We start from the raw sequence: 576,716 nt of genomic DNA, 5'->3' as shown, positions 1-576,716 counted from the left end.
CAGCAGAGACTCGGCGGTCTTCTTGGTCCCGCGGCGGATGTCCTCCCACCTCTTGCGGCAGTGGGTGCCCCGTCGATGGTGGACCCCCAGGGTCCGGACTTCCTTGGCGATAGCACGCCAAATCCCGATCTTCTCATGGGCGCGGACCTATGTGACACGTACAGGGAGGGAGAAATACCACGTTCAAGTTTGTCTGCATTATCGTTGCCAGTGGCCCGACGCCCCCCATCCCCGCCAGGCCCCCCGCCAGGCCCAACATGCCCCCCATCCCCGCCAGGCCCCCCGCCAGGCCCAACATGCCCCCCATCCCCGCCAGGCCCCCCGCCAGGCCCAACATGCCCCCCATCCCCGCCAGGCCCCCCGCCAGGCCCCCCACCAGGCCCAACATGCCCCCCATCCCCGCCAGGCCACCAAGCCAGCCTGTGGCCCCAAATCCATATTGAATTAAACTCACTTGTTGGTCTGGAGGACCATAGAGTAGCACATACTGGGGGAGGACCCCATCCACAAGTTTCTCCAACTCCTCTCCAGTGAAGGCAGGGGCCCTTTCCCCAGTCGCAGCAGCCATTGTCCCTTCCAGACCGAGGTCACAGCAACACTTGCAGTATAGGTCCTCTCCTGTGAAAGTTCAAGTCGCAAGTGGATAAGTAGATAGGAAATGGCGGTCACGTCCGCGGCGGTGCGTACCGCCACCGCTGGCGCCCTTCGCCATTGGCTCCTGAAACCCATAGGCTTCAATGTTAACCAATGCGGCTTCGCGCCGCGGTCTTCGCCCGCCGACCGCCGCGGTGTGCCACGCCAGCGCATTGACCTCACATCCCATTGTCACACTTCACAGGTCAGGCAGCCGCCATTTCGAGGGTCCACATGGCTCAATTTCAACTGCGTCACACAGGCCTAGGCCTTGCATAGCCACTCAGACACGCCATTCACTGCATAGAGAATCGTTTACTGTGCAAGCTGTGAGTACGTACCTGTGGGTTGCTTGACTCTGTGCTCCATGTTGTCCTTCCTAGGCACCGTCCGCTGGGTTTGGCGAGGAGACGGATGAATCCTCGCGTGTACCGACCGCTGGTGGACCTGTCGACAATGGAAGAACGCCACATTATCCTGACCTACCGGCTTGACCGTGCCACTATACATGAACTGTGTGCCCAGCTGGAGCCCGACCTGATGTCCCCCATCCGCCAACCCACAGGGATTCCCCCTCTGGTGCAGGTCCTGTCAGTACTCCATTTCCTGGCAAGTGGGTCATTTCAGACAACAGTGGGAATTGCTTCTGGGATGTCTCAGCCCATGTTTTCGAAGGTGTTATCCAGAGTGTTGTCTGCCCTGATGAAATACGTGAGGAGCTACATCATTTTCCCTGAGGTGGGCGAATTGGCTACAGTGAAGGGTGATTTCTGCGCCCTTGGACATATTCCCAACGTCATTGGTGCCATTGATGGGACCCATGTGGCTTTGGTTCCCCCAAGAGACAGGGAGCAGGTGTACAGGAACAGAAAGAGTTACTATTCCATGAACATCCAGGTGGTGTGTTTGGCTGACCAGTACATCTCGCATGTAAATGCCAAGTTCCCTGGGTCAGTGCATGACGCCTTCATCCTGAGGAATAGCAGCATCCCTTACGTGATGGAACAGCTAGAGAGACACCGTGTATGGCTATTGGGGGACTCTGGGTACCCCAACCTGTCGTGGCTACTGACCCCAGTAAGGAATCCCCGGACCAGGGCAGAGGAACGGTACAATGAGGCCCATGGGCGTACTAGGAGGGTGATCGAACGCACCTTTGGCCTCCTAAAGGCCAGGTTTAGGTGCCTGCATATGACAGGTGGATCCCTAATGTACTCACCTAAGAAGGTGTGTCACATCATCGTGGCCTGCTGCATGCTTCACAACCTGGCTTTGCGCCGCCAGGTGCCTTTCCTGCAGGAGGATGGTCGAGACGGTGGTGTAGTGGCAGCTGTGGAACCTGTGGAGAGTGACGAGGAGGAAGACGACGGGGCTGAAACAGACAACAGGGACAGAATCATTGAACAGTACTTCCAATAGGACACAGGTAACAATTCAAACATAATTTAGTGAATGTGAACTACTCTCCTGCATCTCTGCTGCCTGTCTATTTGCCCCAGTGTATGATGACTGAGTTGTGGCTTTTCCCTCCCTATTTCAGATCTGGGGTCCCCACTACGAGTCCTGTGCTTCATTTCCCCATGGACTACAGCTTTGTGGCAGCTGTTTGTTGACTTCACTATGTACAAGGACATATTTGCAATGTCATGTCAATTACAATATTTTGAAATCACAGCCAGACTCCAGATAGTTTTGTGCTAAATGGGTGTTTATTTAAGTGCTCAAAATGGGATGGGTGGTTTCAAGTGGGTGGGGGCTATGGTGAAGGAATGTCCATGGCAGAGTCCAGAGTAACAGTCACACAAGTGCATTGTCCAGAGGCCTGTGGAGAGATGGAGCATGGGCAGTTCAAGGATGGACAGGGTGACAATGTGGGACAGTGGGATGACATCAGGTGGTATCCTTTGCTGGCGGGGGTCTTGACATCCTACTCTGTCTTCTTGCGAGATCTCAGGGCCCTCTTGCGGGGTGGTTCTTCTCCTGCAGGAGGTGGGGGTCTGGTGGGCTGCTGTTGTGCGGGGGCCTCCTGACCACTAGCGCCGGCGGAGGTGGTTGGCTGTTCTTGGTCCAGGCTAGTGGCAGGGGCCCTTTGTTGGTGTTGAGTGTCCGTCCTGGTGTTGATGAGGTCCTGCAGCAGCCCGACCATGGTAACCAGGGTGGAGGTGAGGGCTCTGATATCCTCCCTGTACCCCCGATAGTGTTCCTCCTGCAGTACCTGGATCTCCTGGAACCGGGCCAGTACCGTCGCCATCGTCTCCTGGGAGCGGTTGTATGCTCCCATGATGGTGGTGAGGGCCTCGTGGAGAGTGGGTTCCCTGGGCCCGTCCCCCCCCTGTCGCACAGCTGCCCTCCGAGTTGCCCTGTTTCCCTGGGCCTCTGCCCCCTGGCCGGTGTGCCCACTACCACTGCCCCCAGGTCCCTGTTGTTGTTGGGGTGGTGGGTTATCCTGGGTGCCCTGTAGTGGTAGACACACCGCAGATTGACGCGCCCTGGAGACAGAGGCATGGGCCCGCTGGGTGGGAGCTGTGCTGGTGTTCCCAGAGGGGTTTGGGTCTGTGGTGGCCTGTGGCTGTCTGAGGGGAACCGACTCTCCAGAGGTCCCCGATGGTCCGGGCTGGTCATTGGTGTCCAGGTCGACAGAGCTGCTGTCATCGCTGACGGCCTCTTGGGTGGGGGGTGTGGAGAATTCTGGGCCCTCCGTGGCGGTGTGTTGGCGGTCGGGTCCTGCAGGGGTATAGAGGTATGGTTATAGTTTCAATGTGTGGCATATGGGTGTATCTGTGGGTTCCCGTGTCCCCAAGTGCTGGCATTCGTGTGTGGGGGCTTTGGTGAGGGTGGCTTGTGGGGGGGATGTGTATATGCATTGGGCATGCTTTGGTGATTGGTGTCCATGCTTAGTGGACGCATGCAGGCCTAGGTTTTGGGATGTGTGGGTTGTGATGGTGAGACATTGGCAGGGAATAGGTGTGCTGGGGTGGGGGTGAGGATGGTGGTGGGGGTGAGGATGGTGGTGGGGGTGAGGGTGGGGGTGAGGATGGGGGTGGGGGTGAGGGTGGGGTTCGAGGATGGGGGTGAGGGTTGGGGTATGATTTGGCATGCAGGTGGGGGGGGAAGCAGTAGTGAAGCTTCAACTTACCAGTGTCCATTCCTCCGCCGACTCCTGCGAGGCCGTCAGGATGCAGGATGTTCAAGACTTCCTCCTCCCATGTTGTAAATTGTGGGGGTTGAGGTGGGGGTCCTCCGCCAGTCTTCTGCACGGCGATGTTGTGCCGGGATACCATGGAACGCACCTTCCCCCGTAGGTCGTTCCATCGCTTCCTGATGTCTTCCCGATTTCTGGGGTGCTGTCCCACAGCGTTGACCCTGTCGACAATCCTCTGCCATAGCTCCGTCCTCCGGGCAATGCTGGTGTATTGAACCTGTGTGCCGAAGAGCTGGGGCTCTACCCGAACGATTTCCTCCACCATGACCCTGAGTTCTTCGTCTGAGAAGCGGGGCTGTCTTTGGGGTGCCATGGAGTGGTGTGTATGATGTGTGGGGTGGAGTATGTGTAGTTAAGTGTGTTGAGTGTGGTGGTGTGTGTTGTTTTGTGTGTGGATATTGTGTGGGTGATGGTGTAGTGTGCCTCTGTGTGATGGTATTCTGTGTTCGATGATGTGTCTCTCGGTGCTTCTTTCGGAATTTTTTGTTGTAGGGGTTTGTGGGTGATGTGGGTGTGTGTTTTATATTGTATTGTGTGTGTGGGAGTGGTGTGTGTATGTGTATCAGGTGTGTGGAATTCAAATCGGCCAATGTGGCTGAGTTTTGTTCGTTTGTGTGTATTCTGAACGCGGCGGTGTGTACCGCCAATGGAAAACCGCGTTTGAATGACCGCCGCGTGGATTCGTGGGTCGTAATGGCATGGGCGTATTTCTGTTGGCGTGACGGTGGAGGTTTGGTCACCTCCACTTTTCCGCCGACCGCTGGTCTGGCGGTCTGTTGTGGCTGTCGGATTTTCGGAGGTTTGGCTGCTGCGGGTCAGAATGACCGTGGCGGGTTACCGCGACCGCAGCGGAATTATGGAGGATTTCTGACCGGCGGTAGGCGCCTTTTACCGCCGAGATCAGAATGACCACCATAGTGTGATTCAGGGGGTGGTCTGCACCTGGATTCTTAGTTGATGGATCAACGGAAATAGAGACTCTAGATATATAGGCGGCCAGCCCCCTATAACCACCCAACCCCTAGCACCAGGCGCAGCCTTTGGAGATGCGTGTCGGGAATGCAAACACCTCCATCAAATTATACAGATAACTTTTCAATGTCAAAATACAGAGAAAAAAACACTTGCTTTGCCTTCACTATGGCCATGAAATTTAGATGATTAGTACTTTACAGAAGTGGAGCTTCAATTTGAGTATCTACTTTGTGTATATCTGTGAATGCTCCCCACTGAGGTTTTTTTTCTATGAAATGAGCATTGTGCCAGAATAAATACTGCTCTGCATATTCATCTAAGAAGAGGCCACCATTTTCTGCAGAATGTCTCACCAACTGGAGTGCTTTATACCGGGTAATTAGTAAGTGCTACCTCGTTGGTATATGCATAGTGAATTTCCTATGTAACTAATGCTTAGAGGACACCAGGGTAATGACTCCAGTGATGTTGTGTGTCTGTAACTTTGCCTTGTAATTGTTCCTAGAGTATTTTTATCAGATACATTTACAGGGGGAACCACATTAAAAACACATTTGGATGAGTTGTACTTTACAGTAGAAATTACTTTGTTTTAAAAAAAAAATGTATGGAAGGGACCGCCTCAAGGTCAAAGCGTTCCCACCAGCTCCTGGGTCCTGCAGGAGATGCCATTGCTCCCGCACACAGGGAGGTGCTGTAAATGCAGCTCTCTGCATGTAGGAGCAATAATTTCATCTCCCTCAGCAAGCGGAGCATTTTTAAAATTCCTGCTTGCTGAAAGCAGAGTGTTTGCTTTTTGCTCGGCGGGAGCTGTCACAGCTCCTGCCAAGCAAAACCAAACAGCTACCATCCGATGGGGGGGGCACCTCAGGGGGTAGCAAGGGCCGGTCCTGGGTGTGGCTGTCCCCAAAGCCATGTATGGCTTCAGGTGTGAGGCTGTGCTGTCTCCCTCATTCTATCTATTTGACCCCAGGGAAGTGGTGGCCCTCGGGATAGTATGCCTCCTCCAGTAGATTTAAGATTTGAAGCCCCGGGGAGGTGGTGGTATCTAGATACACATGGACACATAGAGATATAATATTTTAATACCTTATTTTTAATGCTCTCTCTCTCTCTCTATATATATATATATATATATATATATATATATATATATATATATAGATAGATAGATAGATAGATAGATAGATAGATAGATAGATAGATAGATAGATAAAAGTCGAAGTAGTCCTAACTTTTTTTTTTTTCACAATATTCTGTTCCATAATATTTTTTACACAATATTGTGGTAGTTTGCATGCAAAGTATACAAACTGCATATTTTCATAAATAATATTTTTTACATGATTTTCTAGTACCACAATATTGATGTTTGCAATTATCTGTCATACACCCATCCTAGACATCACTTCAAGAGCTGCACACAACATTATTGCCCAATAAATGGAAGAAAAATATATGTTAGATTAATTTATGAGACAATACCCTGCAATAACTTTCTTGTAAAAGAAATTGGAAAACAAGCGTCAGACCTGGGGATAATTTTATTGCACTATGACGATTCACAATGTCAAACGCATACTGAGAACTGTGGCTTTTATCCTTCTGTCGTTTCCAAGTCCCTTTGCACTCTTGACTTTATTTTCACTTCCCTTCATTTGACCCCTGCAAACAGGTTGACCCTCTTATAATGAGATTGTGCATTTCTTTTGCCCTACAATAAACCGCTGAGTTTTCCTAATGTACCTTAAGCACTGCTTAATCTTTAAATGTGATGTTTATACAACACTAGATGTTTGCTTTTCGAGTGTGCGTCTTGCAAGCTCAACACCAGATCACCACAGAGCAAACTATAACTTACATAATGCACTAGAATGGCTCTGAACACAATATTCCACAGATTTTTAGAGGTAAAGCAATGATCTTAACTCTCTTTTACAGGACAGTGCAGCTGTCTATCAGTCCTATTTCTGCCAATTCTTTATCTAAGCTCTGATCACTAAGACAGAATGTAGAAAATGTCCCCATTCTAAGTTATTAATTTCTGAATGAGGCTTTACATGAGGAATCGGTACTTAACACATCGAGGGTGGTTGGCCTTACTGTTGTGTTCTCTATGTTGTTTTGCACGCGACGGCACAACACCGCGTGCCGAACCAATATCGCATGCTGCCGGCTGTCGTGCTCTCGGCTCTCGAGCGTTCACCAGTAACGGTTGAGTGGCTGTGCGAGGTGCCAGAGTACGCGACAGCACCGGTCTTTCTCACGGAGAAAATAAACTTGTAAGGACAACCAAGATGTCTCTTACCTTCTTTGCAACATTGATTTTTAGCAACGAGGGAGCCTGCAGATCGCCGCTAGTCACCCATGCAAATCAGTGAGGGGAGATCCTCGACTACAGCCAGCAAGTAACGTATGGAAACATCGAGCTCTGCTGGGGGGAGGATCGAGTATCTGATGTGTCTGCAGACAACTGGAATGGGACTCTGCTGGTGCTGTGCCTGGCGTTTTTAGGCGCCATCTTGGATGTAGTTGTGGTTAGCAGGGTCAATGGTGAAAAATACTGTTACATAGGTTAAAAGTTGAACTAATAGCTTTTTATAGAAATGATAACCATCTGAACAGGTCCTGGACAGGTCTGGGTTTTAGTTGCTACCTTTGGCTTGTGCTATGCAGTCTGTTAATCCACCACCGCCTTTCTTGGAAACTCCAGGGGCCCCTCCCATCCCATGGAGGCAATGGTTTGACGGTTTTGAGACGTACCTAGGAGCTATTGGAGCCTCGCGTTTTCGCCCTGAAAGGAAAAAGTGTCTGCTTCTACACTCTTTGGGATATGAAGGGAGAGAGATTTTCAAACACTTACCTGACCTGCCGCAAATTGATGAAGAACTTGATGACAGTCTAGAGTTCAATGGTTGCAAGATCTTTGGTAACATTTATGTGGCATATAAAGGTCTGAACATTTTGGGATGGTACCACCAAGGGCTGTTTGGTATGGTGTTGAAACCTGGTGCTAAAGAACAAGTCCTTGTTGTGGGGAACTCAGATTCAAAGGCACCATTTGAGGAGGAGTTTCCTAGCATTTTTGAACTGGGTTTGGGAAAGATTGCGGGTTTCACACACAAGATTAAGGTGAAGGATAGGGCTATCCCGGTGAGACATAAGGTCAGGTTGGTGCCGTTTAGTCTTAGAGATGATCTTAAAGCTGAATTGAACAACTTCAACATAATGGTGTAATTGAGCCTATTGAGTCCAGTTTGTGGCTTTCTCCATTCGTGGTTGCCCGAAAACAAAATGGGGACCTACGTTTATGTGTGTACCTGAGGAGTCTCAATTAGGAGATATGGGTAGACTCATATCCCTTACCTAAGATTAGCGACCTGCTCGATGAGCTCAGAGGCTCTGTGTGGTTTTCCAAAATAGATCTGGCATCGGCATATCACCAGGTGGTGTTAGATGAGGATTCACACCATTATAAAGCCTTTAGTTCCCCGTATGGCACTTTCCAGTTTTGCAGGATGCCATTTAGGCTGGCCTCCGCTGCGTCAGCTTTTCAACGCATCATGCACAAAGTATTGGGGGAAGTACAGGGCATTCTGGTTTTTCAAGATGATGTCTTGATCCATACTAGGGGTTTGGAAGATCATCATGAGAAAATCAGATCTGTCTTTCAAAATTTTCAGTCCTATGGCATCTGTGTAAAGAAAGAGAAATGTGAGTTTTACAAGAAAAATATAGAATATAGAATTTTTAAGTCACTCTGTGTCTGGGGAAGGGGTTGCACCTCGGCCCGGGCTGGTAAAAGTGATTCTGGAATCGCCTAATCCCAAGGACAAAGACGAGTTGCGATCATTTGTAGGCATGTGTGAATATTATTCTAGGTTCATTTCCAACTATGCTAGCAAAATGAAAGTTTTGTTAAATTTGCTCAAGAACAAAGTACCTTTCATATGGGACAGTGTGTGTCAAGCTACATTCGAAAAAGTGAAGCAGGAGTTGGTGGATGCCAGACCATTGAGTCCGTATAACCCCAGCCAATTGTGCACCATCACAGTTGATGCTAGTAGGTATGGGTTGGGAGCAGTGCTGTCCCAAAGTATGGGGAAGGACGAGAAGGTTATTAGTTATGCCTCTAGAGTATTACGTGAATCAGAACTCAATTACTCAGTGATTGAAAAAGAGCTCCTAGCATGCTATTGGGCTAGTGATAAATTTAGAAGCTATATGTGGGGAAGAAACTATGTTATTCAAACTCATCATAAACCGTTGGTGTACATTTTGAATGGAGACAAGATTAACTCTATAACCCCCCTGCATAGCACGTCTCACCACAAAATTGTTACAGTATGATCTTCAGGTCAGATACATTCCGGGAAAGGATAATTTCACAGCTGACTTTCTATCTCGTTTACCTATTGATGATGAAAGTACTGTTGATTTCGAGGACGATGTGGAGGATTGTTTTATAGCGGCTGTAGATGCTGATGAATCCAAAGTGTGCACGGAGACTGTGTGGAGAATGGCTGAAAGCAATGATGAGTTGTTGTGCATTGTTAAGCAGCATATAATCAACGGCTGGCCTAAGGAAAGGAATTTGAATTCAGAAGTCCAACCGTATGCCAAGTTGGATGATGAGTTGTCAATTGAGGACGGCATTGTGTTGAGGAATGATAAGTGTGTACCCACGTGCAAGGTTAGACAAAAATTGGTGGAACATGCGCATGAGGGGCACCTTGGTGCCACTATGACAAAAAGACGTATCAGGGCACACTATTTGTGGCCTTCTATGGATAAAGATGTGGAAAGAGCTGTTGATGGATGTGTTGTGTGTAACGGTGCCGAAAAAGGGTTGAAGATTGTAAAGCCACTATTACAACCCATACCTTTACCGGACAAGCTTGGGTTAAAGTGGGGGTCGATATGGTTGAGCCTTTCAATTTTCTCCCTAGTCACATGCACTATGCATTTATACTGATGGATTATTTCAGTAAGTGGTCAGAAGTGCAGTTTTTCGCTAAGCCTACGGCTGGTTCTGCCATACAGTTCCTCAAAGAAATGTTTTGGAGGGAAGGATTTCCGGAGTTTTTAATCTTGGATAATGGTGTACAGTTTGTGAGCAATGAGATGGAAACCTTTCTAGGAGAGTCTGGTGTGAAACATTTGAAGAGTTCTCTGTACCATCCTCAAAAGAATGGTTTAGTTGAGAGAATGAACGGAGTGGTTGTGGAATGCATCAAGTGGGCTAAAGTGAGCAAATTGGATGTGGAAGAAGCTGTGAATTCAATGTTGTGGTTTTCTTGTACCACTCCACATTCTGTGATGAAAATCTCTCCTTTTGAACTTTTGAAAGGTAGGCGTAGTACGTCAAGACTTTTCCCATGCCTTGTTAGCCAAGATTATGTCTGGTAAATTTCCTGATGCAGTGACAAAGGACAGGGTTTTGGGTGAAGTAAAAAAAAATCAGGATAAGGTGAAAGCTAGGTATGACCAGAAAAATTCTACAAAAGAACGCTCATTTCAGCTGGGTGATGTGGTGCGCATCAAGTTACAGACCTTCGTGAGGAAAGGGGAAGCATGTTATGGGAGTCCAGTGACGGTGAGGAGAGTGTGTGGAAATGCCATCATGGTTGAGGGTGGTCAATGGTGGAATGTGGGTAAAGCTGTGAAGGTGAGTGACATCAGCGGCAGTGGGATGAAAAGGTGTAGTAGGTCTGTGTTAGAGGGCATGGATCAGGAACGGTTGGCGTCAAACACAAAGTTGGTGGTGCCCCAAACACTTAGGAGATCTGTTCGTGTGAAACGGGTACTGCTCAAACTTAGGGAATCTCATGGCTTTTAGCAGGAAGGTTACTTGTTGTGGTCATTTTATGGCCAAGTTAGTTTAATGGTTCAATGTTATGACATTTTCTCTGTTTTAGCTTGTTGTGGTCATTTTATGGCCAAGATAGTTTAGTGGTTCAATGTTATGTAATTTTCTCTGTTGTGGAAGTTCTTTTTTTTAAAGAAAAAAAAGAAGGAGATAATATGTTGTGTTCTCTATGTTGTTTTGAACGCGACGGCACGACACTGCGTGCCGAACCAATATCGCGTGCTGCCGGCTGTCGTGCTCTCAGCTCTCGAGCATTCACCAGTAACGGTTGAGCGGCTGTGCTAGGTGCCAGAGGACGCGACAGCGGCGGTCTTTCTCACGGAGAAAATAAACTTGTAAAGACAACTAAGACGCCTCTTACCTTCTTTGCAACACTTACTTTGGCCTTTTCTCCTGATACATTTCAGCAGATTTTACCTGCAGGAATATAATGAGAAAGCTGTAAGGGTGTAATAATTATCGCACAACTTGTAATTTAGGGCCACATGTACGTAATTCAGGTTTTGTGACTCGCAAATTGCGAGTCATAGCGACTCACAATTTGCGAGTCCCAAAACCTGATGTGCAACAGTGTCAATGACACTGTTTGCGATTCCCAATGGTGTCACAAATGACCTACCTCATGAATATTCATGAGGTAGGTCGCAATTTGCGACCCCGTTGGAAATGGCCACGCTCACAGGGATGGTGGCCTGCTGGAGACAGCAGACCGCCATGTCTGTGACTGCTTTTAAATAAAGCATTTTTTTTTTTTTTTTAAATGCAGCCTTTTCCTTAAAGGAAGACAAGATGCATTTCAAAATCAAAAATGGAAAATTTTCTTTTCATTTTTTCAGAGCAGGCAGTGGTCCTGGGACCACTGCCTGCTCTGAAAAAATATTTTAGCTGCCATTCACAAAGGGGAAGGAGTCCCATGGGGACCTCTCCCCGTTTGCGAATGGGTTAGCACCAGTTTGAAACTGGTGCTAACTGCGATTGTTTTACGACCGCATTCGCGGTCACAAAGCAATCATACATACCATCTGGATTCGGTATTAGGAAGAGACTCCTTTGTCACGCCCCTTCCTAATACCGAATCGCAAAACCCAAACTGCGATTCGCTAACAAGTTACTGAATCGCAGTTAGGGCTTTGTACATCCCAAATAGCATTTTTCAAGTCGCAAACAGCCATATTTGCCGTTTGCGACCTGAACATTTTTTTGTGCATCCGGCCCCAAGTCACTCAACCTATAACGAAGGCCATAGCGTTTGCTTTGGATCCTTCGAGAGATGTGTTACCCTTTCACTTCAAGGTGTTCACTACTTGATGTATCATCATGCTTCCAAGAGATGTCTTTTTTGCAATTCACTGGGGACTCGTCTATGTCTAAATGTACGTCCATCGTAATTTAAATTCTTTATTTTATTGACCTATCTTTTACAGCAACCAATCATTTTTTGTTTTGGGTTTTCACTGCAGCAGGCTTTTTTAACATTTAATAATACTCAAAATGCATCCCAGACCTATTGCGTTTCTCAGTGCTTCTTCATAATGCCAATGCTGAGCTGGCACCCCTGCGTGAAAGGCTGACATTGCTACTAGATGGAGACAAGACCAAACAAAAGCTACGTTCACAGAAGCTACCTTAATACTTTGTTTTCTTTAATGGAATGGTGGAAAGGTATATTGCGGCATTTACCAAGCTGTTTTGAGTATTATTTGATTTGGTGGAGAAAATTGATGTTCTAATATAATTGTATGTGCAGAAAGCCAGAAAACGGACCAACTATCTTATCAGGGTAAATTCCTATAAAACGAATGTTCTCTTGTTTTCTGCAAACAGGTACCTCGGGCCAAGGCTGTGTACTTTAATATCACGAACCTGATGTTGATCAAAGCCTAGGGTTGTTAGAAATGGCATGACAATTAATTAAGTATTCGCTTGTGGAATCAACGTGCAATCTATTACTGTTTTTCGTTCTCTTGCGGTAATACTTGTTTTCGTCTAAATGCCTCTTTAATGCCGAGGACCCGTAGTGCAAACACTTTCTGTGTTTTTTACGATACTTACAACATTAAAGAAGATTGTATAAAACATCCACTTTGCAGTAGGTATAAGATGGTATTTTTTACCTTGCCTCTTCAGTTGTATACAATATCACAGGAGGAAAACATTGTCACTTCACATTTATGACGCAGAAGATCACTTGTGAGTACTTTCGAGAACATATAAAGTGAAAGTGATGAGATGTGTCATCTGTCAAAAGACAGTGAAAGTAATTCAATATAAAAAAACGCCGATAACTTTCCTTTTGACACTAGTTACAATGGATCTCAAACGACCTTTTCAGTACTGCATTCCAAGGACAAATACTTCGATGCTGCTTTACAACCTCTTACAAACCCCAACCATTCTGTTTTAGAGTGTTCTTCAACATTCCATTCAGTTACATCAGGTAAATTAGAGTCCACCAGTTTCTGAGAATTGTTTTTTCTGCCTAAACTGTAATTGAACCTATTGCTTACCTTTCTGCCTCACTTGACACGGCAAAGCAACTGAATTGTCCCATCTGATCAAAAATAATTCCCATCAATTAAAAATACCAGGAACAAAAGCGTCATTTTAAAATAAAATTATCAGATAGAATACAAATCTAACCGTGTTACTTAATAGTGATACTGAGGTTTGACGCAAAAGTGAGTGACAAGATGGCTAAATGATGCATTGCTGAACCTTGCAAACGTAGGACACCTTCAATGGCACGACATTATTTGTCATCCTCCAAACTCAGCCTTGTTCACACACACTGTGCTGTTGATGGCTACTTACTTATATGTCAACCTAGTACTCCGAATTAACATTATCAGATGATGTATTTAGATCTACCTTGGAACATTACAGGATTACGTATGCCAGGACAACCCACATTTCAAATAAAAGTGAATAAAAGTTTGAAAACAATCAGGCAACTGAACTATTACCTCTGTAATGAGACATTCAGGGGCATATTTATACTCCGTTTGCGCCGAAATTGCGTCGTTTTTTTTTTACGCAATTTCGACGCAAAACTAACTCCATATTTATACTTTGGCGTTAGACGCGTCTAGCGCCAAAGTCCATGGAGTTAGCGTCATTTTTTAGCGTGGACACCTACTTTGCGTTAATTATATGCAAGGTAGGCGTTCCCGTCTAAAAAATCGACTCCGAGGCATGTGCGTCGCATTTATACTCCTGGGCAAAAATCACGCCCGGGAGTGGGCGGGTCAAAAAAAATGACGTACGGCCACTTTTGCGCCGTTTTTTAGCGCCTGCAAAAGGCAGGCGTTAAGGGACCTGTGGGCTCTGAAGGAGCCCAGAGGTGCCCCCCCATGACCCCAGGGACACCCCCTGTCACCCATGCCCACCCCAGGAGGACACCCAAGGCTGGAGGGACCCATACCAGGGACATTATGGTAAGTTCAGGTAAGTGTTTTTTTTATATTTTTTTTGTGGCATAGGGGGGTCTGATTTGTGCCCCCCTACATGCCACTATGCCCAATGACCATGCCCAGGGGACAGAAGTCCCCTGGGCATGGCCATTGGGCAAGGGGGCATGACTCCTGTCTTTGCTAAGACAGGAGTCATTTCTGTGGGGGTTGGGAGTGAAAAAAAATGTCGCAAATCGGGTTGAGGCGAAAAAATTGCCTCAACCTGACTTGCCCCATTTCTTGACACCCAAGCTCCATTTTCCCCTACGCCGGCGCTGCCTGGTGTACGTCGTTTTTTTTAACGCACACCAGACGGCGCCGGCGGCTAACGCCGGCTAACGTCATTCAATAAATACGGCGCCCGCATGGCGCTTCAGAATGGCTTTAGCCGGCGCTAAATTTTTTGACGCAAAACTGCGTTGGCGCAGTTTTGCGTCAAAAAGTATAAATATGGGCCTCAGCTTTTATATTTGTCGTACAGTTTACTAATGTGACATCTTTAGATGTGTGCATATGTGGTTTGTCTGATCAACATTAATGCCTTAATTTCAGTTTGCCCATAAATGCCTTTCCGAGTCTCAACAGTCAGATGTGTTTGAAAAATTACTACAAATCTGGCTCAGATTGTTGCTAATGTCTGTATTCGTCCTCCTGATTTTCAAGAGGTGGTATGCCGGATGGTGAGGAGGATGTTACAAATGCTCGCATGTGCACCCCACCATAGAAAGAGTGCACTGATGCTCACCTTGCGCTTGCTTCCCCTTTCCATGGTGTTCAACACGGAACTGGCGCAAAATGTAGATTGATTATTAGAGGGCGTGTAATTTAAACCCCTTTTATGGGAGAGTAGTAATCTGGGGTTAAATGTGCATTTTTTGTACACTCACAGGTAACCCTTTCAAGCCTTAAATTTTTTTGTCACAGTCGTATATGCTAAAGTTTAACAATAAATAATAATAAAAGCTGACATAAGTATTCTTCAGGCACCAGTGATTAATCGACGGAGGGGGGAAAGGGGTGGGACTGGTATCTAAAGTGAAGTGAATTATTTAAAATAAATTAGAGAAAATGAAAGAAAGACGAGAAGCAGGACCATGCAGTGAAGCATTAGAGACTGGCACCTCATTGTTCCACATTAGCAAAAATAGATTTAAGCTAATGTGGCCCAATGAGGCCAAAATCACTGTGACATATTTACAAAGTGGTGTAATGCATGCATTGCACCACTTTGTAATCTCTTGCACCATATTATGCCTGTGGCAGGCATAATGTATCTAAGGGGGCATTCCCCCATTAGTGGGTCAAAATAATGGAGCAGAGAAATCTCAAAGATTTCTTTGCACCATTTTTTGCAGTATTTTTAATGTCTGCACAGACAGGCGTTAAAAGGAGGTACACCATTATTTATAATAGGCCTTTATGTGCTTTGCAGGATTAGCATACAAATCTCGAAATCCTGCAAAGCACCAAATTAGCATAAAAGGTTTGGCCTGACAGCCTTAAGGTGGTCATCCCCCAAATGTTTGCTTCCTCCCTCCACTTTTCTGAGACTGTTTTTGCTGGTTTTAGGACTCTGCACACTTTATCTCTGCTAACCAGTGCTAAAGTGCATAGGCTCTCACCCTTAGACATGGTAACATTGGTTCATCCCCAGTTGGCATATTTGATTTACTTATAAGTCCCTAGTAAAGTGCACTACATGTGCCCAGGGCCTGTAAATGAAATGCTACTAGTGGGCCCGCAGCACTGATTGTGCCTTCAACCTAAGTAGTCCCTTAACCATGCCTCAGGCCTGCCATTGCAAAGCGTGTGTGTGCAGTTTCACTGCCACTTCCACTTGGCATTTAAAAGTACTTGCCAAGCCTTAAACCTCCCCTTTTTCTACAAATAAGTCACCCCTAAGACAGGCCTTAGATAACCCATAGGACAGGGTGTTATGTAGGTAAAAGGCAGGACATGTACATATCTGTTTTAAATGTCCTGCTGGAGAAAAAACTCCTAAATTAGTTTTCCACTACTGTGAGGACTGCTCCTTTAATAGACTAGCACTAGGTCTACCCTCATATACTTTTTGAGTGGTAGATTCTGATCTGAAAGGGGCAACCAGGTCATATTTAGTATGGCCAGAATGGTAATAGAAAATCCTGCTTATTGGTGAGGTTGGATTTTATATTACTAATTTAGAAATGCCACTTTTAAAAAGACAGCATTTCTCTGCACTTAAAAACCATCTGTGCCTTACATCCACAAACACAGGACACTCAGTCACACCTGCGCTCATCTGCATATTTAATGGGTCTTCCTGGGCTGGAGGTCCTGACACTTACAACATTTCAAAGGCTAGTGGCCTGCCCTCACGCAATGGAATGCCAAAACCCCTACTGGAATCCTGGCAGACAGGAATGCACTGGAAGGGGAACTTGTGCACTTCAAAGCCACTCTTTGAAGTCTCCCCCTCTTCAAAGGCATTTTTTGGTATATGACCCCACCAACTCAGACACTTCTGGACCTGCACCTGAACTTTGTCAGAAGACCTGCCTGGCTGCCCAAAGGATTCTCTGGACTGCTTTGCTGCAAAGGACTGCTGCCCTGCTGTTGCCCTGCTGCACTGCTGGCCTCTGACTGTGCTGGAAGGACTCTGCCTTCCCCTCAAAGTGCTCTTCAAGGGCTTGGATTGAGCTTACCTCCTGTTCTGGGGCCTTAGGGGCTACAAAGACCTCCACTGCTAGCTTTTCGAAAGTACACCGACTTCAGCGACTCTGAATGACTTCAGCGATGCCAGTGATGCCGCAGCCTGCTCCCGCTCAATGGACCTCGCTGCACACGATGACTTCAGCCTGCAACGCAAGTCCCACATTGCCGCAACTCTGCTGCCATCACTCAGGGTCATCGCAACACTGTGAAGTCGACACATCACATCCTGATGGATGGAACCAGCGACCCGCTAGGTCATAAAGAATCAATGCATCATGGACAATGCTGCATCATCTCTCCCTGCCTTGCAGGGCAGAACCGACGCCTCTCTTCTCAGATGTTGTAAGGGACTGACACCCCACCAACTCCATGATGCCTCTTTCCGACTCCGTGAGACATCCTTGTTCTTCGCTTTTAAAAGGTACTGTACCACTGGGGTCCGTGGGACTCCGTGACTGGCACCGGTGGTGTCGGATTGTTGGGAATGACTCCGTCAACGATTCTGTGATAGCCCCAGTTGGAGCTATTGTGTTTTCTGGCACTTTAGTTTGATTTCATCTTTAAAAAGTCATAACTTTGCGCATGTGTATTGGATTTTCATCATTTCAACAATATTTTATTCAGATAAATATTATTTATTTTTCTAAACCTATGTTGTGTCTTTTTGTGGTGTTTTCATTGTGTTACTGTATGATTTAATGCAAAAATCCTTACACATTGCCTTCTAAGTTAAGCCTGACTGCTCAGTGCCAAGCTACCAGATGGTGGGCAAAGGAGAATTTGGATTGTGTGTGACTTACCTTGACTAGGATTGAGTTCCCTTCTTGGACAAGGGTGTATACTTCTGCCAGCTAGAGACCCCATTTCTAACAACCGCCATGGTGCGCCCTATCTTAAATACGGCGCACACATGGTGGCGTTAAGGGGGCACAAGGAATGTGGTGCTGCATTGGCTGCTGTGCCACTTTTCTTAAATATGCCCCATACAGCTTTAGGGCCTCAGCTGAAGCTTTCTCACATAAAAATTCCAAGAGGCTTGGAAGGAAGATAGCTTAGGCATAATCATGTGCTAACAGCCTCTTAACCCCAGCGACAGACACAATTAATTATTCTCTCATCTTCCTTATTTATGTCCTCCTAGGGCAACTTGCCCATGCTCCATAGGTCTGTTTAGTGCTAAAACGTGTTTTATCTAACTGCTCCCAGTTTACTTGTGTAACATTATTACATTTTTTTTAAAACTGTGATTCAGGATGTGTCAGTGAGACAAAAATATTTAAATGCATTTCTACACTAAAGTAGCTCAACTTTCTGCATGGTCTTCCCCCCCCATATTACGTGGGGAATTGCCTGTCGAGCAAAAGAGAGGACAAGAATTTGTAACGTAAACGTGTGCTTTAGTTTCGGTAGCAGGTTGTGCCTGTATTGAATATGCAAGTTTGTCAGTATGCGGAAAATATTTTTGAATCAAACCACAATTGCCTCTATCTTACTGTTTGGATAATAGCACAAGCCAGCAATGGAACTCACCTGAGGCTAGAATACATTACCGTTTTGATTCCTTAGAACATGTTATTTTATCAATACAATGCATCAGACATGCACATGGGGAACAAAGAAGCAATAAACTCTGTCATTTTGTAAATTGCTGAATACTTCCACATATGAAATAAAATAATCGAAACAAGAAATCCCCAGGTGACAGATTACCTTTTTGATGCAATGCATGACTTTGCCCTGCACCAAAGCCCACAGTCAGCCAAATAATTCACTAGTAAGAAGGGTTGTATGTCAGAATATCAATCTGAATGCATGTATTTCAGAATATCAATGACTAAAATATCGTATTACATAAATATGGTGGCTTTAAATGAAACTCTGTCTGGGGTAGATTTTCAATTATCATTTTCAAAGGTACACATTTTTGCAATCTACATCTACTACACACTGTAGTTGTCATTAGATATTCAGGCCCGAATTTATGAAAAATGACGCACAAATGTGCTGGCACAGTTGTGCTTCAAAAAATTTAGCACAAGCTAACGCCATTCGCTAGAGTCTGTGCACCATATTTATAAAATGACGTGCGATGGCACTAAGGAAAGGCTAGTGTCATGAAAAATGATGTTAACAGGGGCTGGACGTCGTTAAAAAAAATGGCACTAAGCAGATTAGCTGCAAAATATCTGCTGCATCATTTTTCCATGCACAAGCAGCCAAAAACTGAATCCTATCTAAGTATAGACAGAAGTTATTTCCACGACCCCAATGCCCAACAATGGGGACCAGTATCCCCAGGACAAACCTAACACACCCAGTGCCAGCCAAAGGCAACATGTAAGTGGCCCCCACTGGCACATAATAGTAACAAATATACACTTACCTAAACTTGCCTGAGGTGGGCTCCCTCCACCTGTAGTGTCCCTGTGGTGTGGGTGGGGGTGATGCTGGGGGTTGGGGCGGACATCTTTGTGCCCAAAATAGGGCACCATGGTAGATTCCATGGTGTTTCCCTAAGGAAAAGTGCCTAAATTCATTTTAACGCCTGGTCTGATCAGGCAATAAATCTTGACGCTAATCGGCCTTAGCATAATTTTTGGGGGGATTCGCTTTCTAGGTGTACGTGGTTTTAGCATAGGGAGTTAAATACAGCACTATGGGGCTACCGTCATTTTTAGGAAGGGAATGCATGCCTTGCATCTCATTGTTGCACTGAGACGCAAGGTGGGTTTGCACTCCCTAAAAATGGTGCTAACTCCAATATTTTGATGGTAGACAGGTCAAGAGTCAAAATATAAATATGGAGTTAAGTTAGCTCTGCTTTAGCATAATAAAAGAAATTACACTAGGGCATCACAATCATTTCATAAATATGGGCCCTAGGCCACAATATTCTGATACCATGACTTGAAGGGAGCTTGAACCTGATCTAACCTTGCCACCTGACATAGGCGGGATACTCTGAGTGAACACTGGTTAGAGTCAAAGGAATAAGTTATGCAGAATAAAACCTGTAGTGAGCCATTATCAGGGATCCTTTATTTAGTGGATAATAACATAAAAAATGTTTTTTAGGGTGCAACAATCAAAGACAGGGTGAAAAAGAACATAACTGTGCCGAGGTGCTGAAGTGATGGACTTGATTATCATTGATATGAGAGCACTATGCAGAACACATGTTCACAATGTCTACAATTAAACAAAACAAACAGTAAGGTGTATAAAAATAAAACAGCCCACTCCGGCAGCAGAATTCAGAATGCAATGTTTATTACCTGAGGTACAAACAACGCATGTTAGCAGTGCCATTTGTGCGTAACAATGTTTAAATATGCGTCACCAATCACCATGAACATACAATTCATCATACTCCCAAAACAAAAGAATTCTGCAATCACGGTGACCATCTCTTATTTATCCAGTAAGAGGAGTATTGGATGTGACAAGTGAAGACAGGCGCGTTTTGCGAGCACCACAGACGGTTTTAAGTATGTCGGTACTGTGACTGTCAAAATAAAATATATATAGATAGGCTTCAAGAGACTTAACCCATTCTGTTGTGATATCAAACACAAGTACTGGATCTCATTACTGTGCATCAAATGTTGGAAAGTGGCTTATTAGTAAGTACAGGTAGGTACCTACACTTAGTAAGGACACAATCACAAATAAGGTCCAGTCAAGGTCTCAGTAAATTAATCCTTGCTCAACCCTTGGTAGATTGGCCGAAGAGCAATTAGGCTTAATTTAGGACACAGGTGTGTAAAGCATTTTTTTATCATCAAAACAATAGATAAGAAATACATAACACACAATAACAATCCAACATCAATTTGTAAAAATAAGAAATACTTATATCTTTAAAATGACAACAAGAACTAATGTGGGTAATGTGGGGAACTGGAGATATGATTTTTTAAAGATTAAATTAAAAAATGTGCTGTCTAGTGTTTAAAGAGAAAAGCACCAACCGCCACCATCCTGTTGCTCCTGACTTGGTCAAATTTCAAGGCTGACTACAATGGATAACTTAGGGCCTTATTACGAGCTTGGCAGTCTTATGACCGCCAAACTTGCAGTGGCGGTTGGACTTCTGCACTCCTGGCAGATGAACCACTGTACTCCAGGTGTTCCCACTGCCAGAATAAAACCCTGGTAGTTGGACTGCCGGGGGACCACACCGCTACCACCAAGATCACTGGTCACGATGGGGTGGCGACGGTCGGAGTCGTGGTCAGCCACAGCGGTGCACATGGCAACACTGCTGAGCTGATCACTAGCCTACTTTCCACCAGCCTTTCCATAGCAGTTTAACTGCCACCTCCCTGGGGCTATTCGTTGGACAATGATGGCCCTGGGGCCCACCACACCCCCAGGGCCGGCTCTTGTTATGTTCTGGGGTGCCCACCCCCAGGACATAACTGTTTGCTGTGGCTTGGCTGCAGCTTTCCCTAATAGGGAGACAGAGGAAACAGTTGCTCTCACGGAGTGTGTAGCTGCTCTAGCAGCTCTCTCTCTCTGTGACAGCAATGCTGGCTCCCCCAGGAGGTAGGGAGCCAGCTGGGACTATGGGGGCCTTCGGTGGCATCCAGGTCACATGGCCAGGCCATCAGGGATGGGGTCCGTGGGGTTGAGATCGGCCACAGGCCAGGCTCTGCGGCCAACCACCACTGCACATGGCCAAATGCTGTGGTTGGATTAATATATAATTATGAACATGAAAATTAGAAATTCACTCAAAGGTTACAGGAACATTATAGTTATGAATTTACTCATACAAAACTAAAGAAATTCCGCAGTTATAGTTAGAGTTCTTCAAGTAACTATAACTCACGCCCTAAGGTAACTATAACTTGCGCCCTCATTATGCACTTCTAGTTACCCTAGATATGACAGCAATCATGACAATTTCTATTACATCCTTAAAACTATAAATAGAATATTAGCAGCCAATTTTGTGAAGAAAAAGATGTGCATGGCTGGGGTGTGAGTTATAGTTACCTTAGGGCACGAGTGCGGTAGGAAGTTGTCCCAGAGATGGGGACAGGATACACAGAGGTAACCTTACTGTCTGTGGGTGGGGTGGAAGTTGCATTCTTGGCAGCTTTACCTCAAAACATGGAAAAGTATAGACAGATGCCTTGAATCAATGGAATTGAGTTTGAGACTCTGAAAAAATAGAGGTACCAATGTGACTATGTTCATGGGCAAGCTGGTTTCTCCAGAGCAGATCCTGCCTGGTGTATTTTACCACGTGACACATGGAAACAGCAGGGCTAAGCTCTATCCCATGGCCATGGTGAGCTAGGAATGGGGAGGTATGACTGCCCCTAAGATGGTAGGTGTGCCTCTTGCTATCCCAGTAGAGTGTCTACTGAAAAATGATCTTGAAGCACCTGAATGGGCGGAGTGGAAAGAAAGGTCCATGAGCAAATGCTGAACCTTTTGAGTGGGTATGTGCTCTGACCAGGTCACAGACTGTATAACCTTGAAGTGCTGGACACTTTGGCTCTCAAAATAACCCTGGTGGTAAATCCAGCTTTGTGCCGTGCTGAAGACCGGCAACATACCGTTGCGGCGATGGAATTCCGCTACAGGTATTACGACCCACATTTCCTCAACAATAAATACACCCACACAAGTCCGCCACACCAAAGGTAAGTGATAAACTGGCGATACCAAAACCAACACCGTCACGCCAACAAGAATACGCCTACACTATCACGACCCACAAATCAACATGGCGGTCTTACAACCGCAGTAATCCATTGGCAGTACACACCACCGCGCTCAAAATACACACACAATTACAAAACAAAACCACATTGAACAATTCAAAATACGCACACCTGATACACATGAAACAACACACCCACACACTCACAACACTATAAAACACACACCCACATTACCCACAAACCCTTACAATGATTTTTTCAAAAAGCAGAGAGAGAGAGAATAGCAAACACAACACCAGCATCCACAGGCACACAACACCATCAGTCATACAACATCCACACACATCAAACAAAACACACCAACACAACACTTCACACAGTACAATAAACAACACCTGTCAACGCAGTGGGACAGCGTCCAAGAACACAGGATAACATCAGGAAGAGGTGGAACGACCTACGGGGGGAAGGTGCATTCAGTGGTATCCAGACACCAGATTGCTGTACAGAGGACTGGTGGTGGACCCCCACCTACTCCCTTACAACTAACAACATGGGAGGAGAAAGACTTGGCAATACTGCATCCCGAGGGCCTCACAGGAGTAGCAGGAGGACTGGACTCTGGTAAGTCATATCTTATTTACCAAATGTCCCCACCCCACCTGCATGCCACCACATACCCTTACCCTCACTCCCATCACTCCATCATCTCACATATGTCCCACTATCACAACCCACACATCCCAATACCAAGCCCTGCATGCAACACCTATGAATGGACCACCATCACCAAAGCATGTCCAGTACAGATACCCACACAGACACCAAACCAACTATCACAAAAGGGCAAATACAATGATGCATGCACAGGAGTAGAGGGTACCTCACCCAATGCACTAAATGGCACACACAGATACTAAAACTATGCATTTACACCCCAACAGGACCCATACCCAACGTCACCAGACAGGAGGTGCCAGACATATCCAGTCCCCCCACAGAAGAGGCCCACAGTGATGACGGCAGCTCTGCACGCCTGGATCAAGATGACCATCCCTGCCCATCAGGGACCTCTGGACAATCGGTTCCTCTGCCACTATCACAAGCCACCACAGAACCTCCCCCCTCAGGAAACACCACCACAGCACCCACCCAGCGGGCCCATCCCTCTGTCCCAAGGACACGTCAATCAGCAGTGTGTCCACCACTACAAGGAATGCATGCAAACCCACCAACCCAAGAAAATCAGGGACCTGAGGTCAGTGGCAGTGGGCACACGGTTCAAGGGACAGAGGCACAGGATAACAGGGAAGCTGGGAGGGCTGCTGTGCGACAGGGGGAGGACAGGCCCAGGGAACCAACACTCCACGAGGCACTCTCCAGCATCATGAGGGACACAGTGGCACACAAACGGTCCACTGACACTAGCCTGGACGATGAACAGCTCTCCACCTCTGCTGGCGCTAGTGGACAGGAGGCACCGCCACAGGACCAACAGGCCACCAGCACCCCACCCCCTTCAGAAGGAGAACTACCCCGCAAACAGTCCCTGAGATCCAGGAACAAGACAGAGAACATTGCCAAGACCCCCACCAGGAAATAAGACCCTCCTGAATGTCACCCTTCTGTCCCACTTGGTCACCCTGTCCACCTTAAACTACCATTGCTCCCCTTCCTGTGCCCCATTGGACAATGCACCTGTGAGACCAAGAGACTGGGCTTTACCATGGACATTCCTCCACCATCACCCCAGCCCATTTCACACACCCCTCCACTTATTAGCACAGAAATAAACACCATTGAATCACAAAACAATCTGGAGTCAGTCTGTGCTTTCACAAATGTGTAATTGCAACCTCGCTGAAATATAGCAATGTCGATGTACTTGTTCACATACCAATGTTACACAGTTGTAGGCCAGCAGTAAACATAGCAGGTGGCACAAAGTGGGACCCAGATCTGTGAAATGGAAAGCCAAAGTGACAAGTCAGGGTCCATACACAGAGGTAAAAAGGCAGAGTTATGCTAGGTCCTACAATAGTATGAGATGTGGGAAGCAGTTCCATCCTCTTACCTGTGTCTCACTGGACGTATTGCATGATGATGTTGTTTCGTTTGTCTACATCTTCTTCTTCTGCCTCCTCTTCTTCACTGTCCACAGGCTCCACAGCTGCCACAAGAGCACCAACAGGCCCATCCTCCTGCAGAAAGGGCACCTGGCGTCGCAAAGCCAGGTTGAGCAACATACAGAAGGCCACGATGATCTGGCACACCTTCTTCGGTGAGTAGTATAGAGATCCACCTGTCAGATGGAGGCACCGGAATCTGGCCTTCAGGAGGCCCAAGGTGCATTCTTTAATCCTCCTAGTCCACCAATGTGCCTTATTGTAGCTTTCCTCTGCCCTTGTCCTGGGATTCCTCACTGGGGTCGGTAGCCATGACAGGTTGGGGTAACCAGAGTCACCTGCAAATATTGAGGGACAACTGTTAGACATCCTCCAAACAGTAGGGAATCTCCCATACCCAGACAGCAAATGAAACTGTTTGGGGACTTTAGGCTCACCTATTAGCCACACACGGTGCCTCTGGAGTTGCCCCATCACATAAGGGATGCTGCTATTTATCAAAATGTAAGCGTCATGCACTGAGCCAGGATACTTGGCATTCACATGGGAGATGTACTGGTCTGCCAAACACACCATCTGCACATTCATTGAATGGTAGCTTTTCCGGTTTCTGTACACCTGTTCATTCCTGTGGGTGGCGGACAGATGCCACATGTGTACCATCAATGGCACCAATGATGTTGGGGATATGTCCCAGGGCATAAAATTCACCTTTCACTGTGGGCAGATCCTCCACCTGAGGGAAAACGATGTAGCTGCGCATGTGTTTCAGCAGGGCAGATAACACTCTGGACAACACGTTAGAGAACATTGGCTGTGACATCCCTGATGCCATGGCTACTATTGTTTGAAAAGACCCACTGGCCAGGAAATGGAGTACTGACAGGACCTGCACTAGAGGGGGCACTCCTGTGGCGGATGGCTGACATCAGGTCTGGCTCCAACTGGGCACACAGTTCCTGGATTATTGCACGATCAAGTCTGTAAGTGATAATGATGTGTCTGTCTTCCATTGTCGACAGGTCCACTAGGGGTCTGTACACCCGAGGATGCCGCCATCTCATCACCTGCCCCAGCGGACGTGCCCTATGGAGGAGAACGGTGAGCAGAGGGTCATACACTACATAGGTTTCACAGGGCTGTTTAGCACAATTGTTAAATTTTCTCTATGTGCCTTTGTTTGTCTGTATTACTGGCCTAAATAGGTGTGACGCAGTTAGTTGGCCTGCCAAGTGGCCCCCTGAATGGCGGCTGCCTGACCTGTAAGGTGGGACAAGGGGAAATGAGGTAACTGCGGTGTCGTTGTGCAGCGTCACGGTAGGCAGTCGAAGAACGCTGTGCAATTCAGCATTGGTTATCATTGGACCGTATGGTTTCCAGGAGCCAATGACGATGTACGCCGGCGGTGACGGTACGCACCACAGCGGAAGTGACCGCCATGTTCTATCAGTTCCCTCATTTGATACTTGACCTTCAACAGGAGAGGACCTACACTGCAAGTGCTGCTCTGACCTGTGTCTGGAAGCGACAATGGCTACAGTTTCTGGGGACAGGGCCCCTGCCTTCACTGCAGAGGAGTTGGAGAAACTGGTGGATGGGGTCCTCCCCCATTACACGCAACTGTACGGTCCTCCAGACAAACAGGTGAGTAAACTGTGTGCATGGTGGATGGCACATGATTGTATGGAGTGTCGTGGATGGATGAGACATGGGTGGGTGACAGGCCAGCATGTGAGGATGATGTGTGTATGTATTTCTGGGCCAGGGTGGGAGGTTTGTGGCCAATGTGTGAGAAGAAATGTACAGGAGAGTAACATCCATTCTTACTTCACTTTTCCTCCAGGTCAGCACCCACCAGAAGAAGGATATTTGGCCTGCCATCGCCAAGGATGTGTGGACCCTGGAGGTCTACCATAGACGGAGCACCCACTGCCGGAAAAGATGGGAGGACCTCTGCCACTGGACCAAAAAGACGGAGGAGGCCCAGCTGAGGATGGCCTTCCAACGCAGAAGGGGTGCCCGTCGCACCATGACCACCCTGATGCACCAGATCCTGGCGGTGGCATATCCTGAGTTGGATGGGCGCTTGAGGGCATCACAGCAGCCACAAGGGGGTGAGTACACTCTCATTCAGCTGACTCTGCACGCTTGACAAGGTGTCTGGGTGGGGGAGGTGGGCTGTGGGTTCCCCTAGGCCAGGGCAGACGCTCATCGGTAGATCCATTGATTTGCAGCCTCATTCCCAGTCCAACCACAAAGGTGGTATTTGCCCTCTACAGCTAGTCAGGCTCCTATGGTTTCCAGCTGTGCATGAAATGGTTCTCGACAGAGTCCCCCATGGGCATGTGCTTTTCCCCTGCCCTGTCAGTGCATGGCTTAGTGCATAGGGCTGCTCCCTATGTGTTGTGTCCGTCAACGGTAGTGGTGTTGCAGGCATTGACCATGTGTCTCTTGTGTCTTCCCCCCCTTTTTGTTTTGTCACCCTGTCCTTGTGTGCATTAGCATCATCTGGCGGAAGAGCAGTGGCACCGGAGCAGGAGGGAGCTGCATCCCACATGGCCCTCGAGGGTGAAGTAACTGAGTCAGAAGGCAACAGTGGGACAGAGGGCGAGGGGAACTCCACGACGGAGACAGGAGCATACTCCAGCGACAGCGACTCCTCCTCTGATGGGAGCTCCCTTGCGGTGGCGGGCACCTCTGTGCCCACCGCATCAACAGGTACAGCCGCCACCACCCCTACCAGCACCGTCCTGCCAGCAGCCCCTCATCGAGTTTCCCGTGCCCGCTCATCCAGGAGGGTGGGGATCTCCTTCCCCCAGGCACCTCATGCCCTGCCCCAGTCAGCCCTGCTACCCTCAGTGAGGAGGCTATTGACCTCCTGAGATTCCTCACTGTTGGACAATCAACCATTTTGAATGCCATCCAGGGTGTTGAGAGGCATTTGCAGCAAACAAATGCATACCTGGAGGGCATTCATTCTGGTGTGGCAGCCCAATAGAGAGCATTTCAGGCTCTGGCCTCAGCACTGATGGCAGCCATTGTCCCTGTGTCCATCTTCCCGCCTCCAACTCCCTCTACCCAGACTCAATCCCCTGTACCTCAGCCTATGCCAATCACACCATCAGACCAGCATGCACACTCATCAACACACAAGAGTGGACATGGCAAACATAAGCACCACACATCCCAGAGGCACCCACACAAGCACCATACCCATGCAGACACACCAACATCCACTGCCTCCACTGGATCCCCCTTCTCCACGTCCACCTGCTCCCTCCCTCCCTCGTCTCCCCTCACACCTGCATGCATTACATCTCCATCCACTACCTCCATCACCAGCATGCCCATCACCACACACCACACAACTGCAATCACCACCGCCACTACCATTCACACATCCCCTGTGTCCTCTCCCAGTGTGTCTGTGTGTCCACTACCTCAGACCCTGGCAGGATGAAGCTCTCTGGGCACAAAGCCCCTTCCAGAACCAGTGGAGATTAACATCCAGTACCTTAGTCCTTGGCAGGATGAAGCACTCTGGGCACAAAGCCCCCTCCAGAACCAGTAGAGAAAAACATCCACTACCTCAGTCCTTGGCAGGATTGAGCACTCTGGGCACCAAGCCCCCTCCAGAACCAGTGGAGAAAGACATCCACTACCTCAGTCCTTGGTAGGATGAAGCACTCTGGGCACAAAGCCTCCCCAAGAATCAGTGGAGAAAGGCATCCACTACTTCAGTCCTTGGCAGGATGAAGCACTCTGGACACAAAGCCCCCTCCAGAACCAGTGAATACTGACATCCACTTGTGAAGCTGTGGCTTTGCATTCCCCAGGATAAAGCAGTCGACAAACCACCCACTTGAGAGACTTGTGAGACTGTGGCTTTGCACTCCCCAGGATAAAGCAGTGGGCAAACCACCCACTTGAGAGACTTGTGAGACTGTGGCTTTGCACTCCCCAGGATAAAGCAGTGGGCAAACCACCCACTTGAGAGACTTGTGAGACTGTGGCTTTGCACTCCCTAGGATAAAGCAGTGGGCATGGAGCCTCCTTGTGGAGCAGTGGTGTTGTCCGTTTATCCGGCTGAGGTGCCCCCCCCTCCGAGGTGCCTGTTTATTTTCCATCTGATGCCCCTACAGTGTTCTTTCCGTTTTGAGTCAGGTATCTTGTGTGGGCTTTGCCCATTCATTTTGGGACACTGATCCATGGACAATGATTTCATTCATATCCGGACTTGTGTAGTTGGTGTACATATTTGTATATACTGATATTTGAATTTGGCCTATCTGATATTTCAATGATTACACTTGTTACAATCATTTCATTTTGTCCTTGCGTTCTTCCAGGGGGTGACAGGGTGTATATGTAATGTTGATGCATGTGTTTGTGTGTATGGTGTTGTGGGTGAGGTTGGGGGTGGGGGTGTTGCGTGTTGCATGTGTTTGTGACTCTCTTTTCCCTCCCCACCCACCTGTGTGCTAGGTGCAGTACTCACTGTGGTCGTCGCCTGCATCTTTGCTGCTCCTGATACAAGAGGAGGTAGACCAGCATCATCAGGACCTGTAACTCGGGCTCCATGGCATCCTGTTTGTTGTTAAAGTGTCGAAAGGTGAGTGGTTTCCATTCCAAGTACTGTTTCCGCCGTGCTTTTGATGGCGTTGGTACAGCCCCGGAAAAGGTGGCGGATAGGCGTGTTGTAATACAGTGGGTGGAACCTTGTCTTCTGCCTGTCTTTTGGCGGTTACCGCTGTGGTGTTGTTTCTACCGCCGTGGCGGTCGGAGTGTTAAAGTGGCTGTCTGTGTTGGCGGGTTCCGCTATGGTTATGATTCCATTTTTTTTCCCCACCGGCCTGTTGGCGGTATTACCACTGCTTTAACACTGACCGCCAGGGTTGTAATGAGGGCCTTTGACCTTGCTGTCAGTAGTTGGAACTTCCTTTGAGAGGGTGGGGATTGATATTTTCGGTCACCTATACCCATCAACTGCCACAGGAAACAGATATTTCTTGGTGGTAGTGGACTATCCCACCAGATATTCGAAGGCAAATCCCCACAAGACAGTCACTGCTTTCGCAATGGCTGGGGCCCTACATGGTGTGTTCAACAGAGTGAGTTTCCCAAAGGAGGTGGTCTCAGATAGATAGGGGCACAAACTTAATGTCTGCCTGTCTGAAGGCAATGTGGGATGAATGTGGTGTTAGTCATAAGTTGGCCTAAGCAGAAAAAATCACTTTGCTTGTGGAGTTTATGGAATTCGGGTACTCTGTACTATACGGAGTTCCCAAATTCCGCAAACCCCCACGTAGGAGAATTTATTTTCTTTAGCACTCGATAATTTTTTGGGGCACTTGTTGGTGAGAACTACAATACTCTCAAGCTGCTTGTGAGTATGTGTGAGATTTTGCACCCCTGTTACAGCTTCTGCCCACGATGGCCCTATTATAATACCACTACCGATCACCAGTGACCATGAGGGACGGCGGGTGCAACTCTCAAGCAGACTCTCTGCTTGAGAAGCAGATACATCTACTTAAAAAAATGCTTTTGAGTGGATTTTGTTTTCCAAACGACAGTTCAAATTGTTTTTTGTGCAATAAGTTTTGTAAAAACTTTTTTTCCAAAAGGAAGAAAGTGTCCCAGAGACTCGAACTTCCTCTTCCTGTCTAGCAGGTTCCTCCCAGTGCTTTGTCCATCTCCTGGTCCCATTTCATTTGGATTCCAAGGTGGAAGGATCACTCTCTTTGTCTATTGCATATATACCATTGCATTTAAGGACTTTGTTTTTGTGATATCACAGAAGTGAGCTCAACATATTTTGTATATGGGTGTTGTTGGTTTCATATGGCATGCACCAGTATTTCTTTGTACTTTTATTTGATTTTTCAAATACATTGAGGTGGGTGGCAAGGGGTGTCATTAGGGGCCTAGTTATTTTTTTTGCATTTCATTTTTCATCTTTTGTAAAGGAAAAATGTTGCATAGTTCAGTGTCTTTTCGCCATGTTTATTGCATTTGCAATATTCATTTATTTTACTCTATGGCATTGTCTTCCAAATGAACATCCAGCCTGCAGGCCCAGTATTAATCATCAGTGCATGAAAGAACTGTTTCTGTGGTCTATGTTATTTTAATTAAAACATCATTTATGGCAGCAATGGCATTGGATTAGATAAGAATTTGGGTCATTGTTCACATTTCACACTATTTTTCTGCAAAAGTGTATATGTGGGATACTATCTGAAGCCATAGGTGACGTGTGTTGTTGTTAACCTTTAATAGCTCCATTAATGTTTGTGTTTGGCATTGCTTAATTGATTGTAGGGTTTTCTTTATTGTTACCAAGCTTCCTTTGTCTGTCCAGTATGTGTGTGTGTGTGTTTGTGTATGTGTGTGAATGTGTTTGTCATAGGCCACCATTTGTCTTTGTTCTCCATGCTATGTGACCAGGGTCATTTTGTGTAGTCTATGTCCATAGGTCTGAATGGGTTTTTTGAATTTGCTTATTGGCTCACCATATGGCTGGTGGCCATTTTGTGTAGCCAGCAAGTGTGCTTTTGCCATAGAATTGCATGTGGTCTTTGTTTTCCGTGCCTCCTTGCTCGCTGTTATTGTTTGACCGTGTGACCAGTAGCCATTTTGTGCAGCCAGACAAAGTGCTTTTGCTATGGACTTCCATGTGTTCTTTGTTCTCCATGCCTCCTTGCTCGCAGTTGTTGTTTTGACTATGTGGCTGGGAACCATTTTGTGTAGCTAGCCAGTGTGCTTTGCCATAGGCTTCCATGTGTTCTTTGTTCTCTATGAGTCCTTACTCACTGTTGTTGTTTGACCATGTGACCAGCAGTCATTTTGTGCAATCAGTCAGTGTTTTTTTTTCCATAGGCTTGCATGTATTTTTGTTCTCCATTGTTCTCCATGCCTCCTCGCTCACTTGCTTGCAGTTGTTGATTTGACCATGTGGTTGGAGGCCATTTTATGTAGCCAGCCAGTGTACTTTTGCTATAGACTTATCTGTGTTCTTTGTTCTCCATGACACCTAGCTCGCTGTTATTGGTTGACCATGTGTCCAGGGGTCATTTTGTAGAGCCACTCTTTATTTATTCCAGTTTTCGAAGCCATTTTTTAGGGAGTTTTATAGGAGAAAGCTATGGCTTTTTGTTTTCTGTTTTTATTTTGTAACTTTTCCCTGATATCTGTTTAATATGATTTATGGTCATTGTAGCACATGGATATTATGAGTATGGTTATTTATATTAGAAGCATTTTTGCATTTTTCACATTCACCTCTTTGCCTCCCAATTGTGTTCTCATATCTCTGTGATACAAGCATCAACAAAATAATTGTGCTTTTATTTTTTAGTTTTATGTTTTATGTATTTTTATTTTATTTTAATGCATTTTTATTCTATTTTCTAGTTTTAGTTTTTATTTACAATAGTTTTTATTTCACTTTTATGTTTTATTTTATGTTTTATTTATTTTTCTTTTTTTTTGCATTTTGCCCCACCCATCCACCCACTGACTGCCATAGGTAAACAGTCGCACAAGAGCATTCATTTTTTTAGGTAGTATTCTATTTCCCCCTGAAGCACTTGTCTACCATAGACACACACCAGCCTTCATTTTTTAAGTATCATTATTCCATTTTCCCATGCACCTTCCTTACTACCACAGGTGTCTCCCTTAGAATAGATGCACATAAAGCAAAGAGTTACATCTTTATGGTGTTATCCTCATTGGAAATGAAATGTTATGTTATTGTGGTGTGGTTTAACTTTAAAATGATTGGATATTTTGTTGTTAATTATTTAGGATAATAACTTAAGTACCCAACCACACTACATGAGGTTGCCTTTGTCTGTACTAATTCAAATGCAACAATGCCAAAATGCCACATTTTACTAAATGTTTCTTTTACTTGTTTGTTTTGAAGTGCACAAGAGAAGAGACATCACCCCAGACAGAAGCCCTGTACAGAAAAGCTGTGACATCAGTCCTTCAATCTCCCCCACTTGTGCAGCTCAGTGCCGCTGCCAACTGACCTCTTTAAGATGGCCCCAAAGAAAGGTGCTGCCAAGAAAGGGTTCAGTGAGAAGTAGCAGCTTTCACCCCTGGCATGCAGACTACAACCTTTCTCCAGAGAATTCTGCCTGCCGCACCAGCCTCTGGGGAGGAAGCTGGTAGCAGCATTCCTGTATCAGTGGCATTACCCCAAACTAAGTTAAAGCCCAAGCCCATGACTGTCAGCTAGGCAGCCGCTGCATTCATGTAGATGATAAAGAGCAGTGATGCTGAATTGGATTTGTCCCTTACGCAAAGTAGTACTCAGCCATTTCAGGAAACATAGCAAAATGGACAGCAGCCACAGCAAGCAATAGCAGATCCTGCTGAAGTTTGATCAGAGCTAGAGGTTGAGCTTCTTACTATTCCTCCTTTAGAGTCATTGGCTCCCAGATCCCCAGCGAGAAAAGGGAATGGTACTCCACCATCTTCTCCAAGCATTCCTTCTGATGATGATCTGGATATAGATTGGACCCAGGCAGAGTCCAAGAGACACCACGAGAGGCAAGAAGAATAAAAAATGTTCCTGAAAGCCTTAGAATTATGGATGGGGATCAGGCAAGAGCCAATCATTGCTATAGAAGCTGTCCCAGAGGACACTAACATTACCAATCCTATTCAACCTGCTCTGAGAGATGTGGCACAGGTACTAGAACCAGCCGCCTATTTGTAAGGCCGGTGCTGAGTCCTGCACCAACCTTGACCTCAGTAGAAATATACACTGCAGAGAGGCAATCAATGACACACCCACCTACCTCCAGTTTTCAGGCATTGGCACTGGCACTGGCACACTAAGAAAATTGTCCTCCCCATTTTGTATGTTTATACGATTAGAAAGAAGGAATATAACATTTCAAAATACTCCATTTACCATATAAGTGTTAATCGAGGTAAGCCTGGATCACTCCATGGTGCTGGAGGCCAAACAGCCCATTTGAAAAAACCTCATGAAATCCGGTGGGAGGAGCACCTTAAAAAATTGCTGCACATGATGGAGGTGAAGGTGAGAAGGTGACAAGTGTGTGGAATCATCAGCTCTAATAATGGTGGGAAGTGATGAGTGAGAAGAAGGAGACATCCTTATGCAAAGCAGCTCTGTCCCCAGCAGTACAAAAGCATCACCTGCCTCAGCAACCTCAAAATAGCACAAGAGTCAGATAGAGACACCATGGCATACAGTGACTGCTCCAAATTGCACAAAGATTCTACCGCCTCCTACTTCTCAGATGTTATCTGCATCATTGGCCCAAGAAAAGAAGAAAGACTAGGCTACTATTATGGGATTGTTTCGGCAGGTGGGATCCTGTGACAGCAAAAACCCAACAACACATTTGTACAATAAGAAGCTGACTAAAATGTTAGCATTGGCCATCCTTCCTTTTTGTTTTTTGGAAGGAGTTGAATTTGTTGAAATAGTTGCGGCCATCCACCCAAAATGAAATGTTCCAAGTCAGACCTCTTTTGCCAGAGTTACTGTTCTAGTGCTCCATCTCAATGTGTTGAAAATGGTTGGTCAATCTTTGCAGCAAAGTGATGTTCACACTATCCACCTGACAACAGACATGTGGACCAGTTGTCAAGCAACTGATTGCATGTGTATCACTGCACACTGGATCTCAGCACTGAAGATCCACCAAAGGGCACCCGGTGGCATGCAACAGTAGCCAGGTTCACCATAGAGAAATCCCATACAGCTGCAAACATCTTGGAAGAATTTAAAAGCAAGGTGTGTGAATTGCTCTGACCCAAAGACCTTAGAATTAGATTTTTTTGCCATAGACAATGGCAGTAATATGGTCAAAGCCATGGCACATGATGGCTATTTCAGGGTCCTGTGCTTGGCCCATTGCATCAACATGGTTGTGTAGGACTTTCTCAGAAAAGAAGACATAGTCAGCAACATACTGGCCACCAGCAAAATAATTCTCACTCATTGCAGCCATTCTTTTAAATTCCGGAAGCAGTTGAGGATTTTTTATTGTGCTAATAGAGTGCCAGCTAAAGCCCTCATACAGGAGGAAGCAACAAGTTGGAACTTGATCAATTACAAGTTACAATGTTTGTTTGAGCAGTACAGACAGATCAATGACTGTGTCATTCAAAGAGGAGGGGATGCAATTGAGAAAAGTATGACGATGGATGTTGCCACATGGATCCTAGTCAAATGCCTGACACAGATGCTATTTACTTTAGGTTTTCACATTGGAAGTTAGCAAGGACGACAGTATGATAGGCCAAGCTACCCCATTGTTGCATCTGCAACAGGACCAGTTAAAGAAGGTATCTGAAAGGTTTGCACCCGCAGGAATGAATGAAAACACAGATGCACTTGCCTTGATTGAGGGTTTATTCCTTTGCTTGGCTGTTAATACTAGGCTGCAAGGAGGCATCATGTTGTCCAAAGAGTACATCTTTGCCACACTACTTGATCCACAGCACAAACAATGTTTTGACCCTTTTCATTCCTTTTTCTGAAATGTATTTTTCAAAATAAAGAGGTGGAATGTTGAGCCCCACTCCAGGGCAGAAGTTCTGAGGTACCCACTTCACCTTCCAGAGAGGGAAGCCTTGTGTCACAGCAGCCAACACCAGCAACAAGAACACTGACAAGAACCACAACTACAGGAACAGAAGAATCGGCCCCAATCTTTCTTATGCTTTCAAATGGCAGGTCTTAAGTCCAGTTTAGAAGAGAAGGCAAAAGAGGTCAAGACATTGGGGGCACCAGTGACCATTTGAGGATGTTCCAGGAGCATCTGCATGACTCAAAAGAAGTCCATGCGGATCAAAACCCATTGGTGTATTGGTATTTCAAAATGTGCCAGTGGCCTGTGTGCTGAAGGCTGGCAATCAAGTATTTGGCTTGTTCCGTAGCCAGTGTGACTGCTGAGCATGTGTTCAGTGCAGCTGGTGTAGTTGTCACATTGAGAAGGACCATTGTTTCACCTGAAACCAAGGGGAGATTGACCATGATAAAAAAAACAACACTTAATACAACACAGTTACACTGTTCTTGAAACAGCACAGGAGGAAAAGAATGATGATTGGGCAGATTCAATTATGTTAGCTAACCAACTTTTAGGTGAACCATCTGAGTTAGAAAATGAACTCTTCTTCCCTGACTGAGTATGCATTCATAGTACTTAATTATTTATTGTCAAACTACTTTCTTTGGCAAAAAAAGATACATCTAGTGTAACATTATGTTTGCGCTTCCCCACCATTTTTAGTCACATGTATGGCCGGATTAGAGTTGGATCAGTGTACAGTAAAGAAGCCTCCCAATTTCCTTCAGGACATTGGATATAATGCCTGCCTCCCTCCCATGCATACCCTTTTTTCATCACATAGCAGGACTGCCCCAGAAGATCATTGATTTAAAAAACTGCCAAATTCCAATAGATTGCTTGCATCAAAGAAGATACAATTGTGTACCTACAACCACACATGGATTGGAAGATGTAACTATTGCACCAATGAAGCCTATCTGCTTGCCCTATCTAGAATTGTTTCTAAGAATCTGTGACAAATGTTAACTTTTTATGATTAATGCACCCTGAGAAATGTATAAAACTAGCAACTATTTAATGTGCTGTAAGAGACAGTCCTCAGACCCCCGTTCTGTAACTGCTCTCCCAGCCGTAATGTTTAATTAAATGATCTCTTTCCTTTTTCACCAGACACTTCTTGTCTTTTGTTTTTTAATGTAAATTCTCATTCAAGCAGCATTTTGATAAGCCAGTCATGAACTGATTGGTTCTTTGGACCAGACTGCAACCAAAGGAAGGTGACCAAACCTGGAAAGATTCATATTTGTGCAACAAGAAAGGTGAACAGACGCCCCCATTGACTGGAAGTTCTGCTGAATCTGCAGGGCAGAGATCTATCCAAAAGCCACCGTCACAAGGGTAAGGGACTACATCAGAGACTTAATCCTAGTATTTGGCATGTGGCAAACTAGAAAAAAGCATAATCTGTGGAAGTAACTTTCTTGATTGTCAGCACCTGTGTAGTACAGCCAGCACCTTTGACTCCTGGATGTAATACAGGGCTTTTGGGTTGCTGGTGTCTCTGGACTATCGTGCATGACACAGATGGTACACATAAGGCCCTGGTTATGATAAAGGGCCAGCTCTCTGTTTTAAGAGGTGCCTTCACTTGAACCACTGGGTGTGATGTAGGCTCTTGGTGTGCTATAGGGCCCACATCTCAGTCTCATTAGGCTCTCCTGGTTTTCTCATTACTACCAGTTTCTTAACAGTGGTGGTATTTGAAAGAAGTGAGAGTCATGCTTGCCTTGGACCACTGGGCGTAACACAGATGGTAAGCAGGACCCCTGGGAGTGACATAGGGGGAATTCAGACATTATGGTACTAGAACAATTGGGATCCAGGAGATTAGGCATAGCTTGTGTTTTGCCAAGAAGGGCCTATGGTCATTGAAGTAAGTCCCTTCTTTCTCTGCTTAAATTGCTGCAATCATTTCCCCGAGCTGGTATCAACAAGATTATCAGGCTCCCCTAGTCCCCCACAGTGCAGAGCTTTTCTTGGTCACAGGATAACATGCACTGGTAGTGGGCAGGGCAAATGTTTTGTGGACTTTCCCCTGAATTCTGGGGCCTAGTCAGCATCTCCCCTGCCAGTTGAAATGGTTTTGTTTTGATATTATGATGCTTGTAAACCAACGTGACTGTGTTTGTCTTAAATTTTGAATGTTGTGGTTTTGTCAATGTTTAAAGTATAAATGAAGATTTGCTGATTCGCAGAAATTATTACTTGATGCCAAAGTAAGGCTCAATATTTTGTTGCCAAATTGCAAGCTACAGTGAACTAACAATTCCACTTTTCTTAGGATTATGATTATGCAAATATTTGTTGAATTGTCATTTTGATACATCTGTGAATAACGTTGACCTAATCAGATTTAGTAGTTCCTGTGTATCCTCCCCCACCAGCTTAGAGATGGTAAACCCCTTGTGTATACATTTCCCACTACCGGTATGATCCAGAAATACCCTTGTACGTATTTTCCTATCACCAAAGAAAAATTTAGAAATCTAAAAAAAAGAAAGGTTAGCAATTTAGAAAAGAACAACCTATAAACATACAAAGTTAGAACATGTGTAACTTAAGAATCCCCTAAAAACTTGACCCTAGAAGAGTAACTATCCTTTAAAAAGACTCGCTAAATTCCACAATGGTATCTCCTTTAGAGCACAAGCAGAGTTAGTTCCCTACTCATGCCAATAATCTTTGGAAGTTCTGCCACAAATTACACACATACATCAAGGCACACACTTTCCGCTGACCAAAAGAAAGAACATTTGACATCAACATCATTAAAGACACAAGAATATATGTGCAAATGAAATACACAGGGCAAAAGAAGGGCAAAATTGAAGTGTTGCTAGAACTGTGGGCCATCTTTGAGGAAGTACAGGCCAATAGCATCGACTCTCCCGCAGCAAGCAAGGCATCTGCACCTCCCTGTCATCCCTGCATTAGGAAACACCCATTGAGGACGCTCAAGGAGCATCTACAGAACCGCAGACTGTTAGACCTAGGCATGGTGGGCCAAAAGGCCCATAAGCCTGACACTCTCTGTACCACCCCAGTCCAGCACAACAGCACCCTGAAGCTCGAGCCCTGCCCATTACACCCAGCAGACCAGGCCTCAACGGCATGGAGATCATGAACACCCGCTGGTTCTGTGAAATGAACCCAAGTGAAGAGAAGATGTTTTACCATCTTGGATAGTGAGACCTAATGAGAGAGAGGGAGATGGTCCCAGTCCTCCAAGATCTGGCAGTAAGAAGGGAGCCACAGGGTATGCTCAGGAAGCAGAGGAGACCACAGAGAGGAAGCATGAGAGCATGTCCCAACTTAGAAGGACAGCACATAACTTTGAGCGAAGAAGACAATCTAGATGGGAGTCAGAGGAAAAGCATGAACTCAGGCGAGAGAGAGAGCTTGCACCCTAGAAGCCCAGCGAGGGAGAAGAGTAGCTGCCCTCCACCTGAGGAGAATGGGAGTAGGTACAGAGCACTAGTCAGGGAAGATTCCAAGATAGATTTAGAAGGGGAACTTTTAATGGGGGTCTATGCCTCACCAGAGCGGCAGCAAAGGAGAGGGGCTGACCAGAAAATTAGGGACCTAGGCAGCCTGGTGCAGAACCTGCTTAGACACAGGAGGACCAAGATGGCACTGCTGCATGTGCACGGGGAGAGATTTAGATTTTGGTGGAGAGGAATACTTCATCACAAATGTGATGGTATCATGTTCGCCGTTATACGAACCCATTATATTCCATGGAGATCCTAATATGGCGGATGAGATAGCCATCACATTTGTGTGGGAGTATTCCATTTGCCAAGATCTAAATCAGGTGCTAAGACTCCACCAACACAGGGCAGACATGAACATGCTGATGGTCACAGATGAGGGAAGAGAAGAGGAGAGTGAGGGTCTGACAGATATCTTCTCTACCAATGTGCAAGATGTTTCATTGGAGAGAGTGGTACTCTCTCCCAAGCTGACAGGCAGCAGTAAAAAGTCTGCAAACAAGTGTTGTAGCAATTTTCTGGGCTGTTCTCCCTGACTCCTGGACCCACCACTTGGTGTATCCATGATATTGATACTGGTGACAACGTACCTGCCAAAAGCAAGCTGTACAGGTTGTCTGACCAGGTCAGAGTCAACATCAAGGAGGCTGAAGCACCGAAGGCACTGGAGCTAGGGGTAATTGAGCCCTTAGATATTCCCTGGGACAGTCCAGTGGTACTGGTACACAAGTGTAATCTCCAAGGGGGGAAGAAGGAGCTGAGATTCTATGTGGACTGTGGAGGTATGAATGCTGTCACCAAGACTGACACTCACCACTTACCTAGAGCTGATGAGGTCAGTGATAGGTTGGGGGCTACCGGGTACTTGAGTACATTCAATCTGACCTCTGGTTACTGACAGGTTTCCCTAACTCCATGAGCAAAGGAGAGATCAGCATTTTTCACTCCAGAGCGCCATTTTCAATTTAAGGTGATGCCCTTTAGCTTGAGAATACTCCTGTCACCTTCCAAAGGTTGGTGAATAGAGTCTCATCTGGGTTTAAAAACTTTGAAACATCTTATCTTGATGATATAGCTAGATGTAAATCTACCTGGGAGGGTCACCTAGTCCACCCGAGGGAAGTGCTTCAGGCCCTGCAACAAACAGGCCTGGTTATCAAGGCAAGCAAATACCAGATAGGGCAGAGTTCAGTGATGTACATGGGCTACCTTATTGGTGGAGGCCATATACAGGCTTGCAAGCCCAAAATCCAGGCCATCGTGGATGGGGAAGCTGCTAAAACCCAGACAAAGGTGAGGGCCTATTGTGGCCTTACTGAGTATTACAGCAGATTTGTAAAGAATGATGGGACCATTGTGACTCCCCTGACAGAACAACCTTCAAAGAAACAGCCCAAAGAGGTAATTTGGACCCCATAGTTTCAGAAGACCTTTGACACTTTGAAGAAGTCTATGTGTTCAGCATCTGTACTACTAGCCCCCAGCTACAATAAGGAGTTTTTGGTACAAACAGATGCTTCAGACTAATAGGTTGGGGCAGTGTTGGCAGAAGTAAATGATGAGGCTCATAATAGGCCATGTGCCTTCATTAGGAGGTGATTGCTCCCCATAGAACAAAGAGGGAGCACCTTTGAGAGGAAATCAGTCACTGTGGTCTGGTCCATGAAGAAGTTGAGGCCATACCTGGTTGGTACTCACTTCCATGTTCAAACTAACCACAGACCTCTCAAATGGCTCATGCAGATGAGATGGGAAAATCCAAAACTGTTGAGTTGGACTATTTCCCTACAAGGGATGGACTTTACAGTGGAACACAGACCTGGAAGTGTCCATGCCAATGTAGGTGGACTTTTCAGGTGTGGGACTGATGAGGAAAACCAAGGTGTAGATTAGTTACCCATTACCTTTCATCTGGAAGGGGCTGTGTGAGTAAGCCATCCTTTTGGCCCACCCCTATCTTTTGACTGATACTGAAAGTTACTGACTGTGCCCTGCGCTTTGCTAACCAGGCTCAGGGCCCTTGCTCTATTTTAAAGGTATATGTTAATTAGGCATAGCTATAATTGGCGCTGACAACCTACCTGTAAGTCCCTAGTATATGTTTGAGCAGGTAGATTTAGAGAATCCATTAGAGTTAAGGCACTTGTAGATGCACTGCTGCAGTGCATGATGCCATTTTAGAGGCAGCCCTGCCTTGTTGGCTGCTTTTAAAACAAAAGAAACCCAAATTGCACTTTGGAATTAAAAGTGCTTCTAAAGCCTTAAACTTCCTTATTTTTATATATAACTCACCCCAAGGTCTTACCTATGTGCCCCAAGTGTAGGGTGCAGTGTAATCATGAACAGGGACATTATCAAATTTGTTTTATAAGCTCTGGTGTGGGAAAAACTGCCAATTTCTTTTCCCATTGTAATACATTATCTCCATAGGATAACACGAGGAGGCTTAATTTAAAAGTAATAAAGTCTATCGTTTTGTAGGCATGAGCTAAAAATCTTATTTAAGGTGTCAAATCAGATAGTTTGAATAATTCCAACAACTTGCCAATGCTAGATTTGTTATAACTATTACAGGGAATGGGTAGCCTTTTCTGATTGGTCAGCCTTTGACAGACTGAGCCAAACTTCTTTAATAAGGTGTGAAGTAGCTTGGGCTGAGACAAAAGGATATCTGGTGGAAGGAGAACGAAAGCAGCAGATGCCAGAGGAGAAAGGATCTGGTTGGCCAAACTGGTCTTCAAAGAAAGGAAAGACAGTTGAGGCAGAAAACAGACCTCCCACATTTCTTGCATCCCCAGCCAGATGGAGACCCTGTAAATATGTATTAGGAGAAGGGCTGGAAGGGAAGTGTAGGGGAAAGTTAGCCTCACCTGTGGTCGGGTTTAGCCAAACCTGAACCTCTAGGAAACATTTTGTTCCTCTTGAATTTTTGTTTTTCTGGGACCACAGGAAAAGGTTACCACAGAGGGTGGCACTCTACACCCCATTGGTCAGGGGTGCCCACTGTTTGCCAGTGCAGAAACCTGGATGCATTTAGAGGTGCTGCCCAACATTGCATGTCCCTACTGGAAGAAATCAAAAGAAGAAGGACTGATCTCCTGAACCCCTGGTCTGCACCAAAAAGGACTGCACTCTGAAGGCCTGCACCAGCTGCACAATCTGGGCTCTACCACAAAAAGGATTTTGTCTTGCTTCTAAAGATTCAGCAGTGGACTCCCTGAAAGCAATAGCTACAAAGGAGCTACTATGTGTCCCCTGCATCAGGTCCTGCAAGAAGAGACGAGGTAATTTTACCAGGCCCATTGTGGGAATTGTAGTCCCCATTCCTAAAGAGCACCTCAGAGCTCCGGGAACCTTGGACAAAACCCTCAAAGGAACTTCATGAAAGATATCCAGACGTTTGGAAACATTTCAAGCATTTTTGGAAAAAGCTCCATAAGGTGACCAACCTGTTATTGAGAGCCATGCCAGTGACAGTGAATTGCAACCCTGTCTGTATTTCAGATTTGCCATGTTGAAGCTCCAGAGCTTTTCACAATCGATGAGACTTCCAAGAGTTGACAGAGACATTGCACTGAGTCAAGCCACCATTGTTCAACAGCACGCTAACCTGAGTAAGATATCCGCTCAATGTCTAGAGAAAAACATCTGGAGAAAAGATTACAGGCCTGATTTAGATCTTGACAGAGGGGGTTACTCAGTCACAAATGTGATGGATGTCCCATCCACCATATTATGAGTTCATAATAGTCTATGGATATTGTAATATGGCAGACAGGACATCCATCATGTTTGTGACAGAGTAACCCCTTAGCCAAACTCTAAATCAGGCCCTAAATCCGAAGATAACATTTTGACTGAGGCATACCACTACCTGTATACAACTTTGACTCCATCACAGTCAGTCTCAAACTTTGACTTTGATAGGTCAGACGTGATCAGATGACTGCAGTTGGTGCTTTTTGCTTTTAAGCACCACAAAGCACACTTTTTGATTTAATCTTTAAGAATTCATGTCTCCAGTTCCCTACATTGGATTTGTGTCATTTTGGTGTCATTTTAAAGATAACAATATTACCTATTTTTCTAAAATGGTGTGGTTTCACTTGTGTGGGGTGTTGTTCTTATTTACTGTTTTGTTGATATTGAACGCTTTACACACCTGTCTCCTAAGTGAAGCCTAACTGCTCATGGGCCAACCTACCAAGGATTGAACAAAGATAAATTTATTTAGACCTTGACTGGACCTTATTTGTGATTGTGGCCTTATAACTAAATATAGGTACCTACCTCCACTTATTAATAAACCACTTTCCAAAAGTGGTGTCATCAGTGCAGGGGCTAGCAGCTCACACTGCTTCTATTCAATGATGGATTCTCATACGTGATTGATGGGTTGCATCTTGGAGTCAGAAGAAAGAACATGGTGCATGGCAGAGGACAAAATAGTTTTCTGTCAGAGCCATTGCTGAAGCAGGTCACAGAAGCTGGTGTGGCTTTCAGTTCATTAGATTGCTATTTATCCCTCACGAGGCCTCTCGGTAAGCACTTGATTCAGTGACTAGGGATGGGACAAACACATGTTCCTTTGAATGACTCTGATTATGTCACTGTTCTTTTCACTCCATCGATGTGTCTAAGAGTCAATGATTGTGAGAATGTTGGGGTGTGCCCCTCAGGGTGCATCTCATTGAGTGGTGTTTGAAACCCATGTCCCTGTGTGAAACTAGGTCTCCATTATTGTGCCTTTCATTGAATTGGTATGTCACTGAGTCAGTGGCGTTAAACAAGTTCAGTTTTAAGTGTGCCCCCCACCACCACCGAGTACATTTAACTCCAATTATGTGTCATATTTTAGTCATTTACATTCGTGTCCCAAATTATACCCTCTTAGTGATTTACAATGAGTCTTGTTAGTGAATATTTGTCCTTGTGTATGAATCTGTTTACCTCAATATTACTTTCACTACATTGGTGTGCTACTGAGTCAATGACATTGAAAATGTTCCTGTCCCTCAATGTACCCCTTAGTGTGTGTTTGAGTCATTGGAAGTGCTCTTGTATATGCCCCTCTATGTGCCTCTGACTACATCACTTGGCCTTTCTCTCTACTGCTGTGTCAGTGACAGTGATTCTGTGAGGGTGATCATGTTCAGATCATGCATGTGCCCCGAAGTGTGTATCTCAATGAGCAGTGATGAGTAAACACTTCTGCCCCTGTATGACTCCAACTTTTCATTTTCACTCCATTGTTGTGCCACTGACTCAGTGCTGATAAACATGTTCAAGTTCCTTTTTGTTCCCATTGTGTTTCTCAGGGAGTGGCAGTGGACAAATGCATGTTCCTTTGTGTGTATGGAGTACATAATTGTGCCTTTTACTCTAAAGGTGTGGCATTGAGTCAGTGACAGTAAGCATGTTCAGGTCCCTCAGTGTGCCCCCTAATTGTGTGTCTGGGTGAGGGGCAGTTTGCAACCATATATTCTTGTGTGTGACTTTAGCTTTGTCACTGTGCTGCCTTTCACTTCAATGGTGTTTCACCAAATCCATGATGAAGAGCATTTTCAGGTCATTCAGTGTTTCCCCTATGTGCACCCGAATGAGTGGCGGTGGCGGAGCATATGTCCCTGTGTGTCATACTCTCACTGTGCCATTGTCTCCACTGGCACATCAATCAATCAGTGACAGGTAGTATATTCCTGACCTCTATATTCTGGTCCCTACATGTGGACCTCGTTGTAAATCTGAGTCAGAAACATAATGGGAATACGTGTCATTGTGTATGAATTGGATAATGTCAATATACTCTCACTGTACAAATACTTCTCCTATTGCACAAAGTCTGGGTCGCTGAAATATTTCTTGGTTCTATTAATTTTACTCTTAACCTTCAATAATGTGTCTTACATGCTTCCATCTTATTAGTCACCAATCAGTAAACCATCAGTCACATCAATGTCACACTGCAGGATTGTCAATGACTCCTTCCTTTCATGTGGGTACAGTTTAAGGGGCCCATTGTGAGCCGGGCTAGTGACTCACCTGTTGGGTCACCAAATGCCTGGCCTGTACATTTCCATGTGCTGAATTGACATATGCCTTCAGTCTTTGCCTGGATTTTCCGACCAAGGGAGCCCAACATTTGGTAAAAATATAGGCCTTCATTATGACTTTGGTGGTCAGCTGACTGCCATGCCGGCGTTGGCGGTAGTACCATCACCAGGCTGGCGGTGAAGACTGCCATATTATGACCACGGCAGTGATCCCTCCCATATAAAGCCAATGCACTGCCTGAACCACTAGTGCGGTTCGGTCACCGACCACAGAAGTCACCATTTTCAGCCCGGAAGAACACCATTTACCACCCGCCATATTACGACATGGCAGACCGCCAGGATTTCCGGGGCAGACCATCGCCACAAAAAGCCTAGCAGAAACAACCTACATAAAAGGAGACACTCACCTCCAGGGACACAGAGGAATACTTGGCTGCCATGCAACCTGAACTGGAAGTCATATCGATGCTGTATCATGGGATGGGAGACCAGGAGCTGCAACGCCGATGAAGACGACAACGGTGAGTACAGCTGCCTAGCACACAAGGGAGGGAGGTGAAAGTGACACACCCACACGTACAACATACACCATACACACATACCACAAAAATGGAATACAATCAGCTAAAAAGTAAAAAAAAAACATAAGCTGGAAGTAAAAACAACCAGGACAAATACCTGTGATTCAACTACTGTATTCCGGTAGAAATAGCACAAAACAAAACTGGAACTATGTACAAAGGGCCATTGGCCAGTCCAATTGTCCATGGCAAACCACAGGGCAATGAAATAGGCCTAACTTGACTCCTGACAGCCCAAGTGACTCCACTGGGCAGGGACATCAATGTGGAAGGCAGGCATCTCGAAGGGTGGGCAGGTGGTTTCTTCTTGGAAGGGGGTCTTTGGACTTTGGTTTGGGAGGAGGTGGGCTCTTGCTTCTCTGATTAGGGGATGGAGGAGTGGGCCAGGAGTGGGGGGTGGTAGTGGCTGCCCGGTGCTCCATAGAGGAAGGTTTTTTAGCAGGGGAGGGACATTTGCAACACTAGGGGGACCATGAGAGGACTGGGAGCTGTAGGGACTGGGCTGGGGGAGCGGGACCTTACATTTTGGGACAACACAGGGAGGGTCAGGAGAGAAGAGGTCAAGGTGGGAAAGGAAGTGTTTTCTAGGTACAGTGGGGTATAGTGTGGGAGGAGGTTTGGGATTGGAGGTAGAGGGAATGGTTGTAGGAGGTGTAGGTGCATGTAAGGTGTGCATGTGTGATGTTGAGTGTCTGAGTGGGAGCGTTTATGTGTTTTGGGAGAGAGAGGGTTAGAGCGGGAGGGAAAGGATAAACAGGTTGTGTGAATGTATGTTGGGGTGGTATCTGCAAGTAAGGTGAGTGTGCTGCATGTAGATGTGATGGTGGTAGTGGTGACTGTGCATGTGGTGAATCGGGTGCTAGTCTTCATGTCTGTTGTTGTGGTGACTGTGGGAAAGGCTGAACAGGTGGCAGGATCTAGGACTGAGGATACAGTCCTTGCTGGTGTGAATTCTGATGTGACTGTGAAGGAGGAGGCTGAGGGGGAGACAGTGGAGGCAGTGGCTGTTATTGTGTGTGCCTCTGTGTGTTAGCTGTGAGTATGCTTGCGGTATGATCTGTGGTCCTTGTGCTTGTCTTTGCGAGTCCTGTCTCTGTTTTGGGTGCATGTTCATTTGATTGTGTGCTTGGGATGGCTGGGGGAGAGGGCTCTGTGACTGGGTATAAGTAGTTGGAGGGGTGATGGAAGAATTAGGGACACTGGCTGCCGTCAAAGAGGAGGCCAGAGCCTGAAACGATCTCTGTAGGCCAGCCAAGCCACTGTGAAAGCCCTCCAGGAAGCCATTGCATTTCTGCATCTAGGATGCCAGCCCATGGATGGTATTTACTATGGTTGACTGCCCTACAGAGATGGATCTCAAGAGGTCACTAGCCTCCTCAGTGAGGGCAGCAGGGCTGAATGTTGCAGGGGCTGAGGTGCCTGTGGCGAGGGAGACGCCCACCCTCCTACATGGGTGGGCATGAGCAACTGGGTGGGGGCTATTCAGACAGAGGTACTGGAACAGGGGGTGGCAGAAGATGATGATGTTGGGGTGTCCCAGATGGGTGCGCCACCACCATGGAGCTCCCATCGGAGGAGGAGGAATCAGAGTCAGGTGTTGTAGCTCCTGTCTCCCCTGTGGTGCTACCCTCACCCTCCAATCCACTGGTCCCCTTGGCGTAGGGGGACACTGCCTCCTTGGTCCCGTTGGCAGCATCTCCCCCACTCACCGGTTCTCCTGCTCATTCTCCAGATAATGCTGATGCACACAAAGACAGGAGAGGAAAAGGAGGGAGGGTGGGGGAGAAAGAAAGGGAGCACTGGGTCAAAAACAGTAATGACAGCACATATGGCATTCACATCACAAAGACTCACTGGTAATTACACTATGCAGTAACAACCACAATACCACACCATTGCCTGGTAACAACAGCTGAAATGAACTCTGAAGACACAACCATCTGTACACCTATGAGACTCACTAATCCATCTCTGCCTGTTGACAAAGGCACAGCTACACTGCTCCGACAAAGTGACTGCATAACGAGCAATTGTTAGGTCACACCACCTAGGCATTGCACATCAGAGCATCACTCCAACACTGGTGAGTCAGGATGTAGGCCTTTACTGAAGCTGGGACACCAATTTTACATACCACTCACCAGACCTATGCAGAACTTGACAACATAAACTACAAGGGCATACTGAGACATACACTGACTATTACCTTGCATCCAAAGACCATGCCAGCGATTCTGAAAGAAATGTACACAGTGTGTACTCACCCCCTTGTGGCTGCTGTGCTGCCCTCAAGCACCCATCCAACTCTGGGTTGGCCATCGCCAGTATGTGGGCCATTAGGGGGGTCAGGTTCCAATACGTACCCCTCCCTCATTGGGAGGACGTCCCCAGCTGGGCCTTCGCAGTGTTCTGGGCCCAGCATCTCAGGTCCTTTTACCTCTTTCTACAGTGGGGGCTCTGCCAACTATGGACCCCCAGGCTCTCCACGTCCTTGGCGATGGCACGCCATAACACTTTCTTCTGATGGCGCTGACCTGCAGAGGAAACACAGACAGAAAGACACCATTAACTACACACTACATTCTGTTACAGCAATGGGCTACATGCTGCATTGATCCCACATTCATTTTACACATCACTCATACCTCTGTGTACATATTGCATGCAGCAAACAACACTCCCTAGAGGACACACTGCATGCACACACATACATCTACAGACAGCCATGTTGCATCCAAAATACCTAAAACGTGTTCATCTGTAGATCTGGAGGCCCATACAACTGTCCATGCAAAGGTTGGACCCCGTCCACTAGCTTCTCCAGTTCTTCAGATGTGAAGGCTGGGGCCCTATCCCCTGTAGCACAGGCCATTGTGGGTTCCAGACACAGGACACAGCGGCGCACGCAGTGGAGGTCTTTATAGGATGAATTCAGGAGACTGGTAACATAGGCATCCAAAAATGGTGGTCATGTCCACGCTGGTAATCACCGTCACCGCAAGCGGTGATCAGCATTGGCCCCTGTGTTTCATAGACTGCAGTGTTAACCAATGAGGAGTTGCACGGTGGTTCAGACCACCCTCTGCCATGATGACAAACACCGACAGAGTGAGGTCACATCCACATGTCCTCTGCATGCAGGGCAGGCAGATGCCATTTCAATATGATAGTACTCATGGTAGTCAATTGAATGTGTGTCATAAATACATATCGTACACAGCAAGGCAATTCCAATACGTCTAGATTTTAGGTGTGGTAGGAGACTCTGGCTCTTTAATGAGAGCTGATACCAGTGCACTGCTTTCAGAAGAGTAGTTGACAAAGCATATAAAATATGATGGTACAAATCACGTCTCACAACTACAACTACGTCTGTGAGTCAATATGGCAAAGGAATGAGAATGTTGGGTTTCAGGAGTCCCTTTGCATGAAGAGTACACCAGAGCAGATTCCAATCATTGGTTGCCTTAAATGTATGAGACAGCGTTGTTCACTGTGATGTTTCATGTCTATCCTTCCTGCTATCACACACTTGTGATGTTTGGTTTGTTTAGATATTAACCACTGCGTAGGAGGAGGAGGAATGCATCCATGTACAGACCCCTAGTCGACTTGGCTAAACTGGAGGAATGCCATATAATTCTCACCTATCGTCTGGACAGGGCCACAATCATTGAACTGGATGCACAATTAGAGCCAGATCTCATTCCTGCACTTCTTAGTCCTATTGCACTACCTCCTACAGAACATGTGCTGTCAGTGTTCCACTTCCTGGCCAGTGGATCATTTCAGGTGACAGTGGGCTTGGCTGCAGGTATGTAACAACCAATGTTTTCTAAAGTGCTAAGCAGAGATTTGACTGCCTTGCTGAAACACATGACCAGCTATATCTCATTCCCCCAAAGTGATGATTTGCCCACTGTTAAGGCTGCTTTCTACACAATTGATGACATTCCACATGTGATTGGGGCTATTGATGGAACCCATATTGTTTTGGTCCCTCCCAGGATAAATGAGCAGGTGTTTCAAAATAGGAAGAATTACCATTCTATAAATGTGTACATGCTGATCAGTATATTTCCCACGTTACTGCCAAGTTTCCAGGATCTGTGCATAATGTCTATGTAATAAGGAACAGCAGTCTCCCATAGATGATGGCACAACTGCCGAGGGAGTCTGGCTCATTGGTGAGCATGATGTTTCACACAATATATGTCACTGTATGTAACCTGGAGTTGTCATCTGTGCTATTGTAAACCTGTAATGTGTGTTTCTCACTATTTCCAGGTGACATTGGCTACCCAAATCTATCCTGGCTGTTGACACCAGTGAGGAATCCGAGGACAGGAGCAGAGAATCACTACAAGGAGGCACATGGATGGACCAGAAGAGTTATCAAAAGAACATTTAGGCTACTGAAAGCCAGGTTCAGGTGCCTCCATATTTCTGGTGGATCTCTACTCCCCTGGAAAGGTCTGCCAGATAGTGGTGGCCTGCTGCATGCTTCACAATTTGGCCCTCAGACGGCATGTACCATTCCTGCAGGAGGATGTGGGGAGACAATGCACCTTTGGCAGCAGAGGACAATGAAGACAGCGATGAAGAGAGGTAGGAGGAGTATGTGGACAACAAGACACACCGGATACACCAGTACTTCCAATGACACTCAGGTAAGACTGTAGTTCTGCTCACACCGTAATTTCAATGAAGAGCTGTGTTGCAGCTATGATGCACCAAACACAAATGTGTGCATTCTGTAAACTGATACTGTTCCATCTGTGGTCAGTCATGCCAGTGTTATGATGATTGCGAAAAAGCTTATTCTGCCTATGCAATGTATCAGCTGTTTTGCAGTTTCAAATACATGCCCATGTCAAACTGTGTTCTCATTTCATACAGTACTTAGCATTTGTTGCTGGGAATGTTGTGTGAGTTACAATGTACTTATACAACTGCTCTGTGACTTCATTGTCCCTGACAGTTTGGCCTGGAGTAGGTGTTCCAGAGGAGGGATTGCCATACTGATAATATGGCATAGCTAAAACTGTGGTACCTTGTATGAGGCCCTTACATAAGTCGTTTCTCTTCACTTCTGGTGTTTGGAATTAATTGCAGTGCAAAACTTTGTGTTGATGTGACCAGATGAATGTAGGCTGTTATGTTAGAGGGGCTCATGTTGCTTTGCTTCCCTTTACTTCTCATTTGAATGTCCCTAATGGTTTCCCTTTTTACAGGTGTTGCTGTGATCCAGACTGTGAACTTATGTAATGCCTACAGACTGTTTTCACAGTTTGGTGGATAATGACTTGTGGCATGCCCATACACTGGTAATGTGTACCTAAAGCTGACTGTTCATTGGATGGATTCACACTTTAAATTACATTTGCACAGAATAATAAAGGTCAAGTCATTTCATCTTGATAACATAAAAGCACAATTTCTTCAGTTGTGTTTATTGAAATGACAAAAATGAAGGGATAGTGCAATAGAGCAGGGTGATGGTGGATGAAATCTTTAGTATAGTGGCCCAATTAGTTTGTAGCACAGGTCCAGTATCCATGAGGTCATCGGAAAAAGGAGCAATGGCAGTCCAAAGTAAACAAGGTGTCTCGGTAACACACAAGGGAGACATGTAGGAGAGAGACATGTCCTGGCAGTGGTTTGGGCCTTGGCTACAGTCTCTGGTGGATGTCTGGCTCACAGGGAACATTTGTGGGGTGGTTCTTCTGCTGCAGTGGGAGGAGTGATGTTGGTCTGTGAGTCTTGTGGCAGGTCCTCCTGTCCACTAACTTCAGCAGATATGGAGGGCTTGTCAGAACACTGGCTAGTGGAAGGGGCCCGCTGGTGTGTTGTGTACTCACGCATGATGGTAGCCATATCACTGAGCACCCCTGCAATGGAGGCCAACGTGGAACTGAAGCCTGCAACTGCTGCATGACCTCCTGGTGGTGTCCCCCTGCAGCCTCTGGTTCTCCTGCAAGATGGTAAGTACAATGCCCTTCCTGTCCTGGGATTTCTGGTATGCTCCCAGGTCATGTGACAGTGCCTCCTGGGCAGTCAGTTCCCTGGTGTTCCCCCTGCAGCCTCTGGTTCTCCTGCAAGATGGTAAGTACCTGGCACATCCTGTCCTGGGATTTCTGGCATGCTCCCAGGTCATGTGACAGTGCCTCCTGGACAGTCGGTTCCCTGGGTTGGCCCACCCCTTTGCATTCAGATATCTTCCCACTGTCCCTGGCCCCCTGTGTCTGTGTCCCCTGAACTGTGTGCCTACTCCCACTGACACCAGGACCTTCTTCATCTTGTTAGTGAGGTGTTGACTCGGGTCACTGTACAGGTGGGCACACTGTTGATTGACGTGTCCTGGGGACCGAGGTTTGGGAACGTATTGTGGCTGCTGTGGTAGTGGAGTCTGATGTGGGGTGCTATGGGGTGGACTGAGTGCTGCCTGTGGTGTCTGACTGACCAGTGGTACCAGATGGGATGGGAGAACTTCCAGATCCAGACATCCAAAGCTGCTGTCATCATTGGGGCCTTTTTCTTGTGGAGGACTGGGTTGACGTGGCACATGCTGCCAGCTGACATTGGCTGGGGTACCTGTGGACATGTATGACATTTGTTAATTTCATTCTCAGATCCATATTCAGCATTTATGGGTTTCCCTATGGGATGGGTGTGGTTTTTCCACCTTTGGTTTGTGTATGGTGATGCATTGTGGGACTCGTAGTGCTTCTTGCTAACCATGCATTACTCATGTGTGTGAATGATGACCTTGGAGAGGTATGCCTGAAGTGGGTAGGGCATGCAAGGTAATATTGTTGAGGGTGGCTATGGGGGTGGATCTCAGTTTGGGATGGAGTGGGGTAAAGGGAGATAGGGTGATGGGGAGACATGCCATGCAGGTGTATGTGGTTGTGGAGAAGTAATGTGACTTATCACTGTCCACCCTTCCAGTGGTTCCAGTGAGGCCCTCAGGATGCAGGATAGCCAAGACTTTCTCCTCCCATGTTGTCAACTGTGTGGGAGAAGGTGGGGGTTCACCACCAGTCTTCATAATGGCAATGTGATACCTGGATGCCATGCATGCACCTTCCTCCGTAGGTCATTCCACCTCTTTCTAATGTTTTCCCTTGAGCATGGATAGGTTCCCACGGGGTCCACCTTGTCCATGATTCTCTGCCATAGCTCCATCTTCCTGGCAATGGATATGTCCTGGACCTGTGCACCGAACAGCTGTGGCTCTACCCTAACAATTTCGTCTACCATGACCTGCAACTCCTCATCAGTGAAACAGTGGTTCTTTTGTGGTACATGCCAATTGTGTAGTGGGTGTAGTGTGTGTGTTGTGCAGGGGGTATAATGTTTGTTGGGGGTACAGGTTGTGTGAGTTAGTGGGAATCTGTGAAGTAGTGATTGAGTGCAGTGTTGTGTGTGTTTGATGTAGAGGTATGATGTGTGGTAGGTGATACGTGAAGGGTGCATATGTGGCTGTGGTTTGTGTGTGCAGTTCTGGAAATGTGTGGGCTGGCAACGTGTAGCATAATTTTCCAGTTGGCAAAGAATTGTGGGTTGTGTGGCGATGTGTTTTATAGTGCTGGGTGTGTACGGTGTGTGTATGTGTTTCAGGTGTGGGTTTTTTAATCTGGCCAATGTTGGCTTCTGTTGTTGTGGAGTGGCAAAATCAACCACAGCTGTCTGCACCGCCAAGAGGTAACCACCGTTGAGTGACCACCGTGGTGATTCATTTATTATTTATAATGTGGAGGGCAGTTTGTTGTAGACATGGTGGGGAGGGTGTTGTGACCGACTCTCTCCCGCCTTCATTGGCTCTGGCGGGATTTAATTTTGGCTGCTTTCTGGCGGTTTTGTGTCTGTGACTCATGATATGGCGGGCGGATTGCCAGCTCTGTGGTGGTCTTTTGACGGCCATTACCATGGGAGTCTTCGGTAAAGACTGCCAAAGTAAAAATGAGGGCCATAATGTTAGGTCCCCCCTTATTATGGTATCAGTCTGCGTTATTTACTAATTTAAAGAACAAACCCTAAAAGGTGCTTTGGTTTTTGAAATGTGAATATTAAATGCATTTAATCTTTATAACTCACCTTTTTGCCTCTGGCAGGAAAAATTGGCATTGGAAGCTCAGAATTATGTATGGTGGGTCTTCTGAAAATAGCTGCAGTTGACTCTTAAATGGCTGGGCTGTCAACATTTCTGGTTGCACAGCAAGCGGAGGCTCTGTCAGAAACCTGATAGCCCTCACATCTAAATGAGGGGGTAAACTGTGGATCAGACGATTTACTAATTTATTGTAATTTCCCATTAGACCGAACCCTAAATTATCCCTTAAGTTCTTAAACATCTACAAGAAATTCTGCCAAACTTGAAGACTGTAAATGATTGGAGTAATAGCTAAGGAGGCGAGAACCTACCTCAAATAATAACTGCAATCCCTGTCAGGTCAAACCATAAAAGTTACTAAATAAACCTGTGCTGAAGAAACTGGTGGCTTGTGACAAAGCAGTCTTGCATAACCTAGAGGCAAAGTGTAAAGTATGTGTTCAATACTCAAATAGTAAGAAAGTGATAACATGACAAAAGGAAAATCCCAAACCAATTTTGAAAGACATAGTGCATTTTAATAAGTAAAATTCCGCCAAGATGAGAAAAATCAAAAATGTAGGACCAGAGGTAAGAACTTTTAAAGATTAAGGTTCAAAATAGTGCCAAAAAGGATCAATAGTCATCTGGTTGGGCTTAACCCCTTCGCTGCCAGGCCTTTTCCCCTCCTGTGTCGAGCATTTTTTTAGCTATTTGGCGCATTTCGTGCTTAAGCCCTCATAACTTTTTCTCCACAGAAGCTACGCATGCCAAATGTGCATCCTTTTCTTCCAACATCGTAGGGATTCTAGAGGTACCCAGACTTTGTGGGTTTACCTGAAGGTGACCAAGAAATTAGCGAAAATACAGCGATCATTTTTTTTTTTTTCTTTTTAAATGGGAAAAAAGGGATGCAGAAGAAGGCTTGGTTTTTTTTCCCTGAAAATGGCATCAAAAAGGGTTTGCGGTGGTAAAATCACCATCTTCCCAGCTTTCATGAACTGGCAGACTTGAATTAGAAAACCCCATTTTCAACACAATTTTTACATTTTACTGGGACATATCCCATTTTTTTTTTTTGTGTGTGCTTTCAGCCTCCTTCCAGTTAGTGACAGAAATGGGTGAGAAACCAATGCTGGATCCCAGAAAGCTAAACATTTTTCTGAAAGGTAGACAAAATTCTGAATTCAGCAAGGGGTCATTTGTGTAGATCCTACAAGTGTTTCCTAAAGAAAATAACAGCTGAAATAAACGAATATTGAAGTTGAGGTTTAAAAAAAACAGCCATTTTTTCCCATGTTTTACTCTGTAACTTTTTTCTGCCATGTCAGATTTTTTAAAGCAATATACTGTTACGTCTGCTGGACGCTTCTGGTTGCGGGGATATATAGGGCTTGTAGGTTCATAGAGAATCCTAGGTACCCAGAGCCAATAAATGAGCTGCACCTTGCAATGGATTTTCATTCTATACCAAGCATACAGCAATTAATTTGCTGAAATATAAAAAGTGAAAATAGGTATCAAGAAAACCTTTATATTTCCAAAATGGCCACAAGATAAGTTGTTGAGAAGCAGTGGTTATTTGCACATCTCTGCATTCCGTGGTGCCCATACTAGCATGTGAATTACAGGGCATTTCTCAAATAGACGTCTTTTTAACACACTGTCCTACATTTGGAAGGAAAAAATGTAGAGAAAGACGAGGGGCAATAACACTTGTTTTGCTATTCTGTGTTCCTCCAAGTCTCCTGATAAAAAAGGTACCTCACTTGCATGGGTAGGTCTAATGCTTGTGACAGGAAGCATAAAATGGACACATCACATTTTTACATTGAAATCTGACATGTTCTTTGCAAAGTGCCTAGCAGTAGATTTTGGCCTCTAGCTCAGCCCGCACCTAGAGAAACCTAGCAAACCTGCACATTTGTGAAAACAAGACCATGTTCTGTTACCCAGAATCCTTTGCAAACCTCAACATTTGGGAAAAAAAAACACTTTTTCCTCTCATTTCGGTGACAGAAACGTCTGGAATCTGAAAGGAGCCACAAATTTCCTTCCACCCAGCGTTCCCCCAAGTCTCCCGATAAAAATGGTAACCCACTTGTGGGGGTAGGCCTAGCCCCTGCAACAGGAATTGCCCCAAAACACAACGTGGACACATCACATTTTCACAAAGAAAAAAGAGCTGTTTTTTGCAAAGTGCCTAGCTGTGGATTTTAGCCTCTAGCTCAGCCGGCAGCTAAGGAAACCTAGCACACCTGTGCAGTTTTGAAAACTAGACACCTAGGGGAATCCAAGATGGGGTGACTTGTGGGGCTCTGACCAGGTTCTGTTACCCAGAATCCTTTGCAAACCTCAAAATCTGGCCCCAAAAATAATTTTTGCTCTCATTACGGTGACAGAAAGTTCTTGAATCTGAGAGGAGCCACAAATTTCCTTCCTCCCAGCGTTCCCCTAAGTCTTCCGATAAAATTTTTACCTCACTTGTCGGGGTAGGCCTAGCGCCCGCAATAGGAAATGCCCCAAAATCACAATGTGGACACATCACATTTTCAAAAAGAAAATAGAGCTGTTTTTTTGCAAAGTGCTTAGCTGGGGATTTTGGCCTCTAGCTCACCCGGCACCTGGGGAAACCTAGCAAACCTTCTCATTTCTAAAAATTAGACATCTAGGGGAATCCAAGATGGGGTGACTCGTGGGGCTCTGACCAGGTTCTGTTACCCAGAATCGTTTTGCAAACCTCAAAATTGGCCAAAAAAACACTTTTTCCTCTCATTCCGGTGACAGAAAGTTCTGGAATCTGAGAGGAGCCACAAATTTCCCTCCACCCAGCATTCCCCCAAGTCTCCCGATAAAAATGGTACCTCACTTTTGTGGGTACCCTACTGCCTGCGAAAGGAAATGCCCCAAAACATTATCTGGACACATCAAAATTATCAAATACAAAACTATCTGTTTTTGCGGGGGGCACCTGAGTTTTTGGTCCTGGGCTCACCAGCCACCTAGGGAAACCTACCAAACCCAGACATTTCTGAAATATAGACACCCAAAGGAGTCCAGGGAGGTGTGACTTGTGTGGATCCCCCAATATTTTCTTACCCAGAATCCTCAACAAACCTCAAATTTAGCTAAAGAAATAATTTCTGTGTGGGATCACTGCACCGGGGCAAATTTCATGCCACCCAACGTTCCCCCCAGTCTCCCAGTAAAAATGATACCTCATTTGTTTAGGTGGGCCAAGTGCTTGTGACAGGGAAAAGCCAAAAAAGATGTCGAAATTGAGGGGGAACCAAAGCGGGTCCAAAAAGGCAGTTTGGAAAAAAAAAAAAAAATTTAGGCTGACAAGTGTAGCAGAAGTCTTATTGGTATAGATGAGACAATGCTGGGTAGTAGGAACTTTGTGGATTCCTGCAGATTCCGGAAGGTTCCATCACAAAAATGTGTGATTTCCAGCAAAGTTGGAGGTTTACAGGGCATTGTAGGTAAGAAAACGGTGCGGGTGCATGTGAAACACACCGTCCTGGAATCACCCAGATGTTTAGTTTTCAGATGTGTCTAGGTCATTTGGATTTTTCTACATGGCAGCGTCCTAAAGTCCATAAAGTGCAGCCTTCACCATTTCAAGTGGGCCAATTTTGAGAGTTAGCCAAGCTCTCATGGCCCAAATGTAAAACTAAAACTCAAAATAATCAAATGTCCTTTTGCTTGCACTGGGATAAGATGTTTTAGTGTGCGGGGGAGAGCTGAAACAATGTTACCCCCTTCAGTTAGGGTGGGGGCATAACCAGGCCCATACTGGTTGGTAGCCACCACCCATTATTTTTTTTTAATTCCCTGGCATCTAGTAGACTTTCTGCCCCCCCAGGGTGTGGATCAGGGATAATTGCCCCATCTGCCCACTGGTGGGCAGAACAACTTTGGCCCCATTTATTTGGGGTGGGGGTATGGCCATACCCCTACCCTCTTAATTTGGAGAAAAAAAAAAACTTCCCTATTCTCTGGTGGGATTTCTGTCCCCTCTTGGGGGCAGATGGGCCTTTAAAAATAGGCCAATCTGCCCCCAAGGGGTGCAGATATGCCCAACAATAATGTGCCCCCATGGGGAGCGACTGTTACCCAAGGGGCTGCCTCCCTAAAAAAAACACACCAATCCCTGGTGCCTAAGTGGTTTCTGCTCCCCAGGGGCAGATCGGCCTAATAGAAATATGCCGATCTGCCCCCAAAGGAAGCAGAAATCACCTAAAATAAATGTGCCCCTCCAGGAGAGCGACCCTTGCCTAAGGGGTCTCTCCCCATCTCTTAAAAAAAACACAAAAAAAGATCCCTGGCACCTAGAGGTTTCTGCCCCCCGGGAGCTGATGGGCCTAATAACAATAAGCCGATCTGCCGCTGGGTGTGCAGAAATGGCCTAAAATAAATTTGCCCCCCAGAGGAGTGACCCTTGCCTAAGGGGTCGCTCCCATTGCGTAAAATTGGTGCAAAAAAAATCCCTGGTGCCAAGTGGTTTCTGCCTCCCTTGGGGGCAGATTGGCCTAACAAAAATCGGCCGATGTGCCCCCAAGTGGGGAAGAAATGGTCTAAATACAATTTGCCCCCTAGGGGAGGGACCCTTGCCTAATAGGTTGCTCCCCACCTCCAAGAAACATCACAAAAAGAAAAACAAAGAAAAAAAAATGATCCCTGGCGCCTAGAGGTTTCTGTCCCCCTGGGGGCAGATTGGCCTAATAACAATAGGCAAATCTGCCCCTGGAGAGCAGAAAAGGTCTTGAAAATAATTGCCCCCCTGGGGAGCAAACCTTGCCCAAGGGGTCAGACCCCCTTATACCAATTTTTTTTTTCAAAAAGAATCCCTGGTGTCTAGTGGGCATTTCAGAAGCCGGGTCGCTTCACAATCCGGCTTCTGAATTGCTCTGAGAGACTTCAAAGGGAAGGAAATTCCTTTCCTTCTCTTTGAAGCCTCTCAGGCCCCCATCACATGGTCGGAGAAGAAATGCTTTGCATTTTTCTTCAGATCGTGCTGGAAGCTCAGACGTCACAGGGGTCGTCGGGGGGTCAGAGGTGGAAGGGGAAGGGCTTCCCCTTCCATCCCTGCCTTGGGGGGATGGGAGGGAAGCCCACGGAGGGAGGGCTAGCGCTCCCTCCGAGCTCCAGGCCGAGGACGTAATGGTTACGTCCTCGGCACAGGAGCACTGTGCCGGTGGATGTAACCATTACGTCGCCGGCACAGAAGGGGTTGAGGGTGGGCAGAAAATTCACTCCACTTGGTGGAATTTGGGAAATTTATGGTACTCATGTAATGCGGAGTTCTCCATAACTTCTGCTGTCCTGTGAGTGTCAAAAAAATGTTTTCCCTCTGTGCACAAGAGGCTTATTTTGGCTCCCGCTGGTGAGGTCCACAATACTTTTCAAAAGCTTGTGAGTGCACATGAGATTTTGAGGCCGGTAGTGTGGTTTTCAGCCATAACAATGCCATCTTCAGGCCCCTTTTTTGTGCCGCTGGTGAGCAAGCAGCCATGGCTGCACCTCGAGCAGATGCTCTGCTAAAGAATCATCTAAATCTACTCAAAAAGCAGTTTTCAAGTGGATATTCTAATCCAATTGACTTTTAAAGATGTTTTTTAGTGTGAGCAGCCTTATAAAAAAAAAAAAAAATCCAACAGGAAGAAAGCACTGCAGGGACTCCAACTTCCAGCTGCTATCCAGCAGGCTCCTCCCCGTGCTTTGCCAATCTCCTGATCACTTATCATTTTGAGGTGGAAGAATCCCTCTCTTTGTCTGCAGTATATATACCATTTTGATTAAGAACTTTATTTTTGTGATATCACAAGTAAGTTCACAAACTATTGTATGCACCAGTCTTCTTTGTATTATTATTGTATTTTTAAGTTTGATTCTGGATGGTGTTCTGGAGTTTTAGTAGGAGCCTAGTAATTTTTTTTGTATTTCATTTTTCATCTTCTGTAAAGGAAAAATGTTGTACAGTTCAGTACATTTTCTCAATGTCTGTTACATTTGCAATATTTTCCATGGCCTCTTCTGGGAGCTGTAATTTTTCTATAGCTCTTTTGTTTTTCCCTTTCAGTTTGATCAGTTTTGCCAGACATTTCCCTTTGTTCCATGAGTCGGGCGGAGTCACAGACTTAAAAATGGATTCCACCTCTTCTAATAAAACATCAGCAGAAGGAGCTTTCTTGGGTGTTTTTGTAGAGAGCAGCATAACCTGCAGAGCCTCTGAAGCTTTCCTCTTCCCCATTGGGTCCAGGGGCTTGGGGTATGCAACTAAATCATAGTAGGACCCCCTGGTACCAATTAACATGTTATCTTTGTGAGAGTCAGAGTCTTGCTTTGAGCCAATCGGGGTGTCCCATACTCATCCAGCCATTGATCAATGCAGACGGGCCTGCTCTAGGCCCAGTCTTTGCCTGGGCACATGCCCAGGTGCATCCAGCATACGTCCCATGTTGTGGGCAACAAAGAGACCAGCGGTGCCCCTCCTCTACAGTTCTCAGTGTTCTGGGGGATGCAGTCCCACGCTAAACAGGGCAAACAGCTATGCAGGTGCACCCACAGTGCAGGCAACAAAGAGCACTTTTAGCTCTGTGGCCAGCAGGTGCCCCTCCTCCACAGTTATCAGCACTCTGGGGATGTAGTCCCACCCCATTCCCACCAAAATCACCAGTTAAGGCCCGGATGCCATTGGATCAAATTAAAAAATGTGAGTTACTTTTCTAATTTCACATTTTGTTTTCTGCAAAAAGAGTATAGGTGGGATGCTAAGGGAGGATACGTGTTTTATATTTTTATAGCTCGGTTTATTTTCATGTTTGTTGATAGAAATGGGGTTTCTGGTTGGCTAGGGTATGCACCTCAGCCAGGCAGAATTTACCCACTCTAGTCAGGGCAAGGGAGTTACACGTCCAAGATCACCCCTGCTCACCCCCTTGGTAGCTTGGCACGAGCAGTCAGGCTTAACCTGGAGGCAATGTGTAAAGCGTTTGCACAACACACACACACATGTGACACAATATCCCCACCACAAAGGAAACACAACACCAGATTATATGAAAATATACTGTATTGTACACAATGCAATTATCAGACCAAACATCACATAACAGTACTATCCTGCTACCTTAGAAGTTGTCAGAACGTTACACATTAGTTACTCTGCAAACTAGCAGTAGTCACACATAGCACACAGGTTACTCAGTATTCTGCAACATAAGCAGTAGTCAGGGAACACGTTATCACATTAGAACACTTGTCATAAGAATATCATAAAACGCCCATAGTAGGAACATTAGAAAACCTATGGCAAGTTAGGGAAACATATTAGCAAGTCATGCCCATAAAATGAACATTTGCACACATGTATAAAAACATCATAAAACAGGTTGGCAATATATAACAATCAGCAAAGTCTTTAGAAAGAACTTTGATTATAATTATATTGATCCTTTTAAAAGTACCTGGCTTGATGCAGAGGCACTTCCAGTGCCTAGAACGAACAATGGGGCCCCCGGCGCTCCTCTGCGCAAAACAGGGGCCTCCCTGATCTCCTGGGGTCAGAGGAGGGTGACATGCACCTCCTCTTGTTCATGAACGGGCCCCTCTGGGGACCGTAAACACTGGGGGCCCCCCTAGGCCTCCACCGGCCCTCTCAAGGGGGGCCCAGGTCAGGGAAATCTTTAAGGGGGGGCGCTACGCACCCCCTCTGAATTGAAAGCGGGCCCCTCCAGGGACCCGCAAACTCCTGGGGTCTCCCCGGGCCTCCACCGACCCTTACTAGGGGGTAGACAGCCAAACAGTGCCACTGGCCCACGAGGGGGGCCCAACAGAGATCCCGTGGCGTGGGCGAGCCTCCGATGAGGCTGCCGCCCCGCCCGCACGCTCCAAGAGAGCCCTCCGGGGCTTGAGCAGGCAAGGGAGAGGCGTCTTCCTCTCCCTCCTGCTCCGATCTCACTCCGGCCCAAGACAGGGCCTTCCGGTGCCCCGGGGGAGCTCTAACGAGCGGTCCCTACCCCGGGGGCACCGCTAGGAGCACGCTTGCTCCGGATTCCTCAGCTTTGTTTTCTCTAGTGCCCTGGAGGCACTAGAAGGTGCGCGGTACTCGCGCCTCCAGAAATGCAGCCTCCCCGGCTGCGGCAGTGATTTCCTTCGGCAGAAAAATAAATAAAGTGACGCACCAGCAATGGGAAGCGCTTTCAAGTGCTAAGGCAATCCCCTAAGGAGCGCTTTTCAAAGCGCTTCGTTTTCTAACCAGGCGAAGCACCCCTCGTGCTTCAGGGTGAAAAGTGCAGGGGTCAGGGGCCACAGCACCCTGCCCCTGGGGAGCAGAGCTCAGGGAAAAGGCCCTCAGGGGGACAGGGTCCAACATCAGACCAGCGCAAGAAAGATGCCAGCAATGGTAGTCCTTTACAGTGACTAGGCAGGTCACAGGTCAGCAGAGCAGCAGCAGCAGTCCATGGCGGTTCCCGTGGAGTCCTTCCAGCAGTCTGTGTCCAGTTCCAGGTAATTTCTAAGAGTCTCCCAATTGTGGGGAAAATTCCCCTGTACTTATAGTCAGTTCTTACAGTGTTTTACAATGGTAGGGAGAAGAGGTTCCAGCCAGTTACAACTGGTTCTGGGAGAGCCCCCTCTCTCCTTTCAGCACAGGCTCCAAACATCAGTGTGGGGTTAACGACCCTATTGTGTGAGGCCAGGGCACAATCTTTACAAATGCAGGTGTGCCCCGCCTCTCCCTTCTCTCAGCCCAGGAAGACTATTCAGTATGCAGATGCACCTCTGTGACACCTCCACCCTCCCTGTGTACAGGCTGTCTGAAAAGTATGCACAAAGCCCTAACTGTCACTCTGCCCAGACGTGGATTGGAGTCAAGCTGCAAAACACCAGAGTCATAAGCACAGATAAATGTGCACTTTCTAGAAGTGGCATTTCTGTGATAGTAATAAAAAATACACCCACACCAGTAAGCAGTATTTATTATCACCATCGCAACCATACCAAACACTCCTACGCTACCCCTCATAAATCAGACAATACCCTTTACACATAAGGCAGGGCATTTCTAATGCAATCCTATGAGAAGGCAGCACTCACAGCAGTGAGACACCAAGTTAGGCTGTTTGTCACTACCAGGACAGGTCATGCAATATAGCACATGTCCTGCCTTTCTACATACATGGCACCCTGCCCATAGGGCTAGCTAGGGCGTACCTTAGGGGTGACTTACATGTAGTAAAAGGGGAGTTCTGGGCCTGGCAAGTAAGTTTAGATGCCAGGTCCCTGTCGCAGAAAACTGCGCACACAGGCCGTGCGCTAGCAGGCCTGAGACAGGTTTGAAAGTCTACTTCAGTGGGTGGCGCAAGCAGCGCTGCAGGCTCACTAGTAGTATTTAATTTACAGGCCCTGGGTATAGAGATACCACTGTACAAGGGACTTATAGGTAAATTAAATATGCCAATTAGGTATAAGCCAATCATACCATTTTTAGATGGGAGAGCACCTGCACTTTAGCACTGGTCAGCAGTGATAAAGTGCTCAGTGTCCTAGAGCCAACAGCGAGAGTCAGAAAAACCAGGAGGAAGGAGACAAAAAGACTGGGGATGACCCTGCGTAAGGCAAAAAGTCCAACATTTGTCATTGCTGAATTAATGGTAGTGTTTTCTTCAGTGATATCATGCCTCCTTTGTATGGCCATTACGTGTGTTAGTGTGTTTGCCATAGGCCACCATTTGTTTTTGTTCTCGAAGCCATGCGGCCAGGAGTCATTTTATGTAACCAGTATCCATAGGCCTCAATATGTTCTATGTTTTCCATGCCTCCTTGTTTGTTAACCAAGTAATTGGTGGGCATATTGTGCAGCCAGCTGTCTGCTTTTGCCATAGGCTTGCATGTGTTCTTTGTTTTCCAAAGCCTCCTTGCTTGCTGTTGTCGGTATACCATGTGCCTTGTCACCATTTTCTGCAGCTACTCTTTATCCCAGTTCTAAAAGCCATTTTTACGGAGATTTATAGGAAAGGGTTCTGTTCCTTTTCCCCCGAAATCTGTTTAATAATATGCTCATCTATCTATCTATCTATCTATCTATCTATCTATCTATCTATCTATCTATCTATCTATCTATCTATCTATCTATGTATCTAGCTATCTAGCTATCTTCTTATCTATATCTAGGTAGGCACGAGCTATAGATACCATAGGCTGCGAGTTATAGTTACTTGAAATAACTCTAACTATAACTGCTGGATTTCAATGGTTTGGTACCAGTGAAATCGGGGCCTAACAATGATGTCCCTGTAACCTTTGTTTTTTCAGCAAATTTCTATGGTTTTAATGTGATTTCTTATCTATAAGGTCCCTGCAAACTGGGTGAATGAAGGATATGTGAGGGGGTGTGTGAGTGGTTGTGTGGGCGTGTAAGTGGGTGTATGAGTGTATGGTGGGTATGTGAGCATGCATGTGACTGGCAGTGTGGGTCTGAGACTGGGTGTGGGAATGGCTGTGTGGGTGTGTGAATGGCTGTGTGAGTGGTTTTGTGTGGTATGTGAGTGGGTGTGAGTAGCTGTATAGGTTTGTGAGTGGCTTTGTGAGTGCTTATGTAAGTATTTAAGTGGGTGTGTCAGTGGGTATGTGAAAGATGTGTGGCTCTGTGAGTGAGTGTGTGAGTGGTTTTGAGTTTCTGTGAACTGGTGTTTGAGTGGCTGTATTGGTGTATGAGTGGGTGTGTGAGTAGGTGTGTGAGTGTATGAGTAGGTGTATGAATGCTGTGTGGCTCTGTGAGTGGGTATGTGAGTGGTGTTAAGGGTATGTGAATGTGTGATGTGTGTAGCTGTATGGGTGTGTGAGTGGGGGTTATAAGTAATTGTGTGAGTGTCTGAGTGGGTATGTGAGTGGCTCTGTGAGTCTGAGTGGGTGAGTGGTTTTGTGGGTCTGTGAGTGGCTGTGTGAGTGGCTGTATGGGTGTGTGAGTGGGTGTGTGGGTGTGTAAGTGGGTAGTTGAGTGTTTGTGTGTGAGTAGCTGTACAGATCTCTGAGTGTATGTTATATTTTGAATTGTGGTCTGGATCCCTGAATCCTCCTCGAATCTATCCAAATCTACTCAAATCCATGAGGATCCGGGGAGGGCTCCATAGCTCCTTGCATGGTAAAAAAAAAGGGTTTTGGACAATGTCTTGCTCATGGGGTGTCCCTCACGATCCCTCCATTAGTACCATGTGGTCAAAGTACCTCTACCCCAATAAACCAAATGGCAGTCGCAACTTTCCTCTCAGGTTGTAGTCATCTAATCACAAAATTGCTGCTGACGCGTGGATTTGCAAATCGGAGGAGGATCTGAGGTGGTTCCGTGGGTGATCCGCGTTCCTATATATGCAAATTTGAATTTTCTTTAATATCTCAAAAACTGCAGGACAGTTCGGCCCCTATTCCTGTTCAAAATTCATACGGAGGTTAACATGGAGAAAACACATTTTGTGAACATCCCTTTTCCTCTGCCCCTACTTGACAGATCACCCAGAAACTTTCCAGACAGCAGCTAACATGAGGTTCATATTTTTGGGGAAAATGTTGTGAAGATTTGTCATCTGGCTCCAAAAAAATAGACAAGTTAAAAAATGCTTTTTTCTAGAGAAACTAGGTCATAACTATACCTACTTCATGGGGACTGCCACTAGGTCATATATATATATGTATATATATATATATATACATATATATATAGATAGATAGATAGATAGATAGATAGATAGATAGATAGATAGATAGATAGATAGATAGATAGATAGATACCTATGTATAGGTATAATCATATATATTTTCAGTAAAAAAGAAAATAAAAAAAAATGTTACAGGGATGTTATAGTTCTGTTTTTATTGGTACAAAACCTTAGAAATTCACCAGTTATAATTATTTCAAGTAACTATAACTCATGCCCTAAGGTAACTATAACTCACACTCCCCCCATGCCCAGCTTTTTTTGTTATAATGAATTTTACAACAAATGTTACAGTGATATTAACAATGATGTTATAAAAGATGTCATGAATGCTTTAATACCTGGGGTAATTAGTAGTGCATGTAGAGGGCCATGATCGTCTTTCAGTATGTAATTTAAATATTTATATTTGAAAAGAAACTAAAGTAGGAAATGACCACAGACTCACCTGGACTGAAACCCTCATCTTTCAGTGTGCGTGTCTGAGACCTGAACCATTGGGTGCAAGATGAGTCCTTACTGTGCAGTGTCCAGACTTAGCTATGACATTCAACCCACAGATATTAAGGGGGAAAATGCTTCAATGTTCCATCACTAGGAATGTTTGAGAGTCAAAATACAAGAAAATAAACAAACACACTGCCATGAGATATTAGGATTTGAACCTTCAATGTATTGACAGTCAAAGAGCTTTACCATTAGGCCAAAAGTGACCCTGGTCTGCTGTCCATCAAAACATAACTATAATAGTTAAGCCAAACATCTTGCTAGTTTAGTGCTCTGAAGTCATTGTATGGAGTGACCATTGCAATGAGAATCTCTCTCTTTCTTTCATCCCATTATGGGATGGAAGAGAGAGAGAATGACAAAACTGTGGGGGAGCCTCAAGGCTAAGGTGGTCCTAGCCAGCTCTCTGCATCCTGCAGGAGCCAGCAAATATGGAGCTGTTTGAAAAAGCAGCTTCCTGCTTTCTGGAGCAAAGTTTCATATGTTTCCTTGTACACATTTGTGCTTGCAGGGAAACAGATGAAAACTCAGTTTCTGCTACCAGGAGCTTTTTAACAGCTCCCATTTGCAGAAAGCAGAATGTTTGCTCTGACTTGGTGGAAGCTGTCAAGGCTCCCCTTGTAGAAAAGTCCTCCTTTTACCCTGGTCACTCCCAAAACATTTTGGACAGATACTGGTGGTTTTACTGGCTCCCGACTGTGCCCAGGGAACTGCTAACCAGTCCCAAGGCCAGTGCTCTGTTTAAAATGTATTATGCAAAGTAGGCTAATTATAATTGGCTTATCAACCAACCTGTAAGTCCCTAGTATATGGTAGGGAATGTAGGTTTAGGGACCCCATCACAGGTAGAACACCCATAGATGCACTGTTATGGTACCCAGTGTCATTTTGAAGGCAGGCCTGCCTTGCTGGCTGCTTTTAAGTTAAAGGTATGACCTCATTATCAATTTAGAGATGTCCCCTCCTATCTGCAAAAGCCATCAAAGAGGCTTGTGGTTAGACTGATCCTTGAAATGGCTTGAAAACATATAGATCTCCGCCTTTTCAGTTGGCAAACCACAGCAAAGCCTCCCCTCTCGATGTACTCCAATGCCGTTCAGGGGAGTAGTTTTCTACTAATAAAGCCAACTGGCTATCCTGATCCTCATCGATTTTCTTAAGCATCTGCGTTGACCATGAACACCTTGCTGAAATTAGGGGCTTTGAATATAAGCTGTGCACAGCACCTCTTTCAGGGTGTCAAAAGTCTTCTGACAGTCCTCTGTCCAGATTCTTTGAAGTCTGCTCTGCAAGGAGGCTACAATGGCTACATAAGCCTTGACAAACCTTTAATACAAACCTCCCTGTGGGAAAACTGGGCTGACTGCAGAAGCCCCCTAACTTATTGCCACCTTTTGTCATTTATGCTGTTGTTTTTCTGACTGTGGTGATAGCCTAGGTACTGCTAAACAGTCCCAGGGCCTGTGCTCTGATTAAAATGGATATGCCAATTAGGCTAGTTATACTTTGCTATACCAACCTACCTATAAGTCCCTAGCATATTGTAGGGGATGTAGCTTTAGGGACCCAGTCATAGGTAATACACCGCTAGGTGCACTGCTGTGGTGCCCAGTGTCATTCTAAAGGCAGGCCTGCCTTGCTGGCTGCTTTTAAATTAAAGTTAACCCCAAATTCGGCTTTTTCATTAAAAGTATTTTGAAGTCACCCCTAAGGTAAGCCCTAAGTGCCACCAGGGTTGGGTGCAGTGTAACTATAAAAATCGATTTTATAAAGATGTTTTATAAACCCTGTTAAGGGAAAAATAGCTACATTTGTTTCCCCCCATTTTAGTGAATAGGCTCCATAGGCTAACATTGGGAGACTTTATTGAAAAATAATATAGGGGGTCATTACAACATTGGCGGTAAAAGCCTCTCACCGCCGTGCAGAAGACCGCCAACACACTGCCGTGGCCGCGGAAATCCGCCACAGATATTATGACCCACAACCCAAAATCCGACAAAATTCAGACACCCACACAAGTCCGCCACACCAAAGGTCAGTGATAAACTGGCAAAAACAAAACCTCCACCGTCACACCAACAGAAATACGCCCATGCTATCACGACCCACGAATCCACGCAGCGGTCTTTCAACCGCGGTATTCCATTGGCGGTACACACCTCCGAGCTCAAAATACACACAAATCTCCAAAACACCAACACATTGGACAATTCGAAAGACACACACCTGATACACATACACACACCACTCCCACACACTCAATACTATATAAAACACACACCCACATCACCCACAAGCCCCTACGACAAAAAAATCTGAAAGAAGGCCAGAGAGAGACACCACCATCCACAAACTAGCAGCCACAGGCACTCAACACCATCACCCACACTACTTCCACGCACAAAACACCACACACCACTACATATTACCACACTTATAACCACATACACCACCCCACACATCACCTACACCACCCCATGGCACGGCAAAGACACCCCAGGTTCTCCGAGGAGGAGCTCAGGGTCATGGTGGAGGAAATCGTGCGGGTACAGCCACAGCTGTTTGGATCACAGGTGCAGCACACCTCCATAGCTATGAAGATGGAGCAATGGCGAAGAATAGTCGACAGGGTCAACACAGTGGGACAGCACCCAAGATATAGGGACGACATCAGGAAGAGGTGGAACGACCTACGGGGGAAGGTGCGTTCCGTGGTCTCCAGACACAACATCGCAGTACAGCGGACTGCCAGCGGACCCCCACCTCCTCTACCACAACTAACAACATGGGAGGAGCAGGTCTTGACTATTCTGCATCCTGAGGGCCTCGCAGGAGTCGGTGGAGGAATGGACTCTGGTAAGTCAAATCTTAACTATCATATCCCCCACCCTACCTGCATGCCATCACAGACCCCCACCCTCACCCCCTCCCCTATCACTCCAACTCCTCACTAATGTACTAATAACACAAACCACCCATCCAAACACCAAGCCCTGCATGACACAACAAAGCATGGGCACCCATCACTAAAGCATGCCCACTGCACATACCCATAACACCCCCCTCAACAATCATCACACAAGCCCCCACACAGGAATGCTAGCACTGGGGTACACGCTCACCCACCCACTGCACACCATGACACACACAGATGCAATAATCATGCCTTTACACCCCTGCAGGACCACTACCCAACGTCACCAGACAGGAGGGTCCAGACATCTCCACTCCACCCACAGAAGAGGCCCACAGCGATGACAGCAGCTCTGTCCAACTGGATCCAGATGACCAGCCCGGACCATTGTGGGCCTCGGGACAGTCGGTTCCCCACACCCAGTCACAGGCCACCACAGACCTTCCACCCTCTGGTAACACCAGCACAGCACCCACCCAGCGGGCCCATACCTCCGTACCCAGGACACGTCAATCAGCTGTGTGTTCACCACTACAGGGAACCCAGGATAACCCACCACCCCAACAACAACAGGGACCTGGGGGCAGTGGTAGTGGGCACACGGTCCAGGGGACGGAGGCCTAGGAACACAGGGGAACTGGGACGGCTGCTGTGCGACAGGGGGCGGACAGGCCCAGGGAACCCACTTTCCACGAGGCCCTCTCCTCCATCATGGGAGCATACCACCACTCCCAGGAGACGATGGCAACAGTACTGGCCAAGTTTCAGGAGACCCAGCGCCTGCAGGAGGAACAGTATTTGGGCTTCAGGGAGGAACTCAGAACCATCAGCACCGCCCTGGGCACCATCGTAGGGGTGCTGAAGGAGATACTTATCACCAGGAGGGACACTGTGGCACTCCAAGGGGACCCTGACACTAGCATGTACGATGAACTGCCCACCACCTCCGCCGGCGCTAGTGGACAGGAGGCACCGCCACAGGACCACCACACCAGCACCCCACCCCCTGCAGACGGAGAACCACCTGGCAAACGGTCCCTGCGATCCAGGAACAAGACAGAGCACGATGCCAAGACCCCCGCCAAGAGATCACCCTGATCGTCAAACCACTATCCCACTTTGTAACCCTGTCTATATTGGAACTGCCCCAGCTCCACTTCGTATGCCCATATGGGCAGTGCACCTGTGAGACTAATAGACTGGACTCTGCCATGGGCATTCCTCCACCATCACCCCTCACCATTTTACAACCCCCCTCCAATATTTAGCACTGCAATAAACACCCTTTGAGCACAAAACAATCTGGAGTCAGTCTGTGATTTTGAAAATGTGTATTAGCAATGACAGTGACAAAATGCGTTCTCAAATGTAATGTTAACATACCTATGTCACACATCTCAATTCCATGAGGAATCTAAGCAGATAACACATGTTGGAAACCACACCTGTGAAACCGTAAGGGAAATGTACAACTCAGTTACCATATACTGGTTGAAATCGACAGACAGGATAGAGGTAGAAGTGTGAAAGTACTTGTAGTAGGCAGGAATGTATTCTCACCTTTGTGTCACTGGAAATATTGCTGGATAACTGAGTCCCTGTTGTCAATGTCTTCTTCCTCTGCTTCCTCCTCATCACTGTCCACAGGCTCCACAGCTGCCACAACACCGTCATCTGGACCATCCTCCTGCAGAAAAGGCACCTGTCGTCTCAAAGCCAAATTGTGAAGCACACAGCAGGCCACGATGATCTGGCACTCCTTCCTTGGTGAGTAGAATAGGGAACCACCTGTCATATGGAGGCACCTGAACCTGACCTTCAGGAGGCCGAAGGTGCGTTCGATCACCCTCCTAGTCTGCCCATGGGCCTCATTGTAGTGTTCCTCTGCCCTGATCCTGGGATTCCTCACTGGGGTCTGTAGCCATGCCAGGTTGGGGTAACCAGAGTCCCCTAATAGCCACACCTGGTGCCTCTGGAGTTTACCCATCACATAAGGGATGCTGCTATTCCGCAGGATGTAGGAGTCATGCACAGAGCCAGGGAACATAGCATTTACCTGGGAGATGTACTGGTCTGCCAAACATACCATCTGTACATTCATGGAATGATAACTCTTTCGGTTCCTGTACACCTGTTCACTCCTGTGGGAGGGGACCAGAGCTACATGGGTCCCATCAATGGCACCTATGATGTTGGGGATATGTCCCAGGGCATAGAAGTCACCTTTCACTGTAGGCAAATCCTCCACCTGAGGGAAAACGATGGAGCTCCGCATGTGTTTCAGCAGGGCAGACAACACTCTGGACAACACGTTGGAAAACATAGGCTGGGACATCCCTGATGCCATGGCCACTGTTGTTTGAAATGACCCACTTGCAAGGAAATGGAGCACTGATAGCACCTGCACTTGAGAGGGGATCCCCGTGGGATGGCGGATTGCTGACATCAGCTCTGGCTCCAACTGGGTACACAGTTCCTGGATTGTGGCACGGTCAAACCTATAGGTGATGATCAAATGTCGTTCCTCCATTGTCAACAGGTCCACCAGCGATCGGTACACCAGAGGATTCCGCCATCTCCTCACATGTCCCAACGGACCGTGCCTAGGAAGGACAACAGCGACCACAGAGTCAAACAACTCAGAGGTATGTACCCACAGTCTATACAGAACACCATTAATACACAGAATCTGGCCTGTATTTGAGTTGTGCAACAAGGCATAGGTCTGTGTGACGCAGTTGGTAATTAGGCCATGTGGGCCCCTGAAATGGCGGCTGCCTGACCTCTAAAGTGGGAGAATGGGATGTGAGGTAACTGCGCTGGCATTGTACACCATCGTGGTAGGCGGTGGAAGACCGTGGCGCAATGCTGGTTAACATTGGACCCAATGGGTCCCAGGAGCCAATGACGATGTATGCCGGCGGTGATGCTACGCACCGCCGCGGATGTGACCGCCATTTTCTAGCTCTTCAATCACTCGATACCTGATTTTGAACAAGAGAGGACCTACACTGCAAGTGCTGCTGTGACCTCGGTCTGGAAGAGACAATGGCTTGTGCGTCTGAGGGAAAGGGCCCCTGCCTTCACTGCAGAGGAGTTGGAGAAGCTCGTGGACGGGGTCCTCCCCCAGTACACGCTACTCTACGGTCATCCAGACCAACAGGTAAGTACATAGGGAGCAGGTTGTATGGGCTATGCCTGTGTGGAGAGGGCTGGTTGTAAGAAGGAAGGGGGCAGAGTTCTGCGAGCATGAAGGACTGTGAATGCATGTGCCACATGGCAAGGGTGGGGATGTGGGCCACTCACTTCGACGGTGCAGTTGGTAAAGACTTCTCTTCTTCCCCTGTACATGTCATGTAGGTCAGCGCCCACCAGAAGAAGGATATTTGGTGTGCCATCGCCAAGGACGTCTGGACCCTGGGGGTCCACCAGAGACGGAGCACCCACTGCCGTAAATGATGGGAGGACATTCGCCGCTGGAGCAAGAAGACGGCGGAGGCTCAGCTGGGGATGGCCTCCCAACGTGGGAGGGGTGCCCGTCAAACCATGACCCCCCTGATGTTCCGGATCCTGGCGGTGGCCTACCCTGAGTTGGATGGGCGCTTGAGGGCATCACAGCAGACACAAGGGGGTGACTACAACATCATTCAGCGGACTTTGCGCGCAGTGAAGGTGTCTGGGTGGGGGAGGAGGGCTGTGGGTTTCCCTAGGCCAGGACGAGTTCCATAGGCTAGGCCCCTCCGTAATGCAGGCCATGTGGCACCCCACCCCACCTCTGTTGAGTGTCAAGTACAGATATATGACCCCTGTGTCATCTCTGTGTACAGATGTCGACCATAGCCATGTAGGCCATATCCCAGGAATTGCATCTGTAGAGCCCAACAGCGCGGCGTAGTGCAGGGGGCTGCTGTGTCTGTATTGTCCGCCAAAGGTAGCGGTAAGCCATGCACTCAACCTGTCTTTCTTCTGTCGTCCCCCTCCCCTTTTTGTGGTCTCCCTGTTCTTGTGTGCATCAGCATCATCAGGCGGAGGTACAGTGGCACCGGAGCACGAGTGAGCTGCATCCCACATGGCCATGGAGGGCCACACTACGGACTCGGAATACACCAGTGGGACGGAGGGCGAGGGGAGCTTCACGGCGGTCACAGGATCTGCAACCAGCGACACGGACTCATCCTCCGATGGGAGCTCCCTTGTGGTGGTGGCAAAATCTGTGCCCCCCACTTCTACAGGTACAGCCGCCATCCCCCTACCAGCACCACCCTCTCAGCAGCCCATCAGTCTTCGCCCCGTGCCCGCTCACCAAGGAGGGTGGGCATCACCTTCGCCCCAGGCACCTCAGCCCCTGCCCCTGTCACCTCTGCTGCCCTCAGTGAGGAGGCCATTGACCTCCTTAGGTCACTCACTGTTGGGCAGTCTACCATTTTGAATTCCATCCAGGGTGTAGAAAGGGAATTGCAACACACAAATGCATTCCTGGAGGGCATTCATTCTGGTCAGGCTGCCCTTCATCGAACCCTGCAAACTCTGGCCTCAGCACTGATGGCAGCCATTGTCCCTGTCTCTAGCCTCTCCCCTCCAACTTCCTCCACCCAGACCCAATCCCCTGTACCCCAGCCTATCCCAAGCACACCATCAGACCAGCATGCACACACGTCAACACACAAGGGAAGCTCAGGCAAACATAAGCACCACACATCCCACAGGCACTCACGCAAGCATCACACACATACAGACACAGCAACATCCACTGCCTCCACTGTGTCCCCCTCCTCGTCGTCTCCCTCCTCCCTCCCAGTCTCGTCTACACTCTCACCTGCATGCACTACCACTACAGCCACTACGTCCCGCACCAGCACACCCACCACATTACCCCGCTCATGTGCACTCACCACCCCCACTACCATTTACACGTCCCCTGTGTCCTCTCCCAGTGTGTCTGTGACGCCCCCTCCCAAAGTACACAAATGCAGGCACACACCCACCCAACAGCCATCCACCTCACGACAGCCTCCAGCGCATGCACCTTCACCCAAAGTCACCAAACGTACACCTCCTACAACCACTACCTCTTCCTCCACTCCCAAACCCCCTCCAGCTACCCGTCCCAGTGTTCCTAAGAAACTTTTCCTGACCAAGCTTGACCTCTTTCCCACCCACCCCCCCCTTCAATTCATAGGTCCCGTACTAGCACCTCATCCAAAAAATCTCCGGGACCAGTGGTGCCTGTTGTTACAGGTATGTGGAGTGCACCGGGCAACAGGGCAGCCAGTGTGACACGGAGCCTCAGCACAGCCAGTCCCCCCCTGTGAAGCACCAGAAGTTGGACAGTGCCCGGCGGGAGAGAGTGAAGACTCCAGCCAGAAAAGCCGCTCACAAGGGTCCCGGGGGGAGTGTTGACTCAGCTGTGACTCCTCCCAAGGTGGGGAAGGGGCAGAAGAAATCACCAAAGTCTGGGAGAAGCAGCAGGGCGGAGAAGACCAGCATCATCCCCGCTGCCCAGGAGGCCACCGCCAGCCCAATCGTCACTGGCCAAGAGGCCACCGCCAGAGTCAGTGCCCAGGAGGCCACCGCAAGCCACAGCCCAGCTTCTCAGGAGGGCCCCAGCAGCCACAGCCCAGCTGGGCAATGAAGGACTGCCATGGCAAGCTCCGCTGAACAGGGCAAGCACCGCTCAACAGGTCAGAAACTGCAAACTCAAGCACCGCTGAACAGGGCAAAGACCGCCATGGCAAACACTGCTGAACAGGGCAAGCACCGCTGAACAGGTCAGAAACTGCAAACTCAAGCACCGCTGAACAGGGCAAAGACCGCCATGGCAAGCACCGCTGAATAGGGCAAGCACCGCTGAACAGGTCAGAAACTGCAAACTCAAGCACCGCTGAACAGGGCAAAGACCGCCATGGCAAGCTCTGCTGAACAGGGCAAAGACTGCCAACTCAAGCCCCTCTAGCCCATGGGCGGCAGGGGCAGTGACGCAACTGGGACCGTCACAGGGTGAGTGATGCACTCTGGGCACCAGTCCCCCTCCAGAACCAGTGGAGACATGCATCCACTACCTCTGTCCTTCACAGGATGAAGCACTCTGGGCACCAGTCCCCCTCCAGAACCAGTGGAGACATGCATCCACTAGCTCGGTCCTTCACAGGATGAAGCACTCTGGGCACCAGTCCCCCTACAGAACCAGCAGAGACATGCATCCACTACCTCTGTCCTTCACAGGGTGAAGAACTCTTGGCACCAGTCTCCCTCCAAAACCTATGGAGACTGTTATCCACTTGTGAGACTGTGCCTTTGCACTCCCCAGGATGGTACAGTTAGCAAACCACCCACTGTAGAGACTTGAGAGACTGTGGCTTTGCACTCCCCAGGATGGTACAGTGGGCAAATCACCCACTGTAGAGACTTGAGAGACTGTGGCTTTGCACTCCCCATGATGGTACAGTGGGCAAACCACCCACTGTTATCCACTTGAGAGACTGTGGCTTTGCACTCCCCAGGATGGTACAGTGGGCAACCCACCCACTGTAAAGACTTGAGAGACTGTGGCTTTGCACTCCCCCGGATGGTACAGTGGGCAAACCACCCACTGTAGAGACTTGAGAGACTGTGGCTTTGCACTCCCCAGGATACATCAATGGGCCTTGTGGATCTGGCGTGGTGCACTCATCCGGCTGAGGTGCCCCCCCTTCCCCCTGAGGTGCCTGTTGTATTTCTATCTGATGCCCCAGCAGTGTTCTCTCCGTTTTGATCAGGTATCTAGTGTGGGCCTCGCCCATGCATTTTGGGCCCAGTGGTCCACGGACAATGAATGGTGCATTACCTGCACTACTAATCGTGGTGTATATTTTGTTTAATGTGTATATATATATATATATATATATATATATATATATATATACATATGTATGTATTTATTTGGTTACTGAATTTTGATATATTACAATGGTTCCACTCATTTCCTTTTGTCTTTGCATTCTTCCGGGGGGGTTGGGGGTTGTTACTGTAATGTTTGGATATGCATTGGTGTGTGTGTTGTAGTGGGTGAGGGTCGGGGTGGGGGTGGGGGTGTTGCGTGTGTGTGTCCCTGTCTTTTGCCTCCCCCTCCCCTATGTCGTAGGTGCAGTACTCACCGTTGTCTTCGCCGCCGGCGTTTGATGATCATTGTATAGGAGCAGGAAGACTAGTGCAGGAAGAATATGGAGTTCCGGCTCCATGGTGTCGTCGTTCCTCATAGAGTGTGTAGAGGTGAGCGTTTTCCCTTTGAAATTCCTGTTTCCGCCGTGTTTTTATCCGCGGTGAATCCGTCCCGGAAAAGGTGGCGGATTGGTAAGTTGTGATACTGTGGGCGGTACTTTATCTCCCGCCTGTCTGTTGGCGGTGACCGCTGCGCTGTTTGTCTGTACCGTTGTGGCGGTCGGAGTGTTAACGTGGCTGTCTTTGTTGGTGGTTTCCGCCACGGTCATAATTCCCATTTATTTACCGCCAGCCTGTTGGTGGTTTTACCGCCGCTTTAACACCGTCCGCCAGGGTTGTAATGACCACCATAGTCTTATTTTCCATAGTAAGGAGCTAAATATGGCATGTTTAGTACCAGTTGTAGTAAATCCAACAACTTGTCACTGTTGAATTAAATTCAACTTGTACCTAGAAAGAGTTTTAGAACTCTTCCTAAAAGTTATCATTTGCAGGTCTGTAGTGCCCTTCTCTGATTGGCCAGCCTCTGGCAGCCTGGCCAGGCTGCCTTGATGAGGTGTGAAGTGGCCTGGGCTGACACAAAGGAAACATCTGATTTGAGTTGATCTGCCTCAGCAGATGGTAGAGCAGGATGGGGAGAGCAGTCAAACTGGTCGTCAAAGGAGGGAAGCACATTCGGGACAGCAACTGTACCATACACATTTCCTGCACACCCAGATAGCCAGGTGACCCTAATTATGTTAAGAGAGGGCTGAAAAGGGGTTTGCCAAGGGAAACTTAGCCACATTGGTGGGTGGGCTCAGCCAGACCTAACCTCTGAGTTTGAATTTTTTCATAATGGATTTTTGGAGAATGTTGCTCCCTGGCATTGATTTTTGCCACACTTCCTTAGAAGTGGTCTGTCAAGAGGGTGGTGGTATGCACATAGTTGGACAGAGCCCCCCCGCCTTCCACCCTCAGGAACAAGGATAAAGCTGACAGAGCTACACCCCACTTCAGATCCGTGCAGGAACAAGGCAAGAAGAAGAAGGACTGCCCTGCTGGACCCGTGGCCTGCACCTGGATGTTGCACTCAGAAGGACTGCACGAGCTGCACACTTGAGATTCACCACAAAAAGGACTTTGCCTGGCTTCTACTCCTTCAAGAATGGACTCCCTGTTGGCTACCGGTAGAAACCTGCTTACCAAAGTCCCCTGCGTCAAGCCCTGAAGAAACTGACTAGCTGACCAGTGGTCATTTTTGGAATTGAGCCAGGTGCATCCTGGGAGTTGATGTCCTAATCCCCAAGGAGAAACGCAGAGCTTCTGGAACCTTAGGCTGAGTTGTTGACTCCTTAAGAAGCTATAAATACCTTCTGGAAGAAGGCCAGAAGTTTGAAGAAGTTTGGAGCAACCTAGGAAAAAGCTCCATTAGTGGTGGCTCGTGGAAAGGAAATTTGATGATATTGAACCAAAATTGGCTTGCTGTGGAGGGTGGTCCAAAGTCAGAGAGAAAAAGCTCCAAAAAAGTTTCTAAGTCTGAATGTAAAAAGTTGACTGATGCTTCACACACAGTGGATCTGAGGAGGGATCAAGGGAGGTCCGCTTCAATATCATCACGAAAAATTGTCTCAGTCTGAATGTAGAATTCTTGTCTGATGTCACCTGTGACACATATCCAAAGAGGGCTCCAGAGAGGTTGTATTCAGCTAGTGACTTTGTTCCGGTTCAGAAAATCTTCAAGAAAAATATTAAGGGCCTGATTATGAGTTTCCGAACTTCCGACGAGGAGGTTGCCACCTTTCAGGCTGACTCCCCGTCGGGCCCATTACAACTTTCCGGCTGGGTTGACAGGCTGAAACTAAGGTTTTAGCATGTCAGTCCAGCTGCAAAGTGGCAGCAGCATTGTTGGCAGCTTGTAATTGAGCCATCGGCAATGCTTCTGCCCACAGGGGGCACCAGCACCCTCACAATGCTCACTGTCTGCATAGCAGACAGTGAGCATTGTGAGGGTGCTGGGCAGGTGGAACCCTGCATTGCACATGCCAAGTGCATAGGCAGTGCAAGGGCCCCCTGTGGCTCGTACACCTGTTTTCTGCCAGCCTTTTTTGAAACCGCAATAAAAAGGCTGACGGAGAACTAGGTCGTAATCAGCAGGGTGGTGCTGCATTCATTGCTGCCGTGGCTCATTGCAAAACTGCACCCGCCCTTAACCCGTTGGGATCACCGGTCCCAGCGGAGGCTGAGGTACCCTGCAAGTCTGACCATCAGGGTTGCAATGTGACGGTCTGACCCCTCAGCAGCAGCGGTCCTGACCTCTGCAGCGAGTCAGCTGGTCTAGTAACCACCAGACTTGTAATCAGGCCCTACGTTCGAAATTAAAACTTGACCGAGGCCTCCTGCTCACTGTAGCTGAACAGGCCTCCTTCACAGTAGGCCTAAATTTTGACTTTGCCTCAGTCGAGTGCGACCAGATGTCCATACTGACTCTTAGTTTCTATGTGCAAAAAAAATGTATTCTTCAAAAATTCATATCTCTCATTCCCTTTATTGGATCTTTGTCATTTTGGTGTCATTTTAAAGATAAATATATAATATATCTTTATACATTTGTGTTGAATTTTTATTGTGTTTTGAGTTTTACTTATTTACTGTTTTGAGATTTTTTAATTCTTTACATACCTGTCTCCTAAATTAAGGCTAACTGCTCATTGGCAAGCTACCAAGGGATGAGCTGGGATTAGTTTATTGAGACCTGACTGGACCTAGTGGGGGATTGTGGTCTATTGCTAAGTATAGGTACAGTAGGAAAGTACCATCTTCCTTGGCATGTTACCCCCATTTTTACCTGTCTGTCAGTGTGTTTTTGCCTGTCTCACTGGGATCCTGCTGGTCAGGATCCCAGTTCTCATAGTTTATGGCCTAATTTGTGTCTGTATAGTGCTTGACTGTGTCACTGAGGCTCTGCTAATCAGAACCTCAATGCTTATGCTCCCTCTGCTTTTAAATTTGTCACTGTAGGCTAGTGACTTCATTTACAAATTTCAATTGGCATACTTGACCCCACTTATAAGTCCCTAGTATATGGTACCTAGGCACCCAGGGCATTGGGGTTCCAGGAGATCCACATGGGCTGCAACATTTCCTTTGCCACCCAGAGGGTGCTCAGACAAACCCTTGCACAGGCCTGCCATTGCAGCCTGCGTGAAATAACACACATGTTATTTCACAGCCATTTTCACTGCACTTAAGTAACTTATAAGTCACCTATATGCCTAACTTTCACTTGCTGAAGATTAGGTGCAAAGTTACTGAGTGTGAGGGCACCCTTGCACTAGCAAAAGTGCCCCCACATAGTTCAGGGCCATTTCCCAGGACCTTGTGATTGTGGGGACGCCATTACACGTGTGCACTACATATAGGTCAATACCTATATGTAGCTTCACAATGGTGACTCCAAATATGGCCAAGTATCATATCTAAGACTATGGAATTGTCCCCCCATTTCAAATCTGGTATTGGGGAGCCAATTCCATGCATCCTGGGGGCTCCACTATGGATCCCCAGTACTGCCAAATCAGCTCTCTGAGGCTTGCACTGCAGCTACAGTTGCGGCCACCTCACAGACAGGGTTATGCCCTCCTGGAGTCTGGGCAGCTCAGTCCCAGGAAGGCAAAACAAAGCATTTCCTCTGGGAGCAGGGTGTTACACCCTCTCCCTTTGGAAATAGGTGTTACAGGCTGGGGAGTAGAAGCCTCCCCCAGCCTCTGGAAATGATTTGAAGGGCATAGATGGTGCCCTCTTTGCACAAGCCAGTCTACACCAGTTCAGGGACCCCTTGTCCCCTGCTCTGGTGCGAAACTGGATAAAGGAAAGGGGAGTGACCACTCCCCTGTCTATCACCACCCCAGGGGTGGTGCCCAGAGCTCCTGCAGTGTGTCACAGACTTCAGCCATCTTGCTTTGCAAGATGTGGTGTCACTCTGGATGTTTCTGAGTGGCCAGTGCAAGCAGGTGACGTCAGAGACCCCTCCTGATAGGTCCTTACCTGGTAAGGTAACCAATCCCCCTCTCAGGGCTATTTAGCGTCTCTCCTGTGGGTTCTCTTCAGATTCTGCTTGCAAATTCCCTTCAGGAATCCTCTGCAACTACTACTTCATCCTCTGACCTCGGATCAACTACAGCCTGCTCCAGGAACCGCTGTAAGAGCAAAAAATTATCCACAAGAGATACTTTTCCTCTGCAACTTCAGCTCCAGCCAGCAACTGCAACAGTTTCCACAGTGTGCAATCCCTGTCTTCATCCTGCACCAGAAGGACTGAGGAAACCTTCAGTGGGGTGAGTCACTCCCTGCTCACGCAGGCACCTTTCAAATCGATGACCGGTAAACCTAGACTCCTCTCACAGTGATGAGCGTGCTCCTAAGGACACAGAGGTTGGACACCATCGACATAGACTGTCCTGAGGTCCTGCTGACGCAATGTGGAGGCGGTAAGACCTTTCCTTCCCTGAGAGCGACGGTACCCCTGTGTACTGCATCTTCTTCACCTCCTGAGGCCTCTGTGCACTATTTTCAAAATTCTTTTGTGCAAAGCCTGGCTCAGGTCCCCAGCACTCCATCCTGTGATGCTCAACTCACTGAGTTGTTCTCCGGCGGTGTGGGACCTTCCTTTGTTGGGCTGCACAAACTGCATTTTGCACCTCCTTTGTCCCCATGTCCTGGGGTGCTGTCTGGCATCCTGAGGGCTCTCTAAATTGCTGAGAGCTCCTTCTTCCTTCTCACACAGAGTTGAGGCCCCCATGACCCTCCTGGGTCCATCCACCACCAAATTGATGCAAAACGCACTTTTGTCGCAACCAAGGCTTGTTGGTGTCTTTCAACATGAAATCACATCTGCATCCATCTTCACATCGTGGGACACCCTTTACATTATGCAGTAACCCGCTGGCATCTTCCTAGGGTGCATTCCTGCAGTCTTTGACTAACCAGGGACTCTTCTTTTGCACTCTCTTCTGGGTTGAGAGGGGATACTGCCCTTCCTAGAATTTCTTTCAACTTCTGGACTTGGTCCCCTTCTTTTGCAGGTCTTCAGATCCAGGAATCCAGCAGTTGTTGTTTGCAGACTTGGTTGATTACTGCAAAAATCCCAATCACGAGGTGTAGTGTGTCCTAAGGAAAATTGCAGTACTTTACTCCTGCTTTTCTGGGCTCTGTGGTGGGGTAATTTACTTACCTATACTGTATTCTTACTTTCCCAGTGATTCTGCACACACTACACTTGTCTAGGGGGGAGTTTGTGATTCGCATTCCACTTTCTTAGTACATGGTTTGTGTTGCTCCTAGACCTATTTTCTCAATTGCATTTTATAGCATTCCCTATTGTTTGCACTGTCCTATGACTAACTACTTGTATAATGTTGGTGTCTAGTGTATATATTGTGTATAATACTCACCTCCCAAAGGAGTATTGTCTGTAAGATATTTTTGGTACTGTGTCACCCATATAAATACCTTTATTTTTGGTAATACTGAGGAATTGTCTTTACTTGTGTATATGTACTGTGTAACTATAAGTGGCATTGCATGAGCTTTGCTTGTCTCCTAGTTCAGCCTAAGCTGCTCTGTTATAGCTACCTCTATCAGCCTAAGCAGCTAGAACACTACTACTTCAATAATAAGGGATAACTGGACCTGGTATAAGGTGTAAGTACCCAAGGTACCCACTACAAACCAGGCCACCCTCCTACAAGTACTTACCTGCCCTTACCAATAATCCACATTCCAACACCCTCCTAGTGAAAGCAAACAGCTATGTCCTGGGGGTGGGCACCCTGGAACATAGCAGGAGCTGGCCCTGGGGGGTGGCGGTCCCCAGGGCCATCATTAGCTCCTCGAGGGGGGCCAAATGCCACCCCTCCAATGTTTCAATTAGCCCCATGGAGGTGGTGGTCCCTGGGGCTACGGGTCCAAAACAGACCCCCTATTTTATTTAAATTTAGCCCAAGGGAGATGATGGTCCTTGGGGCTGTGGGGAGGGGTTAGGCGGCTCCTACCTTTGAGTAGAGTTAGCCCCTGGGAGGTAGCATTCCCCAGGGGTGCAGGGGGGCTGGGTGGCTGACCTGCATTATAAAGTTACTAGCCCTGGAGAGGTTGCATCCCCTGGGGCTGCAGAGGAGCTTGGGGAGCTGTCAAGGGAGCACTTGCAGCCCCAGGGAGGTGGTGGTCCCATGGCCTGCAGGGGGCTATGTGATTCCCCCAGCACTCATTAAGATTAAAGCCCCAGAGAGGCATTGCCCCCTGGGGCTGCAGGGGGGGCAACGGGCCGCCTCATTTCCCTCATTTCATTAGTTGTTAGCCCCAGCGAGGTAGTGGTCCCTGAGACTGTGGTAGGGCTGAATGATCCACCCCACATTCATATAGTTGTTAATGTCAGGGAGGTGGTGGTCACGGGGACTGCAGGGGGACCAGGTGCCCCCCCACATTAAATAGTTAGGAGCTCTGGGGAGGTGGCAGTCTACGGGGCTGCGGGGGGCCAATGTGCCCCCCTTGCATTCTATTTGATTTAAACCTTGGGGAGGGGTTATTCCCTGTGGATGTGAGGGGGGCATATGCCCCCTCACTCATTAAGATTAAAGCCCAAGAGAGGTGGCAGTTCCTGGGTCTGTGAGGGGGCTGGGCAGTCCTCCCACACTCAATGTGATGTTTGCCCTGTGATGGTGGTAGTCTGGCCCACCGGAATTAAAACATAAATAAGCCCAGGAAAAGGTGGTGGTCCCCAGGGCATAAAATACCATAGGATAGGGGCCCGGTAAACCCCACTCCTTCATTTTTTTATTTTCATATGCCCCCAGGGCCTGGCCCACCCGGTGACTTCATTTAAACATGAGCAGGAGCACTGAATCTGCCCCAATCAGTGTTTTAAATTACATGCTATTACATTGTTTTGCATTTTTCACCTGCACCTCTTTGCCTCACCTGCCAATGGGTTTCTCATACAGTAGTACAACACCAATTATTTTTAGTTTTTTTATTACTATTTATTAATTGCAATTACGACCGTGGCGGAAACCGCCACCAAAGACAGCCACTTTAACACTCCGACCACCACGGCGGTACAAACAAACAGCGCAGCGGTCACCGCCAACAGACAGGCGGGAGACAATGTACCGCCCACATTATTATGACAGGCCAATGCGCCACCTTTTCTGAGGCGTATTCACCGCGGATAAAAACACTGCGGAAACAGGAATCCCGAAGGAAAAACGCTCACCTCTACACACCCCACGAGGAACGAGGACGCCATGGATCCGGAACTCCAAATTCTCCCTGCAATATTCTTCCTGCTCCTCTACCATGAGCACAAACGCCGGCGGGGAAGACCACAGTGAGTACTGCACCTACGACACAGGGGAGGGGGGAGGGAAAAAACAGGGACATACACACGCAACACCCCCACCCTCACCCACTACAACACACACACTAATGCAAATCAATACATCACAGTTACACCCCCCAAACCCCCGGGAGAATGCAAAGACAATAGAAAATGATTGTAACCATTGTAATATATTAAAAGCAAGTAGGCAGAAATATATATATACACCATGTACAAAATATATACCAAGCATAGTAGTCCGGGTAGTGCTCTTAGAAAGTCCGTGGAACACTGGGACCACACGGTGTGGGCTAGGCCCACACAAGATCCCTGACCATGAAGGAGAGAACACTGCAGGGGCATCAGACAGCAAGTAAACAGGCACCTCAGGGGGATGGAAAGGGGGGGCACCTCAGCCGGTTGAGTGCACGACGCCAAATCCACAAGGGGGCCACATGCCCACTGTTCCATCCTGGGGAGTGCAAAGCCACAGCCTCTCAAGTCTATACAGTGAATGGGTTGGCCACTGCCATATCCTGGGGAGTGCAAAGCCACAGTCTCAAAAGTCTCTACAGTGGGTGGTTCACCCACTGTTCAATCCTGAGGAGTGCAAAGCCACAGTCTCTCAAGTCTCACAAGTGGGTGGTTTGCCCACTGTTCCATCCTGGGGAGTGCAAAGCCACAGTCTCTCAAGTCCATACAGTGGGTGGGTTGCCCACTGCCATATCCTGGGGAGTGCAAAGCCACAGTCTCAAAAGTCTCTACAGTGGGTGGTTCGCCCACTGTTCAATCCTGGGGAGTGCAAAGCCACAGTCTCTCAAGTCTCACAAGTGGGTGGTTTGCCCACTGTTCCATCCTGGGGAGAGCAAAGCCACAGTCTCTCAAGTCTATACAGTCAGTGGGTTGCCCACTGCCATATCCTGGGGAGTGCAAAGCCACAGTCTCAAAAGTCTCTACAGTGGGTGGTTCACCCACTGTTCAATCCTGAGGAGTGCAAAGCCACAGTCTCTCAAGTCTCACAAGTGGGTGGTTTGCCCACTGTTCCATCCTGGGGAGTGCAAAGCCACAGTCTCTCAAGTCAATACAGTGGGTGGGTTGCCCACTGCCATATCCTGGGGAGTGCAAAGCCACAGTCTCAAAAGTCTCTACAGTGGGTGGTTCGCCCACTGTTCAATCCTGGTGAGTGCAAAGCCACAGTCTCTCAAGTCTCACAAGTGGGTGGTTTGCCCACTGTTCCATCCTGGGGAGAGCAAAGCCACAGTGTCTCTAGTCTATACAGTGGGTGGTTTGCCCACTGTTCCATCCTGGGGAGTGCAAAGCCACAGTCTCTCCAATGGTTCTGGAGGGGGCATGGTGCCCAGAGTGCTTCATCCTGCTAAGGACAGAGGTATTGAATGACAGTCTCGATTGGTTCTGGAAGGGGCATGGTGCCCAGAGTGCTTCATCCTGCTAAGGACAGAGGCAGTGGATGACAGTCTCCATTGGTTCTGGAGGGGGCATGGTGCCCAGAGTGCTTCATTCTGCCTGTGACGGACTCAGTAGCGTCAGTGCCCTTGGCGCTCATGGGCCAGCGTTGCTTGAGACAGCGGTGCCCTGTTCAGCGGTGTTTAAATGGCGGTGCCCTGTTCAGCGGTGCTTGAGACGGCGGTGCCCTGTGCAGCGGTGATTGAGATGGCGGTGCCCTGTGCAGCTGTAGTGAATCCTAGTTCATTTTAATGGGATAACAGGAGTTAGCTTAGCCTCTGGCTTGTAGACTCGTGCCCCCGTCACCTAGTGACTTTTAACCTACTTATCTTGCTCTGTCTTAACCCATTTAATTATTTATTTCTTCTAAGATGGCTGCCTTGTTTATAGTTAGGCCACTTGTTATGAGTTACATTATCAGTGTCACCGCGCCAAGGCGTCAAGATCAAGCACCAAAGACAAATAAACAGTAGGTGTTCACACTTAGGGATTTTCCCTCTCTATACTTTCGAGGGATTGTTAATATTAATTGCCGTCCCAAGCATGCCTGTTATCTATTGTTTTGGAATACACCTACGTCAGGGGACCTTGTAGATCTGTATAAATACAACACACTTTAGACAGATAATCAGAGGGATTCCGACCAGAGGGCATCGCCACCATCGCTGATACAGATGCAGCAGTCATCTTGACGCTGACCCAGTCTTCGTGTCCCTGTGGAGTCTGAGATAGAGACCTCCTTCCAAGGTAATAAGGGTTGGGGGCTACTTTCATGGACACGGCTTTGGCAGATTAGGTTTAGCACACCCAGCTCTCCTTTAGGTAGGAGGTTAGGCCTATTCACATTAGGGTATTAGTGCATATTCCATTTATATATCTCTTTCATGTATTGCAAAATGGTGGGGGTCTTCATAACAATGACTCTCTTCTTCACGATACTGTTACTTGCTATATTCATTATCCTAATCATTGCAGTCCATGCAACTTATCGCAAATTGCAGTTATGTTAAATAAAAACTATTATAACTTCACTGCATCTGTGTTATTGCCTTTGTTTGTATGAGACATAATATATCTGAGAAAAGGGTTATCTCCGTTTAACCACGACATTCCCCGAGATATCTTATTTTCGAGTCCATGCGTAAACGGCTGCCATAAATCACCTTTTACTATAGTGTTTCTAGTGAGGTGCTGCTAGTGAGCCGGTAAGGTTGGGACAACGGTTGCGACTTGTTGTAGGAAAGACGCAGTTGCCTACAAACAAAAGTACTGTCATCCTTAAACCAGCAGTCTTGCTCAGAGCAAGAGTCCAAACTGCAACACAGCGGTGCTTGAGACAGCGGTGTCCTGTGCAGTGGTGCTTGAGATGGCGGTGCCCTGTGCAGCGGTGCTTGAGACGGCGGTGCCCTGTGCAGCGGTGCTTGAGATGGGGGTGCCCTGTTCAGCGGTGCTTGAGACGGCGGTGCCCTGTGCAGCAGTGCTTTAGATGGCAGTGCCCTGTTCAGCGGTACTTGAGGTGGGGGTCTCCATTGCAGGGACTCAGCTGCTGGCGGTCCTTCATGGACCAGCGGGGCTTGTACTGGCGGTCATTCATGGCCCAGCGGACCTTGTGCTGGCGGTCCTTCATGGCCCAATGGGGCTTTTGCTGGCAGTCCTTCATGGCCCAGCAGGGCTTTTGCTGGTGGTCCTTCATGGCCCAGCGAGGCTTTAGCTGGCGGTCCTTCATGGCCCAGCAGGGCTTGTGCTGGCGGTGGCCTCCTGGGCAGGTAGACTGGTACTGGTGGGCCCCTCCTGGGCAGCTGGGCTTGTGCTGGCGGGCCTGTCCTCGGCAGCTGGGCTTCTGCTGGCGGTCCTGTCCTGGGCAGCTGGGCTTGTGCTGGCGGTCCTGTCCTGGGCAGCTGGGCTTGTGCTGGCGGTCCTGTCCTGGGCAGCTGGGCTTGTGCTGGCAGCCCTGTCCTGGGTGGCTGGGCTTGTGCTGGCGGTCCTGTCCTGGGCAGCTGGGCTTGTGCTGGAGGTGGCCTCCTGGGCAGCGGGGATGATGGCGGTCTTCTCCGCCGTGCTGCTCTTCCCAGACTTGCCGGGTTTCTTGTGGTCCTTCCCCACCTTGGAAGGTGTCACAGCTGACTCCACACTCCCACCGGGACCACTGGGAGCGGCTTTGGTGGCTGGAGTCTGGCACTGGCCAACTTCTGATGCTTCACAGGTGGGGGACTGTCAGTGCTGTGGCTCCCTACCACACTGGCTGCCCTGGTGGCCGGTGCACTCCAGATTCCGGTGACCACAGGCACCACTGGTCCCGGAGATGTTGTGGCTGAGGTGCTAGTTCGGACCTATGAGACGGATGGGATGGGGAGGTGTGGGAAAGAGGTCAAAGTTGGACAGGAAAAGGTTTTTGGACACACTGGGACGGGTAGCAGGAGGGGGTTTGGGAGTAGAGGAAGAGGTGGTGGTTATAGGAGGTGTATGTTTGGTGACTTTGGGTGAAGGTGCATGCGCTGGAGGCTGTCGTGAGATGGATGGCTGTTGGGTGGGTGTGTGCCTGCATTTGTGTATTTTGGGAGGGGGCGTCACAGACACACTGGGACAGGACACAGGGAACGTGTGAATGGTAGTGGGAGTGGTGACTGCACGTGAGCGGGGTGTGGTGGTGGGTGTGCTGGAGAGGGACGTAGTGGCTGTAGAGGTAGTGCATGCAGGTGTCAGTGTAGACGAGACAGGGAGGGCGGAGGGAGACGAGGAGGAGGGGGACACAGTGAAGGCAGTGGATGTTGGTGTGTCTGCATGTGTGTGATGCTTGCGTGAGTGCCTGTGGGATGTGTGGAGCTTATGTTTGCCTGAGCTTCCCTTGTGTGTTGACGTGTGTGCATGCTGGTCTGTAGGTATACTTGGGATAGGCTGAAGTACAGGGGATTGGGTCGGGGTGGAAGAAGTTGGAGGGGGGAGGCTAGACACAGGGACAATGGCTGCCATCAGTGCTGAGGCCAGAGTCTGAAAAGCTCGCTGAAGGGCCGCCTGACCAGAATGAATGCCCTCCAGGAATGCATTTGTTTGTTGCAACTGCCTTTCTACACCCTGGATGGCATTCAAAATGGTAGACTGCTCAACAGTGAGGGACCTGAGGAGGTCAATGGCCTCCTCACTGAGGGCAGCAGGGGTGAATGGGGCAGGGCCTGTCGTGCCTGGGGCGAAAGTGATGCCCACCTTCCCGGGTGAGCATGTACGGGGCGAAGGCTGAGGGGCTGCTGGGAGGGCGGTGCTGGAAGGGGGGGTGGTGGCTGTACCTGTAGATGGGGGTGGCACAGATGTTGCTGGCACCACAAGGGAGTTCCCATCAGAGGATGAGTCCATGTCACTGGTGTCAGCTCCTGTCCCCGCCGTGGAGCTCCCCTTGCCCTCCGTCCCACTGGTGAAGTCCAATTCCCTCCAAGGCCATGTGGGATGCAGCCCACTGGTGCTCCGGTGCCACTGCTCCTCTGCCTGATGATGCTAATGCACACAAGAACAGGGAGACCACAAAAAGGAGGGGGACGACAGAAGAAAGACATGTTCGGTGCATGCATTACCGCGGACACAACAGACACACAAGCCCCCTGCACTACGGCGCGCTCTTGGGCTCCACTGTTCAATTCCTGGGAAATGGCCTACAAGGCTGTGGACGACATCTGCACACATAGATGACAAAGGGGCATGACTAGGTGTAGTTGTCACTCTACAGAGGTGGGGTGGGATGCCACATGGCCTGCCTTACGGAGGGGTCTTGCCTACGGAACTCGCCCTGGCCTAGGGAAACCCACAGCCCACTTCCCTCACCCAGACACCTCCACTGCACGCAAAGTCAGCATAATGAGAGTGTACTCACCCCCTTGTGGCTGCTGTGATGCCCTCAAGCGCCCATCCAACTCCGGGTAGGCCACCGCCAGGATTCTGAACATCAGGGGGGTCATGGTGCGACAGGCACCCCTCCCACGTTGGGAGGCCATCCCAAGCTGAGCCTCGCCATCTTCTTGCTCCAGCGGCGAATGTCCTCCCATCTTTTCCGGCAGTGGGTGCTCCATCTGTGGTAGACCCACAGGGTCCGGACGTCCTTGGCGATGGCACGCCAAATATCTTTTTTCTGGTGGGTGCTGACCTACATGAATTGTACAAGGGAAAAAGAGAAGTTATTACCAACTGCACCGTCAAAGTGATTGGCCCCCATCCCTACCCTTGCCATGTGGCACATGCATTCACCGTCTTTCATGCACGTAGCACTCTCCCCCCTTCCTTCTTACATCCAGCCTTCTCCACACAGGCATAGCCCATACAACATGCTCCCTGTGTACTTACCTGTTTGTCTGGAGGACCGTAGAGTAGCGTGTACTGGGGGAGGACCCCATCCACGAGTTTTTCCAACTCATCCGATGTGAATGCAGGGGCCCTTTCCCCAGACACTCGAGCCATTGTCTCTTCCAGACCGAGGTCACAGCAGCACTTGCAGTGTAGGTCCTCTCCTGTCGAAGATCAGGTATCGAGTGATTGAAGAGATAGAAAATGGCGGTCACGTCCGCGGCGGTGCGTACCGTCACCGCCGGCGTACATCGTCATTGGCTCCTGGGACCCATAGGGTCCAATGTTAACCAATGTAGCATTGCGCTGCAGTCTTCGACCGCCTACCGCGACGGTGTACAACGCCAGCGCAGTTACCTCACATCCCATTGTCCCACTTTAGAGGTCAGACAGCTGCCATATCAGGGGCCCACATGGCTTCATTTTCAACTGTGTCACACATACCTAGGCCTAGACTCAACACACATACAGGCCACTTTTTGAGTATGAATGGTGTTCTGTGTAAACTGTAGGTACGTACCTCTGAGTTGTTTGACTCTGTGCTCGCTGTTGTCCTTCATAGGCACCGTCCGCTGGGACATGTGAGGAGATGGCGGCATCCTCCGGTGTACCGACCGTTGGTGGACCTGTCGACAATGGAGGAGCGACGTGATTATCACATACAGGCTTGACCGTGCCACAATCCAGGAACTGTGTACCCAGTTGGAGCCAGACCTGATGTCAGCAATCTGCCATCCCACAGGAATCCCCCCTCAAGTGCAGGTGCTGTCAGTGCTCCATTTCCCTGCAAGTGGGTCTTTTCAAACAACAGTGGCCATAGCATCTGGGATGTCCCAGCCTATGTTTTCCAACGTATTGTCCAGATTGTTGTCTGCCCTTCAGAAACACATGCGGAGCTACATCGTTTTTCCTCAGGTGGAGGATTTGCCTACAGCGAAAGGTGATTTCTATGCCCTGGGACACATCCCCAACATCATAGGTGCCATTGATGGGACCCATGTGGCTTTGCCCCCCCCCACAGGAGTGAACAGGTGTACAGAAACCGGAAGAGTTATCATTCGATGAATGTACAGATGGTATGTTTGGCAGACCAGTACATCTTCCATGTGAATGCCATGTTCCCTGGCTCAGTGCATGACGCCTACATCCTGCGGAATAGCAGCATCCCTTATGTGATGGGTCAACTCCAGAGGCATCGTGTGTGGCTATTAGGTGAGCACCTGGAAGCAAGACATGGGAATGATTGTCTGGGTCTGGGGATATCCCTCCAGGTTAGTGCGTGTCTAACAGTTGTCCCTCGCCATTTGCAGGTGACTCTGGTTACCCCAACCTGTCATGGCTACTGACCCCAGTGAGGAATCCCAGGACAAGGGCAGAGGAACGCTACAATGAGGCCCATGGGTAAACTAGGAGGGTGATTGAGCGGACCATCGGCCTCCTGAAGGCCAGGTTCCGGTGCGTCCATATGACAGGTGGATCCCTATTCTACTCACCAAAGAAGGTGTGTCAGATTATCGTGGCCTGCTGTATGTTTCACAACTTGGCTTTGCGACGACAGGTGCCTTTTCTGCAGTAGGATGGTCCAGATGGCGGTGCTGTGGTCAGCTGTGGAGCCTGTGGACAGTGAAGACGAGGAAGCAGAGGAAGAAGACATTAACAACAGGGACTCAGTGATCCTGCAATATTTCCAGTGAGACACAAGTAAGAGTACAGACCTGCCTACTACATGTACTTTCACACTACTACCTCTCTACTGTCTGTTGTTTTCACCCAGTGTATGGTCACTGAGTTGTCACTTTCCCTTACGATTTCACAGATGTGGGTCCCACTGTGTGACATCTGCTTAGATTCCTCATGGACTAGATCTGTGTGACATATGTATGTTGACATTACAATTGAAAGAGCATTTTGTCACTGTAATTGCTAATACACTATTTCAAAAGCACAGACAGACTCCAGATTGTTTTGTGCTTTAAGTGTGTTTATTTAACTGCTCAATATTGGAGGGGGTAGTGAAATGGTGAGGGGTGATGGCGGAGGAATGTCCATGGCAGAGTCCAGTCTATTAGTCTCACAGGTGCATTGCCCATATGGGCATAGGAAGTGGAGATGGAGCAGTTTAAGAATGGACAGGGTGACAAAGTGGGACAGTAGGATGACAATCAGGGTGGTCTCATTTCTTGGCAGGGGTCTTGGCATCGAGCTCTGTCTTGTTCCTGGATCTCAGGGACCGGTTCTCCCTCTGCAGGGGGTGGGGTACTAGTGTGGTGGTCCTGTGGCGGGCGTCCTGTCCACTAGCGCCGGCGGAGGTGGTAGGCAGTTCATCGTCAATGCTAGTGTCAGGGGCCCCTTGTAGTGCCACAGTGTCCCTCCTGGTGTTGACGAGTTCCTTCAGCACCCCTACAATGGTGCCCAGGGTGAAGCTGATGGTTCTGAGTTCCTCCCTGAAGCCCACATACTGTTCCTCCTGCAGGCACTGGGTCTCCTCAAACTTGGCCAGTACCTTTGCCATTGTCTCCTGGGAGTGGTGGTAGGCTCCCATGATGGAGGAGAGGGCCTCGTGGAGAGTGGGTTCCCTTGGCCTGTCTGCCCCCTGTCGCACAGCAGCCCTCCCAGTTCCCCTGTGTTCCTGGGACTCCGTCCCCTGGACCGTGTACCCACTACCATTGCCCCCAGGTCCCTGTTGTTGTTGGGGTGGTGGGTTAGCCTGGGTTCCCTGTAGTGGTGGACACACTGCTGATTGACGTGTCCTGGGGACGGAGGTATGGGCCCGCTGGGTGGGTGCTGTGCTGGTGTTTCCAAAAGGGGGAAGGTCTGTGGTGGCCTGTGACTGGGTGAGGGAAACCGACTGTCCAGAGGTCTCCGATGGGCCGGGCTGGTCATCTAGATCCAGTTGGACAGAGGTGCTGTCATCACTGTGGGCCTCTTCTGTTGGTGGTGTGGACATGTGTGGACCCTCATGTCCGTGACGTTGGATAGGGGTCCTGCAGGGGTATAAAAGGATGGTTATTACATCTGTGTGTGTCATGGTGTGCAATGGGTGGGTGACCGTGTACCCCAGTGCTTGCATTTCTGTGTGGGACCTTGTGTGATGATGGTTTAGGAGGTTACATGGCTATGTGCAGTGGGCATGCTTTAGTGATGGGTGTCCATGCTTTGTTGTTGCATGCAGGGCTTGGTGTTGGGTTGGGTGGTTTGTGATGTTGGGACATATGTGAGGAGTTGGAGTGCTGAGGGTGAGGGTGGGGGTATGTGCTGGCATGCAGGTAGGTTGGGGGATGTAATAGTTAAGATTTGTCTTACCAGAGTCCATTCCTCCACCTACTCCTGGGAGGCCCTCAGGATGCAGAATCGCCAAGACCTGCTCCTCCCATGTTGTTAGTTGTGGGTGAGGAGGTGGGGGTCCGCCGCCAGTCCGCTGAATCACCAGGTGGTGTCTTGAGACCACGGAACGCACCTTCCCCTGTAGGTTGTTCCACCTCTTCCTGATGTCCTCCCGATTTCTTCGGTGCTGTCCCACTGCGTTGACCCTGTCCACTATTCTTTGCCATAGCTTCATCTTCCTTGCAATTGAGGTGTGCTGCACCTGTGATCCGAATAGCTGTGGCTCTACCTGGATGATTTAATCCACCATGAACCTGAGCTCCTCCTCCGATAACCTGGGGTGTCTTTGCCGTGCCATGGGGTGGTGTAGGTGATGTGTGGGGTGGAGTGGGTGCTGATAAGTGTGCTGATATGTAGTGGTGTGTTGTCTGAGGTGCGTGGAAGTTCTGTGGGTGATGGTGTTGTGTGCCTGTGGATGCTGTTGTTCTTGCTGGTGCTGTCTCTCTCTGGCCTTCTTTCGGAATTTTTGGTAGGAGGGGTTTGTGGGTGATGTGGGTGTGTGTTTTATATTGTATTGGGTGTGTGGGAGTGGTGTGTGTATGTGTATCAGGTGTGTGTATTTGGAATTGTCCAATGTGGTAGTGTTTTGTTTATGTGTGTGTATTTTGAGCGCGGCGGTGTTTACCGCCAATGGAATACCGCGGTTGAAAGACCCCCCGCGTGGATTCATGGGTTGTGATAGTGTGGGCGTATTTCTGTTGGCGTGATGGTGGAGGTTTTGTTTTCGCCAGTTTATCACTGACCTTTGGTGTGGCGGACTTGTGTGGGTGTCTGAATTTTGGCAGATTCCAAAATGTGGGTCATAATAGCTGTGGCGGAATTCCGCGGCCGCGGCGGTCTGTTGGCGGTCTTCTGCACGGCAGTAAGGGGCTTTTACCGCCAATGTTGTAATGAGGGCCTATGTTTGTATCTGACTTATGCAGCCCCACCATTTTTAGGCACATGCATGGCCAGATTGAAGTTGGACCAGTGTGCAGTGAAGAGGCCTCCCCATTCCATTTAGGACAGTGGAGACAATGACTGCCTCCCTCCCATGGCTATCCTTTTTTCATCATCTAGCTGGACTGCCCCACATGATCATTTGATTTACAAGACCATCACATTTCAATGTGTTCAATGTCATCAAAGGAGATATTATTGTGTACCTACTGTTGCATTTTGATTAGAAGAGGTAACTATTGCACCAATGAGTGATAATATATTATTGAGAGATTGTGAGTAATGATTGATGACTTATGTGGTGGCAGACAGTGAGGTAGGGTGTTCAACTAATTTGTAAACTTTATTTCTGTGATTTACCATGTTTGGAGCCTGATGGGAAATCATTTCCCTTTCAAACTTAGAAAAATGTACCTCCTTAGTCCACTCTTTTTTTTCTGGTAGACCACAAAGCTACACAGACAAAATACTATTTCTCTCCTTGTTCTTCAACAGCAGTGCACCATAGGTCTATCTTGCTTGGGTCAGGGCGGAGTTGGACTCATTCGTTAATCAGTACTTGGAGTCAGGAGGAGGATGGAAGGACTCAGGGCAGGACTACCACAAGATCCCAAAGAAGGAAGTTATCAACTTCAAAAGGGAAACAATAATAATGATGACTCTGAGGCCTACTCAGCTCTGTGCTGATAAGTGTGTGATGCACTGCTGGCTCAAATGTGAAACTCCTCTTATGTTCTTGTTCTGCCTCTGAGTCTTCTTGGTATACTCCTCATGAAGCTTGCCTTCTGTCCTTCTTATTGACTCTATAATATAGTTTCAAAAGCCTCAGGCCTTCTCTACTGTACAAGAAGCGAAAGTTAAACATTCCTGCTTACCTTTCCAGACCAGTTCAGCCAGGCACCCAAGAGTGATGGACATTCTGAGAAGAATACAGATGTATCACCAAATTTGGCAATACAGTATCATTTTTCTTTTAACAAGCATACGTTTTTTAGAACTGGGTGGGTTCACTTTACAGCTCCATTATTTGTATTATTCAAACCAAGATTGTAGTGAATGCTAGTTTGTTTTAACTGGATAACAGAAGTTAGCTTAGCCTTTGGCTTGCTGACTCATGCCCCCGTCACCTAGTGCCTTTTAACCTACTTAGCTTGCTCTGTCTTAGACCATTTATTTAATTAATTCTTCTAAGATAGCCGCCTTGTTTATAGTTAGGCCCTTTTGTTTAGAGTTATGTTAGCAGTGTCACCGCGCTAATGAGTCAACTCATGCGACAAAGTGAAACAAACTGTAGGTGCTCACATTAGAAATTACCATCCCGAGCATGCAGTGTTATCTATTGTTTTAGAACAACCTATGTCAGGGGTCCAAGTATATCTATATAAATACATAACACTTTAGACAATAATCAGAGGGATTCCGACCAGATACCATTGCTGCTATCGATGCTGCACGTCGCCTTGACACTGACACGGACTTCATGTTCCTTCGGAGTCTGAGCACGAGACCTCATTCCAAGGTAGCTAGGGTTGGGGGCTCCTTTCAGAGACATGGCATTGACATATTAGGTTTTACATACTCAGCTTTTCTCTAGGTAGAAAGTTAGGCCTATTACGATAGGGTACCAGGATATATTATACACTTTATGTCTTTCGATGCTAACGCAAGATGGTGGGGGTCTTTATGATCATGACTCTCATCTTTACAAATCTATTTCTTGCACTGTTCATTATCCTAATCTTTGCAGCCCATGCGACTTACCGCATTGTATTAAATAAAAACTATTGAAACATTACTGCATCTTCGTTATTGCCTGTGTTTGGTTGCGACATTATGGGGGTGATTCTGACCGCGGCGGTCGGCGGTCGCCGCCCGCCAAGCGGTTCCCGCCGAAAGACCGCTCCACGGTCAAAAGACCGCGGTGGTCATTCTGGCTTTCCCGCGGGGCCGGCGGGCGACCGCCAGAAGACCGCCGGCCGGCCCAGCGGGAAAGCCCCATCAACAAGGAAGCCGGCTCAGAATTGAGCCGGCGGAGTTGAAGGGGTGCAACGGGTGCAGTGGCACCCGTCGCGATTTTCACTGTCTGCACAGCAGACAGTGAAAATCTTTGTGGGGCCTCGACACCCCATACTGCCATCCTGTTCCTGGCGGGCGAACCGCCAGGAACAGGATGGCGGTATGGGGTGTCAGAATCCCCATGGCTGATTCCCATGGGCAGTGGAAAGTCGGCGGTACACCGCCGGCTTTCCGCTTCTGGCCGCGGCTGTACCGCCACGGTCAGAATGCCCGGCAGAGCACCGCCAGCCTGTTGGCGGTGCTACCGCCAACCTCCGCCCTGGCGGTAATTACCACCAGGGTCAGAATGACCCCCTATATATCTGTGAGAAAGGGGTAATCTCCGTTCAACCACGACACTCCCTGAGATGTCATACTTCTGAATCCATGCATTACGGCTGCCACAAATCACCTTTAACTGTTTGGGTTTTTGGTGAGGTACTGCTAGTGAACCGGAGGGGTCGGGATTACAGTTGCAACTTGTTGTAGGACAGGCATAGTCTCCTACAAACATAAGTACTGTCATCTTTGAACCAGCAGTCTTGCCCAGAGCAAGAGTCAAAACTATGACAAGATGACAGAACATTTAGATATCTAATAATAACTTGAGTCTCTGGGGCTGAAGGACTGTTTGCAGTGCATTCAATGAAAAATTGTCAACTAATTTTCTCATTTCCTTCCACAGATTGATGATGATGTGCTGCTCATTGCCCTGATGAATATTGTTGTTGAGTTATGTTTGTCTTTGTCATACCTTTCCCCAAATCCCCTTTCTCATGCATTCATCAAATCCCTATCACTCTTCCCCCAGACTGTGTTTTTTTTTAGGTATGACTTGATTTACACCATAAAAAGAATCACACACTTGATGGGCAGATGTGGTTAAATGGGATACCAACTCACTGCAGGATCTTCTTTTACCTGAACAATAGTCCATTCCAGCCTGACTTACCCAACCATACATAAATGGGATCCATATTTTAGATGTAGAAGAACATCATTTATCAATGTCAACATCATCATTCAAGCCTTGTGTTGCATTAACACTTGAACTTGTCCAATTTGAGTACACTTTCTTGACTCAAGCATTTTGTAACTTTAGTTTTAATTATGTTCCATGCTCCCAATTATTCAGAAGAAGTTACTATTGCTAGTTTTTGTCATGATATCTGGTATGCTTTTTGTGTCATGGTTATGTCATGCAGGAAGCAATCTGGTCTCAGTCTTTCTTAAGAAATGATATAACTATATAACCCATTAGATCTCTGTTTTTCTTTCACTTTAGCTGCTTGTGATGGATAATCCATTTGATTAACCCTACATTTAGAGCTCACCTAGGTGGGAGTGGGATGTCGCTTGTGATGCGTTCCCTGTTAGCGCCTTACTACCACTGTTGACAAAGCACCTTGGGAAACTCTTTATTTTCAACTCAATTTCACTTCCAACAATATATATAAGAAAACCCACCCTCTCTCCCCAAACAAACCACTCCATCCCCACCTAATGTCTCACAAAAGTCCAAAGAGTCCACTAAAACTAACCTACAAAAAGTCCTAGTCCCTTTCCAATTATCACCCTCTACACCCACAACACAAGTCCCACTCACCAAAACAAAAATAAAAAAAGGTCTCAGAAGAGGGCATTTTAGATGGGGGTCCACTGTTCTTGCTGCTGGGCCTCGAGGCATTTCATCCATTGGCCCAAGTGCATCAACTCACACAACATGCAGAGTTGTTTTAGGAGGTCTGAGGGAAGACAGCAATAGTGGTACTCTGTCTGGATGGCCTCCAAACTCTGCCACCATAGCTGGGCTCCTATCTCCTGCCATGTTGGTGGTGGACCAGCAGGAGTAGCTATATCAAGAAAGAAAAAAATAAAAGAGACAAATTGCCAACAATGCGGTGTGCAAACACTTCCTTAAATGTATACAGTGGCAGAGTAGCAATACGTTGCTGGTCCCATAGGATCATTGGATTTGATGTGATTAGGAGTCACCGGGACATTCATTTTACCCACACATGCCTCACTCAAAAGAACTGACTAACAGAAAGGAATTAAGGCACCAGAACACCAGATTTGAAAAAAAAACAAAAAAAAAAAACTGAGTGATTTATTTACTTGTGAAGGATTTCTAAAAAAAAACAAAAAGGCATTTTGTGTGGAAAAATAAAATAACTCTCATTAATGCGTAAGGCATCTTCCACCACGTAGTTCAAGTATTCTTGCTGTGCTGAATTAATGGAAGCATGCTAGCTAGCGTGCCAGGGACTATTTTGAAACTCTTTGCAGTATGCAGCTGATGCAGCTGCAATGGTAATTATCTTCATTAAATTCCAATGGCCATGCAATTCTCGAAATGACTTTCAATTCCACCCTGACTCCAAAGAGGCAGATGAATAATACATCACACATGTCATGTATAACATGCGGATATCCTGTCTGCGGTAAGTAGACAGTGGGAAAAACAATGCACTACAGTGCAGGGAAAGGAACAGGACATATAGATTTTATTGGACACGTTTGTCACAGAGTATCCCATCTGCAAAAGATGAAATCAGGCACTTAACCGCTTCAGTGCCATAGACGTAATGGTTACGTCCAGTGGCGCAGTGCTGGGGCGCCACATACGTAACTATTACGTTTTTGCACTGGCCCATAGGCCACCCACCCAACCCCCCAGGGCAGGGATGGAAGGGGAATATCTTCCCCATCCAACCCCCCTATTGACGTCTGATGACATCAGCGTGCGATCATGCATTAACCTCATCAGAGATCGCCCCATCGCACTGGAAGCTCAGTTTCCAGCCTGATCGGAAGAGAAATGAAAACATTTCTCTTCCGATCTTGGGGTGGGGCATGTTGGAGAGACATGAAAGGAAAGGAAATGCTTTTCCTTTCCTTTTAAGTCTCTCTGAGCATTTCTGAAGCCCTATCACATAGCAATTGTGCTGCATAAATGCCTACTAGACACCAGGGATTTCATTTGTTTACACATAAGCAATGAAGGGGAGTGACTACCTGGGCAAGCGTCGCTCCCCTGGGGGGCATTTATCTTTACAGCCTTTTCTTGGAGGAAGATCGGCCTATTTTGATTAGGCCCATCTGCCCCCAAGGGGGGGCAATAACCCTAGATGCCAGGGATTTATTTTTTTTTTTTACAGGAGCGGAATGACCCCATGGGGAAGTGTCGCTGCCTTAGAGGGCAAATCGTGTTTAGGCCATTTTTGCCCCCCTTGAGGGCAGATCAGCCTTTTTTTACTAAGCCAATCTGCCCCCCAGGGGGGCAGAAACCACTAGACAAAAGAGATTTTTTTTTATCACAATCACAACAGGGGAGCAACCCCTAAGGCAAGGGCCGCTCCCCTGGGGGCAAATGTAATCTAGGCCATTTCTGCCCCCATTGGGGCAGATTGCCTTATTGTAATTAGGCCAATCTGCCCCGAAGAGGGGCAGAAACCAGTAGTCACCATATACATATATATATATTTTATTTTTTTACAGATGGGAAGCGACACCTTAGGCAAGGGTCGCTCCCCTGGTGGGCAATTTTATTTTAGGCCATTTCTGCCCACCTTGGAGGCAGATCGGCCCATTTTTCTTAAAACAATCAGCCCCCATGGGGGTAGAAACCACTAGACACCAAGGATTTTTTTTTTTTGCACCGATTTCATACAAGGTGAGCAACCCGTTAAGCAAAGGTTACTTCCCTGGTGGGCACATTTGTTTTAAGCCATTTCTGTCCGCCTATTTGAATTATAACGATCTGCCCCCAACGGGGGCAGAAACCACTAGGTACCAGGGATTTTTTTTTTACTGATGGAGAGCGACCCCTTAGGTAAGGGTCATTACCCTGGTGGCCAAATTTATTTTAGGGTATTTATAGGCCTATTTCTAGTAGGCCCATCTGCCCCCAGGGGAGACAGAAACCACTTAGGCACCAGGGATTGGTATGTGCGTGCTCTATGTTTACGGGGCAGCCCCTTGGGCAAGGGTGGCTTCCCATGGGGGCACATTACTGTTCACCATTTCTACCCCCCTTGGGGGCAGATCAGCCTATTTTTGTAAGGCCCATCTATCCCCCAGGGGGGGCAGAAAGTCCACCAGAGACAAGGGAAGTATTTTTTTTATTTTTTTTAAAGGGGGTGGGGGTATGGTTGTAACCCTACCCCAAATAACTGGAAGAAAGTTGTTCTGCCCACCGGTGGGGAGATGGGGTAATTACCCTGATCCACTCCCAGGGGAGGCAGAAAGCCTACTAGATGCCAGGGAATAAAAAAAAATAGTGGGGTGGTGGCTATGAAACAGTATGGGCATGGACATGCCCCTACCCCAACTGAAGAGGGTAACAGTCTTTCAGCATCCCCCCACACACTAAAAGATCTTATGCCAACGGCAAGTAAGAGGACATTTGATTATTTTGGGTTTTGGTTTTACATTTGGGCCATGAGAGTTTGTCTGACCTTGAAAATTGTCCCACTTGGAATGGTGAGGGCTGCACTTTTTGGACTTTAGGATGCTGCCATGTAGAAAACTGTCTGAGACCCGGAGACATCTGAAAACTTAACATCTGGGTGATTCCAGGGTGGGGTGCTTCATATGCACCCCACACCATTTTCTCACCTACAATGCCCTGCAAACCTCCAACATTGCTTGAAATCACACATTTTCCCACATTTTGGTGATAGAACCTTCCAGAATCTGCAGGAATTCCCAAAATTCCAACCACTCAGCATTGTCGCATCTATACCGATAAAAATTCTTCCCCACTTGTCAGCCTGAATTTTTTTTTTTTTTCAAACTGCTATTTTGGCCCCACTTTGGTTCCCATGAATTTAAACATGATTTTGTCTCTTCCCTGTCACAGGCACTTGGCCCACCTACACAAGTGAGGTATCATTTTTATCGGGAAACTGAGTGGAATGTTGGGTGGTAGGAAATCCATGCTGGAGCAGTGATCCCACACAGAAATATGGATAAAATGTGATTTTTTTTAGCTAAATCAGAGTTTTTCTGAGGATTCTGGGTAAGAAAAAACTGGGGAATCCATGCAAGTCACACCTCCCTGAACTCCCTTGTGTGTCTGGTTTTCAGAAATGTCTGGGTTTGGTGGGTTTCCCTAGATGTCTGCTGACCCCATGACTAAAAATGCAAGTACCCCCGCAAAAACAGGCACTTTTGTATTTGATGATTTTGATGTGTCCACATAGGGTGTTGGGGCATTTCATGTTGCGGGCACTAGGCCTATCCAGACAAATAAGGTTGCATTTTTATTGGGAATGCTGGGTAGAAGAACGTTTGTGGCTCCCCTCAGATTCCAGAACTTTGCAGCACCTATATGCGAGGAAAAGGTTTTTTTTGCCAAATTTTGAGATGTGCTAAGGATTCTGGGTAACAGATCCTGGTGAGAGCATCACAAGGTACCACATCCTGGATTCCCCTAGGTGTATAGTTTTCAAAAATGTCAAGCTTTGCTAAGTTTTCCTAGGGCCGAATGAGCTAGAGGCCAAAATCCACAGCTAGGCACTTTGCAAAAAACAGTTCAGTTTTCTTTGGGAAAATGTTATGTGTCCATGTTGTGTTTTGGGCAATTCCTATCGAGAGCACTAGGCCTACCCACACAAGTGAGGGACCAATTTTTTTGGGAGACTTGGGGGAATGGTGGGTGGAAGGAAATGTGTGGCTTCTCTCAGATTCCAGTACTTTCTATCACCGAAATGTGAGGAAAAAGTGTTTTTTTGCCAAATTTTGAGGTTTGAGAAGGATTCTGGGTAACCGATCCTGGTGGGAGCGCCACAAGTAATCCCATCCTGGGTTTCCATAGGTATCTGTTTTTCAACAATGCATAGGTTTGGTAGGTTTTTTAGGTGCGGGCTGAGCTAGAGACCAAAATCCACAGTTAGGCACTTTCCAAAAAACAAGTTAGTTGTCAATGTAAACATTTGATGTGTCCATGTTGCATTTTGGGGTGTTTCCAGTCGGGGCACTAGGCCTACCAACACAAGTGAGGAACCATTTTTATTGGGAGACTTGGGGTAGTGCTGGTTCAAAGGAAATTTGTGGCTCCTCTCCGATTCCAGAACTTTTTATCACCAAATTGTGAGGAAAAAGTATTTTTTGGGGGGCAAGTTTTGAGGTTTGCAAAGGATTCTGAGTATCAGAAACTGGTGAGAGCCCCACAAGTCAGCCCATTGTGAATTTATCTAGGTGTCTAGTAATAAAAAATCTATAGTTTTGCTAGGTTTCCTTAGGTGCCGGTTGAGCTAGAGGCCAAAATCCATAACTAGGCACTTTGCAAAAAACAGGTCAGTTATCTTTGAGAAAATGTGATGAGTCCATGTTGTATTTTGGGGCATTTCCTGTTGCGGGTACTAGGCCTACCAACACAAGTGATGGACCATTTTTATCGGGAGACTTGGGGGAATGCTGGGTGGAAGGAAATTTGTGGCTTCTCTTAGATTCCAGAACCTTCTATCACTGAGTTGTGAGGAAAAAGTGTTTTTTTGCCAGATTTTGAGGTTTAAAAGGATTCTGGGTAACAGAACCTGGTGGTGGCCCCACAAGTCACCCCATCCGAAATTCTCCTAGGTGTTCAGTTTTAAAAAATGCACAGGTTCAGTACGTTTCCTTGGGTGCCGGCTGACCTAGAGGCCAAATTCCACAGCTAGGCACTTTCCCAAAAACCTGGCAGATTTCAATGTAAAAATGTGATGTGTCCATGTTGCGTTTCCTGTCGCAGGCATTAGGCCTACCCACACAAGTGAGGTACCATTTTCATCGGGAGACATGGGAAGACATGAGAAACACAGAATAGAAGAACAAGTGTAATTGCCCTTTGTCTTTCTCAACATTTTTTCCTTCCGAATGTAAGACAGTGTGTAAAAAAGACGTCTATTTGAGAAATGCCCTGCAATTCACATGCTAGTATGGGGACCCCGGAATTCAGAGATGTACAAATAACTACTGCTTCTCAACACCTTAGCTTGTGCTCATTTTGGAAATACAAAGGTTTCCCTGATACCTATTTTTCACTCCTTATCTTTTCCCACATGAATTGCTGTTTACCTGTTACACGATGAAAACCCACTGCAAGGTGCAGCTCAGTTATTGCCTCTGGGTACCTAGGGTTCTTGATGAACCTACAAGCCCTATATATCCCGCAACCAAAAGAGTCCAGCAGACGTTATGGTATTTTGCTTTCAAAATACTACCATAGTTGGAAAAAGTTAAAGAAGAGAATGTGGACAGAAATGGCAGTTTTTGTCCCTTAATTTCATTTTTATTTTTTATTTTAGCTGTTACATTCTATAGGAAAACCTTGAAGGATCTACACAAATGACCCCTTGTCTACTTTGTCAGTAAACATGGGGTATGTCCTAGTAAAATGTCAAAATTGTGTTGAAAAATTTGGTTTTCTGATTCAAGTCTGCCCGTTCATGAAAGTTGGGAAGATGGTGATTTTACCACAGCAAACCCTTTGTTGATGCCATTTTCAGGGAAGAAAAACAAATGCTTTCTTCTGCATTCCTTTCTTCCCATTCTTTTGAAAAAAATGAAATTTTAACTGTATTTTGGCAAATGTATTGGTCTCTTCCAAGGGAACCCACAAACTCAGGGTACCTTCAGAATCCCCAGGATGTTGGAAAAAAAGGACGCAAATTTGGAGTGGATAGCCTATGTGGAAAAAACGTTATGAGGGCCTAAGCGCAAACTGCCCCAAATTTCCCAAAAAAGGCTTGGCCCAGGAGGAGGAAAAGGCCTGGCAGCAAAGCGATTAATCTTGCTTTACTCACTGGCCTTCTTCTCCAACACAAATTAGTTCCTACAACGACATTTGCTTGGCAGTAAGGAAAGCAAACTTAACATACTGTACTGCAGGCTACGTTAGATGGAGTATGCCAGGTCAGTAGAGTTTTTGCTATAGAATAGTGGGGTGTCACTGATCATCATCATCATGTGCCTAAGCTTTGGCTTAGTCAATCACTGTAGCTGACAAATGTCAAAAGGGGAAAATTTGAACAGGCATAAATCCATTATGAACCACTTGGCCTGAAAAATGTGGCATATGGCCAGAATGGAGTTTTTAAATTTTTTCTGGCAAGCTGGTACAGAACCTAGAAAGGAATAAAGGAGTGAAGTACTAGGAGGTGACTGGGTGGGCGATAGGATGTGGGGAACACACCTTATTTTCATTCAGGTTTGCAATGCATTGAAAACTTTGTAAACGTTGAATTAACTGAAGAAACAGATTGTGCAGCCCACAATGCAGTGCCTAATTGAGCAATGGTGTTGTTAGGTCAAGGGGCACAAAAAGCCATGGGCAGAAATGTGATGAATGATGATGGGTGGGATCTGCCTTACTTATCAAATACAGTAAGTGTACTAATAATTGTCAATAACCAAGCAATGTGACTTACCACCACCTATCACCTCCTCCTCTGGGACTTCCTCCCAACCGGCTCCACATCTGCTGCACTGGCACTGTCCTCAGCAGTGGTGGTATGTCTGGCTAGAAAAAGCATTACACAATTTAGATGCCAATTATTCCTTCCCTTACTATTTTTTGACAAAATACAACCACAATACTTCACTACAGTTTGGTTAGCAGTATCTTCTCTTCTTTCAATAAACATCACTTTGGGCATTTGTTGGCTGACAATGTTAGAAAAGGCAGGTATCCAAGCCAATCGTTGTTTTTGCGTAATGGAGGGGCAGAGCTATGATGACTGTGAGTCATTTGAAGTGCAATGTAGGGGTGGAATAAATTGGTCAATGAAGGAGATATGGTTTAGGTTGGCAGTTGCAATCGGACCCTCCTCATACTACTTTCCTGCCATGTTGCACTGCCATCAAAACTGCTTGTATACTAAATGACAACACTAACAACACAACTTTGGGGAGTTTACCATGACCATGGATACTGTCTCTTTTTAATGTTTAAGTATGAAAAAGAAAAAGAAAGGCTTATCAACAGTCATGTACCTAATTGCTTGTTTGGGTCTGAAATCTTTACAGTAGAGAACCTAAAGTCTACTCTTTTAGTCTAACAGTACAAGTCCACAGGAGGTGTAAGGCAGAGGAGAGAGAAAGCTTAATCAACAGACAGGATGAAGTCAGCTGCAGAAACATGAATGATAGAAAAAAGATAATGCAGAGATAACAAGAATTAACAAACATGAAATAGAACGAAGAGGAGTTGACAAAACAGAGTCACAGTTTAAAAACAAGGAAACATTATTCTAAATGGGGAGAGGTAAAAGTTAGGGAAATATTATTTACAGGAGGGCTCACTGTGGCCAGCAGTGGTAATTCCACTAGCTGCGGCACCAGTGATGCAGCTCTGGCTTCAGTTTCACCCTCCTCTGATGCCCTCTTCTTGACTTTGGCTGCTGATGTAAAATAAAGAAGATATTAGAAAAATAGATTATTGGTATAGTTAATCTCTCAAAAAATATTTTGATAGGCAAAGGTAAACACAGTAACATATTGAACTTTTCTAAATCAGATCACCAATATTACTAGTATCAAGTTGATCCATTCCTAATTTCCTAAATTTAAGCCCTATTCCAAATGTCCTAAACTACATTTGCAAGTATTAATGCATTGCAACAAATGATCTTTTCTTCTCAACCCTCATTGATGGGCCCACTCAGTTTCCCTTTTCAATGTATAGATGCAGGCTACACATCAGTGGACGAGCTTGGGACTATATGATCTGCATCTTTTGGACAGGACAGTCTGCATGAATTCTTATATAACCAGCACAAAGCGAGCGACAATGAGAACAATTAGGTAGTACCAAGCGCCTGGCTCACTCAAATTGGATCACATAACAGTCCTAACATTACATAAACTTAACTTACCTCTGAGTGTGAGCAGCATGCTATCTGAAAACAAAATATTAGCATTGTCCAGCAGGTCAAGCAGGTTTGCTCCCAATCAAGGATGTTGGCTCAGCGGTGCGTCAACTGTTGCTGGGTGCACTTCACTCCAGTCTTCCTCCACAAGTACTGGAACACCCTTTCCCACAGCAGCCAAGGCTCCTGCAGGCCAGACCCAATCCTGGGCCTGCCTCCTAAGGCCAGCATGGAGGGGAGATGGCACTGCAAATAAAAAAGAAATGTGGCTGTCTCCACGTCTGAAAAAAACAGAACGGGCTGCACATCTTGGAGTTGCTAGCAAGGTGTGTGGTTATCGGCCACGCTGATGGTGCCTTGCCCAGTCTCCCTTTGCTCCACCATAGCAGAGGGTGGGGAAAACAAACAAATAGGAAAAACAAAGGAAGAAGGAGAGAAGATATAAGGAAGTAAAGGAAAAAAAAAAAAATGCTAAAGTAACAGAAAGATAAAAAAGGACAAAAACATAAAATACACCAACACACACACAAATAAAATAAAGGTAAAATAGATGTGGAAAAGTGGACTGGGGAGAATTGAGAAGATTTAGGATGGATCTAGAACAGGCCCAGCACTATGCACAGAACAGAGAAAAGCTTGTAAAGCCAAATGGCTGTGCACATGCAATGCATGGTGCCATCCGTGCTCCTCTTGCAGTTAGAAATGTGCTACTGGTATGACAAAGCAGTGAGAACAAGTGGACAAGCAAAGTTCCATCTATTTATGGAGTTAGGTGGAGTCTCAAAGAGTTTTGTTGGAACATTGCAGAACTCCACATAGCACAACTCCATGAGTTCCACCCAGGCCTGGTTGGGCTTGACCAGAAAAAAGTCCAAAGGTAAGGCAGACTGCGAAGGAGTACACGTTGGATTCAGGGAATAGTTTTCTCCAAGTCACAAGTTATATCTTCAGATTTAGGGCCTAATTTAGAGTTTGATGGATGGATTACTCCATCACAAATGTGACGGATATTCCATCTACTGTATTATGATCTCAATAGGCTTTTTTTGGATTGTAATACAGCAGACAGGAAATCCATTATATTTGTGACAGAGTACCCCCCTCCGTCAATCTCTAAATCAGACTGTTAGGGCCTGATTTAGATCTTGGTGGATGGAATACTCCGTCACAAACCTGATGGATATCCTGTCTGCTATATTAAGAGATCTATAGGATTAGATTGGATTGTAATACAGCAGTCAGGATATCCATCACATTTGTGACAGAACATTCCCTTCTGCAAAGATCTAAATCTAGCCCTAAGTCTATGGAACAATAGTCAAAAATCCTCAGTGGGGAGAGGCATCAGGTTGTGGCTAAGAAGAACTCCATATCATTAGAGAGCCACTGGATGAGGACTCTGTGAAGCCATTACCTTTTGGCAGGGAAGATCCGTCTAGCAGATATTTAAATTTTGTGCCCAGGGAAGGTCCCTGGCTGGCTGGATAGATTTCTAGCCTTCACCTGGTAAAGATTTCTACCCTCAAACTTAGCCACTATTTTGGAGTTTGGGTTCTTCCTACAGGGCAAGGATGTGAGCTATATGTGAAGAAGGCTCCTCAAGGCCAGACACCTTCTCTGCAAGGTCCCACTAGATTGGATTTGCTGCTGCAAAACCTAGCAGGAGCACCTGAATCTTTGGCCCAACAGGGATGCACCTTTGTCAGATCTGCTTTTCAGTTGCTCCGCTCCCTTGTCAGTTCTCAGAGCACAAAGTTGGAAAAAAGTTTCTAAGTCCCATTTTCAGGAAACATCAGGAAAAGTACACTTTGATATCAGCCATGGGTACAGGACGTTTGGGAACAACACTTGGGAGCCAAGACTCACTCCAGCAGAGGCCAGCAATAGGGTGCTAGACAGGTACAGTTGAAAGTAGTTAGCAGAGAACACATGAAAAGAGGTATTGAAGCTTGTTGTGTCCCTGTAGACTAAATAAGAGATCAGCCTTATGACCCTTGGAGAGCATTTCATTGGCCTGGGCACAGGAGGGACAGTAACTCCAGTCCTCTTCTGTTTTTCTACAGGTTCAGAAGTGATCTGCAGGCCATTGAGCAAGGCACTGTGTATTTTAAAAGTTGGAAATATACTTTTAACACTCACATGTCCTGGTAGTGAAATACTCTTAAACTAATTTTTCACTACTACAAGCCCTGCTTTTCCAACTGGATAACAATAAATTAAATTATTACATTTAATAAGAGATAACTTTCAGTTGGAAGTAGGTAGTTTGGTGTCTATGATATTGTAATTTAAAGTCATCTATAATGTAAAGTTTGATTTTTGATCACAATTCTGAAAATGCCACTTTTAGAAACTTGCTTTTTTCTTGTCTAAACCATTTGGTGCCTGCTGCCCATGTCCTGGGTCACATGACTAGATGCAGCTGGCAGTTGGTATTTGTGTAATGCTCCCACCCAGACAGTGAGGCAAAGGGCAAAGTTGCTGGTAGGATGAGCCATCTCTGATTTTATGAGGGGGGGAGCTGTCACCTAAAACACTTACACATCACAAAGGCAATATCTGAAAACAATCACAAAGTGGTTGACACTAATCTTTTGTGATCCCTGATGAGCTGAGGCAAGGGCACAGAGTCAGGAAATTCCAAACTCCTCTGGGGTGAAACCCCTGGAACTTTCTCCTACTTCAAACCTGGCAAAAGTTATAAATAATGGACTCTCAGACCCATCTCTTCATTACCTCTCTGGAACTGTGGAAGACTCAGAAGGACTGCTATGCTGCTCTACAAAAAGGACTGATACTCTGTTGCCCTGCTGTCCTGAAGCCTAGATAAAAAAAAATGGGCTTGCATCTTGATCCCAGGATCACCAGAGTGATTCTAAGGACTAATTGGCTGGTCTCCTGATCAGAGCCTCAGGGACATACAAACTTCCCTCCATATTGAACCCAGCACCTAGACTCGACTTGCTATGAGTTTTGCCCCTTCCAAGTGGTGCCACCCAAGTCCTGGACCCTGGAAAGTGGGCCTGATTGTACTGCACCAGCCCAGCTATAGTCCAGTGAAGAGAAAAACATATCATGATGTATCCCTCACAGCCGCATTGTGACCACCTAGCGGAACCCATCCCAGAGATCAGACTACGCATCACAAAACACTATCTCCTCAAAAATGTTGCTGCACTATGCATGCTCAATGCAGGCTTTTGCATTGCAAGTCCCTCAACAGCATCCTCAACGATGATGCAGGATCCCGAATCACAGCTCACAGTTTCTCCAGAAATGCCAGGACACGATGCACCTTCGACGCGGGACTCCATATTGCAAACCTCTCATCAATGACATCCTTAAATGACAATGCAGGACGTTGCATTGCAGACTCTCAACTGCTCAGCACTGCTGCTTCACAACACATCCTCAATGAAGTATCTCAAAATGCTCTGCAAACCACGATTTAAGGGTCGTTGCTCAGTGGGCCTAACTTGGTCCCTGTATGCTGGTGCTCTTCAACTTGGTTGGCCTGATCATATGACTTTGTCCCAGTGAAGTTAGATAACCACTGTTGACACATTGTGCCTCATTAAAATGTACTCTATTTTTATTTTCATAAGTGGGATTTTTCATGTAATTCGTTTTCACCTTATTACTATTTGAAGTACTTCATAAATGCTTTAACCGTTGCCTCTAAGTTAAGCCTGACTGCTTTGTGTCAAGCTGCCAGAGTACTAAGCAAAGGATAGATTGGACTTTGCTTGTGTTCCACCCTGATTGAGATAATGGTTTCACCTTGCGTAGGGTTTCACCCCACTAAACCAGTATCCCAATTTCCAACAGGTACAAAATCCCAGGAGTGACCCTATTTACTTTTGCAACACTTCCTCTGTGATTTAATTGAAACTGTCCACCAGTGCCCTTCTCCACCTATATCTAATATATTCAAAACCGTTCTTCCTTCAGTCAGAGCTCACTGTGCCCACAGAGATATGTGTTTATGATAAGACGCAAACCCTTTCTTGTTGTCACTCTAAACCAGTTGTTTGACAGCCCCCTCCCCTGGGTATAGAGCTAAGATGCCTAAAAAGAAAAGGGGAGACAGATCTAGGGACAAACTACATCTGCCAGTGACAGAGCAGATCATTTTGTAATCTCAAATAGTGGTTGGCACAACCCTGCACACCATCCTGTTCAATTAAGGAAAACACCTCTCCACATATTAAGAAGAAGGTTTTACACCCAGGAAAAGGTTTATTGTTACAGTTTGAAATGGCTGTTTAAAACAGCATAAATAGGGTTGGTGACATGTTTTGCAGTGCTATTGTAGTAAGTGTCATAATGAGTGCTGCAGCCCACTTGTATCATATCATTTGCAGGCTCTCTGTATGTCTAGTTCCCTATGATAGGGCCATATAAGTTCATAAATTGTACTAACTAAGGCCCATATTTATACTTTTTGACGCAAAACTGCGCCTGTGCAGTTTTGCATCAAAAATATTACCGCCGGCTAACGCCATTTCTGTGCGTCGAGCGGGCATCAAATTTATACTTTGACACCCGGCGGCACAAACCACAGGTGTAAGTAATTTTTTTACACACACCACAGCGTCAAGTCGTAAAGCAAAAAGACGTTAACGCGGCGGAAATGACTGTGGGTCGATTTACGACACCGCAAACCGGATGTGCAGCGTTTTTTGACGCAATAGCATCAAAATTCCCCGCTAACACAGCCATTTCAGCAGGGGAGAGCCAAAATGGATCCCAGATGCCTGTACAGACCCCAGGAAGATGACAACAGACCAGGAACCAGTCAGGAGGACCCACACAAGACCCAGGACAGTTTTAAGAAGAAAAGAAAGTGTTGCTTCAGTGCAGAGGAACAGGAAATTCAGGTAAAAGAGGTGACGGAACACCAGCACCAACTGTTTGTCACCTCAAAGTTGCCAATCAGTCGGAGAGAGGCAATATGGCAACAAATTGTTGACAAGATTAACAGTGTGGCAGAAGTACGCAGAACAGTCATCGACTGCAAGAAACGCTGGCATGACTGCAAGTGCAGGACCAAGGAAAAGATGGCCAGGAACAGGAAGGCAGCACTGCAGACTGGAGGTGGGAGTCCAGCACACCAGGAGGCCCTGGACCACATGGAGGAGATGGTCGCAGCCGTCATCCCTGAGGAGATCATCACAGGGATTCAAGGACAGAACAGCGCAGACTACCAGGACACAACGCAGATGCAGGGTAAGTCGCATGGGGAATTAAAATGCACTAATGTCAACTGTAAGCAGGGGGGATACGGACCACAAAATGCATGGAAGTCATCATATACATGGAGTGGCATGGGTAAAGGGGTATGGCATGGGGGCATGGCCTGCACAGAGAGAAGCTGGGGCACACCATTACACTACACCAACAATAGTGCTATGGGGGCATGCTGCCATGCCAACGATGGAGCAAAGGTAAAGCCACACAAGGAGGGAAGAGCACAATGTCAAACTGACATCCCGTCACACATCAGCCACTATACCCCCTACATTAACTAGGGCCCAATTAACAACCTCTAGCCATACCGACAACTGGAATGTAATAGTGACAACAGTTGCCACTACCACCTCCGCTCTGTGTGCTGGTCAAGTAGCCAATGGCAGTAACGTCCCCATGGATCATACACACCTAAATTAGTGGGTTGAGGATGACAACTTCAACAATCCCCTGAAACAAGACCAAGGCTTCAGTCCTGTCAAATGTGAATGCCCATAGTTGCCAAAGACATCAACCAATGTTATCAACAGTAGGAGCTACACAGCACTAAGGACACACCCATGCTGCATATGCCAGGGTCCATCCTGTGCCTGGGTCACAATGCAACATCCCAAATGTCATACTGCTCAGACAACAGCATTGAGGGGGAGGACACATGTAACTGGTCACTGACATACCCCTGCACAGTCAGAGGAGGAAATAGGACACTGCTACGACTATCAGGGTAATCCAATCACCACACATTCCCCAACATCAGCTGTACACATTACCAATGCTAACATGCATATCGTGCCATAACAATGCTATGCATAGGATACGCTACATGCCAACTGCATATAAGTGGATGTGAAAGATCAGAGACTGGGGCAGGTCCAGATTGTTAAGTGTGCTGCTAGTGCCATCAGAGCACCCACAGCCAGTGAAAGGTCTCACCATGTGAATGGAAGTAGACAGAGGCTTGAGTAGGACAAGAAGGTGGCAATTCACTATTTGGCCTAAAATAACACTAGAGGAGATGATGCTGACAAGTCTAATAACTTAATACAATACATGTGACATGCAGGTGGGCCAGAGGCCTGGGAGAATGCCCATCTGAAAGACTGGAGCAATGAACAGGAAATAAGATCACAATGTGAATTCATCACAAGGCAGGCATGTCACATCACCAATGCCACAACACAGACACACTAATTGTACCCTATTTCATTGCAGAGGATGATGGATCTCCTGCGGACATGCCTGTCCAGGACTACCCTGATGACATGGGTGACGAGCTGACAAACATCACACAGCAGACCATCCAAGATGTCCTTGGAACCCTCCAGAACCCACCTACAGTCAGAAGGAGGAGCTCAGAACAAGTAGCCATCACAGAGGACCCACCCACAACACCAATTGTAAGACCTGCCAGCTCTAATACAGCTGAGGACTCAGACGACACAGGCACCAGCTTTGAGAGAACTGTAGTCGGAGTACAGCGGGAGCTGGCCAAGGAGGTGCGGGTGGGGATGCAAACTATGGCAGCCAGCCTAGAGGGGGTGCGTTCGTGCATAATGTCATCTGCAGATAAGGAAGCAGCCATGCAAGCCCTAACAAGCCATCCTGCAAGGACTACAACAAACTCTCAAGGAATTCACCACTGCAGTAAGGGAGTTGCCACAACACCTCGCACCCCAAACCTTCCACTGCATGCACGAATGCAATCATGACCCCCTCAGGGCTGACCTGGATGCCTACCATCGTGATGTGGCTGCTGTTCTTAAGAATCAGCAGATCCTCCTTGCAGCTGTACTGCCCTTAAGAACTTCACAGGTAGCAGCGACCAGGATGTCTGACTCCACGTCTTCTAACACTGAGGTGTGTGTTGCCCCTTCACAACTATCACCACCAAGAACAGAGGAGGCAACACACACATCAGAAGAAGAAGACATGGAACAGATCACACTCACACGGAAAAGTACCCAGAAGCACTAGTCCCTGCCACATGGTCAACTATTACCAAGGTCCAGCGCTTTGTTACATGCCAGTCTTACAACAACTGTAATGACTGTTCTGCAAACCACTGTTTATCTTGTCATCCTGCCCAGTGATTGTCTCTCACTTACTCATTGGCAAATCCTGTCCCTCTACACTGTCTGACACATCACCCCAGCATGTCAAATGCATTTTCCTTTACCACTTGTGTAGGATCACTATGGAAGATGTCACTATAATGGACTTACAATCATGGACAATGTACATATATCACTACAGCACTTTTGAATAAATAGCACTTACACAACCACTTTGTCTTTGTGTAATGTGACACATCAACTGTGCAGTAGATAACTGAAATGTACCTCCTGTCAAATAACGTAGCTTGTCAATACAACTGTCCTGAAATTATGTAGTCAGATAACTTTGCACAGTGGCCTGGATTGCATCATACTCTGCCTTTCCTGAGGGTAATATCTGATGAAAAGAGAAAACAAACACCATCATGCTGTGTTGGACAGAATAATGCTTCCTCAAGGGATATCTAAGTCATCAAATAGTGGCAGTAAAATGTTGCCAACGTGCAATACTGACACATATAACAGTGGCCACAAATCTAAACAAACACTCAAAAAACTGCATGAATGAAGGTGCCTGAGTTTCCATCCAAATAATGTAATCAGGCTGAACAGTGTCACAAATGATATCTGTGAGTCATGAAGAAGATACTACAAGAGTGCTTACGACCTCTCACCTTATAAGGGTTTCCTTGAACATCACACTGCAGTCAGACCTAAAACAGATACCAAATCTGGAAGCACTGTTTGTGACATTGAAAACATACTTATTGAAAAAAACACGTTGGGATCCATATTAACTGTGATTGGTGGTTGCAATGAATGGTGGGATCTTTGCAAGGTAGCTCTGGGGTAGCTGCCAATCTTACAGCTCAGTTGGGATTTGTTTGTAGCATAGGACACAAATGTTATAGAACAAAATTCATGTACACTTATGCAAAGGTCCTGATCAACAAGCATTTAACACATACTGTAAAGGGTGCACTATGTATTTATTAAACAGAAATAACAGAAGAGGAAACTCTGAGAAACGTCTTACCTACCCTAATCTACCCTAACTACTCATTACCCACAACTGTCCCTAACTAACCTAAGCTAAACTTACTTATCACATGTAAAGAAACGCTCTAAACATCGACCCCCTAGCCCCCTTATGAGATGGGACATATGGAGGACAACAGACACTAACCTAAACACATACTATCCTATACTAAACAAATATATACTTTTTTGTATTTTATGAAATATATATATATTTTTTGTAAACACACAAGAACCCCAACATAGCCCCCCACCCACCCACACACTAAAAAAGAAAAAAAAAGAAATAATCAGGACCCCCACCCACTAACACTAACTAAACTAACAGCCTTTACTAACCTAACACTAAGCCCCCTAAGCCCACTAGGTATAAGAACAAGGAAAGAGGAGGGAGGAGGGAGGTGAGGGAATCATGTCCATTTAAAAAGTCTAGAGGTTGGCCCTCCGGAGGGTCCGCTTTATGGACAGCACACGCCTGTTCATATGGCGAACATCCCGGCTCAGGTGACTAATTTTCCGTAGGACATGGTCCATTTTGCGTTGCATGTCCTGAAAATCTGCAGGGTCAACTGTAGCAGCTGGGGCGGTCTGGGTATCAGCTGAGGATGTATGTGGGCGTGTATAGTCTATGCCTGTGGGCTGCCCTGAAGGTGTTCGACTTCCAGGGCCTGGAGCTACTGCAGATGTTGTTGGGACAACAGTCCCAGCTGTGGTTGGTGCCACCTGGGTGGAAGTGGTGGTTGTGCTGGCTGTGGTGGGCAAAGTAGGGCCACCCTGTGGGAAAGCCCTCCATGCTCCAGAGGCCCGTTCGTTCCTGCATCTTTGGGCCATCAGTCTGAACCCCAACTCTACCAGCAGGATATGCTGGTAGCGTATTGCCCACCTCTGGAACTCACGGACCTGGATGGGTGTCATGTTAGCAGCTGTGAAGACAAAGGCAAAAAATTACATTAGGAACTGCATTGTGTGAAATGGCACAAGAAGTAAATAAGACAGTACATCTACTGTACTTGTAACAGCTCCTATCATCATACAGATCATTGAATGTCCCTGAGGAAGTACATGGCAGGCCAGCCTACAAAGGTCGTATCACACATAGCACAACCAAACCCTACAAGATGGGTAACAACTGGCATTAATTTGGCATCAGAGTTCTGACAGTTGTCAGCTAACAATCATGCTGCACATCCTGCGCCAATGCCAGGGCTACAAATGTCAGTGTACGGGATGGAAATCTAGGGCCACATGATCTGCAAGTTGTAAATGGACTTGCTAGTATAGTACTCATGTGCTATACCTGAGTGTATATACTAGGTTCTGACCAAAGATTCACTGATTTACATGTCTGTGTAACATACTTGTATCATCAGTCCTAGGTACACTATTCACAAACCCATGCCTGTGTTTGAGGGTGGGGGGTGGAGAAACAACTAACAATTTCAAACAACATGGACACTCAGGAAGCTATAGAAAGCTGGACATGTGTTTGGCTCTACACACACACCACAGGTAAGGTGTTTCAACAAATAGGAGACAGCAAACCCTTGACCAATCCCAGCGCCACACATGTCTGGAAATGCAGACCTTTGTCCACATCATATACTTCCAGTAAGGCATGACTTACAACAAACACACAGTTGCAAGAACACCCATGGCCATGATTTGCATGCACACCTAGGCCATTGCACTCAAGTGCCACATACTTGTAGCACTACATGTGGAGCTACATGCTGCTAGGAAGTTCACTCTACAGTTTCATAAGTACTTTGGTGAATAGGGAAGCATAAGTCTGTGGGTAACCATTTTGCAGCCCCATTCTGGCAGAATGTGGGTCTGACAGCCAGACTAATTCTGAGATTAGTTCCAGTGCGACTCTTGTTGATACAAGTGTTATCCACATGACTCACCCCAGTTCACATTGCGGGGCCTACAGGAATGACCTAGAATCCCTAGATAAGACAATAGGATAAGCATTGACAAACTAGAAAATGCTTAGAAAATTAAATCCCACTCATGGAACAAGACAAATGATGGGCCAGCGCATCATACCTTGCTATGTGATCAACACACAGGAGTCCATCACACATCACAGGCAAACACAGCACATAACAGACATATTAACACTTACTGGAGTTGTTGGGGTCCTCAAATGAAGCCACCTCGCCCAGAGTGTAGGGTGCCGGTCCACCTGTAAGGCATGGAAGGAAGAAATGTGTAAAAAATCTGTGCACTGACCAACAATTCCAAAGACAAAAACTATGTGTAAGATGACATAAGTAAGTAAAGCCACTCAGACATGATGATACTGCATCTGATATAGCACGGCTAACATATACATAGCATGGGTCTCCTGTGACAATTACACACATATCTGCACACATGCAGTGGCCCTGACTATCATGTGGTGGCAAACATGCACCGTCATTAGTGAGCAGACATAATAATGGCATGTATTCGTCTCATCATGTGCATCCAAGAGAGACATCCAAAGCCTGTTTACTTGAGGACTGCATTACCAGTTAAACAGCCTACGTGGCCATGCCACATTTATGACACATAGGTACTATGTACAGAGGGGCAGGGACTTTTGTAAGCCCTCATGTTGTTACAGTTTCTTCATTTGATGTGGCCCAGCTATGGTGATTTGCACCAACCATAGAGATATGAACCCATGTGCATACCTTTGGCCTGCCATCCCTAAACAAAAGGTGGAACACCAAACACCAAATACCAGTGTAAGATGTTAGCTGAGGGCACCTTACACCTTTTCTCTATGTTTCCAAATCCAGATCTGATATGTTTCCAAAATGATGAAGGACCACAATAATCCCTAACATTCATAGAACTACCAAAAAACGCTTTCCTTACACACTCACCAGACACACATGAGACATATGTCTGGGCCACATTGCTATCATCAATTGACGTGAAGCCAGCACTCAATTTCTGCATCATGTAGTGTTTAGAAAGTCAGTCTAACTATTGCGTCAACAAAGGTTGCCAATATATTTTTATATCTATACTTCACTGCCAAATGTGACCTAAATAGACATGATTGGCTCCTAATTTGTGTGGCTGTCTGACACAAAGGCGGCACCAAAGTACATTAAGCAAAAGTATTCTGTAAGTTTGCAGAGCATGTGCTTCCTGACAGCTAGCAATTGTGGTCCTTCACATAGTCCCTCAATGACCCTGTGTGTTTCCGAAGCATTCCACACAGTGAGCAACTTAGCCGGCAGATATTGTACAAATCAACTGATGTCACTACAGAGCTTTTAATTGTGCACATTTACATGATTTGTACTCACCAACAGGGCCACCAATCACTATTCCCAGGTGGTCCAGTAGATCTTGCTCCCTGGTGATGAGGTCAGCCCAGCGGTGCTTTAGCTGGTGGTCATTCCTCTGGCTCCCATACATGCGCTGCAAGTGATGCAGGACCTTTCCCCACCGGCTTTGTCGCGCCTCGGTGTGATACCCCTATATCACCCTGCCCCTGCCTCGATCATCAGTGGGAGGAAATGGAACACCAGCCATATAAACCCCCCAAGCTCCTCCTCACCCATCCTGCCAAGACGTGGCCTATCAACATCTCAGCACCGAAAAGGAGAATAGGGGATAAAGAAGAACAAAGGAGAAAAGGGGGATAGTAGAAGTACAAAAAAGTAAACTTAACAACTAAAAGAGCCCAACTCTCCCCAAACTAGCACTACCCACAACAGACTCCCACAAACAACAAATACAATACAATACTGGACATTTGTACACAAAACACACTCAGACGGGATACAACAACAATATTTATTTCACAAACTAACAAGTAATGGAGCACACAGGAGACAAAAGCACAAATTCACTGGACAAAACTCAGAACACAGCCACACAGTCTAGAAGAATCACAGACTGCAAAGTGAAAGTGAAAGTAAACCCACTGTACATAATCTGTAAACAGGATATTCTATTACATCACTTCCTGCATAAAATGGCCGCAGTTTTTTTTGTTATGTGTCATATTTTTTCACGCATATAGTATGTGCGTCATTTTTTTCGACGCACAGGAGTAAAAATTAGCCCGCATCAGTATATTTGTAAATAGCCTTAACACAACCAATTTTCAGGGCATTATGTGTTGTTTTTTGGGCATAAGCGTAATTTTTTGATGCTTGTGATTCATTTTTTGACGCGTGTGCGTCAAAATTTCAGGGCATGAACTGGTTTTGGGTATTTTGTCCATTTTAATGTTATGTTACATTTGTTACACAACTGAGATAGGCTGATTGCACCCACTTTGGTGTTGATGGTGTATGTTCACATGTGAGACATCATACTGTTGCGGACTATGACCCGCTACTTCCTTAACAGGGTTTTCACGCTTGGCTGACGCACTAGATGGCCATATGTGTAGCCTTCATATATGTATTGCACAATTTGGGTATGTTTGGCCTCAGGAGAGGATAGCAAAGTGACGCACATGAGTACAATACCTCAATGCCTATGGCTCAATGTGTGTGCATTGGCTACTAAAGTATTTGTCGACCCAGTGTGTGTGCATCACAAGATGCATTATTGCAAATATGCTTTTCAGAATGTGAAGTTAATGTGTCTAAACCTTAGATGCAAGTCATTGTGGAAATGAGAGAGGACATGTGCTAGTCATACATGTAGCAACATCTGTTGTGTACACTTCCAAGATTTTGGGTAACGTAGACACCACAAATTACAAAGCATGCACCGGATAGATGGTAGACGCTTGTTCATGTCAATGGTCCACAAGTTGGCCATCCCATGTCCTAGAATTTTGGTAACTGCTTCCTAGGCACAGTGAGTCAGGCACATGCATAGACAAAGTGGGTACCATTTTATTGGCACAGACAGCCAAAGGTGAACCACAAATGTAATATGACGCCACAGTTGTGGCTATATGACTGAGCCACAACTCTCCAGTGGCAGTGGTGGACCAGCAGATGAGGCAGCACATGTCCACATATTTCCATTGATCAATTGCACAGAGGTGTCGTGTTCGTGTGTGGTCCAATGTTCATCCTGTATATTTTTAGGGTTGTATGTTGTCACAGTTACATCCAGGTCTCATCATGAGTCAGTGGCAGTAATTCCTGTATCTACTGAGTAACCTTCGGAGATCAATGTGAGTAAAGTGTATGAGGACATGAGAACCTACATGGGGATGGTCCCACCCTGTCACTGAAGATATGTAATGAGACTGTCAACAGGGCAACCTTGGTGTGCTGAGTGAGATAATGTCTCCGGAGTCATGTTCCGGCAGGTGTCATTAGAACATTTGCACACAGGTTGGCCTGTGAAGTTCACACTGCATCTGGGAACATCATAGCCTCTGTGTTGGTTAATCTTTCAGCTATTCAGCATGCACAGCCCATCAATATGTTGTGAGCAATGTGATTCAGCGTGTGAACTGTCAGGGTCCTAAAATGTGTGGACTTTTCATGCACATTATCAAAGGTAGCTGGTTCTGCTGGAGGCACCATATCCAATCCCTGCATATGGCCCTGGTACACTGTCACACTTTGTCGTTCATGCATACTTGAGACCCAGATAAGGGATGGGCCATGATTTTGGTATTCAAAGACAGTTTTACTAATATGGTACATTTAAAAAGCAGATGGTGCTATACAATGTATTTGGGTATGCATTGATGAAGCACATGACAAAATACCCTCTGAGGAATGAGAGCTTTGCTAACGCAAGTGTGGTACATATGTAGCCACAAGGAACCTTTAGGGTAACGCACAGACAGGTGCCAGTCAGGCTGACAGGATGCAGGGTCAATCTGGATCCAGCAATTTCACAAGGTACATAATCAGTGGTCTGACTAAGACTGGTCGGAGGAAGAACAAGACAGTTGACATGGAAAACTGTGTATGTCCTGTGTTTTTGAAGGTGACACATAAACCCAAGGGCTGTGTTACACGGCTTAATTAGTAATGCATAACGGCGTATTTGACAAAATGGAAACTTCTATGCTGTTCCAGGCATCAGCAGGGGCAGTGCATGTTCAAATGGATGGTGTGCATGGAGGTGATCACAGGTGTGTGCTGCATCAGTTTTTCACAAGTCCTATATGTGAAATTTGAATTCAAATGGCCAACAGTACCTTTCACACGGGAAGCAATCTGCAGGTGATAACAGGGATTAGAAACTACAAGCCAGTGTATTAATTGACCTGACGTCCATGCAGTCAGATGTACTATGATAATGGCATAACATAGGAAAGAGTGTAGCACACAGGATTAGTATTGTTTGTCTGTGTGTGTAGAGGAGGGAATATCGGGGTACACATATTACCATTCCAGGGACCTCTTCAGACCGATGGGTTGTGACCAGGAGCATGGGTGTGTCAGGAGTTAGGAAATGGGCTGACATGTACATGGAATGTCATGTGCGCAATGCTTGTCATAGGTGTGGCAGTTGTGCTGTCTATGTTCTGCTTATATGGAACTCTAGTCACAGATAGTCCTTGCAAAGATCGGTGCAGTTGGACTTACTGCTGTCAAGGGTCTGGTCATACATTCCTTTTACCAATGCAATAGCACATCAACTGCCTCATGTATGAGGCTTGTTTTCCCCTTATTGAGTGATGGTGTCTTACTTGTGTGCCATATGCTGCGATGAACCAAGTTGCCAACATGTATGTGTGAAATACGTGTGGTCCTCTGCTATTGCTCTTCAAAGGTGAAATGTACAGGATATATGTTATTTACAGCGTGTGTGTATGTGACTGTTGTATGATACGCATCACAATTGCTCTGTGATTTTCTGTGTCCTGATTGGTATATCAGCAATGCTCCATGAGGCTACACTCTTATTCTGATAGTTAGAGATAAAGGTGAGCAAAAATGATTAGCCAGACCATGATATGGTGATTATTATCAGTGTTTATTTACATTAGTTAATACAGTGGTGATGGTGATTAGTTTTAAAAGAAATTGTTCACGATATGTTGGCGCCCACGCACTCCAGCAGCCGTGTTTTGTTGTTCCCCCTCATGTCGCAGACCACCATCCTCCTCTTCCTCCTCTTCAGTCATGTGTGGCTCTGCTTCCAAGAGGGAATGTTCCTTCTTATGCAAATGTTGTGCAGGATGGCACATATTAGAATGATCTTACAGACCATTTCAGGGGAATATAGGAGGCTACCACCAGTGATGTTGAGGCACCTGAATCTCGACTTGAGGATGCCGAAGGTCCTCTCAACTATGCTGCGTGTCCTCCTATGTGCGTCATTGAAGGCATGCTCTGCTGCAATGCTTGGGTTGCCAAATGGTATCATTATCCACGGCTGGATCCCATACCCCTGATCAGCTGAAAAAGAAAATGAATGGGATCATGTTGATGCAGCTTGCCCCATTGAAATCACATTGCATGGCAGTAGTTGTCTTGTGTTGTCTGTGACTCTTTTGTATTATAGTGTTCCTTCTTAGGCTTCTAGAATGTAACATCTGCACTGTGTTGTTTCCTTGGCTGAACAAGTGTTTGGCTGCTGACCGGTTGTCAGCAGTATGGTTTGGGATTTGCAGTACAGTGTGCACTCCCTAGCTTTGTGACTTGTGATGCGGGTGTCCCTGTGTCTTCACTGGGGGTTATATGATAGTTCCATACACAGATTAATTTTGACAGTGTTGTTAACATGTTCACATCAATGTACCCTGGACATCCCATCCCTTTAGACTTATGCAATGGATTAATTTAAACATCAGTGAGACGCTTACATTTTGCAAGGTGACAATTAGGCAAACCACTCCAAACGTTGTGATCATTGATGTCTTAACATTAGACTGAACACTAATTTCATATGTGTGACAGGTTCAATGCAGACCTATGAAACATGGCAAGCAATGTCACAACCTCAGTGTGTTCCTGTCAACATGTTGCTGTTGTGGTGTATGTGCTGTGTGTCCTAGAGGGTTGCTGTGCAGTGTGTATATAAGTAGGTTTCTGTACTTACCAACAAGTAGTCCATTTCCACACCGTCCATCCTGGAAGTGCTGATTGATGTTAGAGTGACGGAAGATGAATGAATCATGGACACTCCCAGGATATTTTGCCACGATGTTGGTGATCAATCCTTGGTGATCAACAATGGCCTGCACATTGATGGAACGTGTGCGCTTCCCGTTGCGGTAGAGGTGTTCAGTTGCAGCAGGTGGCACAAGGCATACATGTGTGCAGTCGATGGCACCAAGGACGTATGGGAAGCCACTTATGAGGTAAACCCCATGTTTTGTCTTCTGCTGCTTTTGCAGTGTGTTTGGGAAGCGGATGTGGCGGGGTCTGAGTCCAATGATGGCATCCAGTACTTTGGGCTAAAAGGCAGAAAATGATGGCTGTGATATTCCGGCAACCAGGGCACCAGTTGTTTGAAAAGAGCCACTTGCCAGCATGTGAGGTACAGCTGGCAGCTTGGTTTCTGTTGGGATGGTGCGGGTGTCAGCAAGGTGGATGGCAACTGTGGCTCTATGTTTCGCAGCAGCTGCTGAATGGCATGCCAGTTCAACCTGTACCTCTGGATGATGTCATGTTCCCTGAGGCCATGAAGAGTTATTCTGGTGCGGAATATCCTCTCCTGCCTTCTGCGCTGCCTTTGGGGTCCCTGCTGGTGTTGTGGTAACTGCTGTTGTTGCTGCTGGGCTCTGCATCTGCGTGCATGCTGGATGAGAAGCACCCCCATGTCTCCCTTTTGCTGCTCTGCTGTTGCTTCTGTGTGTTCTGATTAAATACAGGTGTGTTTGCCCCATTTTAAGGCCTGCCCTGACCCAGGCGTTAATTTTTTATGCAAATCGGGCTATGTGTCATTTTCCAGCTCCGCCTCCCGGCCGTGCAGCATTTTTGCCCGGAAGCATAAATACGATGCACGGGCGTTGAAGTCATTTTTTGGACAGGAACGCCTACCTTGCATATGAATAAATCAAGGCGGGTTGCCGCATCCGAAAAATAAAGCACACAGCGGGATTTTGACGTCCGCGGGCTCGGGCGTCAAAGTTTAAATATGGGGCAAGGTTTGCGCTGAATGTGTGTCAAAAAAAATTACGCACAATCGGCGCAGAAAGAGTGAAAATATGCCCCTGCGTGTATGTTTAGTGGGGAGAGCACCTAACCTCTGGTTGGCAGGGGCAAACTGCACAGATTCTGAAGGTCAGCAAAAGCAAGTTCAGCATACGAAAGCAAAAATCTGGGGAAATACCACACAAAAGATAGTCCTCTCCGACACAGGTCCCTCCACCAGAAGGTGAGGACAACTAACCACGCTCATGGCAGTACTCACTGCTAAAGTGGAACCCCTAGACAAACCACCAGCATTGGTGTGCTCAGTCCCAGGATGATGCTCCACCATACAGTCCACACCCTGCTGTGAAATAGGCAAACTTGACAGCTTAGGATTCTCACCTCACATGTGCATCAGCCATCTAAGGAAATTGCTGTCTCTCTGAAGACAGAAATGTGTCCCAAACAGGTAGGGTCTCCGCTGATTCAGTGTCCACGCCACTCTATATGTCTCCCTCCCAGTTGCACCCCACTTTTTCTCCCTGGGAAGTAGCCTCCTGCTGATGAAGGCTACAGGTTGGTCTAGGTCCTCATCATTCAGCAGTAGGAGAACAGCCCAAATCCTATGCTGTGAAGCATCAGTCTGCACAAGGAATGCTTTAGTGAAATCCGATGCCTTGAGTACTAGTGCTGAACACATGGTTTTCTTCAAGGTCTTTTTGGCAGACCTCCATCCAGATCAACTTCTTGTGCCCCTTCTTGGATGTCAGCTCTGGTAGAGGGGCAACAATAGTTCAACACTCCTTGACACATTTTCTGTAGTATTCAATGAGACTTAAGGGAGCTCTCACTTCATTTTGGGTTTTGCGGGCTCCAAAGCACAGATGATTTGTATCTTGGGAGGGCGAGGTTGTACATGGTCTCCACCAACTTGGTGGCCCAAGTACACCACTTAGTCCTAATCTACCTGACAGTTGCTGTCCTTGATAGTCAGACTCGCCTGATGCTGGACCTGAAGTCAAGCTCTAAGGTCACATGATTGGTCTTCCCAGCTAGAGCTGAATACAGCAATTTCATCTAGGTAGACTGAACTAAATTGTTCCAGTCTAGTTAGTTCTGGTATGCCAGAAGCCTATCACCTCTGCCACTGCCAACAATCAATCTTGGTAGAATTCAAGCCAAGTCAGAAGATTGGGTTGTAAAGTCTGGATCCCCCAGGGCTTTCCAAGACAAACAGACTGGACCTTACACTGTACTGAATAAGATGGATGAGCAACATTCCTCCAAATTCCAAGATGGCAAAAATTCAATCTTAGAGTTTAGGTCTGGCTGAGCCCACCCGCTGGTATGGCTAGTCTTCCCTTAACACACCCTTTCCTTAATCGAATCTGGGGCATCTGACTGTCAGGGAATGGGGGAGGTACTGTGGCTGTCCCAAATTTCCTTCCCATCTTTGAAGACCAGTTTGGCTTCTATCCCCCATTCTGTCCGACCATCTGCTAAGGCAGATCTCCTATTACTAGATGCTTCCTTTGTTTCAGCCCAGGCCACTTCACACCTCATCAAGGCAGCCTGGCTCAGGCTGCCAGAGGCTGACCAACCAGACAAGGACACTACTGAACCAAGTTGGAAACTTTTAGCAAGAGTTCTAAAACTCTTTCTATGTACAAGTTATCTTAAATTCAACAGTGGCAAGTTGTTAGATTTATTATCACTTTTACTTTGATACTAAACATGCCATATTTAGCTCCTTCATATGGAAAATAAGATTGTATTATTTTTTAATGAAATCTGTCCATTTTAGCCTATGTAGCCCATTCACTACAATGGGGAAAAATAAATTTACTTATTCTGTCCTCACCAGGGCACATAAAACATATTTTATAAAGTTCCTTCTCATAGGAAGACACTGTCGGCAGTCATGTGGCGCTCCCATCATGCTCTGTGACTGACAGCCTTGCCGATTGGCAAGATGGTGGGCGGAGCACATTGATGATCGTGCTGTTGTTTTTTGGGATGTGACACTGTCTCAGCTTACCTCCGTCTGAGGGGGCTGCTCGGCTGTTGGAGAGCCCAGCGGGAGCAGCGCGATTCGCCTGATGTGCTGATGTGCTGAGATGGCTCTGACTTGCGGATTCTGGTGGTAGACAACGTGCGTCTCTTCGTGCGAGTGATGCGGTGTGGCTCCCGGCAACCTGGAATGGCTGGATCGGCCAGACAAACAATCTTACCGCGAGTAGCGGCCCCCGCGCTTTACAAATTGGATGGGGCTTGTCCTTCGCAAGTTCAAAGGACTAAGGCATCTCCCCTCCACCTGGAGGCCTGGAAATGTAACACAGAGACAGCTGCGAGGAAGAGAAGAGTATAAGATAAGTAACAGTAACAGAGATAATGGGGGGAGGGGGTCGAGTGATATAGTCATAGCACCAAGGACTGTCTCCCTTTGTTTTGTCCTCTCCTCTCGTCTCCTTTTTTTTTTTTTTTTTTTTGTATGGACATCTACAATGGCATTCTACAAATGGGCTGCCTAGAACCGGATGCTGTAGGGGGTGACTCTCAATGAAGGAAACTAAAGAGGATGCGTAGCTGCTATTGTACTACAGTGGGGCCAGAAACTGCTATTGTATTATTCCGGGGTCAGAAACTAGCTACAAGTGGGGAGACTGCTACTTTACGAGCTTTTCATGTTATCTGCAATTTTTTGAGGGAGATTTGATGAACCTTGCCTAGCCTAAACGGGTAAAAAAAAAATGGCTTACAAGGTACGACAACGCGACAGAAGCGGTTTGTGTTATGTAAATGCGGTTTGTTGCCTCCCTTGCTCCCTCATCAAGCGGCCATCATAAGTCTTGTAATTCACTCCCATAATAAAACGTATGACACTGGACAAAATTATAGGGCACGAACAATGGGAAAAAATGTCAAGGGACCCAAAACCAAGACATTAACTCCTGCCGCAGGAAGACAAAGAAACAGCCCCAAACAACAGAATTTAGCGGGGACACCGACGGAGTCCACAGGAGCACAGGATGTACCACAGGATCTACCACTTCCCTCAACTGCCCTTTCTGTGTCATTGGTGTCCAGTCCGACAGGAGGTCATGAGCAATCGGCATTTCGGCCAACGCAACTAACTGAAATACTCTCTCAGTCCCCCACAGAAGCCACCTCACCCATCCCAGCCATTTCTAGTAATCCCCCCTGCAGCATCTATCATCAACTTGCAATATAAGGAGATACCTACTTATCCCTTTTTCTCAGTCATCAGCAACAATACTAAGGGGGCGCTGAAGTCATCAGAAAAGGAGAATGTCAATGAGGTAGGACAAGAGGAAGCAATTGTACTGGCCAAAGAAGGTGCAACAAACAGTGTTCCAATCACCGGCATAACTTTAAATTCTGTATTAGAAGGTTCCTGTCTGGTTGCATCCAACTTGATAACATCAAACATTAGTGCTCGTGCTAGTATGCTTCCGTGCACCCCCAGCCATACCCTAGTAACCATAACCCGACATGCAGGGCACCTGGCACCTTTTTAATGGAAGAATTATTGGGACAGATTTTCGAGGAGCTGCGAGCTATAAAGTTATCCCAGGAAGCGGCTCATAAGGAGACCAAGGATCAGCTCAGTCAATTAAATACTCACCTAACCCATCTTTCTACAAGAGTAACCCAAGTGAAAGAGAGAGTTTTGGATTTAGAAGATGTGAGGAATCAAGCAGAGTTGACAATTCCTCGGATTCAATCAGGACTTGAGGAACTCCAATTAAAGCTAGACAAGATGGAAAACAGGTCTCGGCATTCGAATTTTAGGTTCATAGAGGTTCCAGAAGAGATAGAGACAGCTTCATCCATACCAAAGGTAGTCTCGGATCTTATCTGCAATTGCATTCTTCCAGACAAGCCAAAAACTGAAGTAGATCTCTCAATTATGAGAGTGCACAGGGTACCATTCACACGATCCGCCGACTCAAAATATTAAAGAGCAAATTCTTTTGCAAGCTATAACGAGGAGGAACTTTAACTCCGGGGACACCTTCAATTTTCGTATGTTTTCTGACATGCCTCTTGCTGTGGCCCATAGGTGCTGTGAAGTTATTGGACCTTATGACTTTAAGGGGCTAGGGGCTCCAGCTGGTATAGTACAACTAGCCAAACTTAAAGTACTTCACAAAGGACAAGTGCACGTTTTTCAGCGCATACGGGATGCTAAGAATCTTTTAGCATTATTAAAGAAATGTTGATACAGGTCTTGTGGGAGAATGGGGGAGGAGGAAAGGATGGGAAAACGTAAAGGGGGAATGGGGAAAGAGGTGGAAAAGAGGCGGTATGACAAGCTGTGAAGTAAGGGGAAGAAGGGAAGGGGGAAGAAGGAGAAGACTAGGAGGGAAAACCTGTAAATAGACTTCCTGTTGTCTTGGAGACACTTCTGCTTATTCAAATCAATAATTCATGAGTGTCCCTTTTATCTCTCCTTGGATTCCACCACCCGGCTGTCTTGCTGATCTCCTGGGATCAGGGTCTAGGAGTGCAATGTCAGTGCACTCTACTTTTGGATACTGGGAGAGGTCATGGTAACAGAGGGGGCACAAGGGGGTTAAGAGAGGGAGAGGCCAGGATGGGAGAGGCCTTCAATGATGGGGAGTGGAGAGGCACAGGGTGTAGTCAAAGTAAAAATACAGGTGAAGGACAACCAGCTATATCCTTCACTCAAGAATAAGATATGAGATCGGAGCGCATTTAAGAAAGCAGTTGAAACACAATTGGCTAAGGAGATAATGGGGTGGAATATTAAGAAATGAAAGGGTGCAAGTTTAAAGCTGCTTCATGCAACTTAAACAGGGCCAATAACAACATTAAATTTCAAGCAATACTGAACTGGCTTGAAACATCTCAAGTCCAAGTTGTCCATTTGCAGGAAACCCATTTGAAAGCTAATGCTAAACCACCTTAACTTTCTGGGCATATTGCCCATTCCTTCTTTGCATCAGCTAAAGCCACGGTACGAGATGTGGCAGTCTTATTTTCCCAAAAATCTGTAGGAAGGAAAAAGGGAGTTTTTAGAGATCCACAGGCTAGATGGATAGTAGTTACTGCTAAGTTGGCCGACAAGGTGATTCATTTAGTATGTTTGTATGGCCCAATGGAGGACGATGTCTCATCAATGCAGGTCTTATATGTGCATCTGTCAACACTTTCCGGCTATTTTATAATAGGAGAGGGTTTTAAAATTATACTCAATTTACAATGGGACACGTCACGTAAGAACAAAGCACAAAACAAGCCAAGAGCCTGCCAAATGCTTTCCAAACTGACATTGGATCTAGCACTTGTAGATGTGTGGCGGGCTGATCATTCCTGGAGAGAGAATTTACATGCTATTTACACGCGGCAGGGGTCAGGAATATTTGCAAATCCTTTTTCTGATCACTCCATTACCTGGGTTAATAGCAAAGAATCAGGGAACTACCAGAGTCGCCTGCAATGGTGATTGGATACATCCCTTTTGTCAGAGGAGGGCTGAGTAGCAAAACGTAACGCATTGGTTACAAAATCATATACGAGGGGAGACAATTTCAGTCCGGAGATGGATCCTATATTGGAAAGAGCTCAGGCCAAATTAATGGATTCCTATCTGTCCCGAGAGATACTCAATCAACACAAAAGCTTTTAGAGGCAGTATGAAGAGAGCGAACATGCAGGTAGATTCCTGGACCAGTCAATTAAAAAGAAATCCAATTCCAATTTAATTTGATAAAAGCTATTCTGGATTGTTAGACCTGACAGCCTTAGGGTAGTCACCCCTAACTTTTTGCCTGCCTCCCTCCAATTTTTGGACATTGTTTTTGCTGACTTCTAGACTCTGCGCACTTTACCACTGCTAACCAGTGCTAAAGTGCATATGCTCTCTCCCTTAAAACATGGTAACCTTGAATCCTACCTGATTGGACTATTAATCTACTTATAAATCCCTAGTAATGTGCACTCTATGTGCATAGGGCCGGTAGATTAAATGCTACTAGTGGGCCTGCAGCACTGGTTGTGCCACCCACTTAAGTAGCCCCTTTTCCTTGTCTCAGGCCTGCCATTGCAAGGCCTGTGTGTGCAGTTTCACTGTCACCTCGACTTGGCATTTAAAAGTACTTGCCAAGCCTAAACCTCCCCTTTCTCCACATATAAGTCACCTCTAATGTTGCCCTAGGTAACCCCTAGAGCAGGGTGCTGTGTGGGTGAAAGGCAGGACATGTACCGGTGTAGTTTACATGTCCTGGTAGTGTAAAACTCCTAAATTCGTTTTTGCACTACTGTGAGGCCTGCTCCCTTCATAGGCTAACATTGGGGCTGCCCTCATACAGTATTGAAGTGGTAGCTGCTGATCTGAAAGGAGTAGGAAGGTCATATTTAGTATGGCCAGAATGGTAATATAAATTCCTGCTGACTGGTGAAGTTGGATTTAATATTACTATTCTAGAAATGGCACTTTTAGAAAGTGAGCATTTCTTTGCACTTAAATTTTTCTGTGCCTTATAATCCACGTCTGGCTGGGCTTAGTTGACAGCTCCTTGTGCATTCACTCAGACACACCCCAAACACAGAGTACTCAGCCTCACTTGCATACATCTGCATTTTGAATGGGTCTTCCTGGGCTGGGAGGGTGGAGGGCCTGCTCTCACACAAAGGACTGCCACACCCCCTACTGGGACCCTGGCAGACAGGATTGAACTGAAAGGGGACCTGGTGCACTTCTGAGCCACTCTTTGAAGTCTTCCCCCACTTCAAAGGCACATTTGGGTATAAAACAGGGCCTCTGCCCTACCTCATCAGACACTTGCTGGAGAAGAAACCTGAACCAGAAACTACATCCTGCCAAGAAGAACTGCCTGGCTGCTCAAAGGACTCACCTGTCTGCTTTCTACAAAGGACTGCTGCCTTGCTGTTGGCCTGCTGCCTTGCTGAACTCTTGTCTGGCTGTGAAAGTGCTCTCCAAGGGCTTGGATAGAGCTTGCCTCCTGTTCCCTGAAGTCTCAGGACCAAAAAGACTTCTCTTTTTCACTTGGACGCTCCGTGCGCCGAAAACTCTGACGCACAGCTTGTTCCGCGGCGAGAAAAATGGCGCACACCGACGCTGATCGACGCAACGCCTCCGGGACGACCGGAACTTCGACGCACGGCTTCGCAAGGACAACGCCGCCCGACCTCTAGAGGAGAAATCGACGCGACGCCTGCCGTGAGATCGTAATTTCGACGCGCAGCCCCGCAGAACGACGCGCAGCCTGAAAACAAGCAGGAAAATCCACGCACAGACCCGGGACATCTGATAATCCCCACGATCCACAGAAAGAGACTGTCCGCGCGCCGGAAAACGACGCACGACTTCCCCGCGTGAAAAATAACGACGCAAGTCCGTGTGTGCTGGGGAGAAATCGACGCACACACCCTTTTTCCATGCCTCTCTTCTTCTGTGGCCCTCTGAGGAGATTTTCCGCTCCAAACCAGGTACTTTGTGCTGAAAGAGACTTTGTTTGCTTTTTAAAGTCTTAAGACATTCTTATATCACTTTCCAGTGATATCTCTACAAATTCGCATTGCAACTTTATTCTTTTTGACCTACAATTATCCTGATAAATATTATATATTTTTCTAAACACTGTGTGGTGTATTTTTGTGTTGCTATATGGTGGTATTGTATGATTTATTGCACAAATACTTTACACATTGCCTTCTAAGTTAAGCCTGACTGCTCGTGCCAAGCTACCAGAGGGTGGGCACAGTATAATCTTGGATTGTGTGTGACTTACCCTGACTAGAGTGAGGGCTTTTGCTTGGACAGGGGGTAACCTGACTGCCAACCAAAAACCCCATTTCTAACATGGATGAAGAGCGGGGTATAATAGTTAGCCAGCCCAAAGAGATTTCGCATTATAGTAAGTTATATACTGAGACAATGCAAGTGAATCTTTCACAAATTAACCAATATTTGGATTTAGAGGAGCTGCCAGGACTAGACCAAAGAGCAGAGAATATAGTAACGTCCCCTACCACGTGTACAGAAGTAGTAGCAGCAATACGGGGAGCTTCCAATGGTAAGACCCCCAGAGAAGACAGCCTCCAGGTGGAGGTTTACAACGTACTAGAGGGTCAAATTGTCAAAACATTAGTAGATCTTTTCAATTAAATATTAGAAGGAGCAGAGATCCTTTCCTCATTTTCAAGGGCTCTAGTGGTTAGCTTTGTAAAAAAGGATAAACCACCGGAAAATCTGAACTCATATCATCCGATTAGTCTTCTAAATCAGGACTATAAATTATTCACTAAAATACTGGCAGTTCGCACAGCACAGGTGGCGCAAGGGTTAATACATGAGGATCAATGTGAGTTCCTACCTGGCAGGCTGCCATCTACTAATACCAACTTTCTGGTCCAGGTGATGGATTATTTATCCTATAATCATTATCTTGCTGCGATCATAATGCTCGATGCCGAGAAGGCATTTGATCGAGTTTACTGGGAAGCATGGTTTACGGTCTTAGACAAATTTGGCTTCCCAGGAAAATTCACCTAGACACTACGAAGACTATATGCAGGGGCACAAGCTAAGATCTCTTTAAATGCACAAGTAGCAGAGCTGATATATTTATCAAGAGCTAAGCGGGAGGGCTCTCCTTTGTCCCCATAGCTGTTTACGTTTTTTATTGAGCCATTGGCAGCAGCGATCCCACAGGATCATTGTATACAAGCCCCGCTTCCTTTAGCACCCAAGGTGAAAGTATTTGCTGATGCTATGTTCCTGTATCTTTGTGTGGATCTAAATAATATTGATCGAGCTTTTTCAAAGATAAAGGCCTTCTCGGACTTGGGAGGATATAACATTAATCAGTCTAAATCAAAGGCTCTCTTATACAATGAAGAAATATTGGTTTTACCGAAAGATAATCAGGTGCTTTCCTCATCTTCTAGCCCTATTAGATATCTAGAAATGTATGTGTCTGATAATTTGGCAGGTTTGTGCCAGTTGAATTATATAAGGGTTTTTAAAAAGATTCATGGATTACTTTTGAAATGGCAGGAATCTAAGATGACAATTATAGGTAGGACTGCATTGGTCAAAATGATGACTCTCCCCATGCTACTTTTTGTTTTTTCTAGTATAGTACTGAGAGTCCCTAAAAAATTTGTGTTCGAGAGTTAGATTCACTGATGTATATGGAATCAAAAGAAACCTAGTCTACAGATAGAGAAGCTAATGTCTACAGTGGAAGATGGGGGGCTGTCACTCACCAATCTTCCAATGTACTATGAAGCTTCGGTTTTGGATTGGGTTTCAAGGGTGACACTAATACCAAACGCTAATTTCTATCTTGATCATATGTTGGCAGAAACTAACATACAGCTTTCAATATTTCTTAAATACCCCCACCTCCCGAAACAGGTAAGATTCAAACTACCGGCAACGATCCAGACTAGTATTTTGTTGATACAGGCTAAATATCAAATCTGCAAGATCCATCCGTCAATTAGACTTCGGGACGTATGGATGGTGGGCCTAAATCTTAGCCAAAGATATGTTCAGAAGTGCGAAGCAGCAGGGGTTAGGACTCTTGCTGATTTATTAATAGGTGATGGTATTAAAACATGGGCACAGTGCACAACAGGAAAAAACGATATTTCAGAAAGCCTTAGATTTTCCTATTGTCAGATTCAACACTTTTTACAAACAATGGAAAAAGTAATTGAAGGCCCTAATCTAGCTATTTCTCAAGCTTTCTATAATAGTCAAATGGGCATTGGCAAGTGGTATAGAATGCTCTTGGGAGGGTATTCAACCAAGGTAATTTTCCAACTTTTGGCTAAAGTAGAAACAATTACTGGGTATAAAGTAGGGATACAAAAATGGAGAAAGCATTATGAGATGTCACAAAAAGGACTTAGGGGGGTTAATTTAAAATGAAATCATTCTATTCTAAATGGCTGCTTTAATATACCCCCGCCAGAATAAAATAAATGCGACTAGAGGTATCAGGTCTGTGCCCACACTGCCTAACTATTCAAGGGGATTGGCTCCATATGTGTTTTTCCAGCACACACCTGACAGGATATTGGGAGAAGATCTTTCAAAAGATTTGTGGCATGATATCATATGAGTTAACCCCTAGTCGATTAGTGGCATTATGGGTTATTTCGCAATCTGCAGATCTATCTATTTCTTCTAAACAAGTCATATATGTGGATACTCTGATAGCCAAATCTTTGATTCTCCAGGCCTGGAAATCACCAAGGTCCCCTACATATGAGGCATGGGAGGCAAAGATTAAGACAACATGGGCAAAGGAAAAACTACATGCTCAATGGGTAGGAGCTGTGCAGAGATACCTGATTATCTGGGAAAGGAACATGGAAGTTAGGGAAGGACCAGGTCAGGAATGGGGAAGTAGAGGCTGAAACACAAGTCCCCTTCTATAGCTATAACTGTCTAAATAAATATTATTGGGAGATGTGTATTTGAAAGAATTGTGGCACATGGAATTGTTTTATAGACATTGTATGTTAAGATAAATTGTGATCATGTTTTGATATATGTGAATGTAATTTCACCTGTAGCAAAAAAACAAAATGCTCCTGTTTATAGTTACACTACACCCAACACAGGGGGTACTTAGAACATATCTTGGGGGAGACTTATATGTAGAAATATGATAGCTTAGGACTTTGGAAATACTTTTAATTCCAAAGTTGAATTTGGGGTTAACTTTAAATTAAAAGCAGCCAGCAAGGCAAGCCTGCCTTTAAAATGTCACTGGGCACGTCAGCAGTGTACCTTGGGGTGTATTACCTATGCTTGGGTCCCTAACCCGACATGCCCTACCATTTCCTAAGGACTTATAGGTAGGTTGGTATAGCCAATTATAATAGCCTAATTTGTATATCTGTTTTAATGAAAGCAGAGGCCCTGGGACTGTTTAGCGGTGCCCAGGGCACCATCAAAGTCAGAAAAACACCAGGACAAGTGAAAAATGGGGGCAAAAAGTTAGGGGGCTTCTACAATCAGCCCAGTTTTCCCATAGGCAGGTTTGTATTGAAGGTTTGTCAAGGATTATGGTACTATTGTAGCCTCCTGACAGAGCGGACTTCAAAGAAGCAGGAGAAGAAATTGGACAGATGAGATGTCATAACACCTTTGACACCCTGCAATAGGTGCTTTGCTCATCTTAAACTCAAAGCCCCTACTTTTAGCAAGGGATATATGGTCAACACAGGTACTTAAGAAAATGGATGACGGTCAGGATAACCAGTTGATTTTATTGGCAGACAACCACTGCCCTGAACAGCACTGGAGCACATAGAGAGGGGAGGCTTTGCTGTGGTTTGCCAACTGAAGAGGCTGAGACCTACATGTTTGCAAGACACTTCAAGGTTCAATCTCACCACAAGCCTCTTTGATGGCTTTTGCAGATGAGAGTGGAAATCCCTCTACTGTTGAAGAGATTCATCTCTCTACATGGTATGGATTTTCTAGTGGGGCACATATCTCTGACTCACCATGCAAATGCAGATGGCTTTTCCAGGCTCTTCGGCTTAGATGATGAGAATTGTCAAGGGACTGGTTGAGTTGCTCTTCATCTTTCATTTGAGGGGAAGGAGAGGCAATGTAGGAAAATGCCTCTTTTTGTATGGGCTCCCAAGTTTGTTTGGGACGGATTGGCTGATGCTGCTGATTTGTGATTATGGGGGTCATTCAGACCTTGGCGGACGGCGGAGGCCGTCCGCCAAGGTACCGCCGACAAATGACCGCACTGCGGTCAGAAGACCGCGCGGCCATTCAAACATTTCCGCTGGGCCGGCGGGCGCTCTCCAAAAGAGCACCCGCCGGCCCAGCGGAAATGCCCCAGCAACGAGGACGCCGGCTCAGAATTGAGCCGGCGTAGTTGCAGGGGTGCGACGGGTGCAGTTGCACCCGTCGTGTATTTCAGTGTCTGCAAAGCAGACACTGAAATACTTTGTGGGGCCCTCTTACGGGGGGCCCTGCAGTGCACTGCAGGGGCCCCGCGGCACCCCCTACCGCCATCCTGTTCATGGCGGGTTTCCCGCCATGAACAGGATGGCGGTAGGGGGTGTCTGAATCCCCATGGCGGCGGAGCGCGCTCCGCCGCCATGGAGGATTCAATGGGGCAGCGGTAAACCGGCGGGAGACCGCCGGTTTACCCTTTCTGACAGCGGCTGAACCGCCGCGGTCAGAATGCCCTTGGGAGCACCGCCAGCCTGTTGGCGGTGCTCCCGTGGTCGGTGACCCTGGCGGTCACCGGCCGCCAGGGTCAGAATGACCCCCTATGTGTACTGACACACTGATAAACCAGCCTCAAGTCATGTTCTTTGACCCCTGAAACAAGTTGAAATTGGCTACATTCCTGATAGTCATATTTAACTTACCTGTAGGTATACCCATGGCCTGTAAGTTCACTTGTTGACTACAGCACATATTGTATCACCATTAAAGTGACAATACAGAGCATGCTTCCAGACCTAGTCTTGCAGCATGTGTAGGCAATTTGACCTGGCAAAAAAAACAGGAGTAAAGCTACATTTTTATTATTTATCTCACCCCTAAAATAGACCCTTCATGCCCATAGTGCATGATACATAAAGTTTACAATGCACAATATATGTACTTATACTTCACATGCCCTAGCAGTGAAAAACTCTCCAAAGTAATTTTTCACTTTAGTAAGGCAGGCTCTCTCCCCCATAGAAAAATTCTAACACCTTACAATTCATAGCTTCAGTTTGGGAATAGCTAAAACAAGAATTCAATGACTCATTTTAATAGCAATTTAAAATCCAACCTAATGGTCTTGTCAGAGTTTATCCTGATATTTTGGCAATGACATATTCAGAAAGTTGTCCTTGGAATGCCTGAGCCAAATGCTTCTTTCTGTCAGTGATCAGTGTCACCTGCCTATAAATGGCTCTCCGTTGGTAAGATGTTTATTGCTCCCAGATAGTGGAAAAAGGGCTTGGGTGTGAGGTTGATCAGCTCCTGCTTGAACCCAGGACTGAGAGGAAGACTCCAAGAATCTGCTGATTGACCTCCTGTTAAGGTATAGGGACACACATGCTGCAAGAAGCTCAATTTCTTGAAGAGCCCAGCTAACCATTTCCAACTAGACCTGCCCGAACCCCATGGAGTGAGTCCTAAACTCTAAACTCTAAATGTTTTCCGTAAGGTCCTGGTACCCTTCTATAAGTGCCAGAGTGTTCTCCTCCTACCTACTTAGAAACGTTTCCAAGGATTTTTGCTTGGAGAACCAAAGAAATACTGCTACCAACCTGCCAAATTATCCAGATAGAGGTGAGTTGTTTCTGGGCCAAAGATCCAGGGAACATCCTGGTGTGCAAATGTTGAATTTCTCCAGCTTGTATCTTTCCCATCATAAGTCAATGGCTTCATTAAGACTTACTCTGATCGCTATTTAGCCTGTCAAATCCATCTCAGTCACTTCCTGCTATATTGCCCCAATTTGAATTTTTGATTTGCATTTGAGAGATTAGGACCTAGTTCACAGAAGCAAACGTACTCTTTTGTCTAAGTTTACTATTTTTTGGTATTCAGAAAATACAAGATTAATTTTACTGAGAGACGTTTTATGACTGTGGAGACGCTCCACTTGTGATGGCTTCTCTGGTCATAAAAAGATAGACCTGTCTTGTCTTTTTATGTGCAGAGTTCACCTACCTGACCGTGAGTCTCTGTAGACATAAAATTACTATTAGTAAAATTAAACTCATAGTTTGTGAATAGAAAAAAATAGCAAACTAATTCAAAAGTGTAAGTTTACCTTTGTGAATAAGGCCCCAAATCTGAAGGCAAAACTTCTCACCGGGACAAACTTGTTCTCTGTATCCAACACATGCTCCGTCATGGTTGGCGATAAGCCTTACCATGTCTCTGTATAGCATGTCCAGTTGTATGTGGTTGTGTTTTCTGCTTTTTGGAGATAGTTCCATCTAAAGTTTTAAAAATTATGGTGGTCATTCCAACCTTGGCCGTAAAAGCCGCTTACCGCTGTCAGAAGACCGCCAACATACCGCTGCGGCCGCGGTAAACCGCCACGGTCATTCTGACCCACAACAGGCAAACCGCCAAAATGCAGACATCCACAAAAGTCCGCCACACCAAAGGCCAGCGAGAAACTGGCGATGACCAAACCTCCACCGTCACGCCAACAGAAATACACCCACACTATCACGACCCACGAATCCACGCGGCGGTCTTTCAACCGCTGAAATCCATTGGCGCTCAAAATACACACACATTTACAAAACACATCCACATTGGACAAATCGAAAAACACACACCTGATACACATACACACACCACTCCCACACACCCAATACAATATAAAACACACACCCACATCACCCACAAACCCCCACTTCTACAGAATCGGGACCACGCACTGAGAAAAAGAAAACTGAGCACCCAGACGCGCATTTAACTTTCACCCAGCAATATTTCCACACACTTCACACAACACACCAGTACACATCACCACACAATCCACCCCACACATCACCCACACCACCCCATGGCACCGCAAAGACACCCCAGGTTCTCTGAGGATGAACTCAGGGTCATGGTGGAGGAAATTGTACGGGTAGAGCCACAGCTCTTCGGGACACAGGTGCAGCACACCACCATTGCCAGGAAGATGGAGCTATGGAGCAGAATAGTCGATAGGGTCAACGCTGTGGGACAGCACCCAAGAAATAGGGACAACATCAGGAAGCGGTGGAACGACCTACGGGGGAAGGTGCGTTCAATGGTATCCAGGCACAACATCGCACCACCTCCTCCCCCAGAATTTACAATATGGGAGGAGCAAGTCTTGGCGATCCTGCATCCTGAGGGCCTCGCAGGAGTATCTGGAGGAATGGACTCTGTTAAGTCTCATCTTCACTACTTCATCCCCCCCACCCCACCAGCATGCCAACTCATACCCCCACCCTCACCCCCATCACATCCTGCTCCTTGCAAATGTCTCTACATCACAGCCCACCCATCCCAACACCAAGCCCTGCATGCGACCACAAAGCATGGACACCCATCACCAAAGCATGCCCACTGCACATACCCATCCCCCACCAAATCACTGTCACAAAAGCCCCCACACGGGAATGCCAGCACTGGGGTACAAGGGCACTTACCCATTACACGCTATGGCACACACAAATGCAATAACCATACTTTTATACCCCTGCAGGACCTGAACGCCACGTCACTGCGCAGGAGGGTCCAAAAATGTCCACTCCACCCCCAGAAGAGGCCCACAGTGAGGACAGCACCTCTGTCGACCTGGATCTAGATGACCAGCCCGGCCCATCGGGACCTCGGGACAGTTGGTTCCCCTCAGACAGCCACAGCCCATAGCAGACCTTCCCCCCTCTGGCAACACCAGCACAGCACCCACCCAGCAAGCCCATCCCTCAGTCCCCAGGACACGTCAATCAGCGGTGTGTCCACCACTACAGGGCACCCAGGTTAACCCCCCACCCCAACAACAACAGGGACCTGGGAGCAGTGGTAGTGGGCACATGGTCCAGGGGACAGAAGCACAGGGAAACAGGGGAACTGGGAGGGCTGCTGTGCGACGGGGGGGACAGGCCCAGGGAACCCACTCTCCACGAGGCCCTCTCCTCCATCATGGGAGCCTACCACCACTCCCAGGAGACGATGGCGACGGTCCTGGCTAGGTTTCAGGAGATCCAGCTTCTGCAGGAGGAACAGTATTTGGGGTTCAGGGAGGAACTACGAAACATCAGTTCCGCCCTGGCCACCATTGTAGGGGCTCTGAATCAGGTAGTCACCACATTGCGGGACACTGTGGCAGGACAAAGGGCCCCTGACACTAGCATGGACCAAGAACTGCCTACCACCTCCGCCGGCGCTAGTGGACAGGAGGCCCCGCCATAGGACCAACAGGCCACCAGCACCCCACCCCCTGCAGAAGTAGAACCACCCCGCAAGCGGGCCCTGAGATCCAGGAAGAAGACAGAGTAAGATGCCAAACCCCCGCCAGGAAAGGATACCTCCCTGATTGTCATCCCACTGTCCCACATTGACACCCTGTCCATTCTTATACTGCCCATGCTCCACTTTCCACAGGCATTTGGACATTGCACCTGTGAGACTAACAGTCTGGACTCTGCCATGGACAATCCTCCACCATCACCCCTCACCGACTTGCAAACACCCACCAATATAAGACACTGAAATAAACAGTTATTCGACAAAACAATCAGGAGTCTGGCTGTGATTTTGTACTAATGTATTAGACATTACCGTTTCAAAATGCATATTTACATTGTGATGCCAACATACCACTGTCACACAGCTGTAGTCCATGAGGAAACAAAGCAGATGTCACGCAGTATGGCCCACATCTCTGAAATTGGAAGGGAAAGTCACAACTCAGTTACCATACACAGGGGGAAAAGTTCAGACAGTAGAGAGGTAGTAGGGGTTAAGTATATGTAATATGACGGGTTGGACTCTTACCTGTGTGTCATTGAAAATACTGCTGTATTACTGTGTTCCTGTTGTCTATGTCGTCCTCTTCGGCTTCCTCTTCTTCACTCTCCACAGGCTCCACAGCTGCTACAACACCACCATCTGGACCATCCTCCTGCAGAAAAGGCACCTGGCGTCGCAAAGCCAGGTTGTGAAGCATACAGCAGGCCATGATGATCTGGCACACCTTCTTTGGTGAGTACAATAGGGATCCACCTGTCATATGGAGGCAGCGGAACCTGGCCTTCAGAAGGCCGAAGGTCCACTCGATCACCCTCCTAGTTCTCCCATTGGCCTCATTGTACCGTTCCTCTGCCCTTGTCCGGGGATTCCTCACTGGGGTCCGTAGCCATGACAGGTTGGGGTAACCAGAGTCACCTATTAGCCACACACGGTGCCTCTGGAATTGACCCATCACGTAAGGGATGCTGCTATTCCGCACGATGTAGGCGTCATGCACAGAGCCAGGGAACTTGGCATTAACATGGGAGATGTACTGGTCTGCCAAACACACCATCTGTACATTCATCGAATGATAATTCTTTCTGTACACTTGTTCACTCCTGCTGGGGGGTACTAAAGCCACATGTGTCCCATCAATGGCACCTATGATGTTGGGGATATGTCCAAGGGCATAGAAATCACCTTTCACTGTAGGCAAATCCTCCACCTCAGGGAAAACAATGTAGCTCCGCATGTATTTCAGAAGGGCAGACAATACTCTGGACAACACCTTGGAAAACATAGGCTGGGACATCCCTGATGATATGGCCACTGTTGTTTGAAATGACCCACTTGCAAAGAAATGGAGTAATGACAGCACCTGCACTAGAGGTGGGATCCCTGTGGGTTGGCGGATGGGTGACATCAGGTCTGGCTCCAGCTGGGCACACAGTTCCTGAATAGTGGCTCGGTCAAGCCTGTATGTCAGTATGACATGTCTTTCCTCCATTATCGACAGGTCTACCAGCGGTCTGTACACGGGAAGATTCCTCCATCTCCTCGCATGTCCCAGCGGACGGTGCCTATGTAGGACAACAGCGAGCACAGAGTCAATCAGCCCACAGGTACGTAACCACAGTTTGCACAAAACACAATTCCCAATGCATTGAATGGTTTGTAGGAGTGTTGATGCAAGGCCTAGGTATGTGTGACGCAGTTAAAAGTAAGCCATGTGGGCCCTTGAAATGGCGGCTGCCTGACCTGTGAAGTGTGACAATGGGATGTGAGGTCAATGCGCTGGCGTGGCACACCGTGGCGGTAGGCGGTCGAAGACCGCGGAGCAAAGCAGCATTGGTTAACATTGAACCCTATGGGTCTCAGGAGCCAATGACGATGTGCGCCGGCGGTCGTGGTACGCACCGCCGCGGTACGCACCGCCGTGGGCGTGACCGCCATTTTCTATCAGCTTAATCACTCGATACCTGATCTTCGACAGGAGAGGACCTACACTGCAAGTGCTGCTGTGACATCGGTCTGGAAGAGACAATGGCTCATGCGACTGGGGAAGGGCCCCTGCCTTCACTGCTCAGGAATTGGAGAAACTCGTGGATGGGGTCCTCCCCCAGTATGCGCTACTCTACGGTCCTCCAGACCAACAGGTAAGTACACTGGGACCATGCTTTGTGGCCAATGCCTGTGTTGAGTCAGGTGGATGAAAGATGGTGGGGAGGGGAGCGAATGAGGCATGCATCAGACGACGGATGACAGGATGTGCCACATGGCAAGGGTAGTGATCGGGGGCCACTCACATTGAGGGTGAAGAAGGTGATGACTCTTTTTCTCCCCCTGTACATTTCACAGCGCCCACCAGAAGATAGACATTTGGCGTGCCATCGCCATGGACGTCCGGGCCCTGGGGGTCCACCACAGACAGGGCACCCACTGCCGGAAGAGATAGGAGGACATCCGACGCTGGAGCAGCAAGACGGCGGAGGCTCAGCTGGGGATGGCCTCCCAACGTGGGAGGGGTGCCAGTTGTACTTTGACCCCCCTGATGTCCCGGATCCTGGCGGTGGCCTACCCTGATTTGGATGGGCGCGTGAGGACATCACAGCAGACACAAGGGGGTGAGTACGACCTCATTCTGCTGACTTTGCGCGCAGTGGAGGTGTCTGGGTGGGGGAGGAGGGCTGTGGGTATCTCTAGACCAGGGCGATTTCTGTAGGCTAGGCCCCTCTGTAAGGCATGGCCCTGTGCCCCCGCCCCCCACCTCTGTAGGGTGCCAAGAACAGTTATCCATGGCCCTGTGTCATCTATGTGTGCAGTTGTCGTCCATAGGCTTGTAGGCCATGTACCACGGATTGAGTAGTGGACCCCAGGTGCGCGGCGTAGTGCAGGGGGCTTCTGTGTCTGTCCTCTCCGCCAACGGTGTCGCCAATGCATGCACTCAACATGTCTTTATTTCCCCACCCCCCCTTTTTTGTGGTCTTCCTGTTCATGTGTGCATTAGCATCATCAGGCGGAGGAGAAGTGGCATCGGAGCACGAGGGAGCTGCTTCCCACATGGCCCTGGAGGGCCATGCAACGGATTCCGAATACACCAGTGGGACGGAAGGCGAGGGGAGCTCCACAGCGGGGACTCGTGCAGACATTAGTGACACGGACTCGTCCTCTGAAGGGAGCTCCCTTGTGGTGGCGGCAACATCCGTGCCCCCGCACCAACAGGTACAGCCGCCACCCAGCGCACCAGCACTGCCCTCCCAGCAGCCCCTCAGCGTTTGCCCCGTGCCCGCTCACCCAGGAAGGTGGGCATCTCCTTCGCCCCAGGCACCTCAGGCCCTGCCCCTGTTACCCCTGCTGCCCTCAGTGAGGAGGTCATTGACCTCCTGAGGACGCTCATTGTTGGGCAGTCTACCCTTTTGAATGCCATCCAGGGTGTAGAAAGGGAGGTGCACCAGAGTAATGCATACCTGGAGGGCATTCATTCTGGTCAGGCTGCCCATCAGCGATCATTCAACACTCTGGCCTCAGCACTGATGGCAGCAATTGTCCCTGTCTCTAGCCTCCCCCCTCCAACTTCCTCCACCAATACCCTATCACCTGTACCGCTGCCTATCCCAGACACACCATCCGACCAGCCTGCACACACCTCAACACCCAAGGGAAGCTCATCCAGACATAAGCACCACACATCACACAAGCAACATCCACATAAAGACATACCAACACCCACTGCCTCCACTGTGTCCCCCTCCTCCTCGTCTCCCTCCTCCCTCCCTGTCACGTCTCCACTCACACCTGCATGCACAACATCTTCAGCCACTACATCCATCACCAGCACACCCACCAGAACCCCCCGCACACGTGCAGTCACCACCCCCACTACATTTTTCACGTCCCCTGTGTCCTCTCCCACTGTGTCGGTGACCCCCTCTTCCAAGCTACACAAACGCAGGCAGCCACCCACCCAACAGCCATCCACCTCACGACAGCATCCAGCCCAAGCACCTGCACCCAAAGACACCAGACTGAAGACTCCTACAACCACAACCTCTTCCTCCACTCCCATACCCACTACACCTACCTGTCCCTCTGTTCCTAAATTGGTTTTCCTTTCCAAACTTGACCACTTTCCAACGACTCCCCCACCCCGTCCATCTCATAAGACTCCAGTCAGCACCTCAGCCACCACAAAAGCTGGACCTGTAATGACAGTGTGCCATGGACTGTGGAGTCCCCCACCCTCAAGGGCAGCCAGTTCAGTAAGGAGCCAAGGCACGGCCAGCCCACCGTGGTAAAACATCCGAAGATTGTCAGTGGCTGGCACGAGAGGCCGAAGACAAAAGGGACCAAAATCCCTACCATGGCTCCGGCAGGAAGTGTGGTGCCACCTGGCACACCGCCAAAGGTGGGGAAGGGCCACAGGCGAACAGGGAAAGCTGGGAAGGGCAGCACGCCCGACAAGTCCGCCAGCAGCCCAGCTGGCCAGGATGGCCCCGCCTGCCCCATCCCAGGTGGGCAGGAGGACACCCATAAGCCCAGTACTGCAGCCCAGGAGGGCCTCGCCAGCCACACGACAGATGGGCAGGAAGGAACCGCCAGCCACAGGTCAGGTGGCGAATGACCTCCATGCCATGGCCGGATCCGCTGAGCTGGACACTCATCCGATGCACCGCTGCACTGGGCACCGCCGTCTCAAGCACTGCTGAACTGGGCCCTTCATCTCAAGCACCGCTGAACTGGGCCCTTCATCTCAAGCACCGCTGAACTGGGCCCTTCATCTCAAGCACCACTGAACAGGGCACCGCCGTCTCAAGCACCGCTGAACAGGGCACCTCTGTGTCATGCAGGGCTGCACGAAGCACTCTGGGCACCAGTCCCCCTCCAGAACCAGTGGAGACTGTTATCCACTTGTGAGACTGTGGCTTTGTACTCCCCAGGATGTACCAGTGGGCAACCCACCCACTGTAGAGACTTGAGAGACTGTGGCTTTGCACTCCCCAGGATGTAACAGTGGGCATACCACCCAATGTAGAGACTTGAGAGACTGTGGCTTTGCACTCCCCAGGATGGAACAGTGGCCATGGAGGCCCCTCGTGGATCTGGCGTCGTGGACTCATCTGGCTGAGGTGCCCCACCTTCCCTTCCCCCTGAGGTGCCTGTAGTTTTGCTATCTGATGCCCCTGCAGTGTTCTCTCCGTTGGAGTCAGGTATCCTGTGTGGGCTTTGCCCATGTGATTTGGGCCCAGTGGTCCACGGACAATGCCTGCTACAATGATCGGACTTTAAAATGTATGTATATAAAGGTTTTAGATGTGTGATATATTTTTAAGCCAGTGATACAATATATTCCAATGTTTAGAATCATTTCCTTTTGTCTTTGCATTCTTCCGGGGGATTTGGGGGGTGTAACTCTGAGTTGTTGCTATGCATTGATGTGTGTGTTGTAGTGGGTGAGGGTGGGGGTGGGTGTGTTGCGTATGTGTGTCCCCGTAATTTTTTCCCTCCCCCCTCCCCTGTGTCGTAGGTGCAGTACTCACCGTTGTCTTCTGCGCCGGCGTTCGTGCTCCTGGTAGAGGAGCAGGTAGACAATCGCTGGGAGGATGTGGAGTTCGGGTTCCATGCTGTCCAGATTCCTCGTGGGGTGTATGGAGGTGAGCGTTTTCCGTTCGAAATGGCTGTTTCCGCCGTGTTTTTATCGGCGGGGCTACCGCCCCGGAAAAGGTGGCAGATTGGTAGGTTGTGATGGGGAGGGCGGTACATTGACTCTCGCCTGCCTGTTGGCGGTGACCGCCGTGCTGTTTGTTTGTCCCGCCGTGGCGGGCGGTGTGTTGAAGTGGCGGTCTCTGTTGGCGGTTTCCGCCAGGGTCGGAATTCCATTTTTTTTACCGCTAGACTGTTGGCGGTTTAGCCGCCGCTTTAACACCGACCGCCAAGGTTAGAATGACCCCCTATATCTCTAGTTTCCCCTCGTTGCATTTTTTTTTGCTTTGGTGTCTAATTTTTTCAGTAACATATACTCTATTTTTATAAACTGAAATGGAATTTGTATTATGTTGTGTTTTCGACTTTTAACTGTTCGATACTTCTAAATGCTTCACACAGTTTCCTAAGTTAAGCCTGTCTGCATTATGCCATAGATACCAGGGCTTTAGTTTAAACTCAGGTTTAAATTACTGAACGCTTTAGTGGACCTGAAAATGTTAGTGTCATTGTCATTCATTGTAGCCTACCATCAACCTGAACTATTAATATACTTTCTCATAGCAACTTAACTTTAAAACTCTATGCACCAAGGTCATTCCTGGGGGGCTCTGCTCTCAGAGCTGACCCCTGACCCCCCAATTTCTCCACTGGGGTCCGCAACCCCCTCTCAACCCTCTGTCTAGACTTATGCACCCCCTCACTGGGAGTAGTACTGCTAGACACCAGAACTGGTGGGACGCTGGCTGCAGCCGCCCGCCCCACGTTCTCCTGACACTGTGGGGTCTCCCTCAACAAATGGCCCTATGGAACATGCAGGCTCCCCTCCTGGTGTTCCCTCATGGAACCCTCCAGGACCTGGGACCGGATCTCGGGCACCTTGGGCCTCAACCCATCCCCATTCCTTCTCCTCTGAGACTGACTGGGGTGCCTAACTCATCCCACTACACTGTGACCTACCTGGGGCACTACAATCCTTTCCTATCTCACCTGGTTGGGATCTACCTAGACCACTCCTCTCAGGAGCACCCCCCAATGCCTCTTCAGACTCTCTGTTACTCACCCAAAGGTCTGCCTCCAGTGTAAGTTCCCTGGGGTCAGAGAACTCACACTCCACCGGGTGTTGGCGTAGCTCTGGAAAATAAGGACTAGACATATGCTCTCCAGAAATTACATCACTCAGCTCCTCACATGAATTAACCAAAGTACCCTTCACCCAACCACCCAGTGACTCTGCTTTGAAAAATCATCCCACATCACCCTCCTGAGACTGGTGAGACAGTACCTGACTGTCTCTGACACTCAACCCCTCTCCTTGTCACTCTCACCTAGAGTCAGTGGAGTGTCCTTCCCACCAGTAGGAATATGACTCCCCATGCCAGTTCCCCAATCCACCCCAGGGACCCTGTGCATCACTGGAGCTACCTCATACCCCTGAACCTCCTGGCATGTGTTAACTCCCTCCTTCAAGCAGGGCACCACATCTCTGGGCATGTGTATTTCTTCAGCAGCACTAGATATAAAATTGATGCTGCCACCATTCCAGCTGGACTCAGCCCTCCTGACTGCCAGCTCTTCCAGTTTTAGCTCATAAGTCCCTTTTCCACTCGTCGAACTCCCTTTGCATCCTCCACTTTTCTGCCTCCAACCAGCGAGCCCTTTCTGCCTGTCTGTCCTGCACATCTTTAGGAGTCAGACCCTTAAAGGGCCTACTGCTACCACTCCTGGAGACCCTCCCTCCAGGTGTAACAGGTACCTCTAATACAGCATGGTGTACACTCTGCACTTTCCCATCCACATCTTCTGTGTGCCCCCAGCTTCCTTGGCTGTCACCCAGGCCCTCAATGCCTCTTGCAGCTCCCCCTTCCTGGCGTAGCTCCTAATGGGACAGGCAAGATCTTCACAGAACTGTTTCAATTGAGCAACCGAGTACCTCTTCAGTTTCCCTAATTCAAACACAGCTCCAGCTGTTGCATCTCCAGAGTGAGACATGATGGCAACAAGTGCAAAGTTTCAACGGCAGAAAACAAGTTCCCAATGAAGTAAAAATAATCAGTCAAGGGATCAGCAAAATCATGGAAGTAGAACAAAAAGGAGTCCCAAAGAGAAAATGAAAGATCACCAAACAAGTAGTATGTGGTCACGTAGTGGTCTGAGATCAAAACAGTAGTGTACACTTAATCACTGTATGTCAAGTACAAATACAAGTCCAAATCCCAACCACTGATCACCAATGTTAGAAATGGGGTATTTGGTTGACAGTCAGGTTAACCACTGTTCAAGCAAGGACCCTCACTCTAGTCAGGGTAAAAGAGATTCACCCTCAGCTAAACCCTGCTCAGCCCCTTGGTAGCTTGGCAGAGCAGTAGGCTTAACTTCAGAGTGCTAGGTGTAAAGTATTTGTACCAACACACACAGTAGCTTAATGAAAACACCACAAAATGACACAACACCAGTTTAGAAGAATATGAAATATTTATCTAAACAAAACAAGACCAAAACGACAAAAATCCGACATACACAAGTCAAGTTATGACTTTTTAAAGTTTAAACTCAAAAATAGTGCTTAGAAACACAAAATGCTTCAATGAGGTGTTAACACGGTGTCGTGACAGAGTCGTTCCCAACAAGCCGACACCAGCGGCGCCAGACCCACATGTACAGTACCTTTGGTGAAGAATGAAAACAAGTCGAGGCACAAGTCGGGAATCGCGGCGTCTGTGGGAAACATTGAATCCGTGCACTTCGAGCGTCATCGGTCACGATGTGGTGCGGCGACTTCCACGGAGTCACGAAGTTCAGTGGGGCTGCAGCGGCGTCGGTCCTGCGAAGGTCATCGCGTTCCAGCGAAGATCACGGAGTCAGTTGCAGGCGGCGTCACCGGATTCAGCAGCTGCGTCAGTCCGAAGTAGTCCAAAGTCGATTTCCTCCAGAGACTCCAGGTGCTGGCAGATAGAAGTCTTTCCTGTCCCTGAGACTTCAAACAACAGGAGGCAAGCTCTAAATCAAGCCCTTGGAGATTTCTTCACAAGATGAAAGGCACACGAAGTCCATTCTTTGCCCTCTTACTCTGGCAGAAACAGCAACTGCAGAATAGCTCCACAAAGCACAGTCACAGACAGGGCAGCACTTCTCTTCAGCTCATCAGCTCTTCTCCAGGTAGAGGTTCCTCTTGATTTCCAGAAGTGATCTAAAGTCTGTGGTTTTGGGTGCCCTTCTTATACCCAATTTCTCCTTTGAAGTAGGCCTACTTCAAAGTAAAGTCTCTTTTGAATGTGAAATCCTGCCTTTCCCAGGCCAGGCTCCAGACACTCACCAGGGGGTCAGAGACGGCATTGTGTGAGGACAGGCACAGCCCTTTCAGGTGTAAGTGACCACTCCTCCCCTCCCTCCTCGCACATATGGCTCATCAGGAAATGCAGACTACACCCCAGCTCCTTTTGTGTCACTGTCTAGTGTGAGGTGCAACTAGCCCAACTGTCAAACTGACCCAGACAGGGAATCCACAAACAAGCAGAGTCACAGAAATGGTATAAGCAAGAAAACGGTCACTTTCTAAAAGTGGCATTTTCAAACGCACAATCTTAAAATGAACTTTACTAAAAGATGTATTTTTAAATCGTGAGCTCAGAGACCCCAAACTCCACATGTCCATCCGCTCACAAAGGGAATCTATACTTTAATCATATTTAAAGGTAGCCCTCATGTTAACCTATGAGAGGGACAGGCCTTGCAACAGTGAAAAACAAATTTAGCAATATTTCACTGTCAGGACATATAAAACACATTACTACATGTCCTACCTTAACCATACACTGCACCCTGCCCCTTGGGGCTACCTAGGGCATACCTTAGGGGTGCCTTACATGTAAGAAAAGGGAAGGTTTGGGCCTAGCAAGTGGTTACACTTGCCAAGTTGAATTTACAGTTAAAACTGCATGCACAGACACTGCAGTGGCAGGTCTGAAACATGATTACAGAGCTACTTATGTGGGTGGCACAGCCAGTGCTGCAGGCCCACTAGTAGCATTTGATTTACAAGCCCTGGCATCTCTAGTGCACCTTACTAGGGACTTACTGCAAATCGAAATTTGCCAATCAAGAATAAACCAATCAACATTACAATTTAAACAGAGAGCATACGCACTTTAGCAGTGGTTAGCAGTGGTAAAGTGCTCGTAGTTCAAAAGCCAACAGCAACAGGTCATAAAAAATAGGAGGCAGCAGACCAAAAGATTGGGGATGACCCTGCATAAGCAAAAAAAGTCCAACAAATGTTATTTAGGAAATCTAAAAAAAACTGTATTATCAACACAAAAAGTAATATACCCCCCTTTGATGTTATTGCCCATATTAAGGCAGTCACGACACATGTATCACAATATTGTTGTCCTACCATATTTCAAACGTAATATTTGTTTAACCATACAGATATCACGAGTTTGAATTCAACCAGATTGTCATGGAGAAAATATTATTGCTAGTGTGTGGTTAATTCTTTGTTCCACACTTTACTGGTAAAAGGCAGGGTAGAGACACAAAGGTATTCCATAAAGTTGGCTCCGCCAATGGCCTCTTCAGTGCAATGGCATCAGTTTCATTTGTTATAGATGTGTTTGAATTGCCAATGATTTGAGTTTGAATACAGTAGTGACTTCGGGCCGATTTGCAATGGATATTCTTTCTAGGGAAGACTAGCTGTAATGATGAGGCTTTTCCAAATAGTACATTTACTTCTTTGTTGCCAACTCTGCATATTACAGCACAGCAGTGAACAGCATCTTGTCTCTCTTCCTTTCATTTCCAACAGTCTCCTTCAGAACTTTCTCACCCTTTACATCACACTAACCTCCCTCCAACATTCTATTAGTACCTCATACCTCCTTCTTCTAAGGTTGCCAAGCAGCAACGCCACACTAGCTTGTCCAGAGTGTTTGATAGGTTATAGCAATTTATATCTATCTGGGTCCCTACTGCTAAAGAAAGTAGTTGCACTCTTGGCAACTTCCTGGGGTTTGTGGACTGTAACGGGTTTTCATTTGCTATGTGCCATCAATTTATTTCATGACGACAAAGAATTATTGAGTTTAGCCTAGTTTTAAAATGACCAACTTAATTACAATCATCGTTACTTACAATAATGGCAACTCTAATGAATATAATGTTGATTCACATTTAAACCAAATCCAGGTCTGAATGTATGCTTGTGAGACGGAAGATGTGACAGGATATTTAGCGGAGTTTTGTGAAGTTTACTACATCGTGTACTCAACTTTTAACTAGCAGTTTACTAATGGATCTCCGATGTTGCTTACAGAAAATCTAGAGGAACCTTGACACAGGTATTTTGAATATAGTGCAACACCTTTCATATTATCGTCATCAGTACATGAAGTACATAGTAACAAGATTTTGATGCAATCATTGCTAGAATTATGCTGATCTATGGAAATGTCCCTGAAGAATTAGTTGTATCAGGGACCGCATAAGGAATCCATTAATGAGCAGCACATCATATAGCTTCTGCAACTTTTGACACAGATTCTCACATGTTCTGATAAATGATGTATCTGCTGCCACGTTCACATTTCCTTGGGAATCGGAAGGATCCGCTGTGAATGGAGAGGGGAAGAAACAGTCTTTCGTATACTTTTATTGATTAAAATAGCATTCTCCCGTGATAAAATGTCCTAGCTGAGATTTTCCCATAGAGGAAGTACGTTTCTCCTCATAAAAAAAAGAAGACAAACTTTTATTAGTCTGGATGAAAAGAACAGTTGGCAAACAAGCTCAAGGGACCCCTAGAGTACCTTTCACCAAGATAAAGGTGATAACTGACAAAGGGGCCTTTGAGGATTACGCAGAGTGTGCACCTCATATTTTATGTTGCATAATGAAAGTGTAGCTGCTTTTCTGGTTCCTCTGTCAAGTTCTGTTGGCAAAGAGTACTTTTTAATAAATCATATCAAAGAGTGTTTCTTATCTCCGTCCCTTGCCTCTGCATCAAAAATCCTAAAATAAAATATAAACATGGGCAGCGGAACTTCGTGGAAAGTTTTCCTTTAGAATGAAAGAGCACACACTAAATCGTATAATTCAGACTACAGTTCAAATTTATTACGCCAGTACTGCAGTTTGGAGGTATTATTGTAGTAATGGCACTTGCATTTCCATATTTACTTAAATGTAATCTTGTCACCATCTATGCCTCATGTCATACTCCAGGTCGTCTCTGCCTTCTTACATTAATCCTTACACTTACCATCTAACCTGACTTTCGACATTTCTTCCTTAATTTGTCCCTTCAATGGATTCATCGGTCTTTCTGACGTTGTATGTCTACGATTTATTCTATTTTACCTAAGTTTGCACCTATATATGACACTTTATATAAAATGTTCATACTGCACTGCACGTATCTATGCATGGTGTCATCTTTGAGAGGAAACTGTTGTATTGTTTATGTTTTTATCGGGCTCGCGCTAGTTAGCGCGAGCCGGAGAACAAAGGAATGTGAGGGAGGAATGTTGGGGAGTGCGAGGAGACGGTTGGAGAGCAGACCGGAGACGAGGAAGTAACCGGTCTGTGTGCTGCGGCCGGGTTTTTTTTATGTATTGGAATAAATTGAATTTACCAGTTGAGACCACGCTGCTGGAGTCCTTTATTTCACCTAATTCTCAACAAATTTGGCGACGAGTTGTGCAGCCCCGGCTTCCACGTGTATTGATGTTTCCTCTCCGCCTTGCTGAACTTGACTGCTGCTTTAGGACCTATCGAGGAGTATGTTGCAGTAACTATTAATTTCAAAGAAAGACTACACCAGTAAAAATGAAAAGCAAACCAAGAAGGATTTTAGTAAAAAGAATGTTACATGTTTTAGATGTGGTTTGATGGGTCATTATGCCAACGATAAAAACTGTCCTGCCAGGAACCAGAAATGTTCTGGTTGTGGCATCAGTGGTCATTTTGTTAAAGTTTGCAGGAGGAAAAAAGATTCGGCGATAAAACTTTTAGAGAGTGCAACGGACTCAGCTTCTTCCTCTGACAGTGACAACAGGAATATGTGGGTACTCAAGGTAAAGGATCATGAATCTTCGACACTAGATTTTCCGCGGAAAAAAACGAAATGCGACATTTCTATTGGGGATATCACTATCACTTTCACTGCTGACTCTGGTTCGCCTTATACTATTGTAAATGAACTGGTTTGGTTAAAAAAAATTGAACATGTTATTGGTGGGGTTCTAGACAGTCCTGATATCTCTCCTAGAAGTTTTACTGGAGAGCCAATCCAGTTGATAGGGTACAAGAAATTGTTATTTTCTTTCAAAGACCGTAAGGCAGAATGCAAATTGTATGTTTCTAAGACTGGACCTTCGGTTTTAGGCTGGTGGGATCAGGGAGCGCTTGGAATAGTCCTAGATCCAAACAGTTTGGAACCAGTGTCCGTTATACAGGGTGGTGAGATGAGTGATGCAACTATTAGGGATTTGTTTCCGCAAGTATTTTCGGGGACTATAGGCATGTTAAAAAAATTCCAACACAAAATCATACTTAAGGATAACGCTGTACCGGTAATACACAAGGCCAGGAATATTCCCATAAGTATTAGAGACGAAGTGTCTGGAGAATTAGACAAATTATTGCAAGCTGGTATTATTGAGCAGGTGGAATCATCCGATTGGATTTCGCCATTGGTTGTAGCGAGACGTTCCAATGGCAAGTTAAGATTGTGTGTGGATCTTAGGGACCTCAATAAAAATATTTTGGTAGATCAATTTCCATTACCTAAGATCAGCGAAGTGTTAGCACTTACTAAAGGTAAAGAATGGTTTACCACAATCAACTTGACTTCAGCGTATCACCAGATTTCTTTGCATCCTGAAAGCCGTAGATTGACCGCGTTTATTACACCATTTGGGTGTTATCAATTTATTAGGGTGCCATTTGGGTTGGCATCTGCGGCTGCTATGTTTCAAAGGCTGATGTATAAATTATTTTGTAAGGTGCGTGATGTATTTTTTTTTCAAGATGACATATTAATTATGGGAGATACGAGAGATAATCACAATGCCAAAGTTAGAAAAGTTCTCCAGGTGTTGGAAGATAATGGACTTACTGCAGAATATAGCAAATGCAAAATTGCTAGGCGAAGTGTCACATATTTGGGACATGAAGTTAGTGGTAATGGCATCCAACCTAAAGCTAGTTTAATACAGGCCATTAAAAAATCACCTGCACCTACAAACAAGGATGAAGTTAGGGCGTTTTTAGGCTTGGCAGAGTATTATGCCAAGTTTGTCCATAATTTTTCGCAAAAAACTTTTCCCATTAGGCAATTGCTTAAGAATAGGTGTGTATTCAAGTGGTCTGTGGAGTGTGAAAGGGCTTTTGAAATAATTAAAAGAGACATTATTCAGGCACCTGCTCTACAAGGATTTGACCCAAACTTGCAAAGCATTGTTACTATGGACGCTAGTAGTAAGGGGTTGGGAGCTGTACTCTCACAAATGAATGAGAATAATGAGGAATGTGTAATTGCATTTTCTACCCGTTCGGTAACTGATGCTGAAGCAAAATATTCGGTCATAGAGAGGGAAGCTCTTGCATGTGTGTGGGGCTTGGAACATTTCAGGGCATTTGTTTGGGGTACTAATGTCATTTTGCGGAGTGACCATAAACCACTCACCAAGGTCTTAACGACTAAAGGTTTGTTCAAGGCTTCACCACGAATAGCTCGGTTATCTATAAGATTACTAGATTATAAGTATGAGGTATGTTATGTGCCGGGGGTCAAGAATAAAATTGCTGATTTCCTAAGTAGGATGCCCCTTGTTAATCCGAATGATAGTGTGGCGGGTTTGGAAGATTGTTGGGTTGCCGATATTGTACAAGATGTTCAGGGTATTACTGATGATGAATGGGATAAGGGTGTGGAGGAAGATCTAGTTTTAAACAATGTTCAAACCATGTTATGTGAAGGATGGCCTCATAAAAAAAATTTGGATGAGAATTTCAGACGATTTTGGGAGGTGAAGGATGAATTGTCTGTTGAGGGGAACAAGTTAATGCGTAATGGGAAATTAATACCTCCTGAAGTACTTAGAAATAAGGTTTTAGATTTGTGTCATGACGGCCATCTAGGTATATCCAAAACAAAAAGTAAAATTAAACAATTGTATTGGTGGCCAGGAATAGATGTGGTGTGGAAAGAATGGTAAGAGAATGTTTTTTATGCAATGATTCAGAGAAGTCTTTATCAACATTTAGACCACCGCTAGTTCCTATTAGGTGTCCTGATATGCCTTGGGAAAAAATTGGTTTAGATATTGCTGGTCCTATACATGCAGATGGTGAGTGCAAATATATAGTGGTGATGTATGATCATTTTTCTAAATGGCCTGAAATCAGTATCATGACCAAGGTTGATTCTGGTTCCATTGTGAATTTTTGGGATATGGTTTTCCTAAGAGAAGGTTTCCCCAAAGCTGTAGTTACGGACAATGGACCGCAATTCATTTCTGATAAGTTTAAGAATTTTTTATCGAGGTGTGGCATTAAACACATTACTACGTCCAATTATCACCCGGCTGGTAAGGGTGCTGTTGAGCGCTTTAACAGAGTGTTGAAGAACAGCATACAACTGGCAGTAAATGCAAAACTAAGTTGGGAAAAAGAAGTTTGAAGAACTGTTTGGTCATACAGGACCACACCTTGTAATTCTACGGGGCACTGTCCTTTCGAGATTATGAGGGGAAGAATTCCGTTATGGAAGGATAATATTGGTTGGACGAAGGATGGTAGGAAGAGTGGTTGGACTGTGGAAGGTGTTAGGAACAACATTAAAATGGCGCAGACGCGTTCAAAAGGAAACTATGATATAAAACACAAGTGCAAAATGGTGAATATACAAATAGGTGATTTGGTTAGGGTGAAAGTTCCAGGTTTCAAAAAATATGGAGCGGGTAAATACTATCCTCCTTTGAAAGTTTTGAAAATTGTGTGTAATGCAGTGCTACTTGAAGATGGAAAAGTGTGGCATTTAAGCAGGGTTTCCCCATATAAAGGAGAGGGGAAGAAGCGTTTGATTGGAACTAAATGGTTTGTGGATGATGAGGTTAGTAATGACATGTCCTCACAATGTGAATTTGGAGTTCCAGTTCGACATGCCAATGAGACGCAGGTGGTTGGAGGCAACGGAGTTCCTATGCAAAGTGATGAGGTAACAGAAAAAAGAAAAAGGAATGTTCAAGAAGAAGGTATGACAAGCTTAGAGAGTAGGTTTAGTAGATGTGGCAGGGAAATCACAAGACCGCGAAAGTTAAGAGAATATGTATGCAACTAAGTCCAAATTTATTATAAAATTAAATAGTTAAGATAGGATTTTGTAGTCATTAGAAATTGTGGGGTATTGTTGGAATAAGTAATGATGCTGTTTATACTTGATATATATGGAAAAAAAATATATATATATTTTTAGTGTAAGGGGAAAGATGTGTTGTTTATGTTGTTGTCGGGCTCGCGCTAGTTAGCGCGAGCCGGAGAACAAAGGAATGTGAGGGAGGAATGTTGGGGAGTGCGAGGAGATGGTTGGAGAGCAGACCGGAGGCGAGGAAGTAACCGGTCTGTGTGCTGCGGCCGTTTTTTTTTTAATGTATTGGAATAAATTGAATTTACCAGTTGAGACCACGCTGCTGGAGTCCTTTATTTCACCTAAGACGATTCTCAACAGAAACAACCAGATCTTTAGCATAACTTGGGACATTTGATCAAGTAAAACTGATTGGACCCAATTCACATAGAGAAATCTAGCAGTGGAGCTGTTTACACAGGCAGATTTACACCTACAACTGCGTCGAGATCTGTGTCCCCATGGTATTCATCAATTCTGGGTGGACTCGTTAAGTAGCAGTCTCTATGGCCCTAAATGAATGAACTGGAGACCCTTATGAATAAAGTTACTTCTGTAAAGATACTTCAAGTAGCTTTATGACCAGATTTCATATCTTCACCTATAGGTGGAGAACTTTATTGTTAACGCAGAGAGGTCCAACTCGGCCTTGAAAAAGACGGAATGGAAAGGTATGGGGAAGTAGTGTTCATCTGGTCTTTATCACATATACCAATCTCACAGTAATCCAGCAAGCACATAAAAATAGCCTGCAGCCAAGGCTCAGCACTCTTCTTATACTGTATGACGTTTGAGACTCCATTCTACAGCTTTATGTTCCAGAACGCAGCCATACCCAGTTCACAAGAAGCAGAACTTCACTTAAAGTATGCAGACCTTTTGCGAGAAAATGGATTATTAGTTGAAGTGTCTTCAAGTGCCAATTACACTATTCCTTATGCTAAAGCAGGTGTTTTAGTAAAAATTCGTAATGAATATTCATGCATTCTCAGTAATGGATTTGCGTAGAAAATGAAATAATATAGAGAAAAATAATGCATGCATTTGAAAATGTGTCCATGTGAGTGGCCGCCAATGTTCACGAAGTATACTTAATAATGGCGTATTATTAATATGAAATATGGAGCTTATGTTTGAATAATGTAGTAATACATCATATTAAGGGTTATGTATTAGATATTAGCTTTACTAATTGTACGCTTTAACTTAGCGGAGGCCTTGGTCTAGTTGCACATCCTCATGTCTACCTGTATTTCTAAATCAATAAATGGCTGTCCAGAGAATTAAATTGTGATTTTCCAATGTGCAATCTAAATGTGTTCATAGCTAAAAGTCTTTTGTCATGAGAACTGATTGCTAGAAGATGCTGTTCTTGCTAAATGTAGCAATATGGGTGTAATGTGTGTGAGACTGACTTTCTCAAGAGAAGAACAATGGAGACACTGACTGGAGTATAAGCTGCAACATGATTGTTACCTGAAGAGCAAATGATTAGAATGGGACAAGAAGAGCCAATCAGCGACATGTGAACCGAGTACTAGTAGTAAGTACAGATTTGATGTTTTAGTTTTAGTGGACAAAGCGTGAACATGCAATCCCTTGACCAATAGGGACTTGGGAAGCAGTTTTAGGAAATCTAACTTGGCTGGACTGCAATGATGGAAGACAGACCATTTGCCCATTTTCTTTCTGGCCGAGAGCTCGTTACTTCTTGAGCGTCTTGACAAGGGACATGCTTAACTTTACTGCTTAAAGACTTTGCATTTTCTGAACTTTGATGCTGACTCCTGATGCTTTGCTGACTGAACTGATGTCCTGATGAAGACTATTTTAGCTTGCCGATCCATTTGAGGAGAGGTATATTGTTACTGATATGTTTCTTAAGACTGTTTGCTTTTTCTTTCTAAATACAAACTGCACTATTTTGATAGAGCCATATTTAGATGTTTTCTAAATTTGTGTTTATTCATTTATTTTGCATGAAGTCCAACATGTTGATGCTAATCTGGTGTTAGATAGGATTCCTTACTAATGAAAGTTTACTATATAGAGCAACTTTTGATGTATGTCCTTTGCTGAATAAATGTGTGTGATATTGTTTACGCAAAAGTTCTTGTTAATCAAATTGCACTGTAACTTCAGAATGTGAAGTGGTTCAAGCTTTGATTAGATTACACTTCTTTTGCTGCTTTGGACAGCCAGTGATGTCTCTGTATGTGTATTAGTTCAATTGAGATTATCTTACATGACATTAGTATTGTTAATATAGGTAAATAAATATTCTATCTTTACTAAAGGTGTGGTTATTAATGACCTTTCAGTCATGGTGTCTGACAATTACTGATTCCATTGATTACTAATGATATTGATTATCATTGATGTTATTGATTAATTATTGATTATTAATCTGGATGTACTGGAGTTATGGTGGGAACATCTTAATTGTGAGTCAAAAGGTTCATCAACCTAGTTGCTTCCCCTTATAAGTTTACTTATTAAGGTCAGACGTGCTTATACTTACCAGGTTCAGTTAGGCATCAATAATTGAAACCTAAGCTCAACTCTTAGTAGTCAGAGCTGGTATGGGCGAAGCGAACCTCTTACCATGCCTTGCAGACCTTTTCATAATCTTTTTTTCGTAGTATTGTGGCCTAATTTCAGGATCCTATCCTACCACATGGCTTTCAGATAAGCAGCTTTAAGCATAGGCAAGCTTGTCCAGTCAGATCTAACTCCATAGTTCCTTTATAGTTTTCATAGATGCAAATATTAGACTCGAATAATTTAGAAAATCAAAATGAGCTAATTAGGGACTTAAATTCAATCGATAATCAAAAGAATTTTTGCTTTCAGGTAAAAGGGTGTTTTGTTTTTCTTACTTAAAAAGTGAGCGGCACTGCTAAACACAAGTTCGGGAATCCACTGCTGCCACCAGATGTGAGAAAATGGATTTTGGTTGAAGTGGATGATATTGATCTAGAAGTAATAAAGACATTCCTTAGTAAGTCTGGTTAGATCTCAAAAATGTATACTTGAGCTCAACCCTTAGTAGCTGTAGCACATAGCAGACAGGTGTAACTTAGGAGAAATGTGAAAAGCATTTGAAAGCACCAAACTAGTTAATAAGTAGAAAGTACAACACAGTAAAAATTCCACCCCAACTTATATAAAGAGAGGCTATTTAAATCTTTGAAGAGATACCAAAACAACAAATATTGTATGTAGGAAACCAGAGATCTTAGCAGTTATCAGTGCTTCTAGTGCCAAAAATTGATTAGCACCAGCCATGAGTAACTGGTTGTCCTAGACCTGATAAATCAAGCAGCATTGTCACTCCTAGGGGTTTCTGGGTGCTGGGTATGCCCAGTCTCCATCGAAGAGCCAGGTCTTGAGTTTCTCTCTGAAGTCTGCCAGTGAGAGAGCGGTTCGGAGGCGGGGACAGGTTGGTCCAGGTCTTGGTGATGATGTAGGAGAAGAAGCAGCCCCTACTGCAGCTATGATGAATGCAGGGGGTGTGCTTGAGGGCAAGAGAGGAAGAGTGCAGGTGTCTTCAGGATAGATGTAAGTGTAGTCAATGGTTGATATAGGACTGTCCTTAATTGTGTAGAGCTTTGTAGGCATGTATGAGGATCTTGAACTGACATTTCTTCTGGATGGGGACCCAGTGGAGGTTTCTGAGGGGTGTGGATGTGGCTCCATTTGGGGAAGTCCAGGATGAGTCTTGCTGCCACATTCTGTATGGCCAGACGTCTTTTAAGGAGGTAGGAGGAGGTGCTGGCATAGGCCGCATTGCTGTAGTTGAGGCAGCTGGTGATGAGGGCTTGGGTGATGATTTTTCTGGGGTTGACTGGGATCCATGTGAAGATTCTGCGGAGCATGCTAAGGGTGTGGAAGCAGGAGGAGATGCATGTGTTGACTTGTCATTTCATGGTCAGTTTGTTGTTCAGGGTGACGCCTAGGTCTATGGGTGTGGGTGTTGGTCCAAGTTCTGCTGGCAACCAGCTGTGATTACAAGCGGTGGTGCTCTTCTCGAATAACAGTATTTCTGTCTTGTCAGAGTTGAGTTTGCAGCAGCTGTCTCTCATCATGTTGGCTACTTTGGTCATGGCATTGCCCAAGCTAATCTTGGAGTTGGAGGGGTCCTCAGTGAGTGATAGGATTAGTTGAGTGATGGGAATTATGTTGAGTCCATGAGATCTTACAACGTCTGTGATGGGGGTCATGTAGGTGTTGAACAGGTTGGGGCTGAGAGAAGATCCTTAGGGTATGCCACACTTGATGTCCTTGGGTTATAAGAAAAAGGGAGACAGCTGGATGCTCTCTGTGCAACTTGTAAGGAAAGAGTCGATCCACTAGAGGGCGTTTGCTGTATGATGATTTTGTAGAGTCTGTTGATGATGGTGTGGTGGAAGACACTGTTGAACTTAACAGAGAGGTCGAAGAGGATCAGGGCCACAACTTCTCTGTGATCCCAGTGCTGTGCTTGATGAAGAAACCTAATTGTGAGGTGTCAAGTAGGTGGTTTTGTTCCAGGGGTTCAGTGAGTTATTGGTTTATGGCTTTCTTGAGTACTTTGGCCATGAAGGGGAGCACGGAACTGTGTCAATCATGTTTTAGATCACTGGGGTCATCAGAGGGTTTCTTTATGAGGGGTCTGACCTCTGCACATTTTCATCTGTCTGGGAAGGCTGCCATGGAGATGGAGTTGTTGATGATGCTGGTGAGTTTGGCGCTGATTGGGATGGTTCCGAGGTTGATGAGTAGGTGGCGGTAGGGGTCGTGGCCATGCCGACGTGGATGGAAGACATGATGGCCATGGTGATCTCAGTGATGAGCGGAGACCAGGTGGTGATAATTCAACTGCAGTGCGTTGGTTGGTTGATGTGGTTGAAGTTGAGAGACTCAGATTGGGAGTCAAAATTGTTAAAGATGAATGCAATCTAGGTGTGGAAATATTCTTAGAGGGAGTGGCTGGGTTCTTGGGAGGGATGAAAGGTGTTCTCTGTGGCTTTAGGGTTGGAGAATTCCTTGACTATTCAAAAGCTAAGGCAGATCGCTATGGAGCATGGGTTGGGTAAAGGGACCAGGTTCGGTCCAGAGGAAGTTTACCTTCTGACATAAGGCCTGGTTTAGAGTTTGGCTGATGGGTTACTCTGTCAGAAATGTTATGGCGGTCTTATTCAGCTTATTACAAGTGCATTATATCCTAAGGCAATTGTTATAAGGTGGACACAATATCCATCACTGAGTAACCCATCTGCCATACTCTAATTACAGATTCTAGCCTTTTTCATTGAGACATTCTCTGAAGTAGTCAGTGGGTCAGGGTGCCAACTGGATCTGAAGAAGTGCTTTTTGTCATCGGTCATCTGGAGTCAAGGGCCTCAGCTGGAGCCTGAGGTTTGGTAGAATGTTCTAGGCACATGACATCGACGATGGTAAAGTTCTCAGCTGGCACAGACCGAAGGCTGTACCTAGGGTTGTGTTGTTGGTGGTCAGCTGCCCCTCAACATTGTTCTCAGTGGAATTCCTCTATGTTCTGACTTGGAAACTTTTATGGGAATCAACAATCTTTCTGAGGGGCAAACCAGCAATTTGAATCTGGGGCTGTGACCTTGGTGGTTATAATTATTATCTAGCTGCAGTCTCATGGTTGCCTCCGGTTCTTTGTGGAAAAAGTTTCTAGGTGTCCTGTTTTGCAGTTCTTGAAAGGAAGAGAGTCAAACATTGACAGGTTTCAGGACCTTTTCAGCCCCACTTGCGAGTTAAGGTCAATCTCCCTTAGGCCACCAGCAGGGTCCATGGCAAATTTTGTTGGTCAGCTAGGCTAAGCAGAATCTTGGACTTTTTGAAGTTTATGTGTTCCTGGTGGCTAGCCAACAAGCCCTTGAAGTCCACTCTTCATTCCTCACATGTTGCAGTAGGTCCAGTCCTCTTTCTTAAGTCCATTGTTGAGCAGATGTAATTCTTCTTCTGCCTTCCATAGGTCCAGAGGTGTTCTGAAGAAAGTTCCAAGGGGTACCCTTTTAGGCCTTGCATTAGCTTTTGGGTAGGAGTGACTCCCTAACCAATATTGTAAATGTTCCACATGTAACTCTACCCCCCTTGATATAAATTTTGGGGTTTTGCGCTAAGCAGCCCCACAGTGTCCCGCACTGCCAAAATCCAACCTGGCAGAATCTTTCTTCCCAGGCCATTGTGCTGGGCAATCCTGAGGAGTGTGTACGAAAATCAGTAACTCACCCAGAAAAACAAGATCTGGTACAGGATTCTCTCCACTGGGTTTGGTGCCACTCTGGCAATTTGGACAAATGCAGGACCAGGCCTAAGTGTGATTTACATCTGCCAGGGATGGGGCGGCTCCTTTGAAGTTTGTACAGTTGGTGGCAGCATCCTCCATGCCATCCAGTCAGGAAGCGATCACTCCTTCTCCCAGCCAAGGACCTTTTGTTCCCTCTCATGAGACCAATTCATACCTTCCATCAGGCTGCAAGGTGACAGTTGGGGATAATCTCAGAAAGGGATACTAAAGGTTTTAGGTAAGAAAATGCAAACTTTCTACAATTGCCATTTTAAAAGTCATAAAAATTGACCTTACCATCATGTTGGATTTTAAATTCCTACTAATTTTATTATTTAATTCATGGTTCTAGTTACTCCCAAGCTGAAAACTCACATTGTAAGATGTCATAATATATGCCAGTGCTTTATATAACCCAGCTGTTCCCACCTTTCCGCTGGTGCCGAGCTGCATGTGTGAATCCCTTACTATAAATCACTGAGCTGCCTTCAATCAGGATTTAACTATGTATTCCACTACAGCTGAACGTATTTCAGCTTCTGCCTTTGTCAACACACCATGTGTGCGATGCTCTTTATAAATTTAAGTGACTTTTACATAAACCTGGGAAAAAGACAGTGAAGATCATAATTCAGCATTTATCTTTTGTTTCAATATACAATACTTGAGTTCTTTCCAAAAACTTAACTGCTGTAGCATAACATTTGATTACTTAGTGAACAAACCATAGAAGGTTGTGCATAATTAAAACCATAAAAGTGGGGGAGATGTTTACCCAACATGTTAACTAATATATATATATATATACACACACACACATATATATATAAACTATATATTCACTAAAAAAACAAAGGTTACAGGGACATTATAGTTAGGCTCTGAATTTACTCACACAAAACCATCGAAATTCTGCAGTTATAGTTAGAGTTCTTTCAAGTAACTAAAACTTGTGCCCTAAGGTCTCAATAACTTGCGACCTCGACATGCACAGTTGTCTCATAAATAAGTTTATTGCAAATGTTGAGGTGAGAGTATGAAAGATGGCATAGATGATGTTATCAATAATATATGTGTAGCAATTAGCTGTGCATCAGGAAGGCATGAGTTATAGTTATGCTAGCATGTGAGTTTTAGTTATATAAACATTGAAGCCCTGGGGAGGTGGCATTCCCCAGGGCAGTGGGGTGGGGGGCTGTGGGCCACCCCCATTTACAAAAGAAATTAACACTTTGGGGAGGGGGTGGTCCCTTGAGCTGTAGGGGGCCAGGAGGCCCCCCACATGCAACATTGTAAATGCCCCTGGCACCTGGCCGAATCAGGGCCTATGAAAAATACAGTAAGGTTATATATTGATTAGGAACAATTAGCCCACAGGGGCGAACCAATTATTATGACGAATGTATTCTGAGGGGCAGACAATTGAAGGTGACCCATTTTGATTAATGCTAATATTTGTACAATGTACAATAAAACGTTCTAATTTTAGTTTTTCCCATGTGTGAAGATTGAAGAAATTGGGTTAAAGGACATTATGACCTACATTGCATAAATATGTTAATGAACACAAAATTGCTATTGAGTTTTAGGTATTCACATGGTTGCAATATAGTTTATATATGAGTATTATCATTGACTGTATGAACAAATAGTACTTTTGAATATATTAAACTGAACATGTGGTTATTAAACTTAGGAACAATGTTGTAGGCGTAGGTAACACATTTCCAGTATGATGTTACAAGATGGCGAGGATGTGGTCACTCATGAAGAGGCATTGTTGAAACTGAGTCAGTTTTTACTTTTTATGTTTATTTGGGAGTATAACACCAATGAGGGTTGCTTTGCTCTGTGTACTTGTGAGAAAGCTTATGTGTCGATACATCCCGGGAGAAGCTGTGTTTTAATTAAACAAGCACTGTGATCAGTACTGTAATGTCTGGATGGATCCTTTCTTGGAATAATGGTTTAAACAAATATATATGTATATTACCTAATGCTACTTGCTACTAGATAGCTATAGGTAGGACCTAGTTTCTATAACAAAAAGTGTTTTTGACTTGCCTATACCTCTGGCACTAGTTGCTGAATCTTCACAAAATTTTTATATATGGGGTCACAAAGGATTTGCAGCCCTTTCCGATCTTGTGCTGAGATCTGTCTGGCTGCCAACACTTCAATGTTGGCAGCTATGTTGGGACTTGGCTTCAGCTGAGTCCCAGAGAAAAGGGAAAAAAATGAACACCCTGACCCCTTAGCTGTGGTGGTAGGGTCCTAGAGCCCCCTCAGAGCTAAAAAGCACTTAAAAAAGCAATTGCCACAAACAACAAAATGGGACGGGGTCGTGAATATGCAGCAAAAACATTTAAAAAAAGGAAGTGCGGGCTCCTGAGGCGTTGATATTTGTAATGCGGTGGGAGCCCAGCCCCCCCACAGCCCCGGGAACCACCACCTCCCTGGGACTATAAACATGATGTGTGCGGGGGACTTTCTGTCCCCCCAAAGCCCCTGGGGCCACCACCTCCCCGGGACAATCAGCAAATTGTGTGCAGGGGGACTACGGGTACCACCACCTCCCCAGGTCCATTTCAAACCCCCTGGCCTCAGGGAGCGCCACCTCCTCAGCGCTATTTTCGTGGAAGGGCCCCCCTCGAGGAGCCACAGATGGCTCTGAGGACCGCCACCACACAGGATTTGCTCCTGCTATGTCCTGGGGTACCCATCCTTGGGACATAGCTGCTTGCTGTTGCTTGGTGGCATCTTTGACAGCTGCTGTTGAGCCACAGCAAACACTCTCCCTTCATCGGAGCAGAGGTTTCCTCTGTCTGTTTGCCCACGGAGATGCAGGCAGGCAGACAGAGGTAACTGTGCTCACAAGGACGGAGATGCTTTGGCTGCTCCCTCTGTGTGACAGCAATGCTGGCTCCTGCAGGAAGTGGGGAGCCAACTGGGGCCGTGGGGGCCTTCAAGTTCCCCCAACACTCCCCAAAATTGAGACTAGGTACCCTGGGAGGGCACCCAAGTCACATGTCCAGGCCCTAGGGGATGGTGTCCCCGGTGCCGAGATCAGCCCTGGGATGGAAGCCACATAGCCCTCTCCCCCAAAAAATAAACAATTAGGCCAGGCCCCAGAGTATGGGGGCCTCAAGGCCATGTATGGCCTAGGGAGGGGGCTGAGATTGGCCTGGGGAGTGGGTGGCTGCAAGGCCCCCCCAAAACTGTTTTTAGTCTGTGCTCCAGGGGTGGGGCCCATGGAGTGATATCAGCCTGGGGAGGGGGGCCGCAAAACCACCTCGCCAAAGAAAAAATTAGATGTTTAGACCACGCCCCAGGGTACAGGATCCCCAGGGCTGAGATCAGCCTGATGGGGCCACACAGCCCCACTATCCCTAAAAAATTAAAGATTTATGCTGAGCCCAGGTCGTTGGGATACTCAGGCCGATATTAGCCTGCAGGGCTAGGAGGTTATAGGGGTTGGCCTAAGGGACTGGCCGCAGACCAGGCCCTGCAGACAACCCTCTAAGCACACAGCGTTCAGCTGTGTGCAGCGCGGGGTTGGGTGAATACAGGAAGTTCACTAAAAAACAAAGGTTACAGGGCTGTTACAGTAAGGAAATAGATTTAAAAAACACAGAAATTCACTTGAAAAACTAAAGGTTACAGGGGCATTTTAGTTAGGCTCCCATTTTAAACTTATAAAACCATAGAAATTCACCTGTTATAGTTAGAGTTATCTCAAGTGACTATAAATGGTGCCCTAAGGTAAATAACTATAACTCACACCCTTGCCATGCACTGGTAATTACCACACAAATTACAACAATCATCACATATTTGATAACATCATTGATAATGTCTCTGTACATCTGCAGCAAAATTATTGGTCAGATAAGTGTGCATGGCGGGGACATGAGTTAAAGTTACCTTATGACTCAAGTTATAGTTGCTTGAGATAACTCTAGCTACATCAGGTGAATTTCTATGTTTTTGTACAATTAAAATGGGAGCCTAACTATACCATCAGTGTATCCTTTGGTTTTTTAATTATATATATATATATATATATTATTTCTCACTGGTGAGACCCAAAGAGGACCCCATCATTAACCCAAAAGTCTCCACTAACCCACATGCACACACTCCAAAATAAACAGGGCAACATGGTTGCTAATCATCAAGTGTTTATTATCAGTGCAAAACACCAGACAGACAACCTAATGCATTTTAGCGTTACCACATGCCTTGTTCATGCATTGAGAGTTATTGAAACCACTGTGGCGGCCATCTTACGATGTTGCATTGTATCTTTCAAAGCATATCAGCATGTTGACAAGTTGACATATTGAAGAATCCATGAAAAAGATGATCAAAAAATTAATTTAACAATCATGATCAAATATTATGTTGATAAGACTTAAATGGGAAACAATTAATTTCATTCCAAAAATGGGATACCTCATTGCCCCAAGTCTTCATGTTGTCCCAAAAATGTGTTCAAGACGCCTGGCACACCGCAATACTCAAACCAATAAGTTTCGATGTGTGCAGCCAGTGAATCCAAACACTCAATGCCGTAGTAGGCAATCTCACATCAAATACACACCTGATTGCAAACTGCATCAATAACTCAAGTACCCCTAGTCATGTAAGAGCCCAACATTAAATACAAATGTGTGTAAATCATCTTAACAGTGCAAAAAATACAAAAAATACAAAAGATACAGCCCAGGTTGGCAGAAAGTTCACATAATAAGCAACACGTGAAAAAGATAGCAAGAAAATGTTTGTTATCTCACCAACTCACACAAATGAAGATTCACACATGCTGCATAACACCATTTCCACAATCCTGTAAAACTGATAACCAAAAGAAAAATTGAGAAAATTATACAAATTTGAGAATAAGTTAAAAACAAGAGGCTTAGAGGTGGAGGGCACTCACAACAGATAACCCAAAAGCTGACACAAGGATCACTTTGTCCCTCAGGAATACTGATAATCTCTCCTTAGTATTTAAACCATTGGGACTCTTGATATTGAGTTCCACAATATATCTAGATTCCAGTAGTCTCATTTCTGTATGCAATTGCCTCCCTTGGCAGAAGTAGGTCTCTATCGAAGGCAAATAATCTCAATAAGGTGTCATTGCTTCTGTGAAAGGTGGCAAAATTACGTGCCACTGGGTAATGTTTGTCAAGGTTCCTGATAGCACACAAGTGTTCGACAACCCACTTCTTCACTGGATCTATTGTGCTACATATCAATCAGTTTTTGTAGAGTGCAGCTACTCATCCATGAGGGTCTCAATGTGCTGGGGGAAGGGGAGTGGCCTCATCCGATGAGCCACATCTTGAAGTTCTTCCTGAAGATAGTGAGCGACGGGTTTTGCCCGAGGTGCAGTGGGGGGGGGGGGGGGTTCCAGATCTTTGCTGCGATGTAGGTGAAGGATTGTCCTCCAGCGGTGGTTTTTATGGATGCAAAGGATGGTGGCCAGGACCATCTGGGTGGAGTGGAGGGACCTGGTGGGAATGTGGAAGGAGACAGGGTGGTTCAGGTAGACTGGTCCTGCCTTGTATACAGCCTTGTATGTGGAGGCGAGTAGATTGAAGGTGGTTTGTTTCTCAACTGGGAGCCAGTGTAGGGTCCTCAGGTGTTGGGAAATGTGTTCTCAGCGTGGGAGGTCCAGGATGAATCTGGCGGTGGCGTTCTGGATGAGTTGTAGTTTATAGGTGTTTCTAGTCGAGGTACCGGTATAGATGGTGTTGCCGTGGTTGAGCGACAATCTGCTGGGATCCATCTGAAGATCTTCCAAAATTTGCAGAATGTGTGCCAGCAGGAGGAGGCGACTGTGTTTACATGGTGAGTAATGGATAGGTAGGAGTCAAGGATGATGCCTAGGTTGCAGGTGTGCTCAATTGGTGCAGTGGAGACGCTGAGGGATGGGGCCCACCAGGAGTCATACAAAGCTGAGGTTTCTTTTCCAAAGATGATGAACTCAGTCTTGTCAGAGTTGAGATTGAGGCACTTTTCTCTCATCCATGTGGCAACGACTTCCATTCCTGAGTGGAAGTTCCTTTTGGCTGTGTAAGGGTCTTCGGTGAGGGAAATGATGAGTTGTGTGTCATCAGCATATGACACGATGTTAATACCATGGCTTCTGATGATGGCTGCGAGAGGGGCCAAGTATACATTGAAAAGTGTGGGATTCAGTGAGGATCCTTGGGGGACTTCGCAGTTGACTCCCGTGGGTCTGAATGTGTAGGAGGGGAATCTGACCCTCTGCGTCCTCCCAGCGAGGAAGGAGTGTATCCATTCCATGGCTTTTCCACAGATTCCTATGTTGTGGAGTCTGGTGCGTAGAGTGCTGTGGGAGACTGTGTCAAAGGCTGCTGAGAGGTCAAGGAGTATGAGCATTGCAGTGTGGCTGTGGTCTAGGAGTAATCGAATGGCACTGATGGCTGCCAGGAGGGCTGTCTTCATGCTGTGGTTGCTGTAGAAGCTGAACTGGGAGATGTCCAGGTAGTATGCATTGATGAAAATTACTAGTTGTGTCACTATACATCTTCTCACATGGGCACACAAGGGCATACACATATTAATCAGATTGACAATTCAAACATTTATCAATGGCCTTTTCTATACCTAATACTGGCGAGAAATAACTCTTAATATTCTGACTGAATTTGGATGCTTTACAGCTGGAAGAAGTATAAAAACCTTTTTGCTTTTTCATTTGTCTACTGTTAACTAAGAATACTTCATTCCTACTTAATCTGTCTTTGAATGTGGCCCTCTTCCCGCATATAATATTGGGGTGATCACTGATTAAATCTGACAAAGTCTCTTCAGTAAAAATAATATCCCAATGATTACATAGAATATTCCTCACTGCACCAGTCTTGCTATCCTGATTGTTTCAGTATTAAGAAAGTATTCCCTCGACTTCTTGATATCCATCAATAGGCTGTCCATAGGGACATTCTGGCCCCTAGAAATTGCACTCTTTATGACTTTGTCAGAGTAGCCCCATTCCATGAATCTGATGGACATGGATCCACATTTAGAGCTGAACGCCTCATCAGTGCTGCAATTTCTGCCTGCCCTAAGGAACTCTCTAAAAGGTATGTTTTTGATCAGATTCCTGGCGTGACTGCTGTGGGCATACAACAAAGTGTTGCCTGCTGTGGCTTTCCTGATGAGACTAGATGTCAATTTGCCTCTTTCCACAGCTATTTTGAGATCAAGGAAACCCAAACATACCTCACTCACTGTGCCAACCAAACTTAGGTTCAACTCATTAGAACTGAGTTTATAAAAAAAAAACAGAAGCCTCTTCCTTACTGCTTTTCCAGATTAGGAACAGGTTGTGGACGTACCTAGTCCAAAGCACAACCTGTGCGTTGAATTCATCAAGGGTGGGTGACACCTGTTGCTCCCACCAAACAATGAACAGATTTAAATAACTGGGAACAAAATAGGTACCCATCGCTGGTCCCTGAACCTGCTTATACAACCTGTTGCTGAACCAAAATTAGTTATTTTTAGAGACAATACAGTATCATGGTCTAGATAATTTCAGTGTGGTGGAAAAATGACAGAGATATTGCCCTGAGGACATGTTTGCATGCAGTGAGGCTATCACTATGCTTGCTGCTTGTAAACAAAATGTTCACATCCAGAGTGTTCAATATGTAATCAACCTCCCATGAGATGCCATACATTCTTCTAAGAAAATCTTTGCTGTCTTGTATAAAGGAGGAGAGAGCACTCACAAAAGGGTGCAAAACATGGTCAGTGTAACGTTTTCAAGCAACAATCTCCTTTGAAGGCACTATGGACCTGCCCAGGGAATTATCAGGGTCTTTTTGAATCTTGGCCAATAAATCTGAAACAGGCATCTTTGGAAATCTATTCAAAAGAAAAAATATACTCTTCTCACTCTATAAAGCCCTGATATTCTTATATCTTTTGCTAAACATACAGCTTCCATGGGGGAGGCCATACAGGGCTTTCCCATTTTGAATAAATATTTTGCCCTGGGAAGGTGGTAGGTTCCTAGGCACCGGGGCACATAGCCCCCCTGCACATTTCTTCATGATAGGCTGGGGGAGGTGGAGGTCTCCTGGGCAAATCAAAGCACTAGGAAGTAGGCCCCATGCCCACTGTCCTTTTTCTGTCACCCAGTGCCCCCAGACCTGGCCCACCTGAGGACTAAATGAAAGAAAAAGGTGGGAGACGTCCCTTATTTTTAAATGTCAGAAAATCTGCAGATCTAAGATTTAAAGAAAAAATGTTTTTTAGCCTTGGCGGTATCCCTGGGGGGCCCCTGTACTAATGCTAGGGCTCAAGATGACCCTACACAGGCCCATTTTCTTTTTTTTTTTTGTGCAGCTCTGCTGAGTCCCAAGATGGATGTCAACACTTCCTTGTTGAGCTGTTGGCAGCCAATCTCATGCCAGCACGGAGACAGTTAGATCCACAGCGGATGTGCATTACTAGATATTTCGATTTTTAAATCTCTAATACCTCAAAAATGACTTGGCGGACTTACACCAAATCACAAGAAGAACTCTTTCTGGACCATGAGCTAATTTTCTGCCAAATTTGGTGTAATTCTGCTCAGTGGTTCCGACTATAGTTGCATTCAAAATCTCAATGGGAAAAAGCATGGGGAAAACCTTTTGGGACTCCCCTCTGTTACTTGGCCCCCGCCTGACAAATCACTCAGAAACTTTCAAGATGATAGCTGAACTCACTGAAGTATAAGACTTAACAAGTTTGTGAAGATTTGTCAAGGGGTGCCAAAGTTATTGCATTCTTTCTATTGAAAGTAGATCCCAACTATAACTACCTACTGGTAATTGCTAGTAGGTAGTCACAGATATGAACTAGTTTCCATTGAAAAAAACATGATCATGTTTTGACTTGCCTGATCTTTTTCACCAGTTTATGAATCTTCAAAAATGTTTCCAATAAATGTTGCCTTGAATCTTGCTATGCATGAGAAGTTTTGGGGTGATCCTTCAAGTGGGGGCTGAGAACGAGGGTGGTGTAACAAAAAGCATTTCCCATTTTACTTCCCATAGATTCTTTAGACGTGCCTACAGCCCAAACCACTGGACAGAATTACTCCAACTTTGGCAGAAAGGTAGCTTTTGATCCACAGATGAGTCTTTCTTTTATTTGGTATAAATCTATTCAGTAGTTTAGGTTAAATTAAAGGAAATCCAAATGTATAGGCCAAGGTGATTAAAGTGGTTTGACTGCAACCACGCCAGTGGCTGAATTAAATTACTTTACATTAAAAAAACATAGAAATTCACTGAAAAATCCAAAGGTTACAGGAACATTATAGTTAGGAAATTGACTTTAAAAAAAAAAACATTCAAATTCACCTATAAAACAAAGGTTACTGGGATGCTATAGTTAGAGTACTTCTATCTAGATAACTATGGCTTATAAATGTAGAACTCTATGAATATAACTATAGATAGAGTGCTCTAAGGTATCTATAACTGGTGCCCTCGCCATGCACTGGTAATTACCCTACATATTATAGCACGCATGACTTCTTTGATAACTTCATTGATAATATCAAAGTAATATGAGCAGTAAAATTATTGAGGAAAAAACTGTGCTTGGGGGGCACCATATATTAACAGTAAAAAATAATGTTGCCACACTCCATCATCTCCTTCAATTCCTCATTTAGTATAGCAGAAGTTTGGCAAACACCAACACGTTTCAACTCTGAACCAGGCCTGTTCACTGTAAGTGTGTCTATTGTTTGTGTCTACATCAAAACACTCCTGTCATGCTTACCAGGCAGCATTCTGGGACACTTAGGAGGTCAATATGAACACGTCTCCATTTTCCCCTGTGTTCATGCTGGCGGTCTAAACACCAACCGCCAGCCAATTGAAGATCCCGCCGGCCCAATCAAGAACATTCAGCTGGACCGGCAGGTGGAAAAAGTGTTTCTGCCAGCTGGCCCAGAGGAAGGCTGGGCCTGGACATTGCCGATGGCTCCACATGGAGCCGTCGTCGATGTTGCAGTGAGGCGGGTGCAGTCGTAAATCGGGCAGTGACATGGCGACGGGGCTTTGCACGGGGACCCCTGCACTACCCATGCCACGTGCATGGACAGTACCGGGGCCCCCACAGGGGCCCGAAGCACCCCTTCCTTGAGCCTTCCCCTGGCGGGAGAAACCACCAGGGAAAGGCTGGGGGAACACAGGTTCTTTATCCCGCAGGCAGCGCTGGCCTGTCAGATAAGGAACTCCACCAACTTCAGTCTGCCTGGCGGCAGTAGCCTAGTGGTGGTGGAGTTCCGCCTCTGGCAGTCTCCTGTGTGAATAATATATGGCGGTCCAGACCGCCATGCCGGTGCGGTAATTTCCGCCAGCATGTCGGTCTTGAACAACATGTTCAGAAAAAGCCCCTTAGTCTCAAAACAATACATACATAATTGGAATAAATAAGAAGATGGATATGCAGGATAATTAACATTTTCAAGAGCATACCAGAAACAACATTATTCCAATTATGTTCACTGTCATAATGATTGCACAGTATCATTGTAGATGTTCACAGGCTTGCCCATTAAACTGTGTCAATATCATATGGAGTGCTGGTGTATTGATGTTGATCTGATAGTGCTGAGTGTTGTACTGCATGTAGTGTGGGTGCGAGTGTACTCAACAAGTAAGATGGCTTAGTGCCATTATGGCTGAATGTCAATGTATATGATTTAATCAACACACATCCTGGCTAGGTGCGGAAGTATATATTTCTCACAATGCACATATTGACTTCCTTTTTGTGTTTGGGAATATAGTTTAAATCATTAGTAATTTGTGGTTCCCTTTATATCGAGCTGAGTCCCCAACACTGCACTGTTGAAAGAACGCCTTCAGACCACATGCTCTGTGACTATAAGTTCCGGCTCCTAGCCATCCGTTTTTCTCACAGTGCACTTGCCCATCTACTCTTAGTATCTGTAGTGTAATCAGCAGTAATATGTGACAAGTCTCGCTAAGGAGAGCTGGATGCCTCATGCTATCATGCAAGAGAGTTATCTCAAATATTAATCACCTCTCTGTGCATTGTGGAGAAGAAATAATCATTATCAAGTAGACACGTCTATTATAGCTACATCAGCAACTGTGTTGTAGGTCAAAGTGTCACCTGGTTAGTGCCAAATGTCAATGTGATTACAAAAACCCTCTTCTGATATGGCAAAAATTGTAAATTACACCTGCATTATGTATGGGTAATGCTTATCACTCACTGTTGTGATGTGTAGGACAGAACTGAGCTTGCTAAATCCACCTACAATATGACCTCATCTACTAGCTAGGTTGCACTAGCTGCCCATTCAATGTACACTGAAATCACAATCAAAGAAATACATTTGTTATAATCTGTGAATATCATGTATTATATTTAGTTCATACAGTTATATTTTATTAAGTTAGTAGCCTTTCATGTAGTGTATAATGTATTTCAAGATGGTACACTCCAGGTGTTCTCCTTAGAATGTGGGGGTAATGGAACACCCAGGAGTTCACCTTAGAATGTTGGAGTAGCAGACTTTGAAGGAACCTGGAGAGGAGAGATGGCATTCAAGGAGTCTGTTAAATAAACTGTTAATTTCTCTTGACTAAGCTGTATCATTATAACAGCTTTTTATGGCGACGAGGATGGGATTACTGCACAGAGGGCAATAAGGACTCCTTGCCCCTGACTTTCCTTCACCATCTCAGTTGGAGTAGCCGTGTGGTAGTTGAAGCATTTTGGAGTCGGGAGGATTGGAGAGTGGCACTCCGCTGTGTTGAGGAAGATAAGCACTGCCAATTAAGAATACGTATTGCTACTAAAGCTAAGAACACTATTGATACCATTATTGGAGTTGTATTCCCCACGAAAAATAATCCTCCCTGAAGGAAATTAAGGAAATGAAGAAAGAGATGTGGTAAATCAGGAAGAAGAGGTTAACCTACTGTAAACATCCTACTAATCCAACCCGCTCCAGGTAATTACTCAGCTGTGCCGCTGTACAGGATTCAGTAAGCTGGACTTCCAATTCAGCTCACTTCAGGCAATTACTTAGGTGCCGCTGTGCGTGACTCTATTGGCGTGGCAGAGCCTCCCGGTTGTGGGCACAGTTGTGGGTGTGTACGGCAGGCCAATTTGCATACCAGCCAGGAGAGAGTCCCGAGTGAAGAGCACCATCAGAGAACGAGTGCAAGACGTTTCCGGACTTGGAGAGTGTTGCGTCAGGGAAGCTGGAGTGCTGTGATCTCTGAAGCGAATCCCTGTCAGAGAGGGATTCACCACGGTTCTGGGTGAGGCGGAGTTCTGCTTTCTGACCTGGCCCCCTTTGAATCCTTCCAGGTTGTGTTTCGTGTCTGCGGCGTGTCAGCAGAAAAAACTGTTATATCTAGTTTGTGGCAACAGAGTTAAGGACGACAGCAATACTTGCGATATTAGGGTGCACTTCATGACTGCACTTCACAACATCGTGGTATGATTGAAGTGGTGAGGTAACACGGGCACAAGGACATTGACTAAAGAACGATATATAGTATAACTCCCATGTGTTTTATTCAATTACAGGTATGGATTAACACTCAACATTTTGTTTGGGAGTGTATGGGGTTGGACACTTTGCCCAAGGTGACTCAATGATTCCAGGAAGCTGATTAAGAGTTGTGTGGGGTAACCTTTATTTAATTGGTAGTGGGTCTTGTGTAAGAGCTGTTCTACCTGTGTCTAACTATTGACAAGTGTCCATTGCTTGTGATAACATAGTACAAGTGTTTTCATCTGCTCCAGTACATTTCCAGGAATTAAGGTCAAGGCATTGCATATTACGCTATGGCAGCAGCCAGTATGTCTCAACCTCCCCCATTCCTGAATGAAACAGGCAAACCTAACCTACCTTGGAAGGAATGGATAAAATTGTTTGAATCATGTTTAATAGCTATAGGTGGGGAGAAGTTCATGGCCTTGAGAAAACAACATATTCTGTTGCATAATCTAGGTATTCATGGAAGAAAAGTCTACGAAAGTTTGGCTAATCCTGACAACGAAGGGGAGGATGAGGAAGAAGGTTTAGATGAATATGAAAAACGGTCAACAAGTTGGAGAGTCATTTTGGACACAAGGTCAATGTGGTCCTAGAGAGACATACATTTTTCAGTAGAACGCAGGGAAAAGACGAAAAAGTATCTAGTTACATCGCATGTTTGCAGGGTTTTGCCAACACATGTGAGTTTGGAAATCTCGAAGACTCCTTAATTTGAGATCAACTAGTGAGGTGTACCAATAATCTTAAGGTGCAGGAAAAGTTACTGGCCTATAATCCCGCACTTAAGGAGGCTGTAGATATAGCAAAAAGTATAGAGCATACAGCAGAGTGCATGAAGCAAATTAAACACTCCCCAGAGATGAAGGGGTGAAGGAAGTTAAAGTCTGCCCTAAACAGGAGAACAGAGAGTTAAATCAGGAGGAAGACAGTAGGATACCTGAAGTTTCACTCAAGAAAAACACAGTAGTTAATATAGAGGGGGGCAAGAGTGAGTGTTTTAGATGTGGAAACAGTAGACACCTGGCTAATTACCCTATGCGTCCTGCTCGCAATTGCTTATGACGGAAGTGTGGTGCTAGAGGGCATTATGCACGTGTGTGTGAGAATGATAGGAATGAACAGGATGAAAGGAAAACTATGCATAAAGTTGAAGAAATTCAAGATCTAAAAAATAAATTTGTACTACAGTTAAAAGAGACAGATGATATTAGACAGAACGATAATGTATATCCTACTTGTGATATTGAACTAGATGGCATCTGCATAAGGGCATTTGCAGACTCTTGCTCACTGTTCACTTTTATGGATTACAGTGTATTTAAAGATAGTTTCCAAGATAAGGGATATAAATTACAACCAGCAGACATTAATCCTGGAGGATATAATAGTGATCTCATACCTCTGAAGGGTATGTTAAAGCTACATATAACCTCTAAGGATCGCCATACTAACGGCAACATGTATTTCACGAACAAGGGATCCAATCTGTTAGGGTGGAGGCATCAAAAAGAGCTAGGCATCGAACTAGACCACAACAACAAGGAACAGGTTCTAATGGTGGATGAGCCTAGATGTGGGGAGAGTATATGTGAGGAATTCCCTGAGTTATTTGAGGACAGATTAGGCTTGTTGAAGGGTTACCAACACAGAATAAAGGTAAAGGAAAATGCCATACATGTAGTTCATAAGGTCATACCCATTCCTTACCTTATGCAGGAACTGTTAAAACAAGAACTGAACAGACAAATGGATCAAGGGGTCATAGAATCTATAGAAAGTTTCTTATGGTTGGCCCCCATTGTAGTCACCAAGAAACCTGGTGGGAGAGGCATACATTTATGTGTTGACTTGAGAGATCTGAACGCCAACATATGGGTTGATAGGTTTTCCCTACCCAGGATACATGAAATGATGAGCATGATAGGTCCAGCTAAATGTTTCAGTGTAATAGACTTGTCTTCTGCATGCCATCAAGTCGAACTCCATCCTTCGTCTCGTTCACTCACCTCCTTCATTACTCCATATGGAGCTTTCAGTTATCGCAGAATGCCGTTCGGCCTGGCTTCTGCTGCAGCCGTATTCCAGCGGATCATGCAAAGTATTTTACAAGGAATAGACCAAGTAATGTGTTTCCGGGACGACATACTGATTTATGGGAATACAGAGCACGAACATAATACCACCTTGAGAAAGGTATTTAAAGCCTTGGATGGAGCGGGCATGACCATCAGGTGAGATAAATGCCAAATAGACGTAGAATCAGTAGAATGTCTTGGCCATAAAATAATGAAGGATGGTGTAGAAACTAAATGTGATCTGGTTGTTGCTGTGAAAGAAGCCCCAGTACCCACTAATAAGAATGAACTCAAATCATTCTTGGGGTTAGCGGAGTACATGGCAAAATTCGTACACTACTTTGCTGAGGTCACGGCCACCATGAGAAACCTGTTAAATAAAAATATCTCCTTTGAGTGGAGTCCGGATTGCCAAACGGCATTTGACAATGTGAAGGAGGCTATTGCCAAGTCTCCAAGTTTAGGAAACTTTGACCAAAAGAGGAAAACTTTACTAACTACTGATGCTAGTGGGAAGGGTCTAGGGGCCATCTTATCTCAGGTTGTGGAGGGGCAAGAGAGAATCATAGCGTTTGCGTCCAGATCTCTTAGTGATGCAGAAATTAACTACTCCACGATAGAGAGAGAGAGACACTGGCATGTTATTGGGCCATTAATCACTTTAAGTCCTTCTTGTGGGTCTTACCCTTTAGTGTCCGGACAGATCACAAACCCCTCACTTTCATATTCACCACCAAACGAAGAGACCATGCCACTCCACGCATTGCCAAATGGAAGGCTTGGAAGGCTTTAACTTTGGGGTGGAGTATGTTCCTGGCAAAAGGAACATCATAGCTGACTTCTTGTCAAGATTACAGAGGAAGGGAGAGGAGGAGGAGAGAGGTGACGCTCTTGAACCGGTGCTGCATGTAGATTTAGCAGGTCTTACCAAAGAGGAATGGGTTACAGGAATTAAGAATGATCAGAAATTAGAAATGTTAAAGGAAAAGATAGTCAAGGGATGGCCAGAAAGATCCAAGTATTTGGAAGAAGAGTTGAAAGGGTATTGGGAGGTGAGGTCGGAACTCCACATTTCTAACTACATGGTAATGAGAGGGGAGAGAATAATACTTCCTTGTGAGTTATGGGACAAACTCGTGAGCCTAGCTCACAAGGGCCATCTGGGAAGGAACCTTACCAAAAGCAAACTTAGAGCCACGTATTGGTTTCCCACCATGGATAGAATGGTAGAGAACACAGTGGGGGATTGTGTTAAGTGTGCTATGAGCGATAAGACTAAGGTTACATGTAGAGCTCCTTTGTCTCCAATTGATGTGCCAATAAAAACCTGGGACAAGTTAGGATTAGACATTTTAGGACCCTTTACATATTCTGGTATAATAGGAAGGTTCATAGTAGTATTGGTAGATTACCACTCACACTGGATAATGACCAAAATTGTGAGTCAGATGACCACCCAAGATGTAATTGGTTTCCTAACTGAGGAATTCACGAGGGAGGGAATTCCAGGCACATTAGTGACTGACAAAGGAGTTCAGTTCACGTCAGAAGCAATTAAGGAGTTCTTAAAGAAAAGTAGTGTCCACCACTTTAGAACAGTGCTGTACAATCCCCAAGCAAATGGTCTAGTAGAAAAAGCCAACAGAATGATCAAGGAGTGTCTGCAAATGGCCTCAATATCCCAAGAATCAGGGGAACTAGCTCTTAAACAAATGTTGTGGTCATACCATACCACGCCTAATTTGGTGACAGGAATCTCCCCATTCTTTTCACTTAAGGGAAGACTTCCAGGAACCAAACTTAATCCCAACTGGTTGAAAGCAGGAGAACCCCACTGGGTGCAGCATGAGGAAGCTGTGGTATGTGTCCGACAAAATCAAGGGAAGTGGTATGATGGCAAATTTGGTACTAGAAGTAAACCATGGAGAGTGGGACAATGGGTTAGAGTCAAGCTTCCAGAACCCTCCCGGAAGGATGGCAACAAATGTTCTAAACCTATGAGGATCACTGAGGTACAAAAGAATGTGGTAACTCTGGAGGATGGCAGGGCATGGAGCATGGACAGAATATCCTGCAGCAATGACTGTGATGCAAGGACAAGGCAGGAGGCTGATGGAAGGGCGGAAGATTCGCTTGAGCGGAGCAGCTTGAATAAACACACAAGGACAATAACACGTCTGTCATGGCACAAGGACTTTGTGTTTCATTATTGAGGAAGGGAGATATGTTATAATCTGTGAATATCATGTATTATAGTTAGTTCATACAGTTATATTTTATTAAGTTAGCAGCCTTTCATGTAGTGTATGATTTATTTCAAGATGGTACACTCCAGGTGTTCTCCATAGAATGTGGGGATAATGGAACACCCAGGAGTTCACCTTAGAATGTTGGAGTGGCCAGACCTTGAAGGAACCTGGAGAGGAGAGATTGCGTTCAATGAGTCTGTTAAATAAACTGTTAATTTCTCTTGACTAAGCTGTGTCATTATAACAATTTACTTCAGAAAATACCACACACTCCATATCCCCTCTAACTTCAAGATGTATATAAAGGTCTTCATCTGCAGTTGGTACTTAACTTCATTATGTAAGTGATACAGTTTGACAGTTCTGTCTCCCCCTCATCTTTCAGGATGTGTGGATCTCCAAAGTATCTCATGGTCTTTTAATTATTATCATGTGCCAATGCAGAGCGTTTGGCAATTGCATAATTTATGTCTCAATACTCAACAGGAGGTTGGCTCTCCGGCCAGGTTGACCACACTACATTAACTCTAACTCATCACTCTACTATAGTCCCAAACTTCTTATTAAAGTTTATTCCTAACCAATAGGCCAGTGAGGGGGAAACTTGTGTGGGGGAAATCAACTCAGGAGAGAACAAGTGGGACTGGGGCAGAAAAAAACAAGGGGGTTAGGGAGGGGGAGGGAGCATAAAGGAGAGGAGGACAGGTACGGAACAATGTATAATTATCTCTAATGAGGATGGGTTTGTGACAAGAGTAGGAGGGAATCACTGATGTGGGCATGAGTTCCCTTGTAGTCTTGTAGCAGAGGGGCAGACTCAGATATTGTATATCAAAGGACCCACACGAAGCTGAGCCAGATAAGTTCTCTGATGTCCTGCACTAAGAAGAGCACACAGGATACTGGTGTCTTGTTAAACTGCAGATATGTAGACTCCATGGCTGCAATGACTTTTTCCACCACCAGTAGATCCCAATGCATGGATTGATGTGTCGCCGTTCCCCAGGGAGTCAGGATCGCTGGTGAAGAGTGATGGCTTTACCTTTTCAGGTTTCAGGGGTTAGATCTGCACATTGGATAGGCCTAGTAGGTTGTAACTCAGGAAGAGAGGGAGCTCTGTATCAAATATTTCATTACTGTCACATAGGAACTTTTCTCTGTATTAGGGTAACTTGGGACAGAGCAAAAGTAGATGGGTGAGCAAGCCAGACTCACCTCTGGACCCCAACATCTGTTCATTGTACCTTGTTTCCATGCTGCCAATCACGGTGGAGTGGAGCTGTAATGAGTGGTTTCAAGCATGGTTTCATGCACTGGTGAGGAAAGTGCAGAGAAGCAGGGTTTGTGAACTATATTTGCCCATTCTTTAGGAGTAAAAACATGCTGGAGCTCGGCTTCCCCCTTGGACTTAGCTAGGGATTTGGACTATTTGAGAAGTGTCATCAAAAACCATAGATGTCAGAGAGCAGTTATTTGTCCCTACACACCTAACCATCTATTTTCAAACAGTGCCGGTTGACGACTAGCGTGAGGGTGGACCAGGGTTCATGTATCCCAGTGTCAGACGTATGTGTACTGCAATTTTTCCTGAACTGGAAGGGAAAAGAAATCTTGCAGTTGGGCAAAGGTCTGAATGCCTGTGTTGTCAAACAAGTCACTGAATCTCTTGCAACCTGCCTCCGGCGAGGCCTGCTAGTGTCAGTGCTAGTGCCTATTTTGGCATGGTTAGCCCTTAACTTTTTGCCTTAACCATGATGTGGTTTTGAACTGTAAGTGCCCTGGGTTCCTATTAAACAGGTTCTGAGGGAAAGATCTCTTCTCCAAAACTGTACTGTGATTGGCACTTCAGTCACCCCTGTAGGTCCCTAGTAAATTGTATCCCTGGTACATGGGCATGGGTACTAAAGAGCCACCCCCCAGAGCTGCAGCACCAATTGTGCCACTCTGGGAGGCCCCACACCAGCCTCATGGAAACTGCCATTTCAGGTGCATGGCAAGGTGTAGCCAAAGTTGCAAACTCGACATGACAATCACCATGGGTGCCATGTCCAGTAACGCTGCATGCAATATAGACAGGTCAACCCTCTCATACGTCTTACAGCCCTAAGGCAGGGTCCACTATAACACATGTGAGGGAATATGCACATGAGAGATATGCACCTACTTTGCCTTTGCCAATTCTTAGACAAAGTAAGTGTAGAGGGAAGTCATAACTAATACACATGCTGGACACTGGTCACTATGAGTTCCCCAGCTACATGATGGCCTCTCTGAACCCTGGATAGTTTGGTATTAAACAACTCAGCATAATAAGTCCCCACTGATGCCAGTGTAGGTCTCAACCAGTCTGCCACCATCATGCACAATTCTGGACTCCTGGGGTTATAGACTTTGTTCTCAGGAGCCAGAAGATAAAGCCTTTTCTCGGAGGAAGTGTCACACCTCCTCCACCAGACAGTCACCTTGCTCTAGCGGTCAGCTTCAAAGGCTTTGCTGCCTTTGAAATCTGACCCCTGCCTCTGCTGCTAGCAGAAAAAAGGCAGCCTAATGGTTTTACCCCCACCTTAGGTGGAAAAACCAGGGGGAAACTTAGCAAGAATAGGAGGAGTAGCTACCCTCATCCTGCACCACCCCCAGGTGTGGAAGGTGAGGTGACCACTCCATTTCATTTTCCTCCATCTTGGGTGGTAGGAAAAATAGCCAATTAAGGTCAGGGAAATGGCCCCTTCCTACAGGAAGTGGTCACTTAGTGGGTGTTGCCACCCTAAAGTAGGTGGCCCATTAGTCATTACCAGGTACTCCCCTTAATGCCACCTAAATGTAATATTTAGAGGGCATCCCCTGAACAAGAACTTTAGATATGATTGACACAAAAGACCAGGACAAATATGACCCAAGGCACAAGAATTGAAGCTCTGCTGCACAAAGAAAAAGGCTTGATGATCACAGCTGAGGAATAGCCTGGAAACCTGAAGGACTACAAAACCCCAGCGCACCTCCAGCCTTTTACAAATTGCCAAGATCCTTCCTCAGAGAGAAGGTATCACTCACTTGCACCCTGCAGGCAAGGAACACATGAAGTCCAGTTCACTGACCTGCTGCTGACCAATGCCCTGGACACAGCAGCCCTACCAAAAACCGCTCACCAGCTCCAATGGACAAGACCTACCACTATGCCATGTTTGGAGGGCACTAGGGCTCTCTAGGGCAGTAGCGTACCATAGATACTGGACTCCCCACATCGGACACCCAGAAGCAGAGTCCATTCCAGAATACCAAAAGCAGAGGAGCAAGCACCAGTGGAGGGACTTCAGGACACCCAAGATCCACCCCCTGAGCAGCCATGCTGACCTGCAATCCACCCTCAAAGCTGCCTGACCATGAGGACTCCAAGATGCATGACACCTGGTTAAACTATCTGCACTGAATCTGGCTTCCCTGACCCCTGCACTGACAAACTAGCTGTGCCCTCATGGTCCCCAAGCCCTTGTGACATCCCCCTCCATGGTGCACTGGCGGACTTACCATTAAGTCCATCTGGGCAGTGTGTTTCCAAGTGGCCCCTTCTCTGTGCTCCGGCTCCAAGACACTGAGCCACTACTCCCCCTCAAACCGGGAACTGCTGAGCTTCTCCAGCTGTCCCATCAGACCTCTCCACAACCTTGATGTAAAAACAGAAGAAAACAATTGTGAGAACATTGCCTACTTTTGTATTCATTTTTTCAAATGTTCCCATTGATTCCTATGGTGCGTAATAACGCACAAAAACAGTACATTTTCTTACAATTTAAAAATCATAATTAAAAAAGTACTTACCGTAGAATGATGTTCTTGGTATTAAAACATTTTAAAAAATGTTTTTATTTTTGTAAATTGTCTTGAGTTATTCTTGCAAGTGTGTGTCTTCATTTATAGATACTATGAGTAGAACAAATGCTTAGCACATCTACTGGATTAGCCTAACTGCTCATCCACACTACTACAAAAACAGAGCATTTGGTTGTCTGCTTTTTACTTTTGGATACCAAGGTGAGGTTGCTTGGACTCTCTGCACAGACCACATCATTTTTGTACACTATAGAGAGAGCAATCCTCCTACAGGTAGTCTTTTCCGGATTGAGCTAGTGAGAAGTCAGAGTTGCCAATAAATGACATGAGTGGATATACAGTCTGCCACAATGGCTCGAATTACTGGAGAGATGTACACCCCAGGCGGCCGCTGTTGCTTGGGGACGGTAGGTATCGTCCAGATGTGGATACCAGTCTCTACCTGGTACAAACAGTACCAATGCTCCATGCCCATTGATGTATCCTGGGGAGTGCAAAGCCACAGTCTCTCAAGTCTCTGCAGTGGGTGGGTTGCCCACTGTACCATCCTGGGGAGTGCAAAGCCACAGTCTCTCAAGACTCTGCAGTGGGTGGGTTGCCCACTGTACCATCCTGGGGAGTGCAAAGCCACAGTCTCTCAAGTCTCTGCAGAGGGTGGGTTGCCCACTGTACCATCCTGGGGAGTGCAAAGCCACAGTCTCTCAAGTCTCTGCAGTGGGTGGGTTGCCCACTGTACCATCCTGGGGAGTGCAGAGCCACAGTCTCTCAAGTGGATAACAGTCTCCACTGGTTCTGGAGGGGGCTTTGTGAACAGAGTGCTTCATCCTGCCAAGGACAGACAGAGTGGATGCAAGTCTCCACTGGTTCTGGAGGGGGACTGGTGCCCAGAGTGCAGCACACACCCCGTGACGGTCCCAGTTGCGTCACTGCCCCTGCCGCAAATGGGCTAGCGGTGCATTCCATGGCGGTCTTTGTCCTGTTTAGCGGTGCTTGTGTTGCCAGTGTCAGACCTGTTCAGCGGTGCATTCCATGGTGGTCTTTGCCCTGTTCAGCGGTCCCTGGCCTGTTCAGCTGTGATTGCGTTGCCAGTGTCAGACCTGTTCAGCAGTGCATTCCATGGCAGTCTTTGCCTTGTTCAGCGGTCCCTGGCCTGTTCAGCGGTGCTTGCCAAGGCGGTCCTTCATTGCCCAGCAGGGCTGTGGCTGGCGGTCCTTCATGGGCCAGCTGGGCTGTGGCTGACGGTGGCCTCCTGGGCAGTGACGATGGGGCTGGCCTCCTGGGCAGTGACTCTGGCGGTGGCCTCCTGGCCAGTGATGATGGGGCTGGCGGTGGCCTCCTGGGCAGTGGGGATGATGGCGGTCTTCTGCGCTGTGCTGGTCCTCCCAGACATTGGAGATTTCTTCTGCCCCTTCCCCACCTAGGGAGAAGTCACAGCTGAGTCGACACTCCCCTCGGGACCCTTGTGAGCGGCTTTGCTGGCTGGAGTCTTCCCCCTCTCCCGCCGGGCACTGTCCAACTTCTGGTGCTTCACTGGGGGGGGGGTTGGCTGTGCTGTGGCTCCGTGCCACACTGGCTGTCCTGGTGGCCGGTGCACTCCACATACCTGTAACAACAGGCACCACTGGTCCCGGAGATTTTTTGGCTGAGGTGCTAGTACGGGACCTATGAGTTGGACGGGGGGGTGGGAAATAGGTTAAGGGGGGGCCAGGAAAAGTTTTTGGGAGACACTGGGACGGGTAGATGGAGGGGGTTTGGGAGTGGAGGAAGAGGTGGTGGTTGTAGGAGGTGTAACTTTTGTGGATTTGTGTGCAGGTGCATGGGCTGGAGGCTGTCGTGAGGTGGATGGCTGTTAGGTGGGTGTGTGCCTGCGTTTGTGTATCTTCGGAGGGGGCGTCACAGACACACTGGGAGAGGACACAGGGGACGTGTAAATGGGAGTGGGGGGGTGAGTGCATGTGAGCGGGGTGTGGTGGTGGGTGTGCTGGTGCGGGACGTAGTGGCTGTAGTGGTAGTGCATGCAGGTGTGAGTGTAGACGAGACTGGGAGGGAGGAGGGAGACGAGGAGTAGGGGGACACAGTGGAGGCAGTGGATGTTGGTGTGTCTGTATGTGTGTGATGCTTGCGTGAGTGCCTGTGGGATGTGTGGTGCTTATGTTTGCCTGAGCTTCCCTTGTGTGGTGAGGTGTGTGAAGGCTGGTCTGATGGTGTGCTTGGGATAGGCTAGGGTACAGGGGATTGGGTCTGGGTGGAGGAAGTTGGAGGGGGGAGGCTAGACACAGGGACACTGGCTGCCATCAGTGCTGAGGCCAGAGTTTGCAGGGTTCGATGAAGGGCAGCCTGACCAGAATGAATGCCCTCCAGGAATGCATTTGTGTTTTGCAATTCCCTTTTTACACCCTGGATGGCATTCAAAATGGTAGACTGCCCAATAGTGAGGGACCTGAGGAGGTCAATGGCCTCCTCACTGAGGGCAGCAGAGGTGACAGGGGCAGGGGCTGAGGTGCCTGGGGCGAAGGTGAGGCCCACCCTCCTGGGTGAGCGTGCATGGGGCAAAGGCTGAGGGGCTGCTGTAAGGGCGGTGCTGGTAGGGGGGGTGGCGGCTGTACCAGTAGAATTGAGGGGCACAGATTTTTCCGCGACCACAAGGGAGCTCCCATCGGAGGACGAGTCCGTGTCGCTGGTTGCAGATCCTGTGACCGCCGTGGTGCTCCCCTCGCCCTCCGTCCCACTGGTGTATTCTGAGCCGTGGTGTGGCCCTCCATGGCCATGTGGGATGCAGCTCCCTCATGCTCCGGTGCCACTGTACCTCCGCCTGATGATGCTGATGCACACAAGAACAGGGAGACCACAAAAAGGGGGGGGGGGGACGACAGAAGAAAGACAGGTTGAGTGCATGGCTTACCGCAACCGTTGGCGGACAATACAGACACAGCAGCCCCCTGCACTACGTCGCGCTGTTGGGCTCTACAGATGCAATTCCTGGGATATGGCCTACATGCTATGGTCGACATCTACACACGTAGATGACACAGAGGCATGAATACCTGTACTTGGCACTCTACAGAGGTGGGGCGGGTGCCAGATGGCCTGCATTACGGAGGGGCCTAGCCTACGGAACTCGCCCTGGCCTAGGGAAACCCACAGCCCTCCTCCCCCACCCAGACACCTTCACTGCGCGCAAAGTCCGCTGAATGATGTTGTACTCACCCCATTGTGTCTGTTGTGATGCCCTCAAGCGCCCATCCAACTCAGGGTAGGCCACCGCCAGGATCCGGAACATCAGGGGGGGTCATGGTTCGACGGGCACCCCTCCCATGTTGGGAGGCCATCCCCAGCTGAGCCTCCACCGTCTTCTTGCTCCAGAGTTGAATGTCCTCCCATCTTTTCCGGCAGTGGGTGCTCCGTCTGTGGTGGACCCCCAGGGTCCGGACGTCCTTGGCGATGGCACGCCAAATATCCTTCTTCTGGTGGGCGCTGACCTACATGACATGTACAGGGGAAGAAGAGAAGTCATTACCAACTGCACCGTCTAAGTGAGTGGCCCACATCCCCACCCTTGCCATGTGGCACATACATTCACAGTCATTCATGCACGCAGAACTGTGCCCCCTTCATTCTTACAACCAGCCCTCTCCACACAGGCATAGCCCATACAACGTGCTCCCTGTGTACTTACCTGTTGGTCTGGAGGACCGTAGAGTAGCGTGTACTGGGGGAGGACCCCATCCACGAGCTTCTCCAACTCCTCTGCAGTGAAGGCAGGGGCCCTTTCCCCAGACGCACAAGCCATTCTCTCTTCCAGACCGAGGTCACAGCAGCACTTGCAGTGTAGGTCCTCTCTTGTCGAAGATCAAGTATCGAATGATTGAACAGATAGAAAATGGCGGTCACGTCCGCAGCGGTCAAGTCCGCAGCAGTGCGTACCATCACTGCCGGCGTACATCGTCATTGGCTCCTGGGACCCATAGGGTCCAATGTTAACCAATGCAGCATTGCGCTGCGGTCTTCGACCGCCTACCGCGACGGTGTACAACGCCAGCGCAGTTACCTCACATCCCATTGTCCCACTTTAGAGGTCAGGCAGAAGCCATTTCAGGGGCCCACATGGCCTAATTACCAACTGCGTCACACAGACCTAGGCTTTGTCGCATAACACAAATACAGGCCAGATTTTGTGTATGAATGGTGTTCTGTGTAGACTGTCGGTACATACCTCTGAGTTGTTTGACTCTGTGGTCGCTGTTGTCATTCCTAGGCACCGTCCGCTGGGACATGTGAGGAGATGGCGGAATCCTCCGGTGTACCGACCGCTGGTGGACCTGTCGACAATGGAGGAAAGACATTTGATCATCACCTACAGGTTTGAGCGTGCCTCAATCCAGGAACTGTGTGCCCAGGTGGAGCCTGACCTGATGTCAGCAATCCACCATCCCACAGGGTTCCCCCCTCAAGTGCAGGTGCTATCAGTGCTCCATTTCCTTGCAAGTGGGTCATTTCAAACAACAGTGGCCATGGCATCAGGGATGTCCCAGCCTATGTTTTCCAACGTGTTGTCCAGAGTGTTGTCTGCCCTGTTGAAACACATGCGGAGCTACATTGTTTTCACTCAGGTGGAGGATTTGCCTACAGTTAAAGGTGACTTCTATGCCCTTGGACATATCCCCAACATCATAGGTGCCATTGATGGGACCAATGTAGCTCTGGTCCCCCCCCCCCCACAGGAGTGAACAGGTGTACAGGAACCGGAAGAGTTATCATTTGATGAATGTACAGATGGTATGTTTGGCAGACCAGTACATCTCCCAGGTAAATGCTATGTTCCCTGGCTCAGTGCATGACGCCTACATCCTGCGGAATAGCAGCATCCCTTATATGATGGGTCAACTCCAGAGGCACCGGGTGTGGCTATTAGGGGACTCTGGTTACCCCAACCTGTCATGGCTACTGACCCCAGTGAGGAATCCCAGGACCAGGGCAGAGGAACGCTACAAATAGGCCCATGGGTGGACTAGGAGGGTGATCGAACGCACCTTCGGCCTCCTGAAGGCCAGGTTTAGGTCCCTCCATATGACAGATGGTTCCCTATTCTACTCACCAAAGAAGGTGTGCCAGATCATTGTGGCCTGCTGTATGCTTCACAACTTGGCTTTGCGACGACAGGTGCCTTTTCTGCAGGAGGATGGTCCAGATGACGGTGTTGTGGCAGCTGTTGAGCCTGTGGACAGTGATGAGGAGGAAGCAGAGGAAGAAGACATTGACAACAGGGACTCAGTTATCCAGCAATATTTCCAGTGACACACAGGTGAGAACACATTCCTGGCTACTACAAGTACTTTCACACTTCTCCCTCTATCCTGTCTGTCGATTTCAACCAGTATATGGTAACTGTGTTGTACATTTCCCTTACGGTTTCACAGGTGTGGTTTCCAATGTGTGTCATCTGCTTAGATTCCTCATGGACTTGAGATGTGTGACATAGGTATGTTGACATTACATTTGAAAACACATTTTGTCACTCTCATTGCTAATACACATTTTCGAAATCACAGACTGACTCCAGATTGTTTTGTGCTTCAAGGGTGTTTATTGCAGTGCTAAATATTGGAGGGGGGTTGTAAAATGGTGAGGGGTGATGGTGGAGGAATGCCCATGGCAGAGTCCAGTCTATTAGTCTCACAGGTGCACTGCCCATATGGGCATAGGAAGTGAAGCTGGGGCAGTTCCAATATAGACAGGGTTAGAAAGTGGGATAGTGGTTTGACGATCAGGGTGATCTCTTGGCGGGGGTCTTGGCATCGTGCTCTGTCTTGTTCCTGGATCTCAGGGACCGCTTGCGGGGTGGTTCTCCGTCTGCAGGGGGTGGGGTGTTGGTGTGGTGGTCCTGTGGCGGGACGTCCTGTCCACTAGCGCCGGCGGAGGTGGTGGGCAGTTCATTGTCCATGCTAGTGTCAGGGGCTCCTTGGAGTGCCACAGTGTCCCTCCTGGTGTTAAGTATTTCCTTCAGCACCCCTACAATGGTGCCCAGGGCAGAGCTGATGGTTCTGAGTTCCTCCCTGAACCCCAAATACTGTTCCTCCTGCATGCGCTGGGTCTCCTGAAACTTGGCCGGGACTGTTGCCATTGTCTCCTGGGAGTGGTGGTATGCTCCCATGATGGAGGAGAGGGCCTCGTGGAGAGTGGGTTCCCTAGGCCTGTCCGCCCCCTGTCGCACAGCAGCCCTCCCAGTCCCCCTGTGTTCCTGGGCCTCCGTCCCCTGGACCGTGTGCCCACTACCAGTGCCCCCAGGTCCCTGTTGTTGTTGGGGTGGTGGGTTATCCTGGGTTCCCTGTAGTGGTGGACACACAGCTGATTGACGTGTCCTGGGGACGGAGGTATGGGCCCGCTGGGTGGGTGCTGTGCTGGTGTTACCAGAGGGTGGAAGCTCTGTGGTGGCCTGTGACTGGGTGTGGGGAACCGACTGTCCCGAGGCCCACAAAGGTCTGGGCTGGTCATCTGGATCTAGTTGGACAGAGCTGCTGTCATCACTGTGGGCCTCTTCTGTGGGTGGGGTGGAGATGTCTGGACCCTCCTGTCTGGTGACGTTGGGTAGTGGTCCTGCAGGGGTGTAAAAGCATGATTATTGCATCTGTGTGTGTCATGGTGTGCAATGGGTGAGTGACCGTGTACCCCAGTGCTAGCATTCCTGTGTGGGGGCTTGTGTGATGATGGTTGAGAGGGGTGTTATAGGTATGTGCAGTGGGCATGCTTTAGTGATGGGTGTCCATGCTTTGTTGTGTCATGCAGGGCTTGGTGTTGGGATGGGTGGCTTGTGTTATTAATGCATTTGTGAGGAGTTGGAGTGATAGGGGAGGGGGCGAGGGTGGGGGTCTGTGATAGCATGCAGTTAGGGTGGCGGATATGAAAGTTATGATTTGACTTACCAGAGTCCATTCCTCCACCGACTCCTGCAAGGCCCTCAGGATGCAGAATCGCCAAGACCTGCTCCTCCCATGTTGTTAGTTGTGGGGGAGGAGGTGGGGGTCCGCCGCCAGTCTGCTGTACCGCCAGGTGGTGTCTTGAGACCACGGAACGCACCTTCCCCCATAGGTCGTTCCACCTCTTCCTGATGTTGTCTCGAGTTCTTGGGTGCTGTCCCACTGCGTTGACCCTGTCGACTATTCTTCGCCATAGCTCCATCTTCCTAGCTATGGAGGTTTGCTGCACCTGTGATCCAAATAGCTGTGGCTCTACCCGGACGATTTCCTCTGCCATGACCATGAGCTCCTCCTCCAAGAACCTAGGGTGTCTTTGCCGTGCCATCAGGGTGTGTAGGTGATGTGTGGGGTGGTGTATGTGGTGATAAGTGTGTATTGGATGTGTGGGAGTGGTGTGTGTATGTGTCTCAGGTGTGTGTATTTTGAATTGTCCAATGTGGTAGTGTTTTGTAAATGTGTGTGTATTGTGAGTGCGGCGGTGTGTACCGCCAATGGAATACCGTGGTTGAAAGACCGCTGCGTGGATTAGTGGGTCGTGATAGCATGGGCGTATTTCTGTTGGCGTGACGGTGGAGGTTTTGTTTTAGCCAGTTTATCACTGACCTTTGGTATGGCGGACTTGTGTGGGTGTCTGAATTTTGTCGGATTTCAAGATGTGGGTCGCAATAGATGTGGCAGAATTCCGCGGCGGTGTGTTGACGGTCTTCTGCCGGCAGTAAGCGGCTTTTACACCAATGTTGTAATGACCCCCTAAGTATTAAGAAACCTAGGAATACCTACTTGGTCCCGGACACTCAGTTGTGCTGAATATGGGTGGTATGATCTCCTTGAATTTTTGAGAGAAGCAAACTCTAATATCAAAGACATTGAACTAAAGACAACAGGAGAACTCTGTTCATTGGATCCTACTAATGTTTGCAAATACTGTAGTCATCAATTTCAAGCTATGGTTTCTTTCATCTGCAACAAGACAAACCCTCCTCTTGGTGAAGTAAGTAATTTATTTTGGCATAAAGAGTACCAAGCAAGAGGTGCTCCTCATATTTACATGCTGTCATGGCTTAAAGATGCACCTAAATTTGGAATTGACAGTGATGAGTCTGTACTATCATTCATTGAACAATATGTTACATGCGCCATGCCAAAACATAATGCTGAAAGAGGTTTGCTGAAACAAGTTCTGTGGTTCTAAATGACTGATTAAGGAAGTACTGCCTATGTAAATATAGAATCAAAGGTGGATTGTATACAAGATTCTGTTTTGGATTCCCCCTGCCTGTGATTTCAGATAGAAGAGGAAACAGCTTTCTGTTTGCAGTGAGACACACTTTGATGCGAAAATCACCAAAAAATACAATTTGAAAAGAACAGAGGCTTCAAAGTACATTAATGGTTACAATGCAGTCATTTTAAAAATGTGGAATGCAAACATGGGCATTCAGTTCATAGCAGAAAACTCTATTGCTGTTACTTCGTATGTGATGTTGTATATCAATCACAGATTTCTGCAGAGAAGAGTCTTACTAAGAAATTGCATAGTTATAGCTTGAAAATGCTTTCCCACATGAAAATTTGATCTTATCAGTTTGCAGATTGGTTGAGCTCATCTAGTTTGTTCTTGAAGTCTAGAGGAATTGTTTGGGTAAGTCTAGGCCTTGCAAACACATGAAACAGAGTGCTGAGGTCTTTTCCTGAAATTCAGCACCTAGCAGAGTTTGATCTGGAGAGTACAGATATTGTAAAAACAAATATGTTGGACACCTAAGGCCATATTTTTACTTTTTGACGCAAAACTGCGCCAGCGCAGTTTTGCGTCAAAAAGTTTAACGCCAGCTAAAGCCATTTCTTTGCTCCAACCGGGCATCAAATTTATACTTTGATGCACCGTGGCGCAAACCATGGGTTAGAGTCATTATTTTTTTTTACTCTAACCATTGTGCCATGTCGTAAAGCAAAATTACGTTAACGTGGAAAAAATGACTTTAATCTGGTTCATGAAGTCACAAACCGCATACGAGTCATTTCTCCCCGCAATAACGTCAAAAAGCGGTGCAAACGCAGAACACAGTGCTAAGGAGCCTCAAAATGGATCCCAGAAGCCAGGAGAGAACCCAGGGAGACCCCAATTGACCAGAAACCAGCCAGGAGGACCCAGACAAGACCCAGGAGAGGGAGAAGAAGAAAAGGAACTGTCGTTTCAGTGCAGAGGAGCAGGAAATACTGGTCAGAGAGGTGACGGAACACCAGCATCAACTTTTTGTCACCTCAAAATTGCCAATCGGGAGGAGAGAGGCAATCTGGCAACAAATTGTTGACAAGATCAATAGAGTGGAAGAGGTACGGAGAACAGTCACTGAGTACAAGAAATGCTGACATGACTGCAAGCTCAGGACCAAGGGAAAAATGGCAAGGAACAGGAAGGCAGCACTGCAGACTGGAGGCGGGAGTCCAGCACCGCAGGAGGCCCTGGACTAGATGGAGGAAATGGTTGCATCCGTCATCCCAAAGGAGATCGTCACAGGAATTCAAGTACAGGACAGCTCAGACTACCAGGAAACAACACAGATGCAGGGTAAGTTGTAAGGGGGGAAAAATGGCTACATGTTAACTGCAAGCAGGGGGGTACATACCTACTACACAATGCATGTCAGCCATGGAAATCAGGCAGTGGAAAGGCCAAAGGGGCATGGCACGGGTGCATGGGCTGTGCAGGGGAAACCAGGGGCACAGCATAACACTACACCAAGAACCTTTGCATGGGGGTACTCTGCCAGGCCAAGGCTGTTGGAAAGACAATGCCAGTCCAGGAGGGTAGGGTAGAATGTAAAACTGTCCCGCTGTCACAGGACAGCTGGTATTGTGACAACATGAACTAGGGCTCAATTTCCAGTCTCAGGCCATATCTGCAAGTGGCATGTACCATTGACAACAGTTGCCACTACCACCTGTGCTGTGTGTGCTGGTCAAGTAGCAAATGGCAGTTAGGTGCCCATGGATCAAACAAGGGGGTTCAGAATGACAACGTTATCAATCCCTTTAATTCCAACTAAAGTGTAAATCCTGTCAAATGCTCATGTCTGTAGGTGCAATAAACATCAGGTATTGTGACTTAAATTATGAAGTACACAGCAGTAATGTCATAGCCATGCTGCCATTTCCAGGGTCCACCCCGTGCCTGTGTTAACAATAGCTGCAATGCCACCTTGCAACATCCCAACTGTCATACTGCTAAGACAACAGCATTGAGGGGGAGGACATATGTGTCTAGCTAGTTAAACAAAACCGCACAGTCATAAGAGGAAATGGAACACTGCCAGGCCCATCAGTACAATGCCATGTAGCACACATTCGCAAACATCAACATGACACACTACCAATGCTGTCAACTGTACTGTGTCATGCCAATGCTATACATAGTATGTGCTTGGTCTCTGCAACGTATAGGTGTATGTGAAATATCAGAGACTGGGTCAGTCTCATATTGTTAAGTGTGGTGCAATTGGCATCAGAACACCCACAGCCATTGCAAGGCCTTACCATGCTAATGGAAGTAGAGGGAGAGTTGAGTAGGACAAGAAGGTGGCAACACACAATTTGGACAGAACCTACACCTAGAGGATGTGACGTAGACAATATCCCAAACTGCCCACACTACATGTAACATTCAGGTGGGGCATAGGCCTATGAGAATGTTAATATTAATGACAATAACAATGAACATGACCAAGATTACAATGTCTCACAAATAGGAAGTCAGTGACGTCACATTACAACTGCCACACAACAGACACACTAATTCTACAATACCTCATTGCAGAGGACGATGGCTCTCCTGTGGATATGCCTGTCCTGACCTTCCTTGATGACATGGATGACGAGCTGACAACCATTAGCCAGAAATCCCTCCAAGATGTCCTTGGAACCCTCCAGACCCCACCTTCAGTCGCAAGGAGGAGCACAGATGCAGCAGCCATCACAGAGGACCCACCCACCACCCCAATAGTATGACTAGCCAGCTCCAACCCAGCTGAGGACTCTGATGACACGGGCACCACCTTTGAGAGGACAGTAGTAGGAGCTCAGCGGGAGCTGGCCAAGGAGGTGTGGGTGGGGATGCAAAATATGGCATCCAGCCTTGAGGGGATGCGCATGTGCATGATGTCATCTGCAGAACAGTCAGCAGCCATGCAAGTGCAACAATCCCTACTGCAAGGTCTACAACAACGTGTGAGGGATTTCACCACAGCAGTTAGGGAGTTGCCACAACACCTGGCATCCTAAACATTTCACTGCGTGCACAACTGCAATCATGACCCACTCAGGGCTGACCTGGCTGCCTACCACAGCGATGTAGCTGCTATACTCAAGAACCAGCAGCTCCTCCTTGCTGCAGTAATTCCCTTAATAGCCCCACAGATGGCTGCTACCGGGAATTCTGACTCCACGTCTTCAAACACTGAAGTGTGTGTTGCCCCGTCAAACCCACCACCACCAAAGGCAGAGGAGACGACACACATATCAGAAAATAAAGATGTGGAACAGATCACCTTCACCTGTAGGAGTACCCGGTAGCACCAGTCCATGGCACATGGGCACTGATTTCCTATGTCCTGTGCTTGTTAACATGTCAGTCTTGCTACAGTTGGTAACATGCGCTGTTCTCCAGCACACTGTTTACCTTACCACCATACACTGCAATTGTCTCTCACTACCTCATTGGCAATTCATGTTCCTCTGCACTGAATGACATTTCACCACAGCATGTCCAATGACATGTGCTTCACCATTGCACTTGTGTCGCGTCACAATAGAAGGCGTCACACTAATGGACTTACAATCCTGGACTATGTAAATATTGCACTACAGCACTTTAAAATAAATAGCACTTACACAACCATTTTGTGTCTTTGTAATGTGACACATCAACTGTGTAGTAGATTTGTGATGTATGTAACATGTCAATAGCCACAGAATGCCAATACAACAGTGTAGAAATAATGTGGGCTGATAACTATGCACAGGGGTCTGGATTCTATCATCATCTGTGCTTCCGTAGGCTTATATCTGAAGTTAAAAGATCACAAACAGAATAATGCTGTGTAGAACTGAATATGTCAGGTCCAAAGTATGTACAAGATGAAATTGAATGTGGCCCACACACCCTTCAAGACAATCATTATGTATATGACATCTGACTCTAAACTTTAATCACACACACACAACATACAGCAGGAATGGATGTGTACGGGTGCATGGACAATTATGTAACCTGGGAGTACAATTTAAGAAATTATAGGTGTGAGTTATGTATACAGAACTTCATAAGATTATGACACCACTCAGCTTATCAGGGTTCACATGAACATCAGGCTGCAGGCAGACGTCCCACAGTACCCAAGATTCCAACACAGGACTCAAACGATGACAGATTTAAAATCACACCAACCTTTACAACACATTGGGAACCATAGTTACCTTGAGTGGTGGGTGCAATGGATGACAGATGCATAGAGAAGCAGCTTTGTTGTAGCTGCCAATGTGACAGCTCATTTGGAAGTGGGAATAACCATGTCAAGAATGGGATGTGGATGCAGGATGGAACACAAATGCAAATACTAAATTGACACTGTACACTCATGCAAAAGCCCTGATTCCCAAGAATATGACACATACTGTAAAGGAGTACATAAAGCTTTATTATATCAGTATGAAAGGAAACTTAAACTATGGGAAATACCTAAACTAACCTAACCTATCCTAACTATACATTACCCACAACTGGCCATAACTACCCTAAGCTAAACTTACTTACCACATTTAACTAAACATTCTAAACATCCACCTTATATGACGGGACACATGTAGGACAACATATACTAAACCAAACACATACTAACTTATCCTAAACAAATATATATGTTTTTGTATTTTTTATTGTATAATTTGTTTTATACACATAAACCCCAACATCATCCCCCAACCACCCCCCACTCACAAAAAACATGTAATAATATAACACCCTCCACCTCCAACCCACTTATCCTAACTAAACTAACAGCCTACTCTAACCTAACACTAAGCCCCCTAAACCCACTAAAGAAAAGAACAAGGAAAGAGGAGGGAGGGGAGGGAATTATGGGTGAGGATCACAAAGTCACAAATTGGCCCTCCGCAGGATCTTCTTAATCCCCCGCAGTCTCCTGCTATGGCGGCCACCTCCTGCTGCAGCCTGTCCATCCGGCACAACATACGTTGCATGTCATGTGTTAGTGTCTGGAATTCAGTCATGTCCAATACAGCAGATGGGGTTGTCTGGGTGCTACTTGTAGAAGCTGGTGTTTGTGCTGGTGCCGTGGTTGGAGGGGGAGGTGCAGAAGGTACTGCTTGTGGGCCCTGGGCTGACGAGGTCGAGGGAACTGCTGGAGTGGCTGTCATCCCTGGGGCCACATGTGGTCTGAGCTGTGGTGGTGGTGGCAGTTGTGGGCAAAGCTGGCCCCCCTTGGCTAAATGCCCTCCATACCCGTATTTAATAGACATTCATGTTGGCAGCTGTAAAATAGAGACAGGCAAACATTAGTGACATCATTGTGTGATAAATGTACAGATGATATTCTAACACTTCATCAAAAATAGCACATACAGTCCAAATTACGGTACAGATGATAGAATGTCCCTCAGGAATGACATGCCAACTCAGCCTACCCATCAACTATCTAACAGCACAGAAATGCACAACAAGGTGTGTACTTAATTAAATGATCTGTGCATATCTGTAGTACTATTAGTCACATAACAAATGCTGCAATTACTCAACATGTGCCAGGGCGACTAATAACTATCTTCAGGATCAAAATCAAGGCACACAAGACCTGTGATTTGTATATGGAACTTCCAGGACGGTATGCAGTTGGTAATCATGAGGGGGCATTGTAGTTTGGAACACATGAATGCTTGAATTACATGTCTGTCATCTACACTGTGATCATCACACCTAGGTACACATATTTTCTATCCCTAGCCCTGTGTCTCGGGGGGCATGGACATACAACACATACTTTCAAACATCAAGGACAACCACGAAGGTTTGGGCAGCTGTACATGGGTTTAGTCAGTCCACCACAGGTAAGGAGGCCTGCCAACTAGGATTGAGTCAACCATTGGACAATAACATCTACATTTATTTTTCTAATTGCGGACAATTGTCAACATCATTAGATCTCACTGACACATTTCCAAAATCAAGCAGATTAATGCAAGCACCCATCTGGGCTTGACCTGCATGCACGCCTATGACATTTCACTCAAGTGCCACGTAAATGGAGTACAACAAGTGGAGCTAGATGCTGCGGGACAGTCACCCATACAGTCCTACATATTCATTACTTAACAGGGATGGGCAAGTCTGTGTATAAAACTGATTAATCACTATGTGAATTATGGTATGACTTGCTGACTAAATTATGACACTGGCCACCTCCAAATCAATTTCTGGCATACATGTAGCAACAAATCACCTTGTTCACCTGCCAATGCCTATTGCGCAGCACTCGACTCCCAATATATGACTCTCCAATGCAGAATGTCTAACTCTACCATGGAACAAAATGTTAACCTCCTGTCGAGTTACATATCAGATCAGGTACCAGGACATCATACCTTGCAATGAGTCCAACACACAGGAGTCAATCACACAACAGTTGCAAACACAGCACAGGACAAACATATTATCACTTACTGGATACGTCTGGGTCTGCAAATTGAGCCACTTCACCAATTGTGTAGAGGGCTGGTCCACCTGTAAAACATGGAAGGGTGATATGTGCTCAATGTCTGCTCACTGTACAAAACGTGGAACAACAAATCACTGTGTGTGACATTTTATATGATAAAGTGGCACATCAGGTATGTAGACTCCCCAACAGACATACTACTGCAAACATGCATTGGCACTGTCACTCCAGTGAGTGATAGACACACATATGCGCACGTGCACTGTCACTAACAAACTTGTGGTGCCAAAAATGATTACTTAATTTTGTGCTTAATTCATTCCAGAGGGTACTCCATTTCATCAGTTGTAATTGGGAGACACATGCAATGCCACATGCAATACCAGTGACTCAGGTATTGTAGCTTGTGCATCAAGGGGCAATGAGTAACTGTGTGATGCTCATGTGGGTTGATTTGCATTCAGGAACTATTGTGCTTTCAGTGGTCCATTATATGTGTGCCAGTGTTGCATGTGGGTTACTTGTGCCACATTGGCACTGTACCCAAAGCCGTATATGCCCCCTATGACAACATGATGTCAGGGATCATGTGTATTACTTGATGACAATGTTACACTAAACATGGATTGGCCACTTTTCTGATTCAAAACAACAAAAAGATGTATGCTAACAGTGTCTAATTTGATCATCCTTGACAGAATGCATGGGCACAGGTGTACTCATTGCACATGAAATGTGTTACTCTGGGCCCTGCGTACCTATTTCAGGTATTGTAAATCACACTTTGCAAGATTCATTAACTTAGAATTGCCAAGTTGGGTGATCAGTGGTAGTACAACAGAACTGACACAGTCGGCTTATTAAAACATGGGTTAGCAAATGTCCTACTTCTGCAATCATGATGTGGTAGGTCTATTGAAAGCACCCTGGTAATGGGTGCACTCACAGGAATGCTGGCCTGCTGATCTTAGCATACCACCATGTCTGTGACAGCCTCCATACTGAGAAGTTAATAATTGTACATATGCTTCACTATATCAGCAGGGGTGTACCAAAAGTAAAATAGCAACCTATTTTGTCACTTAAATGGTACAATGGAAGCAGTCAGTGGTCACAACATCATGCTATTAAATAGTTTATGACCATGCATTCACAAGGAGCAGGGATCCCATGATGAGCCATTCACTTTACAAAAAAGTTTGGCTATAAAGTGACACAGATGGTAACTGCACCAGCTCAGTACTAGCAATTGTGGCCAAGCCAAAAATGTTGTTGGGCCCTGCTACTCAATGATAGTAGGATTTCAACTCCTACTTCGAAAAGCCACGAGATGAACCTGTTTTGTGCTACTGCAATCTGGTAGCATCCTGGCACATTTGGGTTTAGCCATGTGAAAGATTTTCTGTCCAGACGTAAACACACAGAAACAATGAACTTAGTGCCAGATGTGTCATTTTTTGTGTGTCTCATTTGCTTCATTTGTTTATGCTACAGCTATGGAAATTAGCAAAATAAATTTGATTGTAGCAAGTGTGCTATACTTTTGCATCCAGAAATAAAGCAAATGCATAACAAACAAAGTAGAAATATCGGCCTAAGATATTAGCAGAGGTTAGGAAGAGCTTTGTATGTATTGCCATGAATACTGTTCAGATATGGTTTAAAAAAACTGGGGACTACATTGGTTCCTTGTATTAGCATGTGAAATACATCCCATTCCTGGTACACTCACAGGCCCTGATTCATAATTTAGTTTGTGCCGCATTACCATCATCTATTGACCCAAAAGCGGCACCAATTTACAAGATAAATTTGTCTTTTGTAAGTTTGTGCACCTTTTGCGTCAACAAATGACGGTAATGCGTTGCAAAATGTTTATAAATCAGGGCCACAGTTTGTTCAACTTGCATTCCACATGTCCACAAACATTGCATGCAGCATGTCACAAAATCTGCTACTGTCACGCCAGAGCATTGTAGTGTACACATTAGTTAATTTTGTACTCATTAACATGGCCACCAATCACCACACCCGGGTGGCCCAGCCCAGCGATGCTTCAGCTGGTGGTCGTTGAGCTGGCTGTTGAATATGCGCCGCAGGTGGAACAGCACCTTTGCCCACCTGAGGCTTCTTGCGTCCGTGTGATATCCCTGTATCACCCGGCCCCCAGCCTCCAACATAAGGGGGAGGAAGTGGCACACCAGCCACACAAATGCCCCTAGCTCCTCCTCAACCATTCACCTCAGACGTGGCCTTCCCAACATATCAACAAAATTAGGAGAGAAAAGGGTAAAGAGGGAAAAACAAGGAAAGGAGGTAGGTAAAGGAAACTTAACTAACCCACAGACAGCCCAACAATACCACAACAATACCCATGAACAGACTCCCAACAGTACAAGGACAAATCTAATCACAATAAATGACAAAATTACTCTTACACAGATTATCACAGACACTTACAAAACACCAAAATACAATATCAATAGCACACAAGAGACAAATTCACAATATTCACAGAGACAACTCGAGACACAGCCACACAGTCTAGAATAATCACAGACTGCAAAGTGAAAATGAAAGTACACCCACTGTACCATTTCTGTAAACAGGATATCCTATTACATCACTTCCTGTCTCAATTGCGGGCCGTTTTTTTTGTATTGCATGTAATTTTATGACGCTTACGGGGTTTGCGTCAATATTTTTTGACACATATGCATGAAAATTCCCAAGAATTCAAGGATCAATACATTTTAAATGGATAACCGTTTCCTGGGGTGCGGTGTTGGAATTAACGCGAGGGACCAATTGTTGTATAATGTGTGTGAGCGTCATTTTTTAACACATATGCATTATATTTTGATGCATATGTGTCTTTTTTGACGTGTTTACATAAAAAAATCTGTCTTAAACTGTGTTTGTGTGATTTTACATTTTTTTACATGCATGCAGCCTATATCTATACAAAGATAGGATGGTATGACCTGCAGTGTGTATTCTAGTATTTGGGCACATGTGGCAGACCATACTACTGTGGCCCGTAAATACTCATGTTGTTGTGCAGGATTAGCTCTCTTAACTGATGCAACAGCTACACAAACTTTGGAAATAAAATAGGTATTTACTAGTTTGAGCTGGAGTTGCATCAATAGAGGACAGCAAGGCTACACAAATTAACAAATAGACTCATGGCCTGTGTGTTTATGTCTGTGAATTGGCTGTTCAAATTATTGTTGTGCCTCTGTGGGAACGTCATGAGAAAATTTTGACATAATGTACATGTATGAATGTGTTATAAATGTGTATAACCATCAGATGCCATTCATTGAGGTACATCAGTCATGATATGTGTTTGTTATGTCTGTTGCGTTGTCTGCTGTGTGTACTTCCTTCACTTTGGGGACAAAACATTTTTCATGACTAACTATATACAGGATAGATCGAGGACGGTTGAAAATGGCTATGTCAGCTATGTTACCCCTTACATGTAATAAAATGTTGGATACCACTTCATGGTCACTGGTGTGTATACTACCCATGAGTCAATCGTTTTAACATGCTAGGTAGGTACAGTGTTTGTGACACAGAGTCTCAAATCCAATCCTAAAATTGTTATGTACACCAAAGTTTGAGTCATGTAAATGACCTTTGTTTCTCCTGTGGCTATGGAGGACCAGCAGACCATGCTGCATGTGTTCACACATTTCCAGTGGTTCATTGCACAAAGGTGTCCTGTTCAAGTGAGGCCATGTGTACCCTGTGTCAGTATTGGCCTACATGTTGCCACAGTTACGTGCAGGTCTAGTCATGAGTCTGTGGAGCCAAGCCTTGAATTAACAGGGTATCCTTCAAAGCAGATTTGACCAAAAGCCAAAGATCAACTAACGACACATATGGGGATAGTCCAGCTATGGCACTGCAGGACTTTTAGAAGGCTGACAACAGAGCAACCTTGGTGTGCTCAAATACATTATGGATCAGTAATATGAAACAGGCAGGTTTCATCACAACATTTGTACACAGGGTGGGCTCTAAAATCCCCACTGCAACAGGGAACATCAGTGCCTCTGTGCTGATTAATCTCACAGCTAGTCACAACGCAAGCCCCATCAAAAGGTCACAGCAGAAGTGAATCTGTGTATGGACCGTCAGGGCACAAACATGTTTTATCCGTACATACACATTAGCAACCCTTGTTTGTTGTGCTGGAGGCACCGTACCAAATCCATGCACACATCCATAGCACACTGTCACTGTTCGGCACCAATGAATACATGCAAAACCAGACAAGGGATGGGGGCTGGATTAGGCCATTTGAATACATGTCCCAGAACAGAATACGATAAGTAAACTGATTAAGCTATACTATGCATTTGAGGATTCATCGTAGACCTACAAGACACAATACCACAGGAGGGAAGAGAGGGCATGGAAAGCAACTATGAGACAAATGTAGACACAGGAAACCTCTATGGTTAACGCGAAGACTGGAACCAGTCTGGCTTACAGGATGCAGGCTCTGTCAGGAACAAACATGAGCAAGTCAAATACACAGTAAGCAGACTCTGTCTGGGACAAGCAAGAACAACACTGTGGGAACAACAAACAGGATCTGCTGTGGCCTGCACTGTCACACAATCCCCCAAGGGCTCTGTTACACAAGTGATTTGTACGCCAATGCACAACAAGGAGATTCAGAAAATGGTAGCTTCTAAGCAGTTCCAGACAGCAGCAAGGGCAGGGCAGGTTCAAATGGCTGGTCTGCATGGAAGTGCTCACAGGTGTGTACACCTTCAGTCTCTCATAAGTCCTGGAGTTGAAAATAAAGTTCAAAGGGCCAACTGGACCTTTCACATGGGAAGCAATGAACCGCTGATTACATGATACCTCACTTGTGTAGGTGGGCTAAGTGCCTAGTACAGGAAAGGGATAAATACATGTATAAATTGAGGGGAAAACAAAGTGGGTCCAAAAGGGCAGTTTTTTTTCATACATTTTCTGACTCAGCTTTGAGCACCCACACAAGTGGGCAAGGATTTTAACAGTACAGACGAGCAATACTGGGTGGTAGGGATTTTAAGGATTCCAGTGGATTACGGAGGTTGCCATCACAGAAACAGACTGAAAATGCATGATTTCAGGCAAAGTTGGAGGTTTGCAGAGCATTGTGGGTAGGAAATGGTATGGGATGCATGTGAAGCACAACACACTGAACTCCACCAGATGTTTATTTTTCAGGATTGTGTGGGTATGGTAGGTGTTTCCAGGTGGCAGTGTACCCAAGACCAAAAAGTGCAGCAGAGGGATGATATTGGGAGTTAGCTAATGAGATGATATGGGAGTTGCCCATATATAAAATCAAAACCCAAAGGTGTCAAATGTCCTTTTGCTTGTCATTGGGATGAGATGCTTTAGTCTGCAGGTGTAGACAGAAAGACTGTGGCCCCCTCTAGTTGGGCTGGGGGGTGACCATGCCCAGGGAGTGGCCAGCTGCCACCCCTCTACTTTAAAATAAATGCTTCCCTGGTGTGTAGTGGGAGTTCTGCTCACTCTGGGGGGAAGATCGGAAATAATAATCCCCATCTGCCCCCAGGGGGACAGAAAGACTGTGCCCATGTATTTTGGGGCAAGCATTGTCATGCCCAATCTGGGTATTCCCTACCCCTAGATCAATAAAAAAATCCCTGTGGCCCAGTGGGATTTCTGCCCATGCTGGGGGCAGAATGGGGATCATTGCCCCATCTGCCCCCTTGTGGGGCAGAAAGACTGTGCTGATTTTTCAGGGAGGATAGAGGTTATTGCAATGTCTGTTCTGGGCAGCCCCCACCCTTAGATGAATGAAAAGAATCCCTAGTGCATAGTGGGCTTTCTGCCTCCCTGGGGTAGGGGTTGATTGGGGCTATTGCCACCATCTGCACCCCAGAGGGGACAGAAAGACTGCTGATTTTTCCCTGGTGCCTAGTGGGTTTTCTCCTCCCGTAGGAGGAGAACTCGGGGGGTATTGCCCCATTGGCCTCTGAGGGGGCAGAAAGACTGTGCCCCTTTTTAGGAGGGGTGGGGGCATTACAGTGGCCATTTAGGGCAGCCACCACCCCTAGATGTATATACAAAATAAATCCCTGGTTTCAAGATACTTTCTGCCCCCTAGAATATGCTGAAAATAAACAGGAGGAGTAAAAGCCCTTGCCAAAGGGGCCACTCCCCCCTCCCTGGTGCCTAGTGGGCAGATTCCTGCTTAAGATCACCCTCTTGTGGTGATCCCCAAATAGGGATCCACTAGGGAGGGGTACCATTGGAAAGGGGAATCTCCCATTTCCAATGATACCTCTCTCATCTGCTTCATTGCTTAGGGGGCTGAGATAGCCCCCTAAGCACTGAGGCAGTGAAACAAAATAAGCTGATCAGCTCATTTCACTTTCAATGTCAGAGAAATAACGCAGTGCACCTCATGAGCTGGTAGTCTTTTCACTGAATCAAAAGAAACAGCCTTGGGAGATGGGGAAGCTCTCCCCTGACCCCCCAGGCTATTTCTTTCTAAACAAAATCCCAACACTAGAGGGATTTCAAGTGCCATATGTGCGGACAGCTGGGAGCCATCCGATTCACATCAGCACTGTAGAGTCATACCAGTTAATAAACCATAGAAAATGTATTTGTCAAACAATGAGAACAAATATTTTTTTTTTACTCAGCACTTCTTCAGCTATTCAAACCTTGGCACTCTGAAGCAGATTTACTTGGACAATATGACAACTACAAATATTCTTTTAATGCCGTTGTTGGGGTTTCTGTTTGGCAATCAGTTTGCACTCTGTCCAAGCAAGGACCCTTACTCTAGTCAGGGCAATGGAGATACACACTTAAGAAAACCCCTGCTCAAGCCCTTGGTAGCTGGCTCAAGCAGTCAGTCTTATCTAAAAGGCAATGTGTAAAGTATTTGTAGCAAAACACACAGTAATACAGTGAAAGCACTATAAAATGGGCACCACACCAGTATAGAAAAATAAGCAAAATTTATCTAAAGCAAACAAGAACAGAACAACAAAAACCCAACATACACAAGCCAAGATATGCATTTTTTAAATAAAAAGAGTCCTACTCCGTGGAAAACAACGGAAACAAAGTACCTGGTTTGCATCAAAATTAAAACCGCCTGGGCGAGTGTGCTTCCAAAAAGTCAGCAATGCATTGTTTTCTCACTCGCAAGAGAGGCGGTGCGTCATTTTCAAGATGGGGCACCTCAGGTCCATGCAGGTTTACGATTGTTGATGCCCAGCGATGATGCGTGAGAGATCTGGTCGCACGGTGATGGAAAGCTGCGCTGCATTGGGTTTGCATCATTTGTAATGACTGAATCTAGGGTGTTGGGCCCCAAAAAGCAGAACCATACGTGGTGCTATTAATTGTTTTGTTCCTAGAAATATGTAGCATTTACCTAAGGGGTTTATTGCCAATTTTCCTTGAAAATCAAAAAATGGCCTCTGTTGCGCTAATATACTTCATCTTAATTATTTCTAGATGCTGTGTCCAGTGGCCCGTGTTAGAATACTGTACACCCAGATATGTAAAACTATTTACCTCATCAAATTTGTGGGCCTTAATAATATAAGTTTTCTTTCTGGCCTATCCCGGGCCACAAGTCATTATGACTGTTTTATTCAAATTCAGGCTCATTTCTCTGCCCTCCATGAACTCTACAAAACTCTCAATCAGCCGCTGCAGCCCATTTACGGTTCGTGACAGCAGGGCCGCATCATCTGCATATAGGAGGACTGGGACAGGACATTCCCTATTTAAGGTGTGTCAATTGCCATACTTCTTAAATGGGCATCTATCCCATTAATATAGAGGGAAAGTGTAAGAAGAGATAAAATGCAGCCTTGAGGAATGCCTCTCCCAAACCTGAAGCCTGTGGTACATTCACTGTTTCTTCCATACCTCACTTGCGCTGTTAAATGGTTGTACAATTGGCCCAAAAAGCGAATTATATCTAGGGGCGTACCCAGATCAATTAATACTGTCCACAGCTTTACATGGTTCACTAAATCAAAAGCACTGCTAAGATCTGCAAAGCAGAGAAACACATGACCCTTTTTTGCTATTGTGTATTTACTTATTATTAGATTAAGGTTTATACACTGTTCCAGTGTACTAACCTCAGGTCTAAATCCCAGTTGGGCCGCCGTTAGTATCTGATTATCGGTTGCCCAAGACTGTAATCTTTCTAGGAGTACTCTCCCTAATAATTTGATTGAAGAGTCTAAAAGGGAAATAGATCGATAGCATTTAGGGTCACTTCTGTTTCCTTTTTTAAAAATAGGAACAATTATACTTTATGTCCATGAGGTTAGGATATATCCCTTTGTCACACTAAAAACAACTTGGGTCAAAATAGGGCACCATAGATCCATATATGTCAAGTAACCATCTAGTGGCACCCCATCAGGGCCCGGTGCTTTCCCTTTTGAACATCTTCCCATGGCAGATCTCACTTTCTCCAAACTAATCATTTTCAGAAAGGGTGACTTGATCTCAGTTATCCCAGTGTCCGAAGAATGCATAGCCAAGTGATCTGGATGAAATAATATGCCAAAATGGGAGATCAAGTCCACTGATGGAACATGTACAGTAATTTCAAGTGCATCTCTTTTTTTAAGGAATGGTTGATTAATGGTTTTCCAAAGTAGGGTACTATTTCTTAATGCCGCTGCTTGCTTGAGGTTATCGCATGCCCTAGCTCTCAATTGTGCCTACCTAGTCTCCAGTACATATTTACAGCTGCAACATTTAGAAATTACTTCTTTCCCATTTCTTGGTCGAGCCCGCAAGGCTCGCTTAAGTTCCTGACTTGCTTGTGAGCAATTACGATCAAACCATTCCTGTTTTCCTCTCTTCTTATTGCCAGGTGTCACTTTTAGGCTCTCTGATATGACATTGCTAAGTTTATTAAAGGACACTAAAATGGACTTTGACAAAATTCTGTGCATATTCACATTTTATGTCTACATCAAGTCACAATTGTTTTCATCAGGTCTATTTCATTTATCCCAGTCCGTTTTATGGCAATTCCATTTTAACTTTTTATTCCTGTGTTTGTTGCTAGTCGCTCTCCTATAATATCGGGTTTAGCTAGTCTCAGGGTGAGTGACAAAGGGTGATGATCACTATATATAGTTGGCTTAATCTTTAATGATTGAGTCATAACAACATTATTCCTAGAGATTAGTATGTGGCCAATAGTTGAGGAATGCCCTCCCTCCCCTAAACGTTGGATGCTTCTCTCCCTTGGCCCCCTCTTGTTCCACCAGTTCTAGATCATATCTAAATATTAATTAATTCAATATAGTTCCATAATTATTATGTAAGAAATGAGATTGGGTGTTTCCCTGATCATCAGTAAATCCACTTTTCTTTTCCATAGTAGTCTGGCACATCCCAATGTTCAAATCTCCAGCCATATTAATATATTTGTACATGTTATATCATTTAGAAATAGATGCAAATCATCCTGGAAAGTTAATGTAGCTACTTCTTTAGTATCATCAAATTTGTTGTTGTAATAGTTGATTAGTACAATTCCTATGGTACCATTAAACCAGAAGTAAAAAAAGACTGATAATTAGGGAAGTCAAGGAAGGATTTCACCAATGTGAACTGTACTAATGTTGAGATCAGTGTTGCTAAACCCCCCTTAGCCCTTTCGACTAGATGAGGGGGAAGCTGATGTAATGAATGTGGAATATCCTTCAATAAAGAAGGATCCTGGATGCCATACCTCTTGTAGACAGATTATATGTGAAAAACGTATTATGGTCTGCCAATCCTTATCAGCCAGTTTAGTTCCTAGCTAAATTCCACAACATAAGGATAATCGAGGCCCTTACTAAGGACCTCCCATCAGTCTTGACATTACCATTACAGCTCAGGATATTGGATTTTGACTCTATAGTCATGATTGGTGTTTCATCTGGTGCAAACACCCCTATTCTATTCATATCCTCCTGCTGTCAATCTAGATCCTCTGTGTTACTCAGGGCAATTGGAACATTCTGGGTTTTCATGCCTTTCCAGATTACCGGGTACTTTCCTTGTATCCCCTGGGAATCTTACACCTAAAATATTCAGCATTCTATGGAAATACCGTAGGGGGCAGCCATTATCTCCCTTATATGTTTACAAGTTCAATGTCTTTTATCTAAATCTAGTAATAATTTACCCACAAAATGGGGGTCACAAAAATTAACTACTATACAATCTCCCTCTTCTTCTTCCAAATATCCCACCCACTGAACTCGTCTTGCATATAAAAGTTTGGGAAATAATATATCAGGTGTGCATATCTTCATCGACATCCAATGTGCTGCTTTATTGTGTAATTCTGGCCAAGTCTCAACGATGTTTGATCCCAGTTTGGGAACCTTTTTTAAGTATGATTGTGTATGGAGTGGCATCTGGGGATAGTTGTAAAACCTCCTTCACAGATCGTTCTATATTCACACTCTGCCATTTGTGATTTACATCTGATTGCCTCACTTGATTAGTAATAGGTGCCTTTAGTTGAGATGATTTCCTCAGTGTAGAGTGGTAGTTTTTCATACCTCTTTTATTAGAGTCCATATTCCTTGTCATTGTATTGTTCCTTATACCTATATTCATTTGATTCTCATTCAGGGCGGTATCACAACCACAGATGGGGTTTTTAGCATTAATCACTGCGTTAACACTTACTTCTATCTTGCTTACACTTCTTTTATTTCCTTAATTTCTAGCAATACTTTGGACTCTATGGGTCACATGTACGAAAATCTAGTTTTGCGACTCGCAAGCTGTGAATCTTTGGAACTCGCAAAACTGGATGTACAACAGTGTCAATGACACTGTCTGTGATTCGCAATGGGGTCGCAAATGCGCTACCTCATGAATATTCATAAGGTTGGTCGCAATTTGCAACCCCATTGGGATTGGCAGCACTCACTAGGAAGGTGGCCTGCTGGTGTCAGCAGACCACCATGTCTGTGACTGCTTTTAAATAAAGCAGTTTTTTTTTTTAAATGCACTACCTTTTCCCTAAAGGAAAACGGAAAGCATTTTGAAAACAAAAAGTTTTCTTTTCAGTTTTTTCAGAGCAGGCAGTGGTCCCTGGAACCACGGCCTGCTCTGAAAAAATGTTTTCGTATGCATTCACAAAGGGGAAGGGGTTACATGGGGACCCCTTCCCTTTTGCGAATGGGTTAGCACCAATTTGAAATTGGTGTTGACTGCAATTGTTTTGCAACTGCATTCACGGTCACAAAACAATTATACATACCATTTAGATTCAGTATTAGGAAGGGACACCCTTGACATGCCCATTCCTAATACCAAATCGCAAAACCCAAACTGCGATTCAGTAACAAGTTACCAAAACGCAGTTTGGACGTTGTACATCGCAAAAAGCATTTTTCTAGTCGCAATCGGGCCGATTCTGCAAATCAGCCCCTATGTGATTACAGAAATGCTTCGTACATCTGGCCCTTAATTATCTAATTTACTATGTAATTTCTTGAACAAAGTTTCCATACTTTTTAATAAGAGGCTACCATGGCCTATTGGTGCAACTAACGAGTGACCTCCATGCAATTCGGAGGTTATTTTACCAGCCTTAGGAGGCTGTAATGGTGGTATGAGATTAGATTTTCTTATCTGCCTACTTCTCATCTTCTTAGGTGGAGGAGAGGTTGGATCATCTATACTATTCAAAGGGTGATTTTCTACTATTGTATCTGTTGGTGCTGACGGGCCTAAAGAAGACCTGGGAACCACACCAAAAGTACTTTCCTTTGGAGATTCTAGTTCAATAGTCGAGTTAGCAGCCTCAGTACTCACTTCTATAATAGCCTCATGTAAAACATGTTTGATCGCCACTAGACGCGCTTCAGCATTAATAATCTCATCATTGAGTTTCCCCATAGGGTCTGTAAGATAGTCAGTAATCATATTAGTAGTGCTAGCACTTTTAGTGCTAATACCAATTCCCCGCTTGGTTTTGATTTATTTTTTTAATTATAAATGTGACCGATAGTGGCTAAATAAAATTATATTTACTAATCTAGGCAGGATTTATACAAATCCTCAGACAAAGGGACCAACAGAGTAGGCCCAGCCCAGCCTCTGCCGGTCTCTGCTGGGCACAGATGGGCCAGGTCTTTGCCCGGGCATGCGCCGTGGCACGTCCCACCCGCATCCCGCAGAGCGAGAATGCGGAGACCTTTTCACTACGCCTCCGGGTGCAAAATGGCAGCTGGCAGCTCTAATGCCACAAAGGAGTCTGGGGCTTGTGGTTCGGGCCCCCCAGGAAGCTTAGAGTTCGTCCCGCAGAGCGGGAATGCAGCCACATTTTCACTGCACCTCGGGCGCAAATTGGGAGATGCCAGGTCAAATGCCACAAAGGACTCTGGGGTTTGTAGTTCAGGCTCCCCCCAGGCAGTGTAGAGGTCATCCCACAGAGAGGGAATGCAGCAACATTTTCACTGCACCTTGGTTACAAAATGGCAGCCGGCAGCTGTAATGCTGCAAAGGAGTCTAGGGCTTGTAGTTCGAGCCCCCCCCCCAGGCAGCGTAGAGTTCGTCCCGCAGAGCAGGAATGCAGTGACCTTTTCACCGTGCCTCCGGGTGCAAAATGGCAGCTGAGACGGCTCTAATGCCACAAAGGAGTCTTAGGCTTGTGGTTCGGGCCCTCCCAAGCAGCGTAGAGTTCATCCAGCGGAGCAGGAATGCAGCGACCTTTTCGCCACACCTCTGGGAGCAAAATGGCAGCCAGCGGCTCTCAAGCTGCAAAGGAGTCTGGGGCTTGTGGTATAAGTCACTCCTAAGGTAGGCCCTAGGCAGCCCATTGGGAAGGGTGCTATGTAAGTAAAAATCAGGACGTGTACTTGTGAACTTTACATGTCCTAATAGTGAAAAACTCCCAAAGTCAATTTTCACTATTGTGATGCCTGCTCCTCTCATTGGCCAGCATTGGAAATTCTAGTATATACTTTTAAGTGGTAATTTCTAATATGAAAGGAGTGCCATTGTCATGTTTTTTATGGTTGGAATGGTAGTGAGAACTCCTTCTGGTGAAGTTAGATTCAACATTAGTATTTTAGAAACGCCCACTGTATTACGAGACACCAATCCACCAGCTTTTCTGGGGCGGTACCAAGGCCATCAAAAGCACGGCGGAAATAGTACTCAGAAGGGAAACAACTCATCTCTGGACACTCAAGGAAGAACCACGATGCCATGGAGCCCGAACTACAGTTGTTTCCCATCCTGGTTTACCGCCTCCTACACCAGGAATACCAAAGGAGGTGAAGACGACCACAGTGAGTACCGCACCTAGCGCACAAAGGAGGGGGGGAGTAAAAAGAGAGTGACATACACACACAACATGCAACACCTCCACCCCCAACATTATACACACAAACAAATGCAACTACATTACATATCCACCCCATACCCCTCAGGAATAACACAAGGACATAAGGAAGTGAGTAAAATCAGTGTAATATTATAAAGTTTCAGAAATGCGTCCTCAGAGCACAAAAGAGAACCTACAATAGATACAAATGGAGGGACACTATCCAGTCCATAATGCCTGTGGGCCACAGGGCCATATCACATAGGCCAAGGCCCCACTTGACTTCTGCCTCAATACAGAGAGAACACTGCTGGGGCATCAGGTCAAAAATACACAGGTACCTCAGAGGGAAGGGGAATGGAGGCACCTCAGCTGGAAGATGCTCCTGGAGGGGGCCACATGCCCATCACTCTGTCCTGGGGAGTGCAAAGCCACAGTCTCTCTAGTGGGTGGTCTTCTCACTGTTTGGTTCTAAGAAGTACAAAACCACAGTCTCTATAGTTGGTGATATGCCCACTGCTTGGTCCTGGGGAGTGCAAAGCCACAGTCTCTCTAGTGGGTGGTCTGCCCAATGCTTGGTCCTGGGGAGTGTAAAGCCACAATCTCTCTAGTGGGTGGTTTACCCACTGCTTGGTCCTGGGAAGTACAAAGCCACAGTCTCTCAAGTGGGTGGTCTGCCCACTGCTTGTTTCTGGGAGTGTAAGGCTACAGTCTTTCAAGTGGATGGCTTCACCACAGGATCTGGAGGGGGCTTTGTGACCAGTGTGCTTCATCCTGGCAAGGAGGGGGTGAGTGGATGCCTTCTTCCACTGGTTCTGGAGGGGGCTTTGTGCCCAGTGTGCTTCATCCTGGCAAGGAGGGGGTGAGTGGAGGCCTTCTTCCACTGGTTCTGGAGGGGGCTTTGTGCCCTGTGATGCAGATCTTGGGGAGTGCAAGGTCAAAGTCTCTCACCTGGGTGTCACACCTACAGTGTTTGCAGGGCCCAGAACGCACTACAGCCCATGGAGGCATGACTACACACTGCTGCCGGCCGTGACAGCTGCTCAGTGGTGGCAGTGGCAGGGCTGACGGCTTTGCTGCCAGTGGTGGGGGAGGCACCAAACCTTCCCCTGCAGCCTCGGACAGCAGCCCACTGGGGCTGCTGCTGCTGGCAGTGGTGCAGGTGGCGGTACTGGTGGCGGTGCTGCCGGTGGGGGGGAGGCTCCAGCCCATCCCCTGCAGCCTCGGACAGCTGAAGTGCCATGGCTGGTATTGTTTGTTCAGATGCTGCTCCAGCACCAGGCTCCACCAGGCCTGCAGCGTCTGCGCCCTTGTCATTGCCCTTGGCAGCTGGTAGCCCCTTCTTGCCTTTGCCAGCTGGTGGTGCCTCCTTGTGGTGCCTCCTTGCTTTTGCCAGCTGGTGGTGCCTCCTTGCTTTTGCCAGCTGGTAGTGCCTCCTTGCCTTTGCCAGCTTGTGGTGCCTCCTTGTGGTGCCTCCTTGCTTTTGCCAGCTGGTGGTGCTTCCTTGCTTTTGCCTGCTGGTGGTGACTCCTTGCCTTTGCCAGCTGGTGGTGCCTCCTCGCTTTTGCCAGCTGGTAGTGCCTCCTTGCCTTTGCCAGCTGGTGCTCCCTTTTTAGCTTTGCCAGCTGGTGGTCCTTTTTGACCTTGGCAGCTGGCGCAGGCACACTGGCTGTGTGGACTTGTGTCTCCTCTGAGCCTTTCACAACTGCAGTGGCTGCAGAAATGACAGTTGACCGTGGAATGGGTGGCTGAAGTGCTAGCCTGGGTCCTGACCACCCTGGCCCGAAGTGAAGGATGGATGCGAGGGGCAGGGAATAGGTCAAGGGTGGAGAAGAAATGCTTTTTAGGGACACTGGGGCTGGAAGAGGGTGAAGGTTTGGGAGTGGAGGAAGAGAGAGTGGTAGTAGGAGGTGTCTGTCTGCTGTGTTTGGGTGCAGTGCATGGGCTGGATGCTGGGGGAAGAGACAGAGGATACTCTAGGTCAATGCCAGCAACAACACCACTGTTGGCGTACACAAAACACAGGGAAGAGCCCTATGCACTAGGCCATGCACTATCAGTGACAATGCTAGTCACCCGGCCATGGAGTACAATGCATAACGCCAATAGCAGCACACCTAAAACCCACAGGACCCTGCCCAGTGGTAGATGCCCACTAGCATATTAGGGGCTGGAGTAGATCAGAGCCTGCCCAACATGAAACCTACTCTGCCATGTTCATCCTGGCCTAGGGGCACCCACAGGCCCACATGCAATTCTCTGATTCTGAAACTGTACTCGCGCTGCTGTGATGCCTTCAAGGGCCCATCCAACTCCTTATAGGCCACTACCAGGATGCGGAACATCAGGGGGGTCAGGGTTTGACGGGCAGCCCTTCCTCATTTGGAGGTCATCTCCAGCTGGGCCTCCTCCGTCTTCCTTGCCTAGCGGTGCAGGCCCTCCCACCGTTTGCTATAGTGTGTGCTCCCTCTGTCAAAGCCTGCCAGGGTCCACGCGTCCTAGGCGATGGCCCACCAAATACCCTTTTTCTGATGGAGGCTGACCTGCAGATAATGATAGGTAGGAAATGGGATCAGCCTGTTACACTCATGGCCCACCAGATCCCTCCCATTCCCCTATGCAAAGACATTGACCACCATACATGCAACACTCTGCCCAAGATCCCTTAGCCACCCCCCTTACACGAGGCTTACAAACACAGCACTCCATGCATTCATTCCGCCTGCATCATGCTTACAGTGTACTCACCTGTTGGTCTGGAAGACCATAAAGTAACGGTACTGGGGTAGGACCCCATCCACTAGTGTCTCCAACTCCTCCAAATTGAGACACTCAAGCCATGGTCGCTTCCAGACACAGGTCACAGCAGCACTTGCAGTGTAGGTCTTCTACTGTTGAAGGTCAGGTAGCAAGTGAGTGAACAGATAGAAAATGGTGTTCACGTCCACGGCAGTGCATACCGTTACTGCCGACGTACATCACCATTGGCTACTGGAACCCATAGGGCCCAATGATAACCAATGAGGTGTTGCACGGCAGTCCCGACTACCTCATTTCCACTTGTCCCTTCACACAGGTCAGGAGGCCCCCATTTCAGTGGGGCGCAGGTAATGGCACCTAACTGCGTCACAGCAGACATAGGCAAATTTACGGGACTACATGTTAACGTACTGTTTCTGTCACAACATGCAAGGCATTTTACTCTGAGGATCTGATTGAATATGACCATCTGCTCACCGTTTTTCACCCTAGAGTTCAACCGCTGAGGATGAACAGGAGATGGAGACATACACCCGTGTACAGACCCCTGGTGGACCTGGCAATAATGGAGGACAGGCACATTATCCTCACCTACAGACTTGATAGGGCCACAATCCAAGAGCTGTGTGCCCATCCGTCACCACACTGGGATCCCCCCTCTTGTGCAAGTCCTATCAGTGCTCCATTTCTTTGCAAGTGGCTCCTTCCAAGTGCCAGTGGCCATGGCAGCAGGGATGTCACAGCCTATGTTCTCTAACGTGCAGACCAGAGTGTTGTCTGCCCTGATGAAACACATGCCCAGCTATATTGTTTTCTCCCAGGTGGAGCATTTGGCCACAGTGAAGGCTGACTTCTATGCAATGGAACATATCCCCAACATCATTGGTGCTATTGATGGTACACATATTGCCTTTGCCCCTCCCCCCCAGAGAAATAAACAGGTGTACAGAAATCGAAAGAGCTTTCCCTCTATGAATGTGCAGATAGTGTGCCTGATGGACCAGTACATCTCCCATGTGAATGCAAAGTATCCTGGGTCTGTGCATGATGCCTATATACTGAGGAATCGCAGCATTCCATATGTGATGGCTCAACTCCAGAGGCACTGGGTGTGGCTCATAGGTGAGCCCATGGTCCCCACCCAGTGTATGTTGGTATATGGGTATGGGGTTGGCCCTAAGGGTGAGTGTGTGGCTAACAGGTATCCTACAATATTTGCAGGTGATTCTGGTTATCCCAACCTCTCATGGCTACTGACCCCAGTGAGGAATGCCAGGACAAGGGCAGAGGAACGTTACAATGAGGCACATGGGTGAACAAGGAGGATCATTGAGTGCACCTTTGGCCTCCTGAAGGCCAGGTTTAGGTGCCTCCATCTGACAGGTGGATCCCTGTGCTACTCACCCAAGAAGGTCTACCAGATCATTGTTGCATGTTGCAAGTTGCACAACCTAGCCTTGAGACACCAGGTGCCTTTTCTGCAGGAGGATGGGGCTGGATATGGTCGTGTGGCAGCGGTGGAGCCTGTGGACAGTGACGAAGAGGAGGAGGAAGAGGATGTGGATAACAGAACAACTATAATACAACAGTACTTCCAGTGACACACAGGGAAGACACTGTAACCTCACCTTCCATTGCTGTTTTGTGAAGTGAATTTTCTCTGGCTGGCTGCTGTTCCCACTACAAAGGGCACTTATTGTACCCTTTAACCCAGTGGTTCCCAACCTGTGGTCCGGGGACCCCTGGGGGTCCACAAAGCCTTCTCAGGGGGTCCACGAGAGCCTAGAAAATTAAAAAATATTAACAAATATTGACAAATTAGGTCCCCAGCTTCCGGTAATGACTCAGACGGGGGTCCCTGGATTCCCATGATGATTCCGTGGGGGTCCCTGGGTTCCATTAATGTTAAAGTGGGGGTCCACAGAAACCAAAAGGTTGGGAACCACTGCTTTAACCTGTCTATTTTCAGATATTTGTGCCCTCTTGTGGCTCCTGGTTTATTGACTGCAGCACATTGCAGGTCATACCTATGCATACATCACTGTACAGTCTATTTGCAATGTCTATAGATTGTTAAACAACTACTTCCTTAAATCATTTGACATACTCCATACTTGTTTTTTTCCAAGGATGTTTATCTCAGTGCTGAGATGTAAATGGGAATGTGCAATTGGCTTAGGTGATGGTGGAGGAAAGTCCAGGATAGAGTCAAGTCTATTGGAATCACAGGTGCATTGTCTAAGGGGGCATAGGAAGGGGAGCAATGTCAGTTCAAGGTGGACAGGGTGACAGAGTGGGACACAAGGGTGACAATCAGGAGGACATTATTTCCTGTGGGGGTCTTGACAATGTTCTCTGGCTTCTGCCTGGATCGCAGGGACCATTTGCGGGGTAGTTCTCCTTCTGCATGGGGTGGGGTGTTGGTGGCCTGTTGTTCCTGTGGCGGGGCCTCCTGTCCACTAGCGTCAGAGGAGGTGGAAGGCTGTTTATCAGTGTGGCTAGTGTCAGGGGCCCGTTGGTTTGCCACTGCCTCTCTCATGGTGTTGGCCATGTCTGTCAGAATCACTGCAATGGTGACCAGGATGGTGTGGATGTCCCTCAGGTCCTCACTGATCCCCAGGTACTGTCCCTCCTGCAGCTGCTGGGTCTCCTGCAACTTGGCCAGTATTTGGCCCATGGTCTCCAGGATGTTGGTGAGTGCCTCGTGGAGAGTCGGTTCCCTGGGCCTGTCCTCCCCCTGTCGCACGGCAGTCCTCCCAGCTTCGCTGCTGTCCTGTGTCTCTCTCCCATGAACTGTGTGCCCACTGCCACTGACCCCAAGTCCCTGATCGTCCTGTGTATGTTGGGTTACCTGGGGTCCCCTGTAGTGGTAGGCACACTGCTGATTGATGTGTCCTGGGGACAGTGGTATGGGCCACCTGGGTGGGTGCTGTGCTGGTGCTTCCTGAGTGGGGAAGCTCTGTGATGGAATGGGGCTATGCCTGGGTAACCGACTGTCCAGAGGTCGCTGATGGGCCAGGTTGGTCATCCTCATCCAGGTGTGCAGAGCTGCTGTCATCACTGTGAGCCTCTGCAGTGTTATTGTTTCTGCGTGTGACATCTTGTGCATGGGTATGTTTCCCTCTATGGTTGTTATTACCAAGGGAGCTGTGGCTTGTGTGAGTTATTATTTGGTTGGCTCAGTGATTGTCACTAGTGTGCATGCTGTGGTGATGGGTGTCCATGCAGGTCTGTGAGTGGTGTCCATGCATTGTTGTTGCATGCAGTGCTGGGTATGGGATGGGTGGGTTGTGATGGTAGGGTGTATGTGAGGTGGTGAGGTGATGGGGATGAGGGTAGAGGCGGGGGTATGTGATGGCATGCTGGTAGGGGGGTGAAAGTAGTAAAGATTTGACTTACCAGAGTCCAGTCCTCCTGCTACTCCTGCCAAGCCCTCAGGATGCATGATTGCCAAGACTTGCTCCTCACATGTTGTTAGTTGTAGGGGAGGAGGTGGGGGTCTACAGCCAGTCCTCTGTACAGCTATCTCTTATCTTGCAACCACAGACCGCATCTTCCCCCGTAGGTCGTTCCACCTCCCCCTGAAGTCATCCCTTGTTCTGGGGTGCTGTCCCACGGCGTTGACCCTGTCCATGATCCTCCGCCATAGCTCCATCTTCCTTGCAATGGATGTCTGCTGCACCTGTGATCCAAATAGCAGTGGCTCTACCCAGATGATTACCTCCACCATGACCCTTAGCTCCTCCTCTGAGAACTTGGTGTGTCTTTGTGGTTCCACAGGTGTAGTGTGTGTGGTATGTGTGAGTGTGTGTGTGGGGTGATGTGTTTTGGGTGTGTGCTGTGAGGGGCGTGGATGGTGTATGGCTGTGGCTCTGGTTCTGTCGGTGCTCCTGGTGTGTTTCTCTCTCTGTTGTAAATTGTTTTTAGTAGTAAAGGGTTGTGGGTAATGTGTGTGTGTGTTTTATAGTGGTGTGTGGGTGTGTTGTGTGTATGTGTGTCAGGTGTGTGCAGTTTGAATTGTCCAATGTGGTGTTGTTTTGTTAGTGTGTGTGTATTTTGAGCACGGAGGTATATACCACCAATGGTTTACCGCGGAAGAATGTCCGCTGCGGTGATTCGTGGGTCATAATGCTGTGGGCCTAGTACTATTGGCGTAACGGTGTTGGTTTTGGTACTGCCAGTTTATCACTGACCTTTGGTCTGGCGGACTTGTGTGTGTGTCTGTATAGTGGCAAATTTCTATGTGTGGGTCATAATACGGGTAGCGGCATACCACCGCAGTCACAGTATGTTGGCAGCAGTCAGCATGGCAGTAAGCAGCACTTACCACCAATGTCATAATGAGGGCCTTAATTGTTTAAAATATTTATTGAAATCCCCCAAAAAAATCCAAAGTGAAAAAGTTCCCTCCTAAAAGAAAAACATATAATTTATTACATATCATCACGTATTAATAATTTTTGAAAGTGAGGTACAGAAGTAATTAAAAGTAATGTAATTGTTTTTAACAAATACAAATTCTATTTCTTTTTAAAATAGAAATGCAATAAAAATATTATGTTGAAATGTTTATTGTTTGATTATTGTAAGAAATTGGGTTATTGGTTGACTGGAGTGTGAGCACTGGTAAAGCAACAACCGCAATTGTTGTCAGGATAAGGCACAAGCATCCCTAAATTAACTTTTGCTCAACTCTCTAGTAGCTTAGCACAGAGCAGCTAGGCATAATTTAGAGACAATGTGTAAAATATTTGTCCAACACTTTAAACAATAATTCCATGAAAACACAACACAATATGGATCCCAGACCAAATTTACAAAATAGGGCAAACAATAAATAAAACAACACCAGAATGACATAAATATAATGAGCAGAACTGTAGTTATGAGTTTTTAAAGATTTTAACCAAAAATGCGCCAAAAACCGCAAAGCGCCAACTCTGGATACCTGGTCGCGTTGGACCGGGGTAAAGTCACACTTTCAGACTGACCATGATGGAGTGCGGGTCGGACACAATCACCAAGTTAGGCCTGCTGAAGTTTTATCTTCTCAAAGTCCAGGCAAAGAGTTGTGTTTGGGATGGAGGTGGTGCTTAGTATGAGGAAGAGCATTGCAGTAGGAGGCTGGAGAGGTGCAAAGAGTAGGCCGGGAGGAGGGCAGGTTTTGCTGGAGCTTCACATTGGTAGTCCCTGCAGTGGTCCAGGCTATAGCCTGATGGGACAAGCTAGCTGTAGCCTGACAGGACAGGCTAGCAGTGCTTAGCAGTGCTTAGCATTGAATCAGAATGCGAGGTGTGGGTGTAAATGGGTCCACTTGTAGTCATGAAGAGTCCAAAAGCTTAATTTTAGCTTGCTGAGTCACATCAAGGGTCCAGGAAATGTGGGAGACAAGTTGAGGGACAGTAACTCACTTGAGCTAGCTCCAGCATCTGGTGCAGGGTTTTAGGGAGTCTTTTATGTCCCTTAGGATCAGGTCAGGAAGCCAGCAGACTAGCCCTTGGAGTGACTCTTGTAGCCCTAAGTTGAAGATGAAGTTGCAGGTCTAGTTCTTCCTCCCCAGGCAAGAGTGCAGCAGGCATCAGGTCAGCACAGCAGGGCAGCAGTTCCTTCTGAGCAGCCATCAAGCACAGTGACAGTCCTTTCAACATATAATTAAACACTGTATTGTTGAGTCCTACCCATAAATAATCCTAGAAGTTTCTAGAAAATACTTTGTTATTTTTATAGTGATGTTAGGTCTGGCCCATCTACCGGTCATTATGTTGAAGAACTAGATGCATTGAAAATGATCCTAATCACCAATCATAGATGCATTTATTCCACAAAGTTATTTTCAATTTTGGCAAGTTAAGTGCACTTCATAAAGCTGCTGGTCTACTACCAAATAGGATGACCCTCTGTGTAACATATATATTCCCATAACTGTAACTAAGGGACTGATTTACAATTTGGTGGAGAAGGTACTCCTTCACAATGATGTCAAAGTAACCTCACTGCCAAACTCATGAGTATGTTGCTGATATATTTCTCCATTGCCCTGATAGAGTGTAAGTTACTGGAGGCTAGCCATCTGATAGCCTGCCCAATTTTGAGCGGTTGATTGGATGGCTTTTTTTGCTAGCTGTCATTGCTAGGTAAAACCTAGTGGTAAGGGAAGTAAAAAAAAAAGTAATAAGCTTTACACCATGAGAACAAACTCCCAACATAGGAATCAATATTGTTTTAAAACTAAAGTCTGGCTTTTGGGGTTTAGTTTTTTAAAACTGAAAGAGTGTGTGAAATGTTGCTGAGCATCCATTCAATTTGCCGAAGCTGTTTGCCAAACTTTTGCATTATTGAAGGGAACTGCTGTGACTGTGGTCTTAGCGGTTTTCCACGGTGCTGGAAAACAACTCATAATTTGGAGGCTAGAGGTCCTTCAGAATGGTGGGTGCAAAGTCCTTCACCACCCCCACAGAGTACCCTCTGACCAGCAAAGTTTAAATGAGTCCCTAAGTATGATGTTGGTAAGTGTTAGAAATGGGGTCTTTGGCCAGAAGTCAGGTTACCCCCTGTCCAAGCAAGGACCCTCACTCTAGTCAGGGTAAAAAAGAATCACCCTCAGCTAACCCTTGATTACCCCATTGGTAGCTTGGCACGAGCAGTAGGCTTAACTTCAGAGCATTAGGTGTAGAGTATTTTTTACCAACACACACAGTAACTTAATGAAAACACTACAAAATTACACAACACAGGTTTAGCAAAATGGGAAATATTTGTCTAAACAAAACAAGACAAAAATGACAAAAATCTCCAATACAAAAGTCAAGTTATCAATTAAAAAGCAAAAAGAGTCTTCATGTAGTTTTAAACACAGACTAAGGGGGTGATTCTGACCGCGGCGGTCGGCGGTCGCCGCCCGCCAAGCGGTTCCCGCCGAAAGACCGCTCCGCAGTCTAAAGACCGCGGCGGTCATTCTGGCTTTCCCACGGGGCCGGCGGGCGACCGCCAGAAGACCGCCGGCCGGCCCAGCGGGAAAGCCCCGTCAACAAGGAAGACGGCTCAGAATTGAGCCGGCGGAGTTGAAGGGGTGCGACTGGTGCAGTGGCACCCGTCGCGATTTTCACTGTCTGCAAAGCAGACAGTGAAAATCTTTGTGGGGCCCTCTTACGGGGGCCCCTGCAGTGCCCATGCCATTGGCATGGGCACTGCAGGGGCCCCCAGGGCGCCCCTCGACACCCCATACCGCCATCCTGTTCCTGGCGGGCGAACCGCCAGGAACAGGATGGCGGTATGGGGTGTCAGAATCCCCATGGCGGCGCAGCAAGCTGCGCCGCCATGGCGGATTCCCATGGGCAGCGGAAAGTCGGCGGTACACCGCCGGCTTTCCGCTTCTGGCCGCGGCTGTACCGCCGCGGTCAGAATGCCCGGCGGAGCACCGCCAGCCTGTTGGCGGTGCTACCGCCAACCTCTGCCCTGGCGGTAATTACCGCCAGGGTCAGAATGACCCCCTAAGACTGTTAGCATGAAAATGTACCTTGGGTGTGTCATAAATAACGCTGCACGGGCGAGTGTGTGTCAAAAAGGGCTTGCGATGCATCGATTTCACTCAAGAGCGAGACCTTGCATCGTTTCTCCTTTTGTCGGGTCGGGCCGCGTCGTTTCTTCTCTCCACAGGAGAGCGATGTATCGCTCAGGTCAGCACTCTCGGGTCTGGGCAGGCATTGCGTTGTTTTTACACACCCAGCGGTGCTTGTGTCGGAAATCCAACCGCACGATTATCCGAAAACCATGCAGCGAGGGTTGTGATCTCACCAGACTCTGTCAGCGATGCCGCGAATCGTTTCTCGAGCTCTGTACATCGATTCTTCAGTTGCGTTGCAGGCGAGTGGCAATTTTTCAGCCACAAAGCCAGCGGCGCGTTGATTTTTTAGGTACAGATCGGAGTCGCTTCAATCTTTTTCACGCATGGCGTTCTGTGCGTGGATTTCTTCCTCTTAGGGTGTCAGCTTCTCCTTTCAGGGTCCCAGAAACTGGATGGGTACCACAGGGCAGAGTAGGAGTCTCTCCAGAGACTCCAGGTGCTGGCAGAGAGAAGTCTTTGCTGTCCCTGAGACTTCAAACAACAGGAGGCAAGCTCTAAATCAAGCCCTTGGAGATCTTTACAAAATGGAAGGCACACAAAGTCCAGTCTTTGCCCTCTTACTCTGGCAGAAGCAACAACTGCAGGATAGCTCCACAAAACATAGTCACAGGCAGGGCAGCTCTTCTTCCTCAGCTCTTCAGCTCTTCTCCAGGCAGAAGTTCCTCTTGGTTTCTAGAAATGTTCTAAAGTCTGTGGTTTTGGGTGCCTGTCTTATATCTAATTTTTCCTTTCAAGTAGGCCTACTTCAAAGCAAAGTCTCTCCTGAATGTGAAATCCTGCCTTGCCCATGCCAGGCCCCAGACCCTCACCAGGGGGTTGGAGACTGCATTGTGTGAGGGCAGGCACAGCAGTTTCATGTGTGAGTGACCACTCCTCCCCTCCCTCCTAGCACAGATGGCTCATCAGGGAATGCCGACTACACTGCAGCTCCCTTTGTGTCAATGTCTAGTGTGAGGTGCAACCAGTCCAACTGTCAAACTGACCCAGACAGGGAATCCACAAACAGGCAGAGTCACAGAAATGGTATAAGCAAGAAAATGCTCACTTTCTAAAAGTGGCATTTTCAAACACACAATCTTAAAATCAACTTTCCTAAAAAAATGGTATTTTTAAGTTGTGAGCTCATAGACCTCAATCCCCACATGTCCATTCGCTCCCAAAGGGAATCTATATTTGAATCGAACTTAAAAGTAGCCCCCATGTTAAACTATGAAAGGGACCGGCCTTGCAACAGTGAAAAACAAATTAAGCAGTATTTAACTGTTAGGGCATATAAAACACATTACTATGGGGGTCATTCTGACCCCGGCGGGCGGCGGGAGCCGCCCGCCTGGAGGGAGCCGCCATATGGCCGCTCCGCGGTCGAAAGACCGCGGAGGCCATTCTGGCTTTCCCGCTGGGCTGGCGGGCAACCGCCAGAAGGCCGCCCGCCAACCCAGCGGGAAACCCCTCCCCACGAGGAAGCCGGCTCCGAATGGAGCCGGCGGAGTGGAGGATGTGCGACGGGTGCAGTGGCACCCGTCGCGAATTCCAGTGTCTGCAAAGCAGACACTGGAATTCAAAGTGGGGCCCTCTTACGGGGGCCCCTGCAGTGCCCATGCCATTGGCATGGGCACTGCAGGGGCCCCCAGGGGCCCCACAACACCCCTCACCGCCATCCTGTTCCTGGCGGTCGGAACCGCCAGGAACAGGATGGCGGTGAGGGGGTCGGAATCCCCCATGGCGGCGCAGCAAGCTGCGCCGCCATGGGGAATTCCCAGGGCAGCGGAAAACCGGCGGGAGACCGCCGGTTTTCCTGGTCTGACCGCGGCCAAACCGTCGCGGTCAGAATGCCCTGCGGGGCACCGCCAGCCTGTTGGCTGTGCTCCCGCATCCCCGGCGGGGGTCGGAATGACCCCCTATATGTCCTACCTTAACCATACACTGCACCGTGCACATGGGGCTACCTAGGGCCTACCTTAGGGATGTCTTACATATAAGAAAAGGGAAGGTTTAGGCCTGGTAAGTGGGTACACTTGCCAAGTCGAATTTATAGTTAAAATCTACACACAGACACTGCAGTGGCAGGTCTGAGACATGATTACAGAAATACTTCTGTGGATGGCACAACCAGTGCTGCAGGCCCACTAGTATCATTTGATTTACAGGCCCTGGACACCTCTAGTGCAATGTACTAGGGACTTACTAGTAAATCAACTATGTCAATCATGGATAAGCCAATTAAATACACATTTTGTAAAGGAGCACTTGCACTTTAGCACTGGTAAGCAGTGGTAAAGTGCCCAGAGTAACAAAAACAGAGTACAGCACACATTAACAACCTGGGAAACAGAGGCAAAAAGTTAAGGGAGACAACGCCAAGAATGAAAACAGTAAGTTATGCCAAAGAGTGTCATCTAGTTCTGGTTCAAATGCTATGAAGGAAGGCCTCTCAAATGTAGTGAAGACCTGAATTAAGTGATTTCGTCCTGTGGCTAAATCCTGTAAAGAATTAATAGAGATTTGCATATGTAGTAATATACCCTGCTATAAGAGAGGTGGTGTTGAGAGCCTGCAAGTCCTCCCTGATCTCCTGATGGCGTTCCTCCTGCAGCCGCCTGTTCCCCTGCATGTTGATAAGGATCTGGCCCATTGTTTCCTGGGATTGTTGGTAGGCCCCCAGGATCTTGGTGAGTGCCTCCTAGAGAGTTGGTTCTCTGGGCCTGTCCTCCCCCTTGGCGCACATCAGTCCTCCCAGTGTCCCTGTTGCCCTATTCCTCTGTCCCCTGAACGGTGTGCCCACTGCCACTGACCCCAGCTCCCTGATTGTCTTGGGGGCAAGGTATGGACTCGGGTCCCTGTACAGGTAGGCACACTTCTGACTGACGTGTCAGGGGACAGAGGTGAGGGGATGCTGGGTGAGTGCTGTGGTATCAGATACTGAAGGGGGAGGCTCTGTGGTTGACTGTGAGTGGTCAGGGGTGAACGACTAACCATTGGTCCCTGATGGGCCAGGTAGTTCATCCAGATCCAGAAGTCCAGAGTTACTGTTATCACTGGGGGCTTCTTCTGCTGGGGGACTGGTTTGTCGTGGTACCTGCTCTCCGCTGACATTGGCTGGGGAACCTGTGGGGATGTAAGTGATGTATTATGCTTCATGTCTGTGACATATTGTACATCCCTAGCTTCCCCTCTATCATTGCTGTTGCCCTGCCACCTTTGTTTATGTATGGTGATGTATGTTGTTATTGTTAGTTCTCCATGTTGTGCATGCTTTTGTGATGGGTGTCCATGCAGGGCTGGGAGGGCTATCCATGCATGGTATAGCATGCAAGGCTTGGCATTGGGGTTAGTCACATGTGTAGGTGCAGTGTGAGGGATGGAGTGGAGTGATGGGAGTGAGGGTGAGGTGGTGAGATGGCATGCAGGTATGGAGGTTGATAAGTAGTAAATGTTGACTCACCAGTGTCGAGCCCTCTGGCAACTCCAGTGAGTCCCTCAGAATGCAGTAATGCCAGGACTTGCTCCTCCAGTGCTGTGAGCTGTGGGGTCGGAGGTGTGGGTCCACCACCAGTCCTCTGTATAGCGAGCTGGTGCCTTGCTTCCACGGAACGTACCTTCCCTCATAGGTTGTTCCACCCCTTCCTGATGTCGTCCCTTGTTCTTGGATGCTGTCTCACGGAGTTCACGCTGTCCACGATCCTCCGCCATAGCTCCATCTTCCTTGCAATAGATATTTGCTGTACCTGTGCTCCAAACAGCTGTGGCTCTACCCTGACTATTTTCTCCACCATGACTGGCAGCTCCTCATCTGTGAAATGGGGGTTCCTTTGTGGGGACATGGGTGTTGTGTGGTGTGTGTAGGTATGTGGGTATTGGGTACTGTGGTTGGGTGTGTGAAGTGGTGTGCGTGAGGTATGTATGTCTGTACGTGGTGTGTGTGTCTAGTTGCTGCAGTGGTCTTGGTGTCAGTCTGGTGGCAATCATTTGTATTTGTAAAGGGTTGTGGGTAATGTGGGTGTGTGTTTTAGTGTGCTGTGGGTGTGTGGATGTGGTGTGTGTATGAGCGTCAGGTGTGTGTTTTTGGTATTGGCCAGTGTTTTGTAGTTTAGTGCATGGGTATCCATTTTGAGCGTGCCGGTGTGTACCGCCAATGGTTTACCACCATTGAATGTCTGCCGTGGTAATTCGTGGGCAATAATGTGGTGGGAGGTGTTTTGTTGGCGTAACGGTATGGGTGTTGGTACTGCCACTTTAGCACCAACCTTTGGGCTTGTGGATTTGTGTATGTGGCAGTATTCGTCAGACTGGTGTGTGGGTGTGATAATTTGGCGAATGGATGTTTGCCTCCACAGTGGTATGTTGGTGGCCATCACTGTGGCGGTAAGCAGGATTTACCACAATTGTCATAATGACCACCTAAGTCTCTGCAGGACAATCTCAGAACATGATCACACAAAAAGAAAAGGAGATCAAGAAAACAGGACTGTCCAAAGGCTTTTTCTGTTGTATGCAATAGTGAGTAGTGTAAATTTTAAAAGTGTGAGGATTGGCAGCAATACCAGAGAATTTTTCATAAGTGGCCATTACACTTGCAACACAGAATATTGTATGTATTGCCTTATGTGTCCCTCTGAGAAACTGTATGTAGGAAGCACTTTACATACAGAGAAAAAAAACTTTAAAAAACAGCAATCTTCCACATTGACCGCAATATCCATTGGCAAGACATTTTAATGAATTTCACTTTATGAATGATTTTTTTTTTAAATTTGTTGCTATTGAAAAAGTGGATCCAGATGTATGGGGTGGGACTCATAAACACAAATTGAGAAGTCTAGATACTTTATAGATCTTGGAACTCTGATCCTACAGGGTTTGAACTACAGTGAGGAGATGGCTGTGTAATGGTGTAGGTACTATAGTAGATATCAGGACATAAAACATGGAGCTTCCATAAGCTCTCTGTTTTGAGAGCTTGGTTTAAATATTACATTAACATGCATTTTATTTTTCTCTTTTTCATTTAGGTATGAGCACTGTTCACACTACGAACATAGCAAGCCTAGCATAAACCAGCACTTTGAACAGCTATCTAATGCACAGTGAGCATCGATATGAACCCAAGCCCACTGGGGCACTATAGTGATTAACCAACACCGGAACGATTGGTACTAGGTCTACAGAAGTTTATAAACATTACCAGTAGCATTGGCACACGGAATACTTGTGACAAGTATAAGTTCAATTGGATCCTATAGAACTTTTGGTGCAACTGGAACAACTAGCTGGTTGTCCACAGTATTAACACACCAGTGTTGATTATGACAAATAGTGTGTGAGCATGTTCTCCGAGTGCATGTGCCAATAGATTAAGAGTGGCATTATGCATGTATAGTCACTGTGCACAACCCTGTTCGCATATTGATGCCATGCATTTCATAGAGGATGTCTGAAGCATTATGGATGGCAACCACTGGGTCACTCACAGATTGATCATTCATAGGGATATGGATGTGGTCCCATTTTTTCAGGTTTAGATTACAGTGATTCATAAGGTATGACTGGCCAGGAATTGTGGATGACATAGATTGGTGGGACAAGATGCCTGGCAGCTGGGATGGGAATTTGTAGCTCCACACACAGAGTAGCGTGTAACACTAGTCAGAATATGTGTCATGAAATTCAGTAGAAACATTAGAAGATTATAAGGCTCCCTAAATATTTGAGGTACATAGTTAACAGACATTGTAATGTGGTTTTTGATTGCTTCATTCATGTATAACTGGTGTGATTACCAAGGAGGGTGCTGAATTGTAACAAACAACTTTTATTCCTCTTTTTCAATGTCTTGTTTGCAAACTGATACATTTCGAGGAATTAGTCAGAATTGTTTTTATATATATGTATATTACGATTATTGTACGATTACTGTTCGCAATACAATATTTTCCAAATTATATTGTGGACAGTTCAAAATGGCACTAATGTTTTTCATAGTTCTATTACCATGTGGTTGTAAGAGTCCTTTGTTTCACATAATACTTGTTGGAGTGTGTTACAACACTCCGTGATCAAGACTACGGCTGAAATGTGTTGGTGTGAAGACTTGCTTAAATTAATACACCGTTGTTGTCGGAGTTATTGTATCAGAAAGGTTTTTTGTGTGTGTGTATGAATATATATATATTTCTTATATATATATATTTTCATATATATATGTGAATGTATATATACTTACATATATTTTCACTGAAAAAACAAAGGTTACAGGGACGTTGTAGTTAGGAAGTAGAATTTAAAAAAATCTTAGATATTCACTAAAAAAACAAATCAGTGATGTCACTGGCAATGTCACGAGTGAAGTAATGTGTGAGGAAATAAGCAGTGCATTGTGAGGGCATAGGTTAAAGTTAGGGCTGGTAACTATAACTGCTGAATTTTTATGGTTTTGTGCATTTCAGTAGCTAACTATAACGTCCCTGTAACTTTTGTTTTTTACAGTGAATTTCTAAGGTTTTTTATTTTTTGCTTTGAAGGAACAATACAATAGTGGGGGGAAGTAATTTGGTCTGGGTGTCTTACTCAGTGTCAATTGGCTTATCATTTTAATTATGTCATCCACAGTGATGGGTTCCTTAGGGTGGTCTTCCCTTCGACTTTTTGCCTTCCTCTTCCATTTTATCTGATCTCATTTTTTGCTGGCATTAGGGTTCTACATACTTTATCACAGCTAACCAGTGACTCACAGCATATGCTCACTCCTTAAAACATGTAATATTGGCTTATCACCAAATGTCCTTTTAATTTATTTATAAGTCCCCAATGTAGTGGTACTACATGTACCAAGGGCATGTAAATTAAATGCTATTAGTGGCCTACACCACTGATAGTGCCACCCACGTATGTAGTCATTTAAACATGCCTCAGACCTGCCATTGCAGAGTCTGTGGGTGCTGTTTTTAATTACTATTTTGACCTTGCAACAAAAACCATTTGCCAGGCTATACCGTCCTTCCTCAAACATATATTACCCTTAGGGTAGGCCTTGGATAGCTCAGACTGCAGGGTGCAATGTGTTTAAAAATGTGGACATCTACTCTTAAGTTTTACATGTCATGATAATGAAACATGCTTCAATTCATTTTTCAGTACTGCATGGCCTATCTCTCCGATAGGATTATATTGGAGTTGACATATTACATTTCATAAGTGTAATTTCCAAAGGAAAATACATAATTGTTTCATATTTGGTGCCTCTGGAATCCTCAAATCCTAAGTTATGGTGAAGTTGGATTTTAAATTACAGTTCTGGAAATTACGCTTTTAGAAAGTTAGAATTGTCTTGCTTTAGCCATTTGGTACCTGCAGCCTGTCTCTGGTCACATGACTGTGGGTGACAGTTGGGCTTTGAGCATTCCTCCCAGACAGCCACATGCAATGGGGAGCTTAGGTCTGACTGGATAGACTATCACTGGCAGGATGGGACAGAGGACCTGGGCCTAGTCTCACTTACCCTTGTTTCCTGTCTCTGCACAAAGGGACTACGAACCCTGCTCTGTCACCTAACTCGTCTTAGATCCGGGGAGGAGAGGCTTCCCTCACCTTCCAAATCCAGTGCATCAGTGTAGAAGAGAAGGTCCTCAGACACACCACTTCAGTACACTTCTGGACCTGTGAAATCCCTACCAGGAGAAAGAACTGCTGTGTTGCTACAAGGAGGGCCACTCTGCTAGACTAATGCTCTACAGAAACTGCTGTCCTTCTGTGCTGACCTATTGTCTGCTGTTATTTTGTGTGGGGAAGAGAAGCTGGATCTGCTTCTCAATCTTGAATCCAGGACCCCAGAGTAACTCAAAGGGCTAATCTACTGGCCTCCTGGTCTTAGATCAGGCATATAACTGGCTCCTCCACAGCTTCTGGACTTGTATTCAGTGAGTTCCTCCCCGCCCCCCCCAGATGTGCCTTTCAGGATCAGTCCATGTTTCTTAGTGTGGCTCTTGAACTCTTCAATTCAAGCTTTTGGGCTCTCAAGGACCATGAACTGGCCCATTCACACCAGAACCATGTTGTTCACACTGAAAATCAGTGTAAGCCTCTGTCAGCCCATTTCTTCCCCCAGCAAGCATTGATTGCCACTGAGGACCACTAACATGAAGTACAAGCCTGCCCATCTATGTCACTTGCACGTGGACTGTTCCTCGTGCAACGCCAATCATTGCCAGTGATGCTCTCCTTGCTCCTGATGGCCTCCTTCCAAACAAACTTCAACTGGACTACTTTGGGACTGTATCCAATGTGTGATCCATTGCGGTTGGCTTGAACTTTTGAGTTTGACTTAGTCCAGTGCAACCAGATAGCCATAGTTTTTGTTTTATGCTTTTAGGCGCTATATTGCAGTTCATTCATTAAAAAATAATTAGTGGATTTTTGTTGTTTTTGGTCTTGTTCTATTCATTAAATTCAGCTCTATTCTGGCATCTTACTGTTTGAAGTGTTGCACAAATATTTTACACATTGCCTCTGAGTTAAGCCTGACTGCTTTATACCAAGCTACCATGGTTTTGAGCACAGGTTAGTTTGGGATTTGCTTGTGCCTTAGCCTGACTAGGATTGTGCTTCCTGCTTGACCAGGGGTCATATTCTAGTCAGCCAGTAATCTAATTTCTAACAGCCATCATAAGTGTTAATAGTACATATTAGCCTACTTGCAAACTCCAGTTGCAACAGCCACACCAGTAGGAACCCAGTTCTATGTGACTCTTCACATTGTCCGGCTATAAATTCAAAGTAATAAACAGCCCTTAGGGCCTAATCATGAATGGTTCACTAAATTCCATGCTGTGCATAGAGCCCATGTTTACACACTGGATGGAATTAAGGGCTTGGTTTTATCTAACACATCCCATAATTATCTAATGTGTTAAAAAACATTTGGTACATTTCAGCAGGCCAATCAAACCTGCCAAAATTTAACAGGAGAAAACATACAGTATTTACTGTATCATCCTAATCGAGAAAAAATGGTAGCTTGGGAAAGTTATACTGCACAAACCATAGCGTCTACCTAGCTAATCTCTTTGTTGCCCACACCTACAGGCCACTTACCAAGTGGCCTGAACGTATGAAATTTGTTTTATGTACTTAGAGAGGAAACACATAAACAGTATGGAAATAGACAAAAAAGCTTTTGTATGAAGAGGAATGAAGAATATAAAGAATGATGAACTTCTGATCATTACCATTCATTTTGTGGACTTACTCGGGATTTTGTATATTTTAATGCTGTTCATGTGTTGCCCCTCTAAGCACATAAAAACTATTCACTGCATCATGCAGATTTTGGTGCTTAAAAAACACCTACATGTGCATGTTATTCCTCATATACTCAGCTCAGGTGTTATTTATTGCACTCAATAAGTAACACACCCTGTGGTATCATTTTTTATCAAGGTTGATAAATAATTCCTCAAGTCATAATCAGGCCTTAAGCCTGCCTATAATCTTCTATTAACTTTTTTAAGTGTCAATCAGTCAGGGTTCATGGCTTCGACCTCTGACAAACTTTTTTACACAGTCACATATCTGGTGATCATATGCTAGAACCTTTAATTTTTCACTCCAAAGAAAGTTTTGACACTGTTACCATTTGTTTGAAGGGTCTCACTCAGTGGCAATGCTGTCCGTCACATTATCACTCCCATGGACGTAGTTGCTTATGTGTTTACCTATTGCAGAAAGAAATGGAGCATCATGGAGAGGTACCACCAGCAGGCACCATGTGGGAATCACTGAGGATGTTCTATAGCAATTGAGATAAAATAGGAGTGGGTTCAGGTCTGATACTTTTAACCCTAAATGTGTCATCTTAATTATCTTAAATGTCATTCCTGCATCTCCCAAAAAGAGGTATAATCTAGTCTGCACTCCATGTACTGGACAGTAAAACAAACACTTGCATTCTACTGGGTGTAGACTGCACCAGATTACCACTGTCACTGCTAAATCCATCTTTTAAACATAGGGACAGTTAACATAGTCTGTGATCCAAGTAACAGAGTGCAGTGGAGATCAGTCCATCTCACAATACAACACTATGAGGGTCATTATGACACCATCCGCTGAAGTCTAGATGGGCAGGTTGCCGCCAGTGCAGCCACTTCCCCGCGGGCCCCGTTAAGGGTTTCCCACTGGTTCAGTGTTGTGTGAGGGGTCCACCAGCACCCATCACAATGTTCACTGTCTGAAGACAGTGAACATCGCAACAGGGCTGGCCAGGGGAGGCCCCTGCACCCCGTCTCGGCCACCCTTTACATGGTGGGGCTACCGCCATGTAATCGTCGGTGGAGAAGGGACTCATAATCCCCAGGACAGCACTGTAAGCAGCTCTGCCCAGGCGGATTAGGATGGCCAGCACCACAAGCCCCTCCTGTGGAGGAAAACTGGCAGTGCTGGTGCTCCAATTGTGGCGCACCTGCCACTGTCATGATTTGGCTGTCGGACTGCCACATTGGCAGCGGTCTGACTGTAGCACAGCCCTGGCGGTCTTGGGACCGCCAGGTTCATAACAAGGCTCCATGTTATAGTTCAAGCTCCCCACAAATGAGGGGCACCTGCTTCTCTCAGAAAGATCAGACTTTAGAGTTCTAAGAATAACGGCTGGTTCATTTTGGGGGCATAGATGATGGCTAATACTATGTCCTTTCCATATCCACAAGAGTTGCTCAAGCTGGTAGTGGTATGATTGATGCTTTTCAGATTAATCTGATCCTTGCGAGTTTATACTATCTCTTACTATGCAATTATCTTCACAATCTTTTTTTCAGTTTGAGTACATCATGTAGAATCAGGTGTGTTTCTTATAACCTGGTTGTATGTAAGCCTCTGAATTTCAAGATACACATCAAATTGGTCAAATTGGTATCTCGTACCAGAAGTACCTAGGCCCCTAATGTGTAGCACTCACCCACTTGGCCCTGAGACAGGCTTCTGGGTCTCAGACTCAGGTCAGGAAATACATGCACTAAGGCTCAGCCCCCCAAAACTGGCTTGTACATGGGCCACAGCAGGATTTACGTTCCCATAGACACAGTCCCTGTGTGGCAGACACTGTGTCCACCACTGCGCTGCTCCTCTCTGTGATTGGAGTAGGGTTGTTTTCCAGCCCCCAGGCACTCAAAATTACCTACACGTCCCGGCCACATAGCTCAGAGTGTCAAAGAACATGACAAGGAGTAGAGGCTGAAGAAAAAGCACCTTAGGATGTGCACCGGCAACAGCAGCAAGAAAAAACACTCTTCTTCCTGCAGTGGATGCAATCATACATTACACAGAAGAGTGTCAGACAAGACCAGTACAGGAAAAAAAAGTTCTTCCTGTGAGAGGAGGAAGATTCTCACCACACAGATATGCTTAGCAACAGTTTCCTGCACACTGTTCAGCTTGACACAATTTATCATTTAATTCTGCCGGATAGTACGGATCTGAAGTTGGAACATAGAGAAGGCTATATTTGTGTGACTTGCTTTTGCTTAATAAGTGAAATGCAAAACAAGCATTTGGCACTATATTTTAGCTCAAAATGTGAGCTTGTGTCCATTTTGGAATGAGTATGCATTTTAAGCTTACAAAATAATTGAAAAAACATGTGCAAACAGCAGCCTCTCACATTTTGGTCTGTCGCGTTGCACTTATGTACTTATGCTACATTTTTGGAACATACAGCACATAATTACATGGCATTGTGTAATAGCATAATTTATGTAACTTTGAGTAATAAGAGTAAAGCAAAATTACCAAATCTATGCGAGATTCCAGCATAACGGAAATTTCAACTCGGCCTACTTTTAACCTTGACTCCCCCTCCTATCTATGAATACACGCAAACACTATCGCTGATGTAGTAGTTAGGTAACACTCATCCAAACTGAGCAGTGTAGATACCTGTACAGTTGGAGTTATCTTCGACAGTTATGCTTCATATGTCCTTACATGTCATCGTGAAAACACACATGCTGAGGCGTAGTGTGTCACTCTTATCTGATTTTACTGAAAAAATTAGTTTACCTCAGGCTTTAGCAAACTTTTGGCATGCTTCAAGGAGTACCTGTCAACATGGGTTTTTGACACCTATTGTTCCCTCAGACCTGCCCGCTCCGCAATCCATTGGTCAGAATATGTTGCAAGCTCATTTGGATCAGCGATATACAAGTCAGCCAAATTCTGGTGCAGCTACACGGGGTAGCTAACTAATCGTTGCTGAACTAGCAGCAGAAAAAAATGGTCTGTTGAAAAATGTCATCTACACTGTCACATTCCCTTAACGATTCAGTTCAGAGCAGTCCTCCAGTCCTAATGTTATACTTTCCCTACCCTATTATAGGATTTTAATACTGCAGGTGGCTCAACCCACATCATCTAATTCTAACATCTTTCACAAACTCATAGTTTTTTTCTGTTACTTTCAAGTAATTTCATAATTGCTCCATTTCACATAAAGGGAGAGCTGCTAAGTGAAGCTGACACTTTCTCATCCTCAAATATTTTTTTGTGCATTTTATTGGCAAATTTAGAGCCATTCAATGAAGAAAGTACACCTACTCCAACTGCAACTCCATTACTAAATGTATTCTTCTTAGAACCAGTGTGGTGCTACACAGGGGACCAAGAATCCTTGTGGGACCATGAGTCTGACTATCAGGGGAAAAAGGCAAAATACAAGTGCTAAGGTGTCTGTCTCTGACAAGATTTCGCTCACATCAGTCACAGAACTGGTCACAAGGGGAGGTGCGGGATGCTGAAGATACATCATCCTAGCTACCAACTAATTTATTTAATGCTGCATCCTCAATCTTTCTGACTCAACAGGCTGTTTTCAACGTACTTGGGGGCAAACATTCTCACTCAGTAAACTCATAGTGGTTATTAGCTACCATTTTCCTAAAAACATAAAATTAATTAATTATACTTTATCAGTAGATACTTAGGGGCAGATTTATGGATAGTGCAGCGCCACTTTCATCTGCCCCTTGGCGCCCCCTAATGTTACCATGTGTGTGCCATATTTAAAATACAGTGCTCTATGGTGGTAGTTAGGGGACTAGCGTCAATTTTTTTTTTATTCTAATCCTGCAAAGCACCCAGAGGCCCATTGTAAGCAATAGAAGCTTCCTTTTAACGCCTAACCTGAGCAGGCGTTAAAAGTGTAGAACAAAATAGAACAAGGAAATCTCTTCGATTTCCTTGCACCATTTTTTTGCCCCCCCCCCCCAAATAGGGAAACTCTCCCTTTGCATACATTATGCCTAGCACAGGCATAAAGTAGTGCAAAGGGTTACAAAGTTTGTTAATATGCTGCAGTGTTTTTGGCCTCATTGGGCCTCATTTGCACCCAAAAAATTATGCGACTGTGGTGCAAGGAGGTGCTAGGGACTCTTAAATGTGCACCTTAGTATTCACCTCAGTCTTTATAAACCATCCATCACTACCATACTACCAGTGTCAGGGTAGTCCTCTGAGACCAGTGGAAGTTGATGGAAATTAGGCAATCAATGTCAAAATTGTTGCCATAGTCCGCTGTTACTAGGGGCCTGATTTATACTTTTTTAGTGCCGCATTTGCGTCATTTTTTTATGTAAAAGCGGCACAAACTTACAAAATTGAATTATATTTTGTACGTTTGGGCCGCTTTTGCGTCAAAAAATGAAGCAAACGCAGCACTAAAAAAGTATAAATCAGGCCTTGGCTATTTTTTCGAGCTCACATGATTGCCAAGAACATGTTGTTTGGTCTTTGGCTTCAATGGTAGCAGGGTCAACCAGTGAGCCTTATTCTTGAAGAGCGTATCAAGAAGATTTCACTCAATAAATGACTTACTAAATGGTATTCAAGTTGATAAACAGATTGCTAATAGACAAGGCTACGGTGATTTATCTGCATTGTACAAATATGCCAGACCATTTTTAGAGTTTTTTTTTCAGGTTTACGCCCAACAACCGGAAACAGAAATGAGTAACGCTCACGTGTACATGTTCTTCTTCCATCACAAAGGCTGGTTATGAAACTATCACATAGTAAGCCATATATTTACTGCATGTATGTATGTACTGTAACTCTGAGGGCTGTAGCAGAGCAGTGGTCATGGAATCGCCATGTATATTTAATGAGCAACATGTTGGTGAATAGCCCATTGTGGTGCACATCAAAAGTATACCTGGGAAACACCAACTATTAAAGATTCTAAAGGAGAAGATTTGGTTTTGGGACCAAAAGTATTGGTTCTGTTAGATGCATCTTGCAATAATGCAAACATGGACGTATTGCTGTATAAAGTGACAGCTGTTGTTAACCAGACCTAACAGGCCTTTTCAAAACCGAAACTGTTGTAAGTTGTCACGGAGGAGCATCAAACTCAGAAAGCAGGAAGAAAAATGTTTTCGGTAATTCAGGCGCAGAAAGCTTTCTGTTTTGATGTTAGGGTGCAGACCCACAAATGATTATTTCACAACTTCTAAATGAGCAAAGTGAAAAGGGCACTTAGTACTGGTCGATTAATGCACATCATGCATGTGCATATAATCATTTCTATCTGGATCAGAGTGTAAACAAGGACGTGTGCAAAAATGTTTCCGGAGGTTTATTTAATCACAAAGAATGAGAATTCTGCTCACAAACTCGTTACCTCCTGTGAATCTTGCTGACTGACTCGTTGCCGACATCCGCTATTAGAAATAAAGCTGAATGCAACCATTCTTGTACAGTAGTCCACATGAATACTCGAGAATGTCCTTGACCCTTTTGAAAAATGTAAACATGAAGTTAGCTTCTTTGCGAATATTCACACTAGTACAACTTAGTGGATTTCGCAACCTTTGCACTGGAGCAGAAATCCAATTTTCCCACCCCTCATTCGTTTGCGACATCTGGAAGATCCACGAATGTAACACTTAGGCCCATATTTATACTTTTTGACGCAAAACTGCGCTAATGCAGTTTTGCGTCAAAAAAATTAGCGCCGGCTAACGCCATTCTGAAGCGCCATGCGGGCGCTGTATTTAATCAATGACGTTAGCCGCCGTTAGCCGCCGGCGCTGCCTGGTGTGCGTGGAAAAAAACGACGTACACCAGGCAGCGCCGATGTAGGGGGATATGGGGCTTGGGCGTCAAAAAATGGGGCAAGTCAGGTTGAGGCAAATTTTTCGCCTCAACCCGATTTGCGTCATTTTTTTTCACTCCCAACCCCCATAGAAATGACTCCTGTCTTAGCAAAGACAGGAGTCATGCCCCCTTGCCCAATGGCCATGCCCAGGGGACTTATGTCCCCTGGGCATGGTCATTGGGCATATTGGCATGTAGGGGGGCACAAATCAGGCCCCCCTATGCCACAAAAAAAAAAAAAAAAAAGAATGACTTACCTGAACTTACCTAAATGTCCCTGGGATGGGTCCCTCCAGCCTTGGGTGTCCTCCTGGGGTGGGCAAGGGTGACAGGGGGTGTCCCTGGGGGCATGGGAGGGCACCTCTGGTCTCCTTCCGAGCCCACAGGTCCCTTAACGCCTGCCTTTTGCAGGCGCTAAAAAACGGCGCAAAAGCGTCCGTACGTCATTTTTTTTGACCCGCCCACTCCCGGGCGTGAATTTTGCCCGGGAGTGTAAATACGACGCACATGCCTCGGAGTCAATTTTTTAGACGGGAACGCCTACCTTGCATATCATTAACGCAAAGTAGGTGTCCACGCAAAAAAATGACGCAAACTCCATGGACTTTGGCGCTAGACGCGTCTAACGCCAAAGTATAAATATGGAGTTAGTTTTGCGTCGGAATTGCGTAAAAAAAAACTACGCAATTCCGGCGCAAACAGAGTATAAATATGCCACTTAATGTCAGTGACAAGCGTCTCCTATATATGGAAAATACACGCGTCGGAGAATTTTGCGTAAACGTTAAAATGTACATTTCCTGCAAGTGACTCCAACGGGCAGGAAACGTTTTGTGCATTTGTGCAATAGTGCCGTATAGATGAATTTATTCTATACAGTTACATCTTTGAAAGTAAAACGACAACATACTGTATTTATTTTTTCTTGAACCATGAATGCTACAAACACAGTTCTGATAAATCGATATTTATTCACATGTATACCAAAGTACAATAATTAAGTGGAGACTGTAACACTTTCATCTTAATTGGTTGAGGGAATTATGTCAGTTCTATGCACTCTCGGTAAGAGTTAGTGAAATATTAACATGCATAATATAACTGAAATTGAAATTAATTCTGGGGTTTATATTTTATAACTAAAAAAAGATATGTTCGGAAAAAAAACAGCAGTCCAACTGAAGATGCATAACTCGAATATAGCTTTCATCTGTAGTTTCAGAGACCAAAGTTTAACGAGCACGGTGATTTGAAGCCTTCGCTCGGAACGTGTCAGATGTGCTCCATTGGCATCTCAATCACCGCGCAGTTCCAGTGTTTTCCTCCCGGTGACAGATGGGCCCTCCTGTGCCTGTTAGGCTCTGATACATTCTTGAAAGCTTGCGTTTCCTTTGCACTTGACTAAGATCCATTAGGGAAGTATGTGGTGGGCGGATTGATGCTGGACTCAGTAGGACGCCTCTCTTTTAGATTCAAAATTGTTTAAAATCTTAACTTTTGGGTTAAATGCCCCTCTTTGCGTGAAAACGTCTTCATTCAAGTGAAGAGTTTTAACAGGGGACGTGGAATGCTTGATCAAGGGTCTTGGAAAGAAGACACCGTGCATCGAGCTTCAGGGTGGTTATTTTAATTGTCATTGGAAGTGCGAGTGCATCACACAAACAGGGACTTTCCAGTTCCCAAACTGTCAGAAGCTTTAAACACGAAATATATTCAGATATGCTAGAGATTTATTATTCATATTGTTTACCAAGTACAGGAGGAGGTAAGAATTAATTTATACGAACGACAAAACATCTGCGCAGCAAAGATTTCACAATTAGTTTGAGTGCTTAATGTACTACAGTATGGTTTACTTTAAAATGAGCTGAGAAATCGTTGTGCATACAACGAACTGAAGGAAATATTTATTCATGAATTGAGTGCCTTAGAAGAACATCACACGGTGGCATAACGCCCAAGGAAGGCGGTGGCGTCCGTGTATAGTTCCTCGTAATGGCACGGGATGAACACGCTATAATGCCCCTACCTCGTGCAAAGACCTCCAGTGTTGTCCCCACCTCCTTGAATCAGGAGTGGCACATCTTCTGCTTCATTTCTGAAGTTGGAGCATAGTGGGAATCAAGGCTCCAGAGTAAATACGGCTCACCTGAAGACTGCAGCTGCCATCTTAAACGCTCACGCTGAAGTAAAGGAATCATGTGTTTTCAGGTCAGCATGCTCACAACAAAAATAACTGCTAACCAATAGACAAGAAGGAAAGCATCCTTTACACTATATTCAGTGCTTATTTCACTTTGCCAGTTTTTTAAACTGTTGGAAGAACCATTTATGGTCTCATGAGCCAGTCAATATTTTCCTCATGAAGTAACTACCAATTTTCCTACAGGAAGGTATTAATTATTGGATAAAGCAATGTATTTCAAATACATGTTTCGGTATTTACTGAATTTATTTTTGAACATGAACATTCTACACTTATAAATGTAGCATTATCTTTGTTCATTATAATTGGATTCTTTCTCTTACCTGCAAACAACTCTTATATGGGCAGACAGAAAAAAAACAGAAAACAGCTTTAACAATTTCCTCACAAAAATTATAAATAAATCCTGTATGTTTTCCCAATTTGTCAAAATGTAGGATTCTACTCCTGTTGCACATCAAGGAAACTCAGTTGTTTCACCATCTATAATGACACCAATAGCATTGACGGTTGGGAAAGCATCTACTAAACGTCTCAAGAAAGACCCGCCTTTTCCAACCAATTCACTTCATACAGTATCATTTGACCTGTTACAAGAAGTGATTTGTGCATTGCGTCCATATATGGAAGAAATAAATGCTAAACTTTAACTCCTCAATGATAGATAGTCTCAAATGGAAGAAAGACTTGTCACAGTTGAGCAACATGCCACATCCTGTGAGACTACTAAAGTCATGTCAATAATCTTCAATCTCAACCCTCTTCTCTTCAAAGACAAGTTGAAGACCTTGAAAATCGAAACAGTTGTAATGATCTGCCCATTTATGGTCTCCCTGAAGGAACTGAAGGTACTGAGCTGATTACGTTCTTTAAATCCTTCATTCTCAAGGTGTTACATAAGCCAGAAACACCTTCACATAACATTCAATGCTCTCACGGACTAGTTCATCAACCAGCTGTTGCATCCACTTCTAGACGACCAAGAGGAGCTATTCTATATATTTTTTTAATATACAGACTTACCCAATGTACTATCAGTGGCCTGATCAATCAAACATCTTTCCTGGTCAGGAAAAACATTATATTTTTCTCAAGATTATGCCAAAGATACTGCAGACAAATGTAGAGACTTTCTCAACATGAGACTGATGCTTCCCACTTTGTTGTGGTCGCATCCATCCTTTCCTTTTAAGGTGACCTGTAGGAATAAGACAACAACCTATGACAACCCTACTAAACTGAAGATTATTACTGAGACTTGTAAAATGCAGAATATGGTTACATCTGGATCATCTAAATCCTAACTTTTCAAATTTGAACTCCTTTTTATAGTTGATTTTCAATGTTTAGCATAGGGTTTATTTCAATATGAGTCTTAATTCCTTTTTCATTCCTAATTTTCCCATGTTCCTTAGATTAAATTAAATAATGTTCTCTTAATACATTAATTTTCTTTCCTATAGGTGTTGTTTTACCACTTGTGCCTCTTCTTGTTAATTATTCCATATGCTGTGGCCCTCCGGAAGCCCTTCTCCCTGGAGTCTACACATGTCATCTATTCCATGTGGTTTCACCCTCCCACCTTATGTTTGGATCCTTTGGTATGTTCTTACTATTCACTCACTTATTTATGTTCTCTTTTTTCTTCATTATTCAATTTTATCAATTCTATTTATCCTTTTTCCTTCTTTTTCTTATCACCCTTAAATCCTGACTTTTTTTTTTCACTGTCCATATCATAATATTTGAATGCAATTTCATTTTTTTGTTCTATGTTTAATATTAGTTATGATATGTCTGGTTTAATATCCTGCATTGAACTTTATTTATGTCTGTAAAAATTGTTTCTTGGACTGTCAAGGGATTACATTTCCCAATTAACAGACAGCAAGTTTTAGTGCACTTGTCAAATTTAGGAGCCACAATAGCACTCATTCAAAAGTCACATCTAGCAGAAATTGAATCCATAACATGGAAAAGGGGATTGGTAGGTGAAATATCCTTCTCTCCAGGAAATGGTGAGAAAATGGTGTTATTACATTGTGTCATAAATCGCTAGATGTTAATATAATGTATCTGGATTCTGATGATAATTGTAGATGGCTATATATGAAGTTATTACTTGATAAAATTCCACTCTCTTTATGTAATGTTTATGGACCCACTAATAACATATTACCAATTTTGGTCCCACTTAGCCAAACACCTGATGGATTACAGAGAGGATAACCTTATTTTTGCCATTGACTCCGATCAAAATGTTGACTCATTTAATGACTGATATTCCACTAATCAGAAAAACCTTTCACTCATGCACTTACGCAAAGAAAATGAACAGATATTTGGAGACATTGTAATTCCACTAAGAGGAAATACACTTATTTCTCCCCTGCTCATTACATACAATCACGTACAGATTTAATTTTTCTCACCCATAAGCCCAAACTATACACTCAGCCGACATAGACTCTATTTTGATATCTGATGATGTCCCTGTTTTTAGAATTTTGCATATACTCCCAAAAGCCAAGCTATCCAAACAATGGCGTTTTAATATCTCACTTCTTTTAAACCCTAAATTCACCTCATCTTTTCATTTTCATTATGAATATTTCCATTTTATTAACACAGACAATTTATCTTTTCATATCATATGGGATGCTTTCAAAGCCTCAACTACCAATTTCATTATTAATTATGGTTCTAAAAAAAGTAAACAATTCTCTATTTCTGTTACAGATATTTTAACAAAAATCAAAAACCTAGAACATGTTTATTTCACATCTAAATCAATCAATCATAATCAATCAATCATAATTTATAGAGCTCAACTACTCACCCATAAGGGTCTCAAGGCGTTGAGGGGGTTGGTCCTCTGTGCTTCAATCAAAGAGTCAGGTCTTATGGTCCTTCCTTAATTGAGGCAATGATGGTGACTGCCTGAGGTGAAGAGTCAAGGTGTTCTAGCTCCTTACCGTGAGGTAGGCAAAGGATCTTCCTCCGGCAGAGGTCTTCCCTATGCAGGGTACAGTGGTTAGTGCCTGTTGAGTGGAGCAGAGAGGTCTAGCGCGGGAGTAGAATGAGATGCTGTGGTTGAGGTAGGTGGGTCCTAGGTCATGGAGAGCTTTGTATGCATGGACAAGGAGTTTGAAGTTGATCCTTTTCTCAACGGGAAGCCAGTGGAGGTCTTTTAGGTGTTTGGTGTTGTGTTCATGGTGGAGGGTGTCCAGGATGAGTCTGGCAGAGGCCTCTTGGATGTGCTGAAGTTTCTTCAGGTTGTTCTGGGTGGTGTCGGCATAGAGGGCGTTGCCATATTTGAGTCTGCATATGACGAGGGTGTGGGTTACAGTTTTGATGCAGTCTATTTGAAGATCCTCCAGAGAAGTCGGAGTGTGTGGAAACAGGAGGATGCAACCAAGTTGACTTGGCGGGTCATGGTGAGCGATGAATCCAGGATAAAGCCAATGTTGTGTGCATGGTTTTTTGGAATGGGGGGTGCCAAGGGTAGTAGGCCACCAGGAATCATCCCAGGCTGATGAAGAGGGTCAGAGGATGAGGATCTGAGTCTTGTTAGAATTGAGCTTGAGCCAGCACTTCTTCATCCAGGTGGCGATGGCTTCCATCCCATTATGGAAATTCTTATTTGCAGTTGTGGGGTTTTCAATCAGTGAGATGGTGGGTGTCATCGGCATGGAAGGTGATGTTTAGTCCATGTTTCTTGACAATGGATGTGAGCGGGGCCATGTAAATGTTGAAGAGTTTGGGGTTCAGGGAGTAGCACTGAGGAACTCCGCAGCTAACCTCCGTAGGTTATGACAGGTAAGGAGGGAGTCTGACTCTGTGTTCTGCCGGTCAGGAAGGAGCATATCCATTGTAGGGCCTTTCTGCAGATGGCAGCTGCATGGATTCTGGAGCAGAAGCTGTGATGCAAGACCACGTCAAAGGCAGCTGATAGGTCCAGTGGGATGAGGGCTGCTCTTTGGCAGCAGTCAAGGAGTGAGCAGATTTCATCTGTGGCAGTGAGGAGGGTGGTCTCCGTGCTGTGGCTGCTCCTGAAACCTGATTGTGAGATGTCCAGAATGTTGTTGTTCTCAATTTGTTTGCAGAGCTCTGAGTTGATGGCCTTTTCGATGACCTTGTCTGGGAAAGGCAGGAGAGAGATGGGGCGGTAGTTCTTTAGGTCCAGGTGGTTGGCCATGAGTTTCTTCAGGAGCGGAAGGATCTCAGCATGCTTCCAGTCCTCAGGGAAGGAAGCCATCTCCATAGAAGAGTTGAGGGTGTGGCTGAGCTCCGGTGTGATGGAGTTGTTGGCTTTGTTGGAAATGTGATGAGGACAGAGGTCAGTAGGGGCTCCAGAGTGGATGCCCTTCATGATGGAGCGGGTCTTGTCCATGGTGAGGGAGGTCTAGCAGTGCAGAATCTGTGAACGTTCGGATGGTCCAAGCTGGAGGGTTGTTGGTGGGCTAAGGGGATCTTGCGGTCTGAATTACCATAGATGTCTTTGATTTTCTGGTGGAAGAAGGTAGCTAGTCTGTCACAGAGATCCTGAGATGCAGCGATGTTCGTCGCTTCTGACTGAGGTTTTGAAAACTCTGTGAGCATGGAAAAAAGCTCTTTAACGTTGTGTGCGGTGGCGCTGATACATTCGTTTCAAGGCGGCTTTCCTGGTGGATCTAATGAGGTAGTGGTAGGATTTGATTGTGGATTTAAGGCCCCAAGGTCATCTGTGGACTTTTCTGTTTCTGCATCTTTTTTCTAGCTGTCTACACGTGTGCCTAGAGTCCTGGAGTGTGGCAGAGAACCAGTTGGCCTTCTTGAGTTCTTGTTTTGTTGAGTTCTTTTGGAGTGGTGCTAGGGTGTTGGTGCATTCGGAGATTCATTGTTGGAAGTTTCGTGCTGAGACGTTTACGTCCGTGGCGAGGGGAGGAAGTGACTTGCTGAGGGTGTTAGTGAGCTGTTCCTCAGTGATCTGGTTCCATTTTCTGTGTGGGAAGCATAGTGTGCAGAGGTGGACGGGTGGTGTGGCAATGGAGAACTGAATGCAGGGGTGGTCAGTCTAGTGTAGTGTGAAGGTGATGTTGTTGCTGAAGAAAAAGGTGGTGTTAAGTGTGTGTCCAGAGATGTGTGTTGGTGAGATGGCCAGTTGCTTGAGGCCTATTGTGGTGAGGTTCTCGAGCAGGGAAGCAGTGTTGATGATGTTGCAGTTGTCGATGTGGTATTTGAGGTCACCAAGGAGAAAGTAGTTTATGGAGGCGAGTGCGTGGGAGATATGACGTTGATGAAGGATTTGCTGAAGGTTGGGCTAGGGCTGGGTGGTCTGTAGATGAGGGTGCTGTGGAAGGTGGAATAAGGGTGACATGAATCTGGAAATGGAGGCGCTTCATGAGGGGGGAGTGTTCTTCTGCATTGGTGTTCAGGCGGAGGGAGGATTTGTGTATGATGGCCAGGCTGCCTGGTCGAGAAGGCCAGTCTTTGTGGAGCAGTTTCTAGTTGTTTGGAATGGAGATGGTGATGTCAGGTTCTGATGCTGAGTTTGTCCATATTTTGGTGAAAAAAGGCAATGTCCGGGAGGGTGGAGTCTTGCAGGTCCCAGAGTTCTACGGCGTGTTTGTGGAGGAAGTGTATGTTGAGGAGGATGCATTTGAGGTGTTCCGGGTGGGTGTTCGATGGCCCAATGGCAATGTTGTGTAGTCATTTTATCTATAGATTTATACACGTTATTTTAGCAAACTAGGCCTGCCATTGTGCACTTTATCCTAGATATGTTTTATTCTACCTTTGTTGTATTATTTGCATAATAGCCACATATGCGGTCTTGTTTTATTTTCTCTATCTAGCTGTTCTGAGCCTAGGTCAGCACTGCGTTCTTAAACAAGTCATTCTTTCACTCTGTGCTTTTCTTAAGGCTGCAGTAAAATAGGTTGCCAGTGTTAGAAATAGGGTTTTTGGTTGGCAGTCAGGTTACCCCCTGTCCAAGCAAGAACCCTCGCTCTAGTCAGGGAAGTCACACACAATCCAAATTATCCTGTGCCCACCCTCTGGTAGCTTGGCACTGAGCAGTCAGGCTTAACTTAGAAGGCAATGTGTAAAGGAGTTGTGCAATAAATCATACAATAACTCAATATAGCACCACAGAAATACACCACACAGTGTTTAGAAAAATATATAATATTTATCTGGTTATTTGCAGGTCAAAACGATAAAAGATGCAATATGAATTTGTAAAGATATCACTGAAAAGTGATATGTAGTGTCTTAAGTCTTTAAAAAGCAAACAAAGGGGGTCATTCTGACCTCGGCGGTAAAAGGCGCTAACCGCCGGTCAGAAGACCGCCATAACACCGCCGCGGCCGCGGTAAACCACCACGGTCATTCTGACCCACAACTAGCAAACCGCCAAAAACCCGACATCCACAAAAGTCCGCCACACCAAAGGTCAGTGAAAAAAAGGCGATGACCAAACCTCCACCGTCACGCCAACAGAAATACGCCCATACCATTACGACCCACGAATCCACGCGGTGGTCTTTCAAACGTGGTATTCCACTGGCGGTACACACCGCCGCGCTCAAAATTCACACACCCTTACAAAACACAACCACATTGGACAATTTGAAATACACACACCAGAGACACATACACACACCACCCCCACACACCCAATACAATATAAAACACACACCCACATTACCCACAAACCCTTACTTCCACAAATGCGAATCAAGGACAGAGAGAGACAGCACTGCTTAGAGTAGACCATCACACAGAGGCTAATCACAACATCACCCACACAATTACAACGCACAAAACACCATACACCACCACACTCACCACACTCCACAACACATACAACATCCCTCACCTCATCCACACCACCCATGGCACCCCAAAGACACCCCAGGTTCTCTGACGCAGAACTCAGGGTCATGGTGGAGGAAATAGTACGTGTAGAGCCCCAGCTCTTCGGGGCACAGGTGCAGCATACAACAATCGCTAGGAAGATGGAGCTATGGCAAAGGATAGTCGACAGGGTCAACGCGGTGGGACAGCATCCACGCAATCGGGAGGACATCAGGAAGAGATGGAACGACCTACGGGGGAAGGTGCGTTCCATGGTATCAAGGCACAACATTGCGGTGCAGAAGACTGGCGGCGGACCCCCACCTACTCCCCCAGAATTCACAGCATGGGAGGAGGAAGTCTTGCACATCCTGCATCCTGAGGGCCTTGCACGAGTAGCTGGAGGAATGGACTCTGGTAAGTCAAATCTTAACTACTACTTCCCACCCCCACCCCATCTGCATGCCAGCACATAGCCCCACCCTCACCCCCACCCCCATCACACCAACTCCTTCCAAATGTACCACCATCACAACCCACCGATCCCAACACCTAGACCTGCATGCGAACACAAAGCATGGACACCCATCACCAAAGCATGCCCACTGCACATAACCATCTCCCCCACAAGCCACCCTCACAAAAGCCCCCACACGGGAATGCCTGCACTTGGGTACACGGACACCCATCCATCCCACGAAAAGCCACACACAGAACCAATAACCATACCCTTATAGCCCTGCAGGACCCGAACGCCACCACACCGCCACGGAGGGTACAGAGATGTCCATCCCACCCCCAGAAGAGGCCCCCAGCGATGACAGCAGCTCTGCCGACTTGGACCCTGATGACCAGCCCGGCCCATCGGGGACCTCTGGACAGTCGGTTCCCCACAGACAGCCACAGGCTACACCAGACCTAACCCCCTCTGGGAACACCAGCACAGCTCCCACCCAGCGGGCCCATGCCTCTGTCTCCAGGACACGTCAATCAGCGTTGTGTCCGCCACTACAGGGCACCCAGGTAGACCCACCACCCCAACAACAACAGGGACCTGGGGGCAGTGGTAGTGGGCACACCGTCCAGGGGACAGAGGCCCAGGGAAACAGGGGAACTGGGAGGGCTGCTGTACGACAGGGGGGGGACAGGCCCAGGGAACCGACTCTCCAAGAGGCCCTCACCACCATCATGGGAGCATACCACCACTCCCAGGAGACAATGGCGACGGTACTGGCCAGGTTCCAGGAGATCCAGGCACAGCAGGAGGAACGGTACATGGGGTTCAGAGAGGAACTCAGGAACATCGGTTCCGCAATGGGGACCATCGTCCTGGCCCTTAACCAGATAGTCATCACATTGCGGGACCATGTGGCACCCCAAAGGGCCCCTGTCACTAGCCCAGGCCAGGAACAGCCTACCACCTCCGCCGGCGCTAGTGGACAGGAGGCCCCCACACAACGTCAGGCCACCAGAACCCCACCTCCTGCTGAAGAACAACTACCCCGCAAGCGTAACCTGAGATCACACAAGAAGACAGAGTAGGATTGCAAGACCCCCGCCAGCATAAGATACCCCCTGATGTCATCCCATTGTCCCACATTGTCACCCTGTCCAACCTTGAACTGCCCCTGCTCCATCCTTCCACAGGCATATGGACAATGCACCTGTGCGACTGAGAACTGGACTCTGCCATGGACATTTCTCCACCCCCACCCATCACCGTTTTACTATCATGTACCTATATGTAGCACTTATAATAAATCACCTATTGCACTTACAATTTCAGGAGTCTGCTTTTATTTTACTATTATGTATCACACATAACGGTGCAATTATGTTCTGTTACATTGTAATGACAACATACCAATGACAGCAAGCTGTAGTCCATGGGCAAATAAAGCAGAAGTCACGCAGTTGGTCAAACAGCTCTGAAAAGTGAAGGGAAAGTCACAATTCAGCTAAAAGGAAATGGTGGGAAACACAGAAAGTAGAGACGCAGGAGGCCTCAAGTAAATGTAAAATGGCGTGGGTGAATCTTACCTGTGTGCTGCTGAAAATACTGTTGTATAACTGTATCCCTGTTGTCCGTGTCGTCCCCGTCGTCTTCCTTCTCTTCACTCTCCACAGGCTCCACAGCGGCTACAACACCACCATCTGGACCATCCTCCTGCAGGAAAGGCACCTGGCGTCGCAATGCAAGATTGTGAAGCATACAGCAGGCCACGATGATATGGCACACCTTCTTTGGTGAGTACATTAGGGATCCACCTGTCATATGCAGGCACCTAAACCTGGCCTTCAGGACCCCGAAGGTCCTTTCTATTATCCTCCTAGTTCGCCCATGGGCCTCATTGTACCGTTCCTCTGCCCTTGTCCTGGGATTCCTCACTGGGGTCAATAGCCAGGAGAGGTTGGGGTAACCAGAGTCACCTAATAACCACACACGGTGTCTCTGTAGCTGTTCCATCACATAGGGGACGCTGCTATTTCGCATAACATACGCGTCATGCACTGACCCAGGGAACTTGGCATTCACATGGGAGATGTACTGGTCTGCCAAACAGACCACCTGGACATTCATCGAATGATAACTCTTTCTATTTCTGTACACCTGCTCACTGCCTTTGGGGGGTACCAAAGCCACATGGGTCCCATCAATGGCACCAATGATGTTGGGGATATGTCCAAGGGAATAGAAATCACCCTTCACTGTAGCCAAATCATTCTCCTCAGGGAAAACAATGTATCTCCGCATGTATTTCATCAGGGCAGACAACACTCTAGACAAAACCTTAGAAAACATAGGCTGAGACATCCCTGATGACATGGCCACTGTTGTCTGAAAAGACCCACTTGCCAAAAAATGGAGTACTGACAGAACCTGCACCAGAGGGGGAATCCCTGTGGGTTGGCGGATGGGGGACATCAGGTCTGGCTCCAGCTGGGCACACAGTTCATGAATAGTGGCCCTGTCAAGTCTGTAACGAAGTATAATATGTCGTTCTTCCATTGTCGACAGGTCCACCAGCGGTCGGTACACGGGAGGATTCATCCTTCTCCTCGCAAGTCCCAGCGGACGGTGCCTAGGAAGGACAACATGGAGTACAGAGTCAAGCAAGACACAGGTTCGTTCAAACAGCTTGCACAGTAAATGAATCGCAATGCAGTGAAAGGCGTGTATGAGTGGCAATGCACGGCCTAGGCCTGTGTGACGCAGTAGAAATTAAGCCATGTGGGCCTTTGAAATGGCGGCTGCCTGACCTGTGAAGTGTGACAATGGGATGTGAGGTCAATGCGCTGGCGTGGCACAACGTGGCGGTAGGCGGTCGAAGACCGCGGTGCGAAGCCGCATTGGTTAACATTGAACCCTATGGGTCTCAGTAGCCAATGACGATGTGCGCCGGCGGTCGCGGTACACACCGCCGCGGGCGTGACCGCCATTTTCTAGCTGCTTAATCACTCGAGACCTGATCATCCACAGGAGAGGACCTATACTGCAAGTGCTGCTGTGACCTCGGTCTGGGAGATACTATGGCTGCTGCGACTGGGGAAAGGGCCCCTGCCTTCACTTCAGAAGAGTTGGAGAAACTTGTTGATGGGGTCCTCCCCCAGTATGCGCTACTCTACGGTCCACCAGACCAACAGGTGAGTACACTGGGTGCACGTTGAATGGGCTATGCCTGTGTTGAGTGGGGTGTATGTAAGATGGTGGGGAGGGGAGCAAATGAGGAGTGCAACGCACGACAGATGAGAGCATGTGCCACATGCCAAGGTTGGGGAGGGGGGGCCACTCACATCTACCATGCAGAAAAGTGATGATATTTCGTTTCCCACCCTGTACATGTCACATAGGTCAGCGCCCATCAGAAGATTGAGATTTGGCGTGCCATCGCCAAGGACGTCCGGGCCCTGGGGGTCCACAACAGACGGGGCACCCACTGCCGAAAGAGGTGGGAGGACATCCGCCGCGGGCCAGGAAGACCGCCGAGTCTCTGCTGGGGATGGCCTCCCAACGTAGGAGGGGTGCCAGCCGCCAATTGACCCCCCTGATGTCCCGGATCCTGGCGGTGGCCTACCCCGATTTGGATGGGCGCGTGAGGACATCACAGCAGACACAAGGGGGTGAGTATCTGCACATTCTGCTATCTTTGCGCGCAGTGGAGGTGTCTGGGTTGGGGAGGAGGGCTATGGGTGACTTTAGGCCAGGGCGCTTTCTGTAGGCTAGTCCCCTCCTTTAGGCATGCCCCTGTGCCCCCGCCCCCCACCTCTGTAGGGTGCCAAGTCGAGCTATCCATGGTCCTGCATGACCCATGTGTACATTTGTTGTCCATAGACCTGTAGGCCTAGTCACAAGTACTGAGTAGTGTACCCCGATTGAGCGTCTGTCCTCTCCACCAACGGTGTTGCCAATGCATGCACTCAACCTGTCTTTATTTCTCCGCCCACCCATTTTCTTTATCTTCCTGTGCATGTGTGCATTAGCATCATCAGGCGGAGGAGAATTGCCATCGGAGCACGAGGGAGCTGCAACTCACATGGCCCCGGAGGGCCATGCTACAGACACCGAGTTCACCAGTGAGACGGAGGGCGAGGGGAGCTCCACAACGGGGACCCATGGAGACGTCAGCAACACCGACACGTCCTCGGAAGGGAGCTCCCTTGCGGTGGCGGCAACATCCGTGCCCACCGCCACAACAGGTACAGCCGCCACCCAGCGCACCAGCCCCGCCCTCCCAGCAGCCCCTCGGCCTTCGCTCCGTGCCCGCTCGCCCAGGAAGGCAGGCATCTACTTCGCCCCAGGCACCTCAGGCCCTGCCCCAGTTACCCCTGCTGCCCTCAGTGAGGAGGTCATTGACCTCCTCAGGACACTCATTGTTGGGCAGTCTACCCTCTTGAATGCCATCCAGGGTGTAGAAAGGGAGGTGCATCGGAGCAATGCATACCTGGAGGGCATTCATTCGGGTCAGGCTGCCCATCAACGATTGTTCAATGCTCTGGCCTCAGCACTGACGGCAGCCATTGTCCCGGTATCCAGCCTCCCTCTTCTAACTGCCTCCACCCAGTCCCAGTCTCCTGTTCCTCTGCCTATCCCATCCACACCATCAGACCAGCCTGCACACACCTCAACACCCAAGGGCAGCTCATCCAGACATAAGCACCACAGATCCCACAAGCATTCGCACAACCAACATCCAGATGCAGACATGGCAACAGTCACTACCACCTCTGTGTCCCCCTCCTCCTCGTCTCCCTCCTGCCTCCCTGTGACGTCTCCACTCACACCTGCATGCACACCACCATCAGCGAGTACTTCCTTCACCAGCACACCCTCCAGTACAGTCCGCACACGTGCAGTCACCACCCCCACTGCCATTTACGAGTCCCCTGTGTCCTCTCCCAGTGTGTCTGTCACCCCCTCCTCCAAAACACACAAACGCAGGCAGCCACCCACCCAACAGCCATCCACCTCACCATAGCCTCCGTCACAAGCACCTGCACCCAAAGACAGCACACTTGACTCTCCTACAACCACATCCTCCTCCTCCACTCCCATACCCACTACACCTACCCGTCCCTGTCCTTCCCAAGTGCAGTTCCTTTCCAACCTTGAGCTCGTTCCAATCACTGACCCTCCCCCTCCCCTGTGTCGTAGGTGCAGTACTCACCGTTGTCGTCTGCGCCGGCGTTCGTACTCGTGGTAGATGAGCAGGTAGACAATAGCTGGTAGGATGTTTAATTCGGGTTCCATGCTGTCCAGGTTCCTCGTGGAGTGTGTATATGTGAGCGTTTTCCCGTTCATAGTCTGTTTCCGCCGTGTTTTTATCGGCGGGGCTCCTGCCCCGGAAAAGGTGGCGGATTGGTGAGTTGTGATAGGGTGGGCGGTACATTGTCTGCATGTTGGCGGTGACCGCCGCGCTGTTTGTCTGTCCCGCCGTGGCGGTCGGAGTGTTAAAGTGGCGGGCTGTGTTGGCGGTTCCCGCCAGGGTCAGAATTCCTTTTTTTAACCGCCTGCCTGTTGGCGGGTTGGCCGCCGCTTTATCACCGACCGCCAGGGTTGGAATGACCCCCAAAGTCTCTTTCAAGCACAAAGTACCTAGTTTGGAGTGGAAAATCTCCGCAGAGGGCCGCAGAACAGGAGATGCGTGGAAAAATGGTGTGTGCGTCAGTTACGCCCCTTCACACACGGACTTGCGTTGTTATTTTCCACGCGGGGAGACGTGCGTCGTTCTACGGGAAGAAAAATGGTGTGTGTGTGTCGGTTTCGCCTCTTCACACACGGACTTGCGTTGTTATTTTTCACTCGGGGAAGACGTGCGTTGTTTTCCGGCACGCAGACCGTCTCCCTCTGTGGATCGCAGGATTACCAGATGTCCCAGGGTCTGTGCGTGGATTCCTCGGCTTGTTATCCGGCTGCGCGTCGTTCCGGGGGGCTGTGCGTGGAATTTTCTTTCTCACAGCAGGCGTCGCGTCAATTTCCTCTCTGGAAGTCGGGCAGCGTAGTCCAGACGAGGCCGTGCGCCGAAGTTCCGGTCACATCGCAGGCGTCGCATCGAGCGGCGTATTTCCGGATCGGCGGGCGGGTAAATTTTCACCGCGGAGCAAGCTTTGCGTCTAATTTTTCAGCGCACAAGGAGTACAGTTGAAAAAGAGAAGTATTTTTGGTCCTGAGACTTCAGGAAACAGGAGGCAAGCTCTACCCAAGTCCTTGGAGAGCACTTTTGCACCCAGACAAGAGTTCAGCAAGGCAGCAGGCCAACAGCAAGGCAGCAGTCCTTTGTAGAAAGCAGTCAGGTGAGTCCTTTGAGCAGCCAGGCAGTTCTTCTTGGCAGGATGCCGGTTCTGGTTCAGGTTTCTTCTCCAGCAAGTGTCTGATGTGGTAGGGCAGAGGCCCTGTTTCATACCCAAATGTGCCTTTGAAGTGGGGGAGACTTCAAAGAGTGGTTGAGAAGTGTACCAGGTCCCCTTTCAGTTCAATCCTGTCTGCCAGGGTCCCAGTAGGGGGTGTGGCAGTCCTTTGTGTCAGAGCAGGCCCTCCACCCTCCCAGCCCAGGAAGACCCATTCAAAATGCAGATGTATGCAAGTGAGGCTGAGTACCCTGTGTTTCGGGTGTGTCTGAGTGAATGCACAAGGAGCTGTCAACTAAACCCAGCCAGACGTGGATTGTAAGGCAAAAAAAGATTTAAGTGCAAAGAAATGCACACTTTCTAAAAGTGGCATTTCTAGAATAGTAATATTAAATCCAACTTCACTAGTCAGCAGGATTTTGTATTACCATTCTGGCCATACTAAATATGACCTTCTTGCTCCTTTCAGATCAGCAGCTACCACTTCAATAATGTGTGAGGGCAGCCCCAATGTTAGCCTATGAAGGGAGCAGGCCTCACAGTAGTGTAAAAATGAATTTAGGAGTTTTACACTACCAGGACATGTAAACTACACAGGTACATGGCCTGCCTTTTACCCACACAGCATCCTGCTCTAGGGGTTACCTAGGGCACACATTAGAGGTGACTTATGTGTAGAAAAAGGGGAGTTTTAAGTTTGGCAAGTACTTTTAAATGGCAAGTCGAGGTGGCAGGGAAACTGCACACACAGGCCTTGCAATGGCAGGCCTGGGACAAGGTAAAGGGGCTACTTGAGTGGGTGGCACAACCAGTGCTGCAGGCCCACTAGTAGCATTTAATCTACAGGCCCTAGGCACATATAGTACACTCTACTAGAGTCTGACAAGTAAATCAAATAGCCAATCATGGATAAATCAATCAACAGTAGTGCCCAGAGTTCAAAAGCCAACAACAGCAGGTCAGAAAAAATAGGAGGAAGGAGGCAAAAAGTTTGGGGATGACCCTGTCAAAAGGCCAGGTCTAACATGACCCCCCCACCAGCCTAAAGCCAGGGGAGAACAATCACTATCCTGATGTACTTCCCTGTTTGAGGCGATAGAACAAGGACCCAGGCCCACAACAGCAGGGTGATTTTCCAGTTCTTCATCTTCCTGACTCCAATTGGATCCTTCTGTCCATACTCTCAGGGCCCACTAGGCCAACCCATGGGGAACCTTTCTCCTTACCTGCGGATACCATCTGTGCAGCACCTAACCTTACTTTGCTCACAGAGGTATCCCAGGGGCCGGATAGTACCATCAGGACCAACACAGTGGTGTTGCCCACTCTACCCCCGGGGTGTGACTCTTGTCCCCTCCCCAGGGATAACCCTGTCCACCTGGACAGCAAGCTACAGTGGCCACTGACAGCCGTCAGGGATGAGAGCCAGGCCCCAGGCCTCTCAAAGCTCTCCAACCACTGTGGCTGTGGAGAGTGGGGGGCGGTAGCCCCAGGTGCTGGGCACCCTTTGACCACTCTCCCTTCCACCAGGTCAGGGATGACAGCATGAACCTGGTCCTCCCCTCTGGGGCTCTGTACCCTCCCTCCTGGAGGGGCACCCCCAGAGTCCAACATGGTCAGGGTGCTTATAGAAGCAGCCCTGCACCATTCCTCCACCAGTGCAGGGCTGTTAACCTGCAACTGGCCCTCCAACCTGGGGTCTGTACCTTCAGGTTGGACTAGGGCCCGGGGTGAGGCTTCCCTCCCCTTGCCCTCCCTTCTGGGGTCCAGCACCCTCCAACTAGGAGTGGCCTCCTCAGAAGACAACAAGGTAGGGGCACTGTTATCAGTAGCCCCTTCCTCCATGACAGGGGGGATACACTGAACCTGGTCTTCCAGCCCAGGGTCTGTACCCTCAGACTGGATCACTGCCTGGTAAATAGGACTTTCTGGGGAGCACACCTACCCCCCACCAGGTCAGAGTCTAACCCCTGAACCTGGCCATCCAACCCAGAGTCACCACCCTGAGGTTGAACACTTGCCTGGCACACCAGGGCTTCTTGGGGGGCACAATGACCCCCCACCAGGCCAGAGTTTCACCCCTGAACCTGGTCACCCAACCCAGAGTCACCACCCTGAGGTTGAATAATTGCCTGGCACGCCAGGACTTCCTGGGGGGCACGCTCACCCCGACAAGGGACACACCGTCCCCAAGGGCTACACAAGAGTCTGGCTGGCACAGGTCTCCTGACCTCTGCCCATATGGCAGAGTCTGGATCTCCCCCAAACCAGAAACGGTTTCACCTGGGTCATTCCTGGGGGGCTCTGCTCTCAGAGCTGACCCCTGACTCTCCAGGACCTCCACTGGGGTCCGCAACCCCCTCTCAACCCTCTGTCTGGACTTCTGCACCCCCTCCCTAGGAGTGGTACTGCCAGACACCAGAACTGGTGGGATGCTGGCTAAAGTCACCCCCCCAAGTTCTTCTGACACTGCGGGGTCTCCCTCAACAGGTGGCCCTATGGTACAGGCTAGGCTTCCCTCCTGGCGTTCCCTCATGGAACCCTCTAGGACCTGGGACCTACCTGGGACACTACAATCCTCTCCCACCTCACTTGGTTGGGAAACACCTAGACCACTCCCTTCAGGAGCACCCCCAAATGCCTCTTCAGACGCTTTACTATTCACCCAGTAGTCTTCCTCCATTGTAAGCTCCCTGGGGTCACAGAACTCACACTTCACACTCCACCTGGTGTTGGAGTAGCTCTGGAAAATAAGGACCAGACATGTGCTCTCCAGCAATTACATCACTCTGCCCTTCACATGTATTAACCACAATACCCTTCACCCAACCATCCAGTGCCTCAGCCTTGAAAAAGCACTCTACATCACCTCCCTGAGACTGGTGAGACAGTATCTGACTGTCCCTGACACTCAACCCATACTCTTCTGGGATGTATCCACATACTATATCCAGGACATCCACCGGGGGAACCCTTTTCCCTGTCACTGTCTTCTAGAGCCAGCAAAGTGTCCCTCCCCCCAGTAGGAATATGACTCCCTGTGCCAGTTCCCCAATCCTTCTCAGGGACCCAGTGCATAACGGGAACTATCTCATACTCTTGAACCGCCTGGGGTGTGACAACTCCCTTCTTCAAGTCGGGTACCACATCTCTGGGCCTGTGCACTTCTTCAGCAGCACTGGATGCAAGATTTTTGCTGCCACCATCTGAACTGGACTCAGCCCTTCCGGCTTCCAGTTTCAGCTCTTCACAGCTCAGCTCCTGAGCTGCAATCCTTTCTTTTTCCCAGGTTACAGCTCTTGCTGCTTCAGCCCTCTCACTAAAGTCATCTAGCTCCTCTCTCCACCGCTCTGCCTCTAGGAGCCATTCATCTTTCACTGGTTCTCTTTCCTCATCTGAGTAGTCCTCCTCCTTATCTGAGCAGTCCTCTTCCTCATCTAAGCAGTCCTCAGTCTCTTGTTTTTTTGCTGCCTGTTCCTCTGCCCATTTTTCTTCCCGCGAGGCTATGTAGATATCTAGCAGTTCCATCTTAGTGGATCTCCTTGACATAGGAAGTCCCCATTTTCTGCAAAGCTCCCTTGGCTCAGCCTTGGTGAGGGATTCAACAGGCACAACGTATGACATACGGTAGGTACCCATTCCCAATCTGGCAAGGTATCACAGGCAAAACCAAATTCCAAAGTCCAAAATATCAATAATATATCCAGGAGGACATCAGAGAACCAAAAGCAAAAAAGATGAAAAATCAAGTTGACTTTCAACTGTGGGTAGGTAGTGAAATACTTAGCTACTGTATGTCACTGCACAAATACAAGTCCTATCCTCACCGCTGATCACTAATGTTAGAAATGGGTTTTTTGGTTGGCAGCCAGGTTACCCCCTGTCCAAGCAAGAACCCTCACTCTAGTCAGGGTAAGTCACACAAAATCCAAATTATCCTGTGCCCACCCTCTGGTGGCTTGGCACTGAGCAGTCAGGCTTAACTTAGAAGGCAATGTGTAAAGTACTTGTGCATTAAATCATACAATAACACAATATGGCACCACAAAAAAACACCACACAGTGTTTAGAAAAATATATAATATTTATCTGGATATTTGCAGGTCAAAACGATAAAAGATGCAATATGAATTTGTAAAGATATCACTGAAAAGTGATATGTAGTGTCTTAAGTCTTTAAAAAGCAAACAAAGTCTCTTTCAAGCACAAAGTACCTGGTTTGGAGGGGAAAATCTCCGCAGAGGGCTGCAGAAGAGGAGATGCGTGGAAAAATGGTGTGTGCTTCAGTTACGCCCCTTCACACACGGACTTGCGTCGTTATTTTCCACGTGGGGAGACGTGCGTCATTCTACGGGAAGAAAAATGGTGTGTGCGTCGGTTTCGCCCCTTCACACACGGACTTGCGTTGTTATTTTTCACTTGGGGAAGACGTGCGTCGTTTTCCGGCATGTGGACCGTCTCCCTCTGTGGATCGCGGGATTACCAGATGTCCCAGGGTCTGTGCGTGGATTCCTCGGCTTGTTATCCGTCTGCGCATCATTCCGGGGGGCTGTGCGTCGAATTTTCTTTCTCACTGCAAGCGTTGTGCTGATTTCCTATCTGGAAGTCAGGCGGCGTTGTCGAGGCGAGGCCATGCGTCCAGGTTCCGGTCGCACCGCAGGCGTTGCGTCGAGCGCCGTCTTTCTGGATTGGCGTGCAGTGAATTTTTCACTGTGGAGCAAGCTGTCCATCAAATTTTTCGGCGCACAAGGAGTCCAGTTGAAAAAGAGAAGTCTTTTTGGTCCTGAGACTTCAGGGAACAGGAGGCAAGCTCTATCCAAGCCCTTGGAGAGCGCTTTTGCAGCCAGACAAGAGTTCAGCAAGGCAGCAGGCCAACAGCAAGGCAGCAGTCCTTTGTAGAAATCAGTCAGGTGAGTCCTTTGAGCAGCCAGGCAGTTCTTCTTGGCAGGATGCCGGTTCTGGTTCAGGTTTCTTCTCCAGCAAGTGTCTGATGTGGTAGGGCAGAGGCCCTGTTTTATACGCAAATGTGCCTTTGAAGTGGGGGAGACTTCAAAGAGTGGTCTAGAAGTGCGCCAGGTCCCCTTTAAGTTCAATCCTGTCTGCCAGGGTCCCAGTAGGGGGTGTGGCAGTCCTTTGTGTCAGAGCAGGCCGTCCACCCTCCCAGCCCAGGAAGACCCATTCAAAATGCAGATGTATGCAACTGAGGCTTTGTAGCCTGTGTTTGGGGTGTGTCTGAGTGAATGCACAAGGAGCTGTCAACTAAACCCAGCCAGACGTGGATTGTAAGGCACTGAAAGATTTAAGTGCAAAGAAATGCTCACTTTCTAAAAGTGGCATTTCTAGAATAGTAATATTAAATCCAACTTCACTAGTCAGCAGGATTGTGTATTACCATTCTGGCCATACTAAATATGACCTTCCTGCTCCTTTCAGATCAGCAGCTACCACTTCAATAATGTGTGAGGGCAGCCCCAATGTTAGCCTATGAAGGGAGCAGGCCTCACAGTAGTGTAAAAATGAACTTAGGAGTTTTACACTACCAGGACATGTAAACTACACAGGTACATGTCCTGCCTTTTACCCACACAGCATCCTGCTCTAGGGGTTACCTAGGGCACACAATAGAGGTGACTTATGTGTAGAAAAAGGGGAGTTTTAGGCTTGGCAAGTACTTTTAAATGCCAAGTCGAAGTGGCAGTGAAACTGCACATACAGGCCTTGCAATGGCAGGCCTGGGACAACCAGTGCTGCAGGCCCACTAGTAGCATTTAATCTGCAGGCCCTAGGCACATATAGTGCACTCTACTAGGGTCTTACAAGTAAATCAAATAGCCAATCATGGATAAACCAATCAACAGTACAATTTACACTGAGAGCATATGCACTTTAGCACTGGTTAGCAGTGGCAAAGTGCCCAGAGTTCAAAAGCCAACAACAGCAGGTCAGAAAAATAGGAGGAAGAAGGCAAAAAGTTTGGGGATGACCCTGTCAAAAGGCCAGGTCCAACAGCCAGCAAAAGAGGTACGCTTTGTCTCCATTGTTCACAGAAACATACACACTCTTACATAGGGATCGTTTCTTGGAACATCAGTTGTTTTGTTATAAAAACACCACTTTGACCCATGTACGTTAGAGGGAGCTTCCAGCCAGATGACCACGATTGCTTCTCTGCAGCTGCTTATATAGACTAGAGGCCTCCTGCTCAGGTATGAGGGATGATGTCTTGCCAAGGGGGATCCTAAAGGGCAGAATAAGAGCTTAACATGCTGTGCTCTAGCATAGCCTAGGTAGGAACTATCCTTCACAATCTTAGTGACACAATGGTAGCTTTATTTTTGTGTTTTACTCTCCTTGTCACAATCTTAATCCTACTGTGCTTCATCATCCTACTTATTGCAATACATGCTTTATTATCTAAGATGCAGTTACTTGAATAAAACCTGTTGGAAATGGAGTCTTTGGCCAAGCAAGGACCCTCACTCTAATCAGAGTAAGTCACACACAATCCAAATTATCCTGTGCCCACCCTCTGGAAGCTTGGCACTGAGCAGTCAGATTTAAATTAGAAGGCAAGTGTAAAGTATTTGTGCAATAAATCATGCAATACTACAGTAGAACACCACAAAAATACACCACACAGTGTTTAGAAAAATGTTAAATATTTATCTGATAATATGCAGGTCAAAACGATCAAGATTCAATAAGTATACGTTGAGATATGACTGTAAAAATGATATAAAGTGTATTTAGTCTTTTAAAAAGCAACAAGTGTCTCATGCAAGCACAAAGTACCTGGTATGCACTCAAATTCCCCGCAAGGGACCGCAGAGGAGGAGATGCTTGGAAACCGGGGAGGTGTGCGTCGATTTTTTGCGGCGCACACAGACGATGCGTCATTGAGTTTTCATGCAGTGCAGGTTTTGCGTAGAGTTCTGGCACTAAGACTTGGATCCACTGCTTGTTGAGGGGTTTTCGGACGCCCTGTGGACGATGTGTTGAAATCCTGGGCATGCAGGACGAAGTCACAAGTGCTGTGTCAATCCGGTGGGAAGTGCATGAAAATTTCTGCTGCACAACAGGTCCTCTCAGGAAGTCGGGCTGTGTCGTTCTGCCTCGGCTTTGCGTCGATCCAGTAAGCCATGCATCGAATTTCCAGTTGCACTGCTGGCACTGCGTCGTTCTCCTCTTCAGGAAATCGGGCTGCGTCAATCCGGTTTGGCGTGCAGTGATTTTCTCACCGCGATGAAGGCTGAGCATCGTTTCTTGCAGGCTGTGCATCGATTTTCACTGCACAAGGAGTTCTTTTGCAGAAATGAAGTATTTTTGGTCCTGAGACTTCAGGAAACAGGAAGCAAGCTCTATCCAAGCCCTGGGAGAGCACTTCTCAGCACAGCTAGAAGACAGCAAGTCAGCAGGGCAACAGCAGGGCAGCAGTCCTTTACTGAATAGCAGTCAGGTGAGTCCTTTGGGCAGCCAGACAGTTCTTCTTGGCAGGTTGCAGGTTCTGGTTCAGGGATTCTTCACCAGTGGTTTCTTGTCCAAAGGTGTCTGAGTTGGTAGGGTCAGGGGCCCTGCTTAAATACCAAAATGTGCTTTTGAAGTGGGGGAATCTTAAAAGAGTGGGTTAGAAGTGCACAAGGCCCCCTTTCAGTTCCATCCTGTCTGCCAGGGTCCCAGTAGGGGGTATGGCAGTCCTTTGTTTGAGGGCAGACTACTGACCTTTGACATGTAAGTGTCAGGCCCTCCACCCTCCCAGTCCAGGAAGATTAATTGAATATGCAGATGTGTGCAAGTGTGACTGACCATCCAGTGTTTGGGGTTTGTCTGAGTGGAATGCATAAGGGAGCTGTTGAGTAACCCAGCTAGACATGGAATGTAAGGCACAGAAGGATTTAGTGCAGAGAAATGTTCACTTTCTAAAAGTGGCATTTCTAAAATAGTAATATTAAATCCAACTTCACTAGTCAGCAGGAGTTTGTACTACCATTCTGGCCATACTAAATATGACCTTGTTACTCCTTTCAGATCACAATCTACCATTCAAACTGTATGAGGGTAGCCCTAATGTTAGCCTACAAAAGGAGCAGGCCTCACAGAAGAGTAAAAACGAATTTAGGAGTTTTACACTACCAGGACATATAAACTGCACAGGTAGAAAAAGGGGAGTTTAAGGCTTGATAAGTGCTTTTAAATGGCAAGTCAAAGTGGCAGTGAAACCGTACACACAGGCCTTGCAATGGCAGGCCTGAGGCATGGTTAAGAGGCTACTAATGTGGGTGGCACAATCAGTGCTGCAGGCCCACTAGTAGCATGTAATCTACAGGCCCTGGGAACATGTAGTGCAAGTTACTGGGGTCTTACAAATAGATTAAATAAGCCAATTGGGTATTAACCAATGTCACCATGTTTTAAGAGAGAGAGCATATGCACTTTAGCACTGGTTAGCAGTGGTAAAGTGCACAGAGTCCTAGAACCAGTAAAAACAGTGTCCAAATAGTGGAAGGAGGCAGGCAAAAAGTTAGAGGTGACCACCCTAGGGCTGTCAGGTCTAACAAAACCTTATTGAACCTTGCTCTGCCTCTGATTGTCCTTGCGTACGTGAGATTAGTGTAACTGAGAGAAATGGATGAGATCTGAGTAACCGCGATTCCCCTGCGGAATCATCTATGTCATGCGCCTGGTTGCCCAAACTTTTCTGCTCTTGGGTGGAGATGAGGCATTGCTAGTTAACCGGAACATCCCTGGATTAGGCCGACATGTGTCACATGGTGCAGGTTCAGACTCAGTCCTCCGTAGTCCAGGTGATTCTGCCACCCAAATCAAGTAGTCTCATTAGGATAATGAGAACCTACGCGACAGCGGGAGGGTCCGATGTTTGGTGTGGGGTGAGGGTGCGGTGGCAGTGGAAGCAGGGGAACTCTCCAAGGGTGTCTCTCGGTGATGTGAGTTGACAGACAGTGGAGTGTCCTTTGTTAGTGCATGCAAGATCTCTACTTTGTAACAATGAATAGTAGGATGACCAGGGTTCGTGGCACTGGGCATGGTCCAGGTTGATGCGGGCTTCCCTTTGGTGCACCAGAGGCACAGCCCACAGTGACCACCATTAAGAAGGGGAAGGAGGCGGGAGGATCCTGTCAGCTGGGAGGTGGAAGGGCGGAAAAGCACTTTGCAGGGGCAGCAGCAGCAGGGAATGGAATGCGCGGATAGGGAAAGGTGCTTAGAAGAGAGGAGAAGGCACTACAGGAAAAGATGAGAAAAAGGAGAAAATGTGAGCCAAAAAGAAAAAGAGGCAGGAGAATAAAAGATGACAGAGCAAAGACACACACACACAGATGGCCACAGGCAAATCAAACAATTCAAAGAATGTTGAACTAATCTTATCAATTCCAAACTTCAATTTAATAAATTATCCACAGATCAAGCTTCCACCTATTTGCTAAAACTGAGCGCAAGATTGTATGGCGGACAACACAAATCTGACAAACTATTAGCAAGTTACCTTAAAATCTAAAGTAATAAGCGCAACATTGAATCAATTATAGAACCCCCACCAGACATAAAAACATGAGGATTTTGAAATGTTAAATGAATTTGTTAATTCACTATATACACCAGAGGAATTTCCTTCTGATTCTAATATTATTAGATACTTATCCACTATACAAATCTGAATCTCAGCCTGATCTCAAACTATTCGATTGTGATATTACACAACAGAAATTCATTCTGCCCTAAATACTCCTAAGAAAGACAAACCCCCCCATGCCAGATGCTCTCACAGTTGAAATGTTTGCAGACATCTCTAATCTACTTCTTCCTAAGTTGCACACTCTATTATCCTCGTTCTCGCATGCACAGAATTCTACTGTTTCCTTTTTTGGACACTCCTATATGCTTAATTCCAAAGGATGGTAAAGATTCTCATTATTGTGAAAAAACAATAGACCTATTTCACTTGTTAATGTAGACTCTACATTTTTCTCAAATGCTTTTGACCTACGACTAGAATCGACTGTCCCTAAACTCCTTGGTAAAGAACAATAAGGTTTTGTTAAAGGAAGGCAGATATCTGATAATACTTGCTTATTCTTTCAGATTTTATCAAAATTCTCACACCATTTTGCCCCCCTTAGCTCCAGTTGCCGTAGATGCTGAGAACGCTTTTGATCAGTGTATTGTCCTTTTATTTTTCACACCCTTAAGTGGTTTGGATTTGGCTGAAAAATCTCCTTGGTTTCCCTTTTGCACACGTCTTCAAGAGCAGCTATTTTTGCAAATGGACTTACTTCCTCATATTTCACAATAGGTAGAAGTATTCAAATCAAATCAAATCATTAACATTTATAAAGCGCGCTACTCACCCGTGCGGGTCTCAAGGCGCTAGGGGGGAAAGGGGGGGTTACCGCTGCTCGAACAGCCAAGTCTTTAGGAGTCTCCGGAAAGCGGAGTGGTCCTGGGTGGTCCTGAGGCTGGTGGGGAGGGAGTTCCAGGTCTTGGCCGCCAGGAAGGAGAAGGATCTCCCACCCGCCGTGGAGCGGCGGGTGCGAGGGACGGCAGCAAGTGCGAGGCCAGCGGAGCGGAGGGGGCGGGTGGGGACGTAGAAGCTGAGGCGTCTGTTGAGGTATTCCGGTCCCTTGTTGTGGAGGGCTTTGTGTGCGTGGGTGAGAAGACGGAAGGTGATCCTTTTGCTGGCTGGGAGCCAATGCAGGTGTCTCAGGTGTGCGGAGATGTGGCTGTTGAGGGGTACGTCGAGGATGAGGCGGGCCGAGGCGTTTTGGATGCGTTGCAGGCGGTTTTGGAGTTTGGCGGTGGTCCCGGCGTAGAGGGTGTTGCCGTAGTCCAGGCGACTCGTGACAAGGGCGTGGGTCACGGTTTTTCTGGTGTCGGCGGGGATCCAGCGGAAGATCTTGCGGAGCATGCGGAGAGTGAGGAAGCAGGCGGAGGACACGGCGTTGACTTGCTTGGTCATGGTGAGAAGAGGGTCCAAGATGAAGCCGAGGTTGCGGGCGTGGTCTGCGGGGGTCGGTGCGGTGCCGAGGGCCGTGGGCCACCAGGAGTCGTCCCAGGCGGACGGGGTGTTGCCGAGGATGAGGACTTCCGTTTTTTCAGAGTTCAGCTTTAGGCGGCTGAGCCTCATCCAATCTGCGACGTCCTTCATACCCTCTTGTAGGTTGGTCTTGGCGCTGGCGGGGTCCTTGGTGAGGGAGAGTACAAGTTGGGTGTCGTCGGCGTAGGAGGTGATGATGATGTCGTGCTTGCATACGATGTCGGCGAGGGGGCTCATGTAGACATTGAAGAGTGTCGGGCTGAGCGATGAGCCTTGAGGTACGCCGCAGATGATCTTGGTGGGTTCTGAGCGAAACGGAGGGAGGTAAACTCTTTGGGAGCGGTTAGCGAGGAAGGAGGCGATCCAGTCCAGGGCCTGACCTTGGATCCCGGTGGAGCGTAGGCGGGTGATTAGGGTGCGGTGACAGACGGTGTCAAAGGCAGCCGAGAGGTCGAGGAGAATGAGGGCGACTGTTTCACCGTTGTCCATCAGGGTTCTGATGTCGTCTGTGACTGAGATGAGGGCGGTTTCCGTGCTGTGGTTGGTTCGGAATCCGGTTTGTGAAGGGTCGAGCAGGTTGTTGTCTTCCAGGAAGGTGGTCAGCTGTTTGTTGACGGTCTTTTCTATTACCTTGGCTGGGAAAGGTAGAAGAGAGATGGGGCGGAAGTTTTTCAGGTCGCTTGGGTCAGCCGTAGGTTTCTTTAGTAGGGCGTTGACTTCAGCGTGCTTCCAGCATTCGGGGAAGGTAGCAGAAGAAAAAGAAGAGTTGATGACGGTCTGGAGGTGCGGGGCGATGATGTCGTCGGCTTTGTTAAAGATGAAGTGCGGGCAGGGGTCCGAAGGGGCGCCGGAGTGGATAGAGTTCATGATGGATTTGGTTTCTTCCGTGTTGATGTGGGTTGACGGGGTGTTGCCGAGGATGAGGACTTCCGTTTTTTCAGAGTTCAGCTTTAGGCGGCTGAGCCTCATCCAATCTGCGACGTCCTTCATACCCTCTTGTAGGTTGGTCTTGGCGCTGGCGGGGTCCTTGGTGAGGGAGAGTACAAGTTGGGTGTCGTCGGCGTAGGAGGTGATGATGATGTCGTGCTTGTATTAGGCAAGTTTGCCTTCTCTCCCTTTTTCTTTTCAATCTGGTGAAGTGACCTTTTTTTAATCATCTAAAATAAGGCAAAATAAAGACCCACATGTATATGCATGTAATACCAAACACATTATACTAGCAGCATACGCTGACAATGTCTTGTTATTTTTCTCGCAACCACATTCCTCAATTTCAGTATTTCTACATGAAGTTTCTTCATATGCTTCAGTGTTAGATTCAAAATTGAACAAGGACAAATGTGAAATGTTACCTTTGACCAAATATACTTTTAAGCATGTCTTCTTAGCCTCTAATTTCATAAGGAATCCTCAACATATTAAATATCTTGGTAAATGGTTCACTCAAACTATTAAAACATCTATGTCTTTGAGCACAGAAAAATGTCTTAATAAAATGACCGAATTAACTAAAAAAATAGCATCCCTTACACCTTTCATGGTGAGGTCGTCTAAACGCTGTTAAAATGATTTTGGTCCCCATCATATTATATACAGTTACTAATTTACCAATTCCTATATCTCTTAAGTATTTTGAGAAAATTAATACTGTACTTTCTTTTTTCCTTTGGAACATAAAAAACATGTATTTCAAAGCTTAAGTTGACAAGGCCTAAATCAGAGAGAGGTGTTAACATTCCTAATTTTCCCGTCATAATGTGTTTTGCTGTGACAATCTGCCTGTTGGATATCCGATTCTCCCCTCATCACTCCACAATGGATAGATATTGAAAGACATTTTATTTCACCTTTTTCTCTTCAGGAATACTCAACTTTTTCTCATGAAACCCAATCTCCTTCTACTCCTATACTCAAGTATTCATGTAAATTGTGAGAACCTGTATTAAACCCTATCCCCACAGATCTTCATACTTTTCTGAATTCTTCTATTTGGCATAATAAGTTTATTCAAATCAATAATAAACCCATTTATTGGAAAACCTATCGAAATGGATGCATGATGAGGGTGCATCAACTTTACCAACATGATACTCCTATATCATTTACACAAGCTCAAACTCTTTTTAATTTACCCTCACCCTTTCATTGTAAATGTTCCACCCTACAGAATGCTCTTTCCAGTGTTTTTGCACATTTTGAACTTCTTTTTTGTCCTGTGGCATCCTGAATGAATACCCTACTTACTCTTTTCTCCATGACTCTTCTCCATGACTCCTAAAGCTTATTCTCATCAGATCATCAATCATACTAGAGACAAAACAAGTACAGAACTATCTTGGAAATATGATTTAGAGATTGAATGGCCTATCCCTCTCTGGAATAAAATTTGGGCTAAGATCTTGAAATCTTCTAGAACAGATACAACTATACAAACATTGTTCTTCATATATAGGAGGCTCTTTCACTCACCAGAATTCTTACATACAATTTATCCAGACCTTCCTCACACGTTTGACATGCTCTTCAAAGCATGCAGACATACAGCATTTACTTTTCATTTGCCTCAGTGTTTATAATTTTTGTTCCTAGGTCTGGACACAGATAAACACCATTTGTCATTTTACAACACCTTTCTCCATCATTAATATTTTCTTCGGTAATTTATCTCATGATTAGAACACAACTTCTCTCCACCTACAATTATTAGACTTACGTTTAGCAGTTGCATTCAAACAAATTACAAAAAATTAAAGAGATCTCACAAACTTACTGTAACTTAGTAACTGTTAGTATCAATACCATAAAATTGATAATATATCTTGTATTCCCTGCCCCTTCCCCTTTCCTTTTATGCCTAATACTTTATTTTATTATTTTAATTGATATGTGTTTTCATTTGCAATTCACAATGTATCTGTATTGTAATTCAACTTTAATACACTTTAATAACTCCTCCTCCAGCTCTTCAGCTCTTCCACTTGATAGAGGTTCCTCTTGATCCCAGAAGTAATCTAAAAATCTGGGATTTTGGGTCCACTACTTAAACCCCGTTTTACCTTTGAAGTAGCAAACTTCAAAGGAAGGTCTGTGTTATTCACACAACCCTGCCTTGCACAGGCCTGGCCCCAGACACACACCGGGGGAGGGAGACTGCATTGTGTGAGGGCAGGTACAACCCATTCAGGTGTAAGTGACCACTCCTTCCTCCACTCTAGCTCATATGGCCCATCAGGATATGCAGGCTACACCCCAACTCCCTTTGTCTCACTGTCTAAAGGGGATTCACCAACAGCCCAACACAGACAGGGCATCCACAAACAGGCAGTCAAAGAATAGTTTAAGTAAGAAAATGCCCACTTTCTAAAAGTGGCATTTTCAAACTAACAATTTAAAAAACAACTTTATCTGAAGGGTAACTGCACTAAAAGATATTTAAAGGCAGCCCCTATGTCAACCTATGAGAGGGATATGCCTTGCAAAAGTGAAAACCGAATGTGGCAGTATTTCACTATTAGAACATGTAAAACACATCAGTACATGTCCCACCTTTAACATTCACTGCACCCTGCACATGGGGCTACCTAGGACCTACCTTATGGGTGCCTTACATGTATAAAAAGGGAAGGTTTGGGCCTGGCAAGTGGGTAGTCTTGTCAGATTGAATTGGCAGTTTACAATTGCACACACATACACTGCAGTGGCAGGTCTGAGCCATGTTTACAGGGTTACTCATGTGGGTGGCACAGCCAATGCTGCAGGCACCCTAGTAGTATTTGATTTACAACCCCTGTGTACCTCGAGTGCACTTTACTAGGAACTTACTAGTGAATCAAATATGCCAATTATGGAAAAGCCAGTTACACATACATTTTGCACAGGGAGCACTTACACATTAGCAGTGGTAAAGTGCTCAAAGTACCAAAAACAGCAAAACCAGAGTACAGCACACAGACACAACCTGGGAAGCAAAGCCAAAAAGACATGGGAAGGCATGCCAAGGATGCCAGGTCTAACAGTTGTATAAAAGAAGAGGGATACATTTGCATAACTTCATTTTATGTAATATATTTTACCTGTATTTTTTTCTTATATCAGAGTTCACTTGATCGATAGCACAGTCATAAAACCTAGTAGCATGCTGCAGTCTCATATGTTGTGTCACTGTTGGTAATAACCCTTGCATGTTTCCATATTCATTTTAAATGTAAAATATTAAATTGTGCTGCGAACATACCTTTTTGACAGTGACATTAAATAATATTGATTACAAATGTGGCATAACAGTTTACAAAATCTATGATTATGTACTTATCCCCAAACGTGTTTTTATTTTTACTTGATTAGAAGTAGACTTACATGTATTAGAATGGCTACAAGAGACAAAAATGGTGGTAACAGAAGTGACAAAGCTTTCTCCTGTGCTTTAGCTTTGAAAATAACTGTTTATTAGTATAGCTCCTGAATTTGGCAGCTTGCTAAAGCTGATGGAAATCGAGGGCAAAACATCACTGTCACTATCAGTACTAAAAATATGCCCCTTTGGTACTATGCTTTACTATGATTTCCATAATGTGGTGATCAGTGCTTTATTGTAACATGAGCTGATCTTTTGTTAAGTTTCATACATCCTAAGATTTATATTAGACAAATTCGCTTTCCTCTTTTATTTTTTTTGTACTTTAAGATTGCTTCAGAATATCTTTAATTTATAGTATGCATGAATAAATGTGTTATAATAATCTTACTCTCCACATCAAATTTTGGATCTACGCCACAATTTATTTTAGCTCCTAAATCTCTCTCCAAGGAATACTATTTCCCAATGATGATGGTTGATTAGAGTTAGCAAGAAGTATGGAATTAGCTGTACCTTTCACGGTTAGATATTCAAGAACAAAGATGATAAATACATAGCTCTGTGGGTTGTGTATTAATTAGTGGATACCCAGGCATGGGAGGACAGTACAATTGGCGAAGAGACTGTAAGAAACTCAAAGATAGACAATGCTCCCCCAGAGAGTTTGCTGTGGTCCAAACAAATTGCTTGTGTGTGTCACTTGTGTTTTAGCTGAAGTGCAGAATCAACGGTTGGCGTATGTGAAGTGAAAGTACAACTCCAGCCGATGTAAAGCAATTGAAGATAAAGAAAGCTTTACTAAGAAATCTAGGAGTCATGGCTCAAGAAGTAATGATCAAGGCCATACAGAAAGGTAGTGGACTACTATGCCATATAGAGCTATATAGATTATGGAGTGCTACTGCTGAAGGTGGATGCAACCAAGTTTTTTAAAAGTACAAGAATCAGCAATAGTAGAATAAACAATTACTCTGCAATTAGAAGTGTTGTAATCAAGAAGATAGACTGAAAACAGGACCAATCAAGTATATAAAAGGATCATCTGCTTACATAAATTGATTAAAGAGAGCCATTCTATTGCTGCTGAAGGTGACCACAGAAGAAGCAGAGGGGCTGTGCTTATGGAGCTGTCCAATACTTAAGGCGGCTGACCACCAAAAGCTGCATTTTGAAGACTCAGCGCAACTCCAGAAGTGGAGGGCTTCAATTAAGGCCAATAAAGAGACTATTGTTCCACACACTATGAAAGATGATACAGACAACAGCACGCCACAGGGCCTCAGAGATGGTATGCATGAACCAATTCACCAATAGATAGAGAGAGATCCAGTTGGAGTGTCAGCCAATCCTGTGAACAGTTGCTATGCTGCCACCTTCTTTAAACCACCAACACCTTGCTATACCATGAAAAAGCCTTGAACTTCAAATTCAATCCAATACTGAATGTAGACCACGAAAGGTACATTTGCAGTCAAGAAGGACAGAGAGTTGGTGAAACCATAGATTCATTTGTTGAAACACTGAATATGTCCATAAAGCACTGCAGGTTCAATTAATTTTATGATGAAGAAGCAATACCTCTCTGAGTTATTGATGGAGACCTATTAGATTCATTCAGATGATGAATGCTGAGAGAAACGTTTAGTCTGGATAAGTTCTCATGGCTGCCAGAGCTGAAGAGCGTACTGATTGACAACCTATTGGCATGGAGGCTAGAGGTGCCCACAATGAGTAAGTCATGAACGCAACATGTAAGCCGAAACACAAAACCGAAGGACACAAGGTAATGTCTCCATGGAAAAAGAAGTTCTGGTTCAGGTGTGGATTGCCAGTTCCACACGAAGGTAAATGTCCTGCCATCAGACAGATGTGCAAAGGATATGGTAAATAAAACCATTGTGCAATGGTTTGCAAGACAAAGGAAAAAGTGCCTCATGGTGAGAAGATAAAATGGCCGATAGAACGTTCCAAAAGGGACATTCAAAGCACACCTACAAGACCAAGCAAGGAAACCAGTTGAGACAAATTAAAACGAAACAAAGTCAATCGTCATCTAAATCATTGCTGAAAGGTTTGTCAGTATCAGTACCAAGTGAAAGTGAAGAAGATGGTTGTGCAATGTCAATGTTTACCTCAGAGAAATGTGCATATTTGAGCATGTGAAGAGAAATACCAGTCAAAGAAGAGTAAACATGAGAAAGGAACCAAATCCTTAAAATGTTATCCAAAGATTACACTGAAAATAAATGGTTGTGCAATACCTTTTATCATGGACAGGTGTGTGTCAATGAATATTATGCCTGAGGAGAAATACAATGAACTACCTCTGAAAAGTAATGGTTTATTTATAGCAATAATGAAACACAAGAAAACAAAAGTGCAAACACCCATTCACGTACTTCGAGGTACAGTGTCAAGTGCCTGTCTACTCAGTTTCAGCATGGCTGCTGACATGGGACTGATTTCACTGAATTACAATATGAATGCTCATCATTAAATAGTAAGCCAGTTCCTTTCATTATTTTATGAATTAAGAAAGCTTAAGACTATGAGAGCACAATTGCACATCACTTAAGATGCCTGACCTGTTGCTCAGAGACACAAAAGAACTGCATTTCATTTACAAGAAGCTGTTGAAAAGGAACTAAAATCCCTAATTAAGCATGATATTATTGAGTGTTCCGCTGGTCCAATGCCATGGATTTCTCCCATAGTAGTAGTGCTCAAAAGGGACAGAGAAGGAAAAGAAAGCATCTGCGTGGATATGTATGAAGTGAACAAGGCCATTTAAAGAGAACAACATCCAGGTCTGTACATTGCTCATCTGATAACACAATTAAACCGTGCAAAAGTCTTCCATTACCTTGATTAAACAAAGGATATCATCAGTTGGAACTCAAGAAGAATTGCAAGTAAATTGCAAACTTTTCTACACATGTTGGCCTGTTTTGTTACAAAAGACTAAGGGCTTCATTGTGAGTTTGGAGGTTGGACCACCAGACCACCATGTTGTAGTTCCTTAAAAGACCGCCATTGTTGTGGTCTTGCAGACCGCCATCAGCACTGAGGCCTGGAAATAAGTGACCGACCTCCAGGGCCAAGAGCACAACGACCAACCACTGACCACATTACAAGAACAAAGTCACTGTCGGGGATACCCATGGCGGTCAACCACTGACGGTCTGAACCACAGCAGTGCGCAGTCAGCAAGTAATACAGAATGGCACATTGGATAAATTTGAATATAACATAGCAGACACAGATTGCCACACTGGACACACCTGTAAAGGACACTATAAATCACACCCCTGTACACACCACAATCCTTTGCATTTTCACAGCAAGATCAGGCAAGAAACAGCAAATTTACTAATCCACACACCATAAATTAGGCACCAATTTTTCAATATACTATACAACACCCTGCACAAACTTCACTCCTTTCACGCACAATTGTTCGGATCACATGTCCAGCACACTCCCCCTGTAGAGAAATGGGAATGTGGGACAGAAGAGTTGACAGTGTGAATGTTGTAGGCAGCATCCTGTTCACAATTGAGGACATTAAGAAGAGATGGAATTACCTCAGTGGCAAGGTATGTTCCCTGGTCTCCAGGCATCAGCTGCAGGCCAATAATACTGGCTGTGGCCCTCCCAGTGCCCTATTACATCTATTTGCATGGGAAGAGAAAGTCTTGACCATCTTGCATCCTAAGGACTTGACAGGAACAACTGGGGGATTGGAATCTGTTAAGTTACCACACTGAAAATGTCACACAAATGGTATGTCATGCATGCCCATAGCTCACCTTCTGCCACATTCACTGTTACTCTGCTCACCAGCCCAGTCCAAAGACCCCTGGTTGTGAACTCCCAATTGAAGTGCACTCACTTGGGGAGGAGAACATGTGTCAAGTGTGTGTAGTTCAGGGAGTGACAGAACTCCCAGGAGGCACTACTGCTGTTATCCAAACCACCAGCCCAGTGTTTCCTTCTCCAAATACCCTTGCTTGTTCACTCACAAATGAAGTATACCCACCTGGGAGAATACAATGGGTTAACTGTTGGGAAGTAAAGGGAGTAACATGACTGTAAAGCTCAATAGCCCCTGTTTCTCCAAAACCAACACTAGCCCAGTGTACACTTGCCCATATAACCCTGCTTGTCATCTCTCTAATGCCTTTCAGTCAACTGGGAGAACAACATTTCTCAAATGTTGGGAAGTGGAGGGAAAAATCTCACTGCAAAGCCCAATAGGCACTGTTGCTCCAAGTCCAAACCCCGGGTCAATATTTCTGTTTGTTAATTCATAAATGAATTGTACTCGCCTGGGGTTTTTTAAAAATGTGTACAGGGTACATAGTACAGGAACTAACATGATTGCATCTCCAAGGAGGCACTGTTTTAATAACTTCAACCACCAGCACAGTGTTCTCTTCTTGCGCTGAATTAGCGCAATTGTTTTTACACTAATTCAGCGCAAACTTCACTCCATATTTATATTTTGGTGCTAGACATGTCTAGCGCCACAATATTGGAGGTAAAGTAATTTTTTGCCTGCAGAAAACTACTTTGCATCAATGAGATGCAAGGTAGGCCTTCATGGGCAAAAAATGACAATATAGCCTTAACGCCATATTTATCCCCATGCTAAAATCAAGCACAGGTTATGGGGGCCTTAAATAATGGCGCTAAGCCTGCTTAGCACCATTATTTAACACCTGGGTCAGGGCAGGTGTTAGGGGACCTGTGGGGATTTTTCCATGGTCAGAGACCTTGGAAAGAGCCTACTAGTGCCCTTCCCTAGCCCCAGGGACACCCCCACCCACATCAGAGGGACAGCGGAGGAAGGGGGACCCCATCGCAGGTAAGTATAGGTAAATCGAGGTAAGTATTATTTCTGTAGTGCCATGGGGGGGCCTAACTTGGGCCCACCTACATGGCACTGGGCCCAATGGGCATGCCCAGGGGACATTTGTCCCCTGGGCATGGCCATTGGGGTGGTGGGCAATCCATGGGGGTTGTGCATCAAAGGATGATGCTAGTCTGGTTAGAGGCATTTTCATGCCTCTGCCCATACTTGCGTCATCCTTTGATGGTAAGCCCTCTGTTCCCCCCACACCTCCCCCACCCAGCTAGTGTTCTTTTTTATGATGCTAGCTGGGCCTTACTGCCGGCTACCCTCATTCCGTAAATATGACACCCGTCGTCTTGGGATGGCGCTAGATGGCAGTATACTAAGTGTACTTACCCAGGAGGATATTATTGGCTAACTGTTGGGAAGTAGAGGGATTGACATGACTACAACCCCTAGGAGACAATGTTACTGTTACTCAAACCGCCAATCCAATATTTCCTTCACCAAATGCCCTTGTTTGCCAACTCACAAATTAAGTGTACTCACCTGGGGGACAACATATGTATGGTGTGTGTAGTAAAGGGACTGAAATGAATGAAACACCCAGGAGGCTCTGATATTGTTACCCCAACCATCAGATCAGTTTCCTCCTCTCAAAATACCTTTGTTTGGTAACTCCTAAATGAATTTTACTCACTTGTGTGGATGACATATGTATATTGTGTGTAGCAGAGAGAGAGCTGAATGCAATGCACAATAGGCCCTCTTCCATTAACTCCAAACACCAGCACAGTGTTCCCTTGTCCAAAGATCCCTGTTTGGCAACTCACAAATGAAGTTTACTCACCTGGGGTGATGACATGTGTAAAATAGATGGAATAACCTGAGGGCAACTCACAGGAGGCACTGTTTCTCTGGCTAAAAACAGCAAAACAGAGTATATTCAATCAAAGAGCCCAGTTTCACAAATCACAATGTAAATTTGCTTGGATGTGAGGATACGATTTGTAAAGTCTGTGCAGCAGAAGGAGTGGCCTGACTGCTAAAGCCAGGAGGCTCTACATCTCTCACTCCAGACACAAGCCCAGGGTCCATATGGCCAAATAGCCATGTCTGTAAAACCCAAAATAAAGTTCACTCACCTGGGAGGATACCAAATGGAAAATGGTGGAAAGTAGAGGAAGTGACCAGAATACACAGCCCAATTGGCCCTGTTTTTGTAACTCCAACAAAACCCAAATCCATTTAGTAGAGAAATCCCAAATGAACTCTACACACCTGAGAGGTTGAAATTTGTCAAGTGTGTGCAGTAGAGACAGTGACATGACTGTAACTCCCAAGAGGGACTGTTTTCCCAACTCAAAGCAACGCACCAGTGGTCATGTGATCAAATACCCATGCCTGCTAAATCAGATTTGAGGCTAACTCATGTGGGAGTGACCAGAATACAGATCATGCCCACCCAACTCTAAAATGTGTCTGGCAACCTAGCTCCATCTTGGCCTGCTAACCCAAGATGAAACTATTGAGGACAGGCAGGATAGCTTACCCAGTGTGCAAACCAATGATCCCAAAGACAACAAGATGAATTTTCAGAATGGTATTTGGCAGCAGACATATTCACAGTGGACTGACTAATGGTGACTCCTATCAGATATGCTACAAACTCCTGGGTCTGCTTTCATCACATTTGGTTAGGCCTCAAAATGGGCCAAAAACCTAGCTTACCTAGACACTATTTAGCCTGCACAGGTGGCAACGTAACATTCTCAGGCCATCCCCCCAAAAGACAATGGGCCTCATTACAACATTGGCAGGCGGCAAGCGCTGCCCTGGCAGATTACTACCGCCAGGGCCATTGTGGCGGAAAACCGCCGGCCCCGGAGGTGCGACCGTTGCGCTTCCGCCGCGGTCGTAATGACCCAGGAAGCACCACCAGCCTGTTGGCGGTGTTTCCGTCATTTTAGCCCTGGCGGTCTTGTACCGCTAGGGTTAAAATGACCCCCAATGTCTTGCTCATCTCAACAGCTGTTTCAGGCAAAGATGTGGTATGCTCCACAAATCTCATGCCAGTAAAACCAATATCATGTGTACATATCACAATAGGATAACCTGCAAAACAATTAACAACTATGTACCAGGTCTATGTGAAACATCACTGAAAACTTTTGGAGGTAGACGTCACAATACAACCACTAACATTTTATCTTTCATATAAACAGGTTGAGCTGTCACTGTCCACAGAGAGGAAACTGAAGAGACTGCTGCCACCACTGTGGATGAAGCTCTCAGTGATGAAGATACTGCTGGACACCTGGCCCATCTGGCCAACCTGATAAGACACCAACAGTAAGTCTCACTGTGGCCACTACATCACCTACTAACCCGGTTACCTCCACATCACGGGCAACATGTCCCCCAAACGGTGTCCCAAGCACAATGACAATCTTCACGTGCCCCCTAGTCCAGGATCCTGAGATGCAGCACAACACCCGTTACAATGATGGTCCAGGTACCAGTGGGAGAGGGCACCCTGTGGCAAGGGGATAGAACCGTGGGGGTAAGGTATGTGGGAGGGATGCTGTGGGCCAGTGGGTGAGGCCACTAAGACTGATCTTGGGTAGGACACCATCAGCCATGTCTTGGGGCTCTATCAGGAGTCCCAAGGAATGATGGGCTGGGTACTTTCAGAACTCTGGAAAATGAAGCAGCTGCAGGAGAACTTCCAACGTGAAATGTGTGAACAGTGGGAGGCTCACAATACCAATATGGCCTCCCTAACAGGCGTGCTGAGGGACACTAGCACCAAAACTCTACCCCTTCCTTTGACGATTCTACACCAGGCCCTTTATCAGTGCCAACCTCTGGAAGGGAGACCACGTAAGGGTAAGAACCCACCCCAGACAACCCTGCCTCTGTAGGAGCAGATTCTTCCCCACCCCCATGCAAGCAGCTATATCCAGCAAGGAATCCAGAAGGTGGAGATTGCAAAACACCAACCATTGCCAGCAAGTGATCTCATCCAAAATTACCTCCTTTGTGTGCCAAATATTTATTCTGCTGACTGTTCTTCAACCACCTTTCATTTCCAATGGGAGGAGTACACTGGACTTTCAATGGTGTATTGTTAGAAATGGGGTTTCTGGTTGGCTAGGGTATGCACCTCAGCCAGGCAGAACTTACCCACTCTAGTCAGGGCAAGGGAGTTACACGTCCAAGATAACCCCTGCTCACCCCCTTGGTAGCTTGGCACGAGCAGTCAGGCTTAACCCGGAGGCAATGTGTAAAGCGTTTGCACAACACACACACACCTGTGACGCAATATCCCCACCACAAAGGAAACACAACACCAGATTATATGAAAATATACTGTATTGTACACAACGTAATTATCAGACCAACATCACATAATAGTACTATCCTGCTACCTTAGCAGTTGTCAGAACGTTTCACATTAGTTACTCTGCAAACTAGCAGTAGTCACACATAACACACAGGTTACTCAGTATTCTGCAACATAAGCAGTAGTCAGGAAACACGTAATCACATTAGAACACTTGTCATAAGAATATCATAAAACGCCCATAGTAGGAACATTAGAAAACCTATGGCAAGTTAGGGAAACATATTAGCAAGTCACGCCCATAAAAGGAACATGTGTACACATATGTAAAAGCATCATAGAACAGGTAGGCAATATATCATAATAGCAAAGTCTGTAGAAAGACCTTTAGATTAGGAACATATTGGTCCATTTAAAAGTACCTGTCTTGATGGGGAGGCACTTCCAGTGCCTAACACAACTAATGGGGCCCCCTGCGCTCCTCTGCGTAAAAACGGGGGCCTCCCTCAACATGGCAGACCGAGAGGGGCGGCACGCACCCTCTCTGAATTTTTGACGGGCCCCTTCTGGGACCCGTGATCACTGGGGGGCCCCCCGGGCCTCCACCGGCCCTCTCCAAGGGGGGGCCCAAGTCAGGGAAATCCTTTAAAGGGGGAGGGGGGCGCCTCGCGCTCCCTCCTGACAAAGAGGTAAAAGATCGTTGCAGGGGTCAGGGGCCACAGCACCCTGCCCCTGGGAACAACTAAACAAGAAGGAGCACAGGGCTGGTGGGCCCAGCTACAGGCCAGCACAAGGGGTGCAGATGGTGGCAGTTCCTCCTAGTGACCAGGCAGGTCACAGGTCAGCACAGCAGCAGCAGTCCATGGCGGTTTCCTGGTGAGTCCATTCATCAGCGTTCTGTGTCCAGTTTCAAGTTCCAAGAATGTTCAAATTGTGGGGAAAATTCCCCTGTACTTATAGTCCATTTTTACAGTGTTTTACAATGACAGGGAGAGGAGGTTCCAGCCAGTTACAACTGGTTCTGGGAGTGCCCCCTCTCTCCTTTCAGCACAGGCTCCAAACATCAGTGAGGGGTTAACGACCCTATTGTGTGAGGCCAGGGCACAGCCTTTACAAATGTAGGTGTGCCCCGCCTCTCCCTTCTCTCAGCCCAGGAAGACTATTCAGCATGCAGATGCACCTTGGTGACACCTCCACCCTCCCTGTGTACAGGCTGTCTGAAAAGTATGCACAAAGCCCCAACTGTCACTCTGCCCAGACGTGGATTGGAGTCAAGCTGCAAAACACCAGAATTATAAGCACAGATAAATGCGCACTTTCTAGAAGTGGCATTTCTGTGATAGTAATAAAAAATACACCCACACCAGTAAGCAGTATTTATTATCACCATCACAACCATACCAAACACGCCTACGCTACCCCTCATAAATCAGACAATACCCTTTACACATAAAGCAGGGCATTTCTAATGCAATCCTATGAGAAGGCAGCACTCACAGCAGTGAGACACCAAGTTAGGCTGTTTGTCACTACCAGGACAGGCCATGCAATATGGCATCTGTCCTGCCTTTCTACATTCATGGCACCCTACCCATAGGGCTAGCTAGGGCGTACTTTAGGGGTGACTTACATGTAGTAAAAGGGGAGTTCTGGGCCTGGCAAGTAAATTTAGATGCCAGGTCCCTGTGGCAGAAAACTGCGCACACAGGCCCTGTGCTAGCGGGCCTGAGACAGGTTTGAAAGTCTACGTCAGTGGGTGGCGCAAGCAGCGCTGCAGGCCCACTAGTAGTATTTAATTTACAGGCCCTGGGTATAGAGATACCACTGTACAAGGGACTTATAGGTAATTTAAATATGCCAATTAGGTATAAGCCAATCATACCAACTTTAGATGGGAGAGCACCTGCGCTTTAGCACTGGTCAGCAGTGATAAAGTGCTCAGAGTCCTAGAGCCAACAGCGAGAGGTCAGAAAAACCAGGAGGGAGGAGGCAAAAAGACTAGGGATGACCATGCGTATGGCCAAAAGTCCAACACAACCCCCTACCAGCCAAAATCCAGGGGAGAACAATCAATACCTTGATGTACTTTCCTGATTGGGGCGATAGAACAAGGACCCAGGCCCACAACAGCAGGGGCATGTACCAGTTCTACGCCTTCCTGACTCCACTGGGGTCTCTCTGTCAATGCGTCCCAGGCAGCCTAGACCAACCCACGGGGATTCTCTAGCTGCCAATGGCCAGAACCAGGCCCTAGGCCATCTAGGAGCCTCTGGTCTCTGAAACCATAATGAGTGGGGGGCGGTAGCCCCAGGTGCAAAGCAACCTGTCTCCACTCCATTTCCGATCAGTTCAGGGGCTCTACCCTGCCACTGATCCACCAACCTAGGGTCCTCACCCATAGGTTCTACAGGGGCTAGAGGCGAGGCTCTCCTCCCTCTACCCCTCCTTGTAGGATACCGCCCTCCTCTCCTAGGAGGGGTATCACCAGAATCCACACTTGCCTGGGTGCTGGGTACAGCAGCCCTGCACAACTTTCTCGCCAGCCGAGGATCACTACCTGGCGACTGACCACCCAACCTAGGGACGACACCCTTGGGTTGCACCGGGGTCCGGGGTGGGCTTCCCCCTCCCTGAACCCCACTTCCAGAGTCCTGCGTCTCCCCACCTCGGGAGAAGCCACCAGAAGTTTCACACAGGGGGGTGAGCACACTAACCGCCCCCCTAACCAGATCAGAGTTTACCCCCTGAACCTGTCTATCTAGTCCAGGGACGACACCCTTAGACTGGACCAGTGCCCAGCGAACCAGGACTTCCTTGGGAGCACACCTACCCCCTACCAGATCAGAGTTTACCCCCTGAATCTGGCAATCCAACCCAGAGTCACTACCCTGCGGTTGAACCACTGCCTGGCGCACCAGGACTTCCTTGGGAGCACACGTACTCCCCATCAGGTCAGAGTTTACCCCCTGAACCTGGTCATCCAACCCAGAGTCACCACCCTGTGGTTGAATCATTGCCTGGCGCACCAGGACTTCCTGGGGGGCACACCTACCCCCACCAGGGAAACACTTTCCCCAAGGGCCACACAAGAGTCTGGCTGTCGCAGGTCTCCTGACCTCTGCCCATCGGACAGAGTCTGGATTCCCCCCAGCCCAGAAATGGTCTCACCAAGGTCATTCCTGGGGGGCTCTGCTCTCAGAGCTGACCCCTGACCCTTCAGGTTCTCCACCGGGGCCCGCAGCCCCCTCTCAACCCTATGCCTGGATTTCCGCCTCCTCCGCTGTAGAGCGAGACTACCAGACACCAGGACCGGCGGAACGCTATCACCAGCCACCCGCCTAAGTCCTAATGACAAAATGGGATCCTTCTGAACAGCTGGCCCTACGGCACAGGTTAGGCTCACCTCCTGGCGTTCACTCATGGAACCTTCAGGGGCCTGGGACGGGATCTCGGGCACCTTGGGCCTCAGCCCAGCCCCATTCCCTCTCCTCAGAGACGGGACATGGGGTCCCTCACCCATCCCAGTCCACTGGGACCTACCTGGGACACTCCATTCCTTTCCCACCACGCCTTGTTGGGAAACACCTAGACCACTCTCATTGGGAACACCCCCTAATGCCACACCAGACCCTCTGGTACGCAACCAGAAGTCTGCCTCCTTTGCAAGCTCCCTGGGGTCAGAGAGCTCACACACTGACAAGTGTTGGCGTAACTCTGAAAAACAACAACGAAACAGGTGCTCTCTGAGAATCAGATTAAACAGCCCTTCAAAATTGTTTACTGTGCTACCCTTCACCCATCCATCTAGTGCAATGCAGCAATCCTCCACAAACTCCTCCCAAGACTGGTGGGACAGTTTCTTACCACCCCTAAACCTTTTTCTGTATTCCTCAGGGGAAAAATCATACTTCACAATCAGTGCGTTCTTCACAGCGGAGTACCCCTCCCTGTCACTCTCTTCTAGAGTCAGTAGGGCATCCCTCCCCTCCTCAGGAATAAAACTCCCTAGGCCAGTTCCCCAATCCTTCTCAGGGATCCTGCGCTCTACCAGAGCCCTCTCATATTCCTTTAACCACTGACGTATGTCACCCCCCTCTTGGAACCTAGGTACCAGATCTATGGGTATGTGAGGAACATCTTTGCTACAGCACTGTACATTGCTGCCACCACTGGACTCCACCTGCAGCGCTGGTGAGTCCAGAACCTTCAGACTGCGCTCTAGAGCAAGTCTTTCTCTGGCAAAGGCCCTCTCTGCCTCTGCCATTCTCTCCTGTACTAAGGTCTTCTCTACCTCAGCCCTTCTCTCCTCAACAGCTAGGCGCGCTAACTGCAACTTCAGGTCCCTCTCTTCCCGCCTATCTCTTAGCTCATCAGGCGTCAAGGAATGAGAGGTAGCCCTGCTTCTTACACTGGACCCAGCAAGGGACTCCCTATCACTGGGGCCTTCCCTGTCAACTGGCGTCCCCAACCGGTCATTCTCACCCTCCTGATCAGTCTCTCTACCACTCTCTAGGGATGAGGTCTGGGAGCCCTCCCATTGGGAACCCTCGCTACACTCAGGGTCCTCTGGGTACCCCCTACGCACACTCCCTCCCTGGGTAAATGTCACAAACCTTTCAAATAAATTCAGAGATCTCCTGAGGTCCCCTTCTACAGGCAGCCCTCTCTCTCTACAGAACCTCTCTAATTCCCCCTGCGTGTAAAACGGCAGGTCTTCTAAATCAAAGGTAAGCCCCATCTTGAAAAGGTACAATTAACTCAACTGTGACAATCACAATACCCAAGCGTGAGAACTGAAAACAGAAAAAATGACCAAAGAGAGAAAGTTAAGAGAAGCCAAACATGTGATGGTCTAAACGCAATCCTTGTAGTGAAATACTGGGTCACAATGGTATTGTGCAAGCGCAAGTCCTATCCTCACCGCTGACTTCCAATGTTAGAAATGGGGTTTCTGGTTGGCTAGGGTATGCACCTCAGCCAGGCAGAACTTACCCACTCTAGTCAGGGCAAGGGAGTTACACGTCCAAGATAACCCCTGCTCACCCCCTTGGTAGCTTGGCACAAGCAGTGAGGCTTAACCCGGAGGCAATGTGTAAAGCGTTTGCACAACACACACACACCTGTGACGCAATATCCCCACCACAAAGGAAACACAACACCAGATTATATGAAAATATACTGTATTGTACACAACGTAATTATCAGACCAACATCACATAATAGTACTATCCTGCTACCTTAGCAGTTGTCAGAACGTTTCACATTAGTTACTCTGCAAACTAGCAGTAGTCACACATAACACACAGGTTACTCAGTATTCTGCAACATAAGCAGTAGTCAGGAAACACGTAATCACATTAGAACACTTGTCATAAGAATATCATAAAACGCCCATAGTAGGAACATTAGAAAACCTATGGCAAGTTAGGGAAACATATTAGCAAGTCACGCCCATAAAAGGAACATGTGCACACATATGTAAAAGCATCATAGAACAGGTAGGCAATATATCATAATAGCAAAGTCTGTAGAAAGAACTTTAGATTAGGAACATATTGGTCCATTTAAAAGTACCTGTCTTGATGGGGAGGCACTTCCAGTGCCTAACACAACTAATGGGGCCCCCGGCGCTCCTCTGCGCAAAAACGGGGGCCTCCCTCAACATGGCAGACCGAGAGGGGCGGCACGCACCCTCTCTGAATTTTTGACGGGCCCCTTCTGGGACCCGTGATCACTGGGGGGCCCCCCGGGCCTCCACCGGCCCTCTCCAAGGGGGGGCCCAAGTCAGGGAAATCCTTTAAAGGGGGAGGGGGGCGCCTCGCGCTCCCTCCTGGCAAAGAGGTAAAAGATCGTTGCAGGGGTCAGGGGCCACAGCACCCTGCCCCTGGGAACAACTAAACAAGAAGGAGCACAGGGCTGGTGGGCCCAGCTACAGGCCAGCACAAGGGGTGCAGATGGTGGCAGTTCCTCCTAGTGACCAGGCAGGTCACAGGTCAGCACAGCAGCAGCAGTCCATGGAGGTTTCCTGGTGAGTCCATTCATCAGCGTTCTGTGTCCAGTTTCAAGTTCCAAGAATGATCAAATTGTGGGGAAAATTCCCCTGTACTTATAGTCCATTTTTACAGTGTTTTACAATGACAGGGAGAGGAGGTTCCAGCCAGTTACAACTGGTTCTGGGAGTGCCCCCTCTCTCCTTTCAGCACAGGCTCCAAACATCAGTGGGGGGTTAACGACCCTATTGTGTGAGGCCAGGGCACAGCCTTTACAAATGTAGGTGTGCCTCGCCTCTCCCTTCTCTCAGCCCAGGAAGACTATTCAGCATGCAGATGCACCTTGGTGACACCTCCACCCTCCCTGTGTACAGGCTGTCTGAAAAGTATGCACAAAGCCCCAACTGTCACTCTGCCCAGACGTGGATTGGAGTCAAGCTGCAAAACACCAGAATTATAAGCACAGATAAATGCGCACTTTCTAGAAGTGGCATTTCTGTGATAGTAATAAAAAATACACCCACACCAGTAAGCAGTATTTATTATCACCATCACAACCATACCAAACACGCCTACGCTACCCCTCATAAATCAGACAATACCCTTTACACATAAAGCAGGGCATTTCTAATGCAATCCTATGAGAAGGCAGCACTCACAGCAGTGAGACACCAAGTTAGGCTGTTTGTCACTACCAGGACAGGCCATGCAATATGGCACCTGTCCTGCCTTTCTACATTCATGGCACCCTACCCATAGGGCTAGCTAGGGCGTACTTTAGGGGTGACTTACATGTAGTAAAAGGGGAGTTCTGGGCCTGGCAAGTAAATTTAGATGCCAGGTCCCTGTGGCAGAAAATTGCGCACACAGGCCCTGTGCTAGCGGGCCTGAGACAGGTTTGAAAGTCTACGTCAGTGGGTGGCGCAAGCAGCGCTGCAGGCCCACTAGTAGTATTTAATTTACAGGCCCTGGGTAGAGACATACCACTGTACAAGGGACTTATAGGTAAATTAAATATGCCAATTAGGTATAAGCCAATCATACCAACTTTAGATGGGAGAGCACCTGCGCTTTAGCACTGGTCAGCAGTGATAAAGTGCTCAGAGTCCTAGAGCCAACAGCGAGAGGTCAGAAAAACCAGGAGGGAGGAGGCAAAAAGACTAGGGATGACCATGCGTATGGCCAAATGTCCAACATGTATCATCTAATCCAATGATTTTAGCCACCATGACTGAAGCCTTCACTTTTCCTTTCCATCATGCCCCAATTTTTATTACAGCTCATATTTTCAATAAATCCACCTATCACAAATTCATTGTCTACTTGCCCCTGTCCCACCTTTTACTATGTAGAGATGTGAAGCAAACGAGGAAAGCGCAAGAAACTAATGCAAAGAGGGATATGTTACATGTACAGTGTCCTGCTAAGGTTTACTACCACAACACACACAGACATTTCTACAAGTGTCTGGGCAGCAGACATATTCACAGTGCACTGACTAATGGTGACTCCTATCATAGGCTGACATAGGCTGTTGAAATGTTTGGACTGTTATAACCAAGAATGGTTGACTCATATTGAGTCAAGGTACAAATACCAAGGTACTGCCCTCCAGACCACAGAAGGAAGGGCCTTGTCAGACATTGTCAAGTAGAATAGGCAAACAGAAAAGTGGATGGTGTCACCAACTTGAGCCTTATCACATACCACACCAGACTAATCCACCATCACATAAACTATGGCACAAACAGACAGCTGTACAACAGTCCGTGATCACAGGTCCATCATTATCCAATGACCATACTTCTGGTGGTATGACACAAACATATCAGTGTGTCACAGGCACTATGGCCTGCAATGATGAAAAACATCTACAGCATCATGCAGGTCATACAAGAAGAGTGTTTAGCCAATGTGAAGGCTGAATGCCTTGCTCTCAATTGATGACTACCTATTTCATATCAATATGATGACACATATGATGCAATTGGTTTGGTTCAAAAGGCACACAAAACAAGTCCAACCTGCACTTCAGACCTTCCACCCAAAAACTGTGTGAGCTGCCTTGGCACACATCTCATACACCTTAAATCTGTGACATACATTATCTGGAACTATCCAAGTTCACCTTGTATGTCAGAAATGCATGAGACACTTGTCAATGTAACAACTCTGAAATGTCCACATGAGGATGTCATTCTGAAGGTACCTGTACAAAAGACAAAACAAGAAGTAAAGGCTTGAAAGCATACCTGTTCCACAAACTCCACAGCAAGTATCTGGAAAGGAAATTACAATTGCACTGAGGCTGAAACAAACAAAGCAGGATCACCAAGGTGGGGATATGTAAAAGGCTAACTCTTCAAGCAGCCTTTGACTGAATATTGCAGAGTATCAGCTCCCTAGTTGTTGCCAAAACACTCAACTCCACAATTTTGGGAACCTACAGTACATTGTACATTCACAGCCATTCCACCACCTTACAAACTTACACTTATTAAAAGTAGCTGTTGAAGAGATCTTCTGTCAAGTCAGCTCCTTTGTCTTCACCACTGTCACCCTTGCTTGGAATTTCAGGAGTCTCACCCGGTGGCACTAGAGGCTCCCCTTACTATGGTATGTACCAGATACTCCTCAGGGGTGCGGTTGTGGAGCATGCAGCATGTCACAGTGATCTGACAGACTGTTCCGGGTGAGTAGAGGACGGTTCCACCACTCCAATCCAGACAGTGAAATCTGGCTGTCAGAAGCCCAAAAGCCTGCTCCACTGCGCACCTTGTTCTTCCATGGGCTTCATTGAAATGGACTTCCCCTGACGTAGATGGATTCCTTATTGGCATCAGCAACCAAGGACGGTTTGGATATAAAGAGTGTCCTGTTAAGTAATGGGACAAATGTGCAACAATGAGTCACTCACTTCATGATTGGAGCACAAGACATTGCACACACACAGTCAGGAGAGATGTGACTTACCAACCAGCCAGGCCCTCTCAGGGTACAGTTTTTACATCAGCTGGGATATGGTGCTGTCCTGTTTTATGAAGGTATCATGGGCTAAACCCAGATAATGGGCACAGACCTGTGAAATGGATAGATCCACCAAACAAACAACTTGCACATTCATAGAATGAGAGTTCTTTCTGTAGCAGTATACTTGTTCATTGGCCAGTGGAAGGACCAAGCCAACATGTGTGCCATCAAGAGTCTCCACAACATGTGGGATGCATGCAAAACCATAAAAGTCGCCCTTCATATGGCTAAATCCTCACAACGAGGAAACTGGATGTAGCTGTCCAGGTGTTTCAACGTTGCTGAGACAACATCCATCAACAACAGACTGAACATAGGTTGGGAGAAGCCAGATGATAGGGTCACTGTATGATGGAAGGACACTGTGGGTAGGAAGCACAATACTGATATGACATGTAGAATGGGTGGTTTGCTGGTTGGATAACTAATAGCTGGCATCAGATCTACCTCAAACTGATGAAATACTTTCACTATTGTTTGCCTATTCAGACGGTAGAGAAGGATTATGTGGTGTTCTTTCATGGTCTGAAGGTTTGGCAGCGGATGGTAGACAGGAAGATGTTGCATCCTTCCTCTTCCTTGGTACCTATGTATGATAAAACATTAGCCAGTTTTTCCGCTGCAACATACATGATGCATAGCAATGATATCATGTCACAAGGCATTTCAGAACTGATAGAAATAGCAACCAGAACAAATCACAGCTACAAATAACACAAGGGTCATAAGTGGCCAGCATGATTTTTCACATATGTGGTTACAACATGGATATCGCCCAAACTCAAAGATATGCAGCACAAATGCCCATCAAAATGTGACTGGATAGTCCTACCGCCAAAATGCCCATAGGTGGAGGTGGAATGTGCCTCACTGTTAAGTGGCATCTGTGCCCTGAAACATACCACAATGGTGGTTGTGTAGTAGAACCTACATGGCAAGCCTGTTTGTGAAGTCAAAAATACATTTTTGCAGGTGTGACACAGTTTATGTAGCCCAATACAGCATTTCAGGCCACCAAAATGGTGGCTGCCTGACCTCCTGCTCTGGACATTAGGAACCATCCACGACCGCTGGTGAATGGCGTAATGGTGGTAGGCAGCTGCAACAGCAGCAGACACAGCCATAGGCTAACGTTGTTGCCAGTGCTGGTCGCAGGCAAAAGGCTGTGTCTATCGTCAGGACACAGCCATATATAGACCATGTACATGGTGGAAGTGACCACCATGTTCTGCAGATTCACTCACTTCCCTCTTGACACTAATGCCAGCCACACCTCCATGATCGGAGCTGCTGTGTGCTGCCTCTTGGAGCAATCATGCACATCCAGCAGGTGATAGGGCCCCTGCCTTCTCTCCAGATTAGCTGGAGAGGCTAGTGAGTGAGTCCCCAACCCTGTTTGGACAGCTGTATGGCTCACCAGAGGAGCAGGTAAGTCCCACAAGTGCACAATTGTCTCTGTACTTCACCATCCTTTCCCTCCTCATAGATTAGAATGTGCCCATATGTGCCAGTTTGGCTACTCATGTGCCTGCTGTTGCAGTCTGTGTAGCATCAACAGGAGGGACAATGTGCAGACTTGGTGGCCAGTGCCATATATTAAGTTCAGTCAATTTGTGTTGTGTGATGTATTTGGGGTCCTAGATCCTCCTTGCATTGGATGCAAATAACTAAACAAGGAGACATTACTGCCAGCAACTGACATCTCTTTCCTCAGTTGAGAGTCATATGAGCAATGTGTATAGTGCCACAGATATTGTAAACTACATATACCCCTGCTAAAGTGTTGTTTGGAAGACATATCATGACTCACTGTGCCTTTCAGGTTGCCACACGCACCACATGCCAAATTTGTGTTGGCTACATGATGTACTGTCATGCAGGAAAGTACTGGGAATGGAGTGTCATGTAGGATCTGTCAGCTTAGCCTACAGAGACCTGGGCCTGTCACATGTATCTTTCAGTATGGGATCTAGTCTACACTACGCTCTTTGGCCACTACCTGTACTGCAGCAGATCCTGCATCATGGCCACTATGAAACTCTGCTGGCAATACCTGCTGTGAATGCCTCATTCCTTAGACTAGATTAGAAATGTGTTCGGGGTGAATCATTGAGCTAGTCTATGTGTGCACTTAGCATCAGTGTCAGTGTGTTTCTCACTCATGACAGGTCCCTTACTCCCACAGCTCTGTTGTCACCTTCCCACAGGTCATTTCTTTCCTGTACAGGCTTATTAAATAACTGATAATCCCTGAGTGCAGTCAGTGTGTTGATTCATGGGAGGCCATAATGTGTGACTCAGTAGCTTGGTCACATAGATAAAACATACAATGAATACCTTTGTTTGTTGGATGCCATCTCTGTAGGGTACACATATTTGTCCAAAGAAGTGTTCTGTGGTACAGGTACATAGCACAGAATCCCACCCATGAAGAGGCATGAGTCTGCATTTGGTATTCCACATTACCACACCTGAACAGGGAATACACTTTCTGTAGCCACCATGCCAGCCCCTTCATTGTTACACATGTGTAATGTTTGAGTTTGTACACTGGCAGTTGCCTGTAGGGACTACATGCAGTGAGTCATTCTCACAAAGTGTGAATGTGTTGGTCCATCCATGCCTAAGGAGTTTACCCTTCAGAAGTCACATAGATGTGTAGTGTTTCATAGTAGCTGACATCACAGTACATGGGCTCCCTGATGTCAGTACGTTTTCTGAGTCATTGTAGGGCATGCACAGGGTAGTGGGTGAGTCTGCAGATGGAAATACTTATATATTCCTAGCTTGATGTTACTAACATGTATGTGACTTCACCATTTATGATGACAATTGTGACCATGATCTGTTGATTTGTCTTTTGCATCCATGAAGGTCAATGTCCATCAAAAGAAGACACAATGGAGAGCCATTGCCCGGAAGGTGAGGACCCTGGGGGACCACAGATAGTGGAGTTCCCACTGCAGGAAAAGGTGGGACAACCTGAGACACTGGATCAGGAAAATAGCTGAGGTCCAGCTGAATTTGTGCTTTCAACATGGTCAGGGTGCCAATCAGAGCATTACCCTTCCTAATGGCTCGGATTCTGGCGGTGGCCTATCCAGAGAATGATGGGTGTTTGAGGGTACCACAGCAGCCACAAGGGAATGAGTATAGGTCATATTCCTGTGTGTCACATTACCAAGTGAATATGTTCTGACAGCTCTCTCTGACAATTAGGGATGAGCTATGTGTAACACAGTAGATGAGTGATTGTTTATATAGACATCCAATGTGCTGTATACTGATGTGCCTAGCCTGTTAGCCCAGGGACCTAGGGCACAACTGCCTGCATACAATCCACAAACCACTTCCTCTACAGGGCTGTCATGTGGCTCTGTACAGTGATCTTTCAAGTACTGTATGTTATTGTATTGTGTGTAAAATCTAAGCAAAAGCAAAAGACCAGTAAGTAATGGATCACTGTCCTCAGCCATGTGTCTTGGTAAATGAGTATATTGTCATTGGCCACCCAGAGGCTAGTTGTCTTCAGCTTGTGATGGGTGCTGGTGCCTCCCTGTCATCTGTAATATGAAGATGGCCGTCACACATGTGACACAGCCTACATTGTACTTTAGGGGCAGCTCCTGTTCAATACTTTCCCTTGGCAAGTGGGGAATGTTCATTGGCAATATTTATGTGCCATCACTGTAGCCAACATCCCTTGTTCCTACATGTCACCATTTGGAAAACATTTGTAAGCTGCTGTTTCATGCATGGTCTACCTGTGTTGATGGGATGATGCTTGTATTTTCTTACATATCTGTGCATGACAAACTGTGTGTGGACTAAGCCACTTACAATGAGGGTACATTTCATGTTGTGCCACATACAGGAGTGTCACCATTGATTATTGTCAGACACATTCCCTCATGCATCATAGTATGTCATTTGGCATGTACAACTGCGGTGACAATGAGGGACTTGACAGGTAGGTCTAGAGTTTTGAGATACAAGGTGGATTTCTATGCACTGGATGTGGCAGCATGTAGCACAGTGCACTTGACATGTGTAATGGGTAAGGTTTACGGCCTAACTGATGGCATGCATCAAGGAGTGACTTGCAGGTAAGTTACAATCACAAGTAGTTTGGTACAAGCATTCATCCACTGCATGTGCCCAGGGCCTGTGAATTAAAAGCTAATAGTGGGCCTGCAGCACTGATTGCACCACCCACATAATTAGCATATTTCTCAGGCCTGCCATTGCAAGGTCTGTGTATACGGTTTCATTGCCACTCTGACTTGGCATTTAGAACTACTTGCTAAGCCAGGGTGCTCTGTAAGTAAAAGGCAGGACACGTACCTATGTTTTTTACATGTCATGGTAATGAAAAATAAATACATTTGTTTTCCACTACTGTGAGGCCTGCTCCTCTCATAGACTAGCATTAGAACTGTTGTTGGATACTTTTAAGTGCTAGATTCTGATCTGGAAGGAGAAGCCCTTTCATGTTTAGTATGGCCATAATGGTAATATAAATTCTTGCTTACTGGTGAAGTTGAATTTAATATTACTATTTTAGAAATACCACTTTTGGAAAGTTGCTTTTGCATTTGTCGCCCTAAGTGGGAAGGATATGCCACATGGGTCCTGTGCTTGCTATGCCACCAGATCCAAGATAGCCTGGCTGATCAATGGTGATACTCTGAAATTGGTTCCTGGATGCTTGTTTCAGGTCTAGGGAGGACCAGGTCTGGTGTGGCAATTCAGGCTGTACCGTTCTCATCGGGAACAGGGTCAAGACTGATTTGCATATGGCTGGGTCCAAACTAGAATGGTATAGCAAGCAAAAAACAGATGTGTTAAACCCCAATCTGTGACTGGGGATGAATGTTTTATTTGTTCTGCATCCCGTCCATCATTTGTTGTTTTGCATTTGTCGCCCTAAGAGGGAAGGTTATGCCCAGATGTGGGTCCCGTGCTTGCTATGCCATACTGATTCAAGCTAGCGTGGCTGATGAAGGGTGATACTCTTAAATTGGTCCCAGGATGCCTGTTACTGGTCCAAGGAGGACCTGAACTGGCAGTTTGGGCAGGACTGTTCCCATGGGGAACAGGGTCAAGACTGATTTGCATATGGCTGGGTCCAAACTGGAATGGCATGGCAAGCAAAAAAACTGATGGATTAAACCCAGATTTGTGACTGGGGTGAATGTTTGATTTGGTCCCCATTCTGTCCATCAACTGTTGTTTTTGCATTTTTCACTCTGAATGGGAAGGGTATGCCCAGAAATGAGTCCTGTGCTTGCTATCCCACGAGATTCAAGCCAGCCTGGCTGATAAAGAATGATACTGTAAAACCAGTCCCAAGATGCTTGTTTCTGGTCCAAGGAGGACCTGAACTGGCAGTTTGGGCAGGACTGTTCCCATGGGGAACAGGGTCAAGACTGATTTGCATATGGCTGGGTCCAAACTGGAATGGCATGGCAAGCAAAAAAACTGATGGATTAAACCCAGATCTGTGACTGGGGTGAATGTTTGATTTGGTCCCCATTCTGTCCATCATCTGTTGTTTTTGCATTTGTCACTCTGAATGGGAAGGGTATGCCACGAGATTCAAGCTAGCCTGGCTGATAAAGAATGATACTGTTAAACCAGTCCCAAGATGCTTGTTTCTGGTCCAGGGAGGACCTGGCCTAGCAGTTCAGGCTGGGTTGTTCCCATGGGGAACAGGGTCAAGGCTAATTTGCATATGGCTGGTACGAAACTGGCCTGGCATGGTAAGCAAAAAAACTGATGGATTAAACTCGGAACTGTGATTAGAGGTGAATGTTTGATTTGTTCTGCATTCCATCCATCATCTGTTGTTTTTGTATTGTCACCTTAAGTGGGAAGGGTATGCCCAGACGTAGGTCCGATGCTTGCTATGCCATCAGATTCAAGCTAGCCTGGCTAATCAAGAGTCATACTGTAAAACCAGTCCCAAGTTGTTTATTTCTGGTCCAGGCAGGACCTGACCTGCTAGTTCAGGCTGGGCTGTTCCCATGGGGACATGGTCAAGACTAATTTGCACATGGCTGGGTTCAAACTAGAATGGCATGGCAAGCAAAAAACTGATAGATTAAAACCCAGATCTGCGACTTGGGGTGAATGTGTGATGATTTGTTCTGCATTCCGTCCATCATTTGTTGTTTTTACTTTTGGAAAGTGGGCAGTTGTCTGCACTTACTGCCATCTGTGCCTTTACAGACTGACTCCAATCCACGTCTGGTCTGTGCTGGCTGACAGCTCCCCTTGTGCATTCCACCCTGACAGCCATATCCACAGGACACTCAGTCACATCTGCATTATTCTACATACTGAATGGGTCACCCAAGTCAAGAGGGTTGGAAGGGCTCTCTCTTACACTTCAAAATCCAGTGGCCTGCCCTCACACAAAGGAGGACTGATAACACCCCATATGGATACTGGCAAACAGGACTGGGCTGAAAGGGGAACTTGTGCACTTCAAAACCACTCTTTGACATTTCCCCCATTTCAAAGACACTTTTGGTTATATATACTGGGTCTCTGACCCCACCAAACTAGATACTTCTGGATGTACACCTGAACTCTGTCAGAGGGACTGCCTGGCTGCCCAAAGGACTCATCTGGACTGCTTTGCTGAGAAGGACTTCTGCCCTGCTTGTTGCCTTGCTGCCTGCTGGCCTCTGACTCTGCTGTAAGGACTCTGCCTTCCACACAAGTGCTCTCCAATGGCTCAGATTGAGCTTGCCTCTTGTTCTGAAATCTCAGGGCCACAAAGATTTTACCACAGAGAACAAAATCCCTGTGTATTGGAAAATCGATTCAACGCCTACAGAAATCGATGCAGCACCTGCTTCACGGCTGAAAATTTGCTGCATCACCTACCAGATTGATGCAGTGCCTGCTCCTTCTTACCCGTGAGTTAAGGATTTCCAATGCATCGTCCCTGGGCATCAAAATATCCCAGCATCACAGTGAAGAACCAAGGCTGTACTCCTGGAATTCAATGCATCACCTTGAAGTGTGGAGAGAAACAACACATTATCTGTACTGTGCTGGAAACTCTGAGGCAGCGTCTTATTTTTCAATGAATCTCCTCCTCTGCGGCCCCCGTGCATCGTTATTTTTGATGCATCTCCTGTACTGTGTGTTACAAGGATACAGCTACTGATCCTTAAGGATTGAAACTCTTTTCAACCTTTAAAAAGTAATAGCTCAACTTGTGCAAGTAGGATTTTTGTAATTTTTATATTGTTTAGTTCAGATATATATTATCTATTTTCCTATCCTGGTTTGGGGTACTTTACATGGTGTTTTCACGGTGTTACTATATGAGTTATTGCACAAATAATTAACTCATTGCCTTCTAATTTAAGCCTGCCTGCCCTGTGCCAAGCTACCAGAGGGTGAGCACAGGATACTTTGGATTGTGTTGTGACTTATCCTGACTAGGATTGTGTCCCTACTTGTACAAGGGTATATACCTCAGCCAATTAGAGACCGCATTTCTAAAACTTGTGTTGTGTGCCTACAGTTGTATGTGTTTGATGCTGCTTGCTGATCAATTTGCTGTTGATTGCAGGGTCTGACTTTGTGGGCAGTGCTGGTGTTCCTCAAGAGAAGTGTATATGTTAACTGTATGGAAATGTGGGTGTTAATTCGATAGTGATGTCATTGCACTGTGTTCTGTTTATTATGGTAAGTATTTTATCTTGTGTCGTCCAATGTGAGCATTTATGCTGTTAGGCTTGTCACCCTGATATGGAATATGTATTCTTCTAATGTGTGAAGACTGAGGCCCATGTTTATACTTTTTTAGTGCCGCATTTGCACTGCTTTTTGATGCAAAAGCGGTGCAAGCTTACAAAATACTAGTGTATTTTGTAAGTTTGTGTCACTTTTGCATAAAAAATGACGCAAATGCGGCGCTAAAAAAGTATAAATATGGATGTGAGTTTTGTTTGTGCAGGCATGGAGTGTATTCAATTGTGCTACCTTGGTTTGCATTTGAGTGTGCATGTCCATTTAGCTTTGTGTACCTTGCAGCTACTTCATGTAGCGGTATATCCCATGCAGTTGGAGTTGTATGTGCTTTGTTGACTTGCCCCTCCACATTGTGGATATAGGCATGTCATTTGGGTCTAGTGTTGTTTCTCCCAGAGACAAATGAATGACCAGTTCTTGTGCAAATGTTGCTTTAGGAGTGTGTGCAAAGTGATTTATCTCCCAGTGCAGCATCCTTCTCTGCATGTTTCTGCTGGCCCGATCCCAATTATGCAGGCATTGTTTGAATATTTGTCTTCCTATCTATTGTGCATCCTCTGTCCTTCAATTGAGTTGCAATGTGTGTGATATGTGTGTCCATTGCAGGGCTGTTTACTGGGAATGTTGTTTGTGTTCCATGCCACATCCATACTTATATGTGTTGAATGTGTCAACAGTCCATGACATGTGTGCAATGTGAGTTTGTGAGTTGTATTTGTGATGTTAATGTGGTGTTGGTGTGGTGTGAGACAATGTTGTGTACACTTCACTGCCCCCGTGCATGAGATGAGTAGAAGTGCATTTTTGTGTAGTATTACGGTGTAGTGTGAGTGCCCTTCTCATGTGCATGTGTTCCTCTTTGCGTCTGATTAAGACGTGGGAAATAATGACAAGTGTATTTGGTGCCAGTAGCGTCATCACCATTTGATGTGGCTGACAGCGATACAATCTACTGTTATGGTTAATAGCACAGGTAGGTGTGTGTATTTACAGTTGGTTGCATCCGCGACGGCGTGGATTTTAGGCTCCTTCCATGACCAACAGGACATGCATGACATGCTCCATGGTGGCACAGGACATGTAAGGCTGCCTTCAGATGAGTGTTTCTCCTTATACTCCCCATTTGCACCAGCTGAGATGTGTTGTTGGACTTCCATGGTCACATTGGCAGTGTGCAACCTCATAACATACCAGAGGCTCTGCTGGCTTGTTTGCGCTACCTCGTGATCATGGCGGTCTGTGCTGCACGTTAGTGTCAGCTAGTCCACAGCAGTCTTTGCTCCATAGACCAGCATGACTCATTATACAGCAGTGTTGTGAATACACTAGTACATCAAAGAGATCGATTAGATTAAGATGCTGTTGCTTACAGCATTCAGACGTATTGGGCCATTTTCATTATATCCTTAAATACCGAGCTTGCAATACCGAATGCTTGTTGATTATGCAAGCTCAAAATGTAACTGCCAAAACACATGCTCTTCACAGTGTGACCTGTATTGAACATGTGCCACAATCAGGAGGATAATTGCTCATTTCATTTCCTTAACAAGCAATCAACTGCCAAAAGGCACATGTGCACATTTTATTATTGAAGGATGCTTCTGAGTCTGAGGCCTTGTTTGGCTTTGTACTCTAACTACGTGTGGGTGTATTGTACTGGGAGAAAACTAGGCGCTCTGGGTAGCGATGTGAATATCAACGAAGAATGTCAAATCTCGAAATGGTGCACTCTTGAAAGACCACACCCAAAAGGTCTTGATAGATGCTAAAAGCACTATTGCAAATATAAAGTACAAGAGGCACTCATTATACCATATTCTTCAAAAGATGATATAGCTTATTATTATTATGGGTGTCAGGACTTGTAATTTCTCAAAATCCATATCATAAGTATTCCTTACAAGCGAATCCCAGAATAATTCCGTTAAGCAACTTATCTGATATCAGTTATATCAATCCACCTTCCAATGAGTCAAAACGTGAAGCGCGAGTACGCGTGTGTATCGATGAAGTATCAAAACGCTTGTAAGGAATACTTATGATATAGGACGCATCTACATATATGTTTAGCCCTGATGAAGTCATTGGGAAACTCCCGGACGAAACACGCGTTGGCTATCAATTTGGATGCAGCTGCTAAAATTTTAATAATAAGCTATATCATCCTTTGAAGAATATGATTGAACCTTGATTTGAGAAAATCTGGACTGGCTATCAATTTGGATGCGGCTGCTAAAGTTTAAATAATAAGCTATATCATCTTTTGAAGAATATGATTGAACTTTGATTAGAGAAATCTGGACTTGGACTTTGGATCATAGCAATCTTGGAACAACAGATCAATTAATTCTACTATTTGGATTTGGACAGTGATACTGTAATTGGGGATTATGTTGGAAATAATCCTATAAATTTTCAGAAATATATGACAAAACATTGCCTATGTATACTGACTCATGAGTACTATTATTTTTCATGTTATAATGAGTGCCTCTTTTACTTTATACTTGTTTGGCTTTGTACCTATTCTTCTGCTCACCTGTTTCCATTCAAGTCAAGTTCCTTGTCCTCCAGCCTACCTCCAGTCGAGTTCCAGTGCAAGTCAAGTTCCTTGTTCTCCAGCCTGCCGTCAGTTGAGTTCCAGTGTTCCTTGTTCTCCGATCAGCTTATAGTCAAAGGCAATCCTTGTCCTCCGATTGGCTTCCTGCGGCTTCTTGCGGACTCCAGGTTCTCCTCTTCCATCTTCTGCTAATGCTTCCTTATTTCATGTAAAAGAGAGAATATAAGAAAAGTGAAAAATCCCAATCTGGGTTCTTCTGAAATTTTCAAGGAAGTTACTTAATTTAAAGGGAAAGAAAGATTAATAGCTTAAACAAAACAAAACAGAGCTCTGTCTTTTGAATAATTTATGATAATAGGAACTACTGTGAATTACCGTTTGTGTGGGAATCCAAGATACTTGCAAAACAGACATTAAGGAAAGATGTATTTCCTGTAACAAGCGCTCCTCTGAGAAAGGATATTGGAAATAATTCAAGTTCATCAGAACTATTATTAGTAAGATATTATGCCAGAACACAACACAAAGAAGCCCTTTAGTCAAGTTGGTTTGTTCAGCGTTATAGCAACGTATGCACATTATGTCAACAATAACTGACATTAAGTAATGTACAATAGTTTATGCAAGTTCAATATATTAATGAAGTCATTCTTTTCAGCACAGAATTGTAAAAAACCAGGAACTAAGGATTTTGAGAAATTACAAGTCCTGACACCCAACACGACACACAGTCCAGGGTCCAGCGGTCCGATTCTGCAGTCTACGAAGCAGCAGCTAATATTTTCCCTTTTTCTATTTCCGAACCCCCCTTTCCCTTGTGGAACGCCTGGAATTCTGGTGAGTGGCCCGCACTGAATAGGCGGTCCAACCACCAACCCAACAGAGGTCAGACTGCCAACATCACCATGGCAATCCACAGACTGCCAAACGTGTAAAGAGGACCTACATTTTGGTGTTTCATCGGCTTCAGAGATTTTTCAAGATGTCATTAGACATTTCATACAACATGTTGTAAATGCTTTCAGCTATAGCAATGACATATTGATTTTCCAAGCTACACAGATGGAACATGACACATCTTTACGGCAAGTGTGCTGCTTGTTGATGCTGGTTTAACGCTAAACACTGAGGAATGTGAATTCAATAAGACAAAGCTAAAATTATATGGCAATATGTTTTCTGATGGGGGCATGACACCTGATCCCCTAAAGTAGCAACGTTGTTAACTGCCATTCCCCCACAAATTGTTTCCATGTTGTGTTCATTCCTTGCATGGATAGGGGTGTTGGGAGTTCACTGAGTTCTACTCTGCAGAATTCCTTGGAGTTAGCTAAAAACTCTGTAAAATTCTGCAGAGTTCTACCTGCGGCAGAATGCCACCTGCCCTACTACTTTGGCCTGAATGTGCCCAATCCTGGAAGCATTAGTCAGGGTCGGGCAACCTGACCCTGCTTAGGGCTTCCAGGATCAGGCATATTCAGGCAAGGGTGGTATGCTGTAGGCAGCAAAAGCTGCCATTTTAGGCCTCTTGTGCTGACACAGCCCACCAGCCTGGAGCCTGTGCCTCTCAACCACATCTGCACACCTCCCTTCACCAACTGCCCTCACTCACACATTTTCTATGGAGGGCCAAGCACACTCCTGTCCTCCTCCAGCCTTGCAATCGCTTCCTCTGCACTTACGCACAGCCTCAGACAGCCCTTTCTTTAGGGCCCAGCACGAGCAACAGAAAAACAGCTCACCATCAGCAACCTTATATTTTCACAACATGCTAAGCCTTGATTACCACTGGGCTCTGAGGCCCTCTTTCAGGTCACAAACATGTCTATCTGGCAGGGACTGCCATACTACCACTCAGCAGCTGATGATTCCTGGGTCTCTAACTCTCCCTGTTGGTATCAGCACCATACCGCATAACACCACTTCCTTTCCCATGGACTCTGGGGAGACAAGTTCTTTTCAAGTGGAGTTATGAATCCAAGTTCCTTTTTTTTCCAAGCACAGCCCCCTCTCATATGTAAACACTTCCCACCCAAGTGCAGGACCCCATATGCACATAGAAAAGAAAGTGAAACAAGGATCTTACCTGAATGCGGGGTCCATGGTCCTTGTTGATACCTGTCTGGCTATCTGGCTGTCTGCCCCCTGCTCCTGGGCTGCTGAGGACAGTGAAAGGAGGGAGATCAGGATCCAGAGCTAGAGCCAGTGCAGCCAATCAGCAGCAGCTTAATGCCACTGACCAGCAGAAAGCAGAGGCTTAGACAGGAGTCTCCTTGCCTGTTAGAGGGCAAATGTTGTCTTCATTTTGGGCAGAGTGTATATTGCAATCCAGTTATGGGCCACACAGCGCAAGTGCATACTGTGCTTGTGCTGTGTAGCCCATAACTGGGCTGCAGTGAGCACGCATTCTGGTGAACTCTGCTCTGCTGCTGGGCTAGCAGAGTTTTGGGCCGAACTCCACTCTCCAAGTGGAGCGTGGAGTGCCAAAATCTCTGATGACTCCGCCAGCGGAGTGGAGCTGATTGGCCAACCCTAGGCATGGCCAGTACTGTTCATGATACATACAAGATTTTGCTACTGTAGGTGCTCCAGGGAGAGAGTTGATGAAAAATAATTTTATATTACACTGATAACGTGAATGCAAGCAGAGTTTTAATAGCATTAAACAAGCTATTGAAAACACTACTGAAATTACATATTTTGATCTGAAGTTACATTCTGAAGTTGTTGTTGACAAATAGATCAGACGGGTTAAGTGCTATTCTTTCATAATATAGTGGACAGTCAAATGCTCGATGACATATTGTGGCCTAGACAAGTAAGATTTTGTCCCACATTAAACATGCATATTTATAACCAATAAAATAAATTAGTCATTCCGCACTGAGGTTCATGGCAAATTTAACATTGCATGGGTTATCATTAGGAAATCTACTGAAAAGCAAGTGATACCTACAGCTCTTCAAAATTAAACAAATGTCATCTCATAAGCTGAGCAAGGTAACATAATGTTTGACAAATTTCAGGTCACTAAATTTACAAGTATGTGTACTTTCACACCAACCCATTAACAAAATAGAAAACTGCACAACATATTTGCGTCCTGTAACTGTACTACTGGACTGTAGATAAAACTCTAAAAGATAGATTAAACAGTTATGTTGAAGAGCAAGTTTTATTATACATCGAAACATTTGAAAATTGGCAAAATAGCAGGCTTATTACTTTTTCAAAAAAAAGTAATTTACCTGTGTTTAATTCTTCACATCATACCAGTGTTTAATAGAAGTGCATACGCAGTGCAGAGTTCAGGATTTCCTTGTTTTCTGAATGCCAACCATTCTCAGATGTACATTGGCCAGCCATTTGTTCTTGCCTGATGTTCAAAGGTCAAACCATCAGAACTGGCACTGTATGAATCCTTTAAGTATGAGAGGCCTGACCCATAACATTAAAATAATCCGGTATACATTTTTTGATACATTAGCCCAATTATGCATCATCCCAAAATTTCAAGCTATGAAAAATAGTCACCATTCCACATGCTTTTTTTTTTACTTGAGACTAGTTTGAGTATAAAGAGAGAAACATGTTCTTCTTATCTGAGGCATTTTCTTCTTGTATGCTGGTATGTAGTGCAACTGTATTCTGCAAGTTATACCTTTATGGAGAAAAGTTACTTGTGCTACTAGTGAAATGTTAATATGTGTTATTTTGTGAAAATTAAATACATATCACAATAATACATATTTTTTCACACACCAAAATATTACACTTACTAACTAACCTCTATTGACAGTATATAGTTGCTACACTAACACCATAAGGAAATATATGCAATGCTAAAAACATAACGTATACTATATTAATTCCTACTCCTTTGGGCAACACTGTCACTGAAAACACTTTGTACCACTGTCATGTTCTTTTCTGAATCTTGTCATAGATTACATTTGTTAAAGCAGAGGTTCTCCCCAACAAGGGGTATTAAAATGTGTTGTGTCGTGTCTTGTGAGTATGAGTAATGGAACCTTTTTGGATACTGACGACCACAAAAGGTGCCTGGTGAAAGCTCAGCACAACTCCAGAAGTCTCCAGAAAGTGAAAGGCTCCAATGAACACCACGAAACAGGCTACTGTTCCACAGACAGTCAAAGATGATCCAGAGGCCACCACATCACGGCCTCAGACATGGTATGCATTAACCAATTCACAAAGACCAATGGGTGGAGAGAGCTCCAGTTGCAGTGTCAGCCAATCCTGTGAATAGTTACAATGCTGCCACCTTCCTGAAATCACCAACACCTTACGATACTACTAAAAAGCAAAATATTTGTGATAGATGGACTGCTTGGATAGATTCTTTTGATGATTTCATTGATACATTAGAAGAAACAGACAACAAGAAAGATGATCAAATACCTCAAAAAGCTTGCTGGTGATGGTGTAAAAGACGTTATAGAGAAAATGTCACTAGCTGATGAAGTTATGTGCTCTCAAATAAAGGAAGCCTTGAACCTCAAATTAAATTCAATACTGAATGTAAATTACAAAAGGTACATATGCAATTAAGAATGACAAGGAGTTGGTGACCCCATAGATGCATATGTTGACACACTGAATAAGTTCATAAAGCACTGCAGGTTCATTTAATTTAATGACAAAGAAACAATACATCTCAGAGTTATTGATGTATTCCCTTAGATTCATTCAGATGATGAATGTTGAGAGAAGCTCTTAGTCTGGGGTGAGTTCTCATGGCTGCCAGAGCTGAAGAGCATACTTACCAATAAGCTGCTGGCATGGAGGCTGGAGGTGCCCACAGTGAATAAGTCATGAACATGAAAAGTAAACCAAAACACAAAGCTGAAGGACATAAGGTGATGTTTCCATGAAACAAAATGTTGTAGTTCAGGTGTGGATTGTCACTTCCACATGAAGGTAAATGTCCTGCCATCGGACAGATATCCAATGAATGTGGTAAAAAGAACCATTATGCAATGGTTTGCAAGGAAAAAGTAAGTGTCTGCATTATGAAGTAATCATAGGATGAATCCGGATACTGGGTACAGACCTGTGAAATATATAAATCCACCAAACAGACAACTTGTATGTTGATAGAATGGAAGTAATTTCTGTAGCAGTATATATATTCATTGGCCTGTGGTAGGACCAAGCCAACATGTGTGCCATCAATGGCCCTCATCACATGTGGGGTGTGTGCAAAACCATAAAAGTCAGCATTCACATGGGCTGAATCCTCATGTCAAGGAAACCAGATATAGGTATCCAGGCGGTTCAACATTGCTAAGAGGACATCGTTCAGAACCAGACTGAACATAGGTTAGGACATCCCAGCTGATAGGGCCACTGTATTTTGGAAGGGCACTGTGGCTAGGAAGCTCAATACTGTCATGACTTGTACAATGGTTAGTATGCTGGTTGGATAACTAATAGCTGGCATCAGATTATGCTCCAACTGACAACATAAGTCCACTATTGTTTGGCTCTTCAGATGGTAGAGTAATATCATGTGGTGTTCTTCCATGGTCAGAAGGTCTGATAGTAGGCGCTAGACAAGAAGTTGTCACATCCTCGCTCCCCCTGGGTACCTATGTATGATAACACATGATTTCTAACATTAGTCAGTTTGTCCACAGCAACATATATGATGCATGCCAATTATATCATATGACATGGCATTTCAGAATGGATGAACATGGCAACCAGTACCCATCACAGCTGCAAATAACTCAAGGGTCGCAACTGGCCTGTATGGTTTTCCACACATACGGTCACAACATGAATATGGACCAAACTCAAAGATATGCAGCACTATTGCCCCTCAAAAGTTGACTGGATATTCATTACACTGAAATGAGCATCTGTGGAGGTGGACTCTGCCCCACTGTTAAATGCCATTTGAGCCCTGCAACAAACTGCAATACTAGTTGAGTAGTATGACCTGCATGACAAGACAGGATAAGCCTGTTTGTGAGTTCAAAAAACATTTTCATGGGTGTGACACAGTTTGTATAAGTCAATACAGCATTTCAGGTGGCTAAAATGGCAGCTGCCTGACCTATTCCACTGGACATTAGGAACCGCCTGCGACTGCCAGCGGAAGTTGTCATGGCGGTAGGATGTTGCAACAACAGCGGACAGAGCCATAGCCTAACATTGATGCCAGTGGCTCTGTCCGCCAGTGGTGACGACCACGTAAGTGGTGGACGTGACTGCCATGTTCTCGAGATTCACTCACTTGACTCCTGACACTGCTGCCAGCAACACCTCTACCACCTGAAATGATGTGTGCTGCCCATGGGAGCAATCATGCACATCCAACAAGGGATAGAGCCCCTGCCTTCTCTCCAGAGTAGGGGGAGAGGCTAGTGAGTGAGGTCCTTCTCCAGTATGGATAGTTATATGGTTCCCAGAGGAGCAGGTAAGTCCCTCAAGTGAACAGTTTTCTCCGTACTTCACCATCCTTTCCCTCGTTACAGGATGGAATGTGCCCATTTGTGCCAGTCTGAATATACATGTGCCTGCTGTTGCTGTCTGTGTGGCATCAATGGGAGGGACAATGTGCAGGTATTAGTGGCCAGTGCCATATGTTAAGTTCAGTCACTTTGTGTTGTGTGAGGGTTTTGGGATCCTAGATCCTCCTTGTGTTGGATGCACATACCTAGGTGAGGGGACATTACTGTCAGCCACTGGCATCTCTTTCCTCATGATCATTGTAAATGTCAGACTACATGTAAGTTTGTGACAGCATGAGCTGTGTATGCATGTATTATGAGCCAGTTGAAAGTCAATTAAACAATGTGTACAGTGCCACAGATATTGCAAACCACATATGCCCTTGCTAAAGTATTCTTTGGAAGGCATTTCAAGAATCACTGTGCCCTTCAGATTGCCACACACACCACATGACAAATTTCTGTTGTTTGCCTGAGTATCATGTAGGTTCTAACAGCTCAGCCTGGAGAGACCATGACCTGTCACATGCATCTCCCAGGATGGGACCTAGTCCAGACTGTTAGAGAATCACCTTAACACTTTGCCCATTCCCTGTCCCCTTGCGGATCTTGTCATGTGACCAATATGAGGCTCTGATGGCAACACCTGTCCTGTATGCATCATTAGTTAGACTAGATTAGAAATGTGTACATAGGTAAATAACTTATCTAGTCCATATGTGCACTTAGCGTCATTGTGTCATGACTGCTCCCTTACTTCTACTGCATAATTTTAGAAATGGGGTCTCTACTTGGCAGAGGTATACACCCTTGTCCATGTAGGGAGCACAATCCTAGTCAAGGTAAGTCACACAGAATCTAAATTATCCTGTGCCCACCCTCTGGTAGCTTGGCACTGAGCAGTCAGTCTTAACTTAAAAGGCAATGTGTAAAGTATTTGCGCAATAAATCATGCAATAATAGTGAAAACACCACAGAAATATACCACACAGCTTTAGAAAAATATAAGATATTTGTCTGATTAAATTAAGGTCAAAACTCTAAAGATTCAATAAGCACAAGTTGAAATAACACTTTTGCAATGTTAAGAAGAGTCTTAAAGCTTTAAAAATCAACAATTGTCTCTTGTGTGCAAAAAGTACCTGGTTTGTGTCAAAATTCCACCCACGGAGACCGCAGAGGAGGTGATGCATGAAAAAAGCAAGGTGTGCATCGGATTTCCTGATGCGCCACTGATGATGTGTCATTTCTTCCTATTCTGCAAAGGCTTTGCGGTGATTTCCAGCATGCAGTCTTGGATCCCTACTGCAATGCGGGTTTCTTTTGACACCCAGAGAAGATGCTTGGAAATCCTGGGAGTGCGGGAGAAAGTCACAGATGCTGCATCGATTCAGTGGGCAATGGGTCGGAGTTTCTGTTGCACTGCAGGAGCTGCGTTGATTCTTCACTCAGGAAGTCAAGCTATATCATTCTGACTCAGCTGTGCGTTGATCAGGTATGTCTGTGCTTTGAATTTCTGGCTGCAATGAAGGCGCTACATCGATCTCCACTCGGGAAGTCAGGCTGCATCGTTCCGGTTTCGACGATGCAGCGATTTTCTCTTTGCAGGGCAGGGTGTACATCATTTCTGGCAGGCTGTGCATCCATTTTCAGCACACAAGGAGTTTCCTTGAAGAGGGTGTAGTGAATCCTAGTTTGTTTTAATGGGATAACAGGAGTTAGCTTAGCCTCTGGCTTGCAGACTCGTGCCCTCGTCACCTAGTGACTTTTAACCTACTTAGCTTGCTCTGTCTTAGCCCATTTCAATTTTCTATTCTCCTAAGATGCCTGCCTTGTTTATAGTTAGGCCACTTGTTATGCTCTGCATTATCAGTGTCACCTTGCTAAGGTGACAAGTTCAAGAAACTAAGACAAACAAACAGTAGGTGTTCACACTTAGGGATTTTCCATCTCTATACTTACGAGGGATTGTTTATATTAATTGCCGTCCCACACATGTCTGTTATCTATTGTTTGGGAACACACCTACATCAGGGGTCCTTGTAGATCTGTATAAATACATCGCACTTTAGACAGATAATCAGGGGGATTCCAACCAGAGGGCATCGCCACCATCGCTGATATCGATGCTGCATGTCGTTTTGACGCTGACCCAGTCTTCATGTCCCTGTGGAGTCTGAGATAGAGACCACATTCCAAGGTAACGAGTGTTGGGGGCTCCTCTCATGGACTTGGCATGGGCAGAATAGGTTTAGCAAACCCAGCTCTCCTTTAGGTAGGAGGTTAGGCCTCTCACATTAGGGTATTAGGGCATATTACATCTCGTATGTCTTTCTTATGCATTGCAAGATGGTGGGGGTCTTTTTAATAATTACTCTTGTCTTCACAATTCTGTTTCTTGCATTATTCATTATTCTAATCATTGCAGCCCATGCAACTTACCGCAAATTGCAGTAATGTTAAATAAAAACTATTGAAACTTCACTGCATCTTTGTCATTACCTGTGTTTGTATGAGACATGATATATCTGTGAGAAAGGGGTAGTTTCCGTTTAACCATGACACTCCCTTAGATGTCTAATTCTTGAGTCCATGTGTACAGGCTGCCACAAATCACCTTTTACTATTGTGTTTCTGGTGAGGTGCTGCTAGTGAGCCGGTAAGGTTGGGACAACAGTTGCAATTTGTTGTAGGATAGGCATAGTCGCCTACAAACAAAAGTACTGTCATCCTTTAACCAGCAGTCTTACCTAAAGCAAGAGTCCAAACTACGACAAGGGTAAGTCTTTTTGTCCCTGAGACTTCAGGGAGAGCACTTGGAGAGCACTTCTCAGCAAAGTCAGAGGCCAACAAGGCAGCAGGGAAACAGAAAGTCTAGGTGAGTCATTTGGGCAGCCAGGCAGCTCCTCTTGACAGGTTGCAGGATCTGGTCCAGAAGTGTTTGGATTGGTGGGGTCAGTTTACAGAACCAAAAATGCCTTTGAATTGGGGAGACTTCAAAGAGTGATTTTGAAGTGCACAAGGTCTTCTTTCAGTACAGTTCTGCCAGCCAGGGACCCAGTAGGGGGTTTGGCAGTCCATTGTGTGAGGGCAGGCCACTGGCCTTCGAGCTTTAAGTGTCAGGCCCCTCCACCCTTCCAGCCCAGGAAGACCTATTCAGTATGCAAATGAGTGCAGGTGTAACTGAGTATCCTGTGTTTGTGGTCGTCTGGGTGAAATGCACAAGGGAGCTGTCAACCACCCCAGCCCAGATGTGGATTGGAGACAAGCTATAAGGCACAGATCGATTTTAAGTGCAGAGAAGTGCTCTCTTTCTAAAAGTGGTTTTTCTGAAATAGTCATATAAAATCCAACCTCACCAATTAGCAGGATTTTCTATTACCATTCTGGCCATACTAAACATGATAGCACTCAATTTATAGCCACTGGGCACATGTAGTACACTTTACTAGGGACTTACAAGTAAATTAAATATGTCAAATGGGTATGAGCCAATGTTATCATGTTTTAGGGAGAGAGCACATGCACCTTTGCACTGGTTAGCAGTGGTAAAGTGCCCAGAGTTCTAAAGCCATTAAAAATGAGGTTAGAAAAAGAGAAGAAGGAAGGCCAAAAGTTTGGGGGTGACCTTACAGAGAGGCCATTTCCAACACATAGCTTACAGTCTCACAGCACAGAAAGTGTATTCATTCCTGGGAGGCCATGATATGTAACTCAGTAGCTTGGTCACATAGCAGAAGCTGAACACTGCATGCCTTTTTTGTTGGATGCTATCTCTGTTGGATAGACACTTATGTCTAAAGGAGTATTCTGTGGTACAGGTACATAGCACACTAACCCACCCTATGAAGTGCATGAGTCTGCATTGGTTACAGAGAAATACACTTTCTGTACCCACCATGCCAGTACTTTCATGTTACCCAAATGTAATGTTTGAGTTTGTACTCTGTCAGTTGCCCGTAGGGACTGCATGCAGTGAGTCATTCTCACATAGTGTGAATGTGTTGGCCCTTTCATGCCTAGGGAGTTTACCCTTCAGGAGCAACATAGGTGTGTAGTGTTTCATAGTGACTCACATCACAGTACAGGTTGCTGAAGCATGGGCTCCCTGATGTCGGTAAGCTTGCTGAGTCAGAGGCCATGAGCAGGGAAGCAGGGTAATGGGTTAGTCTGCAGATGAAAACACACATATATATATATATAAATATATATATATATATATATAAAATCAAATATATTTGTGTGTGTTTGTGGCCCTGTACCTACTGACGTGTCTGTCACTCCTAGGCAGTATTTGCCAAATAGAAAAGACCAAGCTTATGTTACTGACATGTACATGACTCACCGATTAGTGATAAAAATTGTGACCATGATCTCTTGCCTTGTCTTTTGCATGCAGACTGGTCAATGCCCATCAAAGGAAGGCACCATGGAAAGCCATCACCAAAAAGGTGCCGACCCTGGAGGTTCACAGCCGGTGGAGTGCCCACTGCATGAACTGGTGGGAGGACCTGAGACACTGGTCCAGGAAAATTGCTGAGATCCAACTGGGGATATCCTCTCAATGTGGGCAGGGTGCCAATTGGACCATGACCCACCTAATGGCTCGCATTCGATGGTGGATTATCCAGATCTTGATTGGGGTTTGAGGGCACCACAGCAGCCACAAGGGGGTGAGTACAGGGCACATTCCTGGCTGTCACTTTGCCAAGTAAATGTGTTCTGACAGCTCCCCCTGACAATTAGGGTTGAGCCATGTAAAACACAGTAGTTAGTAGATTGTTCGTGCAGACATGTCATGTGTTGTATACTATTGTGCCTTACCTAATGGCCCAGGAACCTAGGATACAACTGCATACAATCCAAAAATCACTTGCTCTTCAGGAACGACATTTGGCAGTTATCTATGAAGTACTGTATGTTGTGCAGTGTGTGTAAAATCTATGTAAATGATCACTGCTCCTCAATGTTACAGGCCAAAGGTAAATAAGTGATGGATCACTTTCCTCAGCCATGTATCTGGGTAAATGAGTATATCGTCATCTGCCACCCAGAGACTAGTTGTCTTCAGCTTATGATTGGTGCTGGTGCCTCACTGTAGTCTGTAGTGTGAAGATGGCCATCACACATGTGACAGGGCCTACATTATACTCTGGATGCAGCTACCAATCATTACATTCCCTTGGCAAGTGGGGAATGTCCATTGGCAATATTTATGTGCCATCACTGCAGCCAACACTTCTTGGGCCTACATATCAGCATGTGTCCCATTCTCTCTTGGAAAATATTTGTAAGCTGCTGTTTCATGCATAGTCTTCCTGTGTTCATGGAATGATGTCTATATTCCCTCATATATAAGTGCATGACAATTTGTTTGTTCATTAAGCCACTTACAAAGGGGTACATTTCATGTTGTGCCACATACAAGAGTGTGTCACCGTTGTTTATTGGCTGACACATTCCATCATTCACCATAGCATGTCTATTGGCTGTGTACAACTGCAGTTGCACTCAGGGACATGACAGGTAGGCCTAGCATTTTGAGACAGAAGGTGCATTTCTATGCACTTGATGTGGCAGCATGTAGCAAGATGCACAGGAAATGTGTAATGGATAAGGTTTAAGGCCTTACTGTTGACATGTATCATGAAGTTATTTGAAGTTATGCTGCAATCACATGTGTTTGTGTACAAGCATTCGTCCACAGACAGACATCTGGATCTGCTTGACCATAATGGAGACAATGATGTATCTTCTAATTGGGAAACATGTTAAGGGCCTTCAACAAGTACTTGCAAAACATCCAAGGGACTAATGGCACATACTGATGCACTCAAGGTGTCTTATTGTAAGAGGTGCCAGATATTAGTGGTGATTCCCCTGGGTCTTGCTGATTCATTTTGCTGTGGATTTTGGGGACATTTCTCCCTGAAATACAGCACATGATGTCTACAGTGTCCATTTCCATGCCACATGTGTGGCCTATGACAGCAACATTAGTACTACCTTATGACTCTATTGGGGCAAATATCACTTGGTGAAGTGTGCATTTTTGTTATGTTTCCAGTGTGACATGAGTATTTCAATGACACCCTCTCCAGGCTATTGTACGTTTTTCATCAACATGGCAGAATTCTGGACCATCATTTCTTACTGTCTGGTCATTATATATGTGACAAATTTATGTGTGAATGTCCTTGTGAGAGAACTGTGCGAATGCATTAGGCATTGTCCTACTATTGTATGACAACAGATAACTGAGGTCTGCTCCATGGGGCAAAGCTTTGAGCATGATGAACTCTACTACTTGTTGAATGGTTACTGAGATTGCATAACTTCAGCCATGCAATTGACATTGTGTGAGATCCAGATTTTGCTGTGGGAAACTTGGCAGTTCAGAAGGCATGCATGCATATGGTATGGAACATGTATAGGCAACTTAGGTGGAGTTTATTGGAGGGGCCTACTTGATATCCTGGTAATGTTTGCTTATCAAAGCTGTTGTTCTAGTGGGATCAAGGACATGTGATGACCCTATTTCTCCTTGTATTTGCAGCATCAGAACTGGCAACCAAAGGAGTTAGGCCATGGGCTCCCCATGGGTAAAGCCACCACTGACACAGAGAGACCCAGTGGCCTGGAGGATGAGGGGAGTGCCATGGGGGAGAGTAGAACATTCTCTTCATTATTGGATTCTTCCTCCAGTGGACACTCCCTAGTGTACCATCTTTATCTGCCACCCACTGTTCTAGCACTGCTTTCCATGTTGCTTCCTAACCAGTTGGGCATGCCCACTCACCCAAGAGGCTGGGCGTCTTCTTTGGCGTAGGTACCTCGATCTCAGCCCCTGTTACCCCTGCTGCCTTCAGTGAGGAGAGTATTGACCTCCTGAGATGTATCTCTGGGGGGGTCAGACAGCCATTGTGAATGCCATCCAGTGATTGACAACTTAACTCCGGCAAACCAATGCATTCCTGGTAGGCACAAATGGTACAATGTCAAGACTACAGAGATCTTTTAAGGCTCTGGCCTCTGGCCTCTGCCCGGCAGCAGCCATTCACCCCTCCCTCCCTCAACCCATCAACCTCACTCTTCCCAATCTGAATTCCCCCTTCCCCTACCTACCCAAAGCACAAAGACCGATCACCACACATCCACCTCAACACACAACAGCAGCACACACAGACATAATTACCACAAAACACACCAGCTCACATGAAAACAGAAACCCACAGACACAACAACAGTCACCACCTTCCCAGTTACCACCACCGCCCTCCAGGTAACAAACACAACATCAAGCATACCCACAGGTACCAGCACAACAGTCAGTGACACACCCAACACACCCAGCATACACACAGGCACCACTCCAGCAGTCACCCAGACATCCACCACTACCAGCATACCCACAGACACCACGCCAATAAACACCCAGACATCCACCACTACCAGCATACCCACGGACATGACACCAACAGACACACACACATCCACCACTCCATCCCCAGCACCTCCACCTCCTAGACCCCAAGACACACAAATGCACTCACTCACACACACAACAGACACCACCCAAACATAAGTAGACTTCCCAGAAGAACGTACCCACAGCATCCACACGCACACAGCAGACAACCACTCAACAAGGGTATATGTTGACTTTATGGATATGTGGGTGTTAATGCAATGGTGGTGTCCTTGCACTGGGACCTGTTGGTTATGGTAAGTATTTCATCTTGTTTTGTCTAATGTGAACATGTATGGTGTTACACTTGTCACCATTATATGGATTATGTATTCTCCCTATGGGTACAGCATGAGTTCTGTTTGTGCAGACATGTGATGAGTTCAATTGTGCTCCCTGGGTTTGCATTTGAATGTGCATATCCCCATTTAGCTTTGTGTACCTTGCAGCTACTTCATGTAGAGGTATGTCCCATGTGGTTGGAGTTTTGTGTGCTTTGTTGACTTGCCCTCCCATATTGTGCAGATAGGCACGTCATTTGGGTCTAGTGTTATTTGTCCCAGAGATACCCAAAGGACTAGTTCCTGTCAGACGCTGTTTTGGGGGTGATATGTGATATGTGTCCCAGTGCAGTATCCTTCCCTGTTCCTGCTGACCCCATACCTATTGTGCACGTATTGTTTTCATAGTGAGTTTTGAAAATTTGTCTTTCTAACTATTGTGTATTCCATTGTCCTTCCATTGTGTTCCAATGTGCGTGATGTGTGTGTCCATTGCAGAGCTGTTTACTGGGAGTGTTGTTTGTGTTATATGCCACATCCATACTTATGTGTGCTGAATGTGTTGGTAGCCCATGGCATGTGTGCAATGTAAGTGTGTGAGTTCTATTTGTAGATGTGATGTTGGTGTTTAGGTGGTGTTGTGTGAAATGTGTACACTTCACTGTCTCTGTGCCTGAGATGAGTAGACGTGCATTTTTGTGTAGTGTTGCCGTGCAGTGTAAGGGACCTGACCATGTGCATTTGTCTGATTATACATGGGAACCAATGACAAGTGTACTTAGTGCCAGTTGCTTGATGCCCATATGATGTGCCTGACAGTGCAACGATCTGCTGTTACAGTTAATAACATAGGTAGGTGTGTGTATTTACAGTTGGTTGCGTCCTTCAGTGGCATGAATTTTGGGCTCTTTCGATGACCAGTGACAAGACATGCATGACAGGCTCCATGGTGGCACAGGACATGTAAGGTTTCCTGCAGGTGAGTGTCTGCCTTTATACTCCCTGTTTACACGAGCTGAGATGTGGTGATTGGACTGTCATTGTCACATTGGTGCTGTGCAACCTCATAATGTCTCTGGTAGAAACACAGGCTCTGTTGTCCTGCTTGTGCTGCCTGGTGACTGTGACAGTATGTGCTGTCTGGCGGTGTCAGAGTGCCCATGGCAGTCTCTGCTCCATAGTACAGCATGACTTGTAATGCCGTTGTCTGACCACCAACACGACGGCAGTCAGACCACCAATGCTGCCATCGCAATATACAGACTTCCAAACTTGTAATGAGGCCCTAAATTTTAATGTGTCATCAATAAGAGAAAGCTAAAATTATTTGCCCATGTTTTCTGATTGGGACATGACACCTGATCCTGCTGAAGTACAAGCATTAACTGCCAGTCCCCCACAAAACTTTTTTGGTTCATTCCTTGGCATTGCTAGGGGTGGGCGGAGCTCACGGAGTTCTACTCTGTGGAATTCCATGGAGTTACCTAAAAGCTCTGTGAAATTGTGCGGAGTTCCGCCTGCAGCGGAACGCAGCCTGCCCTACCACCCTGGCCTGAATGCGCCCAATTTCTGAAGCGTCTAGCAGGATTAGGTGACCTGAACCTGCTTAGCGCATCAGCAATTAGGTGCATTCAGGCCAGGGTGTTATGCTGTAGGCAGAAAAAGCTGCGATTTCAGTGCTCTTTTGCTGACACAGCCCACCAGCCTGGAACCTGCTGCTGTCAACCACACCTGCACACTTCCCTTCACCAACTGCCCTCCTTCACAAACTTGCTATGGAGGGCCAAGCACATCACTGTTCTGCAGCAGCCTTGTAATTGCTCCCTCTGCCGTTACACACAACCACAGACAACCCGTTCTTTGGAGCCCAGCACTAGCAACAGCAAAATAGCTCACCACCAGCAGCCTGGTATTTCCACAAAGTGCTTAGCCTTGCTTGCCACTGGGCCCTAAGGCACTCTCTAAGGCAATACACAGCTCTATCTGGTTGGGGCTGCAGGACTACCACTTAGCAGCTGATGCTTTCCCATTCTCCAGCTCTCCGTTTCCTTTTTTCCAAGCACTGATACCTCTCATATGGAAATACGTTCCATGCCCAGTGCCGGAACCCATATGCACATAGAAGAGAAGGAAAAACAAGGGTCTTACCTGAATGCTGGGTCCACGATCCCCATTGGCAGCGGTCTGGCTCTCTGCCCCCTCCTCTCAGACTGCTGAGAACAGTGAAAGGAGGGAGACCTGGAGCCGGTGCAGCCCCTCAGCAGCAGCATGCAGCAGCTTAATGCCGCAGACCGGAAGAAAGCAAAGCCTTAGCTATGGGTATCCTTGCCTATCATAGGGCAAATGTCTTTATTTTGGGCAGAGTGCAAAGTGCAGCCAAGTTATGGACTACACAGCGCAAGTGCAGACTGCGCTTTTGCTGTGTGTCCGATAACTTGGCTGCAGTGCACACACATGCTGGTGAGCTCCACTCTTCTGCCAGGCTAGCGGAGTTTTTGGCCGAACTCCACTCTCCAACTGGAGTGCGGAGTGCCAAAATATCTCATACCTCCGCCAGCGAAGTGGAACTGACCACTCACCCCTAGCATGGTCACTTACTGTTCATGATATATACAAGACCTTGCTACTGTAAGTGCTTGAAAAAGAGTTGATGAAAAGAATGTTCCATTTTAATGATCACATGAATGCAAGCAGAGTTTTAACAACGTTAAACAAGCTATTGAAAATACTACTGAAATGGCATATTTTGATCCAAAGTTACATTCTGAAGTTGGTGTTGACACTAGACCAATCAGGTTAAGTGTCATTCTTGCACAATACAGTGGACAGCCAAACGCTCAAAGATATATTGCGCCCTATGCCAAAAAGAGTTTGTCCCACACTGAACATGCTTATTCACATCCAGAAAAAGAAAAGAAATTAGGCATTCCGTACTGAGATTCACTGCAAATTTAACACGGCATGGGTTATCATTAGGAAATTCATTAAAAAGCAGGTGATCCCCACAGCTCTTCAGAATTAAGAAATTGTTACTGTATATCCAAGTAACCTAATGGTTGACTAATTTCGGGTCACTACATTTACAAGCATGTGCAATTTCACACCAACCAACTGACACATTAGAAAACTGAAGAGCATATTTGTGTCCTGTAACTGTACCAGTGGACTGTAGATACAACTGTAAAAGATGGATTAAACAGTTATGTTGAAGATCAAGTTCTATTATAGGTTGAAACATTTGAAAATGTGAAAAATAGCAGGCTGATTACTTTTTTTTAATAGTATTTTATAATTCTTCACTTCAGACCAGTATTTAGTTGAAGTGCATACGCAGTGCAGAATTAAGAATTTGCTTGTTTTCTGAATGCCAAACAATCTCAGATGTACATGGGTCAGTCAATTGTTCTTACCTGATGTTCAAAGCTCAAACTCGAACCATCAGAACTGGCACTGTGTGAATTACTTAGGTATGAGAGGCTTGATCCATAACATTCACATAATCCTGTGTAAAAGTTTTGATGCATAAGCCTAATTATGCATCATCCCAAAATTTCGAGCTATGAAAAATATTCACAATTCCATATGCTTTTTTTTTTTACATGAGACTAGTTTGAGTATAAAGAGAGAAACATTTTCTTCTTATCTGAGGCATTTTCTTCTTGTATGCTGGTATATAGTGCAACTGTATTCTGCATGGTATACCTGCATGGAAAAAAGTTACTTATGCTACTAGTGAAATGTTAATATATGTTATTTTGTGAAAATTACATATCTATCACAATAATAAATTTCATATTCTTCACACACCAAAACATTACACTTACTAACTAACCTCTATTGACAGTATATAGTTGCTACACTAACACCATAACAAAACATATTTAATGCTAAAAACATAACGTATACTAAATTAATTCCTACTCCTTTGGGCAACAATGCCACTGAAAACACTTTGTACCACTGTAATGTTCTTTTCATAATCTTGTCATAGATTAAATTTGTTAAAGCAGAGGTTCTCTGCAACAATGGGTATTAAAATGTGTTGTGTTGTGTCTTGTGAGTATGAGTAATGGAACCTTTCTGGATCCTGACCGACCACAAAAGCTGCCTGGTGAAAGCTTCTCAAAACTCCAGATGTCTCCAGAAAGTAAAGGGCTCCAATGAAGTCCACTAAAGAGGCTACTGTTCCACCGACTGTCAAAGACAATCCAGAGGCCAGCACATCACGGGCCTCAGGCATGGTATGCATTAGCCAATTCACAAAGACCAATGGGTGGAGAGAGCTCCAGTTGCAGTGTCAGCCAATCCTGTGAACGGTTACAATGCTGCCACCCTCCTGAAATCACCAACACCTTATGATACTACTAAAATGCAAAATATTTGTGATAGATGGACTGCTTGGAAAGATTCCTTTGATTATTTCATTGATGCATTAGAAGAAACAGACAACAAAAAAGATGATCACATTCCTCAAAAAGCTTGCTGGTGATGGTGTAAAAGACGTTATAAAGAAAATGTCACTAGCTGATGAAATTATGTCTGTCAAATCAAGGAAGCCTTGAACCTCAATTTTAATGCAATACGTACTGAATGTAAATTACAAAAGGTACATACGCAGTTAAGAATGACAAAGAGTTGGTGAAACCATGGATGCATTTGTTGAGACACTGAGTAAGTTCATAAAGCACTGCAGGTTCAATTAATTTAATGACGAGGAAGCAATACATCTCAGAGTTATGATGTATTCCCTCGATGAATGTTGAGAGAAGCTCTTAGTCTGAGGTGCGTTCTCATGGCTGCCAGAGCTGAAGAGCATACTGACCAACAAGCTGCTGGCATGGAGGCTGAAGGTGCTCACAGTGAATAAGTCATGAACATGAAAAGTAAGCCAAAACACAAAGCTGAAGAACACAAGGTGATGTCTCCACAGAACAAAATCTTGTAGTTCAGATGTTGATTGTCACTTCCACATGAATGTAAATGTCCTGCCATCGGACAGATATGCAATGAATGTGGTAAAGAGTAACATTATGCGATGGTTTGCAAGGAAAAAGTAAGTGTTGCAGAGTGAGGGGACAGAATGGCCGATTGAATGTTCCAGAAGGCACATTTGACTCACACCTACAAGGCCAAGCAACAAAGCTAGTTGAGATAAATTGAAACCAAATGAATCAGTTTATCATCTAAATCATTGTCACAAGGTTTGTCAGTGTCCCCATCAAGTGAAAGTGAAGAAGATGATTGTGCAATTTAAATGTTTACCTCAGAGAAATGCACATATTGGACAGGTGGCATGTAAAGAGAAATACCGGTCAAAGAACAGTCAACATGAGAAAGCACCCAAAGCCCTCCAACATCATCCAAAGATTTCACTGAAAATAAATGGTTGTGCAATACCTTTTATCATAGACAGGGGTGCATCCATAAATATTATGCCTGAGGAGAAATACAAATAACTATCTCCATTACTGTGACTGACACCATTGAAAACAAAAGTGTACACCTGGGCTGCATTTATGCCTCTGAAAAGTAAAGGTTCATTTGTAGCGACAATGAAACACAAGAAAACAAAAGCGCAAGCATCTGTTCATGTACTTCAAGGTACAGTATCAAGTGCCTGTCTACTCAGTTTCAGCATGACTGCTGACCAGGGACTGATATATCTGAATTACAATATGAATGTTCATCATGAAATAGTAAGTCAGTTTCTTTCATTAGTTTATGAATTAGGAAAACTTAAGACTATGAAAGTACAATTGCACATTGTAGGAGGCTGGCATGGTTTGTAGTGAGTACCAAGGGGTACTTACACTCTGCACCAGGTCCAGGTATCCCTTATTAGTGTAGAAGAGGTATCTAGCAGCTTTGGCTGATAGAAAAGGGTAGCTTAGCAGAGCAGCTTAGGCTGAACTAGGAGACATGTAAAGCTCCCACTATACCACTGTGTCATATGCACAATATCATAAGAAAACACACTACACAGATATTCTAAAAATAAAGGTACTTTATTTTTATGACAATATGCCAAAAGTATCTCAGTGAGTACCCTCAGTATGAGGATAGCAAATATACACAAGATATATGTACACAGTACCAAAACTATGCAGTAATAGCAATAGAAAGCAATGCAAGCAATGTACAGTCACTATAGATTGCAATGAGAGCACATAGGTATAGGGGCAACAAAAACCATATACTCCAAAAGTGGAATGCGAATCACGAATGGACCCCAAACCTATGTGACCTTGTAAAGGGTCGCTGGGACTGTAAGAAAACAGTGAGGGTTAGAAAAATAGCCCACCCCAAGACCCTGAAACGTGGGTGCAAAGTGCACCTAAGTTCCCCAGAGAGCACAGAAGTCGTGATAGGGGAATTCTGCAAGGAAGACCAACACCAGCAATGCAACAACAATGGATTTCCAGACGAGAGTACCTGTGGAACAAGGGGACCAAGTCCAAGAGTAACGATCAAGTCGGGAATGGGGAGATGCCCAGGAAATGCCAGCTGTGGGTGCAAAGAAGCTGCCACCGGATGGTAGAAGCTGTGGATTCTGCAAGAACGAAGAGGGCTAGAAACTTCCCCTTTGAAGGATGGATGTCCCACGTCGTGAAGAAGCTTGCAGAGGTGATTTCGTGCAGAAAGACGACAAACAAGCCTTGCTAGCTGCAAGGGTCGCGGTTAGGGTTTTTGGATGCTGCTGTGGCCCAGGAGGGACCAGGATGTCACCAATTGCGTGAGGAGACAGAGGGGGCACCCAGCAAGAGAAGGAGCCCACTCAGAAGCAAGCAACACCCGCAGAAGTGCCGGAACAGGCACTACGAAGAAGAGTGAACTGGAGCTCACCCGAAGTCACAAAAAAAGGTCCCACGACGCCAGAGGACAACTCAGGAGGTCGTGCACTGCAGGTTAGAGTGTCAGGGACCCAGGCTTGGCTGTGCACAAAGGAAATCCTGGAAGAGTGCACAGGAGCCAGAGCAGCTGCAAATCACGCGGTACCTAGCAATGCAGTCTAGCGTGGGGAGGCAAGGACTTACCTCCACCAAACTTGGACTGAAGAGTCACTGGACTGTGGGAGTCACTTGGACAGAGTTACTGAGTTCCAGGGACCACGCTCGTTGTGCTGAGAGGGGACCCAGAGGACCGCTGATGCAGTCTTTTGGTGCTTGCGGTTGCAGGGGGAAGATTCCGTCGTCCCACGGGAGATTTCTTCGGAGCTTCTAGTGCAGAGAGGAGGCAGACTACCCCCACAGCATGCACCACCAGGAAAACAGTCGAGAAGGCGGCCGGATCAGCGTTACAAGGTCGCAGTAGTCGTCTTTGCTACTTTGTTGCAGTTTTGCGGGCGTCCAGAGCAGTCAGCGGTCGATTCCTTGGCAGAAGGTGAAGAGAGAGATGCAGAGGAACTCTGATGAGCTCTTGCATTCGTTATCTAAAGAATTCCCCAAAGCAGAGACCCTAAATAGCCAGAAAAGGATGTTTGGCTACTTAGGAAGGAGGATAGGCTAGCAACACAGGTAAGAGCCTATCAGAAGGAGTCTCTGACGTCACCTGCTGGCTCTGGCCACTCAGAGCAGTCCAGTGTGCCAGCAGCACCTCTGTTTCCAAGATGGCAGAGGTCTGGAGCACACTGGAGGAGCTCTGGGCACCTCCCAGGGGAGGTGCATGTCAGGGAAGTGGTCACTCCCCTTTCCTTTGCCCAGTTTCGTGCCAGAGCAGGGCTGGGGGATCCCAGAACCGGTGTAGACTGGCTTATGCAGAGATGGGCACCATCTGTGCCCATCAAAGCATTTCCAGAGGCTGGGGGAGGCTACTCCTCCCCAGCCCTGACACCTTTTTCCAAAGGGAGAGGGTGTAACACCCTCTATCTGAGGAAGTCCTTTGTTCTGCCTTCCTGGGCCAAGCCTGGCTGGACCCCAGGAGGACAGAAACCTGTCTGAGGGGTTGGCAGCAGCATCAGCTGCAGTGAAACCCCGGGAAAGGTGGTTTGGCAGTACCCGGGTCTGAGCTAGAGACTCGGGGGATCATGGAATTGTCTCCCCAACGCCAGAATGGCATTGGGGTGACAATTCCATGATCTTAGACATGTTACATGGCCATGTTCGGAGTTACCATTGTGACGCTATACTTATGTCGTGACATAAGTATAGTGCACACGTGTAATGGTGTCCCCGCACTCACAAAGTCCGGGGAATTTGCCCTGAACAATGTGGGGGCACCTTGGCTAGTGCCAGGGTGCCCACACACTAAGTAACTTAGCACCCAACCTTTACCAGGTAAAGGTTAGACATATAGGTGACTTATAAGTTACTTAAGTACAGTGGTAAATGGCTGTGAAATAACGTGGACGTTATTTCACTCAGGCTGCAGTGGCAGGCCTGTGTAAGAATTGTCAGAGCTCCCTATGGGTGGCACAAGAAATGCTGCAGCCCATAGGGATCTCCTGGAACCCCAATACCCTGGGTACCTCAGTACCATATACTAGGGAATTATAAGAGTGTTCCAGTATGCCAATGTAAATTGCTGAAATTGGTCACTAGCCTGTTAGTGACAATTTGGAAAGAAATGAGAGAGCATAACCACTGAGGATCTGGATAGCAGAGCCTCAGTGAGACAGTTAGTCATAACACAGGTAACACATACAGGGCACACTTATGAGCACTGGGGCCCTGGCTGGCAGGGTCCCAGTGACACATACAACTAAAACAACATATATACAGTGAAATATGGGGGTAACATGCCAGGCAAGATGGTACTTTCCTACACACATCAATGAAGATGTTCGACCTGTTGCTCAGAGACACAGAAGAACTGCATTTCATTCACAAGAAACAGCTGAAAAGGAACTAAAATCACTAATTAAGCGTGATATTATTGGGTGTTCCACTGACCCAAAGCAATTGGTTTTTCCCATAGTGATAGTGCTCAAAAGGGACACTGAAGGACTAGTGCACACCTGCGTGGACGTTCATGAATTGGACAAGCCAATTTAAAGAGAACGACATCCAGAACCACGCATTGCTCATCTGATTACACAATTGAACCATGCAAAAGTATTCCCTCACCTTGATTTAAACAAAGGATATCATCAGTTGGAACTCAAGGAGAATTGCAGGTACATTGCAATCTTTTCTACACATATTGGTCTGTTTAGATAAAAAAGACTAATGGCCTTAGTACGAGTTTGGTGGTCGCACTGACAGACCGCCATGTTGGTAGTCCTAAAAACACTGCCATGTTGGAGGTCTTACAGAGCACCCTATTGTGAGTTATGCAGGAAGGACCACTGGCCACCAAACAAAAAAGACAGACCATCAGCAGTGCAGAGGTCTGGAAATAGGCAGTCCGACCTTAAGTTTCTACAGCACAACGACCAACCACTGACCGTATTACAAGCACAAAGTTGTCATGGGGGAAACCTCTGACGGTTAGCCAATGGCAGTCCAAAACCACTGTTGTCTGCACTCAGCAAAGTAATAAACAGCAGCACATTAGATGTATTTGAATACAACACATCTGACACACATTGTGACACTTGACATTCCTGCAAAGGGCACTATAAAACACATATTTGCACACACCACAATCCTTTGCATTTTCACAGCAAGTAAGAGCAAATTTTCTAATCTACACACCAGAAACTAGACACCCCTTTTTTCAATATCCCATACGGCACCCTGCACCCACTTCACTCCATTCACACCTTATTGCACTACCCCTGTTTAGTAAGCCACTTACCCCCTTTCTTTTTTTCCCACCATGTCATGTTAAAAAAAAACATTATTTTCAGCAGATGAGCTGAGAGCCATGCTGGATGAAATCATAAGAGTAGAGCTACAATTGTTTGGACACAAGCCCAGCACACTCCTCCCAGTAAGAAAATGGAAATGTGTGACAGGATAGTGGACAGAGTGAATGTTGTAGGCACCATCCTGTGCATAAGGGCAGACATTATGAAGAGGTGGAATGACCTCAGGGGCAAGGTCCATTCCCTGGTCTCCAAGCACCAGCTGTAGGCCAAGAAGACTGTTGTTGGCCCTCCCAGATCCCCATTTCATCTATTTCCATGGGATGAGAAGGCCTTGGCCATCCTGCATCCTGAGGGCTTGACAGGAATACCTGGGGGATTGGAGTCCGGTAAGTTACCACACTGAAAATGTAACTAAAATGCCATGGCATGCATGCCTATAGCTCACCTTTTGCCACATCTTCTGTCACTCCACTCAGCAGCCCAATCACCAGCCCAAGTCCCAATTGAAGTGTACTCACCTGGGGGTAGAACATGTGTCAAGTGTGTGCAGTGCAGGGAGTGACATGACTACAACTACCAGGAGGCTTTTTTACTGTTACTCAGTACACCAGCTCAGTGTTTCCTTCTCCAAATACTCTTGTTTAACTCACAAATGAAGTCTACTCATTTGGGAATATAGCATGGGCCAAATGTTGGGAAGTAGAGAGAGAGAGACATGACTGTAAGCCCAAAATCCCATGTCTCTCCTGAACCAAACACCAGCCCAGTGTACACTTGTCTACATACCCCAGTTTGTCTTCTCTCTAATGACATTCAGTCACCTAGGACAATAACAGTTCTCAAATGCTGGGGAATGAAGGGAATGACCTGCATGCAAAGCACAATAGGCACTGTTCCTCCAAGTCCAAACCCCAGCCCAATGTTTCCTTCTCCAAAAACCCTTGTTTGTTAACTCCCAAATAAAGTGTACTCACCTGAGGGGTTAACATTTGTATAAGGGTGTGCAGGACAGGAACTAACATGATTGCAACTCCCAGGAGGCACTATTTTTGTAACTTCAACCACCAGCACAGTGTCCTCTTCTCCAAATACTCCTATATGTGAACTCCCAAATGAAGTGCACTCACCTGGGAGAATACCATGGGCGAACTGTTGAAATAGAGGGAGTGACATGCTACAACTCCCAGGAGGCACTGTTACTGTTATTCAAACCACCTGCCCAGTGTTTCCTTCTCCAAATACCCTTCTTTGTCAACTTAAAAATGAAGTCTACTCACCTGGCAGGACAACATATGGATGGTGTGCGTAGTAAAGGGAGTGATCTGAGTGCAACTCAGGAGGCCCTGACACTGTTACCCCAACCACCAGCAATGAGTCCTCCTCTCAAAAATACCCTTGTTTAGTAACTCCCAAATGAAGTTTGCTCACCTGATGGAATGACATATGTATAGTGTGTATAGTAGAGAGAGTAATCTAGGTGCAAAGCACAAATGGCCCCTGCTCCATTAAGCTCAAACACCAGCACAGTGTTCCCTTGTCCAAAGCTCCCTGTTTGGCAACTCACAAGTGAAGTATACTCACCTGGGGGGAAGACATTGGTCAAGTGTGTGAAGTAGATAGAATAACCTGACTGCAACTCACAGGAGGCACCGGTTTTCTCACTCAAAACACCAGAAGAGAGTAAATTTGATCAAAGAGCCCAGTTTCGCAAGTCGCAATGTAAGTTTGCTCAGATGTGAAGATACCATTTGCACAGTGTGTGTGGCAGAGGGAGTAACCTGACTGCTAAGGCTAGGAGGCTCTGTATCCCTCACTCTAGACACAAGTCTAGGGTCCATATGCACAAATAAGCATGTCTATAAAACCCCAATTGAAGATCACTCGTCTGGGAGGTTACCATATGAAAAATGGTGGAAAGTAATGGGGGTGGCCAGAATGCAAAGCCCAATTGGCCCCGTTTCCCTGACCCCAACAACAAAACCCAAATCCACTTGCCCAAATCCATAAAGTAGAGAAATCCCAAATGTACTCTATACTCGTAGGAGGAGGCAAATTGTCAAGTGTGTGCAGTAAAGAAAGTGGCATGACTGTAACTCCAAAAAGGCACTGTTTCCCCAACTCAAAACACCACACCAGTGGTCACTTGATCAAATCCCCTTGCCAGCGGAGCCCTATTTGAGGTTTACTCATCTGGGAATGACCAGGATACAGATCATGCCCACCTCTGAGATGTGTCTGGCTACCTAGCTCCATCTTGTCCTGCTATCCCAAGATGAAACTCTTGAGGAGAAGCCCGTCAACTTACCCAGTGTGCAAACCAAAGATCCCACAGGCCTCAAGATGCGTCATCAGAATGGTATTGGCAACAGAAACATTCACAATGCACTGACCACATGATGACTCCTATCAAATATGCTACTAACTCCTGTGTCTGCCTGCGTCACATTAGACTGGGACTCAAAATGGACCAAAACCTATCTTGCCTAGGCACTTTTTAGCCCGCACTGGTTGTAAGATGGCATTCTCAGGCCATCACCCCAAGGGGCAATGACTTGCACATCTTAGCAGCTGATCAATACAACCAATACAATGTGTACATGTCATAATAGGATACCTGCAAAACAACTATTTACAAGGTCTTTGTGAAATGTCACTGAAAACCTTTGTCGGTAGATGTCACAGAACAACCAGTAACATTGTATCTCTCAAATCTTTCAGAGAGGGTGAGGGCAACTTCTGACATGCATGGCCAAAGAGCTGTGGACAGCATGGGGCTGGGTGATTAGAGGGGTTGGTCTCAAGGTCTGGCTGCAGACCAGGTCTCTCGGGCAACCGCCACTGTGCATGAGTGAAGGTCGTGCATGGTGCAATGTTGGGTGCTTATAGGGGTTGGCTACTGGCCCTTCAGCCATGCACGGCGGTGGTTGGATTAAAGTATAGTAATGAAATTTACTATTAAAAAAATATATATATATATATTTGAAACAAACAAAGGTTACAGGGACGTTATAGTTAGGAAATTGCATTATAAAAAACATTAAAATTCAACAAAAAAACAAAGGTTACAGGTACATTATAGTTATGCTCACATTTTAAATGTATGAAAGCATAGAAATTCACCAGTTATAGTTAGAATTACAACTCTAGAGTTGTAAATCGTGCTTTAAGGTAATGATAACTCACCCCCTTACGTGAACAAGGCTGTTTAGCTGAAACGTGTTGCTAGGGGTTGGTTATAAAACTCAAATAAAATCATGTTAGATCGTTCTTGAATGAGCGCCTTCCCGCAAGAGTTCAATTCAGGATATATAAATATATCACTATTGCATGAGAATTTTCATCCTAGCGCTGTAGGTGGGTAAGATGTAATGTTAGACTGGGGAGACAAAAATAGATCTACAAAGCTAAAGTGACAGTTTACATAAGTGGTCTGAAGTCTATAGATATTACGTACCAATGATCTAAAAATAAATTGAGATAAGAATTGTTTTGAGATGTTAGTGGTTAAAGTGAACCAATTCATGCGCTTTCTATCACTCTGACATGGCGGCATTTTTCACAAGGTGTTTTTTGTCTTTCTCTATGTTTACTAAGTATTTATGACACTATGGATGAAGTGCACAGGTCATGTGATCAAGGGTGCGTAGATGGGCGAAACGTGTTATCATATATATATTTATGTATATCTATATTTATATGCTCATGTTCCTGTTCTTATTGGCTTGTGTGAGTTACACTCGGGGAGTCATGACAAATAGAAATGTCCTAGCATGATGTTACTGACATGTATGTGACTCAACCATTTGTGATGAAACTTGCAATCATGATCTCTTGATCTGTGTCTTGCATCCATGCAGGTCAATGCCCATCTAAAGAAGGCACTTTGGAGAGGCATTGGCTGGAAAGTGCAGACACTGGCAGTCTACAGCTGATGTAGTACCCACTGCCGTAAAAGGTGGAAGGACCTAAGATGATGGGCCAGGAAAATTGCTGAGGTACATCTGGGGATGTCCTCTCAATGTGGACGGGGTGCCCGTTGGACCATGACCCCCCGCCCCCTTAATGGCCCACAATCTGGCAGTAGCCTATCCAAAGCTTGATGGGAATTTGAGGGACCCACAGCAGCCCCAAGGGGTTGAGTAAAGGGCATATTCCAGCCTGTTGCATTGCCAAGTGTATGGATGAACCATGTATAACACAGTAGATGAGTTATTGTTTGTGTAGACATGTCATGTTTTGTATACCAATGTGCCTTGCCTTTTGGTCCAAGGACAGAGGACACAACTGTGTACAATCCACAAACCACTTGCTATCCAGAGGCCAAATATGGCTGTGTACAGTGATCTATCAAGTACTGCATGTTGTCTTAGTGTGTGTAAAAATCTGTTTAAATTACCACTACTCCTCAATGTTACAAGCCAAATGTAAGTAGGTGATGGATCACTGTCCTCAGCTATGTGTCTGGGTAAATGAATATACTGTCATTTGCCATCCAGAGGCTATTTGTCCTCAGTATATGATGGGTAGTGGTGCCTCACTGCAGTCTGTAATGTGAAGATGGCCATTACACATGTGACAGAGCCTACTTTGCACTTTGTGTGCAGCTACTGATCAATCGGGATTGTCCATTGACATGATTTATGTGCCATTACTGAAGCAAACATTCCTTGTGTCTACATGTCAGCATGTGTCCCTTTTTTTCTTTTGGAAAACATTTGTTGACTGCTGTTTGATGCATGGTCTACCTGTGTTGATGTTGATGTCTGTATTCCTGCACATATATGTGCTTCACAAACTGGGTGGACTAAGCCATTTACAATGGGGGTACATTTCATGTTGTGCTACATACAGGAGTGTCACTATTGGCTGACACATTCCCTCATGCATCATAGCATGTCATTTGGCATGTACAACTGCAGTAGCAATGAAGGACATGACAGGTAGGTCTAGAGTTTTGAGACATACTGTGCATTTCTATGTACTGGATGTGCCAGAATGTAGCAAAGTGCACTGCACATGTGTGATGGGTAAGGTTTATGGCCTGACTGTTGGCATGCATCATGGAGATACCTAAAGTTATGTTGCAATCACATGTGTTTTGGTACAAGCATTCATCCATAGACAGACATATGGGTCAGTTTGACCATAATGGAGACAGTAATGTAGCTTCCAATTGGGCAACATGTTGAGGCCTTCAACAAGTACTTGCAAATCTCTGGGCCTCTCCAACATCCAAAAGACTAATAGTGTCTACTGATGAACTCAGGGTATGTAATTGTAAGGGGTGCCAGACATTACTGGTGGTTACCCTGGGGCTTGCCTAGTTATTGTGTTGTGGATTTTAGGGACATCTCTTCCTGACATATAGCACATGATGTCTACCATGTCTATTTCCATGCCACATGTGTGGCCTATCTAAAAAAAATAGTATTACCTGCATGACTCTATTGGAACAAATATCACTTAGTGAAGCATGCATTTTTGTTACAATTCCAGTGTGACATGAGCATTTCCATGGCACCCTCTCCAGGCTGTTGTGCTTTTGTCATCAACATGGCAGGATTATGGATCATCATTTCTTATTGTTGGGTCATTATGTATGTGACAAATAGATGTGTGCAAGACCTTGTGAGGGATCTGTGCAAATGCATTTTGCATTGGCCTACTATTGTATGACAACAGGTAACTGAGGTCTGCTTCATAGGGCAAGAGTTTAGGGTAATGAGTCTATCATTTGTTGAATGGATACTGTGATTACATATCTTCAGCCAAGCAATTATAGTTGTATGTTATCCTGATTTTCCTGTGCGCAACTGTTGGCAGTTGAGATGAGATGGGACACAATGAAGTGGAGAAGCATCTAGCAACGGGACCTTGATTCAAGACACCACCGACACAAAGGGACCCAGTATCTCAGAGGGCGATGGGAGTACCATGTGGGAGAACGGAACATTCTCTTTATCATCGGATTCTTCCTCCAGTGGCCAATCCCTAGTGGTGACAGACCCATTGTGGCATCCCACTATATCACCTTTGTCCACCATTCCCCATTCTATCACTTCCTTCACTGTTGCTTTGTTCCCAGATGGCCATTGTCCGCTTACCCAACACGGCGGGCATCTACTTTGCCACAAGCACCTTGGCCCCAGCCCCTGTTACCCCTGCTTCCCTCAGTGAGGAGGCTATTGACCTCCTGGGAAGTATCTCTGTGGGTCAGACAGCCATTGTGAATGCCATCCAGCAACCAAATACATTCCTGGAAGGCATTCATGGTGCAATGTTTGTCCTATAGTAACTTTTCAGGCTCAGGCCTCCACATGGAGAGCAGCCAGTCACCTCCCATCTTTGTCCCCCTCCACATCCCTCTCCCAATGCAAATTGCCTTTCTCCTACCTACCCAAAGCACACAGACCGATCCCCACGCATCCAGCTCAACACACAAGAGCAGAACACACAGACACATGCACCACAAAACACACACGGCACACAAGCAAACAGACACCAAACAGACTCAACAACAGTCACCACTTCCCCAGGCACCCCTACCACCCCAAGCGTATCGCACATGACTTCAAGCATACCCACAGGCACCACCAGAACAGTCAGTGGCACACCAACCACACCCAGCATACCAGCAGACACCACCCCAACAGACACCCAGACATCCACCATTATGAGCATGTCTGCAGATACCACACCAAGAGACACGCAGACATCCACCACTATTAGCACCCCTGCAGACACCACACCAACAGACACACACACATCTCCTACTCCATCCCCCAGCACCTCCATCTCCCAGACCCGCAAGCCACACAAACACACTCATTCACCCACACAACAGACACCATCCAAACACAGGCAGACCTGCCAGAAGCACACTCACACAACATCCACACTGACAAACAGACAACCACTCCCTCAACCTCCAAATCAATACCCCTTCTGCTGATTGTCCCTGTGTCCCTAAGAAAGCTTTTTTATTTAACTTGCCCTTTCCCCTGTTTCCCCCAGTCCCATCCCAAACACAAGAGGCCCCCACCCACCTCTTAAATCCTCCCTTCCACGTCATGACCTCCCCTGCCCCCCGCATGCAACTGTTCCCCTCCCTCAAAGAAGAAACCAACAGCTCCCAAAAGTCAGTCCACCCATCCCAAACGAAGGACCAAACAGCCCCTCCCAAATCTGCCCCCCAAAGATGATCACTAATGTGCCTGCCTGCCCACTTGATGCCCCTTCCTGTGGAGGTTCCCTGGCAGTTTGGAGTCAAGTCATGGCACCATGATATGCCTATGCCAAAGGATATGGGTTGGCCAATGGCCTTGGACTATTGGTAGTTGGTTAAAAATAAACCCAAACAGTTGTTTTTTGGATATACATTTGTCCTGCAATTCCTTTTCTACCTTTATGTTGTTCCTGAGTGACTTGTGTTGTGTGCCTACAGTATGGGTGGCTGAAGAAATCCACTCCACAAGCAGAGTTTGAGGAGTTTTCCCCACTCCGCACTCCACGCGGAGTGTGGAGTTCTGAAAAACTCCACAAAATGATGCAGATGGGAGTTTTTCTCTTTTTCTCACTAATGTTAAGTTGGTGGGCGAGAGAAATCGCTAAGTTGACAAGCATGAGCGAGATTTTTTAATACGAGCGGTCACGGTAGGACGCTATGCGAAAGCTGCCGCTCGCAATGAGAAAGCTGCTGCTCGCAGCAGCAAAAGAAGTAAGCGCCCTGTAGTGCTCCTCCTGATTCCATTCACACTGATTTTACAGCATGGGAGAAACTCCTGTGCTGAAAATTAGTGTAAACAGCACGCCTTTCCCAAACTCCACTGTTCACAGAACTCCACATAACGTTGCTGAGTTTTTTTGGCACTTTGCAGAGTTCCGCTTAGCAGGACTCCGCAACCTCCACCCAGGACTAGCCTACAGTTGTGTGTGTTTGACCCTGCTTGCTGATCCATTTGCTGTTGATTCCAGTGTCTGACTTTGAGGATAGTGCTGGTGTTCCCCATTACAAGGGTGCATGTTGACTGTACGATTATGTGGATGTTAATGCAATGATGGTGTCATTGCATTGTGTTCGGTTTGTTATGGTAATTATTTTATCTTGTATTGTCCAATGTGAGTATGTATGGTGTTAGACTTGTTCCCCCTGATAAGGATTATGTATTCATCTACTGTATGGAGCCTGAGTTTTGTTTGTGCAGACCTGGAGTGTGTTCAATTGTGCTACCATGGTTTGCATTTGAGTGTGCATGTGTCCATTTGGCTTTGTGTACCTTGCAGCTACTTAATGTAGAGGTATGTCCTTTGCAGTTGGACTTGTATGTGATTTGTTGACTTGCCCTTCCACATTGTGCAGATAGGAATGTCATTTGGTGCTAGTGTTGTTTGTCCCAGAGATACCTAAAGGGCCAGTTCCTGTGCAAATGTTGTTTTAGGGGCAGGTGCAAAATGATATGTGCCCCAGTGCAGCTTCCTTCCCCTAGTGTTCCTGCTGACTCCATCCCTACTGTGCAGGTATTGTTTGCATAGTAAACTTTGGATATTTGTCTTTCTAACTTTTGTGCATCCCATTGTCCTTCCATTGTGTTGCAATGCATGTGATGTGTGTGTCCATTGCATGGCTGTTTACTGTGAGTGTTGTTTGTGTTCCATGCCACATCCATAAATATACATGTTTACTGTACCAACAGTCCATTGTATGTGTGCAATGTGAGAGTGTGAGTGGTATTTGTAGATGTGATGTTAGTGTGTTTTTGATGCGTGAGACAATGGCCCTCATTTTAACCTTGGTGGTCTTTTTAAAAGATCGCCGAGGTTACTCCGGGCTGAAGACCGCCTGTGATGCTGGTCTTGCGCCAACCGTATCATGACTGCTGGCAGCCCTCCACCCATTTCCGGACGGAGAGCCTCCAGCAGCCGTACTGGCAGTCGACGGTGAAGTGGAGGCTGCTCCACCTCCACCGCCACATCATCAGAACACCGCCCACCGAATCACGGCCCAGTATTCAGTGTGGTGGGGTTCTGGTGATGGGCCGCTGGCGGTGGAGCAGCCCCCATGGATCCCGCTCTCTCCCGGAGGATCACCGGAACAGGTAAGGTCATCCGTTAAGGGAGGGGGTGGGGGTGTTGTGTGTTGTGCTTGTATGGGGGTGTGAGTGTGTAGAGGGGTTGTGTAAGTGCGTGTATGCAAGCGAGGGGTGTATTGTGTGAATGGGAAATGTGTCATATATGTCTGTGTACATGTGTGGATGTATGTTTGTGTGTTTGTGTGCGTGTAGGTGTATGAGTGGTGTGAGCATGCATGTAGGGGTGTGGGGGTGTGTGTGGATGTTTCTGTGGGGGGGTGGGGGCAGGGGTGGGGAGGGTGTGCTGCCACCTTTGGGGGGTGGTAGGAGGTCGTGGGTGTTGGGGAGGACTCAGGGGAGGGGGAGGTGAGAGGGAGAGACCCCTATCAGTGCCAGGGAACGAATTCCCTGGCACTGATAGTGCCTACCGCCATGGATTTCGTGGCAGTACAAAACCCCACGAAGTCCATGGCGGTAAGCGGGGTCCTGATACCACCGGCAGGCTAGTGATGGCCGCCGGGCTGGAGACCGAAGTCTCCAGCACAGCGGATGTTACCACCCTGGCGGTCGCAGTGTAGAAGTGGCGGTTTTGCCTGCCAATAAACGCCATAGTTGTAATTAATTTTTTTTTTTCTGCCGGCCTGTCGGCGGTATTACCACCACTTTTACAACGACCGCCAGGGTTGTAGTGAGGGCCAGTGTTATATACGCTTCACTGTCCCTGTGCCTGATATGAGTAGACATGCTTTTTTGTGTAGTGTTGCAGTACAGTGTGAGAGACCTCCCCAAATGAAGAATTTGGGGACTGTTCATGTGCCCTTCTTTGTGTCTATTTATGATGTGGGACACAATGACAAGTGTTCTTGGTGCCCGTAGCATGATCCCCATATGATATGACTGACACCATGAGAATCTGCTGTTACAGTTAATAGCATAGATAGGTTTGCGTATTTATGGTTGGTTGCATCCAGTGTCGCTTAGATTTTGGGCTCCTTCGATGACCAGCAGTAGAAGCAGGATGCTCGTGACAGGCTCCATGGTGGCACCAGATGTGTAAGGCTGTCTGCAGGTGAGTGTCTCAATTTATACTTCCTATTTCTGCCTACTGAGACATGGTGGTTGGACAGCCACGGTCACATTGGCACTGTGCAACCTGATAATGTGTCTGGTGGAAACACAGGCTCCACCAGCCTGCATGTGCTACCTCGAGACTTTTGCAGTCTGTACTGCCTAGTAGTGTCAGCAGGATCACAGCAGTCTTTGCTCCATAGACCAGCATGACTCATGATACTGCAGTCCGACCACCAACCCGAAGGTGGTCAGACCACTAAAGCCGCCATGACAATCCATAGAACATCAAACTTGTAATGCGGTCCTAAATTCTGGTATATCATCAGCTTCAGAGATTGTTCATGATGTCATTAGACATATCATACAACCTGTTGTAAGTGCTTTCAACTATAGCGATGCCAATTTGATTTTCAGAGCTACACAGATGGAACATGACAAACCTTTACAGCAAGTGTGTCATTTACTTATTGCTGCTAGTTGAAGGCTAAACACTGAGACCTGTGAATTCAAAAAGACAAAGCCAAAATTATTTGGCTGTAAAACATTCGATGCGCGCATGACATCTGATCCTGCTAAAGTACAAGAGATGTCAATTGCCAGTCCTTCACAAAATGCTTCTATGTTCATTTCTTGGCATGGCCAACCTACTGTTCACAAAATATACAAGACTATTGTAAGTGCTTCACGGAGAGAGCTGACGAAAAAGAATGTTCCATTTCACTGATCACATGAATGCAAGCAGAATCTTAACTGCATTAAACAAGCCAATAAAAAGACTACTAAAATAGCATATTTTGATCCACAGTTACATTTTGAAGTTGTTGTTGAGAATATACCACTCGGGTTAAGTGCTGTTCTTGCACAATACAGTGGAAACCCAAATGCTCGAAGATAAATTGTGGCCTATGCAAGTAAGAGTTTGTCCCACACTGAACATGCTTATTTACAATCAGAAAAAAGAAGATCCATCAGTGATGTGGGATTCTGAACATTTTAATGTTTTCCTGTACGGAAAACCTTTCAAGCTTGTGGTGGATCATCAAGCATTGCTGACTATCTTTGGCAACCCCAAAAACCAAGACACCTCCATGAATTGAATGTTGGTGTCTAAGATTTCAAGAGTACAACTACACATTTGTGTGCCACCCAGGGAAAGATCAAATCCCTGCTGACTACTTCTCAAGTGTACAATGCCTAGGTACCCCATCTAAGACTGCAGAAACCTACATCTATTTCATAGTGCAATCAAACCCAACAGCTGTCATTTCGTTGGAACTAATTGTCACTGCCATGAGCCAAGATAGTAACTTGTTGAAATTGAAAGACATTATTACCCATCAGTCACAGAATCAACACAGTCAACCTCTCACCAGTAGCAGTAAGTTTTAGAAATACATACATTTCAAAGATGGACTGTCAGTGGCGCAAGAAGGAATTATCCTGAGGGGTTCAAGTATTGTCCTTCTGGAGAGTGTGCAATGGTAGGTGATTGAAGTGGATCATTAGGGGCATTATGGAATCGCTGCCGGTAAGCAAGCTCTATGAGTTGGAGTCTGGTTTTCTCATGTCAATGAATGAGTTGAATAAGAATTAGAAATCTGTCACCTGTGTAACTTTCTGTCTTCAAAAACTATTCCACACTTCTCGAACATGTCAGAGATGCCCAAGCAGGCCTGGAAAAGAATTGCTGTTGACTTTTTCGGTCTACTTGACAATGAACATCACCTGATGGAGAATGTAGATGAATCCTCTAGCTTCCCATAAATTGAATATCTCTCACCTATCACTCAGAACAGAGTTACTGGGAGATTATATGGCATGTTTGTGACATGGGGTATGCCTATGATTTTGAAAACTGACTATGTCCCTCCTTTTAATGACAGAGAATCCACAGGCGTCCTCAATCTGCTTAATATGATGCATCAGAAAACCTCACCTCTTTGACCACAGGCTAACTGCCTTGCTGAACATTTCATGACTACATTAAAGAAAACTGTTCTGCATGCTGCATTAGAGAAGCTCAACCTCAAGGTTGTCTTGAATTCTATTCATTGAGCTTACTGTTCAACTCCTCACTCGAAACACAGGTGAAGGCCTTGCAACACTAAAGTTTGGGAGAGCCATGATCACTAAGGTGTCTACTTGGACCAACATCAGATCCAAAACGTATGCCAAGACACGTACAGCAGACTTGAGTTGTAAGCAGAAAATGAAGGCCTATACTGACAAAAGGTGACATGCAAAGAATATTGTTTTTTGGCAAGGAGAACTAGTGCTTGTTCATTAGTCGCTACAATGTAAATCTGATGCTCCTTTTGATGCAGAGACATTTCAAGTTGTAGCTAGCAAAGGGCACATAATAACAGCTGAACATACATGAAAATTGACCATGTAAGATTCCTCACTCTTTAAACAGATGGCTCAATGCTCTGGGGATGTTAATGTCAAGGAAGAGACTGGATTATAGAAAACCTGTTGAGAATCTCAGACCGTCATTACTCCTGCATCACAAAGGCAAGACATAGACACTCTGATTTTTTATTCCCAGTTTCCAAAACGACGATCTGGATGAGTTCTATAAGTACCAAGAGCATTCATTGAAGAATTATAATATGTGTATCTTGTAAAACAATTGTCATTTTTTAATTAACTGAGGTGGAGATGTTGTGTCTTGTGACTATGACAGATGAAAAGGTTTTAGATCCTGAAAGACTCTGCAGCATGATGGCATACACTTTAGAAAATGGGACAGTGAATGGATGTTTAGAATTTTGAGTTAGTAGTTATACACTGAAGAAGAGAGAGGTTTAATACATGACACAACTGGCTGTTTTCTTGCCAGAATTATTGAATAGGTTGAATGAAGAATTCTATTGGGTAATGATAATCTGTTTTTGTCAGGGCCCTGCAGACATTTGGAAACACTCTTTTTCATATCACCACTTTGTGGAAACAGCATTTCCCCAATTTCAATAAGCCCTTTAAAATAGAAAACTGAATCAATTCAAGTACTGAAAAATATTCTCTGGGAATCTTGGTTATGTGCTGACATCAAATAATTGTATTTGCAAGCCTTTCCTCCTGCAAATTAATTTGTCAGAGAATGAGATGTACTTTGTGTTAAGTCTCTGAACTGGTTGATATCTCCAAGGGACTTGTTGTCTAGCTCACACTTTAACTTAAGATTGTAGAGTTAGAAACTGATGTGTATGCTATGTATGTAATACATATCATTTGAAATGTCTTGTATCTATTTTGAAACATGTTTCTCTAATAGGTTGTTATTAATTTGTAAATTACCCTGATGTTGCTGCATTTTATCAGTATTCATTATGACTTGGAGTGTGTGTCTTGCACTCACTTAAATCACTCTTGCTCAACCTCAGAGCATGGTTTAGGCAGGCTTTCCTCACTTTCTATTCCTTCCCATCCCAACCTTTATTTGACTTGAAGACACGCTAATTCTGCAACCCCTCTGTGCCTGCCCAAGCTAAGAACACAGAGACCAGTGGAGAAGTAAAGTATACTCACTTCCTCTCCACCTTACTGTTGAAATTAAGGTATGCTTCTTTTGTACCAACCAAACTGGCCCTCATTTGATTTGTTACTATTTTTGTCTTAAGCAAAATCAAGCTTCCTTCCATGTCAGAACATCCATTTTTAGACTCAATGGTAACATGAAGAACTGGATAACCTAACCCTCACTCAATCTCTCTTATCCTCATTCAGCAACTGCTCTAGTTTATACCCAAGTCCAGCCTACATAAAAATCAGAATTGTTCTCTCTGACTGGCTTCACCTTTAATTTGTTCTTCTTCATTGAGGTGCGGCTGCACAAGGCCGTTGGCCCGACATCACTCATTTATTCTCACTGGGTATGCCACTATCTCCATCATCAGGAAGGGATGGAAAGGGGAGACTTCACATTGCTATCTAAATATACTCTATCAATCTCTCTCTATTGTTTTGAAGATATCACCTTGAGGAAGTGCTAGTGACCAGTTCTCTATTTTACTTGATTCTACACATTAGGTGGTTTTATTGATCTAGGTATATGAACCACTAAATAGACTTACTAATAGTTTTTTCCTGGGCCTGTTAAGATTTTGGGATATTTTCCCTCTTACTTAGACTGACCCTAGTCTATTAAACCTTTTTCTTAATATCTACCAGGACTGCATTCCATTCCACAGTAAACAAGCGTGTTACAGACTGGGCAATTGAGTTGTTTATTAATTATGGGATGTATCACACTCTTGGACCCTGACACACTGCCCATTGCTTTCAACCCTTCTGTCTCTAATCCGTTCAACCTGCTTATGCCTCTCATTGGAATAGGAAAACATCTCATGTTGACATGGGCAGTGCAGGGGTCCCCCTGCCCAGCACCTTTTTCAATGCTCACTGTCTGCTCTGTATTGCGAATGTGCTGGTGCACCCTGTGGGCGGCAGTATTATTGCCAGCTCGATTATAAGCCAGTGACAATGCTGCTGCCACTTTCCCACTGGGCTGATAGGCTGAAACCTTGATTTCCACCTGTCAGGCCACTGGGAAAGTTGGAATGGGCATGGCAGGGAGGTAACCAGTATGGTGGCAACCACCCCGTTGTAAGGTCGGTAGACAGGTTTTCCAGTCCGCTGAACTCATAATCAGGTTCTGAGTCCCAAGTCCTAAGATTGCTATCACTGCTTCCTCGTTGATGTGGTGACAGACAATCAGACCTCATGATGAGATCTGTCAACTCCCTGGGTCCTCATTAGTGAGATATATACAATTTTTTATGAACCTACTCTTTTCCAAAACTACTTAATAGATTTTTTACCAATACAGAAAAAAACATTCTTTCTGAGCCAAAATCCAAATTTCTGCCAAATGTGGTATAAATCTGTTCAGTGACTTTGGATGTAGCTGTGTCTAAAGTTCCCATGGGCAAATTAATGGAGAGAACATGTTTGAGCTCCTCCCTTTTTCTTGGCTTCTAATTAATAGATCACCCTGAAATTTTACAAACATAAACAAGTCATAAAGTAGCACTTTCTTTGGAAGTTTCGTGGAGATTTGTCAAAGGGAGACAAAGTTATTAGCAAAACCAAAAAGGTATTTCCTAACTAAAACTACGTAGTGGTGACTGCCACTTGGTAATATGTAGAAAAAAAAACTAAAAACAAATAATCAATTTACTTGATTTCTATTCCATAATTATGAATAATAAATAATTGTAATTCAAGTATTCATTATTTAAGATCCTGTGCTATACCCCTACAAACCTAGCAATCCACAACTAAAATATAATTACAATAAATAACTATTGAATAAATTACATATTTTAAATATTTAAAATAATTAATTAACAAATAATAAATATTTGTTCATTGTTACTTAATTTACTTCCCACTTAAAAAGCCTACAAACCTAGCATTTAGCAACTAAAATATAACTAAAATTAAAAGTATTTTGTATTTTATAATTAAAAGACAATTCAATAATTAATTTACCAATAATAAGTAATAGTTAATTAATTATTTCTTAATTAACTTTCTAAGCTATACCCCAATAAAACCTAGCACCCCTAAATTAAAATATAAGTAAAAGAAACGTATTAAATAAATTACATAATTAAAAACCAATGAAATAATTATCAATCAATAATTTTTTTTAAAGTATTATTTAACTTCCCACACTAGATCTCTAGACATCTAGCAGCCTGCATCCAAAATACAAGAAAAATAATTAAGTATTCCCTAAATTACATAATTAAAAACCAAGTATACAATTAGCAATTAATAATTTAGTGATAATACTTTTTAACTTAATTAACCTACCACCATATACCCTACAAAACTGCAACGATAAAACAAAAAGAAATCAGTGTTAGATAACTTACATAATAAATAACAATCATATAATTCAATAAAAAGTATTAAATAATTTATGATTAATTATTACCTAATTAACATCCTACCCCTATTCCCCTACAAACCCAACAACTGATAACAACACTATAAACTGCTATTAAATGTTAAATAAAAATGTAAAATCACTTAAAAATGAAATGCAATGTTTTTAAATACGTTGATAATATTTATATAGCAAAAGTAGCACATACAATTAATATATCAACTAAACCATAAACAAATTAAAATATGAGATTTTTAACCACTATGTTACTGGAAACAACATTAAAAACATAAATCCTATTTAAAACAATATTACTTACTTCAAAAAACAATATTCTTAACTATATTCATGCATCACAATATTTATGTATCATGATATTTTATTTTCAATATTTCTTTCTCCCAATATTAAAAACTTGATATTTTGTTCAAACACTAATAAATCTGTACCGTTATAAATGTAGTAGGGCAATGCTTAAAATGTATGCCTGTTTTATTCCAGGTTGAAAGATCTGTATGCAGAACTTTAATGTAAATCTATATACGCACACAGAGAATTCTCATTCATCATTTTTCGCAGAAATCATTTTTGTAATCATTCGCACAGATACATAGGCCCTCATTATGACATTGGCGGTAAGGGCCACTTACCGCCATGCTGACTGCTGCCAACATACCGTGACCACGGCGGTTTACCATTACGCGTATTATGGCACACACATAGAAAACTATACAGGCACAAACACAAGTCCCCCAGCCCAAAGGTTGGTGATAAACTGGCGGTACCAAAACCCACCGCGTTACGCCAACAGAAATACGCCCACAGCATTATGACAAACGAATCACCGTGGCGGACATTCAACCATGATAAACCATTGGCAGTACATACCACCACGCTCAAAATACACACACTCAAACAAAACAACACCACAGAGGACAATTTAAATAACACACACCTGACACCCATATACACAGCACACCCACGCCACTATAAAAAACACACCCACATTACCCACAACCCCTTACAACTCAAGAAAGATGACAACTGAGGGAGAGACATGCCAGGAGCACCCACACAATCAGAGCCACAGAACACCATCACCCATACACCATCCACCCAACTCACAGCACACAACCCAACACATCACCCCACACACCCTCAAACACACCACTCACACTACACCCATGGCACCACAAAGACACCCCAGGTTCTCTGAGGAGGAGCTAAGGGTCATGGTGGAGGAAATCATCCGGGTAGAGCTTCAGCTATTCGGATCACAGGTGCAGCAGACGTCCATTGTTAGGAAGATGGAGCTATGGCGGAGAGTCGTGGACAGAGTCAACGCTGTGGGACAGCACCCCAGAACAAGGGATGACATCAAGAAGAGGTGGAACGACCTTCGGGGGAAGGTGCGTTCCGTGGTTGCAAGACACCAGATAGCTGTACAGAGGACTGGCAGTGTACCTTCACCTGCTACCCCACAACTTACAACATGGGAGGAGCAAGTCTTGGCGATCATGCATCCTGAGGGCCTGGAAGGAGTAGCAGGAGGACTGGACTCTGGTAAGTCAAATATTTACTACTTTCACCCCCCCACCTGCATGCCATCACAAACCCCTACCCCTACCCTGACCCCCATCACTTCACCACCTCACATATACCCCACCATCACAACCCACCCATCCCAATACCAATCCCTGCATGCAACACCAATGCATGGACCCCCATCACAGACCTGCATGGACCCCCATCATCACAGCATGCACACTAGTGACAATCACGTAGCCAACAAAATCACAACTCATACAAGCCAAAGCTGCCTTGATAATAACAACCATAGAGGGGAAAATACACATGCAGAAGGTGTCACACACAGAAACAATAACACTGCTTTACATCCCCACAGACCCACACACAATGTCACCGGAGAGGAGGTGCCAGCACCATCCAGTCCCCCCAGAAGAGGCTCACAGGACAGTCAGTGACCCAGCCACAGTCCCAAACCACCAAAGAGCCTCTCCCCCTCAGGAAACATTACCACAGCACCCACCCAGCGGGCCCATACCTCTGTCCCCAGGACATGTCAATCAGCAGTGTGTCCTGGGGTCAGTGGCAGTGGGCACACCGCTCAGGGGACAGAAGCACAGGACAACAGGGAAGCTGGGAGGACTGCTGTGCGATTCGGGAGGACAGGCCAAGGGAACCGACTCTCCACGAGGCACTCACCAACATCCTGGGAGCATACCACTGTTCCCAGGAGACGATGGGCCAGATACTGGCCAAGTTGCAGGAGACCCAGCGGCTGCAGGAGGGACAGTACTTGGGGATCAGGGAGGCAGTGGCACGCCAATGGGCCCCTGACACTAGCCACACCGATGAACAGCCCTCCACCTCTGCCAATGCTAGTGGGCAGGATGCCCGGCACAGGAACAACAGGCCACAAGCACCCCTCCCCCTGCAGAAGGAGAACCACCACGCAAAAGGTCCCTGAGATCCAGGCAGAAGCCAGAGAACATTGCCAAGACCCCCGCCAGGAAATAAGACTCCCGTGAATGTAACCCTTGTATCCCACTATGTCACCCTGTCCACCTTGATCTGCCATTGCCCCACTCCCTATGCCCCCTTGGACAATGCATCTGTGATACCAATAGACTGATCTCTATCCTGGACATTCCTCCATCATCTATCCTGCCCACAGTTATACCCCCTACACTTATTATCACAGAAATAAACACCCTTGGAACTAATACAAGTATGGAGTCTGTCAATTGATTGAAATATGTATTCGTTTAACAAGCTGTAAACATTGCAATTAAAATGTACATATATATACATAAGTATGACCTGTACTGGGCAGCAGTAAACACACCAGGAGCCAGAGTGGGGAAGAGATATCTGAAAATAGAGATGGCAAAGGGTACTGTAAGTGGCCATAGATTTTGGAAAATCAGGCTGCCATGTACAATGTCCAACACAAAACTGCAATGGAAGGTGAAGTTACAGTGTCTTACCTGTGTGTCAGTGGAAGTACTGTTCAATTATAGAAGTTCTGTTGTCCACATCCTCTTCCTCTGCCTCCTTTTCATCACTGTCCGCAGGCTCCACCACTGCCCCACGACCATCTCCAGCCTCATCCTCCTGCAGAAAAGGCAACTGGCATCTTAAGGCCAGATTGTGCAGCATGCAACATGCAACAATGATCTAGCACACCTTCTTGGGTGAGTAGCACAGGGATCCACTTGTCAGATGAAGGCACCGGAATCTGGCTTTCAGGAGGCCAAAGGTGCGCTCAATGATCCTCCTTGTTCACCCATGTGCCTTATTGTAACGTTCCTCTGCCCTTGTCCTGGCATTCCTCACTGGGGTCAGTAGCCATGAGAGGTTGGGGTAACCAGAGTCACCTGTAAATATCGAAGGATACCGGTTAGTTAGACACTCACCCTTAGGGCCAACCCCACACCCATATACCAACAAACACTGGGTAAGTACCATGGGCTCACCCATTAGCCACACCTTGTGCCTCTGGAGTTGAGATATCACATATGGAATGCTCCTATTCCTCAAGATAAAGGCCTCATGCACAGAGCCAGGATACTTTGCACTGACATGGGAGATGTACTGGTCCGCCAGACACACTATATGCACTTTCCGAGAGTGAAAGCTCTTTCTATTTCTGAAGACCTGTTAATTTCTTTGGGGGGGGACAAAGGCAATATGTGTACTATCAATAGCATCAATGATGTTAGGGATATGTCCCATTGCATAGAAGTGAGCCTTCACTGTGGCCAAATCCTCCACTTGGGGGAATACGATGTAGCTGCGCATGTGTTTCATCAGGGCAGACAACACTCTGGTCAGCACGTTTGAGAACATATACTGTGACATCTCTGATGCCATGGCCACTGTCGCTTGGAAGGAACCACTTGCCAAGAAATTGAGCCCTGACAGGACCTGCACAAGAGGGGGGATACCTGTGGGATGGCGGATAGCTGAAATCAGGTCTGGCTCCAATTGGGCACAGAGCTCTTGGATTGTGGCCCTATCAAGTCTGTAGATTAGGATTATGTGCCTGTCCTCCATTGTCGCCAGGTCCACCAGGGGTCTGCACACGGGGGTGTGTCTCATCTCCTTTTCATCCTCAGCGGTTGAACTCTAGGGTGAAAAACAGTGAGGGGATGATCATATTCAAACATATACTCAGATTAACATGCCTTCCATTTTTTTACAGAAATTTAATATGAACATATAGGTCCGTTGATGTGCTGCCTATGTCTGCTGTGATGCAGTTAGGTGCCATGGTCTGTGACCCCTTGAAATGGCGGCCGCCTGACCTTTGAGGAGGGACAAGTGGAAATGAGGTAATTCTGCTGACGTTGTGCGCCATTGCGGGAGGCGGTCGACAACCACTGTGCAACACATCATTGGTTATCATTATCATCTAAGGGTTCCAGGAGCCAATGGTGATGTACACCGGCGGTGACAGTACGCACCGCCGCAGACATGACTGCCATTTTCTATCTGTTCACTCACTTTCTACCTGACCTTCAACAGGAGAGGACCTACACTGCAAGTGCTGCCGTGACCTGTATCTGGAAGCGACCATGGCTCGAGTGTCTGGGGAAAGGGCCTTCCGAGGAGTTGGAGAGATTAGTGGATGGGGTCTTACTCCAGTACCCTTTACTTTATGGTCCTCCAGACAAACAGGTGAGTACACTGTGAGGACGATGCGTGGGGCATGAATGTATGGAGTGCTGTGTGTATAAGCCTAGTGTAGGGGGGGTTGAGGGATCCTGGGCAGAGAGCTTCATGTTTGGTAGGCAATGTCTGTGTGTTAGGGGATGGGAGAGAAATGGTGGGCCATGAGTATAACACTCCAGATGGTATGAATAACAGCTTTTCTTATGTATCTTTTTGTGCAGGTCAGCGCCCATCAGAAAAAGGGTATTTGGCGTGCCATCGCCAAGGAGGTACAGACCCTGGGGGTCTTTGACAGGTGGAGCACCCACTGTCGCAAACGGTGGGAGGACCTGTGCCGCTGGGCAAGGAAGACGGCAGAGGCCCAGCTGGGGCTGGCCTCCCAACGAGGAAGGGATGCCCGTCGTACCCTGACCCCCCTGATGTTCCACATCCTGGCATTGGATGGGCGCTTGAAGGCATCACAGCAGCCACAAGGGGGTGAGTACAGATTCAGAATCATGAAGGGTGTTACCTGGGTGGGGGATGTGTGTCTGTGGGCGCCCCTAGGCCAGGGCGAACAAGGCAGGGTAGGTTCCATGATGGGCAAGCTCAGATGCACTCCAACCCCAATTATGCTAGCGGGCATCTAGTACTGGGCAGGGTCCTGTAGGTTTCAGGTGTGCAGCTAATGGCATTAGGCATTGTACCCCATGGCCTGGTGAATAGCATTGTGATTGGTAGTGCATGGTCTAGTGCATAGGGCTGTTCCCTGTGAGTTGTGTACGCCAACGGTAGTGTTGCTGTTGGCATTGACCAAGTGTATCCTCTATCTCTCCCCCCTTTCTGTTTTGTCACCCTGTCCTTGTGTGCATTAGCATCATCTGGTGGAGGAACAGAGGAACCGGCGATGGAGGGAGCTGCATCCCACATGGGCCTGGAGGCCAAATCCACTCACCGTGAGGGCACCAGTGGGATGGAGGGCGAGGGGAGCACCACGAGGGAGACAGGAGGGTACAGTTCTGACAGCCTCCTCTGATGGAAGTACCCTGGTGGTGGTGGACACTTCTGTGCCCACCCCAACTACAGGTACAGCTGCCACCCCCGTACCAGCACCACCCTCCCAGCAGCCCATCAGAGAGTTTCCCGTGCCCGCTCACCCAGGAGGGTGGGCATCTCCTTCGCCCCAGGCACCTCAGGCCCTGCCCCAGTCAGTCCTGCTGCCCTCAGTGAGGAGGATATTGACCTCCTGAGATCCCTCTCTATTGGGCAGTCAACCATACTGAATGCAATCCAGGGTGTAGCAGGGCATTTGCAACAAACATATGCATTCCTGGAAAGCATTCACTCTGGTGTGGCGGCCCAACAAAGATAATTCCAGCCTCTGGCCAACTCACTGATGGCAGCCATTGCCCCTGTCTCTAGCATCCGCCCTCCAACTTCCTCTACCCAGTCCCATTCCCCTCATCTTCAGCCTATCCCAAGCACACCTTCAGACCTGCATGCACCCAAATCAACACCCAGAAGTGGCTCATGCAAACACAAGCACCACACTTCATCCCACAGGCACTCTCACAAGCACCAGCCAGATGCAGACACACCAACATCCACTGCCTCCACAGTGTCCCCCTCCTCCTCGTTGTCCACCTCCCTCCCAGTTGCGTCTCCACTCACACCTGCATTCACTACATCCTCATCCACTACCTCCATCAGCAGCACACCTATCACAACACGCCCCTCACTGGCAGTCACCCCCCCCACATCCATGCACACATCCCCTGTGTCCTCTCCCACTGTGTCTGTGCCCCCTCCTCCCAAAGAACACAAACACAAGCGCTCAGACACCCAACAGCCATCCACGTCACAACAGCATCCAGCCCATGCACCTGCACCCAAACAAAGCAGACACCACAGCCACTCCCTCTTCCTCCACTCCCAAACCTTCACCCTCTTCCAGCCCGCACCACCTGCCAAGGGCAAGAGGGGCCCGCCAGCTACCAAGGGCCGGAAGGGGACACCAGCCAGCAAGGGGAAGGGGGCACGATCAGCCAGCAAGGGGAAGGAGGCACCACCAGCCAGCAAGGGGAAGGAGGCACCACCAGCCAGCAAGGGAAAGGATAGCACACCAGCCAGCAGGGGGAAGGAGGCACCACCAGCCAGTAAGGGGAAGGAGGGAACACCAGCAGTAAGGGGATGGAGGGAACAACAGCCAGCAAGGGCAGGAAGGGAACACCACCTGGCAGAAGCAAGGAAGCACCACTATCTGCCAAGGGCAGGAAGGGGACAAACCGAGATCCACCCAATAGACACTAGGGAGGAAGGAGGGAGGGATCACTTGGGTAAGGGTTTTTGTTCAACCCTTATATGTTTGGCATATTCAGTCTTTCTCCCACACAGAGGGCAGCATCCCCTGATTCCCTCCTACCCCCAGGGGAGAGAAAGTACACAAGGCACCACGTATTGTTTTTATTCATCTAGTTGTGAGGGCTGCCCAGAAAGGGCATTGCAATGCCCCCAATCATCCCATTCACAAAATTAGGCATAGTCATTGTAGTGTCCCCACCCCTCCACAAAATGTTTGGCACAGTCTTTCTGTCCCCCTTGGGGGGGGCAGAAGAGGACAATAGGCCCCCATGTGCTCCCCTGGATGGGCAGAAAGCCCAGTCGGCACAGGGGATTTTGTGTTTGTAGTTTAGGGGTAGGGGCTGCCTAGAATGGGCATAGCAATGCCCACCAAAAATAAATGGGCACAGTCTTTCTGCACCCCTGTTGGGCAGATCAGGATTATTATCCCTGATCTATCCTCCCGGGGTGGGCAGAAAGCCCCACCAGAAACCATTGAAGCATTTTTCTAAAAATAGAGGGGTGGGGGCAGCCCACCACCATGGGTGTGGTTATCCTCCTACTCCAACTTAAGGGGGCAGCAGTTTTTCTGCCCCCCTGGTACTCTAAAGTATCTAATCCTAATAGCAAACAACAGGGGTTTTGGCTATTTTGTGTTTTGATTTTACATATGGGCCAAGAGAGCTTGGTTAACTGCCACTATCGTTCCACCTGCAATGGTGTGCACTTTTTGGACTAGGGTACGCTGCCACATGGAAAAACCTACCAGACCCAGACACTTCAGAAATGTAAACATCAGGGAAAATTCAGGGTGGTGTGCTTCACATGCACCCCACACCATTTTCTTACCCACAATGTCCTGCAAACCTCCAACTTTCCTGAAATCATGTATATTCCCTAAATTTCTGTCATTGAAACTTCAGTTATCCAAAGGAATCTACAACATTCCTACCACCCAGCATTGTCCCATCTGTACTGATAACAATTCTGTCCCACTTGTGTGGGTGCCCAAAGCAGTCAGCCCAAAAATATAGAAAAAAATGCCCTTTTAGCCCCCCTTTGGCTCCTCCTCTATCTGTACACGTTTTTGGGCTTTCCCTGAGAGAGGCACTTGGCCCCTCTACACAAGTGAGATATAATTTTTATCAGGAGACCGAGGGGAACACTGGGTGGTAGGAAATGTGTGGCTCCCCACAGATTTCAGAACTTTCTATCACAGAAATGTGAGGAAAATGTGTTTGTTCAGACAAATATTGAGGTTTGCAAGGGTTTCTGGTTAATAGAATCTGGCGAGAGCCACATGAATCATCCCTTCCTGGATTCCCCAGGGTGTCTAGTTTTCAATAATGTATGGGTTTGCTAGGTTTCCCTAAGTGTCAACTGAGGAAGGACCCAAAAACCACAGCTACTCACTTTGCAAACAACAGATCAGTTTTGGGTGGAATAATTGGATGTATCCAAAGAGCTACCCACACAAGCGAGGTGCCATTTTTATCAGAAGACATAGGAGAATGCTGAGTGAAAGGAAGTTTGTGGCTCTGTGCAGATTTCCTGTCTTTCCTCCACAGAAACGTGAGGTGAATGTGTTTTTTAATCAAAGTGTGAGGATTGCAAGGGATTCTGGGTAAAACAACATGGTGAGAGCCACACAAGTAACCCCACCCTAGATTTCCCAAGATGTCTAGTTTCCAAACATCTATAGGTTTACTAGGTTTACCTAGGTGCTGCCTGAGGTAGGGCCCAAAAACCCCAGCTACCCACTTTGCAAAAAACAGGTCAGTTGTGTGTGGAGAAATTTGATGTACCCATGTTGTGTTTTGGGCCATAACCCTAGGTGCTAGCTGAGGTAGGGCCCAAAAATCAGAGCTACCCACTTTGAAAAAAACTGGTCAGTTTTGTGTGGACACATTTGATGTATGCAAGTTGTGTTGTGGGTTGTTTCCTGTTGCGGCCACTAGGCCTATCCACACAAGTGAGGTACCATTTTCATCAGAAAACATAGGAGAATGCTGGGTGGAAGGAAGTTTGTGGCTCTGTGTTGAGTCCAGAACTTTCAATCGCAGAAATGTGAGGAGAATCTTTTTTTACTCAAAGTTTTAGGTTTGTAGGGGATTCTGGGTAGAAAAACAAGTCACACAAGTGGATTCCTCTAGATGTCTAGTTTTAAAAAAGTTACATGTTTGCTAGATTTCCCGAGGTTCCGGCTGAGCTAGAACCTAAAATCCATGGCTAATCACAATGCTGAAAAAGGACCAGTTGTCAGTGGAAAAATGAGATGTGTCCATGTTGCGTTTTAGGGTGTTTCCTGCCATGGGCACTAGGTCTACCCACACAAGCGAGGTTCCATTTTTATCAGTAGACTTGGGGGAACACAGAATAGCACAACAAGTTTTATTACCAATTGTCTTTCTCTGCATTTGCACCTTCCAAATATAAGACAGTGTGTAAGAAAGAAGTCATTTTGAGAATTGCCCTCTAATTTACATGCAGTATGGGTATCCACAAATTCAAAGATGTGCAAAAATCACTGTTTGCAAACTCCATACCTTATGCCCATTTCAGAAACACATCGGTTTCCTTGATACCTATTGTTCACTCTCTATATTTTACCAATTTATTTGCTGTTTACCAGGGGCACGATATAAACCTATTTCAAGGTGCTGCTCATCTATTGGCTCTGTGTACCTCGGGTTCTTCCAGGATCCATCATTGGATTCACACCTATTTCTGTCACTGAATGGAAGGAGGTTGAAAGCACAAAAAATAAGGAAACATTGGGTATGTACCAATAAAATGCCAACACTGTATTGAAAATGTGGTTTTCTGTTTCTAGTCTGCCTGTTCCTGAAAGCAGGAATGATGGTGATTTTAGCACTGCAAACCCTTCATAGATGTCATCTGCTGGAAAAACAGATACTTTCTTCTGCAGTGCGTTTTATCCATTCCCCCCCCCCCAAAAAAATAATTGCTATATTTTGGCTAATTTCTTGACACCTTCCAGGGGAATCCACAAACCCTGAGTACTTTTAGAATCCCAAGGATGTTGGGAAAAAGAACACAAATTTGGCATGGATAGTATATGTGGACATTTAGAAATGGGGTTTCTGGTTGGCTAGGGTATGCACCTAAGGCAGGCAAAACCTACCAAATCTAGTCAGGGCGAGGGGATTACACACCCAAGATAACCTCTGCTCGCCCCCTTGGCAGCTTGGCATGAGCAGTCAGGCCTATCTCAGAGGCAATGTGTAAATCATTTGCAGAACACATGTGACACACTTTCCATACCACAAAGGAAACACAACACAAGTTATTTAAAAATAAACTGTATTGTACACAACATTATTAGACCAAATATAACATGTCAGTAATACCCTGCTACCGAAGCAGTTGTCAGAATGTTACACAGTATTATTATCTGTGAAAGCCAGCAGTAGTCACATTGAACATATAAGTTACTGGTTATTCTACAACATAAGCAGTAGTCAGGAAAACATTACTACAAATGCATCTATCATGGTAAAAAGTCATATCACAAAAATGGCATTAGGTCATAGTAAACTCATGATCATCACCGCCAAGACAGTCTCATGGCTGCGCATCACCTGACACAGCACAAAAACTTATGGCATTAGAATACAGCAAAACAGTATGGGAATGCACATAAGGGGCAACATCACGAAGAGAGCATCTAGCAGAATAAGCACATTAGGGTGGACGCCCACACACCCTCCTAGCTGCACATGACCTGAATCCACCTTGCTAGCTAAGGGTAGGGTAGGCAAAAATTGCCACAATTAACCGCTACTATCTCCTGTGCATAGGTGGTACCTCTTCTTCCCAATGAAAGTAGGATTGGGGGTGTCCGGTAAGGGTCGCCACCCCGTCCTGCTCACGGTTCACTTGACGCTGCAACGAGGGGGGCAGTACTCCCGACAGGCTATCCCACTCCTCACCAACCTGACCTCTCAACCAGCCCTCTGATCCTTGAAAGGGGCTCCATTACCTCCTATTCCTACAGCACCCGACCCAGTGAGTGAGTGAGCAGTCTGCTGCCCTGGTCCGGACACAGTTCCTGTGGGTGCCCCTGGACACAGATGAAAGGTGCACGTTGCACGCTTTACAAATTAATCAACCCATCCGGGTCACAGCGGTGAGCCTCAGCAATATTTAGAACATCGATCACAAGGCGCTAACAAATAAAATAACGAGAGCTGTCAAGGCACTCAGGGCATAAAGTCAAGCGCTCTTCTGACACTTCCGCTCCAGCACAGGAACTCCAAAGCACAGTGCTATCCTCATGCCGAAAAGCCAAAGGTTGCAGGGGGCAGGGGCCACAGCACCAGCCCCTGGAGGACACAAGTGGAGCACAGGGTGGTAATGGGGTAGGGCCTAAAAGAAGGCCAGCACAAGGGGGATCCAGTCAGTGGCATTTCCTCCTAGTGATCCAGCAGGTCAGCACAGCAGCACCAGTCCAAGTCAGTTCCTGGTGAGTCCCTCCAGCAACATTCTCTATCCTTATTCTTAAGATATTTTTTGTTCACCTTACATGGGGAAAATCCTTGTACTTCCACTCAGTTTTCCAAAGCAATTTCAAAAAGGGGGAGAAGAGATTCCAACCAGTTACAACGTGTTCTAGGCGTGTCTCCTCTCTCCTTCAGCACAGGCTCCAGACTTCAGTTGCAGGTAAAAAAAAACCTTTGTGTGAGGCCAGTGCACAGCCTTTACAAATGCAGGTGTGCCCGACCTCCCCTTCTATCAGCCCTGGAAGACCATTCAAAATGCAGATGCACCTCTGTGACACTCCCACCCTCCCCTGTGCACAGGGTGTCTGAAAAGCTGTATCTCTGCCCCAGACGTGGATTGAAGTCAAGATGCAAAACGCCAGAGTCATAAGCACAGTAAAATGTTAACTTTCTAGAAGTGCATTTCTATAATAGTAATAAACAATCCACCCACACCAGTAAGCAGCATTTCTCACTACCATTACAACCATATCAAACATGCCTACGCTACTAATCATAAATCAGACAATAACCCCTTGTCATAAGGCAAGGCATTTCCAATGCAATCCTATAAGCAAGGTAGCACTTGAAATAGTGAGAAACCACATAGGCTGTTTGTCACTACCAGGACAGGCCACCCAACCAGGCACATGTCTTGCCTTCTACATACATAACACTGTTCCCATAGGGCTAGCTAAGGCCTACCTTAGAAGTGACTTACATGTAGTAAAAGGGGAGTTTTGTTCCTGGCAAGTAAATTTAGATGCCAGGTCCCTGTGGCAATAAAGTGTGTATGCAGGCCCTGTGCTAGCAGGCCTGAGACAGGTTTGAAAGATTACTACTGTGGGGGGCGCAAGCAGGGCTGCAGGCCCAAAAGTAGTGTTTAATTTACAAGCCATGGGTATAGGAAAACCACTGTACAAGAGACTCACAGGTAAATTAAATGTGCCAATTAGGTGTAAGGCAATCATACCAACTTTAGAAGGGAGATCACCTACACTTTAGCACTGCTCAACAGTGATAAAGAGCTCACATTCCTAGAGCCAACATCCAGAGGTCAGAATAAATAGGAGGAAGAAGGCAAAAAGTTTGGGGATGACCTTGCAAAAAGAGGCAGGTCCAACATGGACAAAAAGTTATGATGGCTGAAGCGCGAACTACCCCAAATAGCCAAAAAATGGTTTAGCAGCGGAGGGGGAAAAGACATAGCAGCAAATTGGTTAAAAACCATTGCTTATTTACTTGAATTGTATACCTAAGGTTCCACTATGAGACTATAAAGAGATGCAATTGTAAACAAACTTGTATCATGCTTATGATTTTGTCTTGTGGATGAAAGATTGAGGCAACAATACAGAAAATAGATATTTTTGACAAATATTAAACGTGATATGAGGCTCACCTGAGTCTTTTAAATGTGGAATGTGGTGGCAAGCAAGTTTTGAAGTAGAGTGAGAAAGGAAAAACAACCCTTATTTGTTTTACCGTTGTGCATGCAACGCTAATACCACTATGAGTTATTAATGGACTATTTTAAATAACTCAATTTCTTAGCAGAAAGCGATGCAATTCATCCATATGTTAAAGGCTTCATAGCATCATAAGGTATCATTGAACACCATAGTGTAAAAAATGTATTGGACTATTAGCTCATCCAAAGTCTTCTCGCCCGTAAACACTTGCTTCCACTTACATTTTCCGTTGCTTATTTGCTGCACTTGTCTTTTGAGTGATACCAACAATTATTTTAGAAGCTCTATGATTTTAGTAAGCTGATGCAACAATCAAAAATTGTTCCAGTACAAGTTTTTTTTAATGGCTATATATATGCAGTCCATTATTAGAATCCCCACGTGCCTACATTTTCAGTTTCAAACCTATTGCTTTAACGAGGGTCAGCGCTTCAATAGGCTCAACACACATTTCTATATGTACTTCATGTATGTTTGTCTGGTTTGCAGGTCTCTTCGCATAGCAAGGCTAATTAAAGTCCCTGGTGGAAAATATGATATGAGACAAACAGCATCAGATGAACTTGGATGGCTCACCTCAAAGACTCACTGCTGTGATAGCTGAAATGTCACCAATGTTCTGATCTCTCTCACTAAGAAGTCTCTGAACAGTTATGATTGGTCATTTTGATCATTTACTTTAAGAAATCTAAACCTCATGATCCTGACGAAAGACGCAATAAATAAAACGAGAATTCCCTAGCACACTCGTGAAAATCCAAAGCTATTCTGCTGCTAAGAACCCTTTGAATGCATACATAAACAAATGAACTAAAAGCATAGTATTATAACCGACATCAATGTTTGCAATGCAAATGGTTGTACAAGAATGAAATTATTACAAATCAGATATTGCAAACGAATTATGACCGATATGGTTTATCAAACTGGCACAGTGCAAAATTGTCAGATGCGTAGTGTGTGTGAGGTGCACTGTGTCACACGTAAAATTTATTGACTTTTTGGTAGAAATTAACCAATTTCCCCTTGCATGGGAATACTTGCAATAGTCATTTTTCATACAAGCTGTGTCTGGCTATATGCTTTGAAAGGGATTTGTATCAAAGGTTTAGGTGAGTGCACTGATTCGCCTTCAGTAGCACAAAATGATTCTGCTGCTGTAAAAAAGGTCACTTCTTGAGCTGAATAGTACCTGTGCCTCTTTGCTTTTCCTTGCGTTACGTCGCTTTGCTAGAGCAGGTGCAAAGCCTCAGTTAATCTGGCTCGAAGTGGTGATTTATATCACAGCACTTGCATCTATTTTACACAATTTCTGCCTGACTGCGGATCTCATTCTATACATTTATATAAGAGCTCCTAATATTTCATCTCAGCTCGGTTAGAAAGCAGGGCAAATTGGCTCTTTTCTGCTATAGGAAGATAGCTTATATTGTAATATGATGCTAATTTTACCTTTATTTCTGCTTATCATGTATGATTTGAGAGTAATTTTATGATCAGAGTTTCGGGAAAGAGTGGTCACTTTTCTATGGAGCAGTGCTTCAAGCAAAACCCTATTCCCTATAGAGAATTGATGGGGGACTTCCCTTTATGTATAATCGTAGAATAAGAATTAGTAAAAATTTGACTCGAGGACCACCGGTCAGCAGCTGGTTGAAGTGGGAGTGGTACATATGGTTGATTCATTAAGTCCAGGAATCCTGTAAAACGGCCATCCCCTGAAAAGCTTACAAAAGAGACTGCAAACTGGGTGGTTTAATGTGGAATGTTAAGCTCTCCAACGAAATGTCTGCAGAGTGAAGCGCATGATCCCTCTAATAAGGAGAAGGGAGTTTAGTGCTGGATTTAAGGAACCAAAAAAAGACACATCAAGCAGCTTGTACACGGCAAACAGGAGTAAAATGCAGGATACCATTGCCAAGGGCAACTCCTGACTGTACAGATACCTGGTTAATAGTGTATATCTAACATCACCTTCCCACCTTGAGGAACAGGTTTGTGAAATATAATGGCTTAAATTCATAACTGAGCTAAATAGGAAGCCTGATAACAATAAAAGTGATCCCATTGTTGATTGGGCTGGATACACCATCCTCTTGGTACCCCAGGAAACGGGTATAATAGCTGATGTAATTGCAAATTTGAAACTTCCATTGGTGGGAAGTCCTGATGGGTCACCAGAAATCATCTAAAAGCCAAATTCATTATGGTGGACCAGAGTTTTAAGTTCTTTTGTTATAAGTCTCGTGTAGTGGTGTAATTCTTGATTCTTGGCGAGGAGCAATAATCAAGCCCATACACAAAGAAAGAGCACACAATGACACTGTGAACCATTGGTTAATTTATTTGCTGGATGTATTGACCACGATCTATGCCCAAACACTATTGATCTTCCTTGAGGTCTGGGTCTTTTGGAGTGGGTGTGTGCCACAAGACAAAAGGTGTTTAAGGCCGAAGTATTCTACAGTTTATCATTGCTTTCCCTTCTGGGGTGCAGAGTGGAGGGCAGTAATCTGAGGAGGAAATTACACTGCTGCCTTGTTCATTTTAGAGCATCTTTTGACCAAGAAAACCGGACGCTTATGTGGGAAATACTGTCTGGTTGCGGAATCCCTCAAGATCTTTTGACCACGATTTGACAATTTTACGAAAAAAACTGGGTGCACGGCGACTTGAATGGTTTAGGAATTCTAACTGATAAAATTATGGTGAATAATAGTCTAAAACATGGTTCATGATAGCCCCCTGCTCTTCAGTCTATTACTTTCAGATATTCCTGAGACATTAGGAAGTTGTAATTATTTTTCTCCCAGGATAGGCAGGGTACATACTTATTGTTTGATATATGCTGATGATCTCGTCCTAACAGACTACATCCCAAAAAGTGTGAAGAAGAAATTAAAAATCTTACAGAACTATGGTAAGAGGATGTCATGGAACATAAATCTGGAGAAACCCAGAATTATGATCTTCTCAGTGTCAGTTGACATTTTCTTGGTTTTTAGGGAAAGTGCTTTTAGAGTTGATATAGAAATATAAACATTTAGAGGCTAGCTTTGCTTGAAATCTGAAATTGGACAGTTATGTAACAAGAGTGAAAATCAGATTCTTAAGTATAGTTGATGTGTTGAAAAGATTTGACCAGAAGTTTGGGCGGCTATCAGTGGACCCTCTAATAAAGGCAGTGGCAGGGAGGTTAATCCTGCAGTCCCTTCAAGGAGCTGAATTGCTGGAAATATATCAATGTGTTTGGGGGGAATCTCAAGAAAGTCTATGTTTGAAGGCCCTTCCTGAGCGCTCAGGAAGCTTGAAGGAGCAGGCCCTGAGTTTGGAGTTTACCTTGGACTCTTGGACCCTGTTGCCTAGATCATTCTCACTCAGATTTGTGCATGGCCTAATTCATAAAGCCAACAATTAAGAGTTGTCCTGTATGATGAAGCATGATATGAAAAAACGTTTGCAATCATTTCTAGGAACAATGAGAATAACGGGCCTAAGATTTGATACACTTGAGGGAAAGTCCGGAAAAAATACTCAAGTAGAGAGGCATGTTAGGTTCTACTGTTGGTTACAGCTATCTAGGTTCTAAAAGTTCTGTAGTCCTGTTTTTCAGGGTGCTTTGGAACCAGTCTCCTTCCCTCATTTCTCTCTGCTCCTGGATAGGTGACTGAGGTGAGCTATTCTCCAGCTTCAGGTTAGTATTGATCCTTGTTAGAAATAGGGTCTTTGGTTGGCAGTCAAGTTGCCCTCTGTCCAAGCAAGGACCCTTACTCTAGTTAGGGCAAAGGAGATGCACACTCAGATAACCCCTGCTCTCTCCCTTGGTAGCTTGGCACAAGCAGTCAGGCTTATCCTAAAGGCAATGTGTAAAGTATTTGTACCAACAGACACAGCAACACAGTGAAGACACTACAAAATGGACACCACACCAGTTTAGAAAAATAGACAATATATATTGCGTTGTTTATCAGCAGCTTTGCAGTTGGTGCATTAAAAAGTTCTCTGCACAGTATTCTGTGCGTGGATTCAGCTCTTGTTCTGCCAACTTCACCTTTGAGGGTTCCAGGGACTGGATAGGCAACCACTTGGCAGGACAGGAGTTCCAGCAGAGAATCCAGGTGCTGGCAGGGGAAGTCCTTGATTGCCCTGAGACTTCAAAACAGGAGGCAAGCTCAGTTAAAGCCCTTGGAGAGTCTTCTCAAGCAGGAATGCACAACAAAGTCCAGACTTTGTCCCCTTCCACAGGCAGAAGTAGTAACTGCAGGGTAACCCAACAAAGTATAGTCACAAGCAGGGGCAGCACTTCTCGTCAGCGCTTTAGCTCTTCTCCTTGGCTGAGGGTCCTCATGGTTCTAGAAGTGATCTAAAATCTGGGGTTTTGAGTCCTCTACTTATACCCCTTTCTGCCTTTGAAGAAGGCAAACCTCAAAGGAAAGTCTCTTGTGTTCACAAGATCCTGCCTTGCCCAGGCCAGGCCCCAGACACACACCAGGGGGTTGGACACCGCATTGTATGAGGGCAGGCGCAGCCCATTCAGATGTAAGTGACCACTAATCCCTCCACTCCAGCCCAAATGGCTCATCAGGATATGTAGGCTACATCCCAGCTTCCTTTGTGTTACTGTCTAGAGAAGTTTCACAAAAGCCCAACTGTTACTCTGACCCAGAAAGAGAATCCACAAACAGGCTTAGTCACAGAATGGTTTAAGCAAGAAAATGCCCATGTTCTAAAAGTGGCATTTTCAAACTGACAATTTAAAAAACAACTTTACCAAAAGATGTATTTTTAAATTGTGAGTTTGGAGACACCAAACTCCACATTTCTATCTGTTCCCAATGGGGCACTGCACATAAAAGTTATTTAAACGCAGCCCCCAAGTTAATCTGTGAGAGAGATAGGCCTTGCAACAGTGAAAAACAAATTTTGCAGTATTTCACTGTTAGGTTATGTAAAGCCACACAAGTACATGTCCCACCTTTAACATATACTACACCCTGCCCATGGTGCTACCTAGCCTACTTTAGTGGTGCCTTACATGTATAAAATGGGATGGTTTCGGTCTGGCAAGTGGGTATACTTGGCAAGTCAAATGGCAGTTTAAAACTGCACATAGACACTGCAGTGGAAGGTCTGAGTCATGATTACAGGGCTACTAATTTGGGTGACACAGCCAGTGCTGCAGGCCCACTAGTAGCATTTGATTTACAGGGCCTGGGTATCTCTAGTGCACTTTACTACTTACTTAATAGTAAATCGAATATGCCAATCATTTAAAAGCCAATTGCATATACACCTTACACAGGAGCACTTGCACTTTAGCACTGGTCAGCAGTGGTAAAGTACCCAGAGTACCAAAAACATCAAAAACAGAGTCCAGCACATAGTCAAAACATTTGAAGCAGAGGCAAAAAAGACATGGGAGACCAAACCAAGGATCCCAGATCTAACAATCCTGACTGGCAAATTGTTGGATACAAAAAGAGGATTTTGGAAAACAATGGTTATTGCATTTTCCAAGAATATATTGTAACCTCACTCACTGCTAGATCATACTCTCTTTTTGAGTAAAAGGAAAAATATACTGTTTCTAATACTCATGAGGCATAATGTTAGATTGCCACTTTATTTGCTATGAAGCAGTTTGATATTGTGGCTACAATTGCACGTCCTCACCCAAATGTTTTAGTATTACATGTTGAATGTAGTATTTAAATGGAAGTCAATGTATTTTTAAATCAGATACTCATATTATGGACTATGGTATGAAATATAGGGTATCCAGAAAGATTTCAATTGAGAAACCCTTAATGAACTTGGAGGATATTAGTAATGAAATTGTAATCTGTATGTATTTATTTTTTTATGATGGAAATGCATTGCTTATATTTTAATGAGATGTATGCCTTGGAAATACATATTTTCTACTGCTAGTGATGCTTAACAAATTGATTCATAAATGAATATAAAAGCGCTTAATATGCCTATGTGTGTGTGTATATATCTCATGAATATGGATGGCGCATACAGGGACAGAATCAGCCCGGGGAGGGGGCAATGTGCACCCCTCCTCTTTCTTCAAAAGAGTGGTCCTTGAGAATGAGGTCCCCAGGAATTAGGAAAGGGGGCCACACAGCTCCTGTTTTACTTAAAAAAATTGGCCCTCGGGTCTCATGGGCTGAAAACAGCCCCCCTCCCCTTTAATTAAAAAAAATGGCTTTATGAGGGGGGCTCACAGCCGGCCTCCTACTTTGGTTAAATAATTGGCCCTGGGGTCCCGGGACTGATAACGGCTCCCACCCATTTAATTAAATAAGGCAGGCCTGAGGGACGGGTCCCCAAGGCACAGCCAAACTCCTCACACCATGGGGTTGTCTGTAAAGAGGGGATATTGGTTGCAGGACCTGGCCCCAGGTGACACACAGAGCTGAAGGCTGTGCCCAGCGGGGGGTTGAATCCAAGTTTGGTAATAAAGTATTACTATGTCAAGAAACCCTTAGAAATTCACTGGATAAAATAAAGGTTAAAGTAATGTTATAGTTAGTGTCAGTGATAACATTAACATTTTAAACCAAAAAACATTCAACAATTACAGTAAGAAGTGCAAACTATAACTTGTGCCCTGCCATGCACTGCTTATGACCTCACATATGACATCACTCTTGATCTGTTCATTGACATCATTTATGACATTACCAATGACATCTCAAATGGCTACTCAAATGAGTACTGAGGGAAAGCAGGGTATTTCGTTTTTTAAAGTTCTAAGGTATTTTACTTAGTGATATCTTCAACTGCGTATTTTCATGAGATTTCACAGTATTTTGCAGATAGCATATACTACAGGGGATTTTCATTTATAGCATATTTAAATGTGCACAAAACATTTACACAGTGCCACAGTAATACCTATAAATTGCCTCACTACTTAAAAAATACACAGTTCTCCCAAAACTGCTGGAAAAATATATAGAAATTTCAAAATAAATTTCTCTACCTATTACCACTATAATAAAGTGGCAATAAATAGTGAACACCAATTAACCCTACGACATACCTGTATCTAAGACCGTGAATGCAGAACACAGCCAAGCTGTCCTAAAACTACACGGCTGCCTTTTACTTTTGGTAAACACACCCATTAGCCATTCACATACTGATGTCTTATCCACATGCACCATGGTATATCCCTAACTTATTGCGGTATACCATGGTACAATATGAAACTAAATTTTGTTCTAACTGAACATTAATACTACTTTCACTATTCAAATATAGTACTGCAAATTACAATTTACATCTCACATTTTTATATTCCACACACATTTTCACGATATGTCTGTTTAATTGATCACACTATAGTCCACTCCACTCTGTATCACTTCACATTACATCACTATGCTCTATGCTATTACACCCTATTCCACTCCACTGTACGTCACTGCACAATACACCACTCCACTTTACATTAAACCACTGTATGCCACTCTGCTTTATTCCACTCAGTCTAAACCACTCCACTGTACACAACTATACTCTATGGTATTACACTCCGTGCCACTCTATTCTATCACACTACTGTCTACGTCATGCCACTGTATACCCTCCACTGTAATCTACTCCACTATATGCAATTCCACTGTATGCAACTCCACGCTATCACACTACATTCAATGCTATTCTACTCAGTGTCACTTCATTCTATTCCACTTCACTTTGCACCATGGCACTATATGCTATTCCAGTGTGTGACACTCTACTCTATGTCACTCTATGGCACTCCACTATATGCCATTCCACTCTACAAAAATTCACTGTACACTATTGACCTGTATATTACTTCATATTTTGCCAGTCCACTCTATGCCGCTGTACTCCACTCCACTCCCATTCACTGCACTCTATGCTACTCCACTCTATGCCACTCTGCTCTACACTACTCCACCATATGCCACTCCACTCTACCTCACTACACTGTATACCAATAAACTCTATGTAATTCCACTGTACACCACCCAACTACACTAGACTTACACCACTCCTCTCTATGCCACTACACTGTATGCTACTCTGCTGTATCCCACTCCACACAAACCACTCCACAGTATGCTATTACAATGTTCACCACTATAGACAATTCCACTACATGTTCCAATCATCTACTCTACAATATTTCACTCTACAGCACTCCACTCTGTCACTCCACTGTAAACTACTTCACTCTATAATCCATATATACAAATTTCTTAATTTACAATTCTGAAATTGCAAATCTGTAGAAATCAGTATTCAGGAATGACAATTTGGAATGTACATACCCTGTGACTTTTTTAACCCCTTCACTGCCGGGCCTTTTCCCCTCAGGTGCCAGGCCATTTTTTGGCTATTTGGGGCAGTGTGGGCTTAGGCCCCCACAACTTTTTGTCCACATAAGCTACCCACGCCAAATTAGTGTCCTTTTTTCCAACATCATAGGGATTCTAGAGGTACCCAGACTTTGTGGGTTCCCTTTAAGGAGATCAAGATATTAACCAAAATACAGTGAAAATTTCATTTTTTTTCAAGAAAATTGTAAAAAGGGCTGCAGAAGAAGGCTTGTGGTTTTTTTCCCTGAAAATGGCATCAACAAAGGGTTTGTGGTGCTATAATCACCAGATTCCTATCCTTCAGGAACAGGCAGACTTGAATCAGAAAACCCAATTTTTCAACACAATTTTGGCATTTTACTGGGACATACCCCATTTTTATTATTTTTTTGTGCTTTCAGCCTCCTTCCAGTTAGTGACAGAAATGGGTATAAAACCAATGCTGGATGCAGAAAGCTAAACATTTCTGAAAAGTAGACAAAATTCTTAATTCAGCAAGGAGTAATTTGTGTAAATCCTACAAGATTCTCCTACAGAAAATAACAGCTGAATTAAAAAAATATTGACATTGAGGAGAAAAAAACAGCCATCTTTCTCAACGTTTTACTCTGTAACGTTTTCCTGGAATGTCAGATTTTTGAAAGCAATATACTGTTACGTCTGCTGGACTATTCTGGTGGTGGGGATATATAGGGCTTGTAGGTTCATTAAGAATCTAGTTACCCGGAGCCAATAAATGAGCTGCACCTTGCAATGGGTTTTCATTCTATACCGGGTATACAGCAATTAATTTGCTGCACTATAAAGAGTGAAAAATAGATATGAAGAAAACCTTTATATTTCCAAAATGGGCATAAGATAAGGTGTTGAGAAGCAGTGGGCATTTGCACATCTCTGAATTCCTGTTGGGCCCATACTAGCATGTGAATTTCAGGGCATTTCTCAAATACACATCTTTTTTACACACTGTCTTACATTTGGAAGGAACAAATGTAGAGAAAGCCAAGGGGAAATAACACTTCTTTTGCTATTCTGTGTTCACCCAAGTCTCCCAATAAAAATAGTACCTCACTTGCGTGGGTAGGCCTAATGCTTGTGACAGGAAACACAACATGGACATATCACATTTTTACACTGAAATCTGATGTGTTTTTTGCAAAGTGGCTCGCTGTAGATTTTGGCCTCTAGCTCTGCTGGCTCCTAGGGAAACCTACCAAACCTGCACATTTTTGAAAACTAGACACCTAGGGGAGTCCAAGATGGGTTGACTTGTGGGGCTCCCACCAGGTTCTGCTTCCCAGAATCCTTTGCAAACCTCAACATTTGGCCAAAAAGACACTTTTCCCTCACATTTCGGTGACAGAAAGTTATGGGATCTTACAGGAACCACAAATGTCCTTCCACCCAGCATTTCCCCAAGTCACCTGATAAAAATGGTACCTCACTTGTGTGGGTAGGCCTAGTGCCCGCAACAGGAAATGCCCCAAAACAGAACATAGACACATCACATTCTCCCAAAGAAAAGAGAGCTGTGTTTGGCAAAGTGCTTAGCTAAGGATTTTTGCCTCTAGCTCAGCTGGAACCTAGGGAAACCTACCAAACCTGTATATTTTTGAAAACTACACACCTAGGGGAATCCAATATGAGGTGACTAGTGGGGCTCTTACCAGGTTCTGTTACCCAGAATCATTTGAAAACCTCAGAATCTGGTCAAAAAACACTTTTTCCTCACATTTTGGTGACAGAAAGTTCTGGAATCTGAGAGGAGCCACACATTTCCTTCCACCTAGCATTTCCCCAAGTCTCCCAATAAAAATGGTACCTCACTTGTGTGGGTAGGCCTAGTGCCCGCAAAAGGAAATACACTAAAACATTATCTGGACACATCAAAATTATCAAATACAAAACGACCTGTTTTTTGGGGGGGGCACCTGAGTTTTTGGTTGTGGCTCAGCAGCCATCTAGGGAAACCTACTAATCCCAGACATTTCTGAAAACTAGACACCCAAGGGAATCCACTGAGTTGTGACCTGTGTGGATACACCAATGTTTTCTTCCTCAGAATCCTCAGCAAACCTTAAATTTAGCTAAAAAATCACATTTTTCTCACATTTCTGTGTGGGATCACTGCACCGGGACAAATTTCCTACCACCCAACGTTCCCCTCAGTCTCTCAGTAAAAATTATACCTCACTTGTGTAGGTGGGCCAAGTGCCTGTGACAGGGAAGAGCCAAAAACATGTTGAAATTGAGGGGGAACCAAAGCAGGTCCAAAAGGGCAGTTTGAAAAAAAATATTTTTAGGCTGACAAGTGCAGCAGAATTTTTAACGGTATAGATGAGAGAATGCTGGGTGGTAGGAATCTTGTGGATTCCTGCAGACTCTGGAAGGTCCCATCACAAAAATGTGGGAAAAATGTGTGATTTTCAGCAAATTTGGAGGTTTGCAGGGCATTGTGGGTGAGAAAATGGTGCTGGTGCATGTGAAGCAGACCACCCTGGAATCACTAGTTTTCAGATGTGACTAGGTCTTGTGGATTTTTCTAAAAGTCCAAAAAGTGCAGCCCTCACCATTCCAAGTGGGACGATTTTGAGAGATAGCCAAACTCGCATGGCCCAAATGTAAAACTAAAATCCCAAAAAATCAAATGTCCTCTTGCTTGCCATGGGATAACATGTTTAGTGTGCAGGGGGAGAGCTGAAAGACTGTTACCCCCTTCAGTTGGGGTGGGGGCATAACTAGGCCCATAGTGGTTGGTAGCCACCACCCCACTATTTTATATATATTTTTTGATTCCCTGGCATCTAGTATGCTTTCTGTCCCCGCCCCCACAGGAAGTGGATCCTGGGTAATTGTCCCATCTGCCCAACGGTGGGCAGAACAACTTTGTCCCAATTATTTAGTGTGGGGGTATGGCCATACCCCGCCCTCTTATTTTGGAAAAAAAATCTTCCCTCGTCTCTGGTGGGCTTTATGCCCCCCTTGGGGGCAGATGGGCCTTCCAAAAATAGGCCGATCTGCCCCCAGAGGGGGCAAATATGGCTTACAGTAATGTGCCTCCCATGGGCAGTGACCCTTGCCCAAGGGGCTGCACCCCCAAATGAAACACACACATACACACACACCAATCCCTGGTGCCTAAGTGGTTTCTGCCCCCGGCCTAATAGAAATAAGCCGATCTGCCCCCAAGGGGATCAGAAATGGCCTAAAATAAATTTGCTCCCCCATGGGAATGACGCTTGCCTAAGGGGTTGCTCCCCTTGCGTGAAATTGACACAGAAAAATATAAAATCCCTGGTGTCTAGTGGTTTCTGCCCCCTTGGGGCAGATTGGCCTTACAAAAAATAGACAATTTGCCCCCCAGGGGAGCGACCCTTGCCTGAGGGGTCGCTCCCCATCAGCCTCATTACAATAGGCCGATCTAACCCTAAGGAGGGCGGAAATGGCCTACAACAAATTTGCCCCCCCAGGGGAGCGACCCTTGCCTAAGGAGTCGCTCCCCTCACGTGAAACTGACAAAAAAAAAAACCTGGTGTCTAGTGGTTTCTGCTCCTCTTAGGGTCAGATTGGCCTAAGAAAAAAAGGCCGACCTGTCCCCAAGGGGGGCAGAAATGGCCTAAATACAATTTGCCCCCCAGGGGAGCAACCCTTGCTAAGGGGTCGCTCCCCATATATATTAAAAAAAAGCAAACATAAAAAAATATATCTCTGATGTCTAGGGGTGTCTGCCCTCCCTGGGGGCAGATGGACCTAAATACGATAGGCCGATCTGCCCCTAAAACCTAAAAATATTTTGCTCCCCTTATGTAAAAACATAAATAAAAAACAAAACTCCCTGGTGTCTAGTCATTTCTGCTCCCCTTGGGGGAAGATTAGCCTAATAAAAATAGGCCAATCTGCCCCCAAGGTGGGCAAAAATGGCCTAAAAGTAAATTTACCTCCAAGGGAGCTACCCTTGCCTAAGGGGTCACTCCCCACAGACATGAAACAAAAGAAACAAAAAAAAATATCCCTGGTGTCTAGCGGTTTCTGCCTAATTATAATAAGCTGATCTGCCCCCAGGGGGGCAGAAATGGCCTTAAAATAAATTGCCCCACTGGGGTGCGGCCCTCGCCCAAGGGGCAGCTCCCCTTAAGACATAAACAAAAAAAAACAAAAAACCCGGGTGTCTTGTGGCCTTTGCTCTCTTTTCATGCCTCTCTTGCCCACTCCACATGATTGGAGTAGAAATACTTTTGCATTTCTCCTCCGATCCATGCTGGAAGCTGAGCTTCCAGAGCAGTGAGGGCAGCCTCTGATGAAGTCAGCGCACAATCTGATGTCATAACACTCCACAGGGGCGTCAGGGGAGTGGGGTAGAAGGGGAAGCAATTCCCCTTTCATCCCTGTCCAGGGGAGGGGGTGCCAGGCCCCTGGGGGGAGCGCTAGCACTTCCCCCTTGGGCCCCTATCTGGACGTAACAGTGTGCCCAGGACGTAACCATTACGTCCAGGGCACTCAAGGAGTAAATAGCAATTCGTATGGATTCACATTCACTATTAGGAAATCGCAAATTAGGAAATTACTAAATTGTGGTTTCCTATTATGAAACTGCAATTTAGGAAACAGAGGCCAATAAGCTTCATGAAGCAGGATGATGACTTCAGAGCCTAAGTATGGGCTAATTACAGGATGTGGCCACCAGACAGTGGCCTAATTCACCTTGAGGAAGTAAGGAATGCCCCTGAAACAGTACAGTTAGTACTACAAACTAAGAGCGCAAAACACCATTGCTGCTGAAGATAGGAAGGAGGCTTGGAACAGCGAGAAGAGCAAGGCAACGTTCTTGAAGTAAGATCTGGAGGTCCTGATGGAGGAATGTGCTGCCAATATGGACCAGCTGTTCGGGAAGGCCTCATTCTCAGTCACTGAGGCCCAGAAAGCTAGGATCTGGAGTGGGATCCTTGAGAAGATTAACTCCCTTGGAGTGATACAGAAGACCATCCCTGAAGTCAGAGAGAGGTGGTACGACCTGTGGTCCTGTGCCAAGGTGAGGGTGACCATCAGGAAGGCAGAGGGACGAGTGACTGGCAGAGGATCCCCCCCACAGCACCCCCTCTGATTTTACAATGGAGATGCTAATTGAGGGGACCCTCAAACTAGAGAGTGTAGCAGTAGAATTGGACTTTGACATCTCCATGCTATCAGGCACTAGTCGGGGTAAGGCATCTTACTGGCCTATACCATCCATAACATAATGTCAGCCAATCCACATCATATATCACAGTACGAAATACTCCTTTGAGGTGCTTGACCCAAACAGGCAATATGTCATGGGAGGGTAGTGCATATCATTAGCATGTGGTACTGAGTGCTGAAGAACACACCAAACATATCTGTCCTCACAAAAATGTCACAGACAAATGCAGCAGAGTCACAACAATATTATGGCTATACATTATCCATTTGATGACAATAACAATGTACATGAATCATTTACACAGATCACAGCCTGGATGAGTCAATCCCTGTGGCAGCCAAAGGGGCCATTAGAAAGGGATGTTGTCCCTGAGCCCAAGACACCACCATCCTTTCTGCCCATCGCACCAACACCAACTGGCATGAGAACCACAATCTCCCAACTGCCAGATCTTGAGCACAGCAATGAGGGAGTCACATGCCAGGAACACCACAACAGCAGAGCCCAGGACACTGCAAAGGCACAAAGACATCATGTTTGACATGTCAGATACATCGCCCATGTATAGTGGCCAGGAGAGAACCATCCTTATCACACGGCACCTGCAAATAAAAAAAAATAGGGACAGTGAGTAGGCAGCTGCGATGCATGGCAAAGTCCATGCATAAAATATGAAAGGTGCAGAAATTTTGACTAGCAGCAATGGAATGAGATCACAGGGTACAGTGTCAGCGGCGCAGTGTGTATGTGGCCCGCTTTACCACTTTCACAAGTTCAATGGACCGGCTGGCTAATGCAACATCAAGCGTAGCAAGGTGGACAGTTAACATACAGGCAGACATGACACACTGTTGCTAGGATGTTGCTCATGGGATGGTTCCGATCACAACTGGTTTGAGAAATAGCCAGACCCACAACTTGTCCATCCCCAACATTCCTCACCACCTGAGAGTAAGGAGGGTGCCAAAGTAAGTGGCTTATCTGTCTAGGAGCCTGATGACCCAAGCGTTCATGCCTCAATCCCCCTTTAACTGACTCAGAGTCAATCCTACCACCCACTACTGGAGGGAAAACACCCAACCCTAGGGGATGCAAGAAGGACCCCCAAGTAACCAAGGAGGAAAAGTTGCCTTTGTTCATCCAGCACCCTATTTACTTTGTCCGTCTTTTGTTTACAAAGTGTTATCCACAAGGATGCAGTTGGCCCTTGCTTACCATGATGCGGTAGCCACCTGAATAAAAGGTGGTTACTCTGTTGTGCACCAAGCACTACCTCATTTTTATGATGTGTTGTAATGACTTACCTCAGAAATAGTTGTTTGTTATCTTTGTCTGTCATGCACATCCCTCAGCTTCAACTATACCCTCTTGCAGCAGCTGTGGTGGTGGTAATTTGTCATCAGATTTGGTCTCCTGCTCTATGGGGATGTCACGCAGAACCTTTCTCTTGTCAGTATTGTGCAGTTTGGAACACGGGGCAATAATCTTGCAGAATGTATTTGGTCTGTAAAATAGGGCCGCACCGGTCTTATGTGGACAGTAGTAGTGCAACTTTGGGATCCCAAAGGTCCTGTCAATGATGGAGTGTGTTGTCCTGTGTTCCCTGTTGTAGTGTTCTTCACTTTTTGTGCATAGGGTCAGTTATGGTGTAAGGATCCAGGGACAGAAGGCATATTTACTGTCACCTTAAGGGCATGAGATGGTACACCATTTGGTCACATAACACACACTGTCCTGCCTGCTCTGTGCATTGTGTCTGTAATTATCTTACCTAACAGGAAGTCATTCCCAAATTCACCCTGTGCCACTTGGGTATATACTCTACTGTGACAGAATATGCACAAGTCATTTGTGCTGCCTGGGAATCTGGCCACACAGTCAGTTATGGTACAGGAAGCATCACACACTAGCAGCACATTGAGTGAATGTGTTCTTTTTCTGTTCATGTAAATACATTCATTGGCTGAGGAGGGACATTTGGCAATATGTGTGCCATCAACACAACCTATAACATTGGGGAACTGTGCTACCCTGTAGAAGTTTTGTTTGTTGGAATGATTGGGGAGTATTGGGAAATTATACGTAATGGTTGATTTTGCTCACCGTGATGTCCAGGAACCTACAAAAGAACCTGGACAGGGAACTTTGTGACACCCCTCTTGCCATTGCTAGGATGACCTGATAACTCCCTGAGGCTAAGAGTTGCAGGCAACACAATACTTGCTCATGAGGTGGTATTGCATTGCCTCTGAGTGATGGGGCCTGTAGCTGAGGCTGCAACTCAGCTATTAAATCAGGTATTACCTGACTGCTGAGTCTATGCCTATCAATATTCTTCTCCTCATTCAGTTCAAAGAGGGTGACCCATATCGTAAATATCTTATCCTCTCTCTTCCTCCTTCTCATCCTCTCTGCAAACATCCTCATACTCTTCTCGTAAATATCTTATCCTCTCTCTTCCTCCTTCTCATCCTCTCTGCAAACATCTTCATACTTCTTGCCAGAATGTACAAAGCTGAAACTATGAAAGATCCTGATGCATTTTGGGTGCCTTTTTATGTAGTGTGCACCTGGTTATCACCTCATCAACATCAGTGGTAATTGCATTTCTTAAATGGCCATTTTGTGACAAGGTGCAATTAGGAAACCCTATGTGCAAGCGGTTATTGAATCGCCAAAAGGACATCCCTATTAGCAATTTCCTATTAGCAATTCCCAAAATGCTATTTCTACTGGATAGAAATTGCATTTTGCAATGCAGCATATGCCTTTCGTACATACCAAAAATCTGTTTTGCATTTCTTAACAGCTGGAAATAGAGATTCAATCTGTTAAGGAAAGCAAAATTGTTTCATGCAAAGGGGCCTATGCCACTACAGTCTATACCATTCCATTATATGCCACTACACTGTACCTCACTCTACTCTATGCCACTCCATTATACGTTACTCCAGAGTATACAACTTCACTTTATGCTATTGCACTCTATACCACTTCTCTCTACACCACTACACTGTATGCCACTCCACTGTACACCACTCCAGTCTACACAATTTCACTGTACACCATTGCACTGTACACCACTCCACAGTATGCTATTCCGCTATACGCTATTCCACATTATATCGCTCTACTCTACGACATTCCATTCTACGCTAATCTACTGCAAGCCACTATAACATACCTCACTCCACTCTGTGATGCTCCACTCCATGCCACTGTACTCTACACTACTTCACAGTATGCAATTACAGTGCACCAAACTCTATTTTATGCCACCTCACTCTTCACCACTCCACTGTGTGCTGTTCTACTGTACTGCACTCCACATGATACTACTATACTCTATAAAACTGCACTGTACACCACTCTACTCTATGCCACTCTACTGTACCCCACTCTACACCACTCCAGTATACACTATTACACTCTGCAAAACTACACTTTGCTATGTGACTCTTTGCCACTCCACCTTACCCTGATATGCTGTACGCATTGCCACAGTTCCCTTTTCCACTGAACAGTACTACACTATACCCCACTCTAATGTGCTCCAATGTATGCTATTCCAATCTATGCCACTTGGTGTATGCCACTCCAGTGTATGGCACTCCACTCTACACTGCTCCACTGTATGCTAATTCACTGAGTGCTACTCCACTGTATGCGAATCCACTGCATGCCACAGCTGTCTACTCCACTCCACTTTCTGCCTCTCTGAGACATTCCAATATATGCAATTCCACTCTACACCAATGTACTCTATGCTATTCTACTGTATGCCACTACACTACACCTCACTATACGGTAAACTACTTCACTTTACGCCAGTGCACTCTACAGTACTCCACTGTATGCTATTACAGCCTAACACACTCCATTTTACTCCACTTCACTTTAATGTTCACCACTTTACTGTACCCCCAATCCACTTTACGATACTCCACCGTATGTCACATTACTCTACACCATTCTTCAATACAGTACTGCACTGTACACAACTAGTTTAGTTTAGTTTAACAGATTTATAAAGCGCGTAGCTACCCAAAGGCTTCCCAGTGCTAAAAAGGAAGTGACAACTCCGACACAGGAAGTAAAAACATATAAAATATAAAAGATTAGGTCAAATAAAGGAGGGTCTTTAATTGTTTCCAGAACCGTAGTTCCAAGTGTTTTCGTCTGAGTTCTAGAGGTAAGGAATTCCAAAGGCACGCTGCCTTGACTGAAAAGGAGTTACCTCCCCATGATGACCTCTTGAACCGTGATATGTGAACTAGCTGGTAGAGGATCTCAGAGTTCTTGTAGGGATATAAGGAGAGATGCTTTGTCTGAGGAAGTGGAGACCTTTGTTGTGCAGAGCTTTCTGTATCATGCAGAGGGCCTTACAATTAATCTGCTGTTTTATGGGTAGCCAATGAAGGGAAACTAAGGCTGATTTGGCTGATTGATGTCTAGGTAAATTCATGAGTAGTCTTGAGGCCACATTTTGTACAACCTGAAGTTTCTTCACTACATAATCAGGGGAACTGAGAAAAAGGGAGTTACCATAATCCAGTCGAGAGAGTATCATGGCCTGGATAAGAATTCTTCTGGCTAGAGGGGGTATCAGCTTAAAGATTTTCCTTAGGGTTCTAAGGAGCCCAAAGCAGGATGAAGAAATCTTTTTAGATTGCTGCTCCATTGTGAGGTGACAGTCCTGCCAAAAGCCAAGGCTCTTTATATGATCCTTAGGGAGCATAAAGTTGCTGAAAACCTCTGGGTATAACGCCGAAAGATTAGAGGGGGGCACCATTGCCTACAATCATCACCTCTGAGTTTCCGTCATTAAGTTTACGTTTAGACATCTTCATCCATTTGCCAATGTCAGCGAGGCAAAGAGAAAGATTCATCAAGGAAGGATCCTTGGCATTGGAAAGAGATACTACTAGTTGGGTATCGTCAGCATATGTGACCACCAAAAGATTGTATGGTTTAACACCTTTAGCTAGGGAAGAAAGATAGATATTAAAGGGAGTAGTGCTCAAAGAGGAGCCTTGTGGAACACCACAAGTAAGGAGAAATATATTGGACAGAAAGGAATGATCAAAGACTTGGTAGGTTCTACCGTTCAGGAATGAAGAAAACCAAGCTAATGCTTAGCCTTCTATTCCTATATTGGAGAGCCTGTGAAGGAGGGTATTGTGATCTCCAGTATCAAAAGTGGCACTGAGATGAAGTAGAATAATGGCTGCATGCCCTCCATGATCCAACAATTGACGGGTGGATTCAGTGACTGCTAGAAGGGCCGATTCTGTGTTGTATTGGGGTCTGAATCCCATTTGGGTACAGTCTAAGAGTTCATAGTCCTCGAGACAGCATGTCAATTGCTTGTTGATGTGCTTTTCCATGATTTTGGCTAGGATTGGAAGGAGAGCGATAGGCCTGTAATTGCTGAGACCATGCCACTCAACTCTATGATATTCAACTGTATGCTACTCCAATCTAACCCACTCCATTGTAGGTCATCATACTGTTGCTTTTCCACTGTGTGCTACTCCATTGCACCCCTCTTTACTATAAGCCATTCCACTGTATGCCTCTGCATGGTACACCAATCCACTGGATGCTATTTCAGGTTTCGCCATAGTAGCCTATGCCACTGCAGTGTACACTACTCCACAGTGTACCGCTGTATGTCACTCCACTGTATAGTATTTCACTTTGTGGTACTGCACTTAGGATATTCCACTGAACGCCACTCCAGTCTATGCCAGTCCACTATCCACTATTCACTATTCTATGTTATGGCACTCCAGTATACACTACTCTGCTGTATCTCACTCCTTTGTATACTATTCTCCTCTACCCCACTCCAATGTATGCCAATACAGTCAATGACACTCCACTATTTGCAACTCCACTGTACGCTAGTCCACTCACCACCACTCCAGTGCAAGGCATTCAACTGTATGCTGTTCCATTGGACATCACTCTACAACACTCCACTCTACACTTCCACTGTATGCCTCTCCACTGTATGCTGCTCCATCCAACTCTACTCTATGGTGCTACAATCAACAATATCCACTCCACTGTAGCACACTGTACAACACTATAGTCCACTCTATCTCACCCACTGTAGAATACTGTACTCTACTCAATGCCTCTACTCTGTACTCCACTCTATGACAGTTTCACACAACATACTACACCACTGTACAAGATGTCACTTCACTCTATAATACTTTACTTCACTGAATGCAAAACACTACAGTATTCTACACTCCCCAGTACTGTCCTATACGAGATGTAGCTCCACTATATGACAGACTTGTTTGTTGTATGCCACACTGTGAGACAACTCAACCTACTGCACACCACTATACAACACTGCACCACTCTACACCACCATACTGTACTCTATGAAACTGCACTGTACAACACTCTACTCATCTGTATGCCCAGTATGACACTGTACTAAACTGCATGCCTGTACACTCCAGTCTATGCCATTCTGGCATTCTACTCAACTCTATGTCACTGGATGACACTCTACTCCACTCCAAGACACTTTATTCTACCACACTACAGTCGATGTTAGTCCATTGTATTACACTCAACTATACTGTACAACATGCTTCTCTACTGTGCAATACATCACTACAGTCTACCATCCTCCACTATACGACCCACCACACCACTTCACTGTATAAATTTTACTCCACTATATACAACACCACTCCATTCTACTCACCTCTACTTCACTCCACAACATGAGACTGTATGACACTACACTGTATAACTCTGTCCTTTGCTATACTCTATGACACTGCACTTAACATCACACAATTAGATGACACTCAACACTATGATTTCAAACACACTTTTATTAAAAAATAAAAACCATTAAAATGTAATGAAATAAAACAAAGGTTAAAACTAAGTTATATGTGGGAGAACTTTAATTATTCTTTATATAGAAACCCATATTAAACTATAGAAAGGGGAGGTATGATAAAGTTATAGTTGTAACTTAATATATAAATTATGCACCAATTGGTAGAACCTACATTTATAATTTAGCTACCATCTTCGATTTTCTATATGTCATGCACCTCTGTACACATTCTTCTTATATCCATCACCACACTACATTAACTATAATATTTCTCCATGCACAGGTTGTACCACTGCATATTATTTAACATGTAGCATGTGAAATCATAGTGGTAGAGAGTTATAGCTAATGTGATGTGGCGATTGATGCAAGAAGAATGTGTACAGAGGTGCATGATGCAGAACAGCACTAGGTTAAGTACAATACAATCATCATTGCTTCATCAAAGATATCATCTGAAACAATACAGAAACAAGTAAACATGAAAGCAAACAACCTTCTATGTGCATGTTATTGGCAAAAGAGGTATATAGTGTATAAATGTAAACAGTGCTCCTGTCTTCGTGGTATTGGGAGTTGGTCACCTTGGAAAAGGATAACCCACAACCTAAAAACCCTAAAGTACAGGTAAGTGGCCCATCACATCAAAGGGATAAACCTTGATCGGAAGGGGTCAGATGCAGTCTGGCCCTTCACAAAGTGGTGCATGTCTAATACATAAAAATGTCATCACGGACCATGCAAATCTTTCTAAATTTGGTGAGCTGGCTAGCCAGCTGGTTCTAAACAGCACACATTGTACAGTCATTCAAAGGAAAATATGATGCAGGATGTTTAGTTGGGAGTCCCCAATCACTACGTCCACTTTCTACTCTCAGCTGCACTTAATGTTGAAACTTCCTTGGTGCAGTCATCCTCTGATATATGGTGATGGGTAGAAATGTCTATGTGCTGCATTCATGTTTATGAGCAGCCAGGCGGCTTTGCAGTGACCAAAGTTACCAGCATTAACAGCTTTGGAGTCGGCCATAACAACTTCTTTGGGACCTTTATTAGGGTCTTCAAACTTGATTTTATAAAAGGAAAAGAAGTCAGAGGTCAGCTCTATTCTCCAGAGTTATCAACAGCAATATGTCCAGGTGTAGGTTAAAACATGTTCAGGGAGCTGGAAGACAACTTCAGCATATATTTCCAACATCAGTGCATTGGTCATAATTCAGTGCAACTTAGAAGTTCAAATGGTAAGCCAATCATAACTGGTAAGAAGATTCCTCCTTATAAAAAAGACCAGGAAGGTCCTCGTCACAGTGTGGAATGCAGGGACCTGTTCAGATGTACAGGTACACCTTTCAGTATTCTGCTGTGCTACAATACCATATGCACTATTGCTAGATAAGAGTTTAATAAAAGCAAAAGAAGATGAAGGGTTGTCCTCTGTAGAAGCATGCATCTTTCATCCTCCCAATATGATCAATGCTTGTGATTACTGATAGCTGTCCCTAGGAACAGGTGAACAATGTTTACAAAACCATAATTGTAAGTGACCATACACGCAATGTTTTCTATGACTACAGTCCATCAAACAACATAAAGAGGTGCTGGCCTGCCCTAAGCCTGAGGAACCATTTGGCAACTCAAAGATTAAAATAGGCTACCATCTTTCACGACTTGTGCAGAATGTGTCAAGGAGCGATAACCTCTTGAAATTTAGTATGGGGGAAAATAATTTACTTTCCCCCAAACCAGGGCCAACCAGAAGAATGATCCTGTGAGAACCAGGTTGCATTTTGACTAGTTGCTTATGAAGAGCACAAACAAACCTTAATCTGATGCTAGAAGGAAAAATATCAGGGACTGCTCAAGAACAAAGAAAACAAATACAGGATGTAGTAGCTACAAAGTGTAGCAAGGACTTCTGTCCTTACATTGACCATTTTCAGAATTGTATTTCTGATATCTATTGATGCAATTTATATGCACTGTTTTAAAATTTCAATTTTCTCTTATAAGTGCCCTCCCACCAGATGAAAACAGCAACACCTACTGTCTCTTTCTCAAAAGAGTAGTCTTGGTTTGACTGTGTTTTGCCACAAGTCAATCATTTTTAAATTTGCTCGCTTAACCCCACAAGACTCCTGGATTTAAAGCGCGTTTGCAGAAAATATCTCATCTTTTATTAGGGACATACTCTGATGCACATTTTCACTCTATTAGGAGGGATCTAACAGCTGCAAACGTTTATCAATTAACATTAAAGCTGGCAGTTAGACGTGGCATCCTTGGTGTAGCCTCCTCTGTCTTTTTTCGTCTGCTTCCTATGTTTTGAATGAGTGCCGGACTCTGTTTTTGCTGATTTGTGTTACTCTGGGCAGTTTAAAACTGCTGACCAGTGCTAAAGTGCAAGTGCTTGCTATGTAAACTGGATGTATAGTTAACTTTTCTATGATTGGCATATTTGATTTACTAGTAAGTCCCTAGTAAAGAGAAATTGAGGTGCCCATGGCCTGTAAATCAAATGCTACTAGTGGGCCTGCAGCACTGACTGCACCACCCAGATGAGTAGCCCTGTAAACATGGCTCAGACCTGCCACTGCAGTGTCTGAGTGTGTAGGAGGCTGGCCTGGCTTATAGTGGGTACCTTGTAGTTCTTACACCATGTGCCAGGTCCAGTTATCCCTTATTAGTAGATTAGCAGTGTTCTAGCAGCTTAGGCTGATAGAGGTAGCTATAGCAGAGCAGCTTAGGCTGAACTAGGAGACATGCAAAGCTTCTATTGTACCACTTATATCATATAGCATTATATCATAGGAAAACACAATACTCAGTTACTAAAAATAAAAGGTACTTTATTTTAGTCACAGTATGCCAAAAGTATCTCAGAGGATATACTCCCTTAGGAGGTAAGTAAAACACACAAACTATACACACAAACCAAAATCAGGTAAGTAAACACTTAGAAAAGTAGTGCAAACACTGTAGGACACAAAAGAATGCAATAGGAGACAATAGGCCTAGGGGCAACAAAAACCATATACTCCAAAAGTGGAATGTGAACCACAAATGGACCCCAGGCCTAGTGTGGTGTGTAGCGGGTCGCTGGGAATGTAAGAAAACACCTAGGGTGTCCAAGATACCCCACACCAAGACCCTAAAAAGTAGGAGTAAAGTTACCCTACTACCCCAAAAAGACAGTAAAGTCGAGATAGGGGATTCGGCAAAGACAACAACTGACTGCAAAGTACTGAAGACGGATTCCTGGACCTGAGGACCTGCAAAGGAAGGGGACCAAGTCCAAGAGTCACGCAAGTGTCCGGGGGGCAGGAGCCCACTAAGTCCCGGATGAAGATGCAAAAGGGCTGCCTCTGGGTGGAAGAAGCCAAAGATTCTGCAACAACAGAAGGTGCCAGGAACTTCGTCTTTGGTCAGAAGGTGTCCCACGGCGCGCTAGAGGATGCAGAGTTGTTTCCATGCAGAAAGACTGCAAACAAGGTTTGCTAGCTGCAAGAGTTGCTGTTGAAGATAATGGGTGCTGCCAGGGCCCAAGAAGGACCAGGAGGTCGCCCATTGGAGGAGGAGACAGAGGGTGCACTCATCAACAGAAAGAGCCCATGCAGAAGCAGGCAGCACTCGCAGAAGTAATTGAACAGGCATTCAAGAAATCTTAGCATGGCAGTCGTCTCAACACAACAAAAGAGGGTCCCACGAAGCCGGTGGTCAACTCAGCGAGTTGAGCAATGCAGGACGGAGTGCTGGGGGGCTGTGCTGTGCACAAAGGAATCCTTGCAAAAGTGCACAGAAGCCCTAGCAGCTGCAAATCACCCAGTACACAGGATTACTGTCTGGCGTGGGGAGGTAAGGACTTACCTCCACCAAATTTGGACAGAAGGACCACTTGACTGTCGGGGTCACTTGGATCCAGCTCCTGTGTTCTAGGGACCACGCTCGTCAAGATGAGAGGGGACCCAGAGGACCGGTGATGCAGACGTTTGGTGCCTGCTGGAGCAGGGGTAAGATTCTGTCGACCCACGGGAGATTTCTTCTTGGATTCCAGTGCAGGGCGAAGGCAGACAGCCCTCAGAGCATGAACCACCAGGAAACAGTCAAGAAAACCGGCAGGATTAGGCACTACAATGTTGCTGGTAGTCGTCTTGCTACTTTGTTGCCGTTTTGCAGGTGTCCTGAAGAAGTCAGCGGTCGATCCTTGGCAGAAGTCGAAGAGGGAGATGCAGAAAAACTCTGGTGAGCTCTTGCATTTGTTATCTGATGAGGAACCCAAAGGAGAGACCCTAAATAGCCCTCAGAGGAGGATTGGCTATCTAACCAGGTAAGAGCCTACCAGGAGGGGTCTCTGACGTCACCTGCTGTCACTGGCCACTCAGAAGTCTCCATTGTTCCCTCACACCTCTGCATTCAAGATGGCGGAGGTCTGGGACACACTGGAGGAGCTCTGGGCACCACCCCTGGGGTGGTGATCGACAGGGGAGTAGTCACTCCCCTTTCCTTTGTTCAGTTTCACGCCAGAGCAGGGACTGGGTGCTCCCTGAACCAGTGTAGACTGGTTTATGCAAGGAGGGCACCATCTGTGCCCTTCAAAGCATTCCCAGAGGACAGGAGAGGCTACTCCTCTCAGGCCCTTAACACCTATTTCCAAAGGGAGAGGGTGTAACACCCTCTCTCAGAGGAAATCCATTGTTCTGCCTTCCTGGGACTGGGCTCTCCAGACCCCAGGAGGGCAGAAACCTGTCTGAGGGTTAGCAGCAGTGGTAGCTCCAAAGAGCTGGTTTGGCAGTACCCGGGGTCCATGCTGGAGCACTGGGGATGCATGGGATTGGCACCCAAATGCCAGATTTGGCTTGAGGCGACAATTCCATGATCTTTGACATGTTACATCGCCATGTTCGGAGTTACCATTGTGAAGCTACATATAGGTATTGACCTAGATGTAGTTCACATGTGTAATGGTGTCCCCGCACTCATAAAGTCTGGGAAATTGCCCTGAACAATGTGGGGGCATCTTGGCTAGTGCCAGGGTGCCCTCACACTTGGTAACTTTACACCTAATCTTCACTAAGTGAGGGTTAGACATATAGGTGACTTATAAGTTACTTAAGTGCTGTGTAAAATGGCTGTGAAATAACTTGGATGTTATTTCACTCAGGCTGCAGTGGCAGTCCTGTGTAAGAATTGTCTGAGCTCCCTATGGGTGGTAAAAGAAATGCGGCAGCCCATAGGGATCTCCTGGAACCCCAATACCCTGGGTACCTCGGTACCATTTACTAGGGAATTATAAGGGTGTTTCAGTGCGCCAATCAGAATTGGTGAAAATGGTCACTAGCCTGCAGTGACAATTTTAAAAGCAGAGAGAGCATAAACACTGTGATTCTGGTTAACAGAGTCTAAGTGATACAGTTAGGCACCACACAGGGAACACATATAGGCCACAAACTATGAGCACTGGGGTCCTGGCTAGCAGGATCCCAGTGACACAGGTAAAAACAAACTGACACAACAAGCCAGGCAAGATGGTACTTTCCTACAGAGTGTACAGTTTTAAACTGCAAATTCAACCTTTCAAGTGTACCCACTTGCCAGGCATAAACCTTCCCTTTTTGTACATGTAAGGCATCGGTATGGTGGGCCCTAGGTAGTTCCATCAGCAGAGTACAGTGTAAGTTAAAGGTAGGACATGTACTAATGTATTCCTAAAAACGAAATACTGCCAAATGTGGTTTTCTATACTGCAGGGCCTATCTCTCCCATGGGTTACCAGACTGACTGCCTATAAATATATTTAAGTGCAGTTTCCCATTAGGAGCAGCTAGAGATGTGGAGTTTGGGGGTCTCGGAACTCACAATTTCAAAATGCATCTTCTGGTGAAGTTGGTTTTTTAGACTGTCTGTTTGGAAATGCCACTTTTAGAAAGTGAGCATTTTCTTGCTTAACCATTCTGTGCCTCTGTCTGCTTGTGGAATCCACGTCTGGTTCAGACTGACAGTTGGATTGTTTGTGAATTCCATCTAGACAGTGACACAAATGGAGCTGGGGTGTAGCCTGTATATCCTGATGAGTCTCCAGGGCTAGAGTGGGAAGGGAGGAGCTGACACTTACAACTGAAAGGGCTGTGCCTGTCCTCACACAATGCAGTCTTTTACCCCTGCTGTGTGTCTGGGCCAGGCTTGGGCAAGGCAGGATCTTGTGAACAACAGAGTCCTGTGAAGCTTGCCTACTTCAAAGGCAGAAATGGGTATAAGTAGTGGACCCAAACCCCCAGACTGTTAGATTACTTCTGGATCAAGAGGAACCTCAGCCAAAGAGAAGAGCTAAAGAGCTGGAGGAGGAGTACTGCCCCTTTACCTGTGAGTGTGCTTTGCTGAGTTTGCCTGCAGTTGTGCTTCTACCTGAGAGAGGACAAAGACTGGACTTTGCTGTATTTTCCTGTTTGGGAAGTATCTCCAAGGGCTTAGACTGAGCTTGCCCCCTTTTCTGAAGATTAAGGGCCATCATCAAAGACTTCCTTTGCCACAATCTGGACTCTCTTGCTGAGACTCCTACCATGCCAAGTGGGGCCTAATCTAGTCCATGGTCCGTTGTAAGGAGAACCATGACTGAAATCCATACACAGGAACCGTGCGGGAGAAAAATCGAGGCAGCACCTGCTTTGCGGCTGAAAAATCAATGAACCACCTGCAACGCGGCTGGCAAATCGACGCAACACCTGTGTGCAACTGCCAAAATTGACCATCACCCACACAACGTGGCTCTTCACTGCTGTGTGCCAGAATTTTGCACACATTGTCACTGGGTGTCAAAACCACATTGAACCTGCAGGGACCCGAGGTTGCCCATCCGGAAATCAATGCATCACTCTTCTGCAGGAGAGAAAAACAACATACTACCTACCTGACCAGAGAAGAAATGGTGCACAGCCTCACTTGTGAGTAAGAAATCGATGCATCACTGACTTTTCAGTTGCACACTTGCCTGTGCAACTTTATTTTTAATGCAGTACTTTGTGTAAAAACAATGCATTCATTGATTTCTCTTCATTAGGACTCTTTAACTTTATACATTCATATTTGTGCTTGTGTATGTTGGATTTTTTTTTTGCGTCTAAACTTTTACCGCCGGCTAACGGCATTTTGGTGCGCCGTGCGGGCGTCATATTTATACTTTGACGCACGGCGGTGCAATCCACAGGTGGGAGTCATTATTTTTGACGCACACCGCAGCGTCAAGTCGTAAAGCAAAATAACGTTAACGTGGCGGAAATGACTGTGGGTCGATTTACGACCCCGCAAACCGGATAGGCGCAGTTTTTTGACACAATAGCGTAAAAAAAAAACGCAAGCACCGCCACTACACCAGAGGAGATCCAAAATGGATCCCAGATGCCACTACAGACCCCAGGAAGATGACAGCAGACCAGGAACCAGCCAGGATGACCCACACAAGAACCAGGGCACTTTTAAGAAGAAAAGAAAGTGTCGCTTTAGTGCAGAGGAGCAGGAAATTCTGGTTAAAGAGGTGACGGAACACCAGCACCAACTGTTTGTCACAACAAAGTTGCCAATCAGTAGGAGAGAGGCAATATGGCAACAAATTGTCGACAAGATTAACAGTGTGGCTGAAGTACGCAGAACTGTCATCGAGTGCAAGAAATGCTGGCATGACTGCAAGCGCAGGACCAAGGAAAAGATGGCCAGGAACAGGAAGGTAGCACTGCAGACTGGAGGGGGGAGTCCAGCACACCAGGAGGCCCTGGACCACATGGAGGAGATGGTCGCAGCTGTCATCCCTGAGGAGATGGTCACAGGGATTCAAGGACAGGACAGCGCAGACTACCAGGAGACAACGCACATGCAGGGTAAGTCGCATGGGGAATTATAATGCAATAATGTCAACTGTGAGCAGGGGGGGATACCAACCACTAAATGCATTAAAGTCATCTAATACATGGAGTGGCATGGGTAAAGGGGCACGGCATGGGGGCATGGCCCTTTCTGAGAAGACCTGGGGCACAACATTACACAACACCAACAACAGTCCCATGGGGGCATGCTGTCATGCCAACGATGGAGCAAAGGGAAAGCCACGGTAGGAGGGAAGGCCACAACGTCAAACTAACATCCCGGCACACGTCAGCCACCATACCCCCTACATTAACTAGGGCCCTCTTAACAACCTCTAGCCATACCGACAACTGGAATGTAACTGCGACAACAGTTGCCACTACCACCTCTGCTCTGTGTGCAGCTCAAGTAGCCAATGGCAGTAACCTCCCCATGGATCATACACACCTAAATTAGGGGGTGAGGATGACAACTTCAACAATCCCCAGAAACAAGACAAAGGACCCAGTACTCTCAAATGTCAATGCCCATAGTTGTCGCAAACATCAGCCAATGTAAACAACAATAGGATCTACACAGCAATTAGGACACACCCATGCTGCATATGTATGGGTCCATCCTCTGCCTGGGTAACAATGCAACATCCCAAATGTCATACTGCTCAGACAACAGCATTGAGGGGGCACACATGTAACTGGTCACTGAAATACACCTGCACAATCAGAGGAGGAAATAGCACACTGATACGATTATCAGGGCAAATCCAATGTAACACACATCCCCCAACATCAGCAGGACACATTACCAATGTCAACATCCATATCAGATCATAACATTGCCATGCATAGGATATGCCACATGTCAATTACATTTAAGTGGATGTGAAAGATCAGGGATTGGTGCAGTTCCAGATTGTTAAGTGTGCTGCCAGGGCCATCAGTACACCCACATCCAGTGAAAGGTCTCACCATGAGAATGGATGTAGACGGAAGCTTAAGTAGGAAAAGAAGGTGGCAAATCTCTATTTGGCATAAACCAACACCTAGAGGCGATGAGGCTGACAAGTCTGATAACTCAATAACATACATGTGACATACAGGTGGGCCATAGGCCTGGAAGAATGCCCATCTGAAGGACTGGAGAAATTAATACAAAACAAGATCACAAAGTGAATTCATCAAAAGGCAGGCACGTCACATCAAAATTGCCACAACACAGACACACTAATTCTACCCTGTTTCATTGCAGAGGAAGATGGATCTCCTGCGGATATGCCTGTCCCAGATTTCCCTGATGAAATGGATGACGAGCCGATAAACATTCCCCAGGAGACTATCCAAAAGGTCCTTGACACCCTCCAGACCACACCTTCAGTCACAAGGAGGAGCACAGAACAAGCAGCCATCGCAGAGGATCCACCCATCACCCCAATTGTAAGACCTGCCAGCTCCAATACAGCTGAGGACTCAGACGACACTGGCACCAGCTTTGAGAGAACTGTAGTTGGAGTACAGCGGGAGCTGGCCAAGGAGGTGCGAGTGGGGATACAAAATATGGCAGCCAGCCTTGAGGGGATGCGTTCGTGCATGATGTCATCTGCAGATCAGGCAGCAGCTATGCAAGCCCTAACATCCATACTGCAAGGACTACAGGAAACTGTCAAGGAATTCACCACTGCAGTAAGGGAGTTGCCACAACACCTCGCACCCCAAACCTTCCACTGCATGCACAAATGCAATAATGACCCCCTCAGGGCCGACCTGGATGCCTACCATTGTGATGTGGCTGCTATTCTCAAGAACCAGCAGACCCTCCTTGCTGCAGTACTGCCCTTAAGACCTTCACAGGGAGTAGCGACCGGGATGTCTGACTCCACGTCTTCTAACACTGAGGTGTGTGTTGCCCCTTCACAACCAACAACAACAAGGACCGAGGAGGCAACACACACATCAGAAGAAGAAGACATGGAACAGATCACATTCACAAGGAAAATTACCCGGAAGCACTAGTTCCTGCCACATGGCCCACATTTACCAAGGTCCTGCGCTTTGCAACTTGCCAGTCTTGCAACAACTTTACTCAAGCACTGTTCTGCAAACCACTGTATATCTTGTCACCCAGCCCAGTGATTGTCTCTCTCCTACTCATTGGCAAATCCTGTCCCTCTGCACTGTCTGAAACATCAACCCCAGCATGTCAAAAGCATTTCCGTAACCCATTGTGTAGGATCACAATGTAAAATGTCACTATAATGGACTCACAATCATGGACAATGTACAGATAGCACTACAGCACTTTTCAATAAATAGCACTTACACAACAAATCTGTCTCTGGGTAACATGACATATCAACTGTGCAGTAGATAACTGAAATGTGCCTACTGTCAAATTACGTAGCTAGTCAATACAACCGTCCTGATAATATGTAGTCAGAGAATTCTGCACGGTGCCCATGATTGCATCATACTCTGCCCATCCTGAGAGACAAATCTGATGAAGTGAGAAACCATACACCATCATGCTGTGTTGGACAGAAGAATGCTTCCTCAGGGGATAACTAAGTCATCAAATAGTGGCCAGAAAATGTTGTCAACATGCAAAAATAACACAAATAACATGCCACACTAATCTAAGTAAACACTACAAAAACTGCATAAATGAAGGTGTCTGAGTTAACATACAAATAGGTAATCATGCCGAACTGTGTCACAAATGATGAATGAGGGTCATGAAGACAAGAATACAAGATTGCCAATGAGAACTCATCTTATAAGGGTGTGCATGATCATCACTCTGCAGTCTGACCTAAAACTGTTTCCCCAATACCAAGTCTGGAAGCACTGTTTGTGACTTTGAAAACACACTTATCAACAGAAACACATTGTCATCCATATTAACTGTGATTGGTGGTTGCAACGAAGGGTCGACAGTTTGCAAGGTAGCTCTGGGCTAGCTGCCAATTGTACAGCTCAGTTGGGATTTGTTTGTAGCATAGGACACAGATGTTATAGTACAAGAAAGATGTACACTGAATCCAGACCCACGATCAAGTACCATTCAACACATACTATTAAGGGTTAACCAAATATTTATTAAATGCTAATCACATGTAACAAAATGTTCTAAACATCTACCCCCCACCCCACTTATGAGACGGAACACATGGAGGACAACACATACTAACCTAAACACATACTATACTATCCTATACAAATATATGTTTTTTTTTTTTTGTTTTTTTTTTTTCTTTGTTTTTTTTGGATTTTTTTTTTTAAACACACAAGAACCCCAACATAGTCCCCACCCAGCCATCCACACATGTAATAAGTAAAAATAGAAACAATCAGGACCCCCCACCCCTCCCACTAACACTAACTAAACTAACAGCCTGTACTAACCTAACACTAAGCCCCCTAAGTCCACTAACTATAAGAACAAGGAAAGAGGAGGGAGGGGAGGGAATCATGTCCATATCAAAAAGTCTAGAGGTTGGCCCTCCGGAGGGTCCTCTTAATGGACTTAACACGCTGGTTAATGTTACGCACATCCCGGCTCAGGTGGCTCAACTTGCGCAGCACTTTGTCCATCTTACGGTCCATGTGGTTGAAGGCTGCAGGGTCAACAGAAGGAGCAGTGGCAGTCTGGGTATCGGTGGAGGTCTGTGTGGGTGTGGTGCCAGGCCTAGTGGGCTGTCCTGCACCGGTGGCAATGCTGGGGCCTGGAAGTCCAGCAGATGTTGGACCAACAGTGGCAGCTGTGGGTGGGGCCACCTGGCTCGGATTGGTGGTTGTGCTGGTGGTGGCTGTGGTGGGCAAAGTAGGCCCACCCTGTGGGAAGGATCTCCATGCCCCGGAGGCCCGTTCATGGCGATATTGCCGGGCCATCCTCCGGAACCCCGACTCCACAAGCAGGATATGCTGGTATCGCATGGCCCGGCACTGAAATTCATGGACCTGGTCTGGAGTCAGGTTAGCAGCTGTGAAGACAAATGCAGATATTCAACATTAGTAACTGCATTGTGTGAAATGGCACAGGAAGTTAATCAGACAATACATCTACTGTACTTGTAACAGCTCATATCACAATACAGATCATTGAATGTCCCTGAGGAGGTACATGGCAGGCCAGACTACAAAGGTCACATCACACATAGCACGTCCAGAACCTACAAGATGGGTAACAACTGGCTTTGACTTGCAATCTGAGTTCTGGCAGTCATCAGCTAAGAATCATGCTGCATATCCTCCGCCAAGACCTGGGCTACAAATGTCAGTGTACGGAAAGCAAAACTAAAGCCACATGGTCTGCAAGTTGTAACTGGACTTGCCAGTATAGTACCAAGTGCCAAACCTGAGTGTGTATACTAGTTTGCAACCAAACCGTCACTTATTCACATGTATGTGTAACATACTGGTAGCATCAGTACTAGGTACCCCATTCATAAAACCCATGCCCGTGTTTGGGGTTTGGGGGTGGATAAACAACTATAATTTGCCAACAACATGTACACCGAGGAGTGTATAGAAAACTCCACACATGTTTGTCTCTACAGACACACCACAGGTAAGGTCTATCAACAATTAGGAGTCAGCAAACCCTAGAGCACTCATAGGGCCACACATGTCAGGAAATGCAGAACTTGGTACACAACATGTACTTCCAGTGAGGCCTGACTTACATCAGACACAGAGTTGCTAGAACACCCATGATCATGAATTGCATGCACACCTAGGCCATTGCACTCAAGTTCCACATACTTGTAGCACTACATGTGGAAGGACATGCTGCTAGGAGGTTCTACCTACTGTTTCATAATTACGTAGGTAAATAGGGAAGCAGATGTCTATTGGAAAGCAATTTGCTGTACCAATCTTAGAGAATGTGGGTCTGACAGGCTGACTAAATCGGAGGTGACTTCCGGTGCGACTCTTGGTGATACAAGTGTCATCCACATGACTAACCCCTGTACTCACAGTGGGGCCTACAGGAATGGCCTACAATCCCTACATGATACCATTGGATACGCATTGGCCAACTCAAAACATGTGAGAAACTGAATTCCCACTCATGGAACAAGAGAAAAGCTTGCCCAACGCATCACACCTTGCTATGCGTCCAACTCACATGAGTCCATAACCAGCAAATACAACACATAACAGACATCAACACTTACTGGAGTGGTCGGGGTCCTCAAATGTCGCCACCTCTCCCACAATGTAGGGTGTCGGTCCACCTGTAAGGTATGGAAGGAAGAAATGTGCTCAAAATCTGTGCACAGCACAACAATTTCATAAACATATACAATGTGTAGGCTGAATAAGGAACTGGCAGCCATTGAGACATGATGGTACTGCATCTGATATATCACGGCCAACTTGTACATAGCATGGGTCTCCTGTGACAGTTACACACATATCTGCACACATACATTGGCCCTAACTATCATGTGGTTGCAAACATGCCCCGTAATTGGTGAGCAGAAAAAAATATATAGTGTAATCGTCTCATCATGTGCATCCAAGAGAGCCATCCAAAGCCTGGTTACTTGAGGATTGCATTACCAGTCAAACATGTCTTGTGGCCATGACACATTAATGACACATTTTGTAAGCCATCCTGTTGTTACAGTTTATTCAATTGATGTGGCCCAGCTATGGTGATTTGCACCAACCATGGAGATGTGAAGCCATGTGCATACACTTGGACTGCCATCCATATTTGGAATGTGGCACAACTAACTCCAGCAAACATTCTAAGATGTTACCTGAGGGCACCTTACACCTTTTCACAATGTTTTCAAATCCACATCTGACATGTATCCAAAAAGATCAAGGAACACAATAATCCCACACATTCATAGTACTTCCGTGAACACTTTCCTTCCACACTCACCAGACTCACATGAGACATATGTCTGAGCCACTTTGATATTATCAATTGACGTGAAGGCAGCACTCATTTTCTGCATCATGTAGTGATTCTAAAGTCAGTCTAGCAATTGCGTCAACAAAGTTGGCCGAAATATTGGTACATCTGTACTTCTCTGTTAATAGTACCCTATGTAGACATGATTGGCTCCTATTTTGTTTGCTTTTCTGACCAAAAGGCCGCACCAATTTCCTTCATGGAAAAGTAACCTGTAAGTTTGCTGAGCACGTGCTACCTGACAGCTAGCAATTGTGATCCTTGCCATAGTGCATCAATTTTCCCTTTATATTTCCTCAGCATTACACACAGTCAGCAAGTTAGTTGGCAGACATTGTACTAATCCCCTTATGTCACTACAGAGCATTTAATTGTGCACATTAACATGATTCGTACTCACCAACAGTGCCACCAATAATGATTCCCAGGCGGTCCAAGAGAACCTGCTCCCTGGTGATGAGGTCAGCCCACCGGTGCTTCAGCTGGTGGTCAGTCCTCTGGCTGGCATACACACGCTGCAGGTGATGCAGCATCTTTCCCCACCGGATGCTGCGCGCCTCTGTTGGATACCCCTGTATCACCCTGCCTGGATCATGAGCGGCAAGAAATGCAACACAAGCCAGATGAACCCCAACTCCTCTTCCCCCATCCTGCCAAAATGTGGCCTACCAGACATACTTGGAAGTGAAAGGGAACAGGGGTAAACGAAATAGAAAGGGGAAAGGGGGAAAGTAGGGGTACAAAGACAAATGAAAAGTAAGCTTAACCACTAAAAGAGCTCAACTATCTCCAAACTAACACTACCCACAACAGACTCACACAAACAACAAAAACACAAGATAAATGGACAAATGTAGACAAAACACAGTAGTACAGTATACAGCAACAATATATATTTCACAAATGGACAATACAGATAGCACACAGGACAAAAAAGCACAAAATCTCAGGACTACACAGCCACACAATCTAGAAGGATCATAGACTGCAAAGTGAAAGTGAAAGTACACCCACTGTACATGATCTGTAAACAGGATATCCTATTGCATCACTTCCTGTATGAAAAGTCCCGCCTTTTTCGCGTTATGCGTCATTTTTTGTTTCCCAAAACTGTATTTGCGTAATTTTTTTGGACGCACAGAAGTGAAAATTAGCCCGCATCCACATAATAGTACATGGCCTGTACAAATATCTGAATGCGGGCTAAATTTCACTCCTGGTCATCCAAAAAAATTACGCAAATACAGTTTTGGTAGACAAAAAATTACGCATAACGCTAGGGATGTCAAAATTACAGTGCATTAACTGGTTTTGGGCAATTTTTCTTGTTTTTGGGTTATGTTACATTTGGGACACATCAGAGATAGGCTGATTGAAGACAGTATGGTGTTTATGGTGTATGTTCACATGTGTGACATCATACTGCAGCGGACCATGATCCGCTACTCCCTTCACAGTATTTTTACAGTTGGCTAACGCAATAGTTGGTCATAAGTGTGGTCTACATATATGTGTTGCAGAAATTGCGCATGTTTGGCATAAGGAGAGGATAGCAATGTCACGCACATATGTACAATACAATACCTAAATGCCTTTGGCTCAAAGTGTGTGCTTTGCCAACTAATGTATTTGTTGACCAAGTGTGTGTGTATCACATGAAGCATTTTTGTACATATGCTTGTATGAATGTGACATCCATGTGTCCAATCCTTAGATGCAAGTCATTGTGGAAATGAGCGAGGGCATGTGTTAGTCATACATGTAACAACACCCGTAAAGTGGACTTCTAAGATTTAGGGTCACGTAGACACCACATGTGACATAGCATGCACCAGATGGATGGCAGGCGCTTGTTCATGTCAATGGTCCACATTTTCTACATCCTATGTCCTAGAGTATTGGTAAGAGCTTCCTAGGCACTAGTTGGTGAATCCCACAGTGACTCATACACATGCATTGAGGAAGTGGGTACCATGTTGTTTGCACAGACAGACAAGGGTGAATCTCAAATGTATGATGACACCACAGTTGAGGCCATAGAAGTGAGCCCCAACTATCAAGTGGCTGTGGTGGACCAGCATACAAGACAGCACGTGTCCACATATTTCCAGTGATCAATTGCACATAGGTGTCTTGTTTATGTGTGTGGTCCAATGATGATCCTGTATATTGTTTGGGGTGTAATTTGTCACAGTTCGGTCCAGGACTCATCATGAGTCAGTGGCAGCTATTCCTGTATCTACTGAGTATCCTTGGTTGATCAATGTGAGTAAAGTGGAAGTGGACATGTGAACCAACATTTGGATGGTCCCACCCTGTCACTAAAGACATGTAATGAGACAGTCAACAGGGCAACCTTGGTGTGCTGAGTGGGATAATGTCTCAGGTGTCATGTTCCGGCAGGTGTCATTACAACATTTGTACACAGGTTTGCCTCTGCACTTCCCACTGCATCTGGGAACATCATAGCCTCTGTACTGACTATTCTCGCAGCTATTCACCAAACACGGCCCATCACTATGTTGTGAGCACTGTGATTCTGTGTGTGAACTGTCATGGTCCTGATATTTGTGTATTTTTCATGGACATTATCAGAGGTTGCTGGTTCTGCTGAAAGCCCCGTACCCAATCCCTGCCTACGGCCCTGGGACACAGTCACACTTTGTCATTCATGCATAAATACAACCCAGACAAGGGATGGGCCATGAATTTTGCTTTTCCCAGAGGATGTAACTCAAATGGTACAGTTAAAAGGCAGATAATGCTATACAATGTATTTGTGTATGCATTGAAGAAGCCCATGCCCAATACCCCCTGATGAATGAGAGGTTTGCTAACGCAAGTGTGGTACATATGTAGACACAGGGATACTTTAGTGTGACGCACAGACAGTTGCCAGTCAGGCTGACAGAATGCAAGGTGATTCAGGATCTAGCTACTTAACAAGTTACATAATCATTGGTCTGACTAAGACTGTTTGGAGGACAAACTAGAGAGCTGACACGTCAAACTGTGTATGTCCTGTGTTTTTGAAGGTGACAAATGAACCCAGTGGCTGTGTTACATGGCTTAATTAGTATCAATGCTTAACGGTGTATTTGACATAATGGCAACTCCTATGCTGTTCCAGGCATCAGCAGGGGCAGTGCTTTTTGAAATGGGTGGTGTGCATGGAGGTGATCACAGGTGTGGGCTGTATCTGTTTCTCACCAGTCCTGTAGGTGAGACTTGCATTCTAAGGGCCAACAGACATTTTCACAGGGGAAGCAATCTACATGTGCTAACAGGGCTTTGAAACTAGAAGACAGTGTATAAATTAACCTGATGTCCATGCTGTCAGATGTTCTATGACAATGGCATACCATAGGAAAGGGTGTAGCACACTGGTTTACTAATGTTGGTCTGTGTGTGTAGAGGAGGGGATATCAGGGTACACATCTTAGTATTCCAGGGACCTCTTCCGACATGTGGGTTGTGACCAGGTGCATGGGTGTGTCAGGAGTTAGTAAATGGGCTGACATGTACATGGAGTGTCATGTGTGCAATGCTGCTCATATGTGTGGCACTTGTGCTGTCTATGTTCTGCTTCTATGGGACTCTGGTCACAGATATTCCTTGCAAATATTGGATGCAGTTGGACTTACTGCTGTCAAGGGTCTGGTCAGGCATTCCTGTTACTGATGCCAAAGCACATTGACTGCCTCACATATGAGGCTTGTTTTCCCCTTATTGAGTGATGGTGTCTTAGTTGTGTGCCATATGCTGCGTTGGACCTTGATTTGTATGTGTGAAATAGTTGTGGTCCTCTGCTATTGGCCTTCAAAGGAGAAATGTACATGATATATGTCATTAAGAGCGAGTGTGTATGTGACCATTGTATGTTAGGCATCACATTAGCTCTGGGATGTTCTGTGTCCTACTCAGTATATCAGCAATGCTCCATGAGGCAACACTCTTATTCTGATAAGTAGAGATGAAGGTGTGCAAAAAGGAATAGCCAGACCATTATATGGTGATTAGAATAGGTGTTTATTTATATTCGTTAACTAAAGTGGTGAAGGTGATCATATTCAAAATAAATTGTTGACGATCTGTTGCCGCCTGCGTATACCAGTGGCCATGTTCTGTAGTTCCCCCTCATGTTGCAGGCCAGTATCCTCCTCTTCAGGCATGTGTGGCTCTAGTTCCAGGAGGGTAATGTTCCTTTTGATGCAAATGTTGTGCAATATTGCACATGTTAGGATGATCCTACAGACCATCTCCGAGGAATATAGGAGGCTACCACCAGTGATGTCGAGGCACCAGAACCTTGACTTGAGGATGCCAAAGGTCCTCTCGACAATGCTGCGTGTCCTCCTATGTGCGTTGCTGTAGGCATGCTCTGCAGCAGTACTTGAGTTGCCAAATGGTGTCATAATCCATGGCTGGATGCCATAACCCTGATCAGCTGCAAGAGAAAATGATTGGGATCGTGTTGATGTAGCTGACACTATTGAAATGACCTTTCATGGCAGTAGTTGTCTTGTGTTGTTTGTGACTCTTTTGTGTAATAATGTAGCATCCTATGCTTGTAGGATGTACCATCTGCATTGTGTTGTTTCCTTGGCTGAACGAGTGTTTGTCTGCTAACCGTTTGTCAGCAGTATGTTTTTGGATTTGCAGTACAGTGTGCCCTCCCTAGCATTATGACTTGTGATACAGGTGTCCGTGTGTCTTCACTGGGGGTGAGATGATAGTTCCATACACAGTTAAAATTGACAGTGTTGTTAACACGTTCATATCAATGTACCCTGGACATCCCATACCTTTAGACTTAGGCAATTGATTAATGTAAAGGTCATTGGGACACTTACATTTTGCAAGGTGACATTTGGGCAACCCACTCCACACGTTGTGATCTTTGACGTCTTAACATTAGGCTGTACAGTAATTTCCGATGTGTGACAGGTTCAATGGTGACCTAAGAAACATGGCTAGCGATGTCACGACCTCAGTATGTTCCTGTTCACATGTTGCTGTTGTGGTGTATGTGTTGTGTGTCCTAGAGGGTTGCTGTGCAGTATGTATATAAGTAGGATTTTGTACTTAACAACAAGTAGTCCATTGCCATACCGTCCATCCTGGAAGTGTTCATTGATGGTGCATTGACGGAAGATGAATGAGTCATGGACACTCCCAGGATATTTAGCCACGATGTTGGTGATCAATCCCTGGTGATCGACTATGGCCTGCACGTTGATGGAATGTGTGTACTTCCTGTTGTGGTAGAGGTGTTCAGTTGCAGCAGGTGGCACAAGGCGTACATGTGTGCAGTCGATTGCACCAAGAACGTGTGGGAAGCCACTGATGAGGTAGAACCCCTGTTTTGTTTCCTGCTGCTTCTGCAGTGTGTTAGGGAAGCAGATGTGGCGGGGTGTCAGTCCAATGATGGCATCCAGTACTTTGGGCAAAAAGGCGGAGAATGATGGTTGTGATATTCCGCCAACGAGGGCACCAGTTGTTTGGAAAGAGCCACTTGCCAGCATATGAAGTACGGCAAGCAGCTTGGTTTCTTTTGGAATGGTGCGGGGTGCCACCAAAGTGGGGGCCAACTGCGGTTCAATGTTGCGAAGCAGCTGCTGAATGGCCTGCCAGTTCAACCTGTACCTCTGGATGATGTTGTGTTCCCTGAGGCCCTGAAGGGTGGTTCTGGGGTGGAATATCCTCTCCTGCCTTCTGCGCTGCCTTTGGGGTCCCTGTTGGTGTTGTTGTTGTTGCTGCTGGGCTCTGCGTCTGTGTGCAGGCTGGATTAGAATCACCTCCATGGCTCCCTGTTGCTGCTCTGCTGCTCTGCTGTTTGTTCTGTGTGTTCTGATTAAATACAGGCGTGTTTGCCTCATTTTAACGCCTGCCCTGACCCAGGCGTTAAATTTTGACGCAAATCGCGCTGTGCGTCATTTTCTTGCTCCGCCTCCCGGCTGTGCATCATTTTTGCCCGAAAGCATAAATACGACGCATGGTCGTTTAAGCCATTTTTTGGACAGGAACGCCTACCTTGCATATAATTAATGTAAGGCGGGTTGCTGCATCCAAAAAATTATGCACACGGCGGAATTTTGTCATCCGCGGGCTCGGGCGTCAAAGTTTAAATACGGGGCAACGTTTGCGCTGAGTGTGCGTCAAAATTTGTGACGCACAATCGGCGCAGACGGAGAATTAATATGCCCCAAAGTGTACCGAAGGCCTGAAGTTTAAATAAGTAGTGGACTGCAGCACACATTGTGCCACCCATCACAGTGACAGTACAAACATGACTGCAGGCCTAGCATTCTAGCCTTTCTGTGCAATTTGTTAATCAAAAATTCAACCTGTTAAAATAACCCCTTTTGACAGGCCAAAACACTCCTTTTAGATAAAAAAGAACCCACCCCAAAGTAGACATTACTTCCCATACGGCTGAGTGTATGGTATTTAAAACAAGGGCATGTAAACCTTTAATCTAAACATCCTTAGAGTGAAAAGGCCCCAAAAGCTATTTCCATTGTTGCAAGGGTAGCTGTTCCACATGAAAGTATTTGGATACAATATTAATTGTTATTACATTTTCTTCAGCTAGAAAGCAGCTACAAACTTCATTATTGGACTCTTTTAATAACATTGAGGCCAAGTCAAATTCACTAGTAAAGTTGGGTTTGCAATAAATATTTTGGGAATCTCTGGTGCTTCATTTGTATGAGCTCCAACTGAGACCCTGGACCTGAATACCCCAATTAATGGGGTGTGAACTTATCCCAAAGCTGAGACAAAGGCCTTGGGCGTAGGGAGGTGTTCTGTCTCTCTGACAGGAGAGAAGTGAACACAGAGGAGGGGTTGCTCATTTCCCTCTTCTCACCTCTGAAGTTGGCAAACAGTCTCTACACAAGGGGAGAAGGGTTTCACAATCTTGGATTTAGGTGGAGAGGTGCACTGTGATATTGTATGCAGTAGGACGTACAAGTACTGCTGCAAAAGTGGTAGGTATACCCCTGGAAACCTTTTTCTCTATTGATTAAGGAGGGGCCAGCAGCCAACCCCACCAAGAGGGCAGTGCTAAGCATAAATGTGGCATCCATGGTACCATTTTCAGAGCACTATTGGAGTTGTGGGAGGCAGAAGAAGGACAGCACCTGCTGTTGAGACCATGACAAGACTGGAAGGGCTGGACCTGCTTCAACTTGTAACTAAGACAAAGAAGTGGGCTCCAAGGGTCAGTTGGCTGACTTCCTGTGAAGCTACAGGTCTAATAAAAACTGACTTTAAGAAGCCCTTTTTAGTGAAGAGCCTAGCTGATCAGTTCAAACTGGACCTGCCCTGGTCTCTGCTGATTCTGGTTCAGTGAGTCCTGGCTTACAAATGCTGTTCATTATGTCCTGGAACCCTTGGCTGTGTGAAAGTGACCTCCTCCTAACAGCCTGAAAAACCTGTTACTTAGAAACCTTTAGGCTCCAAGACCTCCAGAGGACAGGAACAATCGTCTACTTGGCTCCAACTTGGAGGAATCTAAGCTCAAAAGATTTGAATACGTCAGAATGCAGAAATCTTCACTGGGCAAAGGTGCCAAATGTATTTGGCCTGCGAGTGACATTCCTTGAATGTGAATTTTGAATTTCTCCCACTTGTAACTTTCTCTCCAAAATTCAATGGCTTTACCTGGACCTCATCTAACAGCTGCCCAGCCTTGTGGAGCCCTTCTCAAACACTCCCTGGTCTGTTGCACCACTGAGAATTTTTGACTTCCATTTCAGAGACTAAGGACCTAATTACGAGTTTAGTGGTCTTGCAACCACCAAACTCGTGGTGGCAGTGGGACCACTCCACTCCTGGCGGGCCAACCTCCAGATTCGGACCCTGGCATTCGGACCGCCTCCACCGCCAGCATAATGGTTCCCTATGCGTTGGCGGTAGTCAAAGTGGTGGTGCTGAGTTCACAACTGCTGTGCTGATCACAAGTCCACTTTCCACAACATTTGTCATGGACAGTGCAGAGACCACCTGCCAAGCACCCTCAGAATGCACAGTGTCTGCTATGACAGACAGCGCACATTCTGTAGGTGCTGGGGGCACCCTCTTTGTGATGGCATTAGCCTAGGCTTCCTGAGGAGCTGAGGCCAATTCCACTGAACTGTTTCAACCGGCTGACCGGTGAAAACCTCCTAATATGAAGGTTTCCGCCAGTGGAAACATCATAATTGGGCAGAGTGGAGACTTTCAGCTCTGCTGCTGTCTCCTCCTTATGGGTCTGGCGGGCCGACAGTTGGCCCACCAAACTCGTAAGCAGACCCTAAGTCACAAAGTAAAACTTCCATCCAGTTCTCTGTAACCAACACATGCTTTAAATTGTGCCTAGGTCCCAGCCAAGTGTGACCAGATTGCTATAGTTGGCACCTAATGCTTTTTGATGCTATTTTTTATTTTAAACTTTAAAATGTAATATTTAAGGCTCCTTATCTTGAATGTTTGTTGTTTAGTTATCATATTAGTAATTAATGTACATTCTATTTTTAGAAATTAGAGTGGAGTTTGTATTAAGTTGTTGTTTTCCACATTTTAACAGTTTAGGTGCTTCTAAAAGCATGCCACATTTTCTTAAGTTAAGCCTGTCTGCTGTATGCCATATACCAGAGGTTTAACTCAGGTTTAATACACCAGAAATACACCTAACAAGAACAGCAATCTTATTACTTAAGGTGAACTATCACCCACCCCAACTAATAATCATCTTTCTCACTGTGGATAAGCCAAGCAAGGCTGTGACTGTCTGGGGCTGAACATCTGCTTTAACTTGGTCACTTTCCCATTTGGACAGGTTAGCAAAAATAAAGCTGAGCTAACACACACACCTTCTTTCCAAAGCAATTTAAAAAATCAGATGAAAGACACTAATGTTCAGGGCAGAGAATCTAACAAATTGATTGATTTTCTGCTTTAGGTTTGAACATCCAAGCTAACCTGTATTTACGCATAAGTCTCATGGACAGTAAATTCTGTGGAAAGTCAGAGTCTTCTTTGTTGTAATAATTATAAACAGCTTTTATTTTATTCAGATACTGATCCTCTCCACTAGCCTACTAGACTTCATTGTTCTTGCACCTAGTTAAAACTTTTTATCACTAAGTGGGATCTTAACACATTTGTAGGACTCATTCGTAAAACTCTGAGAATGAAATATACCTGGACAAGCTTCAAAAAGGACCTAAACTGATTCTACATTAAGTTTCAACAGGCCAATATCTTTTGTATAGACGTTGTTTGGACAAGCTGTTTTTAGTATCCTTTAATCATCTTTTGTTTATATTTTTATCTTATAAATTGTGTGTTTTATTTAGTATATTAAATTTTCTGCACTTTGAAGTTGAGTGTTCCTGCTATTTGCTTGTGCATTAAAAATAAACCAAACCAAAATTTTAATAAATGATTCCAGTGTAACACAGATTTGCTGTTTCTAAAGTAAGTGCTAGAGATAGTATGATTAAGCAATTAACTAAATGGTACTCTACTTTTCAATTAAAAAAGTATGAATGGATGAGCTTACAGTTTCAAGATTCAACTTCTTCAACGACTGATAACACATGTAAGTATTGCTTTCTAAACATGGTATTGCTGAAAGTCAAAATGGCCATGAGTCAGAAAGAAAAAAACTGTGAAAAATAATAATGTTTAATAAAAATAATATTTAATAGTGTAATTAAAGCATGTATAAACACCCTACATCCTCTTCCCTTAGGCTAACAAGACACAACACACTAACGTTAAAACTTTAAATACTAAGGCGTTCATTACAACATTGGCGGTAAAAGCCGCGTACTGCCGTGCAGAAGACCGCCAACACACCGCCGCGGCCGCGGAAAATCACCACAGCTATTATGACCCACTGCACGGTATCCGCCAAAATTCAGACACCCACACAAGTCCGCCACACCAAAGGTCAGTGATAAACAGGCGATAACAAAACCTCCACCGTCACGCCAACAGAAATACACCCACACTATCACGACACACGAATCCACGTGGCGGTATTTCAACCGCGGTATTCCATTGGCGATACACACCGCCGCGCTAAAAATACACACACTCCTACAAAACACATCCACATTGGAAAATTCGAAATACGCACACCTGATACACATACACACACCACTCTCACACACCCAATACTATATAAAACAAACACCCACATCACCCACAAACCTTTACGACAACAAATCACGAACCCACATAATTTCCACGCACCGCACACTACACACCACTACATATCAGCACACTCATCACCCCACACATCACTTACACCACCCCATGGCACGGCAACGACAACCCAGGTTCTCGGAGGAGGAGCTCAGGGTGATGGTGGAGGAAATCGTCCGGGTAGAGCCACAGCTATTCGGATCACAGGTGCAGCACACCTCAATTGCAAGTAAGATGGAGCTATGGTGAAGAATAGTGGACAGGGTCAATGCAGTGGGACAGTACCCAAGAAATCGGGAGGACATCAGGAAGAGGTGGAACGACCTACGGGGGAAGGTGCGTTCTGTGGTCTCAAGACACCACCTGGTGGTTCAGCGGACTGGCAGCGGACCCCCCCCTCCCCCACAACTAACAACATGGGAGGAGCAGGTCTTGGTGATTCTGCATCCTGAGGGCCTCGCACGAGTAGGTGGAGGAATGGACTCTGGTAAGTCAAATCTTAACTATTACATCCCCCACCCTACCTGCATGCCAAGACATACCCCCACCATCACCCTCACCCCATCACTCTAACTCCTCACAAATGTCCCAACATCACAAACCACACATCCTAACAACAAGCCCTGCATGCAACAACAAAGCATGGGCACCCATCACTAAAGCATGCCTACTGCACATACCCATACACCCCCCTAAACCATCATCACACAAGGTCCCACACAGGAATGCAAGCACTGGGGTACACGGTCACCCACCCACTGCACACCATGCCACACACAGATGTAATAAACATCCTTTTATACCTCTGCAGGACCGCTACCCAACGTCACCGGACAGGAGGGTCCACACATGTCCACACCACCAACCGAAGAGGCCCACAGTGAGGACAGCACCTCTGTCCAACTGGATCTAGATGACCATCCCGGCCCATCGGGGACCTCGGGACAGTCAGTTCCCCACACCCAGTCACAGGCCACCACAGAGCTTCCCCCCTCTGGAAACACCAGCACAGCACCCACCCAGTGGGCCTATACCTCTGTTCCCAGGACACGTCAATCAGCAGTGTGTCCACCACTACAGGGAACCCAGGCTAACCCACCACTCCAACAAAAACAGGGAACTGGGGGCAGTGGTAGTGGGCTCACGGTCCAGGGGACGGAGGCCCAGGAACACAGGGGAACCGGGAGGGCTGCTGTGCGACAGGGGGCGGACAGGCCCAGGGAACCCACTCTCCACGAGGCCCTCTCCTCCATCATGGGAGCCTACCACCACTCCCAGGAGACGATGGCAACGGTACTGGACAAGTTTCAGGAGACCCAGCGCCTGCAGGAGGAACAGTACATGGGCTTCAGGGAGGAACTCAGAACCATCAATTCCACCCTGGGCACCATCGTAGGGGTGCTGAAGGAAGTACACAACACCAGGAAGGACACTGTGGCACTACAAGGGGACCCTGACACTAGCCTGGACGATTAACTGCCCACCACCTCCGCTGGCGCTAGTGGACTGGACTCATCGCCACAGGACCACCACACCAGCACCCCACCCCCTGCAGAGGGAGAACCACATCGCAAACGGTCACTGAGATCCAGGAACAAGACAGAGAATGATGCCAAGACCCCCGCCAAGAAATGAGACCACCCTGATTGTCATCCTACTGTCCCACTTTGTCACCCTGTCCATCCTTAAACTGCCCCAGCTCCACTTCCTATGCACATTTGGGCAATGCACCTGTGAGACTAATAGACTGGACTCAGCCATGGACATTCCTCCGCCATCATCCCTCACCATTTTACAACCCCCTCCAATATTGAGAACTTAAATAAACACCCTTGAAGCACAAAACAATCTGGAGTCAGTCTGTGATTTCGGAATACTGTATTAGCAATAACTGTGCCAGTAAGCTCTTTCATTTGTAATGTAAACATACCTATGTCACACAGCTCTAGTCCATGAGGAATCAAAGCAGATGTCACACTGTGGGACCCAGATCTGTGAAATCATGAGGGAAAATGACAACTCAGTGACCATACACTGGGTGAAAACAACAGACAGTAGATAGGCAGTAGTGTTTAAGTACATGTGGTAGGCAGGTCTGTATTCTTACCTGTGTTTCACTGGAAATATTGCTGGATCACTGAGTCCCTGTTGTCTATGTCTTCTTCCTCTGCTTCCTCGTCTTCACTCTCCACAGGCTCCACAGCTGCAACAACACCGCCATCTGGACCATCCTCCTGCAGAAAAGGCACCTGTCATTGCAAAGCCAAGTTGTGAAGCATACAGCAGGCCACGATGATCTGGCACACCTTCTTTGTTGAGTAGAATAGGGATCCACCTGTCATATGGAGGCACCTGAACCTGGCCTTCAGGAGGCTGAAGGTCCGCTCAATCACCCTCCTAGTTCACCCATGGGCCTCATTGTAGTGTTCCTCTGCCCTTGTCCTGGGATTCCTCACTGGGGTCAGTAGCCATGACAGGTTGGGGTAACCAGAGTCACCTGCAAATGGCGAGGGACAACTGTTAGACACACACTAACCTGGAGGGATATCCCCAGATCCAGACAACCATTCCCACTGACTAGCTTCCAGGTGCTCACCTAATAGCCACACACGGTGCCTCTGGAGTTGACCCATCACATAAGGGATGCTGCTACTCCACAGGATGTAGGCATCATGCACTGAGCCAGGGAACATGGCATTCACAAGGGATGATGTACTGGTCTGCCAAACATACCATCTGTACATTCATGGAATGATAACTCTTCCGGTTTCTGTACACCTGTTCACTCCTGTGGGGGGGGTACCAAAACCACATGTGTCCCATCAATGGCACCTATGATGTTGGGGATATGTCCCAGGGCATAGAAATCACATTTCACTGTAGGTAAATCCTCCACCTGAGGGAAAACGATGTAGCTCCGCATGTGTTTCAGCAGGGCAGACAACACTCTGGACAACATGTTGGAAAACATAGGCTGGGACATCCCTGATGCTATGGCCACTGTTGTTTGAAATGACCCACTTGCAAGGAAATGGAGCACTGACAGCACCTGCACTTGAGGGGGGATTCCTGTGGGATGGCGGATAGCTAACATCAGGTCTCGCTCCAACTGGGTACACACTTCCTGGATTGTGGCACGGTTAAGCCTGTATGTGATTATCACATGTCTTTCCTCCATTGTTGACAGGTCCACCAACGGTCGGTACACCGGAGGATGCCACCATGTCTTCACATGTCCCAGCGGGCGGTGCCTATGAAGGACAACAGCGAGCACAGAGTCAAACAACTCAGAGGTACGCACCCATAGCTTACACAGAACACCATTCATAATCTATAAAGTGGCCTGTATGTGTGTTGAGTCTAGGCCTAGGTATGTGTGTCGCAGTTGAAAATGAAGCCATGTGGGCCACTGAAATCGCGGCTGCCTGACCTGTAAAGTGGCACAATGGGATGTGAGGTAACTGGGCTGGCGTTGTACACCGTCGCGGTAGGTGGTCGAAGACCGCGGCGCAATGCGGCATTGGTTAACATTGGACCCTATGGATCCCAGGAGCCAATGACGATGTACGCCGGCGGAGACGGTACGCACCGCCGCGGACTTGACCGCCATTTTCTATCTGTTTAATCACTCGATACCTGATCTTCGACAGGAGAGGACCTACACTGCAAGTGCTGCTGTGACCTCGGTCTGGAAGAGACAATGGCTCGAGTGTCTGGGGAAAGGGCCCCTGCCTTCACATCGGAGGAGTTGGAGAAACTCGTGAACGGGGTCCTACCCCAGTACACGCTACTCTACGGTCCTCCAGACAAACAGGTAAGTACCCTGGGAGCATGCTGTATGGGCTATGCCTGTGTGGTGAGGGGTGGATGTAAGAAGGAAGGGGGGAGAGTGCGGCGTGCATGAAACGACGGTGAGTGGATGTGCCACATGGCAAGGGTAGGGATGGGGGCCAATCACTTTGACGGTGCAGTTGGTAATAACTTTCTCTTCCCCCTGTACAAATCATGTAGGTCAGCGCCCACCAGAAAAAATATATTTGGCGTGCCATCGCCAAGGATGTCCGGACCCTGGGGGTCTACCACAGACGGAGCACCCACTTCCGGAAAAGATGGGAGGACATTCGCCGCTGGATCAAGAAGACGGCGGAGGCTCAGCTGGGGATGGCCTCCCAATGTGGGAGGGGTACCCGTCACACCATGACCCCCCTGATGTTCAGGATCCTGGCGGTGGCGTACCCGGAGTTGGATGGGCGCTTGAGGGCATCACAGCAGCCACAAGGGGGTGAGTACACTCACATTCTGCTGATTTTGCACGCAGTGGAGGTGTCTGGGTGGGGGAGGTGGGCTGTGGGGTTCCCTAGGCCAGGGCGAGTTCCGTAGGCAAGGTCCCTCCGTAAGGCAGGTCATGTGGCACCCCACCGCACCTCTGTAGAGTCCCAAGTACACCTAGTCATGCCCCTGTGTCATCCATGTGTGCAGATGTCGTCCATAGCCTACTAGGCCATTTCCCAGGAATTGAACAGTGAAGCCCAAGAGCGCAGCGTAGTGCAGGGGGCTTCTGTGTCTGTCGTGTCCGTCAACGGTAGCGGTAATGCATGCACTCAACATGTCTTTCTTCTGTCGTCCCCCCTTTTTTGTGGTCTCCTGTTCTTGTGTGCATTAGCATCATCAGGCGAACGAGCAGTGGCAGCGGAGCACAAGGGGGCTGCATCCCACATGGCCATGGAGGGCCACACTACGGAATCAGACTTCACCAGTTGGATTTAGGGCGAGGGGAGCTCCACGGCGGGGACAGGAGCTGAGACCAGTGACACAGACTCGTCCTCTGATAGGAGCTCCCTTGGGTGGCGGCAACATCTGTGACCCCCCATCTGCAGGTACAGCCGCCACCCCCCTTCCAACACCACCCTCCCAGCAGCCCCTCAGCCTTCACCCGTCCAACCTTGACCTCTTTCCCACACCTCCCCCACCCTGTCTGTCTCCTAGGGCCCGAACTAGCACCTCAGCCACAACATCTCCGGGGACAGTGGTGCCTGTAGTCACCGGAATCTGGAGTGCACCGGCCACCAGGGCAGCCATTGTGGCACGGAGCCACAGCACAGACAGTCCCCCACCTGTGAAGCATTAGAAGTTTGCCAGTGCCCGGCAGGAGAGGGAGAAGACTCCAGCCACAAAAGCCGCTCCCAGGGGTAGAGGTGGGAGTGTGGAGTCAGCTGCGACACCTTCCAAGGTGGCGAAGGGGCAGAAGAAACTCAGCAAGTCTGGGAAGAGCAGCACAGCGGAGAAGCCTGCCATCATCCCCGCTGCCCAGGAAGCCACCAGCCCTGCTGCCCAGGAGGCCACCGCCAGCACCAGCCCTGCTGCCCAGGAGGCCACCGCCAGCACCAGCCCTGCTGCCCAGGAGGCCACCACCAGCACCAGCCCAGCTTCCCAAGATGCCACCGCCAGCACCAGCCCAGCTGCCCAGGAGGCCACCGCCAGCACCAGCCCAGCTGCCCAGGAGGCCACCTCCAGCACCAGCCCTGCTGCCCAGGAGGCCACCGCCAGCACCAGCCCAGCTGCCCAGAAGGCCACCGCCAGCACCAGCCCAGGTGCCCAAGAGGCCACCGCCAGCACCAGCCCAGCTGCCCAGGAGGGCACCGCCAGCAAAAGCCCCGCTGGGCCATGAAGGACCCCCACCAGCTGAGTCACAGCAAAGGAGACCGCTGCTCCAAGCACCGCTGAACATGACACCACCACCTCAAGCACCGCTGAACAGGGCATTGCCATCTCAAGCACCGCTGAACAGGGCACCGCCACCTCAAGCACCGCTGAACAGGGCACCGCCGTCTCAAGCACCGCTGAACAGAGCACCACCGCCTCAAGCACCGCTGAACAGGGCACCGCCGTCTCAAGTACCGCTGGCCCATGAGCACCAAGGGCACTGACCCTACTGAGTCCGTCACGGGCAGAATGAAGCACTCTGGGCACCATGCCCACTCCAGAACCAGTGGAGAGATCCATCCACTACCTCTGTCCTTAGCAGGATGAAGCACTCTGGGCACCAAGCCCCCTCCAGAACCAGTGGAGAGATCCATCCACTACCTCTGCCCTTAGCAGGATGAAGCACTCTGGGCACCATGCCCCCTCCAGAACCAGTGGAGAGATCCATCCACTACCTCTGTCCTTAGCAGGATGAAGCACTCTGGGCACCATGCCCCCTCCAGAACCAGTGGAGACTGTTATCCACTTGAGAGACTGTGGCTTTGCACTCCCCAGGATGAAGCAGTGGGCAAACCACCCACTGTAGAGACTTGAGAGACTGTGGCTTTGCACTTCCCAGGATTGAACAGTGGGCAAACCACCCACTGTAGAGACTTGAGAGACTGTGGCTTTGCACTCCCCAGGATTGAACAGTGGGCAAACCACCCACTGTAGAGACTTGAGAGACTGTGGCTTTGCACTCCCCAGGATTGAACAGTGGGCAACCCACCCACTGTAGAGACTTGAGAGACTGTTGCTTTGCACTCCCCATGATGAAGCAGTGGGCAAACCACCCACTGTAGAGACTTGAGAGACTGTGGTTTTCCACTCCCCAGGATTGAACAGTGGGCAAACCACCCACTGTAGAGACTTGAGAGACTGTGGCTTTGCACTCCCCAGGACTGAACAGTGGGCAACCCACCCACTGTAGAGACTTGAGAGACTGTGGCTTGCACTCCCCAGGATGAAGCAGTGGGCAAACCACCCACTGTAGAGACTTGAGAGACTGTGGCTTTGCACTCCCCAGGACTGAAGAGTGGGCAACCCACCCACTGTAGAGACTTGAGAGACTGTGGCTTTGCACTCCCCAGGATGAAGCAGTGGGCAAACCACCCACTGTAGAGACTTGAGAGACTGTGGCTTTGCACTCCCCAGGATGAAGCAGTGGGCAAACCACCCACTGTAGAGACTTGGGAGACTGTGGGTTTGCACTCCCCAGGATTGAACAGTGGGCAAACCACCCACTGTAGAGACTTGAGAGACTGTGGTTTTCCACTCCCCAGGATTGAACAGTGGGCAAACCACCCACTGTAGAGACTTGAGAGACTGTGGCTTTGCACTCCCCAGGATGAAGCAGTGGGCAAACCACCCACTGTAGAGACTTGGGAGACTGTGGCTTTGCACTCCCCAGGATTGAACAGTGGGCAAACCACCCACTGTAGAGACTTGAGAGACTGTGGCTTTGCACTCCCCAGGATTGAACAGTTGCCAACCCACCCACTGTAGAGACTTGAGAGACTGTGTCTTTGCACTCCCCAGGATGAAGCAGTGGGCAAACCACCCACTGTAGAGACTTGAGAGACTGTGGCTTTGCACTCCCCAGGATTGAACAGTGGGCAACCCACTGACTGTAGAGACTTGAGAGACTGTGGCTTTGCACTCCCCAGGATTGAACAGTGGGCATGTGGCCCCCTCGTGGATTTGGCGTTGGGCACTCAACAGGCTGAGGTGCCCCCCTTTCCCTCCCCCTGAGGTGCCTGTTTTATTGCTATCTGATGCCCCTGCAGTGTTCTCTCCGTCATGGTCGGGGATCTTGTGTGGGCCTTGCCCATACCGTGTGGGCCCAGTGTTACACGGACTTATTTGGAGCACGTCCTGGACTACTATGCTTGGTATATATTTTGTACATGGTGTATATATATATATTTTTGCCTACTTGATTTTAATATATTACAATGGTTCCACTCATTTTCTATTGTCTTTGCATTCTTCCAGGGGGTTGGGGGGTGTAACTGTGATGTATCATGCTGTATTAGTGTGTGTGTTCTAGTGGGTGAGCGTGGGGGTGGGGGTGTTGCTTGTGTGTGTCCCTGTTTCTTCCCTCCCCCCTTCCCTGTGTCCTAGGTGCAGTACTCACAGTGGTCTTCGCTGCCGGCGTTCGTGCTCCTGGTAGAGGAGCAGGAAGACAATCGCAGGGAGAATTTATAGTTTGGGGTCCATGTTGTCCTCGTTCCTTGTGGGGTGTGTAGAGGTGAGCGTTTTCCCTTCGAAATCCTGTTTCCGCCGTGTTTTTATCCACGGTGAATTTGCCCCGGAAAAGGTGGCGGATTGGCCTGTTGTGATACTGTGGGTGGTACTTTGTCCTCCGCCTGTCTGTTTGCTGTGACCGCCGCGCTGTTTGTTTGTACCGCCGTGGCGGTCGGAGTGTTAAAGTGGCTGTCTTTATTGGCGGTTTCCGCCACGGTCATAATTGCGAAATTTTTACCGCAGGCCTGTTGGCGGTCTTACCACTGCTTTAACACTGACCGCCAGCGTTGTAATGACCACCTAAGTAATGATATATAGAATTAATATTTTATATTTAAATTTGTTTCTGAGGCTTCATTTGTTAATTATATTGTAATTATTCCCCTTCATTTACAGTAGCTGGTGTATTGAATGACTCACAAAGGTGGCGCAAGCTGTGTTTTATATTAATATTTTTGTAATTAATTGTTTTTATTTTTAAAGAATGTTCTAATTTAAAATTAAATAAATGTAAATTAAAATGTTATTCATTTGAATATATATCATATTTATCCTATATGTGGACAGTGTAAATACTACTCCCTACCTCCACTGATCTCAGTTGGAGTGTTGAAGTACTAGTGGTTGGTTATATGTGATGTGTTTTTACTGTAAGTACAAGTAACTCTATTTTGTCAGTAGTACTACGACAGCAGTTGAAGGGGTGTCTTGTGTCCCTAAACATCACCTTCTTATTAGTATATATTTCCCATTTTCTCAACAGTCCCATTTGTCCCTTTAACTGCTAAAATCTATAACTTTGTTTATATATATCTCTATGCAGAACAGATATGAAAGGCAAAGGCACAGATGTCTGGATGTAGGTTTGTGATTGGGATTTTGGGTACGTAAAGTACTTTTACTTTATGTACCCCAAAGTGGCTTTAGTTAATAAGGGTCATTGCTCATATGCAAGAGAACAGAGTTTAACTTAATCTTTAAAGCAGTTCAATTATGCTATGTACATTGATCACAATAAAGTGAGAATGTTCTCACTTTGAGTGCTTGAGGACTTTCTACTTTGTTAACTTTACCAATCAACAATAATGTGCTGATGCATTAAATGATTTGGCCATCCACTGGAAGGCAACATTGTGCCACCCTAACACCTGACACAGCCTATACAAGTGCAACACTATGTTTATGCTGTTAATTACAAGTTGGGTGCAGGAATGACAGACCTACATGTGGTGATGGTATCCTGCCACATGATCCTTGGACTTCCACTTTATGTTTGTTCTATTCTTGCTGAGAAACATGTCTGACTAATGTATGCGTTTTGGAAAATGGTTTATTAGTGAGGGCAGGTAGATACCTACACCCAATAATAAGGCCACAATCACAACTAAGGTCTAGTCAATGTTTCAATAAATTAATATTTGCCAACCCTTGGTAGCTTGGCCCACAAGCAATTAGGCGTAACTTAGGAGACAGGTGTGAAAAACATTAAATATCAACAAGACAGTAAATCAGTAAAACACAACACACAAACACACATAAAAATCCAACACCAATTCATAACAATAGAAATTATTTTCATCTTTACAATGACACCAAGATGACAAAAATCCAATGTAGGGACCTGGAGATATGAATTTTTAAAGACTAAATTAAAAGAAAATTGCTTCTAGTGCTCAAAAGGCAAAAACGCCAACCCTAGCTATCTGGTCGCACTGGACCGGGTCAAAGTCAGAGTTTGAGGCCGATAGCAATGGAGCTGAAGTCCGATACACTGAGCAGTAGGCCTCAGTCCAAATTTTATCTTTGGACTTAGGGCCCGATTTAGATCTCGGTGGAGGGGAATACTCCATCTCAAATGTGACGGAGTTCCTGTCCACCATATTATGATCCCATTATATCCTATGGAGATCGTAATATGGCTGATGGGATACCAATCACATTAGTGATGGAGTATTCCCCTCTGCCAAGATCTAAATAAGGTGTTTTGTCTCTTTTTTGGTTCTTTTTCTCTCGATGTTGATTGGAACTCCTCTGTAGGCTGGCTTGTGGCTTGACGACAGTGGCTTGCTTCAGCAGGAGGCCTCAGTGAAATCTTGGAGGTCTTGATTCTTGTCATCAGCGCCAAAGAGCTCCGGAGCTTCATGAGGTCAAACCAGAAATTCAGACCGGGTCGCAGTTTGACTTTGCCAGCTTGACTCTCAATAATAGTTCGGTCACCTAATGGACCTTTAAAAAAAAAAATCCAAATGTCTCCAAACTTGCGGATCCTCTACCATAAGGTCTTTTTGGGGACTTGAGGGGTCCTCATCACAAGGCAAGGTTCCAGAAGCTCTGAGGTGCTCCTTGGAGCGTTGGGACTACAATTCCCACAATGAACCTGGTCAAATCCTTAGAAATCCACTGTACTTTGGTCAACTGGGCTCTTCTTGCAGGAGATGATGCAGAGGAGTTTTGGTAACTCCTTTGTACCTGTAGCTTATAGAGAGTCCACTCCTAGATCTTTAGATGCAAGGCAAAGTCATTTTTGTGGTGAATCCCAGAATGTGCAGCAGGTGCAGTCCTCCAGACTGCATTCCTTCTTGGTGCAGACTAGTGGTTCAGCAGGGCAGTCCTTCTTCTGATTTCTTCCAACAGGGATCTGAGTTCCAGGGCAGCTCTCTTACTTTTATCCAGATTTCTGGGTTGGCAAGCAGTGGGTCACCTGATCAAAGTGTTACAGGTTGCCACCCTCTGTGATTAACCTTTCCCAAAAGTATGGGATATTTCTGTCCCTGAAAGCACTGTTTTTCAAAAATTCAAGCTGGAGAAAATCTCTCCTTGACGTTCAGGTCTGGCTAAGTCCAACCACAGGTGTGGCTAACGTTTCCCTACACACCCTTTACAACCCCTCTCCCAATCTAATTACAGGGGTTTCCATCTGCTGGGGGTACAGGAAATGGGGTATGTCTGGATTCTGTCCCAATCGCCTTTCTCCCTTTGAAGACAAGTTTGGCCTTCCAGCTCCCTTCCTGCTCTGACATCGGCCACTGCTGTTCTCCTTCCAACAAATGGTTCCTTTTTCTCAGCCCTAGCCAGAATGGCCAGCCTGTCAAATGCTGACCAATCGCAAGAGGTGGGTACAGGGCCAACTTTAAGTAACTTTAGGAAACCTTTTAAAAATTCTATCCCTGTAATAGTTTTAATAAATCTAACATTGGCAAGTTGTTTGACCTATCTCAGCTATTAATTTGAAATTTTGAAGCAAGTTTGTAGCTCACTTCTGTCAAACTATAGACTTCATGAATTTTAAATAAAGCCTTCACATGTTAGCCTATGGAGCTAAAACACTACCATGGAGAAATGGTTTATAAATCATCCCTTTTAATGCCCGTATAAGGTAGTTTGAGACTTTGGAATTACCTTTAATTCTAAAGTAGGGTTTGGGCTTAATTTTAATTTAAAAAGCAGCCTGCGAGGTAGGGCTGCCTTTAAAATGACAGCAGAGAATGCAACAGTTCATCCATATGTGCCTTGACTCAACTTGGGTCCCTAAACCTACATGCCCTACCATACAGTAGGAACGTACAGGTAGGTTGCCAGAGCCGACTATAATTATGCCTAATTACCATATTCCAGATCACTGGCCCGCGGCCTGGTTAGCAGGTCCCAGGGCTCAGTCATGGCGTAACCAGGGCAAAAAAGATGACTTTCTCAAAATGCCATTGTTAAATGTACATTATTTTTTAGTGTGTATCTATTTTCAATGTACGGCATTTTGCCATCATGTTTTGGATGTTTGTCAAGGTTCATGTAAAATGATCAGTGTAGCATTTCTGGGTGTTGCAGCTTTTGGGTCTGAAATGTTCCTCACAACCAATAGTGGTCAATAATCCAGTGCAAATAGCATTTCCTAGCAAAGTGATCAGAAGTACCACATTGGAACAACAACCATTTTGACCTGCGTACTTTGGTATTTCAGAATGGACTGCAGACACTTGCTCAGCCCCTTTAGTGGAGCACATCACACTGTACACATGAAGGATTGGCACAATCTAAAGGAGTGTTCCTTCAGTTGCGTTGGGTTGTGGCCTCGTGCTAATCTGCAAACAGTTTGACTTTGTGCTCCCGCTATAGTGCTGATGCAAGTAAAGAGGTTATCAGTAGGGGCACAGACAGTGCTCTGAGAGATGGTGCACAGCTAATGACTTTCAAAAGGCACCATTTTAAAATGGGGAGAAGGATTCCTATGGACTCCCCCTCAGAAGTCCCCCTGCCTGCAGGGGGAATTCTACCCTCCCTTTCAATTGTAGACCGAGTTGACATTGGTCATTGGCAAGTTTAAAGGTAGAATTGGTGGCTCCGAACAACCAGTCCACTTTTCACTAAATTGCTGCATTATGTTTGCTTGCTGTACTAGAATTGGGGTTAGGGAATAGTAAAGTGGTGTATAAGAAGTTTTGCTAACTTAAAAATTAGAAAACACCCACAAAGTTGTAGGTTTTAAGCGTATGCAACCAAATATGCAATTCCTTTACCACCATGAAGATGCACACAAAGCGTGTTCTGAAAAATGGCAGGAATAAATGCTTTTTCAGGATAGGAAAGCAGGAAAGCGAACATCTTATAGTTCATTGGAGTGTTTGGAAAGAGGATTCGGAGTTGAAGGGACTGTAGACGAAAAAAAGAAAAGAAACGTGTGAATGCTCCAAACTTAGAGCCAGATGTATTAAATAGGTTAGCGGTTGCAAATCCTTCAATTTGCTAAATCACGGTATTTGCAACTGCTAGAACGGTTTTAACTATATTGATTCTGTATCTGGTTAACCAATCACAAAATAGGTTCCGAAATGTTTAATAAATTGCAACTTGGGAGGGGTGTGTTTACGCCGTCCGTTTCAAATTATGATTCTCCAAGCAATATATCAATAAATCAATGGTTTACAATGGCAATTTCAGTCTCAAACTATTGAAACGTTACTGACCCTTCTAAGGAGAAGGTAACTTATTCCAGTTTGTGAATGTTAAAAAAATGAATGGGGGATAGATACCTAAATGTTTTCAACCTTTTTTCTTTAAATCCAACCTGATTTCCTTTAAGGAAATCTGACTTAATTTGAAAAAGGCATACTTTATTTAAATACAATCTCAGACATGGAAGTCTGGTGATCCCAGCAGGTCATCTTCTTTATGGTGGGATCCAATTGGATAAAGTCTCAATTCGTGATGTCCTTCCTTAATATTCATGTGGTAAATAGGATTATGACCCATGCCAAATGATGATTTTTCAAACTGACCTAACAGTGCATGTTACAGGAATGGAACACATGGAAAACTATGAGTACAATTGTGTACATGAAGTAGAAGCGCACTGCTAAATGCTCCACATCTAATTATTTAAATGTGTTTTATTCTTGCAAACATGGATGTCTAATTTGGTACAAAAACATGATTTGTTGGTCAATAAACTGCAGCTTCATTTATCGAAAACCATTTGGACATGTCTTCTAGTAGTAAATCAGTTTGCCTTTCTAAAAATGGACATGCAGACCAGTATTTCGCCTACAATTGAAAGCACGTTCGAATCTGTACACAGGTGCAAACTTTAAAGCACTGTGTGACATCCCAGTCCAGGTGCCGAGACGATGCAATGGTGCCATGGGACTGCAAGCTGCTGTGCCTAGCTTGTACATTTAGTAACCTTCGGTTGTATTTGCACTTCATTGTTAAATGCAATACATTTGTATGTCTGGAATAAAGGAGACGGTCGTTTAGCGGTCCCTTCACTTTACAACACAATCTCAGAGCTAAATATCCCAAAAATCTGGATAAATTAAGAGAAATTAACAAAACATACTTGCTCATCTTGCATCTAGTGAAATTTCAATTCTTTGCGTTTATTTTATCTGCAGTTCATTCGACAGCAACATTAAATGTGAAATTCTGCATAGGAACATAAGAAGAAATGTTAAGTATGTTGTAGCTACAGTATGTGAAAATTCCAAGCCATCAAATCGTCTGGAATTTTCTGCTTCGAATTCCTTTCATTTTTATACTGTTACAGTGATGTTTGTTGAACGCCCCAGCACAGGGATATATTTTTCCTGATGTTATAACAGGTCAAGCTCTATGTAGCAACAGTATTTGAGCTACACCTATGCCTATTACGTAGCTTTGGGCCTGATTTAGATATTCACCATTGTACTGGAGTAACCCGTCTGCCAGTATCCAAATCGGGCCCTTAGGGCCTGATCTAGGTCTTGGATGGGGGAAAATTATCATGGTCCCATTATCTCCTATGGGGATTGTAATACAGCGGACAGGATATCTGTCATGTTTGTGATGGAGTATTCCCTTTACCAAGACCTAAATCAGGTATTACCACCAAGCTGCATCTACAGCGGACCAGAGAAGATTGTCTAGTCAACGGTGTTTTGCCCACCTTATATGGATTTTACAACTATGCAAGCAGAGGACTGGAAAAAAATTGCTGATGGAGGGAGACGGTGGCGAGACCCAATAGACCGTGCAATGGCAGGGGCTATGGAATAGAGGTAAGTGGGACACATGCTGTCTCTTAACCATTGGTGTCCCATTGCACTACATACTACACAATACACTACATACCTACCATCATCCATTACAATTCCAAAAAACAGCACAACCCATACATGCTGAGAACACACTGTCACATACATCCATGACCCAACATACACACACCATTGACACTGCACCCACACATGACACAACCACAAAAACCAACACAACTACACACTGGCCTATACAAACACACTCACACACATACACAACTACACACATCACAACAACATCTGCCACATAAAAACAAAAGTCCCCTCAATGTGCCAGTTGGCACCATTCACAGCAATATTGATCTCACATGCAAGTAACACATGGACAGTTACAACCACATCTCCCACTCCAGCTCCCTTCAACCAGCCAATCCACACAAACATACACATACACATATTGATTTACATAATCAACATATAGCACAAACCAACCTGTACCGATCCCCTTGCAATGCGCACCTATAGATATCATCGTCCATTCTGAATATACTGTCATTGTGGTGCCACCAGTCATTTGCAATGAATGATGACACCACAATGACAGTTTGGATGTGTGTGATAAGCTTGCTGTGCCAGTGTGACCCCATTCATGTGTGACACAATTGTGTACTTCACATATGCATGTCACAGTAATCTAAAAAAATTACTGTGATGTGTATATTCCTGCAGTGGTCCTGACCACCTGTTCAGTGCCCACCCAATGTACCCTGGCAATGCGGTACCCCTACTTTTGAGTCTGGCAATTGGGCGATCACGTCTGTCATCGCTATTATAGATCTGAGGTAAAGACTCATTTGTTATTCTACTTTAGTTCACAGGAGATGTTGCATCGGCGATGGGATTTGCCCTATGCAGATCGTTGGTGCAAACTCAAATACAAGCTTCAGTCGAGTGATTGGGCCTTTAATCCACATCCACAAATTAGCAATACAACCAATAATGGTGAGCCCATTAAGCCCCTTTAGGATGACATAAATGAGTAGATTTGCAAACCATGAAAGCTTTCAGCAGAGTAGCCAAGTTACAACTAAAATCATTCAATTAGTCATAAGTCAATGATCATTGTGTAAATGCATTGGTCAGCATTATTCTATTTTTATTCGAAATAGCAAATACAAAGACAGACTTTTTAGAGTTGCCATAAGCACATTGCGCTAATTCAGTTCCCCCTGAAGATAAATTCTCTAACATGCCAAGCTATAAGGAACTTGAAAATTCAGAACAGAAGTCAAGCAGAATGTGTCAGTAAGTAAAACCTCTGAAAGGCAGAATAAAAGATTCATTCTGATCAATGAGAATAGATTGGCTTAGGTGTCTAACTCTTTGAGCAGCAGCAAAAAAAGACATCTGATCACAACTAAAATATGCAATTCTCAACAAGATACAACACCCCACAATGGTTTTCAGGGAGAGGTGACCAAGCAGGATCAACTGTTTCTCAGTATCTGATTTTTGGCCCTCTTCCCAGCCAGCACTCAATGGAAGTTACAGCTGTTCGTCCTTAAGAAATATCTTGTAGCAGGATGATGATACCTCGCAGTCAGCTTGTCCCAGACACGTGTAAATTCCCTTTTCACTCTCTATGGAATGCATTCAGATAATTAATTTTCAAAGAAACCGAAACAGTTACATTTTAATTGACTAAAACTACTGCTTCCATGCTTCTGAAATGATAAAAAGAGATAAAGACCAGAGCAACCAAAAGTACATTCTTACATTAGCGTGTCATTGAAACTGAGGCCTACATTAACTATGGCTAACTTGCTGTGAACATCATTACTTTGGGAAATCTTGTGTGAAAATGACACTTTATATTTTTGAATATAAAGTGAAAATTAATATATATATATATATATATATATATATATATATATATATATATATATATATATATATATATATATATAGAGAGAGAGAGAGAGAGATATGTATATGTATATTATGCAAAATGAAAAGTAGTGACTATGTCACTTGAGGCATGCACTAGAGCTACATGCAAATTATAAGGAAGACGAATGTGAGACATTTTGTACAGAATGCATTTCGAACCTTTGGTCTGGAGGGTAATGAAATGTTGTTAACCAGATGTCAGGTTGCAAACATATATTGCAGAAATACATCTTTAGACGTTTGTACTTGGTTAGCTATGGGGGCTCAGTGGACAAATACTTCTAATATGGAGAGCCCTGTTCAATCCTTGGTTGTAAATTCGAATCATGAAAGTTTTACTCATTTTCTTGTCCTTCTTAAATCGATAAATTGAGTATCATTGAAGTATTAACAAATAACAGTGTGTTATCAGTCAGTGGTGAGAAGAGAGACAGCGGGGGTGAATAAATGTGTCTCCTGTGCTATGTGGTAAAAAAATTTCCTCCCAGAGTAACCTAATGTTTGGAGAGTAGCTTATTGCATATTCCCTCCATCAAGTACTTGAAGCTTACTAATCAATATTCAGCATCTTTGTCATAGGCTTCTGTTCTCCTTTATTTACATGTTCAATAATGGACAATCATTTATTTGGAATTCCCCTCGCAAGTTTGTCGACCTGCACAATCACGATGTGCTAAAAACAAATGGAACATAAATCAAATAACTGCATCTAATGAAAACCAATTTTGCTAGTGTTAGATGGCAATCAGTAGGTTGATGAAGTGTTTGATTCTCCTTTTCTTTACAGCGTGTGAATCATGTAGATAACGGGATAAGATTATTTTGAAAGTGACAACAATAGAAAAAGTAAACCATTTACGCAAATGTGAAGGTTCTTTCATTATTCGTTTATTTTACTGGAGGTTTTAGCATACCAATAATTTCACCCCAAAAAAAGTATTTCTGGGTGATTAAAGCAAATCATGACACTTACTTTGTATTATCTCGGCATGACAGTAAAGCATGATTTGAATTGTTTTATTAATACGGCACTTAGGAACTACGAAGAAGCTAAGGAAAGCTTCACTGAAAACATCAGCACAAGTCTTAATTACAAAGATTATGGCATGAACAGAGAATAGCAGTGAATTTATCCTCCAGGATGAAGTAGATGAGTTGAGCAAGAGTACAAATAGTGATCCATTTCAGCTCATGAGAGTGGATTATTTGGTGGAAGAGCCCATTCTCCCATCAGCCTATCATTTCTAGCTACTGCTCATGTGGTTTTCAGGTGCAAATGAGACCCCTGGGCAGACCGGATGAGTAAGGTGCATCCTTCACCTGGCAGAGATCTCACTGTCGTCTTCTCCCTTTTTATGGAAGGCTATGACACAATATAGTGACAGCAAGTACTCATAGATAAGCGTAACTTTGATGTTTGTAGATGTGCAGAAAAACATAACATCGACTTTAATTCCACAACATTTTCTTTTTTTTTCAAAAGGCATTCCAGTCCAGACTTTGACAATGCCTTTGATTTTAAAACCTTGGTCTCCTCTTGAGAAAAAGGCACAGTTTTCCATTAGAAGATACCAAGCATTGTACTTCCATGATTGCTCACATTTGAAATGACACAGAACTCGACAGCATGACTTGGATACTTAAAATTGTTAAATCTAAGAAATATAAGAAAACGCAGGAGGACATGACATTTATTACTGGTAACTATTTTTAATAATTTATATGGTGCTTCTAAATCAAAATGATTACATTAATTATAATTGTGCATTTCTAAGAAGATTAGTGCCTGTATTTTCTATCTTGTCTGCTTCCTTGGACTGGATGGTGGTGGTAGGTATCTCTGGGTACAATACTTGAATAATAGTGCTTATTTAAATGTGGCTAAACTTTGTGGGCATGGCTGTAGTTCTATTCTTACCTACTCCAAAGACTTATGTTCACCCAGTTACGCAAGATATAGTTTAGAGTGGTGTTTTAGAATAGGCTGTCATTATATATTCATTTTCAAAACTTAACAGTCACATTTTCTATATACTTCTAGATCATATTGCACTAATTGTTCATGGGGACTTCAGGGACTCTAAAATTCAGCAATGTCTGTATTTGGCAGATTTCTGGAGGCACCTGAGTTTATTGGATAAACAATTATAGACGTATCCAATTCACATTTCACTGCCAAGCATGTTTACTTTGGCAAGTAGCACTCAGTGTAAACATCAAAACTATTGGCTGTTGCTCATTTAAACACTTTAGGGGTTGGTAGATTTTCCAGGCTTCTAGGTTTGTGATCTACAAAACAGTAAATATCTATTTTTTTGAAAACATGTGCCCAAAATGCATGAAGCATGGCACAGGTTTGGGATAATCCTCTATCATGCCCGTGTGCATTCAACACATATGGGGTATCATTTTATCAGAGTGATAGAGATTAAGCAAAAACAAGTTAAAGAGATTCAGGGGCAAATTTATGAGTCCCTTGCGCCACCATTGCATCACCTTTTGTGATGCAACTGCGGCGCAAACCTAGAACTCATATCTATGTGGCCACGCAAAGCCAGTTTGAGTGGCTTTGAATGCCCTTGTGGATATGGAGTAAGGCAAGGCATCACAAATTGCATGTTTCCTTACTCAGCACACTGAAGACATTCCATGGGTGTTGTGGTGGGGCTTCTCATGCAACACTAATGGATTTTGATGTATCCTCAGATTTATAAGACCTTGTAAACATGGGGGTGCACCAAACCTTCTGCCTCCCCGGTGGGGGGGCGATATCTTTATTTCTCCTGTTTTTTCCTCTTTATTTATTCTGCAGCACACAAAAAAAGAGGAAAAAGCATTCCAGGATTATTTTTGTTCAGGAAGGTGTCCCTTACTACAATGCAGACACGATGGCACCATGACGCAAGGGTGCCTGTGTTGGTGCTAGGCAGCCAAAACAGCACCAGCACAGTGGAAAAGGACAGGAGTGTGCTGTATTGTTTAAATATTGTACATTCCTTGACATGCTGCTCTGCCCTGTGCCCAAATCCCATAAATATGAGCTTCAGAGTGGGAAGCAAAGTGGAAAGATTCTGCTGTGGACAGTCATCTGTGTTTTTTGGTGCATAATTTGAAATGTATATCTTTTTAGAGATAGAGAAATCTTTATCTGTCTACTTTCCACTAAAAAAAAATAGTTTTGTTTGTTTGGACTGGTATGTTTTCCAAGGTAACACACTTCTGCTGGGCAGAAGCTTGAGAATTTATTTTGATTTAATTCAAAACATGGGTCCATGATATGGGCCACATTTATCAAACTTTCACATTGCAACATTGTAGTGCTGCACTGTGTGAAAGGGTAGTAATGTGCTGTATTTAACATTAATCAGTGCATTCCTTGTGCTGTTGCCCTTTTGGCTTCCTAGTGCCAATGTAGGCACCCTTGCTTCATTGTGCAAGGGTGCCTGCATTACAGGCAGTATTGTTTTTGTGCAGAAAGGGCTTCCTTCCTCCGGAGAGAACACTGCCGGGCATCAGAGAGAAAAACAACAGGCACCTCAGGGGGAAGGGAAGGGTGGGGCACCTCAACCGGATTACAGCACCACGCCACATCTACGACGGGGCTCCATGCCCATTGATGTATCCTGTGGAGTGCAAAGCCACAGTCTCATAAGTCTTTACAGTGGGTGGGTTGCCCACTGACCAATCCTGGGGAGTGCAAAGCCACAGTCTCACAAGTCTTTACAGTGGGTGGGTTGCCCACTGACCAATCCTGTTGAGTGCAAAGCCACCGTCTTACAAGTAGATAACAGCCTCCACTGTTTCTGGATGGGGACTGGTGCCCAGAGTGCTTCCTCCTGTGAAGGACAGACGGAGTGGATGGATCTCTCCACTGGTTCTGGAGGGGGAATGGTGCCCAGACTGGATTAGTCTCCCCGTGACAGTTCCTGTCCCGTCAGTGTCCCAGCTGCACATGGGATAAAGATGCTTGATGTTGCAGTCTTTTCCTTCTTCAGCGGTGCATGCCCTTTTCAGCGATGCATGCCCTGTCCAGCGGTGTTTTACCATGGCGGTCTCTGGACTGTTCAGCGGTGCTTTGCCATGGCCGTCTCTGGACTGTTCAGCGGTGCTTTGCCATGGCGGTCTCTGGACTGTTTAGCGGTGCTTTGCCATGGCGGTCTCTGGAATGTTCAGCAGTGCTTTGCCATGGCGGACTCTGGACTGTTCAGCTGTGCTTTGCCATGGCGGACTCTGGACTGTTCAGCAGTGCTTTGCCATGGCGGTCTCTGGACTGGGCATTGGTGTGTGGCATGACGGTCCCTCATTGCCCAGCGGGGCTGTGCCTGCCGGGGCCCTCCTGGGCAATGTCAATGGCGGTGGTCTCCTGACCAGTGACGATACTTGTGCCCTCCTGGGCAATGGCTCTGGTGGTGGTCTCCTGACCAGTGACGATACTTGGGCCCTCCTGGGCAATGACTCTGGGGGTGGTCTCCTGACCAGTGACGATACTTGGGCCCTCCTGGGCAATGACTCTGGCGGTGGTCTCCTGACCAGTGACTATACTTGGGCCCTCCTGGGCAATGCCAATGGCGGTGGTCTCCTGACCAGTGACGATACTTGGGCCCTCCTGGGCAATGCCAATGGCGGTGGTCTCCTGACCAGTGACGATACTTGTGCCCTCCTGGGCAATGACTCAGGCGGTGGTCTCCTGACCAGTGACGATACTTGGGCCCTCCTGGGCAATGACAACGGCGGTGGTCTCCTGACCAGTGAAGACGGTGCTGGTGGTGGCGTCGCGGGCACCGGGAAGGATGCCGCCCTTCTCCGCCGTGATGCTCACACCAGGCTGTGCAGACTTCTTCTGGCCCTTCTCCACCTTTGGAGGAGTCACAGCTGACTCTGCAATCCCCCTGGGACCCCTGTGAGTTGTTTTGCCTCCAGGAGTCTTCACCCGGTCCCGTCGGCCACTTTCCAACTTCAGAGCCTTTACAGGGGGTGGACTGCCAGTGCCTTGGCTCCGTGTCACACTGCCTGCCCTGGTGGCCGGTGCACTCCACACACCTTGAACACACACCACTGGTACTGGAGGCTTTTTGGCTGAGGCGCTACGACGGGACTGATGAATTGGAGGGGTGGGGGTGGGGGCAAAAAGGTCAACTTTGCAGAGGGTCAGTTTCTGACGGACACTGGGATGGCTAGCTGGAGGGGGTCTGGGAGTGGAGGAAGAGGAGGTGGTTGTAGGAGGTGTCACTTTAGGTGTTTTGGGTGCAAGTGCAGGTACTGGAGGCTGTTGTGAAGTGGATGGATGTTGGGTGTGTGGGTGCCCGCATTTGTGTACTTTGGGAGGGGGCGTCACAGACACACTGGAAGAGGACACAGGGGACGTGTAAATGGGAGTGGAGGTGGTGAGTGCAGGTGAGCAGGGTGTGGTGCTGGGTGTTCTGGTGCGAGTCCTGGTGCCTGTAGATGTAGTGCATGTAGGTGAGAGTGTAGACGACACTGGAGGGAGGAGGGAGACGATGAGGAGGGGGACACAGTGGAGGCAGTGGATGTTGCTGTGTCTACATGTGGGTGATGCTTGTGTGTGTGCCTGTGGGTTGTGTGGTTCCTATGTGTGCCTGAGCTACTTTTGGGTGTTGAGGTGTATGCATGCTTGTCTGATGGTGTGCTTGGGACTGGCTGGGGTACAGGGGATTGGGTCTGGGTCTGGGTGGAGGAAGTTGGAAGGGGGAGGCTGGAGACAGGGACAATGGCTGCCATCAGTGCTGAGGCCAGAGATTGCAGGGTTCGATGATGGGCAGCCTGACCAGAATGAATGCCCTCCAGGAATGCATTAGTGTGTTGCAACTGCCTTTCTACACCCTAGATGGCATTCACAATGGTAGACTGCCCAACAGTGAGTGACCTGAGGAGGTCAATGGCCTCCTCATTGAGGGCAGCAGGGGTGACTGGGGCAGGGCCTGAGGTGCCTGGGGCGAAGGTGATGCCCACCCTCCTGGGTGAGTGGGCACGGGCGAACGCTGAGGGGCTGCTGGGAGGGCAGTGCTGTACCTGTAGAAGTGGGGGGCACAGATGGTGCCGCCACCACAAGGGAGCTCCCATCGGCAGACGAGTCTGTGTCGCTGGTTGGTGATCCGGTGACCGACGTGTAACTCCCCTCGCCCTCCGTCCCACTGGTGCATTCTGAGTCCGTGGTGTGGCCCTCCATGGCCATGTGGGATGCAGCTCCCTCGTGCCCCGGTGCCACTGTACCACCGCCTGATGATGCTGATGCCCATAAGAACAGGGAGAGTAGAAAAAGGGGGAGGGGTCGACAGAAGAAAGATAGGTTGAGTGCATGGCTTACCGCTACTGTTGGCGGACAATACAGACACAGCAGCCCCCTGCACTACGCCGTGCTCTTGGCCTCTACAGAAGCAAATGCTGCGATCTGCCCTACATGCCTATGGTGGACACCTGCACACATGGATGCCACAGGGGCATCTATACCTGTACTTGGGCCACTACTGAGGTGGGGTGGAGTGCCACATGCCCTACATTATGGAGAGGCCTAGCCTACGTATTTCTGCCTGGCCTAGGTACACCCACAGTCCTCCTCCCTCAGCCAGCCCCTCAACTGCGCGCCAAGCACCCAGAAAGAGGTTGTACTCACCCCCTTGTGTCTGCTGTGATGCCCTCAAGCGCCCATCCAACTCAGGGTAGGCCACTGCCAGGATCCGGAACATCAGGGGGGTCATGGTGCGACGGGCACCCCTCCCATGTTGGGAGGCCATCCCCAGCTGAGCCTCCGCCGTCTTCTTGCTACAGCGGCGAATGTCCTCCCATCTCTTCCGGCAGTGGGTGCCCCGTCTCTGGTGGGCCCCCAGGGTACGGACTTCCTTGGCGATGGCACGCCAAATGTCCTTCTTCTGGTGGGCGCTGACCTACAAGACATGCACAAGGGAAGAAGAGAAGTCATTACCAACTGCACCGTCGATGTAAGTGTCCCCCCTCTCTACCCTTGCCATGCCCTTGCCATGTGGCACATGCATTCACATGCATTCATGTTCCCTGAACTCAGCCCCCTTCCCTTTTACAACCAGTCCTCTCCACCCAGGCCTAGCCCATACAACGTGCTCCCTGTGTACTTACCTGTTGGTCAGGAGGACCGTAGAGTAGCGTGTACTGGGGGAGGACCCCGTCTACTAGTTTCTCCAACTCCTGAGCAGTGAAGGCAGGGGCCCTTTCCCCAGACGCAGCAGTCATCGTCGCTTTCAGACCGAGGTCACAGCAGCTCTTGCAGTGTAGGTCCTCTCCTGTCGAAGATCAGGCATCAAGTGATTGAACAGATAGAAAATGGCGGTCACGTCCGCGGCAGTGACGTCCGCGGCGGTGCGTATCATCACCGCCGGCGCACCTGTTCATTGGCTCCTGGGACCCATAGGGTCCAATGTTAACCAATGCAGCATTGCGCCGCAGTCTACGACCGCATACCGCAACGGTGTGCAACGCCAGCGCAGTTACCTCCCAATCCCATTGTCCCACTTTAGAGGTCAGGAATCCGCCATTTCAGGGGACCACATGGCTTCTTTTACTACTGCGTCACACATAGCTAGGCCTACACTCAACACACATACAGGAAGGGTTTTGTGTTTGGTGTCGTGTTCTGTGTATCTGTGGGTACATACCTGGAACTTTGTTGACTCTGTGGTCCCTGTTGTCCTTCCTAGGCACCGTCAGCTGGGACAATTGGGAAGATGGCGGAATCCTCCGGTGTACCGACCGCTGGTGGACCTGTTGACAATGGAGGAGCGACATTTACTCGTCACCTACAGGTTTGCCCGTGCTACAATCCAGGAACTATGTACCCAGTTGGAGCCAGACCTGATGTCACCAATCCGCCATCCCACTGGAATCCCCCCTGACGTGCAGGTGCTGTCAGTGCTCCATTTCCTTGCAAGTGGGTCTTTTCAGACGACAGTGGCCATGGCATCAGGGATGTCCCAGCCTATGTTTTCCAACGTGTTGTCCAGAGTGTTGGCTGCCCTGCTGAAACACGTAAGGAGATACATCATTTTCCCTGAGGTGGAGGATTTGGCTACAGTGAAAGGTGACTTCTATCCCCAACATCATAGGTGCTATTGATGGGACCCATGTAGCTCTGGTCCCCCCCCCCCACAGGAGTGAACAGGTGTATTGGAACCGGAAGAGTTATCATTCCATGAATATACAGATGGTATGGTTGGCAGGCCAGTACATCTTGCAGGTAAATGCTATGTTCCCTGGCTCAGTGCATGACGCCTACATCCTGCGGAATAGCAGCATCCCTTATATGATGGGTCAACTCCAGAGGCACCGGGTGTGGCTATTGGGGGACTCTGGTTACCCCAACCTGTCATGGCTACTGACCCCAGTGAGGAATCCCAGGACCAGGGCAGAGGAACGCTACAATGAGGCCAATGGGCGGACAAGGAGGGTGATCGAACGCACCTTCGACCTCCTGAAGGCCAGGTTCAGGAGCCTCCATATGACAGGTGGTTCCCTATTCTACTCACCGAAGAAGGTGTGCCAGATCATCATCGCCTGCTCGATGCTTCACATCTTGCTTTGCGATGACAGGTGCCATTTCTGCAGGAGGATGGTCCAGATGACGGTGTTGTTGCAGCTGTGGAGCCTGTGGAGCCTGTGGACAGTGATGAGGAGGAAGCTGAGGAAGAAGACAACGACAACAGGGAGTCAGTCATACAGCAATATTTCCAGTGACACACATGTGAGCACATTTTCATTTTTAACATTACATTCACTGTCACACGTCTTCCTCTATCCTGTGTGTAATTTCATAGCATTATTTGGTAACTGAGTTGTACCTTTCCATTACGGTTTCACAGGTGTGGTTACCAACGTGTGTCATCTGCATGCATCCTTCAAGGACTTGTGATGTGTGACATAGGTATGTTGGCTTTACAACTAGAAACACATTTTGACACTGTCATTGATAATACATTTGACCAAATCACAGACTGACTCCAGATTTTTTTGTGGTTCAAGGGTGTTTATTGAATAGCTAAAAAATGGAGGGGGTTTGTGCTATGGTGATGGGGGACGGTGGAGGAATGTCCATGGCAGAGTCCAACCCATTGGTCACACAGGTGCACTGCCCATATGGCCATAGGAAGTGGAGCTGGGGCAGTTAAAGTATGGACAGGGTAACAAAGTGGGACAGTGGGAGGACAATCAGAGTGGTCTCATTTCCTGGCGGGGGTCTTGCCATCTTGCTCTGTCCTGTTCCTGGATCTCAGGGACCGCTTGCGTGGTGGTTGTCCGTCTGCAGGGGGTGGGGTGCTGGTGTGGTGGTCCTGTGGTGGGGCGTCCTGTCCACTAGCGCTGGCGGAGGTGGTGGGCAGTTCATCGTCCTGGCTAGTGTCAGGGGCCCCTTGGAGTGCCACGGTGTCCCTCAAGGTCTGCTGTATGTCCTTCAGCACCCCTACGATGGTGTCCAGGGCGGAGCTGATGGTCCTGAGCTCCTTCCTGAACCCCAAATACTGCTCGTCCTGCAGGCGCTGGGTCTCCTGAAACTTGGCCAGGACCGTTGCCATCGTCTCCTGGGAGTGGTGGTATGCTCCCATGATGGAGGATAGGGCCTCGTGGAGAGTGTGTTCCCTTGGCCTGTCCGCCCCCTGTCGCACATCAGCCCTCCCAGTTCCCCTGTGTTCCTGTGCCTCCGTCCCCTGGACCGTGTGCCCACTACCACTGCCCCCAGGTCCCTGTTGTTGTTGGGGTGGTGGGTTATCCTGGGTTCCCTGTAGTGGTGGACACACTGCTGATTGACGTGTCCTGGGTAGGGAGGTATGGGCCCGCTGGGTGGGTGCTGTGCTGGTGTTACCAGATGGTGGAAGGTCAGTGTTGGGCTGTGCCTGTGCAAGGGGAACCGACTGTCCCGAGGCCCACGATGGTCCGGTCTGGTCATCAGGATCCAGTGGGGCAGAGCTGCTATCGTCACTGTGGGCCTCTTCTGTGGGTGGAGTGGAGTTGTCTGGACCCTCCGGTGTGGTGACGGTACTTCGTGATCTTGCAGAGGCATAAGTGCATGATTACTGCATGTGTGTGTGTCATGTTGTGCAATGGGTGGCTCACCGTGTACACCAGTGCAGGTGTTCTGGGTATGTGCAGGGAGCATGCTTTGGTGAGGGTTGACCATGCTTAGTTGTGTCATTGAGGGCTTGGTGTTGGGATGTGTGGTTTGTGTTATTAGTACATTAGTGAGGAGTTGTAGTGATAGGGGAGGGGGTGGGGGTGGAGGTGTGTGATAGCATGCAGGAAGAGTGGGGGATATAATAGTTGAGATTGAACTTACCAGTGTCCATTCCTCCACCGACTCCTCCGAGGCCCTTTGGATGCATGATGGTCAAGACTTGCTCTTCCCATGTTGTTAGTTGTGGGGGAGGAGGTGGGGGTCCGCCGCCAGTCCGCTGAACCGCAATGTTGTGCCTGAGACCGCTGAACGCACCTTCCCCCATAGGTCGTTCCACCTCTTCCTGATGTCCTCCCGATTTCTTGGATGCTGTCCCACAGCGTTGACCCTGTCCACTATTCTGCGCCATAGCTCCATCTTCCTGGCTATGGATGTGTGATGCACTTGTGAGCCAAAAAGCTGTGGCTCTACCCGTAGGATTTCCTCCACCATAACCCTGAGCTCCTCCTCGGAAAACCGGGGGTGTCTTTAGCGTGACTTGGGGTGGTGTAGGTGATGTGTGGGGTGGTGTTTGTGTTGATGAGTGTGGTGATGTGTAGCGGTTTGCGGTGTTTTGTGCGTGGATGTTGTGTGGGTGATGGTGTTGTGTGCCTCTGTGTGGTGGGGTTGTCTATTCTGTGCTCTCTCTCTGGCCTTTGTCTCTAATTTGTGGTCATAGGGTTTGTGGGTGATGTGGGTGTGTGTTTTATATTGTGTTGGGTGTGTGGGAGTGGTGCTTGTATGTGTATCAGGTGTGTGTATTTGGAATTGTCCAATGTGGCGGTGTTTTGGAGATGTGTGTGTATTTTGAGCGCGGCGGTGTGTACCGCCAATGGAATACCACGGTTGAAAGACCGCCGCGTGGATTTGTGGGTCATAATAGCATGGGCGTGTTTGTGTTGGCGTGGAGGTTTTGTTTTCGCCAGTTTAACTCTGACCTTTGTTGTGGCGGACTTGTGTGGGTGTCTGAATTTCGACGATTCTGAGATGCGGGTCATAATAGCTGTGGCGGGATTCGGCGGTCGCGGCGGTGTATTGGCGGTCTTCTGCACGGCGGTAAGCGCCTTTTTCCGCCAATGTTGTAATGACCCCCAAAATGTTTTAGAGAACTTTTAAAGAAAAGAAAACATCTTTTTCAAACTTTTCTGACACTATTTAGAAAGTTTTTAGAAAGAAAGTAAGACTGGTAAGGTTACTCGTGTATACTTCAAAATATTTAGAATATGGTTTTCTTATGAAAGGCACTAATGACAAAGTGGTAAAGCAGTTACAAGTACTTATCCTACTGCTGCACCACCAATGTAGGAGGCTAGCCTGCCTTATAGTGGATACCAATGGTACTTACACCTTGTGCCAAGTCCAGTTATCCCTTATTAGTAGATTAGTAGTATTCCAGCAGCTTGGGCTGATAGAGGTAGCTGTAGCCGACCAGCTTAGGCTGAACTAGGAGACATGCAAAGCTCCTACTATACCACTTATATAGGTACTACATCATAAGAAAGATAATACTCAGAGTTACTAAAAATGAAGGTGCCTTATTTTAGTGACAATGTACCAAAAATATCTCAGATTATATACTCCCTTAGGAGGTAAGTAACATACACAAAATATACACAGAAAACCAAATCAGGTAAGTAACACAGTGAGAAAGTAGTACAAACACTGTAGAATACAATAGGATGCAATAGGCCTAGAGGCAACACAAACCATATACTAAGAAAGTGGAATGCGAACCACAAATGGACCCCTAGGCTAGTGTAGTGTGTAGAGGGTCACTGAGAGTGTAAGAAAGCACTAAGGGTGTCCAAGATACCCCACCCCAAGACCCTGGAAAGTAGGAGTAAAGTACTACTGTTTCCCCAGAAACACACTAAAATCGTGATAGAGGATTTTGCAAATACCACAACAGACTGCAAAGCACTGAAGATGGATTCCTGGACCTAAAGACCTGCAAAGGAACGGGACCAAGTCCAAGAGTCGCGTAAGTGTCCAGGGGGGCAGGAGCCCACTAATCCCCGGATGAAGTTGCAAAATGGCTACCTCTGGATGGAAGATGCTGAAGATTCTACAACAACGAAAGGGGCTAGGAACTTCTCCTTTGTGCAGAAGATATCCGACGGCGTGCTGGAGGAACCAGAGTTGTTTTCTTGGCAAAATACCACAAACAAGCCTTGCTAGCTGCAAGAGTCACAGTTGAAGAAAAAGAGGGCTGCCCAGGCCCAGAAAGGACCAGGATATTGCCACTTGAGAGAGGAGACAGAGGGGGCCCTCAGCAATGTAGAGAGCCCTTGCACAAGAAGATAGAACCCGTAGAAGTCCTTGAACATGGGTCAAGTCTTCTGAACACAGCGGTCATCTCAACACTGCAAAAGAGGGTCCTTCGACACCGGAGATCGACTCAGGGAGCTGAGCATCACAGGACAGAGTGCTGGAGACTTAGGCTTGGCTGTGCATGCAGGATTTTGTGGAAATTTGCACAGAAGCCCTTGTAGCTGCACATCACGGAGTGCACAGGATTACTGTCTCGAGAGGGGAGGCAAGGACTTACCTCCTCCAAATATGAACAGTTGAACCAATGGACAGTCTGGGTCACTTGGGTCTACCACCTGTGTTCCAGGAGCCATGCTCGTCAGGATGAGAGGGATCCTAGAGTACCGGTGATGCTGAAGTTTGGTGCCTGCTGGAGTAGGGGGAAGATTCTGTCGACCCACGGGAGATTTCTTCGTGGCTTCCAGTGCAGGATGAAGGCAGGCAGCCCCCAAAGCATGCACCACCAGGAAACAGCCAAGAAAGCCAGCAGGATTAGGCGCTACAATGTCGCTGGTAGTCTTCTTACTACTTTGATAGAGTTTTGCAGGCGTCCTGGAGCAGTCAGCAGTCGATCCTTGGCAGAAGTTGAAGAGGGAGATGCAGAGGAACTCTGGTGAATTCTTGCAAGTCATTATCTGAGGAAAAGCCCACTGGAGAGACCCTAAATTGCCCTCAGAGGAGGATTGGCCACCTAGACAGGTAAGCACCTATCAGGATGGGTCTCCGATGTCACCTGCTGGCACTGGCCACTCAGAAGCCTCCAGAGTTCCCCCACACCTCTGGATCCAAGACAGCAGAGGTCTGTGACACATTGGAGGAGCTCTGGGTACCACCCCCGGGGTGGTGATGGATAGGGGAGTGGTCACTCCCCTTTCCTTTGTCCAGTTTCGTGCCAGACCAGGGAATGGGGGTTCCCTAAACTGGTGTAGACAGGCTTATGCAAGGAGGGCACCATCTGTGCCCTTCAAAGCATTTCCAGAGGTTGGGAGAGGCTACCCCTCCCCAGCCTTTAACACCTATTTCCAAAGGGAGAGGATGTAACACCCTCTCTCAGAGGAAATTCTTTGTTCTGCCTTCCTGGGACTGGGCTGCCCAGACCCCAGTAGGGCAGAACCCTGTCTGTGGGGTGGCAGCAGTGGTAGCTGCAGAGAAAACCCCAGAGAGCTGGTTTTGCAATACCCGGGGTCCATAGTGGAGCCCTGGGGATGCATGGAATTGGCTCCCCAATACCAGATTTGGCATGGGGGGATAATTCCATGATCTTCGACATGTTACATGGCCATATTTGGAGTTACCATTGTGAAGCTACATATAGGTATTGACCTATATATCGTGCACACATGTAATGGTGTCCCCGCACTCACAAAGTCCGGGGAAATGGCCCTGAACTATGTGGGGGCACCTTTGCTAGTGCAAGGGTGCCCTCACACTTAGTAACTTTGCACCTAACCTTCAGAAAGGGAAGGTTAGACATATAGGTGACTTATAAGTTACTTAAGTGCAGTGAAAATGGCTGTGAAATAACATGTGTTTTATTTCACTCAGGCTGCAGTGCCAGTCCTGTGTAAGGTTTGTCTGAGCTGCCTATGGGTGGCAAAAGAAATGCTGCAGCCCATGGGGATCTCCTGGAACCCTAATACTCTGGGTACCTAGGTACCATATACTAGGGAATTATAAGGGTGTTCCAGTGTGCCAATTAAAATTGGTAAAAGTGGTCTCTAGCCTATAGAGACAAATTTAAAGGCAGAGAGAGCATGAGCACTGAGGTTCTGATTAGCAGGGACTCAGTGACACAGTTAGTCACTACACAGGTATACACATTCAGGCCACAAACTATGAGCACTGGGGTCCTGGCTAGAAGGATCTCAGTGAGACAGGCAAAACACACTGACAATAGGGTCTCCACTATGAGCACTGGGGTCCTGGCTAGCAGGATCCCAGTGAGACAGTAAAAACACCCTGACATATACTCTCAAACAGGCTAAAAGTGGGTGTAACAATGCTAGAAAGAGGCTACCTTCCTACGCCAAGTGGCCTAAATAGGAATTAAAGCCCAGCACAGTAATACAGGGCTCTCTCTGCAGTATTGGTAGTTTTGGCCCAGTATTGTTGAGTGCAGCAGTCATGGGTGGCTGCTGCCAAGGGAGAGTCCAGGCCACCACAGAAGCAGCCCAACTAGGTCTGGGTGCGGCTTGTGGAAGAGCCACTATGACCCTCTCGCCATACTGGGTTCCAAGCCACCAGGCTCTGCTAGACTCTAGGTGGAGAGGAGGACTGTGCGTGCTCGTGCCCCTCATTTGCTAAGGTTTGGCGGCACGATAAAATCAACTAAACCTGGTGCTCAAAGACCATCCTGAGACCAGGGAAGGTCCAATCTGACCTCACTGGGATCCCTTTAGGCTCGACCGAGCTCTCTAGTGGTCTGAGAAGGATCCAGGATCAGACTGAGGAGGATCCAGTAGCAGACTGAGAGGATTGCGCATGCTCATGCCCCTCAAACCTTGAGGTGTGGCGGCACATTTATAAAACAAGTGTGAAGAAAAATCATAAGGCTGGTGAAGATGTGATCTGGGAAAGAAAGGACCTTTCAGCCGCCAACAAAGTGGAATAAAAAGAACAATGGACCCACCTCTCTGCTTTCAACAGTAAAATAGAAAACAAAAAATATCAGTCCTTTATCTCCCCAATATCCCTCTTTTTACAAAGGGTTGCGAAATCGGCGAACATCCCCCATAAATATGACTTTCTAAAGGACCCTGTGGACGCAATTCTTTCAATACCTAATGGCTCTGCAGATCTACCCCATCCTATCCACCCTATAAAAAAATGAAAGTTGTCTGCTATACGAACCAAGTGAGATAAGTGGGCTCAAGGAGGAGGGAGTAGCTGAAAAATCTGCTTTTGACAATACTACAAAGTCAACGGAGGATAAATATAAAGAAAATGTCTGGGATTCGATTAATGACCCTTAGGTCTTCATTGCCGTCCCGTCACCTCCACTTGTCCAGCCTTGAAAACTCAGTTTGACCATCCACAATTAGGTTTTAAACCTCCTGTTGAGGTAAATGTAATTATTAAAAGAGGTATGGATGACACGCCAAGACTATCCGCTTTGGAGCCACAGGAGGCCTCTCAAATGCGTAAGGACAACCACCCATTAGAAATTATTCATACTTCGAACAATTTTAGTAAAATAGGCTCATTAAACCTTAACCCTAGTTCTCATACACAATTAGAATTGAGCCCCACTTTACACATTTTTAAAGGTCCTCCCACTAAAGATATAGGAGAAATTCCACAAGAAATGCAGGTTTCTTCCTCAGATACTCAATTAGATATCTCTGCCTTTGATGTTAGATCCTCAAATATACCTCTGTTATATTGAATTTGAAGATATGGAGACTATAAAGGAGAACTAACCAACTATACAAATTACTCCAAATAAATTGGATCAAAATGCGGTATCGAATACCTTCATTAAGACCTCACAGCTAACTTGTGAGACCCTGTCATATCAGTCGTTAAAAATGGAGGTGCAGGTGGATCTGTTAAATGTCATGGTAAAATTAGTCTAGGAGATAGATCAGAAATTGGCAAATCTAAACAGAATTTCACAGAGATGACTAAAACAAACTGCACCTGTGAGCCCATAATCAACAAGCTGGCCACACTCCCAGAGGCCTTAAATGTAATGATAACAGATCTTAAGGTGAATCTAAATAAGACAAAAGGGGGTGAATCTGTAGATCAAAAATCTCTCAAGAAGCGGGAGGTGGCGGGTCAAAACGTAAATATGGGCAGTCCAGATATTCGCTGTCCTGAGATAACAACTGATAAGAAAATAGATTTCTTTGAAGATCTGGTGTGCGGTCAGGGGTGAGTACCCAGGGAAAAGATATACCTCCTGAAATCCTCTGAGGAAGAGGAAGGCTGACATTCTGACACCCAAACAAATGAAATTCTGAAATCTGTGATGTATCTGTTACAATCTGAAAAGTTGGCAGCTAAAAGACAAAACAAAAAGCAAAGGGAAGCAAGGAATAAAAAAAAAGGACGTTGTAATGGGCCCTTCTACTATAAAGATGAGCTCCTCTCTCCCTCAAGATATAAGAAATGGGATGCAAATGTCTCATTACTTGAGTATCAACAAGAAGAGAAGCTCAACGGTCAACAATGTGTTCCCATTACTCAATACACAAAAGAGGGGGCCTACTTACCGTGACCACAGGGATTCAAATGATTCTAATTTTACAGTGGAGCATGAAATAAATAAGGGCAGACAGGATCTGACAAACCTAAAGGGACCAGATGAGGCAAAGCAGGAACCTCGAAATATCAAACTATACCAAAGGGAGCCCAAAACCGAAGTGAGCATTACTACAGAGACTCGTAGGAGGTCTTTTGAAGAAAAAGGCATATATATTACAGCTACAAATTTTGAATGTGCCAAACAGCAAGGGGCTCAAATGACTCATCTACAGGCAGAAAAAGGAAACAGGTCTGCCATTAGACATCTGGAAGTGGTGAGACCAGGGGCAAAGGAAATGAGAGAGCCCTTAACCAGATCAGATGCAAGTCTAAGGATGGCCAGATAGAGAACTTTCACCAGGGTTCCAGAAAATAGAACACAAAGGAATAGCTCTAGTGGGAGAACAGAACAATTCTATAAGGAGTCCAAAGAACAGTCCTCTGGAAGATTATAAACAATTGATTCTGGAACAACAACTCCAGGCTAGGGGACCATTTGACATTTTAAACCGAGGGAATACATGAAAACTCCTACAAGTTATTTCAGCCCTAAAAGAAATAGAATCTACTGATATTGTCTCTATAGAATTCCTGCCAGGGGTAAAAAGTAACAAAGGTAAAACTAACAAATCAACACTGGTTACCTGGAAGTCATCACAAGTGGTTAAAAGAGTCATAAAAGAAAAAAGCGCTTTCTCAAGATGGGGGAATTAGATTTAGTATACCCCAACAAATAGGATATCCTGACCCATTAGAGGCCCAAAATATTAGCCCAAACTAAACAAAACAAAAGGCTTACATCAACCTTTTTCAGTCCTTAGATCTGCAATTGGGAATCAATGCCCTGATGATCAATATACAGGGCACAAAGGGGGTTATTACAACTTTGGAGGAGGATTTAATCCGTCCCAAATGTGACGGATGTACCACCAGCCGTATTACGAGTTCCATAAGATATAATGGACTCATAATACGGCTGGTGGTATATCCGTCACTTTACCGTCACTTTTGAGACGGATTAACACCTCCTTCAAAGTTGTAATAACCCCCAAAGTATCCTATGATAACCCTTTACAGGAACTATATCTAGGGTGGCTGTCAGCAGCACTCCACAAAGATAATTGTCAGTGACTTCCGACTAGCCCGACACACTCTGGTTTGGTAACTCCCTACGACAAATCTCTCCAAGTATTCTCCTGGAATATAAATGGGATTAGGTCATACATCCAACAAAAAGATATTACTAGTCTATTAAATACATTTCAAATTATTTGCTTACAGGAGACTTGGGCTACCAACCCATTTACAATTGATGGATTATGAACTTTATTTACCCAGCAATTAGGGAAAAAAGATTTGGCCACCCAAGGGGGGGGTTTAGCAATCTTTATTTCAGATGGATTAAATATAGGATGCACACGGGTATATGAGGAAAACAAAGACTTTTTGATAGTAAAATTAGATGGAAGGAACAGGGAGCTTATAAGCTCACTTTCGCTAATTAACGTCTATATCCATCCTGATGCACGCTACAGGAAACACACATCCTCTAAATTGATAGACATAGGGGGTCATTCTGACCTCGGCGGTAAAAGGCGCTTACCGCCGGTCAGAAGACCACCATAACACCGCCGCGGTCGCGGTAAACCGCCACAGTCATTCTGACCCGCAACTGGCAAACCGCCAAATACCCGACATCCACAAAAGTCCGCCACACCAAAGGTCTGCGAAAAAATGGCGATGACCAAACCTCCACCGCAACGCCAACAGATATACGCCCATGCCATTACGACCCACGAATCCACGCAGCGGTCTTTCAACCGCGGTATTCCATTGGCGGTACACACCGCCGCGCTCAAAATACACACACCCTTACAAAACACCACCACATTGGACAATTTGAAATACACACACCTGATACACATACACACACCACTCCCACACACCCAATACTATATAAAACACACACCCACAAACCCTTACGACAACAATTGCGAATCAAGGACAGAGAGAGACTGCACAGCTTAGAGTAGACCATCACACAGAGGCCAATCACAACATCACACACAAAATTACAACGCACAAAACACCATACACCACCACACACATCACACTCCACAACACATACAACATCCCTCATCTCATCCACACCACCCCATGGCACCCCAAAGACACCCCAGGTTCTCTGACGCAGAACTCAGGGTCATGGTGGAGGAAATAGTACGTGTAGAGCCCCAGCTATTCGGGGCACAGGTGCAGCACACCACAATTGCTAGGAAGATGGAGCTATGGCAAAGGATAGTCGACAGGGTCAACGCGGTGGGACAGCATCCACGCAATCGGGACGACATCAGGAAGAGATGGAACGACCTACGGGGGAAGGTGCGTTCCATGGTATCAAGGCACAACATTGCGGTGCAGAAGACTGGCGGCAGACCCCCACCTACTCCCCCAGAATTCACAGCATGGGAGGAGGAAGTCTTGCACATCCTGCATCCTGAGGGCCTCGCAGGAGTAGGCGGAGGAATGGACTCTGGTAAGTCAAATCGTAACTACTACTTCCCACCCCACCTGCATGCCAGCACATACCCCTACCCTCACCCCCACCCCCATCACACCAACTCCTTGCTAATGTCCCACCATCACAACCCACCCATCCCAACACCTAGACCTGCATGCGGTCACAAAGCATGGACACCCATCACCAAAGCATGCCCACTGCACATACACATCACCCCCACAAGCCACCCTCACAAAAGCCCCCACACGGGAATGCCTGCACTTGGGTACACGGACACCCACCCATCACACAAAATGCCACACACAGAACCAATAACCATACCCTTATACCCCTGCAGGACCCGAACGCCACCACACCGCCACAGAGGGTACAGAGATGTCCATCCCTCCCCCAGAAGAGGCCCCCAGCGATGACAGCAGCTCTGTCGACCTGGACCGAGATGACCAGCCCGGACCATCGGGGACCTCTGGACAGTCGGTTCCCCACACACAGCCACAGGCTACAGCAGACCCAACCCCCTCTGGGAACACCAGCACAGCTCCCACCCAGCGGGCCCATGCCTCTGTCTCCAGGACACGTCAATCAGTGGTGTGTCCGCCACTACAGGGCACCCAGGTTGACCCACCACCCCAACAACAACAGGGACCTGGGGGCAGTGGTAGTGGGCACACCGTCCAGGGGACAGAGGCCCAGGGAAACAGGGGAACTGGGAGGGCTGCTGTGCGACAGGGGGGGGACAGGCCCAGGGAACCCACTCTCCAAGAGGCCGTCACCACCATCATGGGAGCATACCACCACTCCCAGGAGACGATGGCGACGGTACTGGCCAGGTTCCAGGAGATCCAGGCACAGCAGGAGGAACGGTACATGGGGTTCAGAGAGGAACTCAGGAACATCGGTTCCGCAATGGGGACCATAGTCCTGGCCCTTAACCAGATAGTCACCACATTGCGGGACCATGTGGCACCCCAAAGGGCCCCTGTCACTAGCCTGGACCAGGAACAGCCTACCACCTCCGCCGGCGCTAGTGGACAGGAGGCCCCCACACAACGACAGGCCACCAGAACCCCACCTCCTGCTGAAGAACAACCACCCCGCAAGCGGAACCTGAGAGCACACAAGAAGACAGAGTAGGATTGCAAGACCCTCGCCAGCATAAGATACCCCCTGATGTCATCCCACTGTCCCACATTGTCACCCTGTCCAACCTTAAACTGCCCCTGCTCCATCCTTCCACAGGCATATGGACAATGCACCTGTGCGTCTGAGAACTGGACTCTGCCATGGACATTACTCCACCCCCACCCATCACCGTTTTACTATCATGTACCTATATGTAGCACTTGAAATAAATCACTTATTGCACGTACAATAACAGGAGTCTGCTTATATTTTACTATTATGTATCACACATAACGGTGCTATTATGTTCTGTGACATTGTGATGACAACATACCAATGACAACAAGGTGTAGTCCATGGGCAAACAAAGCAGAAGTCACGCAGTTGGTCAAACAGCTCTGAAAAGTGAATGGAAAGTCACAATTCAGTTAAAAGGAAATGGTGGGGTACACAGAAAGTAGAGACACAGGAGGCCTGAAGTAAATGTAAAATGGCGTGGGTGATTCTTACCTGTGTGCTACTGAAAATACTGTTGTATAACTGTGTCCCTGTTGTCCGTGTCGTCCCCGGCGTCTTCCTCCTCTTCACTCTCCACAGGCTCCACAGCTGCTACAACACCACCATCTGGACCATCCTCCTGCAGGAAAGGCACCTGGCGTCGCAATGCAAGATTGTGAAGCATACAGCAGGCCACGATGATATGGCAAACCTTCTTTGGTGAGTACATTAGGGATCCCCCTGCCATATGCAGGCACCTAAACCTGGCCTTCAGGACCCCGAAGGTCCTTTCTATTATCCTCCTAGTTCGCCCATGGGCCTCATTGTACCGTTCCTCTGCCCTGGTCCGGGGATTCCTCACTGGGGTCAGTAGCCACGACAGGTTGGGGTAACCAGAGTCACCTAATAACCACACACGGTGTCTCTGTAGCTCTTCCATCACATAGGGGATGCTGCTATTTCGCATGACATACGCGTCATGCACTGACCCAGGGAACTTGGCATTTACATGGGAGATGTACTGGTCTGCCAAACAGACCACCTGGACATTCATCGAATGATAACGTTTTCTATTTCTGTACACCTGCTCACTGTCTTTGGGGGGTACCAAAGCCACATGGGTCCCGTCAATGGCACCAATGATGTTTGGGATATGTCCAAGGGCACAGAAATCACCCTTCACTGTAGCCAATTCATCCTCCTCAGGGAAAACAATGTAGCTCCGCATGTATTTCATCAGGGCAGACAACACTCTGGACAAAACCTTAGAAAACATAGGCTGAGACATCCCAGATGACATGGCCACTGTTGTCTGAAAAGACCCACTTGCCAAAAAATGGAGTACTGACAGAACCTGCACCAGAGGGGGAATCCCTGTGGGTTGGCGGATGGGGGACATCAGGTCTGGCTCCAGCTGGGCACACAGTTCATGTATAGTGGCTCTGTCAAGTCTGTATCGAAGTATAATATGTCGTTCTTCCATTGTCGACAGGTCCACCAGCGGTCAGTACATGGGAGGATTCATCCTTCTCCTCGCAAGTCCCAGCGGACAGTGCCTAGGAAGGACAACATGGAGCACAAAGTCAAGCAACCCACAGGTACGTTCACACAGCTTGCACAGTAATTGATTTGCAATGCAGTGAAAGGCCTGCATGAGTGGCAATGCAAGGCCTAGGCCTGTGTGACGCAGTAGACATTAGGCCATGTGGGCCCTTGAAATGGCGGCTGCCTGACCTGAGAAGTGTGACAGTGGGATGTGAGGTCAATGCGCTGGCGTGGCACACCGTGGCGGTTGGCGGTCGAAGACCGCGGTGCGAAGCCGCATTGGTTAACATTGAACCCTATGGGTATCAGGAGCCAATAACGATGTGCGCCGGCGGTCGCGGTACGCACCGCCGCGGGCGTGACCGCCATTTTCTAGCTGCTTAATCACTCGAGACCTGATCATCCACAGGAGAGGACCTATACTGCAAGTGCTGCTGTGACCTCGGTCTGGAAGAGACAATGGCTGCTGCGACTGGGGAAAGGGCCCCTGCCTTCACTTCTGAAGAGTTGGAGAAACTTGTGGATGGGGTCCTCCCCCAGTATGCGCTACTCTACGGTCCTCCAGACCAACAGGTAGGTACACTGGGTGCACGTTGAATGGGCTATGCCTGTATTGAGTGGGGTGGATGTAAGATGGTGGGGAGGGGAGCGAATGAGGAGTGCAACGCACGACAGATGAGAGCATGTGCCACATGGCAAGGTTGGGGAGGGGGGGCCAATCACATCTAACATGCAGAAAAGTGATGATATTTCCTTTCCCACCCTGTACATGTCAAATAGGTCAGAGCCCATCAGAAAGTCGACATTTGGCGTGCCATCGCCAAGGACGTCCGGGCCCTGGGGGTCCACAACAGATGGGGCACCCACTGCCGAAAGAGGTGGGAGGACATCTGCCGCTGGACCAGGAAGACCGCCGAGTCTCTGCTGGGGATGGCCTCCCAACGTAGGAGGGGTGCCAGTCGTACCTTTGTCGCGTGGGCTCTCATTATCCTAAATGAGACTACTGGATTTCTAGGCAGCAGGATCGATAACGGTGTGAGGGACTGAGTCTGACCCACGTGTAAGGAACTCTGTCACCCTAAATCCGGTTGTTGCTCCGGCTAACTAGCAGTGCCTCATTTCTCCCACGGGGAAGAAATGATTGGGCAGCCGTGCGCATGACATCTTTGGAACTTCGCAGGGAAGTCGTGGTCACTCAGATCCAAACCAACTCTCTCATTCACAATATGGTCTCATATACAAATGACAAAGACAGTATAAGTTTTATATAATGTTTTCATAAAACGACTGTATTTTAGATATTAAGGCGTGAGCCGCAATAACCAGAACAATACAACATAGTAGGATTGATATAGTAACCAGGAGAGTAAAACATAGAAATAAAGCTATCATAATTCCTAACCGTTTCTACTCTCCCTCTGCTTGTTCTATTTAGAGCACAGCATGTTAAGCTTTCAGCTTGCCTTTCTGTATCACTAGGGAGACGGACACACTCATACCTGAGCAAAGGCCTGTGATCTGGTTCAGCATCTGCAACGAGGCAGTCAGCGTCTAGTTGTGGTTCCCTGGTCGGAATCTCCCTCTTGCATGTATTGGGACAAGGAAGTGATTTTATAACTAACATGTCATCGTGATCACAAAATGTTCCTACGCAGGAATGGCAAGTCTAGACTCCTACCACGTCTATCGGCAATGTACCAGACTGTATCCTTGACTAAAGCACAGAGTGAATATGTTATGAAGAACTCCAGTGCTGAAGTAGGCAAAACAGTGTGATATGAATAAAAAACAACACCGTAGAACTGGCTATTCTGTAAAATAACAGTACGAAGCCTAATAGAAAGCATTTAGAATAAAGTGCACAGAGGCTCTAAGCTGTTAGCAAATGAATAAAATATAATTAGGGCAAAGTGCACAGAGGCCTAAGGCCTGAAGCTAATGCGCAAAATATACGTAAAACTGACCACACTACACCCTCCCCTTGTCGGTAGCAAGTGGTCCCAACAACATTAAAAAAAAACATGACCTAAATTTAAACCCAACATTTCGACAAGATGAGAAGACAACAAAGTCATAAATTTAGGAAACATGTGACGATAGAGCGAATTGCAATATAGTGTCAATTTAGTCGGGAGAGAGAGAAAAAAAATCCAATTGTCAGACAGAAGCAATAGAACGTAGAAGCTCCTCCACTTCGAGATAGGTCAATATCGGAAGATCCACGCCACAAAGTACCATGGAGCAGGTGTGTTCCAAAGCCCCAAAACCATTTAGGGCGGCACCCCGTGTAGTGCCAAGGAAAGAGACAAAACCATCTTCCTCCAGGAAGGGAATCTCATAATCCGCTTCACGAAGCAAACGCAACCGTAGTGCACAAGTCTGGGAATGAGCCCTAATCGGGAACATCAACAGATCAAGATCAACCACTGGAGAGCGCTGCAGTGAGAGACAGAAAGCCAGTGCATGTTCAAACGAGCACCAAAGGCATCGAAACACGGGTTGCACACAATCCAAAACCGGCCTGAATGACAGAGACCAGTCACACTCCAAATGTCCCAGGAGTGTCGCTCCAAAATGCTGCATCATGCGTTCACGACACAGCTGTGCTGACGGGAGCAGCAATACAGGATCTCGTTGCGGCGGGACAGCCATTGCGAAAAAATAGCAACAACAGCAAAACTCCAGCCAACAAAGCCAAAGTAATCGGGAAACCCCCAAAAATGCTTCCGAAAATAGAGTGTATAGCCGAAGGTATCAAACCGAATATGGAAGAGAAGGTGTGAATGAAACCAACACCAACAGCTTTGAAAAAATGAGCAATACCAGCAGTGCTGGATGCATTAAATATATGTCCCACAAGTTCACCGAAATGACTCGGAAAGTTAGTATTCAAAAGGGACTGTATCTCCGCCGATTACCTTGCCACTTGAAGTGCGTAGGTCTCGCTAGCAGATGTAAGGGCCACATGCTTTTGAAACAATAAAGCTTTCAGCCAACTCAACTTGTCGAAATCAACCTTGGAAGTAGCAATATGAGGCCAGATGTCCGCTACCTCCCTAAATTCAGTAGGGGGAAACAACACATTCCCGCAGCACGTAACGGCCTTGTTGACGACAACAACGTAAACTATTCCGGCACGCATGCCACAGCAGCGTTCGCTGTTAAGAACAATGTAACTGCCGTTAGAAAGCACCTGGAAAGTGTTTTTAATTACCGGGACTGGAACTCCCTTCAGATAACAAGCTAAGTTAGCAATCGAAGCATTACACGCTCCGTGCAAGGACAGCTGTTTACAAACCATGGAATGGCTAACAGAAGCTTCGCATTCGCTACCGCTAAGAAAAACTTCCCGCAAACCATTAACACATCTGTACTGAAAAGGAAGCTCCCACACCTCGTGTATGTAACTGTCACCCAATAGTTCATATCTACCCACCGGAATGTGCTTCAAACAAGAAGTAAATTGCAGAAAGTTTCCAAAACTCATTATACACTTCGTATAAGAACCGTTTTCTCCGGGGCACCTTGGGACCTGATAAGAAATCTTGTAAATCAGTACCATTAGACAGTAACTTGAGGTGTGACTTAACTGCACCCAGCGTGGAGTACTTCAACCATTGTTGACAAAGTTTCCCCACACTGTATGTAGTTATTATATCAGCATGTTCTGGTGAAATGTAACGAGGGTCTGCCCTACTAGTCCTGAACCCCACAGAAGAGGTAACAAAACGTTGATGACACTGATTAGTGTCTACAGGCCACAATAACCACCCGCCCGGATGTAACGATGAAGCGTTAAGCGTACCATTCTGGACCCAATGCGTAAATTCACTAAAAGTAGCATTCACATAGTGCTGCCAGTTATTTAATTTAGAAGGGACAGGTATACTAGGCAAAGTCAATTCTCTAATCGACGCCAAGCCCAAACAACTAGTCTGTTGTACTGTGTCATTGAGGAAAATCATTTGCACAGGGATAATGCATGCTCGAAATAATGTATCTCTGCCTTGCATTTGCCAATTTTTCGTACCCCAAACACTTTTCAAGTCAACAGTCTTCAACCAGTATTCATATCCTTCGACCGAAAGTTTAGAAACAAACAAATTAGAATACAGTAATTTAGTATCGGTCAACAAAATTTGCTTATTAGAATACGGTGTCACTTTAAAATAGTAAGACTTAGCATTTCGCTGATCATGCCCAGAAAAATATGCAAATTTATCATTATACGTTTTCGAACTCCCTTGTGGAGGAGTCGAGCAATGTTCCCATTGTACATAATTAAAGATGGACTTAGGGCTACTCGCTTTGTGAATAAAGTGGTGTCCATAATAGGTGTAGCAAAACATATCACCATGATTATCTCTAAATTGGTAAGCATCTTCATCGTCATAGACAGTATAATATTGCAAATCTTTTAGCATAGCATCTACTGTCTTCACATCCCAATCATCAGAAACAATGCCTGGAATAACAATATCATTCATTGATAACTTAAGAACATACGGTATTTGAATCAATTCAGTGGGACCATATATATCAAACATTACTTTATCCCACACAATTCCATCCGGAATTGGTATTGCAGAAATTTTCACATTGGATAAGTCTCTTCGAACCATATGAGACGAAAAATGTGGTCTCAACACAGTCTCCACGTGCTCAATGTCTGATCGATCAGGAAGAAAATGACCATGTATTACCAGAAAAAAGGTAACCACAAATCCCAACCATAAAAAAATTGTCAGTACAGCCATAAAAAGCCACAAATAGTTTCAAGGAACAACAAAATATGTACGTTTAAGCCAACTTAGTAGCTTACGTGGACCTCGGATTGAAGACAGCGAAGACGAAGAGCTGGATACAGCCGCATCCGCGTCGTTGAAGCAGCCAGAGGCAGTTCTCGCAAAAGGTGCAACAGTGAACAAGGAAGCAGATGGAGGTTCTCTCCTAGGTACGCTATAAATCACATGTTCAGAAACATCAGTAGAATGTACAGCAACTTGAGAAAAAGAATCAATATCAATCGTTGACTGTGGAACAATCGCAAGATCATCTTCCACCCTCCCCAAGCTCGGAGAGGAAACAGGGTCGGTGCAAATCACCTGCAGCGGGACTTCTTCCCCAGTAGTGAGAGGGATGCCGGAACTACTCGGTGTCCCTCTTGGTCTGCTGTGCAGAATCGGCCACATGTTTTTAACTTGACATTATCAATGGAAACAAAACGATTTCCTTTGGCCCCTTGCAGCGGCGGCAAAATCACAGTTCTCGTGCCGCTTACCCCCAACACCGGGACAGGTGCTCGATAAGAAGGACCAAATTCTTTCTTTACTGCGACCTTTTCACGCACTAGATCCCCAATCCTGGGTATCCAACCAGTAGGTGTTACTGGCTCATCCTTAATTCCAGAGGAGGCAGCACTCGCAGAAGAGTTATCTTCACGAAATTGTTGTAAATCCCGCAAAACAGTGACACGATCATTTATGTCAAAGGGCGTATCTGCCGCCTCCATACCAGGACCATCCAGATCAGGAACATACATTTGTGTTCCGAACAGGCACTCATATGAAGTACGACCCCCCAGTGACCTTCTAGGCAAGTTATTAAGTGCTCTCTGTACTCCATACAGGTGGGCTAGCCAACTACGACCCGTACCTATAACCCTGGCTGTTAAGGATTGCTTTAAATCACGATTTAAACGCTCCACGACAGAATTTCCCTCGGGATGAAATGGAGACGAGAATTGGAGCTGGACCCCCAACGAAGCCATGGTGTCCCTGAATGCCTTAGAGGCAAAAGCAGGGCCCTGGTCCGAATGAAAAGCCGCAACTGCAAATGTATCGACAAAGATACGCAAATCTTTAATTACAGTCCGAGCGTCAGCCGAGCGCTGTGGCCAGAGCCACACAAATCTGGAGCACAATTCTACAGCAACCAATATGTATTTTTATGCACTATCTGGTGTCAGTGGACCACAATGGTCCAAGTACACACACTGTAATGGTCTATTTGATATCAGAAGAGGAGTCTGCTGCGGGCGTCTAGCCGACGATGCTTTAATTTGTTGACAGACGTCACAACAAAGGACATACTGCTTTGTCTCCTTATAGAGACCAGGCCACCAATAACGGGCCTGTAAAAGTGATATCGTGGCAGCCACACCAGAATGCGCAGATGCCACCCCTTCATGCGCTGCAGAAATTAATCGAGGTCTCTCAATCATATTCGGTAACTCACGTACACCAATGCCTGGAATATTAACAACAGCATTTAGCGCACCACTCAAGCAGTAACTATATTTAGAAGGAATCCTTTAGGAAATGGCGTGCCATCAGCCGTAGCTTTTATGGCAGCCGAAATCTCTATGTCTGGTTTTGAACTCGAACGAGTTACCGCGGCTACAGTGGCGATAGCCACTGCCGACCTTGCAGCTTCATCAGCCAAAGTATTCCCAGCAACGTGTATTCCAACGCGCTGGTGTCCAAGTGTATGTACAACATGGACTTTAGGAAGCGTTTCTTTCAGACCCGCAACCTTACCCCACAACAATTTATGTTTAATGGTGTTGCCTTTAGAATCTCTGAACCCATTCATTTTCCAATAATGCAGATATTCATTGAAGGATTGCACACAGTAGTAGGAGTCACAGACCAGCAAGGTCAATATCGCCGGCTCTGCATGCTCCAACGCTAACAAAAGAGCTTTGAGCTCAGCCAGCTGCGCCGTGCAATCTCCCAAGGTGTTAGTATAAGTATGTCGGGGGCAGAAGACTTTCCCCTCCATAGTCCCGCTCACCACCGCACATGCAGCAGAATACTGTTGTTTAGTCCCAACCGCCGGTTGCGCAGAGCCATCGGTATACATGACCACTTCATATTGGTCAATAGGCAATGTGCCAGCAGGAACTGGGTACTCTATTTCATATTGAAGAAATTCTTGAGTCTGCAGCTTAGGGTCAAATACGTAATCCACATCAGTGGCCGTCAAAGACGTAGCCCATTGTATCCACTGCGGGTGTAAAGCTTTCTAATTAGGAACACTCGCTTTTGTAACAGCCTCTAAGGCCGGAATTGGGGAAACGACAATAATGCGTTGGCCCTGGGCTAGCGGTCTTTCTTTGATCACAGCCATCTGTTCTGCAGTGAGAATTTTCTCAGTCTGTGCAAAACGTTGTTCAGCAGCAGAATACAAGTGGGACTTGTATGCTATCGGGACTGTCTCCCCTTCATTAAAGGTGACATACGTAAATCCGACAGCCCCAGGAATCACCCTGATGACCAAATGAGTTTTATTGTCCCGTGTGTGTAAATGTTTAACCGCTAAGAGATCATTCTGCAGCTCTCGCAGTATGTGTGTATGCTCAATCGTCCAAAATCTACTTGAAAAATTCGGGCGAATCAGTTCATATAAGGGTTTTATACGTGTAGCATAATCAGGAATGTAAGTTCTGCCAAAATTCAGAAACCCCAACAAAGACCGGAGCTTCCGAACCGTATTAGGAGGCTGCAGTAAAGCACATTTCTCCAAAAAATGTGGCGCCAGGCTCTTGCCCTCACTCGATAACTCATATCCCAGGAAAATAACACTGAGGAAGGCAACCTTCGATTTCTTAAAATTAAACTTATAACCAATATCAGCAAAACCCACAACAATGCGCGATACGCGACTGAGATGTTGTAGAATCTCATTGTCCGTCAAATAAATGTCATCAACATATGATAACGCCTCAGGGTCCAACTCGTGCAGAAGTTCAGTCACACGAGCCGAAAACAGTCCTGGGCTATTCTTATACCCCTGAGGTAAACGACAAAACTTTTTCTGAGAGCCAAACGCACTGAAACTGGTATAGTCCCGACTTTCGGGTGCTATATTCTGGCAGAAAAATCCATTCGAGATATCCAAGGTTGCTTTGTATTTTTTACGCACTATATTATTCATAAGCGCAGCACTATGTGAATTCTGTATTGCATATGTGCGTGTATGACTATTCAAATGTCTGTAATCCACCACTATCCTATAGGAATGGTCCGGTTTAGCAACCGGAAATAAGGGATTATTCATCGGCGAGACACAAGGCTCAATCACACCTTGGTACTCCAATTGTGTAAGAATTTTCCGAACCAATGCCCTTGCTTCAAATTTAATAGGATATTGCGGCTGTGGCTGAGGTTCTCCTTTAATGGGAATGACATGATAAGGTGATTGTTTGTCCCACCCCACATTATTTCTATATAGGGCGGGGGCTTGTGCTAGAGCCCATGATTTACCATATGACTCCGCTAGTTCTCTCGGAACAAGTGGTGAAAAGGAAGGCACAATAACCTCCTCCCCAACCGGACAGTCGCGAACAAAGTCAGGAGGCCAATCTTGTTCGGCCAACAGGACATCATATGATTTCACCACATGGTCCCAAAAGATGGCGTGTACAACGCGGTCAATGTCCCCTTCTAATCGTAGAGTCACAAGATATACTTGATCAGGATCAGAGACTCGCATATCCGCCGTCTCGACTTGTATGAAGTCATCAGTTGCTTTCGCCTCCAGATGCTCTAGAAGACTCCGGCGAACTATTGTGACCTCTGCCGCGCTGTCTAACAGCGCTAACGCCCATGTCTTGTTCGTCAAGAGAACTTTCTTCTTGAGCGGCATGTCTAACTGAGACTGCTGCCACTTTCTTCTTTTTAAATTGCTGTTTTTGTTGCAGCGGTTTCTCTTCTTGCTTAATAGAAACCTCCGCTGAGCGTTGTGAATCCTGTCTCGGTTTCACGTACTCCGTCCTCCGCTCTGACCGCCCACCTCTTTCACTTCTTTTCTCCGAGGAGTCCTGAAAGGAACGAGATTGGCACGTATCAGTATTTTGATATCTATCAGGCGTCTTCAAAGTATCCCTATTCCTGAGATTATACTTATTTTGTGGGGTCTCCGGTTGCGGAGACTGCCCACCATCTTTCTTAGGTGTTTGCTGTTTCTTATCCCAGCGCTTCTTCGCACCCTCAGATTGCTGTTGCTTAGAATTATCCTTATTATTTTTACCCTGCAATTGTGGCTTCTGCGGTCGAGCCCCTAGGCTATCACGACCAATACTAGAATATGTTTCAGCTATTATTCTCGGAAGTTCCCGCTCCTGATTAAACTGCGGAACGTCCCGAAGACGCATTCGCACTGCTAGTGCTACAGCCTCCCCCTTGAGATTACTCAAAATAATAGAAGAAACCGCGTCAAAATTACCCATCAATTGCATGCCTAAATCTAAGGCAGGGGCAGCCCCATACTCATCCTGAATTTGTTTAAGCACCTCTGGCAAATTAGCCAAAGTCGGTGTTCTTGATAAGATAAAGGTATTTCTAAGTATGCATAAGCCCTGTATTGTCCAGGGACATTCGCAACAGTATATTCGTGAAAAGTATTTGTACCCCCATCAGCTGCTGGAAATACGACCCAAAAATAAAAAAGTTCTGTTCTATAGGCTGCATGGGCGTCCACCACAAAAGTGACCGGACCCCCCTGGACCGTCAGTCCATGTGCTATCAGATGACCCGTGAGCGGCAATCGCATATTAAGCGGTATATTTATTACAACTGGATTCGCCATTAGTATAACAATAATAGCTCTAGGACAGAGAAGGCACACCAATATCGGGGTATTTCCTTTCAAAGTTCAAGCTTGAACAACCAACCACAAAGTATGAGGATGTACCCAACCTGTGGTGGCGGAAACCCTCAGCCCCACGGACGTCTCCGTATACGGAACCGAGGAGTCAAAATATATATACGAGACCGAGAGAGTCAGTCTGACCCAAACATTAGAGCCAGGCCCCACGTTGGGCGCCATTTCGCGTGGGCTCTCATTATCCTAAATGAGACTACTGGATTTCTAGGCAGCAGGATCGATAACGGTGTGGGGGACTGAGTCTGACCCACGTGTAAGGAACTCTGTCACCCTAAATCCGGTTGTTGCTCCGGCTAACTAGCAGTGCCTCATTTCTCCCACGGGGAAGAAATGATTGGGCAGCCGTGCGCATTACATCTTTGGAACTTCTCAGGGAAGTCGTGGTCACTCAGATCCAAACCAACTCTCTCATTCACAATATGGTCTCATATACAAATGACAAAGACAGTATAAGTTTTATATAATGTTTTAATAAAACGACTGTATTTTAGATATTAAGGCGTGAGCCGCAATAACCAGAACAATACAACATAGTAGGATTGATATAGTAACCAGGAGAGTAAAACATAGAAATAAAGCTATCATAATTCCTAACCGTTTCTACTCTCCCTCTGCTTGTTCTATTTAGAGCACAGCATGTTAAGCTTTCAGCTTGCCTTTCTGTATCACTAGGGAGACGGACACACTCATACCTGAGCAAAGGCCTGTGATCTGGTTCAGCATCTGCAACGAGGCAGTCAGCGTCTAGTTGTGGTTCCCTGGTCGGAATCTCCCTCTTGCATGTATTGGGACAAGGAAGTGATTTTATAACTAACATGTCATCGTGATCACAAAATGTTCCTACGCAGGAATGGCAAGTCTAGACTCCTACCACGTCTATCAGCAATGTACCAGACTGTATCCTTGACTAAAGCACAGAGTGAATATGTTATGAAGAACTCCAGTGCTGAAGTAGGCAAAACAGTGTGATATGAATAAAAAACAACACCGTAGAACTGGCTATTCTGTAAAATAACAGTACGAAGCCTAATAGAAAGCATTTAGAATAAAGTGCACAGAGGCTCTAAGCTGTTAGCAAATGAATAAAATATATTTAGGGCAAAGTGCACAGAGGCCTAAGGCCTGAAGCTAATGCGCAAAATATACGTAAAACTGACCACACTACACCTTGACCCCCCTGATGTCCCGGATCCTGGCGGTGGCCTACCCCGATTTGGATGAGCACGTGAGGACATCACAGCAGACACAAGGGGGTGAGTATCAGCACATTCTGCTATCTTTGCGTGCAGTGGAGGTGTCTGGGTTGGGGAGGAGGGCTGTGGGTGACTTTAGGCCAGGGCGCTTTCTGTAGGCTAGTCCCCTCCTTTAGGCATGGCCCTGTGCCCCCGGCCGCCACCTCTGTAGGGTGCCAAGTACAGCTATCCATGGTCCAGCATCACCCATGTGTGCATTTGTTGTCCATAGACCTGTAGGCCTAGTCACAAGTACTGACTAGTGTACCCCGATTGCGCGGCGTAGTGCAGGAGGCTCCTGTGTCTGTCCTCTCCGACAACGATGTTGACAATGCATGCACTCAACCTGTCTTTATTTCTCCCCCCACCCTTTTTCTTTATCTTCTTGTGCATGTGTGCATTAGCATCATCAGGCGGAGGAGATTTGGCATCGGAACACGAGGGAGCTGCAACTTACATGGCCCCGGTGGGCCATGCTACAGACACCGAGTACACCAGTGATACGGAGGGCGAGGGGAGCTCCACAACGGGGACCCGTGGAGACGTCAGCGACACCGACACCTCCTCGGAAGGGAGCTCCATTGCGGTGGCGGCAACATCCGTGCCCACCGCCACAACAGGTACAGCCGCCACCCAGCGCACCAGCCCCGCCCTTCCAGCAGCCCCTCAGCCTTCGCTCCGTGCCCGCTCGCCCAGGAAGGCGGGCATCTCCTTCGCCCCAGGCACCTCAGGCCCTGCCCCAGTTACCCCGGCTGCCCTCAGTGAGGAGGTCATTGACCTCCTGAGGACACTCATTGTTGGGCAGTCTACCCTCTTGAATGCCATCCAGGGTGTAGAAAGGGAGGTGTATCGGAGCAATGCATACCTGGAGGGCATTCATTCGGGTCAGGCTGCCCATCAACGATCGTTCAATGCTCTGGCCTCAGCACTGACGGCAGCCATTGTCCCTGTTTCCTGCCTCCCTCTTCTAACTGCCTCCACCCAGTCCCAGTCTCCTGTTCCTCAGCCTATCCCATCCACACCATCAGACCAGCCTGCACACACCTCAACACCCAAGGGCAGCTCATCCAGACATAAGCACCACAGATCCCACAAGCATTCACCCAAGCAACATCCAGATGCAGACATGGCAACAGTCACTACCACCTCTGTGTCCCCCTCCTCCTCGTCTCCCTCCTCCCTCCCTGTGACGTCTCCACTCACACCTGCATGCACACCACCAACAGCCAGTACTCCCATCACCAGCACACCCCCCAGTACAGTCCGCACACGTGCAGTCACCACCCCACTGCCATTTACACATCCCCTGTGTCCTCTCCCACTGTGTCTGTCACCTCCTCTTCCAAAACACACAAACGTAGGCAGCCACCCACCCAACAGCCATCCACCTCACCACAGCCTACGTCACAAGCACCTGCACCCAAAGACAGCACACCTGACTCTCCTACAACCACATCCTCTTCCTCCACTCCCATAACCACTACACCTACCCGTCCCTGTCTTTCCAAATTGATTTTCCTTTCCAACCTTGACCTCTTTCCAACCACTGACCCACCCCCTCCATCTGGTAAGAGTCCTAAGAGCACCTCAGCCACCACCAGCCCTGTATCGAAGGCGACCATTGTGCACGGGTATTGGAGTCCACCTTTTCCTAGTGCAGATACATCGGCCAGCAGCAAGGGGACAGCCAGCCCACCCCCTGGGAAGAGAACCCGAAAAACAAAGGGCCGGCGCGAGAAGGCTGACACGGCTGCCTCCAAGGAGCAAAGTCGTGGCCCGTCACCTGCCACAACATCAAGGGGAGGCAAGGCCCGGAGACCCTCATCGAAGGAGGGCAAGGGCAGCAGGGTGGAGAAGTCAGCCAGCAGGCGCGCGGACCAGGAGGGCCCCACCAGCCCCATACCGGGTGTGACGGAGGACACCCACGGGCCCAGGACTCCATCACAGGAGGGGCCAGCAACCGCACGGTCGGAGGGCGACTAAGCGGGGAGTCCTGGCCAGGTCTGGCTCCCTTGAAAGACAGGACAAGCACCGCTGAACAGGGCCCCGCCGTGAAGACAGGCACCGCTGAACAGGGCCCCGCCGTGAAGACAGGCACCACTGAACAGGGCCCCGCCGTGAAAAGCACCGCTGAACAGGGCCCCGCCGTGAAGACAAGCACCGCTGAACAGGGCCCCGCCGTGAAGAGCACCGCTGAACAGGGCCCCGCCATGAAGACAGGCACCGCTGAACAGGGCCCGCCGTGAAGACAGGCACCGCTGAACAGGGCCCCGCCGTGAAGAGCAAAGCTGAACAGGGCCCCGCCGTGAAGACAGGCACCGCTGAACAGGGCCCCGCCGTGAAGAGCACCGCTGAACAGGGCCCCGCCGTGAAGACAGGCACCGCTGAACAGGGCCCCGACGTGAAGACAAGCACCGCTGAACAGGGCCCCGCCGTGAAGAGCACCGCTGAACAGGGCCCCGCCGTGAAGACAGGCACCGCTGAACAGGGCCCCGCCGTGAAGAGCACCACTGAACAGGGCCCCGCCGTGAAGACAAGCACCGCTGAACAGGGCCCCACCGTGAAGACAGGCACCGCTGAACAGGGCCCCGCCGTGAAGAGTACCGCTGAACAGGGCCCCGCCGTGAAGAGCACCGCTGAACAGGGCCCCGCCGTGAAGACAGGCACCGCTGAACAGGGCCCCGCCGTGAAGACAAGCACCGCTGAACAGGGCCCCGCCGTGAAGAGCACCGCTGAACAGGGCCCCGCCGTGAAGACAAGCACCGCTGAACAGGGCCCCGCCGTGAAGAGCACCGCTGAACAGGGCCCCGCCAAGACAGGCACCGCTCCGCTGGGCCCCACCATCAAGCACCGCTCCGCTGGGCCCCGCCGTCAAGCACCGCTCCGCTGGGCCCTTCCTGTCAAGCACTGCTCCGCTGGGCCCCGCCGTCAAGCACCGCTCCGCTAGGCCCTTCCTGTCAAGCACCGCTCTGCTGGGCCCTTCCTGTCAAGCACCGCTCCGCTGGGCCCTTCCTGTCAAGCACCGCTCCGCTGGGCCCCGCCGTCAAGCACCACTCCACTGGGCCCTTCCTGTCAAGCACCGCTCCGCTGGGCCCCGCCGTCAAGCACCGCTCCACTGGGCCCTTCCTGTCAAGCACCGCTCCGCTGGGCCCCGCCGTCAAGCACCGTTCCGCTGGGCCCTTCCTGTCAAGCACCGCTCCGCTGGGCCCTTCCTTTCAAGCACCGCTCCGCTGGGCCCTTCCTGTCAAGCACCGCTCCACTGGGCCCCGCCGTCAAGCACCGCTCCGCTGGGCCCTTCCTGTCAAGCACCGCTCCGCTGGGCCCCGCCGTCAAGCACCGCTCCACTGGGCCCTTCCTGTCAAGCACCGCTCCGCTGGGCCCTTCCTGTCAAGCACCGCTCCGCTGGGCCCCGCCGTCTCAAGCACCGCTGGCCCATTGACAGTGCCGGTTCCGTGTCGAGCTGGTGTTCACGCTGCACTCTGGGCACCCTGCCTCCTCCAATACCAGTGGAGTCGGGTATCCATCTGATGGACTGTGGCTTTGCACTCCCCAGGATGTAACAGTGGGCAAGCCACCCACTGTAGAGACTTGTGAGACTGTGGCTTTGCACTCCCCAGGATGGCACAGTGGGCAACCCACCCACTGTAGAGACTTGTGAGACTGTGGCTTTGCACTCCCCAGGATGGCACAGTGGGCAACCCTCCCACTGTAGAGACTTGAGAGACTGTGGCTTTGCACTCCCCAGGATGGGACAGTGGGCATGGAGGCCCCTCGTGGATCTGGCGTCGTGGACTCATGTGGCTGAGGTGCCCCCCCTTCCCTTCCCCCTGAGGTGCCTGTAGTTTTCTCATCTGATGCCCCAGCAGTGTTCTCTCCAACGGACTCTGGTCTCCTGTGTGGGCTTTGCCCATGTGTTTGTGGACATTTGCCCACGGACTGTGGAACTTTGACAAACTGAGCAGGACTTATTGCCTATGTATATAGATTTCGCACTCTTCATTTTTTTTATTTTATATTTCATATACATAATTTTCCATGACTTCAATGAACCTATTTTATACATAAATTTTAATTATCATTTTAAGTATGTCTTTGCATTTTTCCGGGGGGTTTGGGGGGTGTCACTCTGAGTTGTTGCTCTGCATTGGTGTGTAGATAGTTGGGGGGGGGGGGTGGGGGAGGTGTTGCGTATGTGTGTGCCCGTAACCTTTTCTCCTCCCCCCTCCCCTGTGTCGTAGGTGCAGTACTCACCGTTGTCGTCTCCGCTGGCGTTCGTACTCGTGGTAGATGAGCAGGTAGACAATAGCTGGTAGGATGTTCAATTCGGGTTCCATGCTGTTCTCCGTCCTCCTGGAGTGTGTAGAGGTAAGCGTTTTCCCATTCGTAGTCTGTTTCCGCCGTGTTTTTATCGGCGGGGCTCCCGCCCCGGAAAAGGTGGCGGATTGGTGAGTTGTGATAGGGTGGGCGGTACTTTGTCTGCCGCCTGCCAGTTGGCGGTGACCGCCGCGCTGTTTGTCTGTCCCCCCGTGGCGGTCGGAGTGTTAAAGTGGCGGGCTGTGTTGGCGGTTCCCGCCAGGGTCGGAATTCATTTTTTTTTACCGCCTGCCTGTTGGTGGGTTGGCCGCCGCTTTATCACCGACCGCCAGGGTTGGAATCACCCCCATAATACTAACCGGCCATCAGGATCTAAGATCCCCGGAGTTTTTCGTAGCTGGGAACTTCGATATTAAACTATTAAATCCCTTTGAAAGGGATGCCCACATTATGCTGCAAGATCAGCAGTGGGCAGTGCCGCAACAGTCCCTGGTGGCTTTAGTGCTAGGTAAACCTGACACTCATCTTAGTAAAAGACCTTGAGGGCCTCTGACTCAGACACTCTGCCGGCGGCCACATGTTATGTCCCTGGAACACAAGCAACACTTGACTACACATGTCCTCCTTGTTCCTATTTTCTTTAATCACTACGTATTATATAAAAAGACAGATAAGAGTGCCTTTGGTCAACAATGTCTTGAGATTGGCTGTGGCGTTCCTTTATTTAATCCTGCTCCTACTGCACTAAGGGATGTTACTACCTCGAATTATAAGAAACTTGGGTGTAATGAAAAATCAATGGAGTCCATTGGTAACCTTTCAATTGAGAAATGTGAACAATACCATATTGTTATATCTTGTGACCCAATAATCATTTTGGTCAATATTTCTGGACAAATTCGCAGTTGGTCTTCTTAAAGTCAGACCACATAAAACCCACCGAAACCATGGGCTAGAAAAAAATAAAAAAGCAGATAACAATTTCAGCACATATGACCAAATTAAGAAGGCAATGGAACAGACTCTTAAGGCTATATAAGAAAAACCCAATGGACTGCCATATTCAGGATGATCTAAAAAACATCAACAGTTTCTATTGAAACAAATATGGAACCATAAAATGCAGAATACTCACGACTTTTGGGCTAAGGCACTATTACTGAGCAAAAAATCAAACCACAGGGTTTCTGGAAAATGGTCAAGGAATGGAATAAATCCCCAATGACCTTGAATACTTCAAATATTTCAGAATCTTTATAGACTTAAAATCAACGTTTGATTTGGTACAGTAAAGTTTTCTATGGGAAAAGCTAGCTGCCTGGGGTATATCAGAGAAATTATTAAAAGGGATTGAGCAGTCATATACAGATACATGGATAAGAGTAAAAACAGGGGACAGTTCCATCCTTTCAAGGAAAAGTGAGACAAAACAAGGGCTGAAACAGGCGTGTGTCTTGGCTCTGTATCTTTTTAATTTCTTTTTAACAGATTTGACCATTAAGCTCAATAAAGAAAACATGTATTCCCCTAAGGTTGAGGACATGTCCATTTCTAATCTGCTACACGCTGATGATGTAGTACTAGTAAGGCAAACTAAAGTAGGTCTATGTCAGCTTATTGTAAATGTAATTGAATAAGCTGAGCAAAACGGAATGGAAATCAATCATTAAAAATCTAAAATGATAAACGTGATAGTCATACCTACATAGGTATTTCAGTTGGGTGCTTCACATTCCCACTCCTTTCATCGTGTAGTGCACCTCTACGTGTGTTACAGGTACCTTAAAAAATACTAAAAGTTCTACCTTAAAAAAAAATATATTAATTTATAAAATTGTCTGTAGTTAAATTGGTACTAGTAATGATAACTAACAATAATATATAGTTATGAAATGCAAATTGAAAAACTCTTGGTTAATTATATTGAATCTATATGTTATAATTTATAATTAATGTAAGTATGTATGATGTATTGGTTTTAATTAATTATGCATTTAAATAAACTTGAACTTGAACTTTACTTCATGGTTACCCTGGCAGGGTCACTGATACACATTGTTGATGTGGACCTTACAGTGTACACATTCACAGTATGTCAGTACATAGCCACCCAAATCCATTCAAGGCCCTGTCAGGTGGCAGTTTGCAGTCAGTACTTACACCTTTGTGACTGCTGTGCTGCTCTAAAGCACCCATCTACCTCAGGGTGGGCCAACTCCAAAATGTGGGTCATTAGGGGGGGTCAGGGTTTCACGCGGGTGCCACTCCCTCACTAGGAGGACATCCCCAGCTAGGCCTCCTTGATCTTCTGGGCCCAGGACCTCAGGTCCTCCCACTGCTTTCTGTAATGGGTGCTCCGTCTGCTATGGACCCCTAGGGTCTGCACTTGCTTGGCAATGGTCTTCCAAAGCCCCTCCTTCTAGGGCGTTGACCTGAATGGGTGACACAGACAGGAGAAGATTGTGATTAGGAGTGGCACTACCTCAACAGCAGTGGCTTACATACACTACACACATCTCCATCCACATCTATACAAACAGATCACTCTCCATATGTCCACTCTCCGTATATCCTGGCATGGCACTGTCACTCACAGGGACACACCCCTATCACACACACCAATGCCATGGGACTCATCTGTTCCTTTGGTGCCCCATACAGCTGTCCATACAGGGGCAGGACCCCTTCCAACAGTTTCTCCAGTTCTTCCTAGTTAAAGTCCGGGGCCCTGTCACCTGCAGGATGTGGCATAATGGCTACCAGAGACAGTACACAGCAGCTTACGTAGTGGAGGTCTTGGAGTGTCAGGAGTCAAGTGAGATAGTTTGCAGAAAATGGCAGTCACGGCCACCGCGTACAGGACTGTCACCGCCGGTGGCAATCATCATTTGCCTCAGTCCCCCATAAACAGCAATGGCATCCAATGAGAAGTTACACAGCAGTGACGACCGCCTACTGCCATGACGGCATACCCTGGCGGAATTGCATCACTTTCAACTGTCCTGTGCTGCTGGACTGGCAGTTGCCATTTCATGCACAGTTAATGGGTTTATCTGAGAAATGTAAGTGCATCTTGACACTGAAATGTCCGATTAGTGCACAGGCCCATGTATGTATGTCATACATGGCCACATACATGTGGGATACAACATGTATGTAACATGAAGTAAATATGCTCCTACATGCTGGCCCGTTGGCTATTTTTCTATGTATATCACTGTCATATGTACATGCATGTCCCATGCAGGACACATATGTGCACACGACCTACAGCTTCACACATGCATTGGTTGACACATACCATGTCCAGGACTAGTTATTGCCAGCAGGCATGCCATTAATGACACTCCTACATACCCTATGTAGTTACTGTCACCCGTTCAGTCATGTCTGCATTGTTCAGTATGTATTATGATATATTGCACTGATAACATGTTTGACCTGCACATCACATGAAACAATATTTCTCTCTCCATCATAGATACCATGTACTAAGAATGAGGAATGAACCAGTGTACCATCCGATAGTCAACCTCACCACCTTGGAGGAAAGACACATCGTGCAGACCTACAGATTGAATTGTGTCACCAACATTGAACTCTGTAGTCTGTTGAAGGCTGATCTGCTGTCTGCCATCTGTATACCAATGCCATCCCTCTACTGGTCCAAGTGTTGTCGGTGCTGCACTTCCTTGGCACATGGTCTTTCCAGGTTACAGTGGGCTTGGGTACAGCAATATCATCGTACATGTTTAGAATCATGTTGTGGGATGTACTGTCAGCTTTCCGGAGCACTTGGACATTTACATCCGGTTTCCACAACCTGCGTATTTGGTTACTGTGAAGGCTGACTTCTATGAGCTGGGGAACATCCCTCACATAATAGGGCCTTTTGATGGTACACCTATTGCTTTGGCCCCCCAAGTGTCAATGAACAGGTCTATCCGGACGGGAAAAACTTCCACTCTCTAAACATGCAGGTGGTGTGCTTGGCGGATCAGTATATCTCCCAGGTGACTGCCAAGTTTCCGGGATCTGTTCATGATGACATAATGAGGAACATCAATATCCCAAAACATGATGGCACATCTTCAATATGAGCGGGCATGGCTAATTGGTAGGTATCTGTGTGGATGTGTGTCTCTGTTGTAGCACCAGTCAACACTATCTTCCATGTGTCTGGATCTGGTTTCTAGCAGGTCCTGCCTCTATTCTCACAGGATTCTAACCTTCCCTGGCTGTTGACACCATTGAGGTACCCTGCCTCCGATGCAGAGACACATTACAATTAGTCCCATGGTAGGACGAGACGTGTGATTAAAAGGACATATGGCCTACCCAAGGCAAGATTTAGATGCCTCCACATCTACAGCCCCCAAAAAACAGTATAAGATAATTGTTGCCTGCTGCATGCTCCACAATCTGTCCCTCAAACGTCACATCCCATTACTGGCAGAGGAGGAGGTAGCTGCTGGACCTGTGGGTGGTGATAGACACATGGAGAGTGATGAGGAGGCAGATGAGGATGGTGCACCTGAGTCCAGGATGGTGTCAATTAATGAGTCCTTCCAATGACCTACAGGTATGTTGTCAGTGTGATTTTGAAAATGACATATTAGCACTTGGATCCAATGAAATATCCATTCTGGCCAGGTTTATAAATGGGGATGCCACATTTACCCTTCCCATATGTTGCTGATGACGGACGACTGATTGTATGTCTGGAGCAGTGTAAGTGGTCAACACACTGCCATATTGACCATCTGTAGGTTGGCAGGTTTACATCTACTTGCAACAATCCTGGTATGTGCAATGTGTCATGTCATCTCCTGTCCAGGAGTGAGGCAGGCTGAGGACTGTATAAAGAGTTTCATTCCATATCCTACTTGCTGGTTGAGGCATTGATCTTAAGCTGTGTCTGCATACAGTTGGAGGTGTTGTTTACAGCCCATTACAGATGTCAGCTACGCTACATGTTTTTGGTAATGAAATAAATGTATTTTTTGATGTACAGCTGCAATTTGATGTGCCCTGTTTCCTTGGCATATGACAATATGGCTATCACGGCCAGTTCCTACATATGTGCATAGGGTGGAACCATGACTCAGATCCTGATTTTTGTCCCTTTGTTGTATGTTCTACAGATTGGACTACTGGGTCTACTCTGGAGTGTGCCTGGACTACTGACTCTCCTTTGATACCATTAATAAGCCATCTGTGGTGTCCTACGTTCCCTGAAGAGCATGCATACCTCTACTGTGATTTGCACTGGATATGGGTTGATGGGTGGTACATGGCATGCCATTTAAGTTTGGTAACATTTATGCATCATACAATGAAGGCACATATGCTTTTTCTGTGCTCTACAGTGTTTATTTAGCATATTGAGATCAACAGCTGATGAGTGGGGTCATCTTGGATGAAATCCTCATAGTAGAAGGCCTAGCTGTAGGTAGTACAGGTCCAGTGTCCAAGGGCCATAGAATAAGGGAAGTTGTGGCATTGAACAGTCAACAGGGTGTATCACTGGCACACAAAGGAGGATGTTCATGGAGGTTCTCTTCATACTTCCAGCAGAATGCCTGGATAGATGACCACATTTTTTGGTGGGGTTTCTCAGCTACAGAGGGATGGGTGTCAGTGGCCTGTGGGTCTCCTGGAAGGACATATAGTCCACTGGCTGTGGCTGATCTAGATGGCTCCAATGAGGGGGGCAGTGGAAGGAGCCTGCTGGTGGTTGAAGGTGGGATGCAGGATGTTTGGGAGGGCCCTGAGCACCCCTGCAATCCTGGGAGGGCTGGATGTCTCTGGCATTGTCTCCATGTTGGAAGCACCTGGGGTACCTGTGAAAGGAGTGGAAGAGTGTTACCTGGTGAAGGTGTGATTAGTTGTCTGTTTGTCTGATGCATACAGTGGCTTCACTTGATCCCCACTTATGGCAATGACAGATGCAGCACAGCAGGTATTATTTGTGGATTGTGAGGGGGATGATTAGTTACCTTGTGAAAATGGGTATGGGAATTGCATACCTGTCATTGCCATGGGTTGTCCTCATTCTATGTATCCAGTTGGTGTGGGGGTTCCAAGAGTTGTACATGCAGGTGTTGTCTTGTGCAGTCCGGTAAATAGGTAATGCAGGTGCATTGTGGGAGTCATAGTGTTTGTTATTGGCATTGTTATCCGTTCATTTGGGAGGGACTGCGTGGACATTTAGGCTGGGTGGTGTTGTTTCATGCACGGGAGGGGTATTGGGTGATTGGGTGTGAGATGGAGTGGTTGATAGGGTAATTTGGGGAGAGACAGTGTGGTGAGGAAGCATGCTGGACAGGAGTATTTGGTAGTGCCTTGAGAGTGTTAGTGACTTACCAGACTTTAGTCCTCTGGGTCTTCCAGTCAGGCCCTCAGGATGCAGTATTACCAAGACCTTCTCCTCCCATGATGCAAACTCTGGGAAAGGAGGTGGGGATTCACCACCAGTTTTATAAACGGCTATCTGGTATCTTGATGCCACAGAATGCACCTTCCCCCGTAGGTGGTTCCACTTCTTCCTGATGTCCTCCCTTGTGCATGGATGGTTTCCCATTGAGTTGACCCTGTCGACAATTATCTACCTTACTCAATTTTCCAGGCTACGAAGGTTTTTTGTACCTGTGCTCTTAACAGTTGTGGCTCTACCCTGATGATTTAATCGACCATGACCCTCAGCTCATCATCTGTGAAGCGTGGGTGCTTTTGACGTGACATGGTGGTTATGTTGTTGGTGGTGGTGTGTGTTGTGTACAAGGGTACAGTGTGTGGTAGTTGGTGGGGTGGGGGGTATTTCGTTATGTGCACTCTTTTTGTGTGGTGCTTTTCTGCAGTTGTGATGTGTGTATTGTGTAGCTAGTGCAGTGGTCTGGTGTGTGATACGTGTGTAATGTGATGGTAGCTATGGTACTGGAGTGCTGTGTGTCCCATGTGTGCATTCCTCTCTGTCAGTGTGTGTTTCTCTGGTTGCAAAAGGTTTCTGGGTGTGTGTGGGGGTGTGTTATATGGTCCATTGAGCAGGTGTGTGTGGTGTGTGTATGTGTCTCAGGTGTGGGCTATTGTTACTGTCCAATGTGGTGTTGTGTTGTGGCTGAGGTGAGTTTTTGAGCACGGTGGTTCAAACCGCCAGTGGTTTATCACCATACAACTACAGTTGTGCTGATTTGTGGGTTGTAATATAGAAGGCGGGATGTGGTCGGCGTGGTGGTGCTGGTGGTGGGACCGCCTCTTTCCCACCCTTAGTTGTCCTGGTGCGGTTGGATTTGTGACTGTATTTTGACAGTATTCATTATTATTATTATTATTCATTAAACTCGTAAAGAGAGCCTACGTCCCTGAGTCCTGTAGGGGCTGCCCGCAACCTTTTGCTCATGTTGCTGACAGCCAATCAAAGTGCTTGCTGGAGTCTGACTCTAATGGAATTGAGATGGACCAAGGGAAATAAAGCTCCCTAAGCTCAGAATGCCCTATTTCTAAGCTGGCACTCCTGCAATAGACTCTGAGACTCTCACAAGCCCAACTGCCAAAAAATATAATTAATTTTTACCCTTATTCCTCAAACACTACTGAACAAATTTACACCAAATCACAAACAGCACAATCTATAACTGTCCCTTACTCCTTGCCCTCCATTGTCCAAGTCCATTCCCCTGCCTCCTCATGCCAACCTTTTGTGGTCATTCTGCCTCTGTCCATCCCACCTGCCCTGCACTGTTAGCTGGCTGCCCTTACCCACCTTCTCCCTGTCGTCTGTTATCCGAGTCAATGTACCAGCCCCTCCTTCCTGCCCTGTATAGTCTGATATGCTGTCACTGTTCTCTACTTATCTTAATATTCCTGCCCACTCCTCCTGTTCTCCACTCTCCAAGTCTATGCCACTATCACTGCACTCCTGCTTAGCCGGTTTGATTTCATTTGAGATGTCATCACTGATGTCATAAATGATGTTATAAAACATGTTGTGAGTGATGTAATAAGTGAGGTCATAAGCAGTGCATGTTGGGAGTGTAAGTGAATTACTGTGATTTTTTTTATTTGAAAATGTTAATGTTGTCACTGACATATTCACCTAACTATAAAGATTACTATAACCTCAGTTTTTTCCAGTGAATTTCTAAGGCTTTTTTAAAAACAAAAATAGAACTTTTTATCACAACGTACTACAGTGTTACTTTAACCTTTTTATTCAGTGAAAATTGACCATTGCGTATCCGGACAAGGGCTCCAGGAGGTTGGATTCAACTGGCAGGTTCATCCCGGTGAAGAAAAACTTCAAAATAAAGACTAAGTCAGAAGGTAACTTTTTAACCGAGGCCTCCCACGACTTGTAGCCGAGCAGGGCTCCATCGCGGTCGGCCTGAAACTTTGACTTTGCCCCGGTCCTGGTGCAACCAGATGACCCGATTGGCGCTTTTTGTTTCTAAGCGCTAGAAAAATAGTAATTCTTAAAAAATTCATATCTCCGGTTCCCCTGAACCGATTTTAATCGTTTTTGTGTCATTTTAAAGATAAAAATATAAACTATTTTTAAAAAGTGGTTTTGGATTTTTAAACTGTTTCCTGTGTTTTATTTGAATACTGTTTTGTGATATTTGAATGCTTTACACTTTGTCTCCTAAGTTAAGCCTTGACGCTCGTTGCCAAGCTACCAAGGGTTGAGCTGGGATTAATTTACTGAGACCTAACTGTACCTAGGTGGAGGTTAGTGGCTTGTTGCTAGGTGTAGGTACCTACCTGCCCTTACCAATAACCCATTTTCCAACAGTCGTGAACTGAGTCCACTGCAGCACATCTTGGGAGTGCCTTAAATAGGGCTAATGCAGCCAGGCCCCGTCTCCACTAGCAGCACTGGCTAAATAGTGTATGGGCCTTGTGGTCACCTTGCATAATTTAACAGACTTTAAGAATATCTTCTTTGGAACTCATATTACTAACCTTACAACAATTAATTGTTGTTTTAACCTTACATGTACTTGAACTCGTGCCTTTCAGAACACAGCAGAAGCCAAATGTAAGGAGTAGCTCATTAAGCACACTTAATAACCTTCGATGAGTAACCTTGATTAACAGATCCGTGATAGGGGTGTGCAAAGTTTGCATCTTTCGTTTTCGTGTAATTATGTGATATGTCAGCAAAGCTATGCTAAATTGCACGTAATTACAAGAAATGCAAGCTAATTAAGTTGATTTTTGGACGTGTTTCAACAAAAGCAATGTGAACACATGTCACTTCCATTCTGTTGTTCCCTCAAGTGTGTGGTATATTCTTACAGCAAATGGTGTATTTTACAATAATTTTTTATTGAGAATGTCACACAAGTATAGATAATTGCATGATGGCATCATTCTGGGAATATCATGTAACTTGCATAAGGTGAAAGTCCTGAAATCACACAAATAACAGCCACATAATTTCACATTTCTCCAGTTCCAATCAATACCTCCTTCTCAAGTTTCCAGGACTCTTCTTTTCTGACATTAGGTAACAGCACTTTCACTATGACCACCGTTACGATTTCAATCCTCCATCAGCATGTACAGAATCCTGTATAACTTACCTGCACCATAGTATTAAACAATGCGTTTTATGCAGATGCATGGCCTAAAGTTGTCCACAAACCAGAGAAAACCCATCTGCCATCCCGTTGGTAGAATCTACAACATTGCCATGGATAAGTAGGTATCAATACCATATTTCACACAAATAAATATACCATTTGCAGAAAATAGAGTCTGCATTATACTCTTTGAAACACCTCTTGTACTTACAATAAAACAAGTAATGAAGAAATAATTCTACAAAATGTCCGCTGTTGAGTTATGATGTAAATAACATGAAATGAGGTCCATCAGTCCTACTTTAGAATTTCTAGAGTAATAGGTCTACTGTAAGCGGTCTTAGATCCTTGCTTGACCCACATTTATTATAAGAAAACACCTAATAAATAAGACAGAATATTGGCCATAGGTCACTTGGCTAACATAAAGAAGGGGCAGGCTGAGGAAGATTAGGAAAGAAAAGGAATTGTGAGAGAGCATTTTCATTCCAATTGAGGAGAAATGTAAGCATTCACATGAATCCTGTCCTACCCATATATGTATTTTCATGTTGTTGTAAACTTTTATGTGTGGCCTACAACCTGTTGACATCTTGCATGCAAATGTAATAGCCAGAGAACGTCATTGGGTCGACCTCAGTACCAGAAACAAAAAAACATTTTGTGAATGTAATTAAATGTGGTATGTTATGTGGTGTGGATGTGTCACCTCACTATGGAATACACTCTCATTACCAACTTGAGTCAAGTCAGAATCATTTGTTAAACCTTGGCTTGATGCTTCGTAGGTGTGGTTTTGAGCAGTCAGGATTAAGCAAAGGAATATATGTAAAGCATTTAAAAGCACCAAAACAACATGGTAAGAAATTCACACAACACAAAGGAAATCTGACACCAATTTATAAAAATAGATTATATTTGTATAGATTTTTAGACATGAAAATGAGCAAAATCCACCAGAGGGTTCCGGAGATATAGATTCTTTAAGTAAAACGTAAATCTCATCTTTTTACTCAAAAGCACAAACAAGCAATGGTAACTGCAAAGTTTGGAAAGTTTGTAAAACTATTAAGGAGGTGCGTTTGACTACTATGAGGAGTTTGGGTGACCAAATCCAATAGGTGGAAGATCACCGGGGCCAATAAAGAGTAGTAGGACAGTCACCTTGGCAACAAAGCAGTCACAAGTCCTAGGAGACTGCTTTGGTGAGTAAATGTGGTATGTTACATGGTGTGGTTGTGTGACTTCACTATGGAACACATACTCACATTACCAACTTTAGTCCAGTCAGACTCATTTGTTAAACCTTGGATTGGCCTTTGATAGCTGTGGCTTTGAGCAGTCAGGCTTAAACAAAGGAATAAACCTAAAGCATTTAGAAGCACCAAAAAAAACAGAGTAAGAAAATCACGTCCTCACAAAGGAAATCTGACACCATTTAAAAGAATAGATTGTATTTGTATAATGTTTTGAGATGAAAATTAACAAAATCCACCAGAGGATTCCAGAGATATAGATTCTTTAAGTAAAACATAAATCTCATCTTTTTACTCAAAAGTGCAAACAAGCAATGGTAACCTCAAAGTTTGGAAAGTTAGTAAGACTATTAAAGAGGTGAGTTTGGCTACTATGAGGAGTTTGGGTGACCAAATCCAATAGGTGGACGATCACTGGGGCCAATAAGGAGTAGTAGGAAAGTCACCTTGGCACCAAAGCAGTCACAAGTCCTAGGAGACTGCTTTGGTGAGTAAATGTGACATGTTATATGGTGTTGTTGTGTGACTTCACTATGGAACACACACTCACATTACCGACTTTGGTCCAGTCAGACTCATTTGTAAATCCTTGGCTTGACCATTGGTAGCTGTGGCTTTAGACAGTCAGTCTTAAGCAAATAAATAAATGTAAAGCATTTAGAAGCACCAAAAACAGCAAGAAAATCACAGTATTTAAAGGAAATCTGACACCAAATTATAAGAATAGATTGTATCAGTAAAATGTTTAGACATGAAAATGAACACAATCCACCAGGGAGTTCTGGAGATATAGACATTTTAAGTAAAAAGTAAATCTCAGCTTTTTACTCAAAAACTCAAACAAGTATTGGTAATTGAAAAGTCTGGAAACTTTGCAAATGAAAACAGACGAGTTTAGCTACGCCTGTCCTCTTTGAATACCCATATCCAACAGGTCTAAGGTCACCAGGGCAATAAGAAGTACCAGGAGAGTCACCTTGGCACCAAAGCATTCACTAGTCCAGTTCAGGGCCTATGACAAACCGCTGAATACATTAATGGAGTGATGCTGATGCAAGGGATACAGGATATTGAAGATGCTGATATGCTGTAAGAAGCTTAGCATGCTCTGAGGTAAACAGGGATCCTGGTGCTACTCCTTGGTCCATGTTCCAGGTGGAATGATGCTGGCCACCATGGTCAATTTCCATGAAATTCCTCTTTGGTGCAGTTGTCACTAGACTATTGGTCTCCGATCATAGAGAAACCAACTGTTCGCTCTGGTGAATGTTAGTGTCTAACTTGGGTCACCAAACTACTCTGAATAATCTCCAAGGTCCGGCTGAATCGAGTGCCACTTCTGAACATAAGGTCATGATCGTCTGGGCTGCACATCAGTGGCTAGTGGAGATCAGGCAATTGTGACTTTTTAGCTGGCCAGAATAGGTTTCTTCATCTTTTGGGGAACTAATGCCACATCTGATTCTTGCAGTTGACCTCTAAAGTCTGGGGCTCAGGAGCGACTTTTCCATGAGCAGGCACCAGAGGCACAGTCCTCTCTTTGCTAACTGAAGGATCGGCAGGTACAGTCCAACAGTTGGTTGATCCTCTCTTGCAGGGCCATGTAAGAACAGGGCAGTCCTTCTATGGTCCACTTTTCAGTCAAAATGCACTCTGAGGTCTGGGTGCCTTCCTTGGGAGAGGTAGTGGTTACTATCCAATGGGTTAGTAGGACCCTCCCACCCTGGCGATGACTTTCTGTGGTCAGTGGCATCTAGCTATGACAGGACCCATCACTTGGTGTATTGAGCTTGATTGACCACCCTAAATGTGTAGCTACACATACATGCAATAAACAGTTCGGCAAGAGGTCTCCCCACTCTGTCCTTGCACCAACACCCCTGCCACAACAAAATGCTGCTTCTCCTCTGAATCTCACTGAATTGCCTTCCTGCTAAGGAGAGCTGACAGCTCCTCCAATGGCAGGCCTCCACTGTTTGAACTCCTGGGAGTTGCTCACAATTCAGGGGGGCAGAAGGCTGTCTTGTTGTCAACATCTGCAAATAGCCACAGGAAGACTTCGACAGCAGATTGGAAACCTTCTAAAATGTATACTTCTTAAAAAGTTATAGTATATTTGACATTAAGATGAGTTTAATGCAAAGATCATTTGATACCTTGAAGTATCAACTTTAGTAGTAGCATTCAGAAGCTGGCACAGCACTGTTTTCAGTGACCTGGAAGACCTGGAACTCCCTCCCCACCAACCTACGCAAGACCCAGTACCACCTAACCTTCAGAAAGCACCTCAAGACATGGCTTTTTGAGCAGTGACCGGCAACCCCGCCACCGCACAGCACCTTGAGACCCTAACGGGTGAGTAGTGTGCTTAAGAAATTATTTGATTGAATGATTGATTGAGTGTTTAACTCTTTTGGTGTATAAAATGGTTTTCGTAGTGAAAATGACAGTTTGGATGGTTTGCTGTTAAAACATATAAAAACAAATGCCCTACTCTTTAATATGCAGCATACTGGCTTCTTGATTGATAGACCTGCTATAAATAGAAGTGGCATGCTGGGAGTCTTGGTTTTACATCACATCCAGAGTGGCAAAATCAGTACTGCACCTCTGATGGGGCACTTTAACTTACAAGCCCCAGGTACTTCTGGTACAATATCGTAGGGATTTAGGCCCAGATTTAAGATGGCCTAGAGCATCTTTGCGTAATTTACAAAGTGGCGCAATGCATCTATTGCGCCACTTTGTAACCCCTTGCGCCACATTTTGCCTGCGCCAGGCATAATGTATGCAAGGAGAGTGTTCCCCTGTTACGGGGGCAAAAAAATGGCACAAGAAATGTAAAAATTTGCTTTGTGCCATTTTTTGCGTATTTTTAATGCCTGCTCAGAATAATGGGCCCCTATGTACTGTTCAGAGAAAGCGCCCGAATTTTGGCACTAACACTAAACAGTACATCAATAGCATCAAACATGTTGATGTTATTGCCCACTGCCCTGCGCCATGGTGTGCAGTGTATTTTAAATACAGCACACACAAGGGGGGGGTAGAGGGGCACTAAGGGGCGCAGGAAAGGTGAGCCGCACTGGGTGCAGCACCACTTTTCTTAAATCTGCCCCTAAGCAAGTAAAGTTATGCCAATTGGGACTAGCCAATCTAACACTATGGCCCTCATTACAACCATGGTGGGCGGTGATAAAGTGGTGGTAATACCGCCAACAGGCTGGCGATAAATACCGCCAAATTATGACCACGGCTGAAAGAGCTCATTCAGACAAACACTTTACCACACCAACTTCCAGGGCGGAATCAACAGGCCCCACGTCGGTAGCCACCTTCAGCCAGGCGGAAGCCAATGTCCCGCCCACTGTATAAAGACACAGGAAACCGCCACCTTTTCCGGGGCAGTACCAACGACATCAAAAGATTGGCAGAAACAATGCACAGAAGGGAAACAACTCACCTGTAGAGACTCAGGGAAGAACCACGCCGCCATGGAGCCTGAACTGCATATATTCCCAATGATTTTCCACATCCTGCTCCATCACGAACACTAACGACGGTGAGGACGACCACGGTGAGCACTGCCACCTAGCACACAGGGAGGGGGAGGAAAAAGAGAGTGACACACACACACACACGCAATATGCAACAACCCCACCCCAACACCATACACACAAGCAGATGCAATAAGAAAACATATTTACCCTGATACCCCTCAGGAATAATGCAAGGACAACATGAATAGATGAAAGTGAGTGTTATAAGATAAATACAGTAGTAATACGTGCATCCATTCTAAAAGTATTAACATATTTACAAATCAAGGGACACTGCCCAGTCCTCAATGATCGTGGGCCACAGTGCCACATTACATAGTCCAAGGCCCCACCTGACTCCTGCAACAACACGGAGAGAATACTGCAGGGGCATCAGTTCAAAAATAGGCAGGTACCTCAGGGGATGGAGAACGGGGGCACCTCAGCCCGCAGATGGAACAACACCACTGGTCCTGGAGGGGGCAACATGCCCTGTGCTTGGTACTGGGGAGTGCAAGGCCACAGTCTCTCAAGTGGGTGATTTGCCCACATGTTCTGGAGGGGGCAGCATGCCCTGTGCTTCTGATCCTGGGGGTGAGTGGCTGTGTTCCCCACTGGTTCTAGAGGGGCATTGTGCCCTGTGATTTTCATCATGGAGAGGATGGGGTGAGTGGGTGTGTTCTCCATTGGTTCTGGAGGGGGCATTGTGCCCTGTGATCTTTATATTGGAGAGGATGGGGTGAGTGGTGCCATACCGACTGGTTCTGGAGAGGGCATCAAACCCTGTGATGCAGGTCTTAGGGAGTGCAAGGTCACAGTCTCTCAGGTGGGTGTCATACCCACAGGAAATGCAGGGGCAGGCCGCACAACAGCCCATGGACGCAGGACTTCACACGGTCGACCGTCAGTGATGGCTGCTCAGTGGTGGTGATGCTGATGTTACCGATGGTGGTTGGGGGAAGCTCCAGCCCATCCCCTGCAGCCTCAGATGGCTGCCCACCGGTGCTGCTGCTGGTTGTCGTGCTGGTGCTGCTGCTTGTAGGGGTGGGGGAAAGCCCCAGCCCATCCCCTGCAGCCTCAGACGGCTGCCTACTGGTGCTGCTGCTGCTGGTGGTAGTGGGGAGAAGCTCAAGCCCATCCCCTGCAGCCTCGGATGGCTGCCCACTGGTGCTGCTGCTGCTGGTGGTAGTGGGGGGAGGCTCCAGCCCATCTCCTGTAGCATTGGACGGCTGCACCACCATGGATGGTGGTGGGGGCTCCGACTGAGTCCAAGCACCAGGCCCCTTATCCTTTCTGCCTGCTGGTGCAGGCCCCTTGCCCTTCCTGGCAGCAACAGGGGATGGCTCCTTGCTCTTCTTGGCATCAGCTGGGTGTGGTACCTTGACCTTCACGGTAGCAGCTGGAGGTGGCACATTGACCTTCACAGTAGCAGCTGGGGGTGACACCTTGACCTTTCTGACAGCAAGTGGGGCAGCACCCTTTCCGTGTGGCTGCCTGGTGCCTGGGATCCTTTCCCACCATGAGTTGCTGTGGACACTACTGGGCCAGTGGACTGGGTGGCTGAAGTGCTTGCCCGGGATTTGCACACCCTGGCTAAACATGAAGGATGGTGTGGGAAGGGTTGGGGAAGAGGTCAGTGGTGGAGAGAAAAAGCTGCTTAGGAACACTGGGGCGGGGAGAGGGAGAAGGTCTGGGAGTAGAGGAAGAGGTTGTGGTTGTAGGAGGTGTCTGTCTGCTGTGTTTGGGTGCAGGTGCATAGGCTGGATGCTGTTGTGAGGTGGATGGCTGTTGGATGTCTGAGTGTGTTTGTGTACCTTCGGAGGAGGGGGCACAGACACAGTGGGAGAGGACACAGGGGACGTGTGCATGGATGTTGGGGTCCCCTGATAGGTGTGCTGGTGATGGCGGTAGTGCAGGTGTGAGTGTAGACGCAACTGGGAGGGAGGTGGAAGACGAGGAGGAGGGGGCCACAGTGGAGGTAGTGGATATTGGTATGTCTGCTTCTGGATGGTGTTTTGTGTGAGTGCCTGTGGGATGATGTGTGGTGCTTGTGCTTGCCTGTGCCACTCTTGTGTGTTGTCTTGTGTGCATACTGGTCTGCCTGTGTACTTGGGATAGGTTGGGGTTGAGGGGAATGGGATTAGGAAGAGGAAGTTGGAGGGGGTTGAAAACAGGGACAATGGCTGCCATCAGAGAGGAGGCCAGAGCCTGGATTGATCTCTGTTGGGCCACCAAGCCAGTGTGAATTCCCTCCAGAAATGCATTTGTCTGTTGCATTTGGGCTGCCAGCCCCTGGATGGCATTCACAATGGTTGACTGCCCAACAGAGATGAATCGCAGGAGGTCAATAGCCCCTCACTCAGGGCAGCAGGGCTACCTGGGGCAGAGCCTGCGGTGCCTGGGGTATCGGGAGGCCCACACTCCTGGGTGAGCGGGCACAAGCAACTTGCTGAGGGGTTGCTGGGAGGGCGGTGCTGGTACGTTGGGTGGCGGCTGTACCTGTAGCTGGGGTGGGCACTGAAGTGTCCGCTACCACCAGGTAGCTTCGATCAGAGGAGGTATCTGTGTCTGAACTGTCCCCTCCAGTCTCCGCCGTGGTGCTGCCCTCGCCCTCTGTCCCACTGGTGCCCAAACTGTCAGTGGACTCTGCCTCCTGGGTCCTGTGGGATGCAGCTCCCTCTGTCACCGATGCCTCTGCTCCTCTGTCACATGATGATAATGCACATAAGGACAGGATGATAAAACAAAAAGTGGGGGAGAGACAAAGGATACACTTGGTCTATGGCTGCACCAACACCACCGTTGGCGTACACAGCACCCTCACACACAGGGAACAGCCCTACGCACTGTGTTAGTCACCAGGGCATGGGGAGGGACACATACCACCAACTGCAGCATACCTGGGACCCACACACCCCTGCCCAGTACTGGATGCCTACTAGCTAGGTTGGAACAATTTCACATCAGAACCCTGCCCAACATGGGCCTACTCTGCAATGTCAGGCCTGGCCTAGGGGTACCCACAGGCACACATCCCCCACCCGGATACCACCCCACCAGGCATAAGTAGTAATGACGGGTACTGTACTCACCCCCTTGTTGCTGCTGTGATGCCCCCAAGCGCCCCTCCAGCTCCGGATAGGCCACCACCAGTATGCGGGCCATCAGGGGGGTCAGGGTTCGATGGGCACCCCTTCCTCGTTGGGAGGCCATCCCCAGCTGGGCCTCCGCTGTCTTCTGTGCCCAGCATCTCAGGTCCTCCCACCGTTTCCAACAGTGGGTGCTCTGCCTGCCATAGACCCCCAGGGTCCGCACATCCTTGGCGAAGGCACGCCATATACCCTTCTTTTGATGGGCGCTGATCTGCAGAAGAAATACACACAGGAAAAGGTATTAGTTAGACCGTCCTGCCTGTTACACTCATGGACCATTATAGCCCTTCCCATCCCCTTATGCACAGACATGGCACAGCATACATGCTGCATGCTGCCCAGGGGACATCCACCAACCCCCATACACAAGGCCTTCACACACAGCACTCCATGCATTCATGCCCCATGCATCATGCTCACAGTGTCCTCACCTGTTGGTCTGGAGGCCCATACAGCACTCCGTACTGGGGTAGGACCCCATCCATTAGTCTCTCCAACTACGCCTAGGTGAAAGCAGGGGCCCTTTCCCCAGTCACACGGGCCATGGGAGGTTCCAGACACAGGTCACAGCAGCACATGCAGTGTAGGTCCTCTGCTGTTGAAGGTCAGTTCGCAAGTGAGTGAACAGATAGAAACTAGTGGTCACGTCTGCGGCTGCGCATACCGCCAACACTGGCATACATCACCATTGGCCACTGTACCCCAAGGGGCCCAATAATAACCAATGAGTAGTTGCACAGCAGTTCCCGTGAGCCTCCCACAACGGCACACATCATCAGCAGAATTACCTCACTTCCACCTGTCCCTCCATACAGGTCAGGCGGGTGCCATTTCAAGGGGGTGGGCAGGCCATGGATCATAACTGCGTCACAGATCACAATTCTACATTCAGGACATGTGCCACTAATACATTAAAAAATCACATCATGCATTGAACTGTAGTGGCTACAATGTACAGATTATGACCGGCTCCTCACTCTTTTGCCCCATAGATTGCAATCACTGTGGATGAATAGGAGATGGAGACATCCCCAAGTGTAAAGACCCCTTGTGGACTTGGCAACAAGTGGGGCCAGGAACATTATCCTCTCCTACAGACTTGACAAGGCCATAATCATGGAGCTGTGTGCCCAACTGGAGCCTAACCTGATATCTGCTATCCGTCACCCCACTGGGATCCCCCCTCTTTTTGCAAGTGCTATCAGTGCTCCATTTCCTGGCAACTAGTTCTTTCCAAGTGACATTGGGCTTGGCAGCAGGAATGTCACAGCCAATGTTCTCAATAATGCTGACCAGAATGTTGGCTGCCCTGATTAAACACATGTGCAGCTACATTATTTTCCCCCAGGTGGAGGACATGGCCAAAGTGAAGGCTGACATCTATGCAATGGGACATATCCCCAACATCATTGGAGCGATTGATGGAATACATATTGCATTTGACCCCCCCCAGCAAAATGAACAAGTCTTCAATAATCGAAAAAGTGTTCACTCGATTAATGTGCAGATGGTGGTTTTGTTGGACCAGTACATCTCCCAGGTGAATGCTAATTATTCAGGCTTGGTGCATGATGCTTTTATCCTGAGGTATAGCAGCATCCCAAATGTGATGGCCCAACTCCAGAGGCACAGGGTGTGGCTAATAGGTGAGCCCTGGTTCCCACCCAGTGGATGTTGGTGTATGGGTATGGTATGGTCCATAAGGGTTAGTGTGTGGCTAACAGTTGTCCCTCGATATTTGCAGGTGACTCTGGTTACCCCAACCTCTCATGGCTACTGACCCCTGTGAGGAATCCAAGGACGAGGCAGGGGAACGTTACAATGAGGCACATGGGCAAACAAGAAAGATCATTGAACATACATTTGGCCTCCTGGATGCCAGGTTTCAGTGCTTCCATCTAACAGGTGGATACCTGTGATACTCACCCAAGAAGGTCTGCCAGATGATCGTGGCATTCTACATGTTGCATAACCTTGCCTTGAGACGCCATGTGCCTTTTCTGTAGGAGGAGGAGGCTGGAGATGGCCATTTGACAGCAGTGGACCATGAGGACAGGGAAAATGAGGAGGCAGAGGATGAGGATGAGGACAACAGATCTGCAGTGATTAGACAATACTTACAATGACACACAGGTAAGACAGTGTAACTTAAAATTTCATTGACAGATTTGTGTTTCACATTGTCACTGACAGGCGGTGAATTCCCGCTTCTATGCCCAAACACTGTACCCTTTCCAACTATTTTTGTAGATGTTGGTGCCCCACTATCGCTCCCGGCGTCTTCATTGCAGCCAACTACAGGTCTTTCCTATGTATACATTACAGTACATTTGAATTGCAATGTTTAAACCTTGGTAAACTAATAGATACTTAAATAATTTGACATACTCCATCCTTGTATTTATTCAAAGTGTGTTCATTGCAGTGCTCTGAAGAAAAGGGTGAAGTACAGTGGGCTGGGGTGATGATGGAGGAAAGTCCAGGGTAGAGTCCAGATAATTTGTAGCACAGGTGCATTGTCCAAGGGGACATAGGAAGGGGAGCAATGGCAGTTCAAGGTGGACAGGGTGACAGAGTGGGACACAAGGGTGACAATCAGGAGAGTCTTATTTTCTGGCAGGGTTTTTGGCAATAGTCTCTGGCTTCTGCCTGGATCACAGGGAACGTTTATGGGGTGGTTCTCCTTCTGCAGGGGGGTGTGCTGGTGGCCTGTTGGTCCTGTGGCGGGGCCTCCTGTCCACTAGCTGCAGCAGAGGTGGAGGGATGTTCAGTAGTCTGGCTAGAGTCAGGGGCCCACCGGTGTGACACTACCTCCCTAACAATGTTGGCCATGTGTGCCAGCACCCCTGCAAAGGAGACCATTGTGGTGTTAATGGACTTCAAGTCCTCCCTGATCCCCTGGTACTGTCCCTCCTGCAGCCGCATGTTCTCCTGCAACCTGTCCAGGATCTGGCCCAGCCTATCCCAGGAATGTTGGTATGCTCCCAGGATCACGGTGAGTGCCTCCTAGAGAGTCTGTTCCCTGGGCCTGTCCTCCCCCTGGCTCACAGCAGTCCTCCCAGCTTCCCTGTTGTCCTCTGCCTCTGTTTCAAAAACCATGTGCCCACTGCCACTGACCCCAGGTCCCTGATTGTCTTGGGTTTGTGGCGTGGCCTGGGGTCCCTATAGTGGTGGACACACTGCTGATTGATGTGTCATGATGACAGAGCTATGGGCACACTGGGTGGGTGCTGTGATGGTGTTTCCTGAGGGGGGAGGCTCTGTGGGGGTGTGGGACTGTGCCTGGGTAACTGATGGGCCAGGTTGGACATCCAGGCAAGCAGAGTCACTGTCATCACTGTGGGCCTCTTCTGTGGGGGGACTGGATATGGCTGGCACCTCTTCTCAAGTGACATTGGCTGGGATATCTGTGGGGATGTAAATGCAGTGTTATTATTTCTGTGTGTGACATATTGTGCATGGTTGGATTGCATTCTATGGTTGTTATTTCCCTGGCAGCTTTAACTTTTGTGAGTTGATATGTGGTGGGCCTGCTGATTCTCTCTAGTGTGAATGCTTTAGTGATAGGTGTCCATGCAGGTCTGTGAGTGGTGTCCATGCATTGGTATGGCATGCTGGGCTTGCCATTCGGATGAGTGGGTTGTGATGGTGTGGTGTGCTGAAGGTGGTGGAGTGATGGGACTGAGGGTGGGGTGGGGGTATGTGATGGCATGCAGGTAGGGGGTGATAATAGTATATAGTTGACTTACTAGAATCCAGTCCTCCTCCTACTCCTGCCAGGCCCTCTGGATGCATGATTGCCAAGACTTGCTCCTCCCATGTTGTTAGTTGTGGGGGAGGAGGTGGTGGTCCACCGCCAGTCCTCTGTAGAACGAGTTGGTGTCTTGCTGCAATGGAACACACCTTCTCTGCAGGCCGTTCCACCACTTCCTGATGTCATCCCTTGTTCTGGGGTGCTGTTCCATGGCATTGACCCTGTCCACGATTCTCCGCCATAGCTCCATCTTCCTAGCAATGGATATCTGCTGCACCTGTGATAAGAATAGCTTTGGCTCTACCCAGATGATTCCCTCCACCATGACCCTTAGCTCCTCCTCAGAGAATCTGGGGTGTTGTTGTGGTGCCATGGGTGTAGTGTGAGTGGTGTGGGTGAGGGTTGGTAGAGTGATGTGTTGGGGTGTGTGATATAAGGTGCGTAGGTGGTGTATAGATGAGGGTGGTATGTGGCTCTGGTTGTGTGAGTGCTCTTGCTGTCTCTGTTGGCAATTATTTGTAGTTGTAAAGGGTTGTGGGTAGTGTCGGTGTGTGTTTTATAGTGGCGTGGCTGTGGTGTGTGTATGGGTGTCAGGTGTGTGTAGTTTGAATTGTCCAATGTAGTGCTGTTTTGTATGTGGATGTATATTTTGAGTGCAGCAGTATGTACCACCAATGGTTTACCGCCATTGAATGTCATGGTGATTTGTGGGTCATTATGTTGTGGGCATTGTTCTGTTGGCAGAACGGTGTGGGTTTTGCTACCGACAGCTTATCACTGACCTTTGGGCTGGTGGACTTGTGTGTGTGGCTGAATAGTGACGGATTGGTATGTGTGTGTCATAATATGGTGAACTGATATCTGCCGCAGCTGCGGTATGTTGATGGAAGTCAGCATGGCGGTAAGTGGGATTTACCGCCAATGTCTTAATGAGGGCCTATGTTTTTAAGGGTCAATGGGCTGGCACTGAGATCTGGTTAACAGGCCTCAGAGCATTTGCAGATTCAAAAAAAGCCAGCAGTTTGAGTCCAAAACTTAGGGGAGATCATGCAAAAAGATGAATCTCCTTACAGTGAACGTAGTAGAAGCACTTATCGTGTCCAGCACTGTCTTTCCATGGTGGATCCCTGTCTGGGGATCCCATTACCGTGTGATCACCAAGCAGGGATCCACTCCACAAGAACACAAGGGCTCTTTGATTGTGGAGGGTCTGGTCCACGGGGCATGGGTCTGTGGTATCCCTGACACAGAGCTAATCAGTATTTCTGTCCTCGGTGGGTGGCAGATTGATGGAGTCTGCCCCCCTGGGGGGGGAAAGTCCACTAGACACCAAAAAAAATGTTTTACTGGTGTTTTCGGGCACCCAACAAAAAAATTGAACTGTGCTCTTCCTGTCTCTAGGCTAAACAGTTTCCCTGACTCTCCTGGGGGCAGATAGGGGATTTTTTGTGTGGTAATTTTTTAATTAAAAAAATCTATGAGACATTACATACTACATCACATAATACGTTACATAGTCCTTCCACTGTGAGGGTGGATTGGCAATGTTACTCACAGTCTTTCCCCATGGGGCAGAAAGCCCAATAGGCACCAGACAACATTGTATGTGCTTTATTTGGGGGAGTTCACTCCAGACACTGGCTGGTGCTTCCCCCTTACCATGTGCACACCAGTCTCTCTGTCCCCCCCTGGGGGTTAGATGGGAGGCACTTCCTGGGCATGGGCCTGTGCTCCTTCCTTGTCCTGGACACAACCATGCTTTTTGCCCCTCCAGGGGCATCAATAGTTTGTTTACCCCAATCTGCCTCCCACATTATCAGAAAACCCACTAGCCAACATGGAATCACTTTTTACATGTGTTATTATGGGAGGGCCGAGCTAAAGGTATGGGCTTGTGTTACTGTGAGAAAAGGCCTCATTTTAACATGGTTAGCCCCTACTTTTTGCCTGATGTATGATGTAACCTAAACATTGTAGTGTCCAGGGCCGCTGCTAACCATGTTCCATGAGCCAGAGCTCTTTTCCTAAAACTGTTGCGATTTATCAGCACAACTGGATACATCCTTAGCTACCACTATAAGTCCCTAGTGAAAGGTAAATAGGTACCCAGGGCATGGGGTACGAAGGGTAGGTACCCAGAGGGCAGCAGCACTGATTGTGCCACCCTCTAGGGCCATGCATAGAGATGCACCCAGCACTGCCTTTGCAGGCTGGGTGCACTGGTGCAAGCCTAAAACACAAACTCGATGAAGCACACTGCCTGTGTGCCCTGTCTACCATATACTGCATACACTATGGATAAGACTCCCATCTGTCAGGCCTTCCAGCCCTAATGCAGGGTGCACCACATTATAGGTGAGGGCAATATGTCCCCACTGTGTCCTTGCCAAACCTGGGACATAGTGAATGAACAGAGAAGCCATTTTAATATATGTGCTGGACACTGGCCCATTCAAGTTTCCCAGCTACATGATGGCCACTCTGAACCGTGGGTTATTTGGTATCAAACAACTCAGAATGATAAACCCAAACTGGTACCAGTATTTTATTTATCCCAGAATGTACCCAGGGGTCACCTTAGATAGAGGTGCCCCCTGTAAAGGCAACTTACCCTGGCATGGATTCTGACTGGTCCTATCCAGCTTGCCACCTCCAGTCACACACTATATACAAACTATCGGGGAGAGATCTGTCTCTCTGCTACCACCCCCACCTCAGAATTGCGCACTGCCCTGGTGGCGAGCTTCAAAGGGCTAACCACCTTTGAAACTCAACCCCCAGGCCTGCTGCTAGCAGAAGATGGCAACCACCATGCAAACCTCCACTTTTGGCAGGAGCAAAAGAAGAAAACTCAAAAAAAGAGGAGGAGGGGTGGCCCCATCTGGCATGCACCACCCCTAAGGTGTTGCCTGTGAGGTGGGCACTCCATTTCATTTTCCTCTACCTTGGATGGAAGGAAAATAGCCAATCAGGGATAGGGATGTGACCCTTGCCACAGAAAGTGGTCACTTTAGTGGGTGTAGCTACCCAAAGGTGGGTGACCCATTAGTTACTACCAGGTTCCCCCTAAAATGCTAAATATTATATTTAGTGGGCATCCCTAGACCAGGAGCTCAGATTCGATAGACAAAAGTAGACCAACACCATGTAAATCCAAGGCATAAGAACTGTGGACCTGCTGCAGCAAAGAAAAGGTGCCAAATCCTGCCTGCTGCACCCAGGACATGACAATTTCCACTGAGGAGCTGCTGGACAACTGGAAAAACTCTAAAGAACCCCAGAGAACCTCCAGACTTAGAAAATCACCACAGAACTTCCTCCAGAGTGGAGGTACCACTCTACAACAGCAAGTAACCAGCAAGCCAGTGAGGATCACTTCACTGACAAGCAGCTAACTCCTGAACTAGACACTGCAGCTGAACTAAACAACACACTAATGACTGCGAGGACAAACCCTGCTAGTCTGACAAGGTTGATGGCACTGCACTCTCCAGTGGTCAAACCATACCAGTACTGTGTGTATTGGTCAGCTAACATTGGACACTAAGAAAACCAGCCTGCCCGGGACTGAAAAAGGGCCAATAGGAAGCTCCAGTCAAGGGACTTCAGGAACACCCCAGAACTCCCACTGGAGTACCCCACTGTCCTGCAAATAACCCTTGGACCAACTTACCTACTGCTCCAGAGGGCATCCCTGTGCACAGCTTCCTTCTGGCTCACTAATTCGCTCTGAACCCGGCTGCCCTGCGCCCTGCACCGAGGAACCTTCTGTACCGTAAGGGTCCCGAACCCCTTGTAACTTCAACATTCCAAGGGGACCCCAAGGAACCATCTTTAAACTTAGCTGTGCAGTGCTTTTCCAAGTTGTCCCTCTAGTGCCCCTGCAATCTTCTCCAGCTGGCACAGTGTGCCTACCAATGACCTCAACCAACCTCAAAGGAAGAACTTGGTAAACCAATTGTGAAATTTTATATTTGTATTACACTTCACAAATTCATATCTCACAAGGTACTTAACCAATTTTAATAATATTGGTCTTAAAAATTACATAAACTTCTGAAGTATTTTTATAAATTGGTCTCAAGTTATTCCTTTAAGTGTGTGAGTTGCAAGATTGATGCTGTGAGTACAACAAATGCTTTGCAATTCTCCAAGACTGGCCTAACTGCACGACCAAGCTACCTTAAAAATTAGAGCATTAGATAATCTAGTTTTTACCCCTGTAAACCAACGTGTGGTTGCCTGGACCCCTGCACAGTGTGCTTAGCTTTGCACATGACTTAGAGGACCAGCCTCCTACGGCGACCTTCTCCTCCTCCCCCTGATTTTAACCTCAATCTGCCTCCAGCTGGCAGGGAAGCCCCACTAGGCGTCAGGATAGGTTATGTATGAATTTGGTTTAGAGGGAGTGCTCCACTAGACATGTGGCTGTGCTTCGCTCCTTATCATCTCACTATGGTTTTTCCCTCTTTCCTGAGGGGTAGCTAGAGAGTGTTTTGTGGGGAGTGGACTCCCAGGGTATAAGCCAGTGCTTCATACACCCACTAGCAGGATGGTCTTTTTGCCTTCCCTGGGGGCAGATAGTAGGGGTTGGCCCCTAATGTGCCCTGCAGAAGTCCCACTCAGCACAAGGGAAAGCTGTGGGATTTTATTTGGGGGGGAGACCCCTGGACATCCTTCTGTGCTTCTCCCTTACCATGTTCGCAACAGTCTTTCTGTCCCTCTTGGGAGCAGATGGGGGTGTGTACTACCAACCTGTCCTCTTTGTGGGGGCAGAATGCTCAGTAGACACCAGGGTATTGTTTTGCTACTATTTTGGCAGATAGCACCCTGCCAATGGCAAGAGCCTGTGCTCCTCCCACTGTCAGAGAGGGTGAGAATATTGCCCTTCCTTGGTAGGGGTGTTGATTGGGGTTGCTTACATCCAGTCTGCCCCACTAACGTGGCATCAGGCCCACTAGGCATCAGTCAAAATTGTGTTGCTTTTTTGGGGGGAGAGACACCCAGGGCAAGGACTGGCGCTTTTCTTTTTACATGGGCGTAACATTTTTTTATTTATTTCTGCTGGTGGGTTTAGATAGGGGGTATTTACTAGCAACAGAAAGAAATTGCATTAGACACCAGGGAACATTTCCTTTAATGCTGTTTCCCCAAAGGAATGAGACTATGCTGCCTCTAAACTTGATGCCCTTCCTGGGGACTGGATATGGGGTGCTCACACCCATTCTATCTCCCACGGGGCAGACTGCCCTCTAGACAACATGAAAAGTTGTGGGTGCTCTTATTGGGGTGGCCCAATGGTCATAAACCTATGCTTCGCCCTTACAATGAGCATAATAGTCTTTATGACCCCCAGAATGTTAGATAGAAGGTGTTTACCAAACTCTGTCCACTGGATGGACAGAAATATCACTAGGGACAAGGGGAATAAAGGCTGAAAAGAAGAAACTTGAGCCTGAAACCCCACCTGACAATGGTTTCAATAGTCTTCTGCTCCCCATGGAGTCAGAAAAGACACAAGACTCTGGGGAGGTATTTTCGGGTTTTTGAGAAAAGCTATATGTGGTGTGTGTAGACCGCAGAGATGTCTAATTGATTGGGCACTCCTACTGCCTTCTTCCTGCTAGGGGCAGAGAAAAGTATTAAACCTTTGGCAAGAAATATGAATTTTAAATTATTTTGCTCAGAGAGACATGAACCAGAAGAGTGGTGGAAAATCCACATTTTCTCTTACTTGCCATGTTAAAGAGGCTGCACTATGTATTCTAAACCTAGACATTGTGAAAACTATACATGCAGGAGAGTCACATAGTAAATACATTGTTTTTTTTTCACACCCATTTTTCATTCATTTTATTACACCAAATCAATTGTTGTGTGAATGGTACATGATGAAAAATCATTATAACTTGCAGCTCAGTAATTGGCTCTGGGTTTTGCGAGCCTTGAGAAAACATGCATACCCTATATATCCTTGTGACTATAATGGTCTAATGTATAAAACAGTATGTTGCTTTTATAGGCAGGCTATTGTAACAAAAAGGTGTGTATGAATATATTGTCGCTAATTGCAATTTTCTACTTATTTACAGTGTTTTCTTTATTTCAATAATATGTTTATTTTGGAAAACATTCAGGGACCTACATGATTGACCCCTTGCAAACGTTTGTTTCCTTTCTGCTTCACCCATAGGCTTCACACCTGTTTCCACCACAAACTGCAAGTAGGTTGAAGCCAAGAAACGTATCTCCTAAAAATGCAAAAACTGTGATATAAAAATGTTTTTGATACATTTCTGCATATTCCTGAAAGAGGGGTAAGTGGTAATCCTAGCAAAGCAAACCTTTCATTAATGTTATTTTTAGAAAACAAAACATATGCTTTCTTGTACAGCACTTTTGCCCATTTTTCTAAAACAAAATCATTTTGCTTTATTTCAACTGTTTTTTAATGCCTCCCAGGAGAATACATACTTCCTGTGTACCATTAGCATTCCAAGGATGTTGGAAAAAGGACCCACATTTGGTGTTCATAACTTTTGTGGAAAAAAGGCAAGAAGGCATAAACACAAAGTACAGACTTAAACAAATAGTAAGGCACACCATAATTGACTATGTAACAAATATAATTCAAGACAAACAAATCCTATGGGAAAAGTGATAAATCCCCCTTTTTTCATTCAGAAACAATTAACATGGGTGATATAGGTGTTCATTCTCCTTTCCAAATATACATCACAACAATTATATACAAAACTTAATTTATTCATAAATACATACACAAACTAAATGTGCAACCCAATATAAACATGTAACAAAAAAGAAAATGACCAAACAATACATATACACAAAGACAATACATTCAAATTACATGAACCAAATAAACACTTTATGTATAAATATTCTCAGATGATCCGACTTGGAGAAGAATGGGCCAAAAGATATACACTTCGGCCCATATGCTAGGGCTTCAGCTGACACGTGTTTCGTCCTAATGCGGACTTTTTTAAAGGCTGATAAATTATAATACATTATGACATTGGCGGTAAAAGCCGCTTACCGCCATGCAGAAGACCGCCACCACACCGTCACGGCTGCGGAATTTCACCACAGCTATTATGACCCACAGTTCATAATCCGCCAAAATTCAGACACCCACACAAATCCGCCACACCAAAGGTCAGTGATAAACTGGCGAAAACAAAACCTCCACCGTCACGCCAACAGAAATACGCCCACACTATCACAACACACAAATCCACGCAGCGGTCTTTTAACCGCGGTATTCCATTGGCGGTATACACCGCCGCGCTCAAAATACACACACTCTTACAAAACACAGCCACATTGGACAATTTCAAATACACACACCTGATACACATACACACACCACTCCCACACACTCAATACACTATAAACCACGCACCCACATCACCCACAAACCCTTACGACCACAAATCACGAACGAAAGCCAGAGAGAGACACCACCATCAACAACACTAGCATCCACGGGCACACAACACCATCACCCACATAACTTCCACTCACCTCACACAACACCCCACTACATATCAGCACACTTATCAACCCACACACCACCCCACACATCACCTACACCACCCCATGGCATGGCAAAGACACCCCAGGTTCTCGGAGGAGGAGCTCAGGGTCATGGTGGAGGAAATCGTCTGGGTAGAACCACAGCTATTCGGATCACAGGTGCAGCACACCTCCATTGCAAAGAAGATGGAGCTATGGCGAAGAATAGTGGACAGGGTCAACGCAGTGGGACAACACCCAAGAAATCAGGAGGACATCAGGAAGAGGTGGAATGACCTACGGGGAAAGGTGTGTTCCGTGGTCTCAAGACACCACCTGTCGGTTCAGCGGTCTGGCGGCGGACCCCCACCTCCTCCCCCACAACTAACAACATGGGAGGAGCAGGTCTTGGCTATGCTGCATCCTGAGGGCCTCGCAGGAGCAGGTGGAGGAATAAACTCTGGTAAGTCAAAGCTTTACTATTAAATCCTCCACCCTACCTGCATGCCAGCACATACCCCACCCTCACACTCACCCCATCACTCCTACTCCTCACAAATGTCCCAATATCACAAACCACACATCCCAACACCAAGCCTGCATGCAACAACAAAGCATGGACACTCAACACTAAACAATGCCCACTGCACATACCCATACACCCCCCTAAACCATCATCAGACAAGGTCCCACACAGGAATGCTAGCACTGGGGTACACGGCCACCAACCCATTGCACACCTTTACACACACAGATGCAATATTCATGCCTTTATACCCCTGCAGGACCCCTACCCAACGTCACCGGACAGGAGGGTCCACACATGTCCACACCACCAGCAGAAGAGGCCCACAGTGATGATAGCACCTCTGTCCAACTGGATCTAGATGACCAGCCCGGCCCATCGGGGACCTCAGGACAGTCGGTTCCCCACACCCAGTCACAGGCCACTACAGAGCTTCCCCCCTCTGGAAACACCAGCACAGCACCCACCCAGTGGGACCATACCTCCGTCCCCAGGATACGTCAATCAGCAGTGTGTCCACCACTTCAGGGAACCCAGGCTAACCCACCACCCCAACAACAACAGGGACCTGGGGGCAGTGGTAGTGGGCACACGGTCCAGGGGACGGAGGCCCAGGAACACAGGGGAACTGGAAGGGCTGCTGTGCGACAGGGGGCAGACAGGCCCAGGGAACCCACTCTCCACAAGGCACTCTCCTCCATCATGGGAGCCTACCACCACTCCCAGGAGATGATGGCAACGGTACTGGCCAAGTTTCAGGAGACCCAGCGCTTGCAGGAGGAACAGTATATGGGCTTCAGGGAGGAACTCAGAACCATCAATTCCACCCTGGGCACCATCGTAGGGGTGCTGAAGGAAGTACTCAACACCAGGAGGCACTACAAGGGGCCCCTGACACTAGCCTGGCCGATGAACTGCCCACCACCTCCGCCGGTGCTAGTGGACAGGAGGCACCGCCACAGGACCACCACATCAGCACCCCACCCCCTGCAGAGGGAGAACCACATCGCAAACGATCACTGAGATCCAGGAACAAGACAGAGAATGATGCCAAGACTCCCGCCAAGAAATGAGACCACCCTGATTGTCATCCTACTGCCCCACTTTGTCACCCTGTCCATCCTTAAACTGCCCCAGCTCCACTTCCTATGCCCATTTGGGCAATGCACCTGTGAGACTAATAAACTGGACTCAGCCATGGACATTCCTCTGCCATCACCCCTCACCATTTTGCTACCCCCTCCAATTGTGCGCACTAAAATAAACACCCTTAAAGCACAAAACAATCTGGAGTCTTTCTGTGATTTCGGAATACTGTATTAGCAATAACTGTGACAAAAAGCTCTTTAATTTTAATGTTAACATACCTATGTCACACAGCTCTAGTCCATGAGGAATCAAAGCAGATGTCACACTGTGGGACCCAGATCTGTGAAATCGTAAGGGAAAGTGACAACTCAGTGACCATACACTGGGTGAAAAAGACAGACAGCAGAGAGGTAGTAGTGTATAAGTACATGTAGTAGGCAGGTTTCTATTCTTACCTGTGTTTCACTGGAAATATTGCTTGATCACTGAGTCCCTGTTGTCCATGTCTTCTTCCTCTGCTTCCTCGTCTTCACTGTCCACAGGCTCCATAGCTGCAACAACACCGCCATCTGGACCATCCTCCTGCAGAAAGGGCACCTGTCGTCACAAAGCCAAGTTGTGAAGCATACAGCAGGCCATAATGATCTGGCACCCCTTCTTTGGTGAGTAGAATAGGGATCCACCTGTCATATGGAGGCACCTGAACCTCGCCTTCAGGAGGCCGAAGGTGCTTTTGATCACCCTCCTAGTTCGCCCATGTGCCTCATTGTAGCGTTCCTCTGCCCTTGTCCTGGGATTCCTCACTGGGGTCAGTAACCATGACAGGTTGGGATAACCAGAGTCATCTGAAAATGGCGAGGGACAACTGTTAGACACACACTAACCTGGAGGGATATCCCCAGACCCAGACAACCATTCCCACTGACTAGCTTCCAGGTGCTCACCTAATAGCCACACACGGTGCCTCTGGAGTTGACCCATCACATAAGGGATGCTGCTATTCCACAGGATGTAAGCGTCATGCACTGAGCCAGTGAACATGGCATTCACATGGGAGATGTACTGGTTGGCCAAACACACCATCTGTACATTCATCGAATTATAACTCTTCTGGTTTCTGAAAAACTGTTCACTCCTGTGGGTGGAGGGGGGGGACCAAAGCCACATGTGTCCCATCAATGGCACCTATGATGTTGGGGATATGTCCCAGGGCATAGAAATCACCTTTCACTGTAGGCAAATCCTCCACCTGAGGGAAAACGATGTAGCTCCGCATGTGTTTCAACAGGGCAGACAACACTCTGGACAACACGTTGGAAAACATAGGCTGGGACATCCCTGATGCTATGGCCACTGTTGTTTGAAATGACCCACTTGCAAGGAAATGGAGCACTGACAGCATCTACACTTGAGGGGGGATTCCTGTGGGATGGCGGATAGCTGACATCAGGTCTGGCACCAGCTGGGTACACAGTTCTTGGATTGTGGCACGGTCAAGCCTGTAGGTGATTATCACATGTCTTTCCTCCATTGTCGACAGGTCAACCAACGGTCGGTACACCGGAGGATGCCGCCATCTCCTCACATGTCCCAGTGGACGGTGCCTATGAAGGACAACAGCGAGCACAGAGTCAAACTAGTCAGAGGTACGTACCCACAGCTTACACAGAACACCATTCATACTCAAAAAGTGGCCTGTATGTGTGTTGAGTCTATGCCTAGGTATGTGTGATGCAGTTGAAAATGAAGCCATGTGGGCCCCTGAAATGGCGGCTGCCTGACCTCTAAAGTGGGACAATAGGATGTGAGGTAACTGCGCTGGCGTTGTACACCGTCACGGTATGCGATAGAAGACCGCGGCGCAATGCTGCATTGGTTAACATTGGACACTATGGGTCCCAGGAGCCAATAACGATGTGCGGCGGCGGTGATGGAACGCACTGCAGTGGACGTGACCGCCATTTTCTATCTGTTCAATCACTCAATACCTGATCTTCGACAGGAAAGGACCTACACTGCAAGTGCTGCTGTGACCTCGGTCTGGAAGAGACAATGGCTTGAGTGTCTGGGGAAAGGGCCCCTGCCTTCACATCGGAGGAGTTGGAGAAACTCGTGGATGGGGTCCTCCAGACAAACAGGAAAGTACTCTCGGAGCATTATGTATGGGCTATACCTGTGTGGAGAGGGGTGGATGTAAGAAGGAAGGGGGGAGAGTGCTGCGTGCATGAAATGACGGTGCGTGCATGTGCCACATGGCAAGGGTAGGGATGGGGGCCAATCACTTTGACGGTGCAGTTGGTAATAACTTTCTCTTCCCCCTGTACAAATCATGTAGGTCAGCGCCCACCAGAAAAAAAGTATTTTGCGTGCCATCGCCAAGGACATCCGGACCCTGGGGGTCTACCACAGATGGAGCACCCACTGCCGGAAAAGATGGGAGGACATTCGCCGCTGGAGCAAGAAGACAGCGGAGGCTCAGCTGGGGATGGCCTCCCAATGTGGGAGGGGTGCCCGTCGCACTATGACCCCCTGATGTTCAGGATCCTGGCGGTGGCGTACAGGAAGTTGGATGGGCACTTGAGGGCATCACAGCAGCCACAAGGGGGTGAGTATACTTGCATTCTGCTGACTTTGCGTGAAGTGGAGGGGTCTGGGTGGGGGAGGTGGGCTGTGGGTTTCCCTAGGCCAGGGCGAGTTCCGCAGGCAAGATCCCTCCGTAAGGCAGGCCATGTGGCACCCCACCCCACCTCTGTAGAGTGACAACTACACCTAGTCATGCCCCTGTGTCATCTATGTGTGCAGATGTCATCCATAGCCTTGTAGGCCATTTCCCAGGAATGGAACAGTGGAGCCCAAGAGCGCGGCGTAGTGCAGGGGGCTTCTGTGTCTGTCGTGTCCGCCAACAATAGTGGTAATGCATGCACTCAACATGTCTTTCTTCTGTCGCCCCCCCTTTTTGTGGTCTCCCTGTTCTTGTGTGCATTAGCATCACCAGGCAGAGGAGCAGTGGCACCGGAGCAGGAGGGAGCTGCATCCCGCTTGGCCATGGAGGGCCACACTACGGACTCAGAGTTCACCAGTGGGATAGAGGGCGAGGGGAGCTTCACGGCGGGGACAGGAGCTGAGAACAGTGACACGGACTCGTCCTCTGATTGGGAGCTCCCTTGGGGTGGCGGTAACATCTGTGCCCCCCCATCTACAGGTACAGCCGCCACCCCCCCATCCAGCACCGCCCTCCCAGCAGCCTCTCAGCCTTTGCCCCGTGCTCGCTCACCCGGGAGGGTGGGCATCACCTTCGCCCCAGGCACCTCAGGCCCTGCCCCAGTCACCCCTGTTGTCCTCAGTGAGGAGGCCATTGACCTCCTCAGGTCCCTCACTGTTGGGCAGTCTACCATTTTGAATGCCATCCAGGGTGTAGAAAGGCAGTTGCAACAAACAAATGCATTCCTGGAGGGCATTCATTCTGGTCAGGCGACCCTTCAGCGAGCTTTTCATACTCTGGCCTCGGCACTGATGGCAGTCATTGTCCCTGTGTCTAGCCTCCCCCAACTTCCTCCACCCCGACCAAATCCCCTGTACTCAGCCTATCCCAAGCACACCTACAGACCAGCATGCACACATCTCAACACACAAGGGAAGCTCAGGCAAACATAAGCACCACACATCCCAAAGGCACGCACGCAAGCATCACACACATGCAGACACACCAACATCCACTGCCTCCACTGTGTCCCCCTCCTCCTCGTCTCCCTCCTCCCTCCCTGTCGCGCCTACACTCACACCTGCATGCACTACCTCTACAGCCACTACTACCATCACCAGCACATCCACCACCACACCCCGCTCACGTGCAGTCACCACCGCCACTACCATTCACATGTCCCCTGTGTCCTTTCCCAGTGTGTCTGTGATGCCCCCTCCGAAGATGAACAAACACAGGCACACACCCACCCAACAGCCATCCACCTCATGACAGCCTCCAGCACATGCACCTTCACCCAAAGTCAGCAAACAAACACCTCCTACAACCACAACCTCTTCCTCCACTCCCAAACCCCCTCCAGCTACCCGTCCCAGTGTGTCAAAAAAACTTTTCCTGTCCAACCTTGACCTCTTTCCCACATCTCCCCCACCCCGTCCATCTCCTAGGTCCCGAACTAGCACCTGAGCCACAACATCTCCGGGACCAGTGGTGCCTGTAGTCACTGGAATCTGGAGTGCACCGGTCACCAGGGCAGCCAATGTGGCACGGAGCCACAGCACAGACAGTCCACCACCTGTGAAGCATCAGAAGTTGTCCAGTGCCCGGCGGGAGAGGGGGAAGACTCCAGCCACCAAAGCCGCTCCCAGGGTTCCCGGTGGGAGTGTGGGGTCAGCTGTGACACCTTCCAAGGTGGGGAAGGGCCACAAGAAACACGGCAAGTCTGGGAAGAGCAGCACAGCGGAGAAGACCACCATCATCCCCGCTGCCCAGGAGGCCACCGCCAGCACAAGCCCAGCTGCCCAGAAGGCCACTGCCAGCACCAGCCCAGCTGCCCAGGAGGCCACTGCCAGCACAAGCCCAGCTGCCCAGGAGGCCACCGCCAGCACAAGCCCAGCTGCCCAGGATGCCACCACCTGCACAAGCCCCGCTGGGCCATGAAGGACCGCCAGCAGCTGAGTCCCTGCAATGGAGACCGCCGTCTCAAGCACCGCTGACCAATGAACCACCATCTCAAGCACCGCTGAACTGGGCAACGCCGCCTCAAGCACCACTGAGCAGGGCACCGCCGCCTCAAGCACCACTTATCAGGGCACCGCCGTCTCAAGCACCACTGAACAGGGCACCGCCATCTCAAGCACTGCTGAACAGGGCACCGCCGTCTCAAGCACCACTGAACAGGGCACCTCTGCCTCAAGCACCGTTGATCAGGGTACCGCCGTCTCAAGCGCCGCTGAACAGGGCACCGCCATCTCAAGCACCGCTGGCCCATGAGCGCCAAGGGCACTGACGCTTCTGAGTCCGTCACTGGCAGAATAAAGCACTCAGGGCACAAGGCCCCCTCCAGAACCAGTGGAGAGATGGATCCACTACCTCTGTCCTTAGCAGGATGAAGCACTCTGGGCACCATGCCCCCTCCAGAACCAGTGGAGAGATGGATCCACTACCTCTATCCTTAGCAGGATGAAGCACTCTGGGCACCATGCCCCCTCCAGAACTATTGGAGAGATCCATCCACTACCTCTGTCCTTAGCAGAATGAAGCACTCTAGGCACCATGCCCCCTCCAGAACCAGTGGAGAGATCCATCCACTACCTCTGTCCTTAGCAGGATGAAGCACTCTGGGCACCATGCCCCCTCCAGAACCAGTGGAGAGGTCCATCCACTACCTCTGTCCTTAGCAGAATGAAGCACTCTGGGCACAAGGCCCCCTCCAGAACCAGTGGAGACTGTTATCCACTTGAGAGACTGTGGCTTTGCACTCCCCAAGATGGAACAGTGGGCAACCCACCCACTGTAGAGACTTGAGAGACTGTGGCTTTGCACTCCCCAGGATGGAACAGTGGGCATGTGGCCCCCTTGTGGATTTGGCGTTGTGCACTCAACCGGCTGAGGAAACCCCCTTTCCCTCCCCCTGAGGTGCCTGTTTAGTTGCTGTCTGATGCCCCTGCAGTGTTCTCTCCGTCATGGTCGGGGATCTTGTGTGGGCCTCGCCCATTCCGTGTGGGCCCAGTGTTCTACGGATTTATTTGAGCACTACCTGGACTACTATGCTTGGTATATATTTTGTAAATGGTGTGTATATATATATTTTTGCCTACTTAATTTTAATATATTACAATGGTTTCATTTATTTTCTATTGTCTTTGCATTCTTCCAGGGGGTTGGGGGTGTAACTGTGATGTATTAATATGCATTAGTGTGTGTGTTGTAGTGGGTGGGGGTGTTGCGTGTGTATGTCCCTGTTTTTCCCTCCCCCCCTCCCCTGTGTCGTAGGTGCAGTACTCACCGTGGTCTTCGCCGCCGGCGTTCATGCTCCTGATAGCGGAGCAGGAAGACTATCGCAGGTAGAATTTGGAGTTCTGGGTCCATGGTGTCCTCGTTCCTCGTGGGGTGTGTAGAGGTGAGCGTTTTCCCTTCGGAATTCCTGTTTCCGCCGTGTTTTTATCCGCGGTGAATCCACCCTGGAATAAGTGGCAGATCGGCCTGTCATAATAGTGTGGGCGGTACATTGTCTCCCGCCTGTCTGTTGGCGGTGACCGCTGCACTGTTTGTTTGTACCACCGTGGCAGTCGGAGTGTTAAAGTGGCTGACTTTGTTGACGGTTTCCGCCATGGTCATAATTGCACATTTTTTACCGTTGGCCTGTTGGTGGTCTTACCGCCACTTTAACACCGTCTGCCAGGGTTGTAATGACAACCTATATCCATTAGAATCAAATACTTATAATGAATAAAGAATAAAGCTCTCCAGTGTGTCTCATATAATTAGATTATCCTGTTGCCCAAAAGCAACATGGGAACAGCGCCCAAGCTGGTACATCTGCCGATCAGCCGTATCTTCAAACTACCTAACCAACTCCTCATGAAAACATCAAGTATTACATGTTAGAAGGGTACTCAGACCCATCCAGTAAACATAAATGAACTCTCTAATGTGTGAATTTCTATAAATTAAAATAAAAAAGAAGAATGCAAAAATATAAAATAAGTCTTGCATACACTCATTTATGAGCATATGCAAGAATTGTGAATTGAAGTATATTATATTCTAAACACGAGTAAACATGCACATGCAGTTGTCATTAGATGACAGTTGTTAGCACCACACCCATAGAATGACCTGCAAACACCTCACCAATACTTATACGGAACATTTTCTCAATAAATGAAATGCACATGTATTTACAAAAAGTTATGCATTTCATCATCCAGGTTCATCCCAAGTTCTATGGTTCTTAGTCTAATTATTCATTCAGCTTCATTTCTTCTCAGTTCCAGAGTCCTATTACCAACCCTGGGATTGGCTGAAGTCTGACTAATACCCATGAACTTTATAACCGGGGACTCTGAGATAGGATGCATTTTACTAATATGTCGTACCATTGGAGATGTGGCATCATTATTTCTTAGTGAGCCTATATGCTCCTGAATGTGCTCTTTAAGAGGCCTGATGGTACTACCCACATATATTTGACCACATTCACATTCCAGTAAATATACAATGTATTTGGTATTGCAGTTAATGAAGGTTCCAATTTTGTATATGTTGCTTCCATTAAAGCTGAATTCAAGTGTCTTATGTAGTGCTATATTGCACATGTTAAAGTGACCACATTTATAAAAACCATTGTTTTTTTCTGTGAGCCACGTGAATCTACTTTCCTTGATGGGGGTAGAAAACTTCTACAAACAAAATTCCTAAAGGCTTTCCCCTCCTGTGAATCATTTTAGGTTTATTAGGTATTATCTCTGAAAGAGTACAGTCAGGCTGCAAGATGTTCCAATGTTTACACAAAATACGATATATGTTATAGGAAGTACAAAAACACACAGCTTTATAAGATGATTTGACTTGAGATTTGCTATGTTTCCTCAGTAGGCATACTCTAGATGTTTGATGGTCTTTTTTCTTGCTGCCCCTACAATATGCTTTGGATAGCCTCCGTGTAAAAATCTATTTTCCAAACAGTCTAATTCAATCTCACATGTACCCAATTCACTACAGTTCCTTTTCAGTCTAATCATCTCGCCAAAAGGGATAGATGATATCTGATTCCTGGGATGAGCAATTTCGGCATGTAGTAATGCATTGCATGCTGTTGGTTTGCAATAGACTTTTGTATGGGCTTTACTACCTTGGTAAATATTTCTAAATCCAAGAAGCATATACTGATCTGACTGTACTCATAGGTCATTTGTATATTGAAATTATTTATATTGATATAATTATAAAATTCCAACAATAGCTGTTCAGAATCCGTCCAAACCATTAGTATATCGTCAATATGCCGCCCCCCCCAAAATATATTTTCATTTAAATGGGGGGGACCTATTTGCCAAATGTGGGTTCCCTCAAAAAGACCCATATATAGGTTTGCATAGGATGGTGAAAATCGTGAACCCTTCGCTACTCCTTGTGCTTGTCGAAACCACTCTCCCTTATGTGTAAATACATTATTCTCCAATGTGAAATTGATCATTTGTAGTAGTATCTCTGTGTCTTCCAAATGAGATGCCGATCTACTAGAGAGAAAATTACATACCGCTTCCAAACCTTTGTCTTTGGGTATGCAGGTATACAAGGAAGAAACATCCATTGTACCCCAAGTCATTTCTGGTACCCATAATATGTCCTCCAATTTCATGAGGACATCTTTCATGTCTTATAAGTAGGAGGGTATGTTTTTAACAATAGGTTGTAAGTAACTGTCAATAATTTCAGAAAGCCTTTCAATAGGTGACCTAATCCCGGATATAATAGGTCTACCAGGTGGCGATGTCCTACTCTTGTGTAGCTTGGGCAATGCATACAGTATATACACGGTGCTGTAGGATGTATATTTAGGATATACTAAATTCTAAATCTGAGATGAAACCTTGATCCTGCCATAGAAATAGCAAAGTTTCCAAATTATCAACAATCTTATTCATTGGATTTTCTTTCAATTTTATATATGATGTACAATCAGTCAGTTGCCTATCAATTTCCTTGATGTAGTCAGATCTGTTAAAGATGACTATATTTCCTCCTTTTTCCAACCCCCTTAACAACTATATTCTGGTTCTCACAAAGTTCTTTTAAAGCCAATTTCTGTCTCAAAGTAATATTATGTGACATACGAAATACACTCTTCCTGATCTTTGTCTCCAACTTATTGAGTTCCTCCTTAACAAGTCTCCCAAAGGTATCTATAACATTAATACCTGGTAGAGTAGGGATAAATAGAGATTTAGGTTTAAGTCCACTATCTAGGGCTAGGTCTTGAAGGACTTTTAGGTCATCCAACAGATGTTTTCTGTCAAAAACACTTTTGTCCATATCCTCCAAAGTAAGTAAGAGTTGAATATCCGTAATATCTTTTATTGTATAGGTGCTTAGTACAGTTTTTGATGTCTGTATAGGTTGTGTATTCTCCTCTGCAAAATATTTTTTAGGTTTCAATTGTCGCAAGAATTTGAACGGATCGATGTGTACTTTTGACATATTGCAGAAGCTAGAAACACAAAATCCTAACCCTTTACCCAATAAGTTTATTTGTTCATCCGTAAGTACAACATCAGACAAATTGACAATGGAAATATTGTTATTTTGATGCAGACCATCAGTAACATTTCCATCCTGCAGACATGTAGCTGTTAGTTGTTCTTAGTCCTGTTCCAGGCAGCACTGCTCTGTACCCCTACGGCTGACTGTCCCTTGACATCTCCTTCTCCTTTTGCCCCTGCACATTCTTTTCTTTGGTTTAGATTTCCAAATCTGTACCTTTTTGCCTCCCGTAAAAAACATGTGGAGGCCATATGATCTCCATTGTAAATTATGCTTGCATTGTCACTTAATGAAGCATTCCCCTCTGATTCTTCTGATGTAATAGAAAGCTCTGACTCACTCACCACAGTTTCTCTAAACCCCTGTGTATTAGTACTATGTGGTGTGATGATGAGCCCATCAAATCTTCTTGCAAATGTGTAAACATGTCCATTCTAATAGTCCATGGATAAGTCAGGATTGAGAGGTAAGATCGATTTAGAAAATCCTTGATTGCGAGTCATATGGCATATACAGGCATTCAAATTCTTAAATAAAAGATAGTCCTTTTGTGACAGTAGAATGAAATAAATACAGCTATTGTTGTTGTTTATGTGTCCCTGCTTTGCGTAATATGATTATATACACAATACGCTTCTTCTGTGATTGTGGCACTAGCAACTTTTACATTAATGGACAGGTGTTTTGAAGATGAATCATATACTTTCCTTTAAAAACATTGGACCCTATCAGTGGTCTACAGTTCACTTTAATGTGTTAAGTTATATAATTGAAGATATTTTGAATAATTACCACAAATGTTTTTTTGTAAACATGGGCGAATAAGTGATGATAAGGAGCTTTAATATGTAGATTGATAAGCAAATGAGTTACTAAGTATAAAATCTGTTTGTGTGGCATATGTGGACATAGCGTCTGTGTGTTGCACAATTTATAAATGAGGGTGGCATATTGTACAAAATCTTTGGATATTATTTTACAGAGTGACATTATAAGAAATCGGATTTTGGAATATAGTAGGAACAGAACATAAGGTATAATCAGTGTCCTCCTTGGTATGGGTTCTTGTGAGAATTCCTTATCTCTGATTCTTAATCTTCACCAATACAGCATGTGTCACATCATAAGGGATTACTGATGGGTTGCTTTGTAGTTACTTATTCTCTTTGATATATATGGGTGTGGTACTATATTTTATATACTGTATTTTTTGCTTTTTGCCTTTTGTGGCAGCCATCTTGGAAGGGTTAGCGGTCCAGTTTCTCTTTTCTGGATCACTAATTGCCGGTTCCAGGACTATTTTAGACACGATGCGGCGAGTGCGCTGTGGACCTGGACTAAACAAGGGTTGAGCCTGCTGATCCTCTCAGAGATCATTTTAGACGATTTTAGACTTGAGTATTTTTAAACTGTGAAATTGGTTTTATTTTTACTGTGAGGGGGACTGCTATTTGGGACCTGTGTTTAGAGGTCCAGTAGCCCTCACTCCACTCCTTTAATACCCGTTTTGGGGCTGTTCCTTTACTTGCGGCCACCATTTTTCCTTTGCTGCATTGTGCCTTTTGTGGCAGCCATCTTGGAAGGGTTAGCGGTCCAGTTTCTCTTTTCTGGATCACTAATTGCCAGTTCCAGGACTATTTTAGGCACGATGCGGTGAGCACGTAGCGAGCGCGCCGCTGGCGTGCTGAATGAGCGCCAAAGGCAAGCCCGTCTGCGCCTGTCTGCACCAGGTCGGGCCTGGGGGTCTGTCCCCTTGATCTTTCCTCGGGGGTTAAAGAGGCCCTACCTATTTACTGTTACTCCTCTAAGGATCTGCATGACTTGAGACCCCTAGAGAATAAGGATTGTAGAGAGTTTACCAGAAATATGTGGCATTGCCCTGCCTGCCACTGGACTTCCGATCCCAAGGGGGTTGAGCTGGATATAGGGTTTAAACCTCCTACCTCCTTTCTCTACACAAACTGCCGCTCATTGGCTGCCCACAAACTCAACATTAATGTACTATTAACCAAGGTTTCTCCCTTGGCATTGTTTCTAACCAAAACTTGGCTCAATAATGCCTCTGACCCGATATTATCCTGGCATTACCTGTAGGATATCGAATTGGTAAGTTGGATAGAGGGATGGCAAGAGGAGGGGGAATCACAGTCATCTACAGGGACTTCCTAAACCTTACCTTTCAGGCTCTTCAGTTAATGGAGGGGGAAGGTATGTTTTTCTCCTTAGCTCTTCACCCTCTCTATACCTTTTCAGGGATTCTATTATATCACCCCCCCAGGCCCTTCAGAGAAGTTTTTAGATTCCCTGTTAGACTGTACAGCAGATTGTATATGTTCCAGACCTAGTCTTACAATTTTAGGAGATTTTAATATTTATGGTGAGATTTCTGAATAACCAGATTCAAAGCGTTTACTTGGCGGTATGGAAGCAATGGGCTTTACTCAACTTGTTAAAGGCCCCACACACGAAAGGGGACATACTATTGACTTAGGGCCATATTTATACTTTTTGATGCAAAACTGCGCTAACGCAGTTTTGCGCCAAAAAAATTAGCGCCGGCTAACGCCATTCTGAAGCGCCATGCGGGCGCCGTATTTATTGAATGGCGTTAGCCGGCATTAGCCGACCGGCGCTGCCAGGTGTGCGTAAAAAAAACGACGTACACCAGGCAGCGCCGGCGTAGGGAAAAATGGCGTTTGGGCGTCCCAAAATGGGGCAAGTCAGGCTGAGGCAAAAAAATCGTCTTAACCCGATTTGCGCCATTTTTTTGGGGTGCCCAGACGCCATTAACATGACTCCTGTCTTAGCAAAGACAGGAGTCATGCCCCCTTGCCCAATGGCCATGCCCAGGTGACTTATGTCCCCTGGGCATGGTCATTGGGCATAGTGGCATGTAGGGGGGCACAAATCAGGCCCCCCTATGCCACAAAAAAAAAATAAAAAAAATACTTACCACAACTTACCTTTTCTTCCCTGGGATGGGTCCCTCCATCCTTGGGTGTCCTCCTGGGGTGGGCAAGGGTGGCAGGGGGTGTCCCTGGGGGCAGGGGAGGGCACCTCTGGGCTCATTCTGAGCCCACAGGTCCCTTAACGCCTGCCCTGACCCAGGCGTTAAAAAGAGGCGCAAATGCGGGTTTTTTTGCCCCACCCACTCCCGGGCGTGATTTTTGCCCGGGAGTATAAATACCACGCACATGCCTGGGAGTCGTTTTTTAAGACGGGAACGCCTACCTTGCATCTCATTAACGCAAGGAAGGTGTTCACACCAAAAAATGACGCTAACTCCATGAACTTTGGCGCTAGACGCGTCTAACGCCAAAGTATAAATATGGAGTTAGTTTTGCGTCGAATTTGCGTCGAAAAAAACAACGCAAATTCGGCGCAAACGGAGTATAAATATGCCCCTTAGTGTTTAGCAATACTCCTTCCTTGACATGCATGTCCCCTACTCCACTAGCGTGGTCCGATCACTTTTTAATTCCTATTGAATTAGCCACGGGCACAGTGGAAAGGGGTTGCAAGTCTGTTGTTCAGGTTGGGAGATCATGGAGTAAATTGAATAGAGATAATTTTTTAGCCACTCTTGATTCTCGCTTGTCCAGCTTTATGATCAGGGGGGAATTTGAAGTTGAGGCCTTCATGGACTGGATCACTAATAGTCTGGATATATTTCTTCCCCGGAGGAAAAAGTCTGTCCCTCGTAGGATGACCAGCGCCCTATGGTTTACTCCCAAACTACTTCTTAAAAAAAAAGAATGTAAAAAATTAGAAAGAACTTGGAGAAAGTCGTATGATCTAACAGATAGGGAAGCATACAAGGGGGCTATCAGAAGGTATCACTCTGAGATTAAGGTGGCTTAAGGAGTGATTTCTACCAACAGAAAATTGAGGAAGCAGCAGGTTCCCCCAAAGTAGTTTTCCAAATTCTAAAGGATATTCTTCAATTTCCGGTGAAAGACAACCCTAAAGATCCATAGAATACAGCAATACGCTAGCTGAATTTTTTCAGCAAAAACATTTGGACATCTATGCCACCTTTGAGGGTAAAAGTCCCTCACTTGAGAAGAAGGAGTTTTCTATCAGTGACAGAGTTGTTGGCTTATCTCATCTTACTCCTCTTTCGAGAGCTCAAGTACTAACTTTTTAGAGTGCCCTCAAATCAGGATCCCCCCTGGACCCTGCTCCTCCTCCTCATATATTTGTCCAAGGGGCGGAAGGTATAGTTCCTGTGCTGGCACAACTACTCAATGATTCTCTAGCTAAAGGATTAGTAAATAGCTCATGGAAGCATGCTATAGTGAAACCGCTATTAAAAAAACCTACTCTTGACCCTTCTGTGTTGAAGAATTTTAGACCCATCTCCCTTCTGCCCACACCCGCCAAAATTATTTTGGATAAATACATCAATCTACAACTCTCCACCTTCCTAGAAGAGAATATGTTGCTCCATCCCACTCAGAGTGGCTTCAGAGCGGGTCCCAGCACGGAAACTGCATTAATTGCAGTTACGGAAGAGGCCAGGAAGAGGTTTGACCAGGGTCATACCACAGTGATCATTATGCTGGACTTGAGTGCAGCATTTGACACTGTAGACCACCAGGTACTGATTCAGAGAATGAGGGAGATTGGAATCAAGGAACAATCTCTTGCCTGGCTTACTTCCTTCTTACAGGCTAGATCCTTTGCACTTGTCCTTTGGCACTTAGTGAGTTCCCGCTTCCCAAAAAGCAAGCTAAGAGCTTAGGAATCAGTCTGAATCCCCTTTTGATATTAGACCTGTATGCTAGGAATACATCTAAAACTTGCTTCGCCTTACTGAGACTTCTCAGTCTTTGTCGTCCTTCCAGCATTGGCTAGAAGACTTACTGTACAGGCCTTCATTCTTTCAAGGCTAGACTATGGTAATGGTCTCTTCCTAGGTTCCCCAGTCTATGTGAAAAAGAAACTACAAAGAGTTCAAAGCGCCGCAGCTCGTTTACTACTGAACATCCCAAGAAGATTATCTGTGCAAGCTGGGCTAGAGTCCTTGCACTGGTTGCCGGCTGAGCAACGGATCAATTTTAAGGCCCTATGTCACATCCACAGGTCCTTGCATGACAGAGGACCTCCTCTCCTTAAGAACTTGGCTACTTTCTTTAAGCCGAACAGAGATTTGAGATCTGCTACAATAGCTTTAGTAACCGTACCGAAAATACAGAAAGTTAGATGGGGTGGGTCCTCTCTGACATTTTTAGGAGCCAAACTGTGGAACTCGCTGCCCCTTAAACTTCGGTTGATGGATCAAGAACTGGAGTTTCGAAAGGCTTTGAAAACATGGTTATTTTAGGTCTGCTTTTATTTTGTCTTCTTCATCCTTTCTATGGTAAGGGTCCATTAGCGCTGGGAAACCCAAGGCTATCCATGCGCTCTATAAACTGTGTAATATAACATAACATAAAATAACATAACATATTCACATTGCATTTCTTCTTACATAGATATGGCACTACAATTCTGGGATTAATGACTTTCTAAACTGATAATGTGGTATATTGGATCACAAGGAATCTTTGACGACTGTCATTCAGCACTTACTAACTTGGGTTTGTTAACACGGACGAGTTAACAGATATATGGTATAAATAAATGATAAAAGGGGTTATTACAACTTTGGAGGAGGTGGTAATCCGTCCCAAAAGTGACGGTAAAGTGACGGATATACCACCAGCCATTACAAGTCCATTATATCCTATGGAACTCGTAATACGGCTGGTGGTATATCCGTCACTTTACCGTCACTTTTGGGACAGATTAACGAATATGTGACAGAACAACTAGGTCCTAAACAACCATAGCCTAAACCACTACTGCTAAACAACTAAAACGTCTCTACAACTAAGTACTGAACAACTACCGTCTAAACAACAATTGTGCCTGAATAACAATTGCCTGAACAACTAATCTATATATATATATTCTAAACAACTAATAAACCATAAAAAACAAAAAGAAAACCTTACCTTAAATGTAGTTGTTCAGGCAATTGTTATTTAGGCACAATTGTTGTTTAGACAGTAGTTGTTCAGTACTTAGTTGTAGAGACTTTTTAGTTGTTTAGCAGTAGTGGTTCAGGCAAGTAGTGGTTTAGACCTAGTTGTTCAGGATGTTTCCCCAGATGAACACATCCTCCAAAGTTGTAATAACCCCCAAAATGTTTTCTTATTTTGTTGTCAACGTACTGTCAGCCTTGATAAAGTCCCAAATTGGGACGAAACATGTGTCGGCTACAAACATCACATAGGCTGAAGTCTATCACCATCAATGGAAGATCTATAGAGATTGGATAATTGGATATACATTACATGAACTGAAGTTACTCTTGTTGGCTGATGTCTTACAAAAATTGGACACTTTTAGTTCCATTGTTGAATGGGACTTCACATGAATAGACATTAGCTTTTTTATTGTGTTTCCAAAGGAGTGAAAACTGTTTTCGGTTTCTCATATAACCATATGAACTTTGGATTCAATTAGCAATTTGTTGCCTTTTTCTTTGTATATAGAAATGTATCATTATTAAAGTTATTAATGATGGAATGAATTTGGACACCCATATGATTTTACATCTTCTTGTGCTTGATTTTCTTTCTCTTCTCACCTATCACTAATTTGAAGAAATTTCCCTGGATGGTCCTATTAGGTACTATATTAATGATTTAATATAAGTTTGAGTGCTCCACTATTATTGAATGTTCAGATTAACTGGTATTTTCCAGCTCACACATGGTGCCAACGGATGTGTTATAGTGTTATTCAGCACCATTAAGCTGAAACTTTGCCATTGAATAGTTCTTTGGATGTGCGGCTAGTTTATAGTCATTGTTGCCATGTTTTTCCTTTAACATGTAAAACTTGATGTTTTCGTGAGGAGTTGTTTGGTAGATTGACGATACGGCTGATCAGCAGATGTATCAGGTTGGGCGCCGTTCCCATGTTGCTTTTGTGCAACGGGATAATCTAATTATCTTAGACACATTGGAGAGCTCTATTCTTTATTCATTATAAGTATTTGATTCTAATGGACATATTGTTTGTGGTGACACTGGTTAACATTAGGTAATTGAGCCTACAAGTGCAAGTTCAGACTGTTCCGGTATTATCAAGATGGCTGCCGCATTTACGTTCGTTTAAACTAGCAGTTTATTCTTGATGGTTGTTAGTGGCAGCACTTCTCTTTCTTTTTAAATATCAATATAACCGCTGCTTTTTCCGATCAACAGTATTGGGTTGTACTATTGGACAGGCTGAGGTTGCACCAACATGACTCTATTGAAATGCTTTTTTCGTATACCACCCTTGTTTGCAAACATGTACAATAACTTACCATTTTGGAGCGCAGAGGGAGGCTACAATATACAGGTATTGTATATTTATAAATTTGAGGATTCTTTTGTCTTTCTAACTATCATATATACATCTACTGGGTTTATACGAGGTTCTTCTGACCAATATGAGGCGGGATTGCATATATATAAATTTGAGGATTCATTTGTTTTTCTAACTATTATATATACATCTACTGGGTTTATACCAGTTTCTTCTGACCTAAAGGAGCTTATGGTCTCATTAGATATATATTTTAATCGTATATGTGCATTACTAGGCAAATAACGATTACTAAACAGTGGAATCTCATTGTTTGGCGTAGTAAGATCTAGACGTGATACAACTAAAAAGGAAAAAGCAATGTTAAAATAAATATTGGCACAAGGATTGTGGGTCACGTTTCAAAATATTAAGAGTTTGAGCAATTTTGTTTTTAGATGTAGAAGGGGTTCCTTCGTTGCTGTTTCTGTCCACGAGGTCGACGCTGACATTATTATATGCCAGTTGTTTTGTCAAGATTTGGAAGGTTCAATAATAAGGATGCTTGATTTGGCCAGTTTTTAATACTCTGATATAATAGTAGTGGATATACTTTATAAGGCTGGAACGAGAGTGCTCATTGGTTACACTTTGGGACAATCATATATGGTTTTTATGTGTTGGACTTATTATTCTCTTGTTTCTTTTTAGCCTTTGAATTTTTGAACTGATGCCAATATTGTTGAATAAGGTACTTATGTGCATGGGATCTGTGTCACGAATACTCTTGTGATTATTGGGGATATATTGGTCAATACACTGTGAAGGACTTGCTCTCTTCATTTCTGAACATGGTCAACTCACATCTTGCGCATGGCTTGCTTTCCGAAGTTTACTCTTTCTTCGCACTATGGGTGCATGGGTGTTCTAACATGTTTTAGGTTCTAATTCACTTTCAATACACCATGTAGTCATTATGCTTTAGTGAATATTGGTAGTTTTTTCTTGGTATGGTTAAGACTTTTAGTGAGTTTTTTAAATTTAATGTGTTCTTGTTCATTTTGTAAATATGTATAGTTTAGAGATTTATCATGAATCAAGGAAGCAATTAAGTAATATGATGTTTTGTATTATAATTTTGTCAGCCTTGAAAAAGTCTGCATTAGGACGAAACACATGTCGGCTGAAGCCCTAACATATGGGCCGAAGTGTACATCTTTTGGCCCTTTCTTCTCCAAATCGGTTCATCTGAGAATATTTACACATACAGTGTTAATTTGGTTCATGTAATTTGAATGTATTGTCTTTGTGTATATGTATTGTTTGGTAATTTTCTTTTTTGTTACATGTTTATATTGGGTTTTACATTTAGTTTGTGTATATGTTCATGAATAAATTAAGTTTTGTATATAATTGTTGCGATGTATATTTGGAAAGGAGAATGAACACCTATATCACCCATGTTAATTGTTTCTGAATGAAAAAAGGGGGATTTATCACTTTTCCCATAGGATTTGTTTGTCTTGAATTATGTTTGTTACATAGTCAATTGTGGTGTGCTCCACTATTTCTTTGATTCTGTAGATTTACTGTTTTTTCTGTGGAGATTCCAGCATGTACATTTTGTTTTGTGTTAATAAACACAAAGGGGGTGATTCTAAGTCTGGCGGGCGGCCTCCGCCGCCCGCCAGACTTCCCCCTCCAAAATACCGCTCCGCGGTCGGAAGACCGCTGAGGGTATTCTGGGTTTTGCACTGGGCTGGCGGGTGACCGCCAAAAGGCCGCCCGCCAGCCCAGTGCAAAACTACCTTCCCACGAGGACGCCGGCTCCGAATGGAGCCGGCGGAGTGGGAAGGTGCGACGGGCGCAGTGGCACCCGTCGCGAATTTCACTGTCTGCAATGCAGACAGTGAAATTCTTTGTGGGGCCCTCTTACGGGGGCCCCTGCAGTGCCCATGCCATTGGCATGGGCACTGCAGGGGCCCCCAGGGGCCCCACGACAACCCATACCGCCATCCTGTTCCTGGCGGGTGAACCGCCAGGAACAGGATGGCGGTATGGGCTGTCAGAATCCCCATGGCGGCGGATTCAAATGGGCAGCGGAAAACCAGAGGGAGACCGCCGGTTTTCCACTTCTGACCGCGGTCAAACCGCCGCGGTCAGAATGCCCAGCGGGGCACCGCCAGCCTGTTGGCGGTGCCCCCGTCATTAGAATGACCCCAAAAGTACCCAAAATATCAAAAAGGGTTTTGCAATTGGGCTGTAAAGCATCAACAGGTAAGAAGTTAAGATTATTGGTTTGTGCCTTAAATATGACAAAATAACAGGAAGAAAGCAAATGTAAGTAGAGGAGGCCTGCTTGATTGGCTCCATCCAAAAATGTTGCCCAAATGGTTGACAATATAATTTGTTACATCCTTCAAAAAATCAAAGCCTACTGAACTAAAGGACTGATCCAGATGTTGAGGTTCTGTTTGGTAATTTTCTTTTTTGTTACATGTTTATATTGGGTTTTACATTTAGTTTGTGTATATGTTCATGAAAACCAACCAAATACAACCAGCTGAGCAGACATTATTATTAGGACATCAAACCCCTTGCAAACTTTGGGAGAGGTATTGAAAGCACCAGCAAGTATGGCAAGAGGTAGTCTCAAATTATACAGCACTATTTTTTGCATAGCAAACTGCTGCCAGAATTAGAAACATCCACCATAAATTTTGTGAATTCACTTTTAGTGAGAGTGTGAAAGATATACATATTGTGAGAAATGATTACTAAGTGTGAGGAACAAATCTGCTGGGAAAGTGTTTGCACATGAAAAGCATTGACAGAAAGCAATAATTTGAAGGAGAATGGCAAATCATAGGTCCCGATTCACAAAGGTAAATTTAATCCAAAAGTCTAAGGGGCATATTTATACTCCGTTTGCGCCAAATTTGCGTTGTTTCTTTCGACGCAAATTCGACGCAAAACTAACTCCATATTTATACTTTGGCGTTAGACGCGTCTAGCGCCAAAGTTCATGGAGTTAGCGTCATGTTTTGGCGTGAACACCTTCCTTGCGTTAATGAGATGCAAGGTAGGCGTTCCCGTCTTAAAAAATGACTCCCAGGCATGTGCGTGGTATTTATACTCCCAGGCAAAAATCACGCCCGGGAGTGGGCGGGGCAAAAAACCCCGCATTTGCGCCTCTTTTTAACGCCTGGGTCGGGGCAGGCGTTAAGGGACCTGTGGGCTCAGAATGAGCCCAGAGGTGCCCTCCCCTGCCCCCAGGGACACCCCCTGCCACCCTTGCCCACCCCAGGAGGACACCCAAGGATGGAGGGACCCATCCCAGGGAAGAAAAGGTAAGTTGTGGTAAGTATTTTTTTAATTTTTTTTTTGTGGCATAGGGGGGCCTGATTTGTGCCCCCCTACATGCCACTATGCCCAATGACAATGCCCAGGGGACATAAGTCACCTGGGCATGGCCATTGGGCAAGGGGGCATGACTCCTGTCTTTGCTAAGACAGGAGTCATGTTAATGGCGTCTGGGCACCCCAAAAAAATGGCGCAAATCGGATTAAGACGATTTTTTTGCCTCAGCCTGACTTGCCCCATTTTGGGACGCCCAAACGCCATTTTTCCCCACGCCGGCGCTGCCTGGTGTACGTCGTTTTTTTTCACGCACACCTGGCAGCGCCGGTCGGCTAACGCCGGCTAACGCCATTCAATAAATACGGCGCCCGCATGGCGCTTCAGAATGGCGTTAGCCGGCGCTAATTTTTTTGGCGCAAAACTGCGTTAGCGCAGTTTTGCGTCAAAAAGTATAAATATGGCCCTAAGTTTACACCGAAAGTCTAACTTTAGACCTAAAGTCTAACTCATAGTACAGTTAGACTTTTGGTGACGTTTTGGTCTAAACTTACACCAAATGTCTACCTTTACTTTGAGTAAAATTAGACTTTTGGTCTAAACTTATGCCAAAAAACTAAACTTAGAGCAAAAGTCTAACTTTATGACGAGTAAAGTTAGACTTTAGGTCTAAACTTAAACTTTTGGTGTAAACTTAGAATTTTGGTCTAAGTTTACCTTTGTGAATTGGGCCTATTATGTTTTATTAGGGTTACCAAAATTGAATTTGATTTTTTTGATAAATGAATAATTAGCAAATAATGTTATGAATTCCAATGGCCTGATTCACAAATGTAACTAGCATATTTGACTAAGGGGTCATTATATGTTTGGCGGTGCAACTAGTGGTGACAGTTAGACCGTCACACTCCAGGCAGTCCTAATGCCACATAATGACACTGGTGGTCGGACCGCCATCATCGATGGGAACATGGTTACTGATGGGCTGACAGCAGTCGGGGTTGTGCTCAGCCATGGCAGTGCTGAACTCAGCACTGCTGTGCTGATCACAACCCCACTTACCACCAGCCTTTCCATGGCAGGGATCCTGCCATGGGAAGGATGGTGGTATGGCAGCCGAGGCCAATACTGTAGCACTGTTCCTGCCGGTCTGCCTGGCAGGAACGTCATTGTACAATTTTCCCGCTCGACAGCCCGTCCGTAAAATTGTAATATGATGGGGGGATGCCATCGGCATGATGGTGGTGTCCTCCCTATGGCTTTGCGAATCCCGTGGTGGGACCGCCAAATTCGTAATAAAATCCTACGTTTTAATTTTGAGTTAGTTTACTACTTTTGTTATCCCCAAATTCCAAATGTAAGTTACTAATAAAAAAAGGAAAAACAGTTGTAAGTACACAAATACAAATTGAGTGCTCACAATAATGTATAAATATAGCACATATTTAATATTTATTTTATAAATATTTTAGGATTAAACTAACAATCAAGTTTATCAAAATATGTAAAATAATTTTGATTAATTATATATAGCACTTTTAATAATTTTTAATGTGCAGCATATTTTATCTTTCAGTGGGAATATATTTTTTAATTTAAACTTTAGAAAAATAATGTAATTTAATTAAAAATATTTCCGTTAATTGAAGTTTTCATTCAAAAATAATTTATTAGTACTATAGTGTTTCTTTAGATCGTTCTACGTTTAAAATAAATATACAATTGTGTTATTTTTATTTTCTGTGATTTACAGCAGCATCAGGAGAGCCAGTAAACAGCTACTGCTGATGAGGAAAATTATATAGCAAGCCTGTTCAAGCAAGGAGGAATGCTATTGTGATCACTGTAGAGGTAAAGATACCCAAATTTCAAGCCTACAATCAGCAACTGTTTAATCGAACCAAAAAGCAACAATAAACCCTTTACGAATGAGTATGCAGGGCAGCCTAATGGCCCTCACCTGGACTTTTTGGCATCAACTATTGGTAATTGTTTGCAAGCATAAAGAAGTTTAATGACAGCTCTTGCCTGCTCCTAATTCCAAAAGATGTCCTCGTCACTAGGGCACAAAATGAGTGAGAAATGCTTTATAAAAGGAAAATGCTCTCATATGGCTTTTTGCCTCTTTTACCTCTACTGCTTTTGAAGGTCTCCAGCTCTATACTTGTTAAACTCTCTTTAGATTTTCTTCATTATTCATTTCACATGTTCAGTTAAATTTAAATGTGCAATCGAGTTTAACAAGTGAAAATCTTATATTTTCACACATACTTAAAAAATATGTTACTCATATTAGAAAGCAGTGTTTTATTTCTAAATTGAATAGTTCACCGCTAAAAGTTTCAACATTCAACATTCACTGTGAGTTCAGTTCGGTAAATTATCCAATGAAAATAAAAGGATAGGTAGCACATTAGGACCATGATATTCTTCCAAAATAAAACTGAGTGGTTTAGATAAAAGTGGTGCAATGATCAGAAAGAGCATACAAAGCTACTTTTGCTTGTCAGGCAATCTTAAGAGAACATGTATATGTTTAATACCACTTCTAAACATTATTTTATCTTGGATGCTGTGCTGTTAATGGCACTCTGCCTGCTAGTGGACGTTTTATCATTCTCTCGCCATCGTAAGTGCTTTCTGCAGTTCAGATTTCCAACTCTCTTTTACTTTTAATTTCCACCTTTAGTCAGATGGATACAATCATACTTTTTCTGAAATAATAATGCACAAATATTGGCAGCACTGTTGAACACTACTAGGCATTTGTTGCATCTCTTTTGCCTTCTCTTATGATATAATTTCTAAAAAGGTATCCAACCAGGTAGTAAAATAACCTTTTATTTATAATCATTTCTTTGCTAAACATACCTGAAGAAACGTTCATCTATTTGAACTATCCTACTTTTCTGTATAAGGGAGTCCTTGCCTGTTACAAGCACACCTCTCACACCTTGAGATCTGTGGACACTGAGGGGCTCATTACGAGTTTGGCAGTTTCAGGACCACCATGTTCACGATGGTGGTCGAACATCCAACAAGCAGGCAGAGAAGAAAGACCGCCAAATTATGACCATGGCAGTACATCCAACAGAATACAGAGAAACCACTGTCGGCACCGCTAGTGTGGTCCGGCCACCACAAACTACAGTAGCACCTGTAGGCCGGTGGAGTCCACGTTTCTGCCAGACAGATTACGAGGTTACACAACACCAAGGTTTCCGCCTCAATCACACCACCACGGAAACCCAGAGGGAAACCAACTACATGAAAGGAGACACTCACCTTCAGGAGACCATACTCGCCCAGAGCTGTCATGGAACCTGAACTACAACTTCAGAATCAGCGAAAACAACAACAGCAACCGTGAGTACACACACACTTACCTGTTCTAAACTGTCAAAGTACCTACGCACACACAACATACAAATAGGGAGCGGGTGGGAAGGGCGACACACACACGTAATCACACACCTACATGCACACTCACACATACATAGTACACACCCTACGGCCATCACACACACACTTTTAAAACACACACCAACCTCCAGATACACAGCACTGGCACAGCCACACACACAACACATAACACCACCAAACGACGCAACTACACCACAATCGCTACATCCTCAAGGCATTGTCAAAGACACTCAATAGATAATACTCCTTGAAAAATCATACATACAGCACTACGTACCAACAAACACACACAATCACACATACAAAAAATGCAGCACATAACATACCCTGCAAACCCACTTCACAATGTATCTGACATACCATTCTTCACATACACTCATGCACACAGTCGAAGAACACAAAGGCGCACAGCACTGCAATGAACACGTGTCAACACAAACACCAAATAACACGAACACAATAACATATCCACAACTTACACATGGCCATCACAAAAACACCCATCACTGGTGGACAAATACAATGCACACAACCACACATGCTGCTCAAACAAAACAGTTAGCACAACCACAACTGACACACATGTTCACACACAAACAATGTCTGCCAAGACCAAAACTGCTGTAAGTAAAGAAATGCAGGACAAAAATATACCATAAAAATGAACCACAGGTTGGTCCTAATATATATTATAAGTAAAAATAAATGATCAATGTCCAAGACCAGCGGCCAGTCCAACAAATATGAGTGCAACATGCACACAAAGCATATGTTTGTGCCCCCAATGTGACTCCTGACTTCCATGTAACCTCCAAAGGGAGGGGCTTCAATGGGCAGGCAAGCACCTAAGGGATTAGGTGGGGTAGGAAGGGAGTTTGAGCTTTGGATTGGTGGAATTAGGTTTGCAAGGTGGAGGCTTTGGGAAGGGCTGGGTACTCTTGGGAGAGGTTGACTTCTTGGCAGGGGAGGGGGCATGGGTACTAGCAGGTGGATAGGGGAGTTTTTGGAGGTGAAAGGGCCAGTCTTTGGGAGGGACATAGAACATTTAGGGGTATCACAGGGTGGGAGAGGAGTAGGGAAAAAGGAAAACTCAGAGCGAAAAACTTTCTTTGACTTATGTGGATGGTCAAAGCAAAAGGGTTTGGCTTTGGAAGGAGAGGGAGTGGTTGTAAGAGATTTAGTTGTGGATGTCTTGGGTGCATGTGTGTGCATGGCGGGTGGTGGGTGTCTGTTGGGTGGGTGAGTGAGAGTGTTTATAAGTTTTTGGTAGGAGTGGGGGTGGAGGTGCCTGGAGATGCCATGGTGGATGGCTGACTGTTGTTTGGGATGGGGACTGCAGGCGTGGTGGATATGTTGCATGTATGTGTGTCTGTGGTTGTGATGTCTGCGGGTGTGGTGACCGGGGTGGATGTCTGAGGGTCTGCTCTTGTAATCACTGTGGGTAAGATAGGTATAGTGGCTGTCTCTGTGAATGTTGGTGTGGTATCTGTAGGTGTATCAGGTGTTGCGTCTCTGATGTTTGGGGTGGGGGTGTCAGAGCAGGTTGTGACTGTTGAAGTGTCTGCAGGTGTATGTTGCTTGTGCTCATGCCAGTGGTGTTTCCTGTGGTGCTTGTGTTTGTCTGTGTTACCCTTGGATGTTGAGGTGGATGCATACTTGTTTGTTGTGTGCTTTGGCTGAGGCAGGGAAGAGGGATATGGAATTGGAAAGAGGAAGGTGGAGGGGGAAAGGAAGACAAAGGGTGGCTGGCTGCCATCAGTGTGGAGGCCAGAGCCTGAAAGGATTTCTGTAGGAAAGCCAATGTACTGTGAATGCCCTCCAGGAACGTATTACTCTGTTGCACTTGAGTTGCAAGTCCCTGGATGGCATTCACGATGGTTGACTGACCCACAGAGATCAACCTCATGAGGTCAATAGCCTCCTCACCGAGGGCTAACAGGGGCAGGGGCAGAGGTGCCTGCAGCAAGGGAGATGCCCACCCTCTTGGGTGAGCGGGCATGGCCAACTTGGTGGGGAGCTAAAGGGAGAGCGGTGGTAAGAAGAGGGGTGGGGGACAAAGATGGTGCTGGGGTGGTCCCAGATGGGTCCACCACCACTAGGGAATGGCCACTGGAGGAGGATTCTGAGAATGATGATGTAGATCTTATCTCCTCTGTTGCACTCACCCTCCGGGCCACTTTTTCCCTTGGTGTCGGTGGTCTCAGCATTCCAGGTACCGTGGCCAGGAGCATCCCCACTCACCTGTGACCCAGTCGTTGGTCTCCCAATACTGATGTACACAAACAAAGAGAGAGGGAGGGAGTAAGATGGTCATCACATTGTTCACATACACAGATTACAACATGCACAACTATAGGTATACATCTTCTGGCAGGGAAGTCACAGTTTTAAATCTTCAGATCCCACATCATGTCCAAATATGATACTTCAAACTACCTAATTTGTCATATGTCCACCAACATCATAAGCCAAGTATTTAAACACTACTTCACCATCCCATCAAATCAACTGTAAATCCACGGCAGTATTCTCATCAGTGTCTAGCTAAAGCACATATTTCATCACCACACAGCTCATCACTGTCCTTCATTTTATCAGTTCAAGGAAATGCAGTTGATAGATAGTACCATGTCAGAGCTACTCCAACTACACACCTGCCCCGTCCATCAACAAAAGTCATGTTCCATGCAAGGAATGTCATCTCTCATCACATATGACACAGCATCCAGGCTTCCAATCACATACCTAGCTGATCCTTCTGTACATACCTGAAACAATGGCAACATACACTGATGAATACACAACATGCAGCAGTTCCATACAGTGGCCATCTCAATTTCATATTTAATGACTGGAGAACTGCTATGTCAATACATGTACCAAATCTGACAGGATTTTCTGTAGTCATTATTTACAGATATTGCGAAATACACCATGATTCCATGTACTGCAACTGTGGGCTACCTTGCACACATGATACATCCACAGACAATCACAGAGATCATAGTTACAACAACAAACCATGGACATCCCACAATTTTTTATAAGGGCTTGTTAGAAATGGGGTTGGCAGCCAGGTTACCCACTGTCCAAGTAAGGACCCTCACTCTAATCAGGGTAAGTCACACACAATCAAACTTATCCTGTGCCCACCCTCTGGTAGCTTGGCACTGAGCAGTCAGACTTAACTTAGAAGGCAATGTGTAAAGTATTTGTACAATAAATCATGCAATAACTTAGTAGAACACCCCAACCATACACTACACAGTGTTTAGAAAAATATGACATATTTATCTGATAAGATGCAGGTAGAAACGATTAAGATGCAATAAGTATATGTAGAGAGATCACTGTAAAAATAATATAAAGGCCCCCATTACAACCCTGGCAGTCGGTGTTAAAGTGGCGGTATTACCGCCAACAGGCCGGCGGTAAAAAAATGGGATCACGACCACAACGGAAACCGTCAACACAGACAGCCACCTTAACACTCCGACCACCACGGTGGTAGCAACAAACACCACGACGGTCACCGCCAACAGACAGGCGGAAGACAATTTACCACCCACCCAATCATAACCCCGCTATCCACCACCTTTTCTGGGGTGGTACCAAAGCCATAAGAACCACGTCCGAAACAAGACTTGGAAGAGAAACCACTCACCGCTCGACACTCAACAAAGAACCAGGACGCCATGGAGCCCGAGCTACAGGTCCTGCCCATGCTGGTCTACCTCCTCATCTACCAGGAATGCGAAAGGGGTCAGTGAAGACCACGGTGAGTACTGCACCTGGTACACGAGGGAGGGGGAGGAAGAAGAGAGTGACAAACACACACAACACGCAACACCCCCACCCCCACCCTCACCCACAACACCATATACACAAACACATGCAGTAATATTACATTTACACCCAGTAACCCCCTGGAAGAACACAAGGACCAAAGGAATTGAGTTAAATCAGTGATATTTTAGAACTAGGCAGATATACGTAATAATTTGAAAAACAGTATTTACAAAGATATACAATATGTACAGAAAGCGGTACTTTGTCCATTCAAAATGTCAGTGGGCCACTGGGCCAAAAATCATGGGCCAAGCCCACACTTGACTCCTGCCTCAATAGAGAGAGAGCACTGCAGGGGCATCTGGTCCAAAACACACAGGCACCTCAGGGGGATGAGGAAGGGGGTGGCACTTCAGCCGGGAGATGGAATAACGCCACTGCTCCTGGAGGGGGCTCCATGCCCACAGTGATGTCCTGGGGAATGCAAGGCCACAGTCTCTCTAGTGGGTGGTTTGCCCACTGCTTGATCCTGGGGAGTGCGAAGCCACAGTCTCTCAAGTCTCTCAAGTGGGTGGTTTGCCCACTGCTTGGTCCTGGGGAGTACAAAGCCACAGTCTCTCAAGTGGATGGTATGCCCACTGCTTGATCCTGGGAAGTGCAAAGCCACAGTCTCTCAAGTCTCTCAAGGGAGTGGTTTGCCCACTGGTTGGTCCTGGGAAGTGTAAGGCCACAGTCTCTCTGTGGATGGCTTCTTCACTGGTTCTGGAAGGGGCCTTGTGCCCAATCTGCTTCATCCTACCAAGGATAGGGTTAGTGGATGCCTTTCTCCACTGGTTCTGGAGGGGGCTTTGTGCCCAGTCTGCTTTATCCTGCCAAAGATAGGGATATTGGGTGCCTTTCTCCACTGGTTCTGGAGGGGGCTTTGTACCCAGTCTGCTTCATCCTGCCAAGGATAGGGATAGAGTGGATGCCTTTCTCAACTGGTTCTGGAGGGGGCTTTGTGCCCAGTCTGCTTCATCCTGCCAAGGATAGGGATAGTGGATGCATTTCTCCACTGGTTCTGGAGGGGGCTTTGTGCCCAGTGATGCAACACTTAGGGTGTGGCAGTTCACAGTCCTTTACCTGGGTGTCTGAAGCACGAAATATGCAGGGAACAGGTTGCATGATAGTCCATGGAGGCAGGGCTACACTCCATCATGCGGCGGCTAAGGCTGCACACTGGTGGTAGTGCTGGTGCTGGTGGGGGTGCTGCCAGTGGGCGTGGGAGGCTCCAGCCCTTCTCCTGCAGCCTCGGACGGCTGCCCACTGGGGCTGCTGCTGTTGCCAGTGGTGCTATTGTCAGCAGTGCAGGTGGCGGTGCTTACAGCGGTGCTAGCGCCGGTGCAGGTGGCGGTGCTGGCCATAGTGCATGTGCCGGTGCTGCCAGTGGTGGAGGGAGGCTCCAGCCCTCCTCCTGCAGCCTCAGAATGCATCCCACTGGGGCTGCTGCTGCTGACACTAGTGGTGCTAGCGGCGGTGCAGGTGGCAGTGCAGGTGGCGGTGCTTGCGGCGGGGCTGCTGGTGGTGCTGGCAGCAGTGCAGGTGGTGGGGCTGGCGGTTGTGCTGGTAGCCACCAGGCCTTCACCTGCAGCCTCTAACGACTAAAGTGCCTTTCTTGGTGTTTTCTGCCTCTTCATCACCTTGCCAGATGGTGGTGTGACCTTGGGTCTGGCAGCTAGGGTCTTTGAGGTGGCCTTGCTGGGTGGTTTGTGCTTCTTTCCCTTGCTGCATTCTGTCCACCTCTTAACATTGGCAGGTGGCAGAATGGTTTTGTCCTTTGCAGTAGTTGGTGGCACACTGGCTGGGCTGACGGGTGCCCCATTTGAGGTTCTGTTAGCTGCAGGAACCACAGCCGACATCGACTTCGTGGATGAGGTGCTGGGCTGGGTTCTGGACACTCTGGCCCAAGGAGAAGGATGGGGGGTGGGGGAGGGAAGAGGTCAATGTTTGTCAGGAAAATCTTTTTAGAGACACTGGGGTGGGAAGAGGAAGAGGGTTTGGGAGTAGAGGAAGAGGGAGTGGTTGTAGGAGTTCTCTGTCTGCTGACTTTGGGTACAGGTGCATGGGCTGGATGCTGTTTAGAGGTGGATGGCTGTTGGGTTGGTGGCTGCTTGCGTTTGTGTACTATGGGAGGAGGGGTTACAGACCCAGTGGGAGAGGACACAGGGGATATGTGCATGGATGCAGGGGTGGTGACTGCCAGTGAGGGGTGTGTAGTGATGGGCGTGCTGGTGCTGGAGGTAGTGGATGAGGATGTAGTGCATGCAGGTGTGAGTGGAGACGCTACTGGGAGGGAGGTGGAGGACGAGAAGGGGGGACATAGTGGAGGCAGTGGATGTTGGTGTGTCTGCATGGGAATGGTGCTTGTGTGAGTACCTGTGAGATGAAGTGTGGTGCTTGTGTTTGCCTGAGCCACTTCTGTGTGTTGATTTGGGTGGATGCTGGTCTGAAGGTGTACTTGGGATAGGCTGGTGTAGAGGGGATTGGGTCTGGGTAGAGGAAGTTGGAGGGGGAAGGCTAGAGACAGGGACAATGGCTGCAGTCAGGGAGGAGGCCAGAGCCTGAAATGCTCTCTGTTCAGCCGCCACCCCAGAAGGAATTCCCTCCAAGTATGCATTTGTTTGTTGCAAATGCCTCTCGACACCCTGGATGGCATTTAGAATGGTTGACTGCCCAACAGTGAGGGATCTCAGGAGGTCAATAGCATCCTCACTGGGGGCAGCAGGGCTGACTGGGGCAGGGCCTGAGGTGCCTGGAGCGAAGGAGATGCCCACCCTCCTGGGTGAGCGGGCACGGGAAACACGCTGAGGGGCTGCTGGGAGGGCAGTGCTGGTAGGGGGGTGGCGGCTGTACCTGTTGTAGGGGTGGGCACAGAGTTATCGGCCACCGCCAGTGAGCTTCCATTGGAGGAGAAGTCACTGTCTGTGGTCTCCCCTCCTGTCCCTGTCGTGGTGCTCCCCTTGCCTTCCGTCCCACTGGTGCCCTCCAGGCCCATGTGGAATGCCGCTCCCTCCGTCGCCGGTGCCTCTGCTCCTCCGCCAGATGATGCTAATACACACACGGACAAGGTGACAAAACAAAAAGTGGGGGGAGAGAGACAGAGGATACACTTGGTCAAAGCCACCAACAACACTACCGTTGGTGTACACAACGCACAGGGAGCAGCCCTAGGCCACGCACTACCAGTTACACAGCTAATCACCAGCCCATGGGGTACAATGCCTAATGCCATTAGCAGCACACCTGAAACCAACAGGACCCTGCCCAGTAGTAGATGCCCACCAACACTATTGATGTAAGAGTGCTTCAAAGCCTGCCCAAAAAGGGACCTACCCTGCCATCTTCACCCTAGCCTAGGGGCACCCACAGCCCACATCCCCCACCCAGGTAACTTTTTGCTTGTGCAAAGTCAGGATTCAGAATCTGTACTCACCCCCTTGTGGCTGCTGTGATGCCTTCAAGTGCCCATCCAACTCCGTATAAGCCACCGCCAGGATGCGGAACATCAGGGGGGGTCATGGTGCGATGGGCACCCCTTCCTCATTGGGAGGTGATCCCCAGCTGGGCCTGGGTCTTCTTTGCCCAATGGCACAGGTCCTCCCACCTTTTGCAGCAGTGGGTGCTCTGCCTGTCAAAGACCCCCCGGCTCCGCACCTTCTTGGTGATGGCATGCTAAATACCCTTTTTCTGGTGGGCGCTGACCTGCATGGAAAAGACAACAGAAAATGGAATTAGTCAACCGTCCGAACCGTCACACTCATGACCCACCAGATCCCTCCCATCCCCTGACGCACATACATTGACCACCTTACATGCAGCCCCCCCAACATGTGACTTACACACACAGCAATCCATACATTCATTGCCCACGCATCATGCTCACAGTGTACTCACCTGCTTGTCTGGAGGACCGTAGAGTAACGTATACTGGGGTAGGACCCCATCCACCAGTTTCTCCAACTCCTCCGTAGTGGAGGCAGGGGTCCTGTCCCCAGACACATGAGCCATTGTCGCTTCCAGACTGAGGTCACAGCAGCACTTGCAGTGTAGGTCTTCTCCTGTGGAAGGTCAGGTAGCAACTGAGTGAACAGATAGAAATTGGTGGTCATGTCCACGGCAGTGCGTACTGTCACCACCGGCGTACATCGCCATTGGCTCCTGGAACGCATAGGGCCCAATGAGAACCAAAGCAAAGTTGCGCTCCCTCCTCACAGGTCAGGTGGCCGGCATTTAGGCGGGGCACAAGGCATGGCACCTAAATGCGTCACAGCAGACACTGGCGCAGCAACTGATTCTCGGATTCACAAAGTGGTTCTGTAAAGAAAAAAATGCAACATTAGTACAATAGATGTGTGAATATGACCCTCTGCTCACCGTTTTCTTCCATAGGCTTCAACCGCGGAGGCTGATTATGAGATGGCGGCATCCTCCGGTGTACAGTCCCCTGGTGGACCTTGCGACAATGGAGGACAGACACATTATCATAACCTACAGACTGGATCAGGCCAAAATCAAAGAACTGTGTGCCCAATTGGAGCTAGACCTGATGTCAGCTATCTGCCAGCCCACATGAATCCCCCCTCTAGTGCAGGTCCTGTCAGTGCTCCATTTCCTGGTAAGTGGTTCCATCCAAACAACAGTGGCCATGGCATCAGCGATGTCTCAGCCAATGTTCTCCAATGTGTTGACTAGAGTGTTGTCTGCCCTGCTGAAACACATGCGCAGCTACATCATATTCCCCCAGGTGGAGGGTTAACCACAGTGAAAGCTGACATTTATGCCCTGGGGTATATCCACAACATCATTGGTGCCATTTATGGTACACATGTGGCATTTGTCCCCCCGGAGGAATGAACACGTTTTCAGGAGTAGAAAAAGCTGTCACTCTATGAATGTGCAGATGGTGTGTTTGGCGGACCAGTACATCTCCCATGTGAATGCCAAGTATCCTGGCTCTGTGCGTGGCACCTTTATCTTGAGGAATAGTAGCATCCCATATGTGATGGGCCAACTCCAGAGGCACCGGGTGTGGCTAAAAGGTGAGCCCACGGTCCCCACCCACTAAAGGTAGGTGTCTGGGTGTGGTGTTGTCCCTAAGGGTTAGTGTGTGTCTGACAGTTGTCCCTCGATATTTGCAGGTGACTCGGGTTACCCCAACCTCTCATGGCTACTGACCCCAGTGAAGATTGCAAGGCAAGGTCAGAGGAATGTTACAATGAGGCACATGGGCGTACAAGGAGGATTATTGAAAGGACCTTCGGCCTCCTGAAGGCCAGGATCCGGTGCCTCCATCTGACTGATGGATCCCTGTACTACTCACCCAAGAAGGTGTGCCAGATCATCGTTGCATGTTGCATGTTGCACAACCTGGCCTTGAGACGCCAGGTGCCTTTTTCTGCAGGAGGATGTGCCTGGAGATGATCTTGTGGCAGTGGTGGAGCATGTGGACAGTGAGGAAGAGGAGGCAGAGGAAGAAGATGTTGACAACAGAAGTAATATAATTCAGCAATACTTCCAGTGACACACAGGTAAGACACTGTAACTTCACTTTTCAGTTTTCTGTTGGACATTGTACATGGCAGCCTGATTTCCCTATGTCTATGGCCACTTACTGTACCCTTTGGCATCTCTATTTTCAGATCTCTGTCGCCCACTGTGGCTCCTGATATGTGTACTGCTGCCCACCAAAGGTCATTCCGAAGTATCTTAAACTGAATATATGACTTGCAATGCTTTGATAATGTTGTACTAACACATATTTGAATAATTTCACAGACTCCAGATTTCTATTTGTTCCAAGGGTGTTTATTTAGGTGCTCATAAGTATTGGGGGTGGGCCCAATGGGCTGTGGTGATGGTGGAGAAATGTCTAGGGTAGAGTCCAGTCTATTTGTATCACAGGTGCATTGTCCAAGGGGGCAAAGGAAAGGGAGCAATGGCAGTTCAATGTGGACAGGGTGGCAGAGTGGGGCAGAAGGGTGACCATCAGGAGAGTCTTATTTCCTGGCAGGAGTCTTGGCAATGTTCTCTGTCTTCTGCCTGGATCGCAGGGACCATTTGCGGGGTGGTTTTCCTTCTGCAGGGGGTGGGGTGTTGGTGGCCTGTTGTTCCTGTGGCGGGGCCTCCTGTCCACCAGCGCCGGCGGAGGTGGAGGGCTGTTCTTCGGTGTGGCTAGTGTCAGGGTCTCAATGTTGTGCCACTGCCTCCCTCATGGTGTTGGACATGTCATCCAACACCCCTGCAATGGTGACAAGGATAGTGTAGATGTGTTGGAGGTCCTCCCTGATCCCCAGGTACTCTCCCTCCTGCAGCCGCTGGGTCTCCAGCAACTTGGCTAGTATCTGGCCCATCTTCTCCTGGGAATGGTGGTATGCTCCCAGGATGTTGGTGAGTGCCTCCTGGAGAGTGGGTTCCCTGGGCCAGTTCTCCCCCTGTCGCACAGCGGTCTTCCCAGCTTCCCTTTTGTCCTGTGCCTCTCTCCCCTGAACCGTGTACCCACTGTCCCCAGGTCCCTGATCATCCTGGGTTTGTGGGGTTGCCTGGGATCCCTGTAATGGTGGACACACTGCTGGTTGAAATGTCCTGGGGACAGTGGCATGGGCCCGCTGGGTAGGTGCTGTTGTGGTGTTTCCTCAGGGGGGAGGCTCTGTGGTGGGTTGGGACTGTGGCAGGGTAACTGACTGTCCAGAGGTCCCTGATGGGCCAGGTTAGTCATCTTGATCCAGGCGTGCAGAGCTGCTGCTGTCACTGTGGGCATCCTCTGTGGGGAGACTGGATGTAGCTGGCACCTCCTCTCCGGTGATGTTGTGTAGGGGCCCTGTGGGGATGCAAATGCAGTGTTAGTGTACCTGCATGTGCCATCTTGTGCATGGGTGTGTTTCCCTGTATGATTGTGATTTCCCTGTCAGCTTTGTCTTGTGTGTGTGGCGATTTTGTGTGCTGGGTGAGTCTCTCTACTGGAGTCTCTCTACTCGTTCTTTCCGAGTGACAGTGTGCTTAGCAACAGGAATGTCACAGCCAATGTTCTCAATAGTGCTGACAAGAGTGTTGTCTGCCCTAATTAAACACATGTGTAGCTACATTGTGGTGATGGGTGTCCAGGCAGGTCTGTGATGGGTGTCCATGCACTGGTGTTACATGCAGGGCTTGGTATTAGGATGGGTGGGTTGTGATAGTGGGGCATTTGTGAGGCGGTGGATGGATGGGGTGAGGGTAGGGGTAGGAGTTTGTGATGGCATGCAGGTAGCGTGGGGGGATAAACTAGTAAAGATTTGACTTACCAGAGTCCAGTCCTCCTGCTACTCATGCGAGGCCCTCAGGATGCATGATTGCCAAGACTTGCTCCTCCCATGTTGCTAGTTGTGGGGGAGGAGGTGGGGGTCCACCGCCAATCCTCTGTACAGCTACCTGGTTTCTTGTAACCACGGAACGTACCTTCCCCCGTAGGTCGTTCTACCTCTTCCTGGTGTCATCCCTTGTTCTGGGGTGCTGTCCCACGGCGTTGAACTGTCCACGATTCTCCACCATAGCTCCATCTTCCTTGTAATGGACGTCTGCTGCACCTGTGATCTGAATAGCTGTGGCATGACCTTTAGCTTCTCCTCTGAAAAACTGGGGTGTCTTTGGGGGCTGTGGATGTGGTGTGAGTGGTATGTGTGAGGATGTGTGGGGTGATGTGTGGGGTGTTGTGTTGTGAGGTGTGTGTATGGTGTATGGGTGATGATGTATTGTGCCTCTGATTAAGTGGGTATTCCTGGATTGCTTCTCTCTGATTGCTATCTTTTTTTTTTACTGTAAGGGGTTGTGGGTAATGTGAGTGTGTGTTTTATAGTGGGGTGGGTGTGGTGTATGTATGTCTGTCAGGTGTGTGTGGTTTGAATTGTCCACTGTGGTGTAGTTTAGTAAGTGTGTGCGTATTTTGAGTGCAGCGGTGTATACCACCAGTGGTTTACCGCAGTTGAAAGACCACCACAGTGGTTCGTGGGTCATGATACTGTTGGCGTATTCCTGTTGGTGTAACGGTGTGGGTTTTGCTATTGCCAGTTTATCACTGACCTTTGGTCTGGTGGACTTGTGTGGGTGTCTGTATAGTGGCGGATTTCTCTGTGTAAGTCATAATACCCGTAGCCGAATACCGCCGCGTTCACGGTATGTTGTCGGCCGTCAGCACAGCGGTAGGCAGCATTTACCACCACGGTTGTAATGATGGCCAAAGTGTCTTTAGTCTATAAGAGCAATACATGTCACTTGCAAGCACAAAGTATCTGGTTTGCGTTCAAAATCTCTGCAAGGAACCGCACAGGAGGAGATGCATGAAAATAGAGAGGCGTGTGTTAACATCTAGGGCTGCACACAGCGATGCATTGTTTATTTTTCATGCAGGGAAGGCTTTGCGTCTATTTTCGGTGCTTGGTCTTAGATCCTCTTCGGGTGCAGGATTTTCAGACACCCCGGGAATAGGCGTTGAAATCCGGCGCTGACAGGATGAAGTCACAGGGACTGTGTTAATCCAGTGGGTGATGCGTGGAAATTTCTACCGCACAGCAGGCCCTGTATCGATTCCTCTCAGGAAGTAGGGCTGCGTCTTTCCCACTCGGCTCTGTGTCAATCCAGTGGACCATGCGTCGAATTTCTGGTCGCTATGCTGGTGCTGCATCGATCTTCTTCTTGCAAAGTCGGGCTGTGTCATTCTGGTGGGCGTTGCGTGGAAATTTCTACGGCACAGCAGGCACTGCGTCGATTCCTCCCAGGAAGTCAGACTGCATTGTTCCGGCTCAGCTCTGCGTGAATCCAGTGGGCCGTGCGTCAAATTTCCGGTGCCTATGCTGGAGCTGCGTCGATCTTCTCCTTGCGAAGTCGGGCTGCATCTTTCCGGTTCGGCGTGTGGTGAATGTTTCACCGTGATGCAGGCTGTGCATCGTTTTCTGCTGCCTGTGTGTCGATTTCCGCTGCACAGGAAGTTCTTCTTGCAGAAATGAAGCTCTTTTTGGTCCTGAGACTTCAGGGAACAGGAGGCAAGCTCTATCCAAGCCCTTGGAGAGAACTTCTCAGCACAGCCAGAGAGCAGCAAGTTAGCAGGGCAACAGTAAGACAGCAGTCCTTCACAGAAAGCAGTCAGATGAGTCCTTTGGGCAGCCATGCAGTTCTTCTTGGCCAATTGCAGGTTCTGGTTCAGGTTATCTTCTCCAGGAAGTGTCTGTGAGGTAGAATGTCCACCCCAGAAGTGTCTGCGTTGGTAGGGTCAGAGACCTTGTTTAAATACCCAAATGTGCCTTTGAAGTGGGGAAGACTTCAAACAGTGGCTTAGAAGTGCACAAGGTCTACTTTCAGTTCCATCCTGACTGCCAGGATCCCAGTAGGGGGTGTGGAAGTCCTTTGTGTGAAGGCAGGCTACTGTCCTTTGACATGTAAATGTCAGACCCTTCACCCTCCCAGCCCAGGAAGACCCATTCAATATGCATATGTGTGCAAGGGTGACTGAGCATCCTGTGTTTGAGGTTGTCTGAGTGAACATCTGTCAACTAAACCTAGCCAGACGTGGATTGAAAGGCACAGAAGTATTTAAGTGTATAGAAATGCTCACTTTCTAAAATAAGTATTTCTAAAATAGTAATATAAAATACAACTTCACCAGTGAGCATTCTGGCCATACTAAATATGACGTTTCTACTCCTTTCAGATCAGCAGCTACCACTCAAACAGTATATGAGGGTAGCCCTAATGTTAGCTTATGAAAGGAGCAGTTTTACACTACCAGGACATGTAAACCACACAGATGCATGTCCTGCCTTTTGCCTACACAGCACCCTGCCTTATGGGTTACCTAGGGCCTATCTTAGGGGTGACTTATATGTAGAAAAAGGGGAGTTTTAGGCTTGGCACTTACTTTTGAATGCCAAGTCGAAGTGGCAGTGAAACTGCACACACAGGCACTGCAAAGGCAGGCCTGAGACATGGTAGAGGGCTACTTATGTGGAAGGCACAACCAGTGCTGCAGCCCATTAGTAGCATTTAATTTACAGGCCCTGAGCACATGTAGTGCACTTGACTAGGGACTTATAAGTAAATTAAATAAGACAATTGGGTATGAGCCGATGTCACCATGTTTTAAGGAGCGAGCATATGCACTTTAGCACTGGTTAGCAATGGTAAAGTGTGCAGAGTCCTAAAGCCACCAAAAATGAGGTCAGAAAAAGAGAAGGAGGAAGGCAAAAAGTTTGGGGGTGACCCTGCAGAAAGGCCATTTCCAACAGGGCTCATAACATTCCACCTGACATGCTGATTCAGAGCCACGGCATGACAACATATGTACACATACTTCACTCACAGCTGTCTTGACATGTGCTTCCCATGGGCAAAGTACTGACAAAACACTTTCCCCACTGAAAACCTATGTTCACATGAATGACCCATGCATCTACAAGACCGCTATATCACTGACAACATATCCCGCAACAACAACAGGTGTGTGTGAAATGGAAGTACAGCTAAACCATTAAATGTGGCTGAATAGAGGTGCGCCAAGATAAAATCCTGTCCAAACAGCACACATCACCTAAAGTAAGTGTAGCAAAGAATAGCCCACTCTACATTACCTGCCACCAAGAATCATGTGAGACAATATGTAGGCAGGTTATACCATATGTAACACTCTTATGGGTATAGCATTGGCATATCTGAAGTACTGGGTTTTTCAGAACCCAGGGGTGCCAGGGAACACACCCTAAGACTTTGAGTCCTTCCTGTTTCAGACTACAGAAACACAGAATCTTCTTGGTGAAGTCAAAGATCTTGTTTATTGGCTGCAGCCAGTAACAGGTATCCTAGAAGTACAACACAGTGTATATTCTCAGGAGACTGCTCCTCTTGCAAAGCTAACCTTCTCTTTTATACAAAATATTATGCTTTAGGCAAACATTCCTTATTTTACAGTTGACCATTCACATATTTTCACTACAAAGAAATAGCAGGTTTATGATGACAAGCCCATATTCCAGTTTGTCCAGCCCTCAATCAATTACCCGGCAAGGCTTAGTACTTTCATCAGATATCGACGGACCCCCAATATAAACGGGCACCTCCTCCTTGTAAAGCAAGTCATAAAGAAAGAAACAGGGACAGGTGTGTGTAAGATTAGGCATGGTTTCTGTGTGATGAAAGGTTTATGATGTGTTGTGCCTTGATACTAATCTCATTCGGCCACTGGAAAGAAGAAACTGGCCGAACAGGTTTGGCTTCAGGCAGTGGAGTCAGCTTGCCCAGGTCACGGAGGAGTCAGCAAAGATGTACGTGTCCTTCAGACTCGTTTTCAGCATTAGACATTGGCCTATGTGAGGCAATCATAAAATGGCTGTCGTTTAAATGGAACACGAGGGTTCAGGACGGAAACTCTGATATTCGGGTGATTTTGTTACCCGAATATGAATACAATGCATGTGCATACTATTCTAATCATTCCCGGTCTGCTGATACCAAAATTGTTGTGATACGACGACGTTTATAACACAGGTCCAGAATTTTCAGTACCACAGACCCTCCTTTTGCCCTTACATAGGCAATAACCTATACTCACGCTAATCTGAGTCCAGGTCTATATTCATAAAGTCGTTGAGATGTTGCTGTAGCATCATCCTATTACTTAGCTCATCCCTTGATACAGGTTTCCTTACACACGATGTAGCACAGAGGCCACATATTGCAGGAGCACACTGTACACACAGACAGGACAGGAAAAGAATGGCTAAGATCATCCCAATGACTACCAGAGTCTTCCATCCCCAGGCGGATATCAGCTCCCAGAACCACCCCATCAATGACCAATCTCCTTTATCCACGTGAATAGATTCGGAGATCTTATGCAGTTTGGAAATGGCCTGGTAGACTGTCGGAGCGTTATCTGGGATGAAAACACCGCAACTGTATTGGATCACTTTACATACCCCACCTCGGTCTGCAAGTATGACGTCTAATGCGACCCTGTTCTGAAGAGTCATAAGGCGATCCGACTGGAGCTCAGCAGTCAAATTACTAAGGGCACCGGCGGTTTCAACTACCGTGGATTCAAACACCCTTGTCAATTGCCTTATGTTCCTGCTGTTAACCATAGGGCCCCAAAACGGCAGAAAACCCTTTACGAAATCTCCAAATTCTTGTCCTGTAGTGTCTTCTTTACTTATGACACCTCTAACTATCCTTGTCTTATGGTAATCTGCCGCGGCCGTGTAGGTGGGAGGTAACAGGAACGAAACAAAACATGTGCCTGAGAAGTCGGGAGGCAACCATGTATAGGCTCTATTATGGCAGATGAAATAGGTACCCTTAGCTGCTAAGAACGAAGGAGAAGTCTGAGACGCAAAAACATATGTTTCAGTGCAGATACTTTTCCCTAACTGAGCTCTGGGATTCTTGCCATTACCTTGCAGACATAGGTGACCCTGATGGGGTACAATCCAAATCGGGGAGGATCTCTTTGCTCGCTGGTTCCCACTCAGAGTAACTCCATATCCTGTTATGTTCCATCCAATATATGCTAGTGTCTCATCTCTCGGGATAGTCTCATAGGAAATATCTTCCCTAATCATATCTACTATACCCTTAGCTAGAGCACTATTCTTAGGATTATCTTTCACAGAACGTAGGGGGTTGGCTTCATACGCGTATATGAACACCGTTCTATATGCCTATACAGAACCATTATGGCTGAAAGGCAGGAGCAGATAAGGGATACCTTTATCAGTAGTATGAGGTATAAGACCACACACCCAACAGTTAGTTGTGTTCACTACTAATTGGTGTTGGTGCAGAAGCTGAATGAATGAATTGTTGCCAAATTCTAATCTTCTGGCAGACTCGTGTTCAGGCAGGGGGTGAAAAGAATGCGAGGAAACAGTAGAAGGAGGTATGGGCTGTGTAATGGGTGCAAATGTCACTTGAAAAGAGAATAAAACATATCCTATTAAAAACGTCATTACACTAAGCAACATGAAAATACATAATATCAAATATCGTTTCTTTGTCATTATTATACCCATTCTGGCTTTAAAGTCCATCTGTCTGGCAGGTCTCTCATTCTTGAAAAACTCCATCCTCTCTAATTGCTGCTCGTGGTGGTAGGGTGTTCTATGCTAGGGAATGCTTCTGTCAGTCTAGGGCAACTCCCTTAGACCAACCAGAACTGTCGACCTAACGTCTTCAGCTGCACTCCAAAGACTTGGGCAACCACGACCCTACAGCTGAACCCGGATGGCGGTTCGAAAAGAAAAAAAAATAAGAAGAAGAAAGTTTCTCAGATGAGAGAGCCGCACTGTCAAAAAAATAGCAAAGGAACGGGAAAAAATTATTTGTCCTTAGTTCTTGGTCTCAAATTATAACGTTTTTTTCCAGGTACTGTCTGGTTCTGGAACAAGAGTTCAGGCTCTGTAGTGTTCAATCGAATTGACGGTGGCACAGCTTCTTGCAAATTATTGTCACTTTCTTGTTCAGAAATTGTTCCTTTTACACGTGCATCGCTAAATGGCAAAAAACGAGGCACAGTCTCAGTCTCAGAGTCAGCGATCCCCTCCTGGACCCACCGGTCGTACGGTAGAGGAAAAGGGACCTTCTTGCAGTGTATGCCGTGGATCCAGTTCTTTTTCCCTTCCACTCGAACAGCTGATCTTGTTGAGAGAAGGATGAGGTAGGGGCCGGTCCAACAGGGCTGGTCATTCTTTGTCCGCTGGAAGTTCTTGACCAGTACCCATGATCCAGGATTGATAAAATGTCCTGGAGCTTCAAAGACCTGAGGCAGAGTATTGTGAACCTGTTGGTGTAGAACACGCAATTTAGCCGTCAATTCATACAAATAATCAAGCAGTACAGGGTGTTCGATCTCATTGAATTTTGTTGGTCTTGGCACTCCCCATATGTTGGCCGGGCGGCCGAACACAATTTCATAGGGACTAAGTCCCACTCGCGAATGCACAGTCATTCTTGTTGATAGGAGTGCTAGAGGCAGAGCGTCAGGCCATTTAAGACCAGAGCTCGCTTGTATCTTTGCCAACTTCAGTTTTAGCGTGGCATCATAGCACTCTACTAGTCCAGCTGATTGGGGGTGATTTGCAGCGTGGAATTTTTGCTGGATACCTAGCCCCTCACAAACTTTTTTCATCACTCGACCCACAAATTCACTCCCATTATCACTCCAGACAATTCTCGGCATTCCAAACCTAGGGAAGAATTCTTTGGCAAGGGCTTCAGCTGTGGATAAGGCAGTGTTGTCTTTTAAGGGATATGCTTCTACCCATCTTGAAAAAGCACAAACAACAACGAGTACGTATTTCAGATTGTTGCACCTTTCCATGTGGATGAAATCTAGCTGCAAAACCTCGAACGGATACGTTGGAGGCGCAAAATGACCAGCTGGAGTTGGGGTTCCCCTACCAGGATTGTATTTCAGACACACCATGCAATTCTTGACCACATTCTCTGCACATTTAGGAATTCCAGCATTTTGCCATACTGGAGCCAACAACTTACAAATCCCTTTCACACTGATGTGGGCCATTCCATGAGCCATTGTCACCACTGCAAGCACATACGCATCGGGTAACAACCATCGCTGATGTTCTGACAAGTCAACCCAACAACCATTTTCATCCAATTTACCCGTACTTTCTTTCCACACACTCAACTCTTTCTCTGAAGCTTCAGCTTGAATAGACTTCACACCCTCTATCGTATCTTCACATATTCCAACGTCACCAACCCATCTTGCGGGGCCTGCAACATACATTCGATTCATCACATCTTTTGCTGTTTCTTTTGCGATTTCGTCAGCAAATGCATTGCCACGACCGACATCATCAGTAACCTTCTTGTGTGCACTGCATTTCACAATCGCAACTTGTAATGGCAAGGTCAGTGACTCAAGAAGCTCATTCACCAACTGACCATGCTGAATTTTAGCTCCATGCGAAGTCAGGAACCCACGTTCTTTCCACAATCGTCCAAAACTATGGGCCACACCAAACGCATACTGGCTGTCGGTATATATGGTCACTTTCATTCCTTTCAATAACACACACGTTCTCGTAAGTGCAATCAGCTCTGCTGCTTGAGCTGAATTATGTGGTATACGTGCAGCTTCAACAATCGTATGCAAAGTTGTGACAGCATATGCTGCAGTCGTATCACCATTCAGAAGCTTGAAGCATGAACCATCCACCCATAAGGTACCATCACACTTTACAAGAGGAATATCTTTAAGATCTACTCTCCCTTTCGTTTCTTCTTCTGTCCTAAGAAAACAATCATGTTGTTCAGCATCATCTGTCTCTACTGAAATTGGCAATAACGTGGCTGGATTCAACGTATTGCACCTCTTTATGTGCACATGACTCGCTAACAGTGTCAACTCGTAACCTGACAATCGAGCACTAGTTAAATGCTGTGTCTTGGTCCTGTTTAACAACGTGTCCACTGCATGTGGAACCATCACAATCAACATATTATTCATCACTAACCCAGCAGATTGTCGAATAGAAACAGCTGCTGCCGCTGTGGCTCTCAAGCAACTCGGCAATGCTTTAGCTACCGGATCCAAAGTTGACGAAAAATATGCGCATGGGCGCTGCTTGTCTCCAAAAGACTGTGTCAGCACTGACAATGCACAACCCTCTTTCTCATGGACATACATTGTAAAGGGCTTACTGTAGTCGGGGGTACCCAACACAGGAGCCGAACACAATGCATTACACAATTCGGAAAAACTTTTCTGACAATCTTCAGACCACGGAACGGGGTTCGGTGTATCTTTATAGGTCAATGCTACCAAAGGTTTGGCCAGCAAAGGAAAATTCGGTATCCATTGTCTGCAGTATGATGTAATGCCCAAGAAAGCACGTACTTCTCTCTGTGTCTTTGGCACACTCAATTTTGCAATTGCCTGAATTCTTTCTGAGGTCAGTTTCCTTCCCTCCTTCGATAAGAGATGACCTAAGTAGGTCACTTCTTGTCGACTACAGTATATTGCAGTTTTGAAAGGGACACTTTGTGATGTAAATCAGACAAATGACGCAACAACAACAAGGTGGCTTCTTTACAAATCTCTTCAGTATCTGTAGCGACTAGCAAATCATCAATGTACTGAATAAGGGTAGCGCCATCAGGTAAAACAATTGCATCAAGCTGTGTTTTTAAAGCCTGACTATATATTGATGGACTTTCACAGTAGCCTTGAGGAGCGCGTTTGAAGCGGAAACTTCGGCCTCCTAAACTGAATCCAAAAATATCCCTGCTCTCCTCTGCAATCGGGATGCTGAAGAAAGCATTCTTTAAGTCAATCACCGAGAACCAGGTGGCGGAAGCTGGAATCATAGTCAATATGGCAGTGATATCAGGAACAACTGGAAACTGTGGCACAACTATTTTATTTACCTCTCTAAGATCAATCACGAGCATGTAAACAGGTGGCTTTGAGGGGTCAGTACGTTTCAAAACAGGCAGAACAGGACTATTACAAACGTTGCCTCTTGTCTCTTCAATTACATCTTTTTCAATTAAATCATAAATGATCACTAGCAACGCCTTTTCACCTTCACTAGAGATCTTGTATTGTTGAATGCGTGGTAATTTAACATTGGCTTTCAATGTCACAACATAAGGCGGTATTTCCAACAGACCCACGTCATTAGGACCAGTAGCCCAAATGGTATCAGGAAGAAACGACAATTCGGTCGGAAGTTTATCCTTCGACAAATACATTGGAGAGACCATTTTCCTACCCAGTGTAAGTTGTACTCCCGAAGCAGAACAATATAATGTTGCATACAATCTTTTCAACAAATCCAATCCTAACAAGTTTTCACCACAACCTGTCGTCAGAATAAGGGGTGCTTCCAATTCACAAGGTCCAACAGAAAGGGACATAGGACTAGAAATCGGGTTCCTAACCGGGGCGCCAGAAAAACCTACTGAAACATTCATCTCGCCAGACAAAGGTGCGCCAGGGAGTTTTGAGTGCATAATAGAACTCTTTATAGCACCAGTATCCAACAGAAAAGGCTCCGACACACCTGAGGTAATCACCTTAACATAAGGTCCATTCTGATCCACTAGAACTAAAAAAACTCCCTCTCTTCGTCTATGGCTGTCCTAGCAATTATTACCTTCCAAGTTCTCATCTTCTGCATAGTAGTCGTCAGCATAGTACTGAGCCGTCCTACCAGACGTGTTATGTTGCTGGTCAAAACTATTCATTGAGTTTTGAGACGGAAAGGAACACGTGTTCTGGGGTAAACTTCCACGTCCTCTACCTCTAGGAGCTTGTTGAACACCTCGACCTCTTGCGCCAGAAGCACAATTCGTACGCTGTGACAAAATAGGACAACTATACTTGAAATGACCCTCTTCTTTACAATATGAACACTGATTGGGACCTACAGGAACACGTGGTTGAGAAAACTCGAACCTTTGATAGTTTCTCTGGAACTGTTGAGGTTGCTGATAGTTACTCTGACCACCACGTGGCGGATACGCCTGTTGTAAAAGAACCTTCGTCTTTAATTCTTTAGTTTTCTTGTCTGCTCTATCCTTCTCATCTTTATCCCTATTTTCGTAGTACTGTGCAGTAGCCAATATTTGTGCTGAAGAGGAAACGGCCCAAGAACTCTCTGAATCCTTCAATTTCTTACACAGCTCGGCAAGCAAATTATGCACAAACTTGTCGACGAAAAACCGTTGACCACCTTCTGTACTCATATCTTGACCACTGTGGTCGATAAACGTTTCCTCAAACCTGGTGAAGAAATCAGACACTGTTTCATCTTTCTTCTGCTTACACGCAGACAATTTATCCCAATTCACACGCATCGCAGGCATTAAAGTCTTCATGTAAGTAATGATCCTAGCAGGCAGTTCTGTTACCAAAGGCTCAGGCTTGGCACCACCAACTTGTCCATCACCTGCAGCACTAATATTAGCCCATGAGTCACCTAACTCTTGTGCATGATCTGTATGGCGAATCAATCCCCACAAAGGCTATGGAACAACATTCCCAAATAACATGTCTATGTCGGCTAAATTCATAATGCATGAGTCTGCAGTCTGTGATAATTCCTTATAATACCCTGCAGGGTTTTTACGGGGATCAGGCAAAGTCTGCTTAAGGGCTAAAACTTCAGCTCCCTTCCACGGAACATGTACCCAAACATGCTGAAAATGAGCTGGGACAGCATCAATTTGATTAGCAACATCAGCCGCAACGGCGTCCTTCCATACCGGAGGGACTTCTCTCATTGGGTACTGTCGCACCTTTTTTTTTAACAGAGGAGTCATGTTGGAACAATGACTGAGAAGGATCCTTATTCCTAAAGGACAACAACGTCGCAACTGCTGTCTCAACATCCGAACCCACAATCGTGCCCTTTGCAAACTCAAACCGTACACGCCACAAATCAGGCAGATTTGTTTCCAAATCATTATCCTCTAATTCCTCACAAAGGAAAGCACACATTTTCTCAAAAACGTATCTTTGTTTCGGTGCTTCCCATTGGCGGAAGACATCCATAACAGACTCTACATCGTATCTTAAAGGGTAAACAACCCATTTACGCGCCATATGGTCAAACATTTCTCTCTCTCGAGAATTAGGCAATTGACTACGCAACTGTTTACGCTCCGAATCTGGGGTCACACCAGACGACCCAAAGAGAGGAAATATAAGGCTGGCAACAGTATCTGTCATTCTCTGTCGGACAGAAGGAGAAGTTGATGAAAGAACAGGAGGAAAAACAGAGAGAGGCAAGGCAGACGCAGAAGCAGATGCAGAGGCAGTATCAGGAAGAACACCAGAAGAGGCAGTCGATGTAGTACATAAAGTCGTAGGAGGTACAGATGGAGCAGGTAGCGAAGTCGGCAGCCCTTGAAGGGGCTGCGCCATAGTAGTAGGAGCCAACTGAAAAGGAGCTGGCGGCTGTGGAAGAACCTGAGGCACAATAACCGGAGGTTGCACAGCTAAAGGTTGCGGAGGTGCTGTAGCATTCTGCGCATAAGGGGGTGGCGAACTCAACAAGTGTGACATTAAAGGATCTTTCTCAAGTTCTTTTACTGCATCTTGCTGAAGAAGCGGTAAAACTGGATATCATTTATCGGTCACCAATTTACGTTGCCTGTGCAACTGCTCATTCATCTGTTCTTCTTCATCATCTTTAAACTGCATGGCAGCTTGCATTATCGAGATACCCTCTTCCCTCTTATTTCTCTTTGCTAATTTAATTTCCTTCTGTTTGGCTTCCTTACGCCATAGGCGGAAAGAGTCAAACATTGCCGGCCGGGCTTTCTTCTTAAAAAGTTTAACCTCCAGATTATTCAGAATCTCTGTGTCAAAACTACCATATTGGGGCCATTTTAAAACACCATCTTTCCTGGTGTATCGGATCCATACTTCATTATATGTGAGGGGGCCTATGCCATGTTTCACATATAGTTCATAGGTTGGAGTTCCAATCGGAGGAACCGGACACGAGTCCTCCAATCGGGAATCCCTATTATAACCAAGACAAAACAAATTTCCATATCTGCTAAGACCAGGCATCTTCGCTCTCTAGTCTAGCTTCAAACTTCAAAGGATTATCGAATACGATAATCTTGTGAATACACGAATCCCTCGGCTTTGGTACTTGCAAGTTCCAAATCAAAGATCCCAAGGGGATACCAAACTAAGAACCAAACTAAGGACTGGGAGACGCTCCACTTATACTTAACTGAGGTATCGATGACGTCACCAGAAGACTCGTTTATCGTTTCGCTCTACCAAATCATCAAGGGTCCAAAACAGGGCGATAGTCAGGGCAGCAGTCCTTCGTAGCCGTCGGGAAGCGGGGAACCTCGCAGCAAAGACTTTCGGACCACGTTGACATACAGGGGTCGATGAAGTGGCTGCCTTCCTCTAGAATTTTCACACGAAGCTCCTCACAAACCTCTGGCTTGGACTGGTACCGCTGAAATCGCCCCGCGTTGGGCGCCAAAGGAAGTACTGGGTTTATCAGAACCCAGCGGTGCCAGGGAACACACCCTAACACTTCGAGTCCTTCCTGTTTCAGACTACAGAAACACAGAGGCCCTCATTCTGACCTTGGCGGGCGGCGGAGGCCGCCCGCCAAAGTCCCGCCGTCAGGTTACCGTTCCACGGTCGAAAGACCGCGGCGGTAATTCTGACTTTCCCCCTGGGCTGGCGGGCGGTCGCCTTCAGACCGCCAGCCAGCCCAGCGGGAAAGAGGCTTCCACGATGAAGCCGGCTCGGAATCGTGTTGGCGGAGTGGAAGCTGTGCGACGGGTGCAGTTGCACCCGTCGCGTATTTCACTGTCTGCGCAGCAGACAGTGAAATACATGTAGGGGCCCTCTTACGGGGGCCCGCGACCCCCCCTACCGCCATCCGGATCTCGGCGGTCCGACCGCCGGGATCTGGATGGCGGTAGGGGGGGTCGGAATCCCCGCGGCGGTGCAGCAAGCTGCGCCGCCGCGGAGGATTCAATGGGGCCGCGGTACACTGGCGGGACCCCGCCAGTGGTGCCGGTCCGACCGCGGCTTTACCGCCGCGGTCGGAATCCCCATTGGAGCACCGCCGGCCTGTCGGCGGTGCTCCCGCGGTCCTCCGCCCTGGCGGTCAAAGACCGCCAGGGTCAGAATGACCACCAGAGTCTTCTTGGTGAAGTCAAAGATCTTGTTTATTGGCTGCAGCCAGTAACAGGTATCCTAGAAGTACAACACGGTGTATATTCTCAGGAGACTGCTCCTCTTGCAAAGCTAACCTTCTCTTTTATACAAAATATTATGCTTTAGGCAAACATTCCTTATTTTACAGTTGACCATTCACATATTTTCACTACAAAGAAATAGCAGGTTTATGATGACAAGCCCATATTCCAGTTTGTCCAGCCCTCAATCAATTACCCGGCAAGGCTTAGTACTTTCATCAGATATCGACGGACCCCCAATATAAACGGGCACCTCCTCCTTGTAAAGCAAGTCATAAAGAAAGAAACAGGGACAGGTGTGTGTAAGATTAGGCATGGTTTGTGTGTGATGAAAGGTTTATGATGTGTTGTGCCTTGATACTAATCTCATTCGGCCACTGGAAAGAAGAAACTGGCCGAACAGGTTTGGCTTCAGGCAGTGGAGTCAGCTTGCCCAGGTCACAGAGGAGTCAGCAAAGATGTACGTGTCCTTCAGACTCGTTTTCAGCATTTGACATTGGCCTATGTGAGGGCAATCATAAAATGGCTGTCGTTTAAATGGAACACGAGGGTTCAGGATGGAAACTCTGATATTCGGGTGATTTTGTTACCCGAATATGAATACAATGCTTGTGCATACTATTCTAATCATTCCCGGTCTGCTGATACCAAAATCGTTGTGATACGACGACGTTTATAACACGGGTCCAGAATTTTCAGTACCACATATCTAGCATGGACAAATAACATTGTCTAAGTCTAAACTGCCTAACCACTTACCTCATCTACAACTAAGTCATTGGGACATAAGTTATATGTCCACATGTCAATGTAATTCAAAGAAATGTAAAGGGCTAATACACAACAAGAGTTTCCCATTGTTGGATTTCCATCCAATACAAATTCCACATACCACATTGTTTAGTGTTGAGTTGACAATGGAGCACCTCCTTAAATCACATATGGGCAGTACTGTATTGGCCATACCAATTGCCTGAATGGGATGCCAGCATCACATGAAGTATACAACTGTGTCAGAACACTGGATAGCTAGGCCCTGTAACTAATATGTCAGCCTCAAGGTTGCACATGGAGCAGACCCATTTTTAAAGGAGTTGTATTACACCTTAGAGCTACATAAAACACTAATTGAATTTTTGGACCTGGGAACACTGGATGGGAAGGATAATACAGCACCTTACAGACATACATATGACTGGGTAGAGGAACACATGTGGTTCTGTCACATGTCCATCTCCACATGCAGTCAAACATATTGCTGGGCACAGGTGATCAACATGTTTCCATGCACAACCCAAAGGCCATATAACTATATTTTATATTGCCAACTGGAGTACTATGTATTCCCAATAGTCAACATACCATTAGCACCTTCTACATTGTCACTGCTGCTATACTGAGACAGCATACACCAAACAATCTGAGTAAAGTACATGGCTTCAGTCAGTACTTACCCTCTTGTGGCTGCTGTAGGAAGGTAGCCTCTTTCTAGCCTTGTTACCCCTCCCTTTTGGCCTGTTTGTGAGTATATGTCAGGGTGATTTTACTGTGTCACTGGGATCCTGACAGCCAGGACCCCAGTGCTCATAGTGAAGACCCTATTTGTCAGTGTGTTTTATATGTATCACTGGGACCCTGCTTGCCAGGACCCCAGTGCTCATAGTTTGTGGCCTGAATGTGTCCCTTGTGTGGTGCCTAACTGTGTCACTGAGGCTCTGCTAATCAGAACCTCAGTGCTTATGCTCTCTCTGTCTTTAAAATAACCACTGCAGGCTAGTGACCATTTTTACCAATTCTTATTGGCACACCGGAACACCCTTATAAATCCCTAGTATATGGTACCTGGGTACCCAGGGTATTGGGGTCCCAGGAGATCCCTATGGGGTGCAGCATTTCTTTTGCCGCCCATAGGGAGCTAAGACCATTTTTACACAGGACTGCCACTGCAGCCTGAGTGAAATAATGTTCACGTTATTTCACAGCCATTTTACACTGCACTTGAGTAACTTATAAGTCACTTATATGTCTAACCCTCACTTGGTGAAGGTTAGGTGCAAAGTTACTAAGTGTTAGGGCATCCTGGCACTAGCCAAGGTGCCCCCACATAGTTCAGGGCAATTTCCCCGGAATTTGTGAGTGTGGGGACACCATTACACATGTGCACTACATATAGGTCAATACCTATATGTAGCTTCACAATGGTAACTCTGAATATGGCCATGTAACATGTCTAAGATCATGGAATTGACCCCCCATGCCAAATCTGGTGTTGGGGTGCCAATCCCATGCATCCCTGGGGCTCCAGAATGGACCCCGGGTACTGCCAAACTAGCTCTCTGGTATTTTCACTGCAGCTACTGCTGCTGCCAACCCTCAGACAGGCTTCTGCCCTCCTGGGGTCTGGGCAGCCAAGTCCCAGGAAGGAAGAACAAAGGATTTCCTCTGAGAGAGGGTGTTACCCTCTCCCTTTGGAAATAGGTGGCAAGGGCTGGGGAGGAGTAGCCTCACCCAGCCTCCGGAAATGCTTTGAAGGGCACAGATGGTGCCCTCCTTGCATAAGCCAGTCTATACCGGTTCAGGGAACCCCCAGCCCCTGCTCTGGTGTGAAAGTGGACAAAGGAAAGGGGAGTGACCACTCCTCTGTCCATCACCACCCCAGGGGTGGTGCCCAGAGCTCCTCCAGTGTGTCCCAGACCTCTTCCATCTTGAATAAGGAGGTGTGAAGGCACAGTGGAGGCCTCTGAGTGGCCAGTGCCAGCGGGTGATGTCAGAGACCCCGCCTGATAGGCGCTTACCTGATGAGGTGGCCAATCCTCCTCTGAGGGCTATTTAGGGTCTCTCCTGATAATGAATGCAAGAGCTCACCAGAGTTCCTCTGCATCTCCCATTTTCACTTCTGCCAAGGGTCAACCTCTGACTGCTCCAGGACGCCTTCAAAACCGCAACAAAGTAGCAAGAAGACTACCAGCAACATTGTAGCGCCTAATCCTGCTGGCTTTCTTGACTGTTTCCTGGTGGTGCATGCTCTGAGGGCTGTCTGCCTTCACCCTGCACTGGAAGCCAAGAAAAAATCTCCTGTGGGTTGACGGAATCTTCCCCCTGCTAACGCAGGCACCAAACTTCTGCATCACCGGTCCTCTGGGTCCCCTCTCAGCTTGACGAGCTTGGTCCCTGGAACACAGGAGCTGGATCGAAGTGACCCCGACAGTCCAGTGGTCCATCTGTCCAAATTTGGTGGAGGTGAGTCCTTGCTTCACCACGCCAGACAGTTATCCTGTGTACTGCGTGAACTGCAGCTGCTAATGCTTCTGTGCACTTTTGCAAGGAATCCTTTGTGCACAGCACAGCCCAGGTGCCCAGATCTCCGTCCTGCACTGCTCAACTCGCTGAGTTGACCACCGGCTTCGTGAGACCCTCCTTTGTAGTGTTGATATGACCGCCGTGCTCAGTTGTCTTGAACCCCTGTTCAAGTGCTTCTGCAGGTTCTGCCTGCTTTGCCATGGCCTCTCTGTGCTTCTGAGCACCCCCTCTGTCTCCTCCTCCAAGAGGCGACCTCCTGGTTCTTCTTGGGCCCAGGCAGCACCCATTTTCTTCAATCTCCACCTTTGCAGCTAGCAAGGCTTGTTTGTGGTCTTTCTTCGTGAAAACAACTCTGCATTCTCCAGCACACCGTGGGACATCTTCTGTGGAAGGGAAATGGAGAATCTTAAGCTTCTTCCACCCGGAGGCAGACATTTTGTACCTTCATCCGGGGTTTAGTGGGCTTCTGCCCCCCTGGACACTTTTGTGACTTTTGGACTTGGTCCCCTTCCTTTACAGGTCCCCAGGTCCAGGAATCCATCTTCAGTGCTTTGCAGTCAGTTGCTGTCTTTTCAGAATCTCTTATCACGACTTTAGTGTGTTTCTGGGAAAATAGGGTTAGTTTACTCCTACTTTTCAGGGTCCTGGGGTGGGGTATGTTGGACACCCTTAGTGTTTTCTTACACTTCTAGCGACCCTCTACACACTACACTAGGCCTGGGGTCTCTAAGTGGTTTGCATTCCACTTTGTTAGTATATGGTTTGTGTTGCCCCTAGGCCTATTGCATCCTATGGTATTCTACAGTGTTTGCACTACTTTTCTGTTTACTTACCTGATTTTGGTTTGTGTGTATATTTTGTGTATTTTACTTACCTCCTAAGGGAGTATATCCTCTGAGATATCTTTGGCACATTGTCACTAAAATAAAGTACCTTTATTTTTAGTAACACTGAGTATTGTGATTCTTATGATATAGTCCTATATGATATAAGTGGTATAGTAGGAGATTTGCATGTCTCCTAGTTCAGTGTAAGCTGCTCTGCTATAGCTACCTCTATCAGCCTAAGGTGCTAGAACACAGCTAATCTACTAATAAGGGATAACTGGACCTTTAAACAAGGTGTAAGTACCATCAGGTACCCACTATAAGCCAGGCCAGCCTCCTACAGCTGCTGTGCTGCTCTCACCTCTGGGTCGGCCACCGCCAAAATGGGGACCATTAGGGTGATCAGGGTTTTTTGGACTTCCCTCACTAGTTAGGAGGACATCCCTAGCTGGGGCTCAGTGGTCTTCTGGGAGCAGTGTCTCGGTTCCTGCTACCACCTTCTACAATGGGTGGTCCACCGGCTGTGGACACCCACAGTCCGCACTTCCTTGGCAGTGGCAGGCCAAATCCCCTTCTTCTTCAGGCCAAAACCCCTTCTTCTGATGGGTGTTGACTTGCATGGATGACACAGGCAAAAGGAGAAAGTCATGTCCACATACACTATACCAATAGGAGTGGACAGTACACATCAGTCACAGCAAGGTGGCACACATACCCATCATCTCTGCTCTCACGCTTCCGCAAAATACCATCTGCATTCATCGACACCTTGACAAGTTCACATCAATGGTATACCGTAAAACACAACACCTATCACACTTTGCTATGACATTGGACTCACCTGCTTTTCTGGTGCTCCATATAGTTGTTCATACAGGCGTAGGACCTCCTCTGCTAGCTTTTCAAGCTCCTCATTGGTGATATCTGGGGCCCTATCACCTGCAGGATGTGGCATGGTAGCTTCCAGAGGCAGTACACAGCAGATCAGATAATGGAGGTGTTGCTGGCAGCAGTGTCAGGAGTCAAGTGAGCAATACTGCAGACGATGGCGGTCAGGGCCGCCACATACATGACCATCCCCACTGGTGAACATTGCAATTGACCCTAGTCTGCCAAAGTCAGCAATGTCTTCCAATGGCAAGTTACACCACGGTGGCGACCACCAACCTCCAGGACGACTTTCACTGGTGGACTTAAATCAGTTATTCCTGTCCAGTACAACACCGGCTGGTGCAGGCTCCTTGGCCTTTCGTGGCAGGTGCAGGCTCCTTGCCCTTCTTGCATGCTGGTGCAGGGTCCTTCCCCTTTAGGCTGGTTGGTGCAGGCTCCATCCCCTTCAGTAAATGTGGCCTGGATTCCTTTCCACCATGAGTGGTTACAGATGGAACTGGGCCCGTGGATTGTGTGGCTGAGCTGCTTGGCTAGGTTCTTCCTACCGTGGCCATACATGCTGGACAGGGGGGAGTGGTAGGACAGAGGTCTATGGTGGATAGGAACAGTTTTTTAGGGACATTAGGGTGGGAAGAGGGAGAAGGAATGGGAGTGGAGGATGGGGGAGTGATTGTTGGCGGTGTTTGTCTGCTGGATTCGGGTGCAGGTGCATGGGCTGCATGATGTTGTGAGGTGGATGGCTGTTGGGTGTCTGAGTGCCTGCGTTTGTGTCCTTTAGGAAGGTAGGGACAGACACAGTGGGAGAGGACACAGGGGGCGTGTGCATGGATATTGTGGAGGTGTGTGCCAGTGAGGTGTGTGTTCTGCTTGGTGTGGTGATGATGCTGGTAGTGGATGATGATATTGTGCATGCAGGTGTGAGTGTGGACGCAACTAGGTGAGAGGTGCAGGAGGAAGAAGAGAGGGAGACAGTGGAAATAGTGGATTTTGTTGTGTCTGCAACTGGATGGTGTTTGTGTGAGTGCCTGTGGGATGAAGTGTGGTGCTTGTGTTTGCCTGTGACACTCTTGGGTGTTGTCTTATGTGCATGCTCATCTGTATGTGTGCCTGGGATGGGTTGGGGTTGAGAAGAATGGGATTGAACAGTGGAAGTTGGAGGGGGGACGGTAGAAACAGGGACAATGGCTGCCATCAGAGAGGAGGCCAGAGCCTGAATCGATCTCTGTTGGGCCACCAATCCAGTGTGAATGCCCTCCAGGAATGAATTAGATTGTTGCATCCGGGCTGTCAGCCCCTGCATGGCATTCACAATGGTTGACTGCCCTACAGAGATGGCTCTCAGGAGGTCAATAGCCTCCTCACTCAGGGCAGCAGGGCTTACTGGGGCAGGACCTGCGGTGCCTGGGGCAAAGGAGATACCCTCCCTCCTGGCTGAGCGGGCACAGGCAATTCGCTGAGGGACTGCTGGGCGGGCGGTGCTGGTACGGAGGTGGCGGGTGTACCTGTAGCTGGGGTAGTCACAGAAGTGTCCGCCACCGGCAGTGAGCTTCCATCGGAGGAGGTATGTGTATCTGAATTGTCCACTCCAGTCTCCGCCACGCTGCTCCCCTTGCTCTTCATCCCACTGGTGCCCTCAGCGACAGTGGACTCTGCCTCCTGGGTCCTGTGGGATGCAGCTCCCTCTGTCGCCGGTTCCTCTGCTCCTCCACAAGATGATGCTAATGCACATAAGGACAGGATGACAAAACAAGAAAGGGGGGGGAGAGAGACAAAGGATACACTGGGTCAATGGCTGCACCAACACCACCGTTGATGTACACAGCACCGTCACACACAGGGAACAGGCCTACGCACTATGCATTGCACTACAAGTGATATTGCTAGCCACCAAGGCATAGGGAGGGGCACACACCGGCAACTGCAGCACACCTAGGACCCAAGCAGCCCTGACCAGTAGTGGAAACCTACAAGCTAGGAAGGCAGGAATATCCCTTCAGAACCCTAGCCACCAGGGGACCTACGCTGCAAGTCAGGCCTGGCCTAGGGGCACCCAATGGCACACATCCACCACCCGGATACCGCCCTACCATGCATACGTTGTAATGATGGGCACTGTACTTACCCCCTTGTGGCTGCTGTGATGCCCTCAAGCACCCATCCAGCACAGGATAGGCTACAGCCAGTATGCAGGCCATCAGGGGGGTCAGGGTTCGAGGGGCACCCGTTCCTCGTTGGGAGGCCATCCCCAGCTGGGCCTCCTCTGTCTTCCATGCCCAGAGTCTCAGGTCCTACCACCGTTTGTGTCAGCGGGTGCTCCGTCTGCCATAGATCCCCAGGGTCTGCACCTCCTTGTCGATGGCATGCCTTATACCCTTCTTTTGATGGCCGCTGACCTACAGAGGCAATACACACAGGAAAATACCATTAGACGAGTCCAGCCTGTTATAAATATGGCTCACCATACCCGTTTCCATCACCATTGGCATACACATAGCCCAGCACACAATCTGTATGCCGCCATGAGGACATCCATCCACCCCCTTACATGAGGCCTTCACACACACCACTCCATGCATCCTTCCCACATGCATAGTGCCCATAGTGTACTCACCTGTTGGTCTGGAGGCCCAGACAGCAGTCTGTACTGGGGTAGGACCCCATCCATCAGTCTCTTCCACTCCTCCGAAGTGAAGGCGGGGCCCTTTCCCCGGTCACACAGTTCCAGACACAGGTCACAGCAGCACATGCAGTGGCTTTTTTCTGGATCTCAGGGAACGTTTGCGGGTGGTTCACCTTTTGCAGGGGGTGGGGTGCTGGTGGCCTGTGAGTCCTGTTGTGAGGCCTCCTGGCCACTAGCGCCAGTGGAGGTGGAAGGCTGTTCAGATCTGTGGATAGTGGCAGGGGCCCGCTGGTGTAAGACTGCCTCTCTCATAATGATGGCCATGTCTGCCAGCACCCCTGCTATGGAGATCAAGGTGTTGTTGATGGCCTACAAGTCCTCCCTGATCCCCTGGTACTGTCCCTCCTGCAGCCACCTGTTCTCCTGCACATTGTCCAGGATCTGGCCCATGGTGTCCTGGGAATGTTGGTAAGCTCCCAGTATCTCGGAGATTGCCTCCTGGAGAGTTGGTTCCCTAGGCTTGTCCTCCCCTAGGCGCACAGCAGTCCTCCCATTGTCCCTAGTGGCCTGTGTCTCTGTCCCCTGAACAATGAACCCACTGCCACTGACCCCAGGTCCCTGATTGGCTTGTGTGCAAAGTGTAGCCTGGGGACCCTGTAGAGGTGGACACACTGCTGATTGACGTGTCCTAGGGACAGAGGTGTTGGTACGCTGGGTGGGTGCTGTGGTAGTGTTTCCTGATGGGGGAGACTCTGTGGTGGTGGGTGACTGGGCCTGGGTAACCGGCTTTCCAGTGGTCCCTGATGGGCCAGGTAGGTCATCCAGATCATGAAGACCAGAATTGCTGTCATCACTGTGGACCTCCTCAGTTGGGGGACTGGTTAGTGCTGGCACCTCCTCTCCAGTGACATTGGCTGGGGTACCTGTTGAGATGTAAACAATGTGTTATGGTTAATGTGTCTGACATATTGTACATCCATGGCTTCCCCTCTATGATTGGATTTGCCCTGGCATCATTCACTTGTGTATGTTAGTGTATGGTGGGGTTGTTAGTTCTCTATGGTGTGCATGTTTAGTGATGAGTATCCATACAGGGCTGTGAGGGGGGTCCATACATTGGTACGGCATGCATGGCTTGGCATTGGGATGAGTGAGATGTGATGGTGGGGTGTGTGGGATGTAGTGGAGTGATGGGGTTTAGGCTGAAGGTATGTGATGGCGTGCAGGTAGGGGGTGATATTAGTAGAGAGTTGACTTACCAGAGTCCAGTCCTCCTCCAACTCCGACAAGGGTCTCAGGATGCAGTATTGACAAGACTTACTCGTTCCATGCTGGGAGTTGTGGGGGAGGAGGTGGGGGTCCACTGCCAGTCCTCTGGATAGCAAAGTGGTGTCTTGCTGCAATTGAACATACCTTCCCCATTAGGTCATTCCACCTCTTCCTGATGTCATCCATAGTTCTTGGGGGCTGTCCCATGGCGTTGACCCTGTTCACGACTCTCTGTGCTCGAAATAGCTGTGGCTCTACCCTGACGATTTCCTCCACCATGACCCTTAGCTCCTCCTCTGTGAAATGGGGGTGTCTTTGTGGTGCCATGGGTTTTCTGTGAGGTGTGTTGGTGAGGGTGTGTTGGATAATGTGTTGGAGTGTGTGATGTGGAGTGCGTGAGTGGTGTATAGGTGTGAGTAGTGTGTGGCTCCGGTTGTGTCAGTGGTCTTGGTGTCTCTCTGGTGACAATTGTTTGTAGTCGTAAAGGGTTGTGGGTACTGTGGGTATGTGTTTTTATACTGGTGTGGGTGTGGTGTGTGTGTAGGTGTCAGGTGTGTGTTGTTTGCATTGTCCAATGTGGTGTTGTTTTGTCTGTGGGTGTCCACTGTGAGCACGCCGGTGTATACTGCCAATGATTTACTGTCGTTGAATGTCTGCCGTGGTGATTCGTGAGTCATAATGTCATGGGCGTAGTTCTGTTGTCTGTGTGTCATAATATGGTAAACGGATCTCCGCCGCGGCAGCGGTAAGTTGGCGGCCATCAGCATGGCGGTAACTGGGATTTTGCGCCAATGTCATGAGCGCCGTAGTCTGAATTGTCATACCATCAGGGATCTGTGTGATCAGTTGGAGTCCGATCTGATGCCTGCCATGCGCAATCTCTATTGCATACCTTCCACCGTTCAAGTTTTGTCAGTGGTACACTGCTTGGCCACAGGGTCCTTCCAGAATAAAGTGGCTGTTACGGCAGGGATGTCTCAGGCCGTGTTCAGTCTGGTTTTGAAGGATGTACCGTCTGCATTATTGAAACACCTGGACAGCTACATCAGGTTTCCCCACCAAACAGATTTGGCCTATGTGAAGGCAGACTTTTATGAGCTGGGACACAATCGGCATGTGATAGGAGCCATTGATGGCACCCATGTAACCTTGGTCCCTACCAGTGCAAATGAAGAAGTATATAGGTACAGGAAAAACCACCTTTCAATCAACATTCAGGTGGTGTGTTTGGCAGACCAGAGCGTTTCACAAGTCACAGCCAAGTATCCCGGGCCTGTGCATGATTGCTTCATCATGAGAAGCAGCAATATCCCTCTGCCAATGATATGACTCTACACAGAGAGGGCATGGCTGGTTAGTAAGTTACCATGCAACTGTGTGTATGCAATTTATGTATCCTGCCATCACATTTTAGCATGTCACACATACATGTTTGTGTTGTTTTTACAATGTGTTCTCAAGGGACTTTGGCTATCCACACCGGCCTTGGCTGTTGACACCAGTGAGGTACCCAATCATGTTAGGGGATGTCCACTACAATGAGGCCCACAGGAGGACAAGGTGTGTAGCTGAGCAGACTTTTGGGCTCCTGGAGGGGCAAGATTTAGGTTTCTGGACTTATCTGGAGGAGTCCCCCTCTACTCGCCCAAAAAGGTATGTCTGATAAAAGTTGTCTGCTGCATTCTCCTCAATCTAGCCCTGAGAGGTCAGGTACCATAGAAAGCAGAGAAGGGGAAGGCAGATGATGCTGTGGCTGGTAATGCTGATATGCCAATTGATGAAGAGCCAGAAGAAGATGAAGCAGATGACTCCAGGGCCAAGCTTATCACTCAAATCAAATCAATCTTTATTCGGATATTACTCCATAAAAGATAAACAATTCCTTTAAAACAAAGATGACATACAATACAATATTTCTAAAAACTAGTAACAATGGATAAAATCGTTCATTTCAACAAATGTGATCATTGTTCATTTTCTTAGGGGAGAGTTTATAGGTGCATAAGACTTTTCCTCTGTTCTTTAGCACGTGAAATAAATGTAATTACTGCATAATATTTTTCTTTAGTATCCAATTTACATACATAATTAAAAGCTTCTCTACAGTCAAATAGTTTGTTAATAACAAATAGAGGTTTGAAGAAACATTTCCTAATATCATGATAAAATCTACAAGATATAGGTGGTCATTACAACCCTGGTGGTCGGTGTTAAAGCGGCGGTAAAAGCGCCAACAGGCCGGTGGCGAAGACCACGGTGAGTACTGCACCTACGACACGGGGGGGAGGGAAAAGAGAGTGACACAGACATGCAACACGCAACACCCCCACCCCCACCCTCACCCACGACAACACACACACTAATACATCATGACACATTACAGTTATATCCCCTAACCCCCCCTGGAAGAATGCAAGGACAAAAGGAAATGAGTCGAATGATTGTAATATATTCAAATACAGTAATCAAAAATATAACGATATATAAAGATATGTACACTATAAACAAATATATACACCAAGAATACAAGTCCAAGGTATTCCACCATCATAGTCCGTGGACCACTGGGCCCAAAAGGCATGGGTGAGGCCCACGCAAGATACCTGAACAAGACGGAGAGAACACTGCTGGGGCATCAGATAGAAAAAACAGGCACCTCAGGGGGAAGGGAAGGGGGGCACCTCAGCCGGATAAGTGCATGATGCTAGATCCACGAGGGGGCTCCATGCCCACTGTCCAATCATGGAGAGCACAAAGCCACAGTCTCTCAAGTCTTTACAGTGGGTTGTTTGCCCACTGTTCAATCCTGGGGAGTGCAAAGCCACAGTCTCTCAAGTCTTTACAGTGGGTGGGATGCCCACTGTTAAATCTTGGGGAATGCAAAGCCACAGTCTCTCAAGTCTTTACAGTGGGTGGTTTGCCCACTGCTTTATCCTGGGGAGTGCAAAGCCACAGTCTCTCAAGTCTCTACAGTGGTTGGTTTGCCCACTGGACCATCCTGGGGAGTGCAAGGCCACAGTCTCTCAAGTTTGTGGGTTGCCTACTGCTTTATCCTGGGGAGTGCAAAGCCACAGTCTCTCAAGTCTTTACAGTGGGTGGTTTGCCCACTGTTCAATCCTGGGGAGTGTAAACCCACAGTCTCTCAAGTCTCCCAAGTGGGTGGGTTGCCCACTTTTCAATCCTGGAGAGTGCAAAGCCACAGTCTCTCAAGTCTCCCAAGTGGGTGGGTTGCCCACTTTTCAATCCTGGGGAGTGCAAAGCCACAGTCTCTAAAGTCTTTACAGTGGGTGGTTTGCCCACTGTTCAATCCTAGGGAGTGCAAAGCCACAGTCTCACAAGACTCTACAGTGGGTGGGTTACCCACTGTTCAATCCTGGGGAGTGCAAAGCCACAGTCTCACAAGTCTCTACAGTGGGTGGGTTGCCCACTGTTCAATCCTGGGGAGTGCAAAGCCACAGACTCACAAGTCTCTACAGTGGGTGGGTTGACCACTGTTCAATACTGGGGAGTGCAAAGCCACAGTCTCACAAGTCTCACAAGTGGGTGGGTTGCCCACTGTTCAATCCTGGGGAGTGCAAAGTCACAGTCTCTCAAGTCTTTACAGTGGGTGGTTTTCCCACTGTTCAATCCTGGGGAGTGCAAAGCCAGTCTCTCAAGTCTTTACAGTGGGTGGTTTTCCCACTGTTCAATCCTGGGGAGTGCAAATCCACTGGTTCTGGAGGGGGCTTTGTGCCCAGAGTGCTTCATCCTGCCAAGGACAGAGGTAGTGGATGTCAATCTCCACTGGTTCTGGAGGGGGCTCTGTGCCCAGAGTGCTTCATCCTGCCCGTGGCGGCCTCAGTAGCATCGGAATCATTGGCGCTCAATGTCGGTGATGCTGGTGGCGGTGTCCTGGGCAGCGGGTCTACTGGTGGCGGTGTCCTGGGCAGCGGGGCTGGTGGCGGCAGTGTCGTGGGCAGCGGGGCTGGTGGCGGCGGTGTCTTGGGCAGATCTTGTCCGCCATGCAGATCTTCCCAGACATGCTGGTTTTACTGTGCCCCTTCCCCACCTTGGATGGTGGCGCAGCTGTCTCCACACTCCCAACTGTACCCCTGGGAGCGGCTTTGGTGGCTGATTTCTTTCCCCTCTCCCGCTGGAAACTGGCCAACTTTTTATGCTTTACAGGTGGGGGACTGTCAGTGCTCTGGCTCCTTAGCATCAGGGATGACCCACCCTATGTTTTCCAACATGTTGTCCAGAGTGTTGTCTGCCCTGCTGAAACACATGCTGAGCTACATCGTTTCCCCTCAGGTGGAGGATTTGCCTACAGTGAAAGGTGATTTCTATGCCCTGGGACATATCCCCAACATCATATGTGCCATTGATGTTACACATGTGGCCTTGGTCCCCCCCGCAGGAGTGAACAGGTGTACAGAAACTGGAAGAGTTACTATTCGATGAATGTGCAGATGGTGTGTTTGGCAGACCAGTACATCTCCCCAGTGAGGGAACCCAGGACAAGGGAAGAGGAACGCTACAATGAGGCCCATGGGCGAACTAGGAGGATTATAGAGCGGACCTTGGGCCTCCTGAAGTCCAGGTTCCGGTGCCTCCACATGACAGGTGGTTCCCTATTCTACTCACCAAAGAAGGTATGCCAGATCATCATGGCCTGCTGTATGCTTCACAACTCGGCTTTGCAATGACAGGTGCCTTTTCTGCAGGAGGATGGTCCAGATGGAGGTGTTGGGGCAGCTGTGGAGCCTGTGGACAGTGAAGACGAGGAAGAAGAGGACATAGACAACAGGAACACAGTGATCCTGCAATACTTCTAGTGAGACACAGGTAAGAAGACAATACTGCCTGTTACATCTGATTTAATTCTACTACCTCTCATCTGTGTGTCATTTTCACCCAGTGTATGGTCACTAAGTTGCCACTTTCCCTTACGATTTCACAGATGTGGGTCTCACTGTGTGACATCTGCTTTGTTTCCACATGGACAAGAGCTATGTGACATAGGTATGTTGACATTACATTTGATATAGCATTTTGCCACTGTAATTGCTAATACACAATTTCAAAATCACACAGACTCCTGATTGTTTTGTGATTTAAGGGTGTTTATTTAAGTGCTAAATATTGGAGGGTGTTGTAAAATGGTCAGGGGTGATGGTGGAGGAATGTACATGGCAGAGTCCAGTCTATCAGTCTCACAGGTGCATTGTGCAAAGGGGCATAGGAAGTGGAGCTGGGGCAGTTTAAGGATGGACAGGGTGACAAAGTGGGACAGAAGGATGACATTCAGGGTGGTCTCATTTCTTGGCGGGGGTCTTGGCATTGTTCTCTGTCTTTGACCTGGATCTCATGGACCACTTGCGGGGTGGTTATCCATCTGCAGGGGGTGGGGTGCTGGTGTGGTTGTCCTGTGGTGGTGCCTCCTGTCCACTATTGCTGGCGGAGGTGGTGGGCAGTTCATCGTCCAGGCTAGTGTCAAGGGTCCCTTGTTGTGCCACAGTGTCCCTCCTGGTGTTCACAAGTTCCTTCAGCACCCCTACAATGGTGCCCAGGGTGGAATTGGTGGATTTGAGTTCCTCCCTGAACCCCAAATACTGTTCCTCCTCCAGCCGCTGGGTCTCCTGAAACTTGGCCAGTAACATTGCCATCGTCTCCTGGGAATGGTGGTAGGCTCCCATGATGTTGGAGAGTGCCTCGTGGAGAGTGGGTTCCCTGGGCCTGTCCTCCCCCTGTTGCACAGCAGCCCTCCCAGTTCCCCTATGTTCCTGTGCCTCTGTCCCCTGAACCGTGTGCCCACTACCACTGCCCCCAGGTCCCTGTTGTTGCTGGGGTGGTGGGTTAGCCTGGGTTCCCTGTAGTGGTGGACACACTGCTGATTGACGTGTCCTGGGGACAGAGATATGGGCCCACTGGTTGGGTGCTGTGCTGGTGTTTCCAGAGGGGGGAAGCTCTGTAGTGGCCTGTGCCAGTGTGAGGGGAACCGACTGTTCCGAGGTCCCAGATGGGCCGGTCTGGTCATCTTGATCCAGTTAGACAGAGCTGCTGTCATCACTGTGGGCCTCTTCTGTGGGTGGAGTGAACATATCTGGACCCTCCTGTCTGGTGACGTTGGGTAGGGGTCCTGCAGGGGTGTAAAGACATTATTATTGCATCTGTGTGTGCCATGGTGTGCAATGGGTGGGTGACCCTGTACCCCAGTGCTTGCATTCCTGTGTAGAACCTTGTGTGATGATGGTTTAGGGGGGTGTATGGGTATGTGCAGTGGCCTTGCTTTGGTAATGGATGTCCATGCTTTGTTGTTGCATGCAGGGCTTGGGTTTGGTATGTGTGGTTTGGGATATTGGGACATCTGTGAGGAGTTGGAGTGATGGGGTGAGGGCAAGTGTGGGGGTCTGTGATGGCATGCAGGTAGGGGGGGTGAAAGTAGTGAAGAGTGACTTACCAGAGTCCATTCCTCCAGCTACTCCTGCGAGGCCCTCAGGATGCAGTATAGCCAAGACCTGCTCCTCCCATGTTGTTGTGGGGGAGGAGATGAGGGTCCACCACCCAGTCCTCTGAACCGCGATGTGGTGTCTTAAGTCCACGGAACGCACCTTTCCCCGTAGGTCATTCCTCCTCTTCCTAATGTCATCCCTAGTTCTTGGGTGCTGTCCCACTGCATTGACCCTGTCCACGATTCTTCGCCATAGCTCCATCTTCCTAGCTATGGTGGTGTGCTGCACCTGTGATCCGAATAGCTGTGGCTCTACCTGGATGATTTCCTCCACCATGACCCTGAGCTCCTCCTCAGAGAACTTGGGGTGTCTTTGCGGGGCCATGGGGTCATGTGGGTGATGTGTGGGGTGGTGTGTGTTGTTATGTGTGGGGTGATATTTAGAGGTGTGTTGTGTGAGGTGCTTGGATGTTGTGTGCGTGATGGTATTGAGTGCCTTTGAATGCTAGTGTTGTTTCTGGTGGTGTCTCTCTCTGGCCTTCAGTTGCAATTCTGGTCGTAAGGGTTTGTGGGTGATGTGGGTGTGTGTTTTATATTGTATTAGATGTGTGGGAGTGGTGTGTGTATGTGTATCATGTGTGTATTTGGAATTGTCCAATGTGGATGTGTTTTGTAAATGTGTGTGTATTTTGAGCGCAGCGGTGTTTACCGCCAATGGAATACCGGGGATTGAAAGACCGCAGCATGGATTTGTGGGTCGCGATAGTGTGGGCATATTCCTGTTGGCATGACGGTGGAGGTTTTGTTATTGCCAGTTTATCACTGACCTTTGGTATGGCGGACTTGTGAGGGTGTCTGGATTTTGGCGGATTCCGGGCTGTGGGTCATAATGACCATGGTTGAATTCCGCGGCCGCGGCGGTGTGTTGCCGATCTTCTGCATGGAGGTAAGCGGCTTTTACCGTCAATGTTGTAATGATCCCCATAATAAAGTGTATTGTGGATTGTGCAAATTGTCCCACACAGGGACACTTCAGTAAATGTTTACTCCACATCCTCATCTTTGGAAAAGCTACTAGAAAATGCAATGTTCTAAAGAGCATTCGAGTTAAATAAAATTTGTCTTGGATGTTTGAGACTATCAATAAATATTTTTGAATTGTCTCATTTTCTTCACTCATATAAAGTGCTACCATCGATTTCCTACATTCTGTGTTTGCTCCATCACTTTCCCTCCGTTCCATTAATTGGTTTTTGAATTCTTTTTTACTGAATTGAAGAATAATACCCGTATTGTCTAGATTTGAGTCCGGATTTATACTTTTCAGCAAATATTTTAAATGCACAAACCACAGAATTCTGACCCAATGTTCAAGTGTTCAAGAGTGAGGCAATCTTTAATTATCTCTTTTGTAAATTGGGTCCCTTCTTTAGACCAGATGCTGTGCCATACCAATAAGGCACAAATATACATTGAGTCTTCCACATAAGGACAGCCCAATTCAGTATGTACTATATAAGTAGAAGTGGTATTTGGCACTGCAAGTAGTCTAAGGAGGAATTTATTCTCTAGTACTTGTAGTGACTCCATCTCCGGCGAAAGAGCAGAACAATATGTGATACTATTAATTGTTTTGCTTCTTTAAATTTGTAGCATTTCCCTAAGGGGTTTATTGAAAATGTCCTTGAAAATCTAAAATCGGCCTCTGTTGGGCTTATATACTTCATCTTGATTTTTTCTAGATTTGGTTTCTAGTGGACTTTATTAGAATACTGTACACCCAGATATGTTAAAATATTTACCTCATCAAATTTGTGGCCCTTAATAGTATATGTTTTAATTCTGACCTTTCCCGAGCCACAAGTCATTACGACTGTTTTATTCAAATTCAGGGGAACTGGGACAGGATATTCCCCTATTTTAGGCATGTCAATTGCCATACTTTTTAAATGGGCATCTACCCCATTAATATAGAGGGAAAATAGGAGAGGAGCTACAACGCAGCCTTGACATATGCCTCTCCCAATCCTGAAGCCTGGGGTACATTCACCATGTCTTCCATACCTCACTTTTGCTGTTAAGTGGTTATACAATTGTGCCAAAAAGCTAATTATATCTAGGGGTGCACCCAGCTCTAGTAAAACTTTCCACAGCTTTGCATGGTTCACTAAATCAAAAGCACTGCACCCTTTTTTGCTATTGTGTATTTACTTATTATTAGATTAAGATTTATGCATTGTTCTAGTGTACCGACCTCAGGTCTAAATGCCAATTGAGCCTCTGTGAGTATCTGATTATCGATTGCCCAAGACTCTAGTCTTTCTAGGAGCACTCTCCCTAATAATTTGATAGAAGAGTCTAACAGAGAAATAGGTTGATAGCATTTAGGGACATCTCTGTTTCCCTTTTTAAAAATAGAAACAGTTTGCTTTCCATCCATGAGGTTAAGATATATCCCTTTGTCACACTCGAAAAAACCTGGGTCAAAATAGGGCACCATAGGTCAATATATGTCAGGTAAAGCATCTACTGGCACCCCATCAGGGCCCAGTGACTTCCCTTTCGAACATCTTCCCATAGCAGATCTCATTTCCTCTAAACTAGTCATTTTCAGGAAGGGGGGCTTGATCTCAATGATCCCAGTGTCCGATGAATACACTGCCAAGCGATATGGATGAAATATTGTGCCAAAATGAGAGAACCAGTTCACTAATAGAACATGTACAGTAGTTTCAAGTGCATCTCTATTTTCTTTTTTTGTTAGGAATGTTTGGTTAATGGTTTTTCAGAATAGGGTACTGTCTCTTAATGCCGCTCCTTCCTCAAGATTTTCCCATGCCCTAGCTCTCCATTGTGTCGTCCTAGTCTCCAATGCATGTTTATAGCTGGAACGTTTGGAAATTACTTCTTCCCTATCTCTTGGTCGAGCCTCCACGGCTCGCTTAAGTTCCTGACTTGCTTGTGAGCAATTACGATCAAACCATCCCTGTTTAGCTCTCTTCTTATTGCCAGGTGTCACTTTTAGGCACTCTGATATGGCATTACTAAGTTGATTAAAATACGATAAAATCTCTAATGGACTTTGGTTAAATTCTGTACATATTAAAATTTCTTGTCTATATCGAGTCATAATTTTTTTCATCAGGTCTCTTTCATTTATCCCAGTCCATTTTATGGCAATTCCGTTTTCCCTTTTTATTCCTGTTTGTTGCTAGTCGTTCTCCTATAAAATAGGGTTTAGCTAGTCTCAGGGTAAGTAGCAGAGGGAGATGATCAATGTATATAGTTGGCTTTATCTTTAACCCCTTCCCCGCCACGGACGTAATGGTTACGTCCATGGCAGCGCCCGTGTGGCGCCATGGACGTAACCATTACGTCCTGAATGCTGCCCTCGGGAGAAGCGCTAGCGCTCCTCCCGAGGGCTGCCCCCCCACCCCCCATGGTCAGGGCTGACAGGGGAATCCCTTCCCCTTCAACCCCCGACCCCCCCCACCTCCTCTGTGACGTCAGCGCGCGCTGACAATCACACAACCTCAGCATTTCTCTTTCGATCACGTGGGGGAGGCCCGGAGGGGCTTCAAAGGGAAGGAAATGTATTTCCTTCCCTTTGAAGTCTCTCCGAGGGTTTCAAAAGCCGGATTGCTTGCAATCCGGCTTTTGAAACCCCACTAGACACCAGGGATTTTTTTTTTTTTATATGAAATTGACAGAAGGGAGCGACCCCTTGGGCAAGGGTCGCTCCCAGGGGGTCATTTTTTTTTAAGGCCTTTTCTGCCCCCCCTGGGGGCAGATCGGCCTATTATTAGGCCGATCTGCCCCCAGTGGGGGCAGAAACCTCTAGACACCAGGGATACTTTTTTTTTTTTCTTTTTTTTATTTGTTTTCTTTTGTTTTTTAGGTGTGGGATGCGACCCCTTAGGCAAGGGTCGCTCCCATAGGGGGAAATTATATTTAGGCCATTTCTGCCCCCTTTGGGGGCAGATTGGCTTATTTTTATGAGGCCAATCTGCCCCCAAGGGGGGCAGAAACCACTAGACACCAGGGAGTTTTTTTTGTTTGTTTGTTTTTCACGTAAGGGGAGCGACCCCTTAGGCAAGGGTCGTTCCCTTGGGGGGCAAATTTATTTTAGGCCATTTCTGCCCCCCATGGGGGCAGATCAGCCTATTTTTATTAGGCCGATCTACCCCCACGGGGGGCAGAAACCACTAGGCACCAGGGATTTTTGTTGTTGTTGTGTTTTACAGATGGGGAGCGTCCCCTTAGGCAAGGGTCGCTCCCCTGGAGGGGCAAATTGTGGTTAGGCCATTTCTGCCCGCTTTGGGGGCAGATCGGCCGATTTTAGGTCAATCTGCCCCCAAGGGGGGCAGAAACCACTAGGCACCAGGGATCTTTTTTTTGCGCCGTCACGCAAGGGGAGCGACCTTGCAGGCAAGGGGAGCGACCTTGCAGACAAGGGTCGCTCCCCGATGGGGCAAATTTATTTTAGGCCATTTCTGCCCCCCCTGGGGGCAGATCGGCCTATTGGTATTAGGCCGATCTGCCCCCGGGGGGGGGCAGAAACCTCTAGGCGCCAGGGCAAATTGTTTTTTTTTTTGTTTTTTTTTTGTTTGTTTGTTTGTTTTTGTAGAGATGGGGAGCGACCCATTAGGCAAGGGTCGCTCCCCTGGGGGGCAAATGTATTTAGACCATTTCTGCCCCCCTTGGGGGCAGATTGGCCGATTGTAGGTCAATCTGCCCCCAAGGGGGGCAGAAACCACTAGGCACCGGGGATTTTTTTTTTGGCACCAATGTCACGCAAGGGGGGGGGGGCGACCCCATAGGCAAGGGTCGCTCCCGGGGGGCCAGGGGGGTTGGGGGGTGGGGGACAAATTTATTTTAGGCCATTTCTGCCCCCCCTGGGCCCGGCTGAGCTAGAGGCCAAAATCCACAGGTAGGCACTGTTTTCTATGAAAATATTTGATGTGTCCACGTTGTGTTTTGGGCCATTTCCTGTCGCGGGCGCTAGGCCTACCCACACCAGTGAGGTATCATTTTTATCGGGAGACTTGGGGGAACGCTAGGTGGAAGGAAATTTGTGGCTCCTCTCAGATTCCAGAACTTTCTGTCACTGAAATGTGAGGAAAACATGTTTTTTTAGCCAAATTTTGAGGTTTGCAAAGGATTCTGGGTAACAGAACCTGGTCAGAGCCCCACAATTCACCCCATCTTGGATTCCCCTGGGTTTCTAGTTTTCAAAAATGCGCTGGTTTGCTAGGTTTCCCTAGGTGCCGGCTGAGCTAGAGGCCAAAATCCACAGGTAGGCCCTGTTTTCTATGAAAAAATGTGATGTGTCCAGGTTGTGTTTTGGGCCATTTCCTGTCGCGGGCGCTAGGCCTACCCACACAAGTGAGGTATCATTTTTATCGGGAGACTTGGGGGAACGCTGGGTGGAAGGAAATTTGTGGCTCCTCTTAGATTCCAGAACTTTCTGTCACCGAAATGTGAGGAACATGTGTTTTTTTAGCCAAATTTTGAGGTTTGCAAAGGATTCTGGGTAACAGAACCTGGTCCGAGCCCCGCAAGTCACCCCTCCTTGGATTCCCCTAGGTCTCTAGTTTTCAGAAATGCACAGGTTTCGTAGGTTTCCCTAGGTGCCGGCTGAGCTAGAGGCCAAAATCTACAGGTAGGCACTTCGCAAAAATCACCTCTGTTGTCTTCCAAAAATTTGGATGTGTCCACGTTGCGCTTTGGGGCGTTTCCTGTTGCGGGCGCTAGGCCTACCCACGCAAGTGAGGTATCATTTTTATCGGGAGACTTGGGGGAACGCTGGGTGGAAGGAAATTTGTAGCTCCTCTCAGATTCCAGAACTTTCTGCCACAGAAATGTGAGGAACATGTGTTTTTTGAGCCAAATTTGGAGGTTTGCAAAGGATTCTGGGTAACAGAACCTGGTCCGAGCCCCGCAAGTCACCCCTCCTTGGATTCCCCTAGGTCTCTAGTTTTCAGAAATGCACAGGTTTGGTAGGTTTCCTTAGGTGCCGGCTGAGCTAGAGGCCAAAATCTACAGGTAGGCACTTCGCAAAAATCACCTCTGTTGTCTTCCAAAAATTTGGATGTGTCCACGTTGCGCTTTGGGGCGTTTCCTGTCGCCGGCGCTAGGCCTACCCACGCAAGTGAGGTATCATTTTTATCGGGAGACTTGGGGGAACGCTGGGTGGAAGGAAATTTGTAGCTCCTCTCAGATTCCAGAACTTTCTGCCACAGAAATGTGAGGAAAATGTGTTTTTTTAGCCAAATTTTGAGGTTTGCAAAGGATTCTGGGTAACAGAACCTGGTCCGAGCCCTGCAAATCACCCCTCCTTGGATTCCCCTAGGACTCTAGTTTTCAGAAATGCACAGGTTTGGTAGGTTTCCCTAGGTGCCGGCTGAGCTAGAGGCCAAAATCTACAGGTAGGCACTTCGCAAAAATCACCTCTGTTGTCTTCCAAAAATGTGGATGTGTCCTCATGCGCTTTGGGGCGTTTCCTGTCGCGGGCGCTAGGCCTACCCACACAAGTGAGGTATCATTTTTATCGGGAGACTTGGGGGAACGCTGGGTGAAATGAAATTTTTGGCTCCTCTCAGATTCCAGATCTTTCTGCCACAGAAATGTGAGGAACATGTGTTTTTGTAGCCAAATTTTGAGGTTTGCAAAGGATTCTGGGTAACAGAACCTGGTCCGAGCCCCGCAAGTCACCCCTCCTTGGATTCCCCTAGGTCTCTAGTTTTCAGAAATGCACAGGTTTGGTAGGTTTCCCTAGGTGCCGGCTGAGCTAGAGGCCAAAATCTACAGGTAGGCACTTCGCAAAAATCACCTCTGTTGTCTTCCAAAAATTTGGATGAGTCCACGTTGCGTTTTGGGGCGTTTCCTGTAGCGGGCGCTAGGCCTACCCACGCAAGTGAGGTATCATTTTTATTGGGAGACTTGGGGGAACGCTGGGTGGAAGGAAATTTGTAGCTCCTCTCAGATTCCAGAACTTTCTGCCACAGAAATGTGAGGAACATGTGTTTTTTTAGCCAAATTTTGAGGTTTGCAAAGGATTCTGGGTAACAGAACCTGGTCCGAGCCCCGCAAGTCACCCCTCCTTGGATTCCCCTAGGTCTCTAGTGTTCAGAAATGCACAGGTTTGGTAGGTTTCCCTAGGTGCCGGCTGAGCTAGAGGCCAAAATCTACAGTTAGGCACTTCGCAAAAAACATCTCTGTTTTTTTCCAAAATTTAGGATGTGTCCACGTTGCGCTTTGGGGTGTTTCCTGTCGCCGGCACTAGGCCTACCCACACAAGTGAGGTATCATTTTTATCGGGAGACTTGGGGGAACGCTGGGTGGAAGGAAATTTGTGGCTCCTCTCAGATTCCAGAACTTTCGGGCACAGAAATGTGAGGAAAATGTGTTTTTTTAGCCAAATTTTGAGGTTTGCAAAGGATTCTGGGTAACAGAACCTGGTCCGAGCCCCGCAAGTCACCCCTCCTTGGATTCCCCTAGGTCTCTAGTTTTCAGAAATGCACAGGTTTGGTAGGTTTCCCTAGGTGCCGGCTGAGCTAGAGGCCAAAATCTACAGGTAGGCACTTCGCAAAAATCACCTCTGTTGTCTTCCAAAAATTTGGATGTGTCCACGTTGCGCTTTGGGGCGTTTCCTGTCGCGGGCGCTAGGCCTACCCACGCAAGTGAGGTATCATTTTTATCGGGAGACTTGGGGGAACGCTGGGTGGAAGGAAATTTGTAGCTCCTCTCAGATTCCAGAACTTTCTGCCACAAAAATGTGAGGAACATGTGTTTTTTTAGCCAAATTTTGAGGTTTGCAAAGGATTCTGGGTAACAGAACCTGGTCCGAGCCCCGCAAGTCACCCCTTCTTGGATTCCCCTAGGTCTCTAGTTTTCAGAAATGCACAGGTTTGGTAGGTTTCCCTAGGTGCCGGCTGAGCTAGAGGCCAAAATCTACAGGTAGGCACTTCGCAAAAATCACCTCTGTTGTTTTCCAAAAATTTGGATGTGTCCACGTTGCGCTTTGGGGCGTTTCCTTTCGCGGGCGCTAGGCCTACCCACGCAAGTGAGGTATCATTTTTATCGGGAGACTTGGGGGAACGCTGGGTGGAAGGAAATTTGTAGCTCCTCTCAGATTCCAGAACTTTCTGCCACAGAAATGTGAGGAACATGTGTTTTTTTAGCCAAATGTTGAGGTTTGCAAAGGATTCTGGGTAACAGAACCTGGTCCGAGCCCCGCAAGTCACCCCTCCATGGATTCCCCTAGGTCTCTAGTTTTCAGAAATGCACAGGTTTGGTAGGTTTCCCTAGGTGCCGGCTGAGCTAGAGGCCAAAATCTACAGTTAGGCACTTCGCAAAAAACACCTCTGTTTTTTTCCAAAATTTAGGATGTGTCCACGTTGCGCTTTGGGGCGTTTCCTGTCGGTGGGCGCTAGGCCTACCCACACAAGTGAGGTATAATTTTTATCGGGAGACTTGGGGGAACGCTGGGTGAAAGGAAATTTGTGGCTCCTCTCAGATTCCAGATCTTTCTGCCACAGAAATGTGAGGAACATGTGTTTTTTTAGCCAAATTTTGAGGTTTGCAAAGGATTCTGGGTAACAGAACCTGGTCCGAGCCCCGCAAGTCACCCCTCCTTGGATTCCCCTAGGTCTCTAGTGTTCAGAAATGCACAGGTTTGGTAGGTTTCCCTAGGTGCCTGCTGAGCTAGAGGCCAAAATCTACAGTTAGGCACTTCGCAAAAAACACCTCTGTTTTTTTCCAAAATTTAGGATGTGTCCACGTTGCGCTTTGGGGTGTTTCCTGTCGCCGGCACTAGGCCTACCCACACAAGTGAGGTATCATTTTTATCGGGAGACTTGGGGGAACGCTGGGTGGAAGGAAATTTGTGGCTCCTCTCAGATTCCAGAACTTTCGGGCACAGAAATGTGAGGAAAATGTGTTTTTTTAGCCAAATTTTGAGGTTTGCAAAGGATTCTGGGTAACAGAACCTGGTCCGAGCCCCGCAAGTCACCCCTCCTTGGATTCCCCTAGGTCTCTAGTTTTCAGAAATGCACAGGTTTGGTAGGTTTCCCTAGGTGCCGGCTGAGCTAGAGGCCAAAATCTACAGGTAGGCACTTCGCAAAAATCACCTCTGTTGTCTTCCAAAAATTTGGATGTGTCCACGTTGCGCTTTGGGGCCTTTCCTGTCGCGGGCGCTAGGCCTACCCACGCAAGTGAGGTATCATTTTTATCGGGAGACTTGGGGGAACGCTGGGTGGAAGGAAATTTGTAGCTCCTCTCAGATTCCAGAACTTTCTGCCACAGAAATGTGAGGAACATGTGTTTTTTTAGCCAAATTTTGAGGTTTGCAAAGGATTCTGGGTAACAGAACCTGGTCCGAGCCCCGCAAGTCACCCCTTCTTGGATTCCCCTACGTCTCTAGTTTTCAGAAATGCACAGGTTTGGTAGGTTTCCCTAGGTGCCGGCTGAGCTAGAGGCCAAAATCTACAGGTAGGCACTTCGCAAAAATCACCTCTGTTGTCTTCCAAAAATTTGGATGTGTCCACGTTGCGCTTTGGGGCGTTTCCTGTCGCGGGCGCTAGGCCTACCCACGCAAGTGAGGTATCATTTTTATCGGGAGACTTGGGGGAACGCTGGGTGGAAGGAAATTTGTAGCTCCTCTCAGATTCCAGAACTTTCTGCCACAAAAATGTGAGGAACATGTGTTTTTTTAGCCAAATTTTGAGGTTTGCAAAGGATTCTGGGTAACAGAACCTGGTCCGAGCCCCGCAAGTCACCCCTTCTTGGATTCCCCTAGGTCTCTAGTTTTCAGAAATGCACAGGTTTGGTAGGTTTCCCTAGGTGCCGGCTGAGCTAGAGGCCAAAATCTACAGGTAGGCACTTCGCAAAAATCACCTCTGTTGTTTTCCAAAAATTTGGATGTGTCCACGTTGCGCTTTGGGGCGTTTCCTTTCGCGGGCGCTAGGCCTACCCACGCAAGTGAGGTATCATTTTTATCGGGAGACTTGGGGGAACGCTGGGTGGAAGGAAATTTGTAGCTCCTCTCAGATTCCAGAACTTTCTGCCACAGAAATGTGAGGAACATGTGTTTTTTTAGCCAAATGTTGAGGTTTGCAAAGGATTCTGGGTAACAGAACCTGGTCCGAGCCCCGCAAGTCACCCCTCCATGGATTCCCCTAGGTCTCTAGTTTTCAGAAATGCACAGGTTTGGTAGGTTTCCCTAGGTGCCGGCTGAGCTAGAGGCCAAAATCTACAGTTAGGCACTTCGCAAAAAACACCTCTGTTTTTTTCCAAAATTTAGGATGTGTCCACGTTGCGCTTTGGGGCGTTTCCTGTCGGTGGGCGCTAGGCCTACCCACACAAGTGAGGTATAATTTTTATCGGGAGACTTGGGGGAACGCTGGGTGAAAGGAAATTTGTGGCTCCTCTCAGATTCCAGATCTTTCTGCCACAGAAATGTGAGGAACATGTGTTTTTTTAGCCAAATTTTGAGGTTTGCAAAGGATTCTGGGTAACAGAACCTGGTCCGAGCCCCGCAAGTCACCCCTCCTTGGATTCCCCTAGGTCTCTAGTGTTCAGAAATGCACAGGTTTGGTAGGTTTCCCTAGGTGCCTGCTGAGCTAGAGGCCAAAATCTACAGTTAGGCACTTCGCAAAAAACACCTCTGTTTTTTTCCAAAATTTAGGATGTGTCCACGTTGCGCTTTGGGGTGTTTCCTGTCGCCGGCACTAGGCCTACCCACACAAGTGAGGTATCATTTTTATCGGGAGACTTGGGGGAACGCTGGGTGGAAGGAAATTTGTGGCTCCTCTCAGATTCCAGAACTTTCGGGCACAGAAATGTGAGGAAAATGTGTTTTTTTAGCCAAATTTTGAGGTTTGCAAAGGATTCTGGGTAACAGAACCTGGTCCGAGCCCCGCAAGTCACCCCTCCTTGGATTCCCCTAGGTCTCTAGTTTTCAGAAATGCACAGGTTTGGTAGGTTTCCCTAGGTGCCGGCTGAGCTAGAGGCCAAAATCTACAGGTAGGCACTTCGCAAAAATCACCTCTGTTGTCTTCCAAAAATTTGGATGTGTCCACGTTGCGCTTTGGGGCCTTTCCTGTCGCGGGCGCTAGGCCTACCCACGCAAGTGAGGTATCATTTTTATCGGGAGACTTGGGGGAACGCTGGGTGGAAGGAAATTTGTAGCTCCTCTCAGATTCCAGAACTTTCTGCCACAGAAATGTGAGGAACATGTGTTTTTTTAGCCAAATTTTGAGGTTTGCAAAGGATTCTGGGTAACAGAACCTGGTCCGAGCCCCGCAAGTCACCCCTTCTTGGATTCCCCTACGTCTCTAGTTTTCAGAAATGCACAGGTTTGGTAGGTTTCCCTAGGTGCCGGCTGAGCTAGAGGCCAAAATCTACAGGTAGGCACTTCGCAAAAAACACCTCTGTTGTTTTCCAAAAATTTGGATGTGTCCACGTTGCGCTTTGGGGCGTTTCCTGTAGCGGGCACTAGGCCTACCCACGCAAGTGAGGTATCATTTTTATCGGGAGACTTGGGGGAACGCTGGGTGGAAGGAAATTTGTAGCTCCTCTCAGATTCCAGAACTTTCGGGCACAGAAATGTGAGGAACATGTGTTTTTTTAGCCAAATTTTGAGGTTTGCAAAGGATTCTGGGTAACAGAACCTGGTCCGAGCCCCGCAAGTCACCCCTCCTTGGATTCCCCTAGGTCTCTAGTTTTCAGAAATGCACAGGTTTGGTAGGTTTCCCTAGGTGCCGGCTGAGCTAGAGGCCAAAATCTACAGGTAGGCACTTCGCAAAAATCACCTCTGTTGTCTTCCAAAAATTTGGATGTGTCCACGTTGCGCTTTGGGGCGTTTCCTGTCGCGGGCGCTAGGCCTACCCACGCAAGTGAGGTATCATTTTTATCGGGAGACTTGGGGGAACGCTGGGTGGAAGGAAATTTGTAGCTCCTCTCAGATTCCAGAACTTTCTGCCACAGAAATGTGAGGAACATGTGTTTTTTTAGCCAAATTTTGAGGTTTGCAAAGGATTCTGGGTAACAGAACCTGGTCCGAGCCCCGCAAGTCACCCCTTCTTGGATTCCCCTAGGTCTCTAGTTTTCAGAAATGCACAGGTTTGGTAGGTTTCCCTAGGTGCCGGCTGAGCTAGAGGCCAAAATCTACAGGTAGGCACTTCGCAAAAATCACCTCTGTTGTTTTCCAAAAATTTGGATGTGTCCACGTTGCGCTTTGGGGCGTTTCCTGTCGCGGGCGCTAGGCCTACCCACGCAAGTGAGGTATCATTTTTATCGGGAGACTTGGGGGAACGCTGGGTGGAAGGAAATTTGTAGCTCCTCTCAGATTCCAGAACTTTCTGCCACAGAAATGTGAGGAACATGTGTTTTTTTAGCCAAATTTTGAGGTTTGCAAAGGATTCTGGGTAACAGAACCTGGTCCGAGCCCCGCAAGTCACCCCTCCATGGATTCCCCTAGGTCTCTAGTTTTCAGAAATGCACAGGTTTGGTAGGTTTCCCTAGGTGCCGGCTGAGCTAGAGGCCAAAATCTACAGTTAGGCACTTCGCAAAAAACACCTCTGTTTTTTTCCAAAATTTAGGATGTGTCCACGTTGCGCTTTGGGGCGTTTCCTGTCGGTGGGCGCTAGGCCTACCCACACAAGTGAGGTATAATTTTTATCGGGAGACTTGGGGGAACGCTGGGTGAAAGGAAATTTGTGGCTCCTCTCAGATTCCAGATCTTTCTGCCACAGAAATGTGAGGAACATGTGTTTTTTTAGCCAAATTTTGAGGTTTGCAAAGGATTCTGGGTAACAGAACCTGGTCCGAGCCCCGCAAGTCACCCCTCCTTGGATTCCCCTAGGTCTCTAGTGTTCAGAAATGCACAGGTTTGGTAGGTTTCCCTAGGTGCCGGCTGAGCTAGAGGCCAAAATCTACAGTTAGGCACTTCGCAAAAAACACCTCTGTTTTTTTCCAAAATTTAGGATGTGTCCACGTTGCGCTTTGGGGTGTTTCCTGTCGCCGGCACTAGGCCTACCCACACAAGTGAGGTATCATTTTTATCGGGAGACTTGGGGGAACGCTGGGTGGAAGGAAATTTGTGGCTCCTCTCAGATTCCAGAACTTTCGGGCACAGAAATGTGAGGAAAATGTGTTTTTTTAGCCAAATTTTGAGGTTTGCAAAGGATTCTGGGTAACAGAACCTGGTCCGAGCCCCGCAAGTCACCCCTCCTTGGATTCCCCTAGGTCTCTAGTTTTCAGAAATGCACAGGTTTGGTAGGTTTCCCTAGGTGCCGGCTGAGCTAGAGGCCAAAATCTACAGGTAGGCACTTCGCAAAAATCACCTCTGTTGTCTTCCAAAAATTTGGATGTGTCCACGTTGCGCTTTGGGGCGTTTCCTGTCGCGGGCGCTAGGCCTACCCACGCAAGTGAGGTATCATTTTTATCGGGAGACTTGGGGGAACGCTGGGTGGAAGGAAATTTGTAGCTCCTCTCAGATTCCAGAACTTTCTGCCACAGAAATGTGAGGAACATGTGTTTTTTTAGCCAAATTTTGAGGTTTGCAAAGGATTCTGGGTAACAGAACCTGGTCCGAGCCCCGCAAGTCACCCCTTCTTGGATTCCCCTAGGTCTCTAGTTTTCAGAAATGCACAGGTTTGGTAGGTTTCCCTAGGTGCCGGCTGAGCTAGAGGCCAAAATCTACAGGTAGGCACTTCGCAAAAATCACCTCTGTTGTTTTCCAAAAATTTGGATGTGTCCACGTTGCGCTTTGGGGCGTTTCCTGTAGCGGGCACTAGGCCTACCCACGCAAGTGAGGTATCATTTTTATCGGGAGACTTGGGGGAACGCTGGGTGGAAGGAAATTTGTAGCTCCTCTCAGATTCCAGAACTTTCTGCCACAGAAATGTGAGGAACATGTGTTTTTTTAGCCAAATTTTGAGGTTTGCAAAGGATTCTGGGTAACAGAACCTGGTCCGAGCTCCGCAAGTCACCCCTCCATGGATTCCCCTAGGTCTCTAGTTTTCAGAAATGCACAGGTTTGGTAGGTTTCCCTAGGTGCCGGCTGAGCTAGAGGCCAAAATCTACAGTTAGGCACTTCGCAAAAAACACCTCTGTTTTTTTCCAAAATTTAGGATGTGTCCACGTTGCGCTTTGGGGTGTTTCCTGTCGCCGGCGCTAGGCCTACCCACGCAAGTGAGGTATAATTTTTATCGGGAGACTTGGGGGAACGCTGGGTGGAAGGAAATTTGTAGCTCCTCTCAGATTCCAGAACTTTCTGCAACAGAAATGTGAGGAACATGTGTTTTTTTAGCCAAATTTTGAGGTTTGCAAAGGATTCTGGGTAACAGAACCTGGTCCGAGCCCCGCAAGTCACCCCTCCTTGGATTCCCCTCGGTCTCTAGTTTTCAGAAATGCACAGGTTTGGTAGGTTTCCCTAGGTGCCGGCTGAGCTAGAGGCCAAAATCTACAGTTAGGCACTTCGCAAAAAACACCTCTGTTTTTTTCAAAAATTTAGGATGTGTCCACGTTGCGCTTTGGGGTGTTTCCTGTCACCGGCGCTAGGCCTACCCACGCAAGTGAGGTATCATTTTTATCGGGAGACTTGGGGGAACGCTGGGTGGAAGGAAATTTGTAGCTCCTCTCAGATTCCAGAACTTTCTGCCACAGAAATGTGAGGAACATGTGTTTTTTTAGCCAAATTTTGAGGTTTGCAAATGATTCTGGGTAACAGAACCTGGTCCGAGCCCCGCAAGTCACCCCTCCTTGGATTCCCCTAGGTCTCTAGTTTTCAGAAATGCACAGGTTTGGTAGGTTTCCCTAGGTGCCGGCTGAGCTAGAGGCCAAAATCTACAGGTAGGCACTTCGCAAAAATCACCTCTGTTGTCTTCCAAAAATTTGGATGTGTCCTCATGCGCTTTGGGGCGTTTCCTGTCGCGGGCGCTAGGCCTACCCACACAAGTGAGGTATCATTTTTATCGAGAGACTTGGGGGAACGCTGGGTAAAAGGAAATTTTTGGCTCCTCTCAGATTCCAGATCTTTCTGCCACAGAAATGTGAGGAACATGTGTTTTTGTAGCCAAATTTTGAGGTTTGCAAAGGATTCTGGGTAACAGAACCTGGTCCGAGCCCCGCAAGTCACCCCTCCATGGATTCCCCTAGGTCTCTAGTTTTCAGAAATGCACAGGTTTGGTAGGTTTCCCTAGGTGCCGGCTGAGCTAGAGGCCAAAATCTACAGTTAGGCACTTCGCAAAAAACACCTCTGTTTTTTTCCAAAATTTAGGATGTGTCCACGTTGCGCTTTGGGGTGTTTCCTGTCGCCGGCGCTAGGTCTACCCACGCAAGTGAGGTATAATTTTTATCGGGAGACTTGGGGGAATGCTGGGTGGAAGGAAATTTGTAGCTCCTCTCAGATTCCAGAACTTTCTGCCACAGAAATGTGAGGAACATGTGTTTTTTAGCCAAATTTTGAGGTTTGCAAAGGATTCTGGGTAACAGAACCTGGTCCGAGCCCCGCAAGTCACCCCTCCTTGGATTCCCCTAGGTCTCTAGTTTTCAGAAATGCACAGGTTTGGTAGGTTTCCCTAGGTGCCGGCTGAGCTAGAGGCCAAAATCTACAGTTAGGCACTTCGCAAAAAACACCTCTGTTTTTTTCCAAAATTTAGGATGTGTCCACGTTGCGCTTTGGGGTGTTTCCTGTCGCCGGCGCTAGGCCTACCCACGCAAGTGAGGTATCATTTTTATCGGGAGACTTGGGGGAACGCTGGGTGGAAGGAAATTTGTAGCTCCTCTCAGATTCCAGAACTTTCTGCCACAGAAATGTGAGGAACATGTGTTTTTTTAGCCAAATTTTGAGGTTTGCAAAGGATTCTGGGTAACAGAACCTGGGCCGAGCCCCGCAAGTCACCCCTCCTTGGATTCCCCTAGGTCTCTAGTTTTCAGAAATGCACAGGTTTGGTAGGTTTCCCTAGGTGCCGGCTGAGCTAGAGGCCAAAATCTACAGGTAGGCACTTCGCAAAAATCACCTCTGTTGTCTTCCAAAAATTTGGATGTGTCCTCATGCGCTTTGGGGCGTTTCCTGTCGCGGGCGCTAGGCCTACCCACACAAGTGAGGTATCATTTTTATCGGGAGACTTCGGGGAACGCTGGGTAAAAGGAAATTTTTGGCTCCTCTCAGATTCCAGATCTTTCTGCCACAGAAATGTGAGGAACATGTGTTTTTGTAGCCAAATTTTGAGGTTTGCAAAGGATTCTGGGTAACAGAACCTGGTCCGAGCCCCGCAAGTCACCCCTCCTTGGATTCCCCTAGGTCTCTAGTTTTCAGAAATGCACAGGTTTGGTAGGTTTCCCTAGGTGCCGGCTGAGCTAGAGGCCAAAATCTACAGGTAGGCACTTCGCAAAAATCACCTCTGTTGTCTTCCAAAAATTTGGATGTGTCCACGTTGCGCTTTGGGGCGTTTCCTGTCGGTGGGCGCTAGGCCTACCCACACAAGTGAGGTATAATTTTTATCGGGAGACTTGGGGGAACGCTGGGTGAAAGGAAATTTGTGGCTCCTCTCAGATTCCAGATCTTTCTGCCACAGAAATGTGAGGAACATGTGTTTTTTTAGCCAAATTTTGAGGTTTGCAAAGGATTCTGGGTAACAGAACCTGGTCCGAGCCCCGCAAGTCACCCCTCCTTGGATTCCCCTAGGTCTCTAGTTTTCAGAAATGCACAGGTTTGGTAGGTTTCCCTAGGTGCCGGCTGAGCTAGAGGCCAAAATCTACAGGTAGGCACTTCGCAAAAATCACCTCTGTTGTCTTCCAAAAATTTGGATGTGTCCACGTTGCGCTTTGGGGCGTTTCCTGTCGGTGGGCGCTAGGCCTACCCACACAAGTGAGGTATAATTTTTATCGGGAGACTTGGGGGAACGCTGGGTGAAAGGAAATTTGTGGCTCCTCTCAGATTCCAGATCTTTCTGCCACAGAAATGTGAGGAACATGTGTTTTTTTAGCCAAATTTTGAGGTTTGCAAAGGATTCTGGGTAACAGAACCTGGTCCGAGCCCCGCAAGTCACCCCTCCTTGGATTCCCCTAGGTCTCTAGTTTTCAGAAATGCACAGGTTTGGTAGGTTTCCCTAGGTGCCGGCTGAGCTAGAGGCCAAAAGCTACAGGTAGGCACTTCGCAAAAATCACCTCTGTTGTCTTCCAAAAATTTGGATGTGTCCACGTTGCGCTTTGGGGCGTTTCCTGTCGGTGGGCGCTAGGCCTACCCACGCAAGTGAGGTATAATTTTTATCGGGAGACTTGGGGGAACGCTGGGTGAAAGGAAATTTGTGGCTCCTCTCAGATTCCAGATCTTTCTGCCACAGAAATGTGAGGAACATGTGTTTTTTTAGCCAAATTTTGAGGTTTGCAAAGGATTCTGGGTAACAGAACCTGGTCCGAGCCCCGCAAGTCACCCCTCCTTGGATTCCCCTAGGTCTCTAGTTTTCAGAAATGAACAGGTTTGGTAGGTTTCCCTAGGTGCCGGCTGAGCTAGAGGCCAAAATCTACAGTTAGGCACTTCGCAAAAAACACCTCTGTTTTTTTCCAAAATTTAGGATGTGTCCACGTTGCGCTTTGGGGTGTTTCCTGTCGCCGGCGCTAGGCCTACCCACGCAAGTGAGGTATAATTTTTATCGGGAGACTTGGGGGAACGCTGGGTGGAAGGAAATTTGTAGCTCCTCTCAGATTCCAGAACTTTCTGCAACAGAAATGTGAGGAACATGTGTTTTTTTAGCCAAATTTTGAGGTTTGCAAAGGATTCTGGGTAACAGAACCTGGTCCGAGCCCCGCAAGTCACCCCTCCTTGGATTCCCCTCGGTCTCTAGTTTTCAGAAATGCACAGGTTTGGTAGGTTTCCCTAGGTGCCGGCTGAGCTAGAGGCCAAAATCTACAGTTAGGCACTTCGCAAAAAACACCTCTGTTTTTTTCCAAAATATAGGATGTGTCCACGTTGCGCTTTGGGGTGTTTCCTGTCGCCGGCGCTAGGCCTACCCACGCAAGTGAGGTATCATTTTTATCGGGAGACTTGGGGGAACGCTGGGTGGAAGGAAATTTGTAGCTCCTCTCAGATTCCAGAACTTTCTGCCACAGAAATGTGAGGAACATGTGTTTTTTTAGCCAAATTTTGAGGTTTGCAAAGGATTCTGGGTAACAGAACCTGGGCCGAGCCCCGCAAGTCACCCCTCCTTGGATTCCCCTAGGTCTCTAGTTTTCAGAAATGCACAGGTTTGGTAGGTTTCCCTAGGTGCCGGCTGAGCTAGAGGCCAAAATCTACAGGTAGGCACTTCGCAAAAATCACCTCTGTTGTCTTCCAAAAATTTGGATGTGTCCTCATGCGCTTTGGGGCGTTTCCTGTCGCGGGCGCTAGGCCTACCCACACAAGTGAGGTATCATTTTTATCGGGAGACTTCGGGGAACGCTGGGTAAAAGGAAATTTTGGGCTCCTCTCAGATTCCAGATCTTTCTGCCACAGAAATGTGAGGAACATGTGTTTTTGTAGCCAAATTTTGAGGTTTGCAAAGGATTCTGGGTAACAGAACCTGGTCCGAGCCCCGCAAGTCACCCCTCCTTGGATTCCCCTAGGTCTCTAGTTTTCAGAAATGCACAGGTTTGGTAGGTTTCCCTAGGTGCCGGCTGAGCTAGAGGCCAAAATCTACAGGTAGGCACTTCGCAAAAATCACCTCTGTTGTCTTCCAAAAATTTGGATGTGTCCACGTTGCGCTTTGGGGCGTTTCCTGTCGGTGGGCGCTAGGCCTACCCACACAAGTGAGGTATAATTTTTATCGGGAGACTTGGGGGAACGCTGGGTGAAAGGAAATTTGTGGCTCCTCTCAGATTCCAGATCTTTCTGCCACAGAAATGTGAGGAACATGTGTTTTTTTAGCCAAATTTTGAGGTTTGCAAAGGATTCTGGGTAACAGAACCTGGTCCGAGCCCCGCAAGTCACCCCTCCTTGGATTCCCCTAGGTCTCTAGTTTTCAGAAATGCACAGGTTTGGTAGGTTTCCCTAGGTGCCGGCTGAGCTAGAGGCCAAAATCTACAGGTAGGCACTTCGCAAAAATCACCTCTGTTGTCTTCCAAAAATTTGGATGTGTCCACGTTGCGCTTTGGGGCGTTTCCTGTCGGTGGGCGCTAGGCCTACCCACACAAGTGAGGTATAATTTTTATCGGGAGACTTGGGGGAACGCTGGGTGAAAGGAAATTTGTGGCTCCTCTCAGATTCCAGATCTTTCTGCCACAGAAATGTGAGGAACATGTGTTTTTTTAGCCAAATTTTGAGGTTTGCAAAGGATTCTGGGTAACAGAACCTGGTCCGAGCCCCGCAAGTCACCCCTCCTTGGATTCCCCTAGGTCTCTAGTTTTCAGAAATGCACAGGTTTGGTAGGTTTCCCTAGGTGCCGGCTGAGCTAGAGGCCAAAATCTACAGGTAGGCACTTCGCAAAAATCACCTCTGTTGTCTTCCAAAAATTTGGATGTGTCCACGTTGCGCTTTGGGGCGTTTCCTGTCGGTGGGCGCTAGGCCTACCCACGCAAGTGAGGTATAATTTTTATCGGGAGACTTGGGGGAACGCTGGGTGAAAGGAAATTTGTGGCTCCTCTCAGATTCCAGATCTTTCTGCCACAGAAATGTGAGGAACATGTGTTTTTTTAGCCAAATTTTGAGGTTTGCAAAGGATTCTGGGTAACAGAACCTGGTCCGAGCCCCGCAAGTCACCCCTCCTTGGATTCCCCTAGGTCTCTAGTTTTCAGAAATGCACAGGTTTGGTAGGTTTCCCTAGGTGCCGGCTGAGCTAGAGGCCAAAATCTACAGGTAGGCACTTCGCAAAAATCACCTCTGTTGTCTCCCAAAAATTTGGATGTGTCCACGTTGCGCTTTGGGGCGTTTCCTGTCGTGGGCGCTAGGCCTACCCACGCAAGTGAGGTATCATTTTTATCGGGAGACTTGGGGGAACGCTGGGTGGAAGGAAATTTGTAGCTCCTCTCAGATTCCAGAACTTTCTGCCACAGAAATGTGAGGAACATGTGTTTTTTTAGCCAAATTTTGAGGTTGGCAAAGGATTCTGGGTAACAGAACCTGGTCCGAGCCCTGCAAGTCACCCCTCCTTGGATTCCCCTAGGTCTCTAGTTTTCAGAAATGCACAGGTTTGGTAGGTTTCCCTAGGTGCCGGCTGAGCTAGAGGCCAAAATCTACAGTTAGGCACTTCGCAAAAAACACCTCTGTTTTTTTCCAAAATTTAGGATGTGTCCACGTTGCGCTTTGGGGTGTTTCCTGTCGCCGGCGCTAGGCCTACCCACGCAAGTGAGGTATCATTTTTATCGGGAGACTTGGGGGAACGCTGGGTGGAAGGAAATTTGTAGCTCCTCTCAGATTCCAGAACTTTCTGCCACAGAAATGTGAGGAACATGTGTTTTTTTTGTCAAATGTTGAGGTTTGCAAAGGATTCTGGGTAACAGAACCTGGTCCGAGCCCCGCAAGTCACCCCTCCTTGGATTCCCCTAGGTCTCTAGTTTTCAGAAATGCACAGGTCTGGTAGGTTTCCCTAGGTGCCGGCTGAGCTAGAGGCCAAAATCTACAGGTAGGCACTTCGCAAAAATCACCTCTGTTGTCTTCCAAAAATTTGGATGTGTCCTCATGCGCTTTGGGGCGTTTCCTGTCGCGGGCACTAGGCCTACCCACACAAGTGAGGTATCATTTTTATCGGGAGACTTGGGGGAACGTTGGGTGAAAGGACATTTTTGGCTCCTCTCAGATTCCAGATCTTTCTGCCACAGAAATGTGAGGAACATGTGTTTTTGTAGCCAAATTTTGAGGTTTGCAAAGGATTCTGGGTAACAGAACCTGGTCCGAGCCCCGCAAGTCACCCCTCCTTGGATTCCCCTAGGTCTCTAGTTTTCAGAAATGCACAGGTTTGGTAGGTTTCCCTAGGTGCCGGCTGAGCTAGAGGCCAAAATCTACAGGTAGGCACTTCGCAAAAATCACCTCTGTTGTCTTCCAAAAATTTGGATGTGTCCATGTTGCGCTTTGGGGTGTTTCCTGTCGGTGGGCGCTAGGCCTACCCACACAAGTGAGGTATCATTTTTATCGGGAGACTTGGGGGAACGCTGGGTGAAAGGAAATTTGTGGCTCCTCTCAGATTCCAGATCTTTCTGCCACAGAAATGTGAGGAACATGTGTTTTTTTAGCCAAATTTTGAGGTGTGCAAAGGATTCTGGGTAACAGAACCTGGTCTGAGCCCCGCAAGTCACCCCTCCTTGGATTCCCCTAGGTCTCTAGTTTTCAGAAATGCACAGGTTTGGTAGGTTTCCCTAGGTGCCGGCTGAGCTAGAGGCCAAAATCTACAGGTAGGCACTTTGCAAAAATCACCTTTGTTGTCTTCCAAAAATTTGGATGTGTCCACGTTGCGCTTTGGGGCGTTTCCTGTCGGTGGGCGCTAGGCCTACCCACACAAGTGAGGTATAATTTTTATCGGGAGACTTGGGGGAACGCTGGGTGAAAGGAAATTTGTGGCTCCTCTCAGATTCCAGATCTTTCTGCCACAGAAATGTGAGGAACATGTGTTTTTTTAGCCACATTTTGAGGTTTGCAAAGGATTCTGGGTAACAGAACCTGGTCCGAGCCCCGCAAGTCACCCCTCCTTGGATTCCCCTAGGTCTCTAGTTTTCAGAAATGCACAGGTTTGGTAGGTTTCCCTAGGTTCCGGCTGAGCTAGAGGCCAAAATCTACAGGTAGGCACTTCGCAAAAATCACCTCTGTTGTCTTCCAAAAATTTGGATGTGTCCACGTTGCGCTTTGGGGCGTTTCCTGTCGGTGGGCGCTAGGCCTACCCACGCAAGTGAGGTATAATTTTTATCGGGAGACTTGGGGGAACGCTGGGTGAAAGGAAATTTGTGGCTCCTCTCAGATTCCAGATCTTTCTGCCACAGAAATGTGAGGAACATGTGTTTTTTTAGCCAAATTTTGAGGTTTGCAAAGGATTCTGGGTAACAGAACCTGGTCCGAGCCCCGCAAGTCACCCCTCCTTGGATTCCCCTAGGTCTCTAGTTTTCAGAAATGCACAGGTTTGGTAGGTTTCCCTAGGTGCCGGCTGAGCTAGAGGCCAAAATCTACAGGTAGGCACTTCGCAAAAATCACCTCTGTTGTCTCCCAAAAATTTGGATGTGTCCACGTTGCGCTTTGGGGCGTTTCCTGTCGTGGGCGCTAGGCCTACCCACGCAAGTGAGGTATCATTTTTATCGGGAGACTTGGGGGAACGCTGGGTGGAAGGAAATTTGTAGCTCCTCTCAGATTCCAGAACTTTCTGCCACAGAAATGTGAGGAACATGTGTTTTTTTAGCCAAATTTTGAGGTTTGCAAAGGATTCTGGGTAACAGAACCTGGTCCGAGCCCTGCAAGTCACCCCTCCTTGGATTCCCCTAGGTCTCTAGTTTTCAGAAATGCACAGGTTTGGTAGGTTTCCCTAGGTGCCGGCTGAGCTAGAGGCCAAAATCTACAGTTAGGCACTTCGCAAAAAACACCTCTGTTTTTTTCCAAAATTTAGGATGTGTCCACGTTGCGCTTTGGGGTGTTTCCTGTCGCCGGCGCTAGGCCTACCCACGCAAGTGAGGTATCATTTTTATCGGGAGACTTGGGGGAACGCTGGGTGGAAGGAAATTTGTAGCTCCTCTCAGATTCCAGAACTTTCTGCCACAGAAATATGAGGAACATGTGTTTTTTTTGCCAAAATGTTGAGGTTTGCAAAGGATTCTGGGTAACAGAACCTGGTCCGAGCCCCGCAAGTCACCCCTCCTTGGATTCCCCTAGGTCTCTAGTTTTCAGAAATGCACAGGTTTGGTAGGTTTCCCTAGGTGCCGGCTGAGCTAGAGGCCAAAATCTACAGGTAGGCACTTCGCAAAAATCACCTCTGTTGTCTTCCAAAAATTTGGATGTGTCCACGTTGCGCTTTGGGGCGTTTCCTGTCGGTGGGCGCTAGGCCTACCCACACAAGTGAGGTATAATTTTTATCGGGAGACTTGGGGGAACGCTGGGTGAAAGGAAATTTGTGGCTCCTCTCAGATTCCAGATCTTTCTGCCACAGAAATGTGAGGAACATGTGTTTTTTTAGCCAAATTTTGAGGTTTGCAAAGGATTCTGGGTAACAGAACCTGGTCCGAGCCCCGCAAGTCACCCCTCCTTGGATTCCCCTAGGTCTCTAGTTTTCAGAAATGCACAGGTTTGGTAGGTTTCCCTAGGTTCCGGCTGAGCTAGAGGCCAAAATCTACAGGTAGGCACTTCGCAAAAATCACCTCTGTTGTCTTCCAAAAATTTGGATGTGTCCACGTTGCGCTTTGGGGCGTTTCCTGTCGGTGGGCGCTAGGCCTACCCACGCAAGTGAGGTATAATTTTTATCGGGAGACTTGGGGGAACGCTGGGTGAAAGGAAATTTGTGGCTCCTCTCAGATTCCAGATCTTTCTGCCACAGAAATGTGAGGAACATGTGTTTTTTTAGCCAAATTTTGAGGTTTGCAAAGGATTCTGGGTAACAGAACCTGGTCCGAGCCCCGCAAGTCACCCCTCCTTGGATTCCCCTGGGTCTCTAGTTTTCAGAAATGCACAGGTTTGGTAGGTTTCCCTAGGTGCCGGCTGAGCTAGAGGCCAAAATCTACAGGTAGGCACTTCGCAAAAATCACCTCTGTTGTCTCCCAAAAATTTGGATGTGTCCACGTTGCGCTTTGGGGCGTTTCCTGTCGTGGGCGCTAGGCCTACCCACGCAAGTGAGGTATCATTTTTATCGGGAGACTTGGGGGAACGCTGGGTGGAAGGAAATTTGTAGCTCCTCTCAGATTCCAGAACTTTCTGCCACAGAAATGTGAGGAACATGTGTTTTTTTAGCCAAATTTTGAGGTTTGCAAAGGATTCTGGGTAACAGAACCTGGTCCGAGCCCTGCAAGTCACCCCTCCTTGGATTCCCCTAGGTCTCTAGTTTTCAGAAATGCACAGGTTTGGTAGGTTTCCCTAGGTGCCGGCTGAGCTAGAGGCCAAAATCTACAGTTAGGCACTTCGCAAAAAACACCTCTGTTTTTTTCCAAAATTTAGTATGTGTCCACGTTGCGCTTTGGGGTGTTTCCTGTCGCCGGCGCTAGGCCTACCCACGCAAGTGAGGTATCATTTTTATCGGGAGACTTGGGGGAACGCTGGGTGGAAGGAAATTTGTAGCTCCTCTCAGATTCCAGAACTTTCTGCCACAGAAATATGAGGAACATGTGTTTTTTTTGCCAAATGTTGAGGTTTGCAAAGGATTCTGGGTAACAGAACCTGGTCCGAGCCCCGCAAGTCACCCCTCCTTGGATTCCCCTAGGTCTCTAGTTTTCAGAAATGCACAGGTTTGGTAGGTTTCCCTAGGTGCCGGCTGAGCTAGAGGCCAAAATCTACAGGTAGGCACTTCGCAAAAATCACCTCTGTTGTCTTCCAAAAATTTGGATGTGTCCATGTTGCGCTTTGGGGTGTTTCATGTCGGTGGGCGCTAGGCCTACCCACACAAGTGAGGTATCATTTTTATCGGGAGACTTGGGGGAACGCTGGGTGAAAGGAAATTTGTGGCTCCTCTCAGATTCCAGATCTTTCTGCCACAGAAATGTGAGGAACATGTGTTTTTTTAGCCAAATTTTGAGGTGTGCAAAGGATTCTGGGTAACAGAACCTGGTCTGAGCCCCGCAAGTCACCCCTCCTTGGATTCCCCTAGGTCTCTAGTTTTCAGAAATGCACAGGTTTGGTAGGTTTCCCTAGGTGCCGGCTGAGCTAGAGGCCAAAATCTACAGGTAGGCACTTTGCAAAAATCACCTCTGTTGTCTTCCAAAAATTTGGATGTGTCCACGTTGCGCTTTGGGGCGTTTCCTGTCGGTGGGCGCTAGGCCTACCCACACAAGTGAGGTATAATTTTTATCGGGAGACTTGGGGGAACGCTGGGTGAAAGGAAATTTGTGGCTCCTCTCAGATTCCAGATCTTTCTGCCACAGAAATGTGAGGAACATGTGTTTTTTTAGCCAAATTTTGAGGTTTGCAAAGGATTCTGGGTAACAGAACCTGGTCCGAGCCCCGCAAGTCACCCCTCCTTGGATTCCCCTAGGTCTCTAGTTTTCAGAAATGCACAGGTTTGGTAGGTTTCCCTAGGTTCCGGCTGAGCTAGAGGCCAAAATCTACAGGTAGGCACTTCGCAAAAATCACCTCTGTTGTCTTCCAAAAATTTGGATGTGTCCACGTTGCGCTTTGGGGCGTTTCCTGTCGGTGGGCGCTAGGCCTACCCACGCAAGTGAGGTATAATTTTTATCGGGAGACTTGGGGGAACGCTGGGTGAAAGGAAATTTGTGGCTCCTCTCAGATTCCAGATCTTTCTGCCACAGAAATGTGAGGAACATGTGTTTTTTTAGCCAAATTTTGAGGTTTGCAAAGGATTCTGGGTAACAGAACCTGGTCCGAGCCCCGCAAGTCACCCCTCCTTGGATTCCCCTAGGTCTCTAGTTTTCAGAAATGCACAGGTTTGGTAGGTTTCCCTAGGTGCCGGCTGAGCTAGAGGCCAAAATCTACAGGTAGGCACTTCGCAAAAATCACCTCTGTTGTCTCCCAAAAATTTGGATGTGTCCACGTTGCGCTTTGGGGCGTTTCCTGTCGTGGGCGCTAGGCCTACCCACGCAAGTGAGGTATCATTTTTATCGGGAGACTTGGGGGAACGCTGGGTGGAAGGAAATTTGTAGCTCCTCTCAGATTCCAGAACTTTCTGCCACAGAAATGTGAGGAACATGTGTTTTTTTAGCCAAATTTTTAGGTTTGCAAAGGATTCTGGGTAACAGAACCTGGTCCGAGCCCTGCAAGTCACCCCTCCTTGGATTCCCCTAGGTCTCTAGTTTTCAGAAATGCACAGGTTTGGTAGGTTTCCCTAGGTGCCGGCTGAGCTAGAGGCCAAAATCTACAGTTAGGCACTTCGCAAAAAACACCTCTGTTTTTTTCCAAAATTTAGGATGTGTCCACGTTGCGCTTTGGGGTGTTTCCTGTCGCCGGCGCTAGGCCTACCCACGCAAGTGAGGTATCATTTTTATCGGGAGACTTGGGGGAACGCTGGGTGGAAGGAAATTTGTAGCTCCTCTCAGATTCCAGAACTTTCTGCCACAGAAATATGAGGAACATGTGTTTTTTTTGCCAAATGTTGAGGTTTGCAAAGGATTCTGGGTAACAGAACCTGGTCCGAGCCCCGCAAGTCACCCCTCCTTGGATTCCCCTAGGTCTCTAGTTTTCAGAAATGCACAGGTTTGGTAGGTTTCCCTAGGTGCCGGCTGAGCTAGAGGCCAAAATCTACAGGTAGGCACTTCGCAAAAATCACCTCTGTTGTCTTCCAAAAATTTGGATGTGTCCACGTTGCGCTTTGGGGCGTTTCCTGTCGGTGGGCGCTAGGCCTACCCACACAAGTGAGGTATAATTTTTATCGGGAGACTTGGGGGAACGCTGGGTGAAAGGAAATTTGTGGCTCCTCTCAGATTCCAGATCTTTCTGCCACAGAAATGTGAGGAACATGTGTTTTTTTAGCCAAATTTTGAGGTTTGCAAAGGATTCTGGGTAACAGAACCTGGTCCGAGCCCCGCAAGTCACCCCTCCTTGGATTCCCCTAGGTCTCTAGTTTTCAGAAATGCACAGGTTTGGTAGGTTTCCCTAGGTTCCGGCTGAGCTAGAGGCCAAAATCTACAGGTAGGCACTTCGCAAAAATCACCTCTGTTGTCTTCCAAAAATTTGGATGTGTCCACGTTGCGCTTTGGGGCGTTTCCTGTCGGTGGGCGCTAGGCCTACCCACGCAAGTGAGGTATAATTTTTATCGGGAGACTTGGGGGAACGCTGGGTGAAAGGAAATTTGTGGCTCCTCTCAGATTCCAGATCTTTCTGCCACAGAAATGTGAGGAACATGTGTTTTTTTAGCCAAATTTTGAGGTTTGCAAAGGATTCTGGGTAACAGAACCTGGTCCGAGCCCCGCAAGTCACCCCTCCTTGGATTCCCCTGGGTCTCTAGTTTTCAGAAATGCACAGGTTTGGTAGGTTTCCCTAGGTGCCGGCTGAGCTAGAGGCCAAAATCTACAGTTAGGCACTTCGCAAAAAACACCTCTGTTTTTTTCAAAAATTTAGGATGTGTCCACGTTGCGCTTTGGGGTGTTTCCTGTCACCGGCGCTAGGCCTACCCACGCAAGTGAGGTATCATTTTTATCGGGAGACTTGGGGGAACGCTGGGTGGAAGGAAATTTGTAGCTCCTCTCAGATTCCAGAACTTTCTGCCACAGAAATATGAGGAACATGTGTTTTTTTTGCCAAATGTTGAGGTTTGCAAAGGATTCTGGGTAACAGAACCTGGTCCGAGCCCCGCAAGTCACCCCTCCTTGGATTCCCCTAGGTCTCTAGTTTTCAGAAATGCACAGGTTTGGTAGGTTTCCCTAGGTGCCGGCTGAGCTAGAGGCCAAAATCTACAGGTAGGCACTTCGCAAAAATCACCTCTGTTGTCTTCCAAAAATTTGGATGTGTCCACGTTGCGCTTTGGGGCGTTTCCTGTCGGTGGGCGCTAGGCCTACCCACACAAGTGAGGTATAATTTTTATCGGGAGACTTGGGGGAACGCTGGGTGAAAGGAAATTTGTGGCTCCTCTCAGATTCCAGATCTTTCTGCCACAGAAATGTGAGGAACATGTGTTTTTTTAGCCAAATTTTGAGGTTTGCAAAGGATTCTGGGTAACAGAACCTGGTCCGAGCCCCGCAAGTCACCCCTCCTTGGATTCCCCTAGGTCTCTAGTTTTCAGAAATGCACAGGTTTGGTAGGTTTCCCTAGGTTCCGGCTGAGCTAGAGGCCAAAATCTACAGGTAGGCACTTCGCAAAAATCACCTCTGTTGTCTTCCAAAAATTTGGATGTGTCCACGTTGCGCTTTGGGGCGTTTCCTGTCGGTGGGCGCTAGGCCTACCCACGCAAGTGAGGTATAATTTTTATCGGGAGACTTGGGGGAACGCTGGGTGAAAGGAAATTTGTGGCTCCTCTCAGATTCCAGATCTTTCTGCCACAGAAATGTGAGGAACATGTGTTTTTTTAGCCAAATTTTGAGGTTTGCAAAGGATTCTGGGTAACAGAACCTGGTCCGAGCCCCGCAAGTCACCCCTCCTTGGATTCCCCTGGGTCTCTAGTTTTCAGAAATGCACAGGTTTGGTAGGTTTCCCTAGGTGCCGGCTGAGCTAGAGGCCAAAATCTACAGGTAGGCACTTCGCAAAAATCACCTCTGTTGTCTCCCAAAAATTTGGATGTGTCCACGTTGCGCTTTGGGGCGTTTCCTGTCGTGGGCGCTAGGCCTACCCACGCAAGTGAGGTATCATTTTTATCGGGAGACTTGGGGGAACGCTGGGTGGAAGGAAATTTGTAGCTCCTCTCAGATTCCAGAACTTTCTGCCACAGAAATGTGAGGAACATGTGTTTTTTTAGCCAAATTTTGAGGTTTGCAAAGGATTCTGGGTAACAGAACCTGGTCCGAGCCCTGCAAGTCACCCCTCCTTGGATTCCCCTAGGTCTCTAGTTTTCAGAAATGCACAGGTTTGGTAGGTTTCCCTAGGTGCCGGCTGAGCTAGAGGCCAAAATCTACAGTTAGGCACTTCGCAAAAAACACCTCTGTTTTTTTCCAAAATTTAGTATGTGTCCACGTTGCGCTTTGGGGTGTTTCCTGTCGCCGGCGCTAGGCCTACCCACGCAAGTGAGGTATCATTTTTATCGGGAGACTTGGGGGAACGCTGAGTGGAAGGAAATTTGTAGCTCCTCTCAGATTCCAGAACTTTCTGCCACAGAAATATGAGGAACATGTGTTTTTTTTGCCAAATGTTGAGGTTTGCAAAGGATTCTGGGTAACAGAACCTGGTCCGAGCCCCGCAAGTCACCCCTCCTTGGATTCCCCTAGGTCTCTAGTTTTCAGAAATGCACAGGTTTGGTAGGTTTCCCTAGGTGCCGGCTGAGCTAGAGGCCAAAATCTACAGGTAGGCACTTCGCAAAAATCACCTCTGTTGTCTTCCAAAAATTTGGATGTGTCCATGTTGCGCTTTGGGGTGTTTCATGTCGGTGGGCGCTAGGCCTACCCACACAAGTGAGGTATCATTTTTATCGGGAGACTTGGGGGAACGCTGGGTGAAAGGAAATTTGTGGCTCCTCTCAGATTCCAGATCTTTCTGCCACAGAAATGTGAGGAACATGTGTTTTTTTAGCCAAATTTTGAGGTGTGCAAAGGATTCTGGGTAACAGAACCTGGTCTGAGCCCCGCAAGTCACCCCTCCTTGGATTCCCCTAGGTCTCTAGTTTTCAGAAATGCACAGGTTTGGTAGGTTTCCCTAGGTGCCGGCTGAGCTAGAGGCCAAAATCTACAGGTAGGCACTTCGCAAAAAACACCTCTGTTGTCTTCCAAAAATGTGGATGTGTTCACGTTGCGCTTTGGGGCATTTCCTGTCGCGGGCGCTAGGCCTACCCACACAAGTGAGGTATCATTTTTATCGGGAGACTTGGGGGAACATAGATTAGCAAAACAAGTGAAATTGCCCCTTGTCTTTCTCTACATTTTTTCCTTCCAAATATAGGAGAGTGTGTAAAAAAGAAATCTATTTGAGAAAAGCCCTGTAATTCACATGCTAGTATGGTCACCCTGGAATTCAGAGATGTGCAAATAACCACTGCTCCTCAACACCTTATCTTTTGCCCTTTTTGGAAATACAAAGGTTTTCTTGATAGCAATTTTTTACTCTTTATATTTCAGCAAATGAATTGCTGTATACCCGGTATAGAATGAAAACGCACGTCAGGGTGCAGCTCATTTATTGGCTCTGGGTTCCTCGGGTTCTTGATGAACCTACAAGCCCTATATATCCCCGCAACCAGAGGAGTCCAGCAGACGTAACGGTATATTGCTTTCGATAATCTGACATTGCAGGGAAAAGTTACAGAGTAAAACGTAGAGAAACATTTATGTTTTTTTCACCTAAATTTCAATATTTTTCTTTTTCAGTTGTTATTTTCTGTAGGAAACCCTTGTAGGATCTACACAAATGACCCCTTGCTGAATTCAGAATTTTGTCTACGTTTCAGAAATGTTTAGGTGTCTGGGATCCAGCATTGGTTTCATGCCCGTTTCTGTCACTGACTTGAAGGAGGCTGAAAGCACAAAAAATTGCAAAAATGGGGTATGTCCCAGAAAAATGCCAAAATTGTGTTGAAAAATTGGGTTTTCTGATTCAAGTCTGCCTGTTCCTGAAAGCTGGGAAGCTGCTGAGTTTAGCACCGCAAACCCTTTGTTGATGCCATTTTCAGGGGAAAAACCACAAGCCTTCTTCTGCAGCCACTTTTTCCAATTTTTTTGAAAAAAACAAAATTTTCCCTGTATTTTGGCCAATTTATTGGCCTCTTTCAGGGGAACCCACAAAGTCTGGGTACCTCCAGAATCCCTAGGATGTTGGAAAAAAAGGACGCAAATTTGGCTTGGTTAGCTTATGTGGACAAAAAGTTATGCGGGCCTAAACGCGAACTGCCCCAAATAGGCAAAAAAAGGCCTGGCACAGGAGGGGGAAAAGGCCTGGCAGCGAAGGGGTTAATGGTGCCATCATAACAACGTTGTTCTTAGAGATTAGTATTTGATCAATAGTTGAAAAGTGCCCTCCTCCCCTAAACGTTGGATGCTTCTCTCCCTTGGCCCCCGCTTGTTCCACCAGTTTCAGATCATATCTAAATAATAATCCATTCAATATAGTTCCATAATTATTCTGTAAAAAATTAGATAGGGCATTTCCCTGATCATCGGTAAATCCACATATCTTTTCTATAATAGTCTGACAGGTCCCAATTTTAAATTCTCCAGCCCATATTAATATATATGTAGATGTTATGTGATTTAAAAATAAATGCAAATCATCCTGAAGGGTTAATGCCACTACTATTTTTAGTATAATCAAATTTGTTATTGTAAAAGTTGATTAGTACAATTCCTATGATACCATTAATCCTGAAATATAAAAATTGGTACTGATGACGAGATCAGTATTGCTAACCCCCCCTTGGCCCTTCCATTAGATGAGGGGGAAGAGCTGATGTAATGAATGCAGAATACCCTTCTATAAAGAAAGATCCCGTATGCCATGTCTCTTGTAGGCAGATTGTATTTGAATAACTTATTATGGTCTGCCATTCCTTATCGGCCAGTTTACTTTTTACCCCAGCTATATTCCACGACATAAGGGTAATCAAGTCCCATTAAAGGACCTCCCGTCAGTCTCAACATTCCCATTACAGCTCAGGAAATTGGATTTTGACTTTACAGAGATGCTTGATGTTTCATCTGGTGCAAAGTCCCCCATTCTGTTCATGTTCTCCTGCTGTCAATCCTGATCATCCATGTTACTCAGGGGGTAAATTGATTGGAACATTCTAGGTTATCATGCCTTTCCAGATTACGCGGTACTTTCCTTGTATCCACTGGGCTTCTTGCACATAAAATATTCAACGGTCTATAGGGACAGCCATTAACTCCCTTCTCATATTTTTACAAGTTCAATGTCTTTTATCTAAATCTAATAAGAATTTACCCACAAAGCAAGGTTCGCGAAAATTGACCACTATACAATCGCCCTCTTCTTCTTCCAAATATCCCACCCACTGAAGTCACCTTGCATATACAATTTCGCGAAATATTATATCAGGTGTGCATATAGTCATCAACATCCAATGTGCTACTTTATTACATAATTTTGGCCAAGTCTCAACAATATTTGATCCCAATTTGGGAACATTTTTTAGTATGATTGTATATGGAGTGGCATCTGGGGGTAGTTGTAAAACCTGCTTCACAGATCTAGCTCTATGCACACTCTACCATTTGTGATTTACATCTGATTGCCTTGCTTGATTAGTAATCGGTGCCTTTAATTAAGATGATTCCCTCAGTGTAGAATGGAAGTTTTTCGTACCTCTTTTATTGGGGTCCATATTCCCTCTCATTGTATTGTTCCTTATACCTATATCCATTTGATTCTCATTCGGGCGGTATCACAACCAGAGATGGGGTTTTTAGCATTAATCACCGTCCTAACACATACTTCTATCTTACTTACCTGTTCTTTTATCTCCTTAATTTCTAGCAATACTTTGGACTCTATATTATCTAATTTACTATGTCATTTCTTAAACAAAGTTTCCATACTTTTTAATATAGGGCCATCATGGCCTATTGGGGCAACTAATGAGTGTCCTCCATTCAATTTGGAGGTTATTTTACCACCCTTAAGAGGCTGTGATGGTGCTATGAAATTAGATTTTTTTGTCTGTCTACTTCTCTTCTTTTTAGGTGGAGGGGAGGTTGGATCATCAATACTATTCAAGGGTTCAATTTCTGCTATTGTATCTGTTAGTGCTGGTGGGTCTAAGGAAAACCTAGGAACTACACAAAAAAATACTTTTTTGTTCGTTCATTCGAGGTGACCAGAAAGGAAGCCATGAATCCCACATCATCATTGGATCTTATCACTCAGTACTTCAACTGGCATACAGGTATGTGAAGTAGCCCCTTTGTTCGGATGTAAGTGCACAACCAGATGTAGATTGGTGATATCACATCCCATTATTTGCTTCTTCTGTGGGTTTGTAATGAGATGCAATGCCTATGAGTGAGTTGTGAATACAGACTGAGAGTTTGTATTGTATACAGGACAGATTGTTCTGCATTTACATGTATGGTTGGAGCAGATGATAACTTACACTTCTGATACTGATTACTCAGATCTGAGGTATGTTATGTGTAAAGTCCTATTCTCTTTCCCTTTCACTCAAAGATTTGTCTTGATCCTGTTTGGCTCTGCAACCTTGGCTTGAGGAATACTTTGACAGAAGCGGATGGGTATTGGTCACAGACATGAGAGGTGTACATGACAGATACCTGGTGATATCAGTTTAGTTTAAGTGGGGTGTAAGCTTGATGGTTTCACAGTCATAAAACGTGGGTGATAAATGATTTCTCCTTTTCATTCATGTTTTGGGGAGAGGTGGCTGTCACATGGTGTATTATGTGTCTGGAGGAGTGTCTGGCACATTTGTTAAGGTTGGATCATAGCCTCTCACTTCACAATAGGTGGAGTAAATAGTTATCGTCATTGGACCTAGTTGTAATTTTATTCTGACTTTGCAGTCCAAGGTGCATGTCATGGAAGACTGACATAGATGAGTGACAAACCTGTAGGAGTGGGACCAATGTTAGTGCATGCTTTCAGTACTGGGTTCCTCTGTTATGACCTTTGTATGTTCCATGGAATATGTGAATTAGAAGCTATGGTATGGGTGTGTGAAGAGCTTATACCAGGTGATACAGCAAATCTATCAGTATGGCCCTGCTTGTAGCTAGATTACCATGAGCCTAACATCTGTACCCTGTGTCTATGCATGTTATGTCACCATTGCATCCATCCTAATGATACTCTCAGTCAGACTGTATGTGCTGATTGCAATAGTAACAATACATTTTTTATAGACCTGCATTTCAATCTCTGAGGTTCACTTCCTGGCAGTGGGTTTGGTCTTAGATTCTGCTCTTGCTGGAGGCCTGGGTGGATGTCAATGTCTGCAGGGGGTTCTTCAGCTACAGAGGAAGGGGTGTCTGAGGCATGGCGTTCCCCTGGCAGGGCTCCATTCTAGAAGCAGCCACAGATGTTAAAGGTTCAGAAATTACATTGCTAGTGAAAGGGGCCAGATATTGTGTAGAGAAACTAATCAGGGTGGTATTAATGCCCGTCAGCACTCCTGTAGTGATAGCCATGTGAGCATTCTGTGCCTGCCACTGCTGCACAACTTCCTGGTTGTGCTCCCTCTGCAGCTTATGATTTCCCCCCAACATTGTGATGATTTGGCCCATGTGTCTTGGGGACTTTAGTCGGCTCCCAAGACGTGGGAGATGGTTTCCTGGTCAGTAGTATCCCTCTGAAACCCCATCCATGTGCCCACAGCTTCCCTCCTACATACCCTACCGTCACATGCCTAGCCCCTGGCACACTGTGGCTACTCACAGTGGTTGCTCACTGTCAGGGGTGGCAAGGTGAGACTCAGGTGCCTGTACTGTGTAACACATACTAGATGCAGTCCTTGTGACACAGGTTAGGTTTGAGGGTGAATGTGATGTTGATGTAACAGGGTTGGGAGGAGTTGATGTGGGCAGGGTGAGGCTGAGAGTCGTTGACCAGGTGTCCTGGATGGGCCAGGTAGTTTGTCAGTGTCCAGACATCCAAAGCTGTTGTCCTCATTACGGCCTTCATCCTGAGGGGGACTGAAAGTCTCTGATATCCTCTCCATGGTGGCAAAGGCAAGGTTACCTGTAGAAGGAGTGAGACAAAGTGTTCAGATTGAAATGTGTGTTTAGTTGCATTTGTGTGAGATGCAGACAGTGGCTTAACATGATTTCCTGCAATGACATTGACAGATGCTGCACAGCATACTTTTGTTGTACATACAACTCTGTGACTTGATTTCCATACTCCATGTTTAGAGTTGCTATACTAGGTTGGTACAGATTGCACTGCACATCGGATCTGTTATTGTCTGATTATTGACATGAGTGTTCACCTCTGTTACCCATTGAATAGTTAGGCTTGCTAGATGTCACACATCAAAGCTGCACAACGGTGTTGTAGTGGAAACACAGTATGTAGGTCTACAAGGGAAATTGTCCTGTATTTTGGTTTTCTGCATGACTCAGCCATCTTACTTTCCAAACCAGGTCAGTCTATTTTTGGTTGGTGATATTTTATCTGTGGCCAGTAGAAATGGTCACTCAGCTGTAGGTGTGTTTTGCTTTGGTTGCTATTGTGAGTGTGCAATTGCATTGCTATCATTGCCATGTACTGGTCCTCACTGGAACAATCTAGATGGTGTAACATGTAATGTGTTGTGCACATTCCAGGTTTGCACAATGATGGGTTAGTGCATTCTGGGAGTCATAGTGATATGATTAGCCTGTATTTAAAGTACAATTTCCAAGGACTGTGATGGCAGTTGGGCTCAGTGGAGAGGTAGCATGCCAGAAATATGTATTATGTGATTTGGTGAGAGAGGTGAGATAGTTTATTAGGGTGGGTTTGGATGGTGAGGAAGTATGCAGTACAACGCGATTGTTTGACATAAACGTTGTGGGTACTTACCAGGCTCCAGTCCCCCCATTATGCCTATCTGGATGCAGTATGTCCAAGACCTTCTCCTCCCATGATGTAAAGGTAGGGGGAGGACTTGGGGGCCCACTGCTAGTCTTCTGTATGGAAAGCTGGTACCTGTATGCCATGGAACGCACCTTCTCCCATAGGTCATTCCACCTCTTCCTGTCCTCCCTTGTGAGAGGATGATTGCCTACAGAATTGACCCTGTAGCCTATCCTTTGCCACAACTCCATTTTCCTTGCTATAGATGTTTTTTGGACTTGTGCTCCGTACAGGTGTGGCTCTACCCTTACAGTTTTATCCACCATGACCCTCAACTTGTTATCAGTGAAACATGGGTATTTTTGTTGGGAAATGGTTGTGGTTGTGTAGATGGTGTGTGGTGGTGTTGTGAGTGTAAGGGTGCAGTGTTGGGTAATTGGTGAGGTGTGGGTGCTGCAATGTGGGTTGGAGATTGAAGTAATGAAGTGTGTATTGTGATAGTTGTGCTGATGTGGGGTGTGTGCTGAGTGAAATGTGTGCCTACAGTGTACAACAGCTAAATCTTATATTTTTGTCTTCTCTGTGTATGTGCATGGAATTCTGGATGCAAAGGATTATGGGTTGTGTAGGGGTGTGTTAAATAGGTCTGTAAGTGGGTGTGTTTGGTGTGTGGATGTGTGTCAGGTGTAGAGTATCCAATGTGGTGTTGTGTTCTGACAGAAGTGAGCTGAGACCATCGTGTTTCGGACCGTCAGTGGTTTTCTCATGGAAGAAACTCTGTGGTGATTTGTGGATCGTAATTTGGTGGCTGGAATTGTGTCGGGCTTGCAGTGCTGGTGGTGGAACTGCCTGATTTCTGTCCTCCAGTGTCCTGGTGGTTTTGGAATTTTGACTGGTTTTTGGCAGACTTCACAATGTGACTTTTAATACGGTGGTCGGATTACTGCCAACATGGTGGTCCTTTGGCAGTTGCCACCACGGCAGTCTTCACAAAAGACCATCTAAGTCATAATGGGGCCCTAAGGGCCTCATTAAATGTATGACCTTGGAGGATAGGATACTCCGTCACAAGCGTGAAGGATACCCACCGCCTTTTTACAAGTTCCATAGGTGATAATGGAACTTGTAATACGGCAAACAGGATAACTATCCCGTTTGTGATGGAGTATCCCATCCGACAAGGTCGTAATCAGGCCCTAAAATTGAATTCCCCATACAATATATCACAAAATTGACACAGATAGCTGGTGGAGAGGGGAACATTCATGTATTGGAAAGGAATGGTAAAGATGATGCCGATCTGACTCAACATATTTTGAGTGATAAAAATAAAAAGTGGATGCTTTGCTTATAGCATATATCATACAAATAGTATTGCAATACCCTTTTATTCACTGCTCAGGTATTTTCATTCATTTCAAAATTTATTTGACTCATTTATGTTTTTATGAATGAAGATTATTGTTATCTAAGAACAAATATAAATAGTCACTATATTTGGAACTACCTTATTGAAACATGATTCAAATGTTCATTAGGTAGGATGAATCTCTTACTGTAATGTCTGCACAATGCTGTACTCTCACTGACTATCAAAAGGGGAAACATCATGCTAACCAGAAGCAATCAGGGCTACCCACTTCACCCTAATGTCTGTAGAGAAGCAAGGTGGTATGCAAGAACATAAACTGTGTATGACTGAACTATGCAAATACTGTCATGTAAAGCGAGAATGGCAGAAATATGTAAATACTCACTTACATGTTCTAATGTTCTAGTTAATGAACCCTTACAAATGTTTTTAATGTGTTATCTCTATTTAGTTATCAGTGTGGTGCTTACTGAAATAACTATGAAGTTCACTGAATTACAATCAAAGGGCCAGGCTCCCAAACTGCATTTTCTTACTACAAAATACAGTTCACAAACCTATGAATGGAAATCACCACATCTCCTGAAATGTGTTGCGGAGATCTCTGCACACATAACTTTACTGCTCAATAGTAATTGTAAGAGGAGCTAGGGAAGTGGTGGGGTAATAGGGGAATAGCTACTAAGAAATTGATAGTGTTTATGGGGTGATTCAGGTATGTTTAGGGAGGACTAAAGAGTAATTAGGCATGGTAATACAAGCACCCACCCAGAAATCGAATCACAAACTATACAAAACAGTAGTAAAAATAAATAAATTATTTATGTGTTTAAATTCTGTGTGAATGCAGATGTATACGTATATTGAATTATAAACTTGCATTGGAAATTAAAATGCAACTTACATTTATTAAACTCAAATGTAATTACATTTACTAGATCTTAATTAAGAATAAAATTGCAAGTTTTTTTTTAGTTAGTTTAAAAATGAATATGTAAACGATATAATAATCGATTCAGTTTAATTAATTCAAAATTAAGCATTTATTTTGAGAAGGTAATGTGCTCTAACATCTTATTTTAATGATTTTAATTTACGTTTTCATTTATATTTTGCAGTAACATAAATCTATATGCATTTTGAACAGATAAACATTAATTATTTTTCCCTTTCTTTCCTATAAGGAGATTTCCACTGTGGTGGTGGAAATCTACACAATGGTGTGGTAGAGCTCCACCACAGAAGCAGATA

This window comes from Pleurodeles waltl, chromosome 2_1 (assembly GCF_031143425.1).
Source record: "Pleurodeles waltl isolate 20211129_DDA chromosome 2_1, aPleWal1.hap1.20221129, whole genome shotgun sequence".
Lineage (NCBI taxonomy): Eukaryota > Metazoa > Chordata > Amphibia > Caudata > Salamandridae > Pleurodeles > Pleurodeles waltl.
Note: the sequence above shows the minus strand (reverse complement) of the source record.